Source organism: Macrosteles quadrilineatus, unplaced genomic scaffold (assembly GCF_028750875.1).
Source record: "Macrosteles quadrilineatus isolate MER2022 unplaced genomic scaffold, UCM_ALF_1.0 Scaffold_5__1_contigs__length_97177068, whole genome shotgun sequence".
NCBI lineage: Eukaryota > Metazoa > Arthropoda > Insecta > Hemiptera > Cicadellidae > Macrosteles > Macrosteles quadrilineatus.
The window spans coordinates 70679310-71224839 of record NW_026542598.1 but is presented as its reverse complement, the minus strand read 5'-3'; the positions used below and the strand labels follow the sequence as shown (position 1 = coordinate 71224839).

General features: G+C 33.4%; 5 protein-coding genes across 9 annotated transcripts; 2 read left to right on the top strand and 3 right to left on the bottom strand.

Annotated features, from left to right (window-relative positions):
* Positions 1-27123: 27123 nt before the first annotated feature.
* LOC128994942 (gastrula zinc finger protein XlCGF49.1-like) lies at positions 27124-29987 on the bottom strand. The gene is made up of 2 exons (XM_054419788.1): positions 29911-29987; positions 27124-28967 (listed from the first exon to the last, which is right to left on the bottom strand). The coding sequence occupies exon 2, from the start codon at positions 28904-28906 to the stop codon at positions 28142-28144; it is 765 nt and encodes a 254-aa protein (XP_054275763.1). The 5' UTR covers positions 28907-28967; positions 29911-29987; the 3' UTR covers positions 27124-28141.
* A 1636-nt stretch (positions 29988-31623) lies between these two features.
* Positions 31624-35333, top strand: LOC128995138 (multifunctional methyltransferase subunit TRM112-like protein). Its single transcript, XM_054420049.1, has 4 exons — positions 31624-31804; positions 32791-32892; positions 33491-33583; positions 35008-35333. Exons 1-4 carry the CDS (start codon positions 31727-31729, stop codon positions 35107-35109), a joined length of 375 nt encoding a protein of 124 aa, XP_054276024.1. The 5' UTR covers positions 31624-31726; the 3' UTR covers positions 35110-35333.
* A 9253-nt stretch (positions 35334-44586) lies between these two features.
* Positions 44587-68861, bottom strand: LOC128995852 (DENN domain-containing protein 1A-like). Of its 2 annotated transcripts, XM_054420876.1 has the most exons (14): positions 68729-68861; positions 65477-65635; positions 63435-63572; positions 60764-60902; positions 60574-60627; positions 59798-60055; positions 53769-53870; positions 53055-53282; positions 51830-52006; positions 51239-51271; positions 47355-47578; positions 47041-47203; positions 46291-46506; positions 44587-45457 (listed from the first exon to the last, which is right to left on the bottom strand). In XM_054420876.1, the coding sequence occupies exons 1-14, from the start codon at positions 68743-68745 to the stop codon at positions 45122-45124; spliced, it is 2244 nt and encodes a 747-aa protein (XP_054276851.1). In that variant the 5' UTR covers positions 68746-68861; the 3' UTR covers positions 44587-45121. The 2 variants fall into 2 exon arrangements, with proteins under 2 accessions (XP_054276851.1, XP_054276852.1); XM_054420877.1 differs by lacking the exon at positions 51239-51271.
* Positions 68862-112009: 43148 nt separating this feature from the next.
* LOC128994805 (discoidin domain-containing receptor 2-like) lies at positions 112010-411346 on the bottom strand. 4 transcript variants are annotated; one of them, XM_054419592.1, is made up of 19 exons: positions 411225-411346; positions 312319-312356; positions 149399-149506; positions 143051-143156; positions 141251-141482; positions 133085-133232; positions 132247-132423; positions 131341-131474; positions 126930-127137; positions 120368-120478; positions 119499-119885; positions 118995-119092; positions 118012-118140; positions 117679-117788; positions 116812-117012; positions 115825-115863; positions 114701-114793; positions 113820-113961; positions 112010-112855 (listed from the first exon to the last, which is right to left on the bottom strand). In XM_054419592.1, the coding sequence occupies exons 3-19, from the start codon at positions 149478-149480 to the stop codon at positions 112553-112555; spliced, it is 2700 nt and encodes an 899-aa protein (XP_054275567.1). In that variant the 5' UTR covers positions 149481-149506; positions 312319-312356; positions 411225-411346; the 3' UTR covers positions 112010-112552. The 4 variants fall into 4 exon arrangements, with proteins under 4 accessions (XP_054275567.1, XP_054275568.1, XP_054275572.1 ...); XM_054419593.1 differs by lacking the exon at positions 411225-411346 and adding an exon at positions 333187-333214; XM_054419597.1 differs by lacking the exon at positions 115825-115863.
* Positions 411347-524147: 112801 nt separating this feature from the next.
* Positions 524148-531794, top strand: LOC128995082 (putative golgin subfamily A member 6-like protein 19). The gene is made up of 6 exons (XM_054419968.1): positions 524148-524307; positions 526263-526312; positions 526841-528051; positions 528820-528938; positions 530850-530944; positions 531645-531794. Exons 2-3 carry the CDS (start codon positions 526271-526273, stop codon positions 528047-528049), a joined length of 1251 nt encoding a protein of 416 aa, XP_054275943.1. The 5' UTR covers positions 524148-524307; positions 526263-526270; the 3' UTR covers positions 528050-528051; positions 528820-528938; positions 530850-530944; positions 531645-531794.
* Positions 531795-545530: the final 13736 nt, after the last annotated feature.

Genomic DNA, 545530 nt, shown 5'->3' with positions numbered 1-545530 from the left:
AAACGTTTTAACAACTTGGTTAATAAAACAATTACTTAAACATTTGCAGAAAAATAATCTGATTTCTTATTGCCTTATTTTAAATTGTGGACCTAAACGCCAGAATTATTTTGTAATGTTTTGTAAAGGAAACGGTCAGTCCAGGTGTTGTTCCTATCCAACGTCGATCTGTTGTTAGAAAGCATCATTAATCAACGATCCAATGACAAATGGAGACCGAGCTCCAGTATTGATCCTCTGGCTAGTTATGCCCTTATTTGAAGACGACCCTTCTAGCAACACTTTTACCCAGTTATACAATACGAAAATACTAGGTTTATTCTATTTCTTTTAGTTTAAAAAACTAAAGGTATCCATTTATTTAAAGGTATTTTAATTTCAGAACGCTTATAATAAATACTTATTCAAGTTAGATATCCATGGGCGTTACGTTAAAAACAGGTATTTAACATGAGAAGATGATGGTTATGATCCCATATAAAATCACAAATCTGACAAAATGTTCATAATGTTTTAAATACAGTACTGTATAACGTTATCAACCTCGTTTAGGTATTTACATTTTTAAACAACAGTAAAATCGGTATATGCTAATGTAAGCATTGGCTTTTGGTTGGAATCATGTTTAAGTAAAATATGTTTTGATATTTCATAAGTAATTTATTTAAAATTTAGTTTATGTTCCAGAAAAGTTTGTTAAATTCGAATGTTTGTTTTTGCTAGTTTCTAAACGTAGTCGGGATTTTCCTATTTATAAAACATCGTCTCATCTGCAACCAAACAATACCACAAGTTTATAGTACGTCTAAAAAAAAAAATAATAATAAAAAAATAAAAAACTGTTATCATCTACCTTCCTCAAATATTGATTGTATTTTTCAAATTGCCTAATTCATTTTGTTAAGAGTTTTCAATACATTAAGAAAAACAAATACTATTTCCGTTACTAATTTTGCATTAAAATAAGTCTAACACAATTTTAAACATTCTAAAAATATTAATCAAAGAAACGGATTAACACTCCTAACAATATCTGTCAACAACAACATCGTTTTAATGACACATTGCAATAAAAAAGCTATTTTTAGCGAATTTCCCATATAGGGAATAAGCTATTACCGTAGTACTCATGGTAAGACCTGGACGCGGGACTGATTTACTTTTTTGTTTTGAGGTCCCTAGAGGCCAAAAACACCATCCGTTCAAATTCATATATATATATATATATATATATATATATATATATATATATATATATATATATTTATATATATATTTATATATATATATTTATATATATATTTATATATATATACTAGCTGACCCGGCGAACTTCGTATCGCCTAAGTTATAGGTTTCCCCTAAGACAGACCGATGGAAAGAAAGTACCGTTACGTTTAATTTTCAAGATGATCTCGTTCGCATCGCTCAATCACGTCCTGGTTGAAGTTCGTTCGCTACGCTCACTCACCTTTGGGTTGGAGCTCGTTCGCTACGCTCACTCACCTTTAGGTTGGAGCTCGTTCGCTGCGCTCACTTGCCTTCAGGTTAGCTCGTTCGCTACGCTAACTCGCCTCCAGGTTGAAGTTCGTTCGCTACGCTCACTCACCTTTTGGTTGCAAATTAGCTGTTGTCATAAATGTAAAAGAAATAATAGTGCTGCACCCTGTTGGTAATCCTTGTAACTTTAATGCTATTGAACATCATAGAACAGAACCAACTTGTTTAATTGAAACAGCTGTTAAGATTCATTAATTCCATTTCTCATAAGGTTAACATGGGAAACTCCAGAGCCACTGGGGCGGAGCCCTTTTAAGAATTTCGAAACGGGAAATAGTTTACGTCCGATTCGCATACCTACAGAATTTACACACCAAATTTCATAACGATCGGTGAAGTCGTTCCGGAGGAGTTTGCAGACAAACACTGTGACACGAGAATTTTATATATTAGATATGTGTCCGTTAGCACGATAACTCGAGCAAAAATGATCCAATTTTGATGAAATTTGGTATAAACGTGTAAACCTATATTCATTCGAACGAGTTCGCGAACCAGCATGATCGGACCATGGGATCGGGTGTTTATGGGGGGTTTTATGGGGTAAAAATAGGTTTTTCCCATTTTTGACCCTATAAACACAACATTTCACAATTTCTTTCCAAACCATTTTGTAGAGCTTAAAAAAACAAATAATTTAGTATATTGAAGCATTATTGTGCGCCTAATGGTTACGGAGAAAATTCCAAAAAATTGTAAATTTAAAATTCCCATGTTATTCTTATGGAGAATAAGTCAACTGTTGTAATTTGCTTGTTTATGAACATATTTTGATCGAATTTGTAAAATACTTTAATTTCTTACTAAACTATTAACATTTTACAACAAAAATCACCTTTTTACCTTCCCTGTTGCAGCAAACCTAAGTACTGGTTTAACTAATTGTATTTAAATAGGGAATAAATGTGATATTTTTAAGGATGCATTTTAGTGTAAATCCAATCAGGCAAAAGGAAATTCGCTTAGTCTGCAGGTTTGCTGCGGCGGGGGTATTAGCTATTAAATTTAAAACAATTTATTTTCTAACGCAGTGTTTTTAAATGACTAATACCTTTAAGGTATTTAAAAAAAATAAGTAAATTTGTAAACTAAACCAACATTGTTTTAGGGTAAATAATTATTTCTGAACTATGAAAACATTTGAAGTTCTTATGAAGCAATGTGGATACCTATTAAACGCAATTAGTTACCAAGGGATTATTAAAGTGTTAAGAAGACTGCTGAAGCTCCAAGAACATTTGCACAGCCATTTCTCATTCACGTAATTTAGTTTCCTACCTATAAAATACCTCAAATAAAATTCCAATTTAAAATGGGTACTCAATCTTCCTTTTTTTAATTAGATTTTCAATCAGAGAGTTTTGACATATTTTTTCCTAACTTAGCCAGGTGAAGGAGGACGCCTGCTGAGCCTACTCTTTTTATATATTTCATTATTATTATTATTATTATTATTAACTCGTCAGCGTATTTTCTCGCTGTTTTTATATTTAAAACAGTTGAAAATAGAGAATTAAAGGAAAAAATTGTTTTCACACTGTATAACCAAAACTCTAACAAATCCATTCTGATTCCATGGAAACCCTCACAAGTCAAGAAGTTATCTCAAGAAAAATACTCGTTTTACTCAATAGGACAAATTCTTGGATACCTAAATTTACTAATAGTGTTTCATCCTAAATGGCTAGTCCGAGATTCACCGTAGCTGAGGAAGTGTGGACAGTTACTCAGGGAGCAGGAGATAGATATGGTCAAATCATAGAAGAAAGGTTAACAAGAGAAGTGACAAGGAAATGCAAGAAACCTAGAATGCCCCTACTGACCCTGCCTAGTGGACAGCCAAAGCCTACCATTAATACCAATACAAACCACACATCTGGTACATAAAACGTTGAAATGGACGTGACTAATTTGAAAATGTTGGCAAATAAAATTTGTTTGATTAGAGTATCTATCTCTCTATCTATCTATCTATCTATCTATCTGTCTATTAGTCTATATTTAATAGGCAAGCATATTTCTTTAAAACCCTTTTTCTCAGCTCGTGTGCATCGCAGGGGAAATCTATGCATACTGTTATATATGATATTTTCCTGTAGATGTGTAGAATCCCTTCATAAATTAAAATAGGCTCAAAAAATAAACAAGAACAATGAAATACAAATTCAAAGAACAATAACATGGACCGTATGGGTTGCCATGCTGGTGACAAAATAACAAAAAATATAAACAAAAAATCAAAACAAATCAAAGAAATTCCAATAACTGGTTTTATTTATAGCTTGGGGTGAAAATGAGATGTAAGTACATTACATATTTTTGGTCAAGTTTTCGATTACTGGACGACCTCTAGTATATTTAATTGGAAACTGTTTTCTTTGTCTTCACTATAATTTGAGAGAACTGCTAGGCGTAGAAACTCGTTAGAGGTGTCTAAAGAAAGGTCTTGGTATGGTAAGATGAGCCATCAAAATAGAAACGAGGTAAATTATCTTTAGGCTCTGCCCCAGAGGCCAGTTCTATCCCCAGATTTGTTTTCATTATGACCATATGTATAATTTTACACTACTTTTTAACAGACTTCCCCACTACCAACAAAAGGAGGAGGTTCTCAATTTGTTTGTGGCGATGTTTTTTTTTTTCTATGTATGTTCACCAATTTCTCTGTGATTCTTTTACCGATCAGTGTGGTTCCACCACCAAAATAACCAGGAGAGTTTCTATTTGGTACCTTATATATTATGTTTAAGTATAATATTTGTTTCGGTGAAAAATTCTGAAAACCTTAAATATTCAACATTTATTTTGTTTACATTTGTGCAGATTGTTTACATTTGTGCAGAGAAGGCATTAAATAATAATAATATTCCTACAGCTGTTAGTTGATACCATTTAAATGAAGCTACAGACAAAACAGTTGCTTCATATTGATCAATAAACTATTTCTTGCCATGGAGCCTAAATGAATTACATTTAGAAAAATGCATTTTGTTTTGGTTACTATAAAAAATGTATTTTAACGTTTGACCTGATTTGTGTATACAGTAATTCTGTTTTTATTAGTATTGAATATTCTGACTTACAAAAACATATATGTTTCAGTGAGTAGTTGTATGATATTGACAAATAAAGGTGTATTGTGAAAACTAAAGCATTTGTAAAACAGGTCTAAATATAAATTAAATGCAATTATTCCTTACACGACCTAAGAAGTGTGACAGTGCATAATCGTCAACTGTCTTAAAAGTAAGTATTTTAATTACTAAACATGCATTTGCAGATATGGAATGTTTATTGATATTCTCTACCCAGTTACTATATCATATCAATACTATTATGCCTGCTTCGGAAAGTCCTAGAGGAAAATGATTTGCAATTTCGACTAGGCTATATCTTGAGCAAACAAAACCCCCTACATGACTTACACCACTTCTAGCTGAACCAATTTTTCATATAATATTTTCCAAAGGTACTATACGTGTTAACAACCAATTTTCCACTTTTGAGAGATTTTTTAGTGCTGGTGGCTGAGGAATAACTTTCATATTGTTCCAAAAGGCTTGAGATGTTACTGTATTTCTTTTTTTATAATGAAGAAGTACACCGATTGCAGGAAACGATGATGTCTGACATTTCAATGTATCTAGAAAAGACAATTAGTTTTTCATTAGGCCTAATGTAATGGACAACTCTTTCTTTCTTAAGGAATATCTAAAAATGTTTATTTTCATACCCATTGATTATGTAACCTGAACAGGTGACTCAAGCAGTTTTAAAATAATGATTGTTCTGTGGTACTTTTGATTGTTTCAAACAGTTTTTCTTATCAAAAAACCTCAAGTAATTAATACATAAAAAATAATACAGTCACTAAAAATCATGAAATAATTTATTTTTGTAAAAAAAATACAACCGACTTCAATCGCTCTAAAAAGAATGAAATAATTTCAATAAAGTAAACTTTTGTATTAGGCAAGCTCACGTATTTCAAGTCGGCGCGGCTCAAACTGCAAATATGATTGAAATTAAATATTGTGTGTGTATTTTGAAAATCAATAAATTGTAGCTGGATAACATAAATATATAAAAAACATACTGAACTGTTTCATTTATATATTAAAAGAAATATTTTCTTGTATTTTATGTTTACTTCAGAATAAATGCATTATGAAAATAACACACACAAATGTTCTATATGAATAGGAAAATAATTTAGTTTGATATTATGATAGGGAAAGAAGCTAGTTTAGTATTAAAACGTTAATTTTCCAAGTTAGAAACATTTAAATGCGTTATAATCTTTTTAAAGATACTCGTTAATACCACTATAATGCCGATCTCTGATTACGGTAATAAAATAACACTTAACGCATAACTATGAAAAAGACATGCAGATCAACACCTTTAGTTATAGATAGTCACTTGCAATATGGACACCCTCTTTCAATTGTGTATCAAAAATCATCATAGAGCCGCGCCGACTTAAAATACGAAATACAAAAGCTTGCCTAATACAAAAGTTTACTTTATTGAAATTATTTCATTCTTTTTAGAGCGATTGAAGTCGGTTGTATTTTTTTTACAAAAATAAATTATTAATAAACCAGCTGTTAGTATTTCAATTGTATTTCAATCAACATAATAGGGATTTACAGGTTTTTTAAAATCATTTTTTGTAAAATGATTAACAAGATTGATTATTTTTCGTTTGTTTTGATCATTTTAGTACTTCAATATCAATAAATAAAGAGTTAATATCAACATCATTAATTGATTTTTCAGCCTTGAAATCAATCTATGGGCACATCTCGTCATGTATTGATTTCAGAATAATTGTTGGTCATATGATGATGAAATAAAACTATTTCCAACTATATAACGTAGACATACTTTAAATGTTTTATTTAATACATGGTGGCGTTCGCAGACGCGTCCACAACATTGAGCGAAGTCATCAGACATAATATTGACCCTCACCATCAAATTTCAAAATCATTTTTACCTACAATTTTCGATAGAGAAAAAAGTTTGTAGGGATAAACTTTTAGTGTGTTTAAAATAGTTAGAAATTATTTCCGATAGAAGAGAAACAATTTGTCAATAACACAGAGATGTTATTATATGGATTTATGAGATCTGAATTTACATTTTATTTTTAAAACCTATGGGATGGTAGGCTATACTTACTTTTTTCAAACAGGGCGAAACAGAAAAAGTTTAGTGATTACACTTGACTACTTGGGCATTCAACCCAAACAGTATTTCGCTTCTTCAATTTTTGTTACTGATAACTGCAGTTTAATATTATGTGATGATAAGTATACACATGAAATCACGAAAGATATAGCATCTAAGGATATTTTTAAGAGATTGGCTTTCATCGGAACTCACTATTGCTGCTATTGAAGGTTTTTTTTATGGCATGAACAGCGAGCACAGAATAAAAACATCTTTATTAGAATAAAGATTTTATTAGAATCTTTATTAGAATAAAAACTGTTATTCTGTGCTCGGTGGGCATGAATGAATGCCACAGGACTTTACAGTTTAGCAAATTTGTTTAGGTTAAGGTGGAATCAGAATATAACTACTTTTATTTATTTTAAAATAGCTGCTTTGATTTTAAACATTTTTGTGATCAATACCCTTTTGTTTGTTTTGAATACAGATAGCTCTACTCTGATTAAAATTATACATTCCTTATGACGTAAGCTTTGTTTTAATTTTCAGAATTGAAATATTATCATTAAGCTGGAATTTCAAATAAAGGTATTGTTTGAAATGGTAATTTAGCTCAAACTAAAAAATCTCTAGCTCAGCATGTCGAATAGCACATAATTTTAAAATTATTGCAATCACTGTAAATACTGAGAAAATGTTACATGCATTCTAGAGAGGGAAGGTTTTGGTGATTTCCTCTTTTTAAATACGTTAAAGCTCCGCCTCTGGCCAATCGAAGTTTGAAAAGATGGTGACGAATACCTGGCAGCCATCCCATTATCCCAAATTTCCATAGCTGTCAATATAATTGTTTCGTCTTTTAAGCGAACTCCTCAGCTTTGCGCGGTAACCTGCGCTCTGGAAACGCAAAGTAAGGGATGCCTAACTCACATTATTATATCCAACACTACTACCGGTAAAGGATCACGAGAATAACCATTGATTATATACTACACTGAATAATTATATACATATATACTACTGGTTGTGAGTCTGTAGGCAGTGCTATTACTGTTCACACACGGTGCAAGATGCGACCAAGTCTTGTGATCAAGTCAAGACGGCGCAATATGTGATTATGATTGTTATATTACCTAACATAAGACACCATGTCGTGTGGGGAGGAGCGATTTCTACAGCAGGTTATGTTTTGTGATCAGTGTATTGCTATAGGACAATGGTGAAGTAATGGTAGCTTAGTATGAATTAGTGATGAAATAATGGATTAACCTGTGTCCCAAGAGATCAATGGTTTAGTCCTGTATAAATAGTAATTAATGTAATGTTACACTTGATGAATACTTATGAAATACCATCATAGAATACCAGTACTATTTATAGCAAGTGGCGTATTTTGACGAAATATTAACAGTTTTAAGAATGGGAGATTTGATGGGAAATCTAAATACGTAATGATCTGTTTGGATATTAATATTCTTCTAAATGATAATTTTGTATTTTTTATGATACTTTCAAAATTGTCGTTTTTTAAGTTAACATGTAGCCAATGTAGCCTATATGTTTCTATTTTGATTGATTGATTGAATATCTTTTGAAAAAAAAAATGTATAAATCTTAGTTGGAATATCAAAATTTTCCATAGTTTGGTATTTATTCTCCTCCGGCATGTTAAGATAAGACAACTAAATCTATTGATATACTGAAATCAATCTAAGAAGATATAACCAATTAAAAACTTGACTTAAACTCGAATTATAGTAATTGTATGCACAAAACTTAAACTTAAGTCAAATTTGAGTTCAACTAACATTATGTAACTAATCCAGGACATGTATATAAATTGTCAATGATATGAGTGTGCAGATTCTTTAATGGTGAATTGTGAGTCGGTGGCTCAGTCGGTAGCGCGGCAGACTTTGAAACCAAGGCAATACATCCAACGGTTGCATTCTATTGACACCACTTAAATGTGTATCAGTACAGTTAATCTTTTCACTGTAACAGTTCACCACTTCGCTTTGACAATTACTATACACATCACTGCGGGAACCATGTTGACGGCTTTATTATAAAGCCACTATAACAATGGCCGAACACTTTTCTCCTTAAAAAATGAAAAGGATGATAATTGAATCTATAAGAAAATATCATTAATCTATGCTTTACTACAGGTGAACCTCATAAACAGCATCTAGGCTTGAATGCTGTCTTTACTGGAGCAGCTTGTACACTCTCCCACCTACTTCCTCAGGATGTTCACCAGATTCACTGGAAGCTCTGAGTGAAGTCACAGGTTCCCGTCCCAGTAACCAAATCGCCAGATAACATCTGCATTGCAACACTACGTGCGTAAGTCTTTGTTGTTGCTGGGTATAATTTACGTGAGATGCTCCAGTCATGATGCCTTCCGGCGGATCCCGGGGTTGGGATTTGGGAGCTTCTGGGTGGGAAATAGTTGTTTATAAACTTACAGACAAGAGTAAATTTCAGTTTAAATATTATTTACTTTGTCTTTTATAATATTACTAGCTGCAGTACCCGTGCTTCGCAATGGGAAGATGTACTAAACCGCCTAATCCAAACACTTAATAAGTAGTCCAAATTTAAAAAACAAAAAGCCACAAAATCTTTATAAAAAAGTATCAATTACATGTAACTGTCCTACGGTTTACATGAAAATATATCAAAAACATTATTTTCATAACATAGATACTTCAAAAGCAGTGGCAAAATTGACATAGCAACGGTTATCAAATCTTTTTCATTTGCATAACCAATGACATAGTTTCAGTTACATAGTTAAATAGTTTTCTAACACATAGTTGTGTAAACTATTATATTTAATTTGTTTGGACCATCCGTCTGAAATTGTGAAAGCATTTGGCAGTTCTGATTGTTTACATTGAAATGTCAATCCAAAGATAAACATTGTGAATTTTGTCATACTTCCATGGATAACAATAAATTCTTGATATTTACTTTAGAAAACCTCACATCAAAACTTTGGACGTCCAAGGGGCGTAGCTCGAGAGGAACTCTGGGAAGTGAATATGGCTATGAAACTCTGTGGCCAATATATTTTGTGCTTAACTTTGGCTGTATCGGTTTATTATTTTAGTCGTGGTAGCCTGTGGTAGCTGCACAGACAGACAGAAAGACAGGCAGACAGACAGACAGACAGACAGAACCACCTCAATTTTATAATAGTATAGATGAAATATCTTTGTGTCAACGTGTTTGTTTATTTGTTTATAAGTGAATGCAGACTGTCTGAACTAAATTTACGAAAAACTTACATTTTGTGATGGAACTTTAGGAAGTAAATATTGGTTTCGTGCTTTTTCTTGCAAGTTTCTCATTTGCTCTACTTACATTTTTTTTACATTTTGATAGAGATATTTATTTGATCCTACCACGCAGATGGTAAGTAAAAATATAAAAATATATAGATGGTAAGAGAAATTGACTAAGGTAAGTGGTACAACTGAATTAATCTATATTTTTTTATTTTTATATAACTGAATTTTATTTCCCACAGTCACACGTGGATGTGGAATTTTTCTTCAGTCTATTTATGTTATAACAGTACTCTCATTTCGTCCTCGTCTCATTTCAATGGATATATAAATTAAATGCAATACTAAATTTAACAAAACATTTGTCAATTCTTTTAAAAAGTTTATCAAAAACGGTAGCTAGGTCAATCTTGGGATGAGTCAATATTGTTGGTTTGTCTGTTCAATCTTATATTGCTGTGGTCACTTCATACCAGCTAATATGACTTTTACCTCAACAATACTTTGAGGTCTTTAGATGTCCACACAGAACAGTATTATATGACAACAACCAATAAAGGTAAAAAATAAAAATATTAAAGAGTAAAAGTATATTCCAACTTAATAAGTAAAGCCCTTACCCCAAGATGCACTTTCCCTATGTTAGGCTAGGACTGCTAATCAACTATTGTCCTGCACTTGAGTTGCATAAGAGTTCTAGCTCTAACTAGACTATTTACCTGCCTCACAATTCATCTAAGAATGCCAATGTACAAGTTGTTGCATCCTCTGGCGATGCTGGAGGTCCCAATACAAATGAAATGTGTTATCTTTGAGTGGCTGGCGTGCAGACACAATGGTGCTGAAAACACAGGAACCCGGATGTTTGAAAATTAATGTTACAAGGCTGTTTTTAGCTTATGAAAATGTATATTACCAATTGGTTTATATAAAAGCAGTAAGAAAATACCAATGCTTTGCTTACACTACTTGTCAAATTCTTAAATGGGTTACCCTGCTAAAATGCTGGTTAAAAATATTAAATACGTGTATATTGTAAAACCAAAAATTCTCCCTTTTAAATTTTGGTTTGGTAGGAGTACAGTTATTTCATCATACAATGATGAATAGTAGAACTGTATGGTGAAATCCAGCCTTTAAACATATATAAGACGTTAGCTCAATATGCAAGAAAACTTCAAAAGTAGCCAAAAGTAGTTTTCATTGTCAGCTAAACCAAATTTCGAATTAATTCCAACATTTACACATCCAGTTAAGTGTTACTAAATATCCGGAGTTGCAGGTTCGTGTGCCAATGCGATTCAAAGCCTGGGAATCGGTAAATGTCTTCATTTGGGGCCTGGCGCTCACAGCTAGGGTGTAAGTGGGAAAGAGTCTTAGTATCAAGGCGAGAAGTAAATATATAACAATTTGTTTTTCCTAAATCTACCGAAAACGTGGCTATTTTTTTGCATTTATAATATACGACGTAGTTATTCCTGTGCTATTTCACAGTCTCATATTATTTTTACCGCACACCAAGCACTTTCATAGCACTGACAGGGCAGCTCTGCTTAAATTGAGACGCTGTAATGTTGTTAGGTTGGTACCAACTAGGGACATCAGCTCATTAGCAGAATTCTTAATGTATGTAAAATCACAAAATCGTCAAGTTTAAATGCACTAAGTAAAATTAAATGTTTAAGGCGCCTTGGACTGAGGCTGTTTTAGGACTTCGTCCTCTTCAGCCGGGATCATTCAGTGCTACCTCCAGTAGTACATATCTTTATCTCTAGCTAGTGGGTGGATACGTGTGAAAGTAAAAACCAGTTGACGTTAACAACACTCACAAAACTGTAATACCTAGGGAGTATGTTTTATCTATACATCTCAATTTATCTATCAATTTATACATCTCAATACATATATATCTATACTAAACTGTCTACTACCATAGATTACACATACTAAAGATACTACTTTGATATGATCCTCCTGTGTCAGTTAGTCTATACTTCAGCTATTTCGTACAATTTTACATGGAGTTGGAATGCCTGGTTGTATCCATCACTCCATAACATTTTATGCTTGGACGAGATACCAATTGCTATATGATCACGTTTATTTCACATGGGAAATAATAGCCAGCTTTAGAATAATGTAAAGCTGTTACAAAAGATTAGCTTCAATCAACTATATAGCAAAGTTAACCCTAGATAAGTGTCCAAACTTCCTGGAATTTAAAGAAAAGCATCAAATTGCGTATCATCTTCTGGCGGAGACATTTTACACTTTAGGTGTGAAGTCGTTAGGCTTCCGGTCATTTAGGGAGCTTTCTTTGTAAATAATCGTTGATTCACGTCAAACGTAGCAACACATTGACTGTGGAGTTTATATATTCTACGTAGCGTATGCAAATCGCCCAACTTACAATCAGCAAATAAATCCCATTTAGATGTTTAATGGGATGGGTCCAATTTGACTATTATAGTTACTTTTTAAGTATTTCTTCTATAACGAAGTATCAATTACAGTTTGGGAAACGAAGCTGGTGTATAGTGGTTAGAGAACTTGACATCCGATCTGAAGTTCTTGAGTTCAAATCCCGCCAAACAACAATTACTGTAAGCTATGTAATGCTGTTTGTCGGTGGATTTGAGCCTATGTCTATTTAAATATTCATCAGGTAAAATACAAACATCTTAAACGAGAAGAACTATTCCTGTATAGTGATCCTCCTCAAAGAAACCCCATTGAATAATAAGAACTTTTTTAATCACCTGGTAAAAAAGTTACTTGATCTAGTCAAAATTGTTGATACTATTATTGTTAATGTGTTTAAATCTCTTTATGCTTTTGTTATTGTTATATTATTTGTTATTTATTGTATATTTATTACTAGAATAGTTACTGTTGCTCAATATTTTGTGGCTTATTAGATACAACATGTAACATACCATATATTCGCTGTAAAATGGCGTAACCGTTGAGAGGAAATAAATAAATAAATAAAACTCCGTACGAGAGCAGCTTTCTCCTAAGAGAAAATAAGGTTTAATTTTTTCAACAATATGTTTTAGTTTCGGTTAGTTTAGTACACGATACCCACTACTGTATTTACATCCTTACACCTATACACAAGCGCTGCATTTCTTGAAGAACATTTTTGAATCTGATGAAATTTAGATCAAACGTGCTAACCAACAAGTGAATGACTTTGCGAATCAGTCATATTCAACAATAAGGCAATACTAAGATAGTAACAAATATGTTAGCTTTTTGAAAAAAAAATTAAAAAGGTATTTTAACCATAAAAGGACAAATAACAAAAAATAAAACTTAAAAAAACTCTGTTGGTTACCGATTAAACAAAGCGTGACTCAGTTACACCAAGTTACACACGTGAAACATATCTGATGAGACAAATCTACAAAGTAGGCGGACAAGTTGCGAGTACACATTGTTTGGCCGATTCGAGGCACAATCTGACAATTCTGACCCATTCACAAAATTAACATTCACACCTCCGCCATTAGACTTCCGCTATGCTTTTCTCACCGTGAGACCAAGACCAGGTACGTGAACCATGTTTACGCATGGCACATTAAAGCTTCTATTGCGTAATGTATGAGCAAAGTTCAAACACTCATAAACACAGTGGCATTCAACGGTATGATACGTGATAAACAACAAACAACTCATCGTGGGTTGAGTACCAAACGAGAGTTACATCTTTGTTATGTGCTTGAAGTGTGAGGAGTAAAAAAAGGGATTTCCCTTGAAATGAAACATGTAGGCCTATTTAAACTGTGATTTTATAACTGAATTCAGCAAAAGAAGGAAACAATATCCCTGTCTCTCTATTCATTCTTTAGAAATCTCTCTAGCTAGGATTGTCTAATGGTAAAGGTAGTTCTCCAATCTCAATGGCTGAGTGATTAAAGAAGTGGTTATAGTGACAAGAAGGTCACTGGTTCGATATTGAAATGTCAGTAGATGGTTCGTAACGAAAATGAGTGTTACTTCCGCTGCGTTTCAGATTATTATCGTATCTATGAGCGTGCTGAAGGCAATCAAAGTAGACGTGTCATCACTGTCTCAAAGAATTGAATTACATTTAATTGATATTGGAAACGCATATCCAAAATGAGAAAAGCCAAGATACTCAGCTAGTTGTGACTTTATAGTTATAGTTAGTGCACATGCTAGATAGTTTGAACTTCGTAAATGAGTATACCGTATACTACAACACTTTCTTACTACTGTAGTGTCTACTACTGCATGTCCCACGAAGTCAAGTGCACAAATTTCCCACGTTGCCATTGTAAAAAAACGCGATCCTTTAGATGTTATTGAATTTGTTGTGTGAAAGTCAATGAAGGTCGGTAAAGGTTGGTCACAAGTTGAAGTTGAAGGAGATGGAAAGCTGAGTAATTATGGTGCTCGCCAACGAGCACACAATACAAGTGCTCGCCTCATTAAGGCGTTGCTGGTTTATTCGAAATGTCAGTAGCTTTTATAGCTTTTACCAGTAGTAGGCCTAGTTTTGATTGTTCTAAACTTAACCCATCTCTCCTTGGTCCTTAGTAGTGAACTACAAAATCAACTTGTCCCCCTACATCCATAGCCACCTTTCATATCCAGCTTAAAATACGTGCACTAGTGCAAAACTTTATAAATTATGAAATTACGTGACTAATTATTATTTTAAAATTGTGTCAGTTGTGTTAGGGTTATTTTAAGGAAAAGGTTACTGAAGGATGAGATTTAAATAGCATATTATGATAGCTGGCAGTTTGAAAATGAGATAATGCCACCTTTTATTAACTTCTCGTAAATACACGTTTGATCAAGAAGAAAATCACACAAACTTCCTAAACACCAAAAACCACCTACAGCTAACTACAGATTGCGCATCCGAATCAGTGATGCGGTAACCAAACATTTAGAGGCTCATCTTCCGATTTGCTTATTTATCTCCAGAAAAGGGCGGAGCGGAGAAAGGAAGTGCCCCGATTAAGAGAAAGGGGAGACTTTTGATTTCGTTTGTAAAGGATGGTTCGTAGAGACCCCACTTATAGGACGGTCGGCGATTTAACTCACAATGAGAAGTCAGGAGATCAACAATGAAAGAGGCAATCTGGAGATCACGACCTCGAACCTGCGTCTGGATGTCTGGGGACTTGGTTATTCACAATCATTCAGGACCGGTTGGACTATGCTGCAGTTCCGGTCTTGCTTCCTGCAGTTCACAAGATGCGAGAGATGCAAAGCGAGTTTCGTTCTGCATTTTTTACATGAAGCTGCTGAGTATTGTTCACCAAGTAGTAAGGAGGCATTTTTTGTATACTATAAAAAAAGGTTTCTGCCTATGTTCTTCCACCACGCAAAATACGCTCGCTTTTACAAAAAAGAATTTGTACTTGAATTTCAAAATGTCACCTGGTTGACATTGAAAATAGTTAGAAGCTCTGGATATTTGGAAACTGGGTTCAGGGTTTTTTTAGTGTGGCCTTGGTTCAGGTCTCCCACGATCAGCTGATCTTAGTCAGTACGTAGCATAGCTTAGCTATCACCATCAATTCAACATTCATCCTTCAGTCATCTTTAACTAAAAACAAGCTCCCTGTTGTGCTGACGTCGAAGAAATCTATAAGCTGTTATGTTTTGTGTAGGTAACAGAATGTATCTTGAAGAGGTTAATTTTTGTAACATCCACAACCATTATGCAAAATTCAGTATATTGACGTTCCAGTTCCAGTAAAACTAAACCATTGTGGACCACGACAGGGACAAACACCTGTATCGCAAAGTTCGCGATGATGTCTCATTTGTATCTCAGCTCCCCACTTGAACAGTGATGCAACACCATTAGCTACGCGCGCCTGACCGTGCATGCGCGTGAGTAAGCGTGAACTTTGACCTCGACCCTCTCTGTGTCTCGTGGGAGGTTTGTTTTCGAGACTTCCCCGCTGACATTTTATACCGGAAGTACTTTGCTTTCCATAAGATTGTCATCAACGCAAGTATTTCCCGCCTCCCATAACCCGATAGTGTTTCAAGTAGTGTATGGTTGATGGGAAACTCAAAGGAAAATTGCAATGATGATTTAACAGATTGTTAAAAAATCAAGACAATTTTGTTCTCTCCATTATTGGTGAGAATAGTTTGATATAACTGTTATTTACTGGGTGTTTCAAAATAAAAGAGGCAGTTTTTATGTTTATGACTTGAAACTCAATCGTTTTCGAGACATTCGTTGCACGTTAAGGTAATATTGATTCACGTTTAAAAATTCAAAAACACAATTTGTCTTCAGGGTTTGTAATTTTCCAACTACAAGGACTGTATAATGAAAGGAAATAATTGGGTTACAATATAACTAGCTGTACCCACGGGGTTTGCCCCGTTTAACTTCATATGTGAGCTCGTTCGCATGGCTCAATCACGTCCTGGTTGAAGTTCGTTCGCTACGCTCACTCACCTTTAGGTTGGAGCTCGCTCGCTGCGCTCACACGTCCTGGTTAAAGTTCGTTCGCTACGCTCACTCACCTTTACGGTTCGAGCTCGTTCGCTGCGCTCACTTGCCTTCAGGTTAGCTTGTTCGCTACGCTAGTTCGAAAGACAGATGTAAATATTTTTTGAAGGAATCACAAATTTTGTGGAAAATGTTTTGAAACTAAAGTTCAGAGTCAGCTCAACTCAACATACCCTCCGCCCGAATAAAAGTATAGCCCGATATTATACCGATAGCCCAAATAAAAGTAGATTATTTAGACAAAAACAAAACAAAAAACTAAACGAAACGAAAAAACGAAAGTTGATATCTATACTCAATTCTAATTACGTTATCCTATTTATTTTCATATAAGAACCTTCGGTAAAATTCCGGCATCATTTGTGTAATTAATTATGATTATTAAGATTGGCATAGTGCTGAATCACAAACAAACCAAATGGTTCCAAAATAGAATTACCTCAACAGTACCTGTTGATTTCGACGGGTTTAACCTTGTATTTTTTATATTTTTTTGTATTTTGTATATTGTATCTTAAACCGATGCTTGTTGTGAAATCTGGACATGCATAACTTCAATATGAAAATTCAACCATGAAAATTGGTCGAGTAGAAGAGCCAAACGAACTGGGAAATGAAAAACTAAATTTAACTACCAATAGAGCAAATTTATTTTAGTATAATCCGGGTTTGGACTGTAGCTACATATATTCCAATGCTTGATGGGACATCTGTGCGTACATACCCTCAATTTGAGACCTCAATCTTGAAAATCGGTCGGTTAGAAGAGCCAAACGAACTCGGAAAAGAGAAACAAAATTTAACTTCTATAAGAAATACATGGAGAGGAAATTTTTTTTACGTATAAACCAAGTGGGGTTATAGATAAATATTTGCCGATGCTTGATGGAAAATCTGTGCGTGCATACCTTCAATTCGAGACCTCAATCATGAAAATCTGTCGGGTAGATGAGCCAAACGAACTCGGCAAAGAAACCCCAAATTTAACTCCCATAAGAAATACATGGGGAGCAAATTTCGTTTACGTAGAAATCGCGTGGAATTATAGATACATTGATGCCGATGCTTGATGGCAAATCTGTACGTGCATACCTTCAATTCGAGACCTCAATCATGAAAATCGGTCGGGTAGAAGAGCCAAACGAACTCGGCAAAGAAACCCCAAATTTAACTCCCATAAGAATAACATGGGGAGCAAATTTCTTTTACTTATAAGCCGAGTAGGATTATAGATAAATATATCCCGATGCTTGATGGCAAATCTGTGCGTGCATACCTTCAATTTGAGACCTCAATCATGAAAATCGGTCGGGTAGAAGAGCCAATCGAACTCGGCAAAGATAAACCAAATTTAACTCCCATAAGAATAACATGGGGAGCAAATTTCTTTTACTTATAAGCAGAGTAGGATTATAGATAAATATATCCCTATGCTTGATGGCAAATCTGTGCGTGCATACCTTCAATTTGATACCTCAATCATGAAAATCGGTCGGGTAGAAGAGCCAATCGAACTCGGCAAAGATAAACCAAATTTAACTCCCATAAGAATAACATGGGGAGCAATTTTCTTTTACGTAGAAATCGCGTGGAATTATAGATAACTATATTCCGATGCTTGATGGCAAATCTGTGCGTACATACCTTCAATTTGAGACCTCAATCATGAAAATCGGTCGGGTAGAAGAGCCAATCGAACTTGGCAAAGATAAACCAAATTTAACTCCCATAAGAATAACATGGGGAGCAAATTTCTTTTACGTATAAGCCGAGTAGGATTATAGATAAATATATGCCGATGCTTGATGGCAAATCTGAGCGTGCATACCTTCAATTTGAGACCTCAATCATGAAAATCGGTCGGGTAGAAGAGATAAACGAACTCGGAAAAGAAAAACCAAATTTTTTTAATATATAAGATGACATGCGAACATGCATCAGCTGATGCGACAATGAAACTGAACTATTTGCTTAATCCAATGCCTTATAAATCATACTTGGTCAGTAAAAAGGTTTAAGGTATAAAAACACATATACAATCTGCTCTTTTACTTTAATATTCAAATAGATTTTAGTAGAGAGAGTTCTTTAAGAATATAAAAGTTCCTCCCAACCTTTTTTACTAATAGTTGAACCTAAGGATCAAGTTGGGCTCCGAACCACAGGGTAACATACCTAAATGCCATGGGTGAATGGTGGTATTCGAACGTACGCCTCCATCTCAAGGACACACTGTAGGCTGTAGGTTGCCGAATCAAACTAAGGTATTTTTATTTTACTTAGGAATCCACGGTAGTATGAGTATATCAATAGTCAAACATAATATCCAAGCTATTGAAGTTTAGCTTGATGGATGGACGTGTACTGCACAATAATCTCTGCATATGCAGAATAGTCTTCTTCTAAATATGCAAGGTAGTACCAAAAGAAGTCATTACCCCTATAACGTTAGAGAACACATGTTCAAACTATATAAGTATGTTCCACATTTGGCATTTCAGACTCAGTTCCTATGGAATTGTCTTGGAGATCAGGTAGATCGCTGCAGACAATCCATGGATTGATGACTCACGACTAGGCTCTCGCTGGCTTTCACATTACACATGTAACTGCGCTGTGTGTGAGAAAGAGGATGAATAATTATACTATATGTGTGTATGGTTAGAAAATAGTGGCCCTACATGGGTTGATTACAACAAAACTTGCCTTACGACTAATTAATTGAATAATTTAACTTTTGGTATAGAGGTGATATTCGTCAGTGTATTTGTGAGTATGCTCCACGTGAACTCTTAGTTCAACTGACAGAGCTAAAGTCTGAAAAGCTCACTGAGAACTAGCGTAGTTTACATCAAACAAGATGTATGTGATCTAGGTTTTTGCTTATTTTGTAAGACTGCCAACCTATGGATGAAATTCATTGAGGAAGGATTCTGTTATCCTGATTGCTTATACACTTACATTAGTATACAGTACCCTAAAAAATGACACGTAAATCTAAGAGTTTTGTTCTAAAAAAATTATGGTGCATTACCCGCAGAACAACTGGACCGCTTGGTCAGTTGTATTTAATTTGGTGTCAATAAATCTCATAACAATGCCGGACGTGATTTATTTCTTATCATCTAGGACTATCGATTAATGTATATCGAATACTCAACTCTAACTTATGCCATGTCACGCGAACCGATTATCGAACGAACGGTAATCCGGTTACGAGATCGGCGCGTGTGTCTGGGTGTGTTTGAACATGTTTGAACTAGATCACTCCCGTTCACTGTCAAGGCCGAAGATATTTGCATGCAATAGTGCAGTTGTTGGATCGGCTGATGCCCAGTTGCACCGATGGCCAAAGGAATTTGCAAGGGTCGGCAAAGTCCTCCCTCCCAAGAGTGCCCAGTTGCAGCGGCGGTCAACAATCTGTCACTTGGATGCTCCATCCCCTCCACGAACGCTTTTATATACCTATTCCCCCTTTACGTTCCATCGTAGCCTATATAGTCTGCGCTAAATATTTACCATATATAGGGAACTAGCAGCTAACCCTTTCTTTGCTACGGGGCAAAGGGTGACAAACCATTAAACCAACATTACAAACACATAGACTGATATCAACACACTCTATCACATAATTTTGCCATAAAACGTGTATCTATTTGTCTTGAAACATACCTATTTACTGAACTGTTTTTTTTTCTAACCTAACCGTTTACTGTACTAACTACATTTAACAACAGTTCAATGGGAGGGGATGGGTGCCAGGGATCTTTGACCGCCGATGCAACTGGGCATCACCGTTAAAATGATCATCGGTGCAACTGGGCAACTGCCGTTGGATCTTTGTCTATTTCCTTCTCATTGTTGTATCACAGCCATTGAACACTCGTCTTCGTCTCAAAAAAAGCGCCCGGGTGTGTAGGTATAACAAAAATCATATCTTGGGATGGTGTCCAAGCGAATATTTCTACTATGTACAATTTGTTTCGTAAAGCAAAGGCAATCGCCGTACATGTCGCTCAACGACAATGAGTGTTTGTCGTAAATCGTCGCTTATCATCAGAGCTATATCATCTAGAGCTATACCGGTATCATCAGAGCTATATAACCATATTTGTTACACGAGTTGCCTGATGACTATAAATCATTGTTTACTGCAAGCGACGTCAGGCCGTATTACCTAAAATAATACCATACATCTCAAATACTAGAAGATAAACATAAACAAATTATGTTACTTGTCCGAATATAAACATTATTAACGTTGCTTAAATGGAACTGTTAAAACCATGTTAATATTATTAGTGATTCGAGCCAGTTACGTCATTTGTTTATGTTTATGGTCCATACAACTTTCCGTTCTAATACTCGTGTAGGCTTATTACACACATCTCTTTGACATATTTTATCGTTCGGATTGTATAGTGCAAGTATACTTTTCATCCTTTTAGCGAATTTCCCATATAGGGAATAAGCGAATTTTAAGAGGTGCAACAGTGTATAGACAATGGTGGATGCTGTTGCTGTACTTAACTATGAATATTTTGTATCTAGTGTTTGAAGGCGTTATAGTACGTTCGCTTACAACTTTCAACTCGTGTTTACTTTACTGAAATTCAGACAATCTTTTTAGCAGTTTTAGTTTTATACAATTTGTATATTATATCTTAGTAGTAAGATATAATATACAATATATATTATATTTAGATATTTTAATATACAATAATATTTTTAGAGAATTAGTAAAAACCGTTATATTTCTAAAGTAATCGTTTTAAAATGTCACTTTACTTGGAAAATGGGTGATTACATACTCACCTGATAATTAAAAGAACTAATAAGAACATTAATGGTCAGCTTTTTGATTGTTAGAATTCAAACCCAGATGTTCTCGTCATATTGAAGACTAAAGGCACAGCTGATCTACATTCTCCTTGATCATATTTATACCCACCTTTAAAAAACCCTCAAGTGTGCGCTGTCTTAAAATTAATTTGAATACACTAAGTAGTTACATCTATTATTACAAGAAATTTTGGATTTTTGTTTTCAGCAAATCGACCACTAAATATTTATTTTTATATGCATATTGGGTACCAATTTAAAGCTCTTATCCCCTAGATGAGCCTTTTGTGGGTTTAGATGATATCCCGCCGTAAAAGCCATTCGTCCTACAGGCTTTTAAAATTTCAGAGTGTGTGCTGGACTCTGTTGACAATCATCTGAACTTTTTCATCCATGAAGGTGGCCATGATATAATTTTGTTTACATCAATACGAAAATGGGGTTATCGTTACAGCTGGTGATGTTTTAGTGAATTCAAGTAAAATATTGTAATGGTGTTTGTATAAAATGTAAAGAAGAAAATTACCTACGTGAGATGTTACAAAAATATGTTCATGGTATGTTTAAAAAACTGCAAGTCAGTAATAAGTTAATGGTTATCTATAAATGGAATATTTCCAACTAAACTCAGAGCAATAGGAAATTGAAAATAATGCAAATTTATCACTGTTGATTTTGAAGTCACGGAGTGACACTGGCTGCTAGTAACAAATTAATGTGGTATGTGATGTTGACAGTAACAATAAAACCTATTGATGACTGGCAGCTGCTTTTATTGCTTTTATTTATTAATTTTTTGCTTTTAGCGAATTTCCCTATAGGGAAGTAGCTATTACCGTAGGTGGCACGGTAAGACCTAGACCCGGGACCGATTTACTTTTTCATTTTGATGTCCCCAGAGGCCAAAAACACCATTCGTTCAAATTTTTATATATGTATATATATATATATATATATAGAGACATATATATATATATATATATATATATATACGTCCGTGAACACGATAACTTGAGTAATTTTTGTCCGATTTTGATGAAATTTGGTTTAAAGGTGTAAAGCGGGATAAACTTGAATGAGTTCGCGAACCAGCAAGATCGGACCATGGGAACGGGGCTTTACGGGGGGTTTTATGGGGTAAAAATTGGGTTTTCTCACTTTTGACCCTCAAAACACAAAATTTCCCGATTTCTCTTTAGACCTTTTTAAAGAGCTTAAAAAAACAAATAATTTAGTATACAAAAGTATTTTTGATCGATTATTAGTAACGGAGAAAATTTAAAAAATTGTAAATTTAAAATTCCCATGTTATTCTTATGGAGAATATTGTCAAATGTTGTAGTTTGCTTGTTTATGGATATATTTTGATCAAACTTGGCAAATTTATTTATTTTGTACTAAGCTATCAATATTTTACTCAAAAACACACTTTATTAGTTTCCTTGTAGCAGCAAACCTAGGTACTCGTTAAACCTAATGTTATTAAAATAAAATATTTAACTGGAAATCAATTCAGACAAAAATGGAAATTCGCTTAGTCGGCAGGTTTGCTGCGGCGGGGGTATTTTATGTAAGCATGTGTAAAAGTAAAAACTATGGCTCTTTCGTTCATGAAGTTAATGTAATCTATTTAAAAAATCACTTATTCATAATGAAAAAGTACCTAGTGTTTGTTTCAATTTAAATATTTATAATACAGTTTTTACTTTTTAAATTAATTCCTGATTGTAAAATTACAATAGTGTTAGTCTTAGAAATGTAAAAGGTAAATTCAATGGTATTAAAAACAACAGTACAATGTTTTGTTATAGCAATAAATATAATAGCAACGGAATATTATTGTAATTATAAAGTTTTTGTACAAAGCTTGGTTGATTTTCATTATTTATCATATCATTGGATTTGTAATAAGGCTATGCATGGTGGCTCTGAGTTAATCGGTTCAATTTATAATCAAATCTGTGTTCCTTTCTGACCCAGAAATGATAGTATCATCAGAGAGTTCGGGGACACTCTGTAATATTAATTAATCATTATCTGTTATGTGTTAGAACATTTATATAGAATAGAACAATTAATTATTTAACAGTGCAGATTAATAGAAATAAAAATAAATTAATGTAAAAATGTTATTATCCTATGATATTTTGTTAGTTGTTGTTTTACTAGCACATTTTAACTCAATAGTGTTCTCTTATATTTGTATTTATTAAATTTGTGAATGGCATACTGTACTGTTTTCCTGTTTTAAAATCAAAATATTTATTTTGTATTCCAGTTTGAGAGCGATAAAGAATTATGAGTCTATAACTTTCCCTAAATATAAAACAAAAGATTGTAGTAATTTTTTAAAGCAATTAAACAAATTTTACAAAAACGATGTAAGCATAATTGCAGCGCAACTAAAACATATATTTCACAAGTGTATTTTAGCGCTGCATCCTAATAGAAATTAGAATTCACTGTCACTTTGGAATAATGCATATAATAATAATTCGGAATAATTCATTGTGAAGCTTATGCTTTCGACTACTATTTTAGTTAGATTTAATGAGGTCTCCTTTACAGCCAGATGCCAGCCCTATAGATGAAATGTTGTTTTAGATCGTTAATTATATAATTAAATTGGATAAAATTGTTGCGTTCATCAGATGAGGTGGAAAAGTTACCAAATTCAGCATTTTCAAAGCACAGAATAACCCGTGTAGTTTGCTCAGTATGCGTGAATTTGAATGCATTATTTTGTTTCTGCCCTTCATTTTTTTGTAAACTTCAGGAATTTCTATGTCTACTACCATTTCCGAAGTCAATAAGTAGCATTGCAAAGCACACATAATATGAGCTAACACTCTCTAAGATTAAGAGGTGCTTAGTGAGGTAAGTTGGCTGGTGAGAGTACAGTCCCATACAATGCAGCTGCATTCTGTGTACAATATGCAGCAGGGAAAGTAGAGAACAAGCCGAGCAAATTGAGACGCAAGACTATGAGGTAACACATGACTTGTACTGCATAAACGATGAAATATGCAGTGAACAATTAGTTAACAGCCGAGCTTATATAGTCAACAACAATTCAGACGCAATAAATTGACAACACCCTTGCAAACCTGCAGACTAAGCTAAATTTCATTTGAATCATTTCAATTAAATCAATTTAAATCATTAGGTTTAACAAGTAACAAGGTTTGCTGCTACAGGGAGCGTAATTTGTAGTAAAATATAATTAGCTTAGTATAAAATAAATCAATTTGCCAAGTTTCATAAAAATATACCCATAAACAAGCAAACTACACCATTTTACAATATTCTCCATAAGAATAACATGGGAATTTAAAATTTAATTTTTTTTAATTTTCTCTGTAACCAATAAGTAATAACTGTACAAAAACATTTTGTTAAACTGAATTATTTGTTTTTTTAGCTCTTTAAAATGGTCTAGAGAGAAATTCGGGAATTTTGTGTTTTGAGGGTCAAAAATGGGAAAACCCCATTTTTACCACATAAAACCTCCCGTAAAACCCTGTTTCCATGGTCCGATCAAGCTGGTTCACATACTCATTCAAGTTTATCCTGCCATACACATTCAAACCAAATTTCATCAAAATCAGACAAAAATTAAAAATTACTCAAGCTATCACATTCACAGACACATATTAATCAATATAATTAAAAAAAATAATAATAAATCAATATTATAAAATAAAAATAAACAATATAATGTATAATAATAAATAACATTTTGAACGGATGGTGTTTTTGGGCTCATGAGGACATCAAAATAAGAAAGTAAATCGGTCCTAGACCTATAGGGAAATTCGCTAAAACATGTAGAATCTGTGTCTGTTATATAATGAGGAACATTAAAAAAATCATGTTGGGAAACCTAATTCAAGGAAAAATATAGTCGAGTGAAAATTTAAAAACGTACGTTTTCAGCAAAAGCACTTTGCAAATTCTTTTCCCCTTTTTTCAAAACTTTTATTATTATTTTTATTTCATTAACATTTGAAGTTTCATAAAATGTCCATGGTAACGCAATATCTTTGGTAGTTTCTTTTTAAAATAGCATCTTTAGTGGAAAAACACAAAATCCTGTCACGACCATAACGTACGTTTAAATGAATATTAAAAATAGTTAATATTATTTTTATAACTACCTATATAAACTTATTTACTTTTATGACCATTATACAATAAATAGGTCACTGAGCTTTTGGTATATTTGGTCTTTCTAGAAAAAAATAAAAAAACTCAAAAAATTGAAAAAAGCCAATAAAATCTTTTTAAGTTTGTATAACTCCGAAAAAACTTACCTGAGACCCGAAAAATCGTTATGTTTGTCTAGAGGTGTGCTTCTTTTGTGTATACAACTTTTTTTAAATGAATATTAAAAATAGTTAATATTATTTTTATAACTATATAAACTTATTTACTTTTATGACCATTATACAATAAATAGGTCACTGAGCTTTTGGTATATTTGGTCTTTCTAGAAAAAAATAAAAAAACTCAAAAAATTGAAAAAAGCCAATAAAATCTTTTTAAGTTTGTATAACTCCGAAAAAACTTACCTGAGACCCGAAAAATCGTTATGTTTGTCTAGAGGTGTGCTTCTTTTGTGTATAAAACATTGAAATATGACGATATTTTAATTTTTGAAATTTTTATGATAGAAATCATAAACGTGATGGTCAGGGACAAGCGGTACGGTCGTGAATTGTCTGGAATAATCTAAATCGTTCTAAACAATCCTTCAATTATCCTGTTAGTTATAATAAAAATATGTGTTTCAATTGAACTTAACTGTTCAATTTACAATTATATTAAAGTTATTGTCACAACCAAACACACTATAATCCATAAGGCTGGATTGGTCGTGAAAAAACTCGCGATGGTCGTGAAACTTTGGTCGTGAAATTACGTGTAATTTGGCTCTGTTCTGGCGGTAGCCCTGCACCTCATGTTCGAGGATACAAAGTGGACTTCTAGGTTAATCTAGCAATTGAAATATCTTATAAACAAAAATTAACACCATGTCTACTTCATCGAATGACTACGTACGGTCATGGACACACCAAAATTACAAAAAACACAATCTTTCCTTTATTAATCTTGTAATTCCTCCTTTCAACTCAAAACGACCGGCACTACAATCCTGACGTACACCCCGAACTAGTCTCTAAAACCAACTGACTCCATCGACGCCAGGCTTGCCACTGTCGTGCTCCAAAGTTGAAAATTTTTCCCAAATGGTCGTGACGCCAAATCGAGGGACAGACTTATTTTGTCATGGTAGTCAGTTTGTAATGACAATAAAATTATAATATGCTCCTTTTTTGTAAGTTTAATAACCATTGATGACATAAAAATATGGCTTTATATATTTCGGCATGAATAATTAGTCTAAAAACAGTGTGAAAGTTGGAAAATGCACCCTAGGGACACGTCATGGTCGTGAATTTCGAGACTTTAAAAATACGAAAAAAATACCTAGAACCTATTTAAAACCAAATAAATGTGGGTAACATGTTGCCCCCGTCCCAAAAAATATTAAAACACATAATAATAAACTACAAATCCAGTATCTACGAAGTAAAAGGCCAGGGACATGAAAACGTACGTTTTTAAATTTTCACTCAGTCATAACTTTTTTGGAAAAATTATTTTTTCAACCAAGAAAACTTTTTATTGGTGGAATGTAATCTTTGGAACATCCATTCAACAAATTATTCTTTGTAAAAGAATGCAAGAGATCATATATTAAAACAATTCTATATTACAGACCATAGATACATTTTTTACTCGGATTAATAGGAAACATTGTATCGGTAACAATATACACATATGTGTTTGGATGAATACAGTATACAACTTGGTTGGCTGTGGTTTAAGATTATCTACCTTTTCTTAGAAATATATTAAATAAAAGGTTTGGTTTTAATGGTAACACAAACTGACTAGAACTGTAAATCTATTCCAATTTCAAGTACAAGTATTGGCTCGGAAACTACACAACTAACTAACCATGATGAATGAAATAACTGAAATCTATTGTTTGACATAATTAAAATATAAAAATCACTAAAATCTAAAATAGACTAGATTGAAACTGGTCATCATTCGTAAATAATTGAGAATCTTGTAATGACTAAAACTCATTCAAGTAATATAACAGTGGTAATACTATGTACATATATGTTAGGTACACAATTTATCTCTAGCATATATACCATACCTGGTGTAGTATTCCACTATTATACTTCCCTCTCATTTTGATAGATTTTTCTAAATCTTCTTTAATCTAACAAAAACCAAACGTTTTAACACGTATCTCCTCAATACCTTTTTTTAATGCTAAATCTGATATATTATGTAACAAAATTGTCACCTATGACACTATACCCCTACATAATATACCAACGGTAAAAATAAATAAAACAGAAGGTATTATAACCCGACATTATAAAATATACATATCTTTTCTTTGATGAGTTAAGTAATAATAGACAGACGATCATTGGACTAGAACTTACTTACACATTCTCATAAAAATAACAAAACTGCCGAGATTTTAAAATCGTCATTTTGTGGTCTATGGTAACCCAATCAATATAAACTTAAAACTACCCAACAGTTATACTCACAATTAACAAGAACATTTATTCCGCTTGAAATGCCTACTCTGTAAAACATTAAACTCTTAAATTTTGGAGAATAGATCCTAAGGATAACACAACCTTCATTGTTATTTTGTATGGCTCAATTCATGACTTTTCAAGTCGTTCAAGGTTTTACATGTAAACACACATAGTTCACAGTGATAAGGGAGTTCTTTTGGGTGAGTCTTCAAATGCAAACGAAGCCGATAGCGCTGTGAACACCGGTAATCACAATACGGGCAACAAATAGGTCGTTCCCCTGTGTGCCTCACAAGGTGGTTCAACAAATGAGTCCTCTCCTTAAAACTGCTGTCACAAAACGAGCATGTGTATGGTCGCTCTCCTGTGTGCGTTTTCATGTGTATCAGAAGGCTAGTTCTGTGGCCGAACCCTTTTCCACAAATATCACACTTCAGGGGTCTTTCTGTTTCATGTGTAATCTGATGAATCTTCAAGTAAGATCTTCTTGATGCAGAAAAATCACAAATGGCACATTTGAAGGGTTTCTCCTTAGTATGTAGTCCACGGATGTGAATCGTTATTTGGTTCTTCCTTGAGGACCTATAGTCACAGTGCGGACATGCATAGGGCCGTTCGCCTGTATGGGTCATTTCATGTACTCTGATTATGCTTGATTTAGCAGCTTTGTAATCACAGTAGGAGCATTTGAACTTGTTATCTATAGGTTTCTGTTTTTTGGGCTTGCTTTCAGTCACAATGTACTCTTCAGATTCAACTAACGAAACTTCCAAACAGTTCTCATCAATTATAAAGTCATTAAGCTCTTTCGGAGAAGAATTTTTGGTCAAATCAATGGCTTCACTACAAACGTCTGGTTCATCAAAAAGCATTTCTTAAGGAAGGTGCGATTCAAGCCAATGTCACTGTAATTTTCTTGATCATGATTGTTCCCTAAAATCAGAAAGTAATAGATAAAACTAAGAAAATTAAATAGAATTCTTAAACAAAGTAATTACATTAATGAGTTGAAAGACAATCTGAGTATTTGCATTGGCATTAGACATAATGAAAAAGTGAGTCACATAAAATAGTTAACATAGTACCAGTATTTATCATAAAAACATGTATAAGCAATTAAAAGACAAAATTTATCATAGATGTTGTTGATTTAATAAGTGTTTAGTAGTTAAAGTTTTACTTTTGTCTAACTCTTTGAAGGCTAAATTCAATTGTTAACTCATAAATAAATATATTTTGTAAAAGAAGAAAAATACATTAGTAGGCCCTGTCTATGCCTCTCACCTGTATAAAGAACCTACTGTATGAGTGGCTAATATAAGCACTTGACTAGACTATGTTAGGGTGTTAAACAATTTGATGCAGGGTATGGACATTTAAAAATAGAAGTACGTAGATATAGCCTACATTTTTGTATTTTTGCTCTGTAGAAAGGACACCCAACCACTAGCAAATTCAGCTTTGGCTTATTTTGATATTTAAAATAAACTGCAGTTCCGTACAGAACTTTCTGTTGCATAAAAATTGATGAGTGAAGCACCTATCTGCGTGATCATTTTCATTTTTGGTTTAATCCCAGTTCTTTGCCTTAAAAATAAGCTCTAAAATCATTCTACCTAGCTATCTATCAGAATACCTAGCTTATTATTTTTGTTGATTGTTGCTGACCTAACCTTACTGTCCTAAACATATTCTTTAGAGGCCTACAGGTAAATGAGGCTAAACTTTATTTTAAAAAATCGACACAAAACTAACTACACCACCACCCCCTAGATGGTAACATAGATATTTAATTATATATTTAACCTAATAGTATGTGAAACTATGATTAATGCAATTTTCAGCCTTTATAAGCTTTTAGAGTCAATTATCTTACCTTTAATTTAACTTAAATGTATGAAACGATGAAACCTATAAGGTTTGTTGAACCCTGAAGAAATTATTAAAGTTCATCAAAACAATCAGTTAAGTTACAGTATGTAGTAACAATTTGAAGGCATAAGTGTATTCTGTCATCAAATCGAAAGGATTAGAAGTTTTGCATTGATATCAACTCTAAGCTATAAAGTTAATAATTCTAGTACCGAAAAGGCATTTTCTTACATTTCTTGACGATGTTTACACACTGACATTCTCGTTTGACAGCTAACAGCAGACGACTAACGTGAAGCTAAAAAACATTCTCGCTCAGCTGGACATATCGCGGCCATCTAAAAACACAGAGTAGTATATGTAGCATTATTGTCCCTTCTTCTATTATAGTCAATATGTGAGTTATATAATTCATAACCCACAACTTAAACATACTACCATAGACTAACCAACGTTTTATCTATGATACTACCTAGTCAATGTGTCAAAATGGCCATAAATTTCCTGCGATGTAGTAGTTAATGATAATGCCTCACTAACTCAATTACAATCATTATACACATAACTTTTAAAAATAAATCACAAAAACTGTTTATGAACTTCAACGATTAATTAATCAACTATGACTAAAAAAAACTCTAAACAAAATGTACTTGTGTTGATTAGTCTATGATATTATCATGGACTAAGCAACACAAATGTTGCTCTGATCCTGCCATAGATTTAAGTTAGTTGTTAAGTTTTCTGTTAAAATGCATGTTGTTACCACATAGGCTTCTTGTCATTGTAAATTGGTGATTTATGCCGTTGGAATAAATAAATAAATAAACACAGGTATAGACTTCTCATACTATTGTAAATTTTCAAGCTAGTTTTATTTTCCTACAGTTACCTAACAATGTACATGTTCTCTCACTGATTTGAGAAAGCAAAGTGGCCAATTCGCTCATCAGTTACTTTGTCTCACTCCAGATTTGCAACATGAAGGCACGAAATAGTGGGCGCGTAACATGCAGGCAACGTCGTATGCGCGCGAAATACGTTGGCAGCACTGGGTGTAAACATGTGTAAATCAGCTGGTCAGCTGTTGTACTGTTGTAATTTGTCACTTCACATGAAATGTTATATTAAAAGTTCACTTCTGTGTAAAAATAGGTTATGTTTCTTCACCAATTTATTTGTTTTATGGTAACTGTAGGAAAAGTATAATGTGCAACTCGAGTTCAAAGTACAATTGCCTCACTCGAGAAACCATTCCTCACTCGCCTACGGCTCGTGAGTAAGGATTTCTCTCGAGTGAGTCAATTGCTCACTTTTCCCACTAGTTGCACAAATAACTACTATATTGTAGTTATTTGTATAGTAGTACTGGTATTGTCTAGTTGACAGTTGACAAAATTAAATTTCTATTATTTAAGGGTTATTTTTATGACTGTGCTCTTCCGTTTGGTTTATATAACTAGGGAACGAACTATCGTTTATGATTACATCGGTTTATAAACGAGGTTTTAAATGACATCTAACAGTGCACCACAAAAAACTAACAATAAAATTGCCGTTGGTCCTTAAGGATGAGTAATCTACCAAGGTATGTTATGTTTAATCTATGATTTTAGCCAGATTCTATCTTTGGCATCTTTTTCTTCTTCTTCTTTTCTATCTCATTCTCTGATTATCTTCTCTAGTTCTCTTCTGCTTCTCTTCTCTTACATTTTGTTTATCTATGGTGGTCTGTCTGCTGGCCATATTTTCAAAGTAATTTATGAACGTTTTGAATAGTGTTTATAGCATAACTATTTAAGTTGAACTAGAAATTCAAGATGAAGTTACTAACTCATAACATGCTTACTTCGAAATGTATTAAAGGTGTAAATGTTGGATATCCTTTGACAATAGCGGTAAGAACATGCACTTTTTTAGGTTAGATTTTTAACATGGTCTTGGTTAGCCTAGTCTTTTTAATATCTCCTCTTTTTGTTTACTTTTTGATGATAGCACATAATTATGAACATCCTCATAATCCTAACAGAAATATTACTTCAAAGGCATCATGATTTTATACTCAAATCTCCTCTGTACAGTAGGCCTACCCAATAAGTTGCACCCCCACACACATGATGGAGAGTAAAGAAAGGGGGTACTCTTCCATATCTGTTGGCACAAACAACCTAATGAAAATATCGATCGGTATATCGATTATTTGATTTATCGTTTGGTTAGTTATGTAGGGCCTAAGGTTAACCTAACTAACCAAACGATATATCGAATTAAACAATCGAATAATCAATATTACTCATTCGGTTGTTTGTGCCAACAGATATGGAAGTGTACCCAAGAAAGGCACCAATTTACTTAGATGAGCATCGCCAGGCCAACCATCGATGTACCGATAACATCATAACATCTGTAACCTAACTTACCATCGATGTAACTTAAAACATCGAACATCGATTGGAAAACTTGAATGTTTTGAAAACATCGACTAACTTATAGATGCTTATCCCTACACCAGTTTTAGGGTGCGGTGAGGAAAGAGAATGCTAGTAGGAATGAGCATCAATAGGTCAGCTGTCGATGTTCAACCATCTATATTTATCATCGATGGTAACATTGATATAATTCGATATAATCTAGGCCTAATATCACCAATATTATTACACCAATATCATTGCTGAAAAAATATTGATGTTTTCAGGTGAAAAACTATTAAGTAGTGCTACTTAAGAATTTAGCGTTAAGTTAATGTACTTTAATTATAGGCTAAATATTTAGACTCAAGTTTTACAATAACTATGAAACAAGTCTTCAGCTGTAAGCCTACCTTTAAAATAGCTGCCAGCAGCCACAAAGAACACAGAGAATAAAACATTTATTTTTTTTTAAGGCCAAAGATGTGAAGGTATCAGAGCTGGACTTCAATCAAGAGTTTGTTGCAAGAATCATCCCCAAAATCGATTGGAACACACTCTACAATGCAGCTGAAGGTGTAAGTAGGTCTATTGGTTTGGTTTTTGAAGATTTTCTTATGATTATCTAGTTGAATTTTTTATTTTAAAATTGTGTCAGTAGACCTAGGATTTCTTGCTTTAAAGGTTAGTTAGAAATAAGTTTCAGCTTTGATGTTGAAATTTTTTCCAGACCATCAAGATTGATTCTATTAAGGTACCTACCTATGTTAACACTGTATACAGGTATACAAATAAAAATATCACAATTTGAACTAACCATTTTCTTTAACAATTTCTATAAACACAGGTAAAAACCGATGGAGAAGTAGAATTAATATGTAAAACAATATTGGATTACATTTTAAAGTGTATCCTTGAAAAATCTCAAACTCAAAACATCACTTACCATGAATATTGGTACTGCATGCTGTGTGTTGTTATTAGGTAGGCTACTAGCATTCCCACAGGACCTATTGTATTTATTACTGATTGATATAATAAATCTCATGAATCTCTCTTGAACACTACAAACACTGTTCCCCAACGCTGTTGTCTGTCTCCTAAAAAAATGTGGACTTAAAAATTGACCATAACTTTTTACTTGAGAAATATTTTCATCGGATTTATTTCTTTCAGTTGGGCCATGCTGGAGATTTACCAAAAAGTATCATTGATGATTATGAAAACAATGAAGAGTTTTTGAAGAAAGTTCACCATGTTTTGCTTGAGGTAAACTTATGCATACCGGTACCGGTAGGCCTACCTATATAAAATTTGACCTAGTTGAGGTTCTCTGATAAATGTATAAATCCGGCCTTGGATAAATTGTATACAACCTTTGACAACAACTTCTGTATCCAATAGTCAATGATACAACTTTACTAGTGATGGGTTGCTTCCAAAATTTCTGTTTCAGGATAGGCTATCTGCATATTTTGTGGTCTTTGTCAGATTTTTTATAACCAGAGATGCCTTGGTTGGTTAGGATTTAGACCATGTTTAAGTTTAAGTAGGCTATAGTTCTTAAGGCAATATTGGATGGTTAACAACCTATCGATATTAATAAATGAAAATTTAGAGCCATAGCTACATTAGAATCTCGATTATCCAACCTAAACCGGCCGCAGCAAGGTTGGATAAGCGAAAAGGTCGGATAACACGGAAAATGACAAAAACAATGTTCGCTCTGGAGCTGTGACCGTGGGATGTGTTGACGATCGCGTCGAGAGCGTTGGTTATGTTGACGATTTTTTCGTGACTGCGGGCAATGTTCGCGCTGGCGCTGTGACCGCAGGATGTGTTGATGATCGGGCCGAGAGCATTGGAAATGTTGACCAAATTGTTCCGTGGTCGCGGGAGATTTTCAAGATGACACCGTGCCCAGGAAGGCTGGATAACCGAGACTCCTACTGTAGTTTTAGATATTTTCCATTGTAGAATGTACAAAAATGGTTGTCTTAATTGTTATTAATTAATTATGTATTAGCATTTATGCAATGGTCGTTAATAGTTTTACTGCTGACATGTTTTGTTGCAATGCACCATAAACAAAACATCAAAATTCAACACAAGATTCAGAACATATTCAAAACTTGAGATATTTACACAAAATATTGACTTAATTTGGACTACTGACAGGGTAAGCCTAAAAAGGCAAATATAGGTAGTCCAGGGGCTATCAGAATTGAATATTAATGATTGAGTAAAAATGTTACTTAGACAGATTGAATTGTCATATTTACAAGGGTTTTAGTTCTTCACATACAAAACATGGCTTAATTCCTGTGTTTTAAACTATAATACTTTTTCATATTATCTGTTAACTTCTAGTCGTCTTGATTATATCCTCGTTATATCTCGAGAATATCCAAAAATCAAGTCTCGCAATCCGGCCCTGTCCATTAATGGCCTAAATGTAGGGCTACCTACTAATATTTTACAAAATACCTCTGTATTTTGAACTGATATGTAGTTGCAGTATTGATTAAACTGAAATCATTTTTTATAAATCTACAGCTAAGAGATCATCTAATTGTATACAAAGTGGTGAACTCTTTATATTTTAGAGCGGCTTAAAGTCCTATAATTCCAAAACCAAAATAAAATTGATTTACACAACTATTTGAAACCAATTTACATTTTTATGACCACAGGTGGAGGTTATAAACGGAGAGCTTATTTGTCCTGAAACTGGTAGGAAGTTTCCAATAAATTCCGGAATCCCGAACATGTTGCTGAATGAAGACGAAGTATGACCTCCGGCTCCTCTGCCTTTTGCGCAGTCATGAATTCAACTGATTCATGAACTCTACAAACTCATGAACTCAAAAAGATTGTGAATAGAGTGTAGTGATTTGGGTGATGTGTATATAATTTACAATTTTTGTTATGATTTAGATAAATAGGCTATTAGTTTTTATCCAGACTTACCGTATCGGTATTTAGTTTGGAAACAAATAAGATTCTGTTTATGATTTGATTTTAATTTTATTTTTTACCTTCTTAAGTAGCTTATACATCTCAGCGTTAATTTTTGGAGTGTGTAACTTTTTAAAGATCTTTGTTTACTAATTTTGACAGAAAACATGAAAGGTAAGTTTGAGGTTCCCATTATATTTCATGGACTTCTCAAATAATAGTAGTTTCTTAACGATTGCGCAGAGATGATCTTTAAGACATGAAGGCTCGTACCAATAAAACTTCTACGAGTGTCTTAAAGGCTAATTAGCCTACGCGAGTTGAGTACACTACTTTACCTACGTCTCTGAATGACTAACAATCACTACTCATAATGTCTATGAGAGGTTATGTTTTTGTTAAAAACTTCTCATTGCCACTGATTTTGCGACTTATTGTCCCAATTACTAACTCATTGGGAGTGAGCTGGTATAGTGGTTAGAGCGTGGGACTTTGGTCCTGATTTCAAATCTCGCTAAATCAACAATGGATTTTATCTAAGTGATAATGCTGCAACCCCTAGGTCTAGCCTGAAGTAATGTGAAAACATTCCCAAGCTCGTACCTAGCGTTCAATAATAATAAAAAAAAACCCCACTAATTGTATGTATAATCAATCAAGTTGGCCTTAACAGCTGATAAGTTTATGTCCAAATCATTACAATTTTACTTCTTTTCTCTCAATCCTTGAACCCTATTGGTCCAAACACGTAGGCCTGCTGTAAAGTAACAAAACAATGCTGTTAGGTAAGTCAACAATACTGTAAAGTGAATCTTTTCAATTCTAAGAACTGAATTGAAAAGGCTAGTTGAAAAAAACAGTCTTAGGTAAAATATATAAATGCACACCAGTTATATTAATTAAAACATCATAATCTTCAGGGTCCAGCCAAAGTACACTAAGTTAGCAATGTGACTAGCCCTGAACTTCATAAATAGTGTTTTTAAGGAGTATCAATCCAGTTAAACAATTTAATGCTCTTTTAACGACAAAATTGTAGGCCTATAACTAACTTGAGTAATTGAATAAGTTTTACTTATTAATGTTCTAATACTATCAAATAACTCAGGATGATTTGAAATGCCTTTGTTACTCTCGACCTATAACTATTTTTTCTGGAAGGTAAAAAAATATAATTCAATTAACGGTAGTAAAACAAAATATATTTACAATTTAACCTAAAAACGTATTACGGTTACATGATATGTTGCAGCAAAATAAATTTCAATAGACCTACTCATAAATTATATAAATTCAAATTTTTTACTAAAATATTAGCCTACTGATCAGTTAAGTCCAATACAAATATTATAGTAAAATAGTTTAGTGTACAATATTATTGAACATGTATATATACATTTACAGGCAAGTTATATACTTACAGAGAATATGTACATTCTTACAACATTAACTGATCATTAATATGTATATTGATTATGACTAGTTCTACATTCATACTATAACATCCAGAATCAAACATTTTTGGCTCATTAGATAATTTTTTAATTGTTTACTTAAACTAATGTCAATATTGTTTTAAATATATAAAACTAACCACGTGCTAATAAAACTAAACCCTGTCCCCTATCCAAATCATTCCTAAGTAGTACAAATAAAAAATATTCACTAATATTTTTGGTGCATTGACTTTAACTAATCCTGTGATGTATATAAAAAAATCTCACGTTTTTCAATAAAAGAATACAAGTATATGGAACATAATATCAATGCTATCCACATAAGACAAAGTATACACTATCTTCTAGCACAAACATAAAAGACAATTTGTATTCTCATTCTCATAAGACCATTTGCCATCTAGAAGCAATATCCAAATATCAAATGGTTGGAACATTGTATTTATTTTTAATTTCTGTTTCTTTTGGCAAAGGTTCTTTTTTTAATTTTGCTTTGTAGCCAAGGCAATGGTAGCACATATATACATTCGGTACCAATTAGAGTAAAATATAATCCAAACCCATTATAAATGATGTGTGTTGTGTTCATTGAAAAACATTTGATATAATAAAAAAAAAAAACTGTTAGTAAGAATTTGTGAAAAAAGTAGTTATTTTTATCCCTTAGGTACGAAAGAACCAGCCGGAATCAAGGACTTGGTTAATTTCCTCAGTTGTAAAAATAGTTGAATACCACAGTAACAGCTTGGCTTTAACTCGGTTAGATTTGAGCTTGTGTGGAAAAGTCTCTTTAAAGCCACATTTACACGAAGCCAGTTGCTGGGTACATTACCTGCTTCAAGTTATTTGAAATACAGGGTGTTTTTAAAAGAATGCCGGGATTTTAAATGATAATTGCTTGGGTACTTACTATTCAAGGTAACTAAACGTTTTATATGTCAAATTGAAGCTTAAATAACTAAGTTTTGTTTCCCGAGTGGCAAGGAAGGAAACTTTTCCTTGGCCTGCGCAAAACAGGAACGCGGTGCTAGGCCGCTATTGTGACTCATACGCTTGACGCCAGTCGCCAGTACGACATTTACGGCACAACGGTTTGCAGAGATTATCTACATTGCTAAATTAAACTAAATTAATTAAATTTAAAGCTGGTTTAATGAGTTTTGAGACACAATAGCGTTTTGAAAAGACATTCACCTGGCCGGCTAAAAACAACGATCACTTAGTCGAAGAAATCCGACAATTCTGCATCAGAAGCCCGAAAAATTCGATTACCCCTCGAAGTCTTCAGCTGAACAAACCTAAATAGTTCACGTTATGATGTTATCTGTAAAAGAAAGAGTCTTTGTGCCTAAAAAGATCTAGCTAAGACATCAGATAAACCCGCCGATCGCCTTAAGCGTACAGACATTGCCAGTTTTACGCTCATATAAGATTGATGAAAATATGAATTTGATTAAATCATTCTGAATCGTATGAAAGAAAGGGGAAATCTTTGTTCTTTCCCCTTCAATTTGACGTTTAAATCGTTTAATTATCTTGATTAGTTCCCGAGCAACAACCGTTTAAAATCCCGGCATTCTTTTAAAAACACCCTGTACAATAGAGGCAAGAGTAACCTGCCTGCTCTACTGGCCTTGTGTAAACACGGCTTTAGGACCAAGTGATGAAATGTAGGCATACTATTAACTAAATGTGTACTAAAGAATACAAAACATTCTTAGGTGTGTGTGTGTTTTACATAAACAATACATACCTAACATATTTGATCAAATTGACAGTATGACATCAGAAACAGATACACATTTCCTGGGAAGAAAATAATTGATTCATTCTAGTTTTCAGATTATTTTATAAATATCTTTGTAAAACAAGATTGGTTTGAGATATATTTGACAACAACAAAACATTAGAATTCTAAGTTATAAAAGGAAGGTTGTTTGAGGGAACCTATGTTTTTATGTAAATAAATCACAGACTAAAAGTTATAATACGGGAATGTTGCTGAAAGTCAACAGTCCCGGAAGATCAAATAATTTATACCTGTGCCGCTAGGTCAAAAACTACAATGTTTGCAGTGTCTGTAGATCAAAAGTCCCAGTAAGTCAAATAGTACAGTCCGAGCTAAAAACGTGGTCTATGTTAAAGCAATTGACTTATTGGGAATTTGACCTAATGCAACAGCAGTTTTAATATAACGAAATACGGTAAAATACAAGTTCAGTTTCGCTGAGTCAACAGTGCCGGAAGATCAAAAGCAATAAAAGTGAACGTCGATTCAGTGTAAAGTAGACCTCCTGCAACGCTTACTACACCAACAAAACTTGCTTTTAGTTACTTCGTGTTTTGTCATAATTAGAATAGAGCTAAAATTATCATATTTGGTACATAGCTTATCTATTAATGCTTCTTGCCAACTGTTTGGTCAACACTGTACATAGGTATAGTTTATGTAATAAAAAGCCTTTCGTCAAAATGTGTGGCATAAAATACACGCAAGGACGATCTGAAAATTTCTGGTTATTATATGAGTTTGTAAAGGGAGATCCATTTAATTTTAGAACTATTTTATAAGTTATAATGTAGTCTACACATAAACTGTGTAAATGTATTACGCCTCGGAAGGGTTGAAACCTAACCTGTCCAAACTATCATATATATTATTAAAACGTAAATATGGTTTTTTCACATTCTGAATCAACCAGTCGACGGATTTTCATTATTTTTGTGTTGAAAGAAAGATAATTTTGAGAACTAGGGAATGTCAAAGCCATAATTATAATTAAGGGTCCCAGTTTTTTAGAAATTAAAGTTTTAATTTTTTTAAAGTCTAGCAGCCGACGCTAACCTTCTAAGCCAGCTTTTAGTACAATATAATTTGCTTAGCATAACAGCTGTAAACATTCAGCATTTGTGACACAAATTCAGCATTTGGAAACAAATTTAAAGACATATTTAGAGTTGACTTATTTATACTATGTGTAATGCTGACCATTGATACATTCAATTCCTAGGTATGAGGATGGCAGATTATTTAAATTTGCATAGAAAAATAGTAGGATGTTCAAATTATTTTTTAAAGGAATCTTTGTAATCATCGATTTGTTTTAGTCCCATATAATTTGTTTTAACTAACAGCTGGTTGAATGTAATATTGTTCTATATAACTATTAGGTTTTTGGCGAATTTCCCATATAGGGAATAAGCTATTACCGTAGTACTTATGGTAACACCTGGACCCGGGACCGATTTAATTTTTCGTTTTGAGGTCCCTATAGGCCAAAAACACCATCCGTTCAAATTCATATATACAGGGTGATCAACTCAAGGAGGCCACCATTGGGAAATCGGAAACGGTAAGAATTAAAGCAAACTTTAAATGGGGGACATTCCTTTATTTATTGTGGCAGTTAAAAATATGATTTTAGTTTTTTTATCATGTTTTCGGATAGAATATGCAATTTAAAAACTTTTTTTAGCCTTGACACTTTTTCGATAAACCCACTCGTTTAGGAGTACAGCCTATGGAAAAATGACTTCCGGTGTACATTTTACATCATGTAGCTCCTAAACGAGTAAGTTTAGAGCAAAATTGCAAGAAGTAAATTAGTCTTAGAATTGCATCTTCATTCCTTAAAGACTATAAAATAAAAAGTTTTCCACTTTTCAAGTTTGCCGCCATTTTTTTAAATAATATAATTTATATTTTTAATTAATTTTATGGTCTTTTTGGAATGTGGATGCAATTGTAAGACTTTTTTACTCCTCGTATTTTTGCTTTAAACTTACTTGTTTAGGAGCTACGTGATTTAATATGTACACCGGAAGTCATTTTTCCATAGGCTGTAACTCCTAAACGAGTGGGTTTATCGAAAAAATGTCAAGGATAAAAAAGTTTTAAAATTGCCTATTATGTCCGAAAATAAAATATAGGGTGTTCGATAAGAAATTTCAAATTTGGCCGCCATTTTGGAAAATGGCGGCTGAATTTCAAACGACTAAAATCATATTTTAAACTGCCACAAAAAATTAAGGAATGTCTTCCATTTTAAGTTTTCTCTAATTTTTACCGTTTCCGATATCCCAATGGTGGCCTCCTTGAGTTGATCACCCTGTATAGCCTATATTTATTTATTTATATATTTTTCCTGGGGGGAACCCCAAGACCCCCTCCTTTTTGGGGGGTATTCCATACCCCCCAGGCCCCCGGTGACCCCCCCCCCCAAATATATGTCTAGGAGCGCCCTTGTCTTCTTTACCTATAAAACACATGGGATACAGCCTTTTCTTCACTGATCACGTAATGCGTGATTTTCTATAAAGTGTTGGAAAAATAAAAGGTAAAATAGATAGAATAAAGGTGTACTGTATGTGGTTTACACACAAATATTCATCAAACTGTGTGATATTTTGTTATTGCAATGAACAATTTGGGAGTATCGTATTGTTTAAGTCGATGGAAAATCTCTGTTGATCCTGTTTTACAAGCAAACCAAAAATTTACATTAGTCACCACTCTATGCGACATATTCTAACCAGAAAATTGTAATCGTATGATTCTATAAGCATTGATAGGATTGCAAAGTACTTCTCAAACATTATTTCAAGGGTAATAACAGTCACAATTTCCGCCGACTTTAAAAGAGTCAACTAAACTACTATACTAATGGACACACAACTAAATGAAACAACTAATGGAACAACTCACGATGTACATATAACAGTTCGATATAAGCATTGAGTATACACGTCAGTGGATACGTGTATACCGTACCTAATGATATAAGCAACGGTTCTTGCAATTTATTGCTTATTGTTTTTTAGAGTTGTTTTCGGACTTACTCTGTTTTCGGACGTACTCACACTCGTATAGGGTTGTCCACGTTTGTCATTGATAATGTAGCCATGTTACATGGTTACACCAGTTGTCAAGAATATGGTTACAAGTTTTCCGTCTGTTTTTGAATAGCGATACATTTTTTCACATACTAAGAACCACCTGATTTCGTGCATTACATGTTCGTCTCAATTTTAATTGCTTTAGTAGGCATTATTTCGGTTGATGAGGACTTCAATCGGTCCTTTCAATGATAGCTCATGAAATATAGTACTTTGTCCATTAATTTTATTGTTTGGTAAAATGGATTAAATTATCCTGCAAACCCAAATAGAAATAGTAAATATAGTATTTGAAACAAATCAGTAACATGTTAATAATGTAACCTACATTATTTCCTTGAATTGCATAACAGCAATTAACTGGGCTGATCCTAATATAAATAAATCAATATGTTCTTCATAGGCATAACATGGGTTCATAACATGAGCCGCTGGGGCTGAGCCCAAGGGATTTAAAAATGTAAGGTTGGTTTGCAAATGTACGTGACACGCTCTTTCTAATGAGACATGAATGGTCAAAATCACCTAAGAAATTCGGAGGAGTTCAACGGAAAAATTTCGTGTTGGCGTTATACAGTATGGTTGAAAAGTCCTGGATTGGCTATATTTTTTTAACAATATAGATAAAGTAGTGAGACTTGGTATATCAATAATATAATAGCCATAAATATCTACTGTCTTAAGCTATTATCACTGTTTAATCCCTTAAGGGGGATGGACCACAAAGACTAAGACACAATTCTTATATAATTTTAATACTATTTTACCTGTTTTTGAAATGGCGACCATACAAATGTATGCATTTTAAGCCAAGTATGAATGGAGTAGAGTGTGTGATGAGTGGAGCGATCTTGTTGTCCTGTTAGTGACTAAGGCCGACGTAATCCTTAGACACAGCTGTTATAGTATATTTCGTACCTAGGGCCGAAAACCATTTCGGTCCGTGGTACGAACGCTATTTTTCACCACACTATACCCTATCACCACTATTCACCACAATAATAATGCACACTGATAGTCAACACAACTACAACTTTAAGGTTATGTGAAGAAATAATTTGAGGAATCAGAAAAAATAAAAATAAATAGTTGCTAGGCAATGTTGACAATAACACAATTCTATTGCAATGCTTTGGATTTTGATTGTGTATTTAAAATGCATTCATGTTTTAAGTAAGTAAGCGGACGGCTGATTTTGCGGCCCCGGCCTGTAAAAACCTGCTCGGTCCCCAAATTACGATGACAGCTGGCATGGCCAGCAAAACGTAACTTTCAGCCACCAATTAACGTATGTAATACAGCCAAAAACATCATAGTGTGGTGAAAATTAATAGTCCATACAGTCAATTAATAGCAGCAGAGGTCAAGTTTGGTAGGTATCAAATTAAAGGTTTTAATTATAAAAATACATTGCCGCAAACCCAAACTCAAACGATGATGATGATAATAATTTTAATGATGTAGCTAAAACGTATCGTTTGAAATTTAACAGCTGAAAATAAGTTAAATAGAAAAGGTTTTGGTTAAATCCATCAAATTGTTATTGGACACTAGTAAGTACTAGTGCACTTTTTTATATTGATTATATGATTATATTGATTTACTTTGGATTTTAAAAATGTGAACGTTTTATTTTATTAAAGATTTATGGTGATACGTAAATATTGTGGTGTAGTAAAGTATTTTATATTGTAGTTAAGTGTTAAATTTTGAAATTTTAGGGTGAATCGAGATGAATCTTTTTTTATAACATGGGTCTCTCCTACCTACATACCAAGTTGGATACATACCAAGTTTCATAAACATCGGTTGGAAAAGTGTAAAGATAAATATATGTATGTAAAAAATACAAAATGGTGGATATCTGGTTAACGAAACGATTTTGGAAAAAATGTTATCCTTCATTTTCTGTTTATTTTGACCCAAGGAATTACTAGGTAAAGTATCTCCCCGCTTATTTTTAACACCCTGTTTATGATGTATTCTTATAAGTGAAAAATGTAAGCTGGTAATACAGAAAGATGTTTTATAAATAATATGAATGTACTGGTGATCTGTATATTCATCTTTTTCTTGTTCTTAGAACTGTAAATTAAAAGTCCACTCAGCAGTCGCATCGTACGATGTAGTTCTTTCCATGCGTTGCGAAATGTTAAATTTGCCGTCCTCTTCAACCCAAGTTATCTATTGAACCACTGATTGTAAAAAATTCAAAAAAATATATTTTACGCATCACACTTTTGGCTACAACTTTGCCACAGACAAAACCTCCTTAACCCAAAAACAAAACAAAAATCTCGCATGCTAACTTTTTCATGCTAGAAATCACGATTTAAAACTATTTCACCATACATATCAATTTTTATTAATTAGATCGGTAAATAGTTTAAAGTTCCAACAAAATAGTCATCGAGTAGGACTAACCAAGAAGCTCTGTGCCAATTTTCAAAATTTTAGCACAACTTAAAGTACACCAAAACACGAAATTATTGAAGTCATGCGTCGAGAGGACTATCACTGTTTTTAACAGATTATACTTTTGACCTTCCGGCACTGTTGACTCAGCGAAACTGAACTTATATTTTATCTTATTTCGTTATATTAAAACTGCTGTTGCATTAGGTCAAATTCCCAATAAGTCAATTGCTTTAACATAGACCACGTTTTTAGCTCGGAATGTACTATTTGACTTACTGGGATTTTTGATCTACAGACACTGCAAACATTATAGTTTTTGACCTAGCGGCACAGGTATAAATTATTTGACCTTCCGGGACTGTTGACTTTCTGCAACGCGTCCTTATAATACCATAACTTAGCTTCTAAAGTTATTCAAAATAAATACTATATAAAATATTAATATATTAAAAATTTATAATATTGTGCTTTTTTAAGAATTTATAAAATATAGGCCCTAATATTTTTAAATTTCAAAATAGCCTATTAACAATTTCAAAATAAAGTAAAGAGTTTATTCGGAACTATGTGCATAGTTTCAATAAGCTAAACAAAATGAGAATTACTTCTCGTTCTATGTAAAGCTATGTTTTGTTAGAAAAATGGAAGGTTTTAGATTTCTTATAATTGGTGGAGAGCATTGGTCATTTAATAAAAAATATAATTTAAAATTTAGGTTTAAATCCAACAATAACAAAGAGTATGTGATCCAATCACTCCAGAATAATTTAATCAGAACTGCACATTCTAAGACGTTAGGAAAGCTACGCACAATAACAATTTAGAATTGAACTTAAACATAAAAAATTTAATTAATAAAAGACATAGTAAAGCTTTGATCTACCATAATTTAGCACCATAAACAATAATTGAGCATTCCAGTCATAATTTAGACGTTTCTTACAGTACCATGCTGATTTTTACAAAATTAAAGTCAAAACTGACTACTTTGATCTCAGCTTTAAAGCTCGAACGTAAAAGATCCGTACAACCTATAATACTTGCGCACCTGTAATCACAATTAGCCTCCAGCTGTTTGTTAGTCGAACTTAGTCCAATTTAGTTGAGAGGTTTGCGTGGACGGTGCAGGAGTGAGCGTGAAGTCTAATGATCTGGTGGCATTGAACTCAGTTCCGTTGCAGTCGAGTGTCCGCGCAGGTGTCGTCTGCAGACTCAGGCTGTTAAAGTCTATCCCATAGTCTTTGAGCAGAGCAAGGTCATTGTGCTGGGGAGTGTAGTAGGGGTAGAGAGGATTGGTTAGGCTCAGTCCACGGTGTAGAGGGGGTTTAGCGCTTTCCGTCTCCTTCGACAACAACGGATCAAAATCATCCACGCTGGTCAACGAGTCAAGGCGGATCAGGTTCATCTCTTCAGTCTGTGAACAAAACCATACAATTCTTAAGAAGACAATTCTTAAGAATCAACTGCAGACAATTTTAGGTATGTTTTTATGTCCATGACCGAATTTCAAATAAGGACCAACTGTTGTTGTAGGTTGTGGCTTTTGGTGACAAACATTTATTTTTCTATCAGGCTAAACATAAGAAAAATAATAATGCAAAATAGTTTTTGTCATGTAACTGCTACTCCTTTTTAGTGCAATGAATATTGAATCTGAAAAAAGTCTCATTTGCCAATAAACACTGCAATATCTTATAGAATCTTGATTTATGACATAATACAGAGGATAGACGGACAGGGGCTTATAAATTGTGAAATACGCGTTTCACCCGGATATCATAAGCTCCCCATTGCATTAGGTTTCATTCCACAAGATAATAAGGTTGACTACACGAGTGCTGACAATTATTTTGCACGTTGGGTAACCGAGTGATTACAGTGCTTGCCTTCAAATCTGGAGGTCGCTGGTTTGATTAAAAGCCATATAGTTTCTGGGCCCAGATACCATTTGTCATTGGGCTAGGTATCAATTTATGATGCTAGCTAATAAAAGGTCAACATTAGATATTAAAACGTCCAGGTTAGCCTGTTCATTTTATAAAATTCCAAAAACAAGATTCATTACAATCATTCAGCATTACATTACATCTGCCAAAATGTGCAGAATGGTTTTGCCAAGCTATGTTCAATTTCAATCCCGAGGGGCTAAACATTTTCTATCGATGACATGATTATTTAATAGTGGTGTTAATTGTTAGTGAACAATAATATTATTAAAATTATTTGAATTATTCCATCAATGCTCACCTTGCTATGGGGGCGAGAAGAGGAAGGGGGCGGCAGTCTAACGGTATCAGCTGAGCTGATCAGTCTCACACTGTCCCCGTCAACCCCTTCCCCAGCTGGCGCAGCAGTGAAGGGGCTGGCACCAAAGAGATCTGGCGCACTGGCCTGCACCGCACTACCACCACTGTAGCTGAGCCCTTCACCATGGAAGTTCTCTAGGCTACGCACTGGCTTCAACTGGAGGCAAAACTTAACCCTCAGTTTTATACTTATCATCATATGGCTAAGTGTACAAAGTTGAAAACACAATTAATTATGGTTTGAATGGATTGTGTCATGAAGAACAGAGGGTTTCTGTATGTCGTTAACACAGGGTTGACCTAAAACAACTGAACCGACTGGGCTGAAATATTTCACAAAGAACTATCATATAGGCCTATAACGTCCTCAAGATCACTCGTTACTAAAAGATTTTCAACCAAGAAAGGATTTTGTTAAAATGGCTTAAGAAATGTTTATGTTTGGTTAACTATAGTGACAATGGAATACTCTAACTTTTGTGTAATTTGTCCCATCCAGATATAAGCTTGCTGTCCTTACAAACATGATCAACAGAGAATACCGGTAATTCTTCTTTAGGTGTTAAACCTTGCCTTTCTTTCCAATTGAAATTCAAAACAAAACCAATTGCAAGACTTAAAACTTAGTGTTAATAGCTAATTTTAAAGACATAAAAAAAAAAAATAATAATAATAAAATAAAGTAACTTACCGTACGATCTACCGTGGGAGAAACCGCAGGTGAGGTGTTGCCGTTGGTACAGTTGCGGAAGATGACATCCTGTAGATCTCCCATCAGGTCCATGTCCAACGGAGAGAGGTTGAAACTGGAGTTTTCTGGGGAAGAAGGACTTAACGGACTGTACTGGTTACGGCTGGAAATTGAAATATCAATACAAATCTTACCTCAAATTTTCTTGATAGATACCTATATTATGAAACATCTCCCATATAGGGCTTGATGTTTTTTAAATTAAGCGTAATAAATTTAACTAGGTCACTAGTGTGAAATAATAACTCCTTTACCTATCAGGTCCAGCGCTCAGCCTCTGTTTGATGCTCAGATCTCTCCTGTACGACGTAGCGGCTGAGGTAATGAAGGTGGTATGTGGTCGTGGTCGAGCTGTAGTGGAGGTGGGGGAAACTGACGACCCCCCTAACTCCCCTCCAACCTCTCGCGTGCCTCCCTCTCTGAACTTGGACCTGATACCCTTGTACGCCTTACCCACATTCTTCCCTCGCTCCTTCACCTGAAACAAGTTACTAATGTTACAGCTAATAAATGATGGTATCTAAGAAAAGGTTGACGTTAGAAAGTACCAGGTTTGGATTGTTCCCTACACAAATAATCCAATGCGTAGATAAAAAGAGTAGTTGTGTTGAGGTAAAACTAATACTGTGATAACCTGTGATGAATAACACCAACTGAATTAATAATAACACTTTAGGGGCAAACAAGCAGTGGTGTGGTTGTAAATTCTCCAGGGCATGAATGTCGATAGTTGTCACGTAAAAATATGGGTCACTTGCCAATATATGGATTTTTAGGAAAAATCAAAGTGGGAACGCAATTCCCATGCGTTACCGCCCACCACATACATACACAGGTTACTTTCATATGAGCAACAGGGGAATTACAATTAAAAAGCTTTTACTTTGAGCAAATTAGATGGATAAAAAATATTTAAAACTTATTTGAAACATCATTTGCTATTTTAAAATGGTTGATTGTTGAACTTAGACTTACGCCCTACTTCAAACGTAGTTTCATAGTACTTGGATTCCATAAAAGGATTTAACTGGAGAAAATACAAGACATATCTCTTAAAATATTCATCAGTTTTAACATTTTCTAAGGGTAAAATTGAGGTGTGTGCGAATAGTGAATTTATGAGTCAAATTTAAAGAAAAGTTGTGAGCCTCAAGCAATTTTGAGTAGAGTATTTTTATATAGTGAACTAAAATATTTCAATATGCTATACGGCCAGTTGACGTTGACAGTAAGAGTTACACAATAAATTGCAACAGTAAAGATTGTGCGTTGAGTCTGCCATAGGCCTACTTGAAAATAAAAACTCTACCAACCAACTCATTAAAAAGCTTGACTACTTCAAGTTTTCACTCAAGTCGAGCCGAATACCGAAATTGCCGTACACCTACAACTAATTTTGTTAGTTTTTTCAAATGTTTTTTAATTTTCTTTTTCTTGATAATACCTAAGTTTAGGGTTGCTGTACGTTTTCATTTCAGAGTCTTCTAAAGTAAAATCAAAGTTTGTTATTATTATTTTATAATCTTTTATTTATTTTATATTATTTCAATGTATAAAAATAATTCATACCTCAGCCAGGCGTAGCAGGAGACAGCTAGCACTGGATGCAATACAATTTAGCTTAATTATTTATATAAAGTAAATTAATAAATTTATTGTAATAACACCGACAATTCAAAAGCAGCATAAATAAGTAATCAAACCTCAATAAGTCTGGACTTGAGATTATATACTTTTTTTAGGTTTATATTAGGCACTCAATAACTGGAATATTTTACTGAATTCCTTTATACATGCAGGGGTGGAAGCAAAAACCCTCTTCACCAATTACATAAAAATATTTAAGTATTCAGCATCAGAAATGTTCAAAAATCTATATAGAAATATTTAAATCCAAACACCAGTCAAATTAGACACATGTTATCATAGATATTCGATGCAGGGCTGTTTGGTACAATTCAAGCTCAAACTGAAAATGCAGCGAAAATCACCAAAACCTTTAAACTGCACACAAAACCCTGTGACTCACTAGTTATAGGTTTGATGAAGAAAGAAGAAATATAATCCAGAACATATCTGCATGCTTCCCACCCCTGCAAATAACATAGATGATGAATATCTCAAAACAAAACTTATTAATTAACTATCATGCCCATAGACCTTTTTTATCACTCTGTATATGTAAATGGCGCATTTCTGTTCATCTCAGCTACACAAAAATGGTTGTATCGTCGATATCCAATCTATCAAAACAAGATTTTACCTGTACTAAACATTACTTTTCCTAACCCAAACAAACCTTTTCCTTTCCCAAACACATTTGCTATACGAAAATTGTCGATTTCCAAACTATTAAAACATAAACATGTAATTTTGCCTGTACATTACTTATCCCTACCCAAACAAATTTTTAATTTCCCCTATGAAAAAAACCAAGTTCCTGTTTGGCTTGACGAAAGCACCAATATAGAATGTATTCTTTAAAAGAAAATAAATTGTAAAACTAAAACCAGGAAACCTAGTAGGATTTCACCGTGATGTAAAGTATCATTCACTACTCGACACGAAAGATCCATTTCAGGGCTTGATGGTTGTTTTTCACACTCACACCTCTCCTTCCTCGTAAACGTATCTTGCCCCGAAATGGATCACTTTCAGGACTAGTTATGAAATATATGATTTATTTATGCCTATTCTCATGTTTTCCTTTCACCTGGACACATCACTTTAATAGTATTTAAGGCAAATTTCTGTTAACACACACACGGTAGGTAAAAAAAAAAAAAAAAAAAACTAAAAAGGAACAAAATATCTGTTTTGAGATTTGAAAAACAATCCTCCCATCCTGTAAACTTGTACCTGTGCTGACTGTTCATAGTATGGGATTCATTCACCAAGTTTTGCGGCAAACTGGTGAGCACCTCATGTCACATTGGACCTAACCTCGACAGGATTTAAACCCTAAATCTAAGGGTGTCTAAGGGGACAAAACTATAAAACAATCGAACATTTACCATACCTAAATGTTTACCATACTACCAACGCTATGGTCAACAATAATACCTAGTATATCATACGTTTGAAAAATATTATTAGTCTGTTTTATGTTCAATCCTCCATTTTTGTTTATTATTTTATATTTGTGACATTATGTAGCCTAGTACCAATATTTCACTATGGACTGGTGCAACTTCTCCATAACTAACTTATGATAAAATAAGTTTGATAATTGATTGTGCTGAAAAAATTTACAATAATACACAATGAACCGATTTAGTGGCTTGAACACTAGTTCAAAAAAGATTGCTACTCCTCCTACACATTAAAGCCTTCATTGTCTGCTGTGTCTTGACTGCACCCAGAGCTAGGCTATCATCCTTGTTGTCTGCCAAGTGTCCTGCCCCAACCCCCATGATGCCCCCAACCTTTATCAACCAATCACATTCTCTTGACAGCAGCGAGAAGCAGTCTCACACCAGAAATGTTTGGCTATCAACCCAAGATACTACAATGAGCTGACTTGATAGGTAAAATACTTCAATCTCCTTGTATTTAAGAGAGTGTGCTCTCTAAATTTCATGTTGTTCATTGTCCTTAGTATCAGAATATGTTATAATGTAATAAAAGGTTGATATAAATGTTCATTCATATGCGTTTCCTGTAAACTTATTGTTTAAATCTACAAAAGAAATGTTGACATTGATCGAGTTCTAAACAATGCAGTGCTTTAACATGAAAGTCCAATTTTGAACAACTAATTAATCTTAAATAATGTTCTTTTCACAATATTAGTGAAAGGTTGCAAAATTTCAAAATATTTCAACCCAAAGAAGATCTAAATATTGCAAAGTTTAGTTGTCTGACTAAAAGATTACACAACTGGGCCATCACTGATGATTTAATTGCCAAAAATTTCAAACACCCTAAGTTACACAAGAAATTATACTTTTACCATGAATTGAAGGCGGCAAATGTCTTAAAAGTTTTCTCATGGTCATTACAATTATTTTTTTCAAACATACATTTCCTAGATGATAGATATTTCCATCTTTGATGACTCAATATAGAATTAGAATATATAACTTGTTCATGCAAGATAAAACATGCACATGCGGAATCTTGCACGCGTGTTACTTACAGTTTTCACAGCAGATTTCATTGCTGGGTTTGCCTGAAAGTGCAACCAAAAATAAACCAACCGAAATTTGTGAACAAATAATCAGGCACATTGCACCGTTTGACATGCATGCAATAACACAAAATTTACTTTAGCTTAAAAACATGCCAAGTAATACTTTTAGAAATTATAAAGCAGTTTGTAAAAGTATATTTCAATTGAAATAGGTATTATTAAAGCAGAGGAGTTTGGGGAAAATAACTCAGATGATAAGTTTAGTAAATTTGATTTACTTCCAATTGACTTATTAATTTTTTAATCTCTGCATAAACTTTAACAAGTAACTGATTGTCTCAATTCTAAAGATTATACTGCCTCAAGAGTTTTCCCTTACAAATTTGAAAGGTAATAAATAATAAGTACTGAAAGTAAAAGCAAATATATTAAAATTTATTTAAAAACATTTCACGAGCAAAACAGTCATAAAATGCATTAACAATGTCAAATCCACATTACCAACATTTAATCAGCAACATCATGACATTTCCGTTTACACCCTTTTTTCAAAGAGTAAAAATGTGATTTTCTAAGCAAGAAAAGAGCAGAACGTACCCGAGACTTGACGCTGCGGAACATTGCCGAGGTGTCCTTACGTATTGTGGAAAGGTATTCTCGATATTGCTGCTTCAGCCGAGAACTCGACTTTTCCGAGTAGTTGCAGGCTTCCATCTCAAATTCGTCTGAGAACCCGAGACCTGCGTTCAGCATGTCCAGTCTTTCCTCTATAAACTGATAAAAAGGATTATAAATAACAATGAACAATATTTAAAGTGCAGTTTGACTCCTGAAATGGAATGGGCCATAATCTTTATACATACTTGGTTTGCTTGTACTTTTGACTTTGGATCCAAGGCTTTACACTTATGTATACTCAATTGATGATTCCAGAATTTAAATTAAAGTAACCAATGCAATATAATAAATGGGCTGAATAATAGTACCTGTGATATAAAAGTACTTAACTCAAACTAATAAACTACTAAAAGAGAGTAGAGAGAATTCACAATATTTAGAAAATCATGTTAGGCCAACACCTGAAATACAAACGTTGGAGGAATACAACTAAGTTTATTTATTTTTTTATGTCTACAGTAGTTGATCTGATATTGCATGGTTTCCTTTACGACACAGCCAAAGTGAACAGTAAGTAGCAATGCTGCACTCCCCTGACTATTGCTATGGTAATAACAATAACAGTAATAACAAAAGTGTAAACATTTATATTGCTCCATATGAATTTATAACCACAGCTTTTTCAGTAAGTCGGAACTGCTGCTTGCCACTTTATTCTCGCTACAGCCTTGTCTTAGACAAGGCTATTAGCCATTCATTGGCTTTTAATCTTTCAAATATAGGCATAGATGTATAATCAATAAGTTTTAAACTTCTACATCTTACTGATTCATTTTCAGCAAACAGGTAGACTGCTACTCATCAAACAATTACAAGATAAGAATGGGGTTGTCCCTTTTTTATCAAGTTTGACTAAACATTCAAATCTCAATCAAAAGTTCTATTCAAAGTTCAAAGATACTCTGAAAGTGCCACTGAGGTTTGAGTAAATTACATTTTCTACACAAATTATTTCAATACTAAGTGTACTATGGACTGTGGTAGGATTCCAAGTTTTTAGATAGAGAGCTATTCTGTTCCCATATGCTAATTTTCATTGAGTATCCAACAAAAGGTCGATGTAACAAAACCAGACAGTGGACCATTTCTTACAAAAACATAAAGATGCCAATGGAGTAGAGCAACACACATAAAAAAGACATACCTGCTGGAAGGTTTGTAGCTCAAGCATTTTCCTGAGGAACGGCTGCATAGGCGGAGGACGTGACTCAACGAAGGCGTCCTGGTTGAAAGTAATCTTCTCACCCTGATGAAACCGCAGTGCGTCCCTGTAGCCTCCGATGAGTTGTACCAACGCACGTAGAAAGGCGCGAGACACACCGTCACCTAGCAGTGCTGCACGGTTACGCAGCTGTGCACGCAGATTCTTTACCTGGAATAGAAAGATAAATATTACTGTCTTGTATATTTATGATGATATCAGATTATAAGAATTTGTATAGCTTAGTTTGAACCATGGGAGGGACGGATGAACATGTAAACTGAGGATAGGGAAAGTAATGAACCAGAATTTGCCTACTGTCCGCTATGCACAAAATGCTAGCCCATATATCCACCTAAAGTTCGGGAAAGGTTAATGTAAAAACCAATAAAAAAAAACTATAAACAGACTGGAATTGTCAACAAGTACAGACGGGTAGCCCACACTTTGGAAGGGTCACAATATATTGACCAAAAAAATGTGGAGGAGATCAGTAGAAAAGGAAGAAGGCAAGAGATGGCGAGAAATATAGCAGTGGTAAAAAATCGAGTATGGCAGAGAGCTTTTGTCTCCCTACGTTCTCTGTGGGCTTAAGAAATAAGTTAAGTCAAGATTTTGCAGTCTAACCTAGGGGTGTCATGAGGGGAGTGCACTCACCACATCTGGAGGTAAACTCTCCAAATCTTGGAATGGAGTCTCCACAGTGTTGTTGTCCGCGTCCAAGATAACAACCTCCCCCATGTCATTACGCCTCACTTTCTGTAAATCATTCATCATATTAAAATATAATTTAAAAACAATAATTTGACATGATATTTTAGTGTATTTTGCATTTATCTATGCCATTGGAATTTTAGCGAATTTCCCATATAGGGAATAAGCTATTAACGTAAGTCTCAAGTGGGCTCATGGACCCGGGACCGATTTACTTTTTCGTTTTGATGTTTCAGAGGCCAAAAAACACCATCAGTTCAAATTCATACAAGTTACTGTATATGTGTCCGTAGGTACGATCAATTTGGTACAAGGGAGTAAACCTACGTTTATTTGATCAAATTCGTGAAACAGCGTGATCGGACCATGGGAACGGGGTTTTATGGAGTAAATCAAATTTTTGACCCTCAAAACATAAAATTTTCCAATTTATTTCCAAACCATTTTGAACAGATTATGGGAACAAAGTTTTATGGGGTAACAATTGATTTTCTCTTTTTCATCCTAAAAAAAAAAAATTCCCAATTTCTCTCTAAACCATTTTAAAGAGGGTAAAAATACAAACAATGTAGAATATTGTAGTGTTTTGTACTGATATTGGATATAGAGAAATTTCAAAGATTGTTAATTTAAATGATATTCTTATGGAGAATAAGTAAACTGTTGTAGATTGCTTGTTTATGTGTATATTTCCCCCCATAAACAAGCATCATATTATTGATTATTTTCAATAACAAATTCAAAATAAAAATATTAATGAAACAGTTAATATATATTTTTAAAATCATAGTTTAAAACAATTGAAAACACGTTCAGGAATCTCAACAACTTTAATGATGGTAATTAACAATGTACATGACATAACAAGATAGATACTCTGAAGGTTTATAGATAGCAAATTTGCTAACTGCATGGAAGGCTAATTCGTAATGTTACTCCATCCATTCAGAGAACGGCCTTCGCCAAATTGCTTTCTCTCTTGCATGCATTCATGATTCATTCATCATTGATTCAATATCTCTATCTTTGTCGTTCTCAGCAGGACGTGAGAACAAAACAAGGTCAAACATGTCAGACTTTGATTGGATTTTTTTATACACATACATTTTAGGCTTAGACAAATATTTTCAACAATAGGTTAACATGAAGAAGGCCAAAGCTGAGGAGAAATAGTCAGATGGCCTAAATTCAAGTTTGGCCAAAAGCCTTTGTTACAGCCCTATGTCCCCCTTAACTTCAGCGCCGTCCTTAGGGTGGAGCGAGTAGCGAGGCCTGCCCAGCGAGGCCTGCCCAGCGAGGCCTGCCCGGCGAGGCCTGACCGGCGAGGCCTGACCGGCGAGGCCTGACCGGCGAGGCCTGCCCGGCGAGGCCTGCCCAGCGAGGCTTGCCCGGCGAGGCCTGCCCGCCGATGCCTTACTATCGCTAGAAATAAGTTAATGTTTTGGAATGAAAATAAAAAAATAAAGGACAGACAGATACATGTTCCTAAAATATGTCTTATTTATTATGAATTAGCCTATATCAATTGTTGTATCGATTAAAAACCTACGAACGACATTTAAAACACAAAAGAATATCAAACAACGTTTGACAGCTCGGCGGCGATGACGGAACCCGAGCCTCGCGGCAGCCACCCCGGTGAATGTGAGTGAGTCATACGCTTACTCTTACAGGTAGAACCCCTCATATCCGGCCTTGGTTTTACCGGTCCTCTGTTTATCCGGCCCCTTCCAGGAAGCCAATATCAAAATTTTTTTCTCACAGCTTACAGACGTTTAGATGCAAGCACTAACTAGTCTTTGTGACTGCTCAAGTCATAAAATAAAATGTTCTCACTATTTATCTGTTTGTTTATACATTTATTTGCTGAGTCACTATACTCAGTTGAGTTGAGCTAGAAGGCCTAACCTCTGATCAGTTGGTTGATTATTTCCAAAGTGGGTTTAGTACAGTACAGTACGAGTACATTAATTTAAAATGGTTAAGAATGTTGAGTAGAAATGCAAGTACCATTTAAGTCCTAATGATCTTTAAGTACAATTTATTGTCATTTTTACCTCCATTTAATATGTTTTGTTACCTGGAATCATAATATTTGTACATTCATTACTTAATGACTTTAACCTACAAATATTTTTTTCCCTTTATTACAAACATGTTTATTTGTCTAAAAATGATCCCATAACAGAATTAAATGATAATTTTGATTGCATATATTGATTACCTATTATTATTAGGTATGAATTGTCATTTTCATAGTAGGTTGGTTTATCCGGCCAAATCGTTATCCGGTCAGGGGCTTGGTCCCGTGGTGGCCGGATATGAGGGGAGGGGTTCTACTGTACTGGTACTGGTGCCATTAAACATCTATTGTATTATTAATTAAGTTCAATTTATTTACAGATGTAAATGTTTACTGGATTGAATGGATAATCAGCGTGGATAAGACTGACTGTAAACTACTCGCATTTTGCAATAAACATAAACCTATGACAATATTTTTCATCAAAGTAAAAAGTAATACTGTGAATCAATTACACTGTAATGATACTACCTCTTTTAATTTATTATTAAAAACTCACGAGGTGTTAGCCCGTCCTACGTACGGGAGTAGTCAGTTAAAACGGTGTAGGCCTATAACTCAGAACAGCTAGTTTACACGTATAAAGACAAATTTTATTGCAGCCTACAGTAGAAAGAGTAATTATCAATTGAGAGTGTATAGGCCTAGTCAATGATATCACCTTCCATCGCATACCTACCTCTTCCATAATCAATATCACCACAATACAATTACTCATACTATACACAATTTCCAGTAGGTGTAAATTGAAACTCCCTAAAATAAAACGAAAACATCCAATAAAATTCACAGTACACATAATTATAACGTTGGTGTCCTGACATCATTAAACGAATCGTCCACACACATCCTTTATGTCAATTTCACTGCATCAATTGCTAAATAAATAAGTGTAAACAAAGAAAAGTAAACACAACAACATATTAGTTTGTTTTGTAAACAGCTGAGTCAAAAATAATATTCATTTGAACAAAAGAACTGGTCACATGTTAAAGGAATTTAAAAAGTAAAAACGCTAGTAAAGCTAGTAGTGACGCAATTAATTGTCTATGTTTATTATCCATTCCGTTATCAGTTCCAATATCCTTGATCGTTAAACCACCCTCATTGAATCAATGTACATTGTAATTCCCCATATTCATTTATTTAAACTATAAAATATTCAGCGCCTCTAAACGTAACCACAACTAAACACACGCCAAACAACTTTTTTAGATTTCATAAAAGGATGGTTAGTCTAATTGTAGTATCCTAGGTCAATGAAGAAGTTGTGTTCAATCTACGTCATTGATCTGTATATCTTTGGATATAATACCCGTCTGAGGTTGTGGTGGTAATTTAAAATCGTATTCCTGAGGATTCTTGATCACCATCTTTATGACATCAATATTTCCAGGCCTAATCCAAACAAAGTTCAAGCATTCAAAAACATTGATTGTAAACAAAAAGCTGCCAAGATGAATTAAAACATGTAGAAATTGTGATTTTCCTACCCTTTCCAAAAAAGTTGAGCAGTAAAATAATTTGCATTATCTTTTTCATTTAACTCGTGTACAGAGCCTCGGCTTGTATACATCGATGGTGTTACTTATCTCGGTGGTCTACTAATCTTACTTATTTCCTATAATCAATGACAAAATCAGAGTAAATAACCTTATAGTTCTATAGGGCATTTTTATAACTAACCAGCTGTTAGTTAAAACAAATTATATTGCTCTAAAACAAATCAAAGATTACAAAGATTGCTTTAAAAAATAATTTGAACATCCTAGTATTTTACTATGTATATTAAATTAATCTGTCATCCTCTTACAGAAGAATTGAACGTATCAATTATTAGCATTACACATACCGAAATAAGTCAACCCTAAGTATGTCTTTACATTTTTATCCAAATGCTGAATTTGTGACACAAAAGCTGAATGTTTACAGCTGTTATGTTAAGCAAATTATTTTATGCCAAAAGCTAGTTTAGAATCTTAGCTAGACTTTTTAAAAATTAAAACTTAATTTCTAAAAAACTGGGACCCTAAACTGAAATTATGGCTTCGACATTCCCTAGTTCTCAAAATTATCTTTCTTTCAACACAAAAATCATGAAAATCCGTCGAGTGGTTGATTCAGAATCGTGAAATAAAAAAACACTGTTTCGTTTTAATATTATAGATTGACAATTATAGGTAATATTTTTTTACCTTTAAAACCACAATTACAGACCAACTGCCGAAAACGCAATAAACCTATCTTGACAAAAAGTACATAAACAAGTTAGCCTATGAGCATTTACTATTTACAAAGTGACGGGACGACAATCCACAGTGAAGAGAAGTGTTAATTTTTTTATTAATTATTGTAAAGAACTTCGTGGACAATATTTATGATATCCACTTTGGAATTGGAACAATAATATACCGTATGCAATTAGCTATAATATTAACGGCCATTTACAGAGTGTAAAAGATTCATTTGTTTCATCAAAATGCTTAAAATGACGAATTTGCAAGTATCTCATTGACAATTATTTATGTAATATTTTTTACCTTTAAAACACCCTCCACAGACCAACTGCCGAAAACACAATAAACCTAACTTGACAAAAAATAAACAAGATAGCCTATAAGCTTTTACTATTAATTGTCGTCCCGCCACTTTGTTTAATTTACAAAGTGTTAATTCAATTCACAATCCACAGTAAAGGAGAAGTGTTAATTTTTTTTAAATTAATGATTGTAAAGAATTTCGTGTGCAATATTTATGATATCCACTTTGGAATTGGAACAATAATATGTGTAATTAGCAATAATATTCACGCCTATTTTCAGAGTGTAAAATATTCATTTTTTTTCGTCAAAGTGCTTAAAATGACGACTTTACAAGTATAATTTTACTAGGGATGGTCAAGTCTCGAAATCTCGGGAAATTTTCGGGAAATTTTAAATCTTGTTACACAAGACGAGATTTCTTTTTGGCCGAGATTTTAATCGAGACGAGAAAAAATAATTAAAAACGCCTGCAGAAAGTCAATGCAATACCCGCAATACAGGAGCGTGTTGTAGTTGCGTTTCCTTTGCGAAGGCGTTCTTATTTAATTGATTCTTCAAATGTAAATATTACTTTAATTATTTTAATAACATTTGAGAAGTTTTGTTCAGTGTTAGCAGTGTGAGGAATGTTTTATTACTATAAAAAAAGTCAAAACAAGTAACTATTTTATACAAATTAATATTTTATTTTATGATTTATTTTATTTTAGGATAAGTTGAACTCTATTCTAACTGATATCACTATGTTTCCTAATAGTAGGCATTTTTAATAAGTTAGGCGTGATTAATAAAAAATGTTATGCTGATGTTTTTTAATAAAAGATTGTAAATATTCTTGCCTATTATCATTATTTTTGTATTTAAACAGTCATCTAACAATGTTACAAAATCAGGTAAAATTCCGAAAGTGCATTTCCCGTTGTGTGAGAAGGGAAATCCCGTCTCGAAATTGTATGAGAAATAAAAAATCTCATCTCGTCTCGTCTCGAACTAAAAATCCAATCTCGTCCATCCCTAAATTTTACAAAAGTTTTCCGGGGGGGGACCCCTGGACCCCCCCCTCAGACCCCCCGGTGAGCTTGGTTAAACAAGGCCTCGCAATTATGTATTGCCCCAGGCCTCGCATTTTATAAAGACGGCTCTGCTTAACTTAAAGCTTTAACACATTTTTGGATCAACCTATAACAATTTAACAGCATTTTGTATTTTATTGGTTGCTATACTTTGCAACTGGGTGAAGAAGAGCACATAATGGGGTGCTTAAAATGTCACCTATATCTCCAGTTGTGTGTATTTTTTTATTTTTATACAACATTATGACTAAGTTGTTGTCTAGTTATACTCACAGAAATCAACGTGGAAGACACACCGATGAGGTAGGGCATTGGTGCAAGCAGGTAGTCTATGAGTTGCTGCGGCAACACTGGTATAAATATGTGCTGCCAGTGCATCGGGTAGATGATGGCGTTGGCGGACTGTACGCAAGCAGAGAGACGATTCAGACGACGAGACGTGAAGATAATCCTCCGCTCGTACAACATCGACGCAAATATGATCATCATGTTGTTGCTGTCTACCGCGTTGTAGTATTCCGTCAGATTACGCTGTAAGAACATTCGTTAAGGGTGTTTACTAATCGTCAATTTCATGCTAAACAAAACCAATTATATGTGTATGTTAAATATCTTTTTAACTAGAGATGGTTTAGTTTGTTGGTTCTTAATTCCACCTTGAAAATGGAATCACAAAACATTTGTCCAGAATAACCTTTGACCAAGGTTGGCTACTGGTGGTTCTATCAATTTTGAACATGAGAGTGATGAAAGTTCAGAAACCTTTGCTTGCAGGTTAATATAACTTTTTTTTCTTAGCACACAACAATCATTAAAACAAATAATTAAGATATAAGAAGAAATAATGGTTGATGAGGGAAGTAATGTACTTTTTGTCTGTGAAAAAACAACAAAACTAACTAGATTTTACTAGCATTACTTTGGTATATGAATTGAAGAGTATTAAAAATAGTTAAATAGCGAATAGATTCAATCCTTGATGCAACACTTATTTAACTATCACATCTAACTAAACAAATAAAGTATATGAACAATCTCATACAACTTACATTCTCCGGAATACTTGGAAGTTGAAATTGACTAGGACTTTGGCATGTAAAGAACTGAAACAAACAAGTTAAATAGATAATTTGTAACACTGATGTCTTGACTGAGAAATAACAGTACAAGTGACAAAACTCATAGAAAACTTTAAGTCACAAATAATTGATTGAATAGCTTATCAGTCTGTTTACTCACGCTTGTGCCGTTTTGGCGAATAGGAAACTTGACGCTGGTGTTAGGCGCAGGGATCTGACTTTGGTACACAGACTGTAGGAACGGAATCAACTCATCTCCAGAAGCGCTGTTGGTCAACTCTGAGATGATGTTCAAGAACCTATCACAAACAAAGGAAATCAGGTTAGCAATTATTGAAGTAAATTGTAAACAAACCATATAGAGTTTCCATAATATGGAGGATATAGGTTACTGTATGTTCACTCCTCAAGGTCTGTTTAACCTTGGTGTGTTTAAACGTTTTAACACTCCCAGGATTTGTTTAAAATGCGACCTTGCTTATTTTATAAATGTCTCATCACTTTTGCAGCTTCGTAAATTTCATACATAGGTTGTGCACAACCATTGATTTTGAAGATTTAGTTAACTTTGTTCAAGTGCAACATCCGTTCACTCTCAACTATTTATAAAGCTAATAAGCTTCACAAAGTTTTGAGAACACTGTAAGCATAGTTTTAATTTATAATTGATTATTTTTCTCTAGATTTAACCTTTTCATTTACTTTATTCTAGTTTATCTAAGTTAACAATTTGATAAAGTTATTGATTTTGATTGTGCTACACAGCTAATTGCAAATAGATAATCTAAAGAGATATTAATTAAAATAAAATACGCAGGACAATCGTGTTGTACCTCTATAATCATTGGCAAGTGTGAAATCTTTTTTAAGTAGATATAAAGAGCCATATTATTCTCTTCTGTATCCCCTCCCTGTTGTGAAGTACACGTAAAACAAGTAGTGTCATACTACCCTAAGAGATTACCCTACACTCTTATTACTACAAGTATACTGGGACGGTGGCGTCGTCCTGTAATCCAGCTACTAGGAGGTCACGGATTGTGTGTATTTAAAGGTATGCATTGTGGATGCAATGCTCCCTGGTGTGGATTAACGTTCGCACTAGTGAGTACTACGACTATCCGCAGTACTATCTTGATAATTAGATCGATTTGTTAATTACAAGGAAAAAATGTGGTTCGGATTCCGCTATAAACTGTAGGACTCTTAGTTGCCATTGGCTGTAGGGCTATTAATTAACAGCTGTGTCTAAAGAACATTTTGGTCTTAGTCACTAACAAGACTACAAGATCGCACCACTCATCCTACACTCGTCCTTGACTCATATTCGGGTTAAAATACGCACACATTGGCATCCCCATCTTGATCTCATCCCCATAATTGATAATTGATAATATTATTTTTAAAGAGGTTATCCGTAATATGATTGATAAATGATTAAAGTGAAAAGATCAATTAAAAAAAATATGTTGTCTATAGATACTTTATAATAAAATATAATAGGTTGCAGAAAAGTATTGAAGAGTTTCATTTTCTAACATTAAATATACGGTACATGATATTTGCTGACGACGCTAAAACATGATGAGTAGTCAATAAGTAACATGAAATGAGAACTTGTAATCAAAAGTCATGTTGTTATTTTTACTCATCCAGTAACTTCCTGACAACATATCAATAATCTGTTTGCTCAACTTACATCATGCGTGTGTCAGTAAAGATACTATTTATAGAGTGTCAAATACACAAACATAAGTCAATTAATCAGGGAACCCCTTAGATAATGCCTGCAGTAACTAAATATTAGTTCAAATGACAATTTTGTCAGAGAAAACCTTTGCTCTTTGATTTTGCTTAAAACTAATGAGTCAGCTATTTCTTTAAAGAAAAAGTGTTACTTTAAGTAAAAAATGTTAAAGCTTAATATTACATGCTAAAGGGTTCAAGTTAAATCTTTATAATATTTTTTTGAAACTATTAAACTTAATGCATTATTTTATAAAATGGAGGTATGTTGTATGTTGCGTGATAGATAAACCAACTAGTTCTTTAATTCAAAACAACCCGCCTATATGCAAAACATATTTTTAATATATGGATTTATTGGGCTCATTAACACGTTAAGTGCGGATGCGCGATAGCCTTCCGCAGTTGGTGGCTAATGCGCGAAAATGTTTAAATTTAGTATCATCCAAATAAGAGGCAAATTGTAGTATGTCCCGCATTCCAATTGTTGTGGACGTAGTTTTACAAGAACCTAACAGATACCAGCACAAAACAAAACTGCTAGCAGGCACTCAGTATTGTGAAATAGAGGGGAAAAGCAGGGGCAAAAATCCGGATACACCATAAAAAAATAATGCAAAAAAGGTGTCAAGCACAATTTTTAGGTTAGATTCCATCCACAATGCTACACTACAGTAATTATTGTTATTCTATTCAATTTCACTAAATCCAAGACAAAACCACATACTACACTAAATTTGGAACAGTCCCCACCACCGATGAAATTGTCAGATCTGAAAACTAATTATAACGGAAAGTATAAAACTGGCACAGCAAGCGGCAAGCGAAACGACGTTCCCCGTGCGAGGCTGAGCTCACACTGGTCACTGGTTCAATACTTTAGAGTTAGGAGTGCTATGATGTTTAACATAGTCCGCAGCGCGCGCCAGTCCCACACTACGTTAAATAACGTAGACCACACGTGTTAAACTGTAGATGAGTATCATGGAAAGGAAAATCGCCGATCAAAATTTCTAAGAACTAACAAAAAAGTTGAAACTCAATGGCAATGTTTGATTGGTTGATTTTCCCAAGTATTGACTCACTTTGTGAACGACTCGTGCCAAGGTAGGTAACTGAGGACGACCAAAGCCGTCTCACTCTTGGGATCATGACGGCAAAACCCAAACGTCCACTTGGAGTCCGAGCTTGTCAGCACAAACGAGAAATGCTGTACTGTAGAGCTGAAACCCACATGCAAAATAGTAGTAAAATTTACTCTTATACCGTAGTTACTAGTTAAAATGAGGACACAGCTTAGTGCATAGCAGAACGAAGAAGATTAAGAAAAAAATAGGATTTTAGAAAAAATGTTTACAAATTTAGAGTACAATCATATGAAATTATATTACTTCATCTATGGTACAATTTTAGAATTATTTAGCCTGCAAATCACACACTATTCTTTTAGTGTCCACGAGCATTGTCTACTTAAAGACCTGAAATACAAGGAAATCAGCCTAAACCATTCAAATTGTTATGGATATGTAGGGGATCAACGTCCCTCTTGTACCACACTTCAAGTCTGTTACCACTAGGCTAGCAATACGACCAAAAATCTAGCTATTTTTTTATAAAAATGACTATTCTATTTAGGTTTTTGCAGTTTGCCCTACTTAAATGGAACATGCTTTAAAATATCCAATTTAATGTCTTTTTGTAACCCGAATCCATATAGCTGTTATCACACAGCAGCCACTCTAGATAACACAGAGCTAGAGGTAGAGGTAGGCTAGACAATGACTCACTGACCCATTCATTAACAGTTTCAAGGTCAATCTCTCACACTAGTGAAACTTCCTCAATGATCCTTTGTGCTACACAATGAAGGCTTTTTATCAAACAAACCTTTCAGTAGAGAGAATAACCAAAACCAATTTTAAAACAAAATGGTTAGATAATCTGAATGGAATAATCTGGAGTAATGTAGGCCTACAGTAATTGAGTTTATTTATTTAGGTTAAGTTTGTAAGTTTACATGTTTTAAACAATTTGTTTTTTTGTATTTTGATATAACACTATTACCTTAGCCTAGGTGTTTTGGAACATCAACACTATGCTAAAAAAAATCAAACAAAATGTATATTTTGAAGATAATTTTTTGTTTGCTGTGAACTACACAACAATTTTTAGGGGGGAATATAGCAGACTAATTAAGAAGTTTGGAGGCAAAGCCAAGCGGGAAGAAGACCCAAGAATCGCTGGAAGTACCAGGTGGAGAAAGATTTGTGAAAATTGAGAGCAAAGCAAGAAGATTTGGAAGACAGGGAGGGATGGAGGCAACTTGTTGGTGAGGCCAAATACCGCCTATCTAGGGTATGGTATTAATGGCCATGGGAGTTTAAAGTAAAGTACCATAACTAAAAGTAAACTACACAATTATAGGACTGCTTTTAAACCATTATCTATACTCTAAAAGCTTTTAAAAGGCTAATGAAATTATATTACAAGTAAGTTTCTAGTCTCAAAAAATGAACAGGCGTCTCAAAAATTAATTTTGTTATTGAATGGTTAAAGATGTTTAATGATGGTTGTTAAAGAATGGTGTTTAACGTCAATCAGAATGATTTTATGTTGACTTTTTATAACTTATCAAGGTAGGCCTATACAAAAATCTACCTTTCAAAAATAAAAATTGAACCGCCAACAAAGAAATAGGTGGGTAGGCTTACACTATCATAATTAGTGTACATTTACTGTTTTAAATTAAAAGAGTAATGAATAAATATTTTGTGTGAAATAACTAGCTTGTTAAAAACACGAACCTGCTATTTTATAATACATTATCAAAATGTGAAAAACCAATAAAATTATAATGATCCATGGCTGTAGCATGAAAAAAAAGTTAATATGTCTGTGGTATGTTTTCTTACATCAAATATAAAATATGATTTTTACTCTGTCATTTACTAACCACACTGGTTGAAGAATATAATTAATATTTTCCCAGAATTGTCTAGAGGCTTGTTCTTCGGGGGAATAATTGCTCAGCCAAAGTAGTTACACAACTATAAACGCTTGATGCAATCATTCTACTAACTTCTAGGATGTGCTTGGAAACTAGAAAACAGTTTTATATGTTACTTACTTGTCAAATTCACACGGATACGTGAACTTGGGGACAGATTTAAGAACTTGTTCATCTCGATATGTTTCTGGATATCTCTGGATTATCCAGGCTTCCGTTCCATCAGGCTGAGGACCGGCAACTTCGCAGAAACATTCAAAATAATGTTTTACATTCTCCCTGGAACAGGAAATATAGTTATAGTTGCTTTGGAAAGAAAAAAAAAATCTGAACTTTTTTAAGCTAGCCTAATTTAAACTTTTTTAAGAGGTAGGCCTAGGCAGCCTCTTTGACCTCGGTCCCCGGGGGCCCGTGCGGGGGAACCAGTAGGGCTTCAGTAGTGGCGGGCTCCAGGATTTGAATACACTACATTGATGTCATGACTTCCAAGTGTGTAACGCTACCGGTTGAGTCATACCAAACTAGTCGGTCTGTGTGTAGTTGCTAGTTTTACATATTTTTTACAGTGGTCAACTCAAATGAAAAACCACATTGCAACCTATATTACCAACCATTACAGCTCGTGACACCTAAGCTGGCACTTGGCCTAGCACGGGCAGTGTAGGCGGGAGGAGGGTGGAAGTAGGGAAAAGACCGGACTGCAAACATTTCCTCTACCTCTCTTGGGGTTGACTCCCCGTATATTATGTACTTGAGCGCCTTCACTTGAGTCGCGAGGACAGTTGACGCAACCCGCATGACGGGACAAGATGTTTTTGAACAAGATGCTAGTGGTGATTTGCCAAGTGCCAGCTTAGATGTCACGAACTGTACTTTTTAACTTGAACAAATAAAAAGGGAATGTAGGCCTGTATTTAAAATGATGTAGCCTACAACACCTGCATATAGTATACCTGGTTGCTGTAGTGGCAACTAGTTTTGGCTCTTAATCAGAACCATGATAAGGCCAACAAGGTGTCAAGTAATCACTATATTTGAAGGTCGTCAACAGGGTTAAAATAAAAACACATACATGTGTACATGAGACAAGGTAACATAAAACGATATACTTTTACAAAAAACACTAAATAAACAAAGAAACATTGACAAACGGGAACATGACCGGGCTAAAGTAAAGTACTAGGCCTATAACTGGTATTTAATATACTATTTTGATTCTCCAAAAAAGGGCTTTAAGAGCTATGACAGGGACGCAACCTGATCATTGCAAACCTCTTTTTATAGATCTGCAAATTCAAACTGCAGTAAATTTGTTCATTTATGATCTGATTGTTTATATATTAAAAAACCCTGAATATCTTCAATTTAATAATCACAGTCACAACACTCGTTTTAAAAATACTGCGCTGTTAGAATCCAATCGTCTTAGTAAAACTAGTAATTGCCACATAATTTTATCAATTAAAGTGTATAATTCAGTAAAAAATAATATAAATTTTCATTCAATTAACAAATTTAAGGCTATGTTTTAATTATCTACTTCAAAACCCTTTTTATAGTCTGGATGATTATTTTAAACTGGGAGAAATTGTCCTTTAGTTTGGTTTTAATTTCAGTTAAGAATGTGAATGGAGTTGAATGTTAATTGTAATATTTGGCCTGTAAGAGTATTTTGTTGTTTATTTAAGACTTGGTTTGAAAACGGCAAATAGACTTTGTCAATGATATGTAAATGTATCCTTATGGCAAATAAAGATTGATTGATTGATCGATATATATGGTGGTCAGGGGGATCTATGATCTCTGCCTTTGTCTTCTTATGGCGTGTTCATTAATTCATTGTTCTCCTCCAGTATCCTGATAGCTGTATAAATGTGCTAGTTGAATTGGAAGGAGGGTTGATCATTCAATTTGTTTCTAATCGTCAGTTTTAACAGCTCTGTATAGCCTATTTCAAACTCTTCCACATTGTGATTGATGTCTTCAAGTACCTTAAGTGTAGTTATGTAAAACAAGATGTTCTGCAAAATTTGATGTAAGTTTATCATAATTTTAAATATAATACAGTAATACGGAGGCTAAACAACTATTAGGAAATGTTCCAAAGCAGAACTACGGGCGACAGTGCTACATTGTCACAGAAAGACGGTGAGGGCTGCAGAAAGCCCACCCTGCCCAAATTGTTTTTTTTTCAAAAAAATATTTTATTTTTACTTTAGGGCCACATTTTTCTTTCTTTAACTTAACCTGCAAGTTTATAGGTTTCTGCAGAAAATGCTAAGTATTATATAAAAAGGTAGGCCTAATAAAATATTTTTTGCAGAAAATATTTCTGTAGGCCTAAGTTAAAAAGTTGACAACTTAGTTTTCTTCAAAAAAATTCTCCGTTCTGCAAACAGTAAACGCTACAAAACGTCGGCATTACATAATCGAAAGCTGCAACATAAGTTTTAAGAAATAAAAATACAAAGAAATTTTTAATCTACATAACAAATTAAGAAAAAATTAAACAACAATGCAATTTTTCAAAACAATGGACAATATTGGGATATTTGCAATTTAACAAAATAAATGGACAATTAACAGCTAGCCTACAATATTTGGTGCATCAATCGTGAGGAAGAACGCTTAGAATAAGCAAATTACCATAAAGCGATTGAATAACAGTAGGCATATTCAAACTGATAGGCCTACGAGCTTTTGAAAACTTGCCTAAAGGATAGGTGGCCAGTGTGTGCTCCGTGCCTATAACGCATTGAACTTGTCCAACAAAGCAAGGGGGGGGGGGACAGTAGGTACAATAATAAGCTAAAGCCAACTAGCTAATAAATTTTAAGTACAGCACTGGGACGTAAACCCATGTCATCCCTATCTTGGTTTTACACTTTAGGTACAGAGAATGTATTGTCTAGTTAGTTGTGCCTGGGGGTTTTTAAAACCCCACAATGTGGTTCATCCCATTAGCCCACTCTAGAGATAAAAAAACAATTGCCCAACTGAAATAAGTCAAATTTATGAGTTATTGTATTATTTCAATCACAACAAATTGTTAAACCTAACTTAGTCCTGTCTTTGGTTTATATTGCTAGCCTGCACCTTGAATCAAACTTTTCAAGTGCTTCATGTTTAACCTGCCTTTTTAAACACAAGAAAAAATTATAATTGTTTGACTAATGTGAGGTAAAAAGAAATCTTGAGCTCTAGATAACCCTTTGTTAAAACTATAATATCCAATCTCAGTGGGGGATATTCAGCTGGGTTTGAAGGCTAGGGACTAAAGATAATTTTGCACATAAACAAGGAAGTAATAAATAATGCAAGCCCTCGATGTGCTGGTTTAACTCGATTAATCCATTGGGAAAGATAACTTACCTTATTCTAGAACCCATCGTAGCACTAAATAGTAGTATTTGTAATTACTAAATCCATTGAAAACAACGTCACTGAGATTTTCTGAGAAACTCCCACATTACGACAGGACAGACAACTTGACAGACGACATTGTTCTTTCTCTCCTCTCTCTTCTCTTCCTCATGACACAAAAAGTGATGTTCGTCAGCTGACTGTGACCTTCAAGGCCATAAGAAAATAAATCATGAGCTTACATGCCTTTGACCGTAGAGCATATAAGAAACGTATTATCCGGTGTTCTTTAACTTATCTTAAATTTTCTGTACAGTGCCAATAACTTATGGTATGCTTTCTCAAAAGCAATATTTAGTTTAAGTTAAAAAAAATAAAGCCTGGCCATCTTAGTGTTGAAGGATTATTTATCATCCAAAACTATTTTTTCAAATACCAAAGTGATTGTAATTTGTGCACTGTGAGACTAGAAACTTTCTTTGTACTTTGTAATTGTTTTATAAGTATAGCCTATATCCAATGGTCAATGGTATAACGTCTAGGCTCCAAGGACTCTTAAAAAATATCGTTGTGTTGAGGACGCGCACGCATTCTGTTGATACCCAGATTAACTACGTCCAGCGCCAACTAGCAGCGTACGTTGCACCAATTCTATTGCCTATGGTTGTATGATTGCGTATTTTATTATAATATTATTTACATCGTTCAGCTAATTTAAATAATGTGAAAATAGTTTCCTTCCAATCAAGAATACTCCTTTGTATCTATTTACAAATAATATGTAAATGTCACTTCACAGTTGGTGTAGTTTTTCACACCAAATAATTAACAAAAATAATTTTTAGTTTTTAACCTCAAATAAAAAACAAAATAAACTGAGAAGTACATTAATACAATATATTGATACAACACTGAACACATTTCACAATGCCAATATCCCACAATTAAAAATTGAAAAGTTTAGTTCTCGTCGGAAAGAAAGTACTCGCCGTTCGCATATATACAAGCCGCTTCCTTACTTCAACGGGGGACCGATGGCACTAGGTGACCAATGGTGTAAACCACATACCAGTTATTGTTCTCCTTGAACAGCAACAGCAACAACAGCAGCAGCAACTATAGCAACAGCAACAACAACATAATTTCACCTCAGTGCCGAAATTTGTTCCCCAAATTTTTGCTATATTTTATTACATGTAAAAAATTAACTTTCTTTTACGTATCGTAATGATGCATAAAGAGTTGTATATGTACCTATAGTATTTTTCACTACTAGGGACTCGCATGTAAAACACTATCGAGCCCCGAAATGGGACTTTCGTGACGAGTATTGAGCGATACTTTTTATCACGATGAAAAAACTACTTCACCAAACTTAAAGAATGATGATAACTTAAAGTATGATATATCGTATCATTTGTCTAATTTTAACACAATACGGTACAATTAATTTTAGTGTAAAATTCAGTTGAATGTAACTTTGTTGATGTCAGGCAAAGTATTGTTTGTGTAGCGAAAGTAATGTTTATGTAGCCAAAATGTTTATGTCAGGAAAAGTCAGCTGATCACTATCAGTTTTTTGTGTATATAAATTGAAAATCTCAGCTGTATGGAAATGGGCTATTTTCGAATAAAGAGTGATAAAAACTATCTTAAAATTGATTTGCTAAAAAAAATAATTTAAAAAGCAATTAAAAGTAATTTAGCAATTTATTATGCTACAACAACCGTTTTTGACGACGATTTGATTGAAACATATAAGCGGATAAACGCCTTGAAATATAAAATACAAACACCCCCAGCTATCAAACTAAATGCTTAAAATAATCCATCTTAGTCAGCTACCACAGTAAATGTAAAACAAAAATTCAATTAAAGGTGCTAACATAAAGTTGAACACTAGAACAAATTACAAGAGGTTTTACATGCAAATTAACGGAAAAAACTGAAAATTAAATCTTATCTGTTTTATCTCTGTCGTTTTAAATCAACAAGAGCCCCACAAGTAACATTCAGCACCCCTCTCTTGATTTGGTCGTTTCCTGATATCGAGGAGGGCCCAGACGACTAATGAACTTTCATTTCCCGAAGCATTTAGAAGTAATGCGTCAGCAGTCGGGGCATTCCCAGCACCTGAAGCCATTACTTCCTGAATGCACATTAGTAATAAATGCCAACAAGCTCCCCCATGAACGATGTTACTGCTCACATTTCAGGCTCAGTCTTATTGTGCAGGGTTTGATTCAGAGGAATGACTTTCTTGAATATTGAATATTTGCCTTAATGATATTTTATCTTTCAGGATAATTTAAGTTGTATAATTTAATATTGAAATGTAATATTGAGGTTTTATGAAGTATTGGGCGTACATGACGAAGTTTTGTGTATTTATTTTATTTATGGGTTTAACTAAAATCAAAACCATTGGTAAATCTGATCTTATTTTACTTACAGAGTTTTGCACAAAATTAATAGTATTTTTTCACTGTGTGTTTTCAAAATACCTGTTATTTCAAAATTAACAAGCGTGTTATATGTTTGACGAGATGCCATTGTCAAACACATCAGTCCATGGAATACATTAAACTCTTGATTAGCTTCGTCGATTGTTTAAATTCACACTTTTCAACACACGGCACGAACGAAATAGAAATAAATAACATATGCTTATATGTTCAATTTGCTGAGAAAGTTTTCTTTATTTTCTGAATGTCTTCTTTTTTTATAGAAGGTTTAGTACGGGTCAATGGGAATGTTTCTAGGCTAAAATTCAGAACACTCATGAAAAAGTATTCTTCTCTTTTCAATTTCATACACAGTTCAAGTAATACTCTAAACTGATAAATGGCTAGAGGAAATATTATTATTAGTTAATTGATGAAAAACAAATATTACTTAGTACAGTTTGGCAGTGAAATTTTACAAATACGTGACTCTTCGTTTTCTCATTTATGAAATTCAAGAATGAATAAGTACAACAATAGAATCTACAGAATTCTAGAAGTTTTGAAGGTCTGTGTGGCTCAAAAAGCACTGAGCGTATTATAATGAAGAGGGGAGAATTTTATCAGAAATCTCTAAACTCACGGTGAGTGAATTACGACCAAATAAAGACACAATTGGTTTAGGGGGTGAAATGCTGATACAGAAAATATCATTGTTTTTAAAATCAAATTTCCCGAATATTTTTGAACAGATAATCGACAAAATAAAAAAAAAATAAATCGATAAATTTTTTTGTATATGGAATCAAATACTTAAATGCAGAACACAAGCGTGAATCTACTACATTTTATGTTAAACATTATGGATCTAATGTATTATACATCTCACCTTAACAATTATTTTTTTTGGACGTCGTAAAATAACCGTATAAGAATGGTCTAAACTCTAACTTACTTATCGATTTTAAAAATTGAAACCACTCTTATTCGATGCTCTTAATGCAAGGTTGTATGATTGGTTACGGTACCAATTCATCGATTTATCTCTACTAAGAAACTTGAAAGCACGAATCCTAATAGTGAAATCTATCCAATTTGTCTACTTTCAATTTTGTTGTTGTTCAGTGGCGTTTTGTATGCACATATTATTACCCATTGGTTTGGAGTCCTTCTTTAACCAATCTATAAATCTAAAAACGGACATTTGAAGATAACCGTCTACGTATTAAGGAAACCCCATCAAATCAAGTCACAAAATTAGTATTTATTACAATATTATAAAACGCGTATAATCGGAAACTTTTTCAAATCACTGAAATTTGTATAACTGATTTGGAATGTGATAATAGACAACTAATTGCTCTCAATATTACTATTGTTCCCATCTTTTATGTAACATGTAATGTTGATGAATTTCCTATCGAGGTTGACTCAACCAATGTATTTACCCTACGGCTTATTATTGAGGTTCTGCTTGCAAGTAAAATGTGAGCAGACATGTAGGGAAGTGAGAAAGCACCATTAACTAGACAACTGACAACCCGTTGACGTGAAATCGTTAAAGACTCGACTTCAGAGTGAGAACCGATGTCATCGATAAAGTACTTCAACACTTTGCCGGTTGTTATGGTAACTTTCAACTATTGAACCTATTTCATTTGTTAAACCTATTAAAATCATCAGCTGATCCTGATCATTGGGCTTTATAATTGCTCCTGGCTAATGAAACAGCTGATCTTAGTCAGTATAAAAGCTACACAGATCTTAACTTTCATCCTTCACTCATATTGGTTGAAATACGCACCCAGGTGGCGTCCCCATCTCAACGATTGATAATTAAATGGTAATTGACAATCCTAAATATATATGTTTCGTGGTAAAATCTTAGAGTAAGTAAACACAATGTTTCAAAGCTGTTTTTTATGGTAATTGGTTGGTAAATTTACAATAATGAATTAACATTATGCATTTTGTGACGCTGTTAACATAAAATTCTACCCCATGTCCCCAGATTGATTTCCACCATTATCCAGTTAAATTCTTAGACATTTCCATTGCAGTAAATTCACATCCAACCAATGTTCATTTACTCAGTCATTTTAGCAACCAATTCACAATTTTCAGTACCTAGTGTTTGGAAGGATATGTTTTTTAGGTAGTTCAAACTAGTGCAATCAAAGCTGGCTAGGCAGCGTTCGGGTTTGGGTAAAAGCATTGACTATACAACACTATGGATTGAAGACTCTATGCATTTTTAGTGTTATATAATCAATGGTAAAATATCACCATCCCTTTGGTCCCCAGCAACTCTTCCATTTTAGCATAATTATTGGTAGCAGATTCAGCACTCTTAAGTTTGGGTCAGAAATAGCAACTCTCAAACCCATTCGTTACTACCCATCAACACCAAAATATCCCCAATATCCCCTATATTCCAACAAACACCCCATCATTCATTCATACGTTCATACTAACCGCTACAGTTTATACAACGTGCGTTACAGTTACGGCTGAAAGTAGTTCTGGTAAAAACTGACAGACAGCGTGCGCATGTCCACCACGGTCGGTTGAAGGAGTGAGAAATTTACGTATTGCTAGGAACTTGGACTGTATGACTAAATATAATACAATCAATGCTGTATAACTATAACGTAATGATTTATACAGTTATGATTAGCTTTAGCCTTTAAAACAAGAGGGGCATAAATTAGAATTAAAGTAGTCTACTTAAAAAGCTTAAACAAATAACACTGTGTATTACCATTTATTACAGAGTTTTACATATTTTCAAAATTCAGTGACATTATTATAAAAATCAAGTAGTAATATTCTATACGTTTTGTGTCAAAAATCAGCGTGACTAAGGACAATTTGTTTCCAATGTTTACAGAGCGAACAGAATAATGATCTTACTTACCCCATGGAACCCAGTCAATAAAATTATTCTCATTCTCAATTAATTAATTATTAAATTACTTTTATTCTCATTTTCTTGATGTGATTATGATATCATTTTATTTTAAGAAAACAATAATATAATGTTTTTTAAGTATATAAATGACACATTTTTCAATTAATTGTTGCTTACAATATTCAATAAACAATAAAGGTCAACGAAAGGACCAAGACCTCCTAAGTTCGCTTCAATAAACAAACCTTTTTCGTTTAATTCATTTTCATTTATTCAATATTCCTTCAGTAGATATAATACCAGAATATGACCCCACTTTCGGCGTTTTAGAGGCACTTTTAGGGCACTTTTTATAGGGGAAAAATGAGAAAAAAATGGAAGAGCTTTTTTTGGCCACTTTTTTTAAAGACCCAGCTCTCGACCTATACACCCCTATATAAATTTTCTACTTTTGTTAATACTAAAAATCACGTCTGGAAATGGTGAGCTTTTTATGGCCACTTTTTTAAAGACCTGGATCTCGTCCAATACAAGCCTATATAAATGTTCAAACTCCATTAAAATTTCAAATCCACATCCATTCCCATGTATATTTTCAAAATCATGTGAGGTTTGTGCGTGAACTCGGGCATGCTCCCGGCTCATGATGTGCTCCCTTGGACATCCTTAGTGGAAATCCATGAGTTCTGGCTACTTGGGAACCCAAGCCATTTGACATACAACGAATCACCCTTTCTCCTAATTACCTTCTCTACCAAATACATGTCCTTATACTTGGTCTTTAACAACTCCTCTGTATAGAAGCCTCCCCTGATTATATTGCCATTTTCATCTTTCAAGATATAAGTCACAGGCTTTGTATTCTTAACTTCTGCTATTGTAAATAGTTCCCCTGTCCAATTTGGAGTATAACCTTTACTAAAAACATGTTTATACTTGGAAATCCTTACGCTATCACCTACCTTATATCTTGGCTTTTTAACTTGCACTACTTTAGAAGTCAACCTCTCATGCACATATTTACTATTCTTAACATTCACTTGGTTAGGCTTCATTCCTATAGATCTATGCACTTTATTATTATATTTTCGAATTAACTTTGGAAGTAAATCCAACCATTTATAACTCCCCTGAGCACTAAATTCTCTATATAACCAATTCTTTAAAGTTCTCTGAAACCTCTCCACAATTGCAGCCTTAGTTGTAGAAAATGTGTGATAGTGATTAATATTTAATTTTTTCATTAGTTTGCTAAAATATTGATTAAAAAATTCTTTTCCATTGTCAGATTGAATGTTTTTAACCCCCTTTGGTAGAATGGTTTTAATGGCTTCTGTAACCACTAACCCTGTCTTATTCTTTAGTGGAGCAGCATAAGCTTTTTTAGAAAATGTATCTATTAAAGTTAAAATATATTTATTGCCAGAATTTTCTCTAGCATAGTTTTGCATATCAACTAAATCTATTTGTATGGTTTCGTTTATACCCAATACTTTAAAAGACCTTCTAATGAAATTCTTTCTTGCAGGCTTATGAAGCTCGTATGCAATTTCATTCATTTTTTATAACATCATCCTTTCCTGTAACTCTAAATACATCACCATTAGCCCCAATCAATAGATTATCTTCCATTCTTTTAAATACATAGTTTTCTGGTATATATGGTCTATTATCTATATACTTAAATCCACTCAAAGATGTGGGGTCAGCAACTAATAAATCAGGATTATATTCCATCAAATTAAAATTTTTTTCTCCATATACAAATTTTGATCCATCGTAATGCATAGATTGTGACATTAGACAAATATCATCCAAATGTTCCCCCTCTGGTAGATTTCTTATAAATTGTTTTTTGGCATCCCAACATTTTTCTTTTTTATCAAAAGTTATAGTCTGTTCTTTTATAACACAGTCAGTGTCATCAATGGCAGGTTTAACACGTACTAACCTTTTACTATTAAAACTCCAATAGCCTGCTTCCATTTTTGGAACTTGTGAAACATTCACAGCATCTTTACTATCTGTACCTTCCATCAAATTACTAATTTTCTGTTTCTTTGCATTCCAAACACCATTCTCTGATTCTAAAAATTCATAATTATTATCGTCTTGTACAAATTTACCATCTTCTTTTCGTATTAAAGTCTGTTGTAAAGTGGGCACATCATCTAAACTTTCGCCCTTTTCTACATTAGTAATTTTCCGTTTCTTAGCATTCCAAATACCATTCTCTGATTCTAAAAATTCATAATTATTATTGTCTTGTACAAATGTACCACCATCTGTTCGTATTAAAGTCTGTTGTAAAGTGGGCACATCATCTAAACTTTCACCCTTTTCCACATTAGTAATTTTCTGTTTTTTAGCATTCCAATTTTTATTCTTAGATTCTAAAAACTCATATTTAGTTCTACCTTGTAAGAAGACATCACCTTTTCTAGTTAATGTCTGTCCCAAAGTTGATACATCATCTACAAACTCCCCATCTTTAACGTTACCAATTTTACGGTTTAAACCATTCCAACTATCGTCTTGTAAATTTAAAGTAGGTTCACTACTAGCCCTGGGTTCTGCAGGCTTATTATATGGATTATATAAACGATAAAATTTATCTATAAACATATTTTTATTTAGTAAATAATTCCACTTTCTCTCAATTCCTCAATAATGGAATCTATTTCATTATCCACTCCTGAGTTACCGGCTTGGCGACTTAGCCAAAGAAGTCTTAACCTATCTACAAGCTCATTAGGATCATCCCAATAAATATAGTCTATTTTATTACCAGTCACTTGTCTCAAACCTTCACCAACAGACTTAAATAGAGGTTTAATTATATTAAGATATTTAGTATGTCTATTACTTGAGATTGGTGCACCATCTTTGTAACTCTTTAAATGTCCATTTGTAGCTTCCAAAATTTCTTTATAATTTTGCAAATCAGCCGGAGTATAATCCTCAGGTTCTTTTAAAGTTAACAATTGCCACAAACCTTTTGTCCCCTTGTAGGTTTTATTTGCAATTGTAACATCATCATTGGCAATGTCAACTTCCTTATTTCCAATAAAAAATTTATTTGCTTCTCGTCTAATACCATATGTAGTGTCTGTCATACTACTTTTACTGAGGTAATTTCCTAAATAGTCTGATGCTAAAAGACCAAAATCTAATTTCTGTGGGGTGGATTGCTGTAATGGTTGTAATCTTGGTTTTATTGGTATTCTAGATGGAGTCATTGGGAGAATCTCCATTCGAGGCCTCTCTGTTTTGGCGATTTTTTTTAATTCTTGTAATGGCTCTATTAAAGGTTGGAATGTTTGAAACCTCTCTTCAGCCTCTAGAAACTTGCCACGTTTTAAAGCTCTATATTTCTCTCGTATTTGATTTGCAGAGTCAACCAATTCTTGTTGAATGTTTTTCATCTTTTATTTACATTTTATTTATCTCATTTGACAAAGGATTGTACTCAAACACTTTATCATGTATTATTAAACAATATGCAGATGTATTTGCTGGTACATTTTCTGCAGTTTCAATCTCTAATTTAATATCAACAATTCCTTCCTTCACTGTTTCGTTCTGTCTAGAACAGTCTATTACAATTAGTGGATATTTCTTCATAAACTCAGCCCTACTAATCATAGGATCTGGGATAGTATTATAGTAAGTCTCTCTAAACCTCATAAACATCTCATAAGCTTTAGAGACATCTCCATTTTCAAAGTCGAGATTTAAATCACTATAAGGATAATATTCAGAGTTTAGAAATACTTTGAGATTTTTTAACTTACAGTGATCAAATTCATCAGTTCTTTTTCGTGCACTATTATCCCTAGCTGTTTGGAAACCAAATATAATATACCTAGGCTTCTCCAAACTTGAAGATGTCTTTACTGACCATGTATGTCTTGTAGTATTGGGATATGATGGAAGTTCATGCAACTCTAAGCTTCTAAATGCAATTTGCAAATTTTTATTTTGCAATAACATCTTTTGTAATTGTAACTTCTCCCCATCTGATGGTATTACATGTGGCATCACCCATTGAATTGAGTTAAGTATAATTTTGGGAATTGCATCAGCAGTACCACTGGCTGGAGCACTAGTGGTTGTTAATATACAATTCAAATCATTTTTGGATCTTTTCAACACCAATTCTTGTTTGACATTTACTAATACCTTATTAAAATCCTCAAATACACCCATTAACAGTTCTAATGGCAAACAAGTACTAAACTTGCCACTTTTATGGAACTCTTTTAAATTCGTGTCAGAATCAAATGCCACATTTGACAATTTAGTTGTTTTATTGTAAGAGCTCAATATTTTCATAAGACTAGAAATTCCTGGGTTTCTTACAATGTCTATTTCTTTACCTGCGACTTCATATCTAATTTCATCAAATAAGAATGCAAATGCATTATTTATAAAATGACCTTTATCATGATTTTCAATTTCTCCCTTAATATACAGATAACTCCTACATGGGAGAGTTAGCAAATCTTGATTATTAATACATATTCGAATTTCATCAGAATTATTTATTGCTAAAGTGTTATGGGGAACATAGGAGTGATTTGTAATTTTAACCACACTATCGTCGAATTGGGATTTCCCTGTAACGTCTAGAAAATCTTCCATTTTTATTAATAGAAAATTTTAACTTTAGTCCTATTGATCGTAGGAACCTAGCATTTTGTATACTTATAGATAAATTCTTATAAATTCTCATATCTTTTTTATATGACAAGTAATTGTAGTTTCTTCTCCATTAAAGTCAATTGCCTTGTCATGCTGATCGGCAAATGTAATACTGACAACATCTAAACTTCTCTTATTTACAGGAAAATATATAATATTTCTTGGAACTTCAATAATTTTGTAGCCAGGAGGAGCTTCTGGATAAAAGCTATGTATGGTGTGTGATTTGTTTCCATTTAAATAGGACCCGTTTGCAATATTACATTTTACTCTAATCACATTTACATTATTAATGTTTATTTTATTTGTAGATTCAAACTGTACACCAGGAGTAGAAACACCTTTAAATCCCAATAAAACAGACCCTAAACATGGTTTTGTAAAATCAAACACGTGGCTAGAAAGTAATGTCGCTTTCATAGTTTTATTATTAGCTGTAAGGAAAAAGTCTGGGATTTGCTTTTGAATTTCCTTTGCAAGCTCAACCACCTCATATGTTCCTTCAGAAATTTCTATTGTAACTGGAGCTTTGTGGTCATAATAGAAAACATCATCACCTTCTCCAATGGTTAATTTGTTGCCTTTAAGTTTATTTAATTTTGGAATAAGCCCTTTGAATAAAAGTTTGACTTTAGTATTAATTAATGCTTCTCCATTTTTATGTATTATAACTTTAAGTTTACCATCTAATAACTGGTTTAAATCATCAACTAAGATCTCTCCCTTTGGTAATGTTTTTTTCTCTACTTTGTAATATGTTAAAGTATTTAGAGGTTTTTTCACATTAAATATAGAATTATAACTTTGAAAATCAACTAATCCAATTACATAATCATCATTTAATTCTATGGGAGGAAAGAACACTGACTTTAGCTCTGGCTCTGTACCCGAAAATGTTATTGTAAATGAATCCATTTTTATAAACAAAAATTTTTTATGAATGATAAACATAAAATTCCACAAATAGAACTATTTAAATCTTGTATTTGATCGGTTGTATAGAATATTTTATGTCCCTCAAAATATTTAATTACTTCTTTTGGAGGTTGGATTCCAAATGGGTCAAAATAAATTACAATATCTTTATTTTTACGATATGCTGTCCAATGTGTGCCAGATGAACTGTCTAAATTAACTATTCCGCACTCTTTTACTTTTGGTGTTAGATTTTTTAGCTCGTTTTTTAGGTACACCCCCCGGAAGTGAGGCACGTCTTTTGCGGCCTCTAACAGCTGGTAGTTGTCCATCTTTTTTATTAAATTTTAATCCCATTCCCATTTTTGCTTTTGCCTTCATCAAATTTGTCACCGCATAAGCTGCAGCTCTTTCAGCAAGATTTGCGTCATTCGCCGTTACTCTAGTCCAAGCTAAGTCTGCTAATCTCATGTCTGCTTTGTTCCGAGCAGCGGTATCGGGATTATTCATGTAGAATATGTCATGCTCTTTACAATAAGAGTCTAACTTATTTTTTGGAGGTACATTTTTGGCTAAATTTTGACGTATATTCGTTCCAGGTCCACAGTACCGATATGATGGTATGTGAAGTGGAAATGGAAGATTATTTATAAGAGTATTCAATAGCCCTCGACCCCTGTAAGGCTTTAAGAATAAACCTTTGCCTTTTTTACATGTTTTCTTATTATCATTTTTCACCATTTTTATTATATAAAAAATGTCTTTTATTCAACAAAAACATAAATTTAAAATAGTACATACTAAGGAAAATATACCAAAGAAGTTGGGTCTATTTCCTACCAATATTCGATGTGTTATTTGTGGTCCAAGTGGAAGTGGGAAGACGGTTGTAATTTACAATTTAATTGTAAGAAAGGAAGGATTAAAATTTACAAACTTATATTTAATATCTAAATCTTTAGAACAAGAAAAATATAAAAAAATAATTGAAATATTTAGTTTGTGTGACGAAGTGAAATTACACACGTGTACTGACTGTGAAATCACACCAAATGATGTAAAATCACAGTCAGTTGTTGTATTTGATGACATAAATAGTCAAAATATTACACAATTTTTTTCAATGGGTCGACATAAAAATATTAACTGTTTTTACTTGTGTCAATCTTACAGCAAAGTACACAAACATTTACGTGATAATGTAAATTTCCTAATATTATTTAAACAAGATGATTTAAATTTAAAACATGTATATAACAATCATGTTGGTAATGACTTTTCATTTAACCAATTTAGAAATCTCTGCCACCAATGCTGGGATAAAACTAAATATGGCTTTTTTGTAATAGACAAAGAAAGGTCAAAGAATAATGGCAAATATAGATTTATGTTTGATCAATTTTATAGTGACCAAGCGCAAGCGTATTGATGCCATCTTCTAGAATAAACCTCTTGTCATCGTCAAATGATAGTACTTTCTTGTTCATGGTTAAGGTTTGAAGATGATGATTTGTAGATTTAATTCTTGTCACATTCTCATAGTAATCTTGCCCAGTTGCAAGACAGTTCAAATAATGTTGATGTCTAAGGAGATGTTTAACTGTAGCACCATCAGCTCCTTTAGCTTTCTTCACCTCTAAAGCTTGCTTGTCTTCTTCATATAACCATTTTAGAGGAATATAAGAATATAACTTTGGTCTTAAACCACAATATTCATACATAATATGACCATCTAATTCGTCTTTGAACTTGCCTGTGACTTTTTTATTTTTATCAGAGTATAAGAAATGGTCTTTACTATATCCAGAGGTATCAAAATAGTGCAAGTCACTTTCTATTTCCTTGTAAAAGTCCTCTGTAACTATAGAATACATTAAAGAATCTGTATCAGTCATAAGAAATCTTTTGTTCTTAAATTTTGACATATAATTATAGTGGAAATCATACATTATTACTTTACTAATATCCAAAATGGTCATTCCCAAATATATCGGCTTATTAAACTTTACAACTAATTTATTTAAATGTATAGCATGTAAATTGTTATCGAACTTTTTGCTACAGTCAAACCTTGGATTAGTGACATATTTTGTTAATAGTGACTCATCCTTGAGATATATATCACGAAACTTGCGTTGGTTCATAATTGTTCGACCAAAGAGACTATTATTTAACAATTTGTAAAAGTCTTTTTCAAAATCATTTTTAGCACATTTGCGTTTTTCAATATTAAAATTAATATAGGGTGCAAGCCATTTTGATTGTCTAAATTTTAAAATTCTATAGTATTTTGTAGCAACCAAACCTAATTCCTCATATTTTTGTAATGCTTTATAATGTAAAATATATTTAGTTTTGTCATTTAAATTAGATATTAATTTGCCATTCATTTTCTCAGGTGCTAATGGATAGTCATTATGTAAATCATGTAAGCTTTTATCGTATTTTAAATCAACTTCTAAGATATATCCAAACTCATCATTTTGATTGTTTTTGTAGTCTATCTCATTCGTCCAACGAAATCCATCCACGGGTAGTGTCTCACACATAGCTGTGGAGTATAGCGAGTTACAATCTAAATATATTAAATACACACTTTCTTGATTGGGATCATAATGTTTGCCCATATATCTATTATTGGCTTTAGCGTAACGTGTAGAAATCATACTGACTCCTCCTCTGATTGCACTTTCTATGAACAAATGCATGTCAATATCTTGAAATAATTGTAATTTTATACCAGTCATTCTAAGACAAGCTTCCCATGTTAGTCCTGGAAGTGAATACATATGTACGGGGTCAAGTTTGTAATCCTTTAAACACAGGTCTCTAAATGTCTCAAACACATCAGCCAGTAGCAATACATCTGTTTTAAGATATAAATCATGATATTCTTGTAAATTATGTATATTAAAATGGGTCCAGACATTTTTAGCATGTTCATATTCGATGGGAGAGATATGTTCTTTAGTTAAAGTACTGTAAAATTTTTCAATTGGAGGTAGAGACTCTGCAAACTTATCTGGTCCTGTCATATATTCATAGGGAAATACGCCTTTGCGTTGTAGTAGTGGATTGTCTATGAATCTAAATGTATTTAAATTGGAAGCTAATTTGTATAATGGAAGGGACAGAAAGTTATAGGAATCTAAAAATACTAAATCATCAACAGAGAATGAAATGTACTTTTCCATATCTTTGGCTATGCAATTTAATTTACGATTAAACTTTCCCAAGTGTTGCATAATTAAATGTCCATCGTAATTTTTTAAGTTATGAAAGAATACTGGTATTTTCTTTGTTACTTTATAGTTTAAATTGCAATCATTGTGGGCAGCTCCACGGTATTGGCCATTTGAATGACAATGTTCCCGTACCCTATCAAAATATAGAGGCTTTTCACAAATATGACAATGTGTTGAGTTTTGGAAAGATGCCTCTTGCTCAGGAGTCATTACAAGGGGGATATATATTGCCATTTGATTTTTAATGAAGTCATAAGTCTCAAACAACCTTTCGAAAAACACATCCATAACATTTTCGCCACTATATAACTCTTCAGAAATAATCTTAGAATCTTTTACTACGACAAATGCAAATCCAGATGGAGTATGGTTGTTAGAGTTTATAAAGCACTCAAAATCAGCATAAATTACAAATGGGGCTTTAAGTTGATATTTATAATTTTTAAATTGTAATGTATCTTGTTTAGACATTTCCACTCGTTGGACATCAAAGTTTTTACAATATGTTATATGACACTCCAATTTATCTTTGGTGTAAAAATGTTGTAAACAAAACTTGCAAAAATGCTTTTTACTGTTATCTTTTGTTGACCGTAGCATTAACCTATTAAAATCACGAATTAAACAGTAATGTGATTTACGACCTTGTTGTAATAATAATAGATCTATATGAGTGTTACTATTCAGTTTGGTTCTTCTTAATGGATATATAAATTTTTGGTCTTCAACTCCAAATACATTAACACTTATATTATTCTTTCTTTCAAATTGATCTATGTCAGATATTTTTACGGGATATTTTATATTTGTCATGTTCAACTTACCTACGTAGGGTGCATAGTTAGAGACTCTATTAGCATGTTTAGCATTCCTTGGATGTAAAGCTGCTAAAATTGACCAAAGGAAGCATTTATTATCAACATTCTTTATATTTAAAACTGCTTTTGTCAATTTAATACTTTTTGGTGTGGGAATGTATGACTTTGGAGTTAGGGGCTTATACTTGTAAACGTGCAACTGCCAATATTTAGTATGGTCATAAATCCATCCACTGCCTTCGGCTTGATATTTGTGTATGGAAGCGTCAATCTTTAAAAGGGCATTTTCAATTTGAGGCTTTAAATCTCTCTTCTCAATGGTTAAGGTAGTAAGGCTTCTAAAATCTGCAATACATTCTTTCTCATTAACTAATTTTCCATTTTGATCTATTGTATATTTTAAAAATTTGATTCTCCTTACTAAAGTCCATTTTATTGGTAGAGGACAAGACTGAAGAGTACTTTTAAGTTCAGTTTTAATCGATTCACCAACAAATTTAATCATTGTATATGGACATTTGTTACAAGAATTTACATGTCTTTTAAAATGACCAACAACATTTCTTTTACAGAAATTACAAGTCTTATGAGTTTGTAATATATGAGATTTTAGAGCCATGTTATTATCACAGATTATATCACAAACTTTGCACAGTTTCACCTTCATTTTATGTATTACCTTGTAGTGGCGAATCAGGTTGCTTTTTTTGGAGAGCGATGCAAAACAATGTTGACATGTAGTCTTCATTTTTATATATGTAATTAAAAAATAGGTTGGAATCTTCTATATAGTAGAAATTACATTTTGACAAATTCAATTAATGAGAAATAATAATTTGAATTAGAATTTTATATTTTAATATTCAAAACAATTTTATACAATAAGATTTAGCAATTGTAATTTTCTAAATCAAAACTAAATCCAAAAACTTAAATAAAAAATACTTTTTAGCAATTCAGATTGCTGAGTCTACATATATACAGAGTGAGTGTTACCTATTTTAAAGGAGACTTGACAAAATTATATAGTGAATATAATTCGGCTAAGTTTTTAAATAATAACTTGTGCACACTTTTGACTCAAAGTCCCCCGGTGCATGAAGTTTGGCTAAGTTTTTAAATAATAACTTGTACACACTTTTAACTCAAAGTCCCCCGGTGCATGAAGTTTGGCTAAGTTTTTAAATAATAACTTGTGCACACTTTTGACTCAAAGTCCCCCCCCCGTGAGTGAATTTGGCTAAGTTTTTAAATAATAACTTGTACACACTTTTAACTCAAAGTCCCCCGTTGCATGAAGTTTGGCTAAGTTTTTAAATAATAACTTGTGCACAATTTTGACTCACTTAAAAATAGTAATAACAAAATAAGTTATTTTTTTGGATAGAGAAGCAGCACACAGTTGACATGTAACTAAAAAACAAAGTTAGCATCTTCTATATGATGGAAATTACATTTTAGACAATTTCAATTAATGGGAAATAATAATTTAAATCAGAATTTTAAATTTTAATATTCAAAACAATTTCATACAATAAAATTTGGCAATTGCAATTTTTTAAATCAAAACTAAATCCAAAATCTTAAGTAAAAATACTTTTTAGCAATTCAGAATGCTGAGTCTACATATATACAGAGTGAGTGTTAGTTATAGAGAAGACTATGTTACCTATGTTAAAAGGAACTCGACAAAATTATATAGTGAGTATAATTCGGCTAAGTTTTTAAATAATAACTTGTGCAAACTTTTGACTCAAAGTCATGAGTGAATTTGGCTAAGTTTTTTAAAATAGACTTATATACATTTTAAGTTCCTTAGTGACTGTTCAAAATACTCTAAGTGTTTAAAAATAGACTTATATACATTTTTTACAAGTTCCTTAGTGACTCAATTCGGCTAAGTTTTGAAAAATGGACTCGGGAAATTAGCTACACTCCTAAGTTAAAAGAAATACAGAGTAGGCCTATGAGTACAAGCATCAATTACGTCACCAATTGATCCCATGACCCGACACGCGACAACATATTACAATAGTCTAGCTTAGATGTCAAAGACTTACCAAAACAAGAAGATCCAGGTGGAAGAGTTAGTGATGATTCCGTAGAATGCCCCCCTTATATACCACAAAATTGTCTAAATTAATTTAGAACTTAACAATGGAAATTGAACAAACTGAAATTGAACAATTGAATAATTGAGGTCAATCAATCAAACATATTTGGTAATTGTCTAAACCTGCCCCAGACAGACTGGCGCCAGACAGACAGAGAATGTTGACAATTGGTTTTGATTGGGGTCATTAGGTTACACTCACAGTCATTCATTTGAGTCAGGCATAGTTTACACATAGCCATAAGCGTGCCCGAGTTCGCGCACAAACCTCACATGATTTTGAAAATATACATGGGAATGGATGTGGATTTGAAATTTTAATGGAGTTTGAACATTTATATAGGCTTGTATTGGACGAGATCCAGGTCTTTAAAAAAGTGGCCATAAAAAGCTCACCATTTCCAGACGTGATTTTTAGTATTAACAAAAGTAGAAAATTTATATAGGGGTGTATAGGTCGAGAGCTGGGTCTTTAAAAAAAGTGGCCAAAAAAAGCTCTTCCATTTTTTTCTCATTTTTCCCCTATAAAAAGTGCCCTAAAAGTGCCTCTAAAACGCCGAAAGTGGGGTCATATTCTGGTATTATATCTACTTCCTTCTAAAAAATTATTTTCTTTTCATTGTCCGTTGTATGACGATGATAGGTATTACAGTATTCTTTAACTAAGTGCAGGATACTTTTTAAGACAGATTTTAATAAAACTATCTCACAATCATAGGAGTCAATACAAGTTCGCAAATTATAGATCTACTCAAACACTGCTAAAACAGCACACCGTGTATTACAATGGCCACTTTGTTAACAATTTAAACCAGGAAACGTCACGATTGCAAAGCAAAGGACAGGAAACAAACTGAAAGCTGAAACTGAGCGGACGGAACGAGTGTTAATTACAACAAGCAAACAAGAAACAACTTTGCTTACATGTCTTTATTCACCATGATTATTGACTCACGCTGAAGATATCATTATCCAGAATATAGCCCAGCTGAATTAAGGTTTTACTCAAATAGGAGGCTAAATTTGACGGCTAGACTTCCGTATCTGTTTTCAAAATCAACCGAATGAAAACATCGATTATTAGATTGTTTCATTCGATATATCGATCGATATTTTCATTCGGCTGTTTTTTACAAAAGATACGGAAGTCTACCCTATGCCGATCCGTCAGTTGTTGACAACAAAATGTTGACGATAAGTTGATGAACTGTTGCATTGTTGTCACCTGGATTCAAATTGGGTTACGTTAAATCTAAGAAGATGGATGACATTGATAAACAATTTATTGCTCTGAAACCTAAGCAATTCAAGATAACTATTGATATATCAATAGTTAGTTCTAAATATGAATATCCATAAATAGTGTAATGGACACAAACTCAATCGTAATAGGCAGAATGATTCAATGCCGTAAATATAAGCAATACATGCTGCTTGTTTAAAACAAGATGAAAATAATTTTGGGAGCTTGTATCTTTTTTAACTAGTGGTCGTCCAGTGGTCGAAAACTCTACCAAAAATATGTTATGTACAGGCTTCTCTATTTTCATCCCACGCTGTAAATAAATATGTGATTGGAATTTCTTCAATTTGTTTTGATTTTCTGTTCATATTTCGTTGTTATTTCTTCACCAGCATAGCAACCCGTAAGGCCCATGTTAATTTTTTTAAAATTTTAACTTAATTTTTGTGCTTATTTTTAAGCCTTTTTTAATTAATAAAGGGATTCTGCACACAGGAAATATCTTTCTAACAGTAGTATGCGTAGATTTTTCCTGCGATGCACACGAGCTGAGAAAAAAGGTTTTAAAGAAACATGCTTGCCTATTAATATATAGACAGTATTTTTGTTTTGAAGCTTAGTTTGCTTATAATGGTGCAATGTGACGAAAATAACAGTACATCACACGGGAAAAATTTTCAACCTTTTCATTTTTGTACCCAATCAATCTAACATTACTATTATAAAAAATGACTAAAAAATAATTTTAAAATCTTTAATCATTAGTGAAAAGGTTTACAATGTCAGCATGTGAGAACTGACTATCTAAAGAGTATTTATAATTAACCGAAACGTTCTATCATCCACCATAGATACAAATAAAACCTCTTGCGGCTGATAAAATGTACTGAAGCACATTTTATAAGACCCTGTTTTTCATTAGAGGTAAGGAAGGTAGAGTTTGAGTGAGAAGGTTGATACCTTTCATTCAAATGAAGCCCTCAGGTGTGGGTTTGGAGCCAATTTCATTCTTGAGCGCAGTCAAAGTGTGTCAAACGACCTTTCGCGATCATACAAATAACGTTGGCTTCGCAAAACTATTGGTGTCGAAAATATATTTTTTATAAAATAATTAAAATATTATGAATCTATTCACAATGAAAAACAGACCAAGGTTTCAAAACTTTTTGGCGTGGCTAAATAAATACTTAAAATAGTTTTAATATTTTTTGGCATTAAACATTTTGATGTTTTATTACGTCGAATTGCAGTTTATATCAGGTAGGCTACTAATCGAAAAGGTGCTGTTGAAAACAAAGTTTTCGTCTACAAATTAATGTTGATACAACCAAAAACTGCATTTACTCTGACACAACATCACTAGATATAAGTTTTAATCACCAGTGATTAAAAAGATCACTTAACAAGCACGTAATAGCTATTTACCTTGTGTAGTAAGAGCGTTTTTACATCACGCAAGTGAATGTTGTGCACTGCGTGTAACGTACAAGATTTTACCTGACCCAACAATATACAGGGGGTTACGTACAATATTTTTCATTATCCATTTCACTCGTCTTCTAACAGAAACGTGCTTTTACAAACAAAAGCTAGGTTAGGAAAATACTTTAAAGCATGACAATAAAATTCAAGCGCACAGCTGATTTCTAGCGTTGAACTTCGTTGGTTCCATAGAGGTATATTAATTTACCCAACCCGCCATGTTAAGCTTCCCTATCCCAAGCATGATGTAAACAACTTCTTTACTTCACGAGTGAAGTAAAGTTTAAAAACTCACTCGGTGAGGTAATGAAACCCATTTAAATAACATTGAGTGCTCAACTTAAAAAAAACATACCTCAATGGAGCCAACGACGTTCAACGCTAGAAATCAGCTGTGCGCTGAAGTAAAGATTCGTGAAGTAAAGAAGTTGTATAGGCTACATCACGTTTGGGATAGGGAAGTTTAACATGGCGGGTTAGGTAAATAGTATTTATTTGTCTCAAGGCAACATGAAAGTTTTAGATACAGTCTCATCATGCCCAGTTTGTACACTTAAAAACGTCTACTTTTACGTTTTTCCAAAGAGTAACTTTTCCTCTTGCCCAATCTTGAGTGACCAATCAGGCGAGGGCTACAAGTAAAGCCTTACTCTGTGTGATACATTAGCTGTAAATCACTTCCGACATCGCAGAAGACAGGCGCCATTGCAGCATCGCCTACTGAAACTTAGTCAATCAATCAACAAAAAGAACTGTAAACAAAATTGTATCTAATTTTAACAAGGAATAATGTTATGCCCATCTGATAAGGCTGTTGGGAAATACATTTGTTATTATGATAAACAAAGATTACTATTTATTTTTTAGGTTACGGTATTTCACTATTAACATTATTGCTTAAAGTATTTTGGGAAAATTGCGCATGTTGATAAATAAAACTAAAAACTAGTTGTTATTTAGTGATGGAAATATCCAAAATAACCCTTTAAAGAGAAACAATTTTATTAGCAACAAAACTTCAATAAATTTACTTGTGGTTATGCTAGTGTTTTGAACAATAAAATAATAAATGATTACTTTTCTTTCATAACCAAACATTATATATTTGTCTTAAGTCCTTTATGTTGGTTGCAAAATTAACCAAACATTTATTATCAACATTTGGTTTCCTGTGAATGAAAAAAAAAACCTAAAATAAAGTTGGTTATTATTTTGTGTCATCGTCATACATTTTACATTTTCTGATTGAACAGATTTAAGCTAGTTTATAAATAATTACTTAAGGTTGAAAATTAACTGGCCAAATCACATTGATCCATAGGTCAATCAGAGCACTACCCACATGTGTATCTGTAGGACAACTTGACACATTGGCTGGGAATTATACTTGACATGTCAGTGATCTCTACCCGGGGATGGGAAACTCAGGGAAAAGTTTAGATGAAATAAAGTATCCTTCATAGAGGCAAAGATAGAACAACATAGTAATTTCTTACACTTAATCTGTATGTACACGTATACGATACAACGACTTAATCAATACCATAATGAAAATTATAATAACGAACTTATAATTCAAAATACAAAACATATTTTAAACATTTAACTAATTACATAAACCCCTGTAACGATGTAAATATATAAATATATTTTACTAATATTATAAATGTAAAGTTTGTGTGTTTGTTTGTTTATTGTTTGTTTTTTTTTTATTTGAAGTTCAATCACACTTTAACCACTGTTTGGATTGGGCTGAAATTTGGTATGGCGATAGCTCTAATTCCCAATTAACATAATAAAATAGACATGTTCTTATCTCAAACATCCTTTTGGATGTTCCACCCCAGCTCCACCCCAGTGGCTCTGGAGTTTCCCATGTTAACCTTATGAGTATTCATATTAAAAAGGAATTAAAGATTTTTGTAAGCTGTTTCAACTATACAAATTAGTTTTATGACATTAAATAGCATTAAAAGTTATAAGGTTTAACAACATGTGCAGCACTTTTTTTGCATTTATGACAACAGCTAATTTGAACCAACTAGCAACAAAAAGCTGTGATATACAATGGGAACATTACTTTTTTCTATTGTTTAGGTGCAATCATTGACTATGAATCCTTAAGGATTCATAGTCAATGGTGCAATGGTAGAACACTATGACTATGGTAGATGTGCTATTTTTTGTTACAATAAAACAATATTCAATAAACATCTACATCCACCATTAAAAATATTCATTGTATTATTTTCCAAATTTAAACGATAATATTACCTTGGAATATTTTTTGTATTTTGTGCAACATGTTCAAAACCAGCCAAAGAACCACCGATATTGGAATATCCGAATCTAGGAGATTGGAATATATCCGAAGCTAGGATATTGGTAGATTAATACTGGTGGAATGTGTATCGATATTGTCCAATCAAAGGCCAATCTCACTGGAGGTATTTGGTATTGGCATCGGTTTTCAACTTTTATCTCTATCAAAGACATTTGTGGCTAACATGTGATATTAATTTGTGTTGGTATGTGGAAAATACATAGATTCTAGATCACTATAGAATAGCTCCTTATTTTAATATTTTTAAAATCAAGTAATACATTACCTGTATTGTACGCTTGTTTTATGTTACAAGTTTTTTAGAATTTAACAAATTTCTTTTACAAATAGTTGCAACAAAACGAATAACTAACAGTAAATACAAATGTAAAATATTTTACTTTGCAGACACCATAATTGCAATTGTTGTAAAAAATATCTTGATACTCAAGTTTTACCCACTTCCAGAACAACAATACACCAATATTTGTTTGGTTACACAAAACTATTAACTGACTTATTATCTTCTAAATAAATTGTTTGGAAAGAGAGAATTGGGTTTTAACATATTACATTTTCTTACTAAACGTTCTTGGAATATACACACAACTAAATATACAATAATATTATAGGCTAGTTTCGTTATCATCAGGCAAGTAAAGGTATGTTAAATTTTGTGTAAGAATCCATTGATCATAGCCCGCAAAACAATTGCTCAAGCTTACAAAATGGTAGAAAAGCAATCTTCAAATTTTATAAATCATTAGAGAATAAGACAAAGTATACTAACCTACGAAAAAATCTTATATTTTGATAAAGATTTGAGTGTTTGAATAAAACAAAAAACGTTCACACTGAAGATATTAATTTCATTTCTGAAAAGTAGGTAAATATCAGCTCAAAACTGTTAAAATACTAGATACTGTAGTGTAACTTTTTATAATGAGTAACGATTTAATTGCTCTTTATGTACTAAATAAATCACCACATTTGTACGTGGTTTAAAATATAAAAAAATAACAATTTACCAGGTAGTTTGATTTTAAGGGGTCAATGATTAGATCATTCAGTTGACACAGTACAGTTGACACAGGTACATTGAGATTCCTAGCTTCACGACCGTCGTCTGAGTGAGTTAGTCTAATATGAGACGTGAGTAACGTTCTGATCATATACATATACAAGTAACACCACTTTATCACCAGGTTCACTCTTGTAAGAGTTTAGTGTTAGATAGTGTCATACAGTTGACACAAGTACATTGAGATTCCTAGCTTCACGACCGTCGTCTGAGTGAGTTAGTCTAATATGAGACGTGAGTAACGTTCTGATCATCTACATGTACAAGTAACACCACTTTATCACCAGGTTCACTCTTGTAAGAGTTTAGTGTTAGATAGTGTCATACAGTTGACACAAGTACATTGAGATTCCTAGCTTCACGACCGTCGTCTGAGTGAGTTAGTCTAATATGAGACGTGAGTAACGTTCTGATCATATACATGTACAAGTAACACCACTTTATCATCAGGTTCCTCTTGTAAGAGTTTAGTGTTAGATAGTGTCATACAGTTGACACAAGTACATTGAGATTCCTAGCTTCACGACCGTCGTCTGAGTGAGTTAGGCTAAGCTGAGACGTGAGTAATGTTCTGATCATCTACATGTAGAAGTAACACCACTTCATCAGGTTCCTCTTGTAAGAGTTTAGTGTTAGAGAGTGTCATACAGTTGACACAGATACATTGAGATCCCTAGCTTCACGACCGTAGTCTGAGTGAGTTAGTCTAAGCTGAGACGTGAGTAACGTTCTGATTATCTACATGTACAAGTAACACCACTTTATAATCAGGTTCTTCTTGTAAGAGTTTATTGTTAGATAGTGTTAGACAGTTGACACAGGTTTATTGATATTCCTAGCTTCACGACTGTCGTCTGAGTGAGTTAGTCTAAGCTGAGACGTGAGTAACGTTCTGATCATCTACATGTACAAGTTACACAACTTTATCACCAGGTTCACTCTTGTAAGAGTTTAGTGTTAGATAGTGTCATACAGTTGACACAAGTACATTGAGATTCCTAGCTTCACGACCGTCGTCTGAGTGAGTTAGTCTAATATGAGACGTGAGTAACGTTCTGATCATATACATGTACAAGTAACACCACTTTATCACCAGGTTCACTCTTGTAAGAGTTTAGTGTTAGATAGTGTCATACAGTTGACACAAGTACATTGAGATTCCTAGCTTCACGACCGTCGTCTGAGTGAGTTAGTCTAATATGAGACGTGAGTAACGTTCTGATCATATACATGTACAAGTAACACCACTTTATCATCAGGTTCCTCTTGTAAGAGTTTAGTGTTAGATAGTGTCATACAGTTGACACAAGTACATTGAGATTCCTAGCTTCACGACCGTCGTCTGAGTGAGTTAGGCTAAGCTGAGACGTGAGTAATGTTCTGATCATCTACATGTAGAAGTAACACCACTTCATCAGGTTCCTCTTGTAAGAGTTTAGTGTTAGAGAGTGTCATACAGTTGACACAGATACATTGAGATCCCTAGCTTCACGACCGTAGTCTGAGTGAGTTAGTCTAAGCTGAGACGTGAGTAACGTTCTGATTATCTACATGTACAAGTAACACCACTTTATAATCAGGTTCTTCTTGTAAGAGTTTATTGTTAGATAGTGTTAGACAGTTGACACAGGTTTATTGATATTCCTAGCTTCACGACTGTCGTCTGAGTGAGTTAGTCTAAGCTGAGACGTGAGTAACGTTCTGATCATCTACATGTACAAGTTACACAACTTTATCACCAGGTTCACTCTTGTAAGAGTTTAGTGTTAGATAGTGTCATACAGTTGACACAAGTACATTGAGATTCCTAGCTTCACGACCGTCGTCTGAGTGAGTTAGTCTAATATGAGACGTGAGTAACGTTCTGATCATATACATGTACAAGTAACACCACTTTATCACCAGGTTCACTCTTGTAAGAGTTTAGTGTTAGATAGTGTCATACAGTTGACACAAGTACATTGAGATTCCTAGCTTCACGACCGTCGTCTGAGTGAGTTAGTCTAATATGAGACGTGAGTAACGTTCTGATCATATACATGTACAAGTAACACAACTTTATCACCAGGTTCACTCTTGTAAGAGTTTAGTGTTAGATAGTGTCATACAGTTGACACAAGTACATTAAGATTCCTAGCTTCACGACCGTCGTCTGAGTGAGTTAGTCTAATATGAGACGTGAGTAACGTTCTGATCATATACATGTACAAGTAACACAACTTTATCACCAGGTTCACTCTTGTAAGAGTTTAGTGTTAGATAGTGTCATACAGTTGACACAAGTACATTGAGATTCCTAGCTTCACGACCGTCGTCTGAGTGAGTTAGGCTAAGCTGAGACGTGAGTAATGTTCTGATCATCTACATGTAGAAGTAACACCACTTCATCAGGTTCCTCTTGTAAGAGTTTAGTGTTAGAGAGTGTCATACAGTTGACACAGATACATTGAGATCCCTAGCTTCACGACCGTAGTCTGAGTGAGTTAGTCTAAGCTGAGACGTGAGTAACGTTCTGATTATCTACATGTACAAGTAACACCACTTTATAATCAGGTTCTTCTTGTAAGAGTTTATTGTTAGATAGTGTCAGACAGTTGACACAGGTTTATTGATATTCCTAGCTTCACGACTGTCGTCTGAGTGAGTTAGTCTAAGCTGAGACGTGAGTAACGTTCTGATCATCTACATGTACAAGTAACACCACTTTATAATTAGGTTCTTCTTGTAAGAGTTTATTGTTAGATAGTGTTAGACAGTTGACACAGGTTTATTGATATTCCTAGCTTCACGACTGTCGTCTGAGTGAGTTAGTCTAAGCTGAGACGTGAGTAACGTTCTGATCATCTACATGTACAAGTAACACCACTTTATAATCAGGTTCTTCTTGTAAGAGTTTATTGTTAGATAGTGTTAGACAGTTGACACAGGTTTATTGATATTCCTAGCTTCACGACCGTCGTCTGAGTGAGTTAGTCTAAGCTGAGACGTGAGTAACGTTCTGATCATCTACATGTACAAGTAACACCACTTTATAATTAGGTTCTTCTTGTAAGAGTTTATTGTTAGATAGTGTTAGACAGTTGACACAGGTTTATTGATATTCCTAGCTTCACGACTGTCGTCTGAGTGAGTTAGTCTAAGCTGAGACGTGAGTAACGTTCTGATTATCTACATGTACAAGTAACACCACTTTATAATCAGGTTCTTCTTGTAAGAGTTTATTGTTAGATAGTGTCAGACAGTTGACACAGGTTTATTGATATTCCTAGCTTCACGACTGTCGTCTGAGTGAGTTAGTCTAAGCTGAGACGTGAGTAACGTTCTGATTATCTACATGTACAAGTAACACCACTTTATAATCAGGTTCTTCTTGTAAGAGTTTATTGTTAGATAGTGTCAGACAGTTGACACAGGTTTATTGATATTCCTAGCTTCACGACTGTCGTCTGAGTGAGTTAGTCTAAGCTGAGACGTGAGTAACGTTCTGATTATCTACATGTACAAGTAACACCACTTTATAATCAGGTTCTTCTTGTAAGAGTTTATTGTTAGATAGTGTTAGACAGTTGACACAGGTTTATTGATATTCCTAGCTTCACGACTGTCGTCTGAGTGAGTTAGTCTAAGCTGAGACGTGAGTAACGTTCTGATTATTTACATGTACAAGTAACACCACTTTATAATTAGGTTCTTCTTGTAAGAGTTTATTGTTAGATATTGTCAGACAGTTGACACAGGTTTATTGATATTCCTAGCTTCACGACTGTCGTCTGAGTGAGTTAGTCTAAGCTGAGACGTGAGTAACGTTCTGATTATCTACATGTACAAGTAACACCACTTTATAATCAGGTTCTTCTTGTAAGAGTTTATTGTTAGATAGTGTCAGACAGTTGACACAGGTTTATTGATATTCCTAGCTTCACGACTGTCGTCTGAGTGAGTTAGTCTAAGCTGAGACGTGAGTAACGTTCTGATTATCTACATGTACAAGTAACACCACTTTATAATCAGGTTCTTCTTGTAAGAGTTTATTGTTAGATAGTGTTAGACAGTTGACACAGGTTTATTGATATTCCTATCTTCACGACCGTCGTCTGAGTGAGTAAGTCTAAGCTGAGACATGAGTCTTTATCATCAGGTGTATTATAATGTTATATTCACATATTATCATATGTTAAATGTATCATATGATAGTTGGAGGTAAACAATATCAGTCATGTTTATGTTTCAGTCTTGAGTGGAATGGTAAATAAACTTCTGAGCTTTAAATGTTAAAGCTTCTAATTTTATTTATATTTTCTAACTAAAACATAGCCTGGGGAGATGAAAAATTCAAAATCAAACCTCTAGGTCTTGTGATATTACAATGTAAAACAATTACAGGTGTAACTGCAGATGTGAATTTTGCTGTAGTGAATGTCGAACATGAACTGCCGATTTTAGGACTGAAAGATTGTGTCAATTTAGGACTCATTAAGAGAGTGTCATCGATATTTTTGAATTTTAAGGATAAGGACGATGTTTTAACCGGCTACAAGCCAGCTTTTGAAGGATTGGGACAGTTTCCAAGCACTCATCATATTCAGCTTAAGGAGGGTGCTATCCCACAACGCAGGTGTAAAACAACGATCCCGGTCACTGAGGAACTGCTGAAACCAACGCTGAATGATGGAGTACAAGACAGGTTAAATACAAGACAACACCTGCAGAAAAAATATTATGATCGGTCAGCCAAAGACTTAAGGGTTGTAAGAAATAACGAAAGAGTTGTCTTCAGAAATGAAGGAAGGTGGGAGCAGGGAAAGATTGTTAATCAAGGACCAACTCCAAGAAGTTACTGGGTAGAAGGTGACAACGGGGCTACATTAAGAAGAAATCGCCGCCATCTGAAACCATCACTCACTCAACAAAACAATTCCCAGTCAGTTCCAAGGCAAGACGAGCCAGTACAACTAAGACCTCGTAGAGAAATCAAGCTACCATCAAGATTTCAGAATACAATATAATGGTCTCAAAAGAAGGGAGAAGTTTGGTTGGTTATTGTTTTTAGTTAATTCTTTCAAATTTGATTGCTGTTTTTTTTAAAGGGGAAAGATGTATTATAATGTTATATTCACATATTATCATATGTTAAATGTATCATATGATAGTTGGAGGTAAACAATATCAGTCATGTTTATGTTTCAGTCTTGAGTGGAATGGTAAATAAACTTCTGAGCTTTAAATGTTAAAGCTTCTAATTTTATTTATATTTTCTAACTAAAACATCAGGTCCCTCTTGTAAGAGTTTATTGTTAGATAGTGTCATACAGTTGACACATATTCATAGCTTCACGCCTGTGAACATTTACATTGAAATTATTATTTATGTGTAATAGAAAAGAAATTGATCGTAAAATAAACAAAAATTGTAAAAATAACAAAACAAAACGTTTTATTCATTCTTAATACACCTCCAAACAACTACTTCAGAAATAAACATTGCCTTTGAATATTCACAAAGGCAAATGACAATAGCTTTACGTTCCTTTTATTCAATCACCTATTCACTTTATAAACTCTCTTTTGACATCTTTCTTTTGATATTTCTACTTCAGAAAGTCAGAGGAATAACAATTGAAAGTTTCGACACATCGATATTGTTAGATCGGTTGATTCGAAGTTGTAAACCTTATAATAGGCGCCTTAAAATAAGAAAATAAATAGCAAAACCTAGAAATAATTAGAACACAGATGAAACCATTGTTGTTCGATAGTGAAAAGTATTGTGAATAACATATCAAAAGTCTCCAAAAATATCTTTGGTGGAACACCACCATTTTTCCAAAATGGCGGCCAAATCCAGTAGTTTTTTGCTTTTTTTTGAAATTCTGACTTCCCAGTCAATATTGGTGAAAAGTCGTCAATACATTTAATGTTCCTCCTGAAATTAACTTTAAAATGATACCAAATACATGTACCTACAACAAAAAATAAACCCCGTAGAAATAATAAAATATTTCAAATAAAAATATTTTTTATAAATTAATGTAATAGTCCAAGCAAACTAAAAATAACGTACACAGGGATTGTATAAAAATGTGCAAGTAAACATGTTATGATTTTATTTTTATTGTTGTGGTGTGCAGAGTTACATACCAAAAGTTTCAAATAATCAGTCCACGGGACACCCCTAAATAAGGGAAAAATGGCGGCTTTTCCCAATATTGGACAAATTTTGCAACAAAAGATACCACATGTTTTTTTGCACATTTTTCGAGATATTGACTTGGAACCACGACCGATATTTATTGGATGGTCCGTACTCAATTTCAATAGGGGACACTTTTTGGGCCGCCATCTTGGATCAGCCATATTGGATCTGCCATATTGGATATAAATATTTTTTAATGTAATTATAGTGTTGTGACACATCATTATGAACTAGATTACCACGCTGATTTCAATGCTGAAATCAGTTTTTTAAATAGCGTTTTACGATTTTAAGATACCTATATAAAAACGAAAACTCTCCCCCATACATTTCTTATGGACGTTTTGTACTTTGACAATTTAAAAACACATTGAAAACTACCACAGTCTAAGGTTGTACTATCAGGTTCAAGTATGGCGTGGAAATAGTTCACCAGCAGATCCAACAGATTGGGAGTGGTGTTTGACTGATGGTACATATGACTAACTTACTTATAAATAACTGTACTTATAAATAACTGTAACTGTCTAACTTGGAAATTATATTTAGATAAAATATATAGGATATGGCCTTTAAAAAATTTCAACAAAACGTTTTATGGTTTTATTTTGTAGTGTTGTGCAGAGTGAAAACGGGAAAAACTTGTCATAGCTATTCGTTCAAGTATTGACTTTTATTTTAGCCATGGATTCCTTATTGGGAGTTATTTAGAATTGGGGATAAATGTCTTTAACTAAAGACAAATTTCAAATAACAATAATTCATTCAATAGTTCATTGAAGGTAGGCCTACATGATTCGTTTTAAATTTGTCATGTGTCATTTAATAATCAATAAAATTAAAGCCAAACATTTACTGAGTACTTTGATACCAGAATGAACTTGTTAACATATTAACAACCCGAGATATACATCTTTTAACAAAAACTGATAAAAAAGTTTAATTTAATTTTGTGTTGGGGTTTGTACCTCTTCTATAACTAGTCTGTTTTAACTATAAACAAAACAAAATGAAAGCTAACTAAAATGAAAGATCTTTTATCACTGAATATTTTAAGGCTAGAACGAACTGCAAGCAATAATAATACCTGGAGAAAAATAATCCAAACACATTTTCAAAGTAACTTACGATACGTCCATAACTGATGTATAGGGGAGAGTTTTCGTTTTCATATATCTTAAGCAACGAAAAAACTTATTTAAAAACGGATTTCAGCATTGAAATCAGCGTGGAAATCTAGTTCATAATGATGTGTCACAACACTAGAATTACATTAAAAAATATTTATATCCAATATGGCAGATCCAATATGGTTGATCCAAGATGGCGGCCCAAAAGCGTCCCTTATTGAAATTAAGTACGGACCATCCAATAAATATTGGTTGTGGTTCCAAGTCAATATCTCGAAAAATGTGCAAAAAATCATGTGGTATCTTTTGTTGCAAAATTTGTCCAATATTGGGAAAAGCCGCCATTTTTTCCTTAATTTAAGGGTTTCTGATTTTTTGAAACTTTTGGTATGTCACTCTGCACACCACAACAATAAAAATAAAACCATAACATGTTTACTTGCAAATTTTTATACAATCCCTGTGTACGTTATCTTTAGTTTGCTTGGACTATTACATTAATTTATAAAAAATATTTTTATTTGAAATATTTTATTATTTCTACGGGGTTTATTTTTTGTTTTAGGTACATGTATTTGGTATCATTTTAAAGGTAATTTCAGGAGGAACATTAAATGTATTGACGACTTTTCACCAATATTGACTGGAAAGTCAGAATTTCAATAAAAAGCAAAAAACTACTGGATTTGGCCGCCATTTTGGAAAAATGTTGGTGTTCCACCAAAGATATTTTTGGAGACTTTTGATATGTTATTCACAATACTTTTCACTATCGAACAACAATGGTTTCATCTGTGTTCTAATTATTTCTAGGTCAAACCACATATTCAGGGGCCTATAAGTTCGCAATACATTGATGTTCCACACTTGTAGTTTTAAAATTAAGAAACACTCCATTTGAACGACATCCTACGAGTGCGATGATTATAGAACACAATTCATCATTACTGAAATGCTGTTTTGTGAAATGTAACTTAAAGGTTGACGCCACATAAAGATTTACTACGATTCTAAATGCTTATCCAGCTATATTCTGGAATACCGATTAAACAGGTGATTAAAAAGACCTCCTAGAACCAAAACATATTAATGCCCACAGATTAAAACAGAATTGTTACTTATTATGACTTAAGTTAGACAACTAATAACAAGGGTCCGTAGTGAAGTTAGGGAGTTAACTGCCATGCATCCAATCCATTAGAGGGTTAAACAGTCATTACATTAACTACAAAACTACCCTTAGGACCGGCGCCACCCCACGCTTCTTTTACAAGGCGTTTGTCTGCGGTTTTGTGTCATGCTACCTGTAAATCTGACATTTGAATGAATTGTCACTGACTATTAGTTAGATCTCCTTGTAAAGTATGTATCCAGTTTAATTCTGAGTGATATCAATAGTTTTTTGATAGTTATTATAAACATGGTTCTGCTGTCTTTGATTATTTATCGTCATAACTAGTTAAAAAATAAATCTTTCTGTCTGTCTTCAATCGATATACATAATACAATAAGGGATTTCTCTGTAATACCCCATCTTCAGACGTCCTACTTTACAGATTTTTACGATTGAAGTGTCGGTTTAAAGGCTATGAAAACATCTAGAAGAGGTGCGAATGGTAAATTTAATAATGGCAATCAAATGAAACAACAACTCTATAATAAAAAAAAAATACAAGTCTACGATATGCAAAATAAAGCAAAATGTTTGAAAGCAAATCTAGATATTATTGTTATCATTGTTTTAATTCCCATTAACAACGAAGGTAAATCAATTTCTACCTAGAAAATCGTTTCATTTTAATTTTGTAAGCCTAGGAGTCAAAGTTATAGGACGATATCAGAGTGCAAACATGACCATTTTTAAACGTAGATCATAGTGAACTCTTTTAGGTTAAATTAGCCCAGTGGATATTTACGTGAAAGATGGAGAGAAACTGTAATAGTATTGACAACGACTGAACTCCCTTGGTTCATAACAGTGGTTTGTTAATACAAGTTTAAGTATAAGTCTAAAGTAGAAGTTTTAGAAAAAATTTCCAATTCAAGACGAAACTAACGGTCTATTTGCATCGGAGCCAATATAAATCGCAGACAAGAGTAATGCTGCCTCAGCTGCGAAGGCTGACAAATATGACACATTCAACTGCTCCGCCTATCCAATTTATTTTAGGCTTGTGTTCGTTCCTAATGTGTTCTCTTTTATCAAATTTATTCTTTATTACGAGTGATTAAGGAAAATGGAAGAAATCACTGTAATAGGCCAAAGAAATCCTCATAAACTAATATAATTTTAATGTCTTATACTCTGGGGAGCGAGCTGGTCTAGTGGATAGAGCGCGAGACTTCGGTGTCCAAGGTCCCGGATTCAAATCCCGCCAAATCACTATTGGATTTTATCTAAGTGATAATGCCGCAATCCCTAGGTCTAGCCTGATGTAATGTGAAAAACAATCGCGGGCTCGTGCCTAGCGTCCTAGGACAAAATGTCATACTCTAAAACGGGTAGTTCAATTCAAGCTTTTGCAATTACGATTATCATCTTGTGAGCTTAAACAAATTAACCTCTCCAAAATATTCCCTATATACTACAAATCCCCCGTTTCTCCCAAAACATAAACGGCCCTAACTCTTTTGCCAATCTAACCCCCTAAACACCCCCCCCCCCCTAACAATACCACTGAACCTAAACAGAGAACCAACAGCAAAACTACTATTTGGTAGACGATGTTAATAAGTAGTGATGTTACAATAACAACGTTATATTTGAGCTATTACTGTACTTAATTGGAAATAATTTACTATTTATCACTGTTTATTTGGTATAAGCTAAGTGTCGGAAAGCTTCGTCGGAGGGCAGATATCAAGGTAATTGGACCTTTTAGATTGCTTCTGGACCTATATTTCTCTCGGGGCCCAAACTCTACGCCATTTTTCTTCTTAACTTCTGTTTCCTTCCGGGTTTGTTACTTTTAACTTCTGTGGATACTTCTCTAAGTTAATATCAAGTGAAACTTTTATTACTACCAACTATTTCATCCATTAGATCGGGAGGTAAAAATGTTTCCCCGCAACAAGAGTGCTTATTTTCACAAAATATTGAAACAAAATATAATTGAACAATATACAGTGGTTGCATAGTAATTAAAAAAATAACCAAGTAAAAATGTCACAGAATAAAATAACAACGGACACATATAATTATGAATTTTTCTATTCAGATAATAAAATTAACAATATCATAAGAGCAAATAAAGGTTTATCAAAATAAGCACCCAACGTTCCAAGCAGCACGCAATGGTAGGGTCACAGGGTTCAAATCCCCCCAATCACAAATAGATTTTAGCTAAGTGACAATGCAATACCTTATAATTGCAATAGAAATGTCTGCGAAAAGCTCTTAAACGTCATAACAACTGGAACGGAATGTTCAGAAAAGGAATTCTACTAAAACCAAATTACTTATAAATTTCTAATGTGTAAAGAAATAATTCAATGATGGATTTTTGTAAGGCAATTGTATTCAAAAATCCCCTTGTAACTTATTGACAACATATATTATTTCATTAAATTATAATGTTTTCGGTAACCTTATACATTTGAATTTATTTAAGTCTGAAATATTTTTATCTGGAAAGATACTTGGCCTCATATATCGTTCTGTTTACTTATTTACGTTGTATCCATGTTGCAAAACGAGTCCAGTAGACTTGGAGCTGTTATTTTTGTTACATGTATTTCGTCTGGTTTCTTTGTTAGGATCATCCTAATAAACATAGAATTTATATTATTAAAACCGAAGTGATAATTCGCTCTTATTTATCTGTGAAATAAATATAGATGAAATCTTTAGTCTTAAAATATCTCGACACATGAACCATCATTGCAAACATGGAGTACTTTTTAATATTTTATTTAAACAATCTAAAAACATTTTCTCGTCATTTAAAACACAGGTTCCACGAAATTTGGAAAACATTATCTCTATGCGTAGATTAGTGAGGTGCATTGGAAATATTCAACAAAATTGGGCGTGCAATTTAAACATTTTAAGTTAAGTGTAGGGGGAGAAAGGGGGTCAATTGAAACTTAATGTTGAATTCAAAAATAATCGTGGCTTCTACGTCAATAGATGATTCCCGCAAATTGCAATATTTCTATATATTGCAGTTTTTACATAAATAAACAATCAAGTTTTTGAAAAAACACCCTAGTGTATTAAAAACGAAGGCTATACCAATGAATACAAATTGGCTATACATAAAAAATGCTAAATAAAAGTGTTCCTGACATTCTTTCATGAAATCAGCTATTGTAGAGTAATTTAAGTTTAAAATGTAATTACCACCGTTTTTAAATTTTAAGTTGAATCAAAATGATTTTTTTCTATCATGGATCTCTTCTACCTTAACATACGTACTAAGTTTCATAAAGATCGGTTGAAAACAAAAAAACAAAAATAAAAATTGTTATGTAAAAAAATACAAAATGGCAGATTTGTGTTCTTTGATTAAGATTTTATTCTTGATTTTCTCTTTATTTTGACCCAAGGAATCAGTACGTACTTTTTGTCCCCACCTTTTTTGGACACCCTGTATGATACATATCATGGACTTAAATGAAAATTATTGGCCCATGTATTATCATTCAAAACTTTATCACTTATTTCATGATATTATACTTAAATATTTAAATAAAACCATTGTAACTAAGTTACCACTCTAAAGCATTATGTACGTAATTAATACGTATTCAAATAGGCAGTGTTCTATTTTGATAACGCTCGCAGAATTATAGTTCCAGTTAATGAGCGTGAAGTCTGAAAGTTTAATGCTGAACCGTCGGCTGTGACGTCTTAAGAACTTGAAGCCTGGTGCTTATTATTCTCTGAATAAACGGTGAAAATTATTAAGAACTAGCTGTACCCGCGGGCTTTGCCCCGCTTAACTTCATAAGTATTCGCATGGCTCAATCACTTCCTGGTTGAAGTTCGTTCGCTACGCTCACTCACCTTCAGGTTGGAAATCGTTCGCTGCGCTCACTTGTTTTCAGGTTAGCTCGTTCGCTACGCTTACTCGCCTCCAGGTTGATGTTCGTTCGCTACGCTCACTCACCTTTTGGTTGCAAATTAGCTGTTGTCATAAATTTAAAAAAAGTCATCCCTTTAATTGTTTATAATACTTTGATAAAGGTTTTTATGTTTTAATATTTAACATTGGAGAATTTAAACGTTGTTCAGTGCACAGGTGTGCTGCGATTGGGGTTTAATACATTTGGAATTATTAAAAAGTAAAATAGTTTTCTGTGCTGCACTCTGTAGAAACACTGTGGCACTATTTCAAATCACGACTAATATTGTGACAGAATATTGTGATTATTCAAACCTACAAAACATAGTTGGTGAAAGTAAACATATGCTTTTAAATTATATTTATTTGTAAACATTGTAGATCAAAAAGTCTGACATTGGCCCACTTAAAACCCTCTAGGGCAGAGCCCTTTTGACGGATCTGCACCAAACTTCACTCGAACCATCCTTGAAAGATGCTCAACAATGCCTGAAAGTTTCATTACAATCTGTCTAGCGGTTTCGGAGTCCATAACGTATATATACACACACACACATACATACATACATAGTTCCTCTTTTAGCGAATTTCCCATATAGGGAATAAGCTATTACCGTAGTACTCATGGTAAGACCTGGACCCGAGACCGATCTAATTTTTCATTTTGAGGTCCCTAGAGGCCAAAAACACCATCCGTTCAAATTCATATATATATATATATTTATATATATATTTATATATATATTTATATATATATTTATATATATATTTATATATATATATATATATATATATGTGTCCGTTAGCGCGATAACTCGAGCAAAAATGATCCGATTTTGATGAAATTTGGTACAAACGTGTAAACCTACGTTTATTCGAACGAGTTCGCGATCCAGCATAATCGGAACATGGGAACGGGGGTTTATGGGGGGTTTTATGGGGTAAAAATGGGTTTTTCCCATTTTGCAACCTAAAAACAAAAAAATTTGCGATTTCTTTCTAAACCGTTTTGTAGAGCTTAAAAAAAGAAATAATTTAGTATATTGAAGCGCTGTTGTATGCCTAACGGTCACGGAGAAAATTCAAAAATAGTGTAATTAAAAATTCCCATGTTATTCTTATGGAGAAAATGAAAATTGTTGTAGTTTACTTGTTTATGGGTATATATTGATAAAATTTGGCAAATTTATTTATTTCATCCTATACTATTGACCTATGGTCAAAAAACACTTTTTACCTTCCCCGTAGCAGCAAACCTAAGCACTCGTTAAATCTAATGTTATTTAAATAGGGAATAATATGTCTTATTTATGGAAATATTTTAGTATAAATGTAATCAGACGAGTTGAAATTCGCTTAGTCTGCAGGTTTGCTGCGGCGGGGGTATTATAGATATAGATATGCATTAAATTACAAATACTCGTAAACTCGTAATTCTATTTTTTGGTACAAATTATATAGTATAACTAACTAAATAATAAATAGAAAATGTATTTAAAAATTATCTGATTGGCTGAGGTTAACAGTTAAGTGATGTAAGTAAATAATCCGATTTTGTGAATAGCTATCAATTATGATAAGTTTTCACAAATAATTTGGCACACAAAATACAGATTTTACCATGACAAGACATTCTGTAAATTATGCAACTAATTAGACTCCAGTAGCTGAAAGGTGTGTTTTGGACTGCAAACAGAATGAATCCTGATTGAATAACTACTAATAAAAACTAAACACAAACCTTAATAGTCATTTTAATCCAACAATTATAATACTACTGTAGTTGTAATAAAAATGAATAACAAACCTACACGTTCAATAAGGAGAAAAAACACAAAAAGAAAGCTTAAAAGCCCATAAGCGTGAAATGGGAAATGGGGGGGGGGGGGGAGGGGGCGTGACAATTTTAAAAACGGATTAAAAGTTGCCATCATAATGGTAGAAATATAATATATGTGAAATATTAATGATTCATATTAAAGTAAAATAAGAATTGACGAGTTGATAAAATTATTCTTTTTAAACTGGCTAAGGTAGTAACATGGGGAGCGAGCTGGTGTAAAGGTTAGAGCGCGGGACTTTAGTCCCTGAGGCCCCGGGTTCAATTCCCGATAAGTCACCAATGGATTGTATCTAAATGATAATGCCGCAACCCCTAGGTCTAGCCTGTAGTAATGTGACTAACAATCCAGGGCTCGTGCCTAGCGTTCCAGAACAAAAAATAAAAAAGTAGTATCATGATTTTATACCGTACACAATTCCTTGATGGATACCTGTAAAATGGTTCCCAGAACACATTCTACAAGCTATAACAATATCGATTTCAAGCTAATAAGACTTTCAGCATTGGATTCAGTCTGTTTTATATTACTAGAATGCTTTTATCCTAGATAAAACATTAGCTTGCCTAAACATGTTTGAGCTATAAACTTCAAAGCTGTTTCCATTACCTTCTAAACGACATAACGTTCTTAATGTTTTTATTTATTATAATTTTGATAGTTCTTGTTTTGTTATTTTCAATATTCGTATTAATATAAGTGGTTTCCTAACCTCAAATTTGTACATTTGCGTATCGCACTGAAGTTTTACACAAAAGTAGATTATGAACCTGATGTCACAATATGCTAGATGATTTTAAAACAATTTTACATATTAATTTCAATGAAGTCCTCTAAAATCCTAAAGACTTTAAGTGTTTTGGGGGATTTTAAAGTATAGACAAGTGATTTTGTACTACTATAATAATAAAAAGTCAGACAGAAGAAAAAGAAGTTAATACTCAGACACAACATACAACTGTGATAGGTTTTTTAGGTAACCGCTGCTCTATTACAAAAGTCACAAACAAATGGTACTATTTATTAAGTAGAAAACTAATTTAAAAGTCTTGTGTTAAAAATAAAGGTTAATGTTTACTGTAAGTTAATTCAACCTCGACAGAAGCTGAGTGAGGCCACTTAAGGTTAAACACAGCATTTAAGGAAGAAAAATGTCCGTATAACCAATCCATTAGTAGGGTTAATCCATTACATTAACAGCAACAGCAGCCTACCTCGGCAGCAAACTTCTGTCGCAACACCCCTCAATGGACAGAGGAAAATAGGGAAGTTGTACAAACTATGGACATTCGACTGATAAACAATACTGAGCTTGTCAAACTTTAAACACTTTTTCAGAATTTTAAAAAAAGGGTTTGTTAAGATAAATTATCTGTTTCTTTTTGTGAAGGGAAGGTTTAAAAGCAGAGAGACAGTTTTTCGGCTAAGGGACTTGTCTTTTTCACTTGATAGGTGGAAGTTATGGTACATATGTACATGCAGTAGAACCACGCACATTACTACATAGAAAAAAAACAAAAAAAAACATATGTGATAGACTTAACTACCACCCATTTTACATAACGAAAGGTTACAATGTTAAATAAAAATTAATTAGGTTCGTGATTTTTGTTGAATTTATAATAATTTGAAGTTATACGATGTCTTACGTTTTGAATGATTTGTTTCAGCCAATACAGGTTTAGATAAAGTCCCATCTATATTTCAAACGATTAAAACTAGCTTGCTACTAATAAGCTATGGTAATCTAAACTTTGGTTGTAAATCTGAGCAGGTGAAACAATATTTCAGGAAACCCAGTTAAACACCTATTAATAGTTATTTACGATGAACTAACATTATCCTACTCAGACTATATGTTACAATTAGTTGCCAGATTGGCTATAAGATGAATGGTCTGATGCTTGGAATGGTTGCACACAATCATTATTTGGCTATATTTTATGTTGGTAAGTTTACAATATAGGCTTATTTTATGCTTATTTATAAAAAATAATGATTTAAAAAACAGTTTTTGTTTGCCCAATCACTCTTATTCTTGATATTTTTACTATTGTTATTAGGTTTTTGCGACGTCGACCCACAAGGATGCAAAGATTAAATGTAAAAATCAGTGATCGACAAGTTTGAAATAAATAAAATGACTTCTTAAGTTTAGATGAGATGATTTTAGCCAAAATTGGTTAGGTTAGCCCAATGTTAAAATTGCTGGGTCCAATTTTGAACCATAAACAAACAAATATTATGAATTGTCTCATGATAAAACCCGGCTTGATAAATTTTGGAATGAATATACATTTGCCAAAACAAACCTTCCATATTAATGTGTGAAGGATAAATCCTTATGGTTTTTTAAGGAAACGCTAAGTAATAGTGCCGTGCATGTGTGCCATTTGTTAAAGTAATAAAATGAGTAATAATTAATATTAATTCGTAAATAACTAGTATTGATATGGCGTTTGGTGTAATCAGCACTTAACACTAATGTATCGGATTTACAACTACTGTAACCAGTAAGATTATTTACTACACAACTATATTCAATGTTAACTGTTTACAAAGATTTATCATTGTTAGTCTACATTAGCTCAGTTTTTAGTGTTTTAGTTTGTTCTTGTTGTTAAGTCATTCCTGTTAAGTAGTTATGACTTAAGTCCCATTGCACGTTTGGCTTGATCCCCTTAGACATAGGCATATTGAATATAGATAGTAAAAGAAAATTGTAAATTGGTTTGTTTGGATCATTGGAAGCAAAATAAAATACAATAAAAAAGATACTTTAACAGGGTTTCAATGTATATTTTGATATTCACTTGGATGGATCTTTGCTCAACCAAACTACTTTGAAAACGAACGATGACAACATAACTTATCTGATGCTACAGATATGGTGTAAACAGAAACTTTATATAAACTTATCAATCATAGCTACCACACAGTTTCATAACGACGATATATCACTGAAGCTTGGACTGTTATGAAATCTGTTGTGTGAAGTCTGTAGGGAGAGTCCAATACTTTGATTATCTCCACTTTTGCCAATATTTCTCTTGGGGTCAAACCAAAATTATATCCTCCTATGGTTTTCTTTTCCACAAAAAAGAAAACTTATTTTATTTCAAACCATGGATAACTCAGGTGTATAAACCATTTTAAAGTGCTGAGTTAATGTTACTCTTACATAGTTAACTTTTTTAGATCTATCTACAGGGATTTTTGGGCAAGAAATAAAATTGAAAAATATCAGTTATATAGTAAAAAATGTTAAGTGTAGTAAAATTACGTTCTTAATATAAACCATGATTGTCGTGATTTGAGCCAGTAGTTCATTTGTCATTATCTATCTTACTTTTTAAAAATAAAATAAAGTACTGTCTTACTCTGTGCTACATATATTTATCATTATAGAATAATGGTTTATAATAAGAACGTAATTGTACTACATTTCATTTTTATTATATTATTTAACTGATATTTTTTTCAATTTTATTTCTTTTATTTCTTTATTTCTTATATTTCAAATTTTATACAAAACTAGGGGACCATAGCAGCAATTGCTGTTGTATAGTTATGTATACCAATTTAAGTGAAATACACACTTTTTTACACATTTCGTCGCGGTTTTCCCCCAACACGATACATTTTAACACTGCATTCCATTCTAACCTAAAAACAGAACACTAAAATCCATACTACCTTTTTTCTAGCTCAAGATATTTCGTGGGGACCTCGCTTACGCAATTAAATATATAGGATTTAGGATAGTTAAAAAGGCTGTTTATAGATTTTAAGATTGCTTGTTCAATGGCTAGATCCCAATGGTAATTAAAACAAAATTGATACTTTTTAATATCCCGGTTCTAAAACTGTTTCCAGGATAAAATTAAGTTTAAGTCGTTTACCATACACATGAATCGTATAAATAAACACGTAAAACCGAAACACTAGCACAAAGTGGGTAAATAAAAACATTAGGGGAACGCGAAAACACATAACAATAGAAAATCAGCTGATTGTTTATCCATTTACATTAACATCTGGGGAAACTGATAATTTTTATTGAAATCAGCTGTAATAAAACATCTGTGCAGTGTAATTAAATTTACGCCACACTACACTATTTTGACGAACTTCCCACGCAAGGATTTAGTCCAGAAAACAGCTGTTTGCCACCAGCTTATTCAAATGGGGTTTCATTGCGTAATACTGTTCTGCAATGAGTTTTACCGGACACCAATCAGCTGATTATACTGTATTTGCGTGGCAATGATTGGTTATAAACAAAAACATAACCTCTCTTGGAGGTTATGACTGGTGATGTTTAGTCCTTTAGTTGGTGGAAATATATAAGGATCTGGACGAATTAGGTAGTATGGCGTAAACTATCGTACGTAACTCGTCCAAAATGTGTGTACCGGACTCGTATGGTAATCCCGTACTCGACTTCGTCTCGCACGGGAACGACCACACTCGTCCGGTAAACATTTATTTTCAGGACTAGTAACGTAATATACTATATCATTGACAAACAATACATTACGTTACACTAGGACGAAAAACAATGTTGTCATCGAGAGTTTAAAAATAAACACGTAAACTTGCACATTGTAAAGTTGTACCAGCTGTCAATTAGTTAGATGCAAGCCAGCCATAAACAAATGTAAACGAATGCGATGGAGCCTGTAATAAATGCGTCTTAGAATATAAAACAGCTGATGATTACAGAGCACGACAGCGAGCCTAATAGGTGTGATAATTGGGGAAATTTGAGGTGATGCTGTTTTATGATTCCGAGTGGGCAGCGTCCGACCTTCTGACTGAAGCCGAGAGTGGACTTGCTGAGATGCAGGTTAAACCTGTATATTGTGGTTCAAATGTAAATTGAAATGTTGTAAAAATAAACCCTTGTGAATCAAGATTACTTATTTAAGGCTTACTTTAATAATTCAAGTGTCGTTGGTTCAAATCCTGGTACCTGGTACTTGCTTTGCTGATTACGTTCCACGCACAGGCCTATATGGTCCATGGGAATGGGCAAATGCAAGATAAAAGAGGGTACCAACTTCTCCATTTTTGAAAAAAATATACTTTTGTAGCAAACAAAAATATGATTGATGGAAGCTTTTTTACTGGAATGTCTATGCACATATTTCAATTTACAGTTGTGTTTCTTTAACTTGTGGATGAGCTTATGGCCTTCAGCAACATACATTTTGGTTATTTCTTTACATTATGGTAAACAGGTAAAGAGGAACAAATGGATCATAGTTCGTTTTTCTAACATCCTAGACCTATTTTATATTTTTTAACATTGTTTAAAAAAAATTATTGAGGAAATAAAATAGCACCTAGCATTAGATTTCCTGCAATTTGTTGTCACTAATGTCACTATCCTTTGGTCCATCTATTTTACAAAGATAGGCTAATTTACTTTAGAAAATACGTTTATTCATTTTTTTAAGTTTCAAATTGACATCTAAATATAATTTAGGAAATTTGGATGACCATAAAATGTTTTTTAGACAGTATTCAGTAGTTTATTTACCACTGACCTAAGCCATTTCTAAGTCGCATTAGCAATTGTCATCGTTATTTAACAACTGTACAGTATTAACATTGATGGAAAATAAGTCCAGTTACTTGCTATAATCACTATTACTTTAGGAAATATAGTTTCAATTTTTAAAGCCTTATAATAAAACCAACCAAAAATTACAATAAAGCAAAAAGATAAAAAAATACATAATATGTGGGATAAAATAACAACACAACATTGTGATTTCTATAAACATTGGTACCTTTATTCACTTTGATTGTAACAATAAAGTACACTACAAAATTTACAAAATTCGTGTTTCTTTACAATTTATGACCAGCACTGTCACATCACACGACAAATATCTCTAAACCTATATTATATCACAGATTTTCAGACTAAACGCAAGATATGTGAAAAAATAGATATGTCGAAATCTACAATGCGTCTTTCAGATAATTTCGAAACTAAAAAGAGAGAAAATGTGGAGGAAGAAACATCGAATGCGGCAGAGACCAGTGCTTCGGCAGTGTTAGTTGAGGTGAGGGTACACTGACTACAGCCTGTAAGGCAGGTGACCATTCAACGGTTTGTAAAATATATTACAACAGACTAAAGTCGTTCGACAAGGCAATGGGTTTCTAATCTACTCTAACGCGTGGAAACGTCCACTTCACAATCTACAGCACACGTCTAGTCAGTAAGGATTCCCGCGGAACTCTTCAGAGATTTACTCGATATATACATCTCTTATGTACATTGGTCGTTGTGGAAACCCCCCCAAAGTCTTATACGGGGGCGTAGCCCAGTGTTTTTCGTTGCAGGAACAGATGGATCTCGCGGAAGGACGGTCGCTCGACCTCATTGCGCCTCCAACACTCTCCCATGAGGTCGACGATGTCCTTGGTCGCCGGGGGGATGGCCGGCCTGGGCAGGTAGAGGAAGTCGCCCTCGTCCCGGAACAGCTGACCGAGGTTCTCGACGACCTCCGCGTCAGCGAGGGAGTCGTAGGGACGCCGCCTGGCAAGGTGAAGGATCTCCCATAGAGTCACGCCGAAAGACCACACGTCACTTTTCGTTGTATATTTGCCCTGTAACACACAATTTTAGAATCAAGTCAAATACACATATCATTTCTGGGTTTTCCCATGAACCTAATTTTTATATACTTAATCAACTTCAATTCTTATAAATTTTCACAATTAATTCTATTGGGGAGTGTGTAAAAATAGAGTAAAATTGAAAGCTTTTAAGCCATTGGACCCTAAAAGATAAATTGTTAGAAACGAACAGCACTTACAATTAATCTATAAAGAGATGAATTATCATTTGTATGTGCTATTCGTTTCTAACAATTATTAGTTTTAATATTTTTTTTTATATATTACCTTAAGAAATGTGTATGTCTTATGACAATATTTATTTATTTATCTATCCATATACGGTAAACACCATTTTACATTGTACATACTGTACATTGAAATTTTTTACAGATGGCCAAAAAAAAATGACGTAATAATGCATGCGTGTGACCATTACAGCTATCTACTACCTACACTTAGAATTAACGAAACAAAGTTGAGAAAATAAATATATGATAAATATCACAGCAAGTGGCAATAAAGAGTAGAGACTAGTTAACATGCAGGAACAATAATAATAACAAATATTGACGAAGTAGAGACTAACAATAAGCAAACCCAAAATTATGAAACACTGCAAAATAAATACATAGTATGGAGGCAAAAACAGCAAATTTACAGAAAAAAAGTGTGCAAAAGGTACGGTAAACTCTGAAGAAATATAAAAACTTAACAATAAAGGTAACAACAAGACAGACCATCTATATAAATAAATATGAAAAAGTAATGCACATAAGTGAGGGGAGTCGACGGCCTCAACACTAAGTCATCGCCACACTCCTAACGAAAAGCTAATTTAAAAATAAATCAAACATGCACATGCTTAATTGTCTTACACTGACTTTTATTATATGACTAAGCAACTAAATAATCAAGACCACGTCAACTATTTCACAAAAACTGTTCTGCTCACCAGGTATATAGACTCCCAAGCCATCCACCTGACAGGCAATGCCATTCCACCGTCCACCTTGTAGTAGTCCTCTGCGTAAATGTCGTTGTCAGTTCCAAAGTCTGAGATCTTTATGTGGTAAGCCTTACCAACCAAGCAGTTCCTAGAAAAGATATTTAATTACTAAGCCTTGAGGCTGGAATTACTATTACAATTTTTTTGTTTCAGAAACATGGGTTTTTTTTAAGTAGGCTTACTACTCAGGCCAGATTACAAAAAAAAATAGTACAGGACTTTGATTATTTTTACTGCTTATCTTATCATATACACCGACCGTCAAACAAGGGAAATTATTGTAAACTATGTAGAATCTTTCATGTCCTTAGTGCGAAGATATTACACTTCCGTAAAGTATAGATTCCAACAAGAGAATTTTTGAGCCAGCGACAGAGTGTTCTGCTGTAAAATATCAAAAATTGCTTGTGAAAAACTTTGTGTGAAAACTTTTTAGCCACACCAAACATAAAGAGAGAAGTGTTGTACACTGTTGGGATTCTATGTCCCATCCAGCATAATGGTATGAAAACCAGAGGAAATTAGACTTTTATAGTAGCTCACTCTTTGAGAGGCCACAACTGTGTTATCCTAGAGTGAGTAAACTGTCTACAGACGGAACATACATATGGTATGTTTACTACAGTATCAAAGTCAAGAATTTATACATAAATATGTATTAATTCAACATGGGTTGCCTTAAAAGGCAGAATACCTTCTAGATATTCAATCCAATTGCAAACCTAAGAGAAATCAACATATGTTCAATGTTTAAATTTATTCCGGGCTCATTTATGCTGAATAAAATATACACATTAATTAAAGAGAAATGATTTACAAATAATCACCTTGTAGAGAGATCACGGTGTACAAAGTTGAGAGACTCTAAATACCGCATCCCAGAAGCTATCTGCGCTGACATGTACAGCAGACAATTGTAGCTAAAACACAAAACATTCACAAACATGTAAACAATTTAATAATGAATATTAATGTTTGAAGTAGTTCGGCGTAGTTTGATCATTTAAATTATTAAAGATAAAAAATTAATTTATTTAAAGTCAACATATTTGTTCCAAAAAATATTTATACATATTTATCATCCTTATTTAAATGTAAAACATCAAATGCTTTTGAAAACATTTTACATGAGTAAGGTGCTAAGCTAAGTGTAGAAACACAATACAGTTTTTGAACAAATCTTTCTGCTAAAATGCTATCAAAAAAGATAATTTAAAATGTTGTAATTCATTGTCAACATTGTAATACGAGTAGCTCCAAAATGGCAGTGCATGGAATAGCTCCTATTTGATAGGATACTTTTAACACTACTGTATATGACGTGTCGTTAAGTGATATCAATTGAACTTTAGAACACTGAAACAAATACTTTAAGGACACATTTTTCTCCATTCGTTTTTAATTTATAAATATAATTATATCACAAAAACAAAACACATTAGGATGTTTCGTGAATTCAAGTGTAGTTCTGTGCCCATAATTTTTGCTTAGCACCTTACCACACAAACGTATGCAGTGCATGAGTGTAAAACATATTTTTTACATTTAAATTAACACACTAAATTATTAAATGGGGAATTAAATGATGATAAAAGCTATATTCTGTGAATGCAAGTTTTAAATTTTTAGTAGTGATTGACATTTATTTATCTGGCAGTTATGTTTCTAGGCTAAACAAAAACAAACAAACATGATTGATGTAGGGAGACAAACCTCTAGAAAAGGGAGTAATGCAGAATTTGAAAGGAAACTACAAACAATTATAGAACTGAATTTAGACATATTTAGTGCCTTTTTAAGGTACGCTATTACAAAAACTTTCAAGAGGACACATTGACACGATCTAATGACTAATTAGTTTTTGCTATGGTCTAACACAGGTGCTTTTGAACTATTCTATTGAGAATTGCAATGGTAATGAATATAAGATAAAGGGGTTCTCTTTACGTACATGTTTTTCACGAATATGTACTTGCGCAACCCAAGACCCCTGATGCAAACAAACAAAAAATATAATATTTAAAAAATGTACCTTCTTATGAAAATATTTTGATATAGTAAATACTAATACCCTCCAATTAAACTTTTCAAAAATTGTCTTACATTTTTGTCGATAAATATTTTTACTTTTTTTATTTAACATTTTATATCCATAATATTTTAAAATGATAAAAAGTATCATGGTGACATTCTACCTAATCAGATATAAGAGAAAATTAAGTATCAAACACCTTTATTTCTACGTAATTTTTTACCCTAAAAAATTTACAATTACTTTACTCTCTATTAACTTTTACCTTTTTGGGAGTAGCAAACTGAACACTATTTGAAAGTATAGTTTAAGGGTCTATTAATTTTTGTAGCTACACCCCTGAAAACAATTATTTTTAATGAACGGACCAAGAATGAAATTTCATGTTTTAAGTTACAACACTTCCAGAAAAAGGTTCTCAAGATGGCTCTGTACATTGTTACCTAGAGCAACATCATAGGACACTTTGGAGTAGGCCTACGTTTAAATAACTTTTTAGCATTTTTAATCTGATTCCCATTTAGAGACAGTTTCTTCTAGCGTTTTAGATAGGCATAATTTGAACTAATTCATACTTGCCTAGTTTGGTTTCTACTATTAAAAAAGATTCGTGAGTCTAAAACGTTTGGTTACCTTGGAAACAAGCTTTATTATGAGCTTATGTTAGCTTTGAAGCAAGGTTGGAAAGAAAAATGACATTTTCAGTAGCAAAATACCTTGAGAGTACAACACATATCAAATCTCATCTTTCATTCTACTCCAATAAATTCTTCCTAGAGGCTCTCATCAGAAATAAAAAAGAACCTATTGAGCTTTGCTGGACACCTAGTAAAATAAATCAACGAAACTCCAATATCGTCTTCTGCATAGTTACTTTCATTTCTATCAGTCAATACTTCCACACACCTCAGTGTCTTGACTCCCATGGGCAACGTGGTAGCTGCATCAGCTGGTCCATGGCTCCTGAGGAACTGACAGAGGTCTCCATGTTCCAAGTATTCCATCACCACACACAGAGGCTCGTCCTGACTACACACTCCCAGAACTCTGGCAATGTTGTGGTCCTCCAGGGCTGCCAGGATACGGACGTCCCTCTGGAAGTCTTGCCTGGAAGAGAAAATAGTTCATGGGTAAAAATTTTATGGTGAGATATTTCATTAGTTTAAAAAGTTTGTAAAATTTCTTTACATAAAGAAGGAACATCTAGACTATGTCAGCTTTATATTTGGTTCATCTAGAAAAAATGAGATGGACCCCCCAGAAAAATATTTTAATCTGTATTTTTGGTGAATAATTTTCAAAAGTCATAGGGTTTGTGAAGTTATGGTTTATACCTTGAGGGCCTAGATGTATGTCTACTTAGACTTATTGATAATTAATATTTCGTTGTCGGTGTTAAGAAGCACCAATGGTGTTGATTTGTGTAAATCTAGCTAGATGTGAAAGACAGTATTGATTATACAAAGAAAAACGTGGTATGATTTAAGTAACTTTTGTTGTTGTCACACTTCTCCATATACTAGTATGCTACCTGTTTGTACGTAGCACTGTAGCTATATTTTAAATTACATAAAATTGTCAAAAGAAATAACTACATGAGTGGAAATAGACATAAAAAGAAAGGTTTATAGGATAATTTTATTCTATACGTTTAGAATAAGTCCATTTTCTCATAATTATACCTTACATTATAATATAAAAATATTCAGTAGCAACTACATGAAAATTTGAATGTTTTGCTGCTTGTCAAAGTAAAACAAATGTTTCACTTACTTTTCCTTCTCACTTGCATTATGCAGGAGGAACTTTACTGCCACCAGACGTTTAGACAGAGATGTTGTTGTACCATACTCTAGAATACCGTCCGCTTCTGCCACGTATACCTGCAAATAAAACATGTTACTTTCATATTTTGCTACTTTTCTAATCTCAATGTTTACTCGGAAGTATACTATTAGGCTCCAAGAAAGACATGTGTCTTAGACAACCCCAGATTTATTGGTCATTAAAACACGCCATATTCAGACGAAAACCCCATCCACGATATTGAGTAAACAGTATGCAAAGAATTGAGCTGCTAAGGAATTGTCAAGGATTAAAGCTTACCGTGCCAAACGCCCCTTCACCGAGTTTAGAGAGCATCCTCAGTCGATGTCTAGGGAACTCCGGCACAGAAGTGTTCTCTAGCCTTCTCTTGAGCGCTGTCAAAACCTCCTGCTGGCTAGGTGATTGTACCTATAACATGCATAATACAGTTAAGAGGACACCATTTAATTTAAATCATATATTCTAAATCACATTTTGTAAGAAATTGCACTAGCTTAAGTGATTTATCAGTGCTAAAGCTAGAGCAATGTTCGTTCGACCAATGTTATCTCAAGCATAAAACTAATCCACGAAGTAGGCCTAACGATCATAAAATTACGAATCATAAAAATAATATTGCTACAACGATATTCGAGGAGGAATAAATTATGCAGCAATATTTTTTGTATGATGCCGCGCTATTCACAGAGGACACCGATACTCACTTAATATTCACGGAGTATGACGGTTCTGCTGCAATATTCAAGTAGGGTACCAATGCTACCATGATATTCTCTGGCGATTCTTATGACAACTTAAATTTTTGAAATGATCAACAATTATTTATAGTGTACATATTTTAATAATTAATACTCAGCGTTACCATTACATGTTGTTCATTCAATATGTATCCATTTTACCACTCCAAAATGATAACGATTGCAGAAGGAACTGAATAATTATTTGAATCGTCGGCAAACACAGTTGTCAAACGGCAGTCGCCGAGATAATTAAGCAGTGTCAACCTATAACAAGCGGTAGAAGAGTGGCAGCCGATGATAATGAGGTAATGAATATGTATGGCGCTAACCACGTCCACTAGAAGAACTTGGTGGTGGCTATACCACAAAAATGACGTCATCGACCGTAAATCAAACCCAACTGTATTCGATAGTCGTATGTCAAATCCGTAAGGGGGTTTGTTTAAGCCGCTTAAAAAGTCACACGTTGTGAAATGCAATCTCAATTTATGTTTGTGGCTTATTCTCGTAGACAACACTAACCTTGCTAGACTTGGAGGTGGAGGTGCCTCTAGACTGAGGGGAGGCGGTCAGTAGAGGAGTTGTACCTATCTCTGGGACAGCGTACTCGTGGCCTGTCTCTGCAACAGGAAAAGTTGAAGTTAATTTCTATGAAAGGGGGGTGTGTGAATTAAGTAAGCCTTTGAATAAATATTTTGCAATGACGTATTTGATGGTTTCTTGGGCGTCAGTGGGAATTTTAATAGGATACTTCATGAAGGATTTAGAGTCAATATTCTGATAAAATTCATCAAGAGACAAAACTTGGCCAAAAGTTAATCACATTACAACATTTGGCATTAAAAATCAAACACATTTGGAGAATTACTAACTGTGAACATAGTCCATGCGAAAATAAATTAAAATATGAATATGTCAACATGAAGATTTGTTACAATCAACAAGAAATAACATTTGGGAAGACCATCAAAAAGTCTTCACTCTCTGGTCAACTTGATCTGTTTTGCATCATCACCGCAAACTCACCAGGATGTGTTACCAGCGGGGGTTGTTTAGTGACCGTATCCATGACAACCGTGCTGTAGCTGTAGTAGGGGGCGTACTTGAGCGCCTGGTATGGCTCCTGGTAGTCCTCCAGCTTGGCGTCCATCAGGAGCGCGGTGTCCGGCCCAAGGACACCCTGAGCGCAGTAGGGAGCGCCGCACTTCTCAGCTGTGCCACAGCTGCTATCGCTAGAGAGGTGTTGGTGCTGACCTGAGGGAGCCTTGGCTGCCAGAGGAGACGCGAAGTTCTTGGACTGTCTGTGGCGAGAGACGATAAGGAAGATGGCGACTGCTAGCAGAATGATGACTGCCATCAGCGCCCCTATCAGCACTGCCATGTAGGTCTCGTCTTCCTGCTTGGCTGTTGACACTGCAAGAAATGTAATAGTTTGTTAGGTAGGACAAATCTAGGAAAGAATATAAATAATTACATTTTTCAAACCATAGACAACTAGGTTCAATTGATTACGCATGTTTATGGAAGCTTTGGTGAAGAACGAGTCATTTTATATGATAACAAGTGTGTTAAGCTAAAATTCTGTTAACAAAAACTCAATGCTAAAGAACAACTTGAGGTGATTCTTGTTATTTGGCCTTAGAGAATTGCTGTTGGCACTGAAAATTAAACTCTTGGGTGATGTGGTTTATAAAATCACACAAGTGCTCTATCGTAATGCAGTATAATAATTACGTTTTTCAAATACGAAGACCAATTTTGTATTGAAGGTAAAATAAATATACGAGGCACCAGAAGATGGAGCCATTGAATTTCCAACAACTTCTCTAAGTGGACGTGGTATCAACCGTCGTCCCTAACTTTGTAAACAAGATATAATGTAAAACATTACACACCTGGTAGATCAGCTAACGGGGGTCGGTTTGTCTTGTCAACGAAGACATCACTCAATACTGGACCTTCGCTTGCTGAGCGTTCTTCAGGAGTGAAGTTACCGTGAGCAATATCTGAAACAAAACGGTAAATATAGGTGTATAACTTTAAAATACAGTACAATAGCACATTGTTAATTCTTACTTCAACTAGGTAACATTAACATTTCCTTATTACAAAGACTGTTATATGTCCACATTTCGATCAATATTTTGCATTAAAACTATTTGTAGTCTCTTACACATCCTTTGACAGGCTACTCCTGATAATGGGTACGCGTCTAATTGGCACCGCGTCAGATTGGCACCGCGACAGATTGGCACCGCTCCTAGATGTGCCAATCAGTCGTAACAGTACACGACAGATTGGAACCTGGAGAAAGGGGTGGTCCCAATCTGTCGTGGTGCCAAGCTGACGGCTGCCGCAGAGGTGCCAATCAGTCGTAACAGTACACGACAGATTGGAACCTCGAGAAATGAGTGGTGCCAATCTGTCGTGGTGACAAGCTGACGGCGACCGCAGAGGTGCCAATCAGTCGTAACAGTATACGACAGATTGGCACCGCTGCCCTCAATAGGCCCACCTTTTCGTTTTACTTACTAGTCTGATGTTTGAAAGCAGAAACGTGTCAATACTTGATGCATGTCAATTAATGTATACACATTGATAATAACATTAACTTTAACAGCACAAACCGCTTCGTAAATGGTCCATCTAATCAAAGTTACAGTTCCTCAAGGCTTTTAATATTATGCCATTAAATTTAAGTTTATAATTTGGAAAACGTCTGATACCTACTAAAGTATTTGGCACAATTGAATGAAACCTTGCAGTCATTTTTCGGAAGGGGGGTGTGCGTTAACCTGGTTAAAAAGGGTTTTTTCATTCAGAAGTTACAGCTTGTCAAAGATATGACAATTTATCATTCAGTTAACTAATATTATTTCAATGAAATGATATTTTTTATGCATTATAGAGTGATAAATTATGTTATATTTGAGATGCTGTAATTTATTACTTAATTTACCTTTTTGTAAACAAGATGCGGTTGCACGCAAGTAGGCCTTCCCTATAAAATAATTACCGGTACTTCCTTCTTGGACCAAAACTCTAAAATCAGGTAATGTATAACTCGAGGTATGGTTAAAGTGAATACTGTATGCAAATCTTCTGAAATGGGGTTATTTAGGCGTGATATTTACGTGAATTAAAATATATAAAGCTATGGAAATTGAAAGTGGTCGCCATGATGGATTTTCTACCTCATATCAGGACTTTGAGAAAAAAATACTTTTAAACACTTTCTTAGTATGCATCTAGATATAGGCTACATGCCATGATGTCGTGTTAGTTAAGCAGTTTGTAACTCGAGACCGGCTGGATCTTTTTAATGATTTATGATTTGTTGGATTCGTCTTTAACCCGATTAACACATGTATCTTCAGTTCAGTATTTAAATTTAGGGCTAAGCCCCACATATGTATGTTATGCGTATGAAGAAAAATATGATGGATTTTGACCATATGCATACATTAATTTAAATATTTTCGAAACAGCTGATTAAACATTTGACAGGTAATGTAATTGAAAGTCATTTTCAGCTGTTTTATGTTGTCTGTGATTGTTTTTTAAAAGGCTTATAAAGGTGGCCGGTTGATTTGGCTTTTTTTTTACTTTTATGGGGTACAAAGTTCGCCGGGTCATCTATTTTGTAATGTACAGTTCGCTCAATGTTTCTGTACATAACAATAAAATACGTTTTATATTAATCATTTTTCGTGTTAACATTAACAATTCGCATGTGTTTTCCTAGTAGGCCAACGCTTTATTTAAGGAATCTTGATCTTGATCAACAGTAATAACAAAAACTAGTCGAAATCAAAATACTACTGAGCAAGGCTTGGTCCTAACAGTAGGCCTACTTTACAAATATTAGGATTGAGAAACAGATGGTGTGGTGTAGTTAACTGAACTGTCATTAATAAAAAACGACCCCTAAATGCTTCAAGGGTCACAGCATTGACGCTAGTTTTTATTTATGGCCTTGTCCTATTTCAAAAAAGGATCATCTTATAAAAGGTGCTTGAAAAAATATTCGAAACCCTCCCAGCGTGGAGTTTTCCGGCTTCCTCAAATTCTCTGTACGTCCGCTCGTTTGTTAATGTCAACGTTGATGTTGAAGACCAAATTGACAGTTGGAAATGCCACATAACTTGCAGACTCAAATATAGAAATCTCCGTAATTTGAATAGCGTGAGGATGCCAGCAGTCCCTGGTGGTCGCCCGTAACAAAGACACTGTTGTTTGTCAACAAGGAATTAGGATTGCCCGTCTACCTGTTATGGGGGGGAGGACGCCCCGACTTTAAAGCCAGGTTATTGAACCACGAGGAAAATAATAGCTAAGGTAAACCAGGCCAGATTTAGATTAAATTTGCCGCACATATTATGTCAGTAGTGAATTGATATACGGTACTCGTATTAAGTGTACTGTACACTGTACTGTCAATAAAGGGGTTTCAATGATTTTAATTAACTTTAATATGGAAATCATTTTTTTTTTTTGTAAGTAAGACACTGAGTTAATATGAGTAAACATGGTATGGTACATGTAATAATGACTTTTCTAACATTAAATTTGAACATGAGGTTAGGTTTCCCCAATACAGCATATGCAGACTCACGATAATCTGAGCCCCAATTGATCAAGCCTCCGTAGATAACCGAGCTCATCGGAAAAGTATAACAACAATAAAGCTATTAAACCCGTGAAAATTAACGTGAAAAGTGAAGTTTCTTTCTTTTAGTGCAGTAGTAAGTAGCAACCAGGTAGCAGCATTATTCTTACTAACAGTTGTTCGCTCAAGCTGTTGATTATCACAAATAGTACGTTCGTCTTACGCAAAAATCTTTAGTAGCAATTGTTACATATTTTACTGTGGGCCCTGACTGTGATATTTTGTATATTCCACGAAGCACGAAATGGAAGAATCCTTATTCACTAACTAATGCCACATCTGATTCAAACTACAATGCTTAATCAGTTTAAAAAAATCATTCTATAAACATGCTATCTGGTAGCAAAAGCGTTATGAAAAAATCACTCTAAAAGGGCCATTACACATTTGGCGAGTTTCTTGCAGACGTTTGGCGGTTTTTGCACTCAAGAAGTAGTTGTGGTTTCTTCCTTACGAAAAGGGATTTGTTTGAATTTTTACGAGCAGGAATAAAATAGTTTTGCCACCTGTTTCAACTACTCAAGTTGTTTCTATGATATTAAATAACATTAAAAAGATATAAGGTTTACCAACAGGGTGCAGTACTATTAATTGTTTAAATTGATGACAACGGCTAATTTTCAAAACTAAACCCAAAAATTTTTAGTTGCCTAGGTTGCAAAAAAAGCCGGTACCTTTAATTAAAATATTTACTATGTAATCGAACTGAAAGAAATTGACTCCTGACTATATCAACGTGAACTAGAAAGTCATGAAAGGTTTTTCATAAAATTGAAACTTCTGAGAAATATATTAGAAAGGTTATTCGCTTGTACGAAGAACATGTGTCATTCGTGTAGACATACAAACTCTTTAGAAAATTAGAATACTTTCATAAACCCATCAACAACAATCCTAGGAAGAACGGAAATGCCATCAGGTCCGTTTCGGAATACCTAGGGTTGAAACTATTTGAACACCTGCTGCCTCCCGGGAAAGGTTACATAGTACTTCACGGTAAAGAAATTGTAATTCGGTCTTCCAGCATTTCGCGTTGAACTTTTAATTATCATCCATACTGATCATTGAACTGATCATTCAGGTTTATAAAAAAATACACATATTACAGTACATATGACATATTACAATATGCATAAACTTAAACCACATGCATAAGTCCCTAAAGCGCTCAAATGTAAAACAAATTTTTGTAAGAATTATATTTTCTATGTGTCAGAATAAATATCCCTGTACACGATATCTTTTGTGTAAACAAGTTTTTTGTTTATCATCGTTTGCTTCTGTTGACGTTATTTTCAATAAATAATTTATTCACTCCAGAGGTTTAACTCTGTAATGCAGCAAACATATAATTGTTTGTGAATAAATACTGGTTTACTAAGGTAGCTTTGGTGTTTGGTCTTATGGTTAATGGTCATAAATAGGCTTCGCTGATTAAAATTTTGAAATTGTCTTCGTCAAATATGAAAAGGCAAATGAAGGTGTGTTGAGGTAAGCTCAGTTCTTGGTAAAAACCACTAAACCATCCCGACCCGGTTATTATTTCTAAGTGTATACTCCTTTTGTAAAGGTTTAACAAAATTAGTGTAAACTAAAGGCATCCAATTGACCAAACTTAACCCTAGATTTGTTTCTGATCAACATAAAAAATACAATTAATGTAAGTTTATGTGGTGGTATTCCACCTAAAGGTGCGATTGACCCTATGGACACATATTCTATCAAAATAGGCCTAATAATAGGCTGATTCCTAAATATTTTGCGACTGTCTAGGTTTCCATTAAACAGTTATCGAAACTATTTATTATTAGTTATTTATTCAACTATGCATTTATTTATCGTTACTTTTAGTTTGTTCTTTGTCCATGTTTTTCACATGTATACTTTATTCTTATTATTGTTACAATTGACATTCCTTTCATTGTTATTATATATAGATAGGCTATCTAGTCATCATGAGCAAAAGTCCGTTGGCAAGTAGATAAAATAAAAATAAAATTCAACTACTTATTATACGCTTAAAAATTCGCAAATTTGAAAGGTTTCACAGTAAAATAATTCATTTCAACTTTCTAATATATAACTAAAAAGTCTTAATTATTATAGGTAACGTTATCCCTGGTTTTAAATAGTACTAGCAGTGTACCCGTCCTTCGTACGGGGTTAGCAAATAAGCATAAAGTGCTTATTGCAGTTATCCTCAAGCTTTGCTTTTGTAATAGGGAAGGACACGATTTGGTAAAATTAAATTTGTTTCTTTAAATTTACGCTATGCTATAGTACTTTATAACACATCTACCATAGCCATAATGTTTTACCACTGCACATAAATAATAGAAAAAAAAATCAAATCACACAATATCACAAATGATTTATTAACTTGAAAACATAACCATAACTGTAAACAATCCTACTTTGACAGTTCACATGGAGTAGCACAGCATTTTGTTGCTGCTTAGTTCAAATTAGCTGTTGTCATAAATGCAAAAAAAATATAGTACTGCACCCTGTTGGTAAATGTTATAACTTTTAATGCTTTTGCATATCATAGAAATCTTTTTTTCAAGTTTGATATAAAAACTTTGATATATAAAATGTCAAAGAAAACATGACCAAAAACGTAATGATATTTGTTTTTGTAGATCATAAAAAGTTGCACAAGCTACATATTTATACTGAACATATTAATTATGAGTCAGTATCTCTTGTTTCCGTGGATGTATGTACGCCCCAACAATAGGAGTCGGACCCGGAAAACAAGACGATTAGTGATAATTGACAGACTCTCTGCCTCACTCTGACCGTTCCAAAACTTGAATCAACTTAAAATTTGATTAATGTTTCGGGAAGTCGTAACAGTTTGATACGTCTGCCCTTTGCAGTATTATTAATATGGTTTACACAAGAATCTATAGAATGACTGTTGAAGTGATTGACTTTAAATTAAAGAACTATATTTTAACGTTTAACGTTTTAACGTAATTTATAATGTACGTTATTTAGATGGAAAGTAAATAAAAGAAACGTCTTATAACATTAAAAACATATATTTACGCTTATACTGTTACAAGATGGTAAATACACAAAAAAATATGGTAAATGGTTACCACTTACCATCTTTTTTGTACATTTACCGTCTCTACTTGAATACTGCAAGTAGTTAAATCTCATTCACGAGGAACAGGTGTAGTATTGATTGACTTTAGAGAAGGATTGGATTAATATTCCAGCTCCACTCAATATTGCACGCAGAAAACTGCGTTGAAGAAAGGGGTGGTGCCAATCTGTCGTGGTGACAAGCTGACGGCGGCCGCAGAGGTTCCAATCAGTCGTAACAGTACACGACATATTGGAACCTCGAGAAAGGGGTGGTGCCAATCTGTCGCGGTGCCAAGCTGACGGCGGCCGCAGAGGTGCCAATCAGTCGTAACAGTACACGACAGATTGGAACCTCTAGAAAAGGGTGGTGCCAATCTGTCGTGGTGCCAAGCTGACGTGGGGTGATATTTCATGGCCTCATGTCAACGAGGTTCCAATGTGACGCCGGGTGCTAAAACACCATGGTGCCAATCTGTCGTGGTGCCAATCTGACTGCGACTCCTGATAATAATACGTCTGGAAACAGTTAAATCATCCACACAAAATAATGCAAAAGGCAAGCACCAGTGGTACACACTTAAACACAAAAACGTTTCAGTTAGGCAAGACTCAAAACATACCAAAGACAAAATTATTTACGTTTAAAAAAAGTTTCTTTCATAAAATACTGAACAAACAGATGAATTTACCAGACTCGAAGTTGACTTCGCTGATCATGATCCACCTAGCGGCAAAGTGAAGCTGAAGAGTGACGAATCGTCCGATGCGATGGTGCAGCTTGATTGTGATGTTGCGGGAATGCTCGAAGATGCGATCCTCCATGTAACTGTATGTGATAGGCTCTCCTGGGTAGATCTTGCCTCCCACACTGAACATGATCTTGGCCTCGGAGAAAACCTGGCACAAGAAAATAAATAATGTAGATGGTTTGAAAACTGTTCTTCGAGGGGGACTGTGGAAAACGACATACGTGTTTTCAACCCTTTATTTAATTTATTACAAGGGTTTGACTGCAATAAGAGAGTGATTTTAAGAATTGTAGCAGAAATCCTATTAGCAAATCGTATTTCTATTTTCTAGTTGACACATTGTTTAGACATTTAATCGGCTAGACTGGAGTAATTGTACTCTAAAAATACAACTATCCTAATTAATACAAAATACATTTTTGCAATCAATCCAAATGTCTAGTCTAGAAACTCAAACAAAATGCGCTGGGTAATTTATCTAGAATAGTTCAGAAACCTATCCAAAATAAATAACCCGTTTAACCCAAAACGTATACAAAGTAATCCAAAGTATAATAATCCGTAAAATAACTCATGAAAATTTAGTAGCTCATCCAAAATTCCACCTAATTTTGATTTAGTCAGAATACGTTCAGTAGTTCGTACAGAAGAGTTTCATGACTCAACGACAGTAAGTGTATGAAGACAGTTAATCAACAGTTTGTTGTTTAATCCACCAAAGCCAGCCCTAACCCACCACAATAGTCCAGTAATCTATCTGAACTACTTTCGCCCACCCCCATTCACATACATTGAGCAATCTATTAGAAATATGTTTAGTAATTCATCTTTTCAAAATGTAAGTATATAGTTCTTTGTCAAAACCTCTATTCAGATAGAGGGAGACGTATTTACGCTTCACCTGTTCACACACGCAGCGAGCTTGACACTTGGGGTTGACGACTTACGCTTTCTAATGTTTGACGCTTGACGGGCAGACGACAAGGCTCAACTTACTTCCCGCTCTAGTCAATAAACTGTCAACTTCAAAGTTAAAGTAAGTTCTCATTACAGCATCGACAGAAATAGTTCACTAATATTTTATAGATTACTGTATTCCTCTATGTGCACAGTGAAAACGACAACCACTCACCATAAAAAATCAAGCACATATTGCAGTACTTAATCCTTTAAAGAGTTATCTAATATTCAGAATTTTAGCTTGATTCCGTTTTAGTTTTTAAGCAATTCGCTCAGTTGGTGTTGGATTTTGAAGAATGGAAATTTAAACGGGGAATTCATTTGGTAGCCTTCCGAATAAATACGTTCAAATTTAGAGTGTTTATTAAGAGCAAAATAAACAGATCTTGAACTTAAAATATGAAATTTGTAACATGTTTGACTTTAATAAACAATTTGTTGGTAAAATTTATTAGGAACTTTAATACAAGAAGTTTTTGTAGCTGGAAATCTATTTCATGGGTTACTGATCAGAACGTGGACAAAACTTGATAACCAAGCTTTAGTATACGATATTATTTAATAGTTATCGACCCGATACTAAGAGGTGAAGAGTTAACATGACCGAGCAGGCACGTAACGAAAGGGGGGGGGGGGGTTGTTAAGGAGCTTCAGCCCTCTTCCCAAAGTTTTATGTCATATATTATATTGTTTGATTATATTCATCAAGTCAAAGTCTTTCATGATATTTCTTCCCGTCTTCGTAATTGTTATTTGTTGTTATTGAGTTTGAACTATTTATTACAGTTGAACTATTTAATCATGTAATAGGCTAAATTTAAGTTTACTTATGGGACATACCTGACCTCCCAACAACGCTAAGTCGATAAACCCCCCCCCCCCCCAAACAAAATCCTGGCTACGTTACTGTGACTGAGCTACAAGAACACAAAGAATCTATGTTGTCTCCAAATTGACAGACAACCACTAGGTAGCTTTAAAACAAAGCAAACCTGTTAATTTTCTCCTTTGATATACCCGTAAAAATTCAACCAAACGCAAGCAATAATTTGTAAACAAGTTTTGGCGACACGGAATTTCACAATTACTTTTTGGAAAGTAACAAGGAAAACACCGTCTAAAACAATTTCACCAAACAAGTACAAGTACAATAATTGGACATGTGTACGGGTTTGTTGCCAAACGAGTGACAAGAGAAAGACAGAGGAAGAGACAAGAGAAAGAGAAAGAAAGAGACACATGACACTCCTGCCCACGCGAAGGTGAGCTACTTGACTCCTCACATTATGTGTTGGTAGTTCAGTGCCACATAACTTGCAACTCACCTGAACAAGCGACAGTAGCTCATAAATTACTCCTAAACACCGAGAATAAATTTGAATCTATTTAGTATCTTTTGGCATCACGGTTTTGGCAATAAATGTTAAAACGTTTTGCATGGTTGTAGAAGAGTTCTTACTGGGCGTTTTGAGGATGAGTTTGATGTGAAAAGTAACTAGATTTGTGCTTGGTTGATATTAAGATATACAAAATTTTAAATAAGTAAATACAAATTATAATATGATAAAAACCTATAATTATCAAGTTTATAACTATTGTGCAAATAAAATATCATAAATTTCTTAAAAATAAACGATAAATTTAAATCACCCTAGCTTCCCAAATCCATTATATGTGTACTTAATTGACCCTTCAGAGTATAAATGAAACTAGTGTAATTTTAGAATAATTAAATTGGTACCGGTTTCTGAATACTTGTAAAATGTTTTGTTATCAATAATCAAGGATTTCCATAGTTCTATTGTACTTATATACAATAGAACTATGGAAATCCTTGATTATTATCCTCTATATAACTACTCGTAAACCTATAAAATAACACATTTTGAAAACATGTTTTAAGCTTCAAAAATCCAGAGGTGTTTTTACTAATAATATAAGTCTACGCAACATTTTCAACTGCAGAGGAAAGCCAATTGACTGTTTCGCAACTTGTGTGATATTTGTAATGTAAATAATCAAGGAAGTGTTTTTAAATCGCGAATAAATAAGCGTTGACCCGTTTTGGCCGCAAGTGAAGGCGCGAATTCCAAGTCAAGGTTTTTGAATGTAACATTCCTTCGGTGTCACCCGTCCTACAAACTACTCTCTTCCATTAACTGTGAGAAAGTTAAATGTGTGATTACACAATATTTAACATTGTAGCACACTTGATTTTTCTGACAAATTTAGATGAATTGAAACTAAACAAATAAATAAAAAAATGGTGGAAATACGCTTTCTTCAAAGGCAACTCTTCATGTTACAAAATAAAAATGTATTTTTTTCTGTTTCTTCCTCAATAATTTTTAAATACATATAGTTTTATATGCGAGGACTTCAAAAGTCGCCGTATATTTATAATTCCAATACAAGTTAATACAAGCTTTTGTTAATTTGTTCGAAAATAGGTTTCAACTGGCATTTATAATTTGTATACACAAATACTTGGATGATTAAACTTATTGAACCTGTAACACATAACTGACAACCATACGGGGGAGCGAGCTGGTGTAGTGGTTAGAGCGCGGGACTTCGGTCCCAGGTTCAATTCCGCCATATCACCAATGAATTAGATTTAAGTGGTAATGTCGCAACCCCTTAGCCTAAAGTAATGTGAAAAACCACCCCGGGATCGTGCCTAGGGTCTTAGGAAAAAAACTGACAACCATACCACTAAAAGTTTCCAGTTGAAATAGAGTGACACAATGCTACCTTGAACATTGAACATTGCAGTTGTGTTCCATTTGCTTTTGTATATTTATGTTTGTAAAGTACGCAATATTTAAAGATGATTGTGTTCGTTACCTCGTTTTTTTCATCACCAAACAAAAAACTCTCATAGATTTCAAGTAGAAATGTTATAATAAATTTAATTGCAATGCAGATTTGTGTGTCACTTCAGCAATTATTATTGATCCAATAACGAAAGTACTGAGAGTTTCATAAGTTAATTTGGACACGAAGTATCTAGATCATTCTATCTAGTTTCCTGTGCGTAGAACGAGCACACTGCCAGTTTAGAATAAAATCTTTCAAACAAAACCTTTTTCCTTGACGTAATAAATGGTAGTAATAAACTAAATATCCAAACATATCTTCAATATAGGACAAGAAATGTGCTAACAATTTTAACTTGAAATTGTACCAGATAATACAAAAAATAAATTAAAACTTGTAAAAAATCTTTTCCAACATTTTCAAAAACAATAAAAATGTATCCTGATATCCCAAAATCCTGAATAATATTTCCAAACACAAGAGAAACATAAATTACTCAAACATGCAAGACTGAACACGAATGCATGAATTTTTGAAGGAAAGTTACTTGATGACTTGTGAATTCACCAACCTGAACCTCTCGGGTGAACTGATTGTTACAGAAGATATGAACAGCGGTGAACTCTCGCACTTGGTCGAACTCAAATTTGATCTCGACAGGCTGCCCGGCCCTCGTGTCGTTCCTCCACCCGACCCAGCCTTGCCCTGGAACAAAATATTCTATGAACTACACAGTGAAAATAAATACTTTGCCATCATTTACCTAGTGAGAGTGTTTCTTAAAAATATATTTAATTTTGGTATAATGATTTGATTCGATTCCGAGTTACCTGAGACGATCAAGAGAGTTTATTGTAGTTATTTTTGATCACTGATCAAATTTTAAATGTAATTGAAGGGGAAAAATTATTTATAAAATACAGTTTAGTGAAGGAAAGTACAATATTATTTGTATTACTGCAATTTAATTATTAGATTGATAATTAGGCCTATGTTTAATTTTCGTATTATTTTCATGATTTATAATAGTCTAATATTAAATGTATATTTCACCACGTTGTTAGGTCTTTAAAAATAACATTATTCAGGTAATTTACTTTTAAAACAGTTTTTGTACAATAATTGTGCATACAAATAGTCATACAACAGTCTAACACTTGTAACGGTATTTGTACATTTTTATTTGGTTGTAGTTCCACTTAAGTCGTCCATGTGTACACCCTAGTATCTATTACGTCTATAGCATTTTAATTGCAATTTGAAAATGAAAAAAAAAAACTTAAAATGATGCCAAATTTAAATTATATGTATTGCTTAAAAATATGCCCTCTATGAATAACAATAGATGTCCTGCAAAGCTTCAAATTCATCATAAATATAAGTAGGCCATCCCCCTTATTTAAAATACTACTTTGAAAACTGCACTCAGCCTAATTCAATAAATGAACAAATTTCTACAAAAGCTGTTTATCTTTACCTCTCTCATAATCGTAGTATCCCATTTTGAAGTTCTCGGGTCCCACTTTGCCATCAGTCAGCTGTCCCAGACCCCGCTGCAGCTGACCGTCCCAGTGGCCATCGTAGGTGGCGTCGAAGAACTCCCATCCGGCCCCTCGCTTGTCCCCTTGGGGCATGGAGTAGCTCACTATGCCATCTGGAGCAAAAATAGAGAACAAAGTTGTTAAAGAAGTGAAAATATTGCTTTTGAATAATTTCTAGAAAAAAACTTTGGAATCGTTGAACTACAAAAGGGGTTGGTCTTCAGGATGTATGCTTTTTGATCGAGATCAGGCTTTCAAAGGTCCTATTAAACTAAGTGGGCTATCCACCCAACAACAGGGAATGATCACTCCACCACGGTATCAAATAATCTAAATATTTTGCTAGATATACATGATTTAGTTATGCTATTCTATGTATACGCAATATTTAGAAACAATGATAACTGTCTAATAGACCTCAAACTGCCTTGTTGAATCGATTGTTTTCCCTCTAAAAAGCAGGTATTTTATTAAAAAAATTGTTTGCTCTACTCAAATATGTGTAATTTAACAAAACATGTTCGTTGGTTGATAACGAAAAAAAATTATATTTAACATTTGATTATGCACTACCATCGAGGTCAATTCAGCTACCTCAAGTATATAAAGGGACTTTTTAGTAGTTCTACCCTACAGATAATTCATAACGATGTGAAGTCTTCTTCATTATTCAAAGGCGAGGGTGGACGTAAATTCTTTTGATCAAGGTGTTAAATAAACTAAACTACATAAAATATATCAAGTCTCTATGATTTACACAAAAACCGTACTCACCTTTCCAGTAGCAGCCGTAGATTTCCACCCTCATACATACGGTGCGGCGGTGGTAACTGTAAGGGACGAATCTCACCCGGCTGGCCCATACTGGGGGGTCCAGGTCCCTCTTGGCCTCCAGATAAGTGTTCGTGTTGCCTTGCAACACCTGTAACAATTTTATAAAACATTAGAGAAAACACATAAGTATGCGTAGTTTTATTCAATGGTGTTGCAGGTCTATATTTTGACCATAGACGCAGTACACAATTAATTCTACTGTCTATTAAATTTGTGTCAAGTTAGGTAGTAAAAGAAATAGTAACTTAGTTCAATTTACCAACTGAGCATACTTGAGTTGTTTTTTTAGCGAATTTCCCTATAGGGAAGTAGCTATTACCGTAGGTGGCACGGTAAGACCTAGACCCGGGACCGATTTACTTTTTCATTTTGATGTCCCCAGAGGCCAAAAACACTATTCGTTCAAATTTTTATATATGTATGTATATATATATATATATATATATATATATATATACGTCCGTGAACGCGATAACTTGAGTAATTTTTGTCCAATTTTAATGAAATTTGGTTTAAAGGTGTAAAGCGGGATAAACTTGAATGAGTTCGCGAACCAGCACGATCGGACCATGGGAACGGGGCTTTACGGGGGGTTTTATGGGGTAAAAATTGGTTTTTCTCACTTTTGCCCCTCAAAACACAAAATTCCCAATTTCTGTTTAGACCTTTTTAAAGAGCTTAAAAAAAACAAATAATTTAGTATATAAAAGTATTTTTCTTCAATTATTAGTAACGGAGAAAATTTAAAAAATTGTAAATTAAAAATTCCCATGTTATTCTTATGGAGAATATTGTCAAATGTTGTAGTTTGCTTGTTTATGAATATATTTTGATCAAACTTGTCAAATTTATTTATTTTGTACTAAGCTATCAATATTTTACTCAAAAACACACTTTATTTGTTTCCTTGTAGCAGCAAACCTAGGTACTCGTTAAACCTAATGTTATTAAAATATAATTTAACTGAAAATCAATTTAGACAAATGGAAATTCGCTTAGTCGGCAGGTTTGCTGCGGCGGGGGTATTAATGCACCAGGTTGTATTATGCAAAACTAAAAAGATGACTCGTATATTCCAAACCAGGGTATATTTTATATCCACATAAACCGTTACTGTTTCTGGTTAAAAGAATTATTGTGAAAATTTGAGACACTTGTTTTCAAAATAGAAGGCAGATTCACAATGTTTTGGGATCCCGAATCTGACTTTTTCTTCAAATGGGACGGAAGCTAGAATTTAACAAACTGGATTGAATTAGCACACTACTACTGCAACTAGTTGGAGCATTAAAAATGATAAAATAGATAATTATCAATGGAAAACTACACAAATATTCTTTAAAATATCATAAACTTAACATCGATTGTTACGTATGATTAAGGACACTAGTCATGCACTAGAAGTCTGCCCCAGATAATAATTTTTATTCAAGAATTTGTTATAACTTTCAACTAACATATATCTGCAGTAAAAGTAAAAAAAACTTATTGCAATAGATAATATGGAAATGTATTGTATAATACAAAGTTATACAAGCGAAAACTATAAAGAAACGCGGATTAGTATAAGAGCTCAAATTATATATAAAAAAGAGTATTGAATATTGGACTGTTTGCAGGAAGAGTAATTTTCTCATTCGATGAATTAAAAAGCAATCAGCAACCTTTAAAAGCAACCGACCTGTCACGTTAATTTTGTAACTTGACAATACTATTGGACAAAGAAAACTATATAATGATTTTAAAGGTTCATATCATTCCTCTAACGGTAAATATTGTTACCTACAAAACGGGAATCCGTTCTACAATGCGATAGATCTCCTATGCAGAGGTATTGATTTGAGAAATTATGTATATCTAAGGTTTGATGTCTGTCGTCGCACGCTATGTCTAGTCACGCACGTCTGACTGATGATGACTGCAACTGATCAGTGTGATTGTCTGTACTGCACCTTCCACCTTCCACCTCACAAACGTGTCTACCAGGTATGGTGACAGAGGTATTGACCTGGGAAGCTATGAATATTTGAGGTCTGATGTCTGCATATCACGTCGTCTGTCCGATGATGACTGCAACTGATCAGTGTGACTGTCTGTACTGCACCTTCCACCTTCCACCTCACAAACGTGTCTACCAGGTATGGTGACAGAGGTATTGATCTGGAAAGCTATCAATATTTGAGGTCTGATGTCTGTATATCATGTAGTCTGACTGATGATGACTGCGACTGATCAGTGTAATTGTCTGTACTGCACCTTCCACCTTCCACCTCACAAACGTGTCTACCGGGTATGGTGACAAAGGTATTGATCTGGGAAGCTATGGATATTTGAGATCTGATGTCTGTACATCATGCTGTCTGACTGATGATGACTGCGACTGATCAGTGTAATTGTCTGTACTGCACCTTCCACCTTCCACCTCACAAACGTGTCTACCAGGTATGGTGACAGAGGTATTGACCTGGGAAGCTATGAATATTTGAGGTCTGATGTCTGCATATCACGTCGTCTGTCCGATGATGACTGCAACTGATCAGTGTGACTGTCTGTACTGCACCTTCCACCTTCCACCTCACAAACGTGTCTACCAGGTATGGTGACAGAGGTATTGATCTGGAAAGCTATCAATATTTGAGGTCTGATGTCTGTATATCATGTAGTCTGACTGATGATGACTGCGACTGATCAGTGTAATTGTCTGTACTGCACCTTCCACCTTCCACCTCACAAACGTGTCTACCAGGTATGGTGACAGAGGTATTGATCTGGAAAGCTATCAATATTTGAGGTCTGATGTCTGTATATCATGTAGTCTGACTGATGATGACTGCGACTGAACTGTCTGTACTGCACCTTCCACCTTCCACCTCACAAACGTGTCTACCAGGTATGGTGACAGAGGTATTGATCTGGAAAGCTATCAATATTTGAGGTCTGATGTCTGTATATCATGTAGTCTGACTGATGATGACTGCGACTGATCAGTGTAATTGTCTGTACTGCACCTTCCACCTTCCACCTCACAAACGTGTCTACCAGGTATGGTGACAGAGGTATTGATCTGGGAAGCTATGAATATTTGAGATCTGATGTCTGCATATCATGTCGTCTGACTGATGATTACTGTGACTGATCAGTGCAACGATGTAAAAACTACATCGTTGGTTCAGTGTGAGTGTCTGTACTGCATCTACAGCACACTAGATGCACTAGATGCCTCACATTACAACCGTGTCTACCAGGTATGGTGACAGAGGTATTGATCTGGGAAGCTATGAATATCTGAGGTCTGCTGTTTGTAGTCGCACGCGATGTCTCGTCACGCACGTCTGACTGATGATGACTGCGTATTCCAAGTAGTTTTCTTGGAAAAATAATACTATAGAATTGATCTATTTGGAAACAATTGTTCATTAGTGAATGTGCGAATGTGTAATTTTGTTCCCACAATTCTTACATTTTGTTTCTTTCATCATACAACGCAGAAAGTGAGGAAGATACCGTATATTGTTGTAAAAACATAAATTTTCGAATACTTGAAACTAGTTTTTTTGTTTTCTCCTTTCATCATCTGCAAATATCTAGAGTCAATAAATCTTTCATAACCACCCTTACCTTCTCCAACGATCAATCTAGGTTCAACCAGCCAATGTCAGCCAATCAGCCAAATCCGTTTGACATCGTGCGGTCCACCTACACCGTCCCACCTCTGTAATGATATATCAATCCCATGCTAATCCCGAGCAATCCCTGCTCCAAGATAACTATACAACAATGGCCCGGCCTCGCCTCATTAGCTATTCCCCGCCCGTACGGTGAACCTGTCATTTGCCGCGCATGACCTCACTTTTGACTTGTTAGAGCTAGTTTCTCTAGAAATATGATACTTCCAATTAAATCCCTCCGCGGCGCCATCTTTTGTTCCGCGACACGTGGATGTTGCAGTTCCACAAGATACAATCGTCGGTGTCGGATTACTTTGTTCTCAGCGGGCGTCATGTCGATTATCCGGATAAGCGTGGTTTGTTGTTAGAGTGTGGGCTGATGAATATATTTCTGTTTGCTTACATTGGCTAATTGGATGTGTTTTTAATGTTAAAACTTTCTGAAAGTCCCAGAAACTCAATCTGAGGGAAAAAATAGTGAAATGGCAAATAAAAGTATAATGAGGGAATTCAAAGATCAAACCGATATTTATAAGCTAGAAAATATCAAGATAGAATAGATACAATAGAATAGAATAGATACAAAGGTATATAAGTTAGTACCGTAAAATATCAAGATAGAACAAAGGTTTATAAGTTAGTACTGTAAAATATCAAGATAGAACAAAGGTTTATAAGTTATTACTGTAAAATATCAAGATAGAACAAAGATTTATAAGCTAGTGCAGTAAAATGTCAAGGATATAAAGTATGATGTTCACATTTTGGCAAGACTGTTCAGCAAAATGTTGAGGAAGCAACATAGGTCTTATATTGTAGCGAACATATTATTTGCAATATTTTACTAAATGAGGTAGGTCGAAATATTTTGTTGAAAGCGTGCAAACAAATGAAATCACTCTTAAACCCAATTAAAAATGTTTAAAGAATATCCAAGTTAAACAAATTAGTACAAAATAACGATTTGAATACGGTAAACAAACCTCTAATGTCCATAAAAACAATGCAAAAATCGGCTTATCGGCCATGTACAATTGTATCTTCCTTAAAAAATATGACATGTTCTTTAAAATTCGTCTGATTTGGTAAGCGTTAAACCAAACATAATCGTCCCGCACGGAGTTTGGAGTTCTCGGTTTTCATATGATTAGAAGGACAGAACATGGGAAGTTTCTACTATAGAAACTCCTACAACTTTGTTGCAACTCAAGCAACCTAAGTTTGTTAGTTCTAGTTCAGTAGTTTCTAATCTGTAATTTCGTGACCGTACCAAAGTAGCCCGTCGCTTCCCATATTACATGGCGTTGATACAAATTACCAGGAATATTTTATTAGCTTCTTGTTATGTAAATCAATAACATTTTCCAGTGTATCAGTTAATGACATTAAACTAGTTTATAAGATTTCACAATATATAGTCAATATGGTTTAGTAAAGTTGCTATAATTATGTTTTCCTAGGTAAAAAACAACGTTGTTCTTTGTTTGGCTAGTCCTACAACTTTCATTCTTACAAAGTATGATAAACTTTGGTTTATAGGATAGTAGATTCCTAAATAGAAAAGTAATATTATTATAATTTTTCTTATAACTAAATAACAGTTTGAGAAAATTTATTTTTCTTCATCTTTCAAGGTGCAAAATCCTTAAATATATGAAAAATCTACAGTTAGTTCAGGTTCGCAAAGTCCCTAATAAGAAAGCAGCTCCCACTGCACTATCTGGTAGCACTGTTGCTAATCCAAGCATAGGAAAAACTTGGTTTCATTTTAATATCACAACCTGCATCCTTCTCAAACATACAACGAACTAAAAGTTAGGTTAGACTATAGACTTTATACTATTGACTATTGTAGTCAAAGTTTCTAAGTAGAAAAGCAGTTATCACTGTTTTAATTTAATATGAGCAAGGTGGCAGCATGATTCTTTGTTAAATACGTACAACTTCCATCCTCATACGACTAAGTAAAGTTTAGGTTAGGTTTGGGCAATTATCTATTTGGAAAGGCATTATCATTTTGTGCCTAATTTAAATATGAAACTAACTTGGTTCATCGAATAAAACCTACACTTCGTGGTTTTACATGCTAACCCTTAAACTTTCCTTCTGAAATCCACAACTAACAATTAACTCCACGAACATACAGTTCTACGAACATCCGCGATTGCTCAAGCCACTCACAGATAACAGTGAGGTGTGAGGCGCGAGGTGTACACCGCCAGACACTGGTTACATTAAACGCTACAAGACCATTTGTTTATCAAAGGTGATAAAACACGATTAGTGACAATCAGGGGCACCCATTAGACCGGTCGAGGAGTTGGAGGCTTGCCGCTAGGTGGAGCTGCAGAACACTCCCGACTCCCACTCAGTCGGTTCTCATTATCTGGAGATTTTGAAACAGCTGATCCGTTGAAAGTGTCATGTCAAAGCAAGCATATTTTGGATACTGAAGTAGACATATCTATTTGGAGGTGTAGAATTCTTGTTATCTTTTACTGCAAAAATATAACAGCCTGTTTTAACCGTGTCTTTTTTGTCCAGATGGACTTCAAGCCTTTGAAGGTACCGAGTGAAGCAAGGGATGAGACAGACAGAAAGTACATTACAAGAATGCTTGGAATTCTTAGATCCGCAGCCTTAGATCCGTGGTTCGTCGCGGAAGACGGTGAGCCACAGACTCACAATATCTGTGTTGTTACAAATAGAAGATTATTGAATTAGCCACTCGACAATTGTGCTAAACTATGCAATTTTCTTCATGTGTCATAAAAGATGTTCCGCTAGTTCTTCTTCACAATTGGTCAAAATTCAAGATTGTATTGGTTGAACAGTTTGGGAGAGAAGTCAGCAATTAATATTGACCAACTCCTTTGTTGGTACCTTTATTAAACTACAGTAATACGAATTGGGTACGTATATTGACCAATAGTCATAGTTACAAAGTTATACCAGGATGCCCCCCCCCCCAAAATAGATTTAATATATATATTATTCTTTTGATTTTGACTATAGATGAAAATTTATATTATACCCGTCATGTAAATTGCAAAGAGTTTTGGGATAAAGTTGAAGTACTTGAAGCCCTCGAATGAATGCGCTGTTGTGCACAACTGATTTACGTACCCAAATTTTTTAACTAAGCCTCAAACGAATACATGATTTACTTCACAACGCAATCCAACGGTAGCTAAACATGCAACCATTATACCTCCATCCACAGCACTATCTCTGCGATCTAATATTCAACAACCAGTAACTGGCTGCGGTCTACATCGCGGCGACCAACAATGGGACATGATAACCGCATGTATCGTTGTCAACTAATAGACCGGTATCTTGCGATATCTTATTATTTAGTCGGTCTGCTACCGTAATAAGCCTTATCGTACAATCTGGCGTGGGTGCTCGTATTTCCCCGCGCAAATCATCGCAGCGTAGGTCGTCGATTGTTCCCGGTCGAGACCTGTGCATTACCATAAGCCGCTGCCCGTGTCAAATCCCTCATTTTTATTCCGAGTTATGCGGTCCCCACAACAGCGTAATCCGGACCGTTTGTCTGTCGATTAACGGACCGTAATTTCACTGAATTACCCAGACAATTGTGAAGGTAAAGGGCTGAATTCGTTTTATGCTCGGTGCACACGGCTCCCGTTGCTGGAGTGGGATAATGCTTGTTTGTGGAGTGAATTATGCATGTTAGACTAATTTGGATTTTCATTGTAAATACTCTTTGGTGGATCTCTGGAATAAATAGTAATTAGATGAAGCGTCAAAGGTTATTTTCTTTATACTCCTAGGTGATCATGTTTTACGAAAGTAAGGTGGGTTGTAATGCTAAAAATGTTTACTGAATTAATTACGTAAATTGTGTATAAACGTAAAAGACTCTCATGTCAATATTTAATGCTAAATAATATATATTTAATGAAGTTCTTAATTGATTTTCTATAATCTCTAATTTTGAGCATCTTCTGCAGTTGCTTTTGATGAATTGGTCTCAGTTTAATGATCCTAAAAACTCAGTCTTGCTTCTGGTTGCGTATTGTTGTGTTTTCACCCTCAAGTATATATCTTATACGATATTTGAACTACTTACAGTTAGGCACACGTGTTTATTTAAATACGAGTAGTTCTATATATTAGCTTGTATATTCGATTTAATATAAAAATAAACATGTACGTGATAAAGGTATGATTATAGCTTTATTTGAGTTTGCGTAGCAGTTTGCCAACTATATTTGCGTTCAATTCATGTTGTAAAATAAACACACGAAGCTATAAAATAATTTTACAAGGGATGCAACGGAATCAACGAAGAGAATATGAGGAATGTGTGGTATTAATGCACCACGAAATCGGGAACCTACCACACGTAATCATATATTCTTACAATCATGTCTGTACTTTTATTACCCAGAGTTAAATTTCAACCTACCTCTTCTCCCTTGACGTTCCGGAAGCGGACCCACTTGCCCAGCCGAGGCCGCCAGTACTCCAGGAGGTAAGCCTCCGCGAACTCCTGTCCCTGACCGTTCCCAAACCGCCCCTGTGTCTCCACGGCTGTGATGACGTGGACCCCATGGAGGTCGATCTCCAGCCACTCCTTGGGCTCCGTGGTGATCTGGTACTTCGGACACCACGCACCCCCGTGGCTCTCAGTCCGGAGTCTGCGTACAGAGGTGCAGGATTAGAGGAGGGTAGACATTTAGTGTGGAAAATGTTCTGGCGGGTTTCGTAAAATAAGAAGACTCAAATTGTTAGACTTAGGAATAACCGGAAAATATACAATAAGTAGGTAAGGGTTTACAAATATGAAGTTTTAGACATTAGAAACACCAGTAATAGAATGTAATTAATTTGATATGAAGTTCGCCAAGCACAATCTTGTGTAAGGTTATTTGTTAGTATTTCAGTGAACGAATTAGTTATGAAACCCCGGTGCACAGTCTTGAAGTAAGTGTAAACATGTTTTTCAACTATATTGAACTGATTGGATGTTCCAACTAAAAAATAAATAAACACATCGAGAGTAATCTTCTAGTATTTATACTTTAGTCCAAACAAAAATGTCAGTTTATTTTGAACCTTTGTGAATGAAATTTTAATGCAACTTAGAACAGTAATCCCGTGACATGAGAGTGACGATTTGCCAAATAAAGCTCTTCGGTTTCCAACACCACACTATTTACAACTATATGTACTACCACGGGTAAGCGGATCGCGATAGATTGCTTTACAGATCTATAGATGGATATATTTAACTTCTCTATGGGCTTACACACTCATCAGTAAAATCTTGAAAAGTAAAAAAAACTTAAAATTAACAACCTTATACTTTTACGTGCATAAACAACGTATCACTGGAGAGAAAATAAATCTTTTTTCTCGAAACAATCTCGATAAAAACACGATTAACCTCCAAACAGATTCAGTTTGCAGTTAATCAACCTAAACCGACACCCAGATAAAAGTAATAAAGGCCAATTTGGAGGGTCGTTAAACAAGCCATAATTACGTCGCCGGTGCGTCGGCGTACTGCCGATGATATCTGGGAGCCGCGAGTAGGAGTAATTAATAAAACAAGATTGCAAATGTCCTCCTACTCGATACACGTATCCCCCCCCCCCTACTCACTCCTCCCTCACACGTACTCTGTCGTTATGAGTTTTGTGTTACACGACAGCAACGCCCCCGTTCGCCTCTCTTCATTATAAAACTTGTCCCGGGACATGTCGGGGTAATTGGTATTACAACTTTTTGTTTTGGTCGTTTTGCACCTGGAGGATCGGGCATGGAAGCGGGAAAGAGAACTTTTTGTATATCAGATTTGTAGGACAGTGAGAGTGTTGAAAAGCGTGTACAGGAACTAATTGGCCTGAAATAACTTATCATATTCCACATGAGTAGCCCATTGATGTATAATACTTATACATCGATGGAGTAGCCTACTACACTCACACATGTGATAGTGAAAGGACACATAATACCAATATGAGTATAATCATCCCAATTCACCAATTTCGATTCAAAATCTTTTAGGATTTCTGAAGAAACTAAACTCTGATTCGCAAGTAGCTCGTTCGGACAAGATCGTTTTGTGATATCGTACTTTTTTCTCATAAAACTTAGAAACTACTTTGAATATTTGTCCATTATCAGTATCATGTTGGAGTGTAATTCAATCTCAATTTTAACATTTGAGAGTCCAGAAAGAGTATAGTTGAGTGAAACTAACCTGCCGAACTGAGGGCCGACATTGCCACTGTCAAAGGATGAACTAGCGCTGATGTCGTCATCTGGGATTGCTCCCGACTCCATACCCAGAGGTAACGTGCATTGAGCTGAAAACATACAGAAATAAAGGATAAACCCAATGTTCAGGCTTAATAATAGTTAAACACTCATAGATTAATAGACATATACTATCCTAATCGTCTAGCTGTATCTTCAAACTTACACGTCTGCAGTTTAAAGGAATACTTTTTGCATATAGCCTATACTAGTAAAAGGAAAGTGGAGCTTACGTTGAGAAATAACAAACGGAAACTATTTTCCGTTTGGATTCTAACATTGTCGTTAACGCATTTTGGACTGTAACTTGTCCTTATGTGTAGAAAGTTAAAGTTATTCATAACAGAAAAGTACATAATGTTTGACTACGTAAAAAATTTACTTCATTGGCTTTCCTCTTGAGCAGAAGCAAGCCTTTTAATAAACCATTATTTACCTTGGTAGTTGTCTTAATGATTATTTATATTCTTGAAAGAGGATTTGCAAATATTATCATGGTAGCGTTAAATTAAAATTTTCCCCTTATAAATGATAACTGCCTAGACTTAACATTCTAACATGGTCAACAGAAAGTTAATCAATCCAAATTTGTATATGTATTCACAATACAGACACCATCAAGACTATATGTATCGGAACCTTCTGAAACAAAACTTTGAACTGTCAGTCGTGTTTAGAAAAGGTAGCTTTAAGCTATAACAATTATTTACTAAACAAAGAAACCATCATAGACACATTTCTTTCTCCTAGAGGTCTTACAAGTGACACTCAATACAGGGTATCTGGTCATCAGTGTAACAAAAAATCTTTTGGTGTAAGTAAATGAAGCCTTAATAAACATATAAGTACACACATAAATACATAAGTAAATGATAATGTATATAAAATGTTCCAAGTCATAATTGGCTGCCAAAAGAATTATAATTTCTTTTCTAAAATAACCATGTTTTTTTAACACAATACAGCAATTTCTCAATTTCACAAGTTTCAGACTTGGAACCTCTTGCATAATCACTTCAGACTACGTATACTTCGTATTTACACCAAAAAATCTTGTAACACTGATGACCAGCCCCCTGTATACAAGAACTGTTTAGAAGGAACAAATTCACAACTGGCACGGAAACTCATTCCCACACGTAAGGCAAAGTTAGCTCTGTCGTTTAGCTCACTCTGAGCAACAGGATGTATCAATGGGGGTCCTTATTGAGATAAGAGGCGGTGATCCTGGCACTTAGGCTTTGCCCGAACACTTGACACCTTGTCATCAAACAGACAACACCTCCGCCAGTCACGATCTTTTAGCGACCAGTTTGTTCGGGCTGGTTAACACCTCAGATCTTGTAGGATTATAGGAGTGGCATCGTTGTGAAACAAGGAGTTTAGCAGATAGAGATGGTAGACCAGTGCGCTTAGAGATGTGTATCCTTACTGACGTCATAGCTGTAGGGAAATTGCATTTTGATCGGGTGAGGGAAGAAAAGTATGAGACCTTATGGAAAGGGACATATTGACAATCCTTTTGACGTTCCTGGATCATTCGTGGAATTTTGGATTTTGATTTGACGACAGAAAATGTGTTAATTGCAATACCTTATCTTATGTAATTCATATTTTACATCTTTGAAGAAACAATAGAAGCACATTCAATAGAAGCATTTTGATTGAATCGTTTTGATATGGGTACGGAAATGCAGGTTTTCGTAGGCAGTTTCAAAGTATAAAACTATATTATAAAATGGCAGCTACTAAAAAAAACTAAATTACATGTTTAACTGTCATAGGACAACAAGTTAAATCCTCTTATCCGTAATTCTTGTGGCAAAACTGATAGTATATTTTATTATGTATTTTTAGAGACACAGGAAGAAGTTCTTAACATGCAATAGTTTGTCTAAATAGAATCAATAAAATTGTACATCATATAGTTCAAAACATGTTGACGGAGAAGTTAAATGAGGTGTCAAGAAATGTGACCTTTTATAGATGGTTGTTAATGGCTATTTATAATACTATTGGTATTACTATTATGTATGCACATAAGACACGAATCATTAATAAAACAATTAAATAGACTTAAGAAATTTATGTGATTACAGGTATAAAATTGTTACATTTTAGATTTATAGATAATGCACTGATGAGTACCTTGAGTTCTTAAGGGAACCAAGGGTAGCAGATAAGATCAACCAATACAAAGCCATCAGCTTACAATAGCAACGTGAAATAACCTATCTATTTAGGATTCCGCGCAGACTCCCAAAATTACCGTGATCTCCCCATAATCTGTGAGCTCATTGAGCTCATTGGGTGTATTGTCCTCCATAATCTAAATATATAGAATCACAAGGATAAACCAAGACGATAACAAAATATGAAGGGGAATGCTAATTTTTTGTACCTAGCCTTGAGGAAGATGACAGACAATTCAAATGACCAACGATGTTGGTAGTGCGAGTCTTCTCATACAGTCAACTCTTTAGCCTGTTTTGGCGTGTTTTAATCTAGGGTTCAATTGAGCGACAAAAATGTTGGTTGTAGTCGATTTTACAGATGGTGTTAATACTGATTCATAATCATATCGTAGTTCGGACGTCAAATATCATATTACGAATAAATAATCCAATTTGGAGTGAAATATACCTTTAAATTGTTCCCAGATTCTTTGATGTATATATATACTAACAAAAAACCACTAAGTGGTAACACTTCCCCCGCCAAGTCAGCAACCCAAAAAAGACAATAAATCACCACTTTTCCGCCAAGTAAAACAATGTAATGTATGTAAGTTTGGCAACTTGGCGGCAGACTTTTGCTTGTTTTTTTTTTTCATTAGTGTTACGTTGGTGGATAATTTCACAAATCAACTTCTCTAATTAATTAGTCCAACTAAGTATAATAATTTCGAGGTAATCAGTAAATATAAAACCATCACTATTATGATTTTATGAAATGTGACACAAATAAGGTCAAATTTTGTAAAATAAGCTCTCATCTAGCAATGTACTATTGGGAGAGATACTTGCTCAATGAAACTAATTTTATGGTATTTTTTAAAGTGATCAAGCAAAAGTCTGCCGCCAAGTGGCCAAACTTACATACATTACATTGTTTTACTTGGCGGAAAAGTGGTGATTTATTGTCTTTTTTGGGTTGCTGACTTGGCGGGGGAAGTGTTACCACTTAGTGGTTTTTTGTTAGATTGTATTTATTTTTGTAGAAAATTAACAGTTAAAATAAAAATCCTCTTTTCTCTTATATATAGACCAGGGCACAACTACACATAAAATGCATTGGTGTTACATAAGTGTTCCGATAATTAAACCCGTATATCTAAAGACTAGTGTAAATTGAGCCCTTATTAGAGAAGTAAAAATGTAATCAAACAGATTAGGTTTGTTAGAAATAGCATAAGGCAAAACAAATATTGAAAAACTCATTTTTATCCTAAATTTACATATCACTTTTTACATTCACTTTTTTGCTTGTTTAACATACGTAGACGGATTTTCCCGATTGTTTAATTTGTTTTAGTGTATCAAAACATAAAACTAACCTTATTTAGTTAAATAAATTTTGGCAATATTATGAAGAAACAATGTTAAAACTAACCTTAGTACTAGTACTAAGTTTCAAGTTCCTAGGTTTCATATGTTTTGATAAGTAGTATTAAACTGTTAAAAATGACGAGCTGCTGTACCAGTGTACCATCGGTACACTGCATTTTTCAATGGAAAGTATCGGGGAATATCACTGCTCTAAGTAATTTTATATAGTAAGTAGCTCAAATCATTCGGTATACCTGAAAAAATACTTTATAAAAGTTTTAAAATAATTTTTCAGCTGATCCTATGAATTTCTCTAACATTTTAAATTAATTGAGATTTAATCGCAGCTGATCCTTCTTTTGTTTTGATTTTAATCCCATGTTATTTAAATGGGCCAAAATCGTACTTTGAGGGCTTGCCAAGGGTTTATGGGTCAACGCACCGACTTGTGACCCTCAAAAGGCACATCTACACTCTAAGGGCTTTCAAACAACATAAAAAACATTAAAATTGAGCCAGTGGTTTGGGCTGTAGGTCCGTCAACATTTAAGGAGAAGAAGGAGAACACGGAAAATTTGTGAATTTTCAAACTAGTTTTTCTAGGCTCAAACACAACCTTTTTTTAAATTCTTTTTTTTATTTTGCCAAGAATGATTGCCCCTATCCAGTGGATGAACAATTATTTTAATAGCTTTTGTTTCTTCAGAGCTATAGACGAGTAAAAAAGCCACTTTGTCACGTCATGTATATATACACTGCAGCAGCTGTGTACCGCTGGGGGACTTGGCGGGGCGGAACGCTGCCGCGTTCCTTAATATATATATATATTTTTTTTATTTATTTAAATAGAATCACACATTGAGCTGTACAAGAATTTTCTGAAATATCTCTGTAAGTAATTTACGAATACCTAAATACAGTGGTTTAAAACAAATTGACAATTCCAAATTCCTTTATATTTCTCTTTATCGAGCTTTTATTTCAAAGTACTTTTCAACCTCTCTGAAGTAACAAAGAAGGTATCGACAAACCGTCTATTACAATTAAGGGCCGGGATTTTCAGCTTTTACTTTGTAATCGAGTTTCCACAGACCTATAGACCACAGAGAGACAAAAATGATTACAACTGATTATATTCTTTTAAATCTTTCTTCAAAGTACGACTACGTTTTATAATTATTAGAACAAAATATGAGAAAAACTAATTTTGTTAGTAAAAGTTATTATTTTATTAAATTTGTCAACAATTATTTCATCTCTGAAGTTAGGGAAAGAAAAAGTTGTGTTTAGTATTTAATTTGATAACTTGTACATGAGACGATTTCAACAAATTCCCTTCTGTGTCCTAACTCTGATATGAAGCACGAGTTAAGTAACTTATAATTAATTATCCACAAGTAAATATGGATTATTTTTACCTTCTTCGTCGTCAATTCGCGATCTATTATTAAATGCCCAATTTCTAAACACTCTCCATTTTAAAATTGCACAAGATCGTCAAAATGTACTCTTGAGAGTCAGGATGTTACATTCAATGCATTCAGTATGTTGCCTGGAGCCGCGACGATATCATTTTATCGTCGTGTTTAATGTCTATCTATCTTTTGTGTTAGAAGGTATTTTTATTGTTTTAACAATATCGATGATCCAAAGACAATTTGATTAGGCATAAACAATCAAAACTAGTTATCTAACCATAGATGGAGGATTAACGACGACATCAGGTACGTAATCTATAACATATGAAAAGTAATTTTTATATGTAGCCTAAAGTATATGATGAATAAAGTTTGTTATTGTAAATCCGTGTATGGAAAGACATGGAGTCCAAGGACGAGTGTCAAGCCATTGGAACGACCAGAGACAGCCGAATGAAGCGTGAAGGGCCGTGCAGTACAGAGCACCAGGTAGGCTTCCACCCGACACTCGATAGCACATACAATTCGGTAACTCGATCGCCTTTTTACACACAATTAATTCACGAGTGAAAACTTATTTTTTCACCCACTTGCTTCCTATTCTGTACTTTGACTCAGAATATAAGTACATGAAACAGATTTTCTACTTGCATCTAGTAGATTATACTCTCCTGTGACTACCAATTAACATAACAATGGGCTTATGAGTAAGATTTAGCCTTGTAACTAAGCAATTACATTTTCAATAGAGTTCCATTGCAATGCAGTTGAACAAGAAGAAAGGGTGTTAACATACACAAAGAGCTGAACCTAATGACAGTTAGAAACTAATTTGTAATTGATAAAAAGTACATTGTACGATAATACGTTATTTACATATTCATTGTTTGAATATGCTGAAATATTAATCAAATCTGTCACTTCTTCGCAAAGAATGGATGCAGCAGCCTTCCTTGTATTTTATTTTGAGTATTTCTAATTGAAAACTATGTTTTCTTTTAAAATTTAAAACTAAAATATTATTTTGAAACCTCAGGTCGATACACTTTGTTCACCGAGGCCAAAAAAATCATACATGACAAATCACCAACACTTCCACATTCTATTTCCACGCGTTTCCCCTCTTTGAAACGGGAAGTGTTAAGAATGTGCCAACATCGCCCGACACCCATCATAATATTAGCGTTCCTCTAAGCAGATAGGAGTGGCTTGAAATATCCAGGGTATTAATTACCGTGATAAATGATGGGTACTTTCGGTGCTGAGAGAAGCGCGATTATTTTCATTCAAAGTAGGCCGAAAATAGAGATAAGTAATGATACTCACAGGTGTCTAGAGCCGATGTGGGCGATGGCAGAACCAGCGCCAGAACCGCTATAGCTAGCCACTTGCTGGGGCCCCAGCACATCTTGCATTATCAGCTCAGGGCATGTCCTGCGAACAAAGGATCTGTTAGTAAATGTAGGAGGAGTGGGATGCTAAGAAGTACTGATGTAGTGGAAAATAGATGGACAGAGGAATGGATGGATAAATGAATAGGTTGATGAGTCTTAGAAAGGAGGATAAAAGGAGGTTCAAGTGTAAGCATAGATTTGAGGATGGATTGTTGCTTGGGTAGCAAACGATATTTGTAAAATGAAGGAATGGGTCGAGGGTAATTGGATAGATGGATTACTGAATGGACTAACGAATCAAAGGAGGGTATGCAAATGGTGGTTAGGTTCATGCATTGATAGATGAACGCGCAGTGGATGGATGGGTTGTCGCATTGTTGATGAAGGGATGATTGAGGTAGGGATGAATGTAACTGGATGGATATGGGGATGAGCAGAGACGGATGGAAGGAGGACTGGTTGCGCCTATGTATCATGATTGGATGAAATGATAGAAAAAGTAGATGAAAAACGATGGGTTTGTGGAAAAATAGGCGATTCAGTTATACATTTATTTCATATTTGCAGTGTAATAATTTCTAAAAAAAATTTCAGAATATCACTAAGGAATTCTTTTTTTTGGTAAATGAGGTTTCTATACAGATCATCTAAATCCAAGACATTCATCAGTTGTTACCAGGAAATGTTCCATACTTTTCTTTTAGTACACCCCCGCTGTTATATTTTCAAAACCAACAAATCCAGGTCACAATTTTCAGATTGGTATCGCACAATACAATGACGTCACCACTATGAACTAGATAGTATCGTACAATGGACCCGCATTAACGCTGCCATTGAATGTGAAGGATGATGGGGAATGGATAGGGATTCTGGTGGACGAATGGACAATAGTGTGCTTTGTAACAAAGGTAATCTCTGTACGATATCTTAATATCGCTGATAGCCTCGTGGCTACAGGAATGAGAGTATTATCTGGAGATGGATGTGCTTGCAGGATTGTTTATGTGTAGTCACCTCTTGATAACTTGATAAGCAGACCGGTCATCCAAAAAATCTATGAAATACCAAGAGTTTTGCATGAACGTGGATTTTGATTTAACGGGAAAATTACTGAGATTTTATTTGTCATGCTCAGTAACTCACGTACATTATGAAACGGAAAAGTTATTTATATGGAAAAATATAGATATATTACCTGACAATTTCGGTGATTCGTTAAAATACATGGGTGTGGAAAATGAGATTTTGGATGCATTGGATAAAAAAAGAGGATTGGTGACCACAAAAAAATTGCCAAGGAACAAAATAAATTAACATTATGTATTTGTATTTTACTGTTTGGCTATATCAGCAACTCAATAACATCTTTTAAATTACACTAGCACACATTTTTTATATTAACCTAACGTCTTATGAAAGTTTTCAGTACATGTGTAAACCCTTGGAAACTGTGTAAACCTACTGTACTTAATTCCATTAACCAATTCTATGTTTGCACCTAAATCCCAATGCAAAGGTAATGCAGCTTTCAAGTGATACCACACACTAAGATTAAGGATCGATTACAAAGATATTTTAAGCGATAACCACACACAGATTTTATGGTTTTTAAAACAGTCTTAATATTTTATTGCAATTCGCACAAGCAAAATATTTTTAAAACACAAATCAAGTACCTATAGATTTCTTTGCCACTATCACTAAACATGTGAAACGTAAACATAGCTATGCTTACACAAATGACGATGTTGAATAATGATGGTTGGATTTATGAGGCACGATGTGTAGCTTTGTTTGTGACAAAGACCAGCTGATCTCTACCAGGATCATTAATAGTCCAATAAACAAATGCATCTGGGTCTACAGCCATAGCTTCACGAGATAATTAGGACTTTCATTGGAAACTATGAAGGCAAAATTATATTTCAACCCAAGCAGAACAAGTATTCAACCACTTAGTTTTGGTATAAACTTTTTGTAGGAGGACGTGTCGCTGGTGGCTCAAGAAGAATAGTGATTTTTGTACTATAAAGTAAGTGCATCGTACCAATTAAAATTTGAAAATGTCCTGCTTCATTTAAAAGATTTATTAAACACTTAAACTATTCACTATTGAATCTGTCGTGTCATTTCAAAGCCAAAGATGCTTCATCAATGCTGTTGAGTAGAGTTAACCTACCTTATACAGCTAGTAAAAGTAAATAATTCACTACATGACTCGTTGTATCAGTTGCAGAACTAAAATTACATGGCTGGCCCAGAAGCTGTTCCCATATGGATATATTAAAGTTGCACCCATTCACATTAGAATTTGTTCGATTATATATTTTCTCGTTTAAGGAGCACAATATAGCATAAAAAATAGGTAAAGCTGTCGTCAGGAAAAATGTACACAGAGTTCAATGAGCTAAAATACAAGAAATCACTCATATTTCTTTAAAATTATTTTCTCCAAAAACTCAGCAAAATTCTCTATCCACCCCAAATTGCAAACAATTTGTCAACATTTCCCTCGCTTTTCACAGCCCTCACCAACACAGGCTGACACGTTTCCCTCCAAATGCTAAACAGGTGGTCCTCCTACTCGTTGAACCTTCAACATCAGTGGACAGATGCGATAACGAACACAAATGCATAAACAATGCGGTCACGATACCTGTGAAATTAGCAATTCTCGTGTGGCAGACGAAACAATGGGCGAAAAACACGGCAAGATCATTACGATGCTGGTCGCCATCGCAACAATGGGCCACTACCATCCCTACAGTATGCTAATGCGGCCTTTATGTTGGCGACAGTGGTATACCACGAGTGCGGGTGATTGTTAATGAGTGTGCAGAAGTGTTTTAAATGCTACGAAACAGTACGTGCTGTGCTTGATTGGTTGCTGTGAGGATGTTTTTGGATTTGTTGGAACTATTGGTCTTTGGTTTTTGTGATAAGTTAGGAAAAACGTCAACTAGTTGCACATGGATAGTCTTTTAAATAGGTTTTATAATGTGAGGTTACTAATTATTGACTTAAATTGGTGATGCATTCATAATTTCAATTAAAATGTTACATTGGACTAGGTAAACTATACTGGGTATTTTAACCTTTGAACGTAGAATGGAGAGAAATTCTTTGCTTACAATCAGTTTTTTTTTTGTTCTGGAAGAGTACCATCTGTTCTGTTTAGGTCCCTATAAATGGTCTTAAAAAGATCCAGCTGATATTAGTCAGTATCAGTAACAAAGCTATCAGCTGATCCAATCAACACCCAGTCATCTTCTCTTTAAAATGAGTATCGATTTCAAACAGTCACGCTGGCCATCATGAAGCCAATTGGAGACTCAAAATCGATCGCCGATGTAATATCTTTTTAAGATATTTACCGTCTTCTAAAGGTACTTACAGTATAGATCAAGAAGTTATTTAGTAAATCCGCTTAAAACGTCCACTTTTAAATCACTGTCCAAACCATAATCCGATCCTGCTAGAAATACTTTCACAAAATAAGACACAAGGCTGAGCGTCAGGTGCCGCGCTGACAGCCGCTGTAGCTCAAATTTGGCCGCTTCAACCGTAACAGCGGCTAAACATGTGATTACGGAGCTGTTTGTGAACCGGCCGGCGCCTCGGGCGAAAAACATAATCACTGTGAATCATCCTTCGGATTTACAATCTAAGGTGTGAAAAGGATCACACTCGTAGGTGCTAATGCTACAAGTGTCCATGGTAAAGCGCACGATTTCCCTCGATTATGGCCAATTCATAAACATTTTATAGCTAAGCCGGGTGGGTTTTAATAACCTACACGGATTTTGTAACGAGTTGTGTTACTGGATTTCGTTAGTTTCTAACTATGTTGGGGAGTGCTCATGGGTCATTGAGAGTAAGTTATTGTACATTGGATTGGCCAATTTTCTTTTACAACTTTGTCCTTTCATTGTTGAAGTGAAACTTGACAATTGAAAATAAATTTCGCTAAGAACGAGGTTGTACGAGGTCATTGCTTACAGTATGTCAATAGAGTTGTGAGACTCGTTTTGTGACTAATACCCTGCGCACTTTGATGTGTTTATAAAGAGAGTTTATGAGTGTAAAGTAAGCATGTACAAAAAGTGTAATACGTCGTGCGGTTTGGTTACTTAGTTTGGCCACAGACCAACTAGCTAGCCAAAGCCATTACTTAAAATATTTTAAGCTTCGTTAACTACTGAGGTTTAATGATAAAAACTTGTTTAGCCAAATAAACGGATATAACAACTCTTTATCGTTCAATTTTAAAGATTTAAAGAAATTCTCTCCTACAAACATCCATCAAACATCTATTAGGAATTAAAGAGAGCTGCGTCGATTTTCTAACATCGAGAAAGATTAAAGTTTTTTTTTTCAGTTACACATAATTACCAGTTAAGGGAGAAAACAACGATAACTAATCCGTAAAGGTGACAAAAGGACAAATTAAAGATCCGTTCAGTAGTTTATTACAACTCTCCGGTAGGTGTTGTACTGCATTGTGCAATTTGTTGATCACCTTGAGAACGGATACATCGAAGATACTAATTTATACTATTTTCTATATATTTCAACCCAAAATGTAGAGGTTTCAGACAAGAAAAGGAAAACTTATTAAATCGAATGTTACCTATGCTAAACTACATAGGATTACCTAAAACTAGGTTCACGAGATCTCTTGACGAAATTTGTTAATTCAAAACCTAAAATTATGTATTAATAACATACGTTTCAGTTACACGAACAAATCAGGAAAAGAATAAGAAACTGCAAACACTAACACATCAAAACAAAAAACATAAATTCCCTGTTTCCTGCTTACATTGAATAAATCAAATTAGCAATCATTAAAAGTGAACGCGACAAGGTTTAAAGTTCGAAGTCAACGGTCGATGTAACTGTTACAGTCACCAGTTGTACAACATTAATAACAGAAACAGAAGGTAGCGTCACTTCAAACAGCCTGTCACTGTTATAATTGGACAGCCAGGCCATTTATTTGATTTTAGAGTTGCCGTGTCAAAAAGCATTATGAATGGTGGCCGAGCGAGCGACACTTCGGAGCTAGCTAACTGCTCACTTCAATGCGCCGAACCGTTCTTCGGTTCACGGCTTGGCTTTTATAGCGGATGTGAAGCTGTGAAGAACACTTTGATGAGGACGTAACCGGTAAGTTTATTGGACTAAGGACCCGTGATGTTGAACATGAAGGATGCTGTTTTTGTCGTGAGTGGATTGGTAGAGGCAAGTGGATAGTACTAATGCGTTGGATAGTAGATTTGGTTTTTTCAACTCAGTTGTGGAGTAGAGGTTCCTAAAAGATCCAGGTCTTATTAAAGTCATATACAGAGTGTTTCCGTATTGTCTGGACATATTTTGTGGACTTGTTCCCAGGGCTAAGACAAACATGAAACACCATATAAGTATGGGTCTAAAGTGCCTAGATTTCTGTCTGTCGGTCTGTTTGTGATTTTTATAAAATATTTTATATCTTGGGCATTTTTCAAGATAGAGATTTAAAAGCCATTTTAATATGGCGGCCTTTTAAAATCTGTAATGCCAAATTTCATGAAGACCGTAAATATTAAGAAAATTCTTTACATAACCAAAAGGATAGAGGATTTTAATACAAATCAAATGAGACCTTGTTTGTTAAAATCGGACGAAAAATAACTGAGTTATCAGTTTTTTTTCTACATTCGGTTACGCAATTTAGTAGGACTACCATACTTGAGAACATGGTAGTCCTATTAATAATAATCGTCCAAGATTGTCACCAACAGCACCTGACAAGCTTCAACGAAATTTAGAAACAACTGTGTAGCTAAATGTCACAAGCGTTCAAGCAAATGAAAAAAACACAAAAAATCATCAAATTAAAAAAATATTTAATTTTTGATCACGTGCTCTTTCAGTCTTAACTAATTAGTAAAATTTAGTTAAATAAACATTTATAATAATTTGATCACAAAATATGGTTAGTTTGGTATCAAAACGGTTCAATATACTCTGGGAGTAAACAGTTTTAGTTCATCGTAACTCATAAATAACTCGTATAGTTAAAAAATCTCAACACCATTTTAAACCCATTACAATTAACTTATAAACGAGTATTACTTTGATTAAGTTGTCCACCCCTAAGCCAATTATCGATTGTGGAGTAAAGTGCATTACAAGCAACACCACTAACATCTAATGCAAACGAGCATCGAATTTAGATGTTGTCAAGGGAACTAAACTCGGAAGATATTCCCACAAACAAGCAAGATCCTTCGATAGGCGCATGTTTACCTGTAAACCTCTTTGACAGGATTATCTAGTAGCGGTGTTATGATTCAATCTTCTTTGTTTTCCCAGGATTACCAAGTCTACGTTACACCTCTCCCATTATCGGCTTAGGCTCCCTAAAAATGGAGCTACTTTTTGTGAACGTCGGAGTCTCGATCATCCGATCTTCAGTCATCCGACCCAGTGTTACATGATCCTCTTTGTAACGTCCGAGAACAATGTTACTCCGGCGTGGAATGACGGACCGGGTACGTCAAGACAACTCATTTCGCCACCTTGTACTGTATACACCTGCATTTTTCCACCGCATTCCACCATTGAATATAGACAATGGTATACTAAATTCAATGATTCTACAGAGTTAAACTCAGAATATATTTCAAGCGTCATTACTACAAACCTCTCCACTACCTCTGACTTCTTGGTTGTACCGTATTTCGTAATGAGATGTATAGCTAGGTGTTTAATCGATTTATTATATGTACTTAAAAGTTACGAAAAAGGTACTTTTCTATGTTGGTTACTTTATGGGTTAGTACCTGGGGACCGAGCTTTGCTCGGGGAACTTTATTAGTGTACTCTCAGGGTGTTCTTTGGTCAATGTTATCTGATCCATAAATATTTTAACGAAAAGGCTTTAAAATAGGTTTATAGGAAGGCAATCTTAAATTTGAGATTTATTGAAAATATTTCAGGGATTATTGCGGACATTTTCTATCATGATTAATAAATTTTTTTCACGGCTTTTTGGAATGTGGAATTTGATCCTGTTACCAAATGAGAAAAGCCCTGCCACAAGAGAGTTGAGTTAATACTCATGCCTAGTAAAAGTAGGAAAATCAGGAAAGAAAACTGCATGAAAGCATGGTCTTGAGTAGGTTTGACAACCAGGAAAACTTATTGAATTGACAATTTGGATCGTTACAACTTTTTTTACATTTTTTGTGGTATTCAACAGATTCGCTTATCCAACGTAAACCGCATAATCGAAACTACTGTAGTCTCCTTTGCTGTGTCAAACCTATCTTGCTTGGACCAGGCCGAACCCGCACAACGGTTGCTATTTATAAGGAGCCGAGTTAGCCACTGAGGATACTGATCCACTCTGACGTCACTTCCTGTCGGCTACATCACACATGTGTGTGTCTATGTGTGTGTGTGTGTCGGTGTCGTATTCGCTGCTCGTCCTCCGACCACACGCATGGCTACTGAAAGTCTTTATGCCGATACGGACGATTCAATCGGAAGACATAGAACGTGGCTGAGTTACAATGAATACTGGGAATCTTATCGGATGTATTGTTTCGATCTTTATTGCTTGTCTGTTTAGTCATACCGAGTAGCTACCGGTCTAGTGTAGTGGCTTGGTCATGGTTTGCCACCCACGCATGGGATAGGGTTACTAAACTTCATGGAACATGGGTTCGGCTGTATTAAGTACAACTTAGAAAGCAGAGGTGTAAAAAACAAAAATATCTTATTATTTGTATTTTATATTGTTGGGGCGGTTAATTTTGACGAAACTATCAAACAATACAATCGTTTAGGCAAGGCTTTAACGTACAAAAGCACAATATGGATGTTCTGATAGATTTTAATGTAGAGAAATTTATCCTACTAACATTACAGTCAGAACTAAGCTCAAAGCATTCCACCTCATGTACAAAAGGTTTCATTTTCAGTTTGACATTTAATTTCCTACATGATAATTTATCAGTCCGAAAGGTTGTACAGAAAGGAACACGTATACAGGCAACAGCCAAGAGTGGACACAACTTCTAAGTTCTACTATCCTTTATTGATAATGTTTACAAGGTTTAGGGTTAATAATAATAGAAATAATTTAGTGGAAAATGTAATAATAAAAAGTAAATTAGGATTTTTTTACTATCCACAATTATATCTTTCTTAAGTATTACACAGTATAAGTGATACTAAACTTGCAAGTTTAAATTCAAAAACTTTTCAAATTTTGAATAGTATTTAGAATATTTGAAAATAATAAACGCTCATTTGTTTTATCTTAAAACGTAGGGCTCACTTGTTGATACTTCGAGTATTTTTTATATTACAGTATTTGAATTTCAATGGTGCCCAACGAAAGATTTTACCTACAAAGAAGGACCTATATCAATGTTAATATTTTGAGAATTCTCTGCATGAAAATGTCATAGAAAATGCCTCGCGATGTACCATCAGCATATGGTAATAATATAGCTAGTATGTATGTATTAATGTATATAGTTAAGTAATTCATTATAATAAACTTCAAGGTCAACTTAAACTTACTGCAAAGCGCTTACCACAATGGGAGTCTTTTCAAGTGCAATTTAAGTTTACAAGATATAATTTGTGTTTCGGCGAACCACCCGCGGCTCTGTTGTCAGATGAATGTTTCGTAAAATGTAAAAAGTTGAAATTGAGTTGATCCAAGAAAAGCAACATCTGCTGGAGAAGCTTCTATCAGAAATCTGACATCGCCCCACCCCTTCCCACAGCCGCATCTGTCAAAAACCACCCCGTCATCAGCACAAGCACAAGCGGTCTTTGTTCTTATCAGTCATCTGAGCTGATTGTTTTTAAATGAGAACAGAATGTCAAGTGATAAGAGATATGGATCAAACGGCTTTTTCTTTTTCCGTTTAAAAGTCCGAACGGGTTCAAGCTGTGTTTGTTGCTGTGTTATGAATGGCAGTGGTATTTTTTTGGAGGTTTTCATTAAGTGTGGAGTTTAAAGTTTCGATAAATCCTACAATATTATGTGATATATTTACGAATCTTGAGATTCGACTCAGTAGATAAGGTAAGTGTTGTTTACGTGGGGAATGAATAAGTTTGGAGATCAAATTGATCGTTGAATAAAACTAAATAGGTCTTATTAATTTGGTAATTTGATATATAGTCAATTTAGGATAAACAAGACAGCTGTATCAGTCTGTACCAACTGTTAACGGCAAATTGGTCTTAGGAAACTTCCAAGGAAAGCTTAAAATAAAAGTTACACTTGAGTTCCCTGGTGTCGACTTCTAATGGTCCCTTCTTATTTTAAGGCATTTTACATACATTTCCTTTACTCTTATGTCATACCAGAAGGCAAGTAATATTTCTTAACTAATATTATACTATTCATCACAAACTTTGGTTAAATAACATTAGACAAATTAAACTACAAATTTCTCCTCAGTGATTAGGTCATAACTAACAACATTTTTTGTGTGACGAAATTAAATAATAAATATGTAAGTCATTGTTTTCAATCCACGGTTCGATTTACGGTTTAAGGAACCACATTTTATTGTCTGCGAGCTTCTAAAACAGGCACACATTTAATTTTGTACCGACCATAGTTATTTTAAAGATTTACCACAAGCCCAAGGCAATTACGTGACAAACTAAAAGAGAGACACAAGGTGGTGGAAAAATGGATGGCGAAAGTAAATTACTTAAGGAAGACACCGGAAGATGGCGTGCGAGATAGTGTCAGCGCGACTTGTCTCCTGCACACGCTAGACTACCTGGGGAAACAGCTGTGAAACTGTGTGACTGGGGGGGGGGGAGGGTTGTAAAGTCAGTAGAAATAAAAAAAATATTAAAGGGTATGCTGTGCATTTACTCCTTTATACATAGAGCGAAATGATGTATATTGATATTTATAAATATGCACTGAATATTAACCACTATAAAATTACTTCGGACTAAGTCTGATTCAGTTCCACTTCCAAAATAGGATCACAAACACGAAAAAAACAACATCTAACACAAATTGGAAAATTTATATCAACAGCCTTACGATATGGTTGGGATAACACCAAAATGTGCGAAGGTAAATTGAAATGTACTACATTTTTGATATTTTGCAAACATAATTAATAACTGTGGTAATTAATAAAATAAAATAAGTAAAGAGTATTAAGTGAGTAGAAACAAAACAAAACTGGTTTCAGTGTTTTATCTCGCTTATTCCCTAGCCTACGCCTCTCGTGTCGGCAGTTAGCCGACATCGGCCGCTTCGCAATCGTATCACATGTCGGCTTAAAAAAATTACGGCTGAAACATTTTTTTGGAAATTTTACTTTTATTTTTTATTATTAATGTAATTGGAAGTTAAAATACTGGTAGGCTTAATGACCTGCTTAATAAATTAAACCTAGGGCGTAGGGCATAGGCCATTACAATGAGAGTGGTAAGGGCTAAGTAATAAATAATAATAATAACAAATAATTCCTAGTTCCATTTTTATTCGCATAAAATGAGAGGCCAAAATGCTTTACAATAAATTTGGCATCTTTCATTTAAGAGATTGACTAGTTTTTTACCAACACATCCACAAAACTTTGAGATGCTTTGGACAGCTTTCCTTTTAAGCTTAAAAACGTTTCACCCTACACCCTAACCCTAAGATACACTATACCAATAGTCGAGATAAAAACAACACTAGTTCTACACTGAATATGTTATCATAATTATTTCATTACAATCATTTATTAAGTAAGCCAAACATACTGTTAAGGCGAACTACAACAGTGGCGTTGAACGGTTGACAAGTGGTAGAAAAATACTCTGTTTACCTACGATGAATGGAACGCCATTAGACACAAGTTATGAATGAGAAGTAGATAGTAATACAAACACACACAGTTGTAGGCTAGAATAGGGACTTGATGACAATCGGAACGTAACACACATTATCATGACGTCATGTCACAGCTTTGCTGGGTCAAAGGTTAAAGGCCAACGGTGTTAATGATAATGTATGTGACGATGATTGTTTATTGTAACAATATACTGCGTACTTATTTGTATATATTTAGTAAATTTTACAATAAATATTGTATTGAAAAACTTGCTGAGAAATAAGTTCATTAGAAGAATGCACAGCATAGTAGTAGCATAGATGAAGTAATATAATTATTATATTACTTCATCTATGGTAGTAGGCTGTAAGTCACTTCTTGTCACGTTAAGAGTACTATGTAACTTGTTAGTTTGATTAAAGAATTGTTTAACATTATTTTTTAAACCAGTAAATATATAATAAATTACAAAGCAAACTCAGTTGCAGGGAATTAAATGGTTTCCAAAAAACTAGCGTTGCTATAATGTTAAGTAATAAACCCACAAATTTTTTACTGTTCTTTCCTGAAAAACATCAATAATGATAAAATTAACAACTGAAGATAAACAAAAAACAATAACTTAAGAATAAAGGATTAACTTACGTCGGATGAGATTAGCAAATTAGTGTTAACCGTTTGTAACACCGTTTGTAATTGTTTGTAACGTTTGTTTGTTGTGTAACCGTTTGTAAGTGTTATATGAAGTGGCTCAAGTAAAACGATCTGACAGAAAGTAGCGTAGTAAAGAGTGGAATAAACGTTTTCAAATCATTTTGGAAGAATCGTCAAATTCTTTAAACAGATTCAAAAATGTTTAAACTAGAGTTTTCGATCACAGTATACAAAGAAATCCCACTGATAGTTCGATACCAGCCGCTTACACCATTTTATTACATTACTACAGTACAGTTAACACTGGATTGCCTATGTTACTTACACGGCAATAATATTTCAACAGCCTTGGATCACCGCAGGTTGCCAGTGGGGCAAAAAAAGTAATTTTTACGTATGAGGAATAAGGAAAATTGTAATAAAATATGTTTATTTTTTGTTGAGTAAATCAACCACATCCATATAACATTACCCACACTGAGTCAAAGGTCACGTAAACATTGATAGATGACACTAATTGACCACACAATCACCCAAACACCCTCCAAGTTCGCCGTTACTTTGTACTTTACATAAAACCCCCGTAATTGTGCAAGAGCGCCTGTCCTCAAACTTTTAACTCGCTCATAATCGAGTTGGCGGCAGTAATGACTAGGGGGACAAAACCTCTTTTCACCAAAATACTCTTTTGTCGCGAAGGATTTTTTCACACAATAACTGGCATTCAAGTGATTATAAAGTCTTTCTTTAACTCTTAACGAGTTAGATTCGCAAGTGTTAAACTTTTCAAGTTTCTTGTTTCGAGCCTTGTCGAGTGCTTCGAGTCTTGTTGAGCGTTATAGCTAGATTGTGCAGAAATTATTGTGACGTTATGTGTAGCTTTTTTTATATGCGTCGTTTGTGTTTTTAAATAATATATATGTAAAGTATCAGTGGTATTCAAGAAACATAATATTAAACAAAACGTTAACCTAATATTTTTGACAAATAACAGCATGCATTTCAGGAATTTGTTTTTAGGTTAGACTGACATAGGAGAAAGAAATTAAAAACTTATTGAAAGATGTGGTCATCACCAGGTTTAAAATTCTTGATTACTATTACTGTATAATATTAGTTGGATAACATTATTCTACACCCATCTTATAATTTTATCCACATTTAACAATATCATTTACTTTAGTTTGGGCTAAATCACTAGAACATACATACTACCACCATATACATACTACTTAAAATAGGTCTACTATTTCAGCAAACTAGAAGTTTTAATTGATTTTGGGATAACATCTGTTTGGATCGACACATTTTATTACATTTATTATATAAATCCTATTTTGTTGTAAAAGTGAATCCGAATTCTGTTCACATTCAAATGTATGCTTACAGTGGGATTAGGTATTTTATTTAAGCTAAAAACACAGTGAAAAGGAAGTTGAAAACGTCCAACGCGGATGTTTAATCAAAACCAGTCAGTTAACTTGAATGACATAACTGATTGTTAACGTTATGTTTAGGAAGTAAGTATATGTCAATTAGAGTGTTGATAGATTTTTGACAGAACTGTAGTAAAAGATAGCTGTAGACAAGGCTGTCATCACTTAACCAATCAAAACTGATGGCCAATTAAAGTCAATCAACACCGATTACAATGAGATTGTGGCAGTTAATTGAGTAGAATCGTTATGGTACCAATCAAAGTTATTGTGATGATGTTTTTACACGTAATAGCCAGCTAATAGAGATTTTAAATAATAAATAAACCTATCGACACTTTGTTAAAGAAAATTGTTTTGTTGGAATAAGTACGATGGAATTGAAACACTGACAGACTTTTCGTAGATTGAAGTTTGTTGATGTGCCTTTAAAACTGGATTTCTATATGCACTGAAAATTTGTGTATTATGTTAATCACCAACTACTATCACTCTCTGGCGAATCAACTTTTCACAAATCTAGAAGGAATTTAGCACAAGAAAAAAATCACAAAATTACAACATGAAAAAATTTGACTTGTGCATGGTTATAACGGCATTGGGTTGAGTGGCTGGGCAAGTAGATTCAAATTCAAACAATAAAAAAACTTATACTGTTCAATATTGACCTTATACCATAATTACTGGCGGATTAATTTTCACATCATTCATCAACAGTAAGATAGAATTTTTTTATCCTTAAGTTGTACAATGTACAGCTGAACATAACACTAAGAGTTTGAAATATAAAACAACTGTATTATCATCTATATATCTATAAAACTTTGAGGGTTTTCCCCATCAGAAGTAAATCACCGGATCAAATTAGCTAAGGATTAGTGGATGGAAAGATAATCTATTTATTATTTTTTGTTTGAAGTTCATTGTTGGTGATTGTGAGTCAATGTTGTCCAAAGGTAAGTTGTATTGTTATTATTATCTGATCCCTGTTCCATATTCTACGAGGGCTTTATACCCAGGTTCAAGAAGTATTAAATGGTCTCTGTGTTCACACCAAACACAAAAAATAAAGTATTTTTAACCTTAAAATATTTTACGTTTCCCAAATGGTACACATTGCATCCTGTCCAAAATCTAATTAAAAATATTGAAAAGGGCGGATGGGAAAATAGTGCAGGTATGGTCTTTTGTTATAAACATATAGGGCTCAAATATGAATGGCAGTACTAAAAGTTTTCCTCATTCGGTTGCAAAGAAAAATTTACTGAATCAACATTTCATCCATAAGCAAGGACAATGTTTAACGGTTTATGAAAAAAAAAAACAGTCAATGTTTATTCAGTTTATGCTAAGTTTGAAAGTCCCTCCTGAACAAGAAAGTAGTGAAAGGTATCATGGCGTGTTATTACAGATTAGTTGCACATCGACCAATGGGAGCGCTCTGAGGTTAATGTAACACTGCACGTAGAATCAAGGTGTGAAATGCGGAACATGGAGGACCAGTTTAGAATGACCGTCGCTAAATAGTGGACAGATTTAAACTTTCAGGATACATTTCCGGTTTTAGATACTCTTTCAGGTCCAATCGCATAATTGATGAACCATTTGTCGATCGAAAATTATTAAAGGTATGATTTTGACTCTTGTGAGAGAAGTATTACGATTGGTGAGATTTTGGGTACTTACGTATTAAACGGAGGCCACATTTTGTCAGCGCGCTGCGGCGGTTATGTTAGGTTGGGTTATCATAATAGAAAGTATAATTCGTCTGGTATCGATTCATAACGAAGCGAGGAAAGTCCTACACACATAATATTTACGATAACCCAACCTAACATAACCGCCGCAGCGCGCTGACAAAATGTGGCCTCCGTTTAATACGTAAGTACCAGATTTTGTATAGTTTTGAGGGATAAATGTGGAATTTCTATGAGGCTATGTTAGTCTTTCAAAAAAACTAAGAAGAGGAACCAATTGGTGTTTTCATACTTAACTTTAACTTTCAGTATGTTAAGGTGTTAAAAGTATTTTTTTAAAAGGGTTAAAATTGACAAAACGAAGAAAGATCAGTCAAAACCGTCCTTTTACAACAAACTTTTCATGTTTTATTCTCCTTTAAAAAAATAGGATCTGACAATAACAAAAACAAATCAGATTTTTTAATTTGCGAGGAAACTTGTTTGAATGAATAAAAATTAAAATTGTATTGGCAACTATGAGTTAGTTTAAGGGATACTATTTGACGGCGCCAAATTAATACAAAATGTATTCCTCTGTCAAACCTTTTCCTTACTTTTCAACGAAAGCACTAATGAAACCTTCCCAAACATTAATACACATTTTCACAACTTTTAAAGCCTTTTTTCTGAGATAATATTACAAAATTACTTCTTCACTTAATTAGACCCTTCTAGGCAAAAAGGCACTATTCAAGTAACACATAACTTAAACAAATTTGTCCAGTAACTAATTAAAATATGTAACCAAATCTTTCCTATTATTTCTCATTGAGTTATTTGTCCAAAGTTGGTACGTTTTCCAAGCTGTGTTTCCCCCCGTGCCGGTTTCAGCCCACACTACCCACAGTTCAGTGTAGTCCCCAGCCACCAGCCTCCCTGGTGTTACAAACCATGTTCCCCATTGTTAACTATGTAAATACTCCCTCAGTCCGCCCGCATACTGGACTAATTGGAATATTTCATTTGAACATGTTTTGCGTTTGAAACGAGACAAGTATTTAATTGTTAGCGTGCAAGCGAACGGTAATTTAGGCAAATTTTATTTACTGTCGCCTGTTTAATTTATGTGGTGCAATATTTCGTCCCTGGAATAGTTTTATGTAGATGTGGTGGGAATTAAATTGCTACGTAACGCTAACAAGTTTGATGGAGTTGGATGGAGTTTGGAAAATATCAATTTAAAATATATTGTTAAATTAAATTATTATTACTTTTGTGGTGGGACTTGTATAATACGTGCACATCATTATTTTTCCTTACCTAATACGCTTAATATTTTGACTTACAAAATAAATTAGACTCCACCCACTGGGTCATTGTTTAATCATATACATTTAAAAGCCATTGGTAACTGACGTGCCTTAAACCCATGCCTTTAGAAAAGCCGGCCCGCACTCAAAACAACACTTAAGTCGCACTTTAGTATATAATTTTTAAATTAATATTTTAAAGTTACTTAAAAGTACAAAATATACAAAAATACTTAGTTAAACATCCTTGATCACAGCAAGTCTAAAGATCACACAGCTTAGTATAAACAGTAAAGATACGAAATCCACAAAAGTTTGACGCTGCAAATTCAAATACTGTACCCTGACTGTAGTTAAATATGATCAAGCACAACCTACGGCTTTGAATGCATTGCATCTATAGTCAATGATAGAACTTAATTTTGCAGTGAAATTCAGATATTTCATTCGACAGTCCATATAGTGAAAGGGATAACTGGGTGGTAGCGGTTTAGTCAAAAGTACATCTTGGTTATACATTTCTTGCCAGAGCTAAAACTAGTATCCCATCTGCAGTCCTAGGCATAACGCTAGTCGTGCACCTATAGTCAGAGGTATAATTTAAAACTATACTTAAACGTGTGCTACCACAATCATAAATCTGAAGAAGAAACTAACGTTTTGAAAAATGAATCGTCAGACAGGAGGCGGGGGGCGTGTAGAAGCGCGACTGTTGCCCACAAAAACACCCGTTGTCAAAACTCCGACCTCCAGACTCAACCAACTTTTAATTAACTCTCTAATCGTCTTTGGTCTCTTCTACGAGATAATCCATCAAGTAATCCGTTATCCAGGGCGAGTTTCAATTACTGCGCCGTTGTCTCCAAAAATGAGATCCGTATGTTTCGAGAAGCGAATTTCACACGAGCAAACCAATGCGCTGGAACACTGAGATCAGGATGTTTTAAAATGGGAGATTCCACATGAGCAAATCAATGCAATGGAACAATGAGATCAGGATGTTTTAAAATGGTAGATTTCACACGAGCAAACCAATGCGCTGGAACAACATTTATTTTGGAACAAAAGGAAAGGGCTGGGGAGGCTGGAGCGCTAATTGAAGGTATTGTTTACACATTACACGAAGGGATGATTGTAGTCTGCAACGCTTGTTAGTCGCCGGCTACTGCTACCTGGTGAATAAAGTAGAATGTAAAATATTCTAATATTGTTATAAGTCTTGCATAAGTGTGTGTAATTAATAAAAAAAACTGCTTTGAATATATATTGTAAATTTATTTTTTGCTTATTAGTTTGGAATCATTGAAGACAAAGGATTTATAACGGTATTTGTCCATAGAAAATATCGTTTAAATACTGTATAGCTTTACATTTGAAGCTGAAAGATTGAACGGTAAAATATTGAGATGTTTATGAGGTGTCTTCTTGTTTGTTATTTTCATCACGATTATAATAATGAAAGTTTAAGATGTAAGGTATTTCAAGTCCTACTCATTAATCGTGCTGATCTGTTATTAAACGCAAATCAAACATATTAGACGAAGTTTAGCAAGATATAGACAACACTTAATCGTTTCGGATGTGTTAAAAAAATTATTTTTGACGTTTTTATTACAACTTACAATCTAGGACGTGGACTGTTCAGTTGAGTCATACAGTTAACAAATCATAACGGCACTATAAAGAATGATTGCCATCAGTGAAGTCCAAAATTTGACCGCCTTATGATTGGTGAGGAAGATCGATATCGAAGACCAAATCACAATTTTCAGATGATGAAAGTGCCCAAAAGTGGGTTAGGCTGAGTTCGACGATCAGCCTGATATTATAGCAATCAGGGGAACTCAGGAACGTGAGCAGAGGAACTTGAGGTCGTTGAGATGGTCAAAATGTGGCACTGACCTCCGCCGATCATCCTGTCTTAGGGCGAAGAAGACCAGAGAGTTTGGAAGAAGACCAAAATCAAAAAATTACGCACTGCATGTTAAATTGACAGTATTTTCTCGTAGTTTCAGTTTCAATAGTGGATTATACAACAGCAAAATAATATTTTCGACTCTAATTTGGCTGAAATAAATAGCAGCAGAACCAGATTCCTTTGTTAAACATTTTTGTTTAAAGGGGGGAAAGAATGTAAGTTTCTAAAAGGAAATTTGAAATGAAATAAAATAGTGATAGTCCAGAGACATTTCATAAATTCATCCTCCATCATCCGTAACAATCCTCGATACAATAACGGTTTTCTGGGTAATAGCAATTTTTTACAAGTTTCACTGAAAGATTTTTAGTCTCTTTAAGTTTCTTTTGCAGTGAATTATTTATTGTAAATTTCCTAAATTTAAATACACTTGCATAAGAAAAGCGATTACTTATTCTCTTGTATGAAAAATAAAGAATATCGCGTAAGCTGCAAATTTTAATACAAAATAAATAAAAAATATACATTAATGCCTTCGAAAGTAACCGAAAATTTAAAAATCGAAACAGTCTTCAAATTATTCAAAATATTGAGAATAGTATCAACAAAATGTTTTTGTTCAGATTTGTACAATGTTTTGGTTCAGGTTTGTACAATGTTATTGTTCAGATTGTTACTCCATGTCTCTAACGTTGCTACAACGCTGAGATCGCTGACTCCGCAGGATCGCTAAGCCTATTTCGCTAAGAACATTATACCCTTGTTGCTTGGCTTGCGGTTGTGTCCTATGTTTACCGGTAATACAAGCAACGAATTTATTACTCTGAAAATTAAACTTTGCGCAATATACCTTATTATATTGACTTACGTTTATTTAGTTGAACATTATATACCAAACAAGATATGGTTTCTGACGTACGCTCTGTGTGAACGCATAACAAACTTTACTAATTGAGGTTGAATTATTGCAAAGGTTAGACAATAAAGGCCACGCAAACTTAAATAAAATATGCTATGCATGTTCATAAAAGCTCACTAAAATCCCAATAACAAAACTGTTTTGAGGATGAGATTTAGAATCAAAATGTTGATTGGCCTCGATCATTTTTACATTCACTCCGTTTTCATTTACCTTGATACTTTTCAGTAAAAATAATTATTTTACTCTGAAAGTTAATGGAATTAATCTAAAGGAAGTTCTATAAGTTGGCTTTTTTCGTTCCACATAATTTAAATACAATTTACTGCACACTTTTTGAAACTAACAATAGAACATCGAAGGCATAGGTACTAAGCTTTTTTATCTGATACATATAAAATCCAAACAATTAATTGTAATACAGTACTTTACCCAAAAAAACTTTTGAGATAAAACTGTTTTAGAGTTACACATACAACAAAAGGGTTTCACAACATTATTATTCTTTAACTATTTTCTATAAATAAAAGGACCTTAACAATAAATATACAAGTTATAATTGGATAAAACAAAACACGCTTAGGTGTTTGAATGTCAACAAATGCCTCCCTATTAGAAATCAATAAAATAATGGATGAATGTATATAATTTAAATAGATTTACAGAATTGTTTGTATTAAATTACAAAGTGTACTTTATCTAAAAATCATTAAAAAAAATATTTGTGTGATATGAGTGTTGCAGATGACGTTATGAATTCGTTAGTACTGCGTCCTCCCGTACTAAATGCGTTTTTCAATAATGTACGATCAAACTTAAATATATTTTTCCGGTACACACTTATTCCCTTAAATCCTCCAATTTATAGAAAACAATACTCCAGGTCTTCACAAAAATATAAAATACATCAACAGCATGTAGTTTTCTTACCTTTCCTACGAGATATCCGTTAGTACACACACAACACAAACACTTTCAAAACCCACACTGATAAATCGATGAAAATCTTTAGTACGAAATTTTAAATCGAAAAATTTCACACGCAAAACACACACGAAGACACGGCACGAGAACACCACGTGAGTCCACGACAGTGGCGCACACACTGAAGACCTCTCAGAGAGGCCGCTCTCTAGAGAGAGGGAGAGAGGGATAGGCCCAGCAGATGTGAGAGTCAAAGACAGTAAAACAGCTGATGATCCGCTGGACCACCGAATGGATGAGGTAACTCGCTAATTCAGAATCATCAAAGACCACCGAATCTCGAGACTGGTTGCGATTGCGTAAATTTAATTATGCACTGTAGACTGGTATGAATTGGTATAGAAGTTCATAAATAGCTTGTAGTTAAATCACCTAACTCTTCATTTACATAGTATTAAATTGAATTGAATTTATTCTCTTTCAGATCTGAGGAATGGGCGAATGGATTATTACCATTAAGTTCAATAAAACAATGCTCAGTGAGAATAAAAGGAAAATGCAAGTTAAGTTGCAAGCTTTCAAACAAGCGTACACAATACATTTACGACTTTTTGAAAAGGGGATGGGTTTATTTTCGCATTAAATTATGCTATACTGCTTCCAAAGTTTTTCACTGGTTATTTTCATATACTTTATCCTACTAATTCTCTTTTAATTCTTCTTTATTTGCAGAGCAACTTCTCGTCTTTTTCCTTCTTTTCAGCAACATTTTTAGATTAATTTCTGGTCTAGTTCTTTTTATCACAGCTATTTACTAATAGTATTTTGTCTATATGAGATCTAAACTCTTGTATAAAAAGAATCATCCCTTTGTTTTTAGCAAAATATATCAATGGACAGCGAAGGGTGCATTATTAAATCAATAAGTAAGTTATAAATTTTTTATGATTTAATGTGATTCAAAGAAATAAAAAAGAGATCAATTATTTAATTAAACTTAAAACTTTTTGATACAATGCTCATAAGTTTGCCTTTTGCACCACAAAAGCATAATCTATTCAAATTCCACAAGTTGTTGAATTTTCCACTATAACTTAAATTTATCAAACTGTAAATGTGGATTTAAGCCCACATAACAACGACAAATTTTTATATTTGTATACATAATGAATGCATAGCTGACAAACCATATATGTTTATCAAACATAAAATGTCCCTCCAACTTACACTTGGTGATCAAGATTAAAAATTGTGTAAACGCTAAACGATTAGATGAAGTAATTCTATTTGCTGACCAGCTATTAGAGTAACACAGCGGTAGGCTGCTTAGTCGGTTTTTAGCTTTGATTATTTCCTTATTTACTGGGAAAGTCTTGGGTTATTGCGTAATAACAATTTACTAAATAGCTTGACATTGTAATTTGTGGTGATTTCAAAGTAGTTTTGACTGATGATGGTTACGTGGAGAAATCCTACTACGGGCATTGCAGAGATGTATGTCATCAAATAACTACAAATTGTAAAACTATTCTGATATTGGGCCACAACGTTAATAACTCTATGTTGAATAGAACTCTATGATTTGTATCAATATTATGCTGTGCTGTATTATATTATATGTGCTAACATAGTTTCTTTATTTATTTTTTTTTCTGCAATTACCAGCTCAGTTTATATTTTTTGGTTGCGGATACAACACAGATCTTCAACTGCAACAATCCAGCAAAAAGTAGAATTTATTATTCTTCATCTTAAAAAAAAAAAAAAAAAAAAAAAAAAATGGAAACATACTACAACAAAAATAAACATGTAGACATTTCTTTGTTCACCTTCTGGTCCCAATTTTTAAATTAATGAACATGTATCGTTGTAATTTTACTTCTGTTCTGGTATAGGCCTACTTTGGTGGGCAACATTGGCCCAGACAAACCACTAAAAAATTGTTTGAGAAGTTTTAGTAAAAGTCCAACAATCCGTCATTTTATTGGTTGGTTTATGTTAGGTAAGGATAGGTAGAGACAGTGGTAGTAGCTGCGATGCGCGACGGTATACCTTGCCTAGTCTAGGATTGTCGCGTGGTAGTGGAAGGTAGATTCGCACACATTAGTGTCCTGTATGGTAATGCACTAAGTTATGGCCGGTAAAGACAGTGGTAGTAGCTGTGATTCGTGACATCTACCTTGCTGTAGTCTAGGATTGTCGTGTGGTAGTGGAAGGTAGATTCGCACACATTAGTGTCCTGTATGGTAATGCACTAAGTTATGGCCGGTAGAGACAGTGGTAGTAGCTGTGATTCGTGACGTCTACCTTGCTGTAGTCTAGGATTGTCGTGTGGTAGTGGAAGGTAGATTCGCACACATTAGTGTCCTGTATGGTAATGCACTAAGTTATGGCCGGTAGAGACAGTGGTAGTAGCTGTGATTCGTGACGTCTACCTTGCTGTAGTCTAGGATTGTCGTGTGGTAGTGGAAGGTAGATTCGCACACATTAGTGTCCTGTATGGTAATGCACTAAGTTATGGCCGGTAGAGACAGTGGTAGTAGCTGTGATTCGTGACGTCTACCTTGCTGTAGTCTAGGATTGTCGTGTGGTAGTGGAAGGTAGATTCGCACACATTAGTGTCCTGTATGGTAATGCACTAAGTTATGGCCGGTAGAGACAGTGGTAGTAGCTGTGATTCGTGACGTCTACCTTGCTGTAGTCTAGGATTGTCGTGTGGTAGTGGAAGGTAGATTCGCACACATTAGTGTCCTGTATGGTAATGCAGTAAGTTATGGCCGGTAGAGACAGTGGTAGTAGCTGTGATTCGTGACGTCTACCTTGCTGTAGTCTAGGATTGTCGTGTGGTAGTGGAAGGTAGATTCGCACACATTAGTGTCCTGTATGGTAATGCACTAAGTTATGGCCGGTAGAGACAGTGGTAGTAGCTGTGATGCGTGACGTCTACCTTGCTGTAGTCTAGGATTGTCGTGTGGTAGTGGAAGGTAGATTCGCACACATTAGTGTCCTGTATGGTAATGCACTAAGTTATGGCCGGTAGAGACAGTGGTAGTAGCTGCGATGCGCGACGGTATACCTTGCCTAGTCTAGGATTGTCGCGTGGTAGTGGAAGGTAGATTCGCACACATTAGTGTCCTGTATGGTAATGCACTAAGTTATGGCCGGTAAAGACAGTGGTAGTAGCTGTGATTCGTGACATCTACCTTGCTGTAGTCTAGGATTGTCGTGTGGTAGTGGAAGGTAGATTCGCACACATTAGTGTCCTGTATGGTAATGCACTAAGTTATGGCCGGTAGAGACAGTGGTAGTAGCTGTGATTCGTGACGTCTACCTTGCTGTAGTCTAGGATTGTCGTGTGGTAGTGGAAGGTAGATTCGCACACATTAGTGTCCTGTATGGTAATGCACTAAGTTATGGCCGGTAGAGACAGTGGTAGTAGCTGTGATTCGTGACGTCTACCTTGCTGTAGTCTAGGATTGTCGTGTGGTAGTGGAAGGTAGATTCGCACACATTAGTGTCCTGTATGGTAATGCACTAAGTTATGGCCGGTAGAGACAGTGGTAGTAGCTGTGATTCGTGACGTCTAGCTTGCTGTAGTCTAGGATTGTCGTGTGGTAGTGGAAGGTAGATTCGCACACATTAGTGTCCTGTATGGTAATGCACTAAGTTATGGCCGGTAGAGACAGTGGTAGTAGCTGTGATTCGTGACGTCTACCTTGCTGTAGTCTAGGATTGTCGTGTGGTAGTGGAAGGTAGATTCGCACACATTAGTGTCCTGTATGGTAATGCAGTAAGTTATGGCCGGTAGAGACAGTGGTAGTAGCTGTGATTCGTGACGTCTACCTTGCTGTAGTCTAGGATTGTCGTGTGGTAGTGGAAGGTAGATTCGCACACATTAGTGTCCTGTATGGTAATGCACTAAGTTATGGCCGGTAGAGACAGTGGTAGTAGCTGCGATGCGCGACGTCTACCTTGCTGTAGTCTAGGATTGTCGTGTGGTAGTGGAAGGTAGATTCGCACACATTAGTGTCCTGTATGGTAATGCACTAAGTTATGGCCGGTAGAGACAGTGGTAGTAGCTGCGATGCCTGACGTCTACCTTGCTGTAGTCTAGGATTGTCGTGTGGTAGTGGAAGGTAGATTCGCACACATTAGTGTCCTGTATGGTAATGCACTAAGTTATGGCCGGTAGAGACAGTGGTAGTAGCTGCGATGCGCGACGTCTACCTTGCTGTAGTCTAGTATTGTCGTGTGGTAGTTTAAGGTAGATTCGCACACATTAGTGTCCTGTATGGTAATGCACTAAGTTATGGCCGGTAGAGACAGTGGTAGTAGCTGCGATGCGCGACGTCTACCTTGCTGTAGTCTAGTATTGTCGTGTGGTAGTGGAAGGTAGATTCGCACACATTAGTGTCCTGTATGGTAATGCACTAAGTTATGGCCGGTAGAGACAGTGGTAGTAGCTGCGATGCGCGACGTCTACCTTGCTGTAGTCTAGGATTGTCGTGTGGTAGTGGAAGGTAGATTCGCACACATTAGTGTCCTGTATGGTAATGCAGTAAGTTATGGCCGGTAGAGACAGTGGTAGTAGCTGCGATGCGCGACGTCTACCTTGCTGTAGTCTAGGATTGTCGTGTGGTAGTGGAAGGTAGATTCGCACACATTAGTGTCCTGTATGGTAATGCACTAAGCTATGACCAGTAGAGACAGTGGTAGTAGCTGCGATGCGCGACGTCTACCTTGCTGTAGTCTAGGATTGTCGTGTGGTAGTGGAAGGTAGATTCGCACACATTAGTGTCCTGTATGGTAATGCACTAAGTTATGGCCGGTAGAGACAGTGGTAGTAGCTGTGATGCGTGACGTCTACCTTGCTGTAGTCTAGGATTGTCGTGTGGTAGTGGAAGGTAGATTCGCACACATTAGTGTCCTGTATGGTAATGCACTAAGTTATGGCCGGTAGAGACAGTGGTAGTAGCTGCGATGCGTGACGTCTACCTTGCTGTAGTCTAGTATTGTCGTGTGGTAGTGGAAGGTAGATTCGCACACATTAGTGTCCTGTATGGTAATGCACTAAGTTATGGCCGGTAGAGACAGTGGTAGTAGCTGCGATGCGCGACGTCTACCTTGCTGTAGTCTAGGATTGTCGTGTGGTAGTGGAAGGTAGATTCGCACACATTAGTGTCCTGTATGGTAATGCAGTAAGTTATGGCCGGTAGAGACAGTGGTAGTAGCTGCGATGCGCGACGTCTACCTTGCTGTAGTCTAGGACTGTCGTGTGGTAGTGGAAGGTAGATTCGCACACATTAGTGTCCTGTATGGTAATGCACTAAGTTATGGCCGGTAGAGACAGTGGTAGTAGCTGCGATGCGCGACGTCTACCTTGCTCACTTCCTGGGCGGGACTTCACTGATTTAAGTGATTTGAAACAATGGGCTGCTATGATTGACGTGAGAGGCGCGCCCCGCTCCTCATTCTCTCGCTCCGCTCTCATCCGGAGCGGCCAACGTTAATGACGGTCTTGGGATGAGTGGTTTGGCCACCTTTTTAAGATTTCTGTTTTCAACCACTTAACATATTTGGGTTTTAAGAGGTTGAGAGAGTGATATTACATTTTTACACCTGACAGTGTTGCTACGTCATTTTGACGGGCCTGTGATGTAGTGACGGAACTCTAACTCGTTTCATTTGATGTCTTGAGCATCTAATTTCAAATGTGGGTTTACACTTAATGAGTTTTTTTGGTTAACTGGTTTATGCCCCCTACCACCGTTAATGTTTTTCACTACACTCAGACAATGTATACTACGTATTAGAAGGTGTACACTAACATTTATAGCTAGATATGAAGGAAACTTCAATGACAAAAATACTTGAATACAAATTGAATTATGAGTTAACACATTAATAAATCAATACCAATAATAATAATACTCCATGACATGCTAAAGTAATTTAATTCATAAACTGTCAGCCAAAACGAAATGAAAATTATCAAGATGTTAGAGAGTGATTGGTTAAAAAAACTACTGTGCGAAATAGTAATACACACAAATAACATAAACCTTGACTTTCAATGTAGGTTAGACGACAATAGACAATATTCAGTGAACAGCACCTAAAATACAGTTGTAGTATGTGGGTCTCAAAGTTGATACAAAATGGCTTGCTCTGCCCTATCAAGGATTTGCTAAGCAATTAGACAGGATTAGGCAGACTCAGGTAGGCTCAGTTCGGATGACAAGAGCCGCTTTTCAATCTGCTTAGGTTAGAGAGTAATTTGCTATGACCACAAGGTAATCATCAAGACTTACTACAAGACCTTAAAAATCCTTACAAATTAACCGTGATTTTAAAGAAATTCTTAAAATTGAATTTGTTAGTAAATTTACTAGAAAGACTTTAAATATGAGCAAAAACTTGAAGGATTTCAGAACATTGTGGCATTGCTAGTTTTAGGGGCAGAACATCAATAGTTTTGAGTATTTTATCCATGGGAGTGCAAAACTTGCTAATGATTTGTTTTTCTTGTTAGAAATCAAGGTACACTCATTTTAATATTAGGATAGGCACACCAAATTTTGACTTCATAGGCCATGACGGAGACGAAAAACCTTTGATCATTACTAGTAAGGAATATATATCTAGGTTCTAAATGTATAGTGCTTCCTTTTCATTTTTGAGTTCAGCACGAATTTGACATACACGGTACACGTGGTTTGATTGTCGAACTAATAAAACTACTGTGCCATGAAATTGTAGAACTTATATTTTATATAGCTCAAAAAACGCCAATCAGAGGCATAATAAGAAGACACCATATGTGGCCACATTGGTAGCATTCCTAATGGCAATGGCTTTTACTAAAGAAATGACAATTGCATTATCCTGTGCGAGGACAGTGAGCTAAGTAGTTTAAAAAAATATTTTATGGAACATGACTGACTAATCCACACAGCAACAAAAACATATTTATTGGATATATTATTTTTGGGTCTTTATTAGGTATATTTATTGGAGAAAGCCCTAAAAATATACGTTTTAAGTAGAGGACCCTCTTACAAAAAGTCCTACGGAGATTATACATTTTTAATCTGCCCCATCAGCATGTGGAATCAATGTGGACCAGTAAAAATATGTCAACCAGCTCACCAACCCTAGTAAAAGATACGTGAAGTGAGTGGTGAAAGGAGTCACACCTTCGCAAGGGTCAAGAGATCGTTCGTCAATGACACCGGACAATCGGACATCGACTCTCGTCAGTTTTGTTTACGCACTCACACCATCCATCTTGTCTAGACGTCTCACGCCTCACGCCTCACAGCTGATCAGTGATCACATCTAGCGCCAGATCCCATCTAGTCCACGCCTGCTTTTAATTAACGTTGCTCGTGAAAGGGATGTCAGTTTAATTATTCCTCACTTTTTTCAAGGCCTTTGACTACCCGCTTTGATAGCGTGGGCGGTTAATTACTGAACAGCTGATTAGTTGGCTCAAAGGATGAATCGGGTCTTAAAATTTGGTTTTGGTGGTGAATGTAGTTGGTATTTCTTAAATATTACAAGAGTTAGGGAAGGTTGGTTCAATTATGTGTGAAAACATAGAACACGCTATACAATCGTTAGCATTGTCCATTCGCAAGAGTTTATATTTAGGGTTACTGCAATTTCGCTGAGAACAAGGACAAGCATTTTTAAAAGAGATGGGATTCAGAAAACATTTACCAGGAGGGTGTAGCAAATTAAAACAAACTAAAACTATGTTAATACAAGCTAATATAATTTTAAACACACCACTTTCTATGGAGTTTATATTCTCAATAAATAAATTCCATAATTTGTTTATCTTATGTCTTATATTTCAAACTAAACACAAAATTCTTTGAATATATTGTTTTAGATAATTTTTTTTTAAGTTAAATTTTATTTTTTTGTGTTTTCTACGCCAATGGAACTTTTTACGTTTTGACAGCCCAAACCCTTGTATTGTTACTATTACCCGTCGACCTTTTTGTTAGGTAGCGAGCATAGCCCAACGACAAATCGCATCCGGATCTGGAAACGATCTCGTTTGGAGTTTAACCAGTGACCTTCAGATTTGAAGGCGAGCTCTATAATCGCTCGACTACCCAGACAATTAATGTTGTCTCAATAGTTCTTTTCGCGTTTTGGGACACGGGAGAAGTTCGGTAAACATTTTATATTCTTTGTGCGGTTTATCGTACTCATTAAGGTGGAATCGCTAATAGTTTAGCCTGAAAAACTATGGGGAAGCTATAACAAAAATCTCAGCCACACTTTAAAGTAGGTAATCTAAAAACCACTACCAGAATAATGTTTTTGTAAGGTTTTCAAGGTAAGGTGTAAGGTTGTAAAGTTAAATTTTCCTTTACCCTTTAAAATCCCGAACTCATCCAGAAAGTCACTCTTTCTCCCTTTATAGGTTTTTGTTTCTAGATTGTTAAGAGAAACATGCAAATTTAATAGCATTTTTTGTTTAAAATATTTCTTTTGTTATTTGAATCTACGGGTTTATCCCTTTCTTAATCAAAATATCCCATATTTTTGTATAAATACCCTACTAACAAAACTACACGATTTATTATCGTAGCACCAACTCGTGTGAACACATCACCTGATGAATCCCGTGCCTTGTGTCTCCCCTTACTTTGTCTATCCCACAGGAAGACCACAATCCTCTCCCCCTGCCTCTCCCACCATTCCACCTCTCTCTGCGGCTTCAGGCACTTCCGTTATCCGATACAGCAATTACACCTACAGAGATACCGATCAATATAATGGTGACAGTTGCATATTACAGGTCCAGGGTGTTTCTATTTATTAGGCCTTCGAACGTATTAAGCTTTGTGCACGTATAAGCTTGGGTGTGTTGCAAGCGTTGCAATGTTTCCCTCCGAGTACACCAAAAATAGTAGGGTGCCGCTATCCCTAAAACGTTTGTGATTATATCATTCAAAATACCAGAAAGGGAACATGAAAGCACTGGCGTGAAAACTCGTAATTAACCATTAACCGTACTCAAAGTTTAGGATCCACTTATTTTTTTTATTGGCCCACGATTCTTCAGTTTTAAAATGACTCTAGCTTGGCTAGTGTCGATTAGGAATCTTCAGATTCAACCAACAAAAGATTAGTTTTGTTGAAATTTGAATGTCCTAATTGCCTAGTGGTTTTGATCTTGGACTACGGTGTGTATGGTTTAGATACCCAACATTTCCACTAAGTTTTAGGGATTAGGATAGCCTTCTCTTATAACCATTCAGCGTTTTCCATCACAAAATGCAACTGGTGTAAATGTTCGGTTAGTCCGAAGATGACATTTCCCCCATTGCTGATATGTGTCCGATTATAGTTGTATACAATTAAATATCACTTCATTACGGTAGTGTCATACTTTGAGTACGTTTTTAAAGCTAAAGCTCAAGGTGTGTAGAGTTAAAAGTGATGACTTTGGTAGCTTTGTTACAAACTAAAATCTGCTGTTTTCTTAGTCAGGACCATTAATGAAAAGCCAACAATGCATAGTATTGCACTTCTAAGACGTCTTCTATACGATTATTGAACAATCAAATTGATTTAGAAATTTTACATTCCTAATGTTATGGGAATAAGTATCCCTCTCCTCCAACCTGTTTGCTCACCATCCTTGAATGTTATTTATATCACTTTATTCTTTACTTTGTACTATTTTTCACTTGCCAGGTTGAATGTTGTAAAGCCTAATCTGCCTTTATCTCGTCATCTCGACTTATGTACTCAGAAGCTGATCTGATTACCTATGGTCTGGCTGATTAACCATGCTGCAGTGTGTAAGCTGATTATCCCTTGAAGCTATCTACTGTGTGTCTGATGTATTTGCTGCAGTCTGGCCTCGTGTTGCATTGATTCATCGTTAATTGGATATTTGTCAAACTAGCTGTGTTGTAAATATAATTTTTTACAAGTCTTATATTTTTAAAGACGCGATCACAAGATAATTTTGGGGCTTTTCTAGTTTTTGTATAGGAGAATGTGATCTGTAAATACAATAAAATCATAAAATCGGTTGATGCGTCGTCAAGACTGATTTTCAGTTACAGTATAAATATGTATGCTAATAAAATGTACATATTGTTTTTGATCAGTTTTTGGCTGTGTGAAAATAAGTAGTAATCCTTTATAATGAAGGAACGAAGATGACATGGTAAAATTTGCACCCAAAATACTAAGCAGTACCAAAATGTTCATCGAGCTAGTAACAATTATGAAAGTACTAAACTAATAAAACTAAATCACTGTCTACATTTCTTAATGCTTACCCCCACTGCTTATGGACCCAAAGTTGAGAATCAAAAATATACCTGAAACAAAAAACAATTTTTATTACATAAAGACATTAACAGTAAAAGTATAACAGTTGCTGACCTTAACATTATGTGATTATGGTATTCTTGTATTAAGAATATCAATCAAATATATCGGTTTATTTTTTAACTTTGTGACTTTTAGTTCCATATGCCTGGATTAACGTGTGTTTGTATGTTTTTTTTATAATTTACTATGTTTGATGCTACAGTATCAGCAATTTTTTTACGTAAGGGATTGGTCCAAACATTAATCTTATTGCTAGCAACTTGAACCATTTGTTAGCATAATTAATTAATGGAAAATGGCAAAGGTTCAAATTTCGTCTACAATGGAACCCGCTTTCAATGTTCAGATTGAAGGCAAGCACTGTAGCCACAACCCAGTCAATCATAATGTGAAGTTTTAGTGAAATTATTTCCATTACATATATTTTTTTACATAAGTGTTGACTTTTACGATCCATACTTTCTACATTGGTTAAATACCAAAGGACAACCTGAAATTAGCAAATATACAATTTTTAGTCAAACTAGTTTTAAAGTTGGTAAGGTACTAAAACTGATTTTAAATATATTCAAAAAGAACTCTTTCCAAACAAACCGGACAGAACTAACCTTAAAAATGTTATCAAATCCAGTGGAATAAGCACGATGAATCTACAAGGGTTAATCTACGGGACAGTTGAGTCTTGCTAGGCAGCAAATCAATACTGGACAGTGGCAGAGTTTAATTGATGGATGAGACTTGGTCAAGCCGTGTTAGTGGAAGTGCTGGAAGCCGCAGAGCCAGAGGATTAAGGTGTTTGAGGTTAGTTGTGGGAGGAGGACATCAGAGGAGTTAATCCTTCGAATGCTAGCCTACAGCCACTGTTTGTATACCTTTAGGTTATATACATATACAACATGCTATGTATGTAAGCATGTACCTTGAGGTGATATACATATGTAGATGCAGATGGTGTATGTATGTGTAACTCGAGGTGACAAGTTATCTTGGCAAATTTACCCTTCATAAGAATATCATGGTAGTCAAAATTCTATTTTTAAAATTTAGAATATCTCTAAAATAAATAGGAGTAAGATGTTAAAATGTTTAATATGTGTGTCTCTTAAAGACAGGTTGATGATTTCGGCAAGTTTTGGTCTGATCCATCAAGTGTCAAAAACAAGTTTTTAAGAACACAATCTTTCCCAAAACATCAATTTCTGGGTTTAGGTAAGGTTGATTCGTGAACGCTTTCGAAGACATGTCATTTCACACGTTTTATCACATTTTGATCATATTTAAGAAAGTCATCCCACCTATTTCCAACCTTTCCATAGAATAACCAACGATTAATCAATGCTATTAAATATACAAACGCATTACTATTAACAAGTTGACTAACGGTTCTTTTGGTTCCCAAACACCTCAATGAAAACATAGAACAATCTATTTTTCATTAAATTCAGTAGTTTGAGTAAAATAATAATTTTCCTAGCCATGTTATTTAATAATAGAAAAAAATAATCTTAAAATATGAATGTGTATAATAGCATGCAAGGATTTTGTAGCACTAAGAAGTACTATGCAGTAGAGAACACTAATATACTACGTGGGTAGAATTCAGTGTTACAGTTTGTATTGATAAAGCAGCATTAGTATGATTGTCTTACAATGCAACTATAATCAAAGTGATTATAACTCATAATAACTACAACTAGTTGCGACATTTACGCCCAACTCTTAGTCCTAAGAGAGTTTTTATCTTTTCTATAAAAAAAAACATTTTATCATGTCTCCAATCACTTTGAAGCTTGGGAAGGTAAAAAAACTAGAGAGAAAGAAACAAAGAAGAAAGTAGAAAGGAGAATGGTAAAAAAACAACAACAAAGACACAAATTAACTTCTGAAATCGAAAAAAAAAACAAAAAAAAACAAACAATACAAATGAACCAATTATACAGGTCAATTTATTTAAAGTTTTTATTCTATTTTTCGTATTTAGTATATAATATATTACAGGTAGTTACATCATTTTACGTAACTAAAAGCCATTATCGGTAGACAGAATTAGAGCCTTAGCCACCATTATTAGTCCGCAATTTGCTCACTAAAACATATAGTTGTTACCAACTATAAGTTACTCTTCAAAGTAAGAAACTCCAAAGCACTTTGAACACTGAAATAGATTGGCTAAAAGTACACCCCATGGGGAACAGAGTCCAATTCTCTAATGGGGGCTTTAACAGTAAACTCGAAACTTCTAACATTGAAGATGGGCGCAAACCGATTCAAATTTGAGGGAGGCAATTTGGTAATGGCGAGCCGTCCAAACGGCGCGCGGAGTATAATGGAAACCTACCATTGGGAAATAAAGATCTTGCTTTGTGTCTGTTCAAAAGACAAGCCGACTTTTCCACTTGAGATATAAGAGGAGACTTAAAGTTAGAGGAGAAAGAAGCCACTTTGGTGTACAGTATACTTTTGTATACCGATAGTCGAATACTCAACATGATACTGTACATTTGACACAACTAGAGATGAGTTAATTTGTTGTAACGTTTATATATTTTGAATTCAATATTTGAAAATATAAGAGTGGGCACGTGGAATATTTAAGAATAATCAAGTAGTAATCATCTTTTGTAATCAACTTTCCTTAAAGTCTAGTAAAGAAATAAATATGATATTTTTTGAAGACTTATTTTAAAACCAAAAATGTTCTAAAATCTATTCAAGTTAACAGAAATAAGCTAATTATAAATAATCAAAAACAGTAAGATAATGGAAGAAATACTGCACTTTAAATAGTAAGTTCGCTTTTACTCATACAAAATTGCGACTTTAATGAACAATGGAATAAATATTAGTTACCATAAAGTAAAATATAATCTACCGTAGCTGTATAAATACTACAGAAAACATAGTGATGTCACTTATGGTAAAAAGTTTTACCATCCCAATATTGGCAAACACGTTTAAAAGTATGTCAGCTCAACAATTCATGCTACATTAATAATTTTAAATACCACACAAGTGTGGTGGTCATAATATTATTTACAAATTCACTTTAAGAAGAAATACACTATGGAAAATCCACCACTTCTAATAAATAAATCATTACGCTCCCCCAACCCCAACAGGTGCAGTGCCATATGACGATATTTTATCTTCTTAACCAGCATCGAACACTGCACTGTCATAAAATAAGGAATCCTCTGTCCAAGAAGTAACGCACAAGAAAATCTCTTTAATTGCTGTTGTTAAACCAACGAGTTTATGTTTATGGCCTGACTGACCATCATATGTCCTCGGACCTCCGCCCACAAGTCACCGGAGATCATGTTTATACCGGCGGTCAATAGGATTATAAAGACGGTAATGCTTCAATAGGCAATAAAACCTACTGAGATGATGTAGTACGAAGTCGACAAAGCTTTTGGTGGTTATTCTCCTGAAAGCTATAAAACTAGAAGCTAAAGTTAATAAGAGCTTTAAGATAGGGTTATGCGTAGAGAATAGATAATTTTTTAAGAATCATAGAACATCACACAATCTGGGCAAACCAAATTTGATAGTCAAGAACAGACAATATAAACCAAGAATTAAACCTAGTTTTAACAAAAGAAATATTCAAACTTGAACAAATCAACTGCATACAAACGATAACGCAGATAGAAAAGTAAGCAACTCAAGACTATAGAAAAATAACCAAGTTTTGTAGAATTGCTGTAATGCTTATTCAACTGATGACAATTGAATACAAAATTCGCTCATAGATGTAGCCTAGCTGAGGGTTGATAGTCTATTGTTGACGAAAAAGCTTACAAAAATGATCATGAACTCTAAAAACCCTTAAGCGTACTTAAGGTTTTAAGCAACATTATAAATTCGGCAAATCCCATAGAAACAAGCTAACAGGAGGTGAAATTCAAATTGGCTGCATCCCCATGCTTATTCATACTATAGAAAATAAGCATACAGTAAACGGTCATGCTTTCACAGAAGCACTGAAGTCAGTAATGATGAACATTATAATCGGCGAAGCTCATACAGCAAGCTAATAGTAATCAATAATAACCGGTAAGCTCTTAGTGGGCGAAATTCATTGACTGCTACTGCTAATTCATATTCACTCCTCGCCTATCTTAAACGCTGAATTTACTTCCCGTTTAGTTTATTAATTTAAAAGTCAGCGAGCCAATTTGTTGAGATGCAAATAACGTACACTATCTCGGTAATAGCCGAGTTTGCTTGTAATGATAGCCGTTAGTATTATAATTACATAGGTTCCGTGTCCACCAGTCATAACGTGGGCCACTTATTATATGAGCTGTATTTTATACCTGATTAATGTTCAAGTTTACCGAGGTACTGTTTACGGGATGGGTTTTTAACTTGTAATTTAAATTGTTGTATAATCCTTTCTTCCTATTTGTGTGTTCCTTTGATAAATATTATATTTTATGTTTAGGGTACCAATGCAAGCTAAACCATTAACAAGCAGGAACTCAGGATAATATTTGACAGTAAAAGAAAATGGTTAGTGGAGTTAAAATGAAATAGGGAATTAAGGAATTTGTTTGAGCCACCAGAACAGAGGAGAAGAGATACAGCTATGATAAAAATGATAAAGAAATATGAAAGAAAAACTCCGGATGAAGGAGGACTTACTAGTACACCCCAAAAAAAGGCGGAACGATGGAGTAACAAAAGATATAAGGTCGTTAAGGACCGATGAAGAAGGCGCAGAGAATTGAAAAAGTGAAGGAAGTAAGTTAGTGAGGCTAAATACTTTCTTGGGTATACTCGATATTAGGATAACAGTGTATTAGTGATTTTTCTTATAATAACAAATCCTTAAAACAAATTAAGGTTCTAAATTTGAGTTCATCGTTGACGATCACATGTATTTCTATTCTAATCTTATTTTATTCAACGCACTGTGTGAGGCGGCCGATACCTTTCCCTCATCATTTGCCTCTCTGTCGCTTCCTTCCTTTTTTCCCACTCTTAGTCCTTCTTTGTGTCAGCTTGTTCAATTATGCATCCTTAGTAAGCTGTTGTCTTTTACTTATTTTCTTTATTACGTTTAGTTTTTTACAAGTTTCACATTATGGTTAGTTGTAGATTGATATGTCTATTGTTTGTCAGTTTCATTATTTTTATTATTGTTTGTGATTGGTCAATAATGTAGATTGGAGTTTTTTGATGGAAGAAATAGTTTTATTACATGTTGGTCGTTCATCAGCTTTTTCAAATCAAATCAAACCCTATTGCCACTAACATTAAACACATGTTTAGCAACATCATAAAGTTTTCATCATATTATTTTTCATTCATTGATATGACCTACAAATTCTTTGACATCATACACACATAAATCACACAAGATCTTTCTAAAAGTATCATTTTATACAGATTTAATGTGAGCTGGTAACATACTATACAATATTTTGCCAAATTCACTAAAGTTATTGATCGTGGCCATAACATTACATTGGCAAACAACCATGTGTACCAAAACAGTTGTTCCATTTATCTCATTTTGTACAATTTTATCAGTAACCACTTTCAATTACAAATTAACTTAATGTTGTACATAATAGTGGTTTAAAACACCTATACATACGTGAAATGAAAGATCCTCATGGTTTTGTCCCTTTCAAAACGTACTTTATTTATAAAATAATTCTACTCGAAACTCTGCAAATAAAATAAACATGTATTATGTTAAAATAATTTTTATCTGTAAGCCAATTTCGTTTCATAATACGATTTAAATTCTTTAAGTGCTACAAATGTAAGGTTGAAAGTTGAATGCGACACGTTTGCAAAAGAGTGCGGGGGAAGCCTCATTATAGCGATATTATAACGAGACCTTGACGCCTGCACTCTGCAGTCCCATTTACTGCTTTTCTTGACCGGTTACGCCTACAATCCAGCTTAAGTACTTGTAATCAACATGATGTGAGAGAAATACAAACAGGTAAACATATAGCGGTAATTTATACCAATCCGACATAAATTATCCTGTATGCTAATCACGGATTTTTAAATGTCCAGGAAAAACTTAATTTGCAGAAACGGTTCATGTAGTAACTCAGAATATGCAATTAAAGATACTCAAAATGTTTTGTATACCAAATTAGTTTTAAATTGTCTTTACGATATCTTCTCCAACTACTACGGTTTGATTAGAGCTTATACAAATAATGTTCTACCTTCAACCATTATAACGCCATTTTTAACGAAAGAAGCACAGCCACTTATAATGGAGAGTGGGCCATATCTGTTTCTGTGCAAATACGAAGATTCGAATCATCCAATACGCTAACCGACCATGGATGTCTATATTAACCTAAATAGGCTACAGGTTGATATACACAAATGGCATAACTAAGTTAAACAAACAAACTATATTAATAATGCAATATACAGGAATGGCTGTAAGCGCTATCCTATATCTCAGGACAAATCTGAATATAAAATCTATATACTTTAAGATTAATGATAAATGGATAACTTTATTGAGAGTGAAATGTATGAAAAAGAGGTGTCCTTTGGTAAAATAGGAGAAAAAAAAACACAAAACTTTTAGCAACTCATTAAAGCATGTTTCGCCAAGAACACTTATTGATAAGTATTCAACTCTGTGCGCGAAACTACAATAGATAACATTTTAATAAATAAAATAGAATGTGAATGAGGTACTTCAAATAACTAACTTTCTACATCCCTTTTCTGCAATGAAGCCTCTCAATCCTTCTACTTGTAGTCAATATCGACTATTTCCCCAACCACCCCACAGAAGGTTAACTTCTGCTACTTCCCCTATTAAAATCACATATTCATAAGGTATTTCCGTCAAATTCCACCTTACACTTGTTAATTTTGAAAAAGTAACATATTACATATCTTAAAAACGAAAAGAAACATCAATCCATACTCAATATCGTGAAAACTCTCCAAGCCTATCTCGTTACGCCTTTAGGGTCTAATGCATGCAAACCAAGTTCCGCCTCAAAGCTGGTACACTTCCGCTAGCTACTGGCCATTACTAAATTGCATTCTTTGAACGCGAGTTTTTCATCTGTATCACTTTGTCTCTTTGTCCGGTTCGAAAAGCCTTCTTCGCAGTCCGAACTCCATTTGCATATTGTCCCCACCTTTGTACCTCTATTCCACTCACTTTGAAATTCTGATTAAATGGTTTTGCTCTCTGTTATCTGATTTACCACGGACCCCTTTATAGTCGGTGATTGCTACACTCGTGAATTAGCATTGATTTAGAAGTGTTCGTGTATTAAGTTTTCGGCTTTAAGATGAGTTAAGTGCATGACGCGTGGGGTATTTATAAATAATTCATATAATATGGTTCGGATTTATTTTCAACAAGTGTGTGGGTGGATGCAAATCTGCATCTTTTGCCACATGGTCAGTGACTTGGGTGCAACTTTGAATATTACTTTATGATAAGTGTTTTTGTTCGGAACGTACTACGTCTGGAGAGAGAGGATTTTAGTTTACTGGAGACATGGGTTTTAGTCAGCCAACCACCAATGTATTATAAACTTAACCATGTCCGTTCTCTTAGACCTAGAGCTAGGGGTAGGTCCAAGAAAATGCCTACAAAATCAAATATAGCTTGGTACCTATGTTAGAAGACCCTTTTCTGGACTAGGAACTCTCCACAATTTTCAATTGCATCTATATGTTTCTACAGAACATTACAGTAATTCTGTAAACCCCCATTTGCTTGTACTTTTTGCTTACTCTTTTTTAAATGTATTAAATGTGTGTTTGTGTATTGTGCAATGACTGTTTTATGTTAATATATTCAAGACAAAGCGATAGCGGATACCTGATGATGTCACTGTGCTGACGAAAAGCGTCGTAAATAACTACGATCATTTGGAACGGAAGAAGGTAATATTATTATTATTTATTACTCTTTTCTCTTCAGCCCTTTAGTCGAATGTCTCTTTACTATTGAAGAATTAATAAATAATAATAAAATTTAATAAATAAATAAACCCATCGATCTAAATAGTACAAAACCACATCCAACACAACACCAGCCTACTTACACGTAATCGACGATTCATTACCTTGAAATCCTCAGTAGTGCAAATCAATCCGGCTGATATATCGATCCAATTGAGATATCGGTAAAGCAGTGAGACAATAACAGTAAATCAACTGGACACACGGAGATATGTAAAGTGCTAGAGGCATTGCGTATTCGTCATACTAGTCGTGATAGTCGTGGATCGTGCGGTAAAGGCGTGAGAGGCGTGCACGCGTGTTGATGCACGTTTGTGCGTGTATGTGCACGTGCTTGTGACGTGTGTACAGGTAACAGGTAATCTTGAGATCTAACGTGGCGCGAACGATTTTGATTGACTTGTCGCACAGTTGGTAGATTGCAACGTTAATTCGATTATGAACGTCACCGAAGTAAATTTTCGTTAAGTTTTGAGGGGAAAATCCTTCATGCTCTTACTGAACTGTTTTTAACTTCACATTAAAAAATTCCCGTGGAATCTTTGCCTTTTTAATAACTGAGAAGAGGAAATCTATTGGTTAGAACGCAGGATTTCTTTCCTATGGGACCAGGTCCGAGTTCTATAATTAATGTTTTAAATATGTGATACTATTATTAAGTGTGATATGGAGCCCATACTACCGTCCATCACAGTTTTACAAACATACAATGATGTATCTCAGGAAAAAAAAATAAAACTCTTCACTAGTTACACGGTAGTTATTTTCATTTACAGCTAAACCTGTCTTCTATAGGCGTTATTGTTATTCATTTTTAATTTGATTTGAGTATCTTTGAAACTTGGCGAATACTTAAAAGAAGTTAAGAAGTCCTTACGATTTGAATTAAAAAATAGAAAGCATAAAGATTTGTATGGACAATCTTGACCTGGAAGTAATTAAGGACTTAAAAATAAAATTTAAAAATGAAAAATTTCCTTCAGTTGTATAACACACACAGAAACCTAAAACATTGAAAGTGATCTGAAACATCTTATACTTGATCAAACATTATTAGTGTAGACTCACCGAAGTAAAGTCACCGAGATTGAGGGAGAAATAATGAAGTCAACGACGATACCGTGGTAGGGTAATGAGACTGATTGTTTGATCTTGGAGCTTGATAAACTCCTCGATAGGTTTTGCTGGTTTTGCAGCAACCATAATATTACTGTACATTATAACGTGTGTTGTACTTAAGTTGTTAAATTCTAGTAAAATTATCTGTGTATTATTAGTTCATACACAATCAATTTTGCTGTTGTAATTTTGTAGGTTGTGAATGCAAATAAATACAATTATTAATCAGTCTATTTATTTTATTAACTTTAGGTGGTTTGATTTACTATTACTTGTCAATCGGCCAAGACAAAATCGTTAAATAGTTTTTTGGCAGAATGATTGAAAATGCCTTTAATTCTATTGTAACGTATAAATAACACTAGCAAACGAAACTTAAATTGAATGTTAAATAACGAAAATGTAATAACTTAGTTACTTAGAGCTTTTTATTTTGGTCATAAAACAAAACAAACAAACAAAAACAGTTTTGAAAACATCATTCCTTTTCTTGTTATTAATTGTGTTAAAAAGGCTGTGAAGCGTAACATGTACGAACACAATGTATTTAGGTACCAATGAATCAATATGAAATACTTAAAACCAAAAAGCTATTCATAAGATTCTATATTTAAGTTTCTCAAACAACGCAATGCCTATTGTAGTGTATACAAATTGAAATTGTATAATAAAATCGTTTAAAAACTCGAAATAGCTGTTGCAGAACCATCGGTTCAGCCAGAATCCAATTTTAAATACAATGAACTTTATATTAAGGTGAGGCAGTTATGTTTGGACTAAACGCAGATTTTATTTCAATTCACAAGGATTATAGCGCAAGAGGAAGAATAGAACGGATTATCTATCGACATTCATTATAAACTCTAACAGGTTGAACACCAAGAAAGTAGTCCAGTCTTTTGGTAGGATTAGAAACTACTTATATATGGAATTTGATTCAACATGGAAATACTTGCAGAAATCTTGACTTTTATCTTGAACTGTATTATGCCTACTTTACATAATCAAGGTCTTTGAAAAGGAGACAGCATAGCGAGTAAATAGTTCAAAAATTTTTTTGGTCAGGAATTAATTGGAGTTAAAAAAATGGAAAAAAATCACCTGACGTAAGTCGTACTTAACTGTGTTTTTTCCATTTGCTGTTCAAATGCTGAGAAAAATATGACAAAACAGACTTAACTAAATATGAAATAGATCTTGAGCTCAAAAGGGAAAGTCAACTGAGATCGTCAACAATATCTGCTACGTCCTACCAGTATACACGTACAATGGTACTGGACCCCACTAACTAATGTAAAAATATGACGTCATTTTATTCAACGAGTCTAATAAAATTTTGTCACAAATAGACATTTCTGGATATTATCAGACAATCTCATGAAATTAAATATGATTGATAAGCAATGATTTCCTCACGTTCAAATTCGTCACAAATTTCATCATGAGAACTCTCCATCGAAGGAGACCTTCATTGATATGACAAGATTTTAGAGGAAGACATTGGATCCAAAAAATCAGGGTTGGACATTCCCTTGAAAAAATAGAATCAAAACGTCTCTAGCATTAGATGTGTTGCACGAGGCAAGATCATCTATGTAGCTTCGTTACTAACATTATATGTTCCTTTACCCAGTAACATTTATCTCTTTAATGGCCCACGATCTTCAGTTTTCAACGGAATCTAAATACAAAGTGAGAGTTTTCCCGGCATTTAATCAAGAGATTCTCCCGCCAAAGATGTACGACCTCCCAATGGGCTGCTAATGGCTTGATTAGTCCGTCGTTGATGGGCCATTAGGATATTATTTATGTAGATTGTCACGGTTTCGTTCATTACTCCGTCAGCCCACGGTCCTCGGTTCCCGTTCTCGGTCGCCGTTCCGTCGTTCCTTCTGTCGCGACGGATCATTGACGACCTACTTTCCAGTGCGGAGGTTTTGATAAATGATTGTGATACAAATGAGTCGTATATTGTGTGTAGAAATTTCTAAGTAATTGTTTGTGGTGTGAAGGAGACTGTCGGTTACCCACACGATGCTGGTGTATACGCTGATGTATGCAGAGTTTATTCGGTTGGCATAACCATAATAAAGATAATTTTTACACCTCAATAGAGTAAACCCTACCGATCTGTACACTGTACAGTGAGAAGAAGATTATTATTGTTTCGGCACATATGCAAATCTGATAGACTGCAATGGTCAGATAGCTCATGCAACCAGTTTCGAACCACCAATGTGCTGTTACCGTAAGCCACTGCCATTGAGCGATTGAGCTACTGAGTTAGGCAATAGAACATTATACATTATGATATTTTAAGTGAAACAGTGATCTACAAGTTAGTTATTTAAGTGTTGTAAATCTGTTTGGTTACATTTAAGTACTGTATTTACTCTATTAATGTTAGCAATAGGATCATGCCAAAAACACAAACATGATTTTGATGGAAATGGAAAGCTTTCGAACCTCCAGCATTTTGCTGATATAAGATCAAACTCACTACTTCAAAATTTTAACATGATAACCAATTGAACCAGTGTAGTTAGCAACACACCAAAACTTAATTTAAAATCCTAACCCTTCTTTCTAATCTCTAATTGCTCCAAAATATAATATCATACTATGATTCGAAATGCTGTTAGTTGTCGTTTCTTCAACCTTTGGACTTTCATCACAACACGCACATTTCGTTATGGACAATTTACATAATAAATACAACTGTTACTTCAATCACGATAAGGACCGACATTAACACTCGTAGCATTAGCATACGTCGTGGCATTCGTAACAGTTATTACACTGGAGCCGTTTGTTCTGCAACGATTATTAAACTGCAACGTCCTACTAGGTTGACACATAGCTCCACATTGTAGCATTCCTATTTATAATGCTGCGAAATGAATAACACAATCAATGGTTACATAATTTCACAGGGACTGTACATTTTTCGTATAACATCTGACTTCAAAATCGTCATAATTCGTTACCTTTTTAACCTACATATTATTGGGCACAATGTTCAGATACAGATACATAGCTACACGATACCCTACGCTTACAGTATGATAATTATTAGGTAACCGTAGTTTCTATGAAACGACCTTTCTCTTACAAATACTAAAACGCAGCGGTCTAATTAGTTGGTTGCCACTTAACTGCGTCTAATTATATTCTCTCTCTCCTTAAGATTAAAATAATATGAAATTCGAGACCTCTTGAGTTGTTTTCTATGTGCTACATTAGATTTTACTATTCTTATACTTTATTAATCTTTACGAATACTAAGCCCCAACATTCCATCGAAATAGAATATTAATACTGTACGATAATTTTAAGCATCTTGAACATTTAAGATTTGAATGTTACAATGAGTTTCATATTATAAAGGCAGGTGGACGTTATTTCTCCATATGGTTTTCTCCACTAAATACTAAGTAGAAACGTTTGATGGAATTGCTTGACAAGCAATTATTAATTTCGTCCCATCGTAGCATTAGTCTTCTTTATTTGGAAGTGCGAGATGACTCACACAATATTCTGGCTATGTATTTATGACTTTTACCTACGGCAGTTTTTTAAATTAGCCGTTTCAGTTCAGTTCTTGGAATTGTAAACTTTCTCATAACAGCATTGTTTACTTTCATAACAGCATAGTTTTTCATAACAACACGGGTAACGAACCAATGGGGTTCAAGGATTGAGAGAGAAAAAGTAAAATTGTAATGATTCTAACTTCAACTAATAAGCTGTTCAGGCCAATTTAATTGTTAAGTGGTGCAATTAGTGTTTGGTAAAAATTTTCGTTGTATCACTGTCAGTGGCAATGAGAGGTTATAAACGAAAACATAACCTCTCTTAGAAGTAATGAGTAGTGATGTTTAATACTTAAAACACTGTTGTAGGTAAAGTAGTGTAAATAGTGTTAACGACACTCGTAGAAGTTTTTAAGACACTCGCCAAGTCTCGTACCTTAAATTTTCTATTCGTGCCGTTAACACTATCTTTACGCAATCGTTGTGTAAACTACTGTAACGAAAGTTAGTTTTAGGCCAAATATTTAGCTAAAAAATCGTCCTATTACATTACTATATTTTAGTAAAGTTAAACAACAAAAGCGCAGCTATAAACAACAAAATACACATTTCATTGTTACGTGCTCCCCGGGTTACTTCTGTAACCGTACTTTCTCAATAACAGTTCGTTCTCCAACGATTACTAAATCGCAACCTACTCCATTGTTTGACACTTATTAATTGCGCCTAGTTGTAGCATTAGTCTCCCGTATCAGATAGTAGAGACGAATAACACAATATTCGGCCAAGCAGAGGAGGACGTTGTTTATGATACTTGTAGCAGCTACTGCTACTGGTCCAACACTGCATTTACATAAAATATAGCTCGGCACAACGAAACTGTGTCTTGTATTGCCATGTTTCGGTAACACCGCATTAATTCCTGTGTCCACATCTTTATATGTTTTCTTACGCATAGACTTTGTCATCATCTTGGAGTTATAAGTTAGCCTGGGATTTTCCGTTCTCATAAACAACTGAAGGTGATATTTTGTAAATTGGGTACGTTATGTTTCATAAATGATGACTTAGCTCACAATAGACGTGCTATGGCTGTGAATTGGTTAAAATGTTTGTGTAAACTGGAATAACTAATTTATATAAGTGCACTGTGGCTCATTTCTGATTTGCGCAACTAGGTCAATTTTGATTTAAAACAGGCAAACGTATAGCAGTGTTGTTATTAATACACGGTAAGGATTTTATGTGACAGCCAAATTAAACCATTTGAAATCTTTGGTATAAAAATATAATATGAACAATGAATCACCTCAAGGTACTTGATGTGTAATTTGGAAGAGGTACACACGTTATTATTCATGTGGGAAGACTTATTCTAAAGTCTTAAATGGTTTTAGCAGATTTTTAATTTAATTTTCCAACTACCTAAGTTCAAAAATCATTAATCTTAGCATTTAACATAGAGGAAATTCATATTAACGTCATCAGTTTGTTAAGGGATATAATAAAAAGTACTCATTATCAAATCAAATAAAATCAATTGTCTACTTAGCTCAATAAAATGATTTGATTTTATTTATTTATTCTTTTGTTATAATCAAAGCCTAGGGACATTAAACGCATTTAATCGAAGCTGTCCAAAGGTCTCAAGTTATCAATGACACGCTGAGATCGAACCCGAAACTCTTGTATTTAAGTCCGTGATGCTAAAAGCCGGCAGAGTATACTATACATCACCAATCATTTTAACGCATGAACTAGTCAAAAATTAAACTAATAGTAAATCTTAATAATGTGTAGACACATTATTTCACCAATATAAGTAATTAAAGCTCAAAAGTAACATTAATACATTTTCGGCAAGCTTCATGCGACAAATGGAGTATTTTGTTGCTATTTACAGCTTGCTATCGTGAATCGTCAGCAATTGATGCGAATCCATTTGCTAAACCAACTTGTATCGATCAAGCCAAGATCAGATAAAGCCTAATGTTACCTCATCACGAACCCTCCCAGTAGTTATCAGGCAGTGAACACTTACACGAAACATCCCTGTTTTATAGCTTATACTAAGTTGATAATGTCAAAATTGTGTATAAATTTAACCAAAGAATTTAGTCGTTTTTGTTTGTTAATAGTTTGGATGAAAACCTTGTCTTTGGGTGTCGATGTAGGAATCCCATCCTTATACTTAGATATTTTTAATCGTTGATTTTACTCGATAGCATTTTTGGTTAATCGTACTATTGAAACTATATCATATGTTTTAGTTTATACTAATAACGTTACTTTAGTGACCGACTTGAAGATCACGACTTGGTTATAAAGCCAGTATATTTTAAGGAAATTAGTTAAATCTGTAAATTATTTGACTCCGCGTTCTATCTGTGGATATCTTAACATCGTCAGTATTTTTTTCCAAAACAGGCTTCAGTTTTATGGGAAGAAAATGCTTGCTTGTATTAGTTAGGAATAGAATCTACCTATACATTTAAATCTTGGAAATAAGTTTGGGTAGTTTTATAAGCTGAAAAATGCTTTCCTCAGTACATGAAGCTTCTATTGCTAGGTTTGATAGATCCCAATCAACACCAGTAAAGCCAACTAAAAATGAGCAAAATACAATAAACAATAATGTCATCATCCTCTCAATCCCAGCAATACTCTTGGATACAAACGGTCACAGAAGGCGACGTTATTTCATATGAAATACAGATTGAACCTACTTTACAACCACGACTCATAAATGTTATATGACATAAATCCAATATCTTTGTTTCTATGTTGAGTAATAATAATTTTGCCATAGTCTGGCTAAAAGGTTAGGCTAAAATAAAAAAAATAAGGTCGATATAGTAGAAACTTACTTTAAAACAAAAACACACATGATATATCTACATCAACAGTTGAATAGTTTATACATTACTATACAGTATGGTAAAACCGTAAAACATACTCCTTTACTAGATTTCTCATCCTTATGGAACAGCAGAAGCCAATTTTATTGTTAGTTCTATCTGATGTTCTGTAGAGGTCACGTTTTGTTTAAAATTTGTTTCTCGTTTTTTTAGCCATTTAAAACCTCTTAAAAAAACGATGTAACAGTTAACAATAACTCGTCCATTAGTTATCTAACCCAGTAAAGCACAAATCATGAAAGTAACCCTAAGAACATAAACCAAATTTCGTCGACACTAGCGATCAGTGTCACCGGACATGAACTAGACACGAAAGGTAAAACTCTGGCACATTTTGTATCAACTCTCCATCTTCCTCCACAGCCTTTATGATCTTCTATTTCTCCTTCGCCTCTTGCAGCTCACATATGACACCCCTAGAGAAAGGTGAGTTATCTGTGAGATATATCAGACTTTATCCTATCTAAGATCACCCTGGTCGGTAGACCGTGGCAACAGCACAGCATCTCCGCCACTTTCAGATCACAATCTGCCACTTCCGGCCTAGCTTCATTACATCTTCCGGCATAACCTTGCTCAATGGCTCCTTTAGAGCCCTGGACTGATCTAGGCATTGATAAACTAGTGGGATAAATGCTGCACAGTAATGTGTTGCTTATAGCATCAACATTATTAGATCTAGATAGGTTAATAGTCTTAGTTCAGTTTATTTGGTATTTTTATATCTATACAAAACATTACTACAATTTTTAAGTGAAAATGTTGAAAGATTTTCAATAGGTACATTTGAGAGACTATTTTGATGGGCCACAGAGAAGTAAGAAAGATGGCCTTAAAGCACGTGAGTAAACTATATTTTAAATAATTAGAAAAGTGGTATAGAAATGTTGTTGTTTTGTTAATGTGCCTCTACATATAAAAGGTCATTAAAGATTTTGCACACCATCCGTCTATTTTACTATAGGCCGAGATAAATTCAACATTAGTACCTATTTATTTTTATTTCTCAATAGTTCCCAAGACAGATGGAGTTATATTTGCCTGAAAGATTTATTATTTTTTTAAATATAAATCTACAGTGTCATCCGACTCAACGGGTCACATTTTGAGCTAATATCTATATGTCAATAACTTCGAAGGGGTTTGAGTCCGGTGCCTCTATGACAGAAGTTTCGAGCTCTTGACACTACTCTAGCTCCTATTTTCATAACCTTAGTAAGGTTAAGTCATTTGGTGTTTAATTTTAAAATTCAGATTAATTGTATCAGTTTTTCTGTACATTTTAAACAATAAAGGACCCATTTTAGCGAAAAATACAATTCTTAGTTAATCTTAGTTTTTGAAGCTTGAACTATTTCCTGGGATGATTACTTAGTTGAAATTTCATCAAGAGATTAATTAGTTAAGGGATTCTGCAAGGCGGAGGGGATGATTCAGGGCGAAATAAATGGCTAGAGAGCCTAGCAGCTCAGGGCTATTCATCTCCTTTCAATGGCTTCACATTTCCTAGAATTCCAGTCAGAGCTCACGTTCCATCACATGCAAGACTCGACTGTCTTTTTGGTGTTGATTTATGTTAATGTAACTTGTGAAAGCAATGAAATTTTACTCACTCATAAATGGAGTTTGGGAAATTGCTAAATTGTAGTTGAGAGTGTGGTGAATATATGTTAAATCTAAAAATGTAATGAGTTACTGTAATGCGTTGGGTTGCATCACAATATTGGTATTTTTTCATATGAGCCTGAACTTGAATAAGAGGTAGTTAGCAACACATTCAAAATTTTAATTTAAAATAATACAGAAGAATAAGGAGGAGAAGGTGAATACTTACAAGCTTTAAACAAATCTTGTGTTTTAGAATTTGATTAAATATTTCCAATTGAAATTATTTCAGAGATGTTACAATATTATTGTTTGTGTACATGTTATATCTCATGAGATATATATAGTATATATATAGTAAATATAATGAGATACCATATATAGTTTTCTTCACCTAAATTGGTCTTTATTTCATATGAGCCTGAATTTGGAGAAGAGGTCATATCACGTTCAAGCTTTTGTCATGGACAACATTCTTGGTTGTCAGAAAAAAATGTTTCAAGTATTTTTTGCCTTACTTTACATTTTACGAATAAGTAACCATCTTATGCAATTATTATGCGTCCAAGAAACACGCTTAGTCCCTAAATACCACCCATTGCAATAAACAATGTAACATCCTGTCAAAAGCCACATTCATTTGGTGAAATGGTGCAAGGTATTATGAAGCACCACTCATAACTGATATAATATAGACGTTACGGGACAATGGGTCATTATTTTACTCGGTAATAATGAAATGAAGTGCGCAACAGATGCAGTTCAATGCTGGAATGTAATTTATTAGGAAGACACAGCAGCACACACTGTTTATTTATAGGCTACCCAGCTTGTTATCTAGATCCCAAAGGTCTAGGCGACGTTTGTCTTCTAGTCTTTGGACTTTGTTTTTAAGATCCTTTGTAGTTGGATTATAGTGAGTTTATTGCTACTTGATGTAAGTGTTTACAGCCAAAAGAAGATTAGCATTGTTCTCTCATTGGATGTGTTAATCTTTTGAATTGTATAAAAGCTCCAGCTCTGGCATCCACGGATCAACATGTGAACTTTAAATGGCCAGGATATAAAACGTTCACCGTATGGCATTCAAAGTAAACTTATCACCTTTTGTTTTATCACTTAATTGCTTAAAGAGCGGAAGGAAGTTTGTGTACGTATTTTAAGATGATTGTGAGCAGAGGATTAGTGTGGAATAGATTGAATACGTGAGAATCTATGTTAGTAACTGAGACCATTTATTTGAAGCCCTATTATCAAGGAAAACTTGGTGCAACAAGCTTCAAATCACAAGATTGCAGTTACATAAGATTATTACAAGATATGCAACAAGAACAAGATTCAACAAGCTTCTGGGTTATCACAGGATCACACCGACGACCTTTTAAGTGAGCACATTAAGAAATATTACCAAAATTACATGATATCCATAACTATGTCTCCAAACTGCATAGCTCAAACGATTCTTTGTACATTATGCTATACAATATACATAAAAGTGTTAAATTCTTAATATTATATCAAGGTTAAATAGGTTTTTATTGTGGTTCTGATGTATTATTAGTATGATAAAAGTCAATTTTAATTTGCGTTTTCATCCTGGTTTAAACCATTGATAGACAATATCGGAAAGATAAAGGTACGTAGTGATACATTTATTTCAACATGATTTTCATCATTTTCTCGTAAAAATGATTTTCAGTATATAAACATGTATTCCTCTTTCCAGATACTTATTTTAAAATAAATAATAAACCCGTGTTTTAATAGACAGGGTGATTGATATAAGTGTGCCAGCCGTTTTATCCGAAAACCATAAGAGATATAAAAAAAAGTTAGATGGTAAGTCCCTTGGATTTTTTATTTTTAAAATTTTAGTCAAGTCGAAAAAATATTTTAGCCTCTACTTTTCCAATATGGCCGCCAACTTTAATTTTTCTTAACTTAAATACATGAAATACAGGGTGTTCCGGTAGAAAATGTAATTTTAAGACGATTTTATTCTTGTGATTTTTCCCATGCCAGAGTTTTGTACGGTTCCCGATCAGCAGTCAACAGCGTAATACACATCAAATAAAAGATATAAAAAAACAAACAAAATTCTAGGGGGGTTTGCCACAGTCTTGTGATTCAAAATAATTAAACGAACACGTCAACAAATCCTATCCAAAGTCATGATGCAGACGACGTGTACAGCATATATGGCCTAGATTCCACGTACACTATTACACTATCATCTGCACAGAGCTGTAATCAACCGTGATTGCCCAACAACTTCCTCCACGGCTATGTGGCGCCATTGTCTATATGATGATATCATAGTTATGGCAATGGGAGGGTTATTTATAGCACTTACAATGGGCGTTAGTTGTGTCGATATGAGTTGATGAAAAACTAATTTAGCTATATTATTTCGCTCGTTTAAAACTGCCAACATCCCGTGTAGAAAACACACTTTCAAAATAGTAAACGACAAGGTTATAAATAAACATTACGAATTAGGTTGGTATAAATGATCTGTACATTGGAAGGCATTTGATCTGACAGTCCAGTAAAAAAAAAAAATAAAATGGATCCTCATGTTATTTATCAAAGGTTTTCAGCTTATTGTATTTTGTTTTGTATTATTAAAGTACATTCTACGAAGATGGTATGCAGTACTTTTTATTTCGAAGTTCTTAGACGTTAAGTGCAAGATTATAAAGAAACTCATGGCAGAAAAACAAACTAACACTAATAATAGTACGTCTACATTGACATAAAAAATGCCAGACGTAGAATAGCACATAATAAGCAGTTGATCTGACATGTACAAGAGTAGTCCTAATAAAAAAAATAACGACAACTAATCATAGAACATTAGAAAAATAACAATTAGTACGTTCAATCCTAAACCCTACAAAAAATGTAATACCCAGCTAGCATTATATTTTTGGCATAGTAAAATCGCAATGAGCCAAAACAAATGCAAAAACTTTCAAAATGATTTCCCGTTTATAAATGAAAACCTAAGTACTTTTTACCATCTATTTATTCTCTTTCTCTTTTAAGCCTAATGACCAAACATGACTGTCTAGAAATTTGACTGTGAATTAAACATGAAGAAGTAATTTTGATTCACAAGTATCAACCAGAAGGGATGGTACCGTCCGGCAGCCCTAAATGCAAATACAGAGGATCCGAGTTGGGGATGAAAGTTTCGGATCATCCCTCTAATTTAATCCCGAACGGCGCCTCCACTTCTAACTCCACCGACGTGTTATTGAATTTGCGATATGAGTGTACAACTTTTTGTGAGTAGGCAGCTGTAATTTAGAAACTAACTGAATCAATACGAGAATGCTACAACGTTGATAATGATCCATGATTGTTTTTGTCACAAAAATATAAGTATATGTGTGTAATTTACTACAAAATTTTTACTATCACCAAGTATTTTAACGGTTCTTAGTTTATATGAAAAGTATTTCGATTTATAACTTTGTTTTAACTGCATGACCTAATTGTTGCTGAGCTCTTGGAAATACATTCAGTAAGAACAAAAACAAAAAAAAACCTACATAGAAGTGAGCTCTTCGAATGGTCACATGTAGAGACTTCAAACTGTATTTAGAATTTAAAATTTCAAAAAAAAAATTGAATAAAAAATATCTGAAATACAACGATTTTAAGTTGTAAAATAAGGCAAACTGAGGTGCGACCTGACTAGCTTAGGCATAATCTACCTAATTTTACATCTGGCGAATATACGGTTAACGAAGTGATTTTGGAAAAGTGTTATTCTAGATTTTCTCAATGGTTTGACCTATAGAACAGTTTCCCGATGTTTGGCTGTTTATTTGCTGGTCACCATGGACAAGAGTAGTCCTAATAAAAAAACAACTAATCATAGAACATTAGGAAAATAACTATCAGTACATACAATTCTAAACCCTACAAAAAAATGTAATACCAACTACAAAATCCATCCACAAATTCCAAATTCCAAAAATTCATAAGGTATTTTTTCATACGTATTTTTTATTCTGATACACTTTCCGTCTTTGCCAAACTTCATAGTTATTTATAACACCTTCTTATGAGCGTTTCATTTGGCAACAATATTGAATACCCTCAACATCTGTATAACAACTGAGGGTAAACGCATTGCTTCATAAACGAGAAAACACACGTACAACAATAACATTAGAGAAGCGGGTCAAACAACAATATCAGTTGAACATGGCCATTGATACAGGATATCGCGAGTAATCATCAATTTGCCACGATAGTGCTGCTCGATGCGGTGATTTCATTCAATTATAGAACACAGTATCTACACCTCCTGCTGAGTTACTGGCACTGGGATGTAACATTAGAGAGACTCATCTTTGTATACAACTTACTGAAAATATATCTCTAACAGGTAAATATAGAGGTTTATGCAAAACACGTACAGTATAACAAAAACTTTGGTAAAACTAGACATATAATCTCAAAAGTCTTGAGAAATTTTTAGTTTAACATTGACTCATTTGTTCTATGTTTTACCGGGATAGAGAATTTCCTACATGTGCTTTGTTACAATGAAAAATGTCTACAGTTAAAAAATATGAGACTGTTTGAAGAAACTGTACAAATAAAATTCAACTTTAAAAAATCTCGAACATAAAATATCAAAGTCATTACTGTCCAAGTTATTAAGTGTATAGTTAAAATAAATACGGTATAATTTTCTCCAAATCAACGTTTTAAAATCAAACAGCTATGTAATAACTATATAGGTATATTTTAAAATAAGTCAAATAAATACTAATATTATCATAATAAGGAATCTGATGTGTGTAATGTTTGAAAATACATCTTGAAACCCACTAAAACAGTGCGTAAAGCTACAAAACCATTACAATAACCCTTGACTTTTTAAAAGTTAAAATTCCACATTTGTGTACAGTGTGGGTGTGTACAGTTGAGACTAAAACTTTTTCAGCATCATTACTATTGTTTAAAGCTTTAAAATCAGTATTAATTTCAATGTATGATATCCTACATACATTATCAATGTGTAAAGCTTCAACATTAATATCATTTCCAACGTGTAGATATTCAACATAAATATCAGTGCAACGTTTAGCAATTAAACATCAATATCAGTTCCAACGTGTAGATATTCAAGATCAATATCAATTCCAACGTGTAGTTATTCAACACCAATATCAATTCTAACGTGAAGTTATTCAACATCAATATCAGTTCCAACGTTTAGAGATTCAAGATCAATATCAGTTCCATATAACACGTAGACCGAGGTGGAACAGTTGCAAACTGTGAGTGGTTTGTGGCTTGGAAGCGTTATTTATGAATCTCCACCTCTACCTCCTGCAGTCTGCCTCAATATAATTAACGTTTAATTTCTGCTAATAACTATTCCAAGTTTGCATTAATTAGTATCTCAGCAAGTACTTGAACAAATTTATTGCCTTCGCCTCCGCCACAGAACGCAAAGGAATTCCTTACGTAATGATCGAATGGAATTTGTGATTTTAATTAAAGTTTGGTTTCAGGGAAATCTTTTATGAGGTGATTGGTATTTTAGAAACTTAATTTAAATTGCGATAGTGAATAGTGGAAATGGCCTTATTAATTTAAACGAATTACATAAAAGTCTCATTACATACGTAGTCTAATTTCACAGACAGAAAATAATTGCAATAGTATATCTTATTTGATTAACGCAATATTTGGTGTATTGGAACTGTGCCTGATAAAAAAATAAACTACGCTACATACATGAGGTAGGTATTCATGAAATCTTTTACGCTTAAAACTTAGCCCTTTAATATCTGAATTAGTGATACATTTAAACCAAACCACAACTACTTTTCATTAAGTTTGTTATATTTAGACTTAATCGTCACAGGTAGAAAACAATATTGATAGTTACTGACCATTCAAAATGTAAATTCATATTTACATTCATGCAACCTTTCTGGCATACGTAATAACTGAACAAGGTATAAATGATTAATTTGTCATCTAGTATACAACAATTAATTTGTAAACTTAGCAGTTTAACTAATCATTCAAAACTGTGGCAATCCAAAATGTGAACCATATTTAAGAAAGTTTTTGTGACAGGAAAGCCATCAATTGGCGTATAGGTCTAGAATCTATTTAAATATCAGTATTCAAATATATAACATGTTAGCAATATTTTTACCATGAAGCATAACATCTTTCTATAATGTAATAAGTAATAGGTTTGTGAACATTTCAACGTCTTAAGCTTATAATTCATTCAGTTTGTTGTATATGCATTTTTTATTTCTAAAAGTTTGCTATTATTAAAATTATTACGCAATATAATTTTTTTGTGTAATAAACTCACAAATATAGCTCTCTATTCAAATCTAAACTTTCCTAGACAACATCATAACAGCTAGAAACAAAATTGACTGCTATTCCATATTCATCATATCCATAAAACAAAATCATGCTTATCATTCACACATTCCACCATGAGGTTTTACACAGAGAAGACAACAATGAACATTCCACTTGTGGGTCGCAATCACAGACGACGCAAGCCGTTAATGTGTTCATTTAAAGGCAATCTCTACATCTCCGCCGTACAACGAGTCTCCTGTCTCTTGTTGCGGCTCATTCGCAAGCTTGCGGCTCATTGCATTTATTGCTGTCTGGAGCGATATCTGGTTCCGTGAACTATCTTCGTGATGGTTAGTGATGTGCAGAAGTCATTGACAACTGTGTAAATAGATAAGTGTGGCGTCTGTTGTTTAGCAAGAATCCATAACGCTAGATAGTAGGACTATCTAGAATAACAGGATCCATACCGCTTGCTGAATCACACTAAATAAACTAAACACAGTACGGTTGTCATCAAAAGTTCTTATAGTTATCTTATGATCTTATAACTATGCAGGGAGAGAAAAGGGTTTACTAAATGTATGTCTGTGTGTATGTCTTTCCATCGTACACCACATATTTAGGTTTAAATCCTTACTATAATAATCTTTGTGCACAGCTTTACTTTAGGCATGTTAGCATGTTAGTGTGTTACTGTTTCGAAACCATTTTGGGAGGTAACTACTGACTGATTTCTACAAAAAGAAAACGCAATGATAAAAATTTTTTATGTTACTCGAGAGATTTTAACTAGACACCATTCTATTACAGATTCAACACAATGATATGAATATTTCATTAACACTTGTATGTTTATTTAACCTTATTGGTGCTTATATTAATCATCCAAACTACTCTTTCAAGTGTAACCAGTGGTAACAGTTTGTTGTAAACCAAAGGACAACCTGTTATTTATAATATTACCGTTTTATTTTCCGAAACTAGTATTTTAATAAGCTGATCATAAGGATAACAAATCTACTTAGGAGGTATATTTAATATACTTTTGTCAATATTAACTTCAAAAACTATTTGTTGTATATTTTGCTGTATGCAAGCTATAGCTTCTAGTCCAGAATGAATTACCTGAAATTATAAATTATTCGTGACGTCACACTTGTTGTTTTTATCCAAGAGGATTCTAGTAAGTTTAACGATTATGTGTCCAAAGGGAGTTGGGTTGCGTGCCGACCTTATCTGAATGGCGCGCGTCAGCAATCGAAGTAGCTGTCTTCCAATCAACTATTGCTGCTGAGGTAATAATTTTGTGATTGAAACCTGCGCCAAATCCCTCAGACATTTGTTTATGATTAAATGTTAATCTCAAAAAGATAATCAAGATAGTTAATATGGTCAAAGACTGATAAAGATCGTCAAATATATATTTTTTTAGTAAATTAAATTTTTAGGTTAATCAGTGGCTCATTGAGTAAAAGGACGAACAGGGGTGCGAGTCCCGGTGGCAATATTTAAAATTGTACCGTAAATTATTTGATCATATCGACTCACCTAGGTACTGCTTTGCTTAACATCATAACATGTTCCACTCACAGATCTTTCAAACCCATGTGGGCGACTAAAAAAAATAAAATAAAATGTGAAACACAAATAAAACAGCCAACTAAATTTCAATTGCTAATTTCAAATTTGTTTCCTGATACTACTTACCAATAGGCATACGCTAACTCTTTGTCATAATTTGGTGACTTAGGCCTACCTGAAAAGAAACAAAACAATTAATGAAGTACAACATTATTAGGGGGAAAGTAGTTAGCATTGAAAAGTAATATAGACATAAACATTTTGTTGTTGGGATATGATAGACATTGTTCATATAAAATCATTATTTTTTAATGGGGATAAATAAAATAACGGTAATAATTGTAGTTTAATTAATTTGTGATAGTATTATTATTCATGAAATATTACTCTTGTCTTTAGAAGTAGAAAGTTTTTGTGTTCATATTTATTGTATGTAAAAATATTGTGGTATTATAATTTTTTCTTTTGACCTAACATGAAACGCGCTTTTTGGGTAATACAATAGGACTATTCCAGCCCTTTATAGTACTATAAGTTGGTTCGTATTTTAAAGTAGTAAGTGTCATTATTTACCCTTTATTTGTCCTAATGTTTATTCCTTATATTTTAATTCAACCGTTTTCTTACATTCTTTAATGCCCTTCATGCCAAAACCATGATGCTAAACCATCTGTTAATTGATGAATGAATGACTAAAACTATAATATACAATAAACTATTTAAATACAATAGATGGTATTTTAATCTTACAATCTACGAATTAATAGGTTGAATATATCAACAAAATACACATGACCTCAATAACTAATAATTCTCACACATTACTGCAAATTGCTTAGTCTTCATAAGTGTGTATAATATAAGTCATTAGTGTGTGAAGTTCTGACTAAGTTCCAAATCTGAGTTGAATAATGACAGCAGCAACTTAGAATCAAAGCACAAGTTCATCAGCCGTAAGATCAAACAATCCCACCTCATTATCCGAACCACCCCTTGTGTTGTCATCTTCCTTCTATATTTATAATTTTACGAAACAGTAATAGAATATCTACGTAATAAATTACGTTACTTCCAACAGTTTAGGTAGGATCGTAAGCTATGTTCAACATGTTATATTCTTGTAACTTTGACCCTAAGGTTGATATTTTCATCTAAATTACTTTATAAAACTGTCAACTGTTCATAAATATTTCCATCTGAATAAATACTGTACACCAAAACAACAGTATCAAAAATACTTAACACCATACAAACAAGTCATTCTCTTAGGGACAAACATTTTTAAATTGGAGCAATATTCTCAGTTTTAAGAACCAAATTAATTGAATAGATAATTAAGTTTAACTTATGAAAGCCAGGGAACTTCCAGAAGAAACTTCAAGAAACTGCCAACCATGAGGCAAACCTACACATTTAAAACAATTCCTTACTGTTTTACGTACTTTGTGCTCAATAGAGGTCAAAAGTGAAGCAATTTGGGAGTGAGCTGGTCTAGTAAGGTGCAGACTTTGGTCCCTAAGGTCTTGCGTTCTAATGCCGCCTATAGAATGTGATAATACCACAATCTTCTAAATACATCAATGTGCAAATCGATTCTGATCAGATCCTAGCGTCCTAGATTGGTGAATGGAGGACATGAAAATATATTGTTTGGATTTCCTAAATTAGTTAACACTTTTTTACCGTTTTCCCAAAATAAAATATAAAAATCCTTAAGTTTTAGTATTAACCGTAACAACCCCAGCAACACATTATTGAATAGTAATTTGCCGCCCCTCCCAACATCGTTGCTAATTTCACCACAAAATTGCTGTTCCCGGCTCACGGTTGGTTTCATATTCATGTCTGTTATTAAATTCGACTTTACACGAGGGTTCATTTGTGAGTTCCGGCGTTTCAGCTTTGCCAGGAATATTTTAAATTTTTACAAAAATATCTACAAACGTGTAATACCGAGGTATTTTTGTAAAGTGAATTAGATGAGTAGACTATTAGGTACAAACGGTGGGAATTTGTTTATTTTCAACTTTAGTAATTTGTTAATAAAGGTTTGATTTGATTGTTATACCGGTATAATCATTTAAATAAAGAATTCCCAGAAGCAGGTTTACCCAGTCGATGCATTATTTTAATGAATCTTTGCTAGTTTTATTGTTCTAACACTAATTCTTATGACACATTAACTTATAATAACGATCTATTTACTGTAGCTAGCGGTTATGTTTATTTTGACGAAGAAAGAAATGTTTTTACAATAATGAATCATTTGGGAAAGGAATGACTAGTTGCTTTGTATGCCAATTATAAAGTGGCGTTATTTATTTTATTGTAAATGAAAACTAGTTAATTAACAGCGAATCAACAGTATTCAGAGAATAGTTGGTAAAATAAAATACAATTCTTAAACAAAGAACCAATTATATTCAAATTCATTGTTGTGGCCCCGGAACTGTAATAATGAATAATATTGGTTTTATATTACCTGTCGTATTTGGAACTGACGACAGGTAATATAAAACCAATATTGATCAATAATATTCATTTCAATCAGTCTTTCCATATAATTATCGGCTCCCTTATAATAATTGTGTTTGAGTTATACTGACATTTATTTGAGTCTTAACTTACGGTATAGCCCATCTTGCTAAAATACATACAGCTTCTAACAAAAATTAATATTAGAAAAATTACCTAGTAAAAACTGCTTAGGGAATGGAAGTTTTGTAAGATTGGAAAGTTTTTCCAGCCAAGTCGGCAATACTGGTAGTAGTTGCAACAGGTATTGATTCGGTTAGTAATATTAAATGACCACGGTAGCGATAGTGCTGCTCGGTGCGGCTGTTTCACTCAATTAATGATCACCGCAAATTGTATTGTATTGTCTACCACGAATGACCCCTATATGTTTTCAATATGAGATCAATATGTGGGAAGTATGGGAAGTATTTTTAGTGTATGGAGTGTAATAAATTATCCTATGCTAAAATATTATATTTAACTCAGATTTAAATTGTGTGTTCCTTCAAAGATTGTGGACTACCTATGGATGATAATTTCAATACTAAGAGACAAGCAGAAAACGTATACTATTGAACAAATAGTTTTAATTTTTTTCCTTGGGAGAAAATTAAATGAATACTTCTTTATGTTGTTATTTCACAAGGAGGCAAAGTTATGCCACTTGAAAAACTCGTTTTGCCATCGATACAATCTTTGACTGTTGATACAACATAAAATTTGAAAAAAAAAATGCTAGGGACAGTTTCGAATTTTTTTTGCAAACTCGTTATATTTTCATAACAATACATATTGCATATAAATTCATAGAAAATTTTCGGATTAGGCCAACTTTGTTTGATTCAAATACTTGTTCACCGTTGTTAAATTTGGTCCAGATATCTTACTAAAATAGATAATACTAGTACAAAATCCATGAATTGGAATGATAAAGTCATTCATTGATTTATGTTGGTCACAACACACGCAGTCCCTATTTTATTTATTCAGATTTTGTGAATTACTATTTTTCTAAATCAGGTTTAGGTTTTTGACTGTGAATGATTTATTCTAAACTGTCTATATACAGTTTATAATTAAGCATATAAGCATACGGTACATGATCTATATATTTAATACGCTAGTATATCTTATTTTCATTCAATTTTTTATGAAAATATCCTAAACAAAGAAAGAGGTTATCGTAGTCAGAACCTAAGCCACGCAGGCCCTTTCACTCCATCCTAAAAACACCCTGTTAGTATTGTTCTTATTAAAATTCGAACACGACCTATATCGCAAGCTTAATATTTTCCGGAATGAAATGAAATATTAAATGTTGTGGTTAGAAACATAGAACCGCAGATATAATCAAGAATCCTAGTTTCAGTAAACCATAACCCTCGTAATAATAACCCTAATTAATAGCAGAAAACTAATCCCACATTCAAACTACCCTGCTGTTATGACAACGTGTACCTCTTTCACAAACTTCAACCAAAACTTTAAACGACGCGATATTAAATTCTACCCCGTGTAGGGTGAAGGGTGTTATTTATCCGATGACATTTAAAGTTTAATTTTGAATGGTGGCCGCAGGAGCTTTAATTGTCCCGGTGTTGTTTAGTGACGAAAGTTGTTTTCATTTAAGCTTTCCAGATGATTTACGGTTAGGGTAAAGCTCCGTATCATTTCGGCTGCAGAAGCGTAAATAAGGGACGCTCTGCTTGTAGAATGTAATAACCTGCTGGATATAAAAAATATTCTTGTTCATAATGACGTTAAAAATTAAAATTGAAATTAGGTTTGGAATTAAGATTACCGTACATGAATTTGATTAACTCACATTTGAGATTAGATTTTACCGCTGATTCATTTTTTTAAATAATTTTGTTCGTGTTACTCCAAGGAATCTATAATCTTTTGATTCCTTATTTTTCAACTTCGATTTTATTCTTAACCCCTTCTCAAATAAAAACAGAATACATTTTAGTATTTATTTTTGTACACAACACCATTGATTATATAGCTATATGCATAGTCAATGATAACGCGTTTGTAAAATTCTGAGTATAAAATATTTATGGGGTAAATCTTAGGTTATAGTGTTTGCTTAGCAATCAGGTAATCACCGGTTTAATCTTAAACCAAGAAAAGACAACTATTTCCACATTTAGCGTAAAACAAAAGATTTTTGGATTGTAACAAATCGAAACAATTGATTGTGACAAAAGATGATACCTCCTGTCGTAAAGAAATTTGAATTAACAGATTATTTCCAAAGCCATCCTTATAGCAAATATACATGGTTCAGTAATTGTTATAGTCCTAAAATTATTATCAACTGCCAGCCACTTGTTAAATAAAAAAAACTTTTAAAAAAATATAAAATAATTAAGCAAAAAATTGTAATATCATATATTTAGAATACAATCAAAATTTATTGGTTTGAGTTTAACAAATAATCTTTTAAAATTTTGGAAGTTTTTACAATAAACCAAAATAAAGACTTTACATCTTAAGATTCTATGTTTAAGATTTCTACAAAGAGATTAATTAATTAGCCAAGGGATGCTACAGCAGGGAAGGAGGGATGATTCAGGGCGAAATAAATGCCCGGTGAGCCCCACAACCCAGAGCTATTCATCTCTATTCAATGGTCTGACAATTCCTTATTCAGTCAAAGATCCTTTTTGTGACTCGAAGCTGTTTAGGGTATACCGCCATTCGGTTCTTCATTTTAAATTAATTGTTTACTAAAGTAAGCAAAGTTTAGAGCTTGTGGGTTCCTTACGCAAAAAAAGCACTTCTTAGGGACGATTTTATTTTATTTTATTTATAATTTTTTGGGATGCTCAGCAGAAGTCTAATACTGTATCATCCTCAGCAAGCAATCAGTGGGAATTATAGTGTGGTTATAAAATATAAAATGAAACAAAGTAATATCCTTATATATAATACGTGAAGGCGATTTCTACAAAACACCACTCCTCCGTTAATAATGGACGGATTTTTACAAACGACGTGTCAAAATAAAGTATTTTTTGTGTATACGCCCCCTTTCACAAATTCCTGTAATAAAAATCCTCGGGCTTTGCCCCACAGTCCATCAAAGTTGGAGTTTCTCCCATAAGATTAACATGGGGGAAACTAAATATTTAATTGGAAACTTTGTCCCCACTAATTTGAGAGAACGGCTGGGGGTAGAAACTTGGTAGAGGTGTCCAAAGAAAGGTCTTGGTCTGTAGATGAGTTATCAAAAGAAAAACTAAGCAAAATCCCTTAGGACTCTGCCCTAGAAGCCTTTAAAGATCCCTCCACAGAGTTGTTTACATTTTTGCCATGTGAATAATACTTTTTAATGAAACAGCTGTTCGTTTTTAAATTGTATTTCAAACAACACACATTTATTATTGGGAGTTACTGAATTTTACCAAATAAGTATTTGCAATGTTATTTTCTGATTTTAAAATTTATTTTCTTCTTTATCATGTCATGTTTTGCAATATAACGGTCCATTACGAAATCAGTGGAAAATCCTTTTATCACAGCAATTCTTAAATGATTTCTTATTGAACTATCTTATATCTATTGTACGGGTTGGTGTCTGCCTTTTTCACTACTTTTGCATTTTATCATATTATTCTACACATATAAAATATTTATGTAGCCTAGAAATATCTGCTCTTATCGTGTCTAAAATCCAAACATTTGCATCTGCCTATATTACGGACTTTGGCGCACTGGTTTGGTAACATTATTGAAAAAAACAAGACATTTTGGCTGTAAAATATGGTACAACGAGAAAATACTATTTTAGCAGCTACTGTCATGACAGAAAGGTCATGTTCATTTTAAACTAGATCACATAATCCTTTATAAGATACGTTGATTAAGAATATGCAAACGTCAACATATACGTAACAGCCAATTTACAGTATTTTTTTTATTTTTTTTTTTATGTCCCATTGCTATGTCATTTGCATTATTTGTTGCCAATGAAGCCGCAAGACCTTATGAACTAGGAGGCCCCTAAAACAGTTCAAGAATAAAAGCCAACTTCACTTCAAGTATTCCGCTACACCTAACTTTCTGTAGAGAGATTATATTGACAACTTTATGTTATTGATAAGGCTGAGACAACTAACTGACATCCCCCATGTCAAGGAATTCCAGCTTTAACAGTAACACCACAATAAATTTCACAAAACTATGTTCACTCATTGGCACAGAAGTACGGTATGAACTGACGCGACGTGACGAACACTGTAGCGGATAGACCTCCCTTTGAAGTTAGAATATGTCTTCCCAAAAAATATTTTTTTTTTATAAAATCACATTACACTGAGGAAATCACGGAAGTGTTCAACTACAAAAGATCTACCAATACGATTTTAATACTCATTGGCACAGAATAGTATGTTTTCTGTGACAGAAGTACGGTATGAACTGACGCGACGTGACGAAGGAAAAATCAAACTTACACTGTAACGGATAGACCTCCCTTTGTAGTTAGAATATGTCTTCCCAAAAAATATTTTCTTTTGAAATAAAATCATACTACACTGAGGAAATCACGGACGTGTTTAACTACAAAAGATCCACCATTACGAGTTCTTCCAAAGGAAGAGATGCCGTATAACATACTAATAATAACTCCTATGACGTTGGGTATAGGGGAATATCTTATTCATTGAATGATCAACCAAATTTGGCAACTAACGCAATTAATATCATTATTGTTTTTACACTTATTACTCTTAAACAATGCTAAATGCTCAAAATATGTATATTTCACCCAATTTATCGCAGTTGGATGAATAACGTAAGCCTTGAGAGTAACCGTCGATTTCGACGGGTTTCACCTAGTATTCACTATTATAATAAAAATTCAAGAATTTTAACCCAATCACCTACGACTATGAAGGACTACTAAAGCCTTTAGCTTTACCTTTACTACGAAGGATATAAAATCCACAAGGAAAAGGCATCAAAAAGCAATCATTGACTATACAATTTATGACACAGAGATTGTCTCTCTTTATTATGTGTTTATAGTCCGACAATCCTACTACAGATACATGAAGGATATGTCATTCCCTATATCAACCTACACTATCTACCCACATAAGTTGAAGTAGCCTGTTAATTTAATAGAACCTACCCATGAATACAATTATTGGACTTAATTTCCCTTTAGTATCCCTTAGCATACTTTACACACAATACCTTCTTGACTAATCATATATTTTATTGTCCTTGACAAAACCAATGAAAAAGGTTATTCCAATAACTTACAAAAGTAGCATTTGTACTGTATAACTTTCCAAGTATAATATTTTGTAGTCAACGTGTAAAATTTCCTCATCAGGAAATATTTCAAAAGTTTCCTAAATATTTTCAGTTCCTTATTCAACTCAACTATTAAAGTTGAATGTCTAAGTGGTTGACTGGTTAACTGTTTACGTTTAAATCTGAAGGTTAGCGGTTCGAATCTATGTGAAATCGATTTTGACCGAGTTACAATATGTTCATCAATCATTGGAGTTGCACATTACGCTGTCAGTTAATGATACAATTAATCTAATAATAGATCGAAATAAGATAGTTGCAAGGCCAGTTTTACACCCCCTTACAAAAAACGTAAAATAATGTCCATGACGTACAAAAAACGTAATTCTTTATAATAGTAACGTACTATAGACACAAACCAATCGCATTTACCATAGTTTCCTTTTAGTCAACTCTTGAAAAACAAACTATTTGTATACTAACCGCTTCCAACATTTTTCCTTCTAAAGCTACTGTAGTTTCCAAGAACTGAGTGGAAGTAAGGTGAACTCCTGTAATGTGTTCATTTGAAGGCAATACATGAGGTGGTGCCGAGATTAGCTGATATAACGTGGTAGGACTTAATGTGTTTACCTCACTGCTAACTCAATACTGTTACATGGTACTACCACCCCCCCCCTTTCTATTACCCCCCCCCCCCCCCCACTACAACCCATTACATGTGGTGGATCGTAAATGGAATTGCTGTTGGGACAAATAGTTTGAACATATTACTTACTGTAAAATCATGGTAAGAAACATGCATGTTTTTTTGCTTTAGATGTTTAAATTTACAAATTTACTACTCCTGTAGAGTACAGTGTGTAAAAATATTTATATAAAATATTTGTACCTATAGGTACTTAAAGGCGCGAACATGTTTCATACGTAGAGTTGGCATACTTTAGATATGGGCCTTTGTTTTATAACGTAGCTGTCTGTTGAAAATACATCAAGTACTAATATCCCCAGCTCCAACCACCTGAGCAGCTGAGTAAAATATGAAAAAACAACAACAGAAAAACTTTTACTAACGGAGAGTAATTAAAAAAATCGTTTTTAGATAATTTTTTATTGTGTTTTCCATTGTACTGTAACTCAGTTTTCATTATATTTATCTTACAAATAATTAACCAATGTAGGCCTAAACATTGCCTAGTTGACTACTAAATATATTTACGATGAATGGAAAATAAAACCACGTGATCTTTGTACGAAAGTTTCCAGAAAAAATCAAGCAATGATTTGTAATCATATTTTTAAGATGTATACATATATTCATAAAGTACTATTTCCAAATATTAAATAACTTCTTGATCAGCATTGTACGTGTTATTAAATTTACGGAAAGTAAATAAAAGAAACGTCTTATAACACTTAAAACATATATTTACGCTTATACTGTTACTCACAAGACGGTAAATATATAAAAACGATGGTAAGTGGTGATCGATTTCGATTGGAGACTCCAATCATCATCAGACCCAATAGGCGAATGACAAGAATCTTGAATGGCGTCCCTACTTATACCCTATTGGCTACCGGAAGCACCGGCCAATACATTTTTATAAGTACAACTGGAATCAAAATGTATTTGTTCATTAATCAACTTATTTCTATCTTTACATTTTTCCTTATAAATATACAATTCCTCCCAAGCATTCATTACATATCCTTTCTTACAATTCTTTAAAATATCTAGACTATCCTCCATTTTTCCTAGTGAGTGCCCATTTTGTAACAGGTGTTGTGCGACATTTGATCTTTCCGGTTTGTTGTTCCTCCACGCAGATATGTGGTTTTTGAAGCGGTTTACGAAGTTCACAGTCTGTCCAATGTAGAAGCTATCACAATCGTTACAATTGATTTTATAAATGCCCGAAGTGTCAAATTTGTTACAATCTTCTATTTTTGGATGCAGTATTTTACTCATGGTGTTCTGAGTCCTGTAGGCTATTGAAACTCCGTATTTCTTGAATCTGTTAGCAGTCCTTTGTGTTGTAGTCCCCGTGTAGCTAAATGTGATATATCTGGTGCTTTCCTCTTTTATCTTTTCTAATGTTGTTCTGCTGTGTAGTGTATTCTGTCTATCGATTTTTCTCCTCGTCTTCCTTGCGATGTCCTCTATCGTCTTGGTTCGAAATCCATTCACTTGGGCGATCTTCTTAATGGTGTCCAGTTCTTTTTTCCTATTGGCTTGGCTAAGTTGATCTTTTTGTTTTCTTCGAACTCGTTGGTAGCTATGGGAAGTCCACTTTCGGCAACTTTGTCAGAAATATTTTTACAGCACCAGGAAAAAGAAATGTTAATGAATTTAAGAAAGAATCATGATGTAAAACTGTATGTTAGATATGTAGACGACATTCTTGTTATCTTCAGACAAGCCCAGGAGCAGGAGCATGAAACGATGATGCAGACACTAAACAGCCACCACCCAAACCTCACCTTTACCAACGAGTTCGAAGAAAACAAAAAGATCAACTTCCTGGACCTCACATTAGAGAGAAAAGACAGCAAGATAGAGTTTGACATCTACAGGAAACCTACGCAAACGGACACTACAATCAACAACAAGTCTATCCATCCGACAATCCACAAGACCGCAGCCTTTAGATCTATGCTGTACCGAGCCTATAAGATCCCACTTAGCCAAGCCAATAGGAAAAAAGAACTGGACACCATTAAGAAGATCGCCCAAGTGAATGGATTTCGAACCAAGACGATAGAGGACATCGCAAGGAAGACGAGGAGAAAAATCGATAGACAGAATACACTACACAGCAGAACAACATTAGAAAAGATAAAAGAGGAAAGCACCAGATATATCACATTTAGCTACACGGGGACTACAACACAAAGGACTGCTAACAGATTCAAGAAATACGGAGTTTCAATAGCCTACAGGACTCAGAACACCATGAGTAAAATACTGCATCCAAAAATAGAAGATTGTAACAAATTTGACACTTCGGGCATTTATAAAATCAATTGTAACGATTGTGATAGCTTCTACATTGGACAGACTGTGAACTTCGTAAACCGCTTCAAAAACCACATATCTGCGTGGAGGAACAACAAACCGGAAAGATCAAATGTCGCACAACACCTGTTACAAAATGGGCACTCACTAGGAAAAATGGAGGATAGTCTAGATATTTTAAAGAATTGTAAGAAAGGATATGTAATGAATGCTTGGGAGGAATTGTATATTTATAAGGAAAAATGTAAAGATAGAAATAAGTTGATTAATGAACAAATACATTTTGATTCCAGTTGTACTTATAAAAATGTATTGGCCGGTGCTTCCGGTAGCCAATAGGGTATAAGTAGGGACGCCATTCAAGATTCTTGTCATTCGCCTATTGGGTCTGATGATGATTGGAGTCTCCAATCGAAATCGATCACCACTTACCATCGTTTTTATATATTTACCGTCTTGTGAGTAACAGTATAAGCGTAAATATATGTTTTAAGTGTTATAAGACGTTTCTTTTATTTACTTTCCAAATATTGTATTTACAGAACTATTACTATTGAGTTTATTTTTATTTTAATACGGAGAAATATAATATTTGTTGCTTAGCTGTAATGATACAAATAAATCAGTGTATTCATGAGTACTTATGAAAGCCCTCGAGTTAACATGCATTATAGTTCATAGTTTATAAGCTTTTTGAACTAATTCATACAAAACCTTTATACCCCCGTTATACTCGATTGCTCACTGAACGGTATTAGTTGCCTTTGTTATACCAAACAATACTTGGTTTATGTTGCAGTTCAAACAAAACTTGCTTATAGTTGGGTGAAGGCCTTAAGCCAAACGCGGCCCATTCAAACATTGACAGCTTTGAACACAATCGTCTTGTGTTTCTGTGAACTAACACAACTCCTCGCAGTTAGTTAACCAAACATGGAATATCAGGCTAAATGTTGAGTTGTATAGTTAAAGTTAGGTACTTTTTAATACAAAAAGTTTTGTTGTTTTCATCCGTAATGCACATAGAACTAATTTTTGGAATAACTTGATATAGAATAATGTGTCGAAACTTTTTTGATGTTTTTTATAAACACTTTTTTTCTATAATTCCCGTATCATATACAGTATGCTAATATAGACTATGATCTGGATTTCACTGTTTAAAAAATATACATTTATTTTTTAATTTAATTAAAAGGTAAACGTTTAACTTTAATTGCAACTAATGAAAATACTGAGGAAAAACTGTGGATATTCTACTTCACAAACTTTGTTTGTTTAAAATAACATGCAGATACGTACACGATGACATACCACTTGTTAATTAAAAATGTTGGCAAAGCAATTCGTGACCCTGTATTTGTTACAAGTAAATAAATCAATACAAAACCCTGATACGACTGCAGTTTTAAAATCAAAATGCATGACGTCATTAGCTTAAAACGCTATTCAATTACTTCAAAAAAGGGCATGAATACTTATACCGCAATACTTCAATGTTGGAGGCTGTCAACCTGGTGAGTTAAAAAATTGTCTTTCGAGGGAAAATAGTTTTCTTTGTTAGTATGTTAACTAAATCAAAACTTGCGTTGTTCTTATTGCCAAAATTTAAACAGACATTTATAAAAAAATAAAATACTTCAAGCGTAAAAATTGTAGTAAATTACGAAGTAGTCACAGTGTTCGAGAAACGGGTTATTACTTTAGTGATTTTCACAGGAAGATTCAGCATTACAAGAAAGATTGTATTGTTAAAAGTACTTGATTTAAAATTTACTTTAGTAATACATTGCCACTTGAAATCACGGATGAATCAAGATGACAATTGTATGTATCAGTTCAAAGCTAAGTGCGGATCGCTAGGAAGGGTACTTGGGTTCATCAGCCACAGCCCGGGGCTTGGGGTGAATTCCCTCCACTCTCCACTGTTGACATCCCCAGTGTGCTGAGGGCAAGGCTTGATTGTGGTGGTTCTGCTTCCTCTCTAGCCTTCTTATCATTGTGTATCCTTAAAGCAGGCGACCTTATCATTGTGTGTCCTTAAAGCAGGCACCCTTATAATTGTGTATCCTTAAAGCAGCCTTCTTATCATTGGGTCCCTTAAAGTATCCAGGCTTATCATTCAGGTACAATGGTTGTCCAAGTAAATTTTTGTGCGATTATTTATGGTCATACGTATCCAAATCCAAATGAAAATCCCCAACGTTAACAACACTTCTTTTTAAATCTCTTTTTCAATTACGTAAAGTCTGTCAACCTCTGGCTGATCTTTATTGTGATTATCGTTTTTCCCACTTTGAACAGCTAGTTTTTCATCTTGACGAAGTTCAAGCGAAATAGCAAACACAAGTTATACAACATCTTACTCATTGCTTGACTAATACTAAATAAGTTACTTTGTAAGGGTGTGGTCATATATATTTTTTGAAATAGCTGTACTAGTTTTCAGGATGGATTCCTTTAATAACCAATGGGTTTTAACTGTATAATAACGATCAAGTTTGGTCGAGTAGTCTGAAACCCACATTAAGCTGTAGAGTTACCGGTTAACTGATAAGAAATACCTTAGGCAAAGAGAATAATTAAAGATCTCTCTCAATTGTTGTAGTCGCGATAGTTAATAGGAACTCCTTAAATGTGAATAGCCTACTTGTTTTAAAATATTGACTTTTTTGGTATGTGATTTGCCAAATATAAGTTGTCTTCTTGATGTGAAGATACCTCAACCTTTCTCTAACTAACGAAACATCATGTCGTTATACTATTTTGGTAAATAAGTTTTCCTTGACATATTTAACTGTCTGCGTTGTATCTTTATAAATATTTTCTAGTCCAACTCAACATTTCTATTGTTTATATGTTTCCATGAAGACATCCGGAATACAAAAAATATAAGAATTGAGGTGGGATGAAAGTAAGTCAATAATTACATTTATAACACCTGGTACAGTTTAAAAACAGATAATATTTTAGAGTTTAAAGGTAACCTTAATACCACGGTAATGTTACTTTCTAGCTTTCGCTGTATTTTATTGTTATTTTTCTTCAACGTGTAGGGATGGAGATAATACACTCTTTCACATATCCGAAAAATCTTCTTTCCCCTTTCACTCAATATCTTTCTTCACTCTCTCCTCCTCTTCCTCTCTTCTCTATCCTCTTCCTCTTCACTCTCTTCGCCCTTCTCTATCCTCTTTCACATATATTCCTCTTTTACATATTCTGTTTGTTGGTGTATCGTTCAAGGGGGTTAAGCTATATATATATATATTTTTTTTTTTACAATAATATTTTTTAAATTACTTAGAACCGACTAAGAATTTATATGCAAATTATAAGTTTATTAGCAATACAGCTATGAGTTCAATACACAGTATTATAATAATACATTTAATTTTTACACTGCATTACCCAAACAAAAGTAAAATATCAAAACGTTTCACTTTATTACAAACAATGTTATTTAAAAACAAACAAGGCATCGTTTAGCTCCATTTACGAGGATTAAATGCTCGTGGCAAGTTGCTTAATCAAAGGTAATCCGATTTTACAGTCAGTTTAAAACTAACACTGGTCACCTGAGCTGGAAATGTTAAAACACATGTTCAACTTTTTATCAAACCTTTCACATTTTTACACAGTTTTTTGGTAATATGTAATCCGGTGATAATGTGAGTTAAAACTAATATAGGTGTTCTATAATGGTAAAAGTTTATTGGAATATTAAATTCTTTTTTTATATAGTAGTAATATTATCCCCAAATGAATAAAATATAAGAATATAATTTAGAGTTTAACCTGTCCCTACTTATTAAACTGCTAACTCTCTACTGGACCCAGTTGCCCTTGATCATTGGGATTGATTAGCCTAAATAGGTTTATAGAAACAGCTTATCTTGGGTAAAAAAACTACATTTTCCCAAATTTCTGCACCAACCCTCCTGCCATATACATCTTAACATGCCTTTTGTTTGTTGCTTTCCTAAAAGTATTTATATATGACTACTAATAAACTATACAATTTTTAATTCTTCTCTGTCACCTACCACCTCTTTCTCTTAGTTATTCATGTTGCGAATAACGATAAAGATCGTTGTAACTTTATTTGTAGGCCAAAAAAGTGATTATATGTCATGAAGATGCAGGTTGGTTATATGGTCTAGCTAAACGTCGGACTTGGTACTTACAATGATTATGTCGTAATTGGTTTTCGTACTCATTGTAGCTGACGACTATTTGGTCCCTTTTATGCAACTGTGGTTGCCGTTTGCATGCGAATTTCGCAGCCGCAGTCATAAAAGGGGCTTTCGATATAAAACAATCAAAACAGGTGAGTTACGCATACAAAATATGTCAATGAATTATACCTCACCTGAAAACATAATTAACAATCAAACAGATAAAAGTTCACTTGGTGTAATAAACTATCTATCGATCTATCAAAGATGTGTTAAATCTCGATACAGCCTCAGAGTTTGGCTTTATCACAATATAATTAGCGTAAACTCCCTCAGAGCTGCTTGCTGAGTCCTACATTGTGCTGAGTAATAGCTGCTGCCTACTGTGAACCAGAGCTCAAGTTCATCAGCCATGAAATCAAACAATCCCACCTCATTACTGTGCCTCCCTTACAACCCCTCAGACCTCCCTCATTTTCACTCCCTGTGAGTATAAATTATCATTTAAATTATACAATATCCGATGTGTATCGGGAAAACTATGAGGATTGGACGGTTTTGGTTTTTAATTTTGACGATTTATTAACTTTAGTTTTGATTTAGGACATAATAGCTTTGTTTTGAAACCACAATAAAGGTATTAATGGGCTTACAAAGTGTATGTAAATTAATTTAAAAATTAGTCATACATATGAAACGGTAGCACATCAGGTTTTTAGGCGTTAACTGATTAGTTCGCAGTTTCGATCATTTTTTAAATCGAAGAATAAATCAAATACAATGCGATGGTTTGGAAAACATTTCCATAAGCTCAAAATCAGTTCTCACCCCCTGAGATATGTATCTTTTTTATATATAGAGGAAGCGAATATAGGCTTTTAAACCACGGTATTACAAGATATTAACCCTTTATCACATTGCTAAAAGCCAATATGATTGGTGATATTTTAACCTATGCATATAGTACACAAGTCTCAAATTCCAATTACATAAACCATGCCTTAGCACTTACATAAAAAAAGTCTAATAAATTAGACAAATTAAAAATTTAAAACTGAAATTATGGGTATACCTAGTAGTTTAAATTTGGAGATAGTTAAATCGGAAAAGGTATAAGCACAATGCTAATAAATAAAATTCTTATGATTATATAAAAGTTAGTATGTTTCTAGGCAATTACTTCTGAATTTGCATAGAGGTTCAGACGGTAGAAAGTGTTAAAATATCTATATAACAAGAATGTGTTTTCATTTTGCGTAGGTCTATATGAATTAGTAATAAATAATATTGAGTTGGCGGGAATGTAAAACGGAGTTTCATAACTTTTAACAAGGTAGGAGTCATACAGTTAATAAAAAATGTATAAATACATCAGTATTGCGATATTGGAATTACAATTTCATGTTGGTGGTTTTCTCCCTGCCGTAACGTTGCTAATTTTGCCTCAAAATTGCGAGTTCCAGAGTCCCGGTTGGTTTACACACTCTCATGTTATTAAAATCTAATAAATACGTTTTGCATTTTGATGTTATATTACTAAATTCCATCGATATCGATAGCTCAATAATTCATAGATTTGTAGAGTCTATTTCCATTGGGAGTTTTGAAAATCCATTTTTAATGTTTGCCTCCGGATTACGTTGAATATATGAAATTGGTGTATACATCTGTTCGTGGTGACCCTGGCTGTTGCTAGAGTCACAACTAGTTTTAACTTTTTACTTGGCCATCTTCAGTTTAGAGATTTGTTCAAAATATAAGATTTACTCATTTGCAGTTTTAGTTTAGGACTATTGAAATCTTGTATATCATTAGTAGAATAAAACATAATTTTGGTCACAATTTTTTAAAGAAATGTTCAGAATAAAAAATAAAAAAAATATTTAAGCTGAATATTGCTATTATAAATATATTGTTATAATATATTGTATTGTAAGCATATTGTAACATATACACACTTTTTATTCGAAAAATTATACAAGAGAAATATGATTATATGCAAAGGTTTATTTTATATTATTAAATTAAAGGTTGTGTCTTCTTGGGAAAGTAAAAACTAATAGGAAAGATGTAGGAATATAATTAAAATTGTTCACAAAAAAATTGTTGTTGCTTTTAACATAACATGTCTATTTTAATATTGCCTTAAAATAACTAGTTATCCTACTTTTCTTTCAACGAATACACTGAATTCCAGGAAACAATATAAATGCTAATATGTAAACCAAAGAAGAAAATAAATAATGATAAAAGCACTCTTAAGACAAATAATACAGTGAAAATAACTAATTCTGTACTTTCTAATAATTGACAAATATGAGTGAACTATGAGTGTGGTAAACAAAAAAATCATTTTAAAACTCAAAACCATATAAAGTAAATAAAAAAATAAAGGAAAATGTAAATTAAATAATAATAAAAACTATTTACCACCCTCCTATCGACCATTCATTTTACCCTTTTGTGATTATAATGAAATTCGAGTTTGAACATAGCACATATATTTTAAACATGATTTTATTTTATTTTATTTTACATTTCAACTGAACACTCCATTTTTACAGTTTTGAACAAAATATGAATGAATTCAAGACAATGATGAACATTCGTAAATGTATAAACCAAAATAAATAAGTGAGGTATTGATGGTAATGACAAAAATGACAATGAATTTTAGTGCGTGCAGTTGATGATAAATTGTGTGTGTGTTATAGGATTTAAGTATATTATAATTTTACATTGACAATAAAACTCTGGAGATAATTTGCAGTGTGTTTGACGCAGACAGACGAGGAGCTGGAGGGAACGTGACATTGTTAGTGAAAAGTTGCTCCTCTCATACGAAATGTCGTTCCAATTCAATCTGCTGAAGTTATCGTACATTTATCGAATTAAGAGACGAGCGAGTTAGAGGGCCACTTACAAAACTTCGGGTACAGAAATCTCCTTGTTAAATTCCTTCTGCTGTCTTGTACAAAATCTGAGAAAGCTCAGATGACAAATTATGACAATTAGTAGCAAATAGTAATACAATAATTACGTAAACTTAAATGAAAATTTTTTGTGAAGTTAAAACACAATATTAAGTTTGACACTAAAGAAATTTGGTTAGGATTTTGGGTAAAGGATTGTTGAAAATCAATTTAAAATACTTAAAATCCATTGTGCTCCGCCACTTTACCATGAAGTGCTTATAATCATTGGTATTATAACATTCTTGTAAAATTATTTTAGCCCACCAATTGGCATCAATATTTGCGAAATTACAGAATATAAAAATATGACGGTTAAATGTTTAAATTACGGGTTTTAAAAGAAACTGTGTATTTTAATTTAGATTATCTAAAAGGTCAAACCTAATTTATACAAATTTTCAAATAATTGAAACAAAGCATTTTAAAGTCAGTATCATATAAATTTAATTGTAAAAAATTGCTTTTATTATTAAATTTAATTGAGTCACAATAATAGTTGTGGAAAACTGTACGAAAAAAAAAACAATTAATCCAAAAATACTTTTAAATTGTTTTTGAAACTCGAAAGATAAACTAATAAACTTCCCAGTAACATTATATAACAGTCTGAAGAAAGTTGCCTCGCCCAATAGATTGAATTAATACCACCTCCCTTCTCTATAGGTAGCTAACTAACTGTCTGGCTAGCTAAATTTGCTTATGAATAGCTCAAACGTTGCCTTCAGAATATTGATGCATTGTGCACATAGTTAGCTGTGTAACTGGATCAACCAATAGAAGCAAAGCAAAGTAGATATAAAACTAATATATTTGTCTGGTTATGAATAAATCAGAGGTTTAATAACAGTTGTGTACTGTAGCATTATCATGTGATTATGTTTTCATCATACAGTATTTTTTATCATACTAATTGTTTTAATAATTAGATGTTTGACATGCTTTCTAAAAAGTATTAAAGCTTCTTTTAATTAAAAACTACAAAGATATAAACTACGTATTAACATCATCGTATGTCTGACTATAAAGTTGCGCGACCTTGCATTGGATTACATAGGAGCAGGCATTTAAACCAATTTATATATTCAATGTAATCTGGAGGCTAACATCAAAAATGAAATTATGACTTATAGGTTTCATCTGCCTAAATCCGTGGCCTCATATAAATGTTGTATGTCATCTATCCAAATGTTTTAATTATTTTATTACACTACTGCTTATTGAAAAAAAAAAAAAAAAACACTATCATTGTCTGTTGGAAACATCAAAGGTATGATGGTGTTGCCTTTTAAATTTTGTCTAATGTTAAAAGTTTCTTTTTCAACTTATCAGCAATTGATAGTTTAATCCCAATTATATTTATTTTTGTAGACATTACACTCGTGGGTTTCCATGTTTTTAGTACAAGATTTTCAAAATTGTTTTTTGACTAAAGCTAATATTCAAACATATATCTAGTAATTTCTCTCAACTATTTCCTGAAATGTTTGATCAAAACGTGAATTCTTGTCCTTGCCAAATTTAGAACATACATTGATACGTGCTAGGTTTAAGGAGAAGACATGTTATTTCAAATATGCTATTCCAAAGAACAGAGTATGTGGTACTGGTGTGTTATTTATGTTTAATCTTGTTTTCTAATAAGTTCTTTCACCCAATCATGCTAGTAGTATTTTATGTAGAATTTTCATGCTACTTTGGTATAATTTTAATTTAACTAATACAGTAATTTTTTATTTAATTTTAGTAAAATAGTACAGAATTATATATTATATACATTCTAGTGTTAACTTCGACTCTTTAATGATATTTTTTATTAATTCTGCATCATTCGTTCAATTCTATAACTGCCTCATCATATACACCCCACATTGAAATTACACATTGAAATTGGGTATGCTGAACCAACTATTAATACTATTCATGAACTAAGCCCCTTTTTTAATGCGTTACAATAAACTCTTTCCAAATCCTAAGCCTTAACATGGAAGTTCTAGAAACACATCCACAATCCCCCCCCATCTGATCACTGATGCTGCTGGTGTCACCAGGGGGGCGAACCACTAATCCCCTCAAACAATTAACTCCTCCACTGACCCTCTGGTATTCATGAGCGGGTGCCGGGATCATCAGGGGTTCTTCCTCCAGCACTGGAGGCGCGATGAACAAGTCATACATACTGTTGGGGAAGAAAGTAGACAAGACCCCGCATACTTATTGTATGGTTTAGAGTTTATTTTAATAGATGGTTTGCTGTAATTTTTATTATCGTGTTCGGGATGTAAAATCATTTTAATAAATAATCTAGTTTAATGGTGGTTTCACCTCATTTGGATTAAAACTACGTTTTTGTCGATGTAATTCCATAATTTTAAGGAAACTGTAAGGCGTTTGGTTCGATTTTGGAGTTTGATTCTATAATCTCATGATGACCCTGATGACCACTGTGTGATTTTTTGTAATCAATATTTTATTTTACACGTACATTTATTCACAGTAAATTATTATAGTAAGTATAAATAAATTGAGTAGTGTTTTGAATACGTCAATTACCCGTATAAGGAAATCGTATGGAAAGGGTTTGTCCTAAAACCCACGTAAAGCATTTTTGTGATGAAAACATAAAAATAAATCCAAACTTACCAACCAAAGAATAAGTATCTGCCACAAACTCACCTGAAATGAAATTAAAACATTAGTTAGTATTTTACACGAGGATTCATGTGGCTAAAAACTCTAGTATTTTATCAAGCGATACCGAATAATAGTTGTTGAGCTCAATTGTATTTTGATTAAAGAAAGTTAACGTGAATTACAAAAAGGATATAAACGTACGAAATATTAAAAAGTTTTGAAATCTTAAGTGTAGTTAAAGAGTTATTTTTTAACTGCAACATTGGAATCAAACTGATTAAATACTACTGATATATTTATAATAATTTCCGAATCACTTTAGAAAACATGTGAAGAATGGTTTTCTAGCTTAGGCCCTTATTTTAAACCTAAAAGTTTATTTTCATGATGAACAATAATTTACTTAAATAAGCCTTTTCTTCCATTGTAATATAAATAGTCTTCGCAAACCAAAATGCTTTTAAACTTTTATGATAACAGTTACATTGAACGAGTAATTTAATAATTAAAAATATTACACAAAAATGATTTCATTTTTTACACTAGCAAAAGAAGACATACATTTTGAATGTACACTTTTCTAACATTTTTAATAAAGCTCTCAAAGCTACAGGCTTATTAATCTTCAAAGGAAGTCTTAGAAAGTAATTAGTCGAGTTTACAAGAGCAGTAAAGTTTTTGAACATAAAGCCCGGCCTGGCCGCGCCTCAAAACATTATGGTTACAGAGTTACTGCCTCTCACACTGATCGTTTGGTGGGCCTGTCGTTAAAATTAAAATTGATTACATCTTCCACCATAATCTGGCTTACAGGCTACAAACCTGAGGAGAACCGTGATAAGTCAATATTTTAGTGTGTCTAAATAAAAGGCGTGTCGTTTAATTGGCGAAAAGTATGATTAGATTTTAAATTAATTTATTTGACCACAGATACAATATTAGCACAAAAATAGGTAGCAAATCACGATGTTTGCTTTTTCGTTTCTACAAAGACTAGACATGTATACAAAAAACAATTTTTGAACATACAGTAGATACAAACCAACGAAGTGACTACAGCTTTGTATCTTTCCACACCTTAGCGTAAAACACAATACAATTTAATTGAAACATCTTGGAGGCTTTTGCAAAAGGTGCAGACATCTATATATTCAAATCTGTAAGGTGGTTCATTGTATTAAAATTGTGGGTGACTGAAAAGTAGTAGGCAAATAGAACTGGCAAATTGGCTTTAAGGTTATTCTTTCCGTAGAGGAGTGAACATTTTTGGATTTTTTTAAAATTACAACATTCATAGATATAACAAGAAGTCCTCTTGTTATGAATAGCATTTGAAGTAAAAAAATAATATAGTTTGGTTAAATGTTATTGCCTAAACAACCAATTTTGTCCAAATTAAATTTTGTACAGAGTTTTATACCTTTGTTTATATAGCGATCCTATCCCGGTCTAAAAGACAGCTCTACAAAACTCTTACAAAAGCAAAAGTGGAACGTGGAACGGTTACAAGGGAACCAAAGGAAACAAATCTACGAGAGTAAATATCTGTTGTAAAGGAACGTGAACGTGACCCTCTATATTGTCCACTCGCTCTGGACACTGGGACCTTCTGTGAAGTATGTGAAAAAATAAACAACATGTTGTTTGTTAGATGGTTTACAATATCTAATATCAAATAAACTGCAATTTGAAATAGAGTAGTTTAATTGAGACTAAGAATATTTATTTACTGAAAATTTCAAACGTTACCTATACTTTATAAAGTTAAATATTTTTGTTTCATTTTTGGAATCATTTAGTTCTTAAATTTATCTTGGGATTTAGTGTTCAGTTTTCAGGATCATCGAATATAGATGGATTTTACCTCCTATTTTAATATTGTTTTGTATTTTGTGTAAAGTAATTCATTCAAACTGCAATGAAAATTTTTCCTTCGAGTTATACGATTTACTCTTATACATTAAAATCTGTATAATATCTGGAATAGTTTTGTGATTCCAAAGTTCTCCACAAAGCAATCTAAGATATAGACAATACAAACTCCAAAGCACGAACTCTATTGATTACAAACAGCTACAACAACACCTGGACTTGTACTAATTGAATAGAGTAAACCATTGTCAATATTCAATTACCGAGATGGTGGCAAGTATGCTAAAGGCTAGTGATATCATGTACTGTTTAATTAATGATTAAAACCAACTGTTTCAATTAGTTTAATATTTTTTCCTTGTTTGCATTTTCCTTTGTTAAACAGGTAAAATATTAAAATGCCAAACATAAAAAAATCGATGGGAATTAGAAAACAATAAAAAATGTGAACACACGTGTTCTAGAATTGTAATATGTTTTGACATTTTATTTAATGTTTTAATATTTTAAAATGTTTCAATTTGTTCGGGTAGTACGATCCTCTTTCACAAAGCACAATTTCAACCAAGCAAAGCCATTTTTATAAGTAAGTATACCCTATCAAAAATAACATATAACATGTCTATCAAATAAAATAATAAAAATTATATAAGCAAATTAAACAGGTAAAAGAATTATGTAAAACTGTATAACCTATTGTTCTTTAGGTCTACTAGTATGTTTCAACTTTGTACATTACTCTCATAAAACTGCAAGGACTCAATAAAGATGTTTAAAGACATCGTTGACTTAATCTTTGCAAGAATCGGGGTGGATGGGCAGAGTTTCAGTGTTCTTAGAATCTCTTTTGCCAGGAAAGATATTGTCCAAAGAATATTTCATCAAGGGATTAATTAAGAAAACGACAAAAAAGGGGACAGGTTACTTCCTTGGGCTGTTCATTCCAAATAGCCTCTTTCAAATTTAAAATGAGTTATTAAAGTGAGTTGAGATAGTAAAAAAAATGACGAAAAAAACTTTGATGCATTGTGTCAATTAATGTTTAAATTTAATTAATTAATTAAAAAACAGTTGGAAATCACTCAAACAAATCATTGTCATACATTTTATTGATGATATTCGGAAAACTTTTTTGTGTTTGTAATATTTAAATTTTATGTATATTATAAAATATTGTGTTTAGGTAAATTAATTTACCTTTGTTTGTTCTCTAACTGTCATAAGATTTTTTAATAATCCAGTAAATTTGTATTTAAATTTACTCATGGCGAGAAAGTTTTGGGGTAGTTTTTATTTCTTCCATTTCTTATGTATTTTAGGGTGCTGAATCCGAATCTGAGGTTTGCCAACAAAAATTGTTGACGCAACATTGACAAAAATGAGAAAAATATGGAAAAAATGATATTTTTTGTAATATTTAGCTTATAACTCAGAAACTATCAACTTTTCGTTATTAGTCTATATTATAAAAATTAAAGTACACAAAATTTGCTACAAAATGTACCCCAAATGTGGTAATCTCCGATGAACCGTTTAGGCTCCAGGGCTATTTGAAAATTGGAACATTTTGTGTTAGTTTTTAAATTTCTCAAATTATTCTGTAAATGAAATATATTCATTGTATATGCCCAGGCAAAGGTCTTATATAAATCCAAAGTGTTAAAATTGATTAATTTTGTGTTACTGAACCGTTGATTTTTTATTTAGTGTACAGAAAAGTTACACGAACTGTTGCCGTTTAAATTATCCTCGCTCAGAGGGTTGTAATGAGGCAGGTTCTGGCAAACGTTTCGATGCATCATTTGTGAGCATTCTAGCTTGTTCATCTGCACATATAAAAAAAGGTTACAGGTAAAAAATAAAATTACACATAATAATAAGTAATACCAAAATCAACATTATCAAAAGTAAAAAAACAGCAATCTGTTAATCATGTAATATCGTATGCACCTGATGACGTGATATTAAGATATACGTAAATAATAAAATGTTATGTAGGCATATACTGTTGCTAAGCATTTACATTGTGTGTAGATTTTATAGGTTGTAGGTCCTAGGGCGTAGGGCATAGGCCTACATGAGAGTGGTAAGGGTTAATTGATTTAAGATAGTCAATACGAATTTTGGCTAGAAAACTAAACTAACCTATGGTAACAGTGCCAATCACTCTAAGCCATGCATCGGTCTTGAAATTTTACACAGAAAATTTTATAATGGGTGCCAATACGATTGAGCATGTACAATGGGCTGTGATGCTAGACGGACTGTTCACATTGGAGCGACTGGCAGTGCCACCAGACACTACCAGTGGGCCATTACTCAGTATACTAATTTACTAATCTTTTGAAGTTGTTAAGGTAATAAATATGGGGAAACGATTTTAATGCTATAACAAAATGTATAGGTACTCTATTTCACTTACATATTTTCGTCATTGCAACGTATACATTAAGTCAAGGTATTACAGTGTATTAATAAATGGTATATTAACTATGTTTTTATTTAATTTTTCACAACGTTAGTAGCAGTTTCTCTTCTAGAGATATGCTGCCCCACAGTCTCGTAGATTGTCCTGATATTTCATCTTTCAGACGTCCCAGAAGCTCATCAAAACTTAAAACACTCATTCTTGAGTAAGTGTGAAACGTGTCAGGGTTATTTCTAAGGTCTTGGTAGTGAATGAAAAAAAGTCTCTCTGCTACTTAAATCTCATAAAAACGGATGAACAAAAAAACTACGTCTTTTCTTATGTTTTCATAATTTCAAAAAAATATATACGCTTTTAAGCGCCTGCCTCTTCGACGTCCAACTGTGAGCTTTGTGGCTGTAGCTGCTCTGGTGGCTGAGCTGGTGGTCCATGCGCATTTTGACCGGCCACCAGTATCACCACCGGTGTCGCCACCATGGTGGCCCAGTGTGAATAGGCCCTAGTAAGTAAGAAAGTAAGTATGGTACCAAACGCGCATTCTTTTATTTATTAACTTGTTAAATCTACACGCAATGTAAATGCTTAGCAACAGTATATGCCTACATAACATTTTATTATTTACGTATATCTTAATATCACGTCATCAGGTGCATACGATATTACATGATTAACAGATTGCAGTTATTTTAATTTTGATAATTTTGATTTTGGTATTACTTATTATTATGTTTTAATTTTTTTTTACTTTTAAACTTTTTTAATGTCCAGATGAACAAGCTAGAGCGCTCACAAATGATGCATCGAAACGTTTGCCAGAACCTGTCTCATTACAACCCTCTGAGCGAGGATAATTTAAACGGCAACAGTTCGTGTAACTTTTCTGTATACTAAATAAAAACCAACGGTTCAGTTACACAAAATTAATCAATTTTAACACTTTGGATTTATATAAGACCTTTGCCTGGGCATATACAATTAATATATGTCATTCCGTCATTGACAGAATAATTGGAGAAATTTAAAAACTAACACAAAATGTTCCAATTTTCAAACAGCTCTGGAGCCTAAACGGTTCATCGGTGATTACCACATTAGGGGTCAATCTTGTAGCAAATTTTGTGTACTTTAATTTTTATAATATAGTCTAATAACGGAAAGTTGATAGTTTCAGAGTTATAAGCCAAATATTACAAAAAATATCATTTTTTCCATATTTTTCTCATTTTTGTCAATGTTGCGTCAAGAATTTTTGTTAGCAAACCTCAGATTCGGATTCAGCACCCCAAAATACATAAGAAACGGAAAAAATCAAAACTACCCCAAAACTTTCCTGGTAAAAACACAAATTAACTGAATTATTCAATGGCCTTTTTAGAATCATTGTACTTTATATTTTGAGAACTGATGTATGTATACAGTACATAAATTTAACCTGTAGTAATTCAACAACGGTTATTGATTCCGCATCAGGGGAATTATTTACCGTTTGTATGATGTAGCGATTATTGCTTAGCAAGCTCAGTTTAATTGGATATTTGAACTAACTGAAGCAACGACACACGATGTTTTTGAAAAGTCAACGTTTTATACCAAGACAAAGTTTGATATCGTTACTAGACAGCTCTGACTGCTGAGTTTAAGTTTTCTAACTAATTGACAAGAATCCTCTGACGTTTTTGGCAAAATGATAAGGGTAAATTCCATTTTATCCGTTTATGTTGTCAGAACGCTTTTAAATGTCATTATTTCAAGATGGAAATTTTTAAAAGATTGTATTATAAAACTGAGGAGTATACTTGCGGATTTTGATACATTTGTCTTTGAATAATCCTCTGGTTTTGACTAGTTTTCAATAGTGTACTGATACTTATAATAGTTTTATTTAACTGTAACAAAGGTGTTTTGAGTATAACGTGTGATCTTGAAATTATTGCTAATTCGAAGTTGGATACCGCAGTAATAGGTTATTGGGATTAATTCAGTCAAAGCTACAAAATATTATCAACAACCGAAACTACATTCACATTGCATTCATATTGAGTTTAAAATACGTGCATGAAGTACATCATCCTATACGTCAGGTGATTTTCAAATAGAACAAGCGGATTTGTGAGAATAATAAATTTTACTTGATTTTAATGGATCCTGGACTACTTACATCTTTTTACAGGTGTATGGTTTACATTTTAGAAAAACGACTGAATTAAAAATTTTCAAACTTAAAAAGTTTTATTCGCGTTAAATATTTTGGCAATTGTAGAGTAATTTGGTGAAATTGTGTAACGGAAAATTGTCATTCTAGATTTTACTGAAAAGATCACGGTTAAATAGTTTGCTGAAGAGAAAAATTGTATTCCGATATTAAATGAATGATCATAAATAAATAAGCACTTAGAATGGTGAATATGGAATTCATATTTACTCACAGTGGCTATTGAGGTCTAGAGCTCTTCAGGTATTGGTCAGGTATTTGCCACGCAATTTGCCATTCAATTGCACGCCAGCTACAGCGTTGGTTAGCTTGGTTAGGTTATGAATAGATGCAGTAGTTCCAATTAGGACAACTTGCAACTTGGGCAAAGTTCAAGCAAACTATCAGAACAATCTGTCAAAGTTGCACAGCCTAGATTTGACTAATATAATAAATAATTTATACATCCCTGAATGGATGCAACAGGTTAATTCGTTAGAAAGATGGACTTCCTTCCTCGAGATGCGTGTTCAAATTTCGTCAATTACTAATTCTTTCTATGTAGTAATTCTTGGACCCGGTGGTTCTGACCCATATCTAAGAAGACATGAACTGTCCTTGAACTATGTTAATCTTACATGTGTACCCTACAAAAAGGTGTAAATATGTCTTCTGCATCGTAAGGACACCATTATTAAAGATTAGGAAGTTCGATTTTAAAACAAGATTTACTCTGGACCAAGACGGGTTTTCTCATTGGAATGTCAGTTACAAATGGTTTTCAGTAAGGTTGTAGCAAGACCAGGGAATACGAAAAGGAAAATTGCCCATTAACATGCACTTACATAAATCAAAACAAATGCTAAAAACTTTAGTAAGCTCAATAGGGATAATCATTTACTAAGGAGTATGTTCAATAGATAACTGATTATACATTGTGGCAATCCAAACGAACTTCATTTACAGCATGATTCTGTTACATTGAATGTTGAACAAAAAAGGAGTTTCCTTAAATACAAATCGCAGCGCTAGATGTGGATCGACGAGAGGAGGATTCTAAGGGAGGAAATATCAGTTGTAAGAGAACGTGACCCTTTTACATTTTCTGCTCAGGCTGGCGAAATGATTCCTACTGTTGGAATGGAGAAGTAAAAATCTAGATTTGTTTACATCCAACGTAGATGCGGTTATTTTCTTTTTCACTTATCTACCAAATAATATGAACAATTAAACTGTATGAAACGCCAACGTGAACATCAAAGAAACCTTTAGTTCGTGTTACCTTCGGTCCAATTCCTTTTTAACATAAACTGGAACGTAAATGCCATATCAACAGGTTCTGAAACCACTGTAGTGAGAGTCTGGTGCAAGAACCAAATCTAGGGGAATAATATAACCTGATTTAACCTTAATTTATGTTATTGTAAAACGTATGAGTTTTCTCACAAATAAAAAATTTAAAAATTAAAAAGTTACCAAAACATCCATTTACGAAAATTAATATAAACTTAAATTTCTTCAAACACACCCTAACGTGACTAAGTTCAACATTGTTATATGCTAATGCGTTTTTTTACTTACTAAACTTCCTAGAATATAGTTGAATGGTATATGAGCCGAATATTAAATTCAAGTGGCCTGGGCTCCACTACCAAAGTGAAGCGATGCTAGTTGGGACGAAGGAACTGAATTTAATTTAGCAATAAAAGGGCCGATGTTTCTAAGATTAGTTTTGTAATATTAAATTTTAAAGAATTACCAAATCACCATGAATCATTTTGTCTATAATGATTAACAATTATTTTATGATTATTAATTTGTATCACTGGGCTAAAATTGTAATCTGAGTTTACAAAATATTACTATCAGTGTGTGAAGAAATATGTAATAGAGTTTGACTTAATTCTTGAAAATCCCAGACTTTATTTTTACTAAGTTTCTTTAACATACATTTTCTATAATCCTCCATACAATTTAACTACAAATCTAAATGAAAGTAAAACATAAAACACTTCAGAAGGGGTGAAGTGGTTTTTATTAGTTCAATAAGGCAATATCATGATAGAAGTCGGATAACATGAAAAATTATTCAACCACTTTATTTTAATTTTCACCATCTAAAACATCAAAACACCCTCTAACCAAATTATTTAGAATCGAAGAAAGTTTCAAAACCGTTCCAAAAGAATTATCCTCTCTGAATACAAAATCTTATGGAGCCACCCCTTAAACGCGTATTTAAAATGCAATGTCTGTTCCGATTGAAGATTCGAAGCGGAGAGCAAGTCACGTAGGGCTGGCTGCGATAATACTGTCAAACAATTAATCCAGCCGCCACCAAAGTCTCCGGTATTCATGAGTAGGAGCTTTAATCTAGGGGCTTCTTCCCCACAAAAACCACTGGAGATGATCGAGGCGACAGGGGTGTTGAAATGGGACTCATTTGGATTTATGGAGACCCTCGCGTTAGCGATACTGTATCAAGTTCGTTTTGATAGGATTGTAAAACCAATTTATATTTTCAATTTGCACCAAGGTAATAGAATCAATCGTTATGACCACTATTATTTTGAATATTGCAATTAGAATTCTCATACTTTCGTAAAATCTAAAGCTTTTTTTGTAATAAGTCTGACACAATTTTTTGTTTAAATCGTTATTTGTGTCTCTCTATAGTTTGAGCGAAAATATTACATCACATATAGTGCAATACATTGTATACTAAGATAGCAATACATAAGTAAAAGGGTAAATTATAAATCGTTACAATACGTAGTAATAATTGTAGATATTTAAAATAATCTATTTAAAGAGGAGAAACTAACACACTCAACATTTACCGGCAAACACGTAAATGGTGTGCAGCTGAACAATAATGATGATGAATCCATAAGGGAATTTGGAATATGGTTGATCAATGATAACATGTAGCAACTGCATAATTTCTTTGTATTTAATCCATTTTCTGATTAAGTCTTAATGAGATTATCTATAAACTTATAAGAAGGAAATATGAACAACTGATATGGTAATTTTACAACACAGGAAAACAATTTCCTTATGATATTCTTGAATTTTCAAACGGAAGAATTACTAGCATTGATTATAAAAATTACCTACTAACATAAATACGCTTAATTTAGCCTTATGCTCTTTCCTTAAACGATAATTATTAGAACATCTTGTACAATTTCATTAGAAAACACTTGCATAACGCTAAATCCCTCTTTGATTAAGACCTTATGTTTAATCCCACTTAATAACAAGTACAAGCCACAAGTACACACCTGAACCAATGACTAGCCTTGTAATAATTGATTGGCATGTACCATAGACAATATCCAATTATGGACCAGCTTACCCCGGGGGCTTGTACATTGTCATAGACACAAACTATACCGCAGAGTTAGGCTATAAGTATTCAAGGTTGAATTAAAGTTATATCGAGATCTTAAGCTAGTAAAGAATTATACATGTTTAGTTTCAAAACTTTTTAAATTGTGCCCATACGAGAAAAAAGGTGAATGTTGTTCTTTTTGAACTTAAAACTTTTGTTCGTGTTGGAATAAAAAAGATACATTGTCATCTTTAAGTAAAATGGTTATAATAGTTTATTTTTATTTTGTACGAACATTTTTAGTAGTAGACCTATTTAAAGTGTTCAAATAGTATAATCATAAATATTGAATAATTATTGCATCCATCAACTATGAAATAATTTTTAATTTTAAAATTAAACGAAAACCTAAATTGATAATGCATTCATATTTATTAGTTTTGACTGTGCTTTCACTGCTAAAATGTTTGTTTGAGATGAATTGGGAAAAACGAAAATTTCCTCAAATTAATGGTCTAAAATCATGTTTCATGTTTATGTTAATGTGCATTTTAACATGTAAATCTCCAAATGGTTTAATCTTGTAATCAACAAGATAATCAGTCTTCAACTCATTCAAGTGTCTTTAACTAGTTAAACTACGTGTAACTAACCATTATAATATTTTTTGCGATCAAGAAGTAAATTATTCTAAAATTACGATACGTTTACTATCATAAATCACAACTTTTACATTTCAGATAACCGGAATCAACCCCTCGTGAAGTTAACATACTTACGACGAGAAAAACAAGTGAGGGACAAGAAAAGGCTGTCACTATTCGTAGACTGCTAAGTGCCATTCTCGCAGTCCCTTTATTCAATAAAGCTCGTCCGTATTGGATACGAGCGGCGTTTCGCATGCGAAGTGTATCTTCAGTACCGTCGTCACGTCCGAACCTTCCAACTTCCTCGCTTCAGCTGTCTTTGCCTGTCAGATTGTGTTTCGTATACTCATTCGATAAAGGCATTCGATAAACCGCATTGGAAGTGGTTTTTGAAACTAAATTCCTATCAAAAAACATAATGCTTATATTGATTAGAAATTATTTTGCTTTGAGTTAAGTAACCCAATTTCTAGCTAGTATTGAGGTTGCTAAGGGCTACCACGCAAGTTCAGTTTTACATTGAAACGTTGTATGCCTAATGGTTACGGAGAAAATACAAAAAAGTGTAAATTTAATATTCCCATGTTATTTATATGGAGAAAATAAAAACTGTTGCAGTTTACTTGTTTATAGCTATATGTTGATAAAATTTTGCAAATTTTTTTATTTCAGCCGTCAAAAAAACACTTTGTACCTTCCCCGTAGCAGCAAACCTAAACCAACGTTAAATCTAATGTCATAAATTGGGAATAAATTTATATTATTTATTGAAATATTTTTGTAAAAATTTAATCAGACAAGTTGAAATCCACTTAGTCTGCAGGTTTGCTGTGGCGGGGGTATTTTATAGATTTTATTGTTGTAGGGATTTTGCAGCATATATTTTCTCTCTCTCTCTCTCTCTCTCTCTCTCTCTCTCTCTCTCTCTCCCTCTCACTCACGATAATCTCACTGCTAATGAATACTGAACAATAATATTTTGTTCTTTCATTGACATTTAAAGTGTAATTTAAACAACTTCTTTACATATAAAAAATCTTCATAACAATACTTGAATTGACTATTGGGTAAACTTACTTATAGCATATAATAAATAAACACCATGTTACTTTATTTTTACTCATTATTACTTTATTACTATTATTATTATTATTACTTTATTTATATTACTTCATCTATGCTTATATTCCCTAAGAAAACAAGTTGCTATAGATACGAAATATAGTTTTAACAAAAATAATTAGCTGATAGTTCAAATTATATTCTTTTATAATTAAATTGTAATCAAAGCAATCAAATATAATGAAAAGCGTGTATTTGCTGAGAGTTTTAAAACGAATCCAAAAGATGAAGACAAAAGATCAGACCGAATCAAAATCGAAAAAATCCCCAGGGATGACCGCTTGAAGGTACAATTCTATCCATCCAAAATATCATCCAGATCAAATCAAAGTAATCAAATATAATTAAAAGCTTGTATTTGCAGAGAGTTGATCAACTCAATAATGAAAATGTTCAATCCACAAAATGAAGAAAAGAAAAAGATCAGACCTAATAAAAATCGAAAAAATCCCCAGGGATGACCGCTTGAGGGTACAATTCTATCCATCTAAAATACCATCCAGATCAAATAACAGCATCAACCACATCTGAGCCAAGATCTAATGCATCTAAAAAATCAACCCAGAAAAAGACGTAAACCCGCTCAATGGAATCTCAGCGCTCCAAGCATACTAGTTGCAGATGACACAATAGGCACAGCAAACAAAAAAAAGAACAAACATCGTGAGCGTTATACCGTTATACCATCCATTGTACCATCACAATATACAAATAGATTCAACATTTAAGTTAACATGTAACCTACCAAATACTTGTAGAAATCATAAACTAAACGTTTGTAAGAAACAACCACCATAATTAACTGTACGGGGGTTTTTCAAATGAATGAAATGCGTATGGAACCGTATGAGGGAATAGAAGAGAAGGAACCAAGTATGAAGGAGTTCAGTGAAGGAACCAAGTATGAAGGAGTTAAGTGAAGGAAAAAGGAATTGAGATTTAGGTAGTGTCAATAACAAGAGAGGAGTTTGTGCTACTTTTAGTATTGAACTGAGTTTGTATTGCTTTATTTACAAAAACCTTAAAATTTTGCATCTAGAACTATGATTTAAAAGAATGTAATTTCAATCAAAAGTATGTAAGCTTATGTATAGACATTTTTGTTTCAGAGAGTAGTTAGTATTTAAGACTGCATTTAATAAAAATTTCTTTGTTGTATTGTTTAAACCTTCATATTTCATGTTCGCATAGACCTACAAAACTACAGCGAAAAATACATAAATCTTAATATAAAGTCGTTTTACAATAGTGGTAAATCTCACATCACATTTACCATAACTACTTCTAATGTCATAACATATATCTTAGCTCTTACTATGTACAGAGTGAGAAAGTAAAAAATAATAGTGCTGCACCCTGTTGGTAAACCTTATAACTTTTTAATGCTATTGAATATCATAGAACAAACATGTGCAGTTGAAACAGCTGACAAAATTCTTTAATTCATTTTAAATATGACTACTCATAAGGTTTACATGGGAAACTCCATAGCCACTGGGGTGGAGCCCGAAAGGGATTTTGAGATAAGATTATGTATATATGCAATCGGGAATGTGAACTATCATCAAACAAAATTTCAACCCTGTCGGTTTAGTATTTTTCCCGTTTACTTGTCACATCCATCCATCCATTCATCCATACATCCAAACATTCTCACTTAATATTAGTAGGATTCACTTTTCCCAAACAAGTACTTAACTTTTACGACGAAGTATCCACTATCGCTTTCAAGCCGGATAACGAATTAAACGTCGGTTGGAATAAGAATGTTAATTAATTTAGGGGTTCTGTCACTGGAAGCCGGAGTCTGTTCGAGTTTCTACGACGAAGACGTGACGTAGTTAAAGAAATGCTGCGTCAGTCATACAGAATGTACCCAAGCTCTCCAACGTTGTCAACCAAGTTATTTTTGTTGCTTTGCTAGTATTGTCAACTAACAAACGTGAGTATAGGTAAGTAAAGCTTTACAAATCGTGTTAAATAAATAGTTTATGATTTAATTATAAACATTTATAGAAAAAATGTCTACCAAATTGTAAGATTTAAAGCATTTTCTAAATCTATTTGATTTATTTAAAATGATGTAAAAATTGGCTTACATAAAAGGAGTAAACCTAACCTAACAAAACCAAATGACATAGCAAAAATATTATATCTGTGTACTTTATTTCGAATCAAATCCAATCGATTTCACTCCAATCACAAAGACGACCATTTCTAATGAATAATGTACCAAATCAATCATAACTCAAGGGTCGCATCGTAGTTGTCCGACCTGGGAAGTATATACAAGATAACACACAGTTTAAACGAACTTGATACTTTTCACAAAAGAGTGCAGAACAACTGTGGCGAACCCGAGGCAAAGCAGCAATATAGTGGGCAGAATCACGCTTGGAGAGTCAAAGGCTTCGTCGGATGCAGCGCGGGCGGAATTCGAACAGCTCGCGGCGCTGAAACCGTAACCAGCGCTTGTACTGGTGCACTCCAATACACTGATACATTAGTGCGATCTGTGGATGTACATCAAAGTAATACTGGAAAAACCCTCCCATTGTGTTACAGTTTAGGATTTTGGGGTTAGATTTAGAATACGACTGGATTTCATTATTGTGTACATAGGATTCCATTAAAATATGTTTGTTTTTGTGAACACGGATGTAACAACAGTTTACAGTACCCCCGCCGCAGCAAACCTGAAGACTACACGAATTTACCTGTCTGGATTTCTACTGAAGTATTCCCTTATTTGTCAGATTTAATTCCTATTTAAATAACAAGTTTAACACTATTCGTGCTATCGACATGTTTGAACATAAAAGTTGCATTTATTTCAATGTTAAGCAATTGCGGGAATTCCCGTCATCAGCACCCAACGTGTTAATGAGTTCTTAGGTTTGCTGCTAGCGACAAGGTATTGATGTGTGTTTTTTATTGACCTGACGAAGCAAAAATAAAACCCCCAAAGCTTTAGGGTGGGCCTCCCTTTGAAGTAAGAACAAAGTGTGTGTGCCTTCTCAACAAACAGGTATAAAAAAAACAACAAAAAAAACAACAAAAAAAAACAAACAACAAAACAAGATTTTACCTGCATAACATTGATGAAGTGTGTACCACAAGAGTGTGTAACCAATACGATTTTAATACTATTTAAAGATTCTTCATTTTATTATATTCATCAAAAAGAAGAGAAACCGGTTAACGTAGAAACACTAACACCTATGACGAACACGGTATAAGAAATATGTTATTCATTGAATGATCAACCATATTTTGTGACTAATGCAATAGTCATTATTGTTTCTCCACTTATTTATCACTCATTAAACAATGCTAAATGCTCACATTTTTTTTAAATTTCACTCTTTAAGTCTCTAAAGCAACCGTCGATTTCGACGGGTTTCACTTTGTTTGTATTTAAACGCCCACAAATATCACAAAATTAAGCAACTGCTACATTATTTGCAGCAATCATAACAAGCTAATTTGAAAAACATTCAAATCCATGAAAACCCTCTTCAATTTTTAAAATAAATAAACATTACAGCCTTGAAGGGAAAGAATGAAAGAAAGCAAAGGCTTAACATCTGACTTTCCAATCAGACTAGAAAGATAAAATGCCCTAAATGTTAGCGAGTGTTTAATATTCAACAAAGAAGTTGATGAATTCTTTAAGCAGGTGCTTTAAATGCAATCCTAGTAACTAAGTCTCTTTCCGTCTGCGAGAATTCTCATGATCAACTCTAGGAAAATGCGTTCACAGTTTTCTATTATACATATAAAATGATAGAGTCATGTAGTTGAACAAATTAGTGAAACTTCCCTGTCTACGTTTCACTATTTTTTACTAATATTTATTATTGGTTGAATAAAAGTAGACAATGATTGGATTTTCTGTAAAAGACTTTCCAATTTGACTTTCTTTAAGTGGATGCATAGAGTAATAATTGTAGGAAATGTGATTTGAGACCAACAAAATGAAGCTTGGTGAAATAATGGTGTTAAATCGAATCTCCAAGAGTGATAGCCCGGGGTGAAACTAATTTCTAAGTAAACAACTTAAATTCCTAAATTTAATTTTACATAGGTCAAGGGCCTAAAGTCTTATACTCTATCGTAGATGGCATTCTAAATTTTAAACTTGTCATGCTGTTTGCCATATGTATTTTATATTTTTAATACAATACACTGCACGATCACTTTCGCATTTAAGTGGATTGACGCAGTTATTAAATTAATTTATTGGATTATTAAATTGTGGGTTGAAATCGGCGATGGCAACCTCCATTAAGTTTTGTCGGAGTGTGAAAAAGTGAATCACTAAACCAATAATTTTTATTAAAGACCCACTGTTTTTAAGTGCTATTTAACAATTAGCAAGCACAAAATTAAATTTTTAAGGCAATTGTACCAAAAAGGTTTTTACATCTTGAATCGTCTCTGTGGCTGGCGGGTGAATCCATGAAATTTTCATTAGAAAGTACTGTATATCTTTTACTAAACTTAGTACTGCATTTATTGTCGCTTTTTGCATACATGAAAAATTTGAGCAATCAAGGTTTAAGGGTTGTAAAGCTGCGGTGATCGCTGCGTGGTCCCGTCTGCTTGATGGCACTCTACGAAAGTATTTAATAACCAGGCTCGGTAGGGGAGGCGATATAAATTAAGGGTTTGAATATTCCAGACGAGATTTCCTTGGTTACCTTAACCTCGGAGCTGGGATTAAAACTTTTGTTCTGCTTAAATTTATATCCATAAACCGTCTTAAGCCACCCTCCCTTGCAAAACGGCTTACCGCGCTCAAACGGATTCCTTATTGAAATATTCAATAAGTTCAGATTTTCTTCAATTTTGTTTCACCGATATATTCGAGGATAAAAGTATTATAGTAAGTCAAACATTTTGAATACATTGATAAAATGGAATATTTTCGTAACCAAAATAAAAGTTTCCCAACTTTTGGTGAACTGGTGTGTAGGTCATATAACAATCTATTCCATTTTATAGAATTTCCCATATAGGGAATAAGCTATTAATCCTAATTGTGATGCAGTATAAGATAAAAAAAAATCTTTATCGATTTCGATAAAAAAAATTAAAAATGCATTCAAAATGTTTTAAAATTATATAATTAATTGTAATAACTACAAAAAACTGTTCAACCTACCGTTCGTGCTGGGGATACTTAAATGTTTATTAAGAATGCTTGGTGAAATGTGCTTAACCAAAAAAATTTGCATTCTTCTTATAATAAACTTTTGTAGCCATGTTACTTTGTAAACAAAATTATATATTATATTGCACGTGTATTTTGGCACGTGTTCAGAAAATCGTTTGTTATTTATCGTGGAGGCACAAGACTGTACTATTAGATGGTTTTCAGAGTCTAGAACATTTATTTTGTGCAAATTTGAGCGAGACAATTTCGAAATAATTATATTAAGTGCGATTCAAAGATTATCAATCGAGGAATGCTTCTTAAATTTTTAAATGATCCCACTCTTTGTGGCAGGCTAGACATTTAAAAAACTTAATTTTCGTGGTTGGAGTTATCCAGAGAAAGTAATTTGACGTAATTAATAAGAGTAGATAATTTTTGTTAAAAAGGTTGTAGTGGAAAATGTGTGATATATTTTACAGAACAACACTATCATTTTCCCATCATTCTACGTGATCGCTTTAAAAACAACTGTGAACCCAATCAAGTAAATGTTTGTAGAGCAAAAACAGCAATATAGTGGGTCCCGGAGTACGCTTGGAGAATCAAAAGCTTCATTGGACGCGGAGCGCGGGAGGAATTTAAACAGCTGGGGGCGCTGAAACTGATGCCACAACTCAACAAAGTACACTAAAAGTTAAAGTAGTAATTTACAGGTTAGAGATTAATGCATAAGGGGCGAGTGACTACTACTCGTGAATAAAAATATTCATTATGTAATTCTTTTCACAATGTTGCATAACTTTAGTAAATAGTGTTATTTATAATAAGGGAAAACAGTCAATACAGCTAAAACCTTTTTGTATATACAGGAAATTTACTCCATTTTCTCGTCCTATAGTTTGTGACGCTAATGCTTAGTACAGACAGTACAGATAGTACAGAGCATGCCAATATTATACACTTTAAGTTGTAATAGTATTAGTATGAAAAAATAAAATCAAGCCGGATATCAAATGTTTCTAGTAAATAAAGGTCGTGGACTTAAAGACGGTGTGAATCAATCGTAGCTTACATTATAATATGGAACAATAAAAATCCCAGCATACATTAATTAGAATATAGAATATTGTAATGATCATTGCTGATATTTGTTTGGAAATCAGTATATTCTAATTAGTATTTTCTTGTCATTCTCATTTTAGTGATTAAATGGGGATGCAACTCAGAATACTCTCGGTGTTGTAATGCTTTGTTGTTGTGTGCTATGTTTGTTGTTTGTTTTTTGATTGAGCCCGAAGGCCCAATGAAGTGAGGTTAAATGCTAGGTTTAAATTCCCAATAAACGAGAGCTTACCAAGTGCGCTTACAGGTGCGGTGTATGGTTGTCTGGCGAGCATTGCAACCACTCAGCAAACTAGTTGTAACGCAAATGTGGTTTAAAAATTATAAATACGACTAGAATTCAAATTGAACTTGTCTCAAATAAATTCTATCCAAATTTAGCCTAAAATTAATATATATTAAATATATTCTGCCAAATGAAAAAAAAAACTGAGTTCGGACGGATTTTCTGTTGAATCATTACTCATTCCCAACGGCAAAGTTTGAAATCCACTTTACAATATCTACCTAAAGCCTTGTTATGTTCATACAGCAATTCCCTCTTGAACGTGGCTAGTAATCCTCCTCTACATCCATCTTGATAAGCTTCTATCACCAAGTAAGCTTAATTTGTAAGCGTGTAGGTAATTTTCGTTTTATTAAGTATTTTGTTGTTGTGGGAACAGAAATTTCCTATGGAATGATTAGTTACCATTGGTTAAATACTGGGTTGCAGCAGAACCTCGAATGTAACAAAAATAATTTACGCTAGTAAATTAAATAAGTTGGGAGTAGAGCTTTTTTGTGCTGAGGTAGTACACAAATGAAGTTTCGATCAATAAAATATTCAGAACTGTTAAAGAATGAAACTAATATTGCATTAGTATTAATATAAGATTGTAAATCACTCATAGTGGAACTTTGGTTTCATATGAAGAAAAGGGCAAGTATTGGAAGAGTGTAAATTGTAAGGCGTTGAGTGGTGAAAGATAGTCTAATAGATAGTGAAATAGTCTGAAACGAACGTTCGCAATATACTCCCCCACAAGCCCAAAATTAAAGTAAATATGTCCAGGGATTTTGGTATTACTATATGTACTCCGTTATTACTGTCCTATTAGAAGATCCACTCAATGTGGCATTAACGGAGACAACACAGTCTGCCATATTGCAATGTATACATAACGATACTCTACAAACCAAACCAACCCACGCGAACGTTTACAAAAGGAAAATTGAACTCTGTCACCCTCACAAAGAGAAAGCACAAAGTGAACTACAATAGAGAAATTCCCAAGCTAATTGAATCAGTAGGTAGAAGTGACTGTGCAGACTATTCCCTCCAAAACAATAGCGCATATCAATATCAGCTGTTTGTGGGCAGATCAGCTGATGTGGGCAGCTGATACACAGCTGATTGTCCTATAAACAATGTCTGCCCCACACGCCCCTTAATTACTTCGTTCATTACACCGTATAGTGCTATTCAGTGCGTTTGCTGCAATTTACCTGTCTGTAATTGAAGTGCGGTCTGGCTACAAATTAATGTTGCCGATTTGAATCTAGTCCACGCTAATTATGTTCTAATTTGTTTCCGCGTACCGACATTATGTTGTAACTGTTGTTTGAAAGACTTATCGATTGTAACTATTTGTTAGTAATGGCTAGATGCATTACTGTTTGCGGAGTAATAAATTACATGTTGTTAAATGCAAGGTTTAAGTTATTAACATGATGAAAAATAATAGTAAGCCATGGGTTATGATTGTACCCTTTGTTTCTATTGAGAAGTTAAAAAAAATGTCTATACACCAAGCAAAATTTAAACGTACCTTCACAAATATGAGCATAATCAACAATGCCGGTCATATTCCTATTATTGCTCATAACACTCTTAAACCGTTTTTTCCTCTTGCTATAAACTTTGCAGTTATAAGCAATAAGCAAAACCATTCGAATCGAATCTACAACAGTTTTGTATTTATTTATGATACAGACTTCTTAACCCTGGATGTTGAAATACGATCATAGAATGTTCTTAGAGAAAATTTACGATGATAAGCAAAGGTTAATCTGAATGGATTATACAATTTTGTAACATATTTAAATCCCATAACGCAAGTATTCAATGTTGGCTATACGTAACCAAAATGATTGTATTTTCCATTACAGTACCCAAGTTTGAAATCAAATCAACATATTCTCGACTAAGGTGATATTTTAATCCAGCTCAGAGTGCAATTCCGTAGCTATTTATACCAACCCAGCTGTTTCCTCCCATAATCCCCTAGACTCTAGCTAGTCTTCTTCCAACTAATTAAAATGTAACCCAGTATTCTCAAGATGTCGGCTTGCAAGAGGTTTTTACTTCTAGTATTACATTTCCTACAACTGGTTCACCAGAAGTAGAAAGGGTCCATGTTATTAGTCGTCTAAGTTAACATGTAGACATGCTACTAACCAACTTGGTTTAATTATTACTAAAATGTGTTTTACTTGTTCAATTAATAAAGTTTCTTTTGTATGCCATGCCATTTTGGCTTTAAAAACGGTATTGTACAATTTCAAAACATTCCTTGGACTTAAATGAGTTAGACTTCATTGCCAAATCAGGTCAGTATAGTTATAACAAATACCATCAGCGCATGAAGTTATAGAATATGTGTAGTCTTCTATCTAAATAAATAATTTAAGCATACAGAATATACTGTAAATATCATAAAGATATGTTCTTCTTCCAACCAAATTTTACAAGGACATTACTAAAATGGACCTTAAGAAAATAAACCTAGAGAATTTGGAAAATAATGAGACAGAATTGTTCCTAGAATAAGCATTGATAAAAAAATTTTTTAACGGGTTCTAGTTTAAGTTAATGCAAACTATAAAACTTTTAAAATATTGCAGATAAGTCCCAAAGCGTCATGTAAAAAAAAAATAATAGATCAAGTCACTGATCACAAGCATTTAAGGATGTAAAATAAATATAGTACGTAATCTTAAAAAATATTTTAACATTATGGTAAAAATCAGGGAAATTATAGTTAACTCAACTTTTATAATAAGACGAGAAAATTTGAGTATCACTTGGTAATCATTAAGCATTCGGATGGAACCAAATATCTTTGAGCTCACCAAAAGTTTTTTTTTTCAAATTTTCCTTTATCCAAACATTATCTCACTCAACCCAAATAGAAAATCATCATGGCAAAAATCCACGATCTTCACGACCCAGAGTCTATTCCATCATGAAACCCTCCCAGAAGTCCCTAGATTTTCCCTCAGTCGTGTTGTTTGGTATTTTATCAGAGAACAATCCACGTATTGTTCGTAGGCCGTGCCTCACTGCAGGTTCTATCGATTTATCGAACTGCGTGCCGTGGACTCGCCAACTCATATTCTTCGTGCCCCGCGGTCGTGCTAGGCAAAGATATTTGATAACTCATGCTGATTTACAACATTTAATCAACTGGTAAACCAATAGACAAAAATCCCAATAAACTGTTTATGATTCATAACAATCGGATTTGCTATGTTAATCGGAACTGAAGTTAATGAGCATGTGAGCATATGAGCATGTGAGCAAGTGAGCAAGTGAGCATGTGAGCATGTGAGCAAGTGAGCAAGTGAGCATGTGAGCATATGAGCATGTGAGCATGTGAGCATGTGAGCATATGAGCATGTGAGCAAGTGAGCAAGTGAGCATGTGAGCTGTGAGTTTAATGAGCATGTGCTACATTTATTGGTAGCCAATTAGTATTAGTGTTCACCTAAAAATCTAAAGGTGCGGTCAATTCTAGGACCTAATAGATTACCAAATTAAATTTAGGAATCAAGACCAGGGTCAAATTCGCTCTCTTACAACATACAACAAATAAAAATGGAAACGAAACATAAAATAAATTTTCTTCAGCAGAATATTTAGATGTTGAAGCTTTAAAGTTGCAAAGACAAAAAAATATTTAGTCGTTCGATTATTTAACCGATTTTTAAATGTAATGCAGAACGTATAGAGTTTTACTGTATAAAGAAAAAAGATTTACTTCTTAGGTGAAGGAAACTATGTTTTGATGGAACAAATTTAAACTAAAAGCCATAGATTGATGATATTAATGATAATGAAATGAAATCCAAACCTTACTTACGAATCTGTATGAAAGGTAATCAACACCAACCTGTAACCAAATATCACTCATTATTATCACAAATCCATAATGCTTTAGTGCATTGGAATAATAAAACGTAACTCCAAAAAAAAATTAACGGAAATATAACCAAAATTAATCATTTGTCTATACAATAACTATATTCCAAAGATGTGAATTCCAACTACCTTTAGGAGTAGATTGAAAATATCACCTTACAAAAAACTATTAGACGATGATTTAAAAAATTTAAATTGTTTCACCTTAAGTTCTATCCTGAAAATTGAAACAACAAAAACTAATTTAAAAGAAACCTTAACTATATTTAATTTGGTAGTTTTCTTAAATACAACGCATATTAAATCCCTTAAAGGATAAATAATATAAAACTGATATTGGAAGAAAGGAAAAGGTAATCGAGAGAACATTCTAAAGTAAGAAACATTGGTAGACATTTCAGGGTGGAAACGACGATGTTAAGGGGGTTGTATTATTTTCTGACTTTCTGTGTTTTCACCCTTGTTACTCTGTGCAGTCCGATTTTATTACATTTTCTTGTTTCAGCTTATGTTATACAGACAACTCAATTATGTTTTCTTTACAGTCCAATTGTTTTCTTTGTATAAAGCTCATTATAAAACTACAGAAATTTGAACAGTTAGTAAGTGCACTAGTAGTGTTAACTGCAAATAATAATTTAACGTTTCTTACTTAAGTGGCAGGTTAAACATATTAATCAAATGTTGAACATGTAGGTTATACTGAAGAACGATGTTTATTAGCATACCTTTTGAAACAACAAATACTGTAATATTAAATTAAGGTAAGTGATTGAGACGACTACTCCTTAATAATAATAATACTAGCCAAACTCGGCGATTCTTATAATGAACAGTAATGGTTATTCGTGAAAAACATCTGAAAAAAACAATTAATTGCATCTACGTCTGGTATCACTCTATTCGTATAAGCAGTAGTGGTGATTGAAATTTAAGTGTGACTTCACCTTTCATACTGCACATACCTACAATTTCATCTTCAAAATTTATTTGCGTTGCTATATTTACAAACTAAATTTCATATAATGTACTGTATGTAAAATGTAATGGAAGCATATTAAGAATAGGTAAATATTTTAAGATGAAACTACAAAGTTAAAAACCTAAATTAACATCACCTACATTTACAAATATGACATTGTAATATAAATATAATTCTAAACTCTAAAGGGTATTTTTTAATACAAACACAAAGTATAGTATAACTATGTATATCGGTTAGGTATAAGCATAAATATATGCTTCATATTCTCTTTGTCATTTACAAGTCTGTAAGAAAGACAAAACAGACACTCATTTTTTCAATAAATTATATAATAAATTGTTTTATGTACTAAATTCATAAACAAATTTATGAGTTGTTTTATGTACTAAATTCATAAACAAATAATTTTAAAATTTAATTTTCTTAAATGCTAATAATGTTTACCAACTCATCAAAATATCAAACAGAAACCAATTAAAAACTGATTTAAAGCTCAAAGTTCCATTGCAATTCCGATTATTAATTAAACACATAATACCACACGTAGTACAATCGTGACGGTCACGAAATGATTACATAACTTGGACAATCACGTACTACACTGTTGAATGAATCGACATTCCATTGGGCAGATGAAGTATCAGCTGTATCAGACCATCATCGGTTGTTGGCTATAATTAGTGCAATGAATCAAACCTCAATAGACTCACCTTTGAACTATGGTCCTTCGTGCAGGATCATCTGATTAAATTGTTATGATGTTTTATTATGAAATATGTGGAAAAACTGAAAAACTACTCGTATCAACAAAAGAGTTAACGAGATTAATAAACAATAGGTGTTTGTAGCAACAGGTTTTTAAAAACGTATATATTGGATCAGAAGACAAAACGAAGGAATATTTTTTGTAAATAATACAGGTATTGGTTACTATTAAAATATTTCAGATTACAGATGGTCAACTTAAATTATCATCGGATGAAAAATTATAACAAGAAAATATATGAAAAACTACTGACTGTTTTTGCACCAACATAAACTTTGGGTTATCACAATTAGTCATTAATTATATTATTTTTGAGAAAAAAATGGTTGGTACATCTCTCACCTTTCTATAAAAACGTTCATCTAATGTTCAATCACGGTAAAAGTAATAACACGATTGAAACATATTATTTACTCTTATAATAGTAACTTAGAAGTCTGTAAATACATATAAAATATGTTAAGTATTGACGATTTCAAATGGACACTCCAATCATCATCAGACTCTTTAGGTGGAGTGTCTAATTGAGACCGATAAACACTTACCATCTTTCGTATGTATATTGTATATACCGTCTTGAGAGTTAACAGTATTATGGTAAATATAAGTTTCAAAAGATTTATATTAATAGAACATATAATTCAATTAATAAACATATTTTTATTTACTTTCCGTCAATTAGTGAGCATCTTTACGGACTATATTTGGTAAATACTTATTGTGCAAAAAGTAAAGGTTTACGTAATCATTCAAAATTTTCAATAGTTTACGAAACACATTTCTCTAAGAAATTAATATGAAATTATGCAACAAAAAATACACTTAGGGGCTTTGGTTTGAGAGCGACTGTTGTTACCACCAACATCTCCACAGAGATTTGAGATGTTTAGACTGTATTCCCTAAAAAACTTTTAAAATTCATCATGCGGAATGGCAATTGGATAGAAACTGAAGAAAGCTACATGATTACAGTTATTGCCTGTAAGCAAAGAGTCATATGAAATGCACACTACAGGGAATTAGCTAGCGTTTGCTTAAAAAGGTTCACCAAAGTAATTAAGTTGGTCTACTACAGACAACGGACAGTCTCCACGTCTCTATACAATTACCAAGAGCCGCCGGCCTCTTGTTATCTTGGCTATTATCACTTAACAAAATTAAACCGGGTTAATTGTCTGGTTAAACCCTGCCTCTCTGCTTGTTTTACACCCTCTTTATTTTTAGCAACCCTAGTACGAATTAGGAGAACAGTGATAGGTTCATATGTACAAAACACTCGAAACATACATAATTTATATAAAATTAATATGAATGCTTTACATTTTACCATTAATTTTTGTGTGTGTTTATACTGAAGATTTTAGCATAAACCCTAAAAATTATAGAGAGAAGAAATCAAAGAAGAAAGTATTTAGGATTGAAATGAGTTTATCTGATAATATTTAATATGTGCTTGTTGTTGCTGGTTAACATTGGTTTACTAAAGATGTTTGCAAACAAAATCAATTGAGTGCGTAACAACTTTTGTAGTAAATTCTTATCTGAAAGCTGAAATTTGGATAATAAAGCCTACAAAATTTAGGTACCAATATACCGGAACATGGAATTTTACGATGCACAAAGATTCGGTTAAGAAAAATGTAAAATGCAAATCAACCATTGTAGGTTAATTAAGGACTTAACAAATAAAAAAATAATAAATCAATTAAAGATTCATAATGCCAACGTTAGATTTGTCCTTTGGCTTCTTAGATTAAAGCATTTTAAAGTTAATAAAAACGTGTTTTTTTCTAATATAAAAATATTGATTTTACAGTCATGATTATCTCAGTGGTCGAAACTATTTCACAAAATACGGACTGTCTTAAGAAGTATTTAAAATAAGGTAAAGAAATTATGCCAAAAGTATAAACATCGAATAAAGAATACAATTTTTAAATGTAAGGTATATAATGCTAAATGAAACTAACACATCTCAAATACCATACGAGAAGTTTAATATTGTTGTGACATTGTACGGTATAATTCTGACGATTATATATAATTTAACATTATACCAAGACTGTTTTAAAATAATATAATAAGAATATTTTAAAATGTAAGCATTTTAAATTCGTCAGTACTTTGTAACACCGGTTTATTTAGTTAAAAGTTGAGTTTATCTTAAGCCATTCCAAGGGTCAAGCTCTGTTATTACAGCTAATATTAATCAGCTGGAGTGGACTCTCCATCCCTCTCCTTAACAAGCTGCTCTGCTCGTTATTCATACCCAACATTAAGTAATTTAAAAGTCCCTCCTCTAATTAAAAAATAACATTGTATAGTGGCTGAAGGACATAAAAACAACTACAATCACGTAATACTTTGTTGACTTTTGTTCTTAAAATTTAACATTCATTATTTGTCCCGTGATTCATATATCGTCAATACATTAAGCTGTTTACGTTAATTCTTTTATTTACTAGAGAATATTACCCATTATTTTGTTATTTTCACAGTTTTGTATTTCATGAGTATGGGCTTCTACCAACAAAACCTGTGTGAGACATAAAGTGAAATGTTAAAATTTATTAAATATGCAAAACCAATAATCCTGCGATTGATCAATAGGGTTATTTCAAACAAATCTAAGAGCGTGAAATTTTTGTCGTTAACTTATGTTGAATAAAACGCATTGAAGATATTTGAACATGCAATGCAAAAGGTATGGCAATCAAAAATAATTTTAAAGGAAATTTTACTGTGAAAAATTACTAAGTTCAATATCTAAGCTATGAAGATGGCCTTTCAAAAATACTTGATGCCATGTGGTTAAGTTTTTTCTTGCTTCTCGTGGAATATTCTAAAGAATAATCTAACAGCCACAAACACATTAAAGTGCTATCCGATCATTCTCTAATCTTTCTGAAATTTTTAACTAGCCCAACACTTAATAGAAAGAGAGACACAAAAGTACAGTATTTGCATTAGCTATGGGGCATAAACGAGCCTAGGCTAAGCCATCGGACTGCCGGTGGTCAACCAATATTCAATTATGAGCCCTCTGGTCCTTTTCAAGGGGCAACATTGCTATCATGGTTATTATCACTTAACTCATTAAGCCCGGTTAAACCCTTCTCCCTTAACCAACTATTGGTCCCTTCATGTCAGCTTAACCATCAATCAACTTAGAGTGTACAAAGTTATAGCTCCTTTTGTATCTATAAACTATAATTCGCAAATTTAGTGAGGTATTTTGGTTTTTAATACCAAAATATTCAATATTGTGTAGCTAATTTTAAAGGTTTCCAGAGTAGGACTTTGATCTATTAATAGAGAACAGTGTATGATAGTAAGTTTTTGGTTTGAGTTGTGTAATGTTGCTACATATTACAAATAGATTAAAAAAGTCCTTTTATCTATGATATTACTGTTAAAAATGGTAAGCAAAAGGATATCACTGACATTTTCATTGTCCAAAAGCAACATAGGTTACATCAAATCTACAGAGAAAACTAAATATACAGGGTAGATAAAAAAAAACTTTGTTGGTAGGATACATAAAAACTAACATAAAAAACTAACAAATTTCATTGGATATTTTGTTCTCGAAAAATTAGTAGTTAAAAAAGTGTCCAATGATATACGATACATTTCACTTGGATACGTACTAAACTAAGAGTAAATATCATAATTTTGATTTACATACTATGTTTGATAAACTATGGCGATAAGACGTCACAAAATAAAGCCTTCATGATTTGCAATAACAAGTGCAACTGAAAAAGATCGTTTCAGAAAAATATTTGAAGACGTAAAAAATCCTTAATTAAAAATTCCTCCTAAATTAATACGTTTAACGTTTCGTTAGTGGTATTTTTGTTTCAAACAGTTAATTAAAATAACAGGCAAATAATAAGACGCTCAGAACTTGAGAAGCTTATTGCCAACCCTCCGGATATAATTGTCCCGTCTGCACACTCTACTGCAGTCGTACCAACCTTTCAGCTTTAATTGGTCTCCTGAGAGGACAATTTACCGCTCCGGAGTCAAGATTCAAAACAACACTCCAGCCACCACCGGTTGCATGTTAAATTTCTCTAGTACGTTTAATTAACTCGCGACTAACATGTTGCTTGCAATTTATTCAAGAGTAAAACGAGTATTTAACGTTGAGATGTTTAGTACTAGTTAGTAATACGTATACATTAGTTAATCAGGGTAAATTCGTAGTGCATAACTTTTACAGTTTTTAAGTCGACTGTCTGTAACCGCAAGCCCGCTGTGTATAGTGTCAGGATCTAACCAGACATGGACATGCCAGTTTTGACCGTAGGTACAATAATGGTCACGATATCAGCCCATGGCCGTTATTGAGATACACACATTAATGTACTTCATACTAACCATTCTCTGTATTTTTTAATTTTGCTTGTCCTTTGAGACGTCTGCCTTCAGAGAAAAGCAAGGATTAAACCAGCACTAAACAAGGAACGTGATTAAGGAACGGCTCTTCTAATTGAATAAGAGAAATATGGCCATTTGATAAGGACCATAATGGTTCCGAGTCGCGGACAAGTAATTAAGTAAAGATTATCCAGTAGGTTGAAAAGATTCGGATACGGGTTGGAAGAATTTATTATCGATGACTTTACTGCAATGGATCAGGTAAATAAAAATATTCTAACTACCAACTTACACTCAACGTAGGTCAAAACATAGGATATCATTTGGATGTAGAAATCTTGAAACGAGACATGAAAATGATAATAACGAATGAAGGTTTTTACACAAGAACTCCGCAGAACTGTTTATAGGTTAGGTTGTGCGTTTTTTAAATATTTTTTGACAAGAACGAATAACCTTTAAACTTTGTAAATGAGGACTTGGTTAGTCTTCAGCCAGCATTACTTAACCAAAAATACTAACATAAAGACCTAACCCCAAATCATCTAAGGTTTTTTAAACTTAAGCATCGAATCTGTATCATTTTGATTACCAAGCTAGGTCAGATAAGATGAGAAGTATATAAGAAGGATGGTAAATGTGAAATAAACTATTAGTTTAGTTACTTACCAAGATCTTTTAGTTTAGCAAAAATAGTTTTGTTGAAAGGCCAATGTTTGAGGACAACTTGGTCAAAAAGCTGTTGTATTTGTACAGGGATTGTTTACCCACATATTTGAAAATAGACAACGATATTCTCTTGCAACTGATTATACCAGTTTACTCAAACCCCTCACAAGTCACAACCAAACTAATTATTTAACATTCCTAGGTAGGGCCCACTTTCAGGCTTTAAACAAATTTTACTATACAATCAGTAAATAAATTATGTATATTCTATTAATCAATAAAACAGTAATATATCTAACCTGCTTCACTCAATTATTACTGACATGTAAAATATACCATGTAATAAGGACTGATACATTCTAGGCTGCGGCCCTCCCAAGCTAGCTGATGAAGCCAATTTATCATCAACATCTGCAGTTGATTTATCTGTTTAGTTTGATCGATGGTCCTATCGCTGATGAGACGTCCCTGTTTTATCTTAGTTATCTAACAATAACCTTTCTGGTTACGGTTGTTTTGAGCAACCCTTTTATGAAAAACTTCTTAAAGAAATAAATGTTGTTCTAAAACATCCAATTGAGCCTATAATAGACATTGGAATATGTAACTGAGACTAAAATGGAAAATTGAGTTAAAAGATTCATTAGACACATAGATACACAAGTTTTATATAGCATAGTTATTTAATGTTTAAAAATTGCTTTAATTTTACAAATCGTAAAAAATGTACGCTTGTCTTCTCTTGGTACAGCGTTGCAGCAATACAGACATATCTTCTGAAGCAGCGTAATGTTTATTTTTTTATGTAGATGTCATTTTTACAAAGGTACGTTATGTTACTTGAAGAACAAACAGTATGCGTTTTCATCGGGATATTTCCACGAATTCTTAAATATCGGTAAAGTTTACCTTAATCTTAAATCTTAAACGTGCAAATGTTATTTCATAGATAAACTTAAATAAATAAGGTAAGTGAAAAAGAGAATGATAAATAAAAGTTATAATACCGAATTGTAACTTATAGAAGTAAAACTCTGAAATATAACATTAACTACATCACAATATTGTCCTTTGCACATGATAGCGAGCAAAGTTAAATACTAATCAAAAATACATGTAATTATGCTTAGCCTTTTCATTAATAACAAGGGAATATCACTTTATAATTTTCAAAAGTTACAACAATAACATCAGAATTCACGATTAGACTAAAGCCGCATCTGTATTCACCAATTCGCCGTTCATTTGTTCACTAATACTAGCCACATACATAAGTCAAAAGCTTCAGTCGCCAATGTTTTAGTCCAGAGAAAATTGGACTCCGAAGTAGTTCGGCGGATATCCATAATTCATCGACGTCCAATAACCCAGTCAATGGTAGCTCTGCCTCTCCTGGTCTCAAGTTTGTAGGGTCCAGGGGCAGTTTCTCCCCCAAAACGACCGTCTCCCTGCTGTCTTCATTACCGATATTGAATTATCAACGCCCCAAACCTTAAGCGAATAACCTTTTCCTGTTATAAGTTGTCTGAACTCTCTTTCAAGGGGTCTGTTTACATTTTGACACATACTCCAGTTTATACTAAATTAACAGTTACTGTAATAGCAGTGTATGTTGTAAACTTAAATGTTTCCGTTTAAATCAAAAATGTTCTTAACCTGTTGAAAGAGATTGAGGGAAATAACAGAAAAATGGCCGATCTTGTGTGCTGTTCGAAAAATAAATATCAGTGTTATTTTTTAACTAAATAGCTGTTTCACTTAAGACAGAAATTTACTCTCTCAACTCTCATATACTTCCTTCTGAAAAATACACGTTTCCCGTCCCCTTGACACTTGGCAGCTAAAAATTTATATGTACAATTTTATAACACATAGTATATTTTTGTGGCATTGCTATTCTTATTAGCCCATAAAATAACGTAATTAAATTTACTTTAAAGCAAGATAAAGGTAAGGTAAGTCAATTTACAAAATATATAGCATCGCCTGAACTTATATGAATTACGAAAATTATTATAAAGATTAATAGTGCCGTTTAGTTTATTTATCAAAAATATTTCAGGATACTGTCAGTGTTTTACTAATATTTCTCATAAAACAAACCTACTAAAAGATTTTTACATACCTAAAATCAAAATATTCTGTTTTTTTACAAAAATAAAAATATGTCTTCTCAACAAAATATTGATATACATACTTTGCAACGGACTACTCCAAAATAAGGGGTTTTCAGATTCATCTCTATTCTCTCACTAAATAACGGAGGTATATTTTGTTTCAGAAATAATAAGCCCGACCGGGCCACTTGAGATGAGCCCAGATTAATAAGAATTTCGCAGTGAAACTCACAGATGGGTTCAAGTGGTGCCTGGAAATCCGCTCCCAGCTGCCTGGGTTATTAATAAAATATCCATAACAGCATCAATCCGCCCGCTCTACTCTAGACCTTCAATTAAACCCCGGTGCTGTTTCACCTTGCATTTTGTAAAATTATGCTATCCAACTTCAGTTCTGAACATTTGGGATGCGATCGCTATTCAGGGAAGATATGTCTTATAGAAGTCTTGAAAAGTCAAAGTTATTGTAAGAGAGATGTAAATAATTTATCAATACTCGTTGCAAATGGGTATTGAAAAATTGAATTCACAGTGAAAGTGGCTGAATATTCTGATTGTGTATGTTTTGGTCTGTTATCCTTTAGGGTTAGACGAATGTTTTTCGTTTCTATACCTTAGCATATAATACGATTTAGTGCAGTTAAATTTAGATTACACTCATATTTCTTTTTAATTAATTAATGTAATTTTGAAGAAACAAAATGGTAAAACCTAAGCTATTTCGTCAACTGTTTATTCTTAAGATGTTCTTTTATTTTATTGATTTATTAATCTTATTCTAAGAATTTTGACCATTTCCAGAATGAATCGCTACTTTTACTCAGTGATAGTTGTGTCCAATCCAATGTAAGCTTCCTTCACTTTCTGACTCTAAAATAAACCAACGTTTGTATTGGACTGTAGCTTAATATAAAAAAAAAAAACTAAAGCAACATTAGTGACGTAGCAAACATCAAATCTAGGATTATTTTTTTCGTTGGTAATTCGAGTACCTCCTAAGTTAGGTAAATTGACAATCTTACAGTTGTGGCGATGTATGCAAAGGACCTCTAAATGTACTGTATCCATACATGCCACGGGAAATTGATTTAGGTAATTAAACTGTTGGGCACTAACCTGATAAGCCAGACACTTCTGCTTACAAGCACCTGCACTATAATATCACTAAAGTTCATTCTGATCATGCTAATAATTGATAATGAACCAAGGTAATCCTCTGTCCAGTAGAGCATACAACACGATCACATTCATATAAGGGTAGTTTATTTAATATTACTATCTGCAAGTTTATTTCTAACAAGACAAAAGAAAAGAGACTGGCACTCTAAACTCAGACATGTGAGACAGAGACAAATACTTGGAGATATTGTGTTCTCAGAGCCTCACCTCTGCGAGGAACTCAACTACTCTTAAAGCAGACAAGTTTATTGCGATATTTGTCTCTTATGAATTAAAATCACAAGACTGTTAAATGCAATAAATCTTTTGGGGAAAACTATACGTCATTTCAACATTTGAAAAAAGAAGGAATTCCTAACTACAATATAGTACTGTGTAGGTAATTACTGCGATTGCATCCTTAAAGAATATGTAGTTTACAACAATTCTAAAAGAATACCTATTAAAAATCATTATGATACATTAAAATTAGCTTATGATATTTTCTTTTTACAAGTATTTGAATGAAAGATTGCAAGTGTAGGGTATATAGAAGAAAAGAAAACTCATTATTCGAAAATTATTAAGTAATTTGTTTTTGCAGTACAGTATTTTTACTCTATAAACATAACCATAAATGACTGTCGAAAAAGTTTATCTGATTAGAGCAACCTGCAGAAGATATATCGATCGTAAAATGTTGATGTATAAGTTTACATTGACAATTTATTAATTGGTAATCCTACTTAGGTTTAAGGGAGATTCTTTCCACAGTAAAAACAATTTTTTACCAAAAGAATTCTTTATGGTTAATAATTGCATTTGGCTACATGCTATGTAGACACTTGAATAGCACCAAGAGTAATACCTACTACCTTGGGCAGCTTCGAGAAAACCCTTACAGTAGCGTCTATGTTGAAACCTCACGTAGCTCTTGTAGTAACATCACAATAATAACTATAGTGAGAGTCACTTTTAAGCCAACGCCTAGGAATCGTATAGTTAAACATCTAAGGTAACGCATGGAGAAAAGCATAAGCTACTTTTTAGGGTGACACCTTAGGTTAAGTAACGCCTAGGAATCCTATAGTTAAACATCTAAGGTAACGCACGGAGAAAAGCCTAAGCCACTTTTGGGGGAACACCTTAGGTTAAATAACGCTTAGGAATCGTATAGTTAAACATCTAATCAAAATTCATGTTTTCGGCCCCTGGACTATATTGTTAAGACAATAATAGGTGTCTGCTACCAGCCCCGCGCCGCGCCGGACCAAATCAGTATTATGATAGCGCTATTTAAATGTCAATTGTGTATTCGTACCGTATTAATGTCTTCTGTGTTCGTGTTCGTGTTTTAAATGTGTTTTTGACGAGTTGCAAGCTTTGATAATGTTGTCTTCGCAACGAAACATGTAAGCTGTTGAGCAATACCATTTTTGGACTATTTGACTGAGGTATGTAAAAAACCTATTATTGTCTAAACATCTAAGGTAACGCACGGAAAAAAAGCCTAAGCCACTTTTGGGGGAACACCTTAGGTTAAATAACGCTTAGGAATCGTATAGTTAAACATCTAAGGTAACGCACGGAGAAAAGCCTAAGCCACTCTTTAGGGTAACACCTTAGGTTAAGTAACGCCTAGGAATCCTATAGTTAAACATCTAAGGTAACGCACGGAGAAAAGCCTAAGCCACTTTTGGGGGAACACCTTAGGTTAAATAACGCTTAGGAATCGTATAGTTAAACATCTAAGGTAACGCACGGAAAAAAAGCCTAAGCCACTTTTGGGGGAACACCTTAGGTTAAATAACGCTTAGGAATCGTATAGTTAAACATCTAAGGTAACGCACGGAGAAAAGCCTAAGCCACTTTTAAGGGTAACACTTTAGGTTTGCCTAGGAATTGATAGTTAAAAATCTATGGTAACGCACGGAGAAAAGCCTAAGCTACTTTTTTGGGTAACACCTTAGTTTAGGTAACGCCTAGAGATACACCTTAGGAATCGCCCAAGGTGTAGCTGGGGACTCCTTGTAGGTAGGATATTTAACTCGATCAAAATTCTTTAGAGTAGACTAAAGTAAAAAATTACTACTGTACCACCAAAAATACATTATGTCCCAATAGTTACATTAAGTTAATATTTGAATCAAAAACTAAAATTACCATCCCACACTTTAAATTACATTTCTGAGTAGTGTAATCAATTTTTCGTGCTTTATTTGACAATTTGTGTGCTCTAAACTGCTTGGACTATATATTGCGTGCAATAGTAATTAAGGTTCAAACTCTGTTAGTTAGTTGAGTACATAGGGGTAGAGATCTAATTAGCTAGGCAGGACAAATGTTGAGGGTAGGGGAGAGATACTCAAAGATCTAAGGGTTAAGGCGTTAGACCAAAGTAACCATAGGATGGACAGTTTGATTACTGAAAGTGTAAAAGCAGCTGTTTAAATCTCGTACGTCAACACCTGTGATCTTGAAACAAGCATAACAACGAACTTACTGTATTTTAATTAAAAAAAAATATTAAGTTATTTTAAGATGGGAGTTTTTGTTGTAACAGATAATTTTGGGTTGCATTTATCAAACGAATATGAAATTACTCGTATATAGAAAATTTATAATAGTGGCGACTTTACATTTAAAACCATACGTAACTACATAAAAATGGGAAATTAAATTAAATTAAGTATTTATTTAGTTACAAATCTAAGGTGTTTGTTTTGTATTGTATTTATAACCTCTCAATATTGATGTAGAATTTGCTATAAGCAATGAAATATTATAAATTTTTACATACGTTCATAGTATTTTTTTTCGCCCACCTTGTAGTATTTACTCCAACATACCTGAAACAATAATAAAAGTATTTACATCAACATTATCACATTATAATACTACTATTTTACTTTTATATCTTAATAATTATTTGCCACGCAATTTATTATACCATATCAGTCATAATTTTACGTCGTTACGAATTAACACAATCTTCTTTTAGTTAATTTGGACTCCTGTTATAGCATTAAATCCAGTTTTACTTTATATTTAACCCAACTACATCAAGCAATAGCGTTGAAATAAAACAGAATTTCTTAGTACTATTTACGCTTACTCTTAGGTAATCTAAGCCTATTCAAATCATAGGCAGGAAACAGATTACTTTACATCCATTACGGACTAGACAAGGATTCCAACCAATTAAAGATGCAGAAGATAAACCCAAGATTGATGACATACGAAATAATAACGAATAGTAATGGAGCTAGAACACGACAACAGCTGAGTTATAAATACGGTCAGCTGATCCAACAATAATGGGTTTGCCACAGCCTTGAACACGGCCTGTCATATTTCGTCGACGTCTTTACAACCTGTCGTGACGTGCGTGGACAGGTTTATGATTAGTAAATACTAGTATTCCGTTCTGACTCGCCCCCTTGATGTATTATTATAGGTTTTGGCAGTATTGAATAACACCAAATGAATTAAATAGAACAGAGTAAAACAAAAACATATAAAGCAGTAGTTACTTAACTTATGGAATGTGTGTTATGTTTAATTAGAGCTTATAGGTTTTTAGTGAAATATGGATTATGTGCCATAGCACTAATAATATACACAATTATATTCTTATCTAAACGATATGAAGTGTAATAAGCAAAGAGAGGTCTAAAAGATACGTCTTAAAGATTCCCTTCACAGTACCGGTATTTCTAAGTATTAAGTAGATAAAACACGAAATAATACGAACAAGGTATAAGTTTTTTATTCGTTTTTTTTTTGTTTAGTTTTATTACTTTTTTAATCGTTTATTCAATATGATAACTACATATCTATTTTTGGGTTTATTCATTACCCTTTCATCAATCTAAATGATAAATGAAAACATCAAAAAGACCTAGAAGAAAGCTGTATTTCAATTCACCTTTTATGTCCAATATTTTTTACTTCGTTCCCACCACAGAAATTTTTATCATTAATAAATCAAGCAATACACAAAACTATTAAACAACATTTTTTATAGCTAAAGTTTGATTTGGATAGATCCATTTTTCACACAATCTTCTTAAAGACTCAAACCTAAAAATATTTTACGCAATTCAACCTAAAGGCTGAGTTAAGGACTTATAAAACATAAAAGAAGACGATTGTACGGCAAAAAGAGACGTGCGAGTCAAAGACAAATACTTGGTGATATTGTATCCTTGAGTTTCACCTTTGTAAGAGAATCAACATCTCTTTATACCTAGGACAAGGTTATTGCGTTAGTTGTCTCTTTCAAAATTAACTTTGCTGAAATAAAATATAATTTTGCCTATGACCGTTTTGACTAGCCTTTTCAATTCAGTTGATAGAATCATTTACCGTACTGTTTACTTACTTAACAGCATTGTTTTGATACTTTACATCACAAGTTTGGACCAATGAGGTTAAGAATTTAGAGAAAAGAAGTAAAATTGTAATGTTTCGAACATCTGTTAAGGCAAAATTGTATTAATTATACTCGTTGGGGCAATGAATTGTTGCATAAAAATCAGTGGCAATGAGAGTTAATAAACGAAAACATAACCTCTCTTAGATGTTATGAGTAATGATAGTTAGTAATTAAAAAACGATCGTAGCCAAAGCAGTGTACGCAACTCACGTAATTAGCCTTTAAGACACTTGTAGAAGTTTTAAAGGCACTCGCCAAGGTTTGTACGCTCGTACTTTAAGTCTCTACTCGTGTCTTTAAGACTATCTACACGTGATCGTTGGGTAAACTACTATATCACGAGATTTTATTTATTTACTGAGAAACCATATGGCGTTGTAAATTATTTTCAATAAATATTGAACAATATTGACGAAGAGCTGTTTTGTAAAGGTTACTTCGATAAACCTAAGGAAATAAAAATTAATCCTATAAAACAGCATTACTAGCATTTTGGACAGCAACTAATTTTCCTAGATACTTGGAGGTTTCAACTAAGTTTATTTTACACTAATGTGCTTAATTGTAAATGCACTAAAAATAGCAAGTTTTAAGAATATTTTACCAAACGTAATAATACGATCAAATACGCTAACAAAATATTGAAAATATTGCAACTTAATATAGTTTAATATGTACAGTAAACGTTGAGCTAAAACGATTATTGGGTTTAAACCATTTTCCAATGACAATTACCATAATTTAATACGATCTATTTGAAAGCTCAATTAATTTATCTAGCTAAGTTATGGCTGGTAATGTAATATCGTTAAATTATGACTGACTGTTATTGAGATAATAACGTTTCAGAATTAAATTTTTTAGTATTAAAATTGGTATCAAAAAGCTCCTAAAAGTTGTTGGCTTATTTAGTAGCTAAACAATAACTTGAAGCCTAATTTTTTATTAAAAATAATAAGTACTAAGATAAAACAAGATATTAGCCAATAAATAGCAAAAATAGTCAACAGAATTAAACACAATTTTAGTACCACGCTTTAGGCATAATGTTAATCTCTTGAGTTGTACTTATCAAGGTTTTTAATTAAATTCCTCGATTCTATTCATTAAGAGAAACAGTAGAAAACAAAGATCTTAAAAGCTAAATCTTGGACTAAAAATTAATTAGAGAAGTTGTTTCTGCAAGTTCAACTCTTAAATGTGAACACAGTTCCTGTTTTCACTTTCTTCCTGTTTGGAAACTTCCAGTAGAATGGAACTCTTCCGAGGAGAAAACGTTCTATTAAATTCTAAAGTTGCCATTTCAATACAATCTAAATAAAAGATAATTTAATTTTAAATTTATTGATTAATACATGATGTTAAAATATAGGTTATGGTTCTCACTAAGTTGGTAGATAAATGAATTAATCCCTTAAAGTCATTCAAGTCGTCCTAGAGCATTGTAATTTCGTATACAGGGTGGTAATTAAACAAAAAGATTAACAGCAAATCTGCAACATTCACTCCATTATATTCTTATCCCCCACTCATATTCAGCTTAACTGATCACGTAAAGAGACTTAAAATCTTGTTACGCGAGTTGCGTAAACTACTTTACCTACGACAGTTATTTAATTACTAACAATACGTCTAAGAGAGGTTATGTTTTCGTTTACAACCTCTCATAGCTACTGATTGTGATGCAACGACTCATTGTCCCAACCACTCACTCATTGTATAATCAATTAAATTGTCCTTAACAGATATTCGAAGCATTACAATTTTACTTCTTTTATCTCATTATTTGAACCTCACTGGTCCAAACTTGTACTCTAAAGTTACAAATCAATGCTTAAGTATGTAATCAATACTGTAAAGTGAATCTTTTGAATTCTAAGAACTGAATTGAAAAGGCTATTTAAAAAAAAAACGGTCGTAGGTAAAAACTAAAAAATACTAATTTTTACTTATTACAATTGAAATCTCCTCCTAATGGATCATATATGTTACAATTATCAATTATTATTGTATATTATTTTACATTATGAACTACTATGTAAATATAAGAGAAATCGAGGTGAGATAGGAGGGATCGAATAACTTAATAAGATCACTAATTCTCTTCTTTCACCCAACGATTATAATTTTATAAAACTTGATGTTGTGTATTAAGTTTTAATAAACAACATTACCTAGTCATCCTTGTAGCTGTTTATTTTATTAGAAAACTTGTATAAACTATTTGTAGTTCAGTTTGTTCTCTGGTTATACAATATTTAAACTTTCAGTTTAGTTTTTTTTTTTTTTTTCAATAAAATAAACTGTTTCTCATCTTTATTAACAATTTCGTACTCTCCAACGGTAGACTTTAAAGGTTCTTCCATTTAAGCCAATACATGATAATAACGTTATGATTGCTGTCATGATTAGATTTACAAATAATAAAGCTCAATAACCCCTTTTACGTTTATCATTCTGTCCTTTGGTAATATTATTAATATTAAACCATACAATGTGTTGGTATACAATCTTAAATCAAATACTAAGTCGCAACACGTGGTTTCAGATTTCCGTTTTTATAAATCATGCAAAAATATATCGCCTAAATTCCAGGTTATATAAGAGTAATAAGTCAATATATAGGTATAAGTATATATAATTAAGTATAGTAAGTTAAATTTGAATGGACAACAATGTTTTAGTTAAAAAGCTTGCTTTTAATGGATTATTTTGTTTATTTTGATACCCAAAAAGACTCAGTAGCCAAATGTTTATGAACCAGCTTAACTTGATCCAGCATCACAAGCTTGTTAAAGAAGAGAGGATTGCGGGAAAGCTAATTAACAACGAGTTGTTTGTAATATCGGAACAATTATTCATCCAGTATCCTGACTCGCAGTTTATTAAAAATGTTTTAACCAAAGGTAAAATAAAAATCGTTTTATATAATACGATCTACTTTACCTAAAGGCAAATAAAGATTAAAATAAAATAATCGGTTTGATAAAAATCTTTTTTACGAAAAACATATTTTTATGTCCATATTTAATTCAGCCTTTAAAATCAGTGATATTTAATTGAAAGTTGTTTTACGTTTATTTGTATTGGAATTATAAGTATTTAAATTATTGGCAGAAATAAATAAAGCTTTCCACGAATTGAAAATAATAAGAAGATACAAAGCTTGTAATTTATCGAAATGTGCTTGATCATCTTTTATCAAGTATTAACGAATAGTTTCACTACCGTTATTTTCATTTTAATGAGAACATTTTTTGGCGTTTTAATTACTTTTGTAATGTGCGTTTTAATTAAACCGGTGTAAAGCCAATCATAAAATAGAAGATCTCCCTGCTAGCACTATCCCCTTTTTCATGTTTAAGTGTGGCCAATTTAGAATAAAAATTGACGAAGCTAAATTAAGCCTAGCACATTGATGCTGCCGTCACCTACTGGTTTATATTGTACATAGTTAAACTGGATTGGCCAATTACTCGTTCAATCATAATATATTAAAGTCTTTAACGTAAGGCAGGACCAATAATTTTGAAGGCCTTTCACTGTGATTCAAAAATATATTCTCGATAAAAACTTTCACTTCATTTAGATTTCTTGGCTTACCCTAGTACCCTTAAGTCAATCTTGATACTTGGTAAACGACTTAGTTTGAGATAAAATAAAGGAATCTGACAATGAAAATATAATTTTCGGCTAATCCATTCAGATAGCTGTATAAGTAAGAGGTTGGCATGAAGAGTCACAGCTGGTTCGCTACGATGCCAACTGGCTTTGCCTTCTTATTCAAGTATTCATAACAGCTTTATTTCAACCCTACTTCCTTTAATATTTCACGAGAAAATTCCTTTTTTATAGTCTAGACAATAAAAATGAGTAAATATAATGTAACTATCTTGATAATTAGCTGTAAATAAGGGATCATTTTATGAACTAAGTAGATCGAAATAAATACATATTGAAAATATGTTTGATGATGTTTATAATACTTTTAAAAATGTAATAACGACAAATGCAGTTGTAAGAAATTTAAATACATCATTATAGGAGTAACTGAAATAAATTAAAGGAGGGGATACTTATATATATTCTCTGCATTAATCATCAATAGATAAATTTGTCTAGATATGCTGGGCACGACATTATAATATAGATTGGAGATTATTGGTATTTCATTCCCTTCCTTTCAGAACACTACGTCTACATAACTTCAATAGCTAAAACTATTAAAGTAACATGTGTAACCATAAAAGAAGTTTAAAATCATTTAACTCCTTACGAAAGACAAATCGTATTTCAATACAGCTTATTTTCTTTTACTCTTGATTTTATAAATTCAAAGACAAAGAATATTTCCAAGGGTGGTCTTCTCGGGTATTATCACTGGAGGCAATTACAATTACTGTGAGTTTAATTGGAAGGAAATGATTGGCTGGAGCTTGGCCTTTGAGTCCCTTTAACAATTAGAAACTACTGCGGATGATTAGAGAACGACTACTCCACAAGGGGCGACGATGAATACTACAAACTTTTGACTGCTGAATTGAAACTTTACCTCTTTCTACTTTTCGTCAGTTTGACAAATAAGGAATTAGTAGGTAACAACGATTCGGTAACAGGAAACACTAGTTTCATAGTCACTATTGACCTAAGAACTAATATGAATTGCTTCAATAATACTTATGGCAGACAAAAATAAACAATGCCATAAATTGAAGATTACGCCTAAAACCACATAAGAGTAGACACGTGTAGATTATATGGATTATTTTAGATGGGGACTCCATGTGCGTATTTTAACCCAATTATGAGTGAAGGATGAGTGTAGGATGAGTGGCGTGATCTTGCAATCTTGTTAGTGACTAAGGCCGACATATTCCTTAGACACATCTGTTAATTAATAGCCCATACAGCTAATGAAAATTAAGTGACCTACAGGTAATAGTGGAATCCAAACTACATTTTTGCCTTGGTATTAACGAATTGGTCTAATTATCAGGACAGTACTGCGGATAGTCGTAGTACTCACTAGTACGGACGTAATCCACACCAAGGAGTATCGCATCCACAGTGCATGCCTACAAATACCCACAATTCGAGACCTCCTAGTAGCTGGATTACAGGACGATGCCACAGTCCCAGTCTTCTATAGTAGACTGTTCATTAACTGTGCTAAAACATATTTAACGCGATAGCCGAGTGGTTTTAGTATTCATCACTATCTTAAAAGAGAGTTAGTTATTGGCCCTAAACTTAATGATGATTAAACTAAATAGTTCAAATACATATTCTTTGAAATCCATAATTCCAATAACAGTAGTTGATAAATTTACCATTTACATTTAGTCACACCTTTACATTTACATTTAGTTTTATTTAAATCTATATAAATTCGTAAATAAAGCTTAAAATTTCAGAAAATATAAAATCACGAATCCTTCAATTTTTTATAAATCTTTGAATAACACATAACTTTTGCGAAAGAACAGAACGATGGACTGCGTTTCCCCACGAGACTACAAACAGGCTCTCGCATCTTTCGATGAGGGTGGGTAAAAAATGATCAAAGGAAAGTCCACGTCTGAAATATATTTTTTGAAATGCGTGTTTGTTTCAAAGGGAAAAGTTCAATGTCACAGTGTAGTAATCTTGCTCTCCGATATTTATCGATTGAAAACATTAGTTATTTGAGAGATACACGAGGAAAAATATAAATCGGAGTGTAGCAAGATTACATACAATAACAAATACTAAGTTTAAATGTTCATTTTATCGTTTATATTAAGACCGAGTTGGTATTGTCAAGGTAAATATGTTTTTAAACAATGCATAGAATGCATAAATCACGTTAACAGAGTAGAGAAAAATTAAATATGCCTTAAATTCTTTGACAGTATAACTTTTTTTTTTACTTTGTTCATGAAAACAGCGACTATGACAATTTGACATGCTACTTGACCTAGGCTTTTGTATGATCCTTGAAAATGACAAAGAAATGATCATTGTTTAGAGTAATGTTAAATAAATAATAACCATTCGTAAAAATGCTAGATAAAGATATATTTTCAATAAAACATGCAAACTAATTAGTGGCAGAAGCTTAGTTGCAAACACTGTTCAAACTATTACATATCTTGTTATGCAAATTCATTTTACTTTAAATAACAAGATAGATATAATTTAACTACAAAGGGAAATATCCCCTCATTTAACTTCAAGAGTCGTGTAAGATTTTACATTAGTTCTGAAAATGTATTTAAACAATGATAATTATTTTACATCCAAATTTAATTTGCAATACTTTGAAATGTAACTTGGTAAAATGTTGACCAACGTAAAGAAACGGAATGAACCTGTAAATGCGCATTTCAAAAATTTACGGAAACAGCATGTTTAGCTTATTCCATGAAAGTGCTGGAGAGAGGATTATAAAAGTTTGTCATCTCAGAGGCAGTTCCAACCTAAACTATTGCCTCAGGATCAAAGTTAACAAGTTCAGAGACTGTAAGCCTCGGCGTCCTTTCATGTGAACTTTCCAACAATACCACGAATGCTATTAAGCACCGCTATGATGCAAAATATGATCATGTATAATACGTAATGCATAGGTAGTACAATATTGGGTACGAAAAACAATTAGTAAAAATATTTTATTTTAAAATATGCCAAGGCATAGCACTTGCCGAAATGTTAGAGAAATGTTTAAGGTAATATACTTTTCAGTGACAGTTTTACGAAATAATTTAATTAAGATTTGTCTATACACATAGTGGTATTACGACAGAAAGTAATAACAAATAAAACAATATAAATTACATAAACACACTTTAAATAGCATTACTTCAACAACCCACGTAATGAAGCCGACTATGATCAGTAAAGTGTGAAAGGAAATTACCCGCATTTATCTAATCTACATAAAGAAGCCAACAATGGAACACTTGTCCACTATGAGGCGTCATTGTTGACGGTTTAAAAGGTAATTACCACATCCTCATTATTACAAGATGGGTCTGAACCCACGACACCCTCAGCTGTAGGGGGAGGGTTGATCACACAAAGTTGACACTTTAGATTTAACATGTTGCGTGGTGAAGGTATACTTTAAACAAAATTACAATTTGTAATAATAAATTTGTATACTTTAACATAAAAGGAAAATGAAATAGGCATAATTACTTCGCTTTTTATTTGCAACTTATTTTTCTCTGTAGTCATAACTTAACTAAGTACACCAGTACAAATGTTAGCGGAATATCAGCCACTGTAAAAACATATTTAGAAATTACAAACACGACCTGAAACGAAACAACGCAATTAAACTATGACATTTTTACTTTAGACGAAGGTAAGATCCTTTATTTTGTGATAAGAGTATTTGTGGCTATATACCATTTAAAATCACCAATTTAGTTGTGATTCATAAAAGGAATCACATTTTGAAACCAAAACTTTACTGAGAAAAATGAATCCAAAGTTGTGCAGGCGACATATATTGTGATAGCTTTGGCTTTACTAAGTAATTACAATATGGTAAAATTGGCCTCTTACTTAGGTAAAGCTCATCATAAAACCCTTATCGTCACTTGACCTTTATCATTTACATTTATTCATTTCATTTATTCATATCAACGGATACACCATTTACAAAATATGTGTGTTTTAGGCACATGAGCAGAATGAAAAGATAAAAACAAGGGAAGTTACATAATGACCATGAAACAAAGTAGCGTTGCAACAAAAATAATAACAAGACAACAACGTAACAACAATACCTAAAAATATAGCTTTTAATTTGATTGCATACAAAATTTTACTGAAATAAAAACGTCAAATAATACTTATATTAATATATTTACACTTATACTGTTTACTCACAAGACACCATACATATAAAAGATGGTAAGTGGGGATCGATTTCGATTGGAGACTCCAATCATCATCAGACCCAATAGGCGAACCACAAGAATCGAAATGGTGTCTCTTATATACAATTGGCTATATATACGATTAGCCAATAGTATACAAGGGACGCCATTTTGATTCTTGTAATTTGCCTATTGGGTCTGATGTAATTGAAGTGTCCAATGGAAATTTATCACCACTTACAATCTTTTATGTGTATTTCCCGTCTTTTGATTTAACCGTATAAGTGTAAATACATTATTACAAGTGTTATTTGAGGTATGTTTTGTGTTTTCAGGTACCTTATTACCTAATTATGGTATGTGATGCAATCCTATTTATTGTATATTCGACTGTAAAAATGGTGTTAACGTTGAAAGAATAAATAAATAAATAAATTTATTAACACGTACGATGCCAATAAAGAGAAGATTTTACTATATCTAAACCATTACATAGAATTTACATATATATTTCTGTTTACCAGCAACTTTTTAAGAATGTGTGGATGTCTGAGATACTTGACTTGTTAAAATGATTCATCTCCCTTACAAGAAACCGATAACCCAATAAAGGTAACGAAGTTGATGAAGGCAATTTGGGAGTTTTGGGGGAGAAATGACCTCAGGGCTTTGACTTCTAGGACTTGGAATTCATTAATTTGCTACTGATTTCCTCTGAGAAATATCTGTAACCAAAGTCCTAATTTAATTTGGAATTAAGAATTGCAAGCTTAAACTTAAGGTTATATTATTAAACAACACACAACAAAAAAATAAATTCCTATGAAAGATGATTAAAACACGGTTTAAAGGACTCAATAATTATTCGTAACTAAATTTTAAAAGAATTTGACAAAGCAATCTATTTTTCCATTTATTCATATCAATGCTTACACCATTTACAAAATATATGGTAAACACACAATTAAATCTTTATGCAAAATTTATTATTTGTCTTTTTTAAGTTAAGTTTACACAGTAGTAGTCTGTTATTCGCTGAACATGTTACTTAATTATTTTGATTGCCTAGTTAATTCAACTTACAATCTTCAAATGTTATTGTAGCTGCATGTCATTTTCATTGAACATGTTTTTCATCTTATCATTTTCATCTTTGCATGTATATCACTGATGTATCTGTACAACATTTATCAGCATGCAATAAGCATCTTGTCGCATGTATCACAATGAAAATGATTGGAAAAATGTTGTTTGCCGTAAAAATAAATAAGTATGCAAAAAAAGAAATAATATATTTTAATAGCTAATTTGTCCAAATTTGAATTTTATAGATAAGCTGGAGTGTATTTCTTTAAGCTCGCCGGAAACACCCAGGGAATATGTGTGGTCTTATGGAGTACATAATATTACAAACCTGTTAAAAAAGGTTTTGATTTACCACTCTAGATACTACATTATGTTACAGCTGGTCCATATAGATTTTATATCTACTTCAGTATTAACTACTGTATTGATAATTTAATTGAATTCTATTCAGCTTAATTTAATACAACCACCCTTTTTGTACTATTTCCATTTATGACCATCGGGAAAACACTTTCTAGTTCAAGGATTGTATGGTCTAAAAACATATGAGAGAATACGAAGAGTGTGGTGTGTAAATAGCATTGGAATTGTGTCGAGGGACTCTGCTTCTCTAAGGTCTCTTACTCATTCAATACGCGGTCGAGATTTACAAACATCAGGGGTTGTGATCGAATTGTATAAACAGCTGATTTTCGACTGGATTTAAATGTATAAAATCGCTGCGCTTTAAAACCTGGATTACTAAATTGAATTTATAATAATTAATAAGTTGTATTTTAATAATCATGCGCTATTGCTATTAAAAGTAGTTCTACAGTATGTTTAGTACCCAATCTCCAATACTTAAGTAGATCTTGTCATGAAGAAGCAACTCAAATTTAAAATTTCTAATGGGATAGCAATTAATGAGTCTAGAACCATCAGTTTATATGACTGGGACGGGTGGCGTCGTCTTTTAATCCAACTACTAGGAGGTCACGAATTGTTGATATTTATAGGCTTGCACTGTGCATGCAATACTCCCTTGTGTGGATTAACGTACGCACTAGTAAGTACTACGACTATCCGCAGTACTATCCTGATAATTAGACCAATTCGTTAATACCAAGGCAAAAATGTGGTTCGGATTCCACTATAAACTGTAGGTCGTTTAGTTGCTATAGCTGTATGGTCTATTAATTAAAAGCTGTGTCTAAGGAATATGTCGGCCTTAGTCACTAACAAGACAATAAGATCACGTCACTCATCCTACATTCATCTCTATTCATACTTGGCTTAAAATACCTACTTTGTATGGTCGCCGTTTCAATGAAAAGTATTTAAGTTTAAAGGAATTATATATAGCATTGCATTTAATTGCATTTAGTGACTGACTCAACTTGAACCCAATTATTTATGATGGATATTCTGACGCCATCAATCCCTTATTGGGTAAAAGATGAAGACATGGTAATAAGGTAATAAGGTAATATCTCGTAATTGTTTCTCATCTATAGTCAATGTCCCCCTTTTTTAACAGCTAAATCTGCCGCACCCATCGATGTATATAGACATCTAACCATATAAATCGATGGTCATACCCAGTAGAAAACTTGCAGCCACACAATACCATTACTTTTGTTTTGTCACGGCTCGATCCAGGTCTTTGTTTCATATATTTAAACTAAAGTCTCATGGAACAATCGTTAATATATTCAAGTTGTTACTGTGTTTGCTTCAAACTAATAAATTTAATAGATTTTAAAATCCATACAAGTTTTGGTCTACATAAAGGCTTTTCTGGATATTTTATGTTTTTTCAGGCAAAATCATTGCTCTGTTAAAAACATTCTAAAGCTCTATCTGAGAACAAATATATATTTTAACTCGTCAGATAATCTTTAATCTTAAGGACAGCTCGAAAAAGGGAATACCAAAGGGATCAAGCACATACTTCTCACATTATCTTTGATAGGAAGCAACAAATAATTGATTTAAATTGTGCGTTCCCTCCAAAACAAAGGTCCAGTACCAGCTGATTGTTAGCGGGTCAGCTGATCGGTCACGTGATAGACAGGTGATTGTCCCTTGGAACAATGTTGTTCCCTGCTAACCTATAATTACCTCGTGTAGGAATATTGGATATTCTGAGATAGATGCTGAACTTGTGGTTTATCTGAGTGTAGAGTAGGAAAGAACTCAATAGTAAATAATTGTATATGTATCATGTTTCGAACTGTATATATATATATATATATATATGCAATATATGTCAATATGTGATTTTAGGAAACTACACAAAAACCTGGGATGTTTCAGGGTTATTTACAATTTATTTTCTTAATTCCGTAATGATGAAATATCGATATTTAGATTATATATGTTTATTTTAGGTTACTTACAGTTGTCTAATTAACTCCAAAGGTATTTGCAGGAAACCTCCTTACCTGAAAAAATTCCATTTCAATAACTACTTTATAAGTAACCAGCCTACTTGAAAGAAATGTATTGTTGAGGTAAACCCAATAACGAATTATACTTTTATACTTGTTTCATATTTATATTTTTTTTATAATACCCAGAAAACTGTCTTTAGTCGTTTAATGTTCCTTCACTTTATTCTCTTTTTTTCAACGCCAGTGGCATTTCACGAGAGAGTTACGAGGGAATAAATGTTCGGTGGAAGTGCTGGGGATTGAACCCGTCCCTCCCGCATCAAAGTCCGAGACGCTAACCACTAGCTAGCAACACAACCAATTTGCCTAATAATTATACGTTTAATTAGTTATTAAATTAGTTTTTTATTGAATCAATATCCTTAATAAAAATTACAAGTTGTGAGACCCCACTGAGTTTTATGAAATCAAAACAGATACCTTAGTAAATTCCTAAAATATTTTATTTTTCCCCTTGATAAAATTAAATACTTAACTACTGATAATTTAATAATTAACTACTGATTGACTAGATTAATTTTACTTTATTGGCAAATGCGTATATTGTTGGTCAGAAAACAAAATTGCTTCAACGTTATCAATCATCAGTCTTATCAGCAATTACCATCATGGAGTGTTACACAGTAGATAAGCACATTGGTTACTCTCCGGGGAATAATGATGGATCAGCTGACCAGTCGATAATCGTGATAAATCATTGTTGCCAACAAGACAAAAAGTTATTTTAAAAATAACCATTATATACGAGTGAGCTTAGTCATGGAAATTAAAACGGAAGATTGGCATTTAGAAATCCTAACAACATATTTAGTGTGTCAATTATTTATTACTTAAAAATCCTTGTATAGTCACCATTCACTCACGGAATCCAAAAAAAATTAAACTCCAATGCATAACAACATGTTGTCTCCACTTCTTATTTTTTAGTAAAATAAGCCAACTTTGGGTCAAAAAATTGTGCCTTGGTGTTAATTTATTTAAATTGTAATGTTTTGGGGGACGGAAAGTAAATAAAAGAAACGTTTTATAACACTTTCAACATATATTTACGCTTATTTCTCTTATGTTACTCACAAGACGCTAAAGAAGTTATTTAGTTTTGGGGGATGAAAGCTTATAAAAATCTCAATTTAGTTGGTTTTAAATAACATATTTTAATGATTTAAGCTTTCCTTTTGTCATAAAATGAACTAATTACTAATTTCGATACCATTTTGCCATCACGAATAAATTCATCGAAATGTTTGATAAAATTCAATATTTAATCCAATAATTTACATATAACAAAAAAGAAGAAAGGGGTGAACGTTATTGTGAATATTATTATTTACTCAGTCAAGAATCCATTTCTTGGCGCTGTGAATTGAAAAATAGCAGATAGAAGATGAATGAGGGTAAACAAAGAAGAGAATGTATGTTTTCGCGTTCCGGGTGAAGTGCTAAAGCAAGATATGATCCGACGGTTGTTTCATCGTCGTTTGTCTGGATCATGTTGGATGTCATATTTGTTCTCGAAAAGAAAACAATATATCCACTTTTAATAAAAATAAATTTAAGTAACTCTTTTAAGATGAATCGTTTTAGCTTTGAAAGTAATCACGACCGTTTTATATAACTCACCTAAATTGAGTAAAGGTATATGTAGGGAACATTAACTTAACTTAACTTTAAATGTTATTTGGTGGTGGTTTTAGCAGGTAACGGAGTTAAAAATATATTGTTTATGCTAATCCTTAAAATAAAAATATTTAGTTGCATTAAACGCAAACAACATGTTAAACTAAGAGAGCTCGGAATTTAACAAGCATAATTGTCAAATGGGACTAAGAATATTATATAGTTTACCAGTGGTAGTCCTTATAGTTTGGCAAATATCAGCAACAAAAATATATTAACAAAATGAAAAAAACCTTGATCGTTCCTCGTTATGATTATTATGAAAACAAATGTATACATATTAACAAACAAGTTATATACGGTTTTATGTGCCACGTTGTTCTATGCTCAAAAGTCTCAAACGAAAGCAAAGTTATTAAATCGACAATAATCTGGTATAGGAATAATGTTATGAGATTCGTGATACTTGTCATTTGTATTATGTGTTTTAATCAACACCTGTTACAATGTTTTTCCTACATATCATAAAGTTTAAATCTTAAAATATTTCACAAATTTATCATAAAGTTATTTAAATTATGCTCAATCACAAGCTACTAATATGACAGAGTATTGTTATGATTCCTGAAAACAAACTGCATTATCTTAATGCCTTTATGTGATTCTTTCTCTTATATAAAAACTAAAAATATAAAAACATTTATATAAAATAGACAGATCACTGGACCAGCAAACTCCCACGGGTAGAAGGTTTGAGGGTCATTCAGTGAGTGTCCATTGAAATGATCAAAGTCAGAACGCACACGATCTTTTTTGTAGATTTTTTTAAGAGATTGTTTTTGATTACTGGGAATCTTTTTTTAGAAGGTCAGTTTTTAAACGGTTATATGTGGATGAAAATTCCTGTTTTTCTTAACAACGAAACAAGTATTTTTTTAACTTAGGATGTTTAAGACTATAGTCGTCTAATGGAAATCAGTATCACTACACTTAAACACTGCTTCATTGTTGAACATTGCCATAAATAAAGACGTTACTTATGTAATTTGTTATTGCATAAAATATATTTGGAGTCTACAAATAATACTGTTATATTTTGGTTAAATAGATTATTTTCCACGTTTAACATTTTACTGCCTGGATTAAGTTATTTTGAACTAATTTGAAAGAAAAAGTATATCGTTTATTAATTTTACTAGGCCAACATTATTAATAAATTAATATACGTAAACTGCATGCTACTTAAAATTGCTTTTAAAAACAAGCAATATACTATCAACAGTTATAATCGTGATTTAAAAGTTGATGAAAGTTTCTTTTTATGTTTAATATTCTTTTGAACGAAATTTTAATCTTTATTCTTCAGATATAAACAAAAAGTGTAAAGCAAAGCGTGGGTGTTACAAAATGAGATGTCTAATACACCTTCGCCATTTTCAAACTTTAAATCAAATTATTTCTATAATTATTGTTTTTAAACATCGAAATGAATACAATAGAAAATATATTAAGGTGATAACGTTTAGTTTAGTTAGGGGATTTAATAATTAAAATCCAAAGCCTATATTTAAGGGTGAAATAAAAGACTACATTGTATTTGTAAAATATAATAAGTATAACAATTAAGACAGTTTAATTAATGATGACTCTAGGTTTATATAATGGCATACGCAATAATTCAGACTGTTTGATTTGCAAATGAGAGCCTAAAGGGTTCACAATAATTACTTAGTACTTAAAATTACGTTACATAAAGTTAAAACTACATTGTTTTACTTAGCGCTAAACATTGCCTTGAAAATAAATGGCTCGCCAACAACTGAGAGAGTAAGAAGAAAAAGTGATGTAGGAAAGTTTTAAAGTTCCTCTAATGGACTTTAAAGACCTTCTGGGTCAATTTATTGCTACTTAAGAGCAGGTAAAGAGAGTAGCTCCATTTTCTTTCATTTAGGCTCGAAAAGAGAAAGAAGAAGAAACTATAAACAAAGTTCTCTGTTACGTACAAGTTACGTATCTTCTTAGTAGTAAATCTTTATTAAATATATTCATTGTTAATGTAAGTTTTTATTAGATTTTACTTGGTATTCAAGTATTGCAATATTTTTGTCATGCATATTTTTAAAACTATTTATTTGTAAAAACATTTATAAACATGTTATAAAAGATATGCCTGTAAATACAAGGGGCTAGAAAATGATTATCTACTAGTAGCAATTCAAGTATTGTACAATAAACTCTTTTCTTAGTCTTACGTTTTAAACAAGTATTTAATAGTTATTTGTGCAACTAGTGAGAAAAGTGAGCAATTGACTCACTCGAGAGAAATCCTTACTCACGAGCCGTAGGCGAGTGAGGAATGGTTTCTCGAGTGAGGCAATTGTACTTTGAACTCGAGTTGCACATTATACTTTTCCTACAGTTACCATAAAACAAATAAATTTGTGAAGAAACATAACCTATTTTTACACAGAAGTGAACTTTTAATATAACATTTAATGTGAAGTGACAAATACAACAGTACAACAGCTGACCAGCTGATTTACAGCCAGTGCTGCCAACGTATTTCGCGCGCATACGACGTTGCCTGCATGTTACGCGCTCACTATTTCGTGCCTTCACGTTGCAAATCTGGAGTGAGACAAAGTAATTAGAGTGAGACAATGTTAACATTGTCTCACTGATGAGCGAATTGGCCACTTTGCTTTCTCAAATCAGTGAGAGAACATGTACATTGTTAGGTAACTGTAGGAAAAATAAATAAAACCATAGAAAATATCATAAATAAATTAAAAATACAATTACAGCTAATCAAATTTACTGAGGAAGGCTAAAATGTACAGTTTATACATTACATTTTGTATTAATTTACATTATACATTTTGTATTAAGGTTAAGTTAAAAGTTTAAATCTTGGAAATTCGGTCAGTGAATCTTTACAATTTCTTCCTTTAATTACTCATTTCAGTAGAAGAAAAATTTTATTTTTCACTTGAAGGAAACTTTTACGAACAACTTTGGCAGTTAATTTTTACACTGTGAACTTTTTTTCTGTTCCTTTCATTGTTTCAGATTTTACTGGATGATGAATTGCTGTTTCACTAAAAACTGAACTGTTTAATTTTCAATTTTAGCTTCATTATGGTTCTTTTATAGTATTTGTTTTTGTATACTATTTAGTTGGTCGTTGGAATCTGAGTATGTTCAGTAGCCGGTTCGCTATTGTGAATTATTACTTATCCGCGGTTTTATAGCACTTAATAATCCGACGTGGTCTATTACTCTATTTCATATTGAATGACCAAATAGGCTAAGGAATATTGATCTTAGTTTTATAATTTTAAACTAAACGAGTAAATGAAGTGAAGATTTACAGAAGATTTGACTTAATACTATTAATATAACCTAAATTCAAACACTTACACGTTTGCCAGCATTAATATTGTGTGTAACGTAAAGTAAACGTCAAAGATAAATATAAATAAATGAGGTTTCAGTAGTTCACATTTATGGTTTATATGATTTAGTAGCCATTTGTCAGAAACAAGGGTTAAGTTCATTACAGTGAAAAGAGTAGTTGGTATACAATTAGTAACACAATTATTTAAATCAAATCTCAATAGATGTTAATTCTATGTAATTACTTTTTATGAGACAAATTCGGAATGTAAATTACGTGTAAATGTGTAATTTTAATACATAATTATTTTTAGCACTACTCCATATTCATAATCAATAAATTATACATTTTATACGACTCTATGAATGTTCAGTAAATAATGAAATACGGATACAAAACTGTAGATTGTGTGTTTTTAGTAAAAGGAAGCTGAAGTTTAATGTCCTTCCTATTTGGAAGTATAACCTTAATACGAGTTAATAGATAAAACAGTCTTCTTTGCTTATTGCTAAACAAATACAATCATAACATTGCTGGATATTGTTATGAATGTATTCCAAATGCCTTATCACGTTACCTACAAGCCACCACACACCTTTGTATGATATACCTTGTGTCATCTAATAGTAAATATGTTAAATGACAGAAAAGAAAAGAAAAGAGTGAATAGGCCTTCTAGGATTTCTAGTTTAAGGTATAAATACATTGTATATCCCAAAGAAAATATAAGAAAATACCAAAGAGTGTAGTGGGTAAATAACAATGGTATCACCGCGTCAAGGGACTTTTCCTCTTCTCTCTAAGGTCTCTTACTCATTCAATACGTGTACGAAATTCACAAATATTCGGGGGTTTATGATCGAATTATGTGTTTATTTTTAGTTGGCCCTACACTATATTGGCCGTTCTAATATAGTGTACAGTGTACATTTCACTCTTATACATTGAACAGCGTGTGAAGGATTTTCTAATTCACCAAGCGTGTTTTAGTCCTAATAATAACCGATATGTATAAAATACTAACCATTTATTAGAATATCGGTTACTATATTTATTTGCCTACTCATGTTTACGTTAATTTTAATCTTTTCATAAATATTGATTTTGATGACTTAAAAGTGAGCAAACCCCTACGACATAATTGCCTTGTTGAACTGAATTTCTAAGTTATTAAATGAGAATATCTACTACATCCATACAAAAACTAAACAATATAAATAAGACACAACTATCTCACCCTTACAATAATATAAGCAATCTCATTTGACGTCATTTTGTGTTGGTAAATGTTAGCTAAGCCTATTATGTCATTTGATAGTTATTTTTCATCACCTTACGAAAAAGTTATTTTCTTGCTGGTGGTGTACAAAAGCCTGTATACTCGTGTTTAATGTAGTCTCCAACTTTATTAATTTTAATTATTTAATTTACTCAAAGTTTTGTAACATTGGAGAACCAACGAATTCTGTTAAGTCTCTGTCCGTACACTGAATCTTCAATCTTATAGAGCAGTATAATGTGTAATAATCTTGTAGTGTCATCTTGAGTACTCGTCCTTAATTAAATGTATTTCCTGGAAATGGATAAGTTTAGGACTATAACTGACACCATTATTACCAATTAATAGAAACCTTTTTATTACTCAACCCCCTAAATAAAAAATCAACTTCTTCCCAATCAGCAGATTTTTACAATCACTATCAACGACTATCCAAGTTTGGGATCTTCTAGTGCAGCATGTTCACACAATAAATCACTAAGTAAACATACCAAAATGCCCACACACATGGTGCGTATTTTAAATTGAATATGAGTGAAGGATGAGAGTAGAATGATTGACAGAAAAGCTTTGTAACTGACTAAGACCGGATGATTGAGTAACTAGAATAACTTATGACAAGAATAGTAGTCAAGGTCAGCTGGAAATAGTTTTAAAAAGCTTGTTAGACTAAAAAGGATATATGCTAGTTGAAACATGCAGCATTGCCGATGTAATGTAATTAATAACTTGCCCTTTAGAACTTTAGTCCAATATAACTCCATTATATTCAATACAACTTATGAAATAGGAACTTAAACTGTTTTTAACTATTACACAACCAACACCAGACTCAAAGGTTCATTTAATCATTTATCTGAAACCCTACTAGCAATCTCAAACTTAAAGACTATATGAAATTAATAACATTTAAAAAGGTCATGATTGCTTTTTAAATTGAAATCCAAGCAGAACAATTTGCTAATATATAATTTTACAATCTACCATCATGAAGACCTATTTGAATGCTAAACAGATAGGTGGTAAATAATGACAGAGCACGTTACATATCTAAAATGTCTATCAGCTGTTTAGATGATCGTAGGTGGTGTAGAATGGTGGGCGACACCACTCTTTCGAGTGTTATCAGCGGTTATGAAAGACGAAATTGAAATATAGATGTTGGATGTATAGCCTACTCCAATTTATTTGTTCATTGGTTTGTTGTCGGATAGTATCTCTATTTTATCTGTCTTTTTTCTTCTTATTTATATTTTTAATTGAGTGCTACAACAGAGAAGTATCTGACTTCTCCTTATTCTCATCGTATCACCAATATAAATTGTGCATAGCTGAATTGGTGCCCATAAAATAAAAAAAAGGAAAAATACGACGTTTTTGTCACAGAAAATGCTAATTAAAAAATCTATTGTATAAGAATCTGGGTATTTACAGTACCAAGTAAACTATTGTGCATTATTTCAGGGGTTTTGTAGTGCCATTGAGTATACACATATACTCAACGTACGTGTATACTCAATGGTAGCGCTTACTTGAGTGATATTAAACGAAACGAGCTAACTAATAAAAGTAAAAAAAAAAACTCGTGTCGAGCCAAAGAGCAACTTGACCTACTTAATTTCAACTTAAATAAGTAGATATGGAAAATTTCAATTTTGTAAAATATATTTAGGAGCTATTTAATGTCAAAAACTATCGAATAACTAATTAATCTATATTTAGTTCTATTTTATATTTCTTTCTTAATCAGTTAGTTTATTTAGATATCAACTACTGCACCTTTTTAGTTGTTACAAAACTATTGCTACTATTCCAGTGACGTCATTGCAAGATTAACCAACTTATGAATGGTATGAACATTTAATGATAGTTAAATAATTCAGGTATTTCTCACAGTAGCCATAGTATGATAGTAGTTTTGAGAACTCCAATTCCGTATCGTATTTTCACTGTACTGTCGGAGATGGTCCGATATGCTATGTTCCACCTACTTCAGGAGGACAAAGAAATTAGGAGCAGTTATGTCTTCCCTATCTGCATAAGTGGCGGCACAATAGAGATACTTGTCTAGGCACAGAAGGGCTCGGGCGCCATTCTTGGCGGTTCAGTCTATTATTGTCTCTTCGTCATCGGTAGAGAGCCATCGATTGACAATGAAACCTTCACACCAGGGAATCAAAGTATTCTGAAGAGACCCTTGGCACGGCATCTAAATGAAAAACTAAATATTTTAACGTAATTCCTTATAAAATAATGTATTTGTAATTAATCGGAGTCTTTCTAAAACGTTAACATGAACGAAAAACACGATCTCAATAAATAGGGGTGTAGATACCGGCAGACGATTTTTGGGTGCAAAATAAGGAACACCCTGACCTTGGCCTAATGTCATCTGGCCTGTAAAGTAAAAAATTCGATTTTTAGATTTTTTGAATATTTTTAAGTCGATGCCGTTAAATGGGAAGTATTAAATACAAAATGTAATGATATCCAACATTTTTTAATAAAGTCAGTAATTTTTAGAAATTAGATAAACCAAAACGTACTCCCAATAATTATTGCAACTTTAAATTGTATGCCAAATGAAACAAGGAAATCCCCAATGATTTTTATTAAAAACAATTTAAGTGTTAAATAGCTAATTAGCAAATATCTTCCTAACATAGTATTAAAAATACATATTCTTGATTTTCGTTTAATTTTGACCCAGAAACCATTTCCCGGAGTAAGACTGTTTGCTTACTGGTTACACTGAATAAACATCTGTTTATTTATACTATACACAGGCGTACTGAGAAAGTCATATAACAACCCTAACTCTAGTTCAAGCTCACCATGTTAGCAAGGTTCTGTCGTACAAAAACCCCGATTATCAAACAACCGTGGAGGTTGTGTTGCGAACAAGTGATTCCTTCACATTTTCAACAATCACTTAACCATTTTCGGAGTTCTGACTTTTCGGAGCTACATCATTCTCGGTGCACATAATGTTTGTACGTGAATTATTTCTGTCACGACCCCACAATCACAGAGCTCACCTATTCATGAGTGTCCCTGTATGCCCCAATGTTATGCGCTCTCTAATCCTATTGACGGGGGGGGGAGGGGGAGGGGACGTTAACTGAATAAAACTGGGATCAAATTGATTTCCTAACGACCCCAGACCCGTGTAAACCTAACATTGTTGTGGGTGTAGAAATAATAAGACCACAGCGTCAGGCTGAATAATATTAAAACTTTGGTGTGTAAAAGCAATGACTGTTGACGGCTAGGAACAAAATCACCACAATGATAAATGTGTGTCGTAATACTTCTTAGAGATGTGTGATGATTTTTAAATCACCTGTGATTTAATTTTTTCTTAGGATGACCGGTAGCAAATTTATTACTATGTAAGCAAAATTACTAGATATTCAAGAAATCAAAAGTAAATACTACTAATAAAACTGTATAGGATCTATTTATAATTTCATACAATTCAACAAAAGTAATTTGTGTTATTACAATGGCTTTTGAAACTATAAAATATCTACTTATAACATACTTAATATAACTGGTAGCTTGAATACTGGTGAATACTGGTGAACTGGTGAATATTTTAAGACATCTTCAGTATATTATTACTAATAGAACATGAACGTGACGAAACAATTTAGTGCAAATATTGTCTAATTTGGGGATTCTAAGTCCATAGAATGTTATACCCTTAATAAAAATTTCGCAAAAAGTGATTGAAATCTGTTTTCACAAAAACAAGTTCAAAAGTGATTGCAAAAGAAGTTACTTTAAAATTGATCTTTACGTCCCTTCAATTATTTATAAGTTAAACTCCCACCCCACTTAGCAAAAACAATACATCGTTTAAAACATCTCCACATCGTACCAACCTCAAGTAATCTCTATTAAACAAGAGGGGTTGTTTAAGTTGGTTATCGTTAAAAGTGCTTAAGTGGCCACTCTTCCCTCTTTGATGTTAAACCCAAAAAACCCTTGTGGGACATCAACACATCGTTTGTTTCATATGCCATTTCACTTTTCTCCCAGCAAAGCCCTTTGTAAGGAAAATGGGAAAACACGGCCGTATAGGATATATGCGGGGTTAGAGGTAAGCGTAAAAGAAATTTATAACGTGATATTTTGGGTTTTCGATTTCCCGCGCAGGCTTGTCTCCCTTTGTTTATTGTAACGCTGTTATCTTGTCGCCGTTGGCCAGCGGATGGCCTGAAAAGTGTTCAAATTGTTCGTGAATGTTATGGTCTAACTCGTTTGTGTAGCTAAATTTGTTAAACGTAGATCCTAACGGGTTTTCGATTTCAAACCCAAATAAGAATCTTGGATTACTATACTAGTATCAAATAATGCATTCGTTTCAAATTTGACCTTTTTTATATTTTAATTTTATATTTGCCAACCTAAATATAAATTAAGTGCCCTTATAGTATACAGATAGTGTAAGAAAATAACACTTCAAAGGTACTCAGCCACATTTTACAAACGCCACCCTAATTACCACAAAGGGTTTGGCGTATCAATTTAACGGCAATTTGAGAATATATTTAATACTCAATATTTTTCTCCTGATTGAATATGAACAAAAACTATTTAATCATTAAGTTTCCTATCTCTAATCATCCCTGTTATGAATTAAAATTTTAAGTTGAATGTAACTTCTTGCTTAGCATCACAAGCGTTATTAAATTACACGAAAGTAAAAAGATACGTCAATAACACTACTTGTAATAATACAGTATTTTACATTCATTCGGTTCATTCACAAGACGGTAAATACATATAAAAGATGGTAAATGGTGATCGATTTCAATTGGGCACTCCAATCATCATCAGACCCAATAGGCCCTGGTAGAGGCCTTAACATTTTAATTACTTTTCCTTGTCATCTTTTGCTTGTTGAGTTTTTTTTCGTATAGGTAGCTTAAATTATTTATTGTTTGAATTCAAACATTGCTTCGCTCTTTTCTTATTATTTATATAGTATATGTACCACTGTGATATCGTTGCATTTTACAGATATGAGCTACTTTAGAAATAACTTTGCCACTGTCTGCTTGCTAGTTTACTTACATGTCTGCAGCATATAAATTAATGTATTGTTTGTAAAATGGTGTTTACCGCTGAGAATAAATAAATAAATAGGCTAATGACAAGAATCACAATGGCGTCCCTTATATACTATTGTCTACCAGAAGTACCAGCCACGCAGTTTCTATAAGTACAACTAGAGTCAAAATTCATTTGCTCATTAATTAGTTTATTTCTATGTTTTATTTTTACCTATAAATATAAAGTTCTGTTTGGGAAGAATCGTATATTCATAAGGAAAAATGTAAAAATAAAAATAAGCTAATTTAATAAACAAGTAAATTTAGTAAATAAAAACCTTTGTACTTTCAGGTAACTTTTAAGTTGTATTTCTAAGTTAATAATTCATTGTTGTTCCACCTACTCCAAGCTAACCAGATCAGCACTTATTTTACCTTCCGCACAATACATGATGGATTACCTCAGGGGAATATTATAAGTGAAAAACTCCGGCCGAGATAAACAAGTTGTCAGATTACCACAAATATATTCACAACCCCTGATCTACATTCGATTCTATCGGGAAAGTTTGGAATTCAGTTTACTGGAGTCACTTGAGTCCTCGTTATATTCATGTGGCATCAACTTCCCTAATGTTACCTCCCCGTTCCCAGTTCCCGCCCCTGTGAATTCCCTCCTCTCATTTCCTGGAATCGCCTTATCCTCAAATTATTCAATTTCCGTTTTATTAGCTTCGTCTTACAGCAGTACGTGCACAGTTTCAAAATATTTACAGCTTTAAATTTATTTATACTGATTCTGCAATGATTAGCAGTAAGGTACTCTTGGTAAAAATGTATTTTTGGAGTAGTGTTCGCTTAGGAACAGAATATATGTATTGATTCTTTTTTCTTTTCAACAAAAATAAATTTTTGTTTACGGTTGAATAAAGACAAAAAGTTTTTTACCGGACAATTTATATTCCAGCTTTGGGTAAAAATATCATTGGAGTCGAGCAATTTCGGAAAGAGCTCACAGTTTAGCCATTGAAGCAATGGCAAATCAAAGGCTGGATGACAGTGATTCAAACATAAAAGAGCTCCGACTGTGTCCATTTACGTCACCAAAATGGTCTCGTAAAAATTAAACCCTGACAATTTAAAAGTACGTTATGGAATAAATAAAAAATTAATATGTCCTAGTGATTTCCAAACGTAATTATAATATTAGTAACATTAATGAAATACCACCTCCCCCTCCAAAAAAATATAATCGTTCATTATTTTGTTTTAAATTAGTTAAACCATTTTATATGACACATTTTTTTAAGGAATAGGTTATGAAACTATCACTGTATTTTACGAAGAATAATAATACTAAACAGAAAAATCTACAACTAACTGGTAATGTTAAGGAAAAGTGAAATGTGACACGGAAAGAAGTAATGTGAAATCCAGAGTTGAAATCCCAACAGACTACCACGTCCATTCTTGGAATTGCTACCTAACATTCTACCTGCTGTTGTTTTGACTTTTTACATTTTATCTACAACGAAAAAAATAGATTCTGAATTTTGATTTCTTAGGGACAATGAAACAATGCTTAAAAATACCATCCTTGAGATTTTTTAAGCTTGTAAGTTTATATTCGATTAAAAACTAAAAAACGCTGCTAGTTCAAAACCAATACGTAGTATAAGAGTTAAACTTACCCAACATACTTTTCAATTTGGAACGAATCTGTATTTTCATGACCATACAATAGGTTACCCAAGTTCTAAAGGACTTTTTCACCCCTATGAGGAACTCATTAAAAATAGAAGAGAATTTTAGTAATACCATAATCAGAGTAAGGATTATACTAACATCGAAAAGTATCAAAATTATATTGATTCTTTACCAGTAAGCCTAATAAAAACATGCAGTAATTGATATTTTCAAAGTTAACTGTTGAGTGTGTAGTGATCTTTCAGTGACTTACTGTAGATATTTAACGTTGCTTTTCTTACTAACGTGTGTATCACATTAATGACCACACATAACGTTAAAACTACTAAGTGTAAACTGGAGGCCAATGATGTAGGCTAATCCCTCAATATGTTCCAGTAGAGAGGCACCACATGGGCTTAAACCCTGAGAAAATCCCACCCTGAGAATGATAAATGACGCTACAATGGTCACGCCTAGCTTATGTTACTCTTGTACTTAAAGCTACTTTATTCATACATATTTACAGATAAGTTTTTTATTTTCCTTCTTTGAAATGTTTGTATAGGCTAATGTATTTTATCACTAGGACCCAAAGTGATAATTCTTGAACGAATCAATATACTTTTTCCTGTTTTGTTTCTTGTGTCTATTCTTGTGTGTTCTCTATTCTAGTTACTCAATTCGTAAATATATTAACAATCAAAATAATTGAATTTAAATTGTAAACTATCAGTTCAAATAAATTATTTAATATTCATATTAATAATTTCTCTTATCGGCCAGTCCTATAAAGATTAATCACTAGATAAAAGTATATTATTTTATAATAAAGTAAATAATTTGAGCTCAAATTCGTTTTGTGTTATACAATGTGGCCAAAAAAAGGCCGGTGGGTCCTACAGGGGCACCTTGTACTTGTAAATATACAGTATATTTATATATTTGTTTATAATATTACGTGTAAAGTTCTTGACATAGCATAACATACATAACCGTTTCACCCAACACATTGTTTAGCCATTTACTTCTATATTAATTAATTTGTTACTATTTCCCATCTAAGTGCAAGTTTATTTACAATGGTTATTTCAAATGAGAATGAATTAAAAATGTCTACTGTACAGTAGAAATTTTGTAAAAGATACTAAGTATCAAACAGTCATTTAGTATTTACAGCTGAAAGTTACGAAGTTTGAAAGTGGAAAAGTTGAGACAGTAAAAGGAACATAGTTTGTTGAACGCGTCGTATTTCACAGAACTGATGACGGAAATTGGGAAAGAAGTGTAAAAAGAATCCCACTACATCTAAGTTGTAACGGAGAAAGATACTTGAAGAATGTCATTGGCGCTATACGTGATGATATTAGCGTTGTTTTAAACTACCATAAAAATATGGTTGTAATAGGTAACATAAGAACGTTCAAAGATATTTATCATGACAAAATTTTCATATCAGAATTATACTTGTTGGAAATAGGTTAAAATAGATTGTTAATCATCCTTATGTCGTATATTTCTAACATAACGTCATTTAGGCTGCAATCAATGTTTTTCACAAATAAGACAGTTAAATTATACCAAAACTTTTGAAGTTAAGAAGTTTGTAGCTAAGGCATGTCGGAGTCGGAGTATCACAATCCACTTGTTCACATATATATTTTTTTGTAAAATATTTAATATATAATCTCAAATAAAATCTAATATTTAGTCTATAATGATACACGGAGACATGAAACTATCATCATTCCAAAACTACTTTCAAAGGTCAGGGCTTTACGTATCTTGTTGCAACGGTTATTTTGCAAACTATGCGCACAGAGGATTAAATTTAAGAAAAGACCTATACAAAAAACATATTTCTTAAAACGTTATATTATTTAAAATTAGTCGCTGGAACTTAAATTGTTGTACAAACCTTTTTTACTTCTTTTATTTATGTGCACATTTTCTTAATTCTGGATGCAAATGTTAATTAAGCCGCATTTTCACCAAAGTCTTCCACTAAGTTTTGCACTAGTTCTGGAAACTTCTGGAAATCCCAGTACCGGTACCGTAAATGTTATGAAAGGCCTCCTGCGTCGAAATCCAAAATGTAGGTAAAATAAATATAATTCCAATATGGTTGAAAATGTTTCCAGTCTATTAAAATAGGTAACCAAGTAAACAGTAAATATACACTGTGTCCCATATAACCTCCCAGGTAAAGGTATTCACTACTGGTGTCGTGTAGGGTAAAGGGGTGGGGGTGAGGGGTGGAAGGGATGCTGATGATGTAATTTATCAGCACCAACAGCTGGAGCCACTTTATCAGTCTGCTGACCTTTCATCAGTTATGTCTGATAAACCGTTATCAGTACATATGCTGATAGTGGCGATTTGTATCCGTCATACTATATCAAACCTGAACTTTCTCTGGTCACTATATTTTGTTTTTCTTTAGTGAAAAACATGTGTAGTAGATGTTGTAGTAATGTACAAGAAATTATGTTTGTTAGTTAAGATTTTTGTATGCTATTGATGTATAAACAATTCGATTTCATGCTGTTTTAAAATTACTAATTTTGTAATAGTATTCGTATGAAGAATCCTTTTACTGTAAAGAAATAGGTTCAAGTATAAATATACTCTTAATTGAGCTACAATTTACTTACTGGTTAGTCGGTATTATTTAGCTGCAGAGTCCAAGGTAGTTAGCATTAATTTTTAGATATCATAAATCACCAGAGTTTCGGATCTATTTGGCATCGAAACAGCTTTCATAACTCAAATATGATTACAACAATGTTTATTGGAAATACAAGGGATTCTGGATAAAAAGATGCATGTTACTTAAATGACAGAAAAAACAAACATCTATTTTGTTTGTACCACTATAGGATGGTTTGTAACGTATGACTTGGTTTGATACTCGTTCGAAAAAGTACGTTCGAAAAAGTATATTTGATACCATTGAAAATACAATAGATGCAAGTTTTAATATATGTTTGAGGCGCTTTCTGTTAACAAATGAATGTATTTCAACTTATTAAGTTTGCTATGGAAAAGAATTAATTTTAAATTATTTACTAAAAAAATACCACGTAACCTTTATTAAAAATGGATGGATATAGTTAACCGGAAACTTATTATCGATGAAATATGTCTAAATGTGATGTGATTTCAACTCGACTAAATCTAGATATTCAGTGATCACATTGTCATGCCTCAACCATCAAGATCAAATATTCAAGCAAAATCATCTAGTAATGAAACTTGTGACCTTACCAAGGAAACCATGAATCAAAATCCAGTACAAAATTGACATTAGAATACTTGATCCAAGAAAACTTCCAATGACAAAGTTATACCTTTGACTATTAATACAAAAGGTTATACTTCCAACGACTTCCAACATTACAACTATACAATTTTAATTTCTTTTCCAAACTTTGATTATGGGTGGCAAACACATCTGGTCCTTTTTTTTCTTGGTTTTCAGTTGTTTTGCTGGTTCTATCTTCATTTCAGTGGGACATTTGAAATTGTTGAAATTGGTGAAATTGTTGTTGTGGAAGCGTTTTTTCATGCTTTGATTTTTTGTCACTCTAGTTTCGCCTGCATTGCCTTTAAAACAATTGGAGGCAATGACGTGTGCTTTCCCCTTTCTTCTTTTGCGGCCGTAGCCATTAGTATTTTTCTTTATCGTTACTTTTACCAAAGGTGGCAAAATATTGTTTTTATTTTTCATTTTTATCGGAGAAAGGCATCTATTGACATATTTATTAGACATCAATAGAGATGTGTCCTATTGCTCCTATGCTGATGACTCCTATTGCTGGAGAACACAGTTTTCGATATAAGGGAGTACTTATGAACCCACACAATTCATAAAACGGTTTTCTCTATAAGGCAGATTCTTGAATAGGCAGTGGAATTTTCGTGTTAATTACAGTTAAATACATTATATAGGTCTTGGAAATGAACATATCTTAAATAGTTATCTTCCTGTTTAATTGTAAAATGATCTTGAATATTAAATTTTGTCACCATGGCGAGTACGTTGAACGGTGCGTTGAGATGGCGAGTCCTTGAAATGGTGGTGAGACGATTATCCATTGTGGAGTTGAAGTGTTGAGACGTAAAAATTTTAATATACTTTTTTTGCTTCGAACTCGCATTGTGCTTTAACTATTATACATTATACTTAACGAAATAAATATTACAGAAAACAACTATTTTAAAGCAATAATTATATTTTAACAACTTTCTTTTTACTGTTTATTTATTATTTAGTTATTTATTATCATTCCAACGGAAGAGCTATTTGAAAAAAAGGCAACAAACAGTTTCCAACTTAACATAAACAATGTGACAATCGAAAGAACAATAGAAAAATCAACAATAAATAACAATAAAGTTAATAACAATATAAATAAATGGCAAAATAAATGACAACAATATAAATAAATAGCAAAATGAATAAATAACAATATTAATAAATACAATATAAATAAATAACAATACCCGTTACAATAAATATGTAAATAAATGCCAAAAAAAAAAAAAAATTGCGTTCATCTTACTAATATTATAAATCTGAAAGTTTGTGAGTTTGTGCGTGTGTTTGTGCGTGTGTTTGTGTGTGTGTTTGTGTGTATGTTTGTTGCTCAATCACGCATAAACTACTGGACGGATTGGGCTGAAATTTGGCATGATGATAGCTCACATTCCCGATTAACATTAAAGCATATTCTTATCTCAAAAATCCTTTCGGGCTCCGCCCCAGTGGCTCTGTAGTTCCCCATGTTAACCTTATGATTTTTCATATTTAAAGGAATTAATGAATCTTAACAGCTGTTTCAATTAAACAAGTTGGTTCTGTTCTATAATGCCCAATAGCATCAAAGTTACAAGGATTACCAATAGAGTGCAGCACTATTATTTTTTTTTATTTATGACAACAGCTAATTTCCAACCAAAAGGTGAGTGAGCGTAGCGAACGAACTTCAACTTGGAAGCGAGTTAGCGTAGCAAACGAGCTAACCTGAAGGCAAGTGAGCGCAGCGAACGAGCTCTAACCTAAAGGTGAGTGAGCGTAGCGAACGAACTTCAACCAGGACGTGAATGAGCCATGCGAATACTTATGAAGTTAAACGGGGCAAAGCCCGCGGGTACAGCTAGTATTATATATGTTCACTAGCTGTAACCCGCGGGCTTTGCCCCGTTTAACTTCTTAATTTTCAAGATTATCTCGTTCGCATGGCTCAATCACGTCCTGGTTGAAGTTTGTTCGCTACGCTCACTCACCTTTAGGTTGGAGCTCGTTCGCTACGCTCACTCACCTTTAGGTTGGAGCTCGTTCGCTACGCTCACTCACCTTTAGGTTGGAGCTCGTTCGCTGCGCTCACTTGCCTTCAGGTTAGCTCGTTCGCTACGCTAACTCGCCTCCAGGTTGAAGTTCGTTCGCTACGCTCACTCACCTTTTGGTTGCAAATTAGCTGTTGTCATAAATGTAAAAGAAATAATAGTGCTGCACCCTGTTGGTAATCCTTGTAACTTTAATGCTATTGAACATCATAGAACAGAACCAACTTGTATAATTGAAACAGCTGTTAAGATTCAATAATTCCATTTCTCATAAGGTTAACATGGGAAACTCCAGAGCCACTGGGGCGGAGCCCGAGAGGATTTTTGAAATAAGAATATGCCTATATGTTAATAGGGAATGTGAGCTATCATCATGCCAAATTTCAGCCCAATCCGACCAGTATTTTTCGAGTTTACTTTTCCCATACACACATACACACATACAGCAACCACCTCTTTTTTATAATAGTATAGATAGTATATTCTTACATTTTTACTTTGTTGAAGTAATTAACATATAGAACATGTTTTTTTTTTACTTAACCTCCTGCTGCTTTGTACATCCCTTACCCTTAGTGATTTAGGGTTGTACACTAAGATTTAATAATTCTTTCTAGCCAATTAATCGTTCAAATTTTTTGCATTGGAATCTAAACTGCACGCACAATTAAGGATGTAATTGACGGTTCTGCTCGAATAAAAGCAGATAATGGCGTGTTATTGTTATGCTGTAATGGTCCAGACGAATGGGGAAACTTCCACAATGTGGTTCAGTTAAATGGAGTATTGATTTCCAATTTGCCCTCCTCGGAACACTCTAGCTTATTCCTGTGTTATTTGCCACGACATAGAATTCGAGATTTTATAAAATTCTATTAAAATCTTATTTTGTGTTTAAAATATTTATAATTTTAGGAGAACACTAATTGGATTTTTAAGATTTTGTTGGCTCTTCGGTATAAGAACAAGATTAGTACAGTTTTAATTGTTTCATTTTCCTATTTATGTTTGTGGGGTTTCTACAACTCCTTAGGTTTGAAGTTCTAGTCCTGTCAGATGGGGCAAGTTTCACTGTATGTAGTAATGATTTTTAAGCGATCATAATTTGTCTTGGTCTTGGTTACTATTATTCATACGTTTGATTTAGCTTAAGATTTGTCTTGAATCCATTATTGTGTCTTAAAATGTGTCCTGGCACAATTATTATGACACGAACTACTATCAGCCAGATAAGCATTATTCGATATGCCTTAGAAGATTTGTCATCCTTATAGAACAGCTGAAGCCAATCGTATTGTTAGTTCTGTACGTCGCACTGTAGAGGTCGTGTTTTGTTTACAATTAGTTTCTTGTAATGTCAATGAATTTAAAATAAAATGATCTAATCACATAAAATAACTCGTCTCCTAGTTATATAACCAAATAGTAAAGCACAAATCATGAAAATATCCCTAAAACAATAGAAACAAACTACTACAGTGTCAACGTACATGAACTAGACATGAAAATTAAGCTTTAAAATTTACAATGGGATCAGAGAAGTCTACTTGTGTTGGTAACAATTAAATTGGTTATACCACTTCAATTGGTTATCGTTTAAAAATCCACGCAATTTATGTCAAACCAGTAATAGCCTATCTAATTAACCTTTGCAGTTAATAATTATACATCAATAATTAAGCGCAAAACAATAAGCCTGAATCATGACAATGCCAAAACAATCCACAACTCTCGTTCCATACAATACAGAAGAGCCGTGTGTGATCCGTCAGTAATGAATAGTGATGATAGGTGAGCAATCAATATGCATAGTCAACGTTAGAGCTACCATAGGCTTTCTGTAGTACGAATCTTTGGTTAAAATTCCATAATGGTGATGTACACGATTTAAGGGAGACGGTTCTTCAAAAGTGTATTTTTAAACAATACGAGAGCATAAATGAAAGGGTACGGTCTAATTAGTAATTTAACGTCAAATATTTATAGAAAGCTTAATTGATAACCCGATTGTTTTAATTATTTAGGTAAGAAATCGAGTTATATTCGGCGTATAATACTTACTTACTAAGAAAACAAAGATTGTGGATAATTAAATGGCCGTTTTTTGGTTATTTTAGTATTTAACACTATCATACCTATACTTGGCGGCTAAGAAAGTTATAATATATTTTTCACCACACTATGATGTTTTTGGCTGTATTACATACGTTAATTGGTGGCTGAAAGTTACGTTTTGCTGGCCATGCCAGCTGTCGCCAATTTGGGGACCGAGCAGGTTTTTACAGGCCGGGGCCGCAAAATCAGCTGTCCGCTTACTTACTTAGAACATGAATGCGTTTTAAATACACAATCAAAATCCATACCATTGCAATATAGAATTGTGTTATTGTCACCGTTGCCTAGCAACTATTTCTTTATATTTTTGCTGATTCCTCAAATTATTTCTAAAGTTGTAGTTGTGTTGACGATCAGTGTGCATTATTATAGTGGTGAATAGTGGTAATAGGGTATAGTGTGGTGAAAAATAGCGTTCGTACCACGGACCGAAATGGTTTTGCAGCTCTCGATCGTTTAAGTTCTCGACTTCGTCTCGAACTTAAAAACTATCTCGAGCCGGCAAAACCTCATTTTCGGCCCTTGGTACGAAATATACTATTACACTTATACTGTTTACTCACAAGACAGTAAATACATAAGAGATGGAAAGTAACCACTTACAATATTTTATGTGTATTTACCATCTTGTTAGTAAACAGTATAAGTGGTAATATATTATTACAAATTTTATTTTACTTTTTTAGCGAATTTCCCATATAGGGAATAAGCTATTACCGTAGTACTCATGGTAAGACCTGGACGCGGGACCGATTTTTTTTTTCGTTTTGAGGTCCCTAGAGGCCAAAAACACCATCCGTTCAAATTCATATATATATATATATATATATTTATATATTTATATATATATATATATGTGTCCGTCAGCACGATAACTCGAGCAAAAATGATCCGATTTGGATGAAATTTGGTACAAACGTGTAAACGTACGTTTATTCGAACGAGTTCGCGATCCAGCATGATCGGACCATGGTAACGGGGGTTTACGGGGGGTTTTATGGGGTAAAAATAGGTTTTTCCTATTTTTGACCCAAAAAACATAAAATTTAGCAATTTCTTTCCAAACCATTTTGTAGAGCTTAAAAAAACAAATAATTTAGTATATTGAAGCGTTATTATGCGCCTAATAGTTACGGAGAAAATTCCAAAAAATTGTAAATTTAAAATTCCCATGTTATTCTTATGGAGAATAAGTAAACTGTTGTAGTTTGCTTGTTTGTGAACATATTTTGATCAAATTTGGAAAATGTTTTAATTTCTCACTACCTATTCACATTTTACAAAAAAAAAGTTTTACCCTCCCTGATGCAGCAAACCTAAGTACTTGTTAAACTAATTCTATATTTAAATCAAGAATAAATGTTATATTTTTAAGTAGACATTTCAGTGTAAATCCAATCAGTCAAATGGAAATTCGCTTAGTCTGCAGGTTTGCTGCGGCGGGGGTATTTAGTACTTCAAGGTAATAAGAACTAACAAATGTCAGCTTATTACAATAAAATAGGTGACGAGATCTATTAACTTTGAACTCTTTACCAAGTTAATCTTTAAGAAAACAAAAATAGCATTATATTGATAACAAATTTATTGACCCTGTTTTGGAGAAAGATCTCAATTAAACTACCAAAAACAGTTTGTTAAAATATAATCATAAGTTCACTTCTACTCGGTCCACCGTTGAAGTATACGGACTGCAGCACTAGTGATATATTAGTTGGAGGCTGAACATAAATTATCACCAACCCTTCCTGTAGGGGATGAGAGGAGCATATCTTGATGTTATGTTATTAACACCTCGCTCTCTGCTGTGACTGTGATTTGTGTTTTATGATATCATAAATTATCCTGATAGTTAGACGAGTTAATTTGTATTACTAAACATGATGTAGTGTTCTGTTTATTTGTAAAGGTGTAGATAGAATATATGATTGGGAAGTAAAATAATAGGATAGTAAAATTAAAACTGGTGCCCCATGATTGTGCTGTGGATTATGACTTTCGAATTAAACGAAGATTTAAAATAATATAGATGTAATGACAGCAATACGTTATATTCGTATGTTGTTTTAACTTTCATAGGTTTATAATGATATGAGAATTATAAAATTGATGCTGTTATAGAAATAAAATATGAAATTACGATGAGTTTTGCTAATTCCGCATAATAAATCTAAATTATTGTATAACTATCCCCAATATTTCTGTTTTTCCAAGTTGATCTTGATCGCCATTGCATTGAAAAGGAACATGTGTTAAAAATATCGTTAATCGCTACAATTTGAAGTATAAAAAAGTTCATGTTATATTCTTCTTCCTTTGCTACCACAATCATTTTCCTTATTTACAGAACTATTTTAAACTTAATTAATTCCACTCATCTTCAACCTATTGTTGGAAATATGGAAACTGAAATGTTGATGACGTCTTGGATTCTGGATCGATCGTTTAAAAAATTGAAATGGCAAACTTCAGGTAAGAAGGCGAGTACTCAAATGATTCTATTAACATTTTATAGTTCTCAAACCTTTTTTTTAGAACCTAAAGTTCAAATATTCCAGGGTATCCAATATTTTGAAATATGAAATAGGATACATTGTGTATGTTTTAATAATTTTTAAAAAGGAGTCTTTATACCAACAGCACTGTAGGGCGTTTAAGTTTTAAAAGTGATCATATTTTCCATAGTCACATTCTTTAATACTTGCTGATTTTAGAAACTTTTGTCTAAATCGATTCAATGTTCGTCAAAACCCCCCTGGTAAGACGTGTGCCTCCAAACTAATTAATTATGGACAATTCTATCATACTTAACCGATTAGGTACTAAACACATTCCACTCACAATGGTCCAGACCAAAGTACACTGTCCGGTGAACGGCTTTGATTACTTAGTTGGTTAGTCAGCGTAACACATTCAATAACCACAGTTCAAATAGAGCCAAGCCTAACCAAACATTGTAGTCTGTTGTGAACAAAGCGCTTGGCTGTGCAGTTTGCTGATCACCCGCCTCACTTCACAATTGCAGTGTTCTGCGTTGCATGCTGGGAGAAATGTGTACTTAGGTGGTATTTTGTACTTTCAAATATTGTTATATTTTGTAAGTGGTGTCATGGATCATCAACACAACCGAAACATTTCACTCGATTCCAATTTTTCAACAACATTCTCAGAAGCATTGTTCCTCAGCAAGTGACAAATCAAAGTTTGATAAACAATCTAGGCTTGCTTGGATTAACCATATTTAAAGATGACCCAAATACACATTGAAAATGCACTAAAATTTAACCTAGATGGATATCAGAGAGTGAGGTAGCCAAAAGACAGCCTGGTTGAGATGGTGGATGAGGAAATGGCAGAAAGGGAGAAATAGTTTACATCAGATCATACAACTGGCACATAATCACATAGGATTAAGGACTTTTTATGTGCTACGTCTCACAAAATACAGGAACAACGACAAACCACATATTAGATTTGTTTGTATTCCAATATTTAATTTAATATTTAACTTATATTTCTCAATTACTGGAGGGTAAATCTATATAAAAATGTACGAACTCTTAAAAAAATTCACTTTTTAATTTGAAATTGTCGATTTACTTATATTATTGAGAGAGCTGTGTATTATGAACTGTTTATAAATGGAGATGGCTAAGATACCTTTATGGCTTTGTCATTTTTAAAGATGAGTTTTCAACCTAGGATCATTTGTAAAAGGATAATGAGGTTGCTGGTTATACTTTTAGTCATAACAAGTTACTACATTTTCCTAAGATCGGCTACTTTCTAGCCATTATACGGCCCAAGGCTATAGCTGCCAATCTACCCAGATATTTAAAATAATCATAATAATCATTTTTTACTACAACTTTAAACATTTAGTTTTCCCTCATCATCGGTGTATGTGTTATAAAACATTCCTGCTCAACTCCTACATAATACATTTTCTGAACTACTGTACTTTATAGTTGAAGTAGAGTATTATCAAATTTGTTTTCACAGCTTGTTTTTAGTTGATTATAGTTGTATTGGCTTTTTAATAAAGCGAGTCAACCCTTAAAAATAAAGGAATACAAACACTTTTACCATTTTCTATATGAAAACTAATATTAACAGTTTGTAAAGATAATTCAATATATAATTATGCACCTTTTTCTTAAATGCGTTTCATTGTGTTGGTATTTACGTCCACTTTATACACTAATAAAATTTTCCCTTAAAAATCTATAACAAAAGAATAACATCAATAAATCTTCAAGACACCGTGGTCGATTACTGACCTAAGAACATTTTACAAGTACAATAATGTAGTTGAACAACAGTTAGGGTCTGCGTTACAAGCGCGACCATTGTAGAGTCATTTATCATTCTCAGGGTGGGATTTTCTCAGGGTTTAAGCCCATGTGGTGCCTCTCTAGTGGAACATATTGAGGGATTAGCCTACATCATTGGCCTCCCACTTTGTTTTCAATAGGTTGTAAAGCTCACTACACGTTGAGAACATGTACAGGTGTTATAAATATCTTGTAATAGTCTACGTTATCTTTTTTTTATTTCGTTGTGTTTGTTGATTCTAGTAAGTATGTTTGAACAGGGTAAATAATGGTCTATTGTTAGTTGATTTATGGATTCTAGAAATATAACCTTAACAATAAACGTACGTACAATAATGTTTAAATAATCTCACTGTTATTTACACCACTCAAAGTAATAGGTATTACAGTTCTCAATTTTAATGCATATTTTGTTTCTAGACTGTCAGATTTAACTCTTTGGAAACTATGGAACATATTTCCATTCTTATGTACGACAATAGGAGAGGACCTTTTTATTCTGCTTTTATGCTGCCTGAACATTCAATAAATACTACAATACACCGAGATATACCAGAAACACGTAATCACTTTACGGGTTTCTAGGCATTTGGCTAAGTTTAATCTCCAGAAATTAAGATATTATATTAGGTGATAAATCTTAAAAACGGAATTATTCATAAACAAACAAAAACATTCTTTTGAATAGGTAAACAATATAGTCTGTTACCCTTGAACAACAGCTTGAAACCTCACTACCAAAGCATTAAAAAGAATTTTTAAACCTTAATCTTACTTCACCATTCTAAATTTTAAACAACTTTTTTTTATCTTTTACTACATGGATAGTGACATTAATGCAGAAAATAAGGGGGAGCGAGCTGGTCTAGTGGTTAGAGAGCGAGACACCGGTTCCTGGGGGTCCCGGGTTCAAATCCCGCCAAATCACAAATGGATATTATCTAAGTGGTAATGCCGTAACCCCTAGGCCTAGTCTGAAGTAATGTGAAAACAGTTCCGGGCTTGTGCCTAGCGTCCTAGGACAAAGAATGCAGAAAATAAATCTGAAAGCCATACCTCTCTGACACTTTGCAAAGAAAATATTTAACTCGGAAAGGGTGTCTAATATCTACATTACGGCCCGTTAGATGACAGCATCTAATGTGTCCAACCCTCAGTGCTTTGATGTGGGGCTGTTTTATCTCACGGGGGATACAGTAATGTCGTTTGTTTTATATATTATCCTCACTTCCCAACCAAAACAAATCCTACTGGAGCCGTAGAACGGAAGACGTCTGGGGGGGATAATAAATTTCCCTTCGAACTACAATCTTGTTTACCCCGGCGCCCGGGTTTGTTGATTTGTGTCTAATAGATTTACCCTTGTTATATATAAGTGCGGTGCTACTTAAAATGTGGGTGTTGGGGCTATTTACCAGTGGTATACGGAATTATTACTTTAGACATTGATGGTCGAAGTTGTAACTGATTCGCTAATAATCACACAATATGCAGTGTTGGCCAAATTAATGGAGTAAAAATGTATTAAAGTATTGTAAAATACGTACTTATTAACTAAAGAACATGACAAATAGTAAAAAGGTTAACTAATATTCATGAGGGAATAATTTATACTTGAAAAAGACCAAGAAGTTAGGTGACCACAAACAATGTCAAATGAGGAAATGTGGTGTTGGCAACAGCTTACTCAAAGAGGTTGTATGCAGATAGAAAATGGCGAAGGGTAGGCACACCAAAAGAGAAAAATCTTCAGAATGACATGCTGTAATTAAATAAAGTTCTTTCAGGAAAAAAAGTTTGAGGCATGGGAATACTTAATCGAAAACATTGATAGAAGGGTACCAAATGAAAGGTGAATCTGGGAAGGAATCAAAAGATAGGCCACTAAAGAGTAAGATAGGAAGGTAGGCAGTACATGATGTAGAGACCGTATGCTTTAAAAGAATTTAATATGATCCAGCCAGCCACTCGAAATATTTATTAAAATAAAAAATCTAAAGTAATTGTTAACACCCTAGAGTCTGGCGACTGGTAGGAAATAATATGTTTCTTTTGTGTGTTTGTTTCAAGAGTGCCACAACTTGTAAATAAAAGACCATACCCATTCCCAGGTAAAATGTCAACTTACTCAATGACTTTCTGATCTTAATTTTAAGTTTCACATTTAATGTGGTTACAGGCCTAAAAATACTTTTGCAACTTTTGTATATGTAATTCAGCAAGTCTGTTGCAGAATCTTGGAATACACTAAAACTTTAAAGCCAAAGTGTGTCGGAAACGCTTTTCCTTAAAGTGAACTAATACATTCATATCAACCAGATTCGTTATGTAAAACTACTTCTGTGTAACTTAAATATTTTTATAACTCAAACCGTACCAATCTTAAAACTGCAAACAATCTCCCAAGATAATTTTGTAGAAGAGCGAGTTCCAGCCAAGTGTATCTTCCCATGCAGCCGTCCCCCACTTTGCTATCCCACTAATTAGGTACCATCCCCTGTTTGCTCTACAAACATGAACGTTTTCTCACCTAACGTGTTTGTTTTCTTACCTTCAAAGTGCTTTCTCAGCTACAAATGAGCTCCATGGACCCCTTCATTGTGTTTACCTCTTTCAAAGTATTCTCCTCTCGTTCTGTTCAAAGTAGCTAAATTACCACGTTTAATTCAATTCGACATAACCTTAAAACTTTACCTTGTTTTAATGAAGGTTTGAAACGAAGGTTTCAATAATAGGATTATTGTCAGGAAACCCCTAATTGTTATCAACAAGAGACGGTGTCAATGTTTCTTGTATTCCCTTTAGTACTGTGATTTGTGTATTCATACGGTAGCAATGTGTTATATGCTTTGCATATGCTTAAATGTATAGGATCGAAACTCTAATTAGAAGTGAACCATGATTGAATTCACAAATCATGTCCTATTATTATTCTTCAAACTTTTAGTGTTTGGTTTTTTCCGAAAATAAATTTAACGTAATCTACATAATTGACGTTAACAAGGAAATTAAGAATCCAATCTTAAACTGTTATGTAAATGTTAATGTTAAAAATATATGTTGAATGAAATATTAAAATAATATGTTGTGAAAGAACGTTTTGGATCCGTTAGTAGATCAGATTTATTTGTACCAAAAAAGAGCTCATCTTATTTGACATTTTCTTTTATTTAAGACATTGATAAAGCTGTTTCGCTCGGTTTAACTGTTTTTTTTTATTTATGAATATCTACACCTATTAATTTTTACGTTCTTTGTAACGAAAAAGTCCTGCTACCGTCGAAGATCGATTATACAGGGTTAGGCAAAAGTCTGGAACCCCCAGTTAACTTTTTAACGTGTTGCAGTAGGAAAACCAAACTCGGCACATATTTACAACATAAGAAATTGCACTTTTTGATTAAAGTTACATTTTTGCCCCGGGGGCAGCCCCAAAATTTCAAATGCAACCACCTATCATGTGGCCCTTAATTTTAAAGCGTTAATCAAGAGAAATTGAATGGTGCAAACCAAAGGTCAATATCGCACCCCTAATCAAAATGGCAGCCATTTTAATTATTTAAGATGAGCAAGCAAGATAAAGTCTGGACACCTCCAGTTACCTTTAAAAACTTAATATTTTAATACTGACCAAAAGGTGAATTTTCTTTTTATAAAGGTATGCTGAGTTTAGTTTTCCTGCTATAACCTGTAAAAAAGTTGATAAACCCTTTAGAATGAGGGGTTACATGAAAGGTGTTTACATTTAAAATTTGTGGCTGCCCCCAAAATCCCCATTTCGGGGGCTGTGGCAAAGTTGTAACTTTGATGAAAAAGTGCAATTTCTTATGTTGTAAATATGTGCCGAGTTTGGTTTTCCTACTGCAACGCGTTAAAAAAATAACTGGGGGGTTCCAGACTTTTGCCTAACCCTGTAGCTATACAGCACCATTAATTGATACCGAAAAGACAAATAGTATCCGGTCTGGATTCGCTTGGAATTAAACTACCAACGTTCTGAATTGAAGGCGACCATATTAAATACTGAAATATTAAATTACACCGAACTACTGGAATATTACCTACAGGTGGTGATTTTGAGGACTGCGAACACCTGAAAATGAACTGGAGCTTTTATCAAAGTCGCCAGCAAGTAGCAACCCCGCCAAAGAGAGCAGCCTAACCGCAACTTTGGCGCGCTTCAAAGACTTTTGGAGGGAACCCCTTAACCACGACCACTCTTAAATGTGCAAATGAACCCCCGTTTGAAACTCCTTTAATATATCGTTACGTGTGGTATGTGTTTGAACATGTCTGCTTGGTAACTCTATTGCTCACCTCGTTTTCAGACATTGTTACTTTCAGCCGAATCATGTTGACAATGTGAACAATATTTTACCATCAATTAGTGTACTTTTGATGTATTTCAGTTGTAAAAAATATATATAAATGATTGTTCGAAAACAATTCATCAAAAGAATAAAAAAATAAATAATGAGACGACGTGTTCCTATTTGAAAAGAATGAATCCCAAATTAAATATTTACAGTGAACTTGATGCACCAGGAACCGAAATTTGACAAACCAGAAGTTTTTTTTTCATCGTTGATAAAGTCATAGTTTTTAGATTGGCGTTAGATTTGATCAGCACTATTTATATTTATTTTTTTTAATTTTCATGATACGACAACCTTTCAATTCAATAACCTATTTCTAAACTTCATTAGAAAGAGAAAATATAAATACAACCATTAACGTAAATGATCAAATTAAATGGGACTCTATCCATTATTCAATTACTTTTATATTTTAAATGATTTATTGTACCTTATTTATTTACCTCAATGATAACTAATTATTTAAAATAAATCTACATTTAATACATATTTTTAATAACCAAGCAGTTTGAATGATAAAAATAATTCATGGACATACCTCTATTTTAAACAATGTTGTTTCCATTGCAGCTCAAATGTATGTGAAGGACAATCCTAAAACGCTAAATAAAGGAAAATATATTCAGAGTCCCTGATTTATATTCATTCCGATCAGGAAAGTTTGGAATTCAGTTTGCTCAAGCCACTTGAGGGTTCGTTATATTCCGACTTCGGTCTTGCTTGAACCTCTTTCTACCGAGATTATTGCTTTATATACATATTTTTACTAAACGACATTTGTTGACTTAGAAAACATAAATGATGTTTAACTATCAGAGATTTGTTGATTTGGCCCAATAAAATGTATACAGTTTATATGATACGAATATCGAATTGGGTACAGTAATTATAATAAATTATTAAATCAAGTGTAATAAATATTTGAATTTGACTGCAGGCAAGGTAATACTTTCATGAAAACGATAGAAAGAGGTAAAATTAGAATAGTAGGCCACAAACAAACTATGTTATGATGATCTGATTATGAAACCATTGACAAATATTACATACACATTAGTAATGATGCCCCAACGACATGTTTAGAATTGCATAGAATGCATTCATTAGCTAATAAATGGATGAAATGGGAATGCAACTAAGGCGTAATGTAGCCCAACGAATGGAAAGTGGGTATGGAATGAGCCTTGTGTGGTATTTAACTAAAACAAAAACTGCTGTTTCTTAGATTTTTGAAATCCCCATGATGAGGAATAGTTGGGTCAAGTTTTAATCTATCAAAAACCAACTGAATCTTCTCAGGACTGAACCCTATTCCCAGTGATTATAAAGTGATACAATCACCTACAATAAATATATTATGAGAGGACATAATAATTTACAAATCTTACTTTTGTATCACGAAATTGTGAACGAGTGGATATAGAAAACTTTCGTATACAATATGTTGATCTCCTAGACTTTTTTCAGATTTAGTTTGAAAATATGTTTTATCAAGAAACAAACTGTATTTTAAACCAGCATGTTTTGGTGGCTAAAATGAACAATCTTCAACCCTAATAACAGTTTTGCATACCAAAAATTATGGTCAGTAATAAACCTACGTTTTTATGTGAATCGCCTATAAACCTAGTTTCTACACATAGTGCTACTACACATTGTTGCAATCACCACCTGCTACAAGGGTGAACATCACCGATGATGTGTATAGAGTCGGAAATCACTGATAAGGCTTATCAGAGGGCTGAATAATCAGAGGGTGGCCGACCTGATGGATCCGCACCAGATGGTATTGATAAATTACATCATCAGCCAACACCCGCTCACCCCTACACCACTCGTTCTCTCCACAACCCTTGGCGCTATTTATTAATAAATGATATAGCAAAGTTGATATATCAATATCAATATGTTTTTTTATTTCCACGATTAAAATGTAAAAGAAATATCGTGTTTTAAACATAAAAAAAATTAATTGGTAAGTTTTGTTTATGTTTTAAAATAATGTATGCCCAAACGTATTCAACCAGGTAAAATGTCAGCTTCTTCGATGATATCAAAATGTCGAACCACTTTTTCATTAAGGCTTTAATTTATAATAAGATACAACTTGGTTCACATCAAAATCTGTAATTAACTTCAATAATAACAAAGAACTTGGCAAAGTTTATACAATTCGCAGCTGAAAGAAGCTTAGTTTAGATACAACGTGTCATACGGACGACGTACATTATTATTGTTAGACATTTTCACTGTAATCAGCCTACTGTTTATACACTTTGCAAAATAAATGTACTTAATGAAATAATTGTTCCATTATAAACCACGTATTATAATTAAATAATCCGGAGATGTATTATCTTTGTGGAAGAACAGTTTCGATATAAACAGCTTACTAGTTATGAAATAGTTAATGTTTGGGTGCTTTAGCGTATTGGACATTTTTACGTTTTTAACAACTTGCCACTCAAAAAGCCCATCTTTAACATTAAGACCTTAACCTTAGGCCTACATTTTGTTGAAAAATGCAAAAAATGAAACACTATTAATTACACACAATTAAGGGACACAAATTAATGGACAAAAATAATGTTCGCATTTTAAAGGTATATTAGAGGTAGATTAAAATATGATTTTAATAAAATCCTCTTTGTTAAATAAGTTTACATTATAAAGTATTGCATTTAAAAGCTACTACAGCATGCAGGTTAGTTACATGAATATGTGGGCAAGAGATTGGTCTGGCTTTGAGTCCGAAGGAAAAGTTGTAGTCAGCGATTTTACGATTGGAAATCGACCAGACCCACAGAAGCTTGTTGCAGATTTTATTGTGTCGTTTAAGTAAAACGGATTAGCTTCGAAACGTAAAACAACAAAACATAAAGCTCACTCAAAAACATAATTAAATACGTTTCTAAATGTGCATCTAAATTAATTCAGATTTGTGTTACTATAAGAAATTTTTACATTACATAGGAAGTCTATTCTGTACATAGTCAATGCTATAACTTAGTGAATTAAGCGGTAATCTAAACGAACAAAACTGTAAAGAAATATTCGTGCTGCATATATTTTAAATGCTGAAATTAAATTTGAAGGTATCCTCAATGTTCATCATGAGCATACAAATTTAAGCCTAACCACAACATGCTGTTTAATAAAGACCTTTAGTCCAATAAATAATATCTTATACTTTTACTACCTACTAATGTTCTATTTCCACAATCTTTAAAAGAATGAACAGAAACAAGTAAACGCAATCTAGTTTTGTGCGTCTTTTTTCACATAACGTACTGTAAAAACATGAACGAAAATACAAATTTTGAAGCCTATTACATCACCTACCTTTTTAAATGTTTTTTTTTGGCGGACATCTTCCATCACAGTTTTTTTTTTTTTTTTTTTTTTTTTTTTTTTTTTATTGAAAAAGATCTTAAAACATTGTGGTAGCTTATTTATTACTACTAGTCATTATTAAATATCCATATCCATATAAATATCCTATTGTAGCCAATTGACTGTGATGGTCCGCGTAATTGTAAAAATTACAAATTAATCTCAAGTAATTTATACAAGAGTCGTGATTTTTGACTCACGATTAGTTGATTAATAGTTGCGATTTCAGCTAAGAACGTGGTCTATTTGACGAAGTGTGTTTTTCTCAGGCCATTTTACCTTATTCTACACATCGGAGGGTTGATATAATGGTCTAGTCAGGGTATCGCTCTCGCAAGGTCCCCAAAGACCCCAGACTCAGCGTTTTCTGTAATTGGAATCAGAGGCAAGCATATTTCCCAACACACCCTAACAATCGTTAAAACACACACATGTTGTTACCCCATTTATTTGCTATAGTTGCTTAAGTTAATTCTTACAAAACAGAAGCCAATTTTTCTCAATGTAAAAAATATATAGGCCTACTCAAAATAGTTTTGGTAATACTTTACAAAATGCTATTACATTTAAAACAATTTCGTTTTGAAAAATAGAAATGTATGCATGTATAAGAAATTATCGTAAATATTTTTACGTTAATCAAACGCCTACGTAAGCACGAACTAAAAATACATGACTAATTTAGTGTAGATTCAAATAAATAAGCGTTGATTTTAATTCTTGAACTAGTGTACTCTTTAAATCTCGACTGGTTTAATTCCAAATTCCATGATTTGAGGTAAATATAACTCTTCACTAAACAAATTGTAGAAATTTAACAATTTGGACGTGCATGTGTGCTTTTACTTTTGATGTTGAGGTTAGGTTAATCTACCATAGTCTTAAAAAATGTGTATAGAATGTTCAATTTATATTTTACTCGTAAATTCTTTTAAGATTTTAAATAAAGCAATCTTGAGTAGCATTAATAAGGAACTTTATGGAATTGTTCTTTAAGATTCACTCGCATTTAACCCATATATTTTGAACAATATTAATGAATGATTCTCAAGTGACGTATGTGATATTGAACGTTACGTTCGCGCGTATCTTGTTAACATATGCAACACTCTCAGCTCGTATTAGAAGTCCATTAGGCTGAGACGAGTGGTTTGTCGGTTTCTACCTTCAAAGCTCTTTGAATCCCAAGTTTCCGTTTAAGTGACTTCCAACTGAGGTTTGTTCGATGAAACACACTATAGCACTTTAGTATTTACAAAAGTTTTGTTTTTATACCTATCTACAAACAAAGGCTTACAAGGCGTACGTAAGTTATGCAATAAAAATTGCAATACAACAAAATACTAACGTCTCTTTGGTATGAAATATGCACATTATATTTTATAGGCTATATTTTATAGTTAAACGTCTTTTAAAGTTGACATATTTGTAATAAATCGTGACCAAGATTAAATTGATTGCTAATAGTACAATCTGTAAAATTCAAATAAAGAATTATATAATTTATATAGATTTCCCAAGTACAGTATTCATTAAGTGATACAATATTGTAAACCATAGATTTGCAATGGATTTTTTCAGAGGCAATACGAGAATTTTTTTGTTACTGCACTACTACACGTCCTTAACTAACTATACCTTAATTTAGATGTTCATTAACCTGGAATTAATTAGGAATAATTTAAACTGAATGGTTTAGGTGAAATATAACTATACTAAAAGAACAGAAAGAATCTTTTAGGACAGATTAGATTTAAATTAGACGTTTATTGTTGTACTGGCAATTTGTGTTATAGAACACCCCCTCTATTTTCTAGCTTTGTTGAGTGTTTAACCCCAACTAGTTGAAAACTACATATTTCAGCTGGAATATACATCAATTATGGTATTATCAACTAATTGTAGAAGTTGAATCCCTTGTTGCCAACATAACCTCTAGAACCTCTAGAATAGTAATTTGTTAAGTAATCCGGAAGGCAACACCACCAACAAGTATTATTAAGTACTATACAATTTTAGTACAATATACAATTTTCTAACAATGCATTGAGCGATTTTTCTGATCTATTTGCAAAACAGGTTTAAACAATCGCTCGTTTTCCGTTTTTTACCTAATAATTTCCACCAACAAACTAAAACAACCTACTTCTATAGCAACAAGTTTAGCTTAACATTAGGTGTAGGAAAATGTGACGCTCTTCATATGAAAAAAAATCCTTGTGCCTAATGATGAATCAATATTTGATCCGAAACTAGTTGCGACTGCAATTGAATGGATTGCCTAATAGCAGGTATTAAAACCTTTTTATTATTATTTGGCAATCTGGAGGCTAACATCACAATGAAATTAGGTGTGATATTTTTATGAAAGTATCCCAGATAAACCTAACATGGTATATTACGTTGACAGGATATAAAGCAAAGCACTTGACACTTCCAATGAAATGTCTTTGTACACAAAGGTTGGCTGTAACAGCGCAAATTGTTGGCGCCAAATCTCATCTAAAATCGCAAAAGATTGATCGAGTTTGGTGATGTATTAGCTCCACTGATCTTTTGATAAATTATCAGCTTTTCAACACTCTTCCAAAGAGAGTTCTTTACACTTTAATTATTTGTCACAGCGTTTCCATTACGTCTAAAGTACTTATGATCATGACTGTATGAAAATGATTTCAGGTAAATAGGCCATTGATCTTTTTGTTCAATAACTTGTAATATGTAATTGTTATAATTATAGTTATTTAACGTTTTTGAATCCAGTTACGAGTGGGGCATTGTTGACAAAAGGAGAACTACAGTAAAATCATGCTTTTATTCAATCGTTTTCTACAGCTTTAATAGTAGGCCTAAGGATATTTACTTCTGTTTTAGTAATCGGGCATAAAATTACTAAAATATTTGCAGACATGTCTCCTCTGAATCCGTATTGATATCACTGGCAATATGGTGTTCATAAGAATAATAAATTTCTATAAATAATAGAATTTTCAAATATTTGTAAAGAATAGTATTTATTTATTCAAAGGACGTAAGAGTTTCTGCAGTCCGTAGCAAGTTCCTTCTTTAATGTGGATCTATGATAAGTTTAATTTGGGGTATTCGGGTTTTAGAAACCTAAGTAAATACCTTTTAGTATACGAGTTAAATAACACTTGCAAATAATATTTTACTTAAACACATCTTTTCGATTAAATTTAATAGATTTTTTAAGGAGGTGCAGCTGGTATCGTGGCGGAGAACTGTCTGGGAGATGTAGGTTTTAATTTGAGTCTTTTTTATCTAGGAACAAAAAATAATATATGGAGGACCAGGAAAACTACATATTTATTGGAAAATTCCTTCCACTAAAACTGATACGAATACCAATAATTTGATTCGTCAAACAAACTTCCCCGTTGAACTAAAAGGTCGAAGAATTTGGTTAAGCACATGCAAACATTAGACAATATCACTTTGTGAAATCACTTAACAAAAAACAAACTGACAACTGTTAACATTGAATATTAAACTCGAATGGAACGTAAAGGGAGTTTGAGAGCTCTTCGCAGTTGTAAATGGCCAACGCTTTCCATGAAAACGCTCTTAAGAAAATCCTCTGAAATCCGCGCATTGTGCTCGACAATAGTCCGGATATTCGGCGATACAGACGATGTTTCCGTTGGTGCTTTATTGGTAATTCACTTCTCAGCTCAATCTGTCTGTCCACCATACAGTTTCCAATTGTGTTGTAGTAGATTTATTGTTTAATTCCATTGCGTGGATGAAATAAAATAATTTACACTGCAGACTTATGTAGAATCAAATTGCCTTTCCGAATCAAATTTGGGTTAAATTTTGTTTAAATAGATAAAAATGATTTTGAAATCTATTTGGCCTGTACGAAGTACTTAATCCATTACGCTATTTTCCCTTTGGATTTTTTGTAGTTAAATTAGTACAGGGAACACTATTTATACAAAGTACAAGATGGTTTATTAGGAAAGCAATACCCGTCCTACTAAAATTTTTTGAATATTTTATTATTTAAAAACTTGTATACGTACTGTTTTTATTAAAATAATCAACCTAATGGAATACTCAACTTCCATAGATCAAATAGGTTGGATTATTGTGTACCTTTTTTGGTTAATTTATAGAAAAAAATTAGAATTTCGACCAAATATATAACCTCATCGCATTTATAATGTTAATTTAGCTATATTAAGTTTTATGATAAACAATCAATGATTTTTTGCAAGAAATTCATGAATCTCCGTCCTTTTAAGTCGTGGATTATTATTGATCTGTAGTCGTTCCTTAAGCAAAGCACATTGCACTTTTATCAAAAGGGTTTCACTGAGTTTTCCTTTGCTATTGTTTTTCCTCTTTATTCATCTTGGACGTATATTTATAAACTCAACACGCATTTCCCAGATTATATCATAAACACATCCTTCCCTATAAAGACGTATTTACAATCCCCGCCAGCATCAGAGCCGTATTTAGCCGACGTCTGGGACGCCTCTCTCGCAGGAGATGTTTGTAGAGATCAGCTGGCACCTCCTACTGTCTGTCATAACATCAGCTGTTACACTCTGGACACAACTGGCGGCAAAACATAACTCCAGGTCGGGTTACAGACAGAGATTGTGGCGGGACTGGGGATGTAAGCATTAATGTATAATTTATTTCTTTACCAGATGTAATGAAGATGATAACTATTTTCTTGCTGTTTTAAAGTTATTATTCGTCTTTAAATTACCTATTTATAAACTTAGATCATGGTATATCAAAGGGTACTAAATAAGTAATTTTAAGGACCTAAACTGGCTTAATGTTACACATATGTTTATTCCCGTTTAGGTCTTTAGTTAAAATAAAGTTTAAATAGAAAATATTTTATAGGGAATTAACAGAATTGTCCTGTCTCAAATGTAAAAAAATAATTCATCTTCTCAATCCAAACGAAAGATCGCTAATTAACCTGTTTAAGCTCAAGGGTTAGTTACTTAACCTAATTTAAACCGAGAAATTGTTTCTTGGAAGTGAAACTGTAGGTAGATAAAGTAGATCTTTATCTATGGCCAGATTTTGAAATAGTTTGGAGTAAATTGAACTTAGTTTTATATATTCTTCTTGAGTTTTTTATCGTCAGCTGTCCGGCAAATGTACGCACAACTGCATGCGTTGTGGGCTTAAAGTAGCTCTTTTTCTCCCTCGGGAGTATAAATATGCTGCTGTAAACTTCGATTGTAAGCAAGCATAGGTGTATTTTCAATCCTTACTAATTTTCGTGAAACTTGATCTCGGATCGAAAAGATTCACTTTATGCCCTGGTTATGACGTATACTATAGTAAATATTAAGTCGCTTTTAATACTTTAAGTGTAAACATCGTTGCTATTTTGGAGAGTCACATGACTTCACTGTGCGGGAGTCGAATCACCCTAAAGAACACTATGTATCAATGCCGGAACATTTTAGTAAAATAAGTGGCATAGTTTGGGCACTATTCACTGCCTTAAGACCATGAATCTATAATTATTAATTTTTGAAACCTTTCCATGAAGCTGCAGCAGTTTCCTTAGATCCATAAACATTAACTTAAAAAATTCACAGGTGAGTTAATGTAAGCAATAAAAAATAAAGCGTAAACAGTTGTTATGCCTACATGTAACTGCCGGACAAACAGTGGTGTTAAACTTCAACTGAATCAGTCCACTTGTTTTTGTGTTATAGAAAGACAAGACAGACACCTATTTTTTGTAATAGTAGGGATAAAACGGAAACATTTCAACTGAACCGTGATACCAACGTGACAAGTAACTTAAGTCACCCTTTCTAGACATGTGCTACTGATGAAGATAGGGTGTCGTAAAAACACTCAAAGGGTTGTTTGTTCGCAAGGAGCAAGTAATCCCTACAAAGAAGGTCCTTGGATTTAATTTATAGGAGAACTTCAGTGCTTCGTTTTATAACTGCACAAAGTTATTAATTAAATAAGTAGTGTATCAATCACATACAAAAATCCAAGTAACGATTTGTATTTGGTCAATGAGCACCTTTACCTAAAATGGAACTCTGTGTTTAACAAGTGTATATGGAGTGTAAAATCAATATGTATACACTTTGATGTTACATATAAAATTATAGTACTCTATAGTTTATAGTACGTGTATAGTCAATGATATATTTTAAAGCCCCATAGTAATCAATATTGATAATATTTGCGAATGGGAATTCAATGCACCCAACAAGAAAGAATCCTGGGGCAGTTTAAATTATATCTAGGTAAAATCAAGTGAAGCCTTGTTTTGGGGTAATTTTTGTTACGAGGTTTGACGAATCTTTGACAAAAACGACCTTTGTCTAAAACCCAAGCCAAAACAGAGGAATTTTTATAAATTGTATACAGTTCAAGATGACTAAATGGACTATAATGTACCGCTACTGTAACTTTGTTTACTTTCTCCAAAGCAAGGATGAAACTACGAATAAATGTACACAATCTTTACGATATCGACTTACCTATTGCAATGACTCTATCTGAAGATATCTTCTCGCTTCTGGAACAAAAATTTAAATTTAAGCAACTTTGAGATTGATAAAACCATTAATTCTTATATAACAGTAAAGTTCCTAACAAACAAGACAGTATAATCCTCACATAATCTTCTTGGTGTCAAATATACTGTTACTTATGGTTAGATATGTATCATTAAAAAGGTAGAATTGAAAGGTTACGACGTTTTAAATCGAATCAAACTGAAAGGATTGTGTCATTTGATGCACAGCATTCAAATTTCGTGTTGCGATGCATATAAAGGCTTTTGGTAATTCATTACATCATGACAAACCTCAATTACCATTTTGATTATTAATTACATAATTATTTATCCATTCAGTAGGTAGTGATGATTTCAACTAACAATAGTTTCACAACAGAAACAAGTAAAAATAAAACGTTGAACATTTTAAGATCATATTAACGAAAGTATCCATTCTAAGGCAATTGGAATTGAAACGTTTCATCGGAGCGTAGAAACAAACATAAACCAGCAAAGATTTATTGTATTTCCAATAACTTAGGCTTACATTCGCCGTACACCGTTCCGGTAGTTAAATGCGTCCCGACCACATAAATGTTCGCCGTTCGATCGCTTATAAAGCTTTACCCCAACTGGGACTACTGCGGTGAGCACTTTTGAATTTTGAGTAGTCGTCTATTTGGATTCCAATTAAATATGAGGCAATTTTGTAATTACAAGAAATTCCTTACGGAATTAGAATAACAGACTCTTGCCAGTGTAAAAGTTTATGTGAATAAATCTGTTAATATGTAGACTCATAACTGGAGAAAGTTAGACGGAGTTTCTTGGAATAACCGTTGTCAATGAAATTACAATTAAGGTTACTGAAGTTGACATACCATCTTGGATTAGCAGAAGCCAGAGTTGCACCCATAGAATATTTAGTGCACAGAAATGAGTTTCTCATCTAGTTTTCACTGTAGAAGTTATATTTTCTCTATTAGTTGTACGACTTTATTATGGAAGTTGGAATGCTCTTATCAACTAAGAAAGTGTACAAAAAAAGGAAAAAAAATGTTTACCATCATTATAAACAGTTGTTATTTTCTTATATATGTTTTATATCGTCGACATTAATTTAACTTAGCATTTGACCAACTTCATTGGCCACAAAGGCATGAGCATGGAATTTACCAAGCTATGGAAGGAGTGATACAGTAGAGAGGATGAAACAACTTTACTTATAGATTTGTCAAATTTGTGTAAAAAAACTAAACAATTGACATTTTTTTATTCAGTTCAAATACAAGTATTGACACCAAAACTCGAATCAAAAACATCGCACATATTTTGACAGACCAACCTATTCACTAAAACCAACTCTGCCAGTGGGTCAATTACACTAAGATCTCCTTACTTAAAACACTAGCAAAAATAATAAATAAAGACAACAATATTCACACAGGAATTTAAAGTAAATTTTTACATCTGTGTCCATATTTCAAAGGTTTTGTCAAACAAAGGCCGCGCGGAATATTGAACCACTTAATTGACAGTTAGTTGCCCAGGGACGGGCAGAGATAATGATATTTACTCGGTCAGTTGTTACAGTTTGTTTTATAACCACAGAACAAAGACAGGTTGTCAATCAGCAAGCCAGGTGCGACGGAGTCAGTGATTTAAAAACTGTAATTGGATTTACATTTGATTAGCAACCAATCAAGTCACGGCCTGCGTTGTAAATAAATTAAATCGCTGCAAAGAAACTGAGTTTACAGGTAAAATATATTTTACTCGTCAGTTATATTGTAATTGTATACTATTTATCCATTAAAAATTAACCGTAAAAGGTGTACGAGAATAGTGAAAAGAATACTGACTTAGTTCTTTTTTACTTTTTTTTTATTTTTTCTCCAGGGAAAAAACATTTTTCTCTCATCAGTCGATTTTGTTTTAGTCTCTTTAGTGCTTCAGTCTCTGAGATTTGCTTGTTTACCTAATTAACAAAGTCATGAAGTCTCTTTGTTATATTTGCGATTACCATGAATAATTTTATCTTGGCCACTCCGTAGTGTATTATTAGTTTAGATTTTTTGAACAAAGATTGTTTGTCAGACTTGATAGGATAAGTCTATTGTTTATTCGAAGTCTAATTCCCCTTCTGACTGTTGCAGGATTTGCAATTATTCTGCGATTGATTATTATAATACAGTAGGCTATACAAAACATGTGGCGGATGACTGATTGATGTAAAAGCTTAAAATTAGATAACTAAAGTGTAAATTTTACTTTCATGTTTTTGAAGAGAGTATTTTGCTATGGTCTGTACTATTTTATGTAGTTCGAACTAGAACTCAAAACTAGAAATTAATGTTAAGTGATATCTCTTAAAAAGGTTAAATTTAATTTTTTAAATTAATTATCTTTTTAGTAATACGAATCATCAACCTAACACCCTATCTTGACCACCTTGCAATAATCTTCCACTTTACAGCCACAAAAACCACTTACAAATCTAATTATATTCCAATGTCGTATTTTTTTACCATTTAAAACAAATAATATCTAATTTCCTGAAATTTACATATTTAGTCAATTATTTTTGGTCCCTGAGTTGTTGCCTAAGAAGGACGAAATATTAGTGCAGTAGCATTATTTGTATACACAACTTGTAGAAAAACAACTAAGGCAGAGGTGTACACATACATAAAACAGCATAACTGTCAGTCTGCATTACCTTTTGCATTTCCTACGTACCACTCGAGTCTTACATTACCATAAACTCTCTCCAAAACAGGATGGATGTGACGTTAGGAATACTGAAACCTGGTAAAATATCAAACTCAAAATTCCATCTAGTGATGACTCATCAATATCAATTGTAGATCTTTTTTTTGTTGTTTATACTATCAAAATTGTATGGTATTTATTTTAGTGTATTTTTTCAATAACGTAAAATCCTTTGCTGAACAAAAATCTGAATGTTTTATAACTATACCATTTTATTTTTAATGACGTTTAGAAATAAAATAAGAAATAGTATTTAAATTACGCCATACTGAATTTAAGTAATTATTAATCTCACCAAAAACCATGGATTTCATATCAAATCAGTACCATTAAGGTTGAAACTTTAATGCGCTTAAACATACTGGGTTACACGCTAACACCATTTAAGAGTAACAATAAAACAACAAATTGTAGTATCTGACACAGTTTAAAACAATTATAAAAGAATAAGAATTGGTTTTTTAGATTAGTTAACACTAACCATCGTGGTATTAAAGGCTAGGAAGGACTAAAATCTAGCAAAACTATCTAACATGTTTATTTGATTGTTTTGTTTTTAACTGCACTACACTATTAGCAGTATACGTTAGACGTACTGTGCCCGTTCGCAGTATTTTGAGTTTCATTCTATTGAAATTCTTCATTGCATAAGATAAAACACACAACACTACCCAAATCTATAAAAGAAACCTCTTCCTAATTACTTAAAAACGTGACTTCAGAAAATGAGTTTATCGTCGCGTTAAACAAGGCCAATCATGTTGTGCCACAGCCCACATGAAAGGCCTAATAAAACTGTCGGCCATTTATGAGGTCTGGCCCGATTGAACTATTGAACGGCTATATATCTAGGCCGTTAGCCAGTAAATCTTGCGTTTACAGCAGACTGTATGCATGGGTTTATTGAACAACTGTTCTCCCATTGTTGTTCCAATGCGGACCACTTTGTCATATAATGGCTTTACAACTTCTACTGCGATTTGTGTTATTTTCCAACACAGTACGATTCCGCATCCCCCATACATACATAGAGACGATCTCTTTAAATAGTTCCACATGATTTTTGCCACAAATGCTTTTATTTTTATTTATTAATCCTCGGATTTCATATCCTCGTTATTATTAAAATACCACACCACAGCAAACCTGCAGACTATGCTGATTTCAATTTTTCTCATTGGATTTTAATTAAAATATTTCCATTAATAAACCATATTTATTCCCTATTAAAAAACACTTAGGTTTGCTAAGGGGTAGCTATTCGTTGCAACTTTGCACTCATTATACAGTTTCTTATCCTTCAAGCATCCTATAAATGAAGTATCGTTGAAACGCTTAACAAACAAGATTTCCCAAGAAACCAAAAATATATTGTATGGTTGTCTATAAAGTAATCTTTAACATTTACCTACACTTTTGGTAGATAAAAACTTTCTGCGCAGTGTCTTTCAGATAGGCCTGTTCTAAACCAAGATAGATTCTTAAACCGTGTAGTTTATTTAACAGTTGTCCCTTCAATATCCAACATGCATACAGCCTAGGAGGTTAATACAGACTATTATTCCCAGAACCAAACAAATTAGTTTGAAAAAATTACGGGTGGCTTGATCTAAATTTTGCATTACTATTGTTCAAGGGCCAATAATAAGAACATAGTTCTAGTTTAACTAAACACATATACGTGTTATACAATTTTAAAAGTATCTGCGATTGTGTTAAAAGCTACAATCTGCTCCAAACTTGAGGTGTGCCAATTGTGCGTTTAGTGAGGAAACTTCCTTAACGACTGTTAAGAATTTGCATATTCAAAACTTGGAAAGTTGAACGGTATACTAAGTAGGAATGTTTCTTTAATAATTCGTAAAATATTTTAAACATGATTTTCAAACAATTTAGCTTAAGATACGTTTCCAGGATTAAATCAACCTATGTCAAACGTTTGGTATTACACGTATACAGTTTAACCAATTTAGATATAATAAAATAGTTCATCAATTGTTAAATGCGCGCTTTGACCCAAATATATTAGCTTGGTAAATTAATAGCTCAGATGGTCAAATTAATTATAATTATACATTTAATTAATGTTCAAAGAGTTTTCATAAATTTATTTCTTAACTAAAAATCAGGCAAGAACTTAGAATTCAATTTTAACTTACTGATAATTTTCTTTATAACTAAACTTACTACAACATTGTCACAGAAACGTGTGTTGAAATTCATACTTGTATTCGTAAGGTTTTACTATTTTAACTATCAGTGCTGAGGGAATTTCCTGTTACATAAAATATTCCTTTTCATAGGGACATTTTTCTTTCTTTTCCTATATCAATATTTCAAGCGAAATAGTAGGCCTAAAATAAAAACCGTCGCCTTAGAGTGAAACAAATTTTCCATCATAGAAATTTTTCACGCAAGGTTACAATTATTTATTAATGATGAATTTAATCTATTGAAAATCCATGTGATTAAGTTAGATTATAATTTAGGCCTACATCACACATTTATATAAAGAGCTGTACGATAAAATAACTGGCCAGAGCAGCTGGATGTAAAATTGTGGTTTGACAAAGTACTTTGCAGTCGAGGCCGGCAATAAATTGAAACAACTGTTCTATAAACGTATACACAAACAGCTGTGAGTTGCGGTATTTAATGAATAACGTTCTGAATTTTTGGCTGAGTAATCAAATCTGCTGCTCAGCGCGTGTCCGATAAAAGTTGTAAAACCTTTATTTAGGTCATTTTGTAAGTATGTAGGGTTCTAGTTGGATGGCTACAATTAGGATTTTCCTTTTTAGTTTGTAGTAAGTTGATAACCTTAATACAAATACAAATCAAATATTATTGCGAATAAATATGTTAGACACAAAAGTAATTCTATTTATTTAGGGAATTTCCCACACAGAGAATAAATTAATACCATAGTACCATGGTATAACTTCTAACCCAGATTTTAAATTTTCCTTTTGAGGTTTCCTGAGATCAAAAACACCAACCGTTCAAATTCATCTATACTGTATACTTAAACCAAAAAGGCGGTTCTCCGTTACACCCCTTTTTTAGCCATCCTATTAAACCGAATTTTATTATTTAGGTGCCATTTAAAGCCTAAAATCTAGCGGAGGGAGGAATATTAACTAAAAATATATTTTCTTTTAGGGTTTGCCCCCTAAGAGTTTTCTTTTTTCTAGAGTTTGCTTTAAAATATTTAGTAATGTTGACAAACTGTCTTTTTAACGGTTTAGATGTGATTTTAAATGTTTACACTTCAATTTAATGTTTAACTACAGCCAGCTTGTAATTAGTACCTTTTAACATTTTACATTAAAAAAAAACTTGTTTACCCTCCCTGTTGCAGCAAACCTAAGTACTGGTTAAACTAATTCTGTTTAAATAGGGAAAAAATGTGATATTTTTAAGGAGACATTTTAGTGTAAATCCAATTAGGCAAATGGAAATTTGCTAAGTCTGCAGGTTTGCTGCGGCGGGGGTATTTTTCCCCTTACTTATCTCTTAAGAAATGTTAAACAGAAAGATAAACATAAAAAATACACATAACGATATGTGTATCATAAAATAAATTACCAGATACATTTCATCCAAAATAAAAACAAATAACATACCAGTTACAGGAGTTTTAAAAATATTTTTGCCAAGTATCAAGTTATTTCTACTGTTCAGTAAATCAAATAAAACTAATCCAGTCAAAAGTTAAACTGCGATTTTTGTTCCGGCTTATACGATTTGTTATTGAACCGACTTGGTTTTAACAAAGTTTTACCGTCGTAACAGAATTATTCGTCCAATTAAAAGTTAGATTGGGTTTATCGTTGGTTTTCATTTACGAGTTTGATTTTATAATTGATATTCTGTTGCTGGCGTTCATTAGATATTTTAATAATTAAACACTCATTTTCCATACTCCCAGGCTATAAGTTGATTAGGCTTTTAGCTTGTTTTGGAATTAATATACAAGTATGGATATTGTAGAAATAATACTGTGTTTCTGGTATTATAATTATAATCATTGTCTCGGTTAATGTGTAGTATTCATGAAATCCTCAAGCATAAATATAAAATTATATGACAATGATGGTGCAAGTTTTGTGAAAAAATTGACGCTGCAATCAAATAATTCAAAACTAATAGCAATGAGTAATTAAAATAAAAAAGGATCATTTGATAAATTATAGACACAATTAAATGAGGATATGCGGTAACATTGTTTTTTTTCTCTCTAAAACATAAAACATAAGTTTTGATAAGGTATTAAATTAATGCCATACCTTACAACCTAGCTTTGTTAGGATAGATAACTATACATTCCTTTACTACTACCTTTTCAATATTTATTTAAGACTTAGTACTACCAACTTTCGTTTAAATAGCATTTACTTTACTTTATCAGATCAGTAATATCTACAACAGTATTTTCCCAATCTAAACCAACAACTGGAACCAGATTTAAACTAGTTTTCACCAACAGTATAGTTGACAATATAATCATTGTTGTTGGTGTTTTAGGGATTGTGCCAGTAGTGCAGTAAATACATGTAAACACGACATACAAGACAGACGGACACTGTCCAATGCCAAGCAGAACCATTCATCTTGCTCGCTTCACACCTGTCCAGTATGTACTGCTTCATGACAACTAAAATGTTTGGTGAGTCAATTCAAAATTGGACTAAATGCTCTTGAGAGTACAAAGATAAAATAAATAGAGCAAAAAACAATCATAATGTTGTCGTAAGGATTTTTTAGAGTACACAAGTAGATAAAAAATGTTTAAAATGCTGTAAATGAAACGAGTTCAATCGACAACATGATTCAGTTAAGTAGGCTATAAAACAATCAAATGAGATAAGAAAATATGGTGAAATCGTTCTAAAAAGCTGATGATGCAGGTTAAACATCAAACTTAATTATCAAGACTGGGGTAAAGTTTTAAAAATTATTTTGTAGTAGGCCCTACCCAAAATAAATTAAATAAATAGAGCTAACGATGACAAAATTGCCTTTAAAATTTATCTTGTAGAATACGAAATAAGTAGAAAAGAGAAATAAAGGAGATTTTTTCCTTGCCTATATTAAATAAAAAAGAGAAATCCATCGAAACAGTTGATATAATATAATATATATAAACTTTTTTTTAAATATTAATTAATAACGCACTAACGTATTTTTTTAGTATTTATTATATATTATATTACATTTTTATTTATTATATATTCTTTTTACATAAAATGTAAATTTATTAACTCTTTTATAATCTAGTAACTAGTAGAATGGTAGTCTTATAGGATCTAGGTTTAGGAAAATAAAAAAAGTTAATCGATTCAAAAGAGTTTAATCCGTGTAATATTAATACCAAGCAGACAACCAGATAGTTTTATATGTATAAAACACATCAGCTATTTTACGTTTGGTATTTTCTTAATTAAAAAATACGTATGGAAAAGTTAAAAAAAATTTAAATTATATTTTTAGAGATTCTCTGATCATATCTGAATATTTTATCAGAACTAGCTGCAATTTCGAATAGGATTACATTTTACAATACCCTTCAATTAACCATTTTCTCTTGACACCTAAACACATCCCTAAATGTTTTGGGAACAGTTACGTAATTTCCCGTATGATTATGAACTAGAATCACAGGTTTCCATTGAAGTAGGGATTTGAGGATTTGTAAATGAAATGAACCTCTTGACTTTATGGTGCGTGTAATGCCAAATAACTATGACATCTGTAAACAGATCATCAACTTTATGAGACGCCAACTGGCAAACATTTCGCAGCGGGCTTTACACAATGGATTATATTTTACCAGAGGTTTAGGATTTGAATAAACCTCTCAACCTGGCTTACATTTCGTTCGTTTACCGTCTTATAGAAATATGTAATTGGGTTTTTGCTACAAATGCGTTTTAGTAAGTTATTTGGGACAATTGAAAAATACTATTAGGAGTACTATAGACTAATGCATTATTAGTTTTATGAGGGTAACGTTATTTGATGTACCATAATCAATAAATTATTGTTTTCTAAGTATAATCTTTAGCTTTTTTTTCAAATACAAAAAAATAACATTCTGAATGCTTTAGATATTTGACTATAAGAATACATTTTTCGAAGATAATAAGACTGAGTTTTGAATAAATTGAAGAAAATATTAGTCTAGAAGAGTGCTGTAGAACACAGTAAATAAAATAGAATCTACTTTTTTCAAGAACGATTATTACTGATTTATTATAAGTTCCTACGAAGGTTCATATTCTTTAAAACGCCAGAAATACGAGTTATGGCCCTGAAACGATTTTATTGCTAGAAGATAGAACCCTATGGAGCCAAAGAACCCTATATAACCCTGACTCCACTATTGGAATTTACGAATTTGAAAGTGTATCAGTAGTTAATTCCAGTAGCTAATTCAGAGAAACGACCTCACAATATGTAAGAGAAGTTCAAACATTCTATCTAAATACAAACCGTATAATTAGAGTTGACCAACCCAACACACACATATATCGTTCCATTGACAACTTCTGCAGCAGGATTAGTCCCACCAGATCGCAAGTAAATCCATTTAACTTTTAATTGAACCAATCAACCGCCATGAATAGAATCGGACTGTCAGAATAACGATATCAATACAAATTGAATGCTTTACTTGCCAGACATGTTTGTTGAAAAAGGGAGGATTCTGATCGAACACTTTCTATATTTCTATACCATTTTTTTTTCTATACTTCTGTATTTTCTATTTATTGTCATCTAGATGTATAAATATTGTTTTGGGTATACTTAACGACGTGGTGAAGACTTCTTTCATTGCGAAATATGTTTTAATTATATCAAACTTAAAACAGATTACATAACATAACTACATGCGTTTCGGTTGATAAAACTTTTCCGCAAAAATACATGCATAAAAAATACATAACTTTGTAATTCTTAGTTTTTGACGTTCCTCGGTTCGTTGATTTTTATATTTTTTCATAGCTATCATTCCTTTTATTTGATACAATTATTTTAATCTATAAGAGCATTTGAACTGTGATTCTTATTCACTTTGGTACGCCGCGACGTTTAAAGCATCAATGAAAGAAGGATTAAATGTAATGAAGTCAAAGTTGGTAAACGTTTTTTAACAAGTTTAAGGACAGCTGGATCTAGTTCCAAACATATAAGTTGCTTTTCTAAGGATCGAACCAGTAACCATAGGATTTATATGTGCTCTGGCCACTAAGCTACCCTACAATAAAAAAACACAACGAAACTACTTTTTACCTATACCTTATCGAATAATAAATACAGTTTTGACCAACCAAAGAAAACCACACAATTAAAAATAAATCAACTGAAGGAAATGACTTGGCTGAAAGTGTCATTCTAAATGGATCCCCATTGGGTGGAATGGCTATAGAAACACACAACTTAAATAAACCATCGCCGGCTAAAAGGAACACATAACTGTCTGATAAAGCCACTCAATCCATACCGATATCGTCGTCAATCAGTTGAAACTGTTAAAAGAAATGTACTGCTTTTAGGCACCGTTCCAGAATATTACGTGTTAGCTGTTTCTGCAAAAATAGAAAAGGAATTAGTTTTTACCAATAAACGTTAACATATGATGGTAATATGATGGTACAAACAAAACTTATGTCTCATTTCGGTTTATATTTTTACAAAAAAGGTTCTAATTAGTTTGATTGCAATTTAGGCCTAGTATGTTATAGTGCTTTCAACCTTGAACAAAATGGTACAACCCCAAACGCTGTAAAAATTAAACGCTATTCAAAAGTTACAATTGGTGTGTCTTTCCCCATAAAACCCATAGTTTTTAGTTTTTTAAACCCACTGGTTACCCTGAATAACTGATTAAAACTGTCCATAAAAGGAGGGGGGTGATCAATTTCAATGTGAAGATAATGGGGTCAGTTTCCTGATTCTTTTCCCCCGTGCTAATAAAAATAAACGGCAAACTACAATAAAAATAAAAACCCCAATCATCATAGAAACCTCACTTAACACACAAAGTACTTGATTACAACCAGTAGTATTGTATTCGATACCAGGAATCATATAAAGACCGCCATATTCAACCTCATCCGTATTTGTCAACACCGGTGCCACCGACAGGCGGGGTTATGGTAATAAAGCCTCATGAGGGGTACGTTATACGTTATACGGCTCTAGCCTCTACCCGGGGGTGAGATGTGAAAGGTAATACAGACTGACGTTAATGCTGTGTGATATATGTAACAGACTGTCTCGTTCTGCCACACCTCGAGTGAGGCTAGAAAGTGTGGGCTGAGGAATCAATATGAACACTTTTAACTGTAGCTCCATTAAGCTAAATGTCAACTTTACTTTGTGTAAAAAGTTTCTATACGTTTTACAAACCAATTCTATATAATTATGTTGAACAAATGGGTTTTTCTAGTTATAAATTAAGCCTATACTGTAATACCAAATGGGATTATGAAAATAAAAATATTCTATCTATCGAGTATGTTTTTTGTTTAAATGAACGTCGTTATGATTTTTTAATTAATCTGCCAAAATATGATAACGTGTTTGTACAATTTTGCTTAACACATATTGAATACTTATTGTACTTAGGGGGTTCCTAGAGACAATATGGCTTCTAATGATCTAAAATTGTATATTTGTCCATCGAAGAAAATTATGACCGCTTTAAGAGCAGATTGTAATCATTCATGTGGTTCTTAGAAAAGTATTTTCTAATATAGTGTAGCTTTGCGTTGAGTTCACAGTATAAAAAACATTTAAGGTCATTAAGTGGTGGAAATAGTTGACCATAATTCAATGTGATTATTGGTTAACAAAATAATATGGTTAACTACATTAAACAAGTACTGTTTATTTTTTTCTTTGTACATAATGATTACTAACTTATAAGTAACCAATCCAGTGAGGTTTTTGTATGATCTTATTGATAACACATAATCAGGATATTTTTATTAGTTCCTTTTTTTGAAAAAGTGGCAAAATTTTCCCCAAAACGGCTGTATGACAATCAAACGGTTAGTGTGATGTGAACACGAAATATTATTTTTCGACAAGAACAGTACTTTTGCCAGAGGCAGGATGGGGCGTAAGTGGGGGTGCGAAATATTTATGCAAATCCAGGAGCGTCGCTGGTGAAATATAATCCATTGTGTAAAGCCCGCGGCGCGGTGCGATGCGGAGCTTGTGAGTATGATGGCGTGCCAGGGTTTGTGATACCAGTGAAGGGAATATACGTACAATATTGTGCTACTAAAGTCTGTATTCCGCAATGAACGTAGACTACCATTGTCCATCATCATTGGCCTATTGAAAGTTTGCTATGGTCTAAGACCTAATATTTGTTTCGAAAAAATAATTCTTTTCGATCCCCTCTTTCAAGTCTTTCAAAGAAATCGTTTCTGGAGGGTAATATAAGTTGGCATTGTATTTTAACAATTCAAATTTTGGGAGGCGCGATGCTGACTAGCTGGAAAATGTATAAAATATACCTGTAAATGTAAATCGTATGGTTTGTAGTTTTTGAACATGGAGTATGTTCACTTAAGATCACTCCAGTTAGCTTATATAGTCTGAGAAATAACTTCAAGTGCCTCTAAAACAAAGGGAGTTTCCGGTGCGTGACACTATAACTGCTCCACTAGTGGACTAATTATAACTTAGGCCACAAACACAAAGCATAGGTTAAAGAACACTAAACTGTGTTCATATATCAATGAAAATGATAAATAAAAATTAAATTATGATGACAATTTCGAGAGAGAAATTCAAACGCTTGAAGAGGTGGCGATTCAAACCCTTGCATGTATTGGATATACCATATATCTGAGATTAAAAACGTCACTTTAGCCATAGACAAATATAATAAATTATTTGTCCATGTTTTAGCCCTAATGGGACGTTGCCCACTTGCTTTGGAAATTATATTTTATAAGGTAAAATCCGCCCTAACAGTACTGTACACTGAAGTTACTTTGGAAAACCTTGGGTCATCCGACGAGCACTAGCCAAACGTAATTCCTCATCTTTGCTACTCTTCTTCGCTATACAATGAGATCTGCGACTTGTCCTGCCCATGAGGTAAGCTGTCACCTTTTGAAATCGTTCTAACAACACACATCTCCATGCAATGATTAGGTATGTTACTGTTAAATTACCTTACTTTTGATGAATTTTGTGGTTGAACCGTGTTTTGAAAGTATTGACTTAGTCATTGAAGAAACACTCTACTTTCTCTCTACGCTACACACCCTATTGCCACTTTATAATCAACGCTACGCTCTCCCGTGACGTCACGGCACGGCGCCGCCGAGAGTTATGTTGATTGACCGTCGCTATTGTGATTTATAAGACCCCTTGGCCCGACTGCCGCCCCACAATCACTGCGTCGGGTATCAACTTGGATTTATAGCTGTGATCTAATTCTGCCCCAGATTGACCAGTAGAACGGCGGTTCTGAGTGAGACGCTGTTTAATACTGTATGGTGATTTATTATGACACCGGTGCAACTGAAGTGTACAGCTGGGAAGCAGAGTGGTTGTAGTACTATAGTTGGGACCACGAGAGTCTGCAGTTGGTGGGAGCCAATCACAGGACAAGGCTAGTGTGACGTTGTCATATCGCCCATTGACGACAATAATTAAAATACTAAACAATATTTTCAAATCAGCTGGTATTATTAGATTTGGCAACATCGCACTGTCCTCATTGGCTCCTCCCTCAACTGCAGACTTTTGTGGTCCCTAGTATAGACTGATAATCGAGGAATAACGGTTCACCCTGATGAAAATCGTATGTTTTTTTTATCCTACCGAGTTTTCTTTGATCATTGGCTATTAATTTCAACCCTAACTAAAGAAACAGTTTTGTAAGTCAGTGACATTGCAATTTAGGTCATACCAGTCTATTCTACAGTCATCAGCAATTATTCAACTAATCTTAGATATTTGCAGATGTGACTGACGTATGCCTTACTTAGGGCTTAAGAAACTTGACGTACCTTGAATGCTCCTGTTAATTTAATTTGTAAAAAAAAAAATACTTTAACTTTGACAACAGTATTTTCAGCCTGTGCCATTATGTAAAATTTCAACCATTAAAGTAGTACAACTTTTTTGTTGGAAAACTGTTTTGATTTGTTATAAGATTAAACATGTAATACGTTATGAAATAAAACTATTTAAAATGGATTTTCTATATTGTTGACACAGTTCTTCTACACTCCCCATTAAGTGTATAAAGCAGAACCAATATTAGCAAAGCATAACTACGAACATGCTTACATTATACTTATTACATCCCTAATCAAAATCTTCACCTCATGTGTTGTACCCTTTAAATACCTTACCTTTAATTGTATGTTGCATAAACCGTACCTATATTAATCATAATCATTACTTTATTTGTTCAAGCACATATATACACATTTTGTTTCGAACCCCTTACCATTCAAATTGAAAGCCTCACCAATTTTCAACTGACAACTGGAATGAAATGGCAGGACACATTGTGGCCATCAGTAAATATTGGCTATTCCCGCCACATTCAGTTTACCAAAGCCGTAATTTACTCAACCCCCGCCAGCGCGCCAATACAACTGAAACGCCAATAACAGCTCAAACCGCTCACTCACACCACTCACACGTTCTGTTTATAGTTACATACTACAATGTTACTGCAAACCGATACTTTCATTTTGCAGTATATTGAGCCTTCAATTACAGGGGAATAGACAAATAGTGATATTGAAGCCTTTGGATAATAATTACCTATTTAATCGATCAATACTACTGTAATGCAATTCTATTCATATCATCAAGCATATAATATTCATATATTTATACTATGTGCTCTATGATTCATATACTTTAGCCTGGTCAGTATGGTCTACGCATCAGGGCTTATATATTTATCCGGTGGGTCTCGTGGTTGAATCAAGGGATTCTCCAGACGGCCAAATTTAAACCATGCTTATTACCACGATATAACGTTTAGTTATATTACGGTACAAACTCTATAGTAAGTACCTTAAGGAGATGATTAAATAAGACTTATTATGCAGGTTGACTTGCTATCGGGGTTATCAATAACATGTAATTAATGGTCGAAGGAAATCTAGGGCATTTTAAAATTAGTCTTGGCATCAATGGTCATATTTGTTATTGAGAGTCTTATTGAAGTTCCATTCTTACTAATATTCATAGTCATCACTCATTATATTGGGACAGTAACAGGAGTGTGGAATAAAAAAAATATAACCTTTTCAGTCTAACTTACAATGATCAGTTTCTCTGAACAGGGCAATTTATTAAAACCCAATGGTTAAATAGATCTTGCTTAGTCCAGTTTCGAGCCATCAGAAAGGATAGAACTGTCGGCTGCTAAATACTACCTGGAGCCCTCACTATTACTTCTTATAGCCAACAAATAATATGTCATAACCCGGTGCTTTAGATAGGATATGCAACCCGCGAAAGAAGGACCTCCTCTGTAAGAAAAATCCCTCCACTAAGACCATCCGACAGTTTTCACTGTAATCATTTGTCTCATCAAAGTTTTCAGTAAGAAGGTGATATTGAGGCCACCCTCTCTTAATGTTGACAATGTACGTCTTAGAAAGTTGAAGGACCAAGCAAGAGAAAAATGTGTGATGCTATACGAAACATTTATACAGGTTGCATAATGTAGACCACACCAAATGTGTCACCTAACCAAGCTTCGGCTGTGTATGACTTGTATAGTCATCAACGTCACGGTTATATGCACAAAGCAGTCAAAGTAGACCTCAAATGCCAAGTTTCTGTCACCACAAACCACGTGCACTGGTTGATGACATTCTGATGGTATATAAAGTCATGTGACGAATCATTTGGAATATGAAACTATGTAGGGTAGTGACAAATATTAGAAAACTGCAACATATACTTAAAGTGTTTTTGTTTGAACTAAATGTTTCGTAGGTACAATGAACAAGATTTCGAGTATGCTATAGGTCCTCTATAATCAAAAATCAAACATTAAGTCATTAACCGATTTATTTTGTTAACCAATTGATTGTATGACATATACTGTAAAAGGTACTGACTTGTAGTTTTAAATGAAGTTATGGTCATTAAATTACTATATTAATATATCATCCCAGACAGTGTATTGTTTTATTGTCAGTTCATGAGTAGGTTATATAATTAAAATTACTAACATATATGTAAAATATAAGGCCTAATTTTCACTTAAAGTTGCTCTACGTCCATCCCAAACAAATGTTATACGGTTATACTAACCTCGTACTACATCAAACTAGTCAATTACAAAAATTTTAACCTAGAACTAATATTTCTGTCCCTTCATTTTTCAATATTTCTTAATTGCTCACGTGGGAATCAAACAATACTCGATCGCTGCTCTTAACGAAAGATTTCCCTCCAACAATGGGATGGAAAAAGCGGCACATTAGAGGGTGTGAGCCCTTCATCAATGGGCTATTATCGTTAAAGTGGCACCTTGGAGTCGCGGTTAGGGCGGTAGGACATGTATCACCCCCTGCGATACCTTAACAATCGGGGGAGCGGAGCCCCTACATTTATGGAAAATCGTTCCGCATCGTTCACCACCACGTAATAAACGTTCTTGTCCGTGTAATGTGGCATTTAAGCATATTTCTCGGTTTTTATATTTCATACGTATTTCCCACGTAATGGCAAGTTTATGATGGGTATAGTTATTATTTAAAAGTTATTTATATTTATAAAAAAAAAAATTATAACTCCTTGATTTTAACTCTTTACCTATTGGGTCTGATGATGGTTGGAGTGTCCTATAGAAATCGACCATAAATACCAACTTGTATATGTATTTACCGACTTGTAAGTCAGTAGTATAAGTGTAAACATAGCCTACGTGTTAAGTGCAACTTCAGTTTCTTATTTTTATGCAACTAAAAAAAAACAATTTTTAAATAGGGTGTCTTTTATTAGGGAGTTTAAATGACTATTCCAAGAAATAACTAATCACTTTAAAACATATTTAAAAAAAATAACACACTTAAATTAGTTATTTTGCTTAACTACATAGACATGTTTGAAAGCTGTCTTTAAGGATAGAATGGATTATTGCATTTTGAAAGATGCTGGGTATCGTGCAAAAGATTTAGTCCAAAGTATTTGTTTAAAAACTACTACCTCAACTTTTTTACGATGAATGAGGCAATTTTCATTAATGGAGGGATAAAAAATAGCTAATTAACCATTTCTTCAATACTTTGATTTCAAAATAACATACTTTGTATAATAGTTCTACCTAATCACGGTCAAAGATCGTTTACACAAATCATAATAAAGTGGCATTTATAAAGAGTTTCACCTTGTAATACAGACCGATCTTTAGTTGTGGCAACTGTACTATAGTAAGTGTCAAGGCATTTTTTCAATTAATTTAAAAATTAATAATAAAATGGATATAATCTCATTTAGCACCTCACGTAGGTCAATCTCCATAAAATACAAACACAATTTTAAACTACACATTATAAAAATGCAAATCCATTAAAATTTTTAATTTAAAACCGAGCCACCATTTATAGTTTATACATTATAGTGCACACAGTCATGTGAGCCAATATAGCCCCCAGGTGTGGAATATCGCGGTCTCCTCATTATGAGAGCGTGTAGTGAGGCCGTGATCACCTCATTACACCGTCGGGTTCCATTGGGTTGCGGTGATAACTGAAAACTATATATATCCATAGTATAAACTGAAACCTATGAAATTTCATAATACGAAAACTACAAAGATGTTTACATGGTATTTCGTAACACTCCACCAACCTATGACGGTATTACAGGGTTCATAAATAATTGAAATATCACATTTAAATAAGCTGTATGTCAATATTTACTCATAGGGCCACCATAACTTGTACCTAAATTTCTAAATCCAACTAATATAATAAATAAAAAGTGAAAGGGTGAAAAAAAGAACGCTAGTAGTACAAAACTAAAAAGAAAGGTTCTAAAGGGACAGGGCCTCTGCACAGACTGGCTTATTGAATAATGTTCAAATTGTGGGAAATATTGGTTAAACGAAATATTTATGGATGTGAAATTATACTAAAACTATAAGAAACGTAAACGTATTTTCCATAAAAATTGATAGGTTATCTGATGTAACGGGTAAAACTGGAATGTTTATATTATTTATAAAGAAAATTATTTTCGTGAATAAAGCCGTGTTATTTCTACGGCATCATATATTACTAAAATAACAGTTGCTTTCAGGACGAGGTACAACAGCTTTTAGTACGTGGACATAGATGTGTTAAGATTTTTTATGTCACTTACGATTTTAATAGGGGCTTAGCAAATAAAAAATGTAGTTTTTTGTTGTACTGTTAAGGTTTAATGTTTGCGTGAAATAGAGGAAAAATCTAAAACAATGATAATTGTTTTAGATGGCGCTGTTTAAATGTAAAATCTAGGAAAACTAATATAAGAAAATTGATTTAAGCATTGCTCACTTAAAGTTACAATAACATGTTAGGTACTTAGAGATTGAACAGCCTTCCATTTAAAAAATACTTACTAATCTATTTAACAGTTTTTAATTTAAGACATCGAAGTTCAAGACTCAAGATAAAGGAAGATGAGAGTATTTCTTACGTTTTATGTAATAATAACGTAAACATCCAATTACCGATTTTGTATGTATTGAACAATGTCAAACCATTAAATAAAATACATAAAACAACATTATGTTTTTATTTAATTCCCAACAACTTAACAAGTTTAAGATCTTCAATTATCTGTGTAAAAACAGTTCATTGGAGTGTCTTTATCAACGACACCACTATTAGCTCTCAAACAAACACCAAAGACAAAGAAACCTAGTTTTAAATGCAATAGTGAAGCCTCCAAAGGGTTAAGCCCCGGTCTGTCATTATTGAATATTAATGATTCCGCCTGAATGTTATAAATAAATTGACCACGCTTTTGGAATACCCTATACATTATGCATGAGGCTGCTCCGAATATGTCCTGGTGTGAACGGTACCCGTGTTCCATTAGTTCTCTGGTCTAGTATAAATGACAACTATTATGAAAATAATATCTAAATTACAATGTATAACATGTTAAAAACACGATTTATGAAATTAACTCCCACACATATGCTTAAATTTTGATTTTTATAATATTTTAAAATGTAACTTTTTTATCAACACAATTTTCTGGAAATACAATGCATTCAGCAACAAATATTTTAACTTTTCAATCGTGGATTTAATTTTAAATTCATTTTCTTTGTTATATTTATAAAAGAATAGATTGTAATACTTGGCATATTTTCTTTTTACAAAGCTATTTTAGCGAATTTCTCACATTGGGAAAAAGAGATATTAGCGTAAATCTCATGGTAAGACCCGGGAACGATTTACAATTCTATTTTGAGGTCCTCAGATGCCAAAAACATCCTCCGTTCAATTATATATATATATATGTGTCCGTTAGCATGATAACTCGAGCAAAAATTATACGAATTTGATGACATTTAGTACAAACGTGTAAACCAAACGTGTACGATTTTATTCAAACGAGTTCGCGAACCAGCATTATCGGATTATGAGAACGGGGGTTTATGGGGTAAAAATTGGGTTTTCCCATTTTTGACCCTAAAAACACAAATCTTCACAATATCTTTCCATACCATTTTTTGGACCCTAAAAAAATAAGGTTGTATCTTGAAGCATTGTTGTATTTCTAAAGGTTGCGGAGATAATTAAAAAATTTTAAAATTTTAAATTCCCATATAATGGAGAATAAATAAGCTGTTGTATTTTGCTTGTTTATGGATATATTTAAATAAAATTTGTCAATTTAGTTTATCTCATACTAAGCTATGAACATTTCCATAAAAAAAAACACACACACACCTCAATACCTTCCCCATAGCAGAAAACCTAAGTACTCATAAAAATTAAAGTTATTTAAATAGGAAATAAATAATTAATGTTATTTAAATAGGAAATAAATCTATCAGTTTAAAGGGAATATTTTAGTAGAAATCCTGCCAGAAAAAAGGGGAATTCGCTTAGTCTGCAGGTTTGCTGCAGCGGAGTATCTGATTACTATAGTGTATGTAGCATCACGATTATTATGCATTTTTCCTTAAATATTCAAACAAAGTTTTCTTATAGCTCTACAGTATGTATAAGTTTGTTTGGTTCAATTGTAAAAAATACGACAAAGTTTGTATGAAATATATCAGAACTAATAAAACGATAAGTACCTTAGCATGTCAAAATATTGTAAGGCTTTTTGTTGGTTTTCAAACGTATTCCCTAATGTATGTACCTTTCATGCGTTTATTGTTTGAATTCCCATAAACCCCAAAAATAAAAGTAATGTTAAAATATTCAGGAAAGAATTTAGTTCTAATAAAATTAGAGAATTACAAAATATTATTAGAACCGTCATTACTTTTACTACCTTCAAATGTATAATGTGTACGGATGAAATGAAATAACACGGATACAATGAAAACACATCTGACCACTGTCTAGTTAAAATACAAATTGAGTAATTCCAATTACAACCAAATAATACTTGTGTCAAATCCAATCTCACCTGAACATCGGGGGTTTCCAATTTATAAATTTATAACAACAATAAATACATTCGTTTGTTTGTTGGGTAATATAATAGATTAAAGAATTGTCTACCGCTTTAAATTATGGTAATATACCGACGAGAGGTTTTAATGGATATTGTTTTAGGAAATTCTCAACAGTATCTTTCTCTAAGACGACGAAACACCAATATACATAGCTTAGAGCAAAATAAATATTTTAATGAACCTGAGAATAAATAATTAGTATGGAGGAGTAGTAAGTGGACGAGGGGGCAGCTAAAAAATGTATATTTTAATCTAACAGGACGTTTGTTAAACTTAACAAAACTGTAAATTATTGCTGAAATCTACAGTATGATTGTGATGTATATACCATTTATATCAATAATTAATCAAGAAAAAATTATAACTCACAAGGGTATCTCTGTTACTAGGACCTGAGCGTCAATGTGTTCTTTCTAACCTGAAACAGATGATTAAGTTAATAAAGTAACAATACTTTGAAAGTAAACAAAAATAGCTGACACAGGTAGATAAAACACAAATTCCAAAATATAACACAAAAACAATCATCATATTTTGTGTCAACGTTTCCAGTAACCTATATTTAGTCGGAATCCATTAATATATTACCATTGAACTATTTATAAGACAAAAGAAAATAAATTTTAGGTTAGTACAGTTTGAGGTGTTTAAATGTTGATATGCAATTAAATAAAAGATACATGTACTTAAAAAAGACATCAATTAATATTTAAATACGATTCAATTTAATTTGCTATAAGTTAGTGAAGAGTATACTTAAACATTTTTAAAGCTAGTGTCTTGCAAAATTATTTCACATCGAATACTCAGAAGCTCTGAGAACGTTAACGAAAAAAGGAACCTTTAACTCCAAAATTAAGAAACTAGAACAATTAATTGTGATGTTTCCCGTTTCAAAAAATAAAATCCCTCAAATATTACAATTTTCAAAATTGACACGCATTAAATATTTTGACAATTTTTCCTCACTGAAAATGCATAAGGAAACTTACTTTTGGTGAGAAATTGGGGGTTAAGACTGTATCTTTTGAATCCAAGTATTTTGTACGTTTCAACCTCCACTTCCTCCTTGCCTAAGAAACATGCCACCCTCATGGGGGAACAAGAGCCATAATCCATAAAAGGATCCCCTTGGTTACGCTACCTTGATCTTAGTTCTTATGCACAGCGAGTATGCAGAGAATGCGGCAATAGAGAAGTAATACTGCACATTGATTTTTAGCGTAATTCCCATAAAGGTCCAAACCACGGTAATAAGCTATTACCGTAGGATTTTGATAAAATTTGGTTCAAACGTGTTAACTTACGTTTTTTGACGAGTTCGTGGACCAGCATAATCGGACTATGGGAGCGGGGGGTTATGGGGGGTTTTATGGGGTAAAAATGGGTTTTCCCCATTTTTGACCATAAAAACAAACTTGTTTGCAATTTCTCTCCAAACCATTTTCTAGAGATTAAAAAAAATATTTTAGTTTATTGAAACGCTGTTAAATGCCTAACGGTCACGGAGAAATTTAAAAAAAGTGTAATTTAAAATCCCACGTTAATCTTATGGAGAAAATAAAAACGTTGTAGTTTACTTGTTTATGGATATATGTTGATAAAATTTGGCAAATTTATTTATTTCATCCTACACTTTTGACGTATGGTCAAAAACACGTTTTAACTAGTAGTAAGCAGCAAACCTAAGCACTCGTTGAATCTAATGTTATTTAAATTGGGAATAAATATGTCTTTTATGGAAATATTTTTGTAAAAATGTGATCAGACAAGTTTAAATTCGCTTAGTCTGCAGGTTTGCTGCGGAGGGGGTATTTTATATGTTCAAACTGTAAATGTAGATACTCTACGTTGTCAGTGAAGTAACACTTGTGTATCTGACAGACGTGTGTCAGTTGATGAGCGTCATCACACGTGGCAGACTAAATATAGTGGTGTAGTTACGTGGTATAAACACCCTCCTGGAGGATTATCACAGAGTCGGGGAGTTAGCTGCAGCGCCTGGGTAAAACAGATATTTCACTAGGAGTTTTAAACATTACGGTCGAAATAGTTTTTTCGAAATAGCCTTCAAATACTGAACTTCTTACAGTAGATTCTTGAAGAAGTTTTTATACACATGCAAATTACAAATATTTACCCATTTATCCTTGGATCGTTGTGAGTCTCATTAAAAAAGTTTACATTTTCCTATTTTTTTTTGTGAATTGTGATAAGGCATATCATTAAATCGTCATTTACTATTAGTTTTTTGATGTACTGATTTGATTTGGTTAGGGATAAAAGATATTATAAAAAACGTTTCAAGCAAGGTTATATGACAGTGCCAAGTGTTATTTTACTATTTTGTTGGGATTATCTTGTTAAATATATCTTGTTAAATATACACCGTGTTAAATTATCATGTCTAAAATGACAATTACGACAACATATTAATATATAGGGTGTCCCACGAAGAGGTTTAAACGTTTGACTTTATATTTCTTGCCCATTTATAGACCGATGTTTTTGAAACTTTGCATAAATTATTAAATATGTTTTAAAACTATATTGGGAAAATGTCAGCAACCTAATCCTCGTAGAAACAAAATGGTGGCATATTGAATGTTTTTAATTAACTAATCATATTAAATTAATTAATTTATTATTATTTATTAAATAGTGATGGATCACGGTTTGAATAATTTTGGACTCTACTTTTAGGTTTTTCATTAGGCTATGTTCTAATTTCCTGATTAAAAAGCATTATTTCCCAAGGATGTGATAATAAAAAAAATTACAAAAACAAAAACACTATTTTAACTTGTTTAAAGTATCATTTTTTCAATATACCACCATTTTGTTTTTACGAGGGTTAGGGAGCTAAAATTTTCCCAAGACATTTTTTAAACCTACTTTATAAATTGTGTAAAGTTTCAAAATGTTCGGAGCATAAATGGGCAAGTAATTTTAAATCAAACGTTTAAACCCCTTCGTGGGACACTCTGTATTTTCTAAAATTAGTGTTAAAATAATAGGAAAATAAAAATATTCCACAAATATGTCTAACTAAACTTACTAGCTAGTAAAATACCGGATTTCCTCAGATAAATAAGAGATTTTTCGAAATATTTTAAAAACTTATTTTAATATAGTATTTTATCTTTAATGTATCTATTTTTTACTTACAAGACACATACAATATCACAAACGTCAAAACCAACTAAAACCAAATAAAGTTCACCACAACTTATGATAGTAAACTTGAATTGTTTGATAAGGGGAAAAAATATATAGATTAAATGTTTCATCAATTACATTCACGACCATTGCTTACATAGTGCACAAAACAATTCTGCATCATAATGGAAAACACACAAAGAATAAACGCTCGAAAAAGCACACAAGACGCGCAACCAAATTGGCTTTTCCTTATCTTGTATCAGGTGCTGTCGAAAACGAGCCCCTTTATGATTTTAAAGCAAAACAGTAGAATATTGTTGGCTGTCATACGCAGACAATGCATCCCCTCATACCCCCCCCCCACCCGCTCCACCACTTCCCCTTATCCGACAGGGGTAACGTCAGGTGAAGTATGGTGTGTGAGATTGGAGGGCTGTTTGTTTTGGGGTAGGAGTTTGGTGGAAACATATTGAATCGCATAAGAAGAAAATGGGTTACAAAAAGGTTAATTGAATTGATGTATTTTTAGTGGGTTTATTTTTACCAGAAAACGTTTGGGATTAAATTATATTAAGAGATTGATTTAAGCACGATGTTCTTGTATTCCATTCATTAAATTTAATGGAAGATTTGTATACAACAATAATGTAGTGATGATAAAAGTGAAATATTAAGGTAGGTTTTATTTGGATAACAAATATAAGTATATTTTATAGGAAATGTCAGTGTTCGCTTCAAACAATTATTTTCTTTGCAACTACTTGTGGTTGATTTATATTGGCATGAAAGATTTATCAGAGTTTTGATTTATAAAACTATCCTACCAAGAAGTTGTCGCCAGTCATTATCAAGCCAAACATTCTAAATTTTTAAGTAATTTTCTTGTCACGTTATTTTATTATTTAGACAATCATTAAATTTAATTAATCTTTACACTCCACTATTTAATCATACTTTCAAAGTTTTTGAGTCTGTTTTTCTATTTCCACATTATTATCACTATAAATGAAATATTTTTCTTCATAGTAACTTCACATAAAATAAAAAAATAGAATGATTATCAAATCTTCCTGCTGTAAAACACACTGTAAACAAATGTGAAAACAAATTAATTCCCCAAAAAATATATTTGATATCAAATACAATATTTTAAAAGTATTTCTAACCCATATTAAAACAATGTATATTAAATCGGGGTTAAACAAGTAATAGTTGGCAACAGGAAAGTAAACAGAATTCGTATATTACTTTGAAATTAAAGTTTCACGTTCCAGGTAGCTATTGTTACTAGTTATTTACAAAGAACGAAATTAAATTCCAGCCGCATGTTTTACCGGAGTAATATCAGGTAGATCCCCTCTCTGCTCGTGCCCCCCTCCCCCCCTGCTCATACCTCGTCTTTTTGTTGCTTTTCGTCGTTATTTTACATGAAAAATTGTTGAACTAACATTTAGTGATATTAAAACCCAATTAATAGTAATTAAATATAAAATATTGCTTGTTATATTGAATTGGAAGAGTTATTAATATTAAAATCTTTCAAAATCCTTGAACGTTAAACTGGAATAGGCCCTACAGTTTTTATCTATTAAACAACTCTGAAACTGAACAATATTCATAGAAATTATACTTTCTTCTCTTCTGTAGGAAGAGGATTTTAAAATGCAAAACTTTACGTTTTTCAGAGGATGTCACCTTTAAACATTAAGTTTGTAAATAATATTCTGTACCTAAGAAAAAAATATAGTTTATACTTTTAATACTTTTCATTGAAATGGTGATCATACAAAGTAGGTATTTTAAGACAAGTATGAATGGAGATGAGTAGCACGATCTTGTAGTCTTAGTGACTAAGGTCGACATATTCCTTAGACACAACTGTTAATTAATAGCCCAGTTAACGGCAACTAAGGGACCGACAGTTTATAGTGGAATCCGAACCACATTTTTCTGCCTTGGTATTAATGAATTGTTCTAATTATCAAGATAGTAATGCGGATTGTCGTAGTACTCAATAGTGTGGATGTTAATCTACACCAGGGAGTATCACATCCACAGTGCTTTATAATAAATATCCACAGCTGGATAACAGGACGACGCCACCTGTACTGACTGCATTATATTGCAGTCTTGTATAGTTGACTAGCATAGTTATTACTTTATAATAACTATCCTCTCTAGTGAGGTTTCAGCCTCGATTCTGAGAAATTCTTGCAATATTATTTTGTAAAGATTTGAACCTTGTAAATTCGTTTATATTATTGTTATTTTTTTTATATTCTGGTCTAAGGCACCATTTTTATAACAGGTAATAATATAGGAAGTTGCCTTAATGCTCCCAAGCGTCTTAAGTGTTCAAGCCTGCTCTGATTCTATATGAAGGTACTTTGACCAACCATACCGATAAATCCACTTCCAAATAAGATTTTAATTAGTTTAAATAACAAAATCTTCCTAACCTAACCTCTAAAACATTGACACCCTTAGGTTAGGTTATAACTATCAGGTGTGGTCGGTATGATACCAGAGTACAGTACCTGTACTAACTAAAAAACAATCACCTATGTGTATACAAAGACACTATAAAAATTTCCCACCAAAAAAGTATAACATACGAGCTCAACCTATTCCTATAAGGTAACACTAAAATCATCATGAAATCAGGATAACAAGTAAACTTTTTGTTCCAACTGCTTACGAAAACAGTTTCCGACACTCAGTTGTAAAATGTAAAGAAAACCGCTCTCCAGCGATGAAATATGTAAAGGAAAAGTTTCTGCTTCACTTTCCTCGGCTGATCGACTCCGCACCGTACTTACGTCTAAGAACATCGCACGATAAGAAAACATCCATAATCCACTCAGGGGTGTAATACAGTTTTGGGCCTCCCGCCCTTCTATTATGTGTCACTACTTTGTGGAGGGAGTAGAGTTTCTAAGGAAACAATAATAGAATGTGTTAAGGTCTACCGTGTACAGAGTACAAAGGTGAAGTAGTGTTTTAACAGGATTTTGTGAGGTGATAGTTGTGTGGATATAGTTAAACATTTACTGATGATTGAGGTTCAAATCTTAACGATCACAAATGGATTAAGGGATAATATCATGGCCTGGTGTCTTCAATACAATTTCATGTTAAAAATTCACACATCTAGATAAAAACTAATAGCTCTGTTATATGAGGAGAGCTTTATAATTATGTATTGAAGAACTCGCTCTAGACTAGATGAAGAATACACACATGATAAATTAACCAACCACACTTTAAACTAGGCATACTTTACCCATTATTTGGAGAAAATTCTCTCCTAGAAGTAGTTAATTCATCAATGAGAGCTAGAATATTTACTTTAACACACCTAATGTATAAGTTTGTAGCCATTTCGATTTAAACTTCATTATTATATTATCTTAATATACGATCGAGTAGTTTTGCAAGGCAGATAAAGTCATTCCAAACACCTTTCACTTTATATACGAGTAAAACACACAGTAAGTTAAAAGTAGAGCGTTCGCATATATTTATTGCTTAAGAAATCAAACGATTGTACAAACGTTCACCATCATTCTTCTTCCTGTCGCATTTTTCTATCGTTTATACTTTACTTATTATTTGTCCCACTGTGTAAATTATGTGGCTGCTTAAATTATCCTAGTTTATCCTCTTTCCGACCACTTGTGTAGTCTTCCTCCCTTATATCACTATAATTAGCACCACCCTAATTACAAGAGTAATATATCCGTTATTTAGAATCATCTCAACAACAATGTTACAATACAACTCAATGCAGTCCCAAACACAGCACAAGACTGTTTTGGCCATGGAGACTGCTACATATTTATAGCCGGATATTGGATCATAAATATAGTTACGGTATAAATATAGACCATATCACCCCGGCAAAGGGGAGATACAGCTAGGGTCAGCAAACTTGGATATAGCTTCGGATAATCTATGTAGTTTTGAACAAAAATTCGAAAACTTTATAAAATTAATAGAAGTTTGAAAAGTAGTGTTTGAAATTTTGCAAGGGTAGTTTTGGTTATGTTTTGACATATTGTGCATGCAATACCTGCTAGCTTAATGCTATACAATTTTTATATTATACAAATTTCATAATATACAAGCTTTATATGATACAAGTTTTATAACATACAAGTTTTATAATAAACAAGTTTTATCGAGGCAAGTATTCGCCTTGACTTTACTCTTTCGGCTGTAGGTAAATTGCTCCTCATTGAAAAAAAATAAATAAACATCGCTTATAGTGTTTTAATGCTGGTAAATATTCACAAAAGTCTTGAAATAAATATTTTTTATATTCTACCACCAACCTTTTTTTGTATAAATATAATATTTGTGTGCATTTAGGTTGAATAAAAAATACTTCTAACCACAAGTCTTATACTAACCATCTCTCGGTATAATATTTTGTTTTTACAAAAAAACAAAACTGTGTGTCTCTGTATTTGTGTGTATATGTTTATGGCAGCTCTTCACTGCTGCATGTATTGCGAAAATGTCCTTAATAGTTTGGTGTTTAGCTTCAAAATGAATAATTAGCCCCGAAACCAGTCACTTGACAGTATTAAAGGTATTCGTTAAATCCTTTTGTTTTTGTGACCAAAATGATGAAAATGTTTAATACGGCTACAAAAACAAACTGGATACTATTGCATATTGCAAATTTTGCTCACCATGAAGCACATTGTACTGACGCATAACTATAACAGATAACACCCAACCAAAGCTAATGTTTGATGTAATGTAACAAAATGGCCACCTGTCGAGTGGTCGATACATTGACGGTAACCATGACAGAGTTGCCACAACACTTGACACTTGCCTACGTTACGGACCACTCGAGTTGTGTACACTGCGCTCAGCTGGGCCTCTTGATGCTAGATTAGTGTGTACTAATAAACTGTCCAACTAGCCAATCAGGCCGACACTTGACTGGACAGCTTTATACAAGTAACACTTGAGTCTGGGGTAGTGTGAAGTGATTTGGACAAACACTGGGTGAGAGTTCGGATTCGTGTAAAAGTTTGTGAGTTGAATTATTAGCGATAAAATCTGGGATAAGAGGTGTAAAACTATTTGATATTATGGAATCAAAAGTATAAAGTCAGTGGTTGGACTAATTTACTGTAATGTACCACTCGTGTGGTCCCAGCCAAGTAGGATTCTTTACCACCATAATCTGAGCACGAACCTAAATATCAAGGGAAATAAAATATTTAAGTTAGCTACTACGTTCAATACGATAATCATGTCTTTGTTTACATTTGTAAAAGTTTTTCTCATTGAAAAACTTTGGAATAGAATGCCATCCTAGCTGTTAATTATCATTCAAAATGCCTTTTTTCACAACAACGCATAGCTTGGACAATTCTATAAACTGTCGCTTTGCTACATTTGTGTATAGAGTTGTTTGGTTGTAAAAATCCTCTTTGAGTGTGTATATAAGTAACCAATGAGAAAGGTAAAACTACCAAGAGCATATTTGAAGTCATAAAAAAACTACAGGACAATGGTAACTGCATTGAGTTACATGCATACATAGTAAGTGTATCAGTAAGAATAAAAGAATGGACCAGAATACGACATTATCACATTGATAGGTTACTACGAGGCTAATATTAAAATATTTGTAAATTATACTACCTAGTTAAACATTTCATGTTTCTCCAGCAAAGTTTATATTTTGAAATTGCATTGACAACCTTTTACACATTCTTCACTAATTTTTAACGTATGCATTTTTTCACTACTCTTCATAACAAAAATAGTATTGCTCAACTTGATGTGTGAAGAATTAGGAAACTGTATCTGTGCTATGCTCTCCAGCAAAGCTTTCTATTTATCTAAGAAAGCTTCATGCTTAAGTGATAACTGAGTTTAATATTCCAAAAACAAAAGTAAACTCTATTCTTTACTCATATTTTCATTTTTATACTGCTAGAGGAAATTAATATCTTACATTATTGCACTAACACAAAATATTCTTCATTAAATTTACCGTGTTTTTGCATGTTAAAGTTGTAATCGTTGTTTAGGTTCATCATGAAACACAGACATATCTAAATTAATATGCTGATCATATTTTGACTTTCTAGCTTTCATAATTTATTTCCTCTTCATAAACATGGCATTCAAATCATCCTCCAAGTCACACTATATCTATAGTTAGACCTAGACGTGGGGCCCCCACAGGTCTAAGGATTAGTCTTGAGCATGTAGAAGATGTTAGTTAAGCTTTGCGTGGATTAACCCGACCGAGTCACGTGTGTGGTTTACCGATCACGTGATCAAATGAGTCCCTCATTAAATCTTGATCGCTTCTGTATCGGTTGAAATTCATAGTGGATAAAGAAGGTGAGAAAAATAGTTCTTGTGTTGTTTATTTATGTTTCTGTGGATATTTTCCAACCGAAATCATTGAGACCGCACACTTGAGGACGTAAGCTGGATATGGATTCAGGTTGAGTATAGACGCTATCTGTGTGTCTTTGATATTGACCAGCCTTTAGACTTAGACCATATCCATAAATATTACAAATCAAGTAAACAACTCCATAGCCAGATTTCGTGAAATTTACAAAATTGAAATAACAGAAGAATTGTCAGATTTCAAAAATGTTTCAACTGTAAATAGCATTCAACATCATTACTGTGTTGTTCACAATACATTTTATCGGGGAACTTATAACTTGTTTACAGAACTTTATCATTGTCAACAAAACTACACAGTCCAAAATTAACATTGACCCGCCCTGGGATAATAACACATATTTTGTTCTGAGAATGTTAAAGGAATACTTTCCTTAGAGTTATTTACCTTCGATTAAACATTACCTGTGGAAATTACTGGTGCATATAGATTGTATGTCTACTTAACCATCCAAAGTCAATGATGAAATTTTAATTTAATACACTCAAGGAAAATCGCATACAACAATGTTGTCTTGAGGTAAAAATTAGCCGCAGATGGTTCATTCTGATAGACTGTTATTTCAGTGTCCAAAGTTAATGCACTTCAATAGTAACACCAGTAATTTATCGAAAATGCATACATCAATTCTGTCTTCAGCTAAAATCTATCCACAGATGGTTATATAGACAGACTATCATTTTCAGTAGAAAAGTCAACAATGATTATCCAACTTTGAATTGTCAACATTAGCTATGTAGCACGCTATTGAAATAGGTGTTTAAATTACAAGGCCACCCGACTCCGACACCTTTTGAATTACGGCTCTATGAATACTCGGTATGGCTTGTACAAAGGGCTTTATGCAAACTTAAGGTAACCATTGTGCTAAACTTTTGTTGCGGCGTGGATGGATGAATTATACATGATATGGCTTTGTGCTGCCTTTGAATACATACCTCGTTACTTTTACAATGTTTCACCGTCGACGGAGCTGTAAGTGTATTTTATCTTGAATGACAAAAATAAAAGTTAGTTTTATCCATGGAGGTATTTAAATTTTTATGTAATAATCTATTTTGCTATAGATATCATCTAGAAGGATGGATTAAACGTATTTTCAAAGTACAGTAAAGGTGTTATTGTATTTTTAGACTTATAAAGCCTAAAAAATAATTATATAAATGAGAGTGAATTCAAAATACACTCCATCGATTTTACAGCAGCTTAGCAGAACAAAATGGCAAACATGAAGCACGTCGTGGTTTTTAGATGAGACAGTTCTCCAATGTACAGTAAGCTCTTCTAAAAATGAACCTTTTTTTACCTCAAAGCTCTAATAATCCTGGTCACAAAAATATTACATAACGGATGTAGATTTGTTTTATGACAAATCCTTTATTTTCATAAACGTTTGGTACGTGCATTCAAATCTTTCTAGCTTATTTGATACCGGTTGTCTTTGGGATAACAATTAACAATGCTTTCCAAAAAAAGTTTGACGTTATTTAGTAGCAAGATCGCGGTTTTGATAGCTAGGCTACCTTAAAAACATGAAGTAAAGCCAACCTCACATCTAACACGTGTTATCAAAACTGTATGTACTCAAAGATTACATATTTTTATGAAATACAGCTAAACGACAGTTTAAAAAATATACACCAACTATCGTTAGCTAAAAACAGCCGGGGCAAATGTAGCTTAACTCCCAGATAATGTGGCTTAACGGAGAAGCCTAAGGTCAGTTTGGTAGAGGGCCAACTTGGACCGTAATTTCCCTCTTTTCTGCCATAAAAAAGAAATTATAGCATAATAAGAAACACTACGTAGCATAATTTAGGGAACAGCATATGTGTGGTTTATATGTATGGGCTTTAACATAATGTTTGTTTCGTAAGATAGATTTTAATTAATTGCTAATGTAACTATTCGTTAAGCTAGGTTTCATTTAAACAAATCTTACTTCGAGACAGCACAAGAACTTTTTTTGGAAGTTTAATGCATGGAGAATTCATCCAATTTGTTAAGCTCACCAAGTGTACCAGAACAATTACACTTTATTAAAAAAAATATAAATTTTTTTTTTTTCAAAAAAGAAAGAATTATTTTATTCGTTTTTTAAAATTTACAAAAAAATATTAGTACAGGGGGTAAAATATAGGGCTGATAATATACTCAGTCCTGGAAGCTAACAAATACGACAAAATTAAACAAATACGTTATCCTCCTCCTACATCCATCGTAGGTTAATTGTAACAACCGTTGCCTTGCTTTTTCGTCCAATCGATTAATGTGTAGTTATTAAAATAACCAGAAACAATATTGTACTCAGTACTAGCCAAATGTGTTTACGCACTTGACTTATTACTAGCAACTGATGATATTTTGGCTGCAACTTTTAGTATTTTGATTATTATACTAGTTTCATTACACTAGTTACAAGAGTGAATATCATACTTCTGATCAGAATATTTTAGAAAATTGGCGTTAATATTGTATGACATATTTTATTATTTTGGCCCAAATTAAATTGTCTATTGACCTGACTATAATTCTTATTTACCACCATAAAAAACAACGAGCCATTAAAACAAAGGCTAAATTCTGTAGATTTAAAACTATCAAAAACTGGATGAATTTCATTCCTATGTAATAATTTCCCATAGAACACAACTCATTTACAAGTTTTACTGCTATACTTAATTTAATTGTAAAAAATATAGTTTTAACTAATTTGTATTTATACAAGCAAATAATTTAAAAGTTCAGATGTTAAGCTGATTCACATTCTGAAATAACGAGCAAATTGCCAACTTCTCGGGACAAATTTGCTTGTATTTTCTTCTACCAGATAAAGCCGCCACATAATTCTGTTGTGAGGCTAAATAAGCCAAATTCATTACACAAAACTGGCGTATTGCACTCGTTAGCAACATTTACCAAAAAGTAGACAAAACAGAAGCTACTTATCTGGCCAGCTGTGGCCGTATGTTGGAAACCGTCCAAACCGTTAACTAGCCTGCCCCATCCCATGGCACGGTCATCCTATTTTATGACTCATTACGAGCAAAGCGTTATCTGCTCAATTTTGGCGTTTCCAGTTTCACCAGAGTTTAAAATGAAAGTTTGGTTTTATACTTTCCTCTTGTACTAACACATATTTTCTACGCGTTAAAATGCTGTTTATGATACGTGTGAATTTGTTAAAAGTTGATTGAGTTTATTGTTGGTTGATCTTTCAAATTTTACATCATAGGTTAGTGGCCTCTGAAATTCGTACATTTACATAGTTTTTGGTTCTGTTAGTCGAAATCAAAGAGAGCAGGGGTAAACTGGTCTAGAACAAAATATGAATGAACTGTAAATACTTTATGAGGGTGATATGGGAAGCGAACCTACGAACTGCTTTCTTGATTTTACACTATCGACTCTACTGCCTAAAGACGTTTCCCTAACTTAGGTACTAAACATGTACACTACGATTCTGTTTTATTTATCAATTATGGTAAATATTCAGGATAACATTGAATAACACACCTCAACGCATTATTCACTACAGCCTTTTGTATGTATTATTTTCTTTGGTTTAAGATTAACTACATATGCTATATTATGATAATACATAACAATATAAACATATAAGTCACCAAAATTCTGTAACTTATATGTTGTATGACGTCTATATTGAACTATTTAATAGTTTACTATAAAAGTAGTGGTTGCACCTTATGCAATAATTATTTGTAGCTGGACTATTTTTAATACAATGAAAATGTTTAGATTTTAAAATCACTTAACTATTGAAGGTGTTTATTCAATGCTCGTTAAGCCGTTATTATGCATAGCACATATTTTATACATCAAATGGTATTGAAAGTGTACTAATAATTAACTCGAGAACTCCAGTACTATTAAATTACGTTTAAGTTTTTTCATACTACGAATTATCTTACCATATTTTCAGTAGAGTCGATCATTTTATTAACTTACAAAATTACAATCGCATTAGGTTACTAAAACAAAAGAGAAACACCGAAAAATTAAAAAAAAAGCTCGAGGAAATGATTTACCTATATGTAGGTAAAATTCGGCCTATATGTAGGTAAATTTTCAAAAAGCCTAAATTTCTAACTTAACAGAGCTTTAAGATCAGAGCTCACAACCTTGATTGTGCACAATAAGCTGTTCCAGGTGCGATGCGATGCAATCCCATAATTACTTGTAAGCCTGACCCTCTGTCAAAATAAGAGCTCACAACCTATGTTGCAACCAACAGATAACAGTATACGGGTGGGCACATTCGTCTGACCAATGCAAAGATACCGTCTACATCATCAATAAGTTGCGCCCATTGCCACCGCCTATGTAGCCTAGACGATGTATGCATTGGGGCGCCCACACAACTATTGTATATTTGACTAAGTAGATCGCCAGACCCCGGTGTGGGATTGCCGTGGGTCTTTGGGTCTTTTCACTAACGTGCTACCGGGCAACTAGGTTTCACTGTGAGTTTACTTGAGGTATGTGGGCAAGAATTGTGTAAAGAAGTTTCAAAAGTCCTGAAGAGGGTATTTGAAAAGAGAAGAAGTATTTTTTTATACACTAGTGGAATGCTTTACGTTTTGTAACAATCGTCGTAACTAACTGATATAGGACCAAGCTGATCTAGACCTATAGACAATGGACATCTAAGATGATCTTGAGAACATTGAAAATGAAATGTAAATGGTAGGGTGATAAAATATATAATTATGTACGATATAATTGTTTTCACAGAAGTTGTTCTCCAAGAAATTGTTTTCCAAGAAAGTTTTCACTTTATTGGATTACTTATAATGTTTATGAAAGGTTAGACAGGTTTTATTAGCATTAGATGTATACAAATACCCTTTTCCATTTTAATAAGATAATTTAAAGTTAAATCAATAGACGTCCTTTGTTGGTCTATATGTTTGTGATATTTTGTATGAAAGGATTTATAAACTATTTAAAGGAAAAACTGTCAAATATTTGTGGCTTAATTGAAGATCGATCCATTCCAAAACGAAAGTCAAATATAAAAACATCTCAAATTGAATTGGAGTAAATTTCAAGACAAAAATATTAGTAATCAAATGTACAGGAAAAAAACACAGACAGTAAAACGTTCTTTGAAAACTTTTACAAAGTGTAAACATAAAAATAATCAAAACCCTGCCATACGGTATTGTGTAGGCAATCTTTGTTGGTTAATTTAATTTTTAATACGACTCTCTGCTGCATATACCATAGTTAGACGTTACTTATTTAATAGTTTTTTCCTTATGTATATATAAAAAAAAAATGTTTTTATAAATGAAGTTAAAAGTGTATAAATGATTGTTATTTTCTCCTTTAATATTACTATACAGTTGTAATTGTTTTTTTTTTTTTTTTTTTTTTTTTTTTTTTTAAGGAGAAGGTATGTATGTTGCCAACCAAACAGACGGTCAACATTGACCATTGTTTAATAAGTGTTAGGTTTTTATTTTAGCAGTACCTATGTATTTTATTTTATGTGCAAGTTAGTGTTGTATATGTTGTACATATGGAGGTAGACTATATTATGTAATTTGTACAATAAAGCACTTTTTCATTTAATTTCATTTTGTTGGTTAATTAAAACTACTTAATTAAACTCAATTAATACTACACCCTAACACTATACCAACAAATAATTATTGACCTCCACACACAACTTTCAACGTAATTGATTCAATACACGGTTCCAAACCACGACTCTCTCCCATGTCAAGATCGGTGCCAATGATTTATTTTGAGGAGCGCACTCCAAGATATACTGTCTAAGATACACATCCCGGCGTACCAATTTGTACCTTGTTCACACGCGCGCTCCGCTCAATTCATTCATTTCCTTGACAAATAAATGGCCCCATCAAATATGCTCGTAGTAACTCCCACCCGAAATAAAACAGTTTGGTAAAACGAATCCCGTGTCTTGTGTTTACAGCATCCGGCATGGACCCGAGGGATTCTCGGGTTGCCCGAGCCATCCGTTAGCTCCTAGTTGGGGCTATTAGTACACTCACGTTCTTTAGTGGGGAGGTTTATTTATAAATGGCAAAACGGTTCCTACTTTGTGTGAAAAAAGACTTTGAGTCATGGTTTTGCTTTGTTTTCGGTCAACACACGCTTGTTAGACTTAAAACTGATTTTTTTTAGTGGGGAATATATAGAAAATATTATTTAAATGTATGAAAATAAAAAGTGTTGAGTGAATTTTTGTAAAAGGAGATTGAAATAAATAGAAAACCCCTTACACAACAGTGTCACGTCATTTTTACCTCTTGGACTTACAGTTTGTTGTACCGAAACATTAAATCAACCCATTATAGCATAGGCTAGATAAAATCTAGTCGTTGTTAGCGGAATTTAAACCCTTGACTGAAGGATGAAAGTTCTGCGTTTTAATCCATACACCAGCTCTCCATCTACTGCTTTTGAGTAAAGTAGTTCCAGAAATTGAAAATAAAACGTTAAAGGACGTAAACTGAGTAGCTAGTTTGCAGCAGAAAGTAGAGATTCTTGTGAACGCAATGCACTTTGTGATAAATAAAAACCCTTAGGAGGGATTCTGGGTACTTACTTTTCTCTCATTGACTGTTAAGTTCGTGAAAATGCGCATTGAATTTATTTGGCAACTATACCTCATAGCGAAAAGTATTATAAACACCCTTTTGCTAGCTCTATGTTTTTCTGTCCTCGAGCCTCCTTGGTCATTGTGTGTGGTCAACCACACTTGAAAGTGTAAATGCTTTTTGTAACAACCTTACTGAACGTGCAATCGTGGTCATTCCCAATATTTGCTTGCTCAAATAGTAAGGAACACAATCCAGTATGCACTAGTATTGGATTGTGATAATTCAGTATGCACTAGTATTGGATTGTGATAATTACTCATATTGGTACTCATCTGACTTTTTTTAATAGAGTCGACGAATCATACAGCATTGTTACGCCACAGTAGCTATAAATAGCAAAACCGATGTTATATTTTGTAAAGGAACGCGACAAAACAAATCTCCAACTGAAGGCAGGTTAGGGCATTACTCAACCTGACGCTGGAAACAAGAAGTTACCAGTGGGGTTCCACAGGGATCCACTCCGCGCCCCAATTTCTATGATTAATAGACACAAGGTCATGAATATTTACTCCAAATGTACGTGTAAACATCAGATAAAAGAAAATAATGGACGATTTATACGGGGTTCTAGAAATAACGAGTAAAATTTGTTAACGCAGCAGGTTTTCTGGAGGTAATCAGGCGAAGGAATAAAAGTTATTCTCGAGGCGGGAGCTTCCGTCCCCTACACCGTCTGATGTCTACACACCTATGAATGCTAAATTTGTAATATATCTTGGACAGGCTGAGTGGGCTAACCGATTCTCTTTTGTATCCTCTGCAAACGTCCTGCCAAGAAGCAAACAATATAAGAAAGCCTTGTAGGCTGGACAATTACAAGTTGAATGTAATGATTACCGATCCTTAATTAAATGGAGGAGGTGTATATTTGCAAAACGTAGGAGTCTTATTTGTTATCCTTGATTCGTAAAACAGTAGTGACACCGTGATGATTTCACTGCAAGGATTGGTGTGCTTGTAATATGGATAGCCTATTAGTAAAACAATCGTCAGCGCTTACGAAATTTTGAGATTGTGTCATAACGATTTGTTAAAGATGTATATCAGAAGTTGTAGATTTATTTTGGTTTATGTTGCTTTTGATTAATTGCTCACATTTTAATAACTGGTTATTAAAACAAAAGATCTTAAATCTAATATTTAAAGTATTCATAGTTTGTGTGCTTAAGGTTATACTTAGCAAATAATAATGAACGAATATATTACTACATATTTTCCATTTAAAAATGCATACATTTCAATTAATTGCTTAAAAAGTGCATTCATACATGATGCTTTTAATGAAATAGTACTTGTTCCACACACCAAACCCGAATTGCTTTAGCCTATGCTATGTTCAATACACACGTCGTAAGCATTCAATACACTGATCCAAATAGAATTGAATTTTCAGGCTGAGCCGCGGTGGTAATTATTAACCAGAGAGAGAGAGGAAGAGAGGCCATAGATCAGCTGATGTGCCAGATAGGATCTGTTCTCCCCAGGAAGCGCTGCTGTCGCCCCGCGATACATCATACGAGGCGACGTTGCCAAATGTAAGCTTCAGGGAAGAATTTCATTGAGTTGCCAAAGAATGTTCTATATCTAATTATATATATATTTGGGTTTGAAGGAGTCATGACACGTTTGTAACAAAATATACCTTTTGGGTGAAAGTAAAAGTGTTATGGATATATTAATGAGTAAGAAATATTGAAATCATTATTACTTACATACAAAAGGTAAAGTCGTCAACTCTACACCATCATACCTGCAACACAACAATAAATTTAGCCAAATTGAAATTTAATAAGCGTAAATAGAACCTTGAGTCGTTTGAGAGAAAAACTTTTAAAAAAACAAAAGCAAATAACGATGTAAGAGAAGGCAGCACCGACGCAACTAGGAACAGAATAGACAAATAAAAGGAACAAAACTGTAGCGAAAAGATGGAATACTCTTGGCAGAAAGAAGGTAAAAATGCACATACATTCTCCATAGGATCCATTTGCAATTAATTAAAATAGTACTGTAGTTTCATCTTCACTAACCATAATGTAGTCTATCCTTACATTGTTTAAGCTATCTTCGGTCAAGTAGTATTATGGACTCTTTAAAATCAAGTGATGTTACCAAAAAAATAAAGGGCTGATAATTTTTTTCTTATAAACAAATTAACAATCAAGAGAGCAAACTTATATTATTACCTAGAATAATTGGATTGTATACGAGTATACGAGTTAAAACGAAAAATATGATTATTGCTTCACAAACAACTGCTTCCAAAATGAGCTTCGCATGACTATTCGCTTGAAATTAGAAATAGCCATAAGAAATATACCTTAAAACGTTTCCAAAATTTGTTACAAATAACCTAAGTTTTTCATTGAGATAAGTACTTAATACATACTTTCAAGAACATTTGAAAACCACTGATCTAAATTTAAAATCTGATGACGAATGATTCGTTAAAATAACGCTAGTCAGTTTGCATTGACAGCATTAAAAGCTTTCTCTTGTCCTTCAACTCGTATCGAGTGACCCAGAGTTTAATTCTTTCGACCGAGGATTAGAGAAAACTTTTATTTTTTACTTTCCAGATGAGTTAGTGAGGAATTAAAAACTGAAAACTGCCATTGAATAAATTATATAACACACTATATTTCTGAATGTGTTTGAGTTATTCGTGTATAATTCGCATTTCACAATGATATAGGTTTTGAAATGTTGAACATTTCTTTTTCTTGTTCAACAGTAGTGTAGTTTGTTTGTTACGTCGAACAACCCAAAGTTTCAGTCAGATAAAAGTAGATAAAACTCAGAAATCCTGCTACTTCAATGATCCTGTTTATGAAATGGCTTCAGATAACTAACTATATTCATGAGTTAGAAAGAAATTTTGTTCGTAACGTAAGATGATATGTCAAAAAATGTTATTAAACTTAAAACATCTCATTCCTGGAAGGTGAATATTTTCTTGACAACCAGAAACATGTAATTGTGACCTAATATAAGCTTTCTTTGAACTAAAATGTGTTTTTAACTTTGCGATGTTACATTAGATTTTTTAGGTGAATCTTATTAGATTGGTGTTTATATGTATAATATTGTTCCTAAAACTACAAATTGGCCAATCATTATGAACAATAATTTGGTTTTCTGTGGAAGGAGTGTTTAGCTTATGCCATAGTTTGTTTTTCACTAAGTAAACTCTTAAAATATGATGACTAAGCATTTCGGATGAAGAACTTGTGGAATTATTTAGCTTGCCCACCTTACATTTCAATACAATTTACTACCTGTTTTCAAACTTTAAATCACGAAAAAATCATCGTCCAACAATTTATTCAATCCCAATTCGATTGTACACTTTACCAATCCTCACCAGGTTTCACAAAACAAAATCAAACCCGGCTCATGTGGGTTTTAAAAATGCATTCTCTAATATACGACCGGGTAGTCAGTAATGTCCACACATTTACACGGAACTAATGCATTTGAAATGTGAGTGGCGGTTGGGACAAATAGCCTCCAACCGGGCCCACACAGCTGATGAATGACCTAGCCTCACACAGGGACAACACCATCCATAGTGGTACAAGCACCTGGACCCCTGCGGACTGGACAGTGGGCATTCTGATGACGAAGAACATACAAGGCAGTGACGTCATCGGCGTCGAATTTGTACGTTGTTGTAGTGTGGTATTTAATTCTTGAGATGAGATGTTTTGAAAGACATTCGTTCCAAATCATATAGTTCAGTTGGTTCATATAGTAATCGCATGGTAATCAAAAGATCACTAGTTCTAGACCCTGAGAGATGTCAGCTTTTTGGGGGTTCGAAACTAGACCCAAATCAGTTAAAAGTACTTGATTGCCGGGCTTTTTAAAGATCACGACTAATAAAACGGCTGGTATTGGTCAGTAACAAAACTACACAAGGCATCTCACTTAATACCCATTCTTTACTTATTTTCGTATCAAAATGTAACCAGTAGTATCCCCATATATTGGTGGTAATAGTAACAATAATAATAATAGAAACAGGGGCTGGTTATCTTAGAAAATTAACTTCTAAGTTTTTCTCTGATTCATCAGATTTTTTGTAGATCTACATTTTTATGTCCCGCTATTCTAGTTAACATTAACGGTACAATCGAATTTTATTCATGGATCAATTATGAATTAGCACAGTTTTCCATAAATATATTTTACGTGTAGTCCTTATACGTGGGTAGTATATAATAAACAAACCAAACCTGATAGTGCATTTACTTTTGTAAATCAGTTTTGTCTGAAACTCATTCCCTTAATCCATAATTTAGTAATTGGAAACCAAGCTATTTGCAAGCTAGTTGCCGTTATATTATTTGTGAAGAAAGCGACCAAAGCATAACGTCGCTCTTTTGGCGGAGCGAATAGAATATTCGATTCTGATTCAAGAGTACTTCGTATAGAGAATTTACTAAGCCTAATTTATTTAATATTTGGTTAGTGTATGCTTAAAGCATGTATTAATATTTTTAAAGAGTTTGTAAAACAATACGTTTTGTGTTGGTTAAAATAAAATAAGAATCTTATTATTTAAAATTTATAAAATTATATCTTGCTGTAGCAGCAACTATAAACTACCACAACAACTACTAATGTTGGACGCAGTCTTTCTTGTTTTATAATATAATTCCAACAGAATCAAATATACAATGCATTTAAATAGTCCTGTAAATGTTATACGCCACAATGTTAAAAATAAGCCATTACCAGAAACCACCTATAATACGAGTATTACTTTCACTACAACTCAAAATCTTTCTTTGTATCATCCAAATAAAGTATCATAAAGTAACAAACATCACAAACGTATTTAAACGCGAACAATTCTCAACAGTATAAACGCAAATAGATTCAACTCTGTGACGTTTCCTTAAGAGGCTCAGGATTTATAGCGTTACAGCCGGAGAAGACTCTTACCAAGAGGACATAATGGGTTGATAAGATGAGATAAGAAACTCCAGAGTTGATGAGTGGTCCAGACCAGACTGGGCTTGTAACTTGTCTGTTAACTCAACTGTAGTTTGTGTAGACGTCTTTGATGGATTGTAGTTGAGATTGTAGAGTTTTTCATGATGATAAATCACTGTCTTTTGGCGTAAACTATCATCATAGATGTTCGTGTGAAGGAGAGTGCTAATTAAATACAGACTTTATGTGTTTGGAGATATTTGTAGGTTGTGATGCATTTACTAATATGTACTTAGAATGTCTGTCATCCTAACAACATTAATCACTCGTCCTACGCCAATATTCAGCTTGTAAAACTCGTACAAAATGTACCTCGGTAGTTCAGTGAGATTATTAATCTTAAAAAGGTGTAAAACCCACTTTATATTTAATCCTTTTTATCACATTTAACGACTAGTTTCGGGGGCGAATGTTATGAGGGAATATGTCTTAATTGTGGTTTAATATCATCCAGTAAGGTGTGTAAGCGTCATACAAAAAGCTTTTAATCAAATTTTAAATTATTAAGTGACCATCATGTAAGTACAGTTTTAGTAAAGTTATACCTAATTTTTTCACAAATTGTTTCTACATACTGTACTTCGAATCTTTTACAAAAATTAGCTTTATTTTCAGTCTAAAACATTCGGATATAATTCACACATAATTTTCGGATAAGCTTATCTGAAAGATAGTTAGCGACTACCTGACTACCCAAACTGTCTTGATAATCTATGAAACAAAATTCCTCTAACGCCACCAAACTACTTCACACAGCTAAATAAATACAAAACACAACCCTGATAAAATACAAACCAACGACAAACCAACTCCGAACTCACATCTCATCCAAACCACACGTGCCAATGACGTGATCACCGCTACGTCAAAGGCTAATTCAAATGGTTGTATCACAAATGCGCAGATGACATGATAAGAGGCGGGATTTATCTCTGTACACGCCTTGAAGAAGACGTACATAACGGCCTGATAAGCCAGATAAGGGGAACAAGTCGTCCATGGGCGGAGTGCACCATTAGGTATGTTCTACACGCACTTCAGTCCGGCCAGTTGTGTTTTGGAAAGCTGGAAAATCGAACATGGCTATGTCCGTTGAGTCGGTTTGTTGGGACAATGGCTTTCAAGATAAGTAATTTTTTAAGTACGTTTTTATAAACCAAAAATAATTCAGTCAATGAGTTTTTGAGATATTTGGCCATACGTCTAGATGTATACAAAACATTGTATCAAAGAATAATGGATTTGATATATTCAGGATCAGCCAAAGTACTACCAAGTATATGTCATTGTGATTTTTTATGTTATTATTCCTATTTGACAACTGCGATATATTATTGTAACAATTTTTATCGATTCAGAGGATAAATTACTTATAACTTATGGTCAAGGTGAATAGAAAAAGCTCACATGAATAGAAAATATGTGGCTTGAATTTTATTATAGATGTTATTATAATGAGTAAACAATTCCTTGACAATTATTGTAAGGGTATTATACCCTTAAACATACTAATAGATGTGTCGCCATAGATATATCATAATTCCTCAGGCCTATGGATAGATTTTTTTTAGTTTAAATAGTCTCACAACATAGTATTAAAATAAACTTTTGTAATAGTGTAATCACAGGGTAGATTATTGATCTGACAATCAATTTGAAATCAGTAAACATATAACTAGAAACTGTCCTTACTTTAATTCGAGGAAAATTGTTTTCAACAGTTAGTTATCGTCGCAAATTGCCCATAAATAGACTCCAGAAGTGCTACAGTTATTTTATTTAAGCTAATAATGAGTTCATATTCTAAGAAAATTTACAGCTCCTATAATCTAAGCACTGAATTGAAAAGCAACATATTTTCATTCCTAATTATTTTCATACTCAATCCTAGAATCTAACAAATCTAAATAAAGTTAAACTGATACAATGTTATAGAGTTAGTCCAAGACAGGAAAAGCAAATATAAAAGTCAGTGACATCTCTACCCGTCCACTCACGCGCTGTGTGTATAGTGGACACCTGACTACTGACCACGACCAGCTCATAAAACTTTCACTGCTCAAGTCCTGGAATATTAGCGGACTGGAAGCTGGAAGGATTAAACTAACAGGAAGCTTAAGTTCTACCTATTGCAACACAATTTGCGTTAGCGATTTATGACACTGTTAAAGTTTGTATTTTCATTGGTAGGTAAGATGCTACTGATGGAACAGTACTTTGTAAATCGTATTATTTGTTTGTTATGATTCCGAAACGTCGAAAATTCATCGATTCGTTGAAAATGTGTAGATACTTTACCTGCAACAAAGTTGTAGAAGAAGTTTAATCATATGCTCATACAAAAACAATTCCTCACGTTTGTCATACTCTACTGAAATAAGTTGTTTATTTTTTTTACAAAATTAGTGTTTGTGTGTTTAACACATAACATATCTATAGGGGAAAATACTATTTTAGAGCCAGTAGTCGCCACATAGTCCAAGCAAGATTCAACTCTACATTGATATTACCACACTTGAGTTTTATCTAAGAACTTTACAATTTTTACTGTATGTGTCTATCTGTCTAACTGTATCTGTCTGTATCTGTATCTGTCTTAATAAATTATTTAAAAAATTTGTTTATGTTTTAAATGGATATCAAAAATGTAAGCTTAAATGAAAAAAAAAACTAGAGGAACATGAAGAAAGCTTTTATGGTATTATTATGATTATTATGAACTAGGTATTCGGAAGACTTTAAACAAGACTAAAACAATTTAAACCAACCATGAAACTGAAAACGAGTCTATTTAATGGCCACCTGCGGCACTAACTATGGCTATCACTGATCACAGTCTAAACATTTTAACAGCCCAAAAAGCATCCGAGATTGCAGCTGTTTGGAGGGAAACCATAAAAAATGGGCTTGCCATAAATAATTTAGTTAGTCAGCTGTTAAGACGCCGAAACTCCTTAGCGAGTGTGTATATTCGGGTTTGTTTGGCAGTGTAATAATTAGTTTGTGAAAAGCTTTGCGATGAGACGAAAACAATATAGACGATAATGTTGTGTACTATAGAATACAAATTCATTATCTAGCTAAAAAAAAAATTTAAATGCACGTAGGCCTATAAAGGATTGATGTCTGTTAATACTGTTAATACTGTTCAATGAAATGGCGACCATACAAAGTAGGTATTTTAAGCCAAGTATGAATGGAGATGAGTGTAGGATGAGTGGCGCGATCTTGTAGTATTTGTGACTAAGGCCGACATTCCTTAGCCACAGCTGTTAATTAATAGCCCATACAGCTAATGGCAACTAAGGGACCTACAGTCTATAGTGGAATCCGAACCACATTTTAACCTTGATATACGAATTGGTCTAATTATCAGGATAGCACTGCGGATAGTCGTAGTACTCACCCGTGCGGACGTTAATCCACACCAGGGAGTATCGCATCCACAGTGCATGCCTATAAATATCCACAATTCGTGACCTCCTAGTAGCTGGATTACAGGACGACGCCACCCGTCCCATTCTTAAAAGCAATGTGTTTTCAAATGTAATGCAAGCAAAGTTTGCAATTCAAAAAATATATCCTCCATTTTTGTACCTTTTCAGCATTTGACTTATAATGAAAAGCTATGAAATTTATCCTAGTTAAAAACTTGGACTACAGAAAAAAAATCGAAGTTATTGTTTTGAGCTTTTTATTCTCTTACGTTTGCTATACATAATCAACCAGTAAACGATTGGTTCAAACTTTCGTATCCCCTTATCTTCTTCTTGTTTTCTTTCTAAACTCAACATTTTCATACTGCATTTTTCATATATTCTATTCCTATATTTCTCTCCGAGGTGACTCAAGTACACAGGACGCTTACATTAGTCCACACATCCTTGGCGCTCCTTCTACGCCTCTTGTTTTATGGCTCACTTGACTCTAGTCTCAGCCCAGTCTATACATCATCCCAGCCCAGCCCCAGCCTTCCTGATTGCTCCTCGATTGCTATGATCACTCCCCTGTGTTACAACAGTGTTTCAGTCCTATACACATTGTTTGATGTGACGCATAAGTCTAAAGCATATTATTGTCATGATTATATGTTGTATCTTCTTCGGAGGGCCTCCAATGGGGGTCTGAGGATGAAAACTTCGTTTACATTATGAATTGTCTTGAAATTATTTTGAATATAAGAATTAGGTCAGAATAGTACTTGAATTCATGTAATGTTTGAATCTCACATTTTGCAAACAAGTATAAACAAGTATTTTTGTATTTATTTTCAGGCTTTGTTTGATTGTAGTGCACAAGTTATATATTTGCGTTTCATAGTAGAAAAAAAACTAGAGCACGATTGTTGACTAATAGATTTTTTTGATCAAAGAAGTTTTTTTTTTATGTTTAGTTCATTTTGTATTGATCATTTTAATATTACATATTTTATAGAAGACTATATTATTTTTCTAATCATATGAGGCCACCAGGTAGAAACGTCAGAAAGGAATAATTTACACTACCTTATAAAACATGAACTTGAAATCACCAAAGTAACCCAATTTGTTATAAACCTTTTTTACTCACATAAATCTTTATCCAGAATATTTTACTTCAACCTTTATGAGCAAAGGAGCAATATGCTTCAATTTATTCCTAACGTTCTTGCCCATATGAATATTTTAATAATTTAATACTTTCTTATTAAATGGCGACCATACAAAGTATGTATTTTAAGCATGCAGTTACACTATAGACCGAGTTTTCAAACAATCTCAGCGTTGATTCTAATAACCTGAATCATATTCTGCTTGCATGCATTATTCGGTCTTAAGGAGAGTCAAAGTCGAAATTTTTTATTTTTTTTCCATTTTTACTTTTTATGTCCTTTTTATAGCACAGAACGTTTTCTTAAAAATGGTATACTTACATTTTTAATTACTAACCTAGAAATGTATAAAAAAATATATTTTCCATAACATTGCAGTGACGTTTCAAAGGTAAAACTAGTAGATCCTTGGTTGACCCTTGGAGGCTTTTCTTGCCGATTTCCGCAACTTTACTTTTTAGAACTTTAATGTCATTTTTTTCAGGACTGGTAATACATACAGCTGTGAAATCTTTACCATGTAGTCTTAGTGACTTATTATAAACACAGACATAAGAATTTCATCATATCTTTAGTAGAAGCATGTAAAAAAAAAAAATTATTTTTGCAACAAATATTTTTAAAATCTATAAAAACCCATAAAATAGTTATTTTTAATTTTAAATGAAAAATCTTGTGTCTGTCACTAGTTAATTAGTTAATATAAAAGTATACCAAGTTTCACTATCCTACCTGTTCTAACTCCTGAGAAAAATGACATTTAGTTAACATTACTAAAGATAGGACCTCGGACTCCCCATAAGTTCGTACCTACTTTTTACGATTGACGCATAAAGTAAAAAATAATTTTAAGATATCCTACAAAAACCTATCTAATGTTTCCCAAAGCAAAGTTCCCCAATTTATTCTCTATTATAAGTTACATAAATTATAAATCTATATATTTTATTGTTCTCAACATTTTAACACAAAAATCCTCCCTACAATGACACTACCAAACGACTTGTCACATCTTGGCAATATGTAAATATTGCGTTCCTAAACTATTGCATACCTAACCTTAACACATGCACTAAAAATTACCTAAAATATCCTACACAAACAAAGTAGCCAGGCTTCCCAATTTATTCACTATTATAAGTTACATAAATTATAAATCTATATATTTTATTGTTCTCAACCTTTTAACACAAACATCCTCCCTACAATGACCCTACCAAACGAGTTGTCACATCTTGGCAATATGTAAATATTGCGTTCCTAAACTATTGCGTACCTAACCTTAACACATGCACTAAAAATTACCTAAAATATCCAACACAAACCTATCCAAACAAAGAAGCCAGGCTTCCCAATTTATTCACAACGTTTTTAACCCCTATAAATCTCCAGTATGCAGTGACACTATCAAACGAGTTTTCACACACTCTCGGCGCTACTACGGCTGTTCCATATTTCGCCTCGGCTAAGCTCAAGGATTATATTTCACGAGACGACGTGAGGATTTCCATAAACCTCCAGCCCTACTTGTGCTCGCCAACCTCCATTGCTTGCCATTGTTGCTCCCTTAGCTCGACAAACACCGCACGTTCGCGAAATTCAACAACGAATATCGGAAAGTGGATATTTCAAAGGGTTTCCAAGTAAGAGTTATGTAAATACTCCTAAAACGTGTTAATATAGTTGTTGAAGATTTTAGATTTGCTATTGATAAAGTATTTTTAATGATATTTACATGTATATGATTTTGTTATGGACGGATTTGTGTCTATTTCAGGTCTATACAATACATATTTGTATTAATTTGCAAGTAACAAAAACAATAATAGTAGTTTTTACTAGCCTTAGTTTATGTAAATAAAAGTTATTTACCTCTGGTAGTTAATGAAATATGTAAACGCTAGCGAAATAATACTTTTTCACTATTGATTTTTAATTCTTATTATCAATTACGATACAATTACTTATAACGTGCAAAAACGAATGTAATAAACATACCTTAATAAATAGATCTATACATAATAATTTAAATGAACTAAAAAAAATAAACATCAGTGTGGTTTGCAAATTGTACCATGTTATTTACAGTTTTACTGTATAATGAAATAACTCTAAACAATTCGTACACAATGTACTGTATACTTATAATTTCACAAAATAATTTAATACTACTACCCTTACTTATTTCAACCCTATTGGTATGTTTGCTGGGTTAGTCTTATTTTGAAAATAAAATATTTATTCAATTATTCATATTTAATTAAAAATATATTTTTTTCTGATATTTTACAAAAGAAACATTTTGACTAAATTCAAACTTGATCGAAACTCACATAATATAGTAGATCAAGGTTGAAAATGTCCTATAGAAGGTGTTACTCATCTTAAGGCTTCATGACAATGGATGAAAGGCCGCCCTTCACTCTAAGGGCGACGCGCCCTTCATCAATGGGCTATTAGCGTTTAAAACTGCCTCTCTTCGCCCTACAGAGCGGGGCTGGTCTCCCATCCATCACTAGAATTGACATCAACTGCGCTGAAACTTCCTGCTCAACCGAGCTTCTACCTTCAACAAGGCTATAGCTTGCAAATGTACATTGGCTCTACTTTGGGAAAGTTACAGTTTTTTATGTCCCACTAAACACCCTAGGACACTGGGGTCTAGCCCGGAATTGTTTTACACATTACAACTACAGGCTAGTAAATTATTATCATCATGAGACGGGGACGCCACCTAGGTGCTTATTTTGGCCCAAATAAGAGTGGAAGATGAGTGTAGAATGCTGTGAGATGATCTGTGTATGTCACGGCGTCATTACATAAAATCTAAAGGTGATTAGCGGGATTTGAACCCAAGACCTCGAGCTCCGAACCCCCGCCTTTTATTACTAGACCAGCTTAGACCCTTAGACGCTAAAGTATGCTAGTATGATAAAAGCTTGCAAATTTTAATCAAGAAATATTTGTTGGAATGGAAATTGTTCTGATTGTTTAAGGTGTATATTATTTTTGGGGGTTTTGTAAAACAACAGTCAGTGGTTATAAAATTTCTAAAGATTCGATCGTTGCTAAAATGCAAGTGCTTTTTACAGGTCTTTTTGAACACAAAATCTTTAACAAAATGAAAATCTTAAAATACGAGTTATGGAAAATATACCTGAAGGTAATAAGAAAAAAACTATGCTACTGCAATATAACTTAAATCTCACTCTTCAGATTTTGTACATAGTTCATGGAAACGTTTGCAGATTATTACCACTTCTTTAGCTTTCTGTTTAAGATTAAAACAATTTTTCACTATACAATCACATAAGATTTACTAGTTCGGAGTTTTTTTTTTAATTTTTTATTTTAATAGTAGTGTTTTATCATGCTACACTTACATAACCATTCCTATACGGGCATTGATCTCATAGCTTTATTGCAATATTTACAAAAAAATACATTTTCTAAAAAGATCTTTCCTGAAACAATAGTGTTAAACAATTGGGTAGTGATTAACATTTGCAAAAAAGATATTTGCAAACTTTTACTGATTTTATCACTATTATTTTTCAGAACCTACCTTAAACCATCCATTGAATCCATGCCCAAAGAAAATTACATAGAAAACGAATACTCAAGTATTGCACAGGCTACACAACAATAAAACATGCCTTTATTATAAAAGTAATTTACAAGGCCTCCTACTGTGCCGGGTTCATTATCTGTGTGTAGTAGGTAATAACAGTGTGGGTTGGGCAAATGGAAAAGCAAAAGAGACGCACATGCAGAACTTAGACTTCCATCTCGCTTCTCCCCCCCCCCCCACATACACACACACACCCTAGCACCTCTCTCGTACACACTCTTGACTGAAGACACCATCTAAGGCAGTTCCTACACGTGTTACATTGTGTAACTTTATTTCTCAAGATCGTCTCCTGAATAACAATAACATCTCTATGTCATCTGTGTTTAGTTTGGAGCTATTCGGGGATGGTATTGTCACGACAGTGAAGGGGTTGGTGATCAAATGTGTTTTGATATATTTCATATGAGTTTAGTCGTGTCGAATTTTAGGATAATTATTAAATACAGCCTAGTAAAATAGTTGAGAAATGTGCACGAGTATTCAATAATTTTTATCTTCAGCGAAATAAGAGAGTGGGTCACTCCCAGTTTAATAATGGCTTTTTTCTAAGATTTGTTAAAAAAAGACAATAATTTTAGGTGAGTAGAATAGCATTTCTCATATGAAAATGAAATAATTAGTCACCAGATGTTTAAAATAAAACTGGTAAAACGTAACCGTTGTATCCACTGCAATCATCAGTACTAGGTATTATACTAGGTAATAATTAACATAGTTACTATAGGTATGAGTTTGTGTACATACATATACGCATTTTCTTTGTTTACGGTGTACATTTCTGATTGCAAATATGGTAAATTACTAGAAGGATTCATACAATCTTTAACCTAAGTCAAAACACTTTTCATCTGACACAACACTAAAAGTCGTTGTTACAAAGGAGTGTCACAAGCAATATAATATAGAAAAGACCTCGAAACAGTTAAAAATATATATAAAACCTAACTCAATACAATAAAGATTCTTACTGTGACATCACTTTTTCAGAAGACCTAGGCCCCTACTCAACAGATTCTTTTACGATTGAGTTGTCATTTTAAAGCTTATGAACTACTATTAACCTAATAACTGTCTCAAACAAACATAATCTTTGAATAGTTCACAAGTATTGCGTTACTCGTTTTGCCTCGGAATTTATCCTATCATAATGCCCAATTTGCTCACGTGTCCCCTCGTGTATTATATTTATAAATGAGAACATATACGACACATCCTTTTCAAAGACTTATTCAAGTCTGTAAAAGTTTTAAACAATTTACTCTATAAACGCCCACACGTCCAATATCAATCCAAACACTTCAAAAGGGAACGGTTCAAACCCTAACCTCGTTATTAATAAAAACCAATTAGAACTTCCGTAAAGTGAGGCAGGCAGGCGGCACCTCCTGCTACACATGTGAAGTTCTGCAGACCCGTGCGGTGCTCATAATGAAGAATAATGGCCCCAATATCTAATTCGGTCTCGGGCACACCCACGAAATGGTGTCTGGACCTATATGAGAGCAACTGCTGTAGACTGGCAATTAGACTGGGTAATCAGATATGGGCTGATGACGATAATAGGTAAGTTTTACAAATAAACATGCGGACTTTCCTTCTGACGTAGGCTCCCGCAGCCGGTGTCATGCGAGTTCATGTTGTTATTGCAGCGTCAACCTTGTCGAAGCAATAGTCACGACTATTATCACTATTGTCTATTGTCACGACAATAGTATATTGGTGTCAACGCGGGTGACGCCGAAAAACACCACCATAAACAAACTTAGCATGTGCTCACTTGGAAAATATAACATCAACTCTACTAACAACCGCGAAAACAAGAGGTCTTCATTAATACTATCTTTTCGATGAATAAATAATATTTTGAGGTATTGGTATTTGAAATATGAACCAATATCCTGAATCTGCAATTTGTAAATTCGTTTCCAAATTTTGTATTTACTGTACACTTAAACCATAGCCTAATCATGTACAAAATCTAGGGAGATCCTGAATATCAATGCTGTTGATAGGTTTTAATAGACAAAAATAAAATACAAACTACTTTTAGCAAATTTCCCATATATGGAATACGCTATTACCGTAGTACTCATGGTAAGACCTGGACGCGGGACCGATTTTTTTTTCGTTTTGAGGTCCCTAGAGGCCAAAAACACCCGTTCAAATTCACATATATATATATATGTCCGTTAGCACGATAACTCGAGCAAAAATGATCCGATTTTGATGAAATTTGGTACAAACGTGTATACCTACGTTTATTCGAACGATTTCGCGATCCAGCATGATCGGACCATGGGAACGGCGGTTTACGGGGGGTTTTATGGGGTAAAAATAGGTTTTTCCCATTTTTTTACCAAAAAAACATATAATTTAGCAAATTCTTTCCAAACGATTTTGTAGAGCTTAAAAAAAAAACAAATAATTTAGTATATTGAAGCGTTATTATGCACCTAATGTTTACGGAGAAAATTCCAAAAAATTGTAAATTTAAAATTCCCATGTTATTCTTATGGAGAATAAGTAAACTGTTGTAGTTTGCTTGTTTATGAACATATTTTGATCAAATTTTGAAAATGTTTTTATTTCTTACTAACTATTAACATTTTACAAAAAAAAAAACAGTTTTACCCTCCCTGATGCAGCAAACCTAAGTACTTGTTAAACTAATTCTATTTAAATCGGGAATAAATGTTATATTTTTAAGTAGACATTTCAGTGTAAATCCAATCAGTCAAATGGAAATTCGCTTAGTCTGCAGGTTTGCTGCGGCGGGGATATTATAAACTTATTCTGTAGTTATACTATACTGCACTTGTATACGGTAAATATGTAAAAGACCAGGATAAACATTAAACAAGCTCATTATGGTCCATCTATTACCAAGTCGAACTCTAGTTTCGAGATATATTCTACAATTTTAGGTTTACCTTCCTTAATTAAATCAAGTACACTAGTTTTGAGTATACAAGAAATACGCATATAACGGTTTAAAGATCGTACCTAGACTATTAACAGCATACAAATTAACAAATTGTATATTCAGAATGTATTTAAGTCAATCAAAGAGCTGATAGTTCATATTTCAAATATCTAGTTCCTATACCTCAAAATATAGGGGGAGCGAGCTGGTCTAGTGGTAGAGCGCGGGATTTCAGTCCCTGATGTTCCAGGTTCAAATCCCGCCAATGGATTTTATCTAAGTGATATTGCCGTAACCCCTAGGTCTAGCCTGAAGTAATGTAAAACAATTCCGTGCGCGTGCCTAGCGTCTTAGGACAAAAAAATTCAAAATATTATCCATTCATCATTCGTTTTACCACTATAACAACCCGTAAACGATGCTACACAGCTCCAGCAGCTCGTGGAGTCTATGAGGGTTCTTTATTTCCACACGAGATTGTTAATATTCCAGGATCAGCGCAGTGAAAGGTTTACGAGCGTGTCGTGGTCAGGTTTGATATACGCAGGCGCGGGAGGCCCGACACAATTTGTGTTTTGTGTCAGCGACTGAGGCGACACAATTTGTCTCTCGGAGCCCCCTGCAGCCCGACACAATATTGTATCGAACAGAACACGGTTGTAAATATTTCAATAATAATTTGATTCATGTTGGTGATAGAGAAACACTATGTTTCAGTTAGTCGTGTTTTCTTGGTTATTTACGCGGTCAAACGGTGATATATTCAAAGAGATGCTATAAATGTTGAAGTTCCCATCTATGATGTAATTGAACTGCAATAATCTCGACGCTATAGTTGAGCTTTGACTACAATTTGGGGTTCGGTATTTTGGTTATGATCCTGGAACTTATCTCCTGCAAGCCATTTTTTTATCCCGACATTAACCAATGGGTTTAGCTAGGAGATGTTGATTGGATTGGAAAGGAGAAAGAACCCCTGAGTAAGTCTTGGCTGCTAGTTTCCGTGCTGTGTGTTCTAGTGTTCCTGCTAAAACCGTGGATCAAAAAGTGTGTCACTTAAAAACATTAACCATTAATCTTTGTAAAACACTTTATGAGGGCCTGTCCCGCAAGATTAGCTAGAAGATACAAGTTGATTTGAATATCAAGTCATAATTATTATTTTTAAAAATAGTTTTGTATAATTTGATTGCTAAATTAAGTGTTTTCAAATTCTTTAGAATAACTAAAGTACGACTGTGTTTCAACGTATTGTTAAATGATTGGCTCGAAGTACTTTTATTATAATTTTTTTTTTTTATATTGTTACAAGTGTGATTTTTAAGGATCTTGACCTTGGCTACAAGCAGACAGACCATGGCTCGGAAGCCACGTACACAGTCTACTACCATTGAATACTAAAGCAATTTCGGCGTTGGTCAATGTAGACATCTGTGCTTTGACTTCATAAAAATATTACTCAGTCACAGTATAAGGTGAATTCACACGTAACATTAATAAATTAAAATTACATAACCCAAAATGAGTTCTTTTGCTATCTATATTTCCTTCTCTTCTTTTTATTTAGATCTGAATGAGTATTATCAACTTCTTGAGCCGTCATCTCTTATATATGGTCTGTTTACTCGACGCTTAGTCAAATACTAGGAGCCATCAGTAAATACCATTGTTTGACTAGGACCAGTATAATCCAAGCTGTCGCCTGACAGAACACGTGGAGTTCAACCGTGTGAACTGTTGATTGTAATTCATAAAGATATCTCGTGTTTTATGAACGAGAATGACTTGATGGTATACGCTGTGGATTAATGATTAACAAGCTAAGGTCTCAGGTATTCTAAGAAAACCCAAGGCTGTAAATCTTGGTTAATCAGCCCCAAATTAGAGCCTCTTATAATATTATTCAAAGGTTCGTGGATTCGATTCCGAGAAAAGTCAGTAGCATTTTCATGGGTTGAACACATCCAGAAGTCCTTGATCTTCGTTTTTAACCTAAATGACTCATATCTCACTCATATTTCTAGTGTAGTGACGAAGTTTGTTCTGAAAAGCTGGTGAACCAGGGAAACGCTTAATAAAGACATTTTTATTTATTTATTTATTTAAAGACTGATCTGTTATTATTCGTAAGTCACATAGCTAGGCATCTTCAATATACACATATTATGAGTATGAGATCATCTAGTCGTGTATCTATCTCAATTGGTAAAATGACAATAAATGTTGTTAAAGCTGCAAATTCCTTTAATCCTTCAATGTTTTTTTTTTACACATTGACATAATTTACGTTTCAAATAAAAGAAAAATGATAGTACGGAAAAATTCTTAGCCACGAAAAGAAGCAGTAATGTTTTATCAATAAACTAGCTGTTGTACCCGTGCTTTGCAACGGGAAGAGGACACAAAATAGAAACATTTTAATCTTTACATCTGTTGCATATAATAGTTACACATCCGCCAACACTTTTAGAAAAAAAATCAGTGGTGTGGCAAAACACAAATAATAAATGTATCAAATAAAGTAAATGTGAACTGAAAGCTATGTTAAGATAAAATAAGAGTATTTTGTATTAACATTTAATAATTAAATATTGTTACACATATACAACAGATTTTAGAAAACAAAAATCAACGACGTACAATTTAGTTATTGGTGATATTACATATTAAAAACAATGTGATGTGTAAGTTATGTTAAGTTAATGTAACACATGTTAAGCAGTTAGAATTTATTTAAAGTAGCCTCCAAATTTATACAAAACATCTATACATTGTAATTTTCATACTGTTTCAATGAAAACATATCAATAACATTGTTTTCATAACTTAGACGCTTTATAAAATCCAAAGCAAAGCCGGAGTTGGTACAGCAACGGGTATAGAATCTTTTTTTTATAATCATTGACATAGTTTTAGAATAAATAATCCATGATAAAAGGTTAGATAAACCTACCTCATAGTTATAGAAAATATTATATTAATTTCTTTGTATCAGCTGTCTGAAATTGTGATATATGCAGTTTAGCAGTTCTTCTTGTTTACATTTAAATGTCAAAGCAAATGTAAACAAACATTGATAGTGTTCTCATCGCAGCCATGGAGACCAATCAATATTTACTTTTAAAATGTTCACCTCAGAACTTTTAAAGCCAAAGGGGCAAAGCCTACGGTCAGTATCGAAAGGAGAATAGTCCTGTAATGGTCCTTGGTATGGTAGCTATATTTTTGTTTAATTTAAGCCCAGTTGGTTTAGTAGTTTTTGCACCTATTAGTAACACACATACAGACAGACACCATTAGATTTTTATATAATAGTATAGAAGAGACTGATTCAAACACCAATATAGATCCTGAGGTTTCTACCACCTGATTTGAGGAGTGTTTGACCAACGTTGCCTACGGTTTGGTGACGTCATCGACCACGTGACCTCCATCTGACACCTGATACCCACATTATGATCGGTGAGGAAGTGAGATGTAAAGAGGAGGCATGAGGGGTGGTCAGGTCGTAAACAGCTGTTTCGTCCTACAACCGACCAATATTACAGCTCGACATACGAGAAGCTGAAAAGTGAGACCGTAATCTTAGTATGTTGGGTAATTTTAGGTTTGTTTCAGGTATCCTTTGAAGAAATTACGAATAATACAGGATAAAACACTGCACCCACGAGCTTCAATGATTCGTGGTTTACGTACCTCAACTGCAAAAATGTTAAGGTAATATATTGGTTAATGAACACATTTGTGGCATGATCAGACGATAAATTGTTATCAGAATGTTGCATTTTCATTATGTGTCCATAGTAATACGTTGTAAAATTGTGCTAATCAACCGGCTACCTTGTTGGCATTGAGGTACATAAACTATTATTTACAAAGTCTTCTATCCATCGGAAACTCTGCTGTACATGTAAACAAGTTTATGCTTTAGAAACTCCTACGATTTTGAATGTGAACTACCTGTAACAATGGTGGTTGCAGAATGCTTGAAATTACAAAAGAATTGCTAACTACTAAGGAAGGGGAATCCAAATGAAGCGAACGGGGAAACTTTATTAGATTAGGGCAAGGCTGATTGAGCATGAGCAGAAAGAAGTGAACGCACCTTCCCTTATCCGTTCCGGCATGTGAATATAATGAGCTTCCAGCTCACCAACTCTCCTTCCCTGCGAGCTATTCTTGTCAAGAATTTCCAGAGAAGACTTTTTACAATTGAAAATCAAACTCTGATTGGTGAATTGCATTGTTTCTAATTTTGGAATATTTTTTTATTCAGTGATTACAGACGTACAATTGTACGAAATTCCGTGTTGATTGTACGAAATTCTAACTATATAATTAAGATAGTCAATAAAAATTTAAATATCCAACTATAGCTTCTGAAAAAATAGTGTTTCTAAACATCTACCCATGTACATATACCATAAATAACCAAAAGCTTATGATTTTCCTCTGGTTAGCCAAAGTGAATGTCCACCATCAATCATTTCACTGTCCGTCATCGCCTGTACCCTACATCTCTTATCACAGCCGCCCAGCATCTGATATTACACGATCATCTGTCAACGGATGCACTTAATTACCCAGACTGTAGCTAATTTATACCATCCAACAATAACCCCCGAAAGTCATTCTTCAGGATCTATCATATCACTTTCAGTCTTCGCATCAAAGTCAGAAAATCAACTCACTTCACGACACTATAAGGTGGTTGTTGTAATATAAGCACCTAATTACTCAGACGAAAAATATTGTGTCTAAACATCTACCCATGTACATATACCATAAATAGCCAAACGCTTATGATTTTCCTCTGGTTAGCCAAAGTGAATGTACATCATCAATCATTTCACTGTCCGTCATCGCCTGTACCCTACATCTCTTATCACAGCCGCCCAGCATCTGATATTACACGATCATCTGTCAACCGATGCACTTAATTACCCAGACTGTAGCTAACTAGTGCTCCAATAATAATCCCCGAAATTCATTCTTCAGGATCTATCATATCACTTTCAGTCTTCGCATCAAAGTCAGAAAATCAACTCACTTCACGAAACTGTGAGGTGGTTGTTGTAATATAAGCACCTAATTACCCAGACTGTAGCTAATTACTACTATCCAACAATAATCCCCGAAAGTAATTCTTCATGATCTATCATATCACTTTCAGTCATCGCATCAAAGTCAGAAAATAAACTCACTTCACGACACTATGGGGTGTTTGTTTGAAGCACCTAATTACCCAGACGACAAATTGATTATCCTTGATTCAACCCTAGTTAGAGTAAGTGATCCCAAATCATCTTCACACCGTCCATCATCACATTTAATGCTTATCTCAGCCTCACAGTATCAGTTATCACAGAACAACTGACACTGATGCATCTAATTAACCAGAGCATAGTTGATTATCCGTTATTACACACAAGTTACCTGAAGTAATTCCACATCATCAATCATCACAGTCCGTCATCGCTTGCACCGCTTATCACAGCCATCTCAGATTCTAGCTTGACATAACAACTCTAACTGGTGTACCCAATTACCCAGATTATAGCTGATTACCCGTTCTTTAACACTAGTTACCAGAAGTACAAGTGATTCCACATCATAAATCATCACAGTCCGTCATCACTTGTACCGCTTATCACAGCCACACAGTGTTTGTTGTCACAATCAGCTGTCACCGATGCACCTAACTACCAGGTGACAGCTGATTACCCATGATGCATCACCAGTTTCCTCCGCCTCCGTCGTCTGCTACACCCGCCATGCCGCACTCACGGCCAGTCTGACACACGCCCGTAATGAAGAATAACGACCGAGTTCTCCAATTTGGGCATTTTACGCCTCCCGACCAATAGCACCAATTAACCGACCCCCATGTCTGGACTAGTTTCCAGGAATGCACCCTCGGATTGTGGAAACCATCCGGCGATATGTGGGGTAGGAGTGACTTTTGGTCTAAATTTTGATTTTAAGGGTAACTGAGATATTCCCTCAATATCCCCCTAAGATATGTGCCTTAGATATCTTTTGTCTTGTGGTAAAATTAGATTCACCTGAGGAATACGTATAGGAGGATATTCCACTAGTATCTTAACTTCAGAAAACACGTTCAGAAGTAATATTTTAATGTTCCATTGATTTAATGATAATTCTAAGATGAAACGTTTATTAAACGAAAGAAAGTAGTCAATTTTTGTATCATTTGCCGGATACGATAGCTCAAGGGTTGTGCGTGGGGGTAGACAATTCTGGTTCAAACCCGGCCGTCTACAACCATACTAAGACTGCGCTCCTGTCATTAGTGGATTGCCTCTGTTACTTATCCAGTAACAATACTTTACTCCCCGTTAGTTCACCGACCAGATCAGTGTATAATGGTAGGCAGTTGCTCTTTGAAAAACCATACATAAAACGTTAGTTAAATGAGCGACTCTACCTTTCACAACAAAATATGTACAGTGAACCATATGTTACACGATAACTTGACAACATTCGGAGTGGCTAAAAATAAAAACACCTTATCAAAAGTTCAATTCAGACGTGGAAGTGCTAAGTAGCGCGTGTGGGAAGTTTTCACTACGCCTACGAGCGTTACGCTGTAAGTAGTGCGGCAGTAAAAGTGCCGGCTCCAGCGACCATTTACATCAGGATATTTATGGGGAGCATTAGAAATTTACATGGGTAGTGATTACTTGTCACAGTATGTTAGGATATAAAAGTGTGCTTTGGAGATCTAGATCTCGAATTGGAAAAATCGAAAGCGTAACAGCGGTTACTGCACCTCCTACGCGGCGCTGGGACCTGGAAACTGAAGATCAGGTTTCTGCACTTGCGAGTGGGCGGGAAACACTTTGTGTTAGTTTGAAATATAGTGGAAGTTTAATGCTTAGAATAATTTAATTGACTAATAAACTTTCACAGGTGTCGGTCGCTCGTCGCTGGCAGCCCACGATCAGAAAGTGATCAAGTCTTAGGAGTGCTCGAGTTTTTGCAATATATTTGGAAGTAGGTTTTCAGAAAGTTTGAGATATAGTGTATGTATTTTTACTGGCATGCAGCACTTCCTAGTTAATAGTTTACTTGCAGAATACGGTCAGAAACTAGTTTCATAAAACCTCCAAGTTATGTCCAGATTTGTCTTGTAAAATTAAACATTAAATCATTTAGTCAACTGTCAGCCCAGGATCAGCAAATTTAATCAATACCTTTATTTATATTCGAAACTCAAAAAAAACATTCAGCAACCGTATATCTATTCTGATTCATGAAAATTGTTAAACAATAACACAAGATACACTTTTGGAAAATGATTTCCTTGCCCATTAAACATTCACCCATGGTGTCGCCTAGCAGCCCACGATCAGAAAGTGATCCAAAGCCCTGTCTCTTTAACTCTTCTACAAGCTGTTCCGAGTCTAATCTTATCAGCCCATTATGTTCTCTTGACGAACTCTCTTCTCTCTAGCAGCTAGTTGGGTTATAAATCTGAACCCTTCCACAAGCCTCGGCGAGAATCTTTACGACCCTCCCCAGTCCTAGACGTATCTCTTGACATCCTAAACCGTGTTCGATTGATTGTTGAGCGATAAGTAGGTGGAATCAGTTCCTATGGTGAACAGGTGGTGTTTGGACGACGTTTGTTAACTTCAAATTCCGTGTTTAAAGTTATCAGGAAGATACTGTGACATTCTTGAAAATGATTCAGATTAGTCAATCTCAGCTTTGTTTAACTTCTAATAGTAACAGTTTTTAGACTTCGTTATATTTTCCATCAGGTAATTTAATAACCAGATTTTACCATTCTCCACAATCAAGAAACATATTTTGGCAGTTGAAGTAAGGTACTTTTGAAAAAAAAATTTTACTCCTGTAAATACACTGTTAATGATATCGAACGTTCGAAAATGGTCAAACGTGTCGGAGTGATTTGGCGATTTAATTAGGTAACTATTTATATTTCTGTGAATCGGATACAAATTATGAACATTGAGCTAGGTGACTATAGAATAACGCCTTAAGAGGAGACAAATATACTACAATAATTTGTTCAAGCTATCTCAGAGGAAAACATGACCAGAAAACATGTAGATTTTTTGTTTACGTGTTTTATCCTACTATACGCATATCTTACCAAGTAAGATGGTGTCGTACTTACAAATCCCAACTTCTGAAGAAACGAGATATTTATCAACCTGAAAAAATGCAATTACTTGGATACTGAGTTAGATAAATCACGTATATGGGTCTGCAAAGTCTGTTTTTTGTTTTTTTTACTTCGTGTATATTAATTGTGTTTTTTAGCTTGTGACATGAAGTAATCGTGTTAAGCTGATTGGGGGTGTTGTGGGACATTATGCTCTTCGGCCTTTGTATATGTATTTTTCAGTTACCTACCTCTAGACCACTCGTAGTTCCCCATCCATCACGAGTATGAGCTACGAGCCCCAAGTACGCGTGGGAGACATGTTTGTCTAACCTAACAAATGGCCGAGTGCGGCGGACATTTGAAATGCATTAGTTCCATTTAAATGTGAGGACATTACGAACGAGCCGGTATATTCGGTCTGTTATTAATTTACCGGTAGTGCGCCGACCTGGCTACCATGTAGGTTTGTTTTATCACCTTGTCGTCCTATCGTAGCTGTTTAGGTCGCCGACATCTAGTTTTTATTAGGGTGATAAGATGTGGTCTATGGAAGCTCTTAGGATCGTTAGAGACTTTATTGTGGACCAGTAGTATTTTATGTATGTGGTTTCTGTCTGTTTTTCTGAATACGTGTTATTGTGTACCTATGTACCTGTGCAGCTGTATAATTTTGTTCTTAAAAGTTAGTGTATAACGGTTTTGTAGTGTATTTATATAGCCAAATTGATATATCCTTTTCTGGAATCTCGCACTGTAGCAAAGTACTACCGACTAGATTTGAATGAATTTGTCGTATAGCTCACGATTTGAAATTACGTTTATTTATGAAAATGGTTTTCGTACAACGTTTGGTAAGTAAAATGTCTGGGTAAAGTGAACTGAATAGAATTGAGATACTGAACCAACCTAAAATACCAGAAAACTAGGCAAACCTATGTGTCTAAATATGGTTGGAAGAAATTATAATAACAAATTTGTTTAATGTCCTTTGAGGAAACGTGATCATTTAAGTGGCCACTGAAAGTTTTTCACAGTTTTGTTACACCATGATAAGAACATGTTAAAACTAATAAAACTAATTCCGGGGGAGATTTTATTAATTGTGTATATTGACTATACATCAATTTTAAAGTAGGTTTACATTACAATACCAATACTTCTTACAATACTATTTACATCAGAATTATTACTTGTAGTCTTAACCGAATACTAGTCCCATAATAGTCCGGTCATTGAGTAGTGGAGGTTCAACAAAATTGATTCAAAAGGTTTTTCAAAGGATTTCATTAGTTTTATACCTCCACACAACACAAAAAAAAGTCTACCAAAATCTGACTTGGGGAAGTACCTGAATTATGGTATTTAAAATAAAATAATAATTGCATCGTGAAAAAAAACAGATAAAAATATTGTTGCTATATATAGGTTGTAGTATATCGTTTTCAATGTTTTGAAGGGTGGGAAAACTAAATATGCAACTTAAAATGTGATTTGACGTCATTTGACACCACAATATGGCCGCCAAAATAGATTCATGGAGAAAAAACTAAAATAAAACTTACTTTTAGATATAGAGTGTAGTATATCGAATTCAATGTTCACAAGGGTGGCAAAACCAAATATACAACTTAAAATATGATTGTATCTAATTTAAAAGCCTATGATGGAAGTCACCAAAATACGACCCATGGAGGAAAGTTGAAAAACTTACCTTTAGAATTAAAAAACTTCTTGATCAGCATTGTACATGTGTTATTAAATTTACGGAAAGTAAATAAAAGAAACGTCTTTAGAAATAGCCTATCTTTAGAACTAGGTATTAATTTTAAATCTTAACTTTTATAAAATACCAGTAAGCTATTATGCAACTTAAAATGAGATTTTACATTATGAGACGGTAAGACGGGGTAACGGTGCACTTGGATTATTTTTACATAGGATACTGTTTTAAATAATGGTATAATAGTGTAGAAATAATTTGATTTCAATGAACACACTTTTTAATATAAATACAGCCGACAATTCATACTGCTGATAAAATACTGTTAAAATTGACTGAAGTGTTAAAAAATAGTCCCACATATCTATCATTTGTCACCTTTTTAGAAATTGTTACACTGAAATAAATTACTCTGTTACTTCAATATATTCACTCAAATCAAGGGTTTGCCCATTTGTGCATGTGACCCCTTTACACTGAACCCATGTCAAATCAGTAAATTCCTTGAGATCATGGTATTTGTTCATAACGGATAGTTTTCCTATTCCATAGGGTCTCCATTTGGTATTACATCCGCAAAGAGTGTGTGTTCATTGAATTCAATTTATTAATATTTTCAAATACCATTATTATTCCCTATGTAAAAATAATCCATGTGCCCCGGTATCACATCTTACGCCACCGTCTCATGATGTAAAATCTTATTATAAGTTGCATATTATACCCCAAACATATAAAAGACTAAATAGGCCAAAAATATATATATTTTATGTTTCTCAAATATCACAAAATACACTTTCCCAATAAAATCAAATATACTCTTATTACTTCCAAAACTTGTACTAAATAATAAGAATACTGGAAAGATCTTACTTTAAACAGAGACACTGGTTTAATGGTCAGAACTGGCACTAGCAGATACCATGCAAAGCAACTAGAAGTGGTACAAAAGCTACTGGACCAATCATAAGAAGGTGAACAAGAAGTGGTTGATATCTGTCTGAAAACATCACACAAAACAGATAAAAACTATTCTCTACAAATTCTAATAATTAAAAGTGGATTTAAGATCCTTACAACTCCTTGTGAAAAATGTGCTTCTCCTCGAACAAAACTCAACAGGTCTGTATAAACTTTACTTGTTTTCTTTTCTTGTAAAATGCATTAAAATTGATTTGAAAACTATTCTTTACTTTACATCTTTTACCCAAAAATGATTTCTACAAAGGCTATATACAATAAATCTCCTAAAATCTTATTTTTTAAACAATATTAAATCTACTTACAATTTCTACAGCAACCACATATTTGTAGACCATATTTCCAGTGAACTTAACTGACAAAACTTGAATTGGGTTATCAATCACGACTACCAACCCTACAAACTAAATCTTTTAAACTGCTGGACACTCTTTCTTAATCTTAATCTAGCCAATGGTTAAATAATTTGATTTTGTTTTATTTATTTCAATTTAAAACTAACTACCATCGGTACAATATTTAGTTTACTGGCATTTGTAAAAGTTAAAATCGCCTTACTACAACATATTTCTATAGGTAAGTTTTTTTTTTAATTTTCCTCAATGGAGCGTATTATGGTGATTTCCATCTTATGATCTTACATTTTATACAATCATATTTTAAGTTGCATTTTTTGTTTTGCCACCCTTGTAAACATTGAATTCGATATACTACACCCTATATCTAAAAGTAAGTTTTATTTTAGTTTTTTCTCCATGAATCTATTTTGGCGGCCATATTGTGGTGTCAAATGACATCAAATCACATTTTAAGTTGCATATTTAGTTTTCCCACCCTTCAAAACATTGAAAACGATATACTACAACCTATATATAGCAACAATATTTTTATCTGTTTTTTTTCACGATGCAATTATTATTTTATTTTAAATACCATAATTCAGGTACTTCCCCAAGTCAGATTTTGGTAGACTTTTTTTGTGTTGTGTGGAGGTATAAAACTAATGAAATCCGTTGAAAAACCTTTTGAATTAATTTTGTTGAACCTCTGCTATATATTTCTCTTTAATTACCGGACTAGTCCGGTCATTGAGTAGTGGAGGTTCAACAAAATTGATTCAAAAGGTTTTTCAAAGGATTTCATTAGTTTTATACCTCCACACAACACAAAAAAAAGTCTACCAAAATCTGACTTGGGGAAGTACCTGAATTATGGTATTTAAAATAAAATAATAATTGCATCGTGAAAAAAAACAGATAAAAATATTGTTGCTATATATAGGTTGTAGTATATCGTTTTCAATGTTTTGAAGGGTGGGAAAACTAAATATGCAACTTAAAATGTGATTTGACGTCATTTGACACCACAATATGGCCGCCAAAATAGATTCATGGAGAAAAAACTAAAATAAAACTTACTTTTAGATATAGAGTGTAGTATATCGAATTCAATGTTCACAAGGGTGGCAAAACCAAATATACAACTTAAAATATGATTGTATCTAATTTAAAAGCCTATGATGGAAGTCACCAAAATACGACCCATGGAGGAAAGTTGAAAAACTTACCTTTAGAATTAAAAAACTTCTTGATCAGCATTGTACATGTGTTATTAAATTTACGGAAAGTAAATAAAAGAAACGTCTTTAGAAATAGCCTATCTTTAGAACTAGGTATTAATTTTAAATCTTAACTTTTATAAAATACCAGTAAGCTATTATGCAACTTAAAATGAGATTTTACATTATGAGACGGTAAGACGGGGTAACGGTGCACTTGGATTATTTTTACATAGGATACTGTTTTAAATAATGGTATAATAGTGTAGAAATAATTTGATTTCAATGAACACACTTTTTAATATAAATACAGCCGACAATTCATACTGCTGATAAAATACTGTTAAAATTGACTGAAGTGTTAAAAAATAGTCCCACATATCTATCATTTGTCACCTTTTTAGAAATTGTTACACTGAAATAAATTACTCTGTTACTTCAATATATTCACTCAAATCAAGGGTTTGCCCATTTGTGCATGTGACCCCTTTACACTGAACCCATGTCAAATCAGTAAATTCCTTGAGATCATGGTATTTGTTCATAACGGATAGTTTTCCTATTCCATAGGGTCTCCATTTGGTATTACATCCGCAAAGAGTGTGTGTTCATTGAATTCAATTTATTAATATTTTCAAATACCATTATTATTCCCTATGTAAAAATAATCCATGTGCCCCGGTATCACATCTTACGCCACCGTCTCATGATGTAAAATCTTATTATAAGTTGCATATTATACCCCAAACATATAAAAGACTAAATAGGCCAAAAATATATATATTTTATGTTTCTCAAATATCACAAAATACACTTTCCCAATAAAATCAAATATACTCTTATTACTTCCAAAACTTGTACTAAATAATAAGAATACTGGAAAGATCTTACTTTAAACAGAGACACTGGTTTAATGGTCAGAACTGGCACTAGCAGATACCATGCAAAGCAACTAGAAGTGGTACAAAAGCTACTGGACCAATCATAAGAAGGTGAACAAGAAGTGGTTGATATCTGTCTGAAAACATCACACAAAACAGATAAAAACTATTCTCTACAAATTCTAATAATTAAAAGTGGATTTAAGATCCTTACAACTCCTTGTGAAAAATGTGCTTCTCCTCGAACAAAACTCAACAGGTCTGTATAAACTTTACTTGTTTTCTTTTCTTGTAAAATGCATTAAAATTGATTTGAAAACTATTCTTTACTTTACATCTTTTACCCAAAAATGATTTCTACAAAGGCTATATACAATAAATCTCCTAAAATCTTATTTTTTAAACAATATTAAATCTACTTACAATTTCTACAGCAACCACATATTTGTAGACCATATTTCCAGTGAACTTAACTGACAAAACTTGAATTGGGTTATCAATCACGACTACCAACCCTACAAACTAAATCTTTTAAACTGCTGGACACTCTTTCTTAATCTTAATCTAGCCAATGGTTAAATAATTTGATTTTGTTTTATTTATTTCAATTTAAAACTAACTACCATCGGTACAATATTTAGTTTACTGGCATTTGTAAAAGTTAAAATCGCCTTACTACAACATATTTCTATAGGTAAGTTTTTTTTTTAATTTTCCTCAATGGAGCGTATTATGGTGATTTCCATCTTATGATCTTACATTTTATACAATCATATTTTAAGTTGCATTTTTTGTTTTGCCACCCTTGTAAACATTGAATTCGATATACTACACCCTATATCTAAAAGTAAGTTTTATTTTAGTTTTTTCTCCATGAATCTATTTTGGCGGCCATATTGTGGTGTCAAATGACATCAAATCACATTTTAAGTTGCATATTTAGTTTTCCCACCCTTCAAAACATTGAAAACGATATACTACAACCTATATATAGCAACAATATTTTTATCTGTTTTTTTTCACGATGCAATTATTATTTTATTTTAAATACCATAATTCAGGTACTTCCCCAAGTCAGATTTTGGTAGACTTTTTTTTGTGTTGTGTGGAGGTATAAAACTAATGAAATCCGTTGAAAAACCTTTTGAATTAATTTTGTTGAACCTCTGCTATATATTTCTCTTTAATTACCGGACTATAAGCGTTATAGGCCTACTATTTTACAAGTTTAACAATAACAATTTAAACTACGATGATGCATGTTTTCTAATATGTACAAGGTTATTTATCAAGCCACTATAGCCCCCATATGTCGCTCCATGGGGTTCTGGGGCCAATATGGGGCCCGTAGCTTGAGTGATTGTACCCTATGAATATTTATACCAATGGCTACGTAACATCAGATAGAGAAAATAATGGCTCGTTTTTTACTGGTACTGAGCTAGACAAATTAGGCACAGGCTGTTAGGAGGTCAGCTGGTATTGTGGTTCCATCGGGAAGCTTCTGTTCTTCAGTGTCTCTAGTTCAATTCTTGCCGAACACTAATTATTTTTAGCAATGAGATAATCATTCAAACTGTTGTAGTTTGGGGCCTACCCTACGTTACAGGTCTATTAAAAACCCCTATTTGCCTCTCTGGCGAAGATTTCCTAAGTATTGTAGAACTTTCTTTACTAAAAATCGTATGATTGCCTTACATGGCATGTTAATGAGATACGCTTATTTTAGTTGTAGTACGTCTCAGCCTCCTAATTAGGATAACAACGTTATCAGAATGGCAGTAAAGTATTATTTGGAAGTTAAATATTTATTGTATGCTTATACTTTAACGGAATCATTTTCATAATATAATATATATGTCTTAATTGTTTAAGCTAATATATTTTTGCTCGTATGTCTTATGCTGGTATTTATGTACGTTTTATGTTAACTTTTTGATTACGATTACCCGACATAAATGTTCAGGCAGAACATGATGGATGTGAGGGCTTTTGAAATAATTATTTGGTCGGAAGCCCAGCGTAAGCTCCAATGTCCAGAGCGGTAAATATTTGATCACTTGCTGCAATGTGGCTCAACATCATCCTGATAACAGTTGTTTATGACCTTTACGTGAAACTTACAATGTGAAATATTACACTGCCATATAAAACAGAAGAGGTAACGTTCATATTTAGTATTACATTGACTAATTTATTACAAGCGTTGATCTTGTAGGTAATTTCTTTTGTACATTTTATTGATTGGCTATTCTACTTTTTATGTTTTAAACGTAGTAGTATAAGTTTAGTTAATCATTGAATTATACTTATATTTTTTAATAAATAGTCTTTCTCATAGACCCGCTATTAGTTGAAACACCAAACAAATCAGCACGACAGCACGAATATCCAGCCCATATTGACAATTTAGTCGACAGGTCATGTTTTTATTTTATTTTTATAGCAATTGTCATCGTCAGTGGAATGATCACAAAGTTAAATTCTTGCTTGACCCACTACTGATTTAAGGATGGCCTTTTCTATTAAGCATGTTGACAATCGAGTAAATTTGTGACACGAATGTACGGATGAGTCTAACTAGGCAGCGTCTGAAGTTCTGCCACGGATCAAAAAATGGCTCTTATATACCAAGCTTTTGCACAGACATAAGGATTAGTCTATATACTTAGGCAATCTGACAAGGCATGTTATGATACAGATCCAACGACCAACCTATCAGTATCTAATCACTAAATCCCTGCTGCAGTGCTAAACACCGCCACATCTGGCCAGTCAAGCCCCAGCCTCCACTAAGCACGACTAGCCCCGGCCACAGGTGTGTCCCACATCCCCGAACCCCCTAAAAGACCCGTCCCATGACAATGATCTAAAACCACCACTGTCTGAACCCCATACAGGTCTAAGGATGACGCTTTATATTGCTAACAAGTCCCTATGGACAACTATATCAAGCTAATAATCACTAAATCCCTGCTGCAGTGCTAAGCACCGCCGCATCTGGCCAGTCAAGCCCCAGCCTCCACTAAGCACGACTAGCCCCGGCCACAGGTGTGTCCCACATCCCCGAACCCCCTAAAAGACCCGTCCCATGACAATGATCTAAAACCACCACTGTCTGAACCCCATACAGGTCTAAGGATGACGCTTTATATTGCTAACAAGTCCCTATGGACAACTATATCAAGCTAATAATCACTAAATCCCTGCTGCAGTGCTAAGCACCGCCGCATCTGGCCAGTCAAGCCCCAGCCTCCACTAAGCACGACTAGCCCCGGCCACAGGTGTGTCCCACATCCCCGAACCCCCTAAAAGACCCGTCCCATGACAATGATCTAAAACCACCACTGTCTGAACCCCATACAGGTCTAAGGATGACGCTTTATATTGCTAACAAGTCCCTATGGACAACTATATCAAGCTAATAATCACTAAATCCCTGCTGCAGTGCTAAGCACCGCCGCATCTGGCCAGTCAAGCCCCAGCCTCCACTAAGCACGACTAGCCCCGGCCACAGGTGTGCCCCACACAATTATTTATGTGTTTCTGTGCGCCGCGGCACATAATGGCCTCTGTCTTACGCCTTTGTCGTACTCAACGACCCCGCTACGTCGGGATTATTGTGAGTTATGGAGCTTGACACGGCCCGGCCTCAGTTTTGACTGTCGGAGCTGCTTTGAAGCCGCGATTCAACTGTCCGCACCTCGTTCAGGAGTTCATTAGTGGACTTGTCGACTGTAAATTTGCTCATTATGAGCACACCGTCAGTGTTTTATGGTTTACTAATGTTTTGTCTCAAATATCATTTTTGATAAAATAAAATGTTTAATTTATTTAGGACATTGTTTTACTTTGGACTACATCCACGTTTATCGTCTTCAAGGCTATTAATGAAATTTTTTTAAGTTAAAACTTTAACCTACTCAAAGGTGCTCATTTCATAGTTTTTATTCACTTTTATTTTTCGAAGGCTATTAATAATTGTGATTGTCATCTTACACATTCAATACTCATCCTTCAATCACTCACTTGCACAGTGTATTGGCGTCCTCGAAGTGTAATGTTGTATTTCATAGTGAATAGCTTATATAAATTTAGATAACGTATATTGTTATATTTTTTCCAGAGGTATTGTGATTTTTTTATTTCAGCCCTTTGTTTAAAGCATGATCAAAACAGTTTGATACAAAATAACTTGCCATTAGTTTTATAACATATAAATACGGTGTGTACATACCGGTGTGTAAATACGGTTTGTCTGCAAATGTTTGTTTATGATTCTAGCAGAAATATTCCATTAGACTAGTAAAAATAGGGTTTTCAACTTTTCTTATACCGTCTTCCGTTGAGAAAGCACTTGAATTACAATAAGATTTCGTACACAATCCCAGCAAAAGGTGGAAAATCATACTAGACAAATTACGCTGAGACTAGAGATAGTTAGTGCCCTTAGTATTCGTGGTTAGTGCTGATCACAAAACTATGTACGCTTCGGTGAAAAAAAAACAAAAACAAATAAACAAACAAAAACAATCATACTCACCTAAACTTAAATACTGATAGCAAAGACAGTGACACTAAACTTGCAGGATACTACACATTCAGCTTTCCTAATCCTATCTAAGTCAAATTACGCGTGAACAAAAAGAGCCGCCTAACCGCGCGGCCTAAACTTTAATTGGGGTGGAGTAGATCTTAAAAATACAAAAGTTTTGATTACTTTGCCCCCCTTCGCAGCTGAGCCACTAGAAATGTCGAGAGATACTTGTCCTGAAAGGTAGTTCCATTCCGAGTTGGAATCGATTGTCCAGAATCGCAAGTGAGGGGGATCGACCATTGGCAGAAATGTCTTTTCAATACGAACAATACTCCCCTCATCGCTTCCTGGAGTCTTTCACATTCTCCAGCTCCAGGACCGTGTCCATTACTCCAGCACCTCGTAATAAGCCACTCTCCAGTTTCTCCAGCCCCTCGGCGATCGAGGGTCATATTGAAGTGAACAGCCCATTATATTTCTGGAATTGTTTCTGGGTTATTTCACTCTGTAATACAGGTTTTTCGGTCGGTGCTACAATTTATTTTCTAGAGAAGGTTTTTGTGAAAATAAATAACTTTTATGTATTCATTTTGTATCAAGTGGTTTAAATTACACACAGAGATAATGGGGGATAGAAATTGGCTTGGTTTAGTTAAACTTATTTATTTTCTTTGAAATTCGTTCTTTGTTGGTAGGTAAGATTTATTTCTTAATAATGTTCCACATGGCAAAATATGTGTTTTTTATATATATTTGAATTTTGTTTCGTTTGTTGATTTTTTACAAATACATTATGGTTCAAGTTTGGAGTAGTAAATGAAACATAAATACTGGTCTCTGAGCGAAAATCACATTTTTAGTTGGGAAACTTATGTTTAAAGGCGTGACGATATTAGAGCACAACTGGAGATGTTTTGTGAGCTAAATTAAATTATATTACATTCCATTGTCTTGTTATCCATTTATAAAAAATCGGAATCAATTCGTTTACATTCCATATCAAAAGGCCAATAGGACTACCAATTAAAATAAATTATAGAAGAGATGGATCTTTAATATTAAAAACCTTATTACCGTATTTCATTATTACAATTTGAATAGTACTTTTACTTTTATACTAACTAAACAATAAGTACTTTACAATATCATGTGCTTGGATTCAGGATGAATTCAAATAGGCTAGAGCAAGATCATCCCTGAATAATTCAGAACTAATAACATTTTAATTGAAAATTATGAAAATTATTACTCAGAAAAAAACCATTTATAGCAATACACTACCGTGGTAATGAATGTTAACGCACTCCTATGAAAGTATGTTTAAATAAACAATTAATTACCAAACTTTTTTCTATTACAATCTAAACTAATATGCCATATTATTAACGATCCCATCAATGACTCATTTTGTAGTAGGGGAAAACTTTTAACAAACGCGTGAGAGATTATATTTTGTAAGTGCGTGGATTACAGATTTGTTAAATTAATACTAAAACTAACTCAATCCAGCCTTGAAACATTTTTTGTTGTATTTATCAGCTACCTCAATGAAAAAAAAACAGGTAAGACCAACAAACCATGAAAAATGAAAAGGCTCCCGGATCATATTGTTATATTAGAATGGAGTATGAAAAGTAAGCATTACTTTTGTGAAGGACGGCCATTATTAGTGCAATAACACAGAATAATGGGGCAGAAGCTTGCAGCTGGTCCTGCGCTCAGCTGTTTGGGGGAGAAGTAATCAAAACTTTTGTATTTTTAAGCTCTTCTCCCCTTCAATTAGAACTAAACCTCCTAATTACGTCGTTCCGTTTTTCAAGTGCTTCTGCCGATTCAAGTTTCGAGCTTATCCTGAAGTTACACGATTTAGTGATGTTTCCTGATTCGAAATAAGTAGGAAAACAAATTTACTGTAGGTACCTAAAAATATAAATTTATATAAATGTATTTAGATTAGTCCTACACAAGTATTACATTAAAATAATAAAATATATCTATGATACTTAATCTTAAATCATAGACATATTGAGATTAATTTCTAAGAAAAAAATGCTCTCGTGTTTCGTTACGGGTCATTGCATTGTGTAACAATATTTAAAGAGGACCTGATTTAAATAAAGTGTAAATTAGACATACTACATTTCTCTTGTCTATATGTGATGTTTTACTTATCACATACTAAAGCTATACTAAGAAGTATAGTTTATTCATAATACGAGTACTTTTAGTCGTATTCACGACTAATGCCCAACTAAAAGTCTGCTATTGTCTGCAAGAGAGTATTTGAATTAATTTAGCTCTTTTTCGGCTATGAAGTGTATCTTGGTGCCAAATTCACAGTCTACAAGATAAGCTCCTATAGAAAAAATGATATGGTTTTGTTTTAAATTAATTTTATTTTCTAACTAAAATTTTTAACACATTGCGTGCGGGTCAGTCGCCGGCGACTGATTCCTTATCATTGAGATAAGTGGAATTTTCAAGAGTAAACATGACGGCCGCATTGAAAGAGTTAATTCTGTAATCTCTTGATAATACATATCACGCTAGTATTGTATAATCCCATAATGTTCTTATTTTATGAATGGGACGTAGCTAAAGTGTTGGAGTGCGCAGTTATGTTTTGAAGGCCTGGGTACAAAAATTGCCAATCGTTAACCAGGATGCCACGAAAAATGCCGATTCGGTTTCAAGAATATAGGGCAAATAACGTTACAACTGAAATTCTCATAAGCAATAAATTTGAGACCACTAATGCAATTCCAATTCCGTGCCACCAATTCAGTGCCACCAATTCAGCGCCACCAATTCAGTGCCACCAATTCAGTGCCCACCAATGTAGTGCCAACAACAAACGCTACCAAAGCCACCATGTGGTGGTGATACGATCCATCTAATTAACAACTGCTGTGATATGTCCTCATGACCATTCGTCCTAATCTCGATCTGTGATTGTAAATATGTCACAATCAATTACTCGCTACAATCACGAACCTGATTGTCCCCCTTCCTCTCCCCCCGAAATATCACCTGTTACACGGTCCTCTGCGGCCATGTGTTAAACAATTTGGAACAACTGAGTTTTTCATCTTTTGTTTATTCTTAGTGTCAAAAAACACATTTTAAATGCGAGCTTTTGCCATCAGGTTTTTCATTTATATTCGAAAACCGCTGAGGTAATTTTGTACTGAAACGCAATGATTTAATAAAATGGCTAGCCTATAACTTGTACATTTTTAAATTTTTGTCTAAAATCTTAATAAAATTGCCTTTCTAAAATTTTAATATTTATGAAGGTTTCAATGAAATTTTTTGATTACCAATGTAAGTAAAAAAAAATAATTATTAAATAAATACTTTTAGTAAAACCTTGATGGGCCCTAAATGTACGAATAAAAATTCTTTCATCAATATTAGTGTTGTTTGTTTTTACAACACACATTTGTTTGTAAGCATGCAAATTTTGAAAATCTTATCTTGAAAAATCTTGAAATGATTCGAAATAAGTTGTCTTCATGCCACTCAAATGCACTAGGTCTAAAATCTAAACCATATCTTCCACAAGAAAAGGATAGTAGCCTACAGTTTTTCTCTATGTAAAAAAAAAAAACAGATACAACACCTACTATTTACTCATATTTACCAACAGAAAACACATCAGAACAAACTTATAAGTCATAAGGTTAACCGAAAAACATATTATCACTTGTTGACAAACAACAGATGACGTCATCTCAGGAAATCTCGTCTTCACGAGATAAAAGACACGATCAAAGGCAGTCAAAGCTCTTGCTACAAGAATCCCAGATGATGCCGATTCGATATTAGGTGGTTAGTAAACAAACATTTAGCAGACGTCCATGGCGTATCGTGGCGATTTTCGCGATACAAAAAAATATAGCCAAAACAGCTTCACATTAGAGCTTACGATTTGAAAAGGTTTTGGACACACTTGTGGATTAGTTTTTCCCACTGATGAATAATTCCCTCTTGGATTGGAAATCGACACTTACCACTAATTACGATACACCAGTTAACTAATTCAACCCAATTAAGAGATGAAATAAGTGAAAACGACGTATTGAAAGTGGAACAAAACGTGAAAGATGTCCGTGTGACAACCGTGACGGAAAGACGAGGAATATATCAAGTATTGTCTGAAATGTCCAGTGTGTCAATATGGCTGCCTAATATTGGAGGAAGGAATGCGAATGTGTTACAATGGGAATGTAAATTCGAATATCCTTCATAACAATGCGCCGCTGCCCGAATGACGTTACATTTCTGAATAGGACTAATTTCACACATCGCAGATGGAATATCTCCGCAGGGATCTGTGTTTGAAGAGGCTTTGTGAAAATGAAAGTGACATTGATATTGTCAGATGTGGATTTTTTTTTCTTTGGTGGGTTTTAATGTATATGTATTTTCATAGAAAAATGTGGAGTTTTTTTTATGAGGTATTCGTTAAGAATATGAAAATGTAAGTTTAACGATTGAGATTACGATGGTTGACATTATCTTGGATGTGTTCGGTAGTGTTTTATAATTATTAAATTGTTCTTATACAATTAGAATTATAATCATCAGTATTATCTTTGATGTAGTTGGTAGTGCTTTATTTTTACCCAAAATGTTATAATTTGATTATTACTAGAGGTCGTCTAGTGGTCGAAAACCCGACTAAAATGCGTAATTTATAGACTTCTCTATTTTCACCCCACGCTGTAAATAAAACATGTGATGGGAATTTCTTCAATTTGTTTTGATTTTCTGTGTATATTTCGTTGTTATTTAGTCACCAGCATGGCAACCCATTAGGCCCATATTAGTTTTTTTTTTTAATTTAAATTATGTGTTTGTGTTTATTAGTCTATTTTAATTAAATTTAAGAGATTCTGCACTCCTACAGGAAAGTATCTTTCTCACAGTATGCGTAGATTTACCCTGTGATGCACACGAGGTGAGAAAAAAGGGTTTCTAGAAACATGCTTGCCTGTAACACAGTATATAGGATGTTTAGATAAAATAAAAATTACATTTACATTAAATTTTATTTGAATGGCAACCTTTGTTAATTATTTTTGCAACGAAATATTTCTAAACTAAAAAAAACAACGACGGTGTAAAATTCATACGTTCCGTTCCAGTTATATGATTTTCTTTAGAGTTTGTCACCTGCAAAACTAAAAACTTTTATACTTTAAAACATTGAAAACCAATTATGGGAAATCCCGTCAGAAAATCGATTCCCTCGTTGGTTCTTACTCTACGTTAGTTGCACCAAACACCTGTCCCAACACATTAGCATAGTCGGTCATCTTTTAATCTCCAGCTCCGAACACAGCGTTGTTTGTAGATCTTGTGACGCATAGGCCTCAGAATACACGGTCGTTATTCACACGGAGAGGGCAATATTTTGTGATGCATTATTGATTTCAACGCGTCCAAAATAAATCTTTAGAATCGGTTGCATTTTGTACCGGTCGCTTCTAATCAGCCATGTCTCCTTTCTACGTCCGTTTGGGTTTTACGTTTCTTTAAATTTGAACTGATGAGTTCAGCTTGGATTAATTGTTTTAAAAATATCATGGAATATATTCAGTCCTGTTTAGTATTACCACCAGTAGGTATCAATAACTGTTTAGTGAATGATATAACTTAGAACTTAGTGAGAATATATCGGTATATTGTTTTACCATAGGAAAAACTAGTCGATATTTTTGATTTTAAGTCTGAACCAAAATTAAGCTAAGATGATTTTGTCTCAACATAAAAAATAAAATTCGTATTTTAGTTTTTTCAACTTGGAAAACGTTAACAATTTCGTGTGTTAACAAAAATTTTACGTTCACAAAAAATATATTTCTCTTACAAAATTATTATTTCCAAAACAAACAATTGCCACATTTAAGATGATAAAATGATGTTTTAAAAACTGGGCTTTAGGTAAACATACAACACAGTTTTAAAATGTACTAAAAGACAATACGGATTGATTAGGCATTTACGAAAATGTTTGTAAACCAATAAGATGGAGGTTTTCCTAAAAGATTAATCAAACATGTCATTTGTGGTGGATAAAAAATATATTTAAATCCAGAAAGATTAATTGTTCGGACAGCTAGAGATAAGTACAACATGTAATAAAGTGGGATGCAATATAATAATTCAGTATGGTTTCCCCCAGCAAAGCTCGGCCCCACGCCCCATTTTAAATCCAGGAAGAGTAATTGTTCGGACAGCGAGAGATAAGTACAACATGTAATAAGTGGGATGCAATGTATGTTTTCTCCTAGCAAAGCTCGGCCCCCACGTCCCCATTATTTGTTTAAGTACGTGGTATTGACTGAACAAGACCACGTAGACGGTGGGAGGCGAGGATTACCACCAAAGACTGTTAAACTCGTAAGACGATTACTGGCTTTGGCTTTGTCTGATCTCCAGTAAAACAATTCCGACTATGACTCCGGCAGTGTTTAAACAGGGATTATCGTTTGAAACACCGCTAAAGTTTGTAAACAGCTTTGAAAATTGTAACCTGAATTGTGAATACCTGTTTACATATGATAGTAGGGTTTGTTAAGTTAATGCAGAGTGTTATGTTTTGTTGGAAAAATAAAAAAATGAGTGACTATATACATGTAACCATACTATATCTACATACATGTTATATAGTGAATTGAAATTGGTATAGACAATATTTTTGTTTCCAAGTCACAATGTTATCTTAGTACGTTTTCGTGCCTATCAAAGATGTTGTAGGAGTAAATAAATATATGAATTCATCTGAGTGTAAATAGTTTGTCAATAATATCTCAGGAATTTTACTATAATCAATATTATTATTATTTTTGCCTACTTTTCTAAACAAAACAAAATAATCTATTTATTTAAATCACTGTTTTCTAGAATCCCTTGTACAAACAGAATTAATAACGTCGTATTGGGACGTGATATTTAGCTCGTGATATCACATTGAGAGCACTTTTTCTACAGAAGATTTATAGAGCAACATAAAATTTATTTTATTTATTCATTTACGGACTAAATATAAAATGTCTTCACGTTATATTCGTATCCCTGTAATTAGGGATCCACTTTTACCAACCTTTTGTTTTGAATTCGGTTTGTAGAATTACATTTTTACTTACGTGTGGTTTGAGATACTGTAAGACTATTTTATTTATGTTTTGACACCGTTGAGTCCAAACTCTGGTATTTTTACCATCCAGCGTTGACCTTTTGTTAGGTAGTTTAGATGGTTTTTGTCCAACACTGTTTCCCACGGAAACTGCTTTCCATGTAGACCAATTCGTGGGACAAACTTAAACTACAGTGTCTAAGTGTTAATGTCGAGGAGGGTGGGACGATTATTGTTATTGCCACGGACAAGTGTCCGGCAATCTGGACTGGACCGCATCTGTTTTCTGTTCTCTGGTTCTGTTCTGTCCTAACACTTGTACTCCGCCTTCCGCTATCCACTTCATTCGTTCGTAGTCTTATCGTTCTGGACATTTGTAGCAAGAAGAACCTGTTGATACCTTCTACGCGATGAGTCGTGTAGGTGTAAATATTTATATTAGGTTAAAGTAAAAGTTGTTCTAGTTGCGATTAAATGATCGTAAAAGGTTGTTTTCGTTAAGGTAGCCGTTTCCACTTCATAAGGCCAATGGTGTGTGCTTAAAAAAAGGGTTTACATTAAGTTAAGTTCCCCAAACGATTGTAAACGTATGTTTTACACAATTAGCGATGAGGAACATCCACTACAACCCTTTAAACATCATAAAGATTTCATAAACAAGTTCTGGCACAAAAAAAAAACATATTTCATCTTGTTCAGTAAAAATCTTTATGATTATCTTCCATTCCACACTCATATTGAATGAACATTCAACTTGAACACAGTTTTAACGTCCCAAAAATATATAATGAAAAAATTATCGGAACCAACAAAAATAAAGACTCACGACCACTAAACACGAACTTAAATCAAATAATATTAATTTCGTGTTTTCCGTGTCTTGATAAGGACCTTTATTATTTGTATAAGCCAATTAAAAACTAAACTACACTAGATTATAATTTTCTGCGTGAAGTGGAATGAGAACCTTGTTTACCTCATTAAAATCTTACTAACTTCGCTCGCCTCTTCATTTTGGTCGGGTTGTTACAACTCCATCAAACTTTTGTAACTCAATATTATCATAAAAGTATTTTAACTCCCTTCCTAGTGAGTGTTATATTTGATATGTATATATACAATTTGCCCATGATAGATAAATTGATAGTTAAGGAATAAAGTATGTTTTGTCTACAAACAGAAAAGAGTGATTTGGAAGATCCTTTAAAAACCTAAAAACATACAAAATTCTTGTTTGGCATGGTAAGTTCATGTGGTTGTTGTGGAAACTTTTCGTTACTTTAGTGAAAGACAATTTGTTATGATCTAAATTATAATCTCTATCTCTAGTATTCAAGTGAGAGAGTTCCTAAAAAATAACAAAACGATCCTGAAGAGACGATTTAATTATGCTTATTTATAAATAGACGATAAGTAAGTGTTTACTACACGCTAATCGTTTACTTTGTTCAGTGTTTTTTTCGTATTTTGATTACTCTGTGTAATTTTATTTTGTGATTTTCCAGCTTAGGCTAAATTTGTGGCCTAATCTTGTGATGTTTCGGGTACTTTATCAACCCCGAGGACAAGTTGAGGGCTGCAGATCACAAAACATGATCATGATGTAACATTTCCACAATAGTTCCTCAAACACCAATATAAACTAGATACTATCAGCCCAAGCTATAACCCCTCAATAACCTCCTCCAGATCCAAACACAAGATCAATTGTGTGTAACTAGGTGATAAGCGAGTGGATGAACCCAGCCCAAACATTAACGCTTTCTAGCTTTGTATCGGCGGCGCTTATGATTGTAATTGCCGAGTGTTTGGGAGTTCTAAACCAACATTGGATAACAAATCAATTAGTTCACAGATAATGGTGTTTGTGGTGATAATCTTAGCGGAAGTGGGCTTATCAGTGATAAGGTAAGACTTCCGCACCTACGGTGAAGGGGTCCGTATCTTGCATTGACTTCCTGTGAAGTTGGATGAAGGTTCAAGACGTGAAGTTTGGGGGGATTCAGTAGCAATGTAAGGGAAATATGAAAATGTTGTAAAATTGTATTTAACTGATTACAATTAAATGCAATTTTTGTTGAAAAAAACATTACAAATCTCAAGTATCTACATAGTATTATATTTTATATTTTACACACAACCAAAATCAAACTCTAATTGTTCTAAAGTCATGAGCTTAGTCCATAGAACTTTAAATCAGCAGCTAGTTAAAATGTGAAGACAAAGCTGTATAAATAAACAGGAAATACGGATTTTGATTCTGGATTAGCCATCTTCCACATAAGTCCGATTTTTAGGGTCTACTGTAGTACTTTACACTCAGTTTACATCATATCATGCTCAACAGTAGAATCCAGCGATTTAAGAGTGCCCATAAAATATAACCCAAACGAAGCCACAGCTGTTCTCTATAGTGGAGGAGTTGCTATAATTCTTCAGCTTTAGCCGTTAATATTTCAGCCTTAAATTTGTTTATATGGGTCTTTGACCCTGCGTTGCACTGTTGGGAACATAAAATCAGAACAAATTTAAATTTAAGAAGTAATTTGTTGAATTTTATAAGACCGTTTTTAAGTAAGTGTAATAGTAAAGTGACACTATATCAATACATCTATGTATGCGATGAAAATATATATTGAACCTTTTTTCCGCTGATTTATTAGGATGATGATTCCAAAATTGATTTAGTCAGCAACATTGTACAACCTTTATTTCTTCGCACCAACCGCAAAACAAATATACAGTTGCACTTTGAATTCCAGTATAACCACGTTTGAAGTCTAATTAACCCAAATCCCCCCCCCCCTGAAACATTATGAGAATTCGACAGATTGACAGATGAAATACCCAATCACAACCACATTCTGATAGTTTTTGTACGGAATGCGGAGTTGCGCAAGATATAACATGGCAGGAATGTTTGTCGCAGCGGCGTATTGCATCGTAAAGTTTACAGATCGTGTAAACTGTTGCGGAATCGAACCTTTCGGCGAAGCCTGCAGTAAACGTGTAGACGTGTTAACGATCTCAGACAGGAAACACTTTCCTTCAGGATCATCTGATAACGTACAAACTCAAGATGAAGAGAGAATGTTGAGGGTATACAGGGTATACTTGTATTGGAAGAAGGAATCAATCTTAAACAAATAACATTAATGTTAAGGCATTGGTCCGTGTGTTGAAACTTTTAGAGGTTGGCGCACTCTTTTATCTTGCATTTGCTCTTCTACATGAGCCACAGAGGCCTGTGATTAGTACGTACCAGCAACGCAAGGGGTGAGCTGGTATAGTACAAGGGTGAACTGTACTGATCAAGGGTAGTGGCAGGTACCAGAACCTACGGCATCATTGCCAAAGTTCATCGCACGGACTCACCAATTGTTGTGTATACATGCATATAGTTAATTTATTACCAACAGATTTATTTCTCATTATATAACATGGGGTTGAGACTCTATCTTATGTTGTGCAATTTACCTGTTTTTAATGATAATTCATGTCTATATTTTTACATAGCATTATACTCCGAGATATACCATTGGATTATGGATTTTTGCGATAACGATTTGACACTAGCATCTTAAACACATTTGGATAACAAAACATTGGTGTTGTTCTTCTTTTGCATTTTCTCACAACGTCACATACAATTTACATGTCCACGAAACGATTTAAGCGACCTATTTTGCTCCGCCGTGTACAGACGGCGGACTCGTAAATACACAATACGCGGTAGTAAGTAGCTGTTACTCGGCGAACGCGGAAATTGCCACGTTTAAAAAGCGATTTGTGTCGGGTAATGCTGTTTAATGGGAACTTGGCGTGAACATAGAGTCGGTCCTGCGAGCGATAACGAGAAACGGTTGGTAACACATCGGAACACTGGTCTCTGAACGACTCTTTGGTACTGGAACAAGTAAATGTAACTGTGACATGCTGACGTTTGAAGTTGGAACAATAATCGATTTCTAAGAACTGTTAACGAGAGATGGTTCTATATGTAACACTGGCTTTGGAACGGCTCTTTGTAACTAGAACGAATAAATTTAGCTGCGAAATGCTGGCGTTTGAATTTGAAACAATAATCGTTCTTTAGGAACTGTTAACGAGAGATGGTTTTATATGTAACATATTTAACACTGGCTTTGGATCGGCTCTTTGTAACTGGAACGAATAAATGTAGCTGCGAAATGCTGACGTTTGAAGTTGGAACAATAATCGATTTCTAGGAACTGTTTAGGAGAGATGGTTTTATATAAAATTGGAACACTGGCTTTGGAACGGATTTTTGTAACTGGAATTGAGTAAATGTAACTGCAACTGCAAAATACTGACGTTTGAATTGTTAACAATAATCAATTTCTAAGAACTGTTAAATAGAGATAGTTTTGAATAAAATTGGAAAACTGACTTTGGAACGGCTCTTTGTAACTGGAATGAGTACACGTAACTGCAAAATGCTGACGTTTGAAGTTGAAACAAAAATCGATTTCAAGGAACTGTAACGAGAAATGGGTTGGTAAGACATCGAAACACTGGTTATGGAACTAGATTTGTAACTGGAGCGGATAATATATATGCATAATGCTGACGTTTGAAGTTAAAAAATCATTTTCTACGAACTGTTGATGAACATTGGCTTAGAAATTCATCGAAACGCTGGAACGGTTCAAAGTAACTGGAATATGAAAATATAGCTGTAAAATGTAGCTTTGAAATTTAATTGTGTTATTTGAGATGAGATTTAAACTTTCAAAGTATAAACAATTAACGTTTTCTATTAATAGTTTACGACAAAAAAGATAGTATAGTACTATTTATTTTTGCTCTTTAACCTCTCGGTTATATTTCGTTTCATTTATTTTAATTTTTAATCAACTAAAAAACCTTTATTGGTACTTTTATACAAATTCCCTACATAATTACAACTTAAATCATTAAATTTAAATACTAAACTAAACACTAAGTGTAAATGTATAGAGTTGTAGAATTATCGTATAATACAAAGAGCATGTAATGAGGAAAAATAATTAACTTTGTTTCTACTTAACAATTCTTTCGGTTTCTGTTGATGAAGATTTGTTACTGCAACAAACAAAATGGATTTTCAAATTAGTAGTACTTTAAAGAAGCAAGTTTTATTTTTCAATTAACATCATTCTGCCTTGATAAAATTGAAAAATATTAATTAGTTTTAATGTTAAAAAAAGTCAGATAAATGTTGTGTTTTGTGAAAACTTAATCGCGAAAGATTTTACTGCAATGGTGGATTTTTATATTTTTTATACATTGCAATTTTTGAAATTTTGAGGCGGAAAGTGAAGTAAATAGTTCAAATATGTAATGCATAATTTTTAATACTTTTCGCAATGTATATGTTTCCAAAAGATAAATTTTTATGTTATTAATTTGGTCAAATTTTGTTTTTACAATATCACATGTACAAAATTGTAGTGTATAATGTGTACCATAGGTTTCCCAGCCATTAGCTAACAATGGAAGCCTAATTGCACTAATTGCACTCACCTTAACGATATATTATTGTCCCTCAATCATTAAACATTCAATTTAATCAAGACACATTGTCACGAACATTCAAACAAACCCCAACACGACTTCAAATTAACCCGGCGTAAATTAAAACTCGTTAATATTTACCGTCCGCGAATTAAACGAGTTGGCAGTTTTCAGCTATGGCCAATCAGCTGTTCGGCGAGGGATGTAAATACAGCTACAAACAAAGGCTCCAACTGCGCTCTCACTTTAATTGCTACCAACAATAACGCCACATACCCACTCACTTGTTGCCAACTTTTAACAGCTCTTTTTGCCATCCAAAGTTGAAACTAAAACCACGCCTGACCGTAAATACCCGCGCTTTATAACCGCTGGCGGGAATTTACGGTCAGCCGTGTTTCATTGTTAAGCGCCATTAGAATGAGCTTGCCGCCGAATCGCTCACTTCTCCGAGATTAGGATTTATTTTACTGCTGAGGATAGTAGTAAATTACTGGATGCAGTCATAACAGTAATTTAGAGTTAGGTTGTGATCCTGGATTGTCCTAGAAGTGTATTTTAATTGGTGTTTTGTCGACGTAAATATCTAAGAGATTAAAATAGGGTGATTTGTTTATATTTGATGTGCAAGCAAAAGTAGTGATTAGAGTAGGTTTTTATACGCAGTACATTTTGGGTTGATCTCCGAAGTTTTGTTTACTCAGAAACTTTTTGCATGTAAGGAATTTGGAGTGTTGTGTAATTCCAAAATTATTTTTGCCATTTAAAAACTGGTCGCGATAATTAGTTACAAACTTCCCCAAAAACCTACTTAACTAGGAGTTCTTCTGGACGAGGATACCTTTTTTAAATTGAAATACCCCATTTGGGTGAATTTTACATACCATAAGAATTTAATGACTATATATATTATCAAATTATAATTCTACCAAATTAGATATCACCGAAAACTGAATTATATATTGTCAATGGTAATCTATTATATCCTTAGATAATGGAATCACTATACTAAATTCTCCTAAACCTTTCCTCAATGCACATTTTATCGAAGAAAACTTATGTACTTACGTAGAAAAACAACATTGAGAGTATTTGAATCATTACCTTATCTAATAACATTTTGGTAACTTAAACCAAAGTTCGATAATGGTTGAACAAACTTCCTAACCGCTAAGTCATCACGTCCTATGTATAAACTAACCCAACTCTATTCTCCCTGTACCTGCGACGAAATTTTCTGCACTGGAAAAATATTACAAATAAGTGCAGTCGTCGCCGTTTGCCGGGGATAGCTCAGCCTACAATGGCTGGGTAAAATTCCAGGGTCTGCGATAAGGTCAGGGAAACCACTAGGCCAAAAGCCGGGTCTAACCGGTATAGGACTGGCTCATACACGGGCACTGTGAACAAGTCAAAAACAAGTCACCACAACAAACGTGCAATAATCACCACCAGGCCTACGCCGATTCTCCACACTCCTAGGGGGTCGTTGCTGACTACGCAACTCGGGCTTCGTCCTAACTATCCAATAGTTAAGCCCAGAGTGCCTAAAACACGGTGAGTTACACGACGACTTGCCAATAAAAACCACAACGCGTGTTATCACCAGGCGGGGTCTACTAGGCCACTATAATCCAATACACAACTCTAATGCCCAAGCTAAGAATCAAACAGTTCACTCAATAATCGTACCACATAATAATATACAAGTAGTACACTCTAGGTAGAGTGACTACACCACTAGTAGCTGGTCTCAATAAATACCAAGCCAAACAAGCAAAACTAAATGGCAATTGCACTATTAAAATATTGAGCTACTTAGTAATCACTAAGACCACCACAAACACTAGATAAATAATATTATCTGATAGCCGGTACTCCGCTATCCAAGCTACCAAGCTAACGTGTTGGATTACTAAGCAAGCTGTTCAGGTTAAATTAAAATAATTAAATGATTAATCAATACCAACCCTACTGCTACTACCACTACTGCTACTATATCCACGTTATATTGCTTAGCCGGGCTTCTGTTAATAGGCTAATAAAACTAGCTACTAGCCTACTGGCCTCGTGCTTCCAACTACGCACGCTAAATCGTGCAGCCTAGGTTTGTCGGGCCTCAGAGTTATTAGTAATATAACTAACTCTAGGTACAACGCAAAATAATATCTACTACAGTCAAATAAATTATATTATTTGCGCTCTAGCACCTGCCCAGAACCGTCAGGAATACACTTTAATATTATTCCTGACACCTGTAAATCCTAACTACCGTCAGGCTTTGACCAGCACGGTTACAACTCTAACTCTCTAACTCTCTTAAACCAAAATATAATAACACGTCGTCCACTCACCCCAAGTGGGTCACTGTTTCACTACCCAACTTGAATGCCGACACTCACTCCTTGAGCACCAACCTCACACGACACCGATGTCACCACAGCACTCCTCTCTACGTACACCACTGGACGTCTCACTAGACACACGCTATCCTCACTCACTGGGATCCACGACTCGAATGTCTGTCCTAGGCTATCCTGAGAAACTAGGATATCCCAGGCTTATCGGCACTGATAAGCCGGGTCAAAGGGCGCTAGCCAGGTTCGCCGCCGCCGCTTGCCTACCTCAACAACCGGTGTGCGGCCAAATAGCAAATATTTACCCCCCTAGGAAAAATAACTCGTTACATCCCCCACTTACATCGGGATGAAAAAAAAGAAAACGGCCAAAAAGAAAAAAAAAATCTTTGAACTCCGGCCAAAACAAAATACTCCAACCCCTAACCCAATGGTGAACCCTACACCACAGGTCTCAAAATTAAAACAAAGAAAAACTCTTCTACTCGCCACTACCAGCCAACATGGTGCTGAATGATTTGGCATCAGGAACCAGACGGGGATTTCCATTGCAAGGGCCTTCGGGGTCTTCTTCACCAATTTTGACACTGTCCATGCGGCAACCTTGGCCAGAACAGTCATCACCCACGCCCATTCTTATCACCTCCGTCACGACCGTCACAAGTCCGAGATCTCGTATGACATCCATACCCAAAATCATATCCGTGGTAAGAGTGGGAACGTACAAGGCGTCTCCAACCCACCGTCTTCCCGCAGCCTCCCCTGCCAATCGGAACGAATACTCGGCCCTAGACCGCGACCCATCTGCCATCCTCAGAGGAGAGGGTTTCTTAAAAGGTTCTACCCCCTGGCGTTGAAGATGATCGGCGAATTCTCGCCCAACCAGGTTAACTACGGACCCAGTGTCCAATAACGCCTTAAAAACGCTGCCCATCAGCACAACTTCAACAAAGGGCCTTGTCTCCGAAACCAGCCGGTTCTCGTCTACTCCACCAACCAGGCTGTTTAGTTTTCCGAGCCACTCGGACCACTCTTCTGAGGTCGTTCGTTTTGGGTGGCCTTGCCCAGTTGACCTCCTGATGTCTGAGCTGGCCTGCCGTTTCCCGCCCGACATCCACACTGACTCACCGTCAAACCGGGTTTGCCACATCCATAACAGGAGACGGTCCTTGGTTTACCACATTCTCGGGCAAAGTGACCAATCTCCTGGCACCTAAAACATTTCACCGTCCCCTTTGGACCCTCAGGCGCTCTAGCTGCTGTCACGGACCGTTGACCGTGGACCCGATCCAACTTCGAAGCCACCCGCCCAAGCGACTCAGCTGCCGGAGATGGTCTCTCGAAACTCCGCTTCTCGACTGCGGCAGTTTCGGAGCGCTTCTCCGCCTTCTTTTTGGGTGCGTAGGCGGTTTCCAAAACCAGCGCTACGTTCGGTGAAGGTGGAGGCCGGAAGGCTGCCTTCTCTCGCAGATAGGCCTCGTAATCTTCGGCCAACTCAACCATCTCGGCCAGATTGCGGAAGTCCCGCCGTCGCACCATGAGTTTGTACTCTGGTCGCATGTTGTTGTAGATCAAGTCCAATCTACCATGCTCTGACAACGTACCGCTACGCCTAAGCAAGGTACTTATGGCAATAACGTAGTCCCGGATGTGCTCGCCTTCACCCTGTGTCCTTTTCCGGATCTCCTCATCCAAGTTCCTCCAATATCCTGGTGGGAAGAACTGGATTTCAAACTGACGCCGGAAAGCTTCAAAGGAATACAGGAGCTCCTTGCAATTCCTGTACCATAGAAGCGCTGAGCCTTGCAACAGCTCCGGCAGCGCTCTGAGCAGGTCCTCTGATGTTATAGAGTACGAGACCATCAGCTCTTCAAGGCGCTCCAGGAACGACACAGGGTCTCGTCGGCCATCAAACCTTAAACCCCACTTCCGTACCGTGTTGCATACTTTGGAGCAATTCTTTGGCTCCACCCTGCTGGCCTCATTTGAGAGCATATCCGAGCCCCGTGGCAGCTCCAAGCTAGAAGGCCGGGCTGGTCTCTCAGAACTATCATTGGGCCGCTGCCATCCCTCGGGTCTACTAGGTAACCCAAAGGTAGGCATTGGAGCAGCCACAACAGGGGACGTAGGGTTGGCGGGTCTTCCGAACCCATAGCCGACCTCATTACTCGGCGAGCCCCTCGCCTGTCGCACCACCAATGCAAGTTGTTCTCGAAGAGTCCGGGTATCAGTCTCCAAAGACAACCCAAGAATCTCTCTGACCGCCTCTAACTCCCTGCTAAGTTGGTTAGATTCCGTATTACCCAGTACCTGAGGTACGGTTCTCTGGGGGTCAGGAAGCTCCACAGTTGTAGTAGCGGGCGGTAAATATGTCGGTGCAGCAGCCCCAGCTGTACACAGCCTATCATCGCTGTACCGACGGGCATTCCGCTGCTTCCAAAACGACGAAAATCTCTGCCGTAATTCAGCAGAAGTCCCAGTGGTCACCAAACCATACTGGTCCATCGTCCTCATGAGCTCCCCTTTCGAGAGGTCATATATCCAACCCACGCGACCGTCCCGGGGCTGCGACCCCAAGGACATAGTCGCTGGCGCGGAATAGGTCAAAGAAGTTGTCACCGTCGTAGCCACGACCGATGAAATAGTCGGCCAAACAGGCGAAGACGCAGGCCACAATGACGACGTCGTCATCACCGACAGTTCGGAGCTAACCCCAGAACTAGTCGTAACAATAGCAGACGTAATAGGCGTACCGCCCAGCACAGACGTCGTACTCGTAGTCACAACCATATTTACAATTCAAATACCACGACTAATCCGCAAAAATAAGAGCGAAACCGATTAAAATCTATTTAACACCGTACTATTAAATCAAACCAATTATAGGTGTGAAAGTCAAACCACAAATACACAATAAGGGTTCTCACTCAAATAATATTCAAGACTAAAGCTCAATTAATTAGCAAAATTATATTTCCCAACTAATATCTATGTATACAACCACTAAATAAATTAGGGTTCACAACACACCACGCTGTAACAGAAAACAGGTTAGGCCTACCCAACCGACTATAAAATCACAGCAGGTCTGCCTAAAACTCTGCTCAACAGCTCAGGTCCGCAGCCAATCTGCACAAGTCCGCAGCAAATCTGCACAAATAAAATTATTTTGTTCGGGCGCCGTTAATACGTCAGCAACTCAGCACCACTGCCAACCTCAGTCCCTGTTCGGGCGCCATCTTGCGACGAAATTTTCTGCACTGGAAAAATATTACAAATAAGTGCAGTCGTCGCCGTTTGCCGGGGATAGCTCAGCCTACAATGGCTGGGTAAAATTCCAGGGTCTGCGATAAGGTCAGGGAAACCACTAGGCCAAAAGCCGGGTCTAACCGGTATAGGACTGGCTCATACACGGGCACTGTGAACAAGTCAAAAACAAGTCACCACAACAAACGTGCAATAATCACCACCAGGCCTACGCCGATTCTCCACACTCCTAGGGGGTCGTTGCTGACTACGCAACTCGGGCTTCGTCCTAACTATCCAATAGTTAAGCCCAGAGTGCCTAAAACACGGTGAGTTACACGACGACTTGCCAATAAAAACCACAACGCGTGTTATCACCAGGCGGGGTCTACTAGGCCACTATAATCCAATACACAACTCTAATGCCCAAGCTAAGAATCAAACAGTTCACTCAATAATCGTACCACATAATAATATACAAGTAGTACACTCTAGGTAGAGTGACTACACCACTAGTAGCTGGTCTCAATAAATACCAAGCCAAACAAGCAAAACTAAATGGCAATTGCACTATTAAAATATTGAGCTACTTAGTAGCAGATAAATAAATATTAAATACGTTCCAAACACTAGATAAATAATATTATCTGATAGCCGGTACTCCGCTATCCAAGCTACCAAGCTAACGTGTTGGATTACTAAGCAAGCTGTTCAGGTTAAATTAAAATAATTAAATGATTAATCAATACCAACCCTACTGCTACTACCACTACTGCTACTATATCCACGTTATATTGCTTAGCCGGGCTTCTGTTAATAGGCTAATAAAACTAGCTACTAGCCTACTGGCCTCGTGCTTCCAACTACGCACGCTAAATCGTGCAGCCTAGGTTTGTCGGGCCTCAGAGTTATTAGTAATATAACTAACTCTAGGTACAACGCAAAATAATATCTACTACAGTCAAATAAATTATATTATTTGCGCTCTAGCACCTGCCCAGAACCGTCAGGAATACACTTTAATATTATTCCTGACACCTGTAAATCCTAACTACCGTCAGGCTTTGACCAGCACGGTTACAACTCTAACTCTCTAACTCTCTTAAACCAAAATATAATAACACGTCGTCCACTCACCCCAAGTGGGTCACTGTTTCACTACCCAACTTGAATGCCGACACTCACTCCTTGAGCACCAACCTCACACGACACCGATGTCACCACAGCACTCCTCTCTACGTACACCACTGGACGTCTCACTAGACACCCGCTATCCTCACTCACTGGGATCCACGACTCGAATGTCTGTCCTAGGCTATCCTGAGAAACTAGGATATCCCAGGCTTATCGGCACTGATAAGCCGGGTCAAAGGGCGCTAGCCAGGTTCGCCGCCGCCGCTTGCCTACCTCAACAACCGGTGTGCGGCCAAATAGCAAATATTTACCCCCCTAGGAAAAATAACTCGTTACATACCAAAGTGACATCACATCCCAAATGTACGGTTGTGTGCCAATTCCCCCTTTATCATATCATACCCTAACTGTATAAGACTTCAATTGTGCAAAATTATCAAACACTATGTTTATGCACATGTCAAATCTACCTAACATAGCATCCCTATATACATGGAAGTCATTCCTATCCCTCCGCCGTTATCATAGCACACCCTCGTCTTTACCTCATTTCCCGCATATCACTATGTTTATGGAAGCTCTCAGTGCCTTTTCTCCTCGACCGCGGCAAGTGCCTATTTACCAGATAAGGCAGGTGGTCTAAGGTCAACCCGGTACAATATGTACCCACCCATGCTCCACTGCTACCTGGCCCACGCTTCGGCCCACAAACAGATCTCTACGATAGTCCAATTACTCTGTATTTATGTTTGTCTGGTTTAAATTAGCCTAGGCACTGCATACTGCATGAGCATGCTAAATACCACATGCTAGCTTTGAAAAGGAGCAATTTCAAGTGAAATATATTTTATCACTAAGGACTAAAGTGATTTAAGTGATTATTTAAGTTGGCTCGTTTTAGTTTCGCTTTCACTTACAAACATTTGTGACTGTTATTTTATATTATTCATCAGTTATTCTTATACTTCAAAAACACAAAACACAATATTAAATTAAAATTACTGAAATAGTTAAACATAACATTTTTTTTGTAAGAGAAGTAGGAGTGTGGAATGAAGTGAGATGATATGTGTAACTTTGATTAAATGAACACTATAACCACTTAGCTGCACAGAAACTGTAAAAACAGTCCTAAACTGTCTATCAACAAGCTACTGACTTGTCTCAAAATCGATCCAGCAACCTTTTGTTGTTAAACGAGCACTAAGGTTAACCACTCAGCTACCCAGCCAGAGTCTTTTTTATTCACAAGTCTACTAAAAGATGTGTTGTGTTGTTTTAATCACCTTTTATGTGTTCAAATGAACTGCAAGACCTTTCAATCAGCGTTTTAACTCAAAAGCTTACTACCTTGTGTGTATATTTTCCATCCAATGTAATGTTCATTGTAATGTCGTTTGATTGTGTACTACACTTTATGTAATATAGTTTCATTCAAGTGTAGTGTTTGAGTGTAAGTACAACACTGAGAGACAGCCTCTAATGAGTTGGTGTCTGAGAGAGTAATGGTGCCCGTCGTTTCTACTACTCACTGAACGAGAGTGAGTAATGTTTCATCGTCACTAGAGAGCAAAACTTACACTTCTCTTGTCTCTGTCACGTGATTGCCAAACTTCTAAGTTTCTCATTTACAACAATTAATTGCATATACTATGGCCACTGTATATTCCTATATAAACGTTTACACAATAAATGATTATGCATCCATAAAACCATTGAGTCCAAACCGATAGTAGTTTGGATCACAATCAAGTTAAGAACTGGATAAAAACTTAATATTTTTTTAGGTTGGTGGCCCCTTTCAACAATCTTTATTTCTTCGTTGTTTAGAAAATCAAACGAAAAGGAAATTAAAGTTTATGTTTTTCTCTTATTAGAGAAGGTTTGTAGTAAACAACCTATTGTTACAGTAAGTAAATTTACTCGGGCAACGAATTACATGGTTTAGTAATATAATACCGTGAATGTGCAATATTTATAAATTCTTTTAAAGAATTAACTTAATTAAAATAAAATGCTTGTTTTTTCCTAGATTCCTAGTAATTGTTTCTCCCCCCCCCAATACTGAATATTTAAAGCTTGTGATACACTGTAAAATATTTTTTTACGTCACAGTTGGTTGGCTGAGTTTTTACAGTACTCACCACCTTGTTATTAGAAGGTCGGTGGTTCAATCCTGAGAAAAGGCAATAGTTTTTTATGGTTCGAAACTGGACCCAGCTGTCTTTTATCTGGAGCTTTTGATATTTAATATCCGGGCTATGAGACAGGTTGTCTTAATTTTTAAGGCTTATTTAAAAAACTATAAGAGACAGACATCTTGATTGAGGAGAACTTTCTCTGCATTTTAGAACTTCTTCGATCTCCAATTGATATTCCTAATGGGTGTTACTTTGAGTACATTTATGGTAAAACTATTCTAAACTTATTTTAACAACCAAAAGTGCTCTGATTAGGATCAAAAAGGAAAGTCACCTCGTAGTTTGGCCTAAATAAAGTGGACTTCAATCAAACTTAAGTTCAATTGATGATCATGACAATAACTAACAATAATTGAAAAGACAAGTGAGATGTATATAATTAAATAAATTATCCGAGTATTTAAACTTTAAATCTTTAATAAACTTATTTTTTAAATCAAACACAGGCTACTATAGGTAATAAAAAAATATTGTACATACACATATTATTGTTTTACAAACAGCAGTAAAGTTACCACTCGAAGCTATACAGTTTTGGATTTACTGTTCACTGCGCACATGTTGTGGGTATCGCTTTTGGGTGTTTAGAAAACCGAGTGATTTTTAAATGAATAAACCGTGTTTATTCAAGTGAATATTAAATCTGACACCCTGAGGCTCCTGGATCAATGCTCCAAATACACACCGAGAACTGATATTGAATAAATGTTACACATTAGTGCTCTTAGCTCTTTTTATTTTAACCCCAATATAATACAATAGCGTTTACACTCAGCAATTTGTTTATATAAATACGCTATGGGGTATTGCCCCAGACATACAAACGTAATATAGGCTATATGTTGTTGTAAAAAATAAATAGCTTTAATTATCACTTTAATGTATTACTACGAAATAACTAAACAACAAATTCTGTGTAGGTATTTTAAGCTAAATATGCAAAACCAGTTCAACCCCATCTCCACAAAGGAGCGAAATAACCAGTGTATAGCCTAATCAGTTGATTCTTTAGCCAGAATAATGTTATCAAAGCCCAATGAGCTAGGGCGGATGTGCCTAGTAAAAAAAACTACTGATTTTCTTCAGAATTGAACTGGAAAACTTTGATCCCCAAGGGTAGCACTTTAGTTTGTAACTATTGCATATATGAAGTGTATTGAATAATACATTTACGTAAACTTGTCCATCAAAAGAAATAGTTGCGATGATGTGATGTCTCCAGACGATTATTTTAAGAAAGAGTTGAGAAGATGGTATTTATTGCTTATCATATGGGGAAAATGTACTTTAATATGACGCGAAGAACGAGAAAACGTTTTTAAATTAAACTAAATACATTTTAATTGAAATTTACTAACCCTTCTGAACGTTTTTACAAAATTATACGCAATGAGAGATATTAAATTGGAACCACATAAATTTGTATCATGTATTATTTTTAATTCGCGATTTTAAATTTTTTTACTCAAGCTTGGTTTTAGAAACCATGCAATCTAGAGCGTTCTGTTACAAAAAGCTATACAGACTAAAGCGAATAAGCTTTAAATCCAACGTGAACACACCAACATGAAATTAACAGTAAAAAATATTAAAATACCTGTTCACTGAACCACCTATTCAATAAAGGTGGAACTGGGGAAAAGGGAGGGAAAAAATGATCGGCCTAGGGCGAGACACGTCTGAGGGCTGAGAAAATCCAAAAACACAACTCAAGAAAGCTCGTCTCACTACAGCAGTAACATAAATCTCAGCAGCGGTCTTGAATAAAACCTGCTCCAAGACATCTTTGGTTAACAGGATTACGTCCGTCTCAAGTCCCGGGTACAAATTATTTCCTTGTAACTGTTGTTCTGAGAATATTCATTTTTTGTTACCCCACTTTCAAAATTTGTTTCAATTCTTGTCGTCTTGGTTGTGCATCTTGTTTTTACGAGGTTTAAAGTTGTACTGAATGTTGTTTTGCGGAAAGAGGTGTTGGATGGATAGTAGTTTTGGTTTATAATTTCATGTATTAGATTACTATTTATTATTTACTATCTAATGATGCCATTTTTAAAAATATTTCGTTTATTAAACCAAGCCAAGAGTAAAGAAAAAATGGAAAAAAATGTTTTGATTTCACAGTGATAGTGATCAAACAATTGTAATGTGATGATTAAGATCGTTTATATAATTTGTATTTGATGAAGACGCAGCTTCGGTGTGTTTAAAAACAAATATGAATACTGTATAAAATTGAGAGTAATATGAGGAAAATTCCTTGTGTAACTTTGTTACTGATTAATATCACTAGTTTCTTTTGCCAAGACTATTTTATAAAAAAAACATCTTATGATCAATGCCAGCTTGTCTAGTTTAATCCTAGCAACAACTTATCTAATATTTGTTATGATTGAACCAGCTGACACATATATACAGGGGTAGTAAAAAGTCTGGAGACCCCTTGTTAATTTTTTAACTGTCCACACTAGAAAAACTAAACTCGGCACAACTTTATGGCATGTTATGAAGTACTTTTTAGGCATAACCGCCACTTGGTGTAGATCCCCAAATGGGGGATTTTGGGGGAAACTCAAAATTTTACAATTTTAAGCCCCATCACTTAAGACCGCTCACTTTGAAGGTCGTGATAAAATAAAACTAACAACGCAAACTAGAGGTCTCTATCTTAACCCAGTAAAATATGGCAGTCAATTGAAATCTTTAGATTTTTAATTGTAAGTCAATTCTGATTTCTAAAGATTTTAATTAACTGTCATATTTTACGGAGTAAAGATAGAGAGAGAGACCTCTAGTTTGAGTTTTAAGTTTTCTTTTAAAATCAGGACCTTTAAAAAGAGGGGCCACTCGATGGGTCTTACCGTTTGAATTTTTTGAGTTTTCCCCAAAATGCGGCATTTTGGGGATCTACACCAAGTGGCGGTTATGCCCAAAAAGTACTTCATAGCATTCCATAAAGGTGTGCCGAGTTTGGTTTTTCTAGTATGGGTCGTTAAAAAAATAACAGGGGGTCTCCAGACTTTTTACTAGCCCTGTATATTGTACGTAATATATATTGTAGGGACAGGCATATCGGCCCCTCAACTACCCAGCTAACAAATAACATTTTCATTTTACCAACCTAAATTCCACATTACTGCCGTTTTTCGTATAACCCTCATTCAATTCTGCAATTATCAGTTATTAATTTCAATAAATAATATTTATTTAAGTTCATAATTTTATTTTTATCCCTAGCGAGTATATTCTTAATATATTCTAATTATATAGTTGCAAACACATCTGATAATAGTAAGATCTTACTTTTATTATTGTTTTATGAACAAATATTTTTGTGTTCAGAAACTGCTATTTGATAAAAATTAAATTAAATTAAACTCTTATAACTTTGCAATGATGATTCTTGTTTACTGTTATGCATTAAATACATTTTGTAGCATAGAAAATATACTTATATTAATGTTTATACTGATGAGCCAATGTTAAATATCAATGCAAAGCTGTGAGCTGCTTTATATTTCGCAAAAATTTCAAACAATAAACCAGAGTTGTTTATTAGAGATTTCACAAACAGGCGGACTTCAAAGAGTGTACACTCAACAGTTTTATGTTAACTAGCTAATTATGTTTTCTCTCTGAGGAAAAGCGTATTTTCAACATTCCAATTATGGCTTGTTAAAATTCTAAGTTTGAACCAATTGTGTTATAATTTTTATTTTTTTTATGTTTCAACCTACGTCTATTATTTTTTTAAAAGTTAACATAGCATAGCATACATTTTGTATCATAAATCTTTAGTAGGACGTTTACTATGACTGGGTGAGCGAGCTGGCCTAGTGGTATCGCTCGGGTCTTCGGTCCCTGAGGTCCCGGGTTCTAATCCCAAAGAATCTGTGATAAAGCAACCCCACGGTCTAGCCTGAAGGGATGAGGAAAACTATCTCGGACTTGTATTATATAGTTGTGTCGAAGGTAAAAAAAAAAACACAAAATCTATGAGTCATGTATTGCTAAAATGTGTCTCGTTAAACTGTATAACTAATTATATTTTCTCTCTAATTTGTATCAATCAATTCCAAAACAACCAATATTAATATTATGTAAAAACATTTTTTTGTAAATATCCCTTAATCATGCAACTTATGTTATCCTCCCTCTTAAACACTAAGTTTTTTGGTCCACATTAGTTTATTAAACCATAGACTTAGGGTAGTAAAGTAGATACCCATTTTGATAGACTAACTACAGTCACCTTTTTTGAGCTATTGCACTGCAAAGATTGTACTATCTTAGTTATGAGCATTTTTATGGTTCGTGTGACTTAACGAATGCTTTAGTTTACGAAAGGTTGTCCAGTCAGTTTGGTCGTAAACATTTAGTTAGATTTAAGCCCTCAAATACATTTTACAATTTGTAACCTATGACCTAATGTTCGGTTTAAAAAGTTAATAAAGGATTAAATTATTGCATACATAAACACATTTTACTTAACCTTTATACGTTTTAAATACTAACGTGTTTCATACAAGAAATAAGGAAGACTTAAATTGAATATTTAACACATATAATATAATTATACAACCAAAAATACATTTTACTCAACAATATGTATCTATGGTACATTAAATTGTGTCAGCTGCATCAAGGATAATTCGATTGTAACCGATTTCCAACTTCTGGCCGCTCCAATCAGCCTCCTCAGCAACATGGATATCGGTTCCGATAATAAAACTTGTTCCGCGATTGGTGATGAGACGCTATCACAAACCGATATCTGGAACCAATTTCCGATATCGGCTCCCGGATGGAGAGAACATTACTTTTTACCTATTACTTTACCTAGAAACAAATTTACTCCGATATTTTTGACACGTACTTCTGGTTACTGCGTCGATGTGTCAAGATTATAAAGCCTTTTGGAAAGTATTCGTTGACATATTCTAAATAAATTCGAATTTATTTGAAAATTAATTATTGAGTGGGATGTATTAATAATAGAAAGGCATTTTACTTTTGTTAATTTTCCACACAGACTCAAACTGTTACCATTGGATTCATATTTATTATTTGTAATTTGTAGGCATGGGTTAACTGTAATGTTTCTACATTGGATTTATTCAACCAAAAGACAGAGTTATTGGAAGGTGGTCTTCAGAAGAATTTACTACGAAAAAGAGTTCTTTGGCTTTCCTAACTACTTTTTAGTCGGGCAGTTGGCTTATTTTTATAATTAAACTTTATGTTTTATGTATTATTTTCATGCTTTATTTTCAGTATTTACTTATTTTATTTTTCCATTTATTTGACGGAGAGTTCTTTTACAGTCAATGCACCTTCGTATTATATAATAACTATTGATTTGATGGATAGTTAGTTACCAACATTTAACAAAGTATAGCAATTTATACTTGTAAGTGCAAACTCAAAGGCAGTTTTTTTATCATATTTATCGTATTTAGGTGTGTGTATAAAATATATCTAAATGTTATATTCTGTTATAGGCTGATTTCATATTCATAATTGTGACGACTTCAAAATAACTTACAGGAATACTAAAATATTTTCCAGCATTTCCAATTAAATCAAACACTATTATAATTATCATCGCTGTTCCATCACATCGAGAGTAGGCTGAATCGTAAGCTATAATATAAAGACTAGATAGAGTGGTCGTCTATTATCCAGCAGAATAATACAATCATATGAATAATGTTAAAATTCAGATTAAGTGGCAATTAAGTTCAAAAGCTCGGTAGAAATAATATGTCGAGTAAAATCGGCATAACAAATTTGTATACAATATATATTTTCCGAAGATTAAAAGGTCGGTTCCCGTAAGTCTAAAGCAGCGCTAAAATATTTTTATCCAACCAAATATCTTAAATATAGGCTAATACAACAGATATGCTATCACAATTGAATGATAAAATAGGTTGTATGCATCAAATGTTACATGTTTAACAAATTTAAACAACGTTTTAAAATATATTAATCATGCAAAGTTAAAGAGATATATAAAAGTACACATTTTATGCACGAGAATGCCGTTATGATTAAGGTAAATAATTTTTAATAAATCACAAAATTGATTTATATGTGTCAACTAAATGCTTACTTTGTGACAAATTTATTATATAATTGAAAATACATTGTCCATAAGAAATAAGTTTGAAATTACTATGGTGATTTCATACGGGTAATGGGAGTTAATATTATAAAATCAATCAATATTATTATCAAAATTTTAACAAGTTTTTCCGTAATTAATTAATTTGTCCCGTCGACAATATCTTAAGATAAAATTTATGGTAGGTACCGGTACATTGTATTTATTAATTATTGATTAATTTTATTCAAGGTACGGTACCGGTATTACAGTATATAACTTTAAAATGTTTAAAAACCATTATAACTATTTTATTATCGAAATCTATTCTTATTGTTGAATTTAATTTTAAATAACTACATAAATTATTTATTCAAATGTATTGATCTAATTTTAAAAACACTTACTTCTATAATATAAAAATAAAGACGTACTCATACCTTGAAAAAGTCCAATCACAACACTAAAAATCCAATTTCCAATCCACTCCGAATCGCACTGAATTTATAGTTTATAAACACTGGCTACACGGAGCCCGACGACGCACTACACTCGGCGCGGTGGCGGGTACACGACTGGCTGACGGCGCGGCGCGCCGAACCCAGCGGCGCGGCGCGGCAACCCGCGCAACTAACTCTAATGCCCAGTTGTATATGGATCAGTGGAACTATAATCTGGCCGAATTATAATCCGACCATATGCGTCTGTGTGGGCTATGTGTCATCTTACCCCTGAAACCCGTAAAACGAGGGATTTGAGTGGGTAATAACTGTAAAAACTACGTGTAAAGGGATATGATGTTTGTGTATGCACTGCCGTAATGTAGGCCTACATGTTTTACGTTATTGGTTGATTCTAAATGTTTCGAATGTAAAAGTTCAAATGTTGAAAAGTTTACATCCGTAATTGTATGATTCAATAAACTAGTAAATGGCAATTAGTAAACAACCAAAAGCATACTGGCTGGGTAGCTGAGTGGTTATAGTGCTCGCCTAGTAATCAAAAGGTCGCCGGTTCGATCCTGAGAAAAGTGAATAGCTTTTTGATGGTTCGAAACTGGACCCAGCTGTTCCTGATCATTGGGCTTTAAATAAATGATCCTGACTAATGAAACCGCTGATCTTAGTCAGTAACAAAGCTACACAGGTCATCACACACCATTCTACACTCATCCTTCACTCATATTTGGGTTAAAATACGCACCTAGGTGGCGTCCCCATCTCAATAATTGATTGATTGATTGATTGATTAGCAGAATATGATTCGAAAACGTCATAAAATCCGGCCCACAATAATTTGTTTTACTGCCCTAAAAATAAAAACACCAAATTCATTTTAATTGTACTGCGAAATAGCAGTTTTTCCCATGTCAATGCTGTAACCGGTATTATGGGAGAAAATGTAGCTAATTTCGATAACTGAGCTATCAACAGAACGCTAAATAAATATTGAATCATCTCTTGTACAACTTAACAACCATACTGCACTTGTCAAAGATCACATGTTTTAACGACTGTTATGTAGACCTACTTTTAATCTTCCATATCATGAAAAACGAATAACGAAAATCCGACTTAAAAATAGGAAAATTACGAGAGGGGTTTTCATGCGCGTTCTCAATCAGTAAATAAAACTAACTGTCTAAGGTATATACATATGAATAAGATGTGTCACAGTTAGTTCTTGCACTTTAAAAAATTCTCAGCTTTTACATTTATTGTAGCAAATTTTATAATCCTTGTAACAATTGTTTAATTACAAGGATTAGGTGTTGGTGTGATATGAACTAGTTTGCAAAAAGATTTTCTTTAAGTTTCGTACCTTAACATTTATGTTAAGCAACATAATGCTTATTTGCAGGGACGTAAACTGCGTTTTAATACTGAAAGTAACTTTAAAATAAAAGGGAATACTTCAAGGTAATGTACCAACTAAAGATACAATGACAGATTACATGGGGTATTTTGACTAGGTTGTTGCTTTAAATCAGGCCACCCACACATAAAACATAGGTCGAGGCTTTACAACTAGTTTATAGAAACCAATTACCCGGTATTTAGGTGTAAGGATACTGAACATAAATGAATATTCTCCATCGCATTCATACAAGTTGATCCTTTCCTTATAAAATACTGGACACTAAACGCCAAATTAATCAAAACTTTTGAACCAAATTTACTATCAAATGGCTATTAATGGAGGTCATTATTGAGTATAGAGAGTATGTGTACCTTAGGGCAGATTTTGGATAATCGTGTCTTACATTATCACATAGCAACGATTCATTATTGTTTCTCAGGATTTGAACCTTCAACTCCACAGCAAAACCCCGCGCTCTAACCACGAGGCCCGCGGCCAAACACCTAAACGCATTTACACACTATTCCCCAACAGCTTCACTAAGGTGACCTAATACCCACGCATATAAAGATGCACTGTTCCCTTCATTGTTCTATGCCGATCCCCGCCATTATCGCTTATCATCCCACATTCCGTGACAAGTGAAAGCCAAGTGTATGACACATTCGATGGTCTGAGTGTGAATGGGCGGCAGGACAATGCTGGTATCCAATGGCGACATGGTAATAGAATTGTCATTGTCGCTTATATTTACATGATTGGAAACCACCTATCCATTGGGGAGTGAAGATAGTTTAACAAAGTATATCTTAAGCTCTAGCCAGCATTTTAGTTTGTGATTTTCGTTTGTTGAGTTTTTGGTTTACATAGTCCATTATTAGTCGACTTTATGCAATGTTGGAAAGTCCCTGAACTGCGTAATATATTTTTTTTTACCAATATACCGATAGTAATGAGACTTGATATTTCAAATGCCATAAATAATGTCTACTCTTTTAAGCTACTATTACTTTTCTATCCTTTAAGGGGGACGGCCCACGAGGAGTCAAAAAGATCTTAAATAGCATAGGTCGAATTTGGTATCTAATTAAAGCTCTTAGTTAGTAGAACACCCGAACTCACAAAGACAATTGAGTAAAAAATTGCAGCCGTTAAATTATGTCGTGATCCCACCATTTAGAATCGTTGTGTAGGTACCATTATACTGTAATTTTAAAGTGGATCTATTTATTTACTTGTTTTACTATTTGCTTTCTTAATTTATTGAGTATACTATCACAAAGAATGTTGTAAAAGTTTAGTAAAATTGCTACGCATTTAGAATAAATAAATTATACAACAACCAATGCACCGTAAAATACTTAATTTATTCATCCAATTGATTGAACCAAAATGATTATACTAAAAAAATTATACATGATGTCAGCATATTTTAATCACACTATCTACTTTAACCAAAACAAAAAAATCTTCATTTACAAAGCAGGTTATTAACCATTAACAAAAACCATTGACAAATCATACGATCGTTTATGCATCTCATGCATACAATCGCATTGGCACAATACTGGAAAACAACAGCTAACGTAAATTCAACGAACAGTTTTCCAACCATGAAAAAGCCACACAACGTTGTAAAAGAGCAAGAGGGCTATTTAAATGTTTAGTTTGTGGGGGGAGGCAAGGGGGGGCAGGTAAGGTCGATACAGGTGAGCCTCCCCTTCAATCGAACAGGGGGGGCAACCACCCCCCTGCTATTATTACTGCCTTGTACTCATTGTTGATTTACAATCCTAACAACGCCCACTGCGAGCGTAGCGGTATCCGTAAATAATCATGGATTTATTCCTAATCTGTTATTAGGCTGTACAATACTGGGTAATTATGTTTACTCTTCCTTCCCGTCGAGTTGTATATGGTTGTGAAAGTATTTTCCAATCTAACAAGCTTGGACGTGGATTGTAAGTTAGGGTTTTTTGTGAAGAAATGTTTCATTGAAAATGAATTGATATGAAACCGATTGATGGGTTTTGGGGCTTAGTGTGGGTATTATATGTTGGTGGACCACGGGAGGTGTATAAGCGGGGCTTTTGGTTTAAGGTACCGGGTTAAAATCCCTCTCATCATTAGCTTATAGTGTTAATTTTGTAGAGTATAGTGATATATACATATCCACCTTAGTCTGCAGATCTATCAACCTATTTACAACATCAAATGGATAGTCTTAAAGCGAGAAGAACATTCTTTGTAATGTTCTTTGTGTGTCTCTTTCACCCCTTCCATTAAAAGCCATTTAGATTTTTTATTTTATTTTATGCATGATTTCTGTTTGACTCTCTATAAGTATTGCTTATGCCCAGAAAAAACAAGAAAGTTTACCTAAAACAATTAAAATTAAAGTAATCTGCTAAAAATATCTACAAGAAAGACCATGTTTAGCTCTGAGAAACCCTATTGACTTTGGAAATCGTTGCAAATTCACTGAAATCCACCCAATTAGTTTTATGAAAATATTTCTACAGACTTATTTCTCTGAATTTAAATTTCATTTTACTTTTCTCCGTGAATTAACTGCAGAATAAGTTTAAAGAGTAAAACAATGAATTGAATATGCTTCAGTAAAAAAAATGCCTAACAGTAAAATCTTTATTGACAAAGTAATTTATTTGTGATGAAATGTTAAAATTGACCTTTATATTTATCATCTCCAAGAGTTCACTAAAATTGTTCAATTAGGTATTTGTATCAAATAATGGGATTCTCTTAAAAATATTTAAAGTGGAATATTCGATGGAAACTCTACAATATTTGACGTTGATCATTATTCATGTTTCAAGGTGGAAGTGAACTTTTATATCACAAGGAATAGAGTAACTCATTTACGCTTACGCATGTACAAGTAATTCTTACCAAATATATTGCTTTAGTAATTGTGTATTGTTTTATAGACCGGTATTCTTCTTTTCTTCATCAAGAGATCGAAGCCTTGCTACACCTTGCCTGAGGACAGCTGTGGACGAAGTTATTGATCACAAATGATCAGATATTACAACTTAATTAGACAGCTACACCTCTCCGACCAATATAATTGATTAACAATTCCGTATGACAATTTATGATATTCACAACTGTATCATTACCGGCGGGAAATTGGCAGAGTGATAAACGATAATAAAGTCAAGGGTGATAATTGTCTATTAGAAATGGTCACCTTCATAAGTTATATTTTATAACTGGGAGAAATAGATTGTCGGCATAGAGCAAGCGGTATCCTATGGTTGCGTAAAGAAGGGCACCTGTGGCTATATCATTTGATGAAACATTGGTATGGCCTATGTAGATAATTATTTATGTCGATAAATGGGTTTACAGCACGATTAAAGCAAGCTTTTTGAACAACGAGTTTCTAAACATAAATATAAAATGGGCGACTTAAAAACTACGTTAGTAAATTAACTGAGTTACAAAAAAGAAAGCCTGCAGACTAAGTAAATTTTAAATTGTTTAATTTTTACCAAACCAGGGTTATAACAAGACGTAAGTTTTACACTTAGGTCATCGTCTATTGTCAACATATGTCTTATTAAGTACTTACGTTTACTGCTGCAAACCGAACATACCCCCGCCACAGCAAAACTTTCAGAGTATGCGAATTTCCATTTGCCTGATTTGATTTTCACATTAGGTTTAACAAGTATATAAGCTCAAAAGCACAGTAAATAGATGTGTAAAATGCTTAAGATTTACTTTTTACGAAGAAATCTACAACAATTTGTGTACACTCTATGAATATGGAATTTGTTTATTTTATTTATTTTTTTATGTCCCACCTTGACATCCTAGGACGTTACGTTCTAGCCCGGAACTGTTTTACACATTACTTCAGGCTAGTCTATGATGGGAGACAACCTTTAGCATTTCCGATGTCGTTAAAATTAAAAAGTTAAATTGTCAATGTTAAAATGTTAATCTTTTTAGCTGATCGAAGAAAACACTTAATGTCGTAAAAATTGACAAAAACTAATATGTGAAAGAATATAGATCATAATACTTTTTTCCCCGAATAATTTGGTGCAACCTGTAATGCTATACAGTTTAGAGACTTGGTCTCTTACCAAAAAAGAATAAATTATTACTTTTGAAAATTAAGTATTGAGAAGGATTTTTGGACCGATGATGGAGACTAGTGGTGAATAGAAAATAGGTAGTTGAGGGAATTATATAGGGAACCAGATATTGTGGGAGTGGTAAAGAATAGAAGGCTGAGGTGACTGGACAACATTCAACACAGAGGTGAGAGAGATGTGGTAAAGCAAGTGATATGAGGTATTCTGGAGGGCAGGAGACCATTCGGATGACCAAGGATGCGAGGGATTGACGAGGTTTTAAAGGACCTAAAGGGTATGAGAGCAAAACTCTTTTACATCCCCGTTTACATCCCCAGAGCTGGTAGAAGACAGAGGATCCTGGAAGTACATGGTTGGCGCGGCCAAAGACCGTCTAGGTTTTCATTGACCAAAGGAGTAAGTAAGTAAATAATTTCGTCCTCAGGATCGTTATTTAGAAAATCAATTAAATAGTGAATTTCATTCTCATTTAGTTAATTTTAGATTTATTTCAGTTAGGATGATTTAAATAATTTTTCAAAAAAAGTTAGTGCATACCATACAATAATAAAACAAAGGTCCCAACAACTCATCAAGAAATTACAGGGAAATCACGGAAATATGACAATCGAGGATTTCTTCGCGTCCTGAGGGTTTTTTTTATAGTAATTTCCATAAAAAACGTCAATAGAAGAGAGGGTACATATTGTCGTCAGCCCACTCACGGCATTCACACACGCAGGTAAGTTGTACAAACACAGCGACATTCAATACCTCATACCCGACTGGAGGATTTGCATTATTCTAATTCATGTTGTTTATGACAATCCACTTTCCTGCCTTGTTTGCAGCACATGAATATTTATCAGTTATTGATTATGTGATTCCGTATTGTAACGATGTTTGCTTTTCAGATTTCTGGCAATTTATCACTTTGTCAATAAGTCCGGTTTATTGGGTTATGTGAAGGATTGTTGTGGTCATTTTCCATGACTGTTTTATGATGTTTAACTAGCTGACCAGGTCTTTAAGTAGGAAGAAAGCTAGTGCTACAAACTAAGTGTTTCGTAAATAATGTATAATGTCATAACACAGGAAAGGTTAATTTTACAAACTAAGCAATGATGTAATAGAAAACTATTGAAATATTTAAATTTATAACCTTGGTTATAATCATATATATTGTCAAAGAGAAGAAGTAATTTATACCTAAAAAAACTAAATTTAACAATGTTTGTACCATATCATGGCATTTTCTAGGTGTCTCCAATCTCCAAAATCTAAATCCTGAATAATCGTAAATTCTTTTTACGAACGGTAATTTAGAAGATTCAGTAACTGTTGAATGGTTCGAGATTTAGCCCAGATTTCCTCAACCATTTAGCTTAAAATTTAATTGTTTCTGACTACATAACTGATAATAGTCAGTAACAATCCTAAACTGATCATCTCACTCAACTCCTCGCTCGTCTTGCATTCATACCAATTCATATATTTAATGGCGTTGTTATCTCAAAATTAATTATAATGAAGTAAAATTTGTTTATAATAATAAAGTGTAATAACGCTTAAAAACATTATACAGTACCACCATCAGTAATAATAAACTTAAAAACATTTGTTCTGTTGTAGACTAATTTTATTGCCTATGAAAAAAGTAGTATATTTTGTGAAAAAAATTATATTGAAACTTAAAGATTATAAATATGTACTTGAAGTGGAATGAGTAACCTTGTTTACCCCATTAAAACCTAACTTCGCTCGCCTCTTCATTTTGGCTGGGTTGTTACAACTCAATCAAACTTCTAAAACTCAATATTATCATAAAAGAATTGTGTTCTTTAGTGAGAGTCCCTGTGTCTCGTGGATGTTTCAAGATACAAGGTCCCCTTGGAACTGTAACAAATTAGTATAATTGGTCGGACAGTATTTAAAACAATTCAATCATGTTATCCGCCTTAAAATGATATACAGTACAAGCATAGAAAAATTAAAATGCATACAAGGATACACGGAAATATTTTTAACCCCAAATACGAAAATACAGTTGTGTATTCCTCTTTCAATCGTTTCTACTTAGCGTATTTTTTGGTGAGTTTGGCTTTTGAGAAGGAACACCGTTCATAATAATAAATAATTTGTCAGGTATATTTATTTTGAGTTTGTTTCGTTATTTGATTGTGGAAGGCAAGTTTTTTGGTTGTGTCTGTTTTACCTTTGACTATAAGTCAATGGTTTTACGTTATGTCAACCATCTCTATAAATTAAGTTATTCAACTAACTATTCACAAAACACTCAATCTACTACACTCATATTAATTTAAGTGAGTTAAATAATGTAAGCTTTATGTCTGTGGTCCATCCCTAGTTTAAAAACGATTGCTAAATTTTGCAATATAGTTTGTTTAGCATGTTTTTGAATAAGAAAATTGTTTATACTTGGTCAAGGGGATTTAGTTTGAGTTTGTGGTTTTGTAGGAACCAAATTATTAAGCTTTATTAATTATATTTTCCGAGAGTGTTTTGTCCCTACTTGAATATTGTCAATTCCTACAATAAAATCTTACAATCTTAAAATCTTAGCAAGGCTTTGGTGGACACTGTTTATACTTACAGTAGTAGTTAAATCGATTTATATATTTTTTTTTTTTTTTTTTGGAACAGGTAAAGGCCTTTTGTTTTCCTTTACATCTGTGATCGGGGGATGTAAAGGACTAGCCCGTTTTCCAATTCATTCAAAGGATTATTACACTACAATACACTATACACATTAAACGTTAGCTAATCGTTTAACGATATGAACAGTACAATTAAACATACTAAACACTGCTCAGGCGATCACTTCAAAATATAATCTTAAAACCCTTAAGTTCCAGTATGGTTCTCCGGAAGCTTTCTCAACGACCTTTGCTCATTTTCAAGGTTCCACCTAGAATCATCAACCTCACATCCACGACCCTCCACTGCCCCGTGCCTAGTGACCCGTGGTCCGTAGTCTCTCCTCACACCTCCGATGCCGTTATGGCGATGGGTATCGTCGCACGTTCAGAGAGTCGGCTGGGAAATAGTCCAAGTAATAACACCAATCGTGTACAGGAAGTACTGTTTGTTGTTTTGCCGTGGAACGCAGTTCGCCGTTGATTGCACGTAAAGTTGGCCTTCTTGGATAAAATATTCCTTCTCGTACGATTTCTCATTTTCTCAATAGAGAATGAAATTGAATTTAAATAATAACCCCTATGTCCTATGACCCCTCAGGTACCTTCTTACGTAGTAGTTAGTTAGTATGGAAATAATAGTAAAAATACGTCAATTTCTACATTCGTTTCCCTAAAATCAACTAACGTACTCTCCCCTAACCACAAAGGAGTGATTCACGCCATCTCACTAAAATTTACCGGTGAAAGATTTTATATTTGATTAAACTCAATAACTCGTTTATTCAAATTTACACTACAAACGCATCTGGCCTGCCAAGCCCACATAAATGATCAAAACTAAGCTACTTACAACAACAAATGACAACTTTAAACAAATTTAAATTATGACTGTCTATCACCGAGAAAATAACGTACACATCTTTAACAGTTATTTCATTGGAGAACTTAATGCAGTGTGTTTTAAACACTATGGTTCTATTGTGGACTCTATTTGACGGAGAGTAAAAAAAGTTTATTAATGTATGGGAAATGTGTTTTTTCGATGATTTGGATAAGCTGGTTGAGTCTCAGTTTGGAATTTGTTACAGCTACATGACTACAGAATTTAAATAAGCATAAACTTTTAGAATTCCATTCAGAGAGGTGTGTTAAGGAGTGTTAATACCCACAAACTTGCAACTTTTATAAAATAAGCTTTCAAAACTGAACCCAGCATGATTATTGGACTTTATAATGGTCCTGACCACACAGAACTAACTTATTTTAACTAGTCAAAAGCTGTAATTTCATTACCTCAAAAAGTATACTTTATCTCCGCCTCTTGAGTAGTTGGTGTCAAAACATAATCTTAAAAAGTTTACTGCAAGTAGTTTGATCAATAAACAGGCCAGAAGCCAAAACTAAGGGCTCTACAAATAGTCGGGTAAATATAGGATATGACCTTAAAAAAATTGCAAGAAAACGTTTTATGGTTTTATTTTGTAGAGTTGGGTTTGCAGAATGACATACTAAAAGTTGCCAAAAATCGGTGCACGAGAAAACCACTAAAATCACAATTTAAAATGGCGGCTTTTTTCAACATTGGACAAATTAAAAAAACATATTTCACATGCATTTGCTATGCACATTTTTCGAGATATTGACTTGGGACCACCGCCTGTATTTATTGAGTGGTTAGTACTTCATTTTGATAGGGAACATGTTTTTGGCCGCCATCTTGGATCCGCCATATTGGACATAGATAATTTTTTTTCAATGTAATGATAGTGTTGTGACACATCATTACCAACTACATTTTTACACTGATTTCAATGCCGAAATCCGTTTTTAAATATCTTTATTCATTTAGAAGATATATACAAAAGAAAACTCTGCACCATACATTTCTTATGGACGTTTCGTAGTTTGATATTTTTTTAAAATTATTTTTCTTATATCTCCAGTTCTTATTAACGCTTGTAGTTCGTTCTAGGCTTAAAATATTCAGTAATGTAAGGGCTTTCATTTGAGCTCTTGATCATTAAAATCAGACGAGTTAAAGACCTGCTATGAACCTCAGAACAATATTAAATTTAACTTTTTAGAAATATATTTTTATTAAAAGATTTATAACTCGGGTTGTTAATACGTCACCGAGTTCTTTCTGGTCTCAAATTGCTCAGTAAATGTTTAGCTTTAATTTTATTGATCATTAAACAAAATCTGACAATTTTAAAATGAGCCATGGACCATAATTTAACATTTGAATGTATTTATATTGAAATTTGTCTTTAGTTAAAGACGTATATTCCTAATTCTAAATAACTCCCAAAACTCTTTATAGTCTTAAATAATTCGCCAAAATATTGACTTTTATTTTAGCTATGGATTACTTTCCAGGAGTTATTAGGGTTTGGGATATATGTCCTTAACTAAAGACAAATTTCAAAATAAATACATTTTAATGTTAAATTATGGTCCATGGCTCATTTTAAAATTGTCAGATTTTGTTTAGTGATTAATAAAATCAAAGCTAAACATTCACTGAGTAATTAGAGACAAGAAAGAACTTGGTGACGTATTAACAACCCGAGTTATAAATATTTTAATAAAAATATATTTCTAAAAAGTTAAATTTAATATTGTTCTGAGGTTTGTAGCAGGTCTTTAACTCGTCTGATTTTAATGATCAAGAGCTCAAATGAAAGCCCTTACATTACTGAATATTTTAAGCCTAGAACGAACTACAAGCGTTAATAAGAACTGGAGATATAAGAAAAATAATTTTAAAAAAATATCAAACTACGAAACGTCCATAAGAAATGTATGGTGCAGAGTTTTCTTTTGTATATATCTTCTAAATGAATAAAGATATTTAAAAACGGATTTCGGCATTAAAATCAGTGTAAAAATGTAGTTGGTAATGATGTGTCACAACACTATCATTACATTGAAAAAAAATTATCTATGTCCAATATGGCGGATCCAAGATGGCGGCCAAAAACATGTTCCCTATCAAAATGAAGTACTAACCACTCAATAAATACAGGCGGTGGTCCCAAGTCAATATCTCGAAAAATGTGCATAGCAAATGCATGTGAAATATGTTTTTTTAATTTGTCCAATGTTGAAAAAAGCCGCCATTTTAAATTGTGATTTTAGTGGTTTTCTCGTGCACCGATTTTTGGCAACTTTTAGTATGTCATTCTGCAAACCCAACTCTACAAAATAAAACCATAAAACGTTTTCTTGCAATTTTTTTAACGGTCCCTATGTAAGTTTGTTTAGTTTGCCTGGACTAAAACTTATATTGTGACTCTTAAGTCAACAGTCCACTAAGTTTACATTGTTGAGGTAGACTGTAGAAGTCATCGATTTTAGGCCTCTTTTATGCACGGCGTTTTCGGTCGGGCGAAATCGTCGGGCGGAATCGATGTCCCTTTTATGCAGTTTCTCCGCCGAGCGGAATCCTCTGATGCCCGTGGTGGGGGTGGTCAGTGCTACCAACTTCGTCCATTTTGCCATCGTCAGTGACCCAAGATGGATCCTTGTGTATTGGTGTATACTTATTTGTACATGAAGAGAAATATACGACGGCGAAGGAGATGGGCTGTACACCCGGTTAATGAATGTCGTAGGGTGGATGGGGCTTCCACAAACCTATATGGGTTGCTGCGAAATGATGGGGAAAAGTTTGAGAAGTTCCTACGAAACAGTAAGTTTGTATTATTCCGCGGATTTAAACAAAAATGTAATTAACTCTCATGCAGTAATTTTTTCCCTAATTACATCACATTATTTGTACTCTTCAATCAATTAGAATGAATAATGATATTTCTATTTACAATAATTACCGTAGGTGATTTCAATACTGTGGATGACAGAGCGTGGGGTAGGTTGGCAGCACTACATTCCGCCCGACGGAAAACGCGGTTGCATAAAAGGGTTCCATTTGAACCTATGTAAAAACACGCTCCACGAAACGCCGAAACTCGGCGGAGTCTAAGTCCTCCGTCGGCCTCCGACGGAATTCTGAAACGCGACGGAGATTCCGTCGTGCATAAAAGGGTCCCATTTGATCCCATGTTAAAACACTCACCGACGGAAAGCCCGATAGATTCTGATAGATTCCGCCCGACGGAAAACGCCGTGCATAAAAGAGGCCTTAGGGGAGCGTACCTTCGTATCGACCTTGCCTCTTGCTGCACCTCTTGGTCGCTTCTACAATTCCAACTCTCATACGATTTAGGAACCCAAAACACACTTTTTGTGTTTTATGTGATATTTTAGATTGGCACAAAGTGGACTGTTCTTAAAATTGTATAATATGCAACTTTTTTGTGCAGATTTAAATTAATATGAGCAGTATATGTTGCTTTGAAACTACGGGGTATGATTGTGTTTATACTTCTAAAACTGAAATGGTATTGAAGATTGTAATAGTGAAAAATTGGTTGTAGAAAGTCCAAGTTTACCCACGGTACTTCATTCTGTAAATGATATTTTATATCTTGACCATGGTAAGCTATGTTTTATCAGTTTATCCAATTCTCTGTGTTTGGGTATCCTAAAATGTATTAATCAATAAAAAAAAGACATAGTCCTAAACAATTAACTGATAAGCGTGATTTTGTTATGGTTGAGAATGTTATTAAGTCTTATATTGGATTTTTATAATTTGATGAAATTAAATAAAGTTAAATACAATCAACTGCAACTGGATATACTTCAAGTAACTTACCAACCAACTTTAGGAGTAAATTGACTTTGCATTGATAGCTGAAAAAATGTAAATTAATTATATATGAACATCACTCATCTAACTACGCTGATGATGGTCCCAAGTAGCCTTGGATAGTTTTCATTGCATTCTACACTCTATATTTCGTTATTAAACAGTTTTGAAATTCATTGAGAGGTTTTTTTCAGGCTGACATCTATTAAATCTTTTGTCTATGGGCACAGAGTAAGATTTTCTTTAACTAAAGCAGGCCCTACTCTATTTGCCAATAAATATTAGTTAGAAACTATCATTTATTGCTAAACTATTTGACCAAATTAAGCTGATACTTTAAATCCCTTCTCAGCTTTTTATAATAAAGTGAATTTAAAAACCAATTTAATTTTTTGCAAGCGCCCATACAATAATTTATGTAATATATAATTTACAAAAATCCCATAAATTAATCCAATTTGTATGAATGCATTAGTTTACTTAATTTAATGTTTTAATCATATTTGTACAATGCAAGAGACATGTTAGACGTTTATGAAAGGATGAACAAACAATACATACTCATATATCTTATGTTCGATTCCCCCAAGTATTACGTCGACGATGAGAAGTATGATGATAAGTTTCCCAAGGATTTGTATTGATGGCGACAGCTATTACTCGTCCACTGACGGATACAAGGAAACTTTACAATACATGCTGAATATTGTAGAGCAATAAATTACCCATAAATTAGAAATAAATTGCCTTTTAGTGATTTATGATGTCAAGAATATATTGAATTCCACTAACAAACATCTTTTTACCAAATCCTCAAGAAGAATAAAATTAAGTTTTTTAAATTTTCTTGTTTTTTTTTGCGAGAACATTTTCTTATAACTAATTTTGCCAACTCCTTGAGAGGAGTAAAACATTTTTTTTGTTACATTTTCTCGTGTGTATTTTAAGAACACTTTCCTACTGTGGTTTTATTACGGAAACACTCAGGGTAAAGCTGTTGAAGCAGATCGATTTCTCAGAAAGTAAATAAAGTTAAAAACAAATCAAATGTTTGTTTAAAATAATATGAATGTGTTATTATAAGCATTTCGTAAAATAGTTTGGCTTCCCACCACTCATATCGCATTGCTTCCTAAACATAATGTCAGTTATTTCAAATTTTTAACCAAAGAGAATTTACATTAAGTTTTAATTAACCGTATTTTGTAGCTGGATTAAAATAGAGATGTCTAATATTTTTTGTCTTCTCTTTAAAGAATTTGCATTTTAGGGTCACTTGATAAAGCTTAAAGATGAGTTTGACGCAAAATACTAAATGGGGTAGGGAATTTCTTTCATTTTAAATCGCTGCTTTCTACTGGTAAAAATATATAATTGTAGTTTTTGTTCTTATTTTAAATGGTATCGATAAATATGATGATTAAAACGTTGGTCTTTTGGAAAACACCTTAATTTATGATGTGGAAAAAAGTTGCTACTTCATTCAAATTTAATAATGTTTTTGTTCACCTGAAATATGTCGTTCAAAAACAACACGGAGCGGAAAACCTTTATTATACCCGTTTGTGTACGTCAATTTAGATACTTATAAAATAGACGCCATAACAGTTAATTATTCTTTGGTTGAAAATTACTTGACACGTTGACAGGTGATTTCAATGACTTTAAAGGAAAACGTTAATCGCGCTGAATCAATACTGAATATTTTAACACTAATAACCAAAGATGGGGTAATGAAAAGAACTAGACAAATATTATTCGAACACTTACAAAGTCTTTTGCCTATCATACTTTGATACATACTTTACTCTTTGATCTTACTTTTTGGGTTCTATAGATATACCAGGAAACTTCACAAATGCATGGTTAGATGAAAACACTTTGAATACTCTTCGACAATATCGGTCCTTTGATGGCTTTGAGATCAAAACCTACAGTATGTTTTATTACTGGTTTTCTTTGTGGCTTACCAGCTTTGGCTGTGTTCTTAGTTACATGTAAGTTACTTTCTCATCTGAGAATGTAGTTGAGTCCTTCCCGAAACGTCGTTAAAACCTAGTCTTGAAAGGAAATGTTCACAGTGTACCTCAAGTAATTAAACTCAGTTCACAAAATCTAGGCGGTTTGAGGGGAAGTAAAAAAGTGCACTATACGAACATCTAAGATTGACATCTATTGTACCGTTAGGTCGCTACCTCCCTGGTATCGTCATTAGCATTACGTTAAGGAGCCTCCTTGCGCTAACAGTGATGAGACGTACTGGACATAGACCGGTTATAGATGTCTCGTACGAGTGTAACTTCTTAAGGAAGGTACAAGTTTACCATCTTTAAAAAGAAGTCAGAGTAATATCCGTTTATTTAAAAAAGATTTACAATCATGCATCTTTTTCCCACTAAATTAGATTTATTATTTTTATTCTAAAAAGTTAAAATACTCTTAAAAACAGTTTTTAATGTTTAGTTTTAATTTTGACATATTATTAAATAAATCTTAAATCTTATTATTAAGAAATATTGAACAAACTTACATCAGTATAAATTAACTATGGGGAATTTAAAATGTTTATCAAAATTATCTTTATCCACATTTTAGGAGGAGCTGGTCAGTGCCCAGTGTGTGGCTAAACTCAAGTGTAGAAGCTCTGCATCACTGTTTGTTCAACGCTGAGTATACATTGGCCAGGTTGAAAACTATGATGTTGGTTATGTTCTCAATAAAGTTTGCGTTACAATGACCAAGCAAATGTTGATCTAACGAAGCTTGACCTATAGTTTCGGGTTTTCCATCTACAGTGGAGTTTAACTAGAACACATTAGTAAAATTTCAATTATTTATACGAAATATTTCAATGATAGTGCATGAGTGTTTTGATTACGTATGTTACGTAAAAACATGATTATTATGTATTACGATAGTGTGGTTTTGAAAAAATAACAGGCAAATAAACACATGCTCAGGTAAAAATAAAATAAGGATAAATAAAGTTTTACCGTCGTAGTACTATCAATATTTTACACTTCGTTTTTCTCAGGAACGCCTCCTTAGAGATTCACACTACATTATTTCGGCAACATTTTCTAAATCTATTGTCAGGCTGTGTCCTGTTGTCCCCTAATAATATAAATTGAGTTAACTTTAATGATTAATTTCACCATAGAGCACATAGTTGAAGAGTGCTGTTTCTGCATTTCCTGTGCAGTTCGTAGATCAGATGGTCAGCATACACTTTAGGCATGGAATCAAAGACAATTCCTACCCCAATGGGTATATTAGTCAATTTGATACAAATTCGAAGAATTCAAATACCTTATCTAATGCTAAATAATCAATAAACCTCAATCATTGATTCAAAAGTAGGGTAAGTCCTACAGCCTCAGTCCAGTGGGGTTTCGGCTCTCTGGATGAAACTTTACGAAACTGACTTAAGTCCTTATTACCTTTGATTCAGGGAGCTATTACAAATCAATTTTATCGAGCTTACAGCTCTAACAGTATTTATTTTGAATGTTTGTAACGTACCTTTGGTATATGTGATGGTTGCTGACAGATAGACGAATGCCAAGCCTTTGACAGTCATCCAATATGTCTGTTACTTTGATGTAGATGACACAGGTCAATCATCCCCCTATGACAGAATAGCACAGAAGTAAATAAAACCCCTTATACAGAAATTGGTAAAGATGGCTTGTATGATAAAACATTTTACTTATAGAGGGTAAATACCTATTCTTACCCGCTCTTAGCTCTTGCCTAGAGGTTCATAGGTGTATGTCCAATCGTTATATCGCCCCCTTCCCCCTCTACCATAAACTAAAAAATTTTAAACTTCAAGATTATTTTCTTGTGAATATTGATATTTAAAATGAAAGGACATGAAAATAGAAAAAGAATGACACAAACCAGAGGTCTCTACGTAAGTCCTATCAAATGTTATGGCAGTTCAAAATGATAATTCCCCCTTTTTTTTAGAAAAACACATTTTTTAATGTCTAAAACTCGAAAATGGCAAGAGCTAGCAAAGATTTAAAAGCATTTTCATTGTCAGGGATTGAATTTTCTACAAAACACTCATAGTTGTTTTCAAAAAATCGCACTCTTTCTCCTTCATAAACCACCCTACTTCTAAAACTTGAAAAATTTCTTGGATTTTTTACGTGTTTTTTAATTGAACAAACACATACAAGCTAGTCACACCTTGGAAAATTGCTTGTATAATAATTGTCAGGTGTCATTATACGCTGTTGATTATTGTCGTTACATCTTTAACGAAAAATTAAATCCCAAAGATAAAAACATATCAAGTAGTATTGTGGGTTGTTAGAACACCCTATCTTATCAGTCGTCGATGAACAATACTTGTCAACTTTGTAAGCATTTTGCAAAACGTATCTTCTTCATACGTCATCGTCGACATCACTTGGGGCGTCGAACAAAGAAGACAATCTACCTCTCCCCTTCTATCAATAATATCAGATAAAACATTTTTTTAATTCAGATAAGTATACAAAAATGTAAAGATTTTTTAGGAGCAAATAAGGTATTGATAAGCCCATTTTCGTGATGGGCAGGGTTTACGATGGTTTTAATTATTTTGTGTTGATCATTTTCAGTCAACATCAGTATTTTTTAGAAACCCGGATTTAAAACACATAACAAAGCAGACCTTGGGGTTTACAACAAAATTTTATGTTTTCCTACAACATAAAATGTCAGTGCAACTTATTCATTGCTGCGCTTTTATACCACTAATTCTTACTTTTTCTCTCAGACTAGAAAAGTGATATTATGCCAAATATCAAACTAAAAGCGAAGTTTTAAAAAAATTCTAGATCATCTAATATAGTCTTCATATTGTTTGGTAAAAATTACACATATTTTAGAGTTGTATTGGCAATGCCGGTTGGTTTTCATACCAGTTCGTAAAATTTACAAAAACTATGCATTTTACGACAAAAAGTGTCAAACAGGACGACTAATTAAATATGCAACAATTATTTTAAATTGCCGCCTTCATCGTCGTTGTAGGACATGTATTTACACGTACATAAAAATGCCATTCATGATCATTTACATGTATATGCTACAATTGAAAATATTATATATTTAAAACATCTAAATCGTCTGTACTATTTCACATTTGCTTTCTCGAAACGTTCTAAACCTCATTTGATCCCATTTGGATGTGCACACGGTTAACACGTACAAAAAAAGTACAAAATATTAAAAAGCTACCTTTCCAAAATAATTCAATATACTTGCACAACAGTGTTGTGCCTACATAATTGTATAACGCACTGCTGCATAGCACTCCAGAACAAAAGGTCATGATTGCTAGTGCCAACTAGCGTGTAGTTGTCTGTAAGTTGTCCCGGACAACCTACAGACAACAAGGTGCGATGCAGGACAACTTCTGTTCTCCTTTGTATTCGCTGGATTAGGAAGCGCCTCTGAACCAGCTGCGGATTTATCTGTACTAGACTTGTTACTCCAAATCTGGCGATACAACATTATGGTTCTCTCCCTCGAATGTACACTATCTACGTTTCTTCGAGCAAAGCATTGTTAAAGAAGTAAAAGTTGAGGTTTTTACTGAGCTACTGTAACGGAAAAAGAGTTTATAACAGTGTGATATTTCTGTGAAAACGTGTCACAGATGTCAATCATTATTGAGAAGTAAGGTCAGATTAGTAAACTTAAACTATTATTTAACGTACAAATTACTTCAATTAAACTACACATCAAAACTAGATAAGGTCGCAATATCTTTGATGGCAATTATGAAAATATATGTACGGATATCGGCTTAAATATTTAAAACACAATAGAATGAAGATATATAAAGTAAATAGTTAAAATACTTGGACAGTGGAGGTTAAAATGATCATCAATGGTTTTATTATTTTTTAAATTTATTATACATAAATCGAGAAAACGTATGCTACATAGTGTGGACAGCTACCTTGCATGTTAATGCTTCCCTGTCTCTTTATAGCATACTCTTAAACTGTACTCAATAACCGGCTGTAGGCCTCAGAGAGCACATGATAGAAATGTATTTATATAATGTGTTCTCTAGTAGGCCTACTCTTGATATGATACGCGTATGATTGTGAATTTACCACCATTAACTACTTGTTTAAGCCTGAACTGGACAAAACATTTTTCTTTACCATAAGAGTGTGGCACTGACTATTCTTGATTTCTTGTAAATTTAGATTAATTTACAGGAAAAATATCTCATGCGTGAAGCTTATATCTGTTTAATAATTAAACATGTCAGTGCTACACACACACCTATGATGTATAATTTGATAGAACCATGGCTGACTTTTACTTGACAAGATTTAAAATATTTACATTTAAATAAATTTTTAAATTAATACTAAATTTTGGGCTCAATCAAGGTCAACATTCATAAGCACACTATAATTTGCTGTACTTCTTCATTATGATTTATTATTACAGTTGAGTTATGATAAGTAGGCATATAATAGTGTTCTGGGTGTCTCAACAAAATGTTATTACTGTACTTATGTGATCTTATTTTATTGTGTTTGAATATAGAAATATTCTATTTTAGTTTTTAATACAATCAATAGGCACATATACGGGTTAAATTAAGTCCTAAGACACGAGCTTGAAACCTACGAGTATGTATTTCCTATTGTATGTAATTTTGCAAAATTCCATAACAAACATTTTAATAAAATAATACGACTTACAATACTCAAAAGCCGAAACCTAGTACACAATTTGTATAATATATTTTAAGATTTTATAAAAAAGTTGGTTCTTAAACTTTTAACATATATCTAGGATAATTTTATTTTAATGAGGTTATACATGAGGCATTAAATAACTTGTGTTTAGGAATAAAATGTTTCAAACAAGGTTAGTTATTGTTGGTTTATACTTTATAGGATTCCCGGTTCAAAAATAAACTTGCATCAAAGCAGGGCTGCTAATCTTACAGCAATAAGGTAATATTTTTGTTACGTTGTTGTGGCACCACTGCAGACTTTCTGGAACCGACTCTTTGATGTGTGACTTTGTTATCGTCTGGCGTTAAATCAATCCAGTCGTTACTGCGTTAGTCAATGGTAACTTGCTTCATTGATGTGAATAAAATTAGAAACAACCGATAAGGTAAAACTATTTTATACGTATGGTTAGAGGGTAAGTTAGTACCATTGCCGTACTAAGTTAAGTAAGTTCCTTACATTGCTTTGATTGTCCCTAGTTAACATTTGCAGCTCTATAGTATTTGTTAGTTTAAAGGTTTAAAAAATACTCATGTTAACGTAATAAATTTCAATGCGTATCGAGATCAGTTTGGTTAGGTATAGCCTTATCTGCATCATCTCCAAAGCAAAATGTTGATAGCAAATCTACCTTATATCATTCATTACTCATTGTTTGAGCGTAAAGTTAACATTGCTACGAGATATTGATATTGACTCGTACTTTAAACAATTTAGGTTTGTAGTTTTAGTTGAGAGTTCTCAAATTAGTCAGGTTAGCAATGTACAGTATAATCACTATCTAATAATTATTAGGACATTTTGAAGAGGTAGACTCAATTTTTCAACAATTACGATCACCCAAAAACGCGAATAATCATGAATTGTATGCAAACCCATACATAACATAAGATTTACCAAGAATTTTGTATCTGATATTATTGATAGAAGGGGAGAGGTAGATTGTATTCTTTGTTCAACACCCCAACTGATGTCGACGATGACGTATGAAGATACGTTTTGCTCACAAAGTTGACAAGTATTGTTCACCGACAATTGATAAAAGAGGGTTTCTCAACAATCCACTTCATGTTGTGTGTATCTTAAAAAAATTTGATTACTTAGGCTTAATTTTATTACAATAATTTACAAGAACTTGAATGATGTAATGGTTAAGGCTCGTATATGCAGTTTTAATCCCAGCAGATCAACAATGGCATTCATCTATGTGGTAATGACGTAAACCTGTGCTTTGTATCCCACCTTAAGTTTACCCACCTAAAAAAAAATAAAATAGGATAGGTCTCTTGAGTGAGGCTATTTTCATCGTACTATAAAACACCCCCTCTAAAATCCGTACAATAATACATACACACATTATCTTAGTATTTTATTGAAGTAAAGCCAATACTTTTACGTTATTGTTTTAATGGTAGTGTCTAATCAAGCTTTTATTGTAAAGGTTTTACAAAAGCTGTAAAAGATTATAGCATATTAACCTCATGCGAAAGTCCAAGATTTACACTAGGATAATATTCTCCAGCTAATTCCTTACAAGTTGTTTAATTAAGAGCGATTTTTTGTGACTACATTTTGTCGTGTGCACTCGTGCCGAATACATTACATTGGTATGACCGACGCGTCGCCAGGCCTCGGATCGTTGGCCTAGCAGCAGAAGCAGTTTCTGTGTAGGGAAGTGGCAGAGGGTCAATTACCATCGTGTAAAGGAGACTAGTAACACAAGATGTTGACTCTAAGCCAGACTGTATACGATAGTTTGGTTCTAGGAAGTCGATGTGACAAAAAGTGTTAGTTCTATAGATTGTGGTTTTCCACCAATAAATCCAGTATACATATCGATTGATTATCATTTATTGTTGTTACTTGCTGGGTAGCTGAGTGGCTAAAGTGCTCGACTAAGAATAAAAAAGTCGCCAGTTATATCTTGAGAAAATTCAGTAGCTTTTTGACGGTTCGAAACTGGACTCAGCTATCCTTGATCATTTTTCCCATGTCCCCCATGAATAAATGATCCTGACTGATGAAGCAGCTGATCTTAGTCGGTAAAAAAACCAAACAGATCATCTCACACGATTCAACACTCATCCTCCACTCATATTTGAGTTAAAATACTCACCTAGACGTCCTCATCTCAATTAAACGATTATTGATGATTAATTTTGATGGAATTTGGCACGGACCTATAGGGTCGTACAGATGTGGATGATTTGGCAAACCAACAATATTATTCAGGTATGGTAGATATACTGGAGAGAAAAATGATGGGACTTCATCCCTGAATGTACAGTTTAAATCACAGAAAACTCTCACAGAAATCGTACAGAATGTACGATTTTAACTACATGATGCTGTAGTGACCCTTTGGTTCAAAGGTAAACCTAAGATGCACTTCTAGAATACCAAAATATATGTGTTTCACTAATGAGGAGAGCTCTCTTTATATTGGAGAACTATCTACTAGAAGTTCACGATAACAATAATATATGTTTGAGGGATACGGTTGTATTATATTATTTATTTTATTGACTGGGCAATGATGGATACATGACGTTGGTTGCATGACGACCAAGGTTTGTTCAATGTACGTCATACGATACACTACTACATTTGAGAATTTGAGAAAATTTGAGATATAATACTAGTTCAGTTGGTAAGTTATAGAAGGAAAACACTTAGAAAAATGAATAAATTGCTAGCGATTGTTAACTCAAAGAATGCACTGAAACAAAATTTAAATAGGTCTGCTAACCATTTTAACAACTAAGAAAGGACTTGCACAGATGTATTGGAAGCAGAGTTATGGCAAATAAAAGCAAGAATATTTTTACAAAACGAAAATATCGGGGTTCGAATCTAGGTCATATCCCTCTTGCAAAAATTATCCTCTATTTTCACTCTTTATTACAGCTCTTACACGTCATAGCAAAATATAATGTTTAATTGTCATACGTCATTTCATCATTATTTCTACACAGCCTGTATAGGCGTGAAGGGTGTAAGGTTCAGTGGTGAACCAATACCTGTGCAAAGTTTACTTTCAGTGTTTACTGGGAACGGCAGACTACATGGGTGAACGAAACTGAAGGAACACCTTTGCATAAACCAAACACTTTGTGTGCGTTCACTTTCATTGCGAAAGTTTCCAAAATAGAAACAACTCCAACATTTACTAAACGTTCAAAAAGACTCCTTTTTAGAAGCAGTTGTAGCTATACTGCTAGTAACCGAAGTCAAATTTACTTATAGGGAAATAAAAGTACAACATTTTGTTTTTGACCATGAGTCAAAACCAATTTTCACTGATATAAAAATCACTTTATTAATACAGTATCTATTTAGTTTTAAAGTGATTATTAAGTCAAAGAACTGATTACTTGAATTAAAGTTCCTTTTATTATTTTAGAGATAAATTTCGCTTTACAGTACAGACATGTATATATGGTGTAAGTTCTAAAAGTTAATATACCAAATACAATTCACCGACGTAAGCTATTTTCATTTGATTTTCATCACCTCTAAAAACACCATTTCCACAGTAGTAATCTAACCAACACAAGTTTTGTATCCACTTTAGTTTACTGTTAGATAAAGATAAACGTATAAGTAGCTATATACAAAAGTTTAAGACCAGAACTGATGCCACATTTTTTTATAGATGTTTATTTTAGTTAAGTTTGATAGAAATGAGGTAAATTTTTCTCGGTAAATTTAAAATTATCAGCCAGTCTTAAGGGGATAGCAAACTTGGTCCTTAGTCACAATACGATACTTATCACAGGTTAGCTTTGGAATGCCAACACTATAGTAAATCAAATGGATTTCCTTTTACACAATTTACTATTCTCGTGCTCAAAATGTCAAATAAAGTATTTACTATCCTAAATATCTAAATTTAGAACACTGAATTGCCTACCTAATCATATAGTAAACACTAGAAACGAACCAAATTTGTATTTAAAATTTGTGTTACCTGTACAAATATTTACGACTGATATAGCAATAGATGAGTTATTCTGTTGCTGGAATCAATATAGGAGACAGCTGCTGAAGACAGACACAGCTGATATTGAGCCTGTCTGACAGACAAGCCAATATGAGGTCTGGCTTTGGTAGGATATCTCATCCCCCAATATGTGCCATCTACAAACAACAAAATATTTACATCTCAGGTAAGCCTGCAGCTTAAAACCATGGTACATTTATTTTGTAGGGTAAATCGATATACGTTTTAAAAGGTGCAAGCCTTACTACTTTTAAAACATACATCTCTACAATTCAATCAGCATGTATATATAAAATGGAAAACAGCATATTTTCTACTGATCAATCACAACAACCGAACCCACAAAAATATCTAACAATATAGTCAAATTTCGGAAGAATAAATAATAAAAATCTTTATTTATAGAAACTGCTTGTTAAAATATGAGTTCATGTATTGGAATAACTCAAACTGTAAAAATTCCTTTAATTTACCAAGGCTTGTTTTCTAAAAGTTTTTTTTTCAAGTAACACCAAAAATCAAGCTATAATCTTACTTCAACGTGTATTTATTCTATACTTCAAATATGTATTTGAGGTACCAAGCCGTTGAGGTTATCTTCGCTCATGCAGTAATCTATGCGCCATATTATTATGCCTTTTGCATATTATGCCTGCTTCTCATTTTCATTCTTATTTATTGCACTATTTTAGTAGCCTGTACCTAATTTGCTATGGTTTTGTATGGCTTACACTTGAAATGATTCAGCCTATGAATGTATTTTTGTTTTCTATCAAACTGGTTATGTCTTTTGCATGTCATGTCTGCTTTCTAATTTATTCTTATTATTGTTCATATTTATTACCTAATTATGCTATGTTTATAAAGTGATTTAAACCTATTTAATGTATATTCCAATGTAAAAATGGTGTTACCGTTGAAAGAATAAATAATAAAAAAAATAATGATTAGACAATCAATCAGTACGTTTGATCATTATTCATCTGATTACTAACAAGATGTAAATACTGATTTATATAAATCCATAACCTGAAAATATGAAATGCGGACACAAGGACAAGATTTAGCTATCCTTCTTTTCAACCACCAAAGTATATTACATTTACCAATTAATTTTATTGCGAAAATAGTGTCCACTGTTTGTGTGGATAATTCATTTGACTTACACCTGAAGTGTGGCTAGGTTTGGAAGCTTAACTATCCCAAAATAAATTTATTAACAAATCAATGTGTTGGGCATCGGCACAGGTTGATTCACTAAAGCCTCAATTAGGATTGTAAATTATGCTAGTTTATCAAAACGTATAAATATCTTCAGTCTTTTTAGAAAATAACTAACTATGTTATTAGGCCTAACCTCAAATTATTTAAATTTAACACTGCATGCGACTTATATCATTATTCATTTATAAGACCTATTAAAATAGCACAAATTTACATATCACCAAATATTATTCAGTTTATGTTTCACAAGTTTAACACATGTAACACTGTGTAAGTCTTGCAGCTGTTTGTGACATTTTAGCTGTATTTGACCTATTTCCTATGAAGGTTTTACGGTTATAAATAGGTGTATGAGATAAAATCAAGGAATTAACTCCAAAGTGTCTGACACAGTGAACAATGCTCTATTGTGTGACACGTGGACTCGTGCTGTCTGCTAGACATTCACGTGGAGAAACTCAACAATCACTTATAGTCCAGGAGCAAACTGCACATATCCAGCTTCCGTGGGATTTTTTGTGTAGCAAATGTGTGACTATGTGGAATCTCTTTATTATATGTCACATAATGGTGTAGTACCGGGTGTTTACCCTCAAATTGCGGGGTTTGGTTTTTATGACGTCGTAAATCCAAGATGGCCGCCATGTGTGACATCTATTCACTAAATTCATAGTAACTCTTTTCAGAGTAAAATAATCGAATTTTAATTTACACCATTGAATTCAGCTCAAAAAATCAAACAATTTGGTGTTTTGAATCATTGCTCTATGACCATTGGTTACCGAGATATTGAAGGCGGAAAACACAGAACATTGTCGCCATGTTATCCTTATAGGGAAAAAAATAAAATTGTATATCTAGCTTATTACTCAGCATATCTTAATAATAATTGGTATGTGGCTTCATTTGGTAGAGATCTACTTGAATATGGCCTAAAATCCCCCATTTTTACATTTCCGTGGCAGCAAACCTGCATACTAACTTCCAGTGTTATTCTTATGGACAATTGTTTGCATGCTTGTTCATGAACATACTTTGAGAAATGATGATGTGTGGCTCCATTTTAATTATTTATTGAAGCATTTGTAATTCGTTGAGTATACAGGTCTGCTGCTACGGGTAGGTCTGCTATAAACAAATTATAGGTATTAGAAAATAAAATAAATTAGACTATAGTTGTGAGGCATATGTAATTTTGTAGGATTTTGAATTAAGCAATTGTATGATTGTTGGCGATTGATAGGTAATGACATGTAGAACCGTGTACTACCGAGTATTTTGTCTGAAAATGTGGCCAAGCTGGTGTTTTCGGTCGCCATCTTGGATTCGCCATATTGGATGTTAATAACTTTTTTATACAATGCTAGTGTTGTGACACATCATTATGAACTAAATTTTCACGCTGATTTCAATGCTGAAATATGTTTTTAAATATATTTTTTCGTTTTGAATATTCAAATAAAAACTATGATTGGTGGTGATAGATAGGTAGTGACATAGAATCGTGTACTACCGGGTGTTTTGTCTGAAAGTGTGACTAAGCGGGTGTTTTTGGCCCGCCGTCTTGGATCTACCATATTGGACATTAATATAATTTTTTTAATGTAATGCTGGTGTTGTGACTCATCATTATAAACTATAGATGTTTACGCTAATTTCAATTCCGAAAACCGTTTGTAAATATCGTCTTTCGTTTCGAAAATATATTGAAATGAAAACTCCCCCCCCCATACATCTTTTACGGACGTTTCGTACTTTGATTATTTTTCTCATATATCCAGTTCTTATTATCGCTTGCAATTCGTTATAGTATTCAGTAATGTAAGGGCTTTTATTTAAGCTATCGATCATTAAAATCGGACGAGTTAGAGTTGAGCTATGAACCACAACACAATATTAAATCTAAATTTTTCCAAATCAGTTTTATGAAAAGATTTATATCTCGGTTTGTTAATACGACAAAAGGTTCATTCTAGTCTTAAATTACTCAGTAAATGTCTGGTTTAAAATGTTATTAAACACTAAATGAAATCTGACTAATTGAAAATGAGTCATGGGCCTTTATTTAACATTAATAATTATTTTTATTTATAAATTTTTCTTTGGTTAAAGCAATTAAAGACATACCATACAGGGCTGGTCATCAGGGTTACAACATTTGTTTGGTGTAAGTACAAAGTAAATGATGTGTGATGAGGCATATAAGACTAAAAGGTGCCACGTCTAAAAATTGTAACACTGATGACTAGCCCTGTATGTCTTTAACCAAAGAAAGTTTTGGACATAAAAATAATTTAATGTTAAATGATGGTTAATGACTCATTTTAAAATAACTTGGTCAGATTTCATTTAGTGATTAATAAAATGTTAAATAAACATTAACCAAGTAATTTGAGACCAGGAAGAACTTAGTGACGTACTAATAACCCGAGATATACATCTTTTAATAACAACAGAACTTTTTTTCTTTTTTTTCTGAACTCCTGCATCAATCTTTGCATATTTCCAAACTTTCTATTTATTGCATTGTTATTTATTTTTGTTAATATAGTATATCCTGTTGTAGTATTGCATTGTTATATCTTGTTCTTGTACGGAGTTATCATATTGTTATTTTTCTGCAAGTTTTATATGTTTTTTATGAAGTATGTTCTGCCTCTTTACTGAAGTTTCACTCGGCTACTGGCATCATTGTTATTGTTCCTATACTGGTTTTGTTTTTCGAATATCTCGTTTTGTCAACTTGTTCAGATAGTTTGTTATTTATAGTTGTTACTTATAGTTTGTTATTCATAGTTTGTTATTTATAGTTTGTTATTTATAGTTGTTACTTATAGTTTGTTATTCATAGTTTGTTATTTATAGTTGTTATTTATCTTTTTATGTCTTGTATTAAAGTCTTGTTTTCCAGTTTTTTTTTCACTACTTTTGTACTGGCGTGTGATTTTTTCTGCTTCTTCCGTATGTTAGATTATTGTATTATTCATGTAAAAATGGTGCAACTGTTAACAAATAAATAAATAAAATAAAATAAACAGATTTGTAATAAGTTAAATTTAATATTGTGTTAGGGTTCGTAGCTCAACTCTAACGCTCTAACTCAACCGAATTTAAAGATCAATAGCTCAAATGAAAGCTCATACATCACTGAATATCTTAAGACTAGAACGATCTGCAAGCGTTAATAGGAACTGGAGATATAAGAAAAATAATCTTAAAAATGTTCAAAGTACGAAACGTCCGTAAGAAATGTAAGGGGGAGAGTTTTTATTTGAATATATCTTCCAAACGAAAAAATATATTTAAAAACATATTTCAGCATTGAAATCAGCGTGAAAATTTAGTTCATAATGATGTGTCACAACACTAGCATTGTATAAAAAAGTTATTAACATCCAATATGGCGAATCCAAGATGGCGACCGAAAACACCAAATTGGCCACACTTTCAGACAAAATACTCGGTAGTACACGGTTCTACATGTCATTACCTATCAATCGCCAACAATCATACAATTGCTTAATTCAAAATCCTACAAAATTACATATGCCTCACAACTATAGTCTAATTTATTTTATTTTCTAATACCTATAATTTGTTTATAGCAGACCTACCCGTGGCAGCAGACCTGTATACTCAACGAATTACAAATGCTTCAATAAATAATTAAAATGGAGCCACACATCATCATTTCTCAAAGTATGTTCATGAACAAGCATGCAAAAAATTGTCCATAAGAATAACATTGGAAGTTAGTATGCAGGTTTGCTGCCACGGAAATGTAAAAATGGGGTATTTTAGGCCATATTCAAGTAGATCTCTACTAAATGAAGCCACATACCAATTATTATTAAGATATGCTGAGTAATAAGCTAGATATACAATTTTATTTTTTCCCCATAAGGATAACATGGCGACAATGTTCTGTGTTTTCCGCCTTCAATATCTCGGTAACCAATGGTCATAGAGCAATGATTCAAAACACCAAATTGTTTGATTTTTTGAGCTGAATTCAATGGTGTAAATTAAAATTCGATTATTTTACTCTGAAAAGAGTTACTATGAATTTAGTGAATAGATGTCACACATGGCGGCCATCTTGGATTTACGACGTCATAAAAACCAAACCCCGCAATTTGAGGGTAAACACCCGGTACTACACCATTATGTGACATATAATAAAGAGATTCCACATAGTCAAACATTTGCTTCACAAAAAATCCCACGGAATACAGTTTGCCCCAAGACTATTAAAGTGATTCCAAATATATGTGGATTTGTCGAAAACTTTATCGCTAAAAATATTATCAGGGTGATTCGTGTTGTGTTCAGAGAAATCTATAAACGTCATTATGTTATCATTCACAGGTTTTTTTCGTTAGTTAATTTTTGTATACATTACATTTTTTTTTTTTTGGAGTGTACCGTAGAAGGAATGTTTTCCTCTTTTTTGATGTTTATGAATTTTTAAAGATACGTCAGGCTATGGTTTCCGAAACATTACGTCATAAATGTTATTGGCTATTTACTGGTTTTGAACAGAGACATATTACAGTATATAACACCTTTTTTATAAGCCATAAACAGACATCTGATTGCTGAAAAATAACAAAAATGAGATACGCTTTTTATCTTGCTTAAGTTGTTTAGGTGCTACTCGCACAGAATGTTCCCCCCTTTACAGTCTGTTTTTTTTTTCATGAAAATTTAGCATACAGAAATAGTTTTTTCCAATTAATTTACAAAATTTATATTGCGAAAACTCATCAAACATTTAAACTGATTAGAACAAATATTAACACGATTCGAAACATAAAATATGACTCCGACCGATTGTTGTAGATAAACATCGCATTTGGGGACAGTGTCTTATTCACTAACCATGACTTAACAAAGCTTCACCAATTAACTACCAGCAAAATCTCAACATTGAAAATGACCTAAAATCATGTCAAAGCTGTTTTAAATGGTACAAACAGTGATCGTGATTTTTTCAATTTAATTCTCGATCACAAATCAGGCTGTCGCTGTCATGAAGCAGGACGAAAAACAGCGACTAACACGGACACGATACACGGGGATTTGCATGAAAAAGCACTACGTTGATGTGGAAAATATCGGTTACAAGTTTGTAAAATGCGGAACATGTCACAGAGATGTCTGTATAATGTGACGACTAGGTTACATGACAGCATCTGCGCCGAGTGCTGCCGGTTTTGGCGGTAATGGAAACAAGAAAAACGTTTGTTAGGAATATTAGAAATATGTTGTAAGTCGAAGACTTGAAATTGGATTTTCTGTTCTTAAACTGTATGCTACTTATATGATTTTTACAGTTATTAGCTCTGTGGGTAGGAAAATGATGTTTCAAGCAGTTTTCAAGTTTTTATTTCATTAAATGTTTTTTTATGGGTGTTAAAACCTTTATACTTAATTGATTCTGGGACAAATCTGACGAAACAAAACCACCATTGCTTATCCAAACTAAACTCAGTTTGACCCCTTAGTTTGGAAAAAACACCCTTTAGTTTCATTGGACTTAAGGACAGAATAAAATCATACTTTTAAAAGTAAAAAAAAAGGAAATATGAAAATTGCAATGAGCACTAATCAATATCTGCTTCCAAAAGCTCCTACCACATTGCAAGATTAAATTTTTCAGTTATTAATAATTATTATAAGCCTGCGCGACTTAACATAAACCTTTGTAGACCTACTTCAGTTCGTGCAGTTTTTGCGTTTACCATTTACAAAAACAAACACAAACCACATTTATTTCATACACAACCTCACTTCCCTATGTAAATCATCGAGGAAGTGTCATAGTTTGTAGAACGCTTTGAAGCTGCCGATTGCAGGAAACGTTACCCTCCAACGCAAGCAGGTTCGTCAGAATGTACCAGTCGTAATTGTCACTAACTGTAGTCAATCAGAGAAAAGCAAACTGCAAACCTCATGTTAGCGTCCATAAATGCAAATGCATAGCGTGGGTCGACGTTGACCGGTGAACATTGCAATATAAGTTATTGAGCGTAGGCCACTTCCAGATACCGTTCTAGGAATGTTGACTGCACAATTGGGAAAGGTTCATATCCTCCGGATGTCCTCGAGGTTTTACAAACTGATAGTATAGTGATAAATTTAGGTAGATTCGTGATAAATTGCTCGCTTAGATTAGCGATTTTTTTCGAATTAATTCTTAAAACCTTATTAGCTTTTGGGGGTTCAATATAGGTCCTAACTGTCCTTAATAATTTACTCTGAAGGGAATACTATCATTGCTATAGAAATAATTTCAGCACAAAGATTTTCCACTGGACTTTTCCGCATACAGCTTCATCAAAAGATTTGCACCTAAAGAGCGTTGTAGTTTTAAACTAAATTAATTGTTTAAATTATTAAGCACTTTTATTTCAAAGCCCAATTAAAATACCATTAAAATAATTAACTTTGACATAGTAATACTCCCTTAAGATTAATTTTCAATTCGCATAAAGAATGAATTTGGTTTAATTGCAGACTTAAAAATGACCTAATTGTTTTATCGCGTTTATTAATCATGCGAGTTTAGGTTTGTTTTATCACGTTTATTAATCATGCGAGTTTAGGCTAACCTTCGACTATCAGTTCTTTTACATTTCGTTTACATGTTGAAGTGATTAAAATAACAACTTCTTTGATTATAGTTTAAAACTGTACGAAGAAAGATTATTTAACACTTAAAGGAAGTTTTAGTCTTGTTTCTGGGTTCAATGCAAAGACCTTGAATAGGAAAAGCAGACGTAAACGTTGATCAATTTGTATTCACAGTAACACGAATTACAAATATATAAAATTATAACAAAATTGAAGATTAAAAAAGAACAAGAAATTTGTTTGTAAACTAGTTCAGACAAGAAACAAACTGTCTCTTATAATATACAATGTAAACACGAAAAACACATTGCCTTTAACTTAACTAGTATTTTTATATATAACAATAATAATATAATAACAAACTATAATAAGGCCAGACTGAGCCCATTCCTTGAAAAACTACGATTTTAATAGTTTAAAGATTTTCATTTTTTTATTCAATGTTTTGTAAGTCTACACATAATCACCAATAAAGGGAATTCAAAAAAACAATAATTTTTTTTCTGACCTGACTCTGCTTGTTGATCTTTTGTTGGGAAGAAGCAAAAGGTACATCAAAGCAGGTGTGCCAATTTAACAGCAATAACCTGTCAGCAGTGTCGGGTACGTTGGCGGCACTGGCAGTCAGCTGGGCAACTACTTCCGGTGGCTGACACCAGCGCTATCTTTGATCTTCGACTTGGTGGGTGTCGTGGGTTTAACGACAAAGACAATATCTTATATTGGAACCATTCACTACATCAAAGACAACTTTTTCAGTCCAACATTCAGGTTCAAAGTTGCTGTAGGTTTTTGCCACTGAGCTATAATAATATAACTAACTGGTGTAACTGGTGTGTGTTTTGAAAACGTACCACTGTTTTTGATGGTTTTTTCAGAGCTTCGTGTTGTTAGGTTGGCCAGGTGATCGTTTGGTGGGATTTGTCAAATTAGAGGCAATATCAAGATGGCGTCATCCTATTGTCTTGTTGATAGCAAACAAAAATATGTCAACATTATGATTGCAATATATGTTTAATTATTTATTTTACGAGCAAGAGCAACCCATTTTGACAAGATCATAAACCGATGGTCGTTCTTTATCAAATGCCATAGGGCTAAACCCAAGACTAAACCAATATCTCCAAACCAGGAAACTTGACTAGCCTATTTTTACCACATAGCTTGAAAAGAGGTAAATAAAATAGTAGCCTATTTATTTACTATCAAAAACAATTTATAATGTTTCAAAATAACTTTAAATGTACGTCTTAACGTGCAATAACTTAAATAAGTTTTTGGTACAAGTCCTTGAAATAACGGATAGGCATAACCTTAAATGAATAGTATGGTTAGGTTAGAATGAATTGGAATTTGACAGCATCCCACCAACCGATCACATGGCCAACCTAACAACACGAAACTCCGAAAACAAACCAGCAAAAACAGTGGCACGTTTTTCTCTAATGTTTAACCAGAGAGTAGTGACTCCAGTTATAATCTATATCTCAATGGTTTTTGCCTGCGTCGCTGAAATACTCATTATAGCATTACAATAGAATAAATAATGACCAGTATATTACTTCATCTATGGTTCGACTAGCAGAGTAACCGTCCTTCGTATGGGGTTGGCGTATAAGTATAAAATACTTGTTGCAGTTATACTCGTGATCTGCGTTTGCAATGGGGGAGGGCACGGTTTGTGAAAATTTGGTAATTTAGATTTACTGTATGCTATAATACAACACATATATAAACAATACACAGAAGAAGAATAACATAGAAACTTTTAACCCCCGTGGGGCATAGCCCTATACGATTTTCACTTATACAGGACTGTTAATTAATAGCCCATTCAGCCAATGGCAACTCAGGGACCTACAGTTTATAGTGGAATCCGAACCAAATTTTGACTTATAATTTACTAATTGGTATAATCTAACTATCAGGATAGTACTGCGGATAGTCGTAGTACCAAACCATGACTTGGTCCCCGGTACTTGTATTATTAGTAGGATAGGATAGCAAAACAGGCAAAAAATTACAATCGATAGCATTAAGTATAAATGTATACGTGTATACTCAATGTCGATAGGCAATAAAATTACAATTTATTACTTTGAATGTATAAATATAGCTTTAGATGTTTTCCACGGCGTATTGCATTTATGTGTTTTATTAATGCTTGGATTCTCCAATTAGGAAAAAAGTAAAGATGCTAGTCAACTGGACCTAGTTAAGAAGCCAAGGAGAAATGTGATCAAACACAGGCATAAGCCAGCTTTAAGCATAAGCCATATAATTATCTCAAGTATATTCTAAAATGTGAGTGGAAAGGTGTCACTGAAATTTCTAGTTTAAATCTCCAACATTTACAAACGTATAAATTACTGCACAGCCCAGTCGTCTATAAATTAAGAGTGTAAAGTTTTCTCATAATTTGTAAACAATGAAAATTATGCTTCATGAAACGAAAAGTATTCAGTAAAATAAATCAACAGTATGCTTGTCATTTGAATATTCAGTTTTCAAAGCAAAGACGTATTAAATTTGAAAATTCAACCATTTTTAGAAACAACACTAATATGTATTATTTACTTCTAAAATTATCACGGAAGCATATCTATCTTCCTATTTGATCATCATATCGCAATATTTTACTTAACAAATTGAGCTAAATTACTAAATTTCCAAAATAAGTCATCAGAATGGCTTGTTTAACACTACAGTAGAAACACTTAAGTACTATTTACGAGCGTATAACTCAAAGTTAGGGTTGCCGAGAAGCTGACCGGCGAATATAAATCAACTAATTCTGGGGGCGTTAAGAGTCTTATTTAAAAATTAACGAAGCACAAGACAGGAGTATAATCCGGCCCCGAAGAACCACGCCTTCGGGATCCAGTGGAATAGACGTGTGATTTATGATGAAGGCGCAGGAATTGGAAATCTCTTTTGGAGGGATTGGTAAATATAGAGGAGCTAGAAAAGATTAGTTATTTAGAAATGAAATTAAGTCTATTATAGGTCTTTTTTCGTAAGAAAATATGTTTTCCTTCTTACAGGTACCAAGCAAACAGGAGAGTTTTTAAAATAAATAGTTGTTTTATACCTAAGGACAAATAGAACATTTTTCTATAACTTAATTGAATCTTGCAATAAATATATGTAGGATAACTTTCCGACTTCATAGATTATGGGTTACAACAAAATAAATTGGTGTTGTGTATATTATGTACGGGCGTGCATTCCAAGCTTCTGACATTGAAACGCCCTTATTTTTTTCGTTACTGCAAGTTTCCATTACGTTATAAATATGGACAATCAATGTTATGTTAAAAGCTCACAAGGATTTAGAACATTTGAATAAAATATAAGTTGTTGTATCCTATATGAAATAAGAAAAAAACCTTCACATCTTTTCACAGTTATTTGCAACAGTTTTTATTATACGATATTTGCATGCGTTTCGATTTTCAAAATTCAATGGTGTAAGTGATTGATTTGTCATTGTAATTTGGCAAATGTTATCTAAAAATAATTGGTAAGTGAGTAGAAATTGTTATTCAAAGCTATTTTGACTGCATGCATTGTAAACTACATTTTCGTATATTGTGTATCTAGTGCTACATAGCCACAACACTAGCTGGCTAGGCTGGAGCACCACAGCCTCATCGAGGTCTTCAGTTATCTGATGACACGGGGAAATTGAACTGCCTCACCTCTGGACCTAGGTTCACGAGGCACTAAACCACTCGACCTGTGTGGGAAATAAATACTATACTGTCATCTGGGGTGGCATACTGGGGTTTATTCTACTTTTGAGCTCTCAATCCATCAGAAACCGAGACAAGATAGGTTGGTCTACCTACAGTAACATTCAAAGGTGCTCTTAGTTGGTAAGCTTTGAAGAAACTATCCTTGCTAACTAATAAGCTTGCATAGCCAGATACTAAATTATACAAAGAATACTTAGCCTCGTTTACTCATAATGTATTCAATTTGTTTCTTGGTAATTCTATGTTCTTTCAACCAATAGATTGTGATCGAAATTCAAGTTTGCTAAGGGGGGGGGGGTGTTTCCTAGGGAGTTGAATTTCGTTGGCCTCCAAAATCAAGCCGAACCCGTGGGTTTTGAAAGAAATAACTTAAATTATACAGGTGTAAACAGACATAATGCAAACACATTGTTTATCGTTTATGTTTTATCGTGCAAACATCAAAAATGATACGTAATTAAATATTTAAATGCAAAATAATGTTTTAGACACATACTACTACAATGCTAAAATCTTACTGGATAGGCTTCCACGGTCACTTAATGTAGAATCGTGATCTTCTGGCGAAGATTTTATGATGTCAAAACTTACCAACATCTGCTATTTCATCTCATAACTATATTATTAATAACTAAAAAAGTAATTTCAATGGTAATTATTTCCAGTAAACACTACACATTAAAGCAAAGCTGACAGCACAGATCAAAAACATTTAAATTCAATCCTTGACTAACCATCAAGGACACCTGAGTTCAGTTTCATCCAAAAATACTTGCCTATGAGCAATCCCGATTACTTATTTTTAGGAGCACTGTGTCTACTCATCTACTTAGCTTTTTCGTATTTGGCTAAAAAAAACTGCACAACAAAAACATTATTAAGTAAATCAATATAAAAACTAACAATTTGATTACACAGATGTATTACAAAGGGCACACCCCTCGTGTGAACCATAGTATGAACATGAACCCATACAAACATGATGGACCGTGATGAGCCAATAACCCATGTACGAGAGCCGATAAGCCACGTAGGTTAGCTGATGCTGATAAGGCAGACTGGGGGCGCTTGGTTGCTCATTAACAATCAGTCTACTCTTAATATTCATTCGACAAAATGTAGTAGGGAATACCGCAAAACTCCGAAAATTCCCAAAAATATTTTTTGTAAATGTATTTTATACGTATAAGACAACAAAAGCTGTGAAAAATTACTTTTGAAAACCTAAAATAGGATGTATTAGTCAGTTATTCTTCAACAATATACTATATAAACACTATGAGCGCGTAGGCACTATAGGCTTTATTTTAATTACTATCGTTATGGTGCTATTAGGAGCATTACCACTACCGTTATATGCCAATAACATGTTATTAAGCGTAATATCAGTGCTATTATACAAGGATAGTGTATAGGCACAGTTAATACTTCCATTGTACTATTGTTACCTTTTATACCTGTAATAAATTACACTTAAATAGCTATAAATGTTTTGAGTAAGTAAATCTGAAGGTATACACACATCTTTTTTTTGTTGACATTGTAAATGAGAGTTTCCATAACCTACTCATTTAGACCATTTGTCGAGTTATCTTTTGTAAAGGCAAATTTAACAGCTTAAGAACAGCTCTTAACAAGATAAAGTAGTATTATAACCAAAATTTCTTTACACGGCCACCATGTTTGCTTGGAATTATTTGGTTTGAACTTTAAATTAACATTTACGAGTGGGCCTTCTTTCAATACAATATAACGATTCCATCGATGTTTAATTACTACAACGCGGGCCCAGTAGACTTAACCGCTTCTCATTTCATTAACAAATTATTCGACGGGTTATATCCATTGATTTTCCACCATAGAAGCACCAGGAATGTCTACAGAGGGAGGCAACAATCAAACGACACATGTCACTTTGATGTCACTGATCTAATTAATTATCTTCCTACACCAAGTGACGTTTATCATCCCCTAGTTTTCAGCCCACTGGGTCGTGATGTGCGGACACATTTGCGAATTGATCATTTAATTTGTTTCTGATTAGATATTTTATTTAGTTACTTGGAAAAATTACAAAAATACAGTAGACTCCCTCTTATCCGGACTCCTTGGGACCGAGGAAAGTACGGATGGTTGGGTTTTGGTTAAACCGACGTCCCCTACAACTCAATAAAATAAATTTAGGAACGTCTAATACATATTATACAAGCCAATAATGATGATTACGCAAAAATAATGTAACTATTCAAAAATCCCTGGTCTCAAATACTTCTTGCGATAGAGTCGTTTTAGTACCGCCCTCTTCCTGCAGATCAAACCCGGTTAAACTAGTGTGCTAATAAAAATTGTCAAGTTAAAGAGAGGTCACTTTTATAAGTGTTGTTTGGCTTAACCAACATCTGGTTAAAAGGTGTCCGGAAAAGAGGAAATTTACTGTAGAGAAGGTGGACACTTTTGAAATGTTTTTAATATCTTTGAAAAGAAAATAATTTTTATATGAACAGCTGGTAAAAAGATAAACTAATTTTCAGTTTACTATTTACCTAGGATATTATAAACTTCCCATATTATTAAAAAGCTTTACTATGTTTTGACGTAGGAATCCTTGAGAGCGATTATATGCTGTTTTCTTATGCATCAAAAGATGATACTATCTATATTAAGTATAAAATATATTGGTATATTATTTGGTAATGGTTAATTTTATGATTTAGGGTAATTGTTACAGTCCTTGCTGTATTCTTAGCATTTAATTCTAGAGTGTAAGCAATAGTTATTAAATCTATGTTCATTAATTAACTTTTAACAAAAACCTAGAAATAAAATTAAGAAAATCAAATTTACATACGGGACGATCCTTTTCTTGAAACTAAAAATTAGCAAGTTGTGCCCAGGATAAAAGATCAGTGGCATTTTGAAAATTCTAACAAATCATAAAATAAATGCACACACGAAAATTACAATAAGTTTTTAATAAACCAATCTTACCCAGCACATTCAAATTTCCTTCTGATATGATAATGATGATCAATAAACAATAGCACAGAGAAGCCAAATCCATCCCTTCTTCTGTGATGATAAAGTTTCCAGTCCAACCGAGAACAATGGCCTCCATTTAAAAACAAAACCCACAATCAACAGACGAGCGTTTCAAAACACGGACCAAGTGTAACGTGATCCTGAGCTGTAACTTGTGGAATGCGCGGAAGTATGGTTGCACATAATGTGGCCATGCGCCATGCGCATCGCGCCAGGGTTTTTATGCGGTGATAAACAAGTGCAGTAAACACCACCGCTATTGTTTCCTTTTCCTTGTAAGTAAACACCTAGATCTATGGTTATAGGGATGTTCTCTTTAGTGAAATAATACAGAAGAATTATCTTTAGAGAAGAAAACTGTTGGTAAAAGTATTTTAATTGAAACGATTTAAGGGGTCTCGAAATTAGAAGGATTCTTATTTGTTACTTTCTTTGAGGGAGAGGCGGGCAAATATGTCTTTGCACACAACTTGTTTTGGATACAGCAATAGAATAAAAGATCAACAAGCGTCAGTTAGCCCTATATTTTGATAAGTAATTATTATTTGGCTCTGGATACTAAAAGCTTATCATTATATTGAAAAACTTTATTATTATGAATTTTAGCCTCCTGATTGTATACTATAAATAAATAAATAAAAATACTATAAATTTGTGTAAAAACCAGCATCTATTCGATTAAGTGTGTTGCCAAATTGCAATCGGTTTTAAGTTACTCTTATGTGAGTTGAAACTGGTTGCAATTTAACTATTGAAAAATCTAATGCTTGTTTTGGCGTTTGGTTTCGCTAAATATTTCTATTTTGTTGTACAACTTAGATGCTACTAATGTTTTTGGTCTCGAGTTTTGTATTTGTATTTTCAATGATTGTTATTAATTTAGGACATTTTATTAGCTACGGGCACCAATATTACAATATTTTCAATACATCGTGAAATAACACATGGTATGTTTTGCATCTGATAATATACTGCCAATATAATGAGCATCAAAAGGAAATATGATCCTTTGTACACTGGATGGCACTCATCCTTAGTAGCCTACACCTACACTGATATGCTCCATAAATGATTCTCGCCCTACACTCGTATACAAGTGGTGGGGACTTCTCCAGATAAGGCACGACTTCTCTCGGCCGCTTTGCAGCCTATTGATACTGATGTTTGACTCATAATAATTAGTAGAACGTGGCCAAAGTTTTAATATGGCCATAAAGGTATTCATCAGTATTCATCCACATAAAACCTAAAACATTTTATAGGTTGTATGTTTAGTAGCCTATTTTATAGTCTGTGGGACATCGTAACAAATTTTGGACCTGACGAATTATACTTCTACTTTGATGCAACTATCATTTGTAAAAACAAAGTTCAATTAATTTGCAATTTAATTTCATAAAAATCCTCAAATCTTTCCAATTCGAGGGACAGTGTTTAAGCGATACCTTATGAGTAAGAAGAGGGATTTTGGTCACTCTTTGCTTTGTCTACCAATCATGTTACGAGGGGTAAATTTGTTTGTAGTTTTCTAAAATCGAATCAATTAATTATTAATTTAATTAAATTAATTATTAATTTAATTTGAAAAATAGAGGAGCTTATGCTTTTTTTTTATTTATTCAATTTTTTTTTAGATAAAAAATGGATGATATAGTAAGTATATATGAAATTTAAAACCTTTATTTAGAGTGAGACTTTTAATGAGGAAATATATGCTATACAGAGAGAGACGGCTTCTAACCTACGAGACTCACCATTTTTAGTTGATTTTTTGGTCCTAAAGCTAAAAATTAATAGAAAACCGTCGGTTCATGGTATTATCACATGACAAAATACGCAATTATTGGGATTCGAAATCCTTGCCCTTAGAACCGAAGTCCCACGCACTAACCACTGAATTCTCAGCGGCGGTTTAAATTTAAGTTATTATTTTATATAAATTCAGCCTTTTTTCAATATATTTTAAACTATAGCGTTCTATCTCATGCTTTACCACAGTTTTACCTCAAATAAATTCAAAAAGTTGATTTTCCTTATATCAAACATCCACACATTCGAACTCCCACACCTAACCAAACAAACAACCTACCTACGCCAGATTCACTCCAGAACTGTTTCAATTCCCCATTTGATTTATTTGACGTCCAGATTGAGTTGTTGACGGTTGCATTTTAATGACTCCCCGGCGTTGTAATCGCTCACCCTCACTGCTGCCACCCGCACATGTTGATAACACGATAACTGTACCATCTGAGTGTCAAATGCACGCCCCTCATGTTGTTGGCATCATTGTTCATTTGGGAGACCCGTCCATAAGGGTTATCTTTTTCAGAGTTAAAAAATATTTGTGACTTTTTTGGAGTTAAACAATTTCGGAGGTAATAGTTCCCAAGCACCGAACCATTCAGGTTGAACTAGAGGTTGTCCAGTGGTCGAAATCTCGACCAAAAATATGTAATGTACAGACTTCTCTATTTTCACCCCACGCTGTAAAGAAATCATGCGACTGGAATTTCTTTAATTTATTTTGATTTTCTGTTTATATTTCGTCACCAGCATTGCAACCCATAAAGCCCATGTTAGTTTTCTTAAAATTTGAAATTAATTTTTTAGCTTATTTTTTAGCCTTTTTAATTTATAAAGGCATTCTGCACATCTACAGGCAGGTTCTAACAATATGCATGGATTTTCTTTGAGATGCACACCAGCTGAGAAAAATGTTAAAAAAAAACATGCTTGCCTATTAATATACAGATCCCGCTAATTACCAATAAAAATGCTAGGTGGCGATTGCCTCGTTCAAGTATGATGCAAGCTGTAATAATCGACTGACGAGATGTATCTTTCAATTGAATATCTCCATCTACTAATACCCATGCAATCATAAATTCTAACCTAAAATGGTTTTATGACATAATTATAATGCACAAAATAATTATTTGTAAAAGAAAACTATACACAAAATTTTGAGAAAGACCGTTAAATAGAAAAATAGCATTAAAAAAATTGATTATAACAAAGTGCTGCCTTAACACGTTATTATGGCTCTCGGGACTATTTATTCCTACTTTATAATATTGTTTCGATTTAGTTTTATTGTGCATGCACTAAAAACAACGTAGATAACTCTTTACTGAGCAATAAAATGTGAACAAACTGACCGCCTGAAAAAGGTCCAATAAGGGTTGATTGAATTTCCTAAAAACAAACACAATAGCTGTATAGTCAGCTAATTTACTGTCATCAGACCATTCAAACAGTATAATTCTTAAGCTATCAAAATTTACAACAATCCATATGTTCTATGCCTAACTCTGCCAGCTCTATGGCAGAAATGTAAAAGTTGAGAATTATTAAACATGGGTTATTACAACAAATATACCTTCAGCAATAGAAGTATTTGTACAGTTTTAGATTCAACTCAATTCCCATTTACATCACAAACTATTTATAAGAAAAGTGTTAATTTTTCACTTCTCCACTTACTAAGGGTGTTCTAATGGTTCTGCTGAAGCATTAACGGCCCACACACAGAGTCTACTCCCCCAACATGTGTCTAGTAGTTGTCGGAAACTACCTCATTAAATCTCCCCAGAGACGTAAAAACATGAGGTAAAACAACAGTTATTGTTACAAAGACAAACACTCAGAATTACATAAGCGAGTCGTGTTCATGCCACGTATGTAAATACTGATACGTAACCTGTTTGTTTTTAAAATTGTGTATGTATAAAAGTTGCGTGATCAATTTGTTCGAAATATATTTTTAAGTTACATTTAGAAACTACAATACCTTGATAATTGAAGTAAAACCTGATTGTATTATATTCTAACGCGACTTAAATAAATCAAAATTAGTAAAATTTGGAATGTAGTTCAATAGGTTTTGACAGTTTTGTCAAAGGATTTTGACAGCCTAATGAATATAAATTTTAGGTAATTCCATCTAGGGAATGTACAACATAGAAATTGCTAGTGTGTAAATATACATTTGCAATAATGTTGTACACATTTTTAAACTGACTCTGACCAATAATGTCCTATGTTAAAATGTTAGATGGATGAGGCTTTGTAGTGTTATTGTATATAAGTTATTATGTAAGTGCACAACCAGAGATACGATAATAAATGTGTTCTAAAAAAAACAATGTGCTTGGGAACTGTTGTTGACAAATAATCACAAGAATGGTCGTTTGTGTAAACAGTTTCTATAACAATGGACCATGAAGAAATATATTATTTAATCCCAATTTATTATGAATCTGATTTTGAGCGAATGTGCAAACACGAATCTCTTAGATGCAAAAATGAAATTCTTGTTAAACATTATAAAAACTAGGATATCACACAATGCAGGAAACCTTTACCTTGCCTTATTCTCCTTTACCTTTACCTTAGAGGCCTTTTTTTGGGATTTTTTATACAGTTTAAAAAAGGCGTTCTTCAAACCAACGAGAAATTATATAGTCCCCCCCCCTAAAATTCAGCTATCATAAAGTTAAGTCTCTAAATAGTGGATAAACTGTATTTCCGTTAGGTTAAGGTGTGGGTTAAAATTGAAATTAAGGGAAATGTTTTTGTTAATTGTCTTTCAAAGGTAAAACTGATTTAATTTTAAATTTAATCTTGGACAAAAATATGACATAGTCCTAAACGTGAACGGTTATTGGATGGATTTAAACTTAAAATTTGAGTCCGTACTTAAAAAAACACTCCGCATAACACAATCCTAACAAAAAATATACCCCTTTATTTAAATAGTGATACGACACAAATGAACACAAAAACATACACAAAACGTTTAACACAATCGTTTATTATGTAAACCATGTTTCTCTGTAACATGTAACACGATATTGTTTATTCGTTCCAAAGTGACAGATTTCACTAAACAGTTTCAACACAAAGCGCCGAGTATGGAGCTGCTTTGTTATCAGCGACTCTTGGGAATGTTTCTGACAATTAATTCACATAATGAACACAGCCAGCTGGTTTGTTTCAACCCTTTTGTTATCTACTTTGTTGACATGTAATCCACACATAGGCTTTTAATTATATCATCAAATTTTGCTAATGCTTCACCGTTTTTATTGGATTTGAAATATACATTGAATTTTTTAATTTGTTTTTTATTCGAAATGTATCATACAATGGAAAGGGTTTTTGGTTATTTTATTTTGATTCGCTATAATTTTTTGTATTGTGTATAGTTACTTTGTAAAACAGGTTACTAAGTAGAAAATTCTAATTTCGGATTATCATTACAATAATTTTAAAATTTAGAAGTGTTTGATTGGCACTAATTGTACAAACCAACCGATAAAACAAAAACATATATTAACAAAATATATTTTTAGGGCATTATTTCTATTCTAAGGGCATTTTAAACGATAGTATCAATAGAACCTTGATTTGTTTTTACTCAAAAGGATTTACACCCTAATTTAACAGTGAGTAGACAATTTTGAAACAAACTCTACCAATTTTAAAAACTGTATTGCTTAGCCAAAATTTAAAAGATCTGAAAAGTGATCTCATTTATTTAATATTTGCAGTCAGTTTTAGAGAAAAAAAAACCTCTTCTATACGAAATCAATACTTTTATACCCACAAGTCAATGGACGATAGTGGAATAGGGGTGGTTTGGGAACATCAAACTTCAAAGATATTTAAATATTTTCTCCCTTGAGGAAAATTACATGTTATACTGTCAAATTGTGATTGTATTTTATGGTCTGAAATTTAATTTATATCTGGCTTATATTTTTTATTAAAAATATGTAATATGTTGGTATATATATACACGAGAGATAGTGTTAACGATGATGTATTAATGTTTCTTCGATTGTCTTTATTTTATGTAGGTTGAACCGAATGGACGGGGCAAAATTTAACAAATAAATCATTAAGGACCATGCCATAAAAACTGAAATAAAATGTGTTACATTTCAGTAAGTAACTATTCATCATGTTTAACCTTACGTTATTATTTTAAATGCCCAACTGTTTTTCCGTACCATAATAACATCAACGTCAATGTATAAACATAATGTTGACCGAGGACCGAGGTGCAATTTCAATACATTTACATAATGTACATTTTGTCCCTGAAGTAAGAGGGCGTAAGGAATGGTGGCAATGTAGGGGGGGTGTTCAAGTCACCTGAGCCCGTATTCAAATATCAGTAATGCTGGGGCTAATGCACTGTCAGTAAGGACAGCGGAACCACAACACCACCCCACGCGGTGTCACGTTTCTACGAAGAAAATGCTTAAAACAGATCTTTATGAATAAAAACATCCCCTTAACAGCAAACCTGGACTCAGTAAGAGAGGTTCCTAGCTGTTGGAGAATTTCAAGCTAATAGTCTGATAATTTTTAACACAATTATGTTTTAAAAGATAAATGAATAATAGGCTATGTAATGAATCTACATATTTCTCATAATAGTCGCAAACACATGCAGTCCTAAACTTACGAATAAGGTCACACAGTCTTAAAGAGAGTCATAGGCTATATAACTAAAGAGTACATATTGTTAAATTTATTTTTAGTTAAATAAATAAGGAGGGCAAAGAGATCCACGACGTAGGGAGTGGTGAAGGAAGTAGTAAAGGCGACCAGCGTGGAGTTTGGGAATGGATTAATCTATCTGCAATACTAAACTGCTTTCAGAGTAAGCAGCAAAGCTCCCCCGAGCAAAGCTCGGTCCCCAGGTACTTATTACATAATGTAAGTACTTATTGTTACATTTATTTTTTGTTAAATAAATAAATCACTATCATGGGATCATGTAGATCTCAGGTTTATTTTAGTTTGGAATGCATAAGATAGGTTATTTTCATAGCGGGTTTCAAAGGTCAAATTTTAAAAATGTTCAAAGTGAAGCAACAATTGTAAACTGGAAATCGTAGCTACTCAAAAGAGCGAGAACGGGTTGAATCCCTATCAAGTCAACATCAAACAACCAATAGCGAGTGATTCTGCTAATCAGATCACTTACACACGCCTACGTTGTCAGGGAATGACTTAACGTGTGATCTGCCTTTCTCTGTTGATCCCTCCATGTAAGTATCTTATGTCTGGACTTTTGTTTGAAATAAATGTTGGGTGAAAAAGAGTTACAATGCACTCTTATTTCAGCAATACGGTATCCAATATAAGTTTAATTTGCTATCCTAGCCGATATTATGATATTAGGACATATTACAGACTTTATTACCATCATTGGTTTGAAAAAAAAACTGGAGTAATTTATTGTATAATAAATTTTATTAATTTAATAAGCTCTCTTGTTTTGGCAGAATATTTTTGATTTGTTTTACATATAGGGATCCCTGCGATTTCTTAATCTTATAATTTGTTATAGAGAGTAAAATATAAAAATCACATCGGGATAAAATTACTTCACAAAAAGTCAATTGTCGTCCTTCAGGGGTCTCAAGTTTTAGTGTTAAACGTTGTAAAATGTAAAAAAGATTCTTTGTTTCGTTAAGTGACTTTAAAACACTGCATAATTACTAAAAATATAAAGTGTATAATTTAGAGAATTCTATATTTACATATACAGTAAAAAAGCTCTTATGTTGAACAAAACCCTTGGTATGGAAATAAATTTGGACTTTGAAATGTTTTTAAATTCCAGCAATACTATACATATTTAGTATTAAATTAAGAGCTACATAGTATGGATGTTCTTTTGCCAATATTAGTTTTAAAATATATTCATGATCCTATCTGACTAAACATTAAATCTTATAATTTGGGGTTGATTGAAATAAAAATTGCTTCATACTATGTCTAAATACGTTTCTACCAATAATTGCAGCTTCATAAAAACGCAATTTTTGTCATGTCCAGATGATTTTTTAGTTTATAAATAAAAATAATTGATCATGTCTAGCTGTGTAAAACATTATACAGTTAAGAGCTTCATATGTCCTTTTCCTCCAATATAATCAAGCGAGTGCACGCTCATGTTGCATTGGCCCCAAGATGGCTGTTACTTCAACCATTGGACACAAAACCTTAGGCCTACTTGCCTTATCACAGAAATTCGAGTGATTTAAAGGTAGTATACAACTTAAATGATACCATTAACTTCAAACGTAAATTATTTTTCAAATGTAATCAAAACTTCTAGAATTGAAACAAATACCTAGTGCATATGATTATATAACTTTCAATTTGGCAAGTAAAAGGATCTTTTATATAACCGATATTCATGTATGACAATCGTTGATTATAAGTTTTCCTAATTAGGTATGAAGGGCTTTCCCATGGATTTTAAGTGTATCTCCAGAAAAATTATTCATAGCAAGCACTCATAAAAGACCATTAAAGGATGGTGTTCGAATTAGCATTAGCCTAGCACAGTATAACAAATACAATTGTAGGACAACAAATAAAAGCTAACTAATACTTAAAGGACTTTTTACCTACCTCTTTTTGTTGTATTTCGTTTGTTAAAAATTGTATTTAGAGATTTTTTCATACATTCACAATTCTTACAATTATCTCACGTTTTGAAATGTTTAAAATATTGTAGATTATGTGAAATCAAGACAAATCTTAATCTGAATATATGTTAATATGTTGTAGGTACATATTAACACCTTTTCAGAAAACATATTTGCTCGGTCATTATGAATCCTTGAGGTTACTTATTTTTAATATGTGTGTTATATGTGATTCTGTTGTAAGTCATGATCACGTGTGTAGAATTTATGTATTTAACAAATTATTTACAAATAAATTTATTTGCTTAGTCAAAATACAATCATTATAAATTCGCTTTGAGCAGACGACATAAAGAGACCGGCACGCGTTAACACACACATGGTTGTCACAAGTAGATAATTGATTTGATCAGAGGATCAAAAGGCAGAACTTTGATGTAGACTCGGATCTCTGTATCCTCTTTTGATAAGGTAATTCACAAATTCTGTATGATCAGCTTCGTTTTATTGTTCTTCAAACTTTTGTGACACAATATAATTCTTTGTACATCGCTATGTAAGAATACATGAATAAACTATTATAGATTTTGAATTTATACCATCTAGAAAAATTGTATTCATGCTATCGAAATTTTAATTTAATTTAAAGCTTTTTAAAATATGGCTAAAAAGCAGTGTAGGTTTGTAGCTGGTTCACATTTCAAAATTGTTGCAGTTTTGTTGGACAAATTCAATAGTATATTTCATTACTAGTTCGCAAAGTGAGTCTGTTCGACCTGAAGTCATGTTCCACCGGAGTCAGAAAAATAAGCCATTTAGTTCAAAATACACTTTTTACCAGTGTGATTAACTACATTTTACGTCATACTGCACCATTATTAAGCTAACTAAGACAAAACTGAAATACTTTTTTGTAAAGATAACCTCTCAAAACGGCTTAAACTTGTTATCAATTCTGCTAATGAAAATAAGGAGCTTTTTCGAAAGTGTATAATTGTTTCGACTATTACGATTTTATTAGGGAACATTATACCATCAATATGTTAAACTATTGACAATAATAAAACAATAAGCTAAAACCGATCAACACAAACGAGGCCTACTTTCCATTCATGTTATTGCTTACAATCGAAGTGTACAACTGAGTTAACAGCTTATTTTATTTGGCAATGACATTGATTAATAATGAGGCTCAGCCACAGCCACAAACCATCTTGATATTAATTTTTAACTATGTTCTGTTTTCACACTCCAGAAATACTGTAGACAAAATATATTTTGGAATTTGTCATCGAAGTGCCTTTAAAATGTCGACAACATTTTGTTAACACTCGTTTTTAAAATCCCGATTTGCTAACTACAGTATTTCCAAACATAACTATTTATTAATAACAATAATGCTACTAAATTCATTAACTTAATGAAAATGCAAATATAAATTTTCAGTAAGTAAATATAACATTTAAATAACAACCTTACAACAATATTACAATGTTTAAAATTACCTTATTGATCAGGTTATTCCTAGTCACTAAAACACATTCTTGATAAATTACCGAACCGATTTTATTATTTCGTCACATTTAAGTCACAGTTATGTATGTGACATAACTTTGCTGTGTGAGTAAAACACTACGTACAATAAATAATTAGAATTGTCACGAACAAATCAAAGTTTACTTATTGTAGACGCACACGTCATGAAGTCAATACGCGACTACGACTAGACAGGCACTGACTGGTAGACAGCATGGTTAGGGTTCACTTACTCTACGAATCATTGACACAATGAGCCTCCAAATATGTAATTCTTAAAACACATGGCTCACTTACTCTACAAATCATAGTCTATACGAGCTTCGTAAATAATATTGAAGGTTCACTTGCACTACAGGCTCGTATACTATACGAGCCGATCAAAAATATTAAATAAATGAAGAGGGTTCACTTACTCTACAGATCATTGTGCCTATGAGCCAAGCGTATGAATTCTTGAATAATTCAGGAATAAGCTCGTATAGTATACGAGCCAAAATACTGAATTTAAATAAATTACAGGAGTAGGCTCGTATACTATACGAGCCTATTTCATGATAACTATTACACAAATAGAAGACGGTTCACTTACTCTACAGTTCATTGGCACAATGATCTGTAGAGTAAGTGAACCCTCTACAAATATTAGAAGGCTCACTTACTCTACGGTTCATTTAGCTACTCGTCGCGCGGTTTGCAGCGCATCGTTGCAGGCGTGTATGGTAAACCAATACCGCAGTTCTGCCGTTCTGCCTTACTTCTGCCGTTTACTAGTCTTGCAGCGTGAAAGAGAGCTTAATTGTTATGTTAATGCATTGTTGAATTTTTAACTTGTGTACTCGTTGCTAGAAATCAAGCAATTATCAAGTACCGGTATTACAGGAGCTATTTTAAGAGTTATTACAGACTTAATTTTCAATTAATTAAAAAGACTCACGTAAAAGCTTATGCAACTAATGGAATTACTTAATATGTTATGAACATTTCTATATAATTAAAGTTGTAAATATTTTAAAATTGTTTAGAAGATTGCGTTTTTAGTGTTTTCTACAAACGTGTCTCAACTTATACACATAGACTGGTGGAGTGGTAATTTATATTTCTAATCATTTAACTTTTAATTATGAACGCTTTCAGTCACGTGAAGTTGAATTAATTAAACTGACATTAGTTTTAACCATAAATGATAAACCTTTTGAAATTGACTTAATAGCTTTGTATAGAAACTATAAATATGATTTTTATTTTTTCCGCAATGATTTGCAACGTATTTTGAGTAATTGTAAAAACACAGCTATTATGTTATGAGATATAAATTTATGCATTTTAGAACAAAATAACAGTGTCATTGATTATTTAAGTATAATGAACTCATTTGGTTTTGAGTCGTTTATAAATGAGCCAACTTGGGGGAGAGAAAATTGGGTAAAGTGTTTAGACCATATGTATTCATCAGAAGTAAGACTAATTTAATTTTTCATAGTAATTTAGAAAACTATGACTTTACTGATCATGCTGGAGTTAATGTAAATTGCGTAACAAGTTGTGATAGTGCTTTGAAAGAGGAGTTTGTCAAGGCTGTAGATCATTCAATTTTAAAAAGAAGGTTGGCTGAAGTGAGCTGGATGCCAGTGTTTGATTGTGAGGATGTTGATAAATCTCTAACAGTTTTTTACGATATTTATAATAAATGTATTGAGCAATCAAGTTTTTTAAGGCCTATTAACAGTAAAAATAGGCATCGAACTCCATGGATATCGGACACACTAATTAAAAAGATAAATGAAAAAAACAGACTTCACTCTCGATTGAAAAAGCACTATGACATACATTTGTTTAATAGGTATAAAGAACTCTCTAGAGAATGTTCTAATTTGAAAAGACGGGAAAAAATTAATTACTACTCATCTAAAATTGAAGCAGTAAAGGGTGACTCAAAGTCTTATTGGAATATATGCAAATCAATTATGAGAAAGTCAAAAAATGAACTAACATCCATTAATATAGATGATAAAATTGTACAGGTTGAGGGTAATGAAAAAATAGTTGCTGACTCATTCAATAACTATTTAACTGGTATGCCGGATAAGCTGATTAGAGAATTGTATGGGCCGGGATTCCCCGCCATGCCGGATATCGGTCTAGCGTGCAGCTCAAGGTTACGTTTATCTGAAATTACTGAGGTAGAATTAGAAAGTTTAATCTTAAGCAAACCAAATAAACAGTCTGTTGGCTTTGATGGTATTTCCATAAATACTATAAAAGAAAATGTTAAGATTTTTGTCCCAATATTACGTCACATTTTTAATTTATCTATAAAGCTGGGTTACTTCCTTCTAGTCTAAAAACAGCACTCATTGTTCCAGTATATAAGGCAGCTGATCCATTGCAAATTAATAATTACCGACCGATTTCACCTTTGCTAAGCTGTTAGAAACTTGTGTGAAAAGCCAATTAGTTAAATATTTTTCAGATAACAATTTATTTTCAAATAATCAATTTGGGTTCATGAAAGGTAAAAATACTGACCTAGCAGTTGAAATACATATAAGCGAGATAGTTAATCATGTTGATGAGCGTAAACCAATAATAGGAGTTTATCTTGACTTTACTAAGGCATTTGACTTAGTTAATCAAGACATATTATTACATAAACTAAAGTTATATGGAATTCAGGGCAATAGTTTTAAGTGGTTTGAGACTTTTTTAAATGAAAGAAAACAGATGGTTAAAATAAAAAACGTTTACTCAGATGTATGTTCTCAAAGGCTTGGCGTCCCTCAAGGGGGAGTGCTTGGCCCAATTTTATTCACAATTTATATTAATGACATGTTATCAATGGATTTAAAATCGAAGATATATGCTTTTGCTGATGATACATCTTTAGTATGCAGTGCTAACAATTATGATTTACTGAGGATGAAAATTAATAATGATTTGGACGTAATATCAAATTGGGTGATAAGAAACAAATTAATCGTCAATACTTCTAAATCTAATGCAATGATATTTACTTACAAACCTCATTTGACAGAGTCGTTGAAAGAAGAGATCGATCTACATTGTCATTTAGTTACTTGTTTTCATGATTGTTGCTGTACAAAAATTAATTTTGTTGATTCGGTCAAGTATCTTGGCCTTCATATAGATTCAGATTTAAAATGGCATACACATGTTAATCAACTATGTAAAAAACGTAGAAAAATTAACTATAATTTCTTTCATTTGAGACAGTTTATTACTCCTAAACTTCTTAGAACGCTATATTTATCCTGGTTTGAATCTACTCTTAAGTATGGTTTAATTCATTGGGGAGGGACGTTTTCAACAATACTTAAACCAATTGTAATAATGCAAAAACTTACATTAAAAACTATTTGTGGTGTAAAGAAATTTGACTCAGCTGCACCACTGTTTCAGTACTTAGACGTAATGCAGCTAGAGAAGATATATTTATATTCAATTTTATGTTATTATAAAAAGTTTACTAGTTTATTTCAAACAGTTGTTATTAATAGGAATACGAGAAACTATACTGAGGGTATGCTTATGATACCACCTGTTATGAAAGACACAAGCAGGTTACAGTGTTACCATAAAGTAGTAAAATGTTTTAACTTTAATTTTAGAGTACTCAAAAATATGCAGGATTTGAAAATTGAATTATATAAAAATAAATTAAAGGAATTGATAAAGAATAACTCAATCAAACAAACAAAGTGAAATAATTAATTATCGAATGTAGCCTATACCATTAAACGATTTGTAAATATAAAATAGTATGTAAGAGTGAATAGCCAGTGAAGGGATGAACACTAAGTGTTTGAGAAAAATCAAATTAGATATAAGGTATCAGTGACAGTGAATTTAAAGTTAAACAGAAAAAAGACAGTTAAAATAAAATGAACCTACTCAAGACAGTGTTTATAGAATATAAGTATAGTTTTAAGTTTTTCAACCGCGCGTGTTTTACAACACATGGTTGAATATTTGTATAAAAAAATGTTTTTTATGTGAATAAAGATTTTCGAACTGAACTGAACATAGCCGCATTAATGTTAATGTGCATGTGCATTTTCGTCAATGATAATGTACCAATGTCGACCGTACCAATGTCTAAACTTTACTTTCAAATGGATTTGTTGTTAAATTTTTTTATATTTATACATCATACAGAATTTAAATGTTTTTACGTGACAAAAATAACGAAATATAACAAGCTACATTACATACAATATAATTTAGGCTTGAGCTAATGGAAAACTGTAGTTTTCGCATACTTGTCTTAACTTACAGATTCAATTACATCCTTTGTTTACCAAACAAGATATTTACACTTATTGAAAAAATAACAATTAGACAGATCAATAATTGTAAATTACGATGACAACTGCATTTACATAACAATCCTTATACAAAGAAGCATGTTTTTGTGACAAAGAGGTCAAATAGAAATCTCTTTTAGAACTATATAATTTATAAAGACTGGCCTTTTACAGTAATATGGTTTACAGTACTTATTAATTGCGCGGTTGTTAAATGCCCTTATAAACATATGGAAATTAAAAATTTAAATTAATTATTAAATCATTTTCTTTACAAACTCATGAACAATACAAAACGTTCGCTGACCCCTCATAGGAATGAAAAGTAAAGATGATCGCAAGATTTCAAGTTCAAGTCACGTTCTCATGGGCAAAGACCTGGCTGAGAACAAGTCAGGCATAGATTGAATTTCGATCTGGAATGCATCGTAGAAGAAATTGTAACCGATGGGAACAATCGACGAGAAACAATATTGTTCCCACCGATTCCGAGAAATTTTACATGCATAAAGAAATAATTTTACTTACGGTCAGCACCACGCCCTCTGGAGGCTGGTCATGAGGGGAGAAGCCAATGAGGACGATGATCGAAGATATTCCACCGATGATTGGAGGGTAGGCGTTTCCCGAAGACATCGGGGGGAAGAACCGATAATCCAGGAGGGGAAAGGAGGTCTTGGGGAAGAAAAGTGTTAATCAGTCTTGGAGAGGTCTCAAGAAGTAGCACTTCAAAGAAGAAACCGTCGGGAGTCCCTGATCGAGTAGGGACAGTGACTTAACAGGGTAGTTTGAAGCACCTATTAAGATCCCGACCAGACTCAAGATCACGAGGACACAACCACGGCTATTCTTCAAGACCAAAGGCACCACTACACTACCACGCTACCAAGGACCAAAGCGAGGACCCGAAGAGGACGGCCCAGGACGAGCGACCGACGACGAGAGGAAGGACTACGCTTGGATCAACCCTTGAGTCTCGAGCGAACAACCCCGGAGTCTACGCCCGCACCAAAGGAACGCCCCGGGGAACCTTCCAATCGTTGCCCAACTGCCTCGTCTTGTGGTATGTCCAAATATCTTCACTCAATTGGTAGCGTGCACAACTTAAATGTTAGGGAGAAACTCCATAAGATATAACAAAATCTATATATAAATGAAATAAATAAACTATAAGAAAGATAATGTAAATATATAACAATAGGGCAGACGAAGTAGAGTTACTTTAAAATTCATATAAACATCAACCCTCAATTAAACTAAAAGGGGTCAACCTAAACAAGAGCAATTTTGAAGTTTGAATAAAACAGGATTCAAAACGAATCCAAATAAATAAACCTGTTAGTTAGACTATTAATATAGACGTGTATATAATAATAGAGACAATTTCAAATATGAGTAAATAATTGAAAATTAGGGTGTTAACCACGTAAGCACGTATTTTAAATGTATGTTTAGTTAATATATATTATCAGAGAGATGAACTAACTTGTATGTAAATATTGGGTTTAATTTAGCTTAGAATGTTTTAAGTGTTTACGATTCATATAACTAATAACATTTAAGTGTCAAGGGAAATATTATTTTGTTTCTTATCATTTGTATACAGAAATTTTAAATACAATTTAAGTGTTAAGGGAAATTTTCTTTAAATATCCTTATATAAGAAACAGAGTATAAAAACAAAATAGGGTGTAAATAGTCATTTATATTATTTAAATTTTAATTATAATTTTTCTATTCTGAATCATTATAATATCACTGTATAACAATTATCTTCATTTTATGTACTTATTTTATGTGTGCACATTTAGTTATTTTTATTAAATCATAATTATTATACTGGAACTGATGTTCACTTATTCCACGATCCTAGAGGTCCTCCACCTATTGAGTACTCTACCCTAGTTACATTCCCCCCCTTTGAAGTAAATTTTGTTTGGTCAAGGTTTTCGTAAGTTTCTTTTACCTCTACAGAGGAGTAGAGGCTAGAGAGTTTTACACCCTCAAGAACTAACTGTGTAAATTTCTTTAGTGTGTTACGTTATATGAAAGATCCATGGTTTAAAAAGATCAAAATCACTCATAGAGAGGCTTACTGATGTGATGAGGTGAGGGAATTTACTTAGCTAAATATATAGTAATCCTGGTAATTATATCTCAGTACAATTATATCTATTGTATCAACACGTACAATAGATATAAGATAATTCGATAAGAAATCATTTTAAGAGTTATTGTAGTATTCAGATTTTCCAAAGATTTCGTAATTGATCGTTATATTGCAAAACATCAGATGATGCAGAACAAAACATCATCATCATCATCATCTATCTATCTATCTATATATATAATACGCTAAGCCGATTTTTGTAAACAGAACTCCTCCCTCATTTTTGGACCGATTTTAATGATTAAAGTGTTAAAAAAATTGTCCTGATCTGTAGTTTTGCAAAGTGTTTTTAAATTTTTGAAATCTTTATTAGTTTGGGCAGGAGTATCCATCAAAGTTAGGTTTTCTCCCATAAGATTAACATGGAGGAATCTAAATATTTAATTGGAAACTTTGTGTCCACTAATTCGAGAGAACGGCTGGGCGTAGAAACTTGGTAGAGGTGTCCAAATAAAGGTCTTGGTCTGTAGATGAGTTATCAAAAGAAAAACTAAGTAAATTCACTTAGGGCTCTGCCCCAGAAGCCTTTAAAGATCCCTCCACAGATTTGTTTACATTTTGGTCATGTGGATAATACTTTTTAATGAAACAGCTGTTAATTTTTAAATTGTATTTTAAACAACACACATTTATTAGGAGTTACTGAACTGTCCAAAAGAAGTATTTGCAATGTTATTTTCTGTTTTTAATAGCTATTTACTTTACAAGTGTAGTAAAAGCGTTTTTACATCACGCAGGTAAAGGTTGTGCAACGAGCGGAAGCGAGTTGCATAATTTACCTAAGTGATGTATAAACACGCTCTTGCGTAACGTGTAACGTACAAGATTTTACCTGACCCGACAATATACAGGAGGTTACGAACAATATTAATCATTATCCATTTCACTCATCTTCTAACAGTAACGTTCATTTACAAACAAAAGCTAGGTTAGGAAAATTCTAAATTCTAAATTCAGTAAATGTTTGTAGCAAACTGTTAAATTAGCTAAGTTATTGACTGTTTACAATTAACATTATGTTCTTCTTCTCACTTTTAATTTCTGACAACAGCACAGCTGGAGGCTCATAACAATATTTGTTTCCCATGTTAATCTATGGAGAAATACGAAACTTTAAAGGGCCCCAGGGCCTCACTCTCTAGTTATTCCCCTAAAATGAAAGTCTCCTGCACAACTTCACGTTACGCTCTTTCCAATGAGACCAAAAACATGTCAATCGGTTTTGTAGTTTCGGAGGAGTAATTGTCACAAAAATCCTGCTTGCGTATTAAATAAGTACTAGTTGCTCTGCCCGTGCTTCGCTACGGGGTGAGGATGCAGAAAAGAATCATTTGGTTTTACTTTAATATACTATAAGGTACAGTTACAACACACTTACCAGGAAACATATAGGCAAAGGCTCAATCGTACCTATTGATTATTTAAATGAATATCTCTTAATGTATTACAGTACCATCATTTTATATAGTGTATATAATTTAAAATATATGCAAAAGTATAACTCATTGACCACATGGCACCAAGAAACTTCTCCTTGTAAACAAATTAAATTAAATAGCAGAACAGCATTTCTGACAACAGCTGGAGTTTCATAACAATGTTTGTTTCCCATGTTAATCTTATGGAGAAATACAAAACTTTAAAGGGCCCCAGGGCCTAACTCTCTAATTATTTCCCTATAAAAAAAAGTTTCCTGCACAGCTTCACGTTACGCTCTTTCCAATGACACCAAAAACATGTCAATCGGTTTTGTAGTTTCGGAGGAGTAATTGTCACAAAAAATCTGCTTGCGTATTAAATAAGTACGAGGTGTTAGCCCGTCCTACGTACGGGAATTCAATAGTCAGTTAAAACCGTGTACAATTCAGATCAGCTAGTTTAAAAAAGACAAAGTTTCTTGCAGTTTTAATGTGAAAAATCATCTTTAAACAAATGTTGTGCGACCAAATATGTTTTTATGCATTTTAAATCCGATAATTTTACAATAAAACAGCAATTCTGCAATTTTTACGATGTGAAAAACGTTGAAGTGAGATTTGCAGCCGATTCGCACAGACGCACACTGATTATAAGTAGCATACAGTAGAGAGAGTAATAGCTTTGACTATTAATACAACACTTCTTTATCTTATACAACTTCTGTATCCAATAGTCAAAGGTAATAGTCAATTGAGAAGTGTATAGACCTAGTCAACGATACTACCTTCTATAGAATACCTGCCTCTTCCATAATTATTATCACCACAATACAACTACTATACACAATTTCCAGTAGGTCTGAATAGAAACGACCTAAAATAAAACGATAATATCCAATAAAATTCACAGTACACATAATTTAACTTTGGTGTCCTAACATCAAACTAATCGTCACACCTATCCTTTGTGTCAATTTCACTGCATTAATTACTAAATAAATAAGTCTAAACAAAGAAAAGTAAAAACAATAACAATTTGTTTTGAAACAGCTGTTTGGTTAAATAACATTCATTTGAAAAAAAGAACTGGTCACATGTAGCAGGAATATAAAAAGTAAACACGCTAGTAAAGCTAATGACGTAATTGTCAATGTTTATTATCCATACCGTTATCAGTTCTATCCTTGATAATTACCCACCCTCATTGAATAAATGTACATCGTAATTTCCCATATTAGTTAATTTAAACTACAATATATTCATAGTTTAAATAAAAGTGATATTTTCACGTTTGGGGGCGCTGATATAGGCACCCCCAAACGTAACCACAACTCAACACGATTTCATAAAACATGTAAACATTGTTATTTTTCTATTCTTTCCTTGAAAAGTGGAGCAGTAAAATAATTTGCATTTATCCTTTTTTATTAGGCTCGTGTACAGAGCCTCAATTTGTACTGTGGTTTAATTAATTTTGGTCCAAACTATTTTAAACTGTGGTCTATCACTGGCATGACATCGGTCATTTACTGGACTCATGACTTTGGTGTATAAAAAAACAATTTTTACATGCATAATTGATCTTTTATGGACAATTTATGATATAGGGCAAACCCCTATATCAGCAAACCCCACCCTCATTGAATAAATGTACATCGTAATTTTCCATATTAGTTAATTTAAACTACAATATATTCTTAGTTTAAATAAAAGTGATATTTTCACGTTTGGGGGCACTGATATAGGCGGTCCAAACGTAACCACAACTGAACACGATTTAATAAAAGGATGGTTTGTCTAATTGCAGTATCCTAGGTCAATAAATAAGTAAATTAGTGAACAAAACGCTGACGTTGTGTTCAATCTATGTCATTCATCTGTTTATCTTTGTATAAAACCCGGCTGAGGTTGTGGTGGTAATTTAAAATCGTGATTCCTGATTATTCTTGATCTTCTTTTTATGACATCAATATTTCCGGGCATAATCCAAACAAAGTTAAAGCAGACAAACATTAATTGTAAACAAAAAGCTACCATGAAGAATTAAAACATGTAAACATTGTTATTTTTCTATTCTTTCCTTGAAAAGTGGAGCAGTAAAATAATTTGAATTTATCCTTTTTTATTAAGACTCGTGTACAGAGCCTCCCTCGATTTGTACTGTGGTTCAATAAATTTGGTCTAAACTATTTTAAACCTAAGGGAGTATGTTTTATCTATGACTGTGGTCTAATTATCTCTACTAATCTGACTTATTTCCTATAATCAATGAAAAAATAAGAGTAAATAAAATCACCTCATAGTTCCATAGTTTATATTTAACCAGCTGTTAGTTAAAACAAATTATATTGCTCTAAAACAAATAAAGATTACAAAGATTGCTTTAAAAAATATTTTGAAGATCCTAGTATTTTACTATGTATATTTAATTAATCCTGTCATCCTCTTACAGAAGAATTGAACGTATCAATGATTAGCATTACACATAGTATAAATAAGTCAACGCTAAGTATGTCTTTACATTTTTATCCAAATGCTGAATTTGTGACACAAAAGCTGAATGTTTACAGCTGTTATATTAAGCAAATTATTTTATGCCGAAAGCTAGTTTAGAATCTTAGCGTCGGCTGCTAGACTTTTTAAAAATTAAAACTTAATTTATAAAAAACTGGGACCCAAAACTAAAATTATGGCTTCGACATTCCCTAGTTCTCAAAATTATCTTTCTTTCAACACAAAAATCATGTAAATCCGTCGAGTGGTTGATTCAGAATCGTGAAATAAAAAAACACTGTTTCGTTTTAATATTATAGATAGATAGATATATGGATTTGCTTATGTTAAATTTATTATTTTAAAAGCAACCATCACTTAATTTGAAGACGATAATTAAATAATAAATAATAATTAGTTGATTTGGAATTAGGAATCACATCCCTATTTCACAGTAGATATTCTATAATGACCGAGTGGTTTTATTAAAGTAAGTATACTTAACTACTAGCTGGTGCCCATTCTACGTACGGGAATCGTGAGTAATTTGAAGACGATAATTAAATAATAAATAATAATTAGTTGATTTGGAATTAGGAATCACATCCCTATTTCACAGTAGATATTCTATAATGACCGAGTGGTTTTATTAAAGTAAGTATATTTAACTACTAGCTGGTGCCCATTCTACGTACGGGAATCTTGTGAGTAAGTCGAAATTTCTTAAATTTAGAACAGGAGTTGGTTTCCATATTTAGTGTGCACTTTTCCAGATATGCTGGAAAAACTATTACTGTATAGGAATACATATAAACCTTCGCAAATACCGCTTCGTCTGACCGTTTCAAGCCAAAACGAATGCTTCGCAAATCGCAATTAAATGTTACCCAATCTTGTTAGTCCATATTTTATATCTAATGAAGGAAGCAAAGGAACTGCTTTATAGATCTACTAGCAACAGTGCCCGTTATGGTTAAACACGACGGTATCTAGTAAAATAATGGTTATGAAATCCATACACCACTTTACTCACTAATATTAATGGTACAGTTTAAGCACATAACATTAGAATCACATACTAACCATAATGAACACACTTTAATTACAAATGCAAATTTAACAACAACATTTAATCAAAGAAAAATTAATTAGATAGGTAACAATAAGCTGTTGAATTATTAACACATGTTTCGTATGATTAGATTATACATACTGGTAAACCAATTATTACCATCTATAAAAATAATTGGTTTTTCTTTTCCTAGTCGGGTTAGCTCTTCTACCCGACCGATTTTCATAATTTTTCGCCAACTAAGGACGTACCGCAGATTTATTTGAGCTATTGTTTATTGAGATCGGACTACCAAAAGCACACTGCTGAATCACGAATCAACGATAATTACCTATCTGCAATCAATGATACGTAACTCTATTTTTATTTAAGTTATTTTATATGTCTTGGTCTTAAAATACTTCAAAAGCTTTCACTTGAGATATTGGTAGTTTTAATCAATTAAGTTCAAGATACTGTATCGCTCAATCATAAAGTATAAATTGTATTATATCTTGGATATGGAATTTAGTTTTAAATATATTTAATTTATTCTAACTACGTTATTCTATTTGTTTTGACCTAAGAACCTTCATTGAAATACCACTCCCATTTCATTAAAGCACACAGCTAAATCACGACCAACACAAATTGTTCAAAAAATTGAGTTCTTTATCATCGATTTATATCCAAACGATCTTGCTTGCAACCTCAACAGTACTTTGATAATTATTTGCAAATACAGTGTATTCACAAATTAGGCTATCCAATGACCTATTAATTAATAAAATCGGTTCAGTAGAACTGTAGATTTAATTGTACAAAGCTTAAGAACAACATCTTTAATTCAGTATTATCTCACTACTATACATTTGGAGGTTGCTTAACGTTTTTGCAAATAACTTTGAAATGGCGAGGAAATCGACCAAAGTGGAGCGTGATATTCTGAAAGAGAATAAGATTTCCTACAAATTACCATTATGTATTTCTTGAAATTACAAGAAATACATACTGTTTCATTAAAAAGTAGTGTAAAATTATACATATTGTCATATTTGATAGATAGATTGGCATTAATTTGGCTAGTTACGTATACAGACAAATTAATATTTACGTAACAAACAATTTACAGTATTTATTTTGCTTTTTGGAAATGCCACATTGCTATTTTATTTGCATCATTTGTTGCAAAAGAAGCCACATGACCATATAAACGAGTAAGCCCCTAACATTACGTAGAGAGATTAATTGACAACTTTATGTAGCCTATGTATAAGGCTGAGACAACTAACTGACATCCCCCATGTCAATGAATTTTAGCTTTAACAGTAACCCCACAACCAATTTCTCAAAACTATGATAGAGGGTTATTCATTGGCACAGAAGTACATATGTAAGATATGAACTGACGCGACAAGACGAAGGAAAAATCAAAAACGGATATACATCCCTTTGAAGTTAGAACGTGCCTTCTCAACAAACAGATATTTTTTCTTATATAAAATCATAGATTAATCTGCTTTACACTGGTAAAATAGCGGACATATAGAAATCACTACTAACAAATTATAAAAATTTAGCATTTTTTTTAAACCAGAGCAGGTAAAGTGTTTAACTGCAAAAGATCCACCAATACGATTTCAATAAACCCTGCTATAGTAGTGTGCTGCTCCTAGTATATCGAGCTCTAAATATTTGCGTTACCAACGGAAGCGCAAACAATGGCATTGTTTCCTATTGTACAAGCCTTCGAGCGCCCGGTTGGCGGTTTTTAGCTGTGTCTGTCTACTCACTACTGCTTGATTTCATCGCAGAGGCGCAGTGTGCGTGATGTTAAGCGTCACAAAAATGCAAATACCCCATTTATATTATTGAGCGAAGCACTTATAATTTTGTGCTTATTTTTGTATTTTAATTTATAAAGGCATTCTGCACATCCACAGGAAACTATCTTTCTAACAGTATGCGTAGATTTTCCCTGCGATGCACATAAGCTGAGAAAAAAGGTTTTAAAGCATATACTAGCTGTTACCCACGGGCTTCACCCCGTTTTAATTCATAAGTAGGGTGACTTGCCCAGTGAATGACCGGTTAAGGGTAAAATTCTTTGTTAACTTAACAATGCTCTTAAATGAGAGTATTAATTAGGCCTATATATATAATTACACCTACTTCTTGGTTGCTATTCAAGGGTTTGCCCTATATCATAAACCTTCCAAAGTCATGAGTCCAGTAAATGACCGATGACATGCCAGTGGAATTACCAGTCCTATGCCAGTGAATGACCGACTTTGGAAGGTTTAGTAAATCACTTATAAAATCAGTAATATACAAAAAAGGGGATTTATATTGTTTAAAAATGTTAACAAAGCTTAAAAGAAAAAGCCTAATGCTATATAAAAACATTATCAGAAGTATATAACATTTGACATGTAATGTAAAATGAAAACATAGGCAGGCCTGATTAGCTGATGGAAAAAACGTCTTAAAGTGCCAAAGAGGATATTCGATTGGGATTAATAGTAACTCTGGTCTAATTAAAACACAAATCAATAACCATTTCAATGACAAATGTTTACTAGAAAAATAAGTAGATAACTTCACATAGAGTCCGGTCATTCACTGGTTGGATAAAAGAAAATGAATTATAATTTTAGTCTGATATCGATAATTATATTCCTTTATAATTTCTGAGCATTTTGATAGTAAATTGTAAATTTGAGTCCGAGCGGTCATTCATTGGTTTAGCCCAGGAATCTGTTCCAGTGTGTGACCGCTTGAATAAAAACTTATTTTTTGGCTTACGTATAAAATTAGATAGTTTAAGATTAATATAAACTTCTAATATTAAGTATTAGCCAAATAAATCGCCATTTCAACAGCCTTTTTCACAAAAAAAGTAATGAAATATGCCTTTCCTGTAGAGTTTTTATAGTGGCAGAAGCTAAGAACGAAAATTCAAAACATGTCCAAGCTAAACCATCAAAATAAACATAAATAATTAACAATAATTAAAAAATTACGATTAAATATGAAGAATATAGTAATATCTATTGTCTAAACTAGTTGTTTTCACTCCAGTCTTAATTTAACTCTTATTATAGATGATTTAACCGAGTATTATTAACTCGGTAGTAATATATAAAATTCTCGTGTCACAGTGTTTGTCTGCAAACTCCTCCGGAACGACTTCACCGATCGTTATGAAATTTGGTGTGTAAATTCTGTAGGTATGCGAATCGGACGTAAACTATTTCCCGTTTCGAAATTCTTAAAAGGGCTCCGCCCCAGTGGCTCTGGAGTTTCCCATGTTAACCTTATGAGAAATGGAATTAATGAATCTTAACAGCTGTTTCAATTAAACAAGTTGGTTCTGTTCTATGATGTTCAATAGCATTAAAGTTACAAGGATTACCAACAGGGTGCAGCACTATTATTTCTTTTAAATTTATGACAACAGCTAATTTGCAACCAAAAGGTGAGTGAGCGTAGCGAACGAACTTCAACCTGGAGGCGAGTGAGCGTAGCGAATGAGCTAACCTGAAGGCAAGTGAGCGCAGCGAACGAGCTCCAACCTAAAGGTGAGTGAGCGTAGCGAACGAGCTCCAACCCAAAGGTGAGTGAGCGTAGCGAACGAACTTCAACCAGGACGTGATTGAGCGATGCGAACGAGATCATCTTGAAAATTAAACGTAACGGTACTTTCTTTCCATCGGTCTGTCTTAGGGGAAACCTATAACTTAGGCGATACGAAGTTCGCCGGGTCAGTTAGCAAAATATATGCAAAGTTTATTATTAAACCTGCTTTTGTATTAAATTTGGTGTGTAAATTCTGTAGGTATGCGAATCGGACGTAAACTATTTCCCGTTTCGAAATTCTTAAAAGGGCTCCGCCCCAGTGGCTCTGGAGTTTCCCATGTTAACCTTATGAGAAATGGAATTAATGAATCTTAACAGCTGTTTAGATAAAATAATAAAATAATGTACATTTTAGAGTGAAACGGTCATTCATAGGCACCGGTCATTCACTGGGCAAGTCACCCTATTAATAAAATTATTGATTGGTTAAGTTAAACTAAATAAACAAAACAGAATACATGAAATACAAACAAATAATTACACCTGATTTTAATAAGGAAATACATTGAAAGAATAACATTCAAATAAGGACAGCTGAGGTTTTTTTTAACATTATGTATAAGGAAAGTTCCCTTTGGAAAGCAATTCCTTAAAGGGTGATTTATGAAATAATGGATAGTTTTGCGCTAGTTTTCTCGTCATGACGAACATTTTAAGTATATGGTTTATGGGGGTGTGACTTGTAGTTTTCACAAAAGTTCATGTGTACTTTGGGCTTTATATTGATCAACTAGTGGCTTGTAGGGACATAAGTCCCTAAAAAGCTCAAATGTAAAACAAACTATTGTAATATTTAAACAAACTCAGAATAAAATTATCCATGTGTCAGAATCGATACAGTGCTACAATACTACATGTACTCATATTAGTACCCTGGCCCAGTTATTATTTCTAATATTATAGCTCTACTCCTTTTGTAAAGGCACAACTGAATTAGTGTAAAGGCTGCCCTAGTTTCGTTTCTGATCAACATAAAATATAAACTACTCTCTGTGTCAGCTTATGTGGTGGTATTCGTCCTTAAGCTGTGATTGATTTTATACACTCTTTAAAATAGGCCAATTTAAACGTTCAGTGGGTTCATAGTTTGTTAAGACCATAGTAAAGTATTTATTATAATTTTATATAATTTGTTATAATTTTTAAGTTAATAACATAGCGCTGTCTGCTGTTATGACGCAATGTACAGACAGCCGACAGCTAAGCCATGTCAGCTATAGTCATGTTAATAGTAGATTATTTTTCATTCAATGGATGTAAATTTTGTTTGGAAACATTTTACCGTTTATATTATTTATTTAGCCTACAGTTAAAAAAACTAATCATCGACTGATTACTAACTCTTTTGCCACTGGTTAGGGTTCCATTATCATGTTAATGAAACCAATCAAGAAAACAAATTCATCAGCATTGATATAGGTACATATTTTTGGTTAGTGAAACATAACGAATCTGAAACTACCTCTAGGGTTTACTGTTATAGATTCTCTCTTTACTATCTATATAGATTGTATATATATATATACAATGCATGTTGGGCTATATTATTTTAACCTTTTTTCCTTGGAGCAACAGACAGTAGATACCTGGTTAAAATCTACTCCAAACAATTTTATTTTTCCGCCCATTGGAATTTGTTATAGTAATTAATGAAAGGAATATATGTATTGCCTGTACAAACCTATTTCAAATTTTATTCCCAGGTTATTCTCTAGAGTAACTGTTAAGGTTATTCCACTCGATACAAAGTATAGATTAAACACTACAATTACGTGTCAAATTAAATGTTATGAAATTTAAAACAAAAGTTTTGAATAAATTTTCAATATATGTTTTGAAATAAAAACAAAACAGAAGTTTTCTAACTAATCTTGCATCGTTGATTATTTAGTCAATGGGGCTATTTCATGTTAAACATTCCTTCAGCACAACAATAACCTACTAATGTGAAGAAATGTAATCAAAGTAAAATAATTTTGTAAACTTCGTGAACATATGTTTAAAAAAAACCAAAGCTTAAATATTTCAGCCGTTCTACTTCCATTTACTTTGATTTTAACCATCTCCCACGATTCTACTAAATTTCATGCGCTTGGCTAATTTACATACAAATACACAAATTTGCAAATTGCACAGTAAAATTAATTTCACATTCTAAGACATAACGACAAAAGTCTCAATTGTATGTAACGTCGTCCCTGGTTTTATATAGTATACAGTACATTGCAGAATTTACTGGCAAACTAGTTAAATCCAAATGTAATATTGCTTACTGGCTTAATGATAAATCACGATCAGCTGTATTGAGGTAAACAAAAATCAACAGACAAATGGCTTCTAATGCTATTCTTATGGAGAACATTTTACGTTATATCATTGACTAAGTCAAAGGTTATGTCTAATTTTGTGTTAAAATTTGGGGAATTTCACTATTTTTCCGGGATCGAGACCTTTAATTTGAACCCGCTCCCGTCGTTCTACGACTACCCAGTCGCCCACAATTTTGACGCAAAGAATCGGCTTTCGTAATTAATATATAGATAGATATTTAATTTCCACAAAATCAGTTAATGTAACCAATGCGTTTCGTTGAATTGAAAAACAAAGAACACAATTAAATTAAACAGCTGATGTAAACAATATTATGTTCTTCGTAAGGATAACATGGGAACTTAATAAAAAGCCACTGTGGCAGAGGCCAAGGGACTTTTTCAAAAAATTTAGGCCAGTTTGCAAATCTACGCAACACGCTCTTTCCAATAAGACGTCAGTGGATAAAATCGGTTTAGAAATGGTGGAGGGTTCAACCGACAAACTTCGTGTTCGCGTATTAATTATATAGATTTCATATGTGCATGAAATGTTGGTGTGAAACCAACTTGTATAACTTTAAGCTAAATGGTTTAAGTTACCTGGCTTAGTCAAGTGATCCTTCTTCAGTATTACACTACTATAGTTTCGGACTTGAAAATAAGTCCATCTTCAGAAAACGTCAATAGGTCATCTAACCAAATTGGTTAGATGACCTATTGACGTTTTTGTTAACCTGAAGAAGATGGACTTCCAGAGGCTACCTCACCATGTATACCTTTGAAGTAGAGGCTATATTTATTCCCAAAAGGTATCAAACGCCAGCTCCTGATCAAATCTTTTCTATCCCTTTAAAGTTTGTTTCGTGTTTTTAGTCTTCACGTACAGAGACTTAAATCTTTGTATTAAATTGTTAGCAATCATAAATCGTGGACAGAATCTTCCACAAAAGATAAATACAATATAGTTTAACACCCTAGAACTCCTTAAAAAAATATATTTTTTTTAATGGGGTGAAGATGATCCCGTGAGGATCGAAACCGGTCGCCTTTCAAGGTCAAAAGGATCACTTGACAGCAGGTAATTTCACCAGTACACGTATTGATCAGTGATTCGGAGGCTTAACTCAAACAAAATGAAAATATATTTTGTTAAGGCTTCGTCATAATGTTAAAAATACTCAATACCACAACAAATTCATTAATTTTACATATGTAAACGTTGATAGTTGTATGCGTATTGTATTTTAATATATCTTCTGTATACATCTAGTCCTCTATATTTTCTGTGAACACAAATGCTTCTGTATACACTTTTTTGCAACTCACAGTAACTGAGAAATATTCTAAACTGGTGAACTGTTTTTATAAATTTTTGCCATTATTTCTCAACCCGTGCTTAAAAAATTAGTGACTCGTGGATGAATCCAGATAAAATTTAATCTAAATCGGACCACAGGTTTTGTCTGTAGTTCTGTATCTGGATCATACAAGTGTGTATTATATAACATGATCAAATCACATAGTCAAAATATGTTTTATTCTATAACTTTTAATTTAATTAAACATAAAAGTCATGCTCCCTCCATTTTTAAAGTATTCAGTCCAAAAATGTAATAAATTTACTTGTACATACATATTTATTTCGTTTTAATAAATAATTGAGGTGATGCAATACACTTATGTAGGCAGTCGCAGCAGTCGAAGCCGGGCATAGCGCCTAGAGTTTCACGAACGCAACCGCGCAACGAGTAGCTAAATGAGCCGTAGAGTAAGTGAGCCATCTAATATTTTGAAGAGGGTCCACTTACTCTTATACTTTGTAGTGTAAGTGAGCCATCTAATATTTTTCTGCAGGCTCGTATAGTATACGAGCCTATTCCTATAATTTATATTATTCATTATTTTGGCTCGTATACTATACGAGCCGATTCCTGAATTTTCAAATAATTCGTAAGCTTGGCTCATAGTCACTATGATCTGTAGAGTAAGCGAACCTTCCTACTGTATTTTTAAATATAATACACGAGGCTCATAGGCACAATGATTTGTAGAGTAAGTGAACCCTCTTCATTTACTTTTTATTTTCAATAGGCTCGTATAGTATACGAGCCTGTAGTGCAAGTGAACCTTCAATATTATTTAAAAAGCTCGTATAGTCTATGATCTGTAGAGTAAGTGAGCTGTCCCCGACAGCATTGTGGTAACAGCTGATGTGCTGATCAGCTGTTAACTCAGCACCGATGTAATAATAAATACCAGCCAGATAGAGTTTTAATTTTAGAGTTTTCTGAACCCATTGTACAACATAACTGCGAAAGAGAAGAAGAACATTATCAATAAAGGAAAGCATTGACTGATTTTAATATTTACGTTATTTTATTACACTAAAATTAACTACAGGCTTCAAGGGGTTGTGAAAAACTAATTCCAGTGTATGTACGAGAGCTCGGTAAAGATTTTACAGGTTTAAGGGGCACTTTAGGGGGTCAAATATACTGTTATAGTACACTAGGATACTTATGAGGTTTTTATATTTTTCTTTCTTATTTATCCATTTTAGTATCATTGATGGGATCAATTTTAAACTGCCAACAAAAAGAAAACCATGCTGTTCCTGAAAGAAAGGTATTTTGTTTTTTAATTAAGATAGTTTTCAGTGCGAACCGGGGTGAAACCACTATACAAAAACCAGAATCAAACTCTATTATTAATAGCAGACATCAGTTTACATCTATAAAAATAAATTATTTTTCATCTTTGATTAGTTCAATATGCTTGTATGTGGATTACATTACGAATACCAGGTCTATTTTATCTCCATGTTGTGGTTAAGGATTATAAAGGTATATTTTTGACCACTTGTGTTGCCAAAGCAATTTCTTTAAGACATCTGAGTTTTATTTTCTTAATGTTTTTACTTTTGGTTATTATGGAAATAATTTTGATTGTAAACTTATACTAAAAGAAGGAAAGTTGACACAAACTCAAACTCTTAATTTATTCAACTTTATTTACTTAAAACTTAATTTAAAGCAGGTACCGGTATACCAAAACATAACTTAACTTATCCACGGATATCACAATAACTTATGTTCAAAATATTCAGGGATTGGGAGTAAATATCCTTAGTTGATGTAGTATTGAAAACAGTAATTGTACCGTTATAATTATTACTGATTTGTGGTCCTCATTATACTTTTTGTTATCAGTTTCTTTTGGTGTTCATTTTTCATTTCAGCATAATATTTCTTGTATCCGGATATTTATATAATTTATTTTCCTTGAATCTATCCCGGTCTTTCTACCCTGGTTAATCTAAACTATCGCTGTTTTTTTTATTCAATAATAATTAAAGGTTACATGAAACTTTCTCTTATCTTTGTTGGGTTCTGATCGTTAACTTGCCATCGATCATGCCATGTCTATTCACATATTTCCATTACTTTTCTACAATTTATTTGCTAAATTAGGTCCTTAAAAAATACAACAAACAAAAATATCCATTTAAACTGTATATTTTGTAAATAAAGTTACATTTGATTTAGGCACATACATCCAATGTTGAAGGCATAGGCCTCCAAATACTTCCAAAATAAAATGGGCATTTACATTTGATATATGTATACTGTGCCATAATACCATAATATTTATGCTATATAAACAATGATAAAGGTTTAATAAGATAACCTAACCAGTAAACAATATTTGTAAATTTACATTTTAGCAGTTACATATAAACAGAGTGTTTTAACCTATATCGTGAAGGGTTTACAACTACACACGATTCTAAATCGTTGTTACGTACACAGTTTTAATATAACCGAATGTATTCTATCCTTGACTACGTAATGACCAGTGCATTGTCCAAGTGATCATACTTTCTACACGCTCTCCACTAATTAGTACGTTAACGCAGAATACATTTTTAATTGAAATATCGAAAAAAGGTTATTTTATCATAATGTAGATATGTCTGATTGCATACTGACATAATTAAAATAAATCGTATCACTTTGAGTGTATCAAATGTTTGCCAATTACATTGTAGAATCATTGTTGCGCTGTCAGACTATCGATTAGTCGATGTAATTTCACGATCGATTGCTAATGTCAACGACACAAACACTATATCTGATACAGCTTTGATGTTGCTAATTAATCAATTATCCCTTGGTGACGATCAGAAGCTCCTAATTATCGTGTTTCCTACTAGCTCCGAACCGTTTTGTGTTTGAAAACTGTAAATGGGTTTTGTATGGAAAATATGTATAAGGTACTTTTGTGGATTTACTAATGAGCAAAATAAATTGTATTTAACATAGTGGTTCACATTTGTCATTGTTTTCATAAAGTGATTTGGTAAAAATATAATGACCTTCTTTCAATTGTTGATCATCTAAATGATGTTCTTAGATTAAAAAAACAGTTGTTTACAAACCTTGTGTACAGGGTTAGGCAAAAGTCTGGAACCCCCCAGTTAACTTTTTAACACGTTGCAGTAGGAAACAAACTCGGCACATATTTACAACATAAGAAATTGCAATTTTCCATCAAAGTTACAACTTCGCCCCAGTCCCTAAAATGGCGTATTTTGGGGGCAGCCCATCATGCGACCCCTCATTTTAAAGGGTTCTTTTATATATAAAAAATAGTAATACAGTTTGTTTTAAAATTAGGTTAAGCGTAATTTTTCACCAAATATGTATCCAGATATTCTATTGCCATTTTTATGATGTAGCTAGATTAAAGCCATATGTGTAAAAAAGATAAAATTAATTGAATTTGCCATCAACAGAGTGCAGTGATATAAATTACTGGTATCTGTCGAACCCACCAACTTTTAAATCGACCAAAACTGAACTATCAATGCATTGTTAACTTTAGTATTTTCACTAATACCACATAAACTGTGTTATTAATGAATACTGAGGTAAAACTTGAATTTTAGTCTGTAGTTAATTGCTCATTCAACTATATTTATTAATGTACAAAATTAATCCAGTTGATCCATATAGCTGAGATCTGTACTTGAACGATTGAAAATCAATGACAAAATAACCAAAAATAAATAGAGATTTAAAAAATTGATATACAGTATATTTGATCAAATAATTCAAATCAAACATTTTTTTATGATCCCTCCCAAAGATACTTACTAGTCCTAACTTATTACCCTTTAAAAATGGTTAAAATAGTAATTTTGATCCCTCCTTTACCACAGTCGTACCATATGTGAACCATGGCCTACATGCATTACCTTATACAAATCAATAATATAATATTTTAAATGCTAACCATGATCGGCTCCCCTATTTATTTTGCTTTGTATATCTACAAATTGACTTATTCTAATTTACTATTTTCCAAGTCGATTACTTCCCCCCCCCCCTCACCTTTACACGGAGTAATAACTTACCAACCTCCTCGTCATCCGTCAGCTGTCAGACACGTCATCTTTGTTTGGGTCTAATTTGTTTCCTTCAGTCACTCCACAACTAATGAGAATTACTGAATGGATTGGGGACAAAATAGCGCTCTCTAAAATAAACATTGCTTGGATCACTTTCGGTTATTTGTAAGTTGTCGTTCTTCTGCTCGTGTTAGTTTTTACATTTATTGTTTTAGTTAAACAGTTTTTTTTTATTTAGCTTATGTAGTTAACCATCGTCTGTAGCGAAAATATTCCATTTGTATTCTACTCACGTTTTTACATGAGCGAAATCAATTATATTCAATGCTCCACGAGAAATTTCCCCGATCTAATGAATATTTAGGAGATATTGTTGGATATTGCGGGGATAAACCAATACAAAGAGGATCTCGTTTAACCCCAAGGTAGGGTGAATTTCAATAATAGTGGTAATAAATTTCGATTCCATCAGGAAAAAGTTCTGTTAAAAAGAGAATTGAACCGTAGATAAAACATACTCTCTTAGTAGGTTTTTCATCCTTTTGGTACAGCTGAAGCTAATTTTATTTTAAGTTCTGTCTGGTGCACTGTAGAGGTCGTGTTTTGTTTACAATTGATTTATTGTTATTTCAGGCATTTAAAACCTCGTTTAACCAAATAAAGTGATATAATCATAAACAATAACTCGTCCCCTAGCAGAGCCAGTAAATTACAAATCATGAAAATAGCCCTAAAATAATTTAAACAAAATTTCGTTGACACTAGTAGTGATCAGTGTCACCTCAATACAAAAAACTTAACAACGTAATTATTTTATGTAAACATATTTTGCTATAGGATTTAATTGCCCTATATTTAGTTTTAGAATTGCAAACAGCTTTAGTTGGACCTTTCTGTTATAAAACTATAAATACTCTGTAAACCAACTGACAGTGGTGCAAAAATACTATTCCCCTAGTCCTACTTTCAGGGAAAACTGTTTAGACACTCGAGTTTGGAGGTCTGCTTACAAGTAATCGAACTACTTAAAAAGTAGTATGTACTCCGATAGTCACGGAGTATATATAAACAATTCCTTGGTTCTATTGTACGTACTCCTAGGATAAAAAACAAAATTATCTCGTTTACAAAATCTTTTATGACTGATTAAAAGTAAAACATAAGTAAGCACATTATCGATTCATAACCACGCAATTCACGAATATTCACTTTTGAAAATTGAAATCCGATTGCATTAAAATATGGCCAAATTCCCTAATCCCTTTCATAAAGCCAGTGGGACCTATGTGAGAGCGCAGCTAAAGCACAGACAATATAATACTTTAACCATTAAAGTACATTAAAAGTAAATTTACATTAAAGTATTATATTGTCTGTGGCTAAAGGGTGAGTGTTAAGCGGTTTGTGATGGGTTGATTATTGAAATTATATTTCATTGCAGATTTTCAAGTGAATAATAACATTCATACCTGTTCCAGTTACGTAAGCAAACAAGAGTAGTGTCTTTAGTGTTCAAATGATGCTGAGTGTTTTGTGATTGATACTGAGTTATGTGGGTATATCCTTTACTTACATACAGTAATGTTTTCTTAAATACCGATACTTCTAAATAAATAATAATAAAATACAATATTCTATCAGTTACAGCTTTACAGATACTTATTTTCTCTTGTGCCCTGCCACAACATTAACTGCAAAAATACAATAATAGACCACTGTGCGCAGGGTAATATTTAACCTACTGCAGAACCTTACACCCGAAATTAAAACAACATGTCGTTGACGATTTACACATTATTGGAATTCTTCATATAATATCAACATATGAAGAACCCCCGCCACAGCAAACCTGCCGACTAGGTGTATGCCCATTCGTCTGGTTGGAACAGCGAACACACACTATGGTCGCTAGATTGGATTTTTACTAAAATAACTCTTTAAATGTTTATGACTTATTTCTTATTCAAATAACATTACATGAGTAGCTAGGTTTTGTGAAACAAGAAAGGATTGTTGTTTTTTTGTCAAATTTCTGTAGCATAGTGGTTGAACTAATAGGGTTCAACTAAATATTTTAAAGCTCATCAAAATATATCCATAAATTAGCAAACTACAATAGTTTTTTCTCCAAATAACATAAGAATTTTAAATGTACACGTTATGATGATTTTCTCTGTAACTTTTAATCCTGAAAAACGCTTCAATCTAAATAAGTAATTAGTTTTTAAGCTCTACTCGATGGTATGGATGTATTTGGATGATTTTATCTTTTAAGAGTAACAATTTGAAAGCTAATTAAAACAAAATTTTTACTCCTACGTTTTGTCCTACCCCCTGATCATGCTATTTTGCGAAATCAAAAGTTGATAAGCCATACACGATCATACCTGATTTATTCAAAATTTGAAAAAAATTAATAGCTAATTAAATTTAGCCAACATTAGTTTAGCACGTTGGGAGTCAATCTATGCCTGGTGCTCCTCTTTCATTGATTACGTTAACAAGCCCACTCTGTTCATCGGATGTGTTCAATGTTCAATGTTCACTGTTTAACATCGATGATTCTAGTTGCTGCTACCTAATCAGGATCGTGATAAGCACATTGTGATACTGTATAGTTCACTCCAGACTGAAATTGATTTCAATTGTTTTATTTTTTTTAAAAGACTATCCTAAAACAATTTCAAATCCTGTTAGACTCCAAGACCATGCAGTACTAAAGACGATTTGGTCTCGTTATACATCTAATCTTGCTTGTTTGATTTTGTCTTATTTAATACGAAACGATGTAACCATTTCAGACATCTAACACATTATTTTGTACTATTTTTGCTCGTAAAATAGTAAACATGATTATGTACAATTACCACGTTGTATCATTGTACATCCCATAAACTATAATGATCTTTACTAATATATGTTCAACGAGAAACCATGTAGCCTTACTGAAGTTATTTCAAGTATTCTAGAACACAGAAACCCTCATAAACGGAAATAATGAGTATCTTTCTTAAACTTGAAGCCAATGAGAAGAATAATGAAAATGTAAATTCCCTCAAACTACGAGAGAGCAGTGGTCATCACCAAATCAGAACCAGATTGTTAAGTCCAATCTTTATTTATAACAAAGATCAATCTTTTGATAATTCTGACAGCTCCTCGTCAAGATCAACAGGTTTTACTTTAACAACTTAACTGCGTTTTATCGTGTTTTGGAGAAGAATATTTTACTTTACTCTCCCTTGTTGGTTACTGCAATATGAATGTTTTTGTTATTATGTTTTCCAAATTTGGTTGTGATATCTCTTTTCGTTTTAAAGTTATAAAGGACTTAATTGTTACCCTATATTTATCAGAACCCTACAACTACCAACATAAACATAAGCAAAGGTAACTAATGTAGACCATTATAAGTATATTATCAGCTTGATTATTGTAACAGTATGCGTTTTCCCATAGAGTACCTTGGAGGGATGTTAGCACCAGCCGGACACGCACATTCGTGTGCCCCCCCCCTACTTGAGCCCCCCCCTCCACTTATTCACCCGGTCCCCTAACATTCATCACCACAGGCATGTGGCCGGTGACATTGAGTTATACGAGGAGGGTAAATATTTTCATATAAATTAGTCGTTGGTTGCGTGTACACCGCAATAGACTAAGTTGATTTTTTGCCGTATATTTGGTTAGGGAATGGATAAGTGAACACTAATCGGGTAGTTCTCAAAGATGTTTTTGGATATGTACAATAAATCTGTGACATTTGAGGAAAAATAATCATTAAACCGTCAATTGGTAAGTATTTCAAAGTTGTATATAGGCTGCAGTAATAGTACCTCAATAAAATACTGGATTTTCTATGAGATAATATATTTAGTTACAATTTCAGGGTATATCAGAAATACATTTCATAGTGTATTGACTACGCATAACTTGCACAATAAACTATAGAGAGAGATGCTGAATTTTATCGTTGGTATTTTGTTTTGAAACGGAGTATCTTTGTACAGTAATATGCGATCAAAATAAGTGCGTTTCCTAAACGTGTAATTTTCATCATCCACCAATATTTATGTATTTGTAATATGTTTAAAAATAAAAAATAAGGTTTTAGGAATATTTGTGAAATAATCGTAATTATTCTTTACATTCTCGTACAAATCGGAGGTCTTTTAGTCTATTATTATTTATTTTGAACTATTTAAAATGTGTTGATATTGTGAAAATGTGATATTATTTAAATCCACATATAATTGTAAGGTATGGCCAACGATGAACTTGCAAGGTAATTTATAACAGCAAATTCGCCAATACCAATACTGTTTGTATGTAATATATACAATTTGATACAAAGAAACTGTCCATTTAGAAGAGAAAAATTTCAAGCAAACATTCAGCGAAACAGCTTGCAACGCTAGTCCAAACACTCTGGGAAACATTTGGGTCTACGTCATTGTCAATAGGGATCAGGGAATTTAGCAGACATATACCTCCCTGGGGAACCTCTTGAAAGCTCCCAAAATAAACCCTCTTAAAAATTCAACAAAAGACACTCGGACAGAAAAATGTAGACTATTTTCATCGAATTGGGTTGAGAATGTTGTTTCAATGGAGATATTTGGCATTTCAAATATCGATAGTGCATAGTTTTTTTTTTTAAGGATTTTTAACCGAATTAGCCAATACTTATAATCATATTTTTAAGTGAAATTCTAAGACTATTTTGAGCTAAGAATATTACTAAATTTTAAAAATAAACACTTTACCACCATTTTAGATTTATTTTATTTTATGAGTTCTTTCGTCACCTTTGGATAGTCCTACAGCACAACAACTTTCACTGATAAAAAGTACCAAAATAGTGTTGAAATGTTTATTAAAAAAATTTTTGAAAGTATTATTTGTCAGTTCTTTACGAAGAGGAATATTAATGTTGGATACAGTATTTTGTCTTAATGTACACTAGTGACTAGTAGGGAGTACATACTTGTGGAGTTAGGCAATTGAAAGGTTTTTTTTTCATTTTATCTAAGTAAACATACGTTTCTGTAGTTTGTCAACTGTGACTAAACAACAAAATTATATTTGTAGTGGCATAGATTTGAACTGTGACTAATATATTGAGACAAAATTCAAATTTCTTAAACACACCACTAAGCCAAATAATATTTCTTATGGTTAGTGGGTAGTTGGTTAGCCAAAGTTGTAGAAGCTAACACTTCACCAAAAGTTATTGTTAATCATGACATAGGAATCACAAAATCTTATTTTATTCAGTCCTAATTTAGACCCTGGCTCATCAAAGTTTATGCCTACAGAACTCGATTGGGTGGGAGGGATGGTCTGGGGCGAATGTTTTGTACCCTGTACGAGCAGCCGAGCCTATTACCAACATAACGATACAAACAAACCGTGAAACACAATCACAGCCGGGAGTTATGACTAGGGTGTTTTATGCGCGGGAAAGGGAGCGTCTTGGAGGGAGAATGAATCTGCATAACAAACAATTACAGGGCGACTTCAAAATCTGGAGAAGTTGTGGTGGTCCATTACTGTGTTTTGTAAGGTTTTGGGACGTCTGTGTAATGTTAGGCGATTTATAATTGAAAGTGTAACTAGTTCATAATTTTTACAACAAACCAAATACAGATGCATTAAGCATTAAGGGGGGGGGGGGTATTAATCTGATCTGCCATTTATGCATTCAATTAAACATTAACCATTGATTTGGTAAATGTTTATATTATTTTTCGTAAAATTTTTTAAGTTAGTTATATTTCAATACGTCCACATTTCCAGTACATACAATGTTTCTGGACAATCTCTTCACACAACTTTGTCCATGCATAAAGTATACGACAATGTTCGTGTACTTCCAACCCCCTATTTCAACCTTCAAAAATTAAAGATTTTGCATTTAATTCAGACTATTTTAAAATTAACAATGGGCGTATTATAAATGACTTATTCTTCCCAGAGCTTCTTAATTTATGGACAATACTGTAATCGTTAAACAACTAAATTAAATAATGCTTTCTTTTAAATTTAACTCGTCAAAGATACCAAAAACATAATGTTTAGTACTTATTTTTATCATGACTACTATTGGGTTATGTAAATTTCATCCTTTCCACAGGCAGTGTAACAAACAAATGCATCACTTACAACATAAGAAGACCCAATGCGTGAACGGCTTATTGAATACCCTCTCTATTCTTCTTGTTAGTCCAATAAGGCAAGTCCACTTCCAATTTGGACCTTCCGTGGATACGTCTGGACACCTGACGAGGCTTCCGTAGTCTGATCGTGTTTTACTGCAGCAAGACAAGTGACACCCTACAAAAAGCAACGTCCTCAATATACAACGAAGCTGAGCGATAAACATGTACATTATTTTTTAAACTACTATTCCTATTATTGCCTTGAGATAAATCTATACTATTATAAAGAAGAGGTGGTGTCTGTGTGTGTGTGTGTGTGTGTGTTTGTATGAGCTAATCTCAAAAACTACTGAACCATTTGGGCTCAAATTGCACACACATGAAGCTACAGTTCCGAGGATACATATAGAACTATTCCCGCTTCAATATTGTCCTAGGGCTCTGCCCCGTGGGCTTTCAAAAATCGGAGGTGAGAGATTTCAAAGTAAATTTTGATTGATGGTATCCATGACAACAAAGAACAAACCTACAAAGTTTAAAAATGTAAACAAGCAGTACTAACTGTCAAATTAATTTTGATTTCACAATTCCATACAGCTGGTTCAAACATTCATTTAAATACTGCATGAATATTAGAACAGTGAGGGTAAGGATCATATTTAAAATAATGATGTCACTATCCTGAATGTAAAAATTATTTAACATTACTTAAATGGAGCTGTCAAACCATACGCTAATGTTATTTCATTATAATAGGATTATCCACTGGCAATTAAGTAAAATATTCTATTTTTATTTTTAGTATACATTTTTATTATTCATCGTAAAGGACAAATTACCATTTAAAATAATAACTTAGTTGTTAAGCGCGGCAACGCGCGCCGGGTAACTGCTAGTTTAATATAAATGATTGGGTCGATTTCTGGAAAAATATTAAAATCGCCACAAAGACCTGAGAACATAAACATGAGGTAAATATCCTTCCCGAAAAATCATTTGGTCTAGCAGTTGTAATATAGAGGGCTAGAGTACTGGTTTTACACATTCCTTTGCGATGGCATAGGTACTATTACCAGAATAACATACCACTGCTAATCATTGACCTCAACGTAATTTCTTTAATAAATTGAATTTTCAGTGGATTTATAAACACAGCTTTTTCAATATATATTTGTACTTTTACAACTTTTTGGAAGTAGGGATATCATTTAAGAAGTGTAAAGAAAGTAAGCATCCACGGATATCAGTCGATGTTTACTTCACTTTTACCGAGCTTTGTCCCCGAAAACAGGTGGTCTATGAAAGTTAGTAAGTAGGCCTATTGTAGTAATCCTTGGTACAGTAGAAATATGTTTGCAAAATTTCAGACAATCTGGTCTGAAATATAACCACATATTTTTTATAATAGAATTTAACTCCCAAAACATCAATCATAGCATAACAATAATCACACATCATGATTGTTAATCCACAATTATTTAGTAGTAATACAGGTAATACATAAAAGTAAAATTCGTAGAAAAATCTTGTTAACGTTATTTAAGAAACATTATATAGAATCCTTGATCAAAGTTTCACCATGTATTGTACAGTAATCTATAAATTGACGATAAACGTGAACTTTTTTGTTCTTTTTTAAGGGTTTACAACGGTTTGAATGCATACAAAGAATATTACATCAAAGAGTAACAATGAAATATGAAATAACACTTTGACGCAAGCGATGTGATGTAACGCTACCAAGAGGGGGGGGGAGGGGGTTGGCACCATACTTGTCACGCATGTTCGTGATTCCCCCCCCCCCCTATTTAACCCCATATTTACCCCCTTTCTACCCCCAAAACTAACATTAATCATCTTTGGACATGTGTACGCAACCTTGGAAAATCGGTATTTAGGTGTGAATGTTTGACACTGTTAGTCGTTAAATTTTTTTAATAGTTTTTAAATAAAGTTGTTGTATGTAAATTAGTTTTCGCTACAGTACTGTAAAATGACCTGTTTTCGTTACATGTTTATCACCTGTGAAAATTCATCATTACATTTCTTACTATGGAAAAACAGTATTAACTACGCGAAAGTAATGTTTACTATATATTTTTTTTTATTTTGCCGACGTAAACAAACAAAAATTTGTTATGGGTTTGTTGACTTTTTTTTAATTTTCAACAACCAAAACTATACAACCAATGTAAATATTTTGGTTTAATATTGATGTTATAACCTGAAAACTTCTATGAGTTTTTAATGTCCAAGAAAATAATTAGTCTTTGTAGTGTAGCGAAAAGTAAAGTTCAAAACACGAGTGAAAGTGATCTATACATAATCTCGACCATTAATAAGCTTGATAAATCTCGCACTTCAAACATGGTCTCAAATATGTAAAGACTTCTTTTCTACTCTTGCTATGAAATATACTATTACATCTGATATTTAAAACATGATAAGAGGGATTTGTTCTTTAAAAAAGTCTTGTACGAAACGTGTTTTTTTTTATTAAAAATTACACTAACACCGGGTGTAAAAAAGATATTTTTAAATAGCTTTGATGCCGATAAAAATAATACGAAATGATTAGTAAACATTAAACACACCCTACTAACACCCTACAGCGGCATGCATGAAAGTTGTGTTGTAAATATTTATTATAAAATCAGAGTTATTTCTGTGTAATTAGCGTACAAATGCATTGTGAAACCATTAAAGTCCAGTTTTTTAGTTTTTTTTTTCAGAAAACCCATTTAAATTTTCGGTTCACCTCAATGTTTACCATACTTGTAACACCTGACGAAGGCCGACAGTGCATTCCAATTCTACGAAACTAGTGAGACACGTCAATGTCTGATTATCAGATTGACAGTCTGATCCTTGTTAGCGGCCACTCGGTAAATCTTGTCCCAACTGATTACTGATTACCGATTTACTGATTAACTGGACTTGTCGATGTGTTTGTGGATAAGCGAGAAACACTATGAGATAGAGCCAAAGTTGCTTTACTCTTTTAACAACACAACAACGGAGACACATACCCTAAACATTTGCCCCAATTGATTACTGATTACCGATTTCCCGATTAAATAGACTGGATGATGTATTTTTTTGCAATAAAGTCACTATGAGGTAGAGCTAAAAGTGGTCAAGTGTTGTAATACATATAACAACGTAGGCACAAATACGGTTGGCCAGTCTATTTACCTTTTCCAAACTAATTACCGAATTAATTAAATTAAGATTTTTAAGATTTCTTCACAATAAGAAAGAAAACACTATACATTGGTTTTAAAAGTTCACACTTACACTTTTGGAGGAACACCAGTTGATAAGTTTGTGTTCCATTTAAAGTAATAGTAACTTATAGTAATAGAGGAATTTTAAAGTTAAGTAGTTTGTTGCAAGAAAGTGTCCGTTTATGTCTTGCAGTCTTCTAGTCATAATATTTTATAATTCATAATCAACATTAATTTCATCATTACTGATGCAACATGTATTGGTAATTGGGATGAATAAAATAGTTATTTAATTACTATTGCTTTAGCAATAGGTTATTATTGGTAATTGGGGAAGCAATCAAAGTTACTCCATTATGAAAGTGGTCCATTGTGTATTTCAAAGTTGACTGCATTTATTATTTAGAGCTTAAAAGAGCAAGTTTTGTTTTACTTCTTAGTAAAGGATTACTGTTCATCGTAGCATGGTTTTGAAATGTCGTTCTTATATATTTTAAGCTAAACAGAGCTGCTTAATCACTAAATGCCTCCGAATTCTAAAAATTGTCTACCTTGTTTGTATTTCGATAAAAGATTCAAAATTAAATACATTGCTTGAGTTCTTGAACAGTGCGATTATGATTGTTATTCAGTGTAAATTTTTGATTAATCTATATTCTGTTCTAGATTTTACTTATTTTCCGTTTCTTCTCTTTTCATGCATCAGTTCCAACCAATTGAGTTAAGATTTTGTTTCTCGATAATTCACAAATGGAATTCTGTGCCACGTTTTTAGTTCCTTTCCTCCTGATGGCTGAGTCAGATTCTTGATCTCGTAACTTCATGAACTTTTTTACAGAGAAACGACATGTATCTAATCCATAGTTAACAAATTAATTTGGTTCCTGTGTTTGTACCAAACATATATGGAAAATTCTCATTAAAATCAATACGAAATTAATAAAAGGGGTTGTTCTCCCCGCTATTACTGTATGCTCATAACCTAGCATAGCCTATGTTTACCACTTAATTATTCTAATGCAGGTAAGCTACAATATGAGTCGTTAATGTTATGGTCACAGAGTAGTGGAATTAGGAACGGTAATGTTCATGACCATAGTTAATGACAAGACCAGACGTGACCGAATGTTAAACTATAAAGTTAATGTCTGGACCATGTACACATTAACACTAGAAACCCTGTAACATGTTGTGTGGCTACAGGATATAATGGGATATATTAAAGTATAGGTATATATTTAATTTTGTCATAATATAATGATTTTTTAGGAATTATAATGCTGCAATATAAATGACCCTATAACAATTTCTTTCTGTTTCTACGTCAGTGGCTTTTAAATAAAGAAGTAACAAAAACATTTAACAGAAGAGGTCCTAAATATTTTTTTTTATATGTCGGGAATCGAGCCCCTCCCTCTAAGACCAAAGTCCAAGACTCAGACGCTTAAGGAAATTTCAACTTTAAAAAACTCTTTTTGAGTTCATGGGCAGAAAATAAGCGTGAACGTTACAACCGCTTTTTCAAGACACATGTTATCAATCAACAAGGTCAGTAATTGTTTCCTCCCCCCCCTCCTCCCGAGGTCACGTGACGTAGCGTGCCAAGACACGCGTGTTATCCATCATGGCGGCGTGCAGGTATGTAGTACTCGCGGTGCATTCTCCCCCTTTAAACTCTATTGATTACTTGAGGAACAATTTAACTTCTTAAAAAAGAGCATCCAACGATTGTGTATATTACGATTATGGTACAAGAACACGACTAAATTTGATGCCTTAGAGTATGGTAACTAAAATACTATGTGTATCTTTGGTATTACATTTTTTCTTTAGACATGACCAATAAATACCTAAGATCCAGGAAAGTTGGGCTCGATTTCAAAATAATTACGGGATTTCTTCTAAATTGAAACTCGTCCATATTGCTGTGTAATTTGAATAAGTTATAAGTTTAAAGTTATTACTTTGGTCAAATAACTTTGTTGAGTTATGTTAAAATTACTGGATAAATTGTATTTTGTCTTAGGGTACGTAACCTCTTGATCGCTTAAATACTTGTATTTTTCATAATTTTAAGCCTCAAATAGTACAGAGTATTAGTACTATAATTAAATACAGCGTAGTAACGTTTTACGGTACCATCACACAGGCTACATAACTGTCCTGCCAATGACCGAAATATTACGATCGTCAAACTATACAGCAGCTCTGAGTAGTAAATATCACTATGAATGTACTAGTGGTGGTATACTCGTAATCAATACGGTTGTGCGTTCACTGTTCATAGCGAAGGAAATAGTCGTTTCATATTTGAAACAAAGATATTGTTAAAGAAACACTGGTTTTCCAAATAGGGAATAAGCTATTACCATAGGTCTCATGACTTGGACCCGGGACCGATATAATTTTTTTTTAATTTTGATGTCCCTAGAAGCCATCAGTTCAAATTCATATACATGTCCGTTAGCACGATAACTCAAGCAAATATGATCCGATTTCGCTAATATTTGGTACAAACGTGTAAATAGAAACGGGGTTTTTTAGGGGAATTTATGGGGTAAATAGGCCTATTGGTTTTTCTTGTTTTTGACCTTCAAAACAAAACAATTTCCCAACTTTTCTCTAGACCATTTTAACGAGCTTAAAAAAAGAAATAATTTAGTATATTGAAGTATTTTTGTATGGTTATTGGTTTCGGAAAAAAATTTTAAATTGAAAATTCTAATGTTAATCATATGGAGAATAAGTAAACTTTTGTAGTTTGCTTGAATATATTTGGATCAAACTTGTCAAATCTATTTATTTTATACTAAGCTATTAATATTTTAATAAAGAACACATTCTATTACCCTCCCTGTATGCAGCAAACCTAGGTACTCGTTAAGCCTAATGTTATTTGATTTGATTTAATTGAAAATCAAATCAGGCAAATGGAAATTCGCTTAGGTTCCAGGTTAGCTGTGGCGGGGGTATTAATATTTAGTAGACTTACACATTTCTTTCTAACTTACATTAAAAAACGTCATACAAGTATATTTTAAGTAAAAAAAGAAAAACAAACAAAAGAAAAACCGAGTACTAACCGATAAGTTATATATTAGAATTCACCTAGTCCTGTCATAATATTAGAGTCAGGCAATGCTGCGGATTGAAATTTCACTATGACTGTGACTATGACACTTTGTGATTACGTTTACTTCATAAAAGTGTTTTTATACTCTGCATCGATAGTAGTAAATCAAATATCCACTGTAATTTGTTCTTGCAGAACTGTACTGTGCGTAGTTTAAATGTAAACGTATCCTACGTTCAGTTATTTATTTGTTTCATACGCTCTATGAAGTGAAATTTTTAGTGCTTATTTTGTACTAAAATCTATTTGTCAAGATACATTTTTTGTTATGGATATTTTTTGTTTCAGATGAAAAATAATACACCATAAGGTGTTTTCCAATTGCTATCCAACCACTGTATGTCTTCACTATCGGTGCAAAAAAAAGTCACTGATAGTGGGGTAAGCCTGCGCATATACTTCCAAAGCATAAGCTTATTTCCTAAAGGTTAATTGTTACAAACCCACTATAATATTATGTTTTTGTACATTCAATAGGTTTTCCACCTTCTCTCACTAGTTTTGTTTATGTAAAACAACTATGATTTTGTTGTGTGATTCTTCAGAGGTTTTCTTGTTGATTGTTGGCAAGTAAGCTCTCCAAGAAGAAGACAGCCCCCACTGAGGTCCCTATCTTCCCCTTCATTCAAATGAATGTTTTCAATCTATTAACCCAACCGTGCCACCGCATTTTGTCTCCGTTTGATCTTCGTCTTATTAAAATGTGAAATTGACAGTTGGGAAACTTTGTTAAGTCAGATTGTTGTGATTCCTAATTCTCTGTTACGACGTGATTTGTTCAATGGGAATTTATTGTACAAAAGGTTTTGTGTTGTTAGAATATTCGATTGTTTTGTTTGTTGTGTGTATTATTAGTGTTTTATTGCAATATTGAATGGGATTGGTTATAACACATTTGATTTTCAAGTCATCCAGAGAAAAGTCTGTAAAGACATTACGTAATACAAGTCGAATCATTGAATTTTGATACTGCACGTCAACTTATTTCATTCATAACAATACGCAAGAGGCCTGTATCACTTTAATTTACTTTAATCAGACCTTATACGCCTTTAATTTACAGTGTTATTAGACATTTCTGAGCAAAACCTAAATTTACAGTAAATCCCGGAACAGTAGCTTTAATATGTTGTATTATTTACTCTGTTAATGTTATATTTATGTTTTTTTTTTTCACGATAACCTTAAATTTACAGTTGTATTATGTACAAATGATATGGAAAATATTTAACTAAAGAAGGTAGGAAAGTAATAAATTGAAGACACTATAATCAACAATTTAATTTTAGTTGTCAACCATTATGTTGTTGATTACTGATCACTTATTATAATGAATGCCCCTTTCTTTATCAAAACGAGTTTTATTCTGTTTTGGTTAGTTAAAAAGGTAAAGTAGTAAAGTAAATAAAGGACAGTGATTAGGTCTCATATATCAGTCAATAATTTGCATAAAGCAAAAAAGTAAAGTATTTGTCTTTTTTGGTGATTTCAAATTTTATTGTGTTTAAAAGAATCAAGTAAACTCCCTCAAACTACATTTATTGGCAACTCTCTTCAAAATCCTAGGGACAATGTTTTATTAGCTAAAAAAAAAGAATTTTTATTCACGAATGCCAACAGGTTTCTTGATACTGTTTTGTATATTTACCATTCAAATAAAATTATCTTCTGACAGTTCCAATTACTTTCTCTTAATTGTTAACTACTTCCCAATTCGCATAAGTTTTTTTCAAAGCGTTATAGAAACCTTTTTAAAGCAAAAAAAACCTTTTCGTAATGAGCTAGTTTTTTTTTTAACTACATAAAAGGTACATTTTTATTTTTCATAAAACGGCAAGATTCAAACGCCGAGCACATTATGTAGAGTGAGAGAACACACTTCTGATGTCAGGACAATGGTGCTAGATCTCACACCGGCTGACAACTGACTGATATAGGGGGAACACCGGAGACCGCTTTTGTTTTGATATTTAAATTTTAAATCTTTGTATTTGTTTGGAATGCATGCATTTGGAAAACAGAAAAGTCACGATCAACATAGCGAAGAATCACGTTGTCTTGTTGATTCTGCGATGGTGACGTTAAATATTATAATATGAATAGAGGATAATAAGTTGTGTTTGGTCTTGCTTCAAAATCGTTAATTCCATTGCTTTGTATTATTAGAATTCAGTCCTCTACTAAAAGACTGATATCAACGTGGTTAAACCGTTTCATGGCTCAATACGCCGTTTTGTTATTATTTCTCAGCTGGTAGTGGAATGGGAAAAGAGTATTTAGTTTAATTCCATGTATGCCCTAAATACATGATTACTTGTCAAGTTGACTATGGAATTGAGAATAGCATTAAGTTGCATTGAATAATTTGCCTTTTTGTTACTATTAGAGGAGCTATTAGACAAGTACAGTATACAATTTTAAAATATGCATTAATTCAATGTCCATTTTAAAACGTTTTTATTAGCTCGCTTTCTTGTCCGATACAAACTTTGCAATCAATTTTATACTAACTTCCCGATGAGCTAGAGACTTGAAACTTGAAACACAGCTCACAAATGGACGACAATGCAATATTATAATAATATTATGAATAATAAATATGTGCATATATGTTAATAATAAATATGTTAATATGTTATGAATAATAAATATGTTAATAATATTATGCAATAATATTATGACAATATTATATCATTTAATTTTCACATTTCCCTTGGGCTACACCCCATGGGCTTGTTTTTATTAACTCGCTTTCTTGCAAATTTTGATACTTCCCGAAGAGCTAGAGACTTGAAACTTGGAACATAGCTCACAAATGGATGACCATGCAATATTGTATCATTTAATTTTCATATTTCCCTTGGGCTACGCCCCATGGGCTTTTTTTATTAGCCCGGTTTCCTACAAGTTTTGATATCAATTTCAAACGAAGTTCCCGTTGAGCTAGAAACTTGAAATTTGAAACATAGCTCAAAATAGGATGACAATGCAATATTATATCATTTAATTTGCATATTTCCCTTGGGCTACGCCCCATCGGCATCCAAATTTTCCATGTTTATATTTTGAAAGAATGTAAATATATCAATTAATTTAAGTCAGCTGTAAATACTTTATTTTGACAGTTCGAAATGCTCCCAAGAGATTCTTTATACAAACATTTCAAAATAAAGATAAAAAATCTGCTTGAAGATATAAAGGTGTTTGTTAATAATATAAATTGTTATTTATTAAGTATTCTATAAAGTAAACAATAAATTAAATGATTTAATTATAGTTAGTAGGTAGACCATACATTCAATCTAATACATAATTATATGAAAAAAAAACTTAAATAACCCTTAGATTTTCCACATGCCTCTGTTAGAAAAAGATAGATATAGATGCCTCTGTTTCTAGTATAGATGCTTCAAATATATGTAACATCTACACACATTAAAACTAAAATGTATAAAATAATTTATAAATAAAAAACTTTTTTAAACAAAACGTTTTTAAACGCACTAAAAAGTAGAAAATAATTTATAAATATGTGGAGAGTATAAACACTTGTAAGATTTAAAGCGAAAAACGTGGGGTGCATGCAATTGATAATAATACATTAGTTCAATAGGTGAAGGTAATTGTAAATTATATATTGCATGCACCCCACGTTTTTAATTTTAAATCTTACAAGTTTTTATACTCTCCACATATTTATAAATTATTTTCTACTTTTTAGTGCGTTTAAAAAACGTTTTGTTTTATAATTTATTATTTTATTTTATTGACTGTTGTACACTTAAATATACGTCCAATTCATATAAGTAGTAGACATATTTATCAGAAAAGAACATAGTTACGTGAGTTACTTATGGAGTGCACTACAGTTTTAAATTCAATTTCCCCCTTATTTTGTGCGCCTATGATATTTTTTTAATGCCGTAATTTACGATGAATTAATTGTCCTTCTGATTTGGCTTATATACAATTTTGCCGATTTCTACAGTAATGGGTTTAATTTAGTTTTGGGTTTTAATTCAGAACACTTTGTCAATAATTTGATTCAATTATTCTTTTTTTTCTAAAACTGACTACAACTTTGTGTTAGTTAGTCAGGCTGGCAATGTAATATCTTGTTCCTTATACTTAATTGTGTACCTAGTACATCCTTTGATCTTATGTACTAGTAAAAATTACTTTTTATTCCGAATACATCAACACCTCAAAAAATCTGCATCTTCGTAATTCAGTAGTCACACCTAAAAGTATTTATCCATCTGGTTTTGTGATGTTTTTTTAGAGATTATTGTGTTGCAATTATTGTAGACCATATTTATTATGGATTTGTAATCAAAACTGACAAAATCTTGTTATTTTCATCAAGACAACTACAACCCATCTCTGATCTTCAATATGCTGTCTTTCCCTCATTTAAATGATGTTTGCAATCTGTTAACCAGAGCGTGCCACCTCATTCTGGCTGTTGTTTGATCTTCGTCTTATTAAAATGTGAAATTGACAATAAAGAGAACAATAGCATTCTGATTATATTTGTGATTGTTACAAATAATTCGAGTAAACAGTCATGGCAGAGTTTGAAATTTTCTTTTCTGGACGAATAAATTACGCAGGTATATGTATAATTTTCAAACTATCGAACTAAAGAATATGTATGAGAGTATATTAACAATTACCTAATCCAAATTGTTATCTTCATAGTATTACCGAACGAACCATTAACACACTTTTTAACATAAAAATGTCATATTTCGGCTCAAGCCCTCTTCAGGAACAATAACAAAAAAAAGTTCATTTATTTGTTATACCGTCAATGGTTATAATAATCCAACGTTTAGAATTTCCTAGATTAGTCGATACAGTTAAACGTAATATTAACACTGCATTTCAGCTAGGTATATTGTTTTTCAATTTTAAACGGCAAGCAACATCTTAGCCCTGAAGAACAATTTTTTTTTAAATTATGTTGGCTTTCTAATTTTTTTTAATAGACTTAGATTTTTTAGAGGCTTAAAACTTTTCAAGGGATGCATTAAACAAGTTTGCGAACGACTTTTTGAATAATTTTAATGATATGTGAAAATTGACTGCTAAAGAATCAATATTTTCAATGACTAGAACATTTTGAATGATGTATTCATTCATAATCCCCTTATTCACTGGACAAAAAATTACCCACAATCGTGTGAATTATAGAATACAGGGTTATAGGAAGTATAGGAACAGGCTATTTCATGTTTTACGGAAAATATTTTTGACGATTATATAAATCAAGCTACATCTGTGTTCTCACATTTACTAATCCATTTTATTGTACAAAACCTACGAACTGTGTTGACAAGTAATTTAATGATTCAGTTTAATGCAGCCCTGTTTACGAATCGTCTGGTAAACACAGCTTGAATTTTATGAGTTCACTCCTCATAAAACAATGCCACCCAGTGCACCAGGGAAACTCATTAAACACGGAATAGTAGGCTTCTGTTTAAAATCAAATTCTTATTTAGCAGTTGACGTACGAGAAGTATTAGAGATTGCGTCGTAATATAAAGTTTTAACTTTCTTATGGTACCTAAAGTGAAACAAATTTAGGGAAAAATTAAATTATCAGTTTAAAATTTTACGTTTGGCAACAATATGTGTACTGAACTATGGAACAAAATTCGAAAACTGAAGATCTACAAAGTGCAATATTTCATATAAAAAACTGGAGTATATGAATACAATCCGGTGTTGGATACTCAACATAAGTGCCTTTAACGAATATGGAAGTATGAATTATAAATGAGTATGTGAGCACAAACGAAAAATATTTAACTGGTATCGGTTATATGGGCAACTTTAACAGTTACGTGTTTCTTTTACCTATTGTAAGGTACACATTTAAAATAAAAACATACTGCACAATTTTAAGTTGAGTTACGTAAATATGTAAAACTACGAAATAATTTTAACTTAATTTTATATTTTGTTGCTATTCCAGACTTTTGACTTCCAGAATTTTTACTTTTTTGATGACTTGAAATAAAAACATCAGGGGTATAAACTTACTAATTTATTTACTAAATAAATGTGCACTAAGAAAAATCTTAATCTTAAATCTAAATCTTATCCTACAATTTGTCAATCCAGACCATTTTATTCGTTTATTTACCAAATTAATTATGCTCTTTTAACTGTGTTCTACAATAATGAAACTAAGAGCATATTGAACATATTATTAAGCATATTATTAATAAAAATAATCATAATAATATAATAATAATAATATAGGGAACGGGATTTTTTCCTCAGTTGCCATACACCTACATTCTGCACATCTCACAGTAGGCCATGAATGAAACTTATTGACTTTGTTTCATTCTAAGTCGCTTAGACAATAATCTTCTTTCTCCTAGAGTGAAGCTAGTCGTGTCTGGCCAATCACAATCCACACGTTCCAGACTGTAGTAGCGACTTGTCTCTGTCTGGAAGCAGTGTGTCTGGTTGATAAAACAGAATCGCATTGCTTGGACACCAATGTGTAGTGGTATGTTCCAAGTAGTTTAGTCAACGTTTGTCTTGCATTGGTGAAGTAATCTTATCGCACTCAACTTATTTCAGGTTATACTTTTGTAATAGTGTATATAGACTAAATCTTTTGAGTTGTAAAGAAAAGGTGTGTAAGGCATGTGTAGGTGTTTTATCGGTTGAAAGCATTGCTGAACCAAGAGGACTTAGGTTTCAGGGAGAGGAGAAAAAGAACTTAAGCTAACATATAATTGTTTAATAATGTCTAATTATTTACTTAAAATCCACTTTAAATTCTGGCACTGTGTCTGTAAATGAATGTCCAAAGGTTTATTGAGGTACAGCGTTGAAAAGTAAAGATTAAATAGTGAATCAAAGCCACAATATTTATTAGGTATTTGGACTATCAACGGTTACTTTGAGTTTACTATATTGACTTTTTCAGATAAGAACTATTACCGAGATATCTACAACAGACTTTTTGTAAGTTTACAATCTAGTATTGCATTACCACTCTTATATTTGTCTATAAGTTAAACAATGGTAATTTAAAACTCTGTCAGATGAGCTAGCCTACTTGTACCGTATTTCATAACTGTCTAAAGCTCTAATATGTTAACTGAACTGGGGAACGAGCTGGTCTAGTGCTAGTGGTCTACCTGGCCTAGAGCGCGGGACTTCGGTCTAAGAGGTCCCGGGTTCAAATCCGCAAAATCAGCAATTGATTTTATCTAAGTGATAAATAATGCCACAACCCCTAGGTCTAGCCTGAAGTAATGTGAAAAACAATCCCAGGCTCGTGCCTAGCGTCCTAGGAAAATATCTAACAGAATGTCTAATTAGTGAATCTTTAGTTAGCCTTACCATTGGCATAGTATCTCGAATAAGATACAATACCATAACTTACATACAAGTACGAAATTAAACACGTGACATACCAATTGGCATAATCAAGCACAATGTAACAGCAAGCTTGTATTAAATGTTTCACCGTCTGCTTTTAAGACCAACCTTCTAAAACGAATCAGGTTTTAAGTGATTGTTAGGCTTACAATGATGAAGTCGTAACCCGAGGAAACAATAATGGTCCATAAACTTGAGTTATACGGGACCAGCCAGACGTGACGTCCAGGGATAAACAGAAATACGTGACAAATAAACTTTGTACATGCACTTTCGTGCGATGTTTGTACATTTATAGTAATATAATTGTTTCTAAGATTTGTCGTATAATAGCGTAACGCACATTGATTGTTAGTTTTAGAATTTGAATAAACAAAATTGACATGAAAATACATACTATACTTTGTTCTTATGTTATTTCTTGGAAAAATATATAAATTATATAATATTTTACTCAAAGTGTATACAGTTGAATGGAGCTCTCCATACGGTGTACTACTAATGACTTAGCATAGTTCATGTACACTTCTAGTCTTATTGTAAAAGCAGAAGTCTCTATGAAAGGTGTTTCATGTTAACAACGTTTAAAAGCCCGCGGAAAGGCGCTTTCGATCTGTTTATTCTTCTTTTAGGGTGAAGTTTAAGACTTTTTCTGTGCTATTTAGTTATGATATCGGAGGACAAGCAACTTAATAGTTCTACAATTACTGTGGACGTAATTGATATAAAACTTTTGATTTACTGTACTGTAGTTTAATAATCATTCTTAAGTGCTCATTAAGCTATGTTTTAAAATAAAAAATATGATACAGCTGGCCCATGGGACGTCTGATTTCAAAAGCCAAGAATAAATAAGCAAGAGATATAAACGCCTTTAACATAATCCAAACAGAAGAAAATATAAACTTTTATCTAGCTGATTCATAAGGACGACAGGACGATAAGTCTATTGGGGAGTTCATCACATCTACACTTTGCCATATAACCTGTAACTAATACAACTAGACATTTCATTCCCATCTTAAAGTTGTCACCAGTTTTCTTTCCATAAAAATCGTCATAGTTGATGTGAGCCACCGACTGATTGTGCCGATCTAAATAACTAATTTCTGTCGAATACAAAAACTTGTTTACCAAGTCGAACTATGATTTATTTTGGGATCAATGGTTATAGCAACTGTGAGGACCCATAAACTTAGTCAACAAAATAAAGTAAGTTAGAAAATATAATTGTATACACTAGCACATTTGATGCCTGGATCACACAACTATTTTATTTCTTAAATATTGACAATAGCTGGTGCATATAGATGGGATGTCTTCTTATCCAATAGTCAATGGTATAACATAAACCTTACTTAGACAACTAATTTTTATACTTAAAAGTCACACTAGCAACTCTGTCTTACTCAACATTGTGTATAAGCAGTAATCTACACTTTGCCATCAGAGACATCTGAATGGTTGTATAGGCTGAACTTTCTACCTTATCAGTACCAATGGGTGTTTGAATAACCAGTCCCGTTCGTCTAGCCTCAAGCCCACACTGATGGTTTCTGAGATACTCCTCTTCACCTACATTGTTCAATAAGTATGGTCAGGGAGTTAGCATACGAGAGATAACACATTGTACCAATTGTCGAGTCAGTTTCAAGGCACAAAATGGTGATAAGGTACATCCTGTATGTTCCTTTGTACTGTTGCGACAGTAAAAAGCATATCACCGTGTACGGGACAAACACGTTATCTTAAAAACGAGGATGACGCATCTACGTAATATTTTTAACCTATAGTTAAACAATAACTGTTTAATTCAATTTGAAATTGTCACTGCTATAATTGTAAGTGTAAACTGCCTCTGATTAAATTCCACAGCGATACACCGACGTTCCTTCAGATTCTGGGTGATTGTCAACTCATTCCCTTAATCCGTCCTAATCCCTATTTCCTTGACAGTTCCCAAGTGTCTCAATTCCACCGTTCCACCCTTCAGTCGGCTTGGTATTAAGCTGCAGTTTGGAGGGGGTGAAAGAGAGAGAGAGAGAGAGAGAGAGAGAGAGAGAGATAGGACGAGTTGTTGATCACAGACGGTGCTTGATATTAAGACATACGTCAAACGTAGAATTGTGTCTCCGGCTTAATAACTCTATATTTGTCATGAGTAACTCAAGATAGAGGGAAGTCGGAAGATAGTTATTTTTAGTTAGGTTACTTATAAACTTGTCCAATATTAACAACGTTTGTATGTTTGGATACAGTATGCATTTTTAAGGGTTTTTATACACGGGTAACCAATGATATCACCTGTCAAACAGTGCATCCCCATATTTCTAGCAAGTTTTTATAGTGCGTGCCTTCAAATTTAAAGATCGTTGGTTCAATTCAAAGCGTGGTCGTTTTAGACCCAGATACCATTTGCCTTTGAGGTATCAATTAATTAATGATAGTCTATGATAAAAGGTCAAAGATTGATTGTAACATGACAGGGTTTTGGATTGTTACCTTACAAAAAAGCCGGAATACATATAACAAAGTATGTCAAATCTTAGAAATAACTCTGCAATAAAGTTTTAGATCGGGAAAGTTAGAAGTGAAACAGTCTTAAGGTGAATGAAATATATTTTGACGTAAATTAACATCAAATAAATATCATACATCAAAACGAAAATTCCCGACAGAAACATAATTATAACTGAAGGTTTTCTCCAGTTGTTCCAGAATTATGGCAAATCTATAAGGAAGCATGTTTAAATTTTGAAGTTTCTCTACGATGTATTTGTGATAGCGAGTTAGTAAGCATTATTTAGCTGAATTAAAAATCACTAAAAATACATATTACAAGTTTAAAATCCAGTTGAAAAATATCAGACTGCAATATTACTGAAAAAGCTTGTCCGAACGATTGACAAATATATAAGGGATTATGTTGAATCTAGGAAATTAATCTGCCGTCACATCGTAGATCGATTCAGCAGAACAGTCTTCAGCTGAATGAAAGGTATGAATGACGCTCTTCATTCCAACAGACGGACACTCGGCAACAAATAGATCAGGAGAGATGCCAAACACTTGACATCCAACCCGAGCTGCTTGTAGAGAACATCTTTAGCATTCTGGACCATTGAACATTGTGTTTAGCAATCACTTGCACCACTGTACTTAGCACGACGCGAACACCGATTGGTGACTGGTGAGATTTGAACCGTGGGCCCTTTAGGACATAAATGTTGTGCTGTTGTGCTCCTAGTACTAGACTAGCTGAACCCCTACACACATTTCTTTAAAAATAAACGGTATCAGCAATCTGACACACTTTTTCCCATTAGCTTGTCAACAACCTTTATCATAGGTGAGCGATGAGAGTAACTGATATTTAATAGGTAAAATCACAAAAGTGTCATTAACTTTTGAACAGTGTTTTAACAGGAATGAAGGGATGCACTATTTTGTTTAGAATTATAAAGACCATCAAAGAAGAATTTCAATAAGAATTTTTTTTTTTCTTTTTCATAAATCTACTTTTCCTTTTTTTTTACGAGTTTTGTGGGAAAATAATATAAGTTACAATTATTTTTTTAACCAATTTTTACAGCAATGGCGTGTTGCACTATGTTGTTTGGAATTATAAGGATAATCACATTCTAATTTCCATGTAAACTGGTTTCTTTCAAAAATACGAGTTTCTCTTATTTTATGGGGTTTTATGGGAAAATAACATAATTTACAATAACTTTTAAACCATAAATGTTACAGAAATGGGAGTTATAATTTTTTTCAGACTTTAAAGGGCTACAACATACTAAATTTTTATCAAAATCGTTCGGGCCATTTTTGAGAAAATCAGGTTTTCCGTTATTTTATATGTTTTTATGGGAAAATAAACATTAAAAATCTAAATTTAAAAATAATGAAAAAACACCTGGAGATACTATGGATTAGTACCTACATGTCAAACATCATCAAAATCGGACTACAGGTGTAGTCTGTAGCTCTGTACACATACACACATACAGACACGCAAACACACCCACACACATCATTACTTCGAAAACCACTTTTTTGGGTCCAGGGGGACCCAAATGGATACATCCACTCAAAACTCAAACTCGAAAATTATGACGAAAACAATACTTTCTCCATATACTATGGTATAGGAGGAGAAAGTAAAACATAATTAATACTGTATTATTTTATAACAATGAGCTAGACTGATTCTCGTCACAGCAATTACTAGAACTGGTTGAAAATTTGAATAGCAAATTTTGTTCATGTTGCATAGCAAGTAGTAAATAATCTGATTGTTACACTACAACAAAACAACGTGTAAACTCATTTGATTGTGCACAAATGAAGTCTGATTTATTTATCTACCGGTGACTAAATGTGTGATTTTCTAAGTACACTTGTATATTAGAAAAGTAAATATAGCGTTCAGTAAAGGCAAACTCAATCGAGAAATTAACGGGATTGGCCCACAGAACGTATATTTGGTTGAAATAGTCGTAATGGAATCAAAATTTGATTTTATGTTTGTTCGAAAGCCACAAAGACAAATGAGAGAAATACATGTACTAACCAATTAACAACATACATGCCTCTTTTAATTCTCAATATTAATTGGTATCAGATACTACACAATTTGTGGTAAATTATTTCGTGAAATCAATAAAATGGTCGTTCCAAAATACTTTGAAAACTGTATAAAAGAAGTTTAGCAGACACAGTTTGCCTTTGGACTCCTAGGTTTTTTCGTTCACAAACAAAATAAATTACATTTTGATAAAGCTAAGTTTGTAATTTTTTTTAAAGATAGCAACTAAAGGAACTATAACCGACAAGGGAAAGTAGACGAATAACAAGTATAAAAAGGGAATAAAAGTTTTCTTCAACTGCTCTTGGAAGGTAAATAATTCTTTCTTCTATTTCACAACTTAACACTGATTCTATTTCATACGAGACCTCACAGATGCATGACCATATTAGAAAGCTACATGTAGAAACATGGGGCAGGAAGAGATGACTGTTGGAATGTACTGTCGTGAGGACAATTCCATTCCACAACAGTTTAGTAGACCATAAACAGCTGAGTTTGATGCGTATGATCATATGACCACAACCATCCAGGGTACAGAATTCTAGAGATCATATCATGTGTTATTGTTCCATGTGTTTAATTCTTACAGTACTTCTTTCATAGGACAAGTGCTATAATAGAAGTACTGAAAGAATCGTACATTCTCCCTTAAGTGAAAATGGGTTCAGTGGGCTCAGGCTAGTGGTGCTAAAGGTGTTAGATTTTTTAGAGTTTCAAAATTCCCGACATGTGGAGGTCAATTGGGTGAAGATATCTCTCTGGCCCATGGCCCGTCACATGCAAACTACGGGCCTGATAAAAGCTATTATCTGGAATCGTAAAAAGCAGGATATTTGACAGTTGTTTCATTAGTAAGACTACGTTATTAGTTCTGTCATTGCCTTATTTGTTCTTTCTTTTCCTAGGATTCAATAACTACCATATTATTGGAATTGTTAGAGAACACGCAACACTTCATATCACACTCAGTGAAAGCCTTACATTATTCTCATTGAGTAAAAAGACTGGTTACGATCAGTCAAAATAGACAGACTTCTTCAATATGCAACGTCATTAATTCTAATAATTTTCTCAGTATGCATACTGAGTATTATTTGTAACCATGTATCGCATGGTAACATTTTACAGCACTATAACACAGGCTATATAACCGTCCTGACAATAGCATACTCTGAATTTACTTCTGGCCTCTTAATCAATAACACAGCTGATATGCTATTCATTCAAAATAAAAATCATCTTTATTGAACGCCTAGTATTTCAAAACTCTTAACATTGAAAAGAAATATTTACGGATGATAATGATTGTCGATAGGGCAAGCTAAAAATACAACTGTTTCTCATTTGGAATTAAATTACTGACTACAACCTACAGTGGACATCCCATTCTTATGTAAATTATGTAGTCAGTTAATTAATGAAAAGGCACATAGTTCAGTGTAGCCAACGATCGTGTGCTGCTATGAAATTAAATTTTCTTTCAAATACACCAGATTGTCAATCATACTACTTTAAAAATGTAGTACTGCAGCATCTTTTAGTCATATTCAACCATCACAATATGAATTAAGTAGTTCATTTAACTATAAGTTACTGTTCGGTAAATCAGTAGGCACAGTACTTCATCAAATTATTAGGTAATGTACTTTAATCAAGTGTAATTTTAGTGCATTTTCTATTTATTAGGCCTAGTAGGTTGTATTAAATAGACCTTAACGACAGCGAAAAATAATGATACGTATTTTAAGGCGATGATTAGTGAACCATGTTCTGAATAGAAGAGTTCATAGTGTTGTTTCTAAACAAGCTATTTTAGCGTAATCTCAAATATAAAGAAGGGTCGAGTATCGAATCGTTAAAATCAACTGGCTTTTCTCAGTATAGAACCAGTTACCCTCTGACTACTACGCGAGCTATTTCCTCTTAATGGGAGCCGTCGGCTAGCACTTTTTGACCTAAACATATTCCTTAAAGACGTCAAGTATGGTAATGGGACCTGTGGTTTTAATTTGAAAAATATTTTCCAAAAAATTACGAATTGAAATAAAAAAATTAAAAAATACAACGTGAGGAAAACGTATTTTATACATTAAATAAGACAAGAAATGTTTGAAAGCTCCTTTATACACTAAAACTCGTTTCCGAAACTAAACCAAAATCCACACTGCAGTAATCTTGATTTACGTGATATTATTAGGTGATATTACACAAAGAATTGTACGTACAATGTCGGAAAGCATTGTAATAAATTGTGCGGCAATATTCTCACAGTCTCGGTAAACAAGAATTAATGAGATCCATAAAACTGCACGTTCGCAGCTCAAGCTGTGTTCAGGCTTAACTTGTGCACTTCTATATCTCACAATTAACATTAACTGATCGTTTAATTCCTTTGCAGGAATAAAAGTTAAAATACCTTCTTTTCTTGAGTACGGTATTGGTAAAGGTTAAATATCGCAAAGGTTCAACGTGAATAGGTTTTTAGCGTTTTCAAATTATTAGCATTTATTAAGATTTTATTTTTAAATAGCTGCTAAGATGTTTTGGAAGATTTTTTTTATTTTGTCTTTAGATTGTTACTTAAGTTATATACAATGAGAACAGGCTTTCACGGTTTGCCTGTACAGCTAAAAATCGTGTTTTCAGCTATTTATTATTCGACCTCTTAGAAACTTTACGTCATTTGATAAGAAATGCTGAATACTAACTAACTAAGTGTAGCCTTAACTATTTTCACGCTCAGCAATTGTTTTTGTATAATTGAAGATAATATTCGTACAAATTAAAAACACCGCTACAGTATTTTGATACAAAACATAACAGAAAAAACAGTTAATGCTACCTCAAATTATATATGTACCAAGTTTATAAATATAGCTTTAATAGTTTAAAAAATATTTGTTAGCCAAAAAAAATAAAATATCGGTAGGCCTATATTGGTAACAAGATGTTAAAGAAATATTTTCTTGGTCTGTTTATATTTGAACCATCAAACTTATACCTTATTTTAGCGAATTTCCCATAAGGGAATAAGCTATTACCGTAGTACTCATGGTAAGACCTGGACCCGGGACCGATTTACTTTTTCGTTTTGAGGTCCCTAGAGGCCAAAAAAACCATCCGTTCAAATTCATATATATATATATATATATATATATATATATATATATATATTTATGTGTCCGTTAGCGCGATAACTCGAGCAAAAATCATCCGATTTTGATGAAATTTGGTACAAACGTGTAAACCTACGTTTATTCGAACGAGTTCGCGAACCAGCATGATCAGACTATGGGAACAGGGGTTTATGGGGGGTTTTATGGGGTAAAAATTGGTTTTTCCCATTTTTGAACCTAAAAACTTAAAATTTAGCAATTTCTTTTCCAACCATTTTGTAGAGCTTAAAAAACAAATAATTTAGTATATTGAAGCTTTATTATGCACCTAATGGTTACGGAGAAAATTCCAAAAATCGGTCAATTTAAAATTCCCATGTTATTCTTATGGAGAATAAGTAAACTGTTGTAGTTTGCTTGTTTATGCACATATTTTGATCAAATTTGGAAAATGTATTCATTTCATACTAAACTATTAACATTTTACAAAAAAAACACCTTTTTACCCTCCCTGTTGCAGCAAACCTAAGTACTCGTTAAACTAATGTTATTTAAATAGGGAATAAATGTGACATTTTTAAGGAGACATTTTAGTGTAAATCCGATCAGGCAAATGGAAATTCGCTTAGTCTGCAGGTTTGCTGCGGCAAGGGTGTTTGTACTTAATCTCGGGACACAAGTAAACCATTTTCATATAGCTTATTACTTTTAACAAATTTTTCGTCCTGTAAAACAGTTTCCAGTGGAATTATTCAAATTCAATAATATGTAAATTTAAAATATTTAATACAGAGTAATTATATTTCTTATGATATTATTTATTTATAACTTAGAAGCTCTCATAAGTTAGAATATTTGTAACAAAAATATTTATTTATTCATGAACAAACAATATCATATTATTTAATTCAGTTCTTGATCTCCCATTCAGTCCCGATTATAAGGCTATACTGCATCTGTTGAAAATAATATATCTTTATAAAGTTCAATATTCAAATTTGCTCGTAGTTATTTCGAGGGGTCGATCCTATTATTTACGAGATTTGTGAACTTACGAGTTAATAATCCCAGGCACTGCAGCACTTGATGAACATCTCAATATCGTCGCCGTCTGCGCTCCAGTGCCTTCTAGACCCGTCATGTTTTCTTTATGCGTTCCAGTGAAATAACACAGTTTACTTCCCTGCCTTTAGGGAACGGCGAAATGTGCAATTCAAAGCTCGGAGACATGATTTGTGAATTAAAACGATTTAATTAAAACCGTTTGGCTTGATATTTATTAGTGCAATTTTTAATCATTAATGAAATATAATATTTGGTTTTACAGTACCTTTATCAGTTCCAAAAGTAACCTTCGTCAACGTGTAAGGTTACACGTCGTACACGTTGACGAAGGTTACTTTTGGAACTGATAAATGTATTGTAAAACCAAATATTTCATATATTACAGTTCCGGGGCTACAGCAATGAATTTTATTAATAAAATAATTTAAATAGCACTTCGCCTCTTTAAGTTATCAAGCAGGATTATGGTCTGATAATAGAAAATAATTTAGAAATCTTATATACAGTAACAATGGAAATAAACCAAAAGCAATCATATTAACAAACAAGTCACTTACAGTTTGAAACTGTGTAATTTTTTCAGTTGTGAAAAATGACATAATATGAATCTTAATAACAAACAAAAAACCCTACAACCGCAAGAGAGGTATTTTGCAACGGGAATATACAATCAGTATATTTTAAAGGTTTATTTCTACTCATACTCGAACTGAAACTACCAGTATTTTAACTTTGATAGGATTATTTTCACACCTATTACAAATGGTATCAATTAAATCTTAATCAACATACTATATTGTATGTTTTGATCAAATGTATTAAGTAATGCATTGCTACATTGTCTGAAACGTAAAAAGATCTTTATAATGTTATTCCTACAGACAGTGTAATGACAAGTTTTTGATGTGGGTTATTATTTCTCTTTAAATCTGGTATATTCGTGTTTTAACTAGGATTTTGGTTAACTTTTAAGCTACAAGGACCGCTTTAAATTCTTTCATTTAGTATATTCTGAGCCCCAATTTTTTCAATCTGGCAATCGCAAATCTCTTTCGTTGTACCCAAACTAATGCAATAAATTAGAATAAAATATAGAGTCAACCTTTATTATTACTCGACTTTAGCAAACTATGTTAACAAGGCATCCGAAGATCGTCGCGATCGTGCCTGAGGATTCGTTATCGTATATCTACCGTGTAAAACACATTGTTATTTAAGAATTCTTTTCAATGTAAATGGCCTGATCGCGAATCTAAATATACAAATAAACCAAATTCCACCAAGAGTCATGACTACCAGTGTTGAGACGGTCTTTGTCGTGAAGGTGTTGAGTTTGTGAGTCACCTCTCGCCCTTGGTCCATTGTACTGTCGCTGGAGGTGATCGTGGCAATACCTCACAACCTAGCGTCGTGGTCGTGATGTACCCCGTAGAATACAGGGATAACGTTTATAGAGGTTACATTTATAAATGTAAGATTCGTGGAGGTAACATTTATAGGGGTAACAATCACAGAGGTATTATTCTTATAGGTAACATTCACAGACGTAAAATGTATAGAGGTAACATCCATGGAGGTAATATCCAAAGAGGTAATTTCAATAGATATATCATCCATAGAGGTAACATTTATAGGGGTAACAATCGCAGAGGTAATATTCTTAGAGGTAACATTCATAGAATTAAAATGTATAGATATAACATCCATAGAGGCATCCTCCATATAGGTAACATCCATAGAGGTAACATCCATATAGGTAACATCCATATAGGTAACATCCATATAGGTAACATCCATAGAGGTGACATTCCTAGGGGTAAAATAACAGTGTTAACGTTCATATAAGTAAAATTTACTGAGGTAACGTCCATAGAGTTATCATCCGTAGAGGTAAGATTTACAGAGGTAGCATTCATAAAGGTAGAATATATAGAAGTAACCTCTATAGATGCAACATTTACAGAGGTAACATCCACGGACGTAATAATCATAGAGATAACATTCATAAGGGAACATTCAAGAGGTGACATCAATATGTAACATTTACAATGGTAACATCCATAGACGTAACAATCATAGAGATAACATTCATAAGGGAACATTCAAGAGGTGACATCAATATGTAACATTTACAATGGTAACATCCATAGACGTAACAATCGTAGAGATAACATTCATAAGGGAACATTCAAGAGGTGACATCAATATGTAACATTTACAATGGTAACATCCATAGACGTAACAATCATAGAGATAACATTTATAGAGATTACATTATAGAGGTAACTTCAATCGAGGAAATATTCTAGAGGTAGAGTAATATCAACACAGTAGATGTAACATTCATAGAATTAAGGAAGGGGATCGGTCACAACTCAAGCTACTGTAATGTAAGAGTACTTTTTCCAAGATCCCAGACGTGAAAACATATATTTATTTTTAAAAATCTGAATTACAGCTTATTTAGTTTTACAACTAAAGTTGATTATTTAATGAATTTTCCTTGTCTACATACTTTTTAATCATTGAAGTGTTAACTAAAATGTTAATAAAAAGTAAAGAAACTTGTAACTATCCCCTTAAAGTTATACCTTCATTTATAAAATATTGTTCAATATTTTCCCGAGATTATTCAAAAAACCATACAAATAAATTGATCAAGGTACAATTATCACATTGAGTTGGCTTTACACAGTTTCGGGTGTTGGGAAAATTCACATAAATATCAGTGTTCAAGTAAAGGAAACAGCCGCAAACGGCAATATGGAGTGCAATATGAAAGGCAAACAGATGTGATTCCGGGATTAGCGCCACAACAATGGCGGTCGTTCCTCATATTGGCTTGATAGCTGTAAGTGGGCAGCGATTCATTAATGTAAGCTCCAACAGAGTTTCCAACTAAAAATTGCCTTTTGCAGACTGGACATTTGATTAAATTGGTGAATTTGTATTTGTTTTTAGTAATAGAAGGTCTTTTTATGGTGATATTTTTAGTTGGGGTTTTCGTCAGTTTATTATTTAATTTGTATATGGCTTTCAGTATAGGTCACTCTTCAATAGAGAGAAAATCATTTTAGATTTCTGGACATTTAAACTAGCTAAAAGAGTTTGGCGATTGGCGGGATTTGAACCTGGTAACCCTGGCATCAAAAGCAACATTCCGCCTATCACTAGACTGGCCACGGTGACCTTAAAATCAATTTTAAACCTTCAAAGACAAAATAATTGTCACCAGAAGGTTAAATTAATTGGTGAAGAAGAAATTAATACTTTAAGGGGATACGCTCCTCCAATGGTAATTTTTGTAAATTTTGAATAATTTTCTTTTTGAATTTTAAATTAATGTAGGCCTACATGTTCTTAAAAATATTTGGGTGAAATTTTAAACCATTTTGAAAATTATTTCTAATTTTTGTTTTTTTTTTGTTTTAGTACGCTGGAGCAAATCGTGATAGTTATTCATAATAACACTTTAAACGCCATTTGCCACTTATAATGTTTTTCCCTTTTTCGAACACAAGATTTTGAATAACTTTAACCCATATAAGATAGCGACCCACGTAAGAAATAATGTTCCGGAGGCGTATCCCCAATTTAGGAAGTAGGTTCATGCCAAATGCTAAGCAAAGTTCTGAATGATATATTATCATAAAATTAGGTTTTTTAACTTTACAAATAAAATACAGCTTTTACTATTGATTTCTGGAGAAAGAACAGACTTATGAATCCATCGTCCAATTTGGAGCAGATTATTTAAGTTATTATATGTTAAAAAGGTTTTTTTTTACATTCCTGTATTTAATTTTGAGGTCTCGAGTGATTAAAAATCACGCGTTTTAGAATAAAAGTGAGGTAGGAAAGTTGTGTAGAAATTTGAGGAAAATGATAATTTTATCGTCGACCACAAACCTAATTATAGATTAATCTCAATGATTTATATCTCAATAATTTTAATCAAAGTATTATTATTATGTTAAATCAACACTATTGAGTGTTTTAATCATTAAAACCTTTAGCAGTAATAAATATTGCTTGTACAGTGACGGAATAATTCCAACTCCTGCATTTCTGTGAAACCGACTTGCGTACCTTACATTGCTGCTGGTTAACTTTTGGTTTTGTGAAGGCGCGAATAAGTCTTTCCGATCAGAGAATAGAACGATATCGTACCAAAAGGGAAACCTGTCCATTTATTATTATCATAAACTACATGAAGCATAGCGCAACTGATGGTTAAGTGTGAATTAATTACCTAAGGGCCTGGGTTCAAATCCCGCTAATCACCGTTGAATTCAAGCATTTTTTGTCTATGATTCAATCTATAATTTTACAAATTCGTGATCTGATAGCTTAAAGCCTAAAACAAGGTAAATTTTGGCCTGCTATAAAGTAAGTACAAAAAGATCTCCAAGGGGAGTACCGTCTCTATATTAAAGATATCTCTTTAAAAAATCCATGTCAATTTGAATTTTAAAAAAAACTATATTTTCCATTTAATAATTATTCAGGTGGATATTACTTTTTATTTGTATATGTTAAATTTACTAAAGATTTACCTATATTGGTAAATCTCGCGTAATTTAAAAAGTAGTAATATTTGAAAAATAATTTTTCAGGGGACAACTCCAAACTAGTTTAATATTACGAAATGCATATCTACTGTATAACAACATAAAATAAACACTCATCATCTAGTAAACTAATATTTTATAAGTAGGGTTCTAAGACAAGATAGGGTTTTAGGGTTACAAGATAGTATTACAATAGGGTGCAAATACAAGATCTTGGATGTCTACATTTTTGATTAATTACAAATAAAGCATGTTTTTAAACCTTTTTTTATCTCAACGAATTCATAGTATTCCCATTACTTATATAAAAAATATTTCACATTTATGTTCAAGTTATTTAAAATTATGTTTAAATATAAATTTATTGAAAACGTTGAAGGACTAATCATTGACGTATTTCACAAATGTAAATTCTAAGTTCATCTTAGAATAAGGTTTATAGTTTATTCACTACAACATCTCATGACACTGTCAGTTGAAACAATGTTCAAGATCACAAAAACCAATTTCTAGACAATACTTCTTGTTGTTTGTATAACATAAACTCTAGACCACAATAATTAATGATTTATTCACTACAGCATCTCATTACATGGACAGTTGAGACAATACTTAAGTTCACAGGCTAAGTAATAAGAAAAAAATACCCTTTATCGTTTGTCTAACACAAACTCTAGACTACAGTGCATGTTTATAGTTTATTCACTACAGCTCTCATGACAGTGACAGTTGAGACAACACTCAATCTCACAGACACTGATTATTCAGACAATATTCCTCATTGTTTGTCTGACATAAACTCCAGACTAAAATTCATAGTTTATTCACTACGACATCTCATGACAGTAACAGTTGAGATATGTTGACAGACACTGATTGTTCAGACAATATTCCTAATTATTTGTCTGACATTATACTCCAGACTAAAATTCATAGTTTATTCACTACGACATCTCATGACAGTGACAGTTGAGACAACACTCAATCTCACAGACACTGATTGTTCAGACAATATTCCTCATTGTTTGTCTGACATAAACTCTAGACTACAGATCATAGTTTATTCACGACGACAAATTATTACAGTGACAGTTTAGACAACACTCAAGTCCACAGACACTGATTATTCAGGCAATGTTCCTCATTGTTTGTCTGACATAAACTCTAGACTACAGATCATAGTTTATTCACGACGACATCTCATGACAGTGACAGTTTAGACAACACTCAAGTCCACAGACACTGATTATTCAGGCAATATTCCTCATTGTTTGTCTGACATAAACTCCAGACTAAAATTCATAGTTTATTCACTACGACATCTCATGACAGTGACAGTTGAGATATGTTGAAAGACACTGATTGTTCAGACAATATTCCTAATTATTTGTCTGACATTATACTCCAGACTAAAATTCATAGTTTATTCACTACGACATCTCATGACAGTGACGGTTGAGACATGTTGACAGACACTAATGTTCAGACAGTATTCCTAATTGTTTGTCTGACATTATACTCCAGACTAAAATTCATAGTTTATTCACTACGACATCTCATGACAGTGACGGTTGAGACATGTTGACATACACTGATTGTTCAGACAATATTTCTAATTGTTTGTCTGACATAAACTCCACACTAAAAGTCATAGTTTATTCATTACGACATCTCATGACAGTGACAGTTGAGACATGTTGACAGACACTGATTGTTCAGACAATATTCCTAATTATTTGTCTGACATTATACTCCAGACTAAAATTCATAGTTTATTCACTACGACATCTCATGACAGTGACAGTTGAGATATGTTGAAAGACACTGATTGTTCAGACAATATTCCTAATTATTTGTCTGACATTATACTCCAGACTAAAATTCATAGTTTATTCACTACGACATCTCATGACAGTGACGGTTGAGACATGTTGACAGACACTAATGTTCAGACAGTATTCCTAATTGTTTGTCTGACATTATACTCCAGACTAAAATTCATAGTTTATTCACTACGACATCTCATGACAGTGACGGTTGAGACATGTTGACATACACTGATTGTTCAGACAATATTTCTAATTGTTTGTCTGACATAAACTCCACACTAAAAGTCATAGTTTATTCATTACGACATCTCATGACAGTGACAGTTGAGACATGTTGACAGACACTGATTGTTCAGACAATATTCCTAATTATTTGTCTGACATTATACTCCAGACTAAAATTCATAGTTTATTCACTACGACATCTCATGACAGTGACAGTTGAGATATGTTGAAAGACACTGATTGTTCAGACAATATTCCTAATTATTTGTCTGACATTATACTCCAGACTAAAATTCATAGTTTATTCACTACGACATCTCATGACAGTGACGGTTGAGACATGTTGACAGACACTAATGTTCAGACAGTATTCCTAATTGTTTGTCTGACATTATACTCCAGACTAAAATTCATAGTTTATTCACTACGACATCTCATGACAGTGACGGTTGAGACATGTTGACATACACTGATTGTTCAGACAATATTTCTAATTGTTTGTCTGACATAAACTCCACACTAAAAGTCATAGTTTATTCATTACGACATCTCATGACAGTGACAGTTGAGACATGTTGACAGACACTGATTGTTCAGACAATATTCCTAATTATTTGTCTGACATTATACTCCAGACTAAAATTCATAGTTTATTCACTACGACATCTCATGACAGTGACGGTTGAGACATGTTGACAGACACTGATTGTTCAGACAATATTTCTAATTGTTTGTCTGACATAAACTCCACACTAAAAGTCATAGTTTATTCATTACGACATCTCATGACAGTGACAGTTGAGACATGTTGACAGACACTGATTGTTCAGACAATATTCCTAATTATTTGTCTGACATTATACTCCAGACTAGAATTCATATTTTATTCACTACGACATCTCATGACAGTGACAGTTGAGACATAATGACAGACACTAATGTTCAGACAGTATTCCTAATTGTTTGTCTGACATAAACTCCAGACTAAAATTCATAGTTTATTCACTACGACATCTCATGACAGTGACAGTTGAGATATGTTGACAGACACTGATTGTTCAGACAATATTCCTCATCGTTTGTCTGACAAACTCCAGACTACAATTCATAGTTTATTCACTACGACATGTTATGACAGTGACAGTTGAGACAACACCCTGTGTCTGTGAACACTATCAGACAATAATCCGTATTGTTATTCTCTCAGATTAACTGTTAATCATTTCATGTTGATTATTTATTTACGAATAAGTGGGATGTTCTTTTACACCACTTAGCTTTTTACGTCTTTTGTACAAGAATTTTCTATACCATTAACAATTAGTTTTTAGAGAAAATATTTTTTACCAAAAAACCCTAACCTAGAAACCTAACTTATGGATGAAAAGTGAACATATTTAACATTGCAGCTATTTAACTTTCTGCAAATGCACAAAAATGTATCAATACACCTTTCATGCATAAAATGACAGTGTTCAAACGGGCATGCACACTGTTATACAAAATATCGTAAAATATGCCGCAAACTCAGTCGTAAATTTTACGACGGTACGCAGCAGCGAGATGTGGTCAACTCATATAATGACCGCCCTGGTCATAACGTGATATTGTTGAATATTAATGCTCTTTACCACCCTTACTATACACATCGGGCCATAAAATGTGTTATGTATACAAATTTTGGTTTAAAGGCACATTGAGAACACACCGGAATTATTATTTTCCTACCACTGCATGAAAATTATCACATTGTCATACCTGTAAACAGTATACAATAGTTATTTGTGCAACTAGTGAGCAAAGGGAGCAATTGACTCACTCAAGATAAATACTTACTCACGAGCCGTAGACGAGTGAGGAATGGCTTCTCGAGTGTGGCAATTGCACTTTGCACTCGAGTTGCACATTATATTTTTCTTACAGTTACCATAAAACAAATAAATTGGTAAAGAAACGGGACATATTTTTACACAGAAATGAACTTTTAATATTACATTTAATGATACAACAGTACAACAGCTGACCAGCTGATTTACAGCCAGTGCTGCCAACGTCAGCTGTTTTCACTGTTGTCGTTTCTACACCAACCACAGCCGCAGATCTGGTATGATAACAAAGCAAATAACAATAAAAAAGCAAACATAAGCTAAAAAAAATTGTATATAATACTTAAAAGTGAATGTGTGTGTTATTAAAATTCAATTATGGTGTTAGGAAAAATCTTTTGTAGATTAATCTTGCGAAGCTCTTCGTGTGGCCAGCTAAAATAAAAATACCTATTACAATACAGTATTTATCAGTAAACATATTCATATTCACTTGTGATTGGGACGCGTTAAGCTGTTTTTAAGTGATTTTTCCAAGAGGGAGTAGCTATTACTATGGTATTTATGGTAATGCCTATACCTGGAACTGTGCTTTACCGTTTGTGGAACCCCCCCCCCCCCCTCCCCTACAGGATACACAGTTTTCATTGCATTTCATATATCGACAAATTATACTAACAGTGAATTGAAAAAAAAGATAAATGTTTGAAATTATCGTAAAAAACATTAGTTCAATCTGTCCTCACAAAGCCAAATCTAAAGCACCAAACCATTGAATTAGTGTCTCCCTTATGTTGTTCGCTATATTTAACGAAAAATAGATCTTTTAGTTGTTATAACAGTATTTGTATTAAAGATTTCCCTATTACAAACTAATATGAAAATTCATTTAGCTACTTAACAAGCACCATATTTTTTAATTAACAGATATATTTTTAGCTAATTTTGAATCTACATTTGTATTGCTATTTAAGATTGATAACCATATACATAGATTTTCAGTTCAACATATACATTTTTTTTACCTGTAATTAATTGTATGAGTTAGTTTCAATTTTAAACTTGACATTGGTGACAGACCAAAATAGTTTCGGTCAACAATGTTGGTTTCTATGGCAACAATGTTTGTCAAACATTGTAGGTTTACTGCATGGCTATAAACATCTGATTGAACGACTGGAAACTCGTCAAAAACGCAATGAATCCAACATTATGTCTACCTCTTTCGCTGTGATTTGAGACATTCAATACAAACAGAATGGCCTCTTAAGACAAATGTTTATTTTAAATGTCGGAATTATCGAGTGAATACTAGACAGGTGGAATGACTTCAAATATTTGACTTAAGACAACATTTCAGATTTTTAGAAAGACTGGCAAAATAAATTCGTCATGACCAAATATTTAGTTACGCCAGAGATAATTTGTATAGGGTGACTTGGGAAGATATCATTGTAAAAAATATCCATCATTGCTAAAAAGCAATAAGAATAAATAAATAAAAACAATACAAAAATAATAACATTTATTCTCTCGTGAAATGCCACTGGCGTAAAAAAGTAGTATAATAAGCGAAAATAAATTAATAATTATTGGTTGTCTTGTATGGACTTTAAAAAAATCTGTTATACAAAGTAATTCAACTTTATACAACAACGTGCGGGGTAAAACTCTGTAATTTAAGTTTTGTAATAAAGAACGCACACAAAGAAAACTATGTTAATTTAATATTTGATTTTGTGACGTTTAGTTCAAATGTATTCCAATTACTTTCACGAAGAAAAATATTAGTAGCTCTTGTAAAATGTTCAGCCCTTTTATTTTTTTGGGATAAAGATGATTGGGTCATTTCTAGTTTAAACTGTGTTTGTAACCATTATTTACAGAAGAGGTTTTTAATAAGTAACTAAATATTACTGATGGTTATGAACACTTTTTTCCCCCATTGATTCAAATAAAATAGAAGTTGTCACCTGCATTAGTTTTTAATAAGAAAAATACAGTTTTGGATATGTTTGTAAAAGATCAAGGAAATAAAATAATCTATCTGTTACAAAAACAAATATATTTACAAGTTTTAATAGAACTACTGTTGATTTACTCGTGTTATACGAATGTATTAAACACATCTTCCGACAACTTTGCATATCTGGTTATGCAGTAAACATTTATAGGACGGTAAATATAAATACAGTACAAAAATTTAATGATTTTGATTAGTCACACCAGTCATCATCAGGTCAAGCCTCCTAGACTAATCATAAGAAGATTTATTTTATTAGAGTACAGTAGTATCATAACGCAAACTCGTAAAATATGCTGATTGAGAAGTTATTTATTTCACAGATAATGCCGCCTTAAAGTGAACAAAATTATAGGGGTTCTACATGATCATCTTATATACTAAAAAACTTTTGCAAGACTTATGACAGCTAGCCTGGCCATACCACTGGACGGAATTACACGCGGCTGTACCAAATTAAAGATATATTCCTGTAGATGTGCAGAATCCCATTATACATTAAAATAGGCCCAAAAATAAGCACAAAAAATGAATTTAAACATTTAAAAAATTAACACGTAAAACCAATCTTAAAATATTTACAATTTAAAAAAATACTTCATCGTGAAAGAAAGCCTTTCAGTACTCCTTTAAAATTCCTCACTAGTACAAAACCTTGACACAAACCCATGTCAAGAAGTCAGCAGACGATTAACATATCAACGTAAACATTTTGTGGTGAAAAAATCTCTCCTTTTCATCTCTTTTATTTGTAATTATTCTGAAACGAAAGCAAGTATACTCCGAATTTTAACGAGATTTATGTATAATTTTTAACTTATATCATTGACTTTATAAAGTCAATGTTTATATATTAACACCTGTAGGTATATACAGGGTTAGTAAAAAGTGTGGAGACCCCCTGTTAATTTTTTAACGGCCTATACTAGAAGAACTAAACTCGGCACACCTTTATGGCGTTATGAAGTACTTTTTGGGCATAACCGTCACTTGGTGTACATCCCCAAAATGGGGGATTTTGGGGGAAACTCAAAAATTTCAAATACAAAGACCCATCGAAGGACCGCTCATTTTAAAGGTCCTGGTAAAATAAAACCAACAACGCAAACTAGAGGTCTTTATCTCAATCCAGTAAAAAATGGCAGCCAATTGAAATTCTCAGAAGTTCAATTTAACTTACAGCTTTCCAAGTCTGGAGACCTGCTGTAAATTTTGTAGCGGCTCACACTAGGAAAACTAAAATCTACACACCTTTTTGGCATGTTATGAAGTACTTTTTAAGCCTAATAGCCACTTGCTTACTAAACCCAAAATGGGGGATTTTGGGGGAAACTCAAAAGTTTTAAATGATAAGCCCCATCGAGTGACCCCTCATTTTGAAGGTCCTGGTAAACGAAGACTAACAACTCAAACTAGAGGTTTCTATCTCAATCCAGTAAAAAATGGAAGCTGATTGAAATCTTTAGAAATTGACAATAACTTGCAATTTTATATTCAATTAGCTGCCATACTTTACTGTGTTAAGACCTATAGTTTGCGTTGTTACTTTTCTTTTATTATGACCTTCAAAATGAGGGGTCACTCGATGGGGCTTATCATTTAAAAGTTTTGAGTTTCCCCCAAAATCCCCCATTTTGGGTTTGGGAACTTATGAGAATTTCAATTGGCTGCCATTTTTTACTGAACTGAGATAGAGACCTCTAGTTTGCGTTGTTGGTTTTCTTTTACCAGGACCTTCAAAATGAGCGGTCACTCGATGGGTCTCTGTATTTGAAATTTTTTAGTTTCCCCAAAATCCCCCATTTTGGGGATGAACGCCAAGTGGCGGTTTTGCCCAAAAATTACTTCATAACATGCCATAATGGTGTGCCAAGTTTAGTTTTTCTAGTATGGGCCGTTAAAAAAATAACAAGGGGTCTCCACACTTTTTACTAACCCTGTATAGTCAATGATTAACACAACCTATCCTACACTCATCCTTCTCTCATATTTGGGTTAAAATACGCACATAGTGGCGTCCCCATCCCTAATAATTGATTGGTTGATTAATTGATTATAGACTTTTTCTTTCTTACCCAACCTTAATATGCAAAAATGCATACTTGTGTAGTAGCATTATTTAATAATAAACAGCATAAAAGGAAGTAATTTTATCCGTTCAAATCAGGCACTGTCAGAAGACTAACCGATCATTTTATTGTGTTAACAATGCTGCTTTAAAAAACTGTATCATCAATTAGTGTCATCTGAAGTTTAATTGCAGTATCCAAAATAAATGTTGACGTGGATTACTAATTTTATGCAAGCTTACATTACAATCTGAGTACATAACCTTAACGTTACACATGAGTACGTGATTTGTATGTGTGTAATTACTGTATGGGATTCTGAAACAGCTGTTTCGAACGCTCTGATATGCCATTGCCAAGTCTAGTGTCTACGTCACTATGACGTCACAGCTACGTCAGCTGACAGTTGCACCACAGCTGACTCATGCCGGATATTCCCGTCCCCTCCTATCGCCAGCTGTGAGGAACGTTGGAATTGAGACCGGTCCGCGGCCCGATTCATTCATTCCACAACACCACACTATACCACACCACTACACCAGTAGCAGTAGGCTACGGCTACAGTGGAGTGGTACCGGTACCGGCGCGGGGTCAACTCATTTTGTTCGTGTCGTGTCGCAATCGCGTTAGTTTCGCGATACGACGATACTTTCCTGTAACCTTGTAGCATTGACCTCGAAGTGGGATCAGCCAAGTGAGTTTGTATTTGATTAACTTTTTCGCTAGACTAATTTGTGTTTTTGAGGTTAAATTAGTTTATTACTGCTAGTCTAATTAGTTGGAATTCATCAGTTTCAGTATTTAAGTTAAGTTTTTTCCTTATACTGCAGCAGAAACAGCAGTTTTTAATATGTACACGCGTTGCGGGTAGTATACCGTTTTTACTCCCTAGTGAGTTTAAATCCTTTTTACTCCCTAGTGAGTTTAAATCCTTTTTAGTCCCTAGGGAGTAAAAAACTGCATTTGGTAACATTTGTAAAAAGCAATCGCATTTATCGAAATTACTTATCGATTGATTTAATCGTTGCACTGTAGCTCATTGTTGCATAGTTGGCAATAGTTCGACATATTGATAGTATACATTGAGGCAATCGTAATATACGAAATGATCGAATAACTTACAATACTAAACAGCTGCTTATTTTGCATTACCAAAATTGATAACAAGTCGTTTTAGTTCATGAACAGTACTTTAGTTTTCTAACTTCGTTTGTTAAATGATGTTGCAATATGACGAAAAAATATAGTTCTAAGTTCATCACACAGGCAAAAATGTCTTTTCGCCTTAGCGATGATATACTATTTTCTACTGTTAGTTGTCGTACAAAGTAGCATTTTTCACTCAATTGAGCAAAACAGATTACTCAAGATGACAACTGAAAAAAACAAAGTTCAAGCCACTTTTATTGGGATTAGGGCTTATCATCTAAAATTCCGTAGGTAGATAGTATAATTTCAATGTACAATATTATATATAAACAATAAAATGATCATTTTTAGTTGTGAAACGAAGTAGTTTGCCCACTCATGAAGATGTTAAACAGTACGTAAACGGAAGGTATTGTTTGTTTGCCAAGTTTGAAGTTGGCAATCACATTGTTTATCTCATAGTCTCAATCCAAGACATGGGAATAGAATAGACACAGACTCTATATTTACAGTATTCCTTTTCTGTGCCTCAATGATGCATCTACGACACAAAACACAACCTCAATAGTCAATGTGTTGTATTTTTTTAGTTGTTTTATAACGAAAAGTATAGACAAAATATGTCGAGAAAATCGTGTTCCAAGTGTCTTTTCAAAATTGGTCAAATTTAAGCACTCTACAAACGGACGAATCGTGTCATCTCGTTATTAAAGTGTCACTTAATAATGTACTTGCAAAAAATTTCTTGACTTTAATCGAAATGGCATTGACTATAAAGTCAATGGTTATAGTTATTGTAACTTTAATATAGGTAATTTAAATAAAATTACATTATTTGTTACACATAGTCTATACAACGCTATGAGGAATCAAAAGTTAATGCATTTTCTTCATTAAACCTTGATAACAAGACTCTCATGGGGATTATAAAATAAGTCTGGTTATCAAGGATGACTTCTTATTGAGGTTTGCAATAACATGTGTTTAGGTAAAATAAATTCAAGGGGATTTGAAAAATACACTTATTATTAAGGGTGACTTGTTATCGAGGGTCTTCTTATCGAGGTTCCACTGTATTTAGATAATAAATCCAGTAATTGTTGTATTCATTTTCCAGTGTTTTTGTAATTCAAGAATCGATTCTTACTGATGTTTAGGAAAGTAAGCATGGATTTTCTAACGGCAAAGTACGTTTTCTTAACAGTTTGACACCAATTTCTAAAATGTATATATATATATATATATATTTCGTTGTTATTTCGTCACCAGCATGGCAACCCATAAAGGCTATGATAGTTCTTTAAAATTTAAAATGTTTGTGTGCTTTTTTGGCTATTTTAATTTATATTGGCATTCTGCACATCTACAGGCAAATATATTTCTAATAGTATGGGTAGATTTCCCCTGCGATGCACACAAGCTAAGGAAAAGGTATTAAAGAAAAGTTCTTGAATATTAATATATAGATAATAACCAATGTAAACTTGTGTTTTGTTGTAGGCATCAACATGAGCTTCCCTGAGTCCGTGGAAGACGTCTCTAGGGTTGTGGTGAGTTGATACAGTACAACTATTGAGATACGACAAATATAACTTGTTATATTGTAAAATATATATTCTGTTTCGAGGAATGATTCATATCCGGTTACGTTCATAATTTGATAACGTTTTTATCTTGTTTGAACAGGCGTTTACAGTGTGCTTTTTACTTTATTATAATCCTAGAGCACAAAAAACTGTTTATTAACATATAACTTTTCTTGTAATAATCATGTCAAATTTGGTATGATTAATTTATGAAAATCGATAACTAAATGCCATTTAGGTCCAGATTCAACTCGACCGACTAGAAATATATCGTCTTTGGCTTCATAGAAAATTCTAAATACGTATGTACACCCCAATTTTCCTAGCCTGTTAATACTTTACTTAATACAGACATTATTTTGACATATTTAAAAATCAGATATTAAAGCTAGGACTTGAAAGTGTGGTTCTGTATCTTCCTTTTTTCAACACTGCGACTGTATTTTTCAGTATCCTTTACTTTTGTAATGAATTAATTGCAACCACTTACAGGAAAGGTACGGGCTAACCGATGAAGAGGTGGAGGACTGGGCCGACTCTTTAGGCTGCTTATTGGACCAGCTTATAACATCCAACCAATGCCTTTGGACCCAAAAGGAGAACCTGAGTCATCAAGTTTATGAGGCAGAGAATTACAGCAAGAAGTGCAGCGAGATACTGGAGGAACTCAAGGGGAGGGTGAAGAACGACCAGACTCTCCGAGTGATCGTGGAGATCCTAGAGTGGGAGCACTCCCTAGCTGAGAAGATGGCCGAGGACCTGCAGTTGCAGTTGGATGAAACTACAAAAATTCTGTATGAGGTGGATGAGCATTGTGAAACGATAAGTGAGTACACGCAACGCCTGAGAGGATACCTCGGACCTGAAGATGAGGAGTGGGGTGTAAACATAGATGATGAGGAGTCAAGCTGTGAGGATGGGGATGAAGAGAGAAATTGCGAGGATCAGGAAAGGAATCAGGAGGATGAGGATCAGGAGAGACATGTGGATAATGAGGGAGGGGAGAGGAACTGTGAGGATCATGAAAGGAACTTTGAGGGTGATGTTAGGAACTGCGAGGACCAGGAGAGGAACAGTGAGGATAAGGATATGAACTTCGAGAATCAGGAAAGAAACTGTGAGGATCAGGAGAGGAACTGTGACGATCAGGAGAAGAACTGTGTGGATCAGGAGAGGAACTGTGAGGATCAGGAGAAGAACTGTGTGGATCAGGAGAAGAACTGTGTGGATCAGGAGAGGAACTGTGTGGATCAGGAGAAGAACTGTGTGGATCAGGAGAGGAACTGTGTGGATCAGGAGAAGAACTGTGTGGATCAGGAGAAGAACTGTGTGGATCAGGAGAGGAACTGTGAGGATCAGGAGAAGAACTGTGTGGATCAGGAGAAGAACTGTGTGGATCAGGAGAGGAACTGTGTGGATCAGGAGAAGAACTGTGTGGATCAGGAGAAGAACTGTGTGGATCAGGAGAAGAACTGTGTGGATCAGGAGAGGAACTGTGTGGATCAGGAGAAGAACTGTGTGGATCAGGAGAGGAACTGTGTGGATCAGGAGAAGAACTGTGTGGATCAGGAGAGGAACTGTGAGGATCAGGAGAAGAACTGTGTGGATCAGGAGAAGAACTGTGTGGATCAGGAGAGGAACTGTGTGGACCAGGAGAAGAACTGTGTGGATCAGGAGAGGAACCTCGGGGACGAGGATTGAGGGTAAGTACTAGTATCGGAAACTGTTGGATAGTTATTTAAATATGTATTGGAGTTCTTGTTCTTGTGTTGGAGGGATTGTGTACCAATAGATCCATGGCAATGGTTCGTTGGTGGGAAATGCATAGTCTTGAGTGAGTAAGAAGGGGCAGGGCAGAACAAGTGTTTGGATATTGAGGTGGAGATATGTATAACTTAGCAAAATCTAATGTAGTTCTCAATAAATAATGGTTTGAGATGAAGATTTTAAATTGTAGAAAAAGTTGTAATTAAGTTTGAATATAGAAGAGAAATAGGGAATAAGGGTGCTGTGTAGAAATTTAATTTAAGTAGTTGATTTTAATGATTAAATAAACAAACAAACAAATTAATCACAACGTAACTAATGTGCTTTGAGTATGTTCTTAAATTGAATTCCAGAGTCGCATATATTAAACCTGTTTGAGTGTCCCTTTACATTTTTATTATTTTTATGGATCAGGTTACCTCATTTTAAACGTGTCTGGTAATATATAGAGTATTTTTATTCTTACAGTTTATTTAGTTAGTTTACCAGGCTTCCTACAATAATTCTGACCTTACTATCACCAGAGAGTATCCACATTACTAAATATTAGAGAAATATTTTGTCGACCTCTCAGACCTCAACACTTTTGTGTAAAAAAATCATTTAACACAAATTAGATTAAAGAGCAATTTCATTCAATTCACAGTAGGTAAGATACATAGTATGTTTCCGGAGTCAATAATAATGGTTGTTATTCGTTACAGATCATGAAGATCAGCTGACTAATGAATAAGGGGATATGGTTTATCACAAGCATTTAATCATGTAAAAAGCAGTTACAAAGATAACTATACTACTCATGATTGTGGGCTACAGCTTTAAGGTAATTTCCATATATTTACTTCACAGTAGTATTGAAACCGTTCACATTATTATTAACCACAGTTAATCATGTTAGATACATTGCTGAATAATTGTGATGTATAATCTAGCCTGTTTTCTTACTAAAGTTTTAATCATAAGTTTATCTTTCTAGATATTTGAGAAAGCAATGTATTAAATTTTAGAACTTAAAAAAAATATGACTCAACTTGTTAAACATTTTGCATTCCAGATTAGCTATATCTTCGTTGTAAAAGTTTTAAATTGGTTTGACAATGTCGTCGTGCTGTGTTTCAAAGTCGATTTGGTAGCGTTTTAGTTCTCCATCATACACAAGCTAAAGTATGGAGTAATTCGTCCAATCTATTCACTTCTGGATTTATACTTTATGATGATTGAGAACTATGGCGTCTCCTATACGTTGACATATATACAGCTCGACGACACGTTCAAATCGTAAAGAGGAGTTTAAATTTGATAAAAATGACCATGGAAGTCTACTTTCAATTGAAAATGTAATCTGACTTATACAGGGTGTTTCGAAACTCTCTCCCGAAACTCCGAGGCCGTTTTCCTTAGGTTAAAAAAACAAACAAAAAATGTAACATAAACATATGCCATATCTCGCTTTGTTTTCCGTCTGTCAGTGTGTATGTATTTTTTACATAGCTTCCCATAACTTTGAAACAAGTTAAATGTGCGAACTTCAAACTTGGTACGTGTATGATGACTAATAGGAATTCTTTCGCAAAGCATCCATTTTCTACTTTGTATAATTTTAAAATGGCGGCCATTTAAATTTTTCAAAGCTTAATAATGAAAAGCCATAGGATTTATAACAAGGATACAAATGACAAAAAGGATGGAAATTTAATTCCCTATTGCAGAAATGTAAAATTTGTATAGGGTCATAACACAAATAAGGGAGAAAAATTAAATTTTCTGAAGTTAAAACAAAAGATTTGGGCAAATTCAATAAATTAGCAGGTATTACCTTTATAAAAACGACATTTTCTCCGGAATTTTTGTTATCGCTCTTTACAAATTCTACAATTAAAATCAAAGTTGTTCAAAGTCGTTTCAAATTTATGGGAAGTTATGAAAAAAATACATACAACCTGACAGATGGAAAACGAGATAGGGTATATGTTTATATGATATTTTTGGTTTGTTTTTATCTAAGGATCATGCCTACGGAGTTTCGGGAGAGAGTTTCGTGTATACATTTAAACATAAATGTAAGCCACCTAATAAATACTAACGAGAGCACGCCCCGTGGTCGAAAAATCGACCAAAAGTATGTTTTGTGCAATCTTCTCTATTTTCACCCCACATTGTAAATAAAACATGTGATTGGAATGTCTTCCATTTGTTTTGATTTTCTGTTTATATTTCGTTGTTATTTCGTAACCAGCATAGCAACGCATAAGATCCATGTTAATTTTTTCAAATTTTTAAACTCATTTTTTGTGCTTATCTTTGAGCCTATTTAAATTTATAAAGGGATTCTGCACACCTACAGGAAAATAGCTTTCCAACGGTATGCGTAGATTTTCCCTACGATTCACACGAGCTGAGAAAAAAGGTTTTAAAGAAACATGCTTGCCTATTAATATATAGATAATCCTTGTTGCATGTTTACATGGTTGAAATATTTGACCAGTTAATTAACATTAAATCAGTTGAATCGTTGAATGATGCTAACCAACGTCTCATTTAAACTACTATGATAACTTCAAAAACCATTCCCTAAGCTAAAATCTTTAGTTTTGGCCAAAATTAGAACAAGTCTAAAATTTTCTCATAATTGAGAAATGTAGTTAAATGTTAAACGCCGTAAATGTAAAGTGTATATATTTCGTGTTATGGATTATTTCTTATTAAAATCTTAAAATTCTTCCTTACTTTTCAGCCTTTAACCTAGCATCTCTAAGCCATGCATTGTCAAGACAAATTATTGATCTCAAGATTGGCGTGTAAGGATACAACCCGGATGACAAGATAAAGGTAATTCTGTGTAGGCCTATCTCTTTTGGTAAAACTAATGTGACATATTTCAACTCAAATATGTGTGTACTATAAAGAAGTTCTTCTCTTTGGTAGCATCGGTGCCAAAATTGTTACGAGAGACACTTTCATGTAAGAAATATAACATGAGCCAATTAAAATGCCACATTAATAGCCAATAACCCAATTAAAGTTTAATAAAAAAATCATAATTTATTTGGAAGAAAAACAGGCTTAATAATGAAAAAACTTGTATGAGAGACATTTTCTTCCAAGACTTGTACAATGTCTTTAAAAAATAATCTTATTGTTTAATCCTCTGTTCAATTATTTCATTTGTGTCAATTTGCATGTTTTATTCTCAGTCAGATTATAACTTGGCAAGTCTAATGTTGGCATACGATGGTGTACTGTATAGTACTTAATGACAAAATATTACGACTATTTGGGTACTAGATAAATTGTTTTTCAAACGACTTAAGATTTATACCTATATTTACATACTTAAATTGTATCTCTGTCAACTTACAACGTTCATGATTTTTCTTTAACTTTAAAAGTGGGTGTTATAAAAATTTTCCATTGACCAATGAGAAATCCCTTTAACCTTTTAAAGCATACATCATAAGTTTTTATTTTGAATTTATCCATGCCTCTATCAACATGATTTTTTTCACATTCTGTGTTGTTTATTTCACAGTGTTTGGCTCAACAATATGAGGAGATTCTTTAGAACCTTCAAACAAGCCTACCAAGAGATCGTCAGGAACCTGGAGACGCTTACATGCCAACAAACATATCACTGTAAATAGATGAAAAACTTGTAAATATATTGTTATTGTTAGTAAAAGATTGTTCTTATTGATAACCGATTATCTAGATAAATTGTACAGAAAAAAAAAACAAAATTCTTTTATATTTCGATAGTTTTAAATAGAGTTTTTTTTATAGCGTATATTATTTTTGAGCTAGATATCTGAATTTTTTAATTTTTAATGCTTTAAAAAAACTTATGAATTTTACGTACACGTTTAGGCAGATTAGGTAATGTTAACATGCTATTAAGTTATAAAACCATATTAAATTTACTTATTTTTTTAATTTTCTCAACCCATATCATTTATATAATAAAAGTCAAAGCTCTCAACTACTCAATCATTCGACACCAATTCTCCAGCTTCCCGACAAGCTAGAAGGCTCAAATTTTGGTTTACTTATTAATGTATTCATTGTTTTCTACAGGGCGTCACCCTAAGAGCCCTTAAAGTTCCGTTGTTAGTATTATGTAATTTTTACGCCACACTACACTGTTAAATGAAATTACCACGCAAGTATTTAGTCCGAAAACTAGCTACTTACGTACTACTGTACTGTAATGAGCTGGTCACTAACCAGTTGATTATATTTGGCAATGAGTGATTATAAACAAAATAACCTCTCTAAGAGGATATGAGTGGTGATCATTAGTCCTTTAGTCGGTGGGGATATATAAGGATTTGTACAGATTTATTAAGTTAAGTTGTATGGCATAAAATATCGTACGTCACTCGTCAAAAATGTGTTTACCTATTTTCAGCAAAAACCCTATTTTTAGGACTAGTAACGTAATATACTATTGTTATACTGTTGTTATATGTTATTTACAAAAAGTTTTGAATCTATGCTGTCCTGATAGGGAATAATACTTAAATGTGTATATAATAAATAGTTTTTACGAAAAAATACTGAAAAGTGAGTGATTAATGAAGTTGTTGTCTACCCAAAAAGAAAACTACTTTAGAAATTATAATAATATATAGATTATTCCATCAGTTTAATGAACACAGTATATAATAGACATTTTCATCAGAACACAAAACTTTAACCCTAACTGTTATTTATGTTTTTGTAAATTGATCCACTATAAAGTTGTTAATGATGATTCTCGTGATATGTGAGAACAGAGCCCAAGCAGGAAACTGTCAGTTTCAGTTAACGAACGTCAAAAGTTTGCTCATCTCAACTTTGGAACAGCAGACTTTTGTTGAGATACATTATGAATCACATGACAGCTTTTAGTACGAGGTGTTTAGTTTACTAAAAAAACTCCTTAATAATTAACGAAGTTGAATAAAAACTGTAGTGGTTATAGTGTCAAGTTAACTTTTTTTGTGAAAATCGTGTCATTACATGATAAAGACATAGTAAGGAGTTCAATTTGTTCAAAAAATTGTGTAGGTAATCTATTAGATAACTGCGTACTAGTGTATTAATTTACTAAAAACAAAACCATTAAACTAATAACATTGAATCGATTTCACACTTTGCTAAGAATTTAAATCTACTCTTTTATCAACATTGGATAAGAAAAGAATTGGGTGATGACCGTAGATGAATAATCAGTGGGATTACTTTAATTCGTTGGAAAGTGGGTTATAGTGGGTGAGTTCAGTTGAGGAAGCCTGGAGTCAAATATCTAAAAACAGAAAAAAGTTGGAGAAAGAAGTTTTTTGTCATCCTGTAAAATGTACAATTCAATACGATAACATCATCGATATCCACACACTCAAACAATCGCCCACTTATGGACTTATCATTCTTATATCAGCTTCAGATAATTTAAAAATACGTCTCGGTCCGGTCCATGCAGAAAGTGTATTCACCACTTCGTGCGTGTTACAAAAGAAAGTTTAACTATTATGACGGAACCCTCATCAACAGTATTTGTAAACGCCTGAGATATAACAGAGAAAACTTTTGGAAAATTTCGTGACAATTAGTACTCTTAGTGAAGCTAAAATCACTCAAAGATGTGGTATTTTGCAATAGAATGAAAACTTACAATACAATTAAAACTATATTTTACAATTGGATAGGAAGTGTACTTGCATTATTTAAATTTAATGACTGCACAAAGTTACATAATTTGTTTGTGGTAAATTAGGTTTGTCACACACATACAAGATGAAGGTGTATAGAGCCAATCTGCCAATCAAGACTGCTCTAACTGAATCATCTTGTTACGCAGTTTGTGGCACGGCTGGGTTTGCTTTGATTAGTTCTGTATCTCACTGTAACGCTTATGTTATATGCAACATGACTCAAACATGGCCATGGAACCTAAAATATTGCGAAATTTGAGAAAATCTCAATAAACATTTTCATTTGTAATAATAACACTTTTTTCAAAAAGAAAAATATAATTCTTATTTGTACGTTATGTGCATGTTGTATAAACAGGTAAACGGCCAGTTTGTGGCTTTTGTATTAAGACCCACAAACAATTAGGTAATTTAAATAAAGATTTCGAATTTTGCCCCTTAGATGATTACTTTAGTTGGTTCAAGATGTGTTAATAAAATTTGCATTTCTTAAGTCAAATAATGACATATTTTAATATATGTTAAATCAATTCGATTGTTTGTTTTCATTTTGCTAAAAAAAAGAGGTAAAATAATTTGCTTGACTAAGCACGTAGGTTGTTTCAGAGGAAAATTAGTTTTATGTAGATTTTGAACTAGGTAAATTTTAAAGTACATACAGCAGTGTGGAGTGGTCTTTACATAAAGGACACCGGACAATGACTGCTTTTGTAGGAGGACGACTAACCTTTGAATAACAAACCCTTTCACCAAAAGATAGTCAAAATCGTTTGAAAATGTATAACAAATAGTGTATGAATGTTGAGAATCATCCAACATAGAGAACTATCTAACACCCTAAAATAGTGATTTTAGATTTTATTTAGGCAGGCTAGAAGGTTGTTAAAGTCTGTTCAGATCCATAAAATGACGCAATTCCCCCAGTTAAAAAGCCATTTTGTGATTGGCAGTGTCTCAATACTACAAACTGAATGCTACCAATGTATGTGTGATATATTTACAGTAACTCAATAACCTTAGTCCCATCTCCGAACAATATTAGATAGCGACAAGCAGCCGTAGCGAATACGTGGTGAGCACAACAATGATCGAATATCATGTATGATGATGTGAGTGTAATAATCTTCTGCGATACGTTCATACAGTTTCATTCGAGTCGAACGTGCAATATTGGGCTTAATATCACAATGTATCCATATCAAAATGAGATGGAAAAAGTAATTATCGAGAGAAAATTAATTCAGAAAAAAATCGTGAAGAAACTCAAGTCACATCTAGAAGTAATCAAGTTTTTTTAGTTCTACGTTATAGAAGAATATTAGGATGTCATAAATTCATTAGAGGGTAGGCTAGAGGGGGAATTTGGAAAATTGATTTTCTAGAATAATCCGTCGACTAAAGATTGATCTATAATCAAAATTACGTGTAAAAGTGGTTATGAATGCCTTAATCAAAATTTAAAAACGTTAAGAATGTATGGTGCCAAAAGAATAAGTAACAAAATTTAGGTAAGAAATAATCTGAAAAATAGACATAAGAAGCTTATTTGGATATTGCTGACGTTGTAAGCTTACAAGTATTTTTGTTGGTAAATAGTGCAAAAAATAGGTGAATCAAATATACGATTCTCCCTTGCTTTGCTGGATACGTTCCACGCACAGATCTGTAGTGTTGTATGTAGTCTCATGGTAAATCTATAAATCTGATAAATCTATGTGGACGGGCAAATGCAAGGTTAAAAGAGGTCACCAACCTCAAAAAAAAATCTTACTCTATATCAGAGCACATTTCTAGCTTTGAATTTAATCTGAGGACTTCGATTACTTATTAACCACTATGGTAATCAATAGTAATTTAAAATACAGGACCTTTATATTTTTAAATTATGTACTGTATATTATTCTTCCTAATTGTTCAGGAATATCTACATTGATCTTTGATTATTGACACTAGATAATATTGCAAATATCAAATGAAAAGTTCCCGATTATCTCCCATGTAGGAAAAAGTAGTGCCTCGGTTGAAAATTACTGTTTTTCATCATTGAGCTTTATCATTTCAAAACTAACAATATGAAATTGAAATTGATTTGAAATGAAGTAAAAACATTGTAATGTTGTAAATTATACCATAATTCATGATTGATCATTCATTTTGTTCCCTAAAACCTATGAAAATACTATTGAGTACTTCTTGGATGAATCACTAGCAGACGGGAAAAACATATCTGCTTGAATACCATTTCCTTTAAAGTTCACACTAACTACTACACTTACCGAGTTTCTTTACAAAATGGAAAAGAGACCCGAGTCCCTTAAGCTTTAAATACACCAATATACTATTTTATGAAATAATACACTATACCGTATATCTGAAAACCTACAAAAGTGCAATACCACAGACAATATAATACGTTTATGGCAATACATTTTGTTACAAAACTTAACGCTGTACCATGTATTTATTTTACGTGGTTAAAGTTTTATTCAGCGCCTTATAATGCTCCTGAAACAGCATAATAAACAAGGTTCTGTATGGAATCAGCAGTTTGAGATTCTAAGAAAACTGCTGCTTGTGCCGTTATCAAATAGTTTATATCAAATAACATTATCTTCAACATAAAGTATCTCTGAACAGATTCTCATCTAAAAGAAGTGGTAGTATCTTTTTGATGATTCGAAACTAAACTCAACGGTACTTGATTGTTGGGATTTTATTATTACCCTTGCATACAGGCTACATGGCAATACTGTTTACCATCAACAATAGATAAAACATTTACTAATGTTGAGAAAATACTGAGTTTGCTATAATCCTTGTAATATTGGTCCCAGTTGTGGACCATTAATGTACAGTTAAAACAAAATAAATAAATAAAACCAATATTAATGTATTACTATTACAGTATTAAGTAGCTTTTAGTGTAATATTTAATTTGACGGGTTTATTTAGGCCTATTCTGAAGAATATAGCATTGTATTTTCAGTAGCCTGTGTGCTTCAGTTTTCCTACAATATCGCTTAACCTAAAAAAAGACAGAACCATATACTTAAGATTTTTCAATAATAAATACAGTTTATTTCTGTATTTCCACTTCAAAACACACTTTTCCCTTTTTATTATGACATGTAAGTTTTGAGAAAGGACAATATGTGACGATATCTTCTGAAATCCTTCACATGTTTAAGAAGAGACATCCAACTGTTATTAACGTTCGTATTTTCATAAGTATACGAGACAGGTGCAGCTTACGGAAGTTTAAAGAGTAAAGTTTGTTTGTTGCTGTAGTAAATACCGGGTTTCAGTTAAAAGTTCTTTAACTAATTTTATATGCTTCCACATACTGTGCTTTCCCTACAGTCCTTTCAAAATAAACAAAACCGGCACTGAAGTGGTTTAAATTTGGCCAATGGTTTTCATAAATTTGTTAAACTAAAAATAATTTTTACCACGAATAGGCCTAACACCTCTTAGGATCTTTGAGGGCTATGTTTGTTGTATTATCTACGAAATATATTAGTCCAAGCAACGAAATAGAGTTGACTAATGATTTGAAACTTAGTACTTACAGATGCTTGGCTGTGAGTCTGGATATTACCTTTCGAACCACAGTATAATTGGTCAATGAGTGTTGAGTTCCAGGCTCTTTGAGCACCTCTATGTTTAATCTTCACTGGCTTACAATCTTCGATTAAACTCCTGAAAGCGAGTTTTGTTTTGTTGAATTTTTGAGGTTCAAGTTTATTCCGCCATGCTACCTGTGCCAGTGTGTCCTTTATAAACGTGACCGGCTACGCCAGTTATTCCATAACTTGCTCTAAAACGTTATTGTAGGAATGGGATTTATAGTTTTAACAATTTAAGGTTTCACCAATCTTGAGTTTTAAAATGTTTAAACTTGTTGAGTGTGAGAGGGAATTGAAAATGGTGTATATTGTAAGGAACGTTACCCCAGTGGATATATATTTCCATATGAGCCCATTCTCCGCTTCGCTGCTGCGGAATGAAGATAAATGATTCTCTACGTTCGCAACCACTCAGCTTTGCGAATAATCCAAGGCTAGCATTATAACTCCGCGGCTAAACACTATGGTTCAGTACAAAATACAATGTAGTTCTTTGTTCTTTTTAGTGTCAAGTAATCCTCCCTCCCCTGCTAAGGAATTGTCATTTTAGTCTAGTCAAATCATTGTTTTAGGTGGAAAAAATTCCCTAACAGAGGAAACTTTGCACATGTGCAACATGCAAAAATCAAGATTCGTGCATGCTGTGCAACTATGTAGATGAGTAAAAGATGGATTTTTATGTATTCTTTAACTTTTGTTTGAACAAGACTTCTGTATTTCCAACGGTTAGTGAAAAATGGGCAAAAAGTAAAAATAAGAAGCACATCATGCACGAATATTGGTGTTTGATATATTGTTACTTGGTACTAGTACTACACATGTGCAAAGTTTCATCAATTAGGGAATTATTTACAGGTAGAGGGGAATTTTTACTTAAAATTACTGGACTATTAGGTCAAACTTTTCGTAAAATTAAGTTGGGTTTCATTAGTATTAATCTTGACCCTCTTCGAAATACATCAACAAGGTTTGAAATACTTTGAAACTAGAGCAAACATTTGTTTTTTGTCGAGTTGTAATATTAATATATATGGCCCAAAAGTAAATAAATACGTTTGTATTATTATTTAAACATGGAACTGCCAAAACACGTCAACACCATGCAAGCATTATTGTTAATGGTACAGGATTCAGACCAGTGACGTAGTTGTTTATGTTCATGATCCATACCGTTTATATTCTTATTTCACTCCATGATAATGTGCCGACCCTCTAGGCCTGGCCTGAAGTAAAGTGTAGAATGCCTATCGTCCTAGATTGTGACAGTAAAACCAAAAGGTAAGACTATACATTGTTATCTAATAAGTGTTTCAATACTAGTTCCAGATATATCTACCCTTGTGCTATAGAGGCATACATACTTAAATGGCAGTAATTACTTAATCACTATATGAAATATAACTGCGATCGATTTCTGATTTCGACCTTTCTTTATAACATATTAGGACCACGTGGGAATAAGTATGCCAATGTTTTGTTGCACCTGATTATATATTTTTATGAAAAAGATTTCTCTATTAGATGTTCATTTACAAATAATGACTTCAGTTCATATAAATTGGGAATCAGTGGCCACAAGTAACCCAAATTGGGATTTAGATCAAGTCGAACCTGTCAGAACAAATTTATTTGATAAGGGTTTCATTAGAGTAAATTTGGACACTCAGAGAAACATCTACATGCTTCGTAACATTGTATAAGTAGAGAACACAAAATATTTGTATAAAAAGATACTTATAATAAAGACTTTATGAAAAATGAATAATTTTATAACGAAATTTCGATATTGACATTATAAATGTGTTCTAGTATTATAAAATATCTATTGATTTGTGAAAGGTCTTGAAAGAAAAATAAGTGTGTAATTTAGTTTTTTATTTCCTACTTCATGAGTCCATTGTGTAATTTTTGTTTACCATTTACAAGTTTTTTTTGTTATCACTTTCACTCAGTTAAAGAATCATGATTAATTGAACTGATTTTATTTAGGTTAAATCTGCTTTTTATGAATTTCTATTCAGTATCCTACACTTAAATTTCAAACTTTTACAAGAAAGTGGTTGTTAAGTTTGTACTGGTAAAAATCTTTTGAATTCGTATTTATAATTATTATACTTATTTATTATGTTATAGTATAGTTTTGTGAAATTTATATGGTTGCCTATCCTATTCTTTCCTAGCTATTATTGTGACTGAATGAAAAGTCGTATGATATATTTATCAGCCCCAAACACTTGTAGTGTTTAGATGTGATAAAATGAGAAAAATATTATACATAATAGTGTATTCACATGTATTAATTATAACCGTCGATTCAGCTGTAAGGCAAATATTATTTTTGTTATAGTTATATCATACCAAGTACAGCAGTCATCACATTTGTCACTGCATTTGAGGGAAGTCACAATAATATATGTTATAAACACACATCGTAGCTCCACGCTGAGGTAAAATAACCAGTATCAAGTCTAAAGACGATTACTGGGAACGTATAGTCGAAAATATGCCTTAACGCAGCACTTTGTATAGTATTCATCCAGGTATACAATACAAACTTTTTATATTTACATACATTTTGGAGATCAACATTCATGAAAGTTAAACCTAAAAAATTCTTATTTCATAAAAATTAAAATACTGAATATCCCTATACTTAATACTTAACACTAAACACAGCTATAATACATTACATGGTATAGAATTCTGTTAAACATAAACAACAATAGGCTTATTGATAGATGGGCTCAGGTTGTGTGTTTAGGCTGAGGCTCTTTATTGTGATGGATGCTGAGAGACGAGACGTCTTCTGCAAACAACATCTGATATCCTTCAAGACAAGCTATTACGTTCTTTTATGTATGCAAGTTGATATTGATTGCGTAAGTGATTCAAAGGCATAGCAGAGGCAAAATGGTCTTGGTTTATTGACACTTTATTGTTCTTAATAACTCTATCTCACCCTGGCACAAAAATGAAAATAAAAAGAATCTGAAATGGGGAGCTTTAGTCCGTTTTTTTATTTTTTAACGTTGTGTTTTTTTTGTATGTGAAATGTGCTTGTGGTGTCAAATACTACGTACTCCTTATCCCAAACATACTTATGAAACGAAAAATTCTTGATTTATTTAGGCAATGTTATGGCCACATGGACCTTTATTACACTTAACACGTTCGCTACTGCAATAGTACGAAATTTTCCATTCACATGGACCAGCGACGCACATATGCGACGGCCGGTTTCCACCCATAGACTGCTGTCGCATATATGCGACGGCTAGTCACATTGAAATAGACTGCCGACGCATATTTGCGTCGGGGTTCTAATGTTATTAAAATGCTTTTATCTTTGTCGTGGTCTATTTGAAGGCACTGAATACCCTGCAGTGGTCTACAGAGATGTCTGACGCACAACTGCGTCGCTTGGTCTGTGGATATGATGATTGGTGACGTCATATAATAGTTGGAAAAACTGGTCTTTACTTTTCTGCATCACTATGCAGTATGTATGCTGCATTATCCTATGTAGCTTTCATATTTGTTCAGTTATAAACTGTTCTTGAATAATCTGTTTATTTTTTACTTACTTTTAGCTTAAAACACAAAAAAATGAACTGTCGCATATATGCGACGTTTAGTCTATTTTAAGAAAACTGTGATAATTATCACTATTGTCTTCGCTGTAGACCGGGCGTCGCAAATATGCGACATTACAAAAGGTTATAAAAATACAAAGAAACGAGAATAATTTATTTACAAACACGATTGTAGCGTATTACAATGTAAATGATCACTTTTTTACAGGTTTTCGCCCGTGGTCTGTGTGTACTGTTATCCAAGTGACAGCCGGTCTATGTGCAAGATTCAAATGTATACCTCGGTCTGTGGCAATGACCGCGGCGTCGCATATATGCGACGCTCAGTAGCGAACGTGTTTTAACCTAACTTTTCTTATCTGACCTGATGACTTATTCAACCCATCATACATTTGTCATGAGGTAATCAGTTTGCAGGTACCAAAAGTGTTTTGAGCTTGATAGTCAATCCATCAGATGAACTAATCCTAGAATATTCGGCTCATTAAACAAAACAACATTAAAAACAGATTATGACACTCAACTATTGAAAGTACTGCGCATCTATAGACATGTTGACGTCATCCATATTGTATAGCCAATTCAACAATGATTCAGCATATTACTGACTTTTTCTCTTTGATACAAAGGATTGAGAATGAGGCTAGTTAATTCAAAGGTTTGCTCATTTTGTTGCATGGAGCCTGAGCAAACTGCGATAACGTGCATAGTAACAGTGCCAAACTCTTCATACCTGTCATCAGTCAACACTTACCCATGTATTTTGTTAATTGAACAGCCTTGACAACCTTGATTTCCATTTATCTTGAAGATCTAATTACATAGTTGCCATAAGATGTCAAAAGTATGAAATCAATACTGACATCTTATAATTATGGCAACTCCGTAAGTAGATCCTCTTTTTTATAGTCGTACATTTTAACTAGGATAGTTGTTGTTACAAGACAGTGTTTTCAGCCTTGTGTGATTTTAGTCTAGACAAATATGTAGTGGTCTGTGTGCTAACTTTGAGAGGTACTCCTGTGAACATATTATCGGTATATACGGTTGTGATTTATCGGTTCATTCCTTTGTGTAAACGAATCAGGAGCGAAGTCCACCATAGATTTTACCATAGTAAGCCTTAGATCTTTTCATTTGTAAAATGTAGTCGAAATAAGATTTTAGTACTCATAATGTTTATGGGTCTTAAGCGTACAGGCAGTTGCTGAACTTGTTAAAAGTAACATATATATATTTTTTAATACCGTGTTTTGACTTTTTTTATTTGCAATTGTATCTTTTAACAGGCAATCATTCCAGTTTATCATGTACAAGTGTTTGAAATAAGTAACAACACAAATGGTAAACTTCATGTACAACTTTGTATTCAAGCAAATGTACTTTTGCACTGTTGTGTTTATACAATATAGGTTACTAAAAAAACACAATTTTTGCATCTCGAAAGCAGTTAAGCGTATTTTGAAGTATGATAATTGGTTTTTTGTTTAGAATAAATAGATGTGCAAATCTTTGAAAACTAACTACGACATTAGCTACTTCTTGTGTTCATATACTGCTTGTGACATAGATTAAAGAAGTTGTGACATCATAAATACAAAATTTTAATTGACATTTTATACCTTTGATTTATAGGCCTACCTTTAAAAAAAAACAATTTCCTAATAAGCTTTTACATCTTTAAAGCGAGTAGGGTGGACTACAAAGAAAAAAAACAACCATCACCATCTACTTTGTAAAATTTGTCGTGGCACTCGCCTTCAAAGCTGAAAATTGCTAGTTCGTTCCCAGCCGGGATTAGTTCTGTACATATATTCCATTATCATTACGCTTATTACCATTATGTATTATCCATTATCATAATCATGAAGTTATAAAAAAAAATTCAAAAATATATTAAAAAAGTCGAGGTATGAAAAGAGCCCTTTGAAATAAATCATTAAAAACCCCAAATCACTCTGAAAAACTCTTTTAAATCAATCATTATTTGGATAAAAAATAAAATATTACACTATCTGTCGTACAATGAACAGATTTTATCCACAATTCCCTTGATTAACCCGAGACATCGTGTAACAGTGAATGTAGTCTACAAGTCTGAAGCAATCCAGAAGAGCATCAAAGTTGCAGCTCAATTTCAGCGAGCTGGAGGTGTTGTGAATATTGTACGCTAGTCCCTGGGGCAATCCAAACCTCGCGCCTAGCCTGAGTACATTCAACTAAGTTTCGCTTGCGTGGGACATACTATTGGTCAAGTAAAACCATAGTTTGGTCCAGACATAGTCAATGTTGGTAAAACATCTTTATTAATTTAATTTTGTTTGTTTTGCGCAATTAGGAACTGCCCAAACCATGGTCTTTTAGTATTTCTTGTCTATCTTATGTCACAGCATCATTAATTCATTACCCAATTTTTAATTATGTTTATGTATTTTTGTGTATTCTCAAAAGTAATTTCAGTTCATATCAACCATCAACCCAGCTCAGGGTCGAAGCAGAAACATTTTATTCTAAGGTAAACACTGTAACCAACCAGCTACTCTACCCAGACAACTATTATAAAATCATTCAGCCCTTATTAATCCGACATTTGCTTGATCCGAAAAATCATTATATACAGCAATTTAAGCAAATCATTCAAACTAGACGTTGTAAACCATGCAGCTATGTTGGCGCATAATTATTTCTTATGAAATATAAAATATATATGAAACGCACGAGCATTCTTGGAACAATTTAATTTGACCCGGAGGTATTGTACTCCTAAATAATCCTGTCTGGTGTGAATTTGATGCATGGGTAAAGTAAGATTCGTTTTGCACTAACTCACTAATTGTATAACAAGACGATTCAGTTTGTCACTGAAAGTTAGGGATTCAGCCAGTCTCAAGCAGGGAAATGCCGCACTATGACCACAAGCTTAGGAGCACCCTGGGTAGAGTACACACAAACGTAGGGGACTAATTGTATTGTTAGTGCAAACACGGTTCTAATCACTGACCTAAGCTTCTTCCACTACATACATTATCCACACGGTCGTACTGCTTTTGCGCTCTAATCCGGACCCCCCAAAAGGATTAGCAAGGATCACTTAATCCCCGATCTCGTTTGCGCTTTCTTCGGGCCAGGTAGCCAACGTGACAGTATTCCCTGCTAGACAACTATTTGTAAACAAACCCTTACACACTGGATAAATATTTGTAAATAAGTCACCACTCGCCTTCACCTACATTCTTTTATATCTTTCCGTGCATACTCAGATCGGCTGAAATATTTTTAAATATGCCACTCGCCTTCGCATACATTCTTTCCTACCCATCCGTGCATATTCAGATCAGCTGAAATATTTTGAAATATGCCACTCCTCTGTGCCTGCATTCTTTTCTACCCTTCAGAGCATGCTCACGATTGGCTGCAGCTGTATGGACGTCGGCGACTGCAAACCTCTGGAGGACAACGAACGCTTGTGAGGGGTTCCACTCAAAGTTTAAAGCCGCTTGTGCGTCGCCTCACCAAAACATTTTTCATTCTGTAAAATGTTTGAAGTCAATGCAAATAGACTCTTATCTATTGGTAAATAGTGCCAAATCTACCCCTTGTGAACGCAGCCGTGACAGAAAAACTGTTCTAAAGACCAAGTGGCTAGGAGAAAAGATTGTTCAGTTAGGAGAAGGAAAGATTGGGAAAATGGACTTTATAAAATGTGTGGGGTACAGGGCGTGTGTAGAGAAATAATTTGTAAATATAGGGTTAAGTATTATGTATATATTTCTTGTATTGTTTGTTGTTTGTATTGTAAATAATTAAATCAATGACATCTATAATATTTCAATTACTATATATATATATACACGACATACTCTTGATTGATGATGACTCAGATTGATTTTTGTATAAATATGTTTACGCATGGGAATGGGGAAATATACTGAGTTAAAAGTAAAAATGTGTAATGTTTTAATAAGCCCATAACAGAATACAAAGAGTACAGCTAAAGAAAATACTAGGCTAGTACTTAATTTTAATATAGGCTTTTAATATAGTTCACAATCGAGTATGATATTCAATTAGAAAGCAAGTCATAACTCTGACCCATTCGACTCTGCATGTTAGGTGTCTCAAACTACTTATACGATAGAGCAGGAATTACAATCCGCATTTAGTACAAGAGGTTGTATTTTACAAAAGATGCCGCCAAAAAGCGCAAACGAGATTTGCCTGATGGGGTACCTGTGGGCCCGTCTGGGCTTGAAGCGCAAACGAGATCAACTTCCTACCTGGCAGAGGATTAGAGCGCAAACGAGGTCCGCCCATCCACACAGCTTACACTTGCAATATCGATAGTTCAACTACCGTAGCTCTAAAAATTATGTTGATTAAGTTTAACCTATTGACTGCCAATATTAGACATTATTTGCAGAGTGAAATAACAATTAATTGTTGAACTTTTGGTCTATTTGATTTCAATGATCGAATATCATTGTCATCGTTCATATCATCATGGTG

What these genes read in the sequence shown, in the direction of transcription:
- LOC128994942 (XM_054419788.1), bottom strand. Translation starts at nt 28,906, where the DNA reads ATGCTTTTTGATGAACCAGACGTTTGTAGTGAAGCCATTGATTTGACC.
- LOC128995138 (XM_054420049.1), top strand. Translation starts at nt 31,727, where the DNA reads ATGAAGTTACTAACTCATAACATGCTTACTTCGAAATGTATTAAAGGT. An exon ending in GATATCCTTTGACAATAGCG is followed by an intron (nt 31,805 to 32,790) that starts GTAAGAACATGC and finishes TTTTTTTTTAAG; the next exon opens with GCCAAAGATGTGAAGGTATC. An exon ending in TCTACAATGCAGCTGAAGGT is followed by an intron (nt 32,893 to 33,490) that starts GTAAGTAGGTCT and finishes TATTTCTTTCAG; the next exon opens with TTGGGCCATGCTGGAGATTT.
- LOC128995852 (XM_054420876.1), bottom strand. An exon ending in TCCGCAGCGTCAAGTCTCGG is followed by an intron (nt 51,272 to 51,829) that starts GTACGTTCTGCT and finishes TTGCACTTTCAG; the next exon opens with GCAAACCCAGCAATGAAATC. An exon ending in CTCCCACGGTAGATCGTACG is followed by an intron (nt 46,507 to 47,040) that starts GTAAGTTACTTT and finishes TTTTGCCTCCAG; the next exon opens with TTGAAGCCAGTGCGTAGCCT.
- LOC128994805 (XM_054419592.1), bottom strand. Translation starts at nt 149,480, where the DNA reads ATGTGCTGGGGCCCCAGCAAGTGGCTAGCTATAGCGGTTCTGGCGCTG. An exon ending in CACATCGGCTCTAGACACCT is followed by an intron (nt 143,157 to 149,398) that starts GTGAGTATCATT and finishes GTATGTTTTCAG; the next exon opens with CTCAATGCACGTTACCTCTG. An exon ending in GTGAAGGGGCGTTTGGCACG is followed by an intron (nt 117,789 to 118,011) that starts GTAAGCTTTAAT and finishes TTTTATTTGCAG; the next exon opens with GTATACGTGGCAGAAGCGGA.
- LOC128995082 (XM_054419968.1), top strand. Translation starts at nt 526,271, where the DNA reads ATGAGCTTCCCTGAGTCCGTGGAAGACGTCTCTAGGGTTGTG. An exon ending in AAGACGTCTCTAGGGTTGTG is followed by an intron (nt 526,313 to 526,840) that starts GTGAGTTGATAC and finishes AACCACTTACAG; the next exon opens with GAAAGGTACGGGCTAACCGA.